Raw genomic sequence first — 507,367 nt, forward strand, 5'->3', positions numbered from 1 at the left:
TCTCGAGTAGAAATGAATCTGAGCAAATTTGGATGACGCAAGTCGATAAAATATCGATCTAAAAAAAGGTTTAATTATTGGAACGTTCAAAATGATTAGACTTTGGTATATTTTATGCAATTCTGAGTGTTTTGAGCTCATTTTGATTGGTGACCATATCTCGACAAATTGTCTGCAAATCGTTTGTCGTATATTTATAATTGTACCATAGTCATAAAAATATATCATCATCGATTTTGAACATGTGTGACTATTTGCGAAAAAATAATTCCAGGTGATCTCTGAAGATCTGTGTGATAAACGACACAAGCCCAGAATCATTGTAATTCGATCAAAAACACCAGAATTTAAATCATTTGGAACGTCCGAATTATAAATAAAACTTTTTCTACCGATGTCTTGTAGCTCATGTTATTGAAATTTGTTAAAATTCGTTTCTACAACCGCGTTAGGATGTGGATTCATCCTCGTATTTTTAAACGTTTTTTTGTTTTCACCTCTTTCTAACTTTTGATTAAGGAAGCATCAATCCTTACAGTCTTAGATCTTATTTCGACGAAGTATCCCATTGTCCAAAAAACACCCCCTTACCTGCGAATAAAAGCTCGCGGTTGACGTAACCTGGCAGAAACCTTCTAGAAGCTGAAAGAAAAATTGCTTTCCACGAAGAGTTGCTGAGAATCTCACGTCAGTGACGGACACCAGGATCTTACCTCGAATTAGAATCGCAGGAAATCGCTGACACGGTTCTTGCACCAGCTGGTCTGTTGTGGAATATTCCCAAAGGCACGTTGTAGCCACCCTTTCGATTGTGAGTGGGCGATTGTAGGTCGTGGTAACCAGCTCGGTGAACTATGTCGGGAATCTGTCTCTTCGGTATAGCAGTGCCATATTGTCTTCTCGATGAACAAGCACGCCGCTTGAAACAGTCCACCCATTATACCTATACCTATACCTATACCACTTTGTCCCTGAGTTTCGGCAACCAGGATATAGGGTTAAAGTTTGTTATACGGTGGTGAGCTAACTTGTCGGATTGGTGACAGGTCACTGTCGCGCGATTTCCACGGTGATTCTCCGGCGTTAGTTCAATCGGCCGTGCAAACCCGAGACGTGGCCGCATAACTCGGAAGAAAAGAACGTGATAGCTGATTTTTAGGTTCGACGTGTCGAACGATTAACCAAATCCCTTTTTTTTTTACACATTCCTTGTTTAATTAATCGTTACCGGAATTAATACTCTTATTAGCTGATTTTGAACAAATCAATTTGCATAATTTTTCATTTTACCATTCGTTCGCTTAGTTCTTCGGTATGTAATTTTCAGAGTTATTAGGTACGTATTGTGTGAAAAAAATTGTACGAAGTTCACTCTCGATTTTCAGACGTTCTGTACTGCCGTTTTTTTCACAACATTATCCCGAATGGTCGTTGAAAATTTGTCATATTTCGTGTAATTCTCATTTGCGGTTAAGCGATTTGGAAAGAGCTATGAATTTTTCACAAACTTACAATTTCCTTACCATTGTGTAGCTTATCTTCTACTGTAAATAATTTATTTTGTCTCTAACATATGTTCGACGAATGAAACATCGACATCAAAGCTTAGTTTAGTTTCTATTATTTTTTATGTCTTTCATTATTGAAGAGATCATCGTGGCTGATGATCAATATAATTTGAGAAATAAACAATCTACGACTTTCAGGTACAAATAAAATTAATCGATAGTATAGATTTTCGGTCGCTGATCCTTTTCATACGATGGTACGTTTAATCGCCAAGCTATTCGAATCTCGGTCCATGTTTTTTCAAGTCATTTGAAACGGAATCAGCTTTCGCTGTTCTTCTTTTTCGTTAAATATGATAACGCATAAGCTCGGACCTGGCATCGATGCGTTGCGCGGAATGTCATTAGAGGACGTAATTGGTAGCAAGAAATATTCCGGTCATACTAAGACGGCGAAACCCTACTAAGACTTTGCTAGCCATATTTCTTCTCTCGGTTTAATGTGTCAAGGCGTATTTTGCGGTAGTTGCTGTTTAGGGTTTCGGTAATAGAGGCCCTGATGTCAGCCTAAGCTTCCGTAAGGGAGAAAGGCATCCCACGGGACGCACCAGGACTCAACCTGTTTCGTGTTTCTGGTACGACGTTACGTTTCCCTCCGTTACGAAATACGTATAACGTAACGTTAATACGAGGCTCCTGTCACCGTGACGTTACAACAATTTTCATCTTTGTTATCCGCCGTGTTGTATGTCTAGTCGAGCATGATGTCTTTGCTTCGTTCGGAATTCGGTTGCAACGACTTCGGTTTCTCAATCATCGTTGAAATCATCTTGTTTCATTCTCAGTCAACGAGTACTGAGATTCGTTCAATTATGTGAAGTTTAAAATTGACCAGGAGTTTACGGCTGAAAAAGTGGTTGAATTTTCGGAATTTACATATCGACAACCAATCATTCAAATCGCTTGAGATTTATTTTATTCCAAAGCATGCAGATCGAGCTTTGTTGAGAAATTTCTTCGCCAGAATCAATCAATCAAAAGCACTGCAAACGATGATAATTTTAACGTACATGTTAATGTAAATGTACTTCAAATTCAAAGACGCTGGTCTTGGACAATTTACTCTCTTAACGGAACTCGCTTCACTTTTTACGTTTTTGACAACTAACTTTGAACAATGTATGATTCAGTGCGATTGTAAGTGAAATTGATTCTCGTTTAGGGTCATAAAGATTAGTCTCAAGTGAATTGAAATTTCTCGTTTATGACACGGCACGTCTTTCATAAAATATCTACGCTTAGTCGATGTACCATCGACATTGCGCAATTTTATCGAACCCAATAAAAATCTTCATACACTTAATGGCGGCCCTGATAGAGGGAAGAAAGGGGCTGCGGAGATAAATGGTGATTTTAATGGGGAATATGGCTCGTAAAGTGACACCGCGTAGATGGGAATATCGCCTGTAATAATAATGCCCGTTATACGGGGGTTTTGATCGGCCCAAGTAGGCAACAGAGAATTGAAACAGGGTGCAGGTGTCGTTTAAAGAAAAAATATCCGCCTATATATTTCTTCAGAAAGCGTGTAATGCATGTGCCAAGGCAAATGTTCTGTGAGTATTTGTTATTTTTATTTTTTGTTGTAACAATGGCAAATGCAGTAGTTTTTAATTCTCATCCTCGATTAAAACAATTCATATTATTTGAATTTAACACGCGTTTGCACGTTGTGACCGATTAATCATATTTTATTGCAACAATTCTGTCATATTTACATCCTATGGATTTGTCGCGGAGAAATTGAACACTTTATGGAACATTACTGCCCGCGGAAATTACAGGCTTAATTTTTCCTCGAGTTTCATCGGGTAACGTCTCTGAGAATTGCGTTGGATCTATTAAGTAAAGGAGCTGGACTGGTGTCATTAATATAGCTCATTAAACTGCTGAGAAATGAACATAGTAAAATTTTAACAAGCTCCCAACGTGTAAGAGGAAAGATGATGTTGAATTAATTTCCAAGTTTATTAAAAGTTGGTTGCATAGTTAATCGCAATCGTTTTTCTTACTAAAGTTGAGAGGGAATAGAGAGAGAGAGAGAGATAGAGAGAGAGAGAGAGAGAAAAAAAATGAATGGTTGCACCGAGTGGAGCTTCCGCAAATGCGTTGAAAAATTCATTACGACGCTGATCTTTGCACAGGAGTTTAGTCTATTTTTATACCTCTATGTCTGCAGGTTATCGTATGCAATCGGTCACGCCCACTGAGCCAGGGGTTCGATTCAAATCTCGGTTATCCTGGATGACAGCCTTGACACGCCGAGCTACACAACGCGGAGTTCATACTGAAATCACGATTGTACGATTTCAATTACGCGGGGCAATTTCTGAGATATTGGAAATGAAATCATAACTCAGGTAAGCTGTTATAGGGGCGGAGGGTGGTTGAGCCCTCCTGCGGAATTAAAGAAAGTGAAAGAGAGGATGAAAGAAGGAACTGCGGAGTCACAACGCACTGCGGTTTACACTTGAAAGGTAAAAGAAATAATCGAATTGAGACAATCTTGCTTAGAACAAGTATGCCGTGATACAATCTGCTCAGTACCGATGTAGGATGCTGCTGAATGTTGAATGTGGTCAACAAATTTTGAATAAAATTCAATTACATTAAATGCCGTTTAATTTAAACAGTCTAATCATCAGTATTTGCCACGGTCTAAATGAAATGTTTTTCATTAATGTGCAGGTTCAATATTTTCACTTCTTTTAAACAAGCTTAGTATCCTTTCCGATTTTGAGTTACTCTCTAGTCATAAGTTTCTCTTTAGGACGCCATGCGTCAAAAGAAACAACTCGCTGGACCGGCAAATTTTAGTGTTAATATAGCGCAACGGAAAGAATTTTTTTCTTGCAGTAAGAAGAATTTTGTGAATTTAATTAACGGATCTGCTATATTGGAACTCCACTCGGCTATGTCCATGTTTGCAAAATCCTTGTTGTAGCAGTGAAAATTTTTTGTTCCGATAGGCCAAATCCGTGACTGTATCAACCATAAAATTTTCTTGTCCAGCGAATTCTTTTTTTTCCTGTGCGATGTGGGTGAATTTGGTCTGAAAAAATCGCTGCGATGTACAAAGCCATTAATTCTGTTCGTTTAGTCTTTCCGTGACAGAGAATAATGATTTACTCAACATTTCGAGCCGAATCTTGAGTGCTCACCCGTCTGGCTGCACGGGATAGCGATTCCCGTACACAACAGCTGGGGAAGAAAAATACTCCACCATACGCTCCCGGATGGTTATGCAGTATTTCAAACGCTCATACTTGCGCGGAACGCACATGGGCACATACACGCCACATTGCTACCCTTTGCATCCAGTGCAGACCGATGTTGTTTGAAGGAAGCTTTCTTAGGGCTTCGGCGCCGCCTCGACATCCTGCTGGTTATGTAAGCCCCATAAGCTTCCATAACCGGTAAAATACACGAATCCACCCATGATGGTGGTGAACACGACTGAAACAACATCTTTACCACGCGATGGAAATGAGTCTGCGGAAACTCAACAGTCGCCAGCTGCGATATCAGTAATTTGAGAAAATATTTTATATTCACAATTATCAAAATCATCAAACTCTGGTATTCTCGATCCGATTATAATGTTTTAGATAAACCAGCAAAGGAATTTCTTCGCACAATATAAATAATTGTTACATGATACGTTTCGTCGTTTATCGATCGACACTTTTTTCCCAGTTGGTAGATTTTCTTTTGTTTTTTTTCGTCACCTGAACTTGAGATCCCGGTAAAAAAAACAAAAATGCTATTGCTTCAAACGTGGCACCTACCATGCATGGGAAATCAGTTAGCGATGCAAGGAACGCAGCGGTTGAAAGTCTAGCTTCTATTAAAGTGGGCAATAATCATTGCTTAAGGATTCGCCTCGAGAGGTTACTTGCATAAAGTAATTGTATCAGCGGGTAGGAAGACGCAGAAATTAAGAATCGGCGTTTCTCTCGGGATCAGTCTTACGCGATCGAACGCCAATTAGAACTCTGTAACGCGATTCCCAGCTCAATCAAGATCGATTTCCGCTGATTGCCGTACACTCTCACAGAGTTCAACGACTTCTCTTCGTATCTTCTTTCGTATCCTCTTCACTCACCTTTTGTTTTATCGCGAAAAAGGCAATCTCATTGTGCTAGATTTGAATACGAAGTGCGCTTGTGCAGACCAATGGTCACGTTCGTTCTCTCACTTTGTGCAGCGCCAACTTCATCTATTGAACCCTCCGGGTGGATGCACGGTGTAAACACGAAACCCACCGCCGTTCTGCCGGGGTGAGGACATCCCCCTGCATCTCTACACGTCTGTACTCGATTTAACTATTTGCAGAGCCGTGGAAAAGGATGAAAAGGCTCCTGTTGCGCGTGAAAAAGGCAATATATCAGCCTCTGCGTCCCGCAGTTGATCTTGAACGGAAGTTCGAATACTCGTTTTTAACTTCGAGGCTCGGCGCTGGATTTTACGGTACTTGGAAGGAACGATTTATCCCCTTTTATGGGACAATTTTCGACCATTGGATGAAGATTGATCAAATTGGAAAGTGATAATCGAGCGGGGGAGGCGTATAAAAAATTCAATAAACATCGATCATCATGCTCGCCTTGCTGAAAACAAGTGCATTCGTACAACAACGTTTATTTCACTGTGTAAATACTGGGGAACACACGGAATTGGAAACTTGAACCGGAAATCGCGATGAGGATTTGTAGCGAGCCTCCGCGCGCCTCCTGCTATTTTCGCTTTTTCACTTTTTCACTTATTCAGTCGCTTTCCGTATATGTGCTACTGTGTACTTTGATGCAAATTGAATTACGACATGCTCCAGCAGCACAAACGATGCGAGTGCACTGTCTTGTCATATCGTTATTCCTCGTGTATACCTAAACGAAAACTGACGTTGAGAAGTCTATGTACAGTTGAAAAATAATTCGATGGAGGGGCCGCGGATAAGCCATCGCTTCAGCTTTTTCTCCCACCGGCAGTTGTTTCGCTTTTGCGTGAGGCGTAAAAAACGAATTTCGATATCTTGTGAATACAACTTTTGATTATAAATCCAGCTGTCATTTATTCCACATTTGGTTCAGGAAAGAAGAACAAATCATTGATTGTATAACTTGTAGGTTTGAATCGGTTAGTTATGCCTTTCGATCAACCGTTTTATTATTTCAATTGACTGAAAAAACGATTTATCGGAGTCTACGATCCCTGATTTTACAATAATCGTTGAACAATTTTTCACCCTTATTTATATATTCATATTAATTTTCCGTGAATTTTCGCGGTCATAACGAAAACTTGTAAATAATTTCATGAATATTCTGCAAGGCAGGTGAATTTATGAAATATCGCGTATCATTCGCTTTCCCCGCAGGGTTGTAAAATTTTGCAACAAGAGATAAGGCGGACTGCTTTTCCGAGGCACGCGTATCACGTAAGAATGTACGAAGATAAAAGAACCTTGTTTCCATGCATACGATATATTACCTATTTAGATACGCATGTTATACCCATCCGTATCTACATCCGCAGCATAACCAGGCAGGAAATCTATTTCTTCACGCTCGCCGAAAGCAGACTATCCGCAAATATTTTCTTCAAAAATACATTTCCATTTACAATCGAAACCGTGATGGAACAATGTCGTGCCGTGAGATTGAAACTGGCGGACCAAAATATTGAATGAGCAAAAATATGATATATCTGCGAACATCACCAGTTTGAATTAAAAAAAAACCAAAATTTCCACAGGATCCAATATTCCAAACTTTATTTTCCACACGATTTTCGTGCACGATTAACCTGAACTTAGACCCTTCGGCAATTTGAGCCTTAATTCGAATTCAAGATTGTACACGATTAATCCGTCTAGTCAATCCGAATTTTGCCTCGAACACAGATTCAAGTATATACTCGTACATGCGTGAAACTAGGGAATATTTCGGGTCACCGCTGAAATCTGTGCACATCCGCAGCTGTTCGGGAAAATTCGTGGTGACAACTGGTTACGTGCTCTAACTCGATTTCCCAGGTTCGAGAGTTCGGAGTGTAGCTGCCTGCTGTACATAATCTCAACGCGAACTCGCCGTTAGTTTGGCGATTGATTCGGCAAATCTAACAATCTACGCGTCTAGCAATTTGTCGCCGTTTCCTCTCCGTTTACTCGATCTCCGGTCAATAATATTCAACGCGTGAGCGAACCGCGTTACCGAACCTCGAACGGTATCCCGCATTGCACAGTGATTAAGCATTCGTCGAAATAATGGCGCGTGTAATGAGATAGCTCAGCGAGTCACCGATTAATTATTATAATTGTTGCATTTCTCGTAACCTCAACCTCTGAATTACACGCTCACATGCGCATTCCATACGTGTACAAATCCAATCCTCGTTCCTGGTATTTACTTCGCATGGCGTGACGCACTGCGGGATTAGTTGCGCAACTTCTAATGGCGAACGTATCTCCTCTGACTAATTGCTTTTGAAGGAGGATCATTCGTTATGTAATATTCATCGATAGCTAATGTGCTGTGGCTTTCCCGACTTAAAGGGACGCGTCGATGAAACTCCCGCGAAATGGACACGAATTCTGCCCTATCGGTAAAGTTTCACGAGAAAAGCATTTTCCTAACTGTTTGGACTGATTGTATTCAATAAGTTCCCAGATATTGGTTTAAACGTTTCAGGCGGCAAGTCTGAAACTATGATAAAAACTTTTGACGAAGAACAATTTTGGTTAAGATTCGCTAATCCGTTTAGTGGTATGAAGTTTTCAAGGCGTTCTCATTTTGTGTTTCACTAGTTTTGTATCACATAACTTGACTTACTCTTGCGAGAAAGTCTTAGGGTAGTTTCCCTTTAAAATTGAAAGATTCTCTGAAGTGGAAAAACAGTTCATATTATATATTCCGAAATTCGATGTAACTAAATGAGTTCTCGTCCAATGTTTCGCTTTTCGAAATCCATTACTCGACTCGACGAGTTCCGTGTTAAACGCATATCGGTTCGTCCGGTAAATGTTTTGAACGCCGTATAAGCCAAAGCTTTTCAACGGTACGTGCATACATACGCAAGCATGATCCGCTGTACAATCAATCGCATTTCAGATTATAAACATAATATGATTAACGGTGATAATTTATTGCCATTTGTGTGTACGGGCGTGTTTTGCTCTATTTTCAGGATCGTGTTGGAGTAGAATTTAATTTATCCGTCTATGACTGACGCGTGTGTCGTTAATATTTAAACTCTGATTGGAGTGGTATCAATATTCAATCTGCACTGTCTCAAAAAATGGTGCGCGGAGTCGAACGAATTGATAATTTGACAGCTTGATCATCTCCGAATGAAACGGTGCGACAGAATCGTTAAACGATTTACGATCAACATTTTCAAACAACGAAAATCCTCGTGTTAATCGTTTTCATATTTTTCTATACAAAGCGTACAATACATATTTTCGACATTTTCACCAATTAGTTTCACTGCCTCGAGGCAATTTGTTCGACTAACGTGAAAATGGGTCGTTCCAAAGGCGATTTGTTGTTTTGCGTCTGCAAAGTTTCGTCTAAGCACCAAATGTTCGCTCCGATATAACGGTAGGTGGCATGACATATTCTCGACAGCCGGTGCAGGGTCGTGGCATAATGTTGACGGCCAACAAATCTCTCGATGATTCTGTCACCCGAAGGGTATTTCCATTAATTGACGTTATCGTCGAATTCCCATTGCGGATGGGCAATTACGTAGACAAGTCTGTCGACGTTGCATCCTGCGTCTCACCGGGAAAATAGCAGACCCGATGAATCGAAGGTCACCGTGGAAATAGTTTCTCCCCTAGATCAAGGGCTGTTACGGTAGGAAATCCGACATGAAGGGTCGATTTCGATGACCGTCGGTTCTGGTGCAGATAATCTTCACAATCTACGCCACCTATACTTTTGTACTAAAATTACAAAGATAAAGGGAGAGATCGTCTGCTTGTTTATTGTTGACGATCTCAAAAACTGCTGGAGCAATTATCATGAAGTATTATTAGGAGCTTCTGTACTATCTCTAAAGTGTCATGGAGGATACAAACTAGAGCTACCACATGAGACAAGTCGAGAAATAGAAGATGGGACCAATTGTCAATGGCGTAGGAATGCTTCAGGGCAATCAGTGGCGGGTTTGCCTCGGTTCGGGTTCGTCCGCTAGGTGGCGGAAGGTCGAAAGTCGTTCCCACGAGCGAAGCGAGTGTACAGGATATAAACCCGGAAAAGTAGTACGGACAAGTAAGTTTGGTTCCAACAATGGACGTGCACGATTCCGAATTCCATGTACATATGTCTTGGAGCTGCTGTTTTAAAATACACTCAGATAGCGCAACTGAACGTTGTCATTACTGTCATTTTATAGCGTGCAGAATAGAGCCGCTCGTGAAACGAGCGAATCTGCAGGGTTCTAATTTCAAATTCATTTAACCAAGTCAATGAAACTGAAAATTTCACTCAGCAGCGAAAGCACTTTCGTACGTGCCTCAGGCTCCGCCACGATTTTCGCCCTGCAGAAGTACCGAGATATGATTTCAATTCCTAAGGTAACCCGGTCTTCAAGCCCGGCGCGGTGAAGCGGGACGCCAAGGCGTGGGGGTGAGATTGGTCGAGGGTTGATCATTAGAGATATTTGAACCTGGCCACGCCGGTTGGGGGGAACGTCGGGGAAAATTGGGACGAGGAAGAGGAAGCAGCCGAGCTTTGGTCGGTGCAAGAATACACCGAGACCACTGCTGGCAAGCGACTGGATAGGTATGCAGACGTCGAGCGCGGCATAGTTCGCCTCGATTAATTCAAAGAGCCGAGGATGTACCCCTCCGCCCCTCGCCCTTCGTAAAATAATTGTTGGTAGTAGCGATGTATCTTGACTCGAGGTATGGCGTGAGCCGGGTTAACGGCGCCAACCTCTCTACAGGGAATGCTTAATTAAATATTTACATTAATTGGAAGGGTTCTTACGCCTGAGGTGCACAGAGAACCGCCGCCGATTGATGCACTATTTATTCGGGGCGATCGACGGATCGGCTGTTTCATCTTATTTGATCGCTATCTTGAGGTGGATTCAGATTGAAACGGTTCGGGAAACTTTTTTTCCACTTTTATTCCTGGACACGATCGATGCATTTTTCAGGTACTAGTGCTTTGGATATTCCTCCAAGAAACATTTTTTGCGCCAGTTTTAAGGATGTATAGTGAAGTGACGGGGGAAAAGACTGAAAATGCGGTCACAAGCTGTGTCCTGAGTCAATCAAGATGAAAAGAATTGTAACGGTAGTTTATTGATGTAGGAAAATAATTTTGACCTACAAAAATTCCGTCGAAAACGACGGATTGTTACTAAGTTGAAAGCGATTATATTATTCAAGATTTTTTTCACACCCAAAACTTATTTCAATCTCAACAAATTATATGAATGAATTATAGTAATTAAATTCTCTACAAATCGCACAAGATTAAATTTACTCTTGAATTCTTATCGTTAGTCAATCGCAAAAATATTCTGTTTGTGGGAAATGATGGTAGGTTAGAATTAATGGAATAATGATGTGTTAGAATACGTTCATAGTGGAAATAAGTTTGAAACCATTGAAATAAACAATCCGTTTTTGGCATTAAAAACCGGCACAATTTAATTGTTGATCGAAGAAAGGAAAATTATAACCAGTTTTTTTTTTATATTAACTAGCGATCGACTCGATTGATGTCCATTTCCATTCTCAAACCATCATTTTAACCTATTTCTTTCAACATTTTTCTGGCACGACTGTAAGCTTGATGTATCTCAAAGCGCACAGCTCAATTAAAACTAGTTAATCACAAAATTAGATTAAACAAGAAACCAGTTTCAATTCTGCTTCCAATTTTATTTGTTAGAAAAGTCTTTTCCAAGTAATTGGAAACCAATCAACTTAGGATTGAACTGTGAGTAGCGGTTATTTGGATCCCTTCCATAGACTTAAAGGATGCTAGAGCAAAAAAGTTCGACGTACTCCATCGTACTCAATAATTAACGTCGTCGGCCTTTCCTTTCAATAATCTTATACACGTAGAAAACAAGACTTTTGGTTAGAACGTACGTGTGGAATGGAACGATTCCACTAGGTCGAAACGAAGGCCGATAGAATTTGATCGGTCTCTGGGGATTCTCGACGTTGGCCGGTATAAGAGTTCGATAAATCGTGGTTGCTCGTAAATAATTGAATAGATAGGAGATCCCGATTACAGATGGAGGCCCGTATTGTTCCGGGCACCAGAGATTTTGCAAACGGTTTTCAAACTGTACACCAATAAGCAACCTACGTAACGCGTATTTATGCCTACTACGAGAAAACCTTTCCTTTCAACGGTGAAATTTAGCACCGACTGGATATATTTGTATTCCAATGGGGTGAAGCCACACACTTGTAATAATATATCAGGCATTCACCCGGCGCTCCTTAATGCGGGGCTTCTGAGGGACGAATTCATGCTTATTGCTAGCGATTTTCAAGGACGAGGAAGTTTATAAAATATTCCCACGCGTTTCCACGATATCTTGTGAATTTTCACCCCCACCCGTATTTTCGTACTTCGCATTTCAACTCCAATACCGGTGACCCGTGAACTGGAAATTCCCGTTTCGCGAAAGTGAAATATGTCCGAATGATGCACGTTTGAAACTTTCTCGAATGTGCGCTTACACGGTAATCGGTTAATTCAGTGGCGTTATTGACGTTGAATATGAAATGGTGACATGATAAACTCTTCCGTATCACAAATCGAGCAACGTTGCCAGAGGTGATTGCTATCATGGTTCACGTATGATGAAAAAATGCTCCTAATTCTCGCAAGAATTTTAAGAAGCGGCTGCTTGAAGAATTCTTTCATGCTTAGGTGATTCGTAGTAACGTCTGTCTACTGTGAATGTATTGTTCATCCTTCGCGTGATGTGATCTTGCAGTTTGTATATTCGTTAATTGGTTTCTGACAATTTATCCGAGACCTCGGGCATCGAAGTTACACGAGTAAAAATCTTAATTCGCAAAATATTACGACATGTGAGTTTCACTGCTCTTCCTCGCAGCCGAAGAGATAATACGAATCGGTAGATTAGCGAAGCAGCGCATATCTGGAGTAAACGGGAGAAGAAATCCGTGCCTATATCAACTGCGCGCTGAGGGTTTTTCTCAGTGTGTGTCGCTTTAGATGGAAGAAAATTTTGTACCGTCAGCAGACCGAGGTAAGGAGCTTTGGGTCTGATCCGTCGAATTTGAAGGGTAGTCAGAGTCATTTTTAACCTCTCTTAACCTCCTTGAACCTACTTGAAGCAAATTCATTCGGAGTAAAGTCCTTTCACGTTGGATGAGAGAGAAATTAGAAAAAAAAAAAAAAAAAATTACAGGAAAAAGCGGGAGAAAGAGGGGAAAAATGGAGCGAAATGAAATAAAATATCGGAGGAAGTTACGGGAGGCGGCAGCCGTAGGGAAATGCAATCGTGCGTAGGATCGGTGTGTCCATATCACGCCTTACTGAGTACTTTGTGTATCGGAATTGCATATCTCGACGGGGGATCGACTTAAGGATCAAAGGATGCGTACGGAGGACCCACCGCTTCCGGCTGGCTTTCGGATAAAGTGGTTCCGTCCGCGCGGAAAGTTGGAAACCGTTTCAACTGACTTTGGAAATTGCCCGAAGTGATGAATTCTGGAAACAATTAACTCCTCGGACGTTCTCCGGTCCGGTGGCGAATAAGAGGCGGACGAACGGGTGGCTCGATAGGTAGTCAATGTCGCGTTACGGCCTCGACGCTTTTGCGGCTTCATAAAATACCTTGTCGACTTGACGATTTCCCGGTGTATTAAGCTCAGGCGCCTTCACCGCACATCGAACTCGGTCTGCGGGGAACGCGCGGCGTCGAGGGACGTGGAGAAAAGGTGGAAGGGAACGGATGGGAGATGCGACAGCGCGGAGACAAGATTGCGAATCTAAATGCAAATTCACCGGGGGATGGAAAATCTTACGTCAAGCAACCGCGCTGCCCCTTGACTATAAGGGATGATAATCGAACCTCGTCTGCGTATCGTAATGCAAACTTTCCTGTTTACTTCCGATTGCATCTTCCAAGGTTTTTTCTTGCATGGGATTTAACTGCCCGCGAGATCATCCGAAAGTAGAACACGAACTGCAAGCCTCAACCGTCTTACCTCGAGAAATATACTCCGAAGAGGTTCGCGCAACCAACGGATGGTACAATCATTCCGGATATATTTTCCTACCCTAGTTACGTTGCAAGGGTAAAACGAAGCTCGAAGCGTCAAGTGAACAGCGATCCTCGGCTTTCGAGTAGACAGGCCAAAGGTCACTGTCAAGCTGACCGGAGTAGTAAGTATTCACGGTACACCAAACTATTCACCTAATTTCATTTTGATCTGTCGACTAACGCTAGAATTTCGTCGGTGAGATTGCATTCTCGAGCTTCCTCAGAATTCCTCCGGGAAAGGATAACCAGCTTGTACGCATATATTTTTTGTGGCGTAGCGTGTATCCCTAGTATACGAATTCCACGAGGAAACGGGGCGATAAAATATCGGGAAGATTGTAGTTTTAGGAATCAGAATTCAGACTTGTATCGTTCCGGGGTATTAGTTAGTGCAGATTGGAAATAGTAAGGTGCAGTCAAACGAGTGATGGGAGGTGTGTCTGACCCGTGTGAGGAGATCCTGATACCGGGATGCCGGGTGGAGGAAGATGGGGAGATAGTCGTGTATCGGGGGTGAAGAAGCACGGCGGGGAGAAAATGAACTTCCGAAAAGAGTCGGTAGAAGGTTAAGGGTTACTTCCAGGGCATTTACCTTTGACCGCCTAACACACGTCCAACCTCGTTCGCTGTATGGGTCTGATCGATCTTTCATGTACTCATTTTATCGAAATAAATGAGGTCCCAAGTTCCACCAAGCGATCTTCTTTAAAACGAGTTAATACGGAATCGCTTCAACTTCTTTCTCGTTCCCATTGTAATGGCTTTTCGTTATCGATATGAAAATTGTATAGAATTGTGCCAAATGTTCGAACGTAATGGCCCTGTGCAATGGTGTTGCGATGATTGGCATTTAGGTGAAAAAAATTTGAATCTACGAAGCTCGATTCTTACATGCACGGGTCGTTTGAACGCGGACTAACCCGAAGGTTGTGGTGCTTCTGATTTTTTTTCTGCAAGTGTCCCCTCAGGTCTGAATATCGAGAAAAAATTCTTTTTGAAATCAGACAACGAGCTGTTCTAATTTGCGCGTCAAATTTTGAAAACCGAATGGTCTTTTCAAGAAAATTCTTTTCCCAGCGGAGAGGTTTTCATGTAAAATTAATCTAGGACGGTGAAAAACATGAGAAAACTGGCATCGATGAGTAGAAAATTGAAAAGCAGCCTGTACTTTTATTAGAAGCGTTTCTAATGCCAGTTTTCTGATGTTGTTCACTGCCCTAGATTAATTTTACATCTAAAAACTTATTAACTCTCTGCCAGGGAAAGAATTTTCTTCAAAAGATCATTCAATTTTCAAAATTTTTCGCGAAAATTAGAATAGCCCGTTCTCCGATTTCAAATTGAAAAAATTCTCAATACTTGGGCCTAAGGGATCACTTTTGCTCAAAAAACCAGAAGTGCCAGAATTTTTGCGTTCAAACGACCCGTGACATACGTAGGTGTGTGTTTAGGGGATGTGCACACCGACGTCTGGCACCCATACCGGTGAAGCTTCGACCTCCAGTTGCCCGAGCATGGAATTGAAACAATTGGCTTTTATGACAGACACGCGTCTGGAATAATACGACGCCTTATATTACCCATCTTGTGCTCTCTTATCACACAGATGGATGCAGACAGGCCAGCTTGGCGTGAAAGGGGAGATTTTTTGTTCATTCAGGAATACTTGATGCGTTCATTTTTCTGGCTTGCTAGATAAATTGATAGACGAGGAAGAATTGAATTTTCGACCAATGTATAAACATTTATACAACGCGGTCCGGTGCAACATATTCAACAAGCACGAGGCTTTGCGTGTAGCGAATAAATTTTTCCCTCTTTGAGTATTCTAATCGTAAGAAAAAAGTGACCCCAGTTCACGTAAAATATCCTACGTGGATACGATGAAAATAAAACGTGAAGTTGCATAACTCACTGATAACATGATGTAATAAATGGTAATGAATACGTAACAAGGCCACAGTTATCGACTCTCAAATATCATAAATATGCACATGGTCGCTACATTTTACTGAACTCTGTCGTGTTGGCTGTAAATGCCGGCTGCTATTATAGAATATCAGATAGTTACGAAGGTGATCACAGGATCCGTGTTCATACGAATATACTGCGTATACGAATATATACGAAGTTACTGTGACACCTTGAATTTAGACTAACGCTGATCCTATGCTTTTAGGTAAATTTAGGTAAGGTGTTGCAAGTCGGTGTTTTACTTGGCGGGGGTAATTCGAGTGTGCGCCGGTAAGTAAACATTTTTCTATGGATCCCCACTACCAGTCGTCAAAGTATATCGAAAACCCGGAATATGTGGATTTCGGATAAATCGGAAGTCAGTACAACAAAGCTCTATCGAATGCGGCTTTACCAGCTTTGCCTGTCTACAGCCGAGCTTTTTCGTCGTCTAGACACTACGAGGTGATGGGATCAATTCGTGTTCATCCCACATAAGCCGCCAAAGGTCGCGAGGACTTTATCACCCCTTCTGTCATTTCCTTTCGAAAATAGCTGGATAAAAAACAAAAAAAAAATAAAAATAAAAATAAAAAAATGAAGGATGATATAAGCAAACATTAGTAGACTTGAGGCTTTCTTGAGGATGGTTTTCTTTTAGATATCACGGTCACGATGATACAACGACATTTATAATTTAGACGCAGGGCTTTAACCACTTTTTAAGTTTTTTGTGTGAGTTGTACTTGCAATTTTTCACGAAATCAACGAGAAAAGCGCGCGGTGCATTAAAACCGATCGTTCTGCAATACCATGCACTGATGATTCACTTCTGCCTTGCACGGAGTTAATTTTTTGTTTGTTAATTATCAATTATCGATTATTTTCTTTCACTGAAAGTTCTTCAAGATTTTGCGTTCGTTGTAATTGAACCATGCTTCTTGCCTCTCATCGGGCTTTGAATCCATTCTTGTTTTTAAGCCTGTGACAATAAAGGCCAGTTGCTTAAAGGGGATAGTTTCTTAGTGTAATTAGAAACCCCGTCGCGTCGGAAAGGCTGCAGACTCAATACGATGCAAATATTTGAATGCATTTGAATTGGAAATTATATTTCACCTGAAAATGAATGCTGCGAGGCAACAATACGTTGATATAGTAATGAATACTGGTACACAAACGTTTATTATAACTGTCTGCGCACTAGCTTTCTGAATTCATTTTCCGTAATTCATGACCTGCAAGTGACACCTCGAAATTCGGTATACCATTTTGTCCCTGAATAAACTCTGTAGCGAGAACTTATTCAATGTGTATAATGATAAATCAGTACCAATAGTCAGATTTCAAGTACGAAGAGTTGAGAAAAAAAAAGAAAAACTGCGATCGATCGAAAGTTTCACACATTTTTTGCTAGTATTTATCAAAAAAAATTTCAAATCGCTCAGTGCCACTAGGTAACTAAAACTTTTGGATGGACGGAAGTTCCACATACGTGGTACATGTATTATGGATGTCTGTTGATGCAATGGTCTATTCAAAAGAACGATGTATTTTGCAGCTAGGGAGTAAAGTTTTCCGTAAACAGAAAAATAAAAAAAAATAAAAAACGAAAAAAAAGCTATAAAACTCGGGAACACGAAGCAGGATATCTGGATGGACAGGAACGATTACGGAGCGAACAAAAGGGGCGGATGAAAAATTTACGCCAATCTCCCGTGGCGTGTAGCAGCGGGAAGCAGCCGTTGCGAAAGTATTTTTCCAAACGCTTTATTTCTTATATATTTCCAGTTGGAAAACTCTTGCGCTTTGATCTCATCACCCCGGGGTGCAGAGGGGGAAACGGAAGAAAATAAGTCTGACCACAGGAGCTTGAAACGAAATGACCGCAAGACTGAGCAGACGGCAAGCGAGAGAGTAAGAGGTTTGAATCAGGTGCCGAACAATTTCGACGAAGAAAGAGCGAGAGAGAGAGAGAGAGAGAGAGAGCGAGGGGGGGGGGGGAGAGGCGAAAGAGAGAGGGAGAGAGGGTGAGAGTCGGAGGCATTCGAAAACGGAGAAATGTCTAGCCGGCGAAGGTACTTTTGCGGGGAAGTTGATAAAATACGAAAAGCTCCCGTTCTCTTGCGGCATTGCCTCGCTTCTAGTGTAAGAGCCGTGAAAAGTTACTCGGAAGCTGCGAAATGAATTTCAAATACCTTTCCGAACTGAAGAAAATAAAGTTATGCATGCGAAGCGATACGGCAGCGGGATTGTAACGTTCATTCCTATATGTGTGCGAAAAATTCTACGTTACAAATAACCGCGAAAGAAAAACAGAAAAGAGCGAAAAAAAAAACAACGACAACCACAGTTATCATTTGACCGAATCACCGAACTCTTACAGAGTATTTCATTATTTCATTATACATTCGTGTACATTGCAGAAACGTGCGATCCCACGGCAGGGTCGGGAAGGGAATTAATTGTCTGATCAGTAGAAGACTTTTCTCGCTTTCGAGTGGCTCCTGGTACCTTTGGGATAGCGAAAAGGTGCGAAAGCAGACTGCGAACTGAGAGAAGATAAGCAGTTAATCCATTACCGGTTAATTGAAGTGAACGTAGCACCGAGGCACCCTGAGATCCGTTGGTGGACAGGGTATATATGTATATGTAGTATACATACATACATAGTAGATTGAACCACGCGGTAGCTGCAGGTTTGAGTTAATTTATAAAACAAAGAGTGATTATGATTATTATAGAGGGGCGGCGGGGGCCGCCGTTGTCTGCCAATTAAAAGTTGCAAACTTCACCCCTCAACTCTGCTCCGCAGAAACGTTACTCTTTGCTCCCCTTCCTGCCCGTCTTCCGGCAACTACTCTGTAATATAATTTCCCCTCGATCCGACACCAATTTTATCGATAACCTTGCTTTCGTTGAGGCGTTTAATTTTTTCCGCGATGATTTCTGCAGAACTATGCGATGACTTTTCAGCGAACCTTTCGAGGGAAATTGAAACGTAAAATGGAACGAAAGCGGGATCGGCAAGTGCCGCAGCTGAGGTGGATGGGATAATAACAAGTTCTACGCGTAAAATTGAATGGATGGATAGAATAATAAGGGGCGATGCATAGAGAGCTTTTCGACCTACACATACAGAGCGTATTCTATTGCTCGCTCGACGATTCGGTGTTGAAGAGTTCGCGTCGTGAAATTTTCCCGCTCAAACCCGCAAGTTGAATTCATTCTAGACTGTGCACATTGCGGATGTATTTATACGTGATATGTATTCGGAGAGATATGGAGAATATTGGCAGACCAGGATCGCGTGGGTGTAAAGGAACGCCACCTTCGCTCACTATACTTTCTTTATCGGTCCCCTGATATGGTTCAGGGGTGGTGGAGTCATTGTTTACCTGTCTGAGGCTTTAAACTTGAGATATATCACGCGAATACCAAAGCAAGCTGCGCGTATCCGAGGTGCTACGACAAGGTGGAGCTTGGCGTCTAAGAGATAACGCAAAGTACTTTAATTCATCGTAAAAGTGAATTTATAACGACCGTTTACACACCCAGGCTAACACTTTCGCAAACAACTTTCGATTTAATCGAAACTTCGTCAGCTCATGCCTACATTATGTGAAACTTGGAACGCCTTGCAGCCTCGAGTTCCCGTTGTATATATCAAATTATTGAAAGTCGTCGAAAGGCCAACTTTGCGGAATTGTTCCTCTAGCCTCTCGATCAGCAGCTATTTAAGAAGCGCATAAATGTTGCATTACGATTAATGATTGTCATTTCAATTATTTTTTCACCCTATAAATAATTCACTCATTTCAAATCGCAAAGGCTTCCAATCTACTATACAAGGGCTTAACTTTCTGAAACAGTACATTGCAGATTTGGAATTCTGTACTTGAAAACATTTGGCAGTGCAATTTTACGCAGTAAATCTGAAGGAACGGTATTTAACCTATAGCGCATACACTCACCTGATCGCTTAATTGCGGGTGACGTTATATTTCAAGTTTCAATCAGTGACTAGTCCAAAGCCGCAGAAAGCAATTCGTAGTTTTCCAATCAGTTGGAGAGGAAGAGGTGCTCCATTTTCCGAGACGAACGCGACTCACATACATATATTGGAAACTGAAGGCACTTGATCAGCGATGCGCGAGTGACTGGCGCTCCTTTCGTTAGTCGCTCGAGACTCAAGTTCCATCAAAGTTTTCCAACCAACCAGTGGAATCAAGTGTTCAAACAGAATTCAATAATTTGGCTATACCTAAACGCCTCGCCTCGGTGCGATGATCACCAAATTGGCGCTCGACTGACTCCCAAATTTTGATATGGTAAAATGAGAGAAATGTGGAAGTGACAATGGGTTATATCACGATTCGAATCTAATGGGATTCACACAATGTCCGAATTAAGAATATACCGTCTTTTGATGAATTCCAATAACTTCTACGTCAACTATTTCTGTTTGTCCGTTTCGATCGAGAACATTTTTTTCTAGCGGCTCTTCACGAAGATTTTTTGATCAAGTTGTGGCCTGACAGTACTCTCTAACTGCAGGCTGCAACGATCTCTTAAAAGCTTGCTTGTCGCTCCCGAATCGCTGTTGATACCGGACCATTGCACTCTTATCGAGTCCTATGTGTATTTGGTAATTTGAGAACCGTTACTGCATGCTGGATTACAATTTTCAGCACAGGGTTCACAATTTCCCGGTCTGAACGTAGAAAAGCCAGTAGCCATTGAAACTACGATATTCGCGAGAAATCCCGCTCGTCTTGGAGCTTACACACGTGGCCTTGGTCTCTCTCTCTCTCTCTAAGCTCTCGGTGAGCAACGAGGTGTGAATGACCACGGATCTGGAGCGAATGAGTAGCGGTCGAGGGTTTAGAGTTTACGGGCAATCGTTTCCTTGTCGATCTCGACTCCTATGTGCCTTATTGGCTTCTATTGGACCACTGAAAGCCACCATTTCATTCTTGTTAGTTATTTTCTCCCGAGTTTCGTGACAGAGTGCACAGCTCCCAGGGTATCCGGGCTCTCGTACCACCTACCCCGACTACACTTCAAGCTGAGTTTCAACGCAAGATGGAGAACTGTGGCGCGGTGCATTTCTTTACGGAAGCATCTACCCTAGGGGGAAATCACTCCTGAAGTTTAGTCTACGCCTGACTTCAGGGTTTCAACAAATTCATCATTTCAACTGACTTCACCTACCACATCTCGTTTACCCGTCTGGACCTATCATTTTGGACATGGATAGTGCAGGGAGACAGATGCGTGAGAGACCGACGCGAACGAGTAGTGGCTGAGGTTTAGGTCACTAGCTAGGTTGTCAATGGGAGCTCCGAGGCCTCGAAGAGTGAGAAGGTTTTTTCTGAAGAGACGAAATACGTGATCTGGCCTTTTTGCTCGGTTACTCGTACCCGACTTTCTTTCGAAATGGCAACCGACGCGGTATCCTTAAAAGAATTTTATCATCAAGTCACGTGACGAATGGAGCTTTCACCATTCTGAGGAATCTATATTTCTGGAAAAAATTTACACGATTCCCGATCGTTTCTTCGTGGGTACAGATTCACCAAAACTTTGCCAAGATTTTTTAGCATTCTCCTGGAAGACAGAGCTTAACCCCTTTGTCGAAGTATAAGCGAGGAAAGAGAATAGCCGGGGTTTGAGTGTACTTTGCTTTTAATGTCATGCAAATTAATCTTAGCTAACTATCAAAGGAGCGACCTTGGCATGCCAAGTTGGTAGGCAGAGATTGTGGGGTAAAAAACGGATCGTTCAGGATGCAAATCGGGCACTTAGACCCTTATAAATTAGACAATAAACTTCATTAATGTCCCCCGTCTAATCCAATCTATAACCTCAACCTGTGACGCGGAAGTTTTATCCGCGCAGCTATTATCAGCCGACCGCTATTCGGAACTTGAGTGTGCGTTCAATATACATAGAGAGATTCCAATCTGACGGAGCAAACCATAAATCATTTTGTTGGTATACGTTACTCGCGGGGAACGCAGGCTTTAACCTATAGAGCCATACTTGATCGAAGGGGGTGTTTGGCTTCGCGTTGAGGAATGATAAACTATACCGAATGAGTCGATTAATTTTCACCGATTAATGCGCCTTCAGACTTTCACATCGGTCTTTTTACCAGGGTGTCGAATTTTGGGGTACGAAAAATGTGGTGTATTTTATCCGAGACAGCCTTTCACGGGCTCTTCATGATTTTGAAGTATGAAAGAAGTAGGTGTGTGATTGCGAATACTCTTGTGTTCAACTTATTTTGTCATTCAGTGGACAATGTACGTTGGAAAATACAAGTTGTACAAGCAACAATTACACGGATTGAATTTTCATTTTTCAAACGCTCAATGTTTCCCATCAATTTTTAAATGTCTTTTGTAATTTCGAACTCATAGCAGTGTCGCGAAAATAGAGATATCGTATCCGGGTCTCGAGCATCGCGCATACAGCAGCTAGCTTAAGCAAGATGAGACATTTTGAGCGCACCTCGGTATATCTTCGTGCGAAGGATGCCGTGCAAGCATAGGTATAAGTCTACTCAAGACAGAATTAATTCAAGAACACGGATAGATATATTCTTGAGTCGGCTGGAGTTTATTAAGATAACTGCGTGCTCGACTCGAGCGCAGACCCGCGTCTTCCTTGCTGTTCACTTATATATACCGCAGTGACATTTTCAGACCCCACAAACCCGAGATATATTACCAAAATCATGTGACTAGACTAGACCGATCTCAGGTGCATCGAGTTGCAGACTTAAACGTATAACTGCGGTAGCCACTCTCAAAGATATTAAACCTTGAGCGGTATGAGAAGCGCAATGCGAACTGACTATGAGGTTTCCGTTATTTCAAGGAGCATGTGTGCTTGATTGGACATGCGGTGTACGGCTAACGTCTCGAACTAGCCTGGAAGTAGGTGCGATTTCAAATCGCGTCTAACCTCCGGTAACGGGCATTAGAATCGACAGAGCGCGTTGGAAGCCATTTCGGAAATGCGGCGTGCCGGATTTACGAGTAGCGGAGACTTTCGACGGTTCTCCTTGGCCGACGTTCTCGTTCCGAGCTCAAACAATTCTTGGCCAGACGCCACAGCGCGGCGGTCTTGGTACCGCAGCCATTTTATGCATTTCGCGGTTTTCACGTGATGCGAAAATCCATCGAGCTAGGCCGGCAGATCGCGGGCGAATGCACTTCACCTCAACCTTTGTACAAACCGTGTCTTCGTGTGTTATCCATTGTAACGCAACACCCCATCCACGATCGAGGAGGCAAATGCTCGAAGGCATCCAAAGCGTCACGGCTCTCTGGCACAAAGCTTCCTCTCACCCTTCTTACCTTCCATGTTGCGCGCTAAGTCGAGCTTTTTATTATCACCTAGCCCCGAACCAAACTAGAAAACCGCCGCGCCGACTAGTTCCAACTGGTGGCCCGAGAATCGTGTCTCCGCCGATTGAATCACAGCAAAGCGAACTAATTGCGAATGACAATCTCAAGGGTAAGATTAGCGAGCGGAATAGAGAATGAAATAAAATGCGACTCACAGGTACATATATTCAGTGATGATCGTTCGGGAATTGGTTGAACACCTTAATCAAGCGTAATCCACTGTGGCACGTCTCTCTCGCTATTTCGTCACACTCACTAACACTTTCTTAAATACACTATTCTGTCACCTGACGATACTTGACTCGGAAACACGTTGTTATTCCGCGAGTGTTATGATTTGACTGATGATCCGTGTTACCGGCCCGAGGCAGCTCGCAGCCCCCTCTCCCCCCCCCCCCCCCCCCCCTGACCACCTTAACGTTCAATTCTGTATGTTGGCTGGAATAATTCTATTTTCGCGTCTTCGCGTTATTCCTATATTTTGATGGGGATGAAGTTGCAACGGTGTTTTCCCCATGAGTAATGTAATCCAGGGATGACAATCTAAGGATGTAACTACAATTAAGGAAGTTGCTTGGCCAAAAGTCAATGATTTTTGTTAGTTTTATCACGGGATAGTCGTACGTTGGGTATTCATCGAAGCTTTATAGGTATTCGTAAGCTTGTACGAAGATGCGTTGAAAAATACTGAAAGTGGAAAATATGAGGATTGTAAACGAAGGCTTGGACAATGGTCTTGTGAATAAAATGAGGCATAGTAGACTAAAATCTAACAAATTGACTAGGTTTTGAAAAATTTTGAAGCGATTTAAAATAAAGCATTGATATCTGAGCCTATCGTGATAGTAAAACTGTCTCGTAGAAACATTAACAAGGTTTGTCATCGTCCAGCGAGTACCGGTTGAATTACTTTCCGCACGCGTGGCTCGCGATCAACGTTTATCCAGAAATTCCTAACTACGCTAACACAGCGATTACTCTCGTTTCGCATAAATTACCATGGCTGATTGACTCGTATAAGTAGCGCTGAGAATAATAGGACCCATGCTATTAGACGAACCAAATCTGTACGCTAGCTCCATAATGCGTAGACCGATGCATTGGACCCACGTACCAAAGTCCACGAGTTAAGTATGCTTAAATTGCCATGTGGCTTGTAATTTATAAGGCTATTAGAACATCGTCTGACCCGATCCAAGCTGGTCTATTGCCTGATCGACTGCGATTTTTATCACTCCATTATTTTCGCTGCATTTTCACTGGCTTATCGGTCTGCCTGCAGGGGAGACTGGATTACCTCGTCAATCAGAAGCAAGTGATTTCGAATCCGCGCGATAGTGGGATCGACGTTGGCCGCTGAGTTGACTGAAATTGAAAAAAATCGTTTTTACTAAATGTTCAATATCTGTTCGTTTACGTAACCATGGTTTTACTTAATAGCCAAAATTAATGACCGCTTTTTTGTGGAATGAAATGACATTTCTTTAAAAGAGAAAAAAACAGGAAACGTTTCCTTCGCCATATTGGATGTCCTTATTTGGCGAAGTCAACGAATCGTTTCTCTGTCTCTACTGTATATAAATGTTCGGAGAGGAATATATTGGACACTTTTCAAATCCGGTAAAACCTGTGAAACCTATCACTTGAATGACGCCCCGTTATTTGATTCTGCTCTTTCCGGCTGAGCTTGATCCGTGACCCGATTTTTTGGAGGCTGGCGTGCGCCCAGTCGGAGGTTCGAACAATATGTTTAGAGAGAAATGAGGAAAAACTTGGGCAATAAACAATCTGGCAATAACCTATATCCCCGGGTACCTATACAAGGACTGGAGTCAGCGTGGCTGAGTAACATTGGTATAGCAACAACGACAACGTCGATAATAATAAATAGCGCAGGATTCAGTTCTCGGATTCCGCACAAAAGCTCCGCGAACTCTTATATATATAAATAATACCTGCGAGCTGTTCCTCGTAAAACTGAATTATGTGCAAACTCCTGGCGCTGGTTTTCCTCCTGCCTCAAGTGTCTGGACGTGCGGGTTACGGATTCGAAGACCGTGAACGTCTCTTGCCTAGAGTGCGCAGGTTTTAAGGTAAAAATCCCACTTCCCCGGAATGCGCGATTATTCAACCCTGATTTTATATCCACTACACGGAAAACAAGGCTATTGTTTTACAACCATCTATCGCAGCCGAGTATTCGATCTTAATTTCCTTATATTGATTTTTTCCCCTGCTTATGCACTCTAAAACAGTAAATTTCTGAAACCGTGGGCGTGAGGATTTGCCGAAAGCATGGCTGGCAACGTATCAAGGTATTTGCATGCCCAACCTGATATATGCAAATATATATCGGGGCTAAAATGATATTCCGAGAAAATATGTTGCTCCCATTTACAGATCCTATATTTAAAGTCAAAACCCACAAGCGTTACTTCCCTCGTGCTTTCCTCAAAATACCACATCCTCCTTCTTACCAACGCCACGAATTTCTTTGATATTTTTTCTGGATACATGTTCGATGTATAATTGTTATCACTGCGTGACAGGAGAACGAAATAGCCTCTATTCATCGGTGTAGAGCGGACTCCCACCCACTGACGCGATAAAAATGTGGTAAACTAATGCCGAACCTTGATTGTGGCAATTACATTTTCATCCATTTGGGAGGACTGACATCGCAACAAAGTGAGCTAAAGCAAGAAGGAATGAGATTAAGAATTTGCGCGAGAAATAACATTCGAGAGATAGCCAGGGCACCAAAGAAGCGAACCGTGCTAATTTAAATGGGCGTATCCTCTCGCGAGATTTCCCGGCTAGACTGCCGTCGAGGAGAGGAAAAGGAGAGAAATTTCCGTAAAAAGTACACCTAAATAATTAGATCTCACCACCGTGGTTGAGAAGCATCCAATGCATCTTCGTTTTCCAGCTCAAAGCACCTCGGCGATCTCTCTACACAACCACCGCAGGATTTCGAAGCGGAGCTGCTGGCGGTATCGCTCCTTTCAGTTTTACCTATAAGCCTTCAACCAGGAGGTATCGTTTCGACATTCTTTCTGTCTTAACAAATGGCAATTATTACTGGTATTCAACGCGGTACAAGGAGAAGCTAAGATATCTGAGATACGATGATCGTTTTTATTTTATTTCCTCAAATTAGGTTCTGAAAATACATTTGCGAATGGTTCAATGTTGAGGGCCCCAAATTTCCTGAAATAAGACACCTATCTGTTTTACCATATGACTCTCAAATCCGCGTCTTATCCAGTTAATTCATCCGTAGTGGATCCCGAGCGAAACCGAGTACCGTGTCTATTTTTCAGATTATGAACTTTATTCTGACGGTACGATTACAATACTTAGCATTTCCCATTTTTGAACGAAAGAAAAAACTGACCCTTTATAATTATTTTCACACAACGCGATCCGCTCTTGATCCCTTTTTCAACATTCTTCTACTTTTTATTCCCTTTCTTAGAATCGGACGACATTTTTGGGAAGTGAATTTCGGGAGGCACACACTACAGGAGGACTAACGCCGGGAAATATTCTATCGCAATGTGACGGCGGGCGTATAATAGATTATTCTCTGATCCCGTAGGGCTGAAGTACAGCAGCATCCCATATCCCGGCTGATAGGACATGGATATACACTTTCTGCGAAGGGGCAACGCACGCGTTTACGAGGAGCGACCTGCCCGAACCCTTTTCAAGGGAGTGTTCCACGTCTGCGATATTCCCCCCTTTCGAAGCGAGGCACGACCATCGCGAACGTATTTTCGAGGCCACAGAAGGAGTTTTGGTTACGACGGTAGAAACTGGTTCGAACTCGATCGCGCAAACTGGTCTGACACTGTAAACGGTTCTGGCGAAACTTGAAGGTGTTTTACCGAGAAATCGGAACGGATCAAGTACGAAACTCGAAAGTTAGAACGGCTGTCAAAGACAGAGAGGTAAGCGCGAAGAAGCGCTAGTCCGTCGAGTTTTCAAGGGGATTAAAAAGGAACATGGTGAATTTTTCGCAACCTCAGCGCCGAATTTCTTTGTAAATATACTTTGCCTGCGGTAGACACCGTAACAGGGAAGAGAAATTTAAAAGAAAGATTCGTTAGCTCGACACGGCGAAAGCGCGACGACGGAGCGGGATAAAACTCTGGGGACTGAACGGGGCGGCAAAAAGGACAGTGCTGTTAGAAATATAAATTAGTTGCACTGCTGGAAGCAGGGCTGGGCGCCCCCAAATTACGTCATTAACTTCTTTTTGCCGGATCACGAACCCCATCGCCGTCGGTTAGCCCATCTGTCTGCACGGTATAACGATAAGTGGTTAACAATTTTTTCTCTGCATCCCAATTTCTTCTGTGTTTTTCAGTCTAGAATAGCTCGGCTGTAACTTGCATCAAAACGTTGAATTCCACATCGAGATATCCGCAGTCTGTAACGTTTGACAAACGTTTGAATCGTCGCAATAAAGTGAACAATTCTTTTCAAAACTGGCAAATTGCTGCGTAGTCAATTACTTGATTACAAGGTACCGGCGATGCAGGTCCGATCCGAATTGCTGATCGTATCAGATGTCACAGGAGAGCAGAGGTTGCATTGCTGTGTCTACGTTAGGTGGTAAGTCCTCACGCTTAATTAGTTCATCCCTGTCGAAGGGTGGAATGCCCCGCGGCAAATCGATGGCGCATCTTGTGTACTGCACCAGTAATTGCTAATTAACGATTTCCACCCGAGCGGCTGTTGTTACTCAATACGCCTTCGGAGGTATTACGGCGAGCTTGGAAAGCGTCTGACGACGGATTTACCGAAAAGAACAATTCCTGCGTTTCAGTTCGTTTTTCAGACTAAAGAAAGTAGCATACCAAGTTTTAATTGATCGTCGTGTCCTTTGGTGTAAGTCGATACGGTAACATACGCCAAGTCAGAAATCAGTCGCTGATCGATCCCATACGTTCCCCGCAGGATTGGGAGACCGCAATATTAACTGACCCTTGAAATTTACTGCCCCAAATAACGTCGATGTTGAAAAATGTTTAATACGAATCACGCAAAGTCGAAACGGTTTACTATGAGAAATCGTTTAAATGCGGTTGCGTTTTCACGTGGAGTTGGATCCGCGCTTGCACGGGCGTGTTGCAAATTGTTCGTCGTTGTCGTCGAATTGAACCGTGTGATAAAACGGTTGGCCGGTAGGTATAACGTATCGAAGAAATCTCCGAGAAGACGTTTACAAAGTTAGGAAATAATTTCGGCTTCAATTAACTTAAGCACACTGGATTATCTGAGTTGAGCAGAGGTTCGAGGGACGTGGATATCTTGCGCGAGTGCAGGGTCCGGACGGTATAAGGTGAAGCACGTGCCAAGTAATATCGGGGAGTTCATTCGGGAAATTGGCATACAGCCCTGGTCCGTGTGTGTCTGGTTTCGTTGTACACACGGAGTGTAAAGTTGGGATCAGGCGTAATTGGTGTGTGTAACGACACCGCGTGTATCGCGATTCTCGGCGGTGTACGTAATAGATTTTAACGAAATTATATCGCCGCTGAAACTTGCGGGGAGAATGTTGCAGGGACCCTCACCGTTCCACTGTGGAATTTGTATTCAACTCGGTTCCCGTTGTGCAAGCAGGCAAAACAACTACACCGTGACTGAGCGAGTGTCTAGGTGCATAGAAGAGGCTCAGGGTACACTGAGTGGAGATATTCTCCCGACGAACAACTTCCTCCCTCGCTTTCAGACCGTGGGAAGTGCGTCCCTCAGATATTAACTCATCTCCGAAGAAACGCCGGGGTCACGTGCACCCGGTGAACGTTAAACGATACCATCCGAGCGGAATCATAAATTATTCTTCAGGGTGGAAAGTTGGCGAACAAGAACCCCCGATTACAGCGCCGACCGAGTCTTTTGAAGAAATTAAATTCCGAAAGTGAAGCAAGCAAGTTGGACCCCGTGTGACTTTCGGATTCTGACACCGGCGCAAGTTAGTTTTCCTGCGGCTTGTACCGCCGCTGGCTGAGTAGCTCCCGGCCATTTATTATCCCTATTATCCCGTCTCTGACCTCACTCAGTCCCGGGGGAACCCCACAACACCTACTATTCCGAACCTTTCCCTCCACCCTTTACCATTCGCCCACACCCGGTGGCCCTTCATCATACAGCATCGCTTCTCTGCCGCGGTAATATCGAAGGCCATGCAGCGCCTTATTTTTTCGCCATCCAGTTATTTTCAAGTGCCGAAAAAGCACGCGGAGCTTACGATATTTCTCGACTCACATTCGGGAGAATGTCCTAGTTCGAAACTTGTCACCACGTGACCGCAGAGGAAAAGTGTGCCAAGTAACGGGTGCTCTTGTAGTGGAGTTACGCATCAAGAGGAAACGTTGAAACGTAGCAGATTGAACGTTCGACTGCGCATGCGCGAGCTTTTCCGAATCTTTATGCAGCTGCCAAACGCGGCTTGTGGAGGTTACGTGTTTGATCAGAGTTTTTTTTAGATTAAGTACATTTGAAATAGTTTATACAGAGACATGGAAAGGCTTCGTGAAATTTTATCGATAACGGATTACTGCTGCGATAGCTACGAATCATCGTAACGACATAATTTGAATTCATCACTTGACGTAGGCGAGTTTTACGTCTTATGTACCATTTGGATGCCCTGGCTTGCAGAGGAAAATATTGCCGCTGCACGATCTCGTCGATTAACAGAGTTAAATTATCTTCTACATCCACAGTCGGTCACTAAATCTGCTAAGTTTCACCGTTCCCTCTCGGTATATCTTACACGTAACGTGACTCTTCGATTGATGACTTTACGGGGAATCAGATGTTACAAGCTATAGATAACAATTTGCAGTTTATTTTATTACAGGTTATCGGGTATCTAGAGTTGATGCAATTAGCTCAGTTCGTCACTAAAATCTAACTTTGGGCAAGTTTTAGACAAAAATTTTTAACACTCGATACACCTTACTGTTCAAAATATGGTGTTTGGGTAAATCAAAGCACTATTAGTACCATTTCTGGTCTTAGTCTTCGACTACATGTGACGAATATGGCCACAATACTAAGACGAGGAGGTACTACTCCTAAAGTTGAGTGTGCGCTTGATTAAGGACTCGAAAAGACTTTACGACTTTAAGTGAATTTACGTAACCTAATAGGTGAGTTCAGACAAATTTAAATACGTGACTTGGCTCGACTTCACTTGAGTGAGTTAACGCCTTCGGGTGAATTCACAGGACTTGAAGTGACTTCACGTAATTTTAGTTGGCTTTATAACTTCAAGTGACTTCACGAACACCTGACTTTAGGACTTCAGCGGATTTCCGTCTCGTAGTAAGATGACCAAAAATCGGTACATCTACCCTACTTTATGGGAAATAATCGATCAAAAGTTTTTCTGCAGTTTTTCCTTCTTCTCAAACTGGTAAGAACTTACAACTCTCGGATTATTGGAAATGTTTTCCACGGTCTGAGGGGTTCTTCTTTGTCATAACGGAAAACTGGATAAATAATATTTGTCACAGAGAATGGTAACTGTTTTGCTGCTTACGTTTCACACGGCGTTTAGTCATTCCGCTTGAAAGCTTTCAAACGCTTGCAGTGCTACGGCGACGAGACGTAAACATTGAAAAATAACGAAAAAACACACGCGCCATTAGGTGAAAAGCTTTTTCACGCTTAGTAGACTCAAATTGGCGACCCGTACGGACGAGTGAACAGAATGGACTAGCTTCCTCTTTCCCACATTCTACTTTCTAGTCGGATGACGGGATGGACAATTCGCTCAGTTTCAATTCGGCCGTACCGTAATATTCAACATCGTTTGCAGTTCGGTGCTGACGCGAGGCTTCGGAACGAGGGAGAACAATTATTCAGTGATAATTGTGACGTAATTTAACTGAAGTATGATTCGTTTTCCATTTACGCACGGCAATTACACGAGTGTAATAAACTCTTTGTTCCGTTAATTTACGCTATTTCGTTACATAATTGAAGTAACTACGAAAGTATTTCCGGTACGTAGGAGCATTTCAAATCGTCAAAGATCAACCTTGTCATATCAGATTCATGGTTAATGCTGCAGGTTAATTCTCTGAAGATTCGTATAATGGTAGAAATTTCGGGCACGTGAATTCGGTACGTGACTGCGAGTTTTGGGACGTGCGGAAATATCGGGAGAGAAAGGTCGGCTTCATACTAACGATTAGCTCAAGCTTTCTGCAGGATTTGGACCATGAGATGAAGTACAATTTGGAGAGTGGTTTGAATAAGAGCGTAACCTGGGAATCTCTGATTTCACTCATTAAAGAAATTGTTAGTATATGTATCAAGTGGATCACATGCTGATTCAGGGAACATTCTAATCTCAAACTAATTTCTTATGTGAATATTTACGGAAACTATCTTTCAACCTTTTCCCAATTTTCATTTGGATTTACAAGAATGCGGAAATTCGACTATTGGCAAAGCAGCAATAATACAATAGCGAAACATTGAGTCGCCAATAATTTCATATAGGATGTGTGTTGGTTTTCCAGTGGCGATATTGTTCCAATGCAAGATTTCCGCACGTGTGTTGCCGCGTTGTAAATAAACGCTCGGTTACGGCGTGGAACGTGGATTCTTGACCTAAGAATTTCCCCTCTTTTATACCAGCATTTTCCCAAATGCTACTCGCGGTATATTGGAAATACGATATATCGCAGTTGTTTGTTCAAAACGGGCAGGTTATAGCGCTTCTAGATACAGCCATGAAAATTTCCACACCCGTGAAAGAATCTTTGCTTCGGAATGTCGATTCTTCTATGAAGTAGTGAGGCGGAGCCGCGGGCTGTTTTCACGATTTGTTTGAAAGAGAGTCGAGGGTTGATCAGAGGAAACGACGTTGCATGCACAACGGAGATCGAGCGAAATCAGAAATCTAGCTCGTACCGTTAGATACTCAGCACTACGATTTATCGTTCCTTGCTTCGAAATCATTCCGGATTTGACACGAAAGTATTTACTCGACTTTAGTCACAGTTGGACGGGGCAAGATTCGTCGAGATTGGATGAGACCGCCCATCACGAAATTCTAGTTTGATGGTCGAGTGAATACTTTTTTTTATGCTTTGGTATCACGACTTCCGTGGCATTAAGAGAAACGTTAAACGTGGCAAAGATTTTCGAGTCAAATATCATTGCGCATTGACAAACCGAAGGGTTTGCGGGATTCGCACCGAAGTAAGGCAGGTATATCCAGTCTCTTCGTTACGAGGATCGAATTCGATTACGTAGGAGGCGGGCGAAGAATATGATAAGAGATAGAAGGACTCGGATCGCGAGAACTAAGATGAGACTGATTGAAGGAGGCAGTACTAAAAATTGGTTACGAATATGATCGCTGGAGCGAGAAGCTTTATTGGATCGCGAACGGAGGAGGAGAAGAAGTGCTTATTATTGGAAATTTTATATCGAGAGATAGGAGTATCTAATTTACATGATAAAACGAAGAAAATGGAACAGTCTGTATTAGTATGAGCAAACTTTTGCATTGAAAAAAGAATTACAACTCACGGGAAAAGCGTTGAACGAATCTTGGTTATAACAAAATGCGATGTCGTTTCTCTTTGCTCGCGTGAGACGTGAAGTGAGAAGCAGTCGTGGATCATATTCACCCGGTGGAAACGCGATCTTTTTGCAAAAGCTTCGATTTCCTTGCAATTTTCTACGTCTTTCAGTATCTACTAAGATGTGAAAATCATGCAAGTTTCAGAACTCCAGCTTGTACTGTCTAAGAGAAACCTGTTGATCAATTTGTTAATTTTGAACAGATTGATTTTCACATTCGAATTTCTATCCTACTCTTATTGCGAGAAAAAATATCATACAACGTGTTCTCGATCTAGAAAATTCTGATCTTTCTTATCAAGGAAATCATTTCGGGCTAGATCATCAGGAAACATAAAAAATAGTATGTTTCACAAATTACTGCTTTTTCCATGTTACCCAACTTTTACATGAAAGAGATTTTTACCTAAAAGCTTGCAGTTCCTTGTGCAAAAAATTTTTCGTTTTTTTGAAGGTGCCCGCAATGGAATTATGGCGGTAGGTACACTTGATTTTTATGAAGTATACCATTTTTCCGACTCGGCGAAACATTTTTATTACATTTACATTTTTAGCGAAGTACAGTTCTACAAATGTTAATAAGATGAAGTTATTTTAAAAGTTGGGGAATATAGAAAAAACTGATTTTTATAAAAAATACTATTTTTTACGCTATGGCAATGAAGCTTAGACCTTTCTACATCAAAAACATCTCGGGGCATGTTTTTCTGCCATCATAAGGAGGCGATAAAAATTCGAATGTGACAATCAATGCGTTCAAAGTTAACAAACTGACGAACGTAATTAATTTTGGACCGGGAGGGCTAGAGTTCTGAAACTTGCAGGATTTTCACATCTTATTGTTAGTACGTATTACGAGATGTCAACATTGCAGAAAAATCTCTCACCTATTTATTTGCAGCGCCGCACGAGCAGTGCATCTCACACAATTGCGTGTGATTCAGGCTCACCTTTTACAACTGGCAATCCAAACTCATTGTGAGTTCGAAGTTTCACCAAAAGGTGCAAACAAAAAATTGGCAACGGTGCAAAACGAAGCAAATTGTAGCCGCCGTTTTTCGGATGTTTTTCATTTCTCCAGGTGTAGCAGGTGAATTCTGTTTCAAGTTCATCTCGGTCAGTTTTTACAGACTCAATAATATTTTCGTACGTAATTTTGGTCTTATGATTGATTCTATATTGAGAAACAGCCTGTATCGTCTTTCCGCGAAAAAGGATCGAAAAACGAAGACAACAATCGTGATTCGTATTGTTATATAAATTGGCTCGCCTCGTATATTTTCCCGAACCAATCGATATTGGTAGTCGAGCGATGTTCTCAACGGTTCCTTCTCTTCTATCCGATTTTTCCAAGTATCTCCACCATCAAATATTGGAATTCGGTCGCATTTATTCGTGTGTTCTCATCGAGTACGACATATTCGGAGATTAATTCTTCTTTCTCAGTTCCCAGCTATAAGTATACCACTGGAAAAACCAGTGTATATACACGGAGAGAAAAATCTGAGAAAAATTACTCTGCTGTTACTATAATCGTGATTTAAAAGACACCAAATGCAGTTTTTACCGCGCTGCATCAGAAAAATGCGTCGTCACATTTTAAATTTTGTGCTGCCGAAACACATAGTTTCTAAGCAAGGTAGTTATTTTATTCATAAAAACTCATAATTTTTGTAACATACATCAATAAAAACTGCATTAAGTGTCTTTTACATCACGATTATAGTAACAGCAGGGTAATTTTTCTCAGATTTTTCTCTCCGTGTACGCTTGAAATCAGTGAAATATCAATGGAAAGTCACCGAATCGTCGGCGCTGATTTTTTCAGCGGTATACTTATAGCTGGGAATCATTGAATTTTCGCTCATTCAAATTTAAATAGTTCATATATCAGATACTACAAAAGCAGAACAGCATTTTTAACTACGGTATTTCTCTCTTTAATGAAAACGTTCGGATAAAATTGAAGATATATTCTCAGCTACCCTCCTAAAATAGCAGAACATTTGTTTTTCGAATGGCCCGATTCATTGAATACGATTAATCGTCTTTTATCGGTGGGTGTGATAATTATTTTTTACTTTCCATTACTAGGTATGTATTATTCACTTATGCGACAAACTCAGATCAAATTATATGAAAACGTTCTGAGCATTTGAATGCGTAGAAGCGATCATTTCTTTTTTTTTTGCTTTTTTTATTTGCTGTTCACTCAGAATTTCAATCGGATCAGAAACTAATCGAGAAGAGCTTCATGCTCAGATTGATGCTTAACTGGAAAGAATTTATTCCACGTACCGGAAGTTAAATAGGGCAGGAGGGAGGGAGGGGGGGTGGGGTGGGGTGGGGGCACAGCCTGGACAGTCTAAAATCATATTTACTTTTAGGAGTGTTTTTTAAAAGAAAATGAAATCACTTGGAGCAATTTTAGTTTGAGGAATTTATTATTTATAGTTTCAAGAACAGTTTAAAATTTTTTAATAATAATAACAAAGCCCCCAAACTTAAATTTTACTTAGTATTTTCATTTTCTCTTAAAAAAAGAATCCTAAATGTAGGTCTGATTTTAGACCGTCCAAGCTGTACCTCCCCCTTAAAGGTGACAACACAGTGCCGGTCACAATCAGTTTGATTCACCTTACCTTCCGCTTTCGAGCATTGCGCAGATTGAAACTGTTTTGATTGCTTCATGGTTCAGCGCATTTATAATGCGAGAGGCTATAGGAGTCGACAAAATGACGCGACAAACGTTTCGTGCAGGAAAGAATGTAAAAAGAAACATGTTCCCCGGTATTACATGTACGTAGCAATATTTTCAACGTCGGAAATGGACAATTTGAGACTTATCAAAATCTTCATGGCAAATTCATGGGTTCTTGATTCAACCACTCGAGGGAAAAACTTTTTATCCAGGCTCGTCCAAGAAGTGCATACATAATAATCTCTTAGAGAATGATATTTTAGAATTCAAAGTGTTTTTTTTTTTTTACTTTTTGTATATCACGTGTGATATAATTGCGACTCAAATATTGTTACACCGTTAACTTAAATTCGCGATCAATATCGTTAATTCGTCAATAAACATCCCCCTTCTAAATTTGGGTTATGTGCGTTTTGTTTGATTCTATGAAATGCATCAAGCATTTCAAATACTAGTCTTCTTCGTGTAATTAGAATCCGTCGCCATCACGATGCGTCCAGAATTGCATTTGTGGTAAAATCGCTTAGTATAATATCTTTATTGTGCGGGTAATTTATGTACACCTACCTATCCAGTAACCATATCCAACTGATTTATTCGGTTGTCTCTTTACGTTTTGAATTGTTTCACCGCAATTTGTTTCGTCGAATTTCACGAAATCTTCATGTTTTATATCCGATTCCATTGTTACAAATATACTGCATGGAACAGTGCGACTTTGAATAATGAAGAGATTTATTAGGGAGAATCGCTAATTTTAAACCTTGGTAGTACACGAAATACGAAATTTTATACTTTTCTGAAGAGAAATGCAATTGTTTTATAATCCAACAGTGATATTCTGTTATCGTATGAAATTTGTTTTTGAATATCACTTATCCATTTATTAAAACGACAACCAAGTTACTTGCTATTCAAAACAAGGATGTATAGATCTCTCATCTCCTCTTTCTTTGATTAGAAACACCTGACAATAATTACCGATTTCGCAAATCAAATGATCACTTATTTCTTACACGGTTTTAACCCATAATTGAAACTCATATTTCAATTCTTCAATTTCCTTACGAAACAGTTTTTTTGATTATTCAAAATTTCATATGCAAGCCGGGTTCAACTTTCTGTGTTTAATTCTCGATTCTACTACAGCACGCAGTGTGATTGAGATCCTTGAATCCTTCGTCTTGTTTCTGAAATCGTCTTTGTCATGTGTACTATTTTTTAAAAAAACGGCAGGTACAATCGTAGGTGAAAAAATCCGTTCATCAAAATGTGTCTATGCGTTTTATCTCTAACATCGAATAACTGCAAAATTGCGCTGAAACTGCGTCGTAAATCTTGTTAACTTGTCTTTCTACTTTGTGTTACTCGTTTATTAAGAGTTCTAGGATATGACTGCTTCTTGTACCGTAATGCGTATGAAAATCTTACGTTCATAATTCATTCCAAGCCGGTCTTCTTATAATGCAATGCCTAACGGCTGTACCGGCTTGTTTATCTATATATTTTTGAAAAATAAGTAACGTTAGTTACAATCATTCTTCATACGACATCGGATCTTCTTTGGCAAATCACCACTCGAAGTCAAGAGATGGTCGGAAGTTATTCGTACAAGAGCCGGTTCAGTCGAAGAAGAGTTTGCGGCATTGCTTCATCTTAAGGATGACACACAACTTTTCCATGTCATACGACTCCAATATTAATGACATTGCTAACGATTTCTATTGACGGAAAATATAAAGGCGGAGACGATTTTGGGTAGAGATATTTTTCAACATATTGCACTCGGCTCGCCTCTCGATAATATCCCAACTACGTGAATTTCGTAGAAGTTTCGTTGAAATTAATGAGAATGGAGAAATCAAAATGAACTCGGTTCGTTACGAATGTCGTTCAATGTAACATTTTCGTATTAAAAAGGTTTGGCATGCTCTGACTTGGGTAAAAATGATTGGAATGTAAAATTAAAAGACAGGTCATATCCGTTGACTAAAGTGTCAATTGTATTTAACAAAAAACATAGAAAAAAATCGCACCCCAACAATAATTTGGCGGTGCAATAAACGAGCATTCTAATACTATAACGGCAAGTCGTAAAATTATAATTCTGCTTTCATGGATGACAGTTTAGTTGAGATAAATGAATTCACTTGAATAATTTTTTGTGGCAATTCGCCAGTGTTTTTTAGTTTTCAAGGAAATTAATTGAAAGTACAGGAGGCACCCTAGACTAGTGTGTGATTATCCAGAGGCACCATACAATCAGAACAAAAACAGAAACTTGAGATACGAATAATATACTGGCAAAAACTGTTATTATATAAATCAGAACCCAAGAGTGACGTCCGAATAATTTTAGTAATGATTAATCACCATTCAGGTGAATCCTACGCCCATCTAGAGCCAAATAATTATCTTTTTTTATGTACAGAGCTTTTTTCGACCCTGCGATTTTTTTTTTTAAACTTCGCTATCAAATGTCTCTTTATAATTTATGGTACCTGTAGAATTTCTACAAAATTGAAAGGACATTACTTGTACAGAAATAGTTTCTACAGAAAATGAAGCCTAACTTAGTCTAGCGTTTATGAATTCACAAATCACTTGAATGCAGTTTCCGGACTAATAATTCTAAACTTATCCGAATAATTTTAGGGTGAAAACGAACTCTGCAGATAGATATTCACGTAGAAGCGGTGCTTTTTGAGTGGTTCTGTCTTCTTGCGATTAATCGGACAACGTTCTTTAATTAGAGAGGACTCGTTTATTCTTCTATTCTTCTGGATATTCACTACAGGCTATTAAAAGCGGATAATGGTTTTTTATATTGCTTGGATTGAGACTGAATCAGACAATTTGTAATCAAAATGACATTATTCGTCAAAGTCAAAGCACCTGAAGTTGAGCTTCTAGCGGTCGATTTTGTGAGCGTATAGTCTGACAAATTGGTCGTCACTTATTTAATTACATCACTCAAAGCTATGCAATTTATTCTGTGCTACTCAATATTAGTTTTAAGAATATCTCCCTAGGGATTACAATTTATCGTAGGTGTTGTGCCAGAGCCGCCGGTTGAAAAAATTTTGAGGGATCCGGTTTTACACAAATATATTCAAAATGAAGGAGTCAGTCATAAACATTCGGTATCTACAAACATAACTCACGGTATTTTGTTACGTAGGTAAACATTGACTTTTTACACATCCTTTATAATGGAAAGTAATTATTCTTTCTAAAAATAACAACATTATTGAAAGTCTTGTTGTAGATCTTGATCATCAAACGTCTCAGCCGGAAAAAAAACGGCTGCTAATGTTGTAAGAATATTGTGCACGGTTCATGTGTTAGGTCTTCGGATCATCGAAATCTTTGTAAATTACTTACGTGAACAATGCGCGTGATAATGGTGACGATTACGTCGCCTCGTATCCGAACTCCAATCCAATCGTTTTGAATTTTGACAAGGCGATGTAAATAAGGTATTGTAATGAGATGAATTTGACACATATATTACGATTTCGAGCTATGCTGTAACAGCTCGATCGTGAAAACATAGACATTTTCTATCCAGAATACATTGAAATGTAAAAAAAAACTTTATACTCACCCTGAGGAAGATGTGGCTGCGGTTTTAACCACTCCCTCAATTTAGCCAGGAGCTCGCCGAGTAATTTTTTTACTTCCTGCCAGAGAGACGGACATCTTTTCGATGTCACATTCTTCAGAATCCAATGACATCGTCACTAACAGCGATATACGAACAGCAGGATCGCAGTGGAAAACTGTGGCTGGAGAGATTTTCCAGCTCACCCTCCTCGCAAGCAAGTCAACAATCCACTTCGATGTTTGAGAGAGATATCTGCTTTTAGTGGGACTGCCTGTCAAGTTCTCTTTTCGGCCGTCTAGTTCTCGTTTCGGATGACGTGTCCCCGTAGTTCTCAATACGTTGTAACAGATTTGCTCATTTGTTACAATATTAATATTATCTAACAAGCAATTTTTAAGGACAAATACCAAACAAGAAGAGTAACTTACACGTAAGCCTCTAAATTTAGATTGCATAGAGTAGTTTATCAGTGATTATGTTCTTCGAATCAAGATTTGGTTAAAATTGTATAAAATACAAACCTTGTAATTGCATAAGCAGATGTATACTTACTTTGGCTCTAAATTTACGTATCATACCTGGATTGAGTCCTTTCTCTTTTCTATTGTTTATTGCGCCGTTTTTTCTTGTCTCTTAAATTTTATATCGAGTGATATGCCGACAGGCTAAAATTGTTTCTCAAAACATATTACCTTATCTCAGTATTGATGTACCGACAGGTTTCGTAGACTGCACACGTTAAATTTGTAATAACAGTAGCGAAGACCACACAGATGCTACTTATTTGGTGAAATTCGTGTTGTGAATAATTGAAATAGGTATTGAAGTTAAGACAAGACTGGAATTGTGACTGCTGCGGAATATTCCATCGGAAGACTATTCGGGTCGGCGTCTTTCCGCAGAGTGACTATTCGTCGCACATTATGGCTCACTCACACACGTAGCTTCGTCCACATATATGGCGAACATAGCTGTCACAACGTGTGGACTGTGTTGTAGATACAGAATGTTGATGGGGAGTTTTCGTTGTGGGAGAACGGATGATCGCTGTTTCCCCCTCTGCCCGTTTCTACTCCCCCCCCCCCTTCCCCCATCCCTCTTTCCATAGAGCCGATTGGAGTAAAACCGTTGCCTTTTGACTTTCTCTGACATGTCGGTCGTTTGAATCGAATCCTGTTTTTTGGGTTTGGAGTAACCGGTGATCGCTGTTTCCTGCGAAAAATCATTCCTTCAAATCTTATGTCACTTCACACTATTGTCGTCGAATGGCAGACAGAAATTTTTAGAGTTTCATACATTCCTTGACTGTCGGAAACACATTTTTGCTGCGAATCTTTGTATCATTACGGGGTATTTCGTTCTGTTTCGCATTGTGTTTTGTATCGATTTATCCCTTATTAGCATTGAAACAAGATGTACAAAAGGCAGTGGTCTTTCGGAGTCTTACCGAGCTCACTAAGGAATTATTAATGGTGTGACTTCTGCAGTTCAACAATGTCAATGTGATGATGGATGATTAACTGTGCCTTGATGGAAACACTTCCATGATTTTACGTTAGGATGGCGATCCGTCATCGAACTTCCTTGTTATTCTGTTCATTTCTTAGCATTAGAATTGAGAGAAATCAGACTAAGAATGAAAACAAGTGTACCTAAAGTGGCTCAATAGAGCGTATTCGGTCAAAGCATAAAAAATACAGGTTTATACGATTTTTCGCCAGACAAAATCTTGGGCAGGAAATTTTTTTTTCTGCTGAAATTGATCAGTATTTTTATTCTTGACTAAAATCCTTATACGCGTACATTTCGATTGAAGAAGGATATTTTTGTGGTGGAAATTGCGCTTGAATAAGGTTCGGTTTGAATATATATTGATAAATCTACCTACACCTCGGTGTATAAAAGAAAAGCTCGTTCAAATTTCTTTCTGACTTGCAATTACCATATGGTGAACTATTTATACTGCGTGAATAAGGAATGATCGAGCTTTTTACATAATAACTTGACTACACAGTCAGTTGTCAGTTGCTAAAATGTTGATCCTTGAGTGGATACTTTATTTTTTTACTTCAAACTCAAAAACCACAGCTGTGAGGCATGCGGTATATATTATATTATATCAGCAGATGGTCTTCAGTCGACATCGAGCTTCCGGAAAGATCCAGAAAATCCGAAGAGGCTGTCTCCATTCACGGCTGGACCTGGGCGGAGACGTTCGTTCACCAAAACCTTCTCTTGTTCCAAAAACCAATCCCGGTTCCCGTTCACTATCTTGCGTAAGGCGGCTGTTGCAGGAAGAGGTCTCAAATTCATTTCCAATTTAATCATTCCCTGTAAGAAATCTTACAAAGTATCGTTAAAATGTCACGTGTCGCCAAAGTAAACTCGGTCGTCGGTTGGAAGAGAACCGATCGATTCTTCCAAGTTCAAGACAAAATTTTGTCTCAGTTTTCGAGTCTACGTCGTATAAAGGTCGTAAGCTGAAATTAATGATCACAAAACGCATCTCTTGAAAAAGGAAAATATCCGGTTGTCACAAAGCCCATTTTCTATGAGATCCAAACATATCTTCAAAAGTCGCGTAGTATAAATTAGTTCTTCACTCATAGCTGCTTCGACTCAATGTAAAGGGTCAGAGGCCCTGTAATTAGTACGATACTTGCCACTGAGTTCGGCCATGGTTCCACTAGTGCCTCCGTATTCCTCTGGAAGAATGGATTTGGGAACAAACTGGTGAAGCGACTCAAAATTCCCACCCGGATGAACGTGAATCTGTAATTGTGAAAGATCGTATGACTCTAACGAATGCTGCAAATAACGTAGTTCACTCACTCACTAAGTACGAAGATTTTATTAGCACTGAGTTGAAAGTTCCAACTATACGGCATGGGTTGAAACGCTAACGTTGCGTTACGGTTGAAACATTACTAGGTTGTTCCGGACCACTTGGGTACTTATTTTGAATTAAATTTAAGCACAAAAATGAATGAATGAAAATATTTCAGCACACATGTACATACCCTTGAGGCGAGTTTCGGTTTCAGAACTGATTTGGCCATTGTAACCATCCTACCGACAAAGGGGGAAGTGTTCAGGAAGTGAATGCCCTTCAGTTTCAGCGCGTGAGCCTTTTGTAATTGGAATCGATTTAAGAGGAATTAGTGAAAGTTTCTCTGGTAGAACGTACAATGTCATGTGCTGCGTTAACCTTTCTATGCGCACCCAGGTACCCGTAAGCCCACCACTTCACATTTTTATAACTAATTTTTGGAAATATTTTTTCTCCGATCTGAGTTTCCTGATATTCTCGATTCAACTTATCTAGAAGCTATTTCCGTATATAAGCATCAAGAATAATTTTTTGAATTATAAAAATATGGGGGGTTGATGACATGTAACGGTGGGGAGCATTTATTGATGAAAAATGATTTAGTCAACTGGAAGTAAGTTTTAATACTGACAAATGTTTTAATCAGATAACACAGGTTGGTAATAATAATAAAAAAAAAAAAAAAACTAAAGTAAACTCATTCCACGGAACTACAATTGCCACTGACATTTTGAACATCCGCCAACCGAATACTATTCGGTTACCTATCGCCTGTCGAATACTATTAATTTATATTCATTAGATGAAGTCAATCGATTTTGGACAGTTCCCCACTCACGTTCGTACTGAAAAAATAATAAAAACGAGAGATGAACACCCCGGTACCCTGGGTGCGCATTGATGTGGTAAAAGCTGGGTGCGCACATAAGTGTTAAAAAAGTATTGAAAGTGAACCAGGATCATTTGTTTTGTTTACGTCAATCATTTACTGCCTTAATGCAACCGTTGATCCTTGTGAACGTGCCAAAACCACTACCTAATGGGTTGTGAATGATTTTGTTTGCAGTACACGGTATTGAGTTTGTTGAAAGTTACATACATTATTGTCGAAGAAAAAAGCTTAAGCTTGTACAGCTTGTATAAAAATTGAGTATTCAGACGTTACAAATCGTACGAAAGGATTTTCATAGACAGTGACATCCTGATTAATTGTTGTCGTGAATAACTCGCAGACCACCAATGTCCTTCTTGGGAAGCGAAGTCGTTGGAAAGAATTGAGAAAGGAAAGCGAAGTAACATAAAGTGGGTAATTTGGGTCAATACGAAAAGCTTGAAACAACATCGAAAGCCGTAATCATCGTTGCAGGATGAAAACTCTATTCAACAATGGTTCAGATAAGTATCATTAGTTTTGATACATTCCAAAATAATTCAAATTTTTACAAAGGGACCAAAGCTCTCTGCCCAGTCAACGGTCTCAACATCTTGTGAACATTTCCTTTCAATTTTCACGAAAGCCCGCTGTCTCCCTGTCCGCGTATGATCACCTTATGACACAAGCCACGGTCTACTCTCATCAATTTAACTTGTATTCGAAAGTGAGGTTAGAATTGCCGGAAATTTCTGAATTGGGAAATTGGGTTCAAGATATTTTTAATGAAAATATCATTCCTAAATCACTAGGATACCTTCTTCTGCAGTATCAAAAATATGTGTACATATAATAGAGGACTTCATTCAAAACTGACTTACCGACGCTGTCACTTCACATTTTTTTAAAAATGTAGGCGTCACTGTCATAAGCTGACCCAAGCTCATCATCGAAAAATCGTATATTAGATTATCGCCGTTACTGCGGTCCTCGATCATTCGCATTTCATTTCCCATAAAGACATACCTGGTCAGAACGAACAGGTTTGATAACCTTGATAATTTTAGACTTGATGGGAATGGTTTTCCTAAGTTTACAGCTTAATAGACTTTGCGCAAATATGGTTGAGCTTATTGCAGCTGTTGTTACAAATCTAAAAGTCTTTCGAATTAAATTCTGGTATTTGGAAACAATGGAAATAGATAGAAGTTCTAGAATTCGCCTTTTTGGGCCAGTTTATTTTCTCACTTGTATCCAATATTTTTTGATGCAACTGGAGAAATTTTCGAAATCGGCATTTGTCAGATTAAATTCACAACTCAATTGAGTATAACTGTATTTTCTGTTGAATACGTACTTGTACAAATCTTGAATACTGGCAATGCTCGTATCACCTGAAATGACCCGAAGAATGTAAGTTCTGTACTTCTCAGGTGTTAGTTTGGGAAGAATCACGATTTGCCTGTAGAAGAAAACAGTATCATCCGAGTGTGGAGATGTAAAACAAGATTGGACGTCGCATTCTACGCTTTGAAGTTATCCATTGCTTCTCAACTTACATTACGTCGTGTACACGAGTTAAGGGACGTGAAATGGGATCTCTGTCCGCGAAGAATTCCGGTATGAGCCCTCTTATCGTGTAGTAAGTATCCAGCTTCTGCTTTGCTAGCTCCAAGCTCAACTTACTACCGAGAAGAAACCACTCCAATCTTTCGTCTTCGGCACCTGGAACAAACAAGAAACAGATCCGGTATCTTCTATTTACTACGTAGATTGGGCCGAATAAGCCAGTCTGAATCATCAGGTTCTTTGAAACTACTCCCAACTATTAACGGACTTCAAAATCCTAACGACACATGGCCGAATTGCTTCAACGTGAGCATTTCTTTGTAAGTTATTCGTAAGTTATAACTTCTGTGAATTACAGGAGCTCAAATCAGCGTTGACAACAACGAATTTTTATAAATTTTCGTGACCAATCAGGGTATGTCAGAAAACATCGAATCTCTGTGTTTCTTCAATTCCGGTTTTTCCCGTTTTATAACATTTAGTCGGTCGACAGATGTGGACGGTAACCAGCCTGAACAGCGTCGTCACGAAAAGGTCGCGTAGAGTTTAATGTTTGAAAATTACCTGACCCTTTGCCACTGTCTATGCCATACCTCTTCATTTGTCCACCAGTTCTAAAATTTGTAGCATTTTCACCAATGGGAAATCGCAAAACGATGCTTTTTACTCACTTCCATCTCCTACCCTCAAGCCAAATTTCTCTGCAAGGATCTTAGGCTCCGGGAGTTCATTTATTATAAACTTAGACTCTCGTTAAAATCACTGTTTCTTTAGTTAAACTAATATTTATTAATCACTCAATTCACCATCAATCTAGCAGTGTAACCTCTGAAAATCGCATTGAAATTATAATATACATATTGTGTGACTGAATCGAACTGTTTTCAAAATACCCATCATCCTTCCATTAGAATTGTAGAAGTTCATGGTCGTTTCAAGGTTAACTGCAATAGTTATTTCGTGGACGCGTGGATATAATGTTAGGCTCTTTGGTTGCGCGAAACAGGTTTGCGAGTTTTAACAGTTTAAATAAATAGACGTAGAAAAAGATTGAAGAATTTCGGCCTTCCATCGACCGACACAAAAAACATTTCATTTAATTAAAAAGTTAGTAGTTTTGCTGTACATATACAAGCCGTTTATAGTCCTAATTTTTTTACAGTACTCGTCGAGCAAAAACTTTCAACTTTCAAAAAATAAACATTTTATGACATTTTGAAGGTTGAAGAACCATCTTCATCAGAAATTTCGCTCTTTCATGGTTCATAAAAAATGCATCATGTGAAATATCAAACAAAAAGCTTTTTGAATTTTTCAGATCCATCGATCTACACCGACGGAATCATACAAACTATGAAGCGGCGTTTTTTTATCAGTGGCTTAAAGAACTTCAAATACAAGTTATAATTTATCGTCAATAATTTTCTCAACACTTTTTTCTTACTGTTACGTCCGGTGTAAAACCGCCATACGTCTTCCTCATTTTCTGCGACCACCTACTTGCTAAATCTTTCACACTCCATGTAGTATCGTTATAGTCTTCACGCTGTCGTCCATCTGCTGATTTCCATCAAAGTATCGCCATTCGTTATCGCTTTTACTTCGCCAATTCTATTCCCCATTATTCTGGATTCTTGCACCTTTCACAAAAGTAAGCAATACCCTTCTAATCCATCTCTCGTCAAGAATACTTTCAAACCATTTCCAATAAAGTCAACTTTCATTCCAACCTTCAAATAACAAACCACAAATTCCACTTCCAACATTCAAACAATCTACTTCGTTCAACTACACATTTAAATTCCTCACTATTCCAAAAAAAAAAAAAGAATTGATACATTCAATCGTAAACCTTTCTTATATCAATTCTCACTCTTTCCTCCATTCCCTGACTTCAAAGCATCGACGAGATCTCACGAGATCAGATTTTTTATATTATTTGAAAAATTCAAGCTCCAAGTCATCTGATTTCAGGGTAGTGAGTCTCTTTCCTTTTCATAAAATTGTGTTTCATTGCATTACTATTCGCATTACGTAGCTATTGTATAATTTCCATTGCGATTATTTTAAATCATCACGTGACGAAGTAAGTGGAGTATTATAATGAGAACAATCGGATGAATTCAAAGCGATTTACAGCTAGCTGAACAAACTGTTGAAACACGAATATTCACGTGTACTCATAGACCGCCATGAAGTGTATAAAACTTTGGACTTACCCTGAGGAAGATGCGGCTGCAGTTTTAACCACTCCCTCAATTTTTCTCGAAGTTCATCCAGTAATTGCTTACTTCCTCCCACAAAGGAACACAACTCTTCAACGCTACATTTTTCGAAATTCAACGACGACATCACTGCAATACCGACATACAAACGACGGAGTCACAGAAGTCAGCAGTCGTGGCTTGCAAAATTTGTCAACGAATCGTTCTTACTCGGAGGCAAGTCAATAGTCCACTGTGAGTTCTCGAACACAGGTCCGTTTATCAAGGTCCGTGAGCCATTTTTGTTTCTAATCACGTGATTATACGTTGAATGAGATTCACGTTACCACATCTCCTAATGGTGAGCAGGAATTCTTGACCTCGTATATAATCTGTTATTGAATTTTGGTGATCGGTCAATTATGTAAACGTATTTTTAGTTAACGTTTCGGCCCGGATATGGGCCCTCCTCAGAACGATTTATTTATTTAACTCTCAAGAACAACAAAAATTTTTTATAATAGAAGTACAATCAGACATTAAATATTGTAGTTGCAATACTCTTAGGGCTACTATATATTATTGGTTAGTGAGTACATTTTGATTAATTGAAAAAAAGATAGGCTTAGAGTGTTAGTTACCTTTTTTTTAATATAGTAAGCGGACTAAGATGCAGTCGAATTCATAATTTACAATTTGTGGAGACAATGTTCTTTGAGTAACGGTAGTCATTGTCACTCTTCTGGTTGTTTAACATGTAGGAGTTACAAGTTGGAAATCATTAATTGAAAAGATTAAAAAACTATGTATCTTCACAGTCTATATGTCATTGTATTAAAAGGATTTAAAGAAGGTCTTTTTAGCAGTAAAATTAGTTTGCACAATGTCCAAGAAGTGGAGCTGGGATCTTTATGACTATGTTCTCCATGTCTAACAAAAATTATTTTCGGTTGAACCGATTGGGTCAACTGGTGAACAACGACTGATGGGACAAACAAATATGATCCAGAGTGAAGGTGAACCTAATATAAACAATTATACAGAAAAACAGAAAAATATTATGTGAAAAAATTATGTAGAAAAACTGTGCTATGGGGACAATAATTTTATGTGTCTAGGTTAAACAATATGTGTTGTGTGGGCGGAGATTAGCGATTTGTAAATATTACTTAAATGTTCAACATCTTGTCTAAGATTAACGGAATTGGTGTGTCCTACAATATTGCACATTTCTAGTAATAGTCTTTTATAATAATTAGGTTCTTCACAGAGGATGTTTGTATTGTCGTAGCTAAAAGTATGTTGTTTATTGATCATATGTTTTGTTAGAGCAGTGTGACGTTCTTCAATCTCACTTAAATAAATAAATCGTTCTGAGGAGGGCCCATATCCGGGCCGAAACGTTAACTAAAAATACGTTTACATAATTGACCGATCACCAAGATTCAATAACACATATTTCCTAATGCGTGGGGATCATGTCGGAGATTATGAATATTCATGGGATATTTTGTGGTGGTAAAGGGGAAGATTGCTCTTTCGCCGTCACGCCTTGGAGCCTGTCGGACTGTGATTGTTGCTATTGGAGTTTCTTTGATATTTCGCTCGTTGGAATCCAATCCTGTTTCCTGTGGTTGCGGTGACCATTGAACGCCACTTCCTACTAAAGATAATCTTTGCATATCTTACGTAATTTTGCACTACTGTCATTCAATGTCTGACAGAAATGTTTAGAATTTTAGCCATTCTTTATCAGTTTTATCCCGGAACGGAATAGGCTTTGCTACACGCAGGCATAAGAAGTACAATATAGAAGAGTACGAAGCTTCGAAAGATTGTTTATTGCGACGGAAATTTTACTCTAATCTACTGTCAACGACTCACCAAGTGAGGGTGTTGAAAGCATTCCTTTTCTACTCAACACCAATGCAATCGGTACAACCAGAATTGATCTATCATTTTTACTCGAGGTGTTGGCTTGGTGCCAGAAATAGTACATTATGTAACAAGGGAACAGTCGACTTTTATTCCTGTGTTACATACAGGACTTTATTTATGGCTCAACTCTGACCACATTGTTGACTTGGAAATAGGGACTCGATATATCTTTCGCAATATTGGGCGTTAAATTGAGAACGTAGGTTAATAACGACGAAATTCATTCTGAAAAATGTAAACAATCAGCAGACGGACGTGGTTTGGCTGGAGCTGGGATGAAGGAGGGGGTCCAGGGTTGCAGACCCCGGTGGGGGTTAAGGGTGTGAAATCCTCAGCGAGGCCTTGGTCTGTGGGCATCGCACTGATTGAAAGAACAACAATTCGTTACGTAGTAGTAATTAAATTCTTTTAGCGATTGACCGTCAGAGCAAGGTTTATAAAAATCGAACTGAGGACTTTTGTGTAAGTGAACGCAGTTGAACGAGGTTTGCCTTGAATAATAATAAATCATTTCTCATGGTGGGTCATTGTTGCAAATTTTATTACTTTACTCAGGCGTAAACCTATCCCAAAACGGAATATTGATTCTTTCTTGACTTATAATTGGTTATCCTTATGTGCTCAATCAATATTCGACTGGTTCATTTATCGATGATGAACCCTTGAGTGAGATAACCATTTTTAAGGGCTTTTTTGATTAGTGATATATTTGATCTTAAAGATGAATGATTGGATCACTGTAATTCAATGGCAATTAATGAACCAATAATTTTTTGCACAATCATTTTTCCAACTTAGTGCATTAATATTTAGGAAGATCCCATAAGTTTCGAAGAGCGAAATCTTCTCAAAGCAGTATAAGAAATTCGGCACTGTAGCGTAGACGAGAATAATCACCGACCAGGCAACTGTTGATGCGAAATGAGACATTGACATTTCGGGTTTACGGTGGCTCATTTGCTTTTGCGGAAGTGAGATTGAATCAGGTAGCTTTTTACATCAGAATCTTATTTAAATGCAGGTTTACCTTGATATTTACAGAAAAAACGAAAGTTGAAACACCGATGACTTAACCAGTTATAACTCTTCAATGTTGCGCTCAGTTCGATTGGAGCACGCAAATATTCTATAAGTTGGACTTACGACTCTCTACATGTAGCAGCATATACTTTGCGACTAGTTATGAAAGTCGTTTGGACCATTAACGGATACCAATTTCAGCATTAACAGATACCAATTTCAGAAGTGTATAGATGCAATAGTTTGCACGACGTAATCTGAGAAATATAGAAAGGCAACAAATTATGTTTTGGGATACAGATATTCTAGACAAACGATTTATTTTAAATATAATGCTCATCTGTGGATTTATTTGACCCGATTGTATCGACGACAATAGGATGCACATAAAATAGTTGAATTAGAAGAATGGAGTAGGTGGTAACTGAGCTGATTGAAACGGCGATATGCAGTATACGGTTAACTTATTTTTATTCAATATCAGTGTGAGTGCCTAAGCGAGGTATCGTAACAAAAATAATCCGGCTGATTCAAAGTGATTTGTAATCAGTTCTGCAAATTGCCAGAATCTGCAGTATACTTTGTTTTCAGAAAACTGAGAAGATGTGGCTGCAATTTTAACCACTCCCTAAGTATATCCTGAAGTTACGTTAAGAATTTTTCACAACCTCTTCCCACAGGAATGTACAATATTCCATGACAACTCGGTACTCAAAAACATATTAGAAATTAAGGAATATGGAAAGAGGAATTTTTGGGCACCAAATACATTGAACTTTTGAACTTGTTAGTCTATGCAGCACGGTGATAGATTTAATATCTCGCGCAATGCTGATTCCGCCACGGAACCTCATGATTATTTTGCAGGTCCTGTTTTAAAAGCCAAGACCTCTGATTGCGTAAGTACAAAATTTGTTTATTTTTCATTTCGATGAATCTTTCAACAGCAAGACATTATGATAATCAAATGACCGAACCCTCTCTAGTATTACTCCGTTACAAAGTACAGATGCTGAATGTATAGCTAAATCATTTTAGATGAAGCTTGCTTTTGTAGAAATTAGAACGTCGTTTCGGATTTCAAGAAAAATTACTTATTTTATCAAACACTTATTGTGAATAACAATTAAACAAACTTCAGTTTCGCATTCAAATTTTGTAACATAAGAGATTTTCAAAGTTCAATTATTCTGTAATGCTATTAATAGGTATAAAACCTTTCATCAAATTATTGTTATTGTCACCTGGCACGTAGAATGACACCTATGAGTATACTGAGGAATACCTGGTCCTTTATTACCAGCAGCCCTTGTTGGTCAAGCGAATATTTATAAACATATACGGCAAAGGTCAAGTTGACTATGGCATTGTTATTATTGAAAACGAATTATATTATCAACTTGATTATGATTGATTTTCTCAAATTTTTACCTCATCGCGAAGTGTTCAATATTCTCACCGAGACTAACTTTTAGTTGTGAATATACATCCTGTAATACCTTAAGCAACCGTGACAAGAATACGACAATTATTCTGTACAGCTAAACAGTCTTTCATAATCTTTTCTCAAAACTCCAGTCAGGTGTACAAAATTACTAGTCAGTCACAGGTCATCTTAGTTTACTGCTAACATTTTTACAGACGCTGGATCTTAATACTTTTGAGACGAGCATATTAATCATGAAAAATGATTTAGGACTCGAAATGTCCCAATATTCCAATATTTTCCAAATTTTTATTCTTTATCAAATTTTATCTATAAAACTATCATAAATCTGCTAGCAGGGTACATGTAGTACTATTCCTATGCATTACACACCTGAAGTCATTAGAATCAGCCTTATAATTACTCAGTTCCAGGGACTTTCTGGTTGATTGTGAGTTAAAACGGAACGGAAAATTCTACGCCGATCGTTACAAAATGATCGCGAAATTGTGCAGACTGGACAAATTTTTACGTACCGCCATTTTTAACTGTACCTATCACAAAATCGAGCCGGGTTTCACGGAGACTCAAAATTATTGTTCCATATAAAATCATTTAGTGAATATGACTGCAAGGTGACGAGACGTCCATTTTCTTCAAAAATGCATTTTTCCACCCAGAAGGTTTGAAACAGAATGAAAGCCTGTTTTTGAAAAGCCTCTGAAATTCTCACCGAAATTCTTATTAGTTTTTCGAAATCTTCTACATTATTCATTTAATTATTCTGCGAACGGACACAAGATAGTAAATCGCGAAATGAAAAGGTACGTTTCACCTTACTAATTGAAGATGGTAAGGGTTACATGTAACCTTCGTGCTGAATACCTCATGTACGATATAACAGCAGATGATCTTCATTATTCAACTTTACTAGTCAACATCAAACTTTCGAAAACTTCCAGAAAATCCAAAGGGACTGTCTCCGTTGACGACTGGTCCAGGGCGGAGGCTTTCGTCTACCAGAACATTGTCTTGTTCCAAGTACCAATCCCGCCAGGACTCCAGTTTCTTGCGCAATAAGTCTGTAGCAAAATAAAGAAAGGGATTTGTAACAGCTCGACTTTTCTTTGCAACGAATTCAACAATGATTTCTTTAAACGTCATGGGTTGCCAATCTGAACCAGCTTGTTTTTTAGAACAGAAAAGAAGCTACAACTTGTTGAACTTCGAAATTCATGTTTCTTTTCAGTATGTCAGCGTTCATTATGTGAGAATTCATTAAAAATAAGATAAGAATCTTAAAAATTCAAGTGTCATGTGTAGCATTTTCTGTTGTTTTTTTTTTGTTACAAACGCACACTTATTCATAACCCGTGAAAAGTTTTTGCTTCCAGAGTAAAGCTGTGAATTTAAAAAGTGTATAATTAAGAAACCCTGCAATGAGAAGGTGACATACCATCAAGGTCATCCATGTTCGAATAAGTACCACCGTATTCCTTGGGTAGTACGGATTTGGGTACAAACTGATGGAATTTTTCGAAATTTCCATTAGCGTGAACGTGAATCTGAAATTATACTAGACTGCATGAATCAATCTGCGTTTAACGTGTATGGTTTGGACACCAGGCAAGAAAGTATTATGTTTGCTATATTGAATTTGTTTCGTCTAAAACTGCATGTGATTGAAATCCTAGATAACACGAAGACATCCAGTGAATCTGTAATACACATGTTATATTAACGGTAAGTACAATAGATATTGCATATTTCATGTAGGCAGGGCTGCAAATTATATCCGATTGCCACTAATCTAAAAATGGACATCCCACCGATATTAGGTTGCTGGCTTGCAGTTAATGATATCTGTTCGAGCCAATTCCCACGTTCAATTGCAAAATTTAGCTTCCAGACGTTTCGCGAACATTCGCAATTGGTTACGGGCAAGTCATCGAGACTTGTTTATGGAGTGTGCTCACAAACCGGATATTTTCCTCTTGTTATCTCGACACAATCACAATCAGTTTACGGTAAAATGCCAAATTCAGCATAAAGATATAAATGTACGCACCCTTTTAGCGAGTTTGGGCTTCAGAATTGATTTGACCATTGTGACCACAGAATTCACGAGAGAAAAAGCATTGAGGATGTGGATTCCTTTCAGCCTTATTGCGTGAGCCTGGTATAATTAAAACAAATGAAAGACATACTTATAAATGAATGTCATTATCTCGAAATGCACAGTGATGTGTGCAACGCGTGTGCCATTTTATAAAATGGCAATCTTGCACGATAATGATTTTGTTCAATCGTGTTAGAAGGAAGTGTTATAAAGATTTATTCATGCGATTGAATATTTTTGCGTCATCGATTTACTTCTTGTGCCTATAGTGTGAGTATTAATTTTGACATTTGACACTGCTTAAAAATGATCAGAACTTGCAATAAAAAATATACAGTCAATGTTATTCTAAGTTGGCGTACCGAGGCTGAAACATCACATTTTTTTATGAAACTTGGTGTCATTCCCACGAGCTGCCCTGCGCTCATCATCGACAAATCGAGTATCAAATTATATCCGCTGTTGTGGCCCTCGACCATCTGAATTTCATTTATCATAAATAAGTACCTGTTCAGAACAAGTAACAGGATTAGTTAGGCTTCTTACCAAGTCAAGTAAATTTTATCGTCGCATTTCTTTCGAAATACTTTTTATCACTAGTTTACAGAACGGCTCTCCAGCCGATATTTTTGGGTAGTGGCTTAAAAATTTTCAAGTTCTAATCTTAATCGTGGATAGTCGTACTAAACTTGTCGTTAATTACGTACCTGCATACCTCCTCAACGCGAAATATATTTGCATCATCCGAAATAAATCGTATAATGCAAGTTCTGTCGTTTCCAGCATTCGATTTCGGAAGAACCACGAATTGCCTGTAGCAGAAAAAAAATTGTGTTCAAGTACAAAACTGTGAAACATCATTGAGCATCGTAATTTCATGTACTTCAGACAGTCAGATTGTCAACTCGTTCCCAACTTACATTACGTCGTGTAAATTATTCATGCCCGGTGCGCATGGATCTCTGTTCCTGAAAAATTCAGGTATAAACCTTCTTATTGTATAATAAGCATCCAGTTTTTGCTTTGATAGCTCCAAGCTCAATTTAGTACACAGAAGAAACCAGTCCAATCTTTCGTCTTCGGCATCTGAAACAAACAGGAAATAGGTATGGTTTCGCCTTGGTACATTCTTATATACCATTGCATTGGACAAGATTTTTTTACGTGAAAACGTGAAACGTTCTTTCTTTCAGAACTCGTATTCTAAGTTTTGACTCAAAATTTCAGATGTCGTTCAACTGATTTGCCTACTTGACGTTTGCACTATTAATTCAACGGCCGTACCCTTATTAATTAAACCACCCAAGGTACATTTCACGTGAAAAGTCATCACTTTTGCTGCTGTTGAATAAACGTGTTTTCCATATTATTATTCTAATAGTGCATGCACAATTTATTGCACAATTTATAAATAAATGATAAAGCATGCGTGTTAAGACTGTGAATCGAGAAAATGTTAATAAACAGTATAGAGGGATTTGTAAGGGTGACGTGATGGCCTTAAACTAGTTGAAATAATCGTGACAGAAATTGCACGTAACTATGATGCACAATTTTCTTTTATATATTACAATGGTGAAATTGTAAGTAATGCTTTCTAGTGGTGCTGTGTCTTAGTCCAGTCGAGATAGACATTCAAATGGAAATAATGAGGAGGAGCGATTTTTTTTTTTTAAACTTTGGGGGGGTGGTCTCCCCCTAATTATTTCCATTTAAGGCTATTTTTATGTCTATCTCGACTGGACTATCTGTTATACAAGACAATCGATTTTTAACAAACTCTCTAGGATTTTTTTAATAAGCCTCTGGGTGAGATTTGCAATTTTCTAAGGGTGGGAATGTGTTAGTCCATTGATTGTTGAAAATTGCTTAAGGAGGGACCCTAACAATAAGTCGAGGAGTAGGAGTTTCGGGAGTTGGAGTTATGATGTAACAATAGACGGTAAAGTATCGGAATGTCACAAACGAACCAAAGAAATTTGGAAAAACCGAATTTAGGGCCAGCTATGTGGTTGACAAATTTGAGGGGACAATGTTTATCGGGATAGTTTACGTTTATAGGTCATCTTGTTATACATGCTGAACTAGCGTTATTTTCACTAAACCATTGATAACATTAATTTTATGAATCTGCCTGCGTCCTGGTCGAAGTAAACATCGAGTATGGCATTGCATGTAATATTGAAATATTAATTCTATTGCGAGACTACAACTCACTGTTGAAGCACCTTGAGGCCGAAGAAATAGATCAAGATTTTTTTCAACACCTATAAAACTTTATAGCGAATAGTAAATTGTAAATATGACAATCCGTAATTTGTAATTTGTAAACCTCTAGAGATTTAAATTCACATTTACAACGAATATTATACGACTCTATAAAATTTCGATAATATCTTTGCATTCTAGATATTTAAAAAAAACTTAAGTTCAAGGGCTTCGAATTTCGGAATAGTGAGTCACAACCAATTAAAATAAGAGCCATAAAGATCGTATTTTTCGCGGTATCTTCATCATTTTACATGGTCATTCGATTATTGAAAGTTACATTAAGCGTGATTGGAATATTTTTCAATTTTTACAATGTTGCATTATTCTATTCGATCCACAGTGATTTTTATGTAACTTCCTATAAACGTCGTGTGAACTGTGTCGGAGTTATCCAAGCTTTTCAAGTTTTGTTCGATAGACGCATACGTACAAAGCAAATGGTACACGGCAATTTTTTATGTCCACAATTTGAATATGCAGTTGAGTATATTTTAAATTTTTTTTATGAAGCAGTTTCCCAGATCATCGCGGTAGTTCGTCAAAAATTTTCAATTCTTTCCGTTAGAAGCATGTATATATATAAAAAAAAAAAAAAAAACACGCTAGACGAAAACTTCTCACGCTCATCATTTGACTGCAAAAAGTTCTGTAAATTTTGGATTCTCTTATTTGTCCGATTCCGTTTCCATTGCGGAAATTTCTCGGAACAGACAGACCGACATATTCTATGGACTCTGTTTTCCGGGTAGTAGATACTCAAAACGTAAATAATCATTGAAATTAAGAGGAGTCATTTTTCGACCGAAACCAATACCTATTTGTCCTATTCAGTATCACGGGTGATAAAAAAGTAAACATACGGCTAGTAGAATTTCGCAGTACAATAATTTATTAAATTTATGATAACATTGGAAATTTTCACGATAAGGCAACGTGAGAAGAAAATGTGGAATTTGCCGAACACATATTCATAGAGTGTATGTAATACGCGTTGGAAAAGTTTTAAAAATGCTGGAATCTTTCAGCTTCCAAAGATTTCCGATGAATATTTTTTTTAAATTCGTCATGCGTCTTAGATTGGTTTAACCGAGGTGGTTCTGAGAAATAAGACTACCCGAAGGACATTAGCTGATTTCAAAGAACGGGTCTGCGTGAGAATATTGTAGCAATAGTGCAGCCCATCGTGACAATTGTGACGATCATGTCGCTATCGTACAATTTCCAATTCAATTATTTTCAATTATTACGAGACGAAGTAAACGAGCTGGTAGAATGCGAGTAATCCGATAGATTCGAAGCGAGTTGCAGATAGCTGAAAAGGCTACCGAAACACTAATATTCGCGTGTATTTGTAGAACGCTATGATATTCAAAGAATTTTGCACTTACCATGAGGAAGATGCGGCTGCAGTTTTAACCACTCCCTTAATTTTCCTCGAAGTTCATCCAGCAGCTTCTTACTTCCTCCCACAGAGGTACATATCTCTTCGATGTTACACTGCTCAAAACTCAACTGCGGCATCACTGTAATAGCGATATGCAAACAGTAGAATCACAGAAGAAGATACCTGTGGCTGGAAATTTTTTCAACAACCCGCACCTATTCGGAGGCAAATCGATAATCTACTGTGGTGTTTGCAAAATAAATCCGCTTTTAGTGGGATCGTCTGTCAAGGTCTGTTGCCCAGCTTTCGTTGTAAATGACGTAATTCCATGCTGCTTGGAGATAAGATCGGTCTTTTCATCTTTGCCCTTTCCTTCTCTCGTATCTGCTTCGAGTAGATTGAACTATAATCGTTACTTTTTGAGTTGTTTGCTTTTTTCTGAAATTCCGGTCGCTGGAATCCAAACTTGTTTCCTGGGGTTTCATTGAGCGGTGATCACGGCTTCCTGAGACAGCCCATCGCCACAAATCTTACGTCACTTTACAATATTCTTATTGAACAGCAAACAGAAATTTTTTGCATTTCATACATTCTTTGACCGTCGAAAACAAATCTGGCTGATTCCAAAAGGGCGTATAATTTTTTTTTTCTCATTGCCAATCGATTTGTAGACTTATTTGAGATCTAAACATTGAAACAAAAAAATCTAAGCTTAAAGCCAAAAGGACGTATATTTGTGTTCAATAGTCAGCTTGAAAATAAGTCTACGGAACGATTGGCAATGAAGAAAAAAAAATTATACGCCCCTTTTGGCATTAGCACCGTCAAATACTTGCTACGAATATCTGAATCGTTAAGGCGTATTTTTTACTGTTTTCGATTGTATTTCGTATCGATTTATACCTTGTCAGCATTGAAACCAGATGTAAGAAAGGACGTCGTCTTTCAGGGCTTTAGTAAGCTCATTACGGGGTTTGTTTTGAATAATAATAAATCATCTCTTACGGTGGTATATTGCTGCAAATTTTTTACTTCTTTCTATTTCTTCGTGAATCACAATCGATTATTCTTATGCGCGGTGGCAATAATTGGTTTATTGAGTGATTGCTTAAACGTATGAAGCCTGGCAAGAACCCCTCAGTGAGATAACCTTTTCTAAGGGCTTCAGCTTAAATTGGCCGCGTTGTTCGCAATTGCGTTCAAAAGTTCACAAATGATCATTGCGATTATCGTATGAAGACGCGAAAAAGGTGGTAATGTATATTATTCTTAGCTCTTGTTTGATATCCTTCTCGGTCTCGCTTTGCCCTCTCTTATGAGCTAATCGGCATTGCACGGAGTTGCTTTACAATTGATCAGTGAATTGATTTTTCAGGAGTTCCTATGTGATTCGAGGATATCTTTATCTTTCCGGTCACTTTATCTTCCATTTACTTCCAATGGATTTCAGTTCGAAAATTCTGAATATCGCATCTTTAGTATACCCGGCACGCGATTTTTAGAAAGAAAGAATAACCTTGAAAAGAACTAATCATACTTGATGAATTCCCGTTTGATTCAGATTTTTTTCATGAAAATTGCTGTAGAAAAAAATTAAGTCTAAGAAACTTATAAAAATCTCATGTCATTTTTATGGCGAAACAAAAGCCTCGTGGGCTAGCATAAGGATCTGAAATAAAAATTTGAAAAAATTAGTGAATTGATTTTGAATCATTTCGAGTCATTTCACGGGGTGGCTGGCGGCACGGAAAAAAAGTTAGTCCACACCCCGAATAATGACCACCCTAAATTGCTCGTAATGAGACACTGGGATCCCAACGCGGTCACACGAACACCTCACTATCCACGTCTTAGAGAACCAGGCGCTTCTAATATTTATCTATGCCTGCTCGTATTCAACTCAAAATTGACGGACTCTCCCCTCCTGCCGATTCTATTTGTGAAACTGATATCAACTCAATTTTCTCAAGTACTTCCGGACTCTACCATGTCGAGCACTCGAATGGCTGATCCTTAAAACAGACCCGCTAACCCCACTTGCGTCGGTTCTATCCGATTGTAGCGCCTGGCTCTAGTTGCGAATTTATGAAACTGATGATAGAAGATAAGGATGTTCTAACCTCACGTACTTGAATCGCGTAATTTAACTCGAATTTTTATTTATAAGTATAATAACTGAAATGTCTCTCCTTTCGGATTTAACTAAGCATTGTTCCTTTTCTTTTGGGTATTAATGTTAACATAAAAGTTTTCTTTTTGGTTGAATCAATATTTATTTTAATCAGTTGGTGACATAGACTGAAAGGAAACTATTCAGTCGTTTGGTACTACGTTGTTGCATATCGTACATGTCGAAGGCTATAGACGAAAGCAGCGTAACGCGCAATCTTACCATCTCAATGGTGAATACAACAAAAGTGAAGAAAACTTTTTTTTTATCCCTTTTTTGGTGCTTAGCCCTCGATATAATGACAATCTTTATCTTTCCAAAGTATGGGTTCGGAAAGAAAGTGATAAAGTGATCGCAAACTACTTGCCAGGTGAATGTGGACAAATTTCCGATGTTCGAAACTTTTATTTTTCAACTAAATGAAAAGTGTGATGAGGCATTGAAAAGTTTCGTCTACTTATAACCCAAGTTTGATCGTTATCTTAACTCGAGTGATTCCACCGATTATTTGGTTTGATGATAGCAGGATATTTTCGTCATGGATCCGTACGAAGTAAAACCCTGCAGGATGTCGTGGCTTCGAAATTGGTTTGATCATGATGACCAAGTAATTCGCGAGGAAGGAAACATTGGGCCGATTGATTCCGTCGAGTTTCGTCTGGTAGGTCTTTCAAATTAGTTGTTGTCAAGCAACAGCTAAAAGTGGAATCGAATCGATAACTTCTGATTTCAACAGCGGCAGCTGATAGACACGTAGGGTCGAAATCAAACGATTTCACCTTGAATCGCATTCTCTCCAATTCAACATCTTGCAAAACTAATTGGTATTGATTTGTTTTTAGTTACCAAGTCCTGCACATTATCCGAATTCATGGGCGTCGTCAAATCCGTGTTTACATCGTTTTACCATCTCATACAAATAAAAGTATAATAATATCGATAAACAAATGCTAACAAATGCAAATGATCCGGTCACCCTTGAGAAATAATGTAATCTTAGTGCCGTTTGCTCAAATGTATTGCTATGAAATCTAGTTATGCCCACCATGCGGTTTTTTATGTCATATTTTCTTTGACGCTTGGCTTCGTGATCGGCGTGCTTCGTTTGCCGAACTTAAGATCGTATACCTTCGTCCGTGATTGTGAGAAAAATCAGTGATAGACTACACGTGTGGGGTTAAATATACTCAGAAATAGAATTTACTGTATGCGTTATGTCTGCAATGACTATTATATGACTAGTGCGGAAAGTGGCCAATTTCCGGGAAGTGTGAAGTTTCTAACATGAATCAAATTTCACCCATCCGCACGTGTAACGCGCACAAATGACAGTCGATATTACGACAAGTGAGGCTAAGGAATAGCAGTTGAAGAAATACTGTCAAATCTTGGATCGGAAGGAGAAGTTTCATTGATAAGAAAAAAAAAAAACTTGGTTTGATAGTTGCCATCTCAATCCTCGACCAAAGCGGATTTGGAACACAATTAGGCGATACAGTGATTAATAATTTCCTACAGGATGAAAATAAAAATCCAGTGATGCAATGTAAGATAAATTAATATGCGTTGATCGCGATTTATTAGTGACCCACAAAAGAAAGTGTGACAAGTCAGTGAGGGTATATTTATATGCAAATTCGTGAAAAAGCGGGTCTGTTTTGAAGTTACCCCTTCGTCCAAAATTGCTTCGTGGTTTCATGACCTAAATTTTATCATCCCCACATCTTAACAGGCTTAACTTATCACTTATGGCTATTAAGTACAAATTATTGCAGCGAGTTTGGGCGTCAAAACTGATTTCGCCATTAATATACAACACAACCATCCACTGCAAAATGGGAACAGCAATGAGGAAGTATGTTCTTCTACCCATGAGACGCACTCCATGTGCTTTTCGCAAGTTTGACAGATGAACAATAAATCAGTCGATCTTATTCCAGTATGAGGAGTAAAGAGTTGATATTATCTTTGATCACAATATGAATTTTGAGACGATAAGCATAAGTCACGTTGTATTACTTTGGTTACGAAGAAAGTGAGGTTGAATTTTCTTCGAATCTCGACGCTTTTTGTCGAAAAATTATTTTAGAAATTTCACGAGTCAGCTAATAATGACATGTCTTTTAACTTAAACAATTCAAAATCAGATTCACGTGGGCGTGAAAACGCAGAGGACTATTTTCATGGAAATTCGAGAGAATTTTGTGCTGTGCCAGAATCACTTACATGCTTACTAGTGGAATGAACATGTAAGTGGAATATTTAAGTACGATTTCTGCGGTATAACGTCTCTTTCACGCCACAGCCACGTTAACGTGGACTCTGAACCGATGCAAGATCGACGTTCAGATCCCCTGCAATGCATTGCTTGACGCAGCGTGCCTGCAATTTTAACAAGTGGCCGTAGTCCATCCCAAAATTCCACTAGTAATCTTTAACTCTTCAAAAGAAGAGGCACAGTTTCTTCATGTATCCACAATTTCCACTAACAACGTGTATCTCAGTATTTTTCCCGCCGGATGTTCTCGAGATCGATGATTCACTGTAATATTTAAATTGGATAATTTGTTTTTTTCGTCTAGTTTAAGTAACCTAATACCTGCCAAGTATCTGGTATTTATGCAGGTGTGATACAAGGTAAATACGACACAACAATGAGCTTACACTAATCAACAGCCAACTTCCTAAATGATCCGGAAAACCCGAAGAGGTCGTTCTCGTCGAAAGCTGGACCAGGGCGCAGTCGTTCGTCCGCGAAAACCTTTTCTTGCTCCAAAAACCAGTCCCGCCAATCGTCCACTTTCTTACGCAACAAATCTGTATCACGTAATATTCGGATTAGCTTCACCTTGCCTTTGGGACTCGAATTTTGAAACCGGCATCAGATCTTCGATCGATGTTAAATTGTTACTGCCTCAGTTCGAGTGGAGGAAATCTCATTGAAAGATGAAATTATACTTGCCAGATATCTCTTTCATAGTTGAGTAGCTTCCACCGTAATCCTTGGGTAGTATTGATTTAGGTACCAACCGATGGAATGATTCCAAATCGCCAACAGCGTGAACGTGCATCTGTAATTCCACAAGGACATGAATAGGTCTGATATGCCTGTTGAGTGTGATTCAGCACGATAAAAGTTCTTCGTAGGTATCTAAGGTGAAAATATTATTCGAACTTGCTGCGTGGCTATGAGACTTCGTCCTTTTATATTTCAGAAAAAAGAAAAAAGGTCTTTTCTAATCGGAATTGCTGTTGGACGCACTTTGTCCTGCAATTGAAACCCAATTCATGGGCTTTACATCGTATTGTCTCCATATACCTACCCTAGCAGCGAGCTTAGGTTTCAGCACAGACTTGACCATGGTAACAATGCGATCGACGAAAGGGGGAGCGTTGATGAAGTGAATGCCTCTTATCCTTGTCGCGTAGGCTTCCTGTGATTGAGATAGACCAAAGAAGAATCACTAATCAGCGAGTTACTACAACGGGAGCAAAATAAATGGGCGGATGACATTTTCGTTCGAAGGTCTACGTACTTTTGAAAATCACTGTCCGCTACTAACTGACTTACCGAAGCTGCTACTTCACACTTTTTGAGAAGGGTGGGGGTGAGCTTCATGACGTGACCCAGACTTATCATCGCAAGATCGTAGACGAATATGTCACCGACACTGCGATCTTCAACCATCCGGATATCGCCGACCATGAACATGTATCTGTTGGAAGCACAAAAGCACTTGAGTAAAGTCGACCAGTGTTTTGCGATCCTTTCATCACTTTCAAGCTCTGCGGATTGCTGTGATTCGCAGATTAACTTCATTTCAATAAAATATTAATTCAGCCCCTGCGTGCAACAATAACTTGACTCGAGTCAAGTTTTGGACACTGAACATGAATAAAGTATTTGCTAACCGATGTACAGGTGTTTTGATGAAACCATCAATCTTTTTTTTTGATTTGACACAATTGTTCCAACCTTTGTTATCACAACACTGCCCGTAACATCATAATTTGTATTATGTCAATTAGTTAAATTCTGTAGAATAATAAGCATGAATTGAGTTGTCTTTGCATACATTGTATTTTTTTTATTTTTTTGCATAAAAGAAGGGATATGGTGCAAAAAAATTGTACACCTTTTTTCTGATCAACATATTTTATTTGTATGCTAACCGATTTATTTGACTATGCATTTGACAGCTGATCAGATAAGCTTGTTTCAGAAGGTTTCAGTACATTTTTAAACCACTCTCTATTTTATATATTAACAAATTATGAAGGAACAAATTGCGAGAACACGTCCTTTTTCTTCGGTTCTGAAATTCTTGGTTTCACGTCGTTCGATTCGCAAACAATGTACGTATACTAGTGGTAAAATATTCGAAAAATATAAAAAAACGTTTTTATCATACCGAAACCTAACGTACTTGTCTATGTAGGATCGCGGATTGTAATTACGCATGTGTATAAGCAGCAGCAACTTGATTCGAGTTAAGTTGTTGTTGCACGGAAGGGCTCAATTGCGCTTTGCATGTTAATTCGTCACTCTAACTGCACTTCGTACTTCCTTGTCGATAGAAATACGAGTAATTGCAAGCTTTAATTTGTATCACGACGCTTCATTACGAGTTGACTTCAAGTCAACGATTCTCAATGTCCCGGCAGAATTACGTACTTGTGAAGCAGCCAGGGATCAAATTTATTAACATCATTAACGGTGGGTTGAAGAATGCAAGTTCTGCAGTTCTCAGGGGTCAGTTTCGGCAGAATCACGTACCGCCTGCAACAAGCGATAATTTCCTTCTAAATCCAAATCACGAAGCGTCACTTTCCAAGGATCGTTCATTCTCATCACCTCGTACGTTGATTTACTCACGTTACATCGTGCAAGTCGGTTAGACCAGAATCTCGTGGATCTCTGTTCATGAATAGCTCCGGCACCAGGCGTCGGATCGTGTAATACATGTCCAGTTTCTGCTTTGCCCTCTCCAGGCTCATCTTGCTGCCCAGAATAAGCCATTCCAGTTGCTTCCTCGGCGTATCTGTGAGAGGCAAATAGCAGTGTCTCAATAACGAAGCTTCACTAGAAACAATTTCAAGTGGCGATCGAAGAAGACAACTTTGGTCCGCATGCATTCCGAGTTCGAAAACATTCGTGACCATTAATTCATCGCGAGTCTAACCGCTTGTCAATCAGCTTACCAAACATCGAGTAGGAACTAATTAGGCAACAACTGTCGACCGAACAATTCTGGGAGACCGAATCATCCGACTGCAAATGTGGAATCCGTGCAGAAACTTTATGCGCTGTATATTTAAGTCAGGTAAAATGACAATTATTATGGCTTAACGTTTGTTCAGCTATCGCACGAGAAATTTCAACCGTTACAGAGAATATCAAAGTCAGTTGATACACGTTGAGAAATACTATTGCAATGCTGTTCGATGCAAGTCTCATTTAGTTCTCTATGAACTCCAAGCCACTGTGCTCGGAATATACCGTCGTAAAAAGCAAAGTGCACCCGGAATAATCGCTTGCTTATTTGTTAGTGTGCGAGTTTTAAACGCCGTTATTTGCATTAATTACCACGTGTGTGCTAATTGACGGGCATGCAACGGCCAGTGCGAGATCTTCCTAGATCGCCGTTTATCAGAGTTAGTGATCAATAATAAGAATATTACAAGTCTAGTAGAGACCTGAGAAAAAAGGTAATAATCGACGCGTGTCTTCTGAAGCGTGACATAACGTACAGGCAAGTTCCGCTGCGTTGCTTATAAAATTTTTTTTTTCTCTACGAGGAGCGGTAATTCAGCTCAGCTACGGGGAAAGTACATGACACACTTGTCAGGTACCGTTTAGAATCTTGCGAGACTCGAACCTCTCGAGAGAAATATATTACAGAAAAATCGAATGGTTAATAATAAATGTGCTACGCGTACTTTTTTAATGGATTCGATATGCTTATTTTCGTATCAACTGTAATTCGCGAATAGCGATGTAAAATAACTGTCGCGGGCATTAATCACCCTACAAGCTGACAAATCTATCTTTGTGCGTGTGTGATTGATTGGTTTTTTTTTTTTTTTTTTTTTTCTTTTAACAATATGACACTCGTATTTTATAAATCATTCTCTTGCTCCGAATCTACAAACTCGGATCTATAAAACCTCCGTCTACAAGTTTGGATTTCATATAAGAAAATTTTACATAGCGAACTACGATTATTCTTTGAAATTTTCTTTATAAGTGAAAATCAGCTGTATTCGTCATTAGTTCTGGAGGTTCACAAGATTTGATTACGAATAATTATAAAGCGAGAATAACGATTGGCCCACTTGTCGATGAGTCGTCAAACACGGTATTCGATTTTTTTACCGCTATAATCAAATTCGAAGCTTACCACGGACAATCAAATTCAATAAACTGCAAGCAAACAAGCTAGCCATTTAGCGTCGTTTACATAACGGGCCAGTTTTGCTTTCACCTTATACTACGACTATTTGTAATTGTATTTGACATTACTGAAGTATAAATTTGCATAGTTCCGTCCACAATCACTCAGCTGTCGCAGTTATATTAACAAAAGAAAGCCGAAGAAACAAATTATCCGCGATACTTTTTATCGCAATGAAAAAGAAAGAGTCGGTCGGTCCGTCCGACAAACTTACGCGATGATCTTGAAAACGGTGGTGTAAAAAATTTGACACTGACATGACTTGGCAGCCAAATGGAAAAGTTTTGAAAAAAGAATTGTGAAAAAAATTGTTTAGTAACCTAAAAACTTATAAATAAATAAATAAATAAATACATAAACTGAAAAAAACATAATCGTTTATTTAGAAAAGTAGTAAGGAAGAAAATTATATGTATATGCTTACCGCTGGAACATTTAAAAACGATTTATTTCCGGTAGAACCGGAAGTTCAAATTAAACGGACCATGGAAATTTTTCACGACCATTATTTTGTTGTAAAATCCGTTTTTAGATTTTTTTATCGAGCCGTTTTCAAGATTGTCCCGGGAGTTTGTCGGACAGACGGAAAAATCGACATCCAAACCGATATTTTTCTGAAAATCTGTTTTTCGGATTTCAGAGGTTCAAAAACGTAAAGATTCGTTGAAATTAAAAAAAGTGATTTTTTACCGAAACCAATACTTTTTCTACATCAACAAAGATGAAGAAAATTAAAAAAGTAAAATAAAAAATATTCAGTATCACGAAGATCAGCAATCACGCACTCAATAGAACTAAATCACCGAGCCCAGAACAGGTTCCGAAGATGCGTACATAAACGTGCGAATGAAAATGGAGTCAATTGAACCTGACAAACAAAAAAAAAAAAATGAAGTTGACACAACGAGACTGCTTATCGTCTTGGACCCACGCATCACGAAATAAACACACCTCATTTTTTGACACGTTGTTATTAATTGGCTCGGAACAAATCAGGTAACGTTAATCGAAACTGACGTAGAGAAATGTAAGACGAAACGTTACTTATGTCAGGCTTACCGTGAGGAAGATGCGGTTGCAATTTCAACCAGTCTTGAAGTTTGTCACAATAATCGAGCAACAATGTTTCACTTCCCCCCATCGCGACGCACAATTCGTCCATGTTACAGACTTCGAGAGTCAGCGACATTTTTGCTTGATAACGGCCGAGAAGAAGAATACGAGGAACGCCAATGCGATAGAAGCAGCTTCTGCTCGAGACGCAATCTTCGCGTTGCACTAAATCGGAGTCTTAGTTGAACTCTTGAAATTTAGTCCCACTATCGAGGTTCTGTTACATCGCTTTCGCACCAGCGATGATGGCCTACTACGTCTCTTGGTACCGGTTGAATTCTGCTTCTCTCTGAAACACCATCGCGGCCACTCTAACCGACATCCGACTCCGTTCTTTTGCGGTTCAGGTTTTATTTGAAGAGCTTGTTATACCGGCTCGTGACGCTGCGATCACCGATTTAAACTCACGGAATCTGGTTTCGATGCGTGAAACTTCTTTTCAAATATAAATAAGCTAGTCGTCTGAATTTTCATTTTTGTTTTCGTTCTTTAAATACCTAAATTCCAAATTTATACAGCATCTGTGATCCTTTTGTCCTGAACCATTACAAAGATACGTTTTATTTGGAATCTGGTTTTTATTTCTCCAGGACCCATTTTATAGATTCTGTACATTGAAAATGTTCGGAAATTTACTAGACATTTACTGTACAAAAGTGTAGCTGAATAAAAAATTTCGTGCTTTAAAGTATAAATATATGTTTCTATCTTTATTTATTGACTAAAAATTTACTAAATTTGGAAACTAAATGCTGTTGTAAATTTATTCAGATTTAGAAGACGCAAAAATATACTTGCCCAAGATCTAGTTTTATCTTATCAGACGAATGACAATCTAAGACCCAAAACAAGGTGTGACGATGTGATTGATGTGACGGTTTTTACCGTCTATCGTTCGTTGATAAGTGAAGTTTTAGGTTGTTTTGAACAAGTTGCGTGTCTAGACAGACATTTTTGCGGTGCCATAATTATTCGTTTCAATAATGCGAATATTATTTTTCATTATATAATATTATTATTATTATTATTAAAGATATGTCCCGATTCAATGTCCGCAAACAATTCCAGAATAACCGGCAAGTCGAAAGCGCGATAAAACTTCCATCATTAGGAAAAAGATACTTCGCCGCGAACTATGATTGCTGCTTTTCCAACGCGAGCATGAGCTGAGCTTATATATTTGATTGTGAGTGCGTTCGTGTGTCCAGTGCAATAAATGGGGGCGTTTATAGAGTTTGTGCGAACAGTCAGCGTGGCACCGGGACGAAGGAATAAGTAGAGCGAGAAATCGTAAAAATGTTTTATTAAGTGAGGGAAATAACGGTAATGTCGAATCTCGTGACTGCGGTAACATAAAATACGCGATCATCGAAGGATTCATGCCGGTTGGACGCTGTTCGTGTAGGTTTACCGCGTGCTTGGATCTCTCATTACTCGATGATCGAAGAAATCATTCTTGGAATTCATCGAATTTAGATTAAAGCTCGCGTTGCGATCGAGTACGAGTCTCTTCGTCGAACTCAACATGTGGATACAGTACAGGTAAACATTTTCATCATTGAATGACGATCTTGTCATCATCGTCGTTTTACCGCTCTCTGTCTGCTTAATTAGTCAAGTTGGTTAAAAGTTTGAATAGAGTAGCCTTTCAGGTATTGATGTATTAATTTCTCGTCTCGAAACGTTGCGTCCTGGATCTTACGTCGCTTGAGGCAAGAGCCTCGTTTCTCCCAATCTAGTTTCGGTGTACGGAAATACAGTGACATGTATATCAGGGAATCCGTACGCGTGTTTCATTCAAACAGAGAACGACCTCCGAGTGATATTTGCCTCGTGTCAGAGTAACATTACGTCAGGCGCAATTGGCGAATGTTGTAGAAATCGATAGCCATAAGCTATCACGAACAATGAACACGAGGGTGGATGGATATGTGTGTACGACATTAGGAGTACAAGAACGAATCGTTGGCGTATAGAATCAGTGAAGCAGTGAGTATCCGAACGATTCTCTATTTCTCTTCTTTTCTTTCCGCTATTTAGGTAAGATGAGAGAAATTTTTAATTCCGCTTATCGCTCAGTCCTTGACTATTTTCATTTTTTAACCACAATCAAAAAATATAGTTCTAGGTACAAAATGAAAATTAGTTTCGTAGTTGTTACCGAAAAAGTCTGGTATCCGTTACTATTCTTTCTCATTACGATCACTGTTACTATATCTCCTTGTAATTGTTGCGAAAATTTAATGCTTGTGCAACGATAAATTGACGTTAAAGCCTTGTTTAACTAAAAAAGTAGAGTAAATCGAAGAAACTGATTTTGCGTTGCAATTACCAAAAAAGGATCGACGATAGCGCAAAATGGTTACGCGTACCTCGTTTTTCGTAATTCCAACAATATTCAAACAGTTTTTTCAACGATGCCTGCATTACTGAATTTTTCTAGTTACTATAAAAAATTAAATTTTTCTCAGTGTATATTCAATATTTGAACGGTAATTCTAAACTTTTAATTGAAATTTCGCACATCTGATAATTTATTCATTGTAATTAAACTCGTGATATCCGAATGGTCATTTTCAGTCTAAATTTGTACATTTAATAAATACATTAATTGTTTCTGAATCGTATTTATCCATTCACACTGAATTAAACGTGCTTACTCGATGTCCAGTTTTCGGAAGGATGCCAAAAATCCCAAAAGACTATTATCATCGATGGCTGGACCGCATTCTACTCCAGGAACCAGTCACGCCAGTTTTCCATTTCTCCTCGCCACGTGACTGTGTGTTATGGAAAAATTTATTCAACATTTTTTAGGTACATTCACAGTTTATAAATTTCAAGGAACAATGACTGTCCAGAAGCATCAGAGCGTTCTTGTTAGAAACATGTTCCGTGAAGCATTGATGAAACCGTGGTTTATAACAATGGAACCTGTATACAATAAATATCGAAAGAATGAACGTGTCATGGTTACGCTCATCGCTGTAAACACGTGTCTTGTACAGTGTAATGCGTACGAGTACACGGCCCATTGTATATCGGGCTTTAAATTGTGGTTTGTATTAAATGTCCGTCAGGGGCTTAATGGAAATAACGAGTCAGCTATTTTTGTCAAAGTGAAATACACCCGCCTGACATAATCGTAACCGTGGCCGTAATCGATCGGTATTAAAGATTTTGATACAAACTTGTAAAGCGATTTCAAGTCACCTGCTAAGTGAACGCGTATTTCGAATGAATGCGAGAAGAATTAGAAATGTGCAAACTTACGTGTGAGACGTGACAAATTATTTATAAGATGAAATATTCTGTACGGAACGTATATTTATCCGTTGCTACGTATTGTTGAACCTCTTTTATTTTTTATTATAAGTCTGCAATTATTTAGGCCGGCGATATCTCGGGATTCTAACGATCCTGGCCCCGATCGATGGGGTTTTGCGTCACTTGATACCAATAAGATGTTTCGTCCGACCAGTTCAGTAATTTTTAACTTATTAGAATAAATACATATGAGAATAAGTAAAAATGATAATATATGTTCGATATCGGTTCACGGATTTGAATAATTTAGGTTTCAATTGGCGCGGCTTTTTTCCACTTGGAGCCGACAAAATTTAAAACGACAGAAAGAAATAACAATTACGATATCTCGAAAATGGTTGATCAGATTCCAATGATTTTAGTCTCTTTTCCTCTTTTCTGTTAGCTTGAGAAAAGAAAATAGGTGAACGAAAATAAAAACAGTACATAAAGAAAAAAAAAAAAAAAAAAACCGAGTGAAAAAATAGCAAAACTTTTCGATTGGTTGTTAATCAATTGGACAGTTGATTTTTTTCCTGCAACGTTTATAAGCAGTAAAACTTTTTTATACGTCTGGCACTCAAGTATCATTTTGTTTCAAAATTGTATTCAATGTATGATTATCGTCTATAATGTATGCTGGCTGTCAGCTTAATTAACGAAAATGATATTCATAGGTGTAATATAATTTTTTTTCGATTAGTCCCGCCAGCCAAATGGAAAGAAAGTCTCCAGTTTATTGAAATACTGAAGATACACATAATATCTAAAGTGATTGGTCCTTGAGAAATAAGTTACAGCGTTACATACCGTATATGCATAGGATCGTTCCGCGTCTAGCAAAACTCACTTTATACTGTTACATAACGTTTTACTACATCCCAATTATATAGAGTGAGGTAAAAGTATGGAAGCCCCTAGAAATCTTGCGGAGTTCAGCGAAAAAAAAATTACCAAGTCTAAATCTTGGCTAACTTTTGACAAAGGATTCAATAGTGACCTTTGATTTGAGCTTGAACCTCATTTCCAAGGTTTCCATTCCGACTTAAGCTTTGATTATTCAAATGGGAAGCTCTATTTTTGATGCCAGCATCGGAGGGAGTGGTAAATTTTATGTTCACAATTTTTTACTCTGTGACAAACGTCGTCTTAAATAAACTCAAATTCTACTATACTGCTTAGTTCTGATTTAACATCGATGCTTCGGATATCGTGGATTTAAAATCCATTGCATCTGTAATTGAAAACAATCGTGGCAACATATGATTGAAGGTCAGCGATGTCTCAGCTTCATTCTGGGAAATCTGAGAACCTGTTCGAGCGAACTTGGTTTGGTCACGTCATGTGATACCAGCTAAAAAAAAGTCAACGAATGCACCAAAAAAGAAAAAAGTCGGAGGTTTACTGACGATCGACAAGGCTTGACGTTTCTATGTACAAAGGACGAAATTAATTCGGACAGTTTTAATAATATTCTTCAATTTTGTACAAATAATCGCTCGTCACTATTGAGTAAAATATCGCTAGAGAAAGTGATTGGCAATTATAAGCAGAAGTTTTGACACACGAGAAATAATTTTGGTCATCTATTTTTTAGACAATAGGCAATTCCAAGGATCAAAAACCCTTAAAATTCGATAACGTAATTTATGGACGCTCCCTTTCTGTGAATGCGATACTTTTTATTTATGAGAATTTTTCAAACAATTCATTTTTATCGATTTAAGAACAAATTATAACCCGGTATTTTTGTTATTCTTGATACATGATTCATTCGTGATAAATTTATTTCCTATCACACTTTGAAGAGCCGCAAGTTGTCTGGTTTCCACTACGCTGCAACGACCTAGGACGACATGATACCGGAAAATGTTTCGAGTTCATTCAGGGAACACAGTGCATAATATTTCATAATTAAAAAGCTGTTTATTCCTAGTCGACGTCCAGCTTCCGAAAAGATCCGGAGAAGCCGAAAAGTTCGTCGGCATTCATTGGTGGCCCAGGACGAAGTTTTTCGTCAACCACGATCTTATCCTGATCTAGGAACCAGTCACGTTTCTCGTCAACTTTCTGCCTCCACAATTCTGCGTTACAATAAAAAAAGAAATTTTTATAAATTACGCCTTTCGCATATCATGCCTCACACATTACAGCGATTTCGATTTGTTCAATTTGATTAATATTTCATGTGTTGCAGTTGTATATTTCGACAGAAATTCGAAGAGATGAGTGTGCGAAAAGTTTAATTTCACTTTCAAACTCACCATCGAGACGTTCTATGGATAGTTCATCACCACCATAATCTTTGGGTAGAATCGACTTCGGTATTACCTGATACAATGATTCGTAGCTTCCTTTTTGGTGAACGGTAATCTGTGGATGCAAATTCGTGCAGGTTAGTTTGACCGAATTCATCTAATACGTTGAACAATTTTAACGTCCAATAATGCAGAAGAGTCGGCACTAAAAGTATTTTACTTCGTATCTTTTCACCACGAATCTCTTCAATTATATAAAATGATAAGTTTTGTAAAACAGCATATAGAAAACACGTTCAGCTTTTATGTTTACATACCCTTGCAGCGAGTTTTGGCTTCAAAGCTTTCTTACCCAGGGCGACCAGAGTGTCTGTCAGGGGTGCCGCGTTGATCAAATGAATCCCTTTAATCTTTTTTGCGTAAGCTTTCTGAAGGTGAAAGAATAAAGATGACTTAGTTGATTTGATCTCGCGAGAGCCTGAGGATGAATTCCAGTAGCTGATTGTATCGAAGTGGCGCAATGCCGTAAAGCATTTGGAACGCTTAGAACTTAATGTTGGGAATACTTGCCGTTGCAATTATTTCAAATTTTTTTACCAATGCCGGAGTATATTTAGAGACCAAAGCAAAGGTTATCTTTGATTGATCGTATACGTAAATGCTTCCAAGACTGCGGGCTTCGATGTCCAGCATCAGTATTTCTTCGATCATCAGAGCATACCTGTCGACGTAACGCGTTGGCGAGTTAGCTTGTAGTTTGCCGAGGAATGTTGAAGAAATTTGAAAGAGCGGTAGACCTCGTCATTTAATTTTAGAAAAAAATCTAATCGACTCCGTAAAAATTACTGACGCATGTGACAAAAATACTTGGTGTAAGATTTGAATTTCAAATCGTCAATTCGTCTCGCCAAATTACGTACTTAGCATCATCACTGGAGTTAAAGTCGGTATAGTCGTCAACGAAGGGTTGAAAAATGCAGACTCTGTACTTTTCTGGTGTCAATTTTGGAAGATAGACGGTACGCCTGAAACAAAAGAGTACAATTTATTTTTGACGAAGAAACCCATCCACATTATAAATAACATACATGAATTGTGCATTGGCGATTCTCGATTAAACGAAAAGGGTTTAGAATTTTGAGTTACAGATTTCTTGCTTTCATTCAACGATGACGACAATCCGGCACAATGGTCGATTCGATAAGTGCAATCTGCTCATAATCAGAAGCCGGGATTCTTAAGTGGTCACACGAACACCTCGGTGTCCATGTCGCAAAGAACGAGGCGCCTCTGATATGAATCCGCTCGTTCTCGTATTCAACTTCAAATTGACGGACTCCCCCCTTGTATGGCTATCGTTTGGATGCCGATTAACTTTCTCGAGCACTTCTGGTCGTCACCGTGTCTAGAGCTCGACTGAAAATTTGAAAACCAGGCCGCTACCCCCACCTCGCCTCGTTTCTGCCCGATTGTAGCGCCCGACTCCAGTCGCTAATCCAAGAAACTTTTGAGTGACGATACTGGGTCCGTTACTCTTACGCACCTCCCACGTAATTCAACTCAAATCTCTGTCTATAGGTACCGCGACAAAAATATTTTTATTTTCCGATTTTAACTACAGATTTCTTCCTCCGTATTAACGTGAACGTGAACATAAATTTTAGTATTTCTTTTTTTTTCCCAAAGGCTTTATTTTAATTAGTTGGAGACACAACTTCTGAGAATTTCTTGAGAATTTCGAAGAAGATTCTTTGCAAAATCACTTTAGATATATATATATATATATATATATAAATAATTCAGCAATTCAGGGCACTGTTTTAGAGTTGAGAGAATTGCAGAAGTTTGAAACAAAATCGGAAATGGCGAAGGTCAGGCGTTGGTTGGGCTCGCATGAAATTCCTTATATACAGCTATGCTTTTACTTGAAAAAATAATTGTTTTGGTTCCTACATCATTTTGTGGAAGCGTGTCAGGCCAGAACCACGCGGATCTCTGTTTGCAAGTACCTCCGGTACCAGCTTCTTCAGGGTGTAGAACATGTCCAGTTTCTGCTTGGCTTGTTCTAAGCTCATCTTCGAACCGAGGACGAAATACTCCAGAATTTGCTTGGGAATATCTTCAAGAAAAATGACAATATTTTATTGTTAATACATCATTAAAATCTCTACTCTTATCAATTTTGAGAGAATGCTGTCAACGACTAGGAGATTATTAATTGTTTTGTAAGAATGATGATGTACGAAATACGATTTTTTTGATTTTGAAAGGTGGATTCGTGTAGCTGAACTTTTGACTCATGAATATTTCGAGAAAAATATTGCAGATAATTAATTAGCTTGGGAAAATCTGACAAAATTCTCAAATATCCGGTGTTGTTATATGTGAAAATGTTTGAGCCACCACATATAGTAAACCGACTCTTCCTTGTATTTAAAAAAAAAATTTTCTCGAGGGAACTCAGGTTCGTTTTACCTTCGAAATCCAATGTCCACAATTATTATTAACAATGTTTATAATATTATTAAAATATAACACGCATTTATAACTAAGCAATCAAGCAGAAAACATTCAGTTCAATAACAATTTTCACGTCCTGTCAGGATCACTTATGTGAACATGTCGTAAATTTCATCCCTTCGGTCTGATCTATTCCAAGTGACACGTTGATTCATTTATCCACCAAATTTTTGTCTATAGATTCTCAGCATTTATCGCCTTTGAAAAAAAATGTGACTCATAGTGTTTTTTTTTTACGGTAAATGGTTTGAAACGTCGAAATTTCAAGTTTATTTTTGGACATATTTCTAGAAACGTGAAAAAGAAAACGAGTTTTTCAAAGGTTAAAATTTTTCCGTAAATGAACAGCATATCCTATTCTTTTGTCACCCATAATTCTTTGACAAGGAAATAATTGCAACAAAAAATAATTTGCATAGCTTCTGAATTACAGAAAGAAATCTGTTTTCAAAATGTACAGTATCTAGTTTTCGGAGAAATATCTTATAAATATTTTCAACATCACAGAAACATTTTTCTTTCGCCTAATGGTATGATCACATATTAGTTTACCTTGAGGAAGATGCGGTTGAAACTTAAGCCACTCTTCAAGTCTGTGTCGCAGCTCAAGTAATAGTTTTTCACCTCCCTCCGAAGCAGGACACAGTTCTTCGATACTGCATGATTCCATCTTCAACGCCATTTTCAGCAGTTCAGAAATTTCGGGATTCAATAGGGTGAATGTGTTCTTGGATGTTTGCTTCAAGTGGAATATTTCGTTTGTTCTAAACAAGCCATCATAGTCACAGTTTAAGTAAATGACGTTATTGAGTAAAATTTTTCTCAAAGGAACAAACTAATTGCAATTATTCGTCATATTTCTTCCTTGACAATTTACACATCCTTTGAAGTGAAGAATAAATTTTTTACTACAACAATGAAAAACGAGATCGGCAAAATAATCTTCGCTTCAAGATTCGATAACTCATCAAAAACAACGAAGATTGTGGTAGAGGCTATGATCGGGGCTAGTTTTTGTATTACAACTACTACCAGTAAGATTGAACGTTTACAGTTTCAACTTAACGTTTTTGATTAAGGTTTTTTTTTTTTTTTTTTTTGCTATTCTATATAAATACCAGTTAGTTAGTTGCAATAAGTAACAAGAAAAGGTAAGTCAAAACGATAAACATTCAATTTTACAAGTAGTAGCTGTAACACAAAACTAGAGTTGATCGAATGAAAATAAATATGGTCTTATAATGAGGGTAGATAGGTATTTAAAAATTAGTAAGCACCTTCCTTGTTACAACACTTTAATGACCAGTGTACTGTAACACTGTAACCTAATTTTTGTTCATAAAAACTGTAGTTACGGAAAAACTAAAAAAATCATATTGCAATAAAACTATTCGTATCTTCAATATTCATTTAACAAATCTATTATACTAAACCTTGTTTCTAACATAATCAGTTAAAAGTTTTCACGTAACACACAAAAAGTGAATTTTTGTCGACCAGCGTTATGGGAGAAGAAAAAGGACGATTAAAGTCTGAAGGAATTGCATCGTCAATTTGCGGTGATCGAATCATAAGCAAAAAGTAGAATATATTATGCGATACCGGTCATTTGGAGGATTAAGGTCAGTCGTGAAGTTACTAAATAAACCGGTTTCATACATTGAATCTTTGATGAAGGTCAGACCGAAACGTTCCAAGTTAGGATAATCAATTTTTTATTCTTTACATTCAAGACTTATTGTTTATGTATACTGTTGTTGGTAATAATTTCTTTCTTTCTTTGTTTTATAAAATTGATTTTACATATTTTCCATCCAATGTACTTTTTTTCACAACTACTATGATTTTTGAGCAAATGGATAGATGCTAGTAATTTTTCCTCCAAAATCTGCATATTTCCAACGAATTTAAGACGATTTTAAGTTGTAGTGTTTGACCAATCGAAAATCGCCCAACTTAATGAACATGACGTAAAATCAAGCGGAAAAGTGAAAGCAAGATTGTTTCGCCGATTCCTTTTCAAACATTACACAATAAGAATCGTCTTACCGGGTGAGCTTTATTGAAGAACAAGCTCTTTTACAGGTGAAGTAAACCTTTAAATACGATGAATTTCGTTGTTCTCGAGCTGCTTATGTCTGATCACAGAAAAATAGCAATTGTCAACAAAAACTTGTCGCGCATTCAGAAGTCTTTCTAAAAAATTAATTATTTATTGCGGAAGAAGTGGAGTCATATATTATTAACAAGTAGATACCTGTGAAGAGAGGCGTGATTCAATTGAAGAAACGTAGCTACAATGAAAAAGAATTCATAAAATTTTTGATGGTAGAAACAAGATTCTGAAAGACTTTTTATTTGTAATCGTTTGCGGACATCGAATGACTATTTTAGTCTCCATGAACTGTCTGTTTATATTACCAGGATGGCATGGCAATTATCAGAATCTATAATATTGTTTTACGGATTTATTTACATAACCAGGTCCTCATTAATGTTTAAAATTGTATTTACTTTTAAATTAAATCGTGCCTTTCTTCGTCTTGAATGAATAACAGATTTTTTACCACCGCGAATTAAAGACCTTGGCCGCTAGTGATACTCTCAATGTTGGAATGAAATACTGAACTTCGATACTGTCGGTACTTTGTAAGAACTATTTGATTAAAAATTTTGCTATCAGTTCTTGGCTTGATTTGACATGTTGTTGAACAACTTGAGACACGGGAAAAAGTACGCACATAATGTAAAACTATTCTTTAACATTCGTTCATTCGTTCAAAATTTATAGTACTTGTTACGTCAAGACCATTTGGATAATCTGTAAAATCGGGATTTTGCGAAAAAAAAATTCCAGTAACCGTATATGCAAGGGAAATTTTTTTGTGGAAACATGAAAACGTTGAGATTTTTTAAAATTCATTAAAGAATGATGCGTCGTTTTCAAATCATTCGAATTTTCTCGACTTTTCTGGGCGATTTCATACGAAACTGATCCACAGTGTGCAACATTCTCTATCGATCTTGGATATACGTAAGCTCGTGAATACTCGATCACTGTTTTTTTCCTAATCTTCAAACTTATCTGATGGCAAAACCGGTTTCGACACGGCGAGAATTAAAATCAAGCCTCACGAAGCAACTCGGATTAATACCGTGATTAGTCAGTCATTGGAATAGGAATTGATTTTTTGTAAATATTGTTTGTTACTACAGTGCACTTTTGCAGGCTTTGATTTTTTGTAAATATTCTTTGACATAAGTGACCCAGTGAATACTCGATTACTGTTTTCACTCTAATCCTCACAGTTGTCTTATAGCAAAACCGACTTCGAGACGACCATAATTAAAAACAAGTTTCACGATGTAATTCAGATCAATACAATCATTATTTAGTCGTTATCCTTGGCATTGATTCATTGTAAATATTCTACAAAACCACAGTGCAGTTTAAAATGGGTGCGCAAGTTTTTTATCTTCTTCATCGCAATACTTGAAGAATAAATGAAGTTTAGAGAAAAGCAGGTTTCTGGAAATCCGTAAGTTTCGATACAAAATTGGCTTGTTTAAATTGTTACTTTTCAAGTACAGCTTACGATTAGAGTGATGAGTAATAACTCGATTATTTCAAAAATTGAATTTTCGACTAGTCGTTAAATTTGTTTCTTCGCTCCGTACTTTGCTTCAACTCTGTTCCCACATTTTTCCCCATATCCTACACCCTGCGTCCTCTTGTTATCCTTACCTAACTGCCTTGGTTCCCACACCGAGTCAATAGGTTGTTTATTGCACTGCTAACTGCACATGGGAACAGCTAAATTGCAACTAGTCAGTCTCCTACGTACTCTTCCCTAGACACTCACCGCAAAATATGTGAAAAAACATGCTTAGTCCGACAGACAAGCTGCCTCTCCCCTCTTTTCTGCGACGAACCTTCATATTATTCTTAAAGAGTTATTTATGTAACAAATCACTAACTTTTTCAACATAATGAATGGAACTGCACACCAGAAGCTCTGCGTTTTTGGTTAAATAAACACCTCTAAAGGTTTCAGCACAAACCGTATTATTAGTGATTATTATATTTTTCTTTGGTCGCAAGAATTTCGAGTTTATTTCAACTTCGTTTTGTACTTTACTTCATGTGAAACGTTGATTGTTTTTGCTATTTTCTTATTTTGCTATTATTTTTATTCGCAAGTCAAAACTGCCTTTGTATCAATGTTGTCTTTGTCTACTGTTTATCGTACATCTTTCACCGGAAGACGGAATATTCTTTGGAATTAACTCAAGCCATCACCCTCTGTTACTCTTAAATGAAAACGTAATGTCAAACTGTAAGTTATTAATGATTTTGAATCGTTATCGACTTGTATACAAGGAAGTCTGATTGGACTTGATCCCTCTCTCTCGTCGTCAGTCGGAGCTAAGGCTCCGACTCATTATCGTTATTCTTCCCAATAATATTTGATGCTCACACAAGGAGCACGTGATAATACAGTGATTTTACGTCAGATGGGATAATTCCATTATAAGTGTTCCACGCCAACTTTGTAAACGTTCGTTTTCCTTAAACACTTAGGAAAAAAATACCACCTTCCTTCGTTAACAGGTGCTCTAAATTCGAAGGATTTTCCAAATGAAAATCAAAAAGTGACTAAAAGTTCAAATTTAACTTAGTTACTCATTGATTTTCGTATTTATTGTGCTTTTGAATTCATCGAAAACTTTATAATAAATCAAGAAAAAAAACCGGTTTTATCTTAGACCAGAGTCAACCCGTTGGTTTTCGATTAAGTTCAAAGTAAAAAAAAAATCGCTGAAATAAAACAGTAACACATTTTAGGGAGCCTCAATTTTTCTGTCCACATCCAAAAATTTCTTATTACCATCAATGTCAGAGGCTTGTAAATATATTTCCTTTAATATTTTGGAATATAAATAAACATTTTGTGCCCGCCAAGTATTTTTTACGGGCAAGCCGCCAGTTACATAAAAATTTCATAGCATGTTAATAGAATAGACAAATTCGATGAGCGCAAAAAGAAGATACTTGAAATGCTTTGACTGGAAAATACTAACGAGAGAAAAATGTTCCTACAGTGAAATTTAAAACTCAAAACTCTGAGCACTCCCGACTTGGCCAAGAATGACTCGTGTATTCTTTTGTTTTTTTACACACCTCAATAATACAGGTCTATAAAAAAATTAACTTTTTTTTTCCTTATTATTACGTATAATCAATATAGATTTGACGCTAATGTTTTTTTTTAACAAAACGATATTTTTTCCAACAAATTATAATCAAAGATTGACGATAGCAACAATATTTATAAGAAAAGTTATAAAGTTGACAACTTTAAGCATTAAAATTGTCCGGAAGTCTATCTGCGGGTATAATTCTAGTTACTTTGTAGTTTTCTTCCTTTTCGGACTTCGCGACATGAAGTCAGAACGAGAAATGCGCAAGGGCATGCATCGGTGTGAAAACAACGTTAGGCGATGTCTTTCTTTCTTTTTCTATCAGTTTGAACTGGTTTTGTACGTACAGATACTATTTAAATAGATGAAATTAGGGTAAACGCAAAAACGAAACGCAACAAATTCTGAATTTTGCACAACGAAAGAAAAAATCGTATAATGTAATATATAACACGTGACAGGTAAAAATGGAAAGCAGATATAGATTGGGCAGATTGAAACCTTCATATCTGTCATTTTTTTCTGAAGGTAGGCCTTGGTCAAATTTTTATAGCCCAGCCTTACGCGACTATTACCTACAGTTAATATACCGCTTAATTATATTACGCGTCTCGTTCTCGATGATTTTACTTGTAGTAACGTCAGTTGCGGCAAATTTCACAGTTTTCAGAGTTTTTTTTTTTTTTTTGCCTGATCGTTTTCAAGAAACAAGCTGATGCATTTTTTAACCATTAAGATGTGCTCCTGATATTTCAATTTTTAATACTTTAACTGAATATATTCAAATTCAAAATCCGATATTACAAACATGTTACAATGGTAGTCTTTGGTATTGAGATAGATCGGATGATTTTTTTGAAAAGTGCTCGGCGAAGATAACTGTTTCTAAATTGTTTGTAAATTTTTCAATTTACCGCCGAAGGTATTTGTAGTAAACAAAATAAGCTTAAAGTCATTAGAATCGGACCAAATACACCAGAGTCTGACCACTCTGAACGTCTTAAGGAGGGAGCCTGCTTTAGAGGCTTCAAAAAATGTATTTTTTTTTTTTTGCATAAATGTCTTCCCAAACTATCCAAGAATGTGTCCTTAAAATTTCAGACGCAAATTCGAAATATTTTCGGAGTTACAGAAGAAATAGTGAGCAAGCGTCGAGCAGGTATACGAGCGGTGTTTTGAAGTTTTCAACCAGTTTTTTGAAGAGTCTGAACCAGTTTTTTGAAGTTTTGAACCAGTTTCTTGAAGAGTCTGAAGGGCAACTCTATGGACCAGGAATCGCTGATTAGCATATTAATGCGGTAAGTTCAAGAAAGTTACGATTTTTTATGTACGAAAACTTTGACGCACGATTTCTCAGTTTTTCATTTTTACGATTTTTCCTAATTGGCGGGAAAGATAGGGAAAAAACTAAACGTCCTATCGAAACGAGACAAATTGCATTGTACTCGAGATTAAATTCTGTTCTAGTTGAACCTAAAAAACCTTAAGAAAGTTAAGATTAACCCACTTTTTAAACAATCTAAAGTAAATTTTTTAATCAAAAAAAATGAATTTTTTTTTAATTTGCGAAAAATTGTTGAATTTTTCACTTTTTGTTAAATTTTCTTGGTTTAACTAAAAGGTATACTATTGAGAAGTAAAAATTTTTTTGGGTTCTTTGTTTCAGATGGATATTGCGACCTTTCCCGCCGCACGACAAATGCACACTCGAGACGCCTCGGTGAAATGCTTGTACCAGGCATAATATGACATGTATCTTAATGAAAAAATTTAAGAAGACTGCTGAAATATATAACAATAAAACCTGAAAGTTTCGTTTCAATCGGATATTTCTTTCCTTCCCAAAAAAATCCTTGAAAAAATCGATTTTGTGAAGCCTCTAAAGCAGGCTCCCCCCTTAATTGTAAGACTTTTCTCAAATTGATGATACCTTATAGTTTGTGTTGCGATTTACTTCGATTTCATTCTATAAATGTTGGATTGTATTTACTATTATTATGAAAGAAAGCATTACTGGAGATTTTTCGCACGGTTTTCTCTTTTTCTCACTTCTGATCAAGATGATGGGGCCCATCCTTAATCCGCTGGTACGAGTTGGTCTATACTAATGAAATATTACGACATGAAAAATGTTGCACAAACGAGCTCTAATATCTCTGGGGTAGAAAAAAAGCGCCTCCCGTCAAGTTTTAAAATCGATGCACCAATCCGTGTTGAAAGTGTACCTGTCCACTGTACTACACGCTTTCAAGGTCTGATTGATTTTATTATTTCTATCGTTTTGTTTGTATTTCATACTCCAGTTTTCTCTAAGGCGTTGTTCATCCTTAAAAGTATATCGCTATCCCCGCTCTCCAGATCGATGAATTGCCGTTGTTTATGTTTGGACAAAATGAAATCAGCCATCGTTGGGTTTTACGCATTCTACGATAGCAATTGAACGGCTATTTCAATGCAAGAATGGCGAGGGGTAATCGTGAGGTTAATTGTTTTGTGAAAATAGTGTACACCGATTACGATTATGTAGATTACAAGTTGATTAACGATATTGAAAGAAGAAGCACTGTACAGATATCACCAGAGGATTGCAAAGATTTCGAGTGAGTATAAAGATCGCAAATATCGCGAGAATGACAAAATCATAACGCGATGTATAAAAAAAAAATTTACAAGAAAATCATGAGGAATGACAAGGATTACAAAGATAAGATGAAGAATATAGAGAGATAAAAAATGATTGCAAGGGGTTACAAGGATTGAGCCTATGGGTCAAATAACGACTTAAGTCGACTTAAGTCACTTTTTCAAAGAAGCTGATCTCGGTGTTCTGTATAATCTTCGCTATAAACCCTGTGAATCTTGGATGTTTTCGTCAACTTTTAATGCTGTAGTAACCATAACAAGCGGTGCGCGCACCGCCATTGAGTTAGCCGGCAGTAGCAGCGAAGCGAAGTAGGCTAATCCACGCGCCTCCGCTAAACAGACGCACGTGTTTATCTGCCTGTCTGTTAGATTTCGTGTAAAGCTGCAATATTTTCTGCGCGAAATAATGAACGAATCTACAACAACTACAACAGCATCGACTAGCCCTACTGCTACAGTTACGGGGAAAAAGAGAAAAATTCGACAAGATAGATGGGAACAAAATAGAAAGAAGCTTAAGCGTAACAGTGGTAAAAGTTACGCTTCTCAAAGTGGGAATAAAATACCTCGAAAAAAATTCAGGCACACTACCGACTGCTGCAAGAAAAACTGTTCGTCTTCTTTCGATTATAAACGTCAGCGTGAAATTTTCAAGACTTTCTGGGCAATGGCTGAGAAACCGAGTCAGGACACTTTTTTAATCAGTTGTATACAAGGTGAAGAAATCAAATACGTCAAAACCGTAACAAAACGGAAGAACAGATCTTGGTCTTGGAAATATTCTTTCAAAGTAGATGGCCAGGATAAAACTGTCTGTAAAGGATTTTTTCTGTCTCTTCTCCAAATAACTGAATCCAGAATGAAAACGGTGCTCCGATTTTGTAAATCAGGTAAATGTTTATATTATTTTCTTTCTAAATAAATCAATATTTACGAATGCTTGACTCGTTTATTGGCGTCTTATAACAAAACAAGTCAGGTCTGGATTAAAATATGAAAATACTGATTGTTTCAGGTACGACAGTTGCTACAGAAAAAAGGGGTAAGCAACCCAACCCTGCCAAAATTTCGAACGTGGTATGGAGTTTAGTGAAGGAGCATTGGTCGACTTTCCCGAACAAAAAATCGCATTATGGAAGCTCCAAAACTGAAAGAAAGTACTTCGAGAATCCAGACTTAAACGTAAAAAAAATGTTTCACGCATTCCAAGAATATTACTTTGATAAAACAGGGAAGCAGCTCTCACTAAAGTACCCAACGTACCATAGATATTTTCGGGAAAATAGTGATTACTCGTTTAGGCAACGTAAAACAGACGTCTGTGATTTTTGCACCGAATGTAAAATCAAACTATCGGCAAATTCATCAGATCCGTGTAAGGAATCGTTCCGTCTACATGAAGTAAAAGTTGCGGAATACAAGGTTTTGCGGCAACAGTGCACAAAGAATATTAACGATGATACTCTAACTGTTGAGTTCGACTACGCACAAAATCTTCCGCTTCCAAAACTGAACGTTAGCGCACAATTTTACAAGCGATTATTGTGGCTGTATGTTTTCAACACACACTGTTTTAATGACGGTGACAGCAAATTTTTTTGCTTCTTAGAATGTGATGGTGGCAAGAACGGTAACTCTGTGTGTAGTTTTTTGAACGATTTTCTGGTAAAAAAATTGACTGAAAATCCAGAATTAAAAAAAGTAGTTCTTTTGTCTGACTCCTGTGGGGGGCAAAATAAAAACAAGACTCTCGTACGATATTGTGCTTGGTTGTCGGTCAAAATGGGAGTTGAAATAAATCACATCTTTCCGGTGCGAGGTCATTCATACTGCCAATGCGATAGAAATTTCGGTGTTTACGGAACTGTTTTAAAAAAAGTAGAGACCGTCGAAAATCCTATCGAGTATCTCGAAATAATGAGGACCGTAAGGCACAAACCAAAAGCTTTCGAAGCAGAGATGAGTGCCCACTTATTAAAAGAATGGGATAAAACTTTGGATTCATTTTTTCTAAAGGTTCCAAAAGCTAAGGGAAAGAAATTCACGATCCAAAAGTATGTGAAGTTATCATACAAGCCAACAGGCACCATGTCCGTTTACGCGGACTATAATGGCGCTCCGCAAAATTTCAACCTGTTCAAATTAAACGCTTTTGTAAGTAAAGATACCGAACTAGCATTAGCAAACCCGGCTCCTGTTGGAATTAAGACAGCTAAAAAAAATGACGTGCTATCTTTAATGCCTTTTGTAAAACCGGTTAATAGGGAATGGTATAAAAATGTGCTGCGGGGTACCTGCAACGACAATGATTCGGCTGAAACAGACGAAATGGACTCTGATTGAACCTGATACATGCCGTTTTTTAAATGTCAATTCCTAGTTTAGCTTTTTTTATATGTGTTCACCGCGACCATGAAACACCCATTACAGTAGAAACTGGTTTGACTATTATCGTCATCATATTATTTTAATCCAAAAACGTGTTTGTACAGATTAAAAGTCGTTCTACAAAAAAACGACTTAAGTCTTACTCCGAATTTCCGTGATAGCACTGTATTGGACAATATTTAATAATTGTTATTACGTTTGTATATCATTTTTGGGTACCCCACCTATGTAAAAAAATAAAAGTTCCTTGTAAAATGCCTTGTCAAAATTGAAATATCGACTGTTGAATCTTTACTTGCCTTTTTTATGCCAAAACTTAAGTCGACTTAAGCCGTTATTTGACCCATAGGCTCGATTACAGGTGATTCGAAACGTGAATAATATTAAAGTGTTACAAATTTTTTTTTTTACAGAAAGATTACAACGGTTTATAATGTAGTTCAGAGATTCCAAGGACTGGATGAGATTTCAAGAGACAACAAGGATTATGCAAGATTACGAGGCCTACGTATACCTGATTATGACGGCGATTAAGACCTCGCGGATAACGTATGTCGTCAAGGTTATTTTGTATGAAACAGTTTTCCGAAAATGAATTTATCGTACCACAGTGAGAAAAACTATCAGTTTTGTCCGTCTGCTTGTTCGTTGGTAGTTTGTAACGTGCCGGTTATAGGTGAGTGTTTGATTCAATTCAAATTGAAACTGAATCGGGACTAAATTGTGTTTGTATGTACGCTGCGGAGTTGTTCGACAAAAATTTGTTCTTCGCATTATCCGTGCCGAACGTGAGGAGATATTTATTTGTTACGGTTTTGCCGCATTTTTAGAGGTTGAACTTGGGTGGAATTATTGCTTTTGCTCACTCGTCACTTCTATTCTTCGCATTAATCAAGATCCTTACACGGTATATAAAGAATAAAAGAGCAGATTATAGTTAAGAGTACAGGAAGAGATGGACACATCAGGTTTTTTTTTGGTAAGATATACTTTATAAAATGGAGAATTTACTCTGGAAACGGTGAAAACCATTCTGTGAAAAATAAAACCTGTCACGTTATTAGTAAAAAATGGGTCGGGGTTGAAATTTCGAAATTCTGAAATTTTTTGGTGGTGAAAATTGAAGTAAAGAAATCTTACTTTGATGTAACATCAAAGTTTCTAATAGTCCAAAACGCGACGCTCAAAGTTCCGAAAATGAGAAAATTTAGAAATCTGCGAAATCAAAATTTCGAATGATCGAAGATTTTCAGTTTTGCGAAATTCTGGCTTGGTGAAATTTCACCACTTTGATCTCTATTGCCTTCGATTTTCGATATTTTTACTTTCGGCATCCCGGTTATTCTGATTTCTTACATCCGCTCGTTGACTAAACTACGCTGTGTGAGTATATATTAATTTTCTGAACTTTACCCTATAGAAACTTTACTTTTCGGAACTTTGCTCTACAGTAACTTGAATTTGTAGAATCTTGCATATCGGAACATTGAGCCGTCGGCTTTCCGACAGTTCGAAACTTTGTAGTTTCATAAAAGTCTGATTTCCTTACTTCAAGTTTCGCCACCAAATAATTCGCAATTAGGCGCTCTCGGAACTTTTCAAATTCGGAACTCCAACCCCGCCTCTAAGAAACATAATTGTAACGGGTATTTCTTTTTCTTCAAAAACATTAATGGGTCCGTCTTTTCTTTCACTTCCGAGTACAATCTGCTCTTTTTCTTCTCTCCGTGTGGCTGATCCAGAAAAAGTTGAACTTGAATGGCTCATTTTGACTTGAATACATACGTCATACGTAAGGTAGATTTTCCTCCGAGTAAGGATGCAGGATGAATAATACACCCGCCTTGAGAAACGCCCCTGAAACGACATAACAGCGTGTATACAGAGACGTTATTAAGCGGCTAAGTTGCACGTGTTTACCATAAGTTGGGCCTCCAGCCTCGGCGAATAGCCCGAACGTCATCTACATATTCATGTTCATATTCCCGTCACACTTTGTTACATGGATGCCTCGGCGCAGTTTTCATTTAAACATTATCGGCGCTTCGACGTTGCAGCGACTATCAAGTTTCAATTAATTCACAATCAGTTTGCCCTCGGTTCGGGTCATTGAACTCGTGCCGATGTATCCTCCTAATGAACCGAAACATCGATCGATCATTAATTGGGTCGTGTTTGTCGGCATTAGATTTGTTGTATCACTGTTTTGCAGTGTTTTCGTCGAGCTTTTGCGTGAAATTTCCGATTTCCGTTCAGCGGTAACCTGATTTCGAATAATTGATCAATGAAAAGAGCCTTCAGCACGATTTTTGGCATGTAAGATACATTGATTACAAAAAAAAATTATTAACACTGCAACGTTGCGTGCATTATTCATTGAGAGATGAATTTATTCTGTTCAAGGAAACAGTGTAACAAGCCTTTCATTTCATGCAATTTTTCTGATCTCGATAAATTATATTTCATTCCTTTGCAGTCACAAGAAAAGCTTCCTCAGAATCAGATAAGGTAAGTTGAAAGTGAGCCATTTTATCAAATCAAATAATTTCATTTATATGTTTTTTATCTCTGGTAGCATAAAGATTTCTCTCCACTTTGTCACTACTTCGCGCACCGCAGCATCTACGAAAAGATAAACTTTCAGCCCTTAAATTTTCGTTCTTTACTCCTCATTTTTTCGCTCTCGCCTTGCAGGCGGAAGCGATTTCGGTATGTAAGGTATCGCGGAGTTGTGTTTACAATGGGGAAATCTTCCTAGAAGCACGCTGTTCTTTGCGAGGCGAAGATTGCTTCAAAGAATATTAACTTTTGAGGAGATTTGATTTTACACCAACTTTTCTTCCGGATTCTTTTAAACTCCTGCTGCCAGACCACAATTTTCTCGACCGTACACGGAAGAAAAGTCCGACTCGATTTTTCTCGTCAATACTGCAGCGTGGCTTGAACGTCGGTAGGATAAAAAAACTTACATTCTTTCAACGAAGAACAATATCCCAGCTCCACATGTATAATTTATGTCGGTCGTTGTTACGTTAAAATTTTCTGTGGCAAATCCGTGTCTTCCTAATATCTTTTACAACCGTGCATCAATTTCCAAATATTTTATAAACGTCAAAGCCAGAACTGGAGCCCAAAACGACAGACGAGTTTGATAACAGTCAACGAAAAAAAGTATACCAACTCGAAACTCAATGTGCCAAAATAGTGATACCGCACTGTGATTGGAGAAAAAGAAATTTTATACCAAAATGCATTGTAACTTGATTATCGCGCACGGGGGCGCAATATTAATATTCACTCAAAATCAATATTCAGGCCGGTAAACTAAGCCGCGTGATATTTATAGCCAAACTTAGGGCGCGAGATATTGAATAACGATCGACCTCTGTATAATTACCGGTAGATTTACACCTTTGAACTCAGCAGTTAATTGATAGATCTTATTTCGAAGTACCATATGAAATACTGTAGCCTTGGTTATAATATGTCGTATTACACGTACTAACAAGGAGAGTATCAGACCTCTGGATCATGGATACTGCTGAAACTTGTAGGGTCGTTTCCTTGGCTTAAAGCACGAGGCCTGTGGTGTGTATAGTTTCATCTACGTTGAAGTTTCAATGTCAGGAACTTGAAGATGAAGTGTAAAAGGTTATGTTATTATTTCAGAGTTATAGTTAAGTAGAAGCTGCAAATATTTGACAATCTGATCAGCGAAAAGATGTTCAACAGGTTGAATATCTACAACCCAGGCTGAAAATTTGTGCTGACCGGTGTAACCTGAAAAACTTTTCTGTGTTTCAAAGCAGAAATTCGCAGTTTTCAAATTCGTTTTAGTTCACTGTGTTCCGTTCATTAGTCCAGTCAAAATAAGATATTAAATAAAATGATCATTTTTCACTACTCTTACCTTGGCACCCCCCTCAAGCAATTTAAAGCGATTTCAAGTATTTTTAACGATTTCGAGTGATTTCTGAACGATTTGAAACCAGGTGAAGTAATTTTTTGCAAATTTTGAGCGATTGTAACAGAAAGTGGGTAGGAATTTCAACGAATGAGATATTTGCTCGCCAGTAGGTATGACCTCAAGAACGTTACTTCACGCTGCAGTGTAATTCGTTTCTTCGTATAAGAGGCAAAAAAGATCAACTCCGAGGAACGATATCAGGAACCCTCATTTAGAGAGGACTCGTTTAAAACTGTAACATTTAATTATGGCGCACTGGGGCCACTTAGTTAATTAATGAAGGCGTTTGCTGCAGCCCACCGCCGTTAGTAAGGTCAAGGGTGGTCGAAATGGCTGCGTTCACTTCGCTGGACTCTTAGTGGACTTTGCGGAACACGTGTCTTTTATGGCATTTCTCGCACTAAGAATTCTAAGAAAGTTTTTCCCGCAGCTGTATTGCGAAGATAATAAGTGACTATTGTTTGGTTATCGTTCGTTGAATCAACCTCTGCTGTACAGAACGATCTAGCGTTCTATTGTTCCTTACAGTCGAGCAGTCTTACAGTCAATTTTTGAGTCACGAGGATTATGTGTTTTCTATATTCTTCTATCCTAGGACTTCCAGATTATTAGCATCAATGCAACCAATTCTGACGAAAGAGATAGCGTAGGAGAAATTCAAATTGTCCATAAAGAATAACGAAGTTAATACAATTGAGATTTCAATCTGGATCTTGTCAACCACCCCTTCACTGTATCGAAGAGTTCAGTTAGCAAAGGGCAAAAATAATTATCACCGTCCATTCAAAGGAACAAAACATTCCTTCAAGTTGAGATTATATGCCAAGGTATATAATGAACGTTGAAATAAATTATCAAGTCTATTATTATTACGTTTAGCATTATTTCACAGAATTGTGAAATCTCCGGTACGTATTGCACGTTGTAAAGACTGAGAAGCGGGAAATCAATTATCAACTAAATAATTCCAGTTCGCTTCGTGAGCTAGATAAGATACGTTAGGTCGGTTAAAATTTAGTCCTAAAAGAGTCCTAAGAAGGCTGCCAGATAAGATACCCCATACAGTTATGATATTTATTCAAGATTGTGAAAAATTTCGCCACGTGGTAGATGAGTTGAATCCGAAACCATTTTTGCATCACTATTGATCTGAACCGCTACGATACCTACGAGACCTAAATTAATTTCCCCGAATTACTTCTGGATGATTGAAGATTTTACAATAAAGTTGAGAATACTTCATGAATAAATGGCCGTCGAGTAGTACGCGAGAAGAGGTCGAATTGGTTTCTCTGTTTTACTCTTATTCGTTACACATCAGGACACCAAATTCAGAAGAGGGAGGAGGCGACATACCGTATAGGTACTCAAAGGCCACACGCGGAGTACCAATTTGACGCAACATTAGTCCCCGGATGTCTGCCTGACCGTTGAAATTGCGTTGCTTAGAGCCTTCGTAAGAGCTCTTCGTCCTTTGTGTTCTCGCGTTATGCCCTTTGCGTAAAAAAGCTCGGTATCTCCGCGAATTCAAGACTTATTTTTTAGCCAATTATACTTCGAGCCAACCGCATTCACACACGATGAGAAACTGAACGATGGGTGCAATGCCAAAAGAAATCGATGACGTACGTGACGTGTAAGTTGAGAAGACTGCCAGGCTTAACATCCAGAAGCATACAAATTGTACAGGCAGTGGTAATTGATAGACAATAATACGAGCCAAAATTCAATACAGAATCACGTATCTAGTTCTGCACTTTGATTATAAGAAAAATACGGTGTGGATCTCGATGGACTGTAACTTTGCAAGTGTGTCCGATTTAGCATGAAAAAATCTGAGACTTGGGATTAGGAGGCGATAACGGATGAAATATTGGGCACGATACGAGCAATCACATGTTACAGAAGTAAGAAATTCTTTGTAGAAAAAGATACTTGTGTCATTCGGTTGGAGTCTGTGTCGTTCATAAAGAGAACGAACCGCAGTCCTTTCACCGTCATCGCAGAGGCGATCGGCGTGCTTTCGTCCATGACGGAATTCCGTTTCCCTGAGATGTATGTACACATATGTAATACATAACGTGTATATAGTGTCTGACGGTTCGAGAAGTTCGGCTGGCTTTAGCACGACAGAGGGCGGGAGGATCCGTTGCCGGGTCATACGAGGCTTCGCGGAGCCTGGAGGGTTAATAGATGGTCGATGTCTCTACGGCGAGGTCAGACACTGTATCACCTTCTCCGTTCGTAATTACAAATGCAAATTGGTCTACCGGTATTGCGGTGACCCCCTCATACCCTAATCGCTCTGCCCATACCAGCAGAGGCTAGACGCACGCTTTGACCACACCTTCGAAGCACCTACAAGGGTCGTTTGTACGGAAAATATACCCTGTCTAAATACAAGGTTTTTTCCGTCTCCTTGGAAGTCTTCGTCGATTAAATTCACCCCGAGCATGAAAATGTTTTAAGGGCCTTCAGCCCCGGGCGCTGGCACAAGTGATTTTTTTTTCAAATAGCTGGACTGCGATCCAACTCTCTTCAAGGGTTTCTCTCTCTCTCTCTCTCTCTCTCTCTCCCTCTCTCCTGCATTTGGAACAAAAACACACTGTGACATGTCGATTGTATAATTATCAGTGCCATTTCTGCAAAGAAAACATTACACTCAAGGTTCAGAGGTATCACTAATGCGAAAGTTGAGACGGAAATCAGATATAGATTTTGTATAATTATCTTAATCTTATTTTTATGGCATGTTATCGAGTAAGGGGATTCGAGATAATTGTAAGTAAAAAAATACACCGAAACAAGTAGCCGCGAAACCACACTGAGAGATATTTTTAGTTCCGGTTACCGCTCAGTCCTCAACTATTTTCATTTTTTACCACAATCTAAAAATATAGTTCTAGGTACAAAATGAAAATTAGTTTTGCAGTTGTTACCGGAAAGTCTAGTATCCGTTAGTATTCTTTCTCATTACGATCACTGTTACTATATCTTCTTGTAATTGTTGCGAAAATTTAATGCTTGTGCAACGATAAATTGACGTTAAAGCCTTGTTTAACTAAAAAAGTAGAGTAAACCGAAGAAACTGATTTTGCGTTGCAATTACCAAAAAAGGATCGACGATAGCGCAAAATGGTTACGCGTACCTCGTTTTTCGTAATTCCAACAATATTCAAACAGTTTTTTCAACGATGCCTGTTTTACTGAATTTTTCTAGTTACTGTAAAAAATGAATCTTTCTCAGTGCAGAACATTTGATACATCTCACGGAAATAAAATATAAGTTAGCTAAATTTTGGGCTTATAAGCGCAGTATTGAAAAGACATAATCATCGATTATGTAATCTAGGCATAACCGAGAACGGTGGCTTTGACTTACCGAATATGCAGCGGACCACTGCAGCTGTCTTGCAACCACATTAGAAAGTATAATAATGCTTATGTTTTATAGATATCTCGCAGAGAACATGTGGCGCAAGGTGGAGGGAGAATGCAGCCTGCTGTGCAGTTTTGCATACGATTCGTACGCGATAGCCAACTTGATTATGCCCCTTCGTGTTTCATGTTCTATCTTCTTCAACTCCCTCTAAGCTGTTCAACGCCAAACTTTCAACGTTTACTATCGTACTTCCAGCGCCGGCCATCTTTCTGTGATGCATTAAGCCTTGAAATAGTAAAGCTTCGGATACTCTTATCGAATTGAAGTGAACTTGATGTTAGATCTTTTATACGCGTGATCGCAAAATCATCACGCATCAAGGTTCCAATTCGAACGGCTTACCACTCGGTCCACCATTCTTCATCTAGCAATCTTTGACTAGACTTCCAATTCATCTGCTATTTTCACATTTCATTGCACGTATTGAAAAAACTACGATGTACACAATTTCAACTTTAGTAGCCTAAAAGCTTTGCAAAGAAAAAAAAAATGGTTTCATATTTCTACGATTGATTTGCAGACTACTTTTTTAGATTATTCTTGAAACCTAGCGGTGGTCAGATGGGTAAAAAACGAGCACAAACGTGAAAACTTGCGCATTTTTCTAAAGGTGTTTGAAAAGTTTATTTTTTCGTGGTAAAACTGTGAAATTTTAGGTACCATTGAACGAAAATACATTTTTACTTTACCCTTGACATTTCACATCTATCTTTTAGTATAATTTGAGTGTGTAAAGTAGAGTACGAAAAGGAAGATAATCAAATGAATTTGGTCAATTTGCTTTTTGCGTTTATTGTTAAGTAGTTTTTTTTTTCGAAATTTACGTCAAAGTCAAAGTAAGACTGATTCCATATAAGTAATAGCTTTTAAAAATAAAAATCAATTTCCGCTCTGTGGAATCTGAAACTGCCCGGTTTTTCGTCAAAAATCAAATTTCCCAGAGGTGATAACTATCCTAGTGAAAGAATAGATATTTTTTGGCATTGAACGTTTTATATATTTTTTTTACAAGTCTACAACCGGAGGTCTAGAAAATCATAAAACAAGGTACAAACTGCCATCAATGAACGTAAAGGCCAGCTGATATTTTACAGATTATCCCCATTTATCACGTAGTATAATATTTCAGAATAGTAAAAAAACATATTATTTTTTATGACAGATGGCTGGGTAAAAGTTAGTGGAAACGGCCGTGTACAAGACACGTATATATTCGTTATTTTGGCTCATTGCAAATTGTTTTCGGGCGATTTTCATCTGCTCAAAGACAATGGTCTATCTTGAATCGTCAACGAAAACAGGCTGAACAAATAATTGAGTTCCGACATGCCATCATCGAAAAAACAATGCTCAGAATGATATTGTTAAGAGAAAGAGAAATACGAGGCTGTATTTATTCAATTTGCGATGGACAAGTCACGTGGAACTCCGCGTCGTGTATATTAGACATCACGCAGCTGGCGTACATAGAAGATGTAACCAGTACTGTAGCAAGTGAAGTCGCTCAAATACGTGTACGATTTTTCGCATAAAACCATTCTCCTACGTTTTTCAACAACACTAGAACAACGAAATACAAAGTAATAATAAAAAAAGAAAAAAGAAGGAACCTTTTCACGAAAGCAAGTAAAGTATGCAATTTATATGTGATTCGTGTTTAGTGATCGAATTAAAGTATTATAAATTTTAACAGTAACGTACGTATGAGTAAAAAAAAAAGAAAATAAAATAAAACTACTTGATATCAATTCCAGGGAAAAGTTCGTCGTGTCTCAGGTGAGTCAAACCGATATCTGTGAACAGTGGCTAAAAGAGTTTGAATAATGTAGTTGGGGGTCAGGATGACATAATTTTAATATTTGTTTTTTCGCATGACATGCCACTGTTCCGAAAGACCTTGATTCGGCTGCGAATGTACGATGAAGTAACTGCTGAACTAACGGCGAGTTACTGTTGGAAATGGAAATTGCATTCCGTTGAAGTTGGATAAAATATTGTTTTAACATTCGTCGTGAATATCAAGTACAGAACAGAGCCGGTACTTGGACTGGCATCTAGTTGAACAGGTTCAAGAGGTTAAACACAGTACGGGGATAGTCTAGTTCGAGTGAAAGAAGGCCTACCACGAGTGAGTCTGCTAACTTATCAAGTGGGTAAACACGCGTCACTCAACAACGGTTCATATTTGGATCATGTTTGAAATCGAAATTCGGTATTCGTTAAAAAAAGTGAAGCAGTGAAGAGTCAGGAAGTCAAAATTGATATATCTACTGGTATAATCCAGTAACACTACAAAAATTATTCTATGCTTCAACGCTGCTCTGAGTTTTTTGTTTAAAAATGACATAACATCGTTCGAAAATTTACCTACATTGGGAGTTTGTAAAATTTGACACAAGTGTCACACAAATTGCTCACTTCACCGTGAATAGGCAGTTGGACTAGTTCCGTATGCAAGCTGCTAGTTTTAAATGTATTCGGTGCAGTAGTATTTAAACGTTGACATGTTGCACCGAAAACCAACGTTTTCACGCATATCCATGTAATGCTACAGATCCTGCTTGTCCTCATTAAGATTGCAGGTCGTGACAATGATGATTGATTTATCTGGGTATTTATTGTGAATCCATAGGATGAAGAGTTTATTGATACTGCAGTGCTTGGTAGGCCTGAGAGTTGTGTCGGGTCTGCAAGATGAGACAATAACAATGCCCGATGATGATTCGAACGAAGAGTTCATCGAAGCGTTGAGTGATTCTTCTACGCAGCAAAAAAGTTCGCAGAGCGAACATGTAAACGATAAAGACGTCAGCCATGGCACAGTACAGGAAGATTCTGGAAAAAAAGAAGTCACAACGATTCACGAATCTGACAAAACTGCATCGCACGATGAACACAATGCGAAAAACGGTCCTCATGAAAAGTTGGTGGTGATAATACTCGGCGAAGAGATCCTTCTGCCTGTAGAAGAACACGCTAAAGATGTGCACGCGGAACCGGTGATTCCGCTGGAAGAGTACATTGAGGCGATCCAAGACTTTTATACCAACCCAATCGGAGAAGGATCGGGAACCTCGCATTTCACTGAAGCTCCAGAAGTAATTAAAAACTCCAGTACGCTTCCAGCCAAACAGGGCACGGACAATAAGGCTGAAGCAGTAGAGAAAAAGAATTCTACGTCAGAGAAGAGCAAACTTTCAGAAAGTGGCCCCATGATTGCAGGTGAGAATGCGAGCCTTCTTCACATGACGATGATATTTTAGCAATTCATCGCCGATACATATTACGTACACATGTAAAGAACTTCGACTAATTTTACACATGAGCGATATATTAGAATCGGAATAAATTTCTTTCAGAAAATGACAAAGTGTCACAAAATGGCACGGCTTCATCTACGAAAAATGATACTCAGGCACCAGCTGATCACTCGTCTTCGAAGAACAATGAATCGGTTAAAGATGATCACAATAAGTCGGAAAGCAGTAGTCAGATCGAAGTATTGACTGTTATTCCTCTCGGTAGTGATGGTGATGATGACACTGGCGATGATTCATTTGCCGAGGATTTCAAGTTATACGAAGACGGGGCCGTTTCAAGCCTAGAACTTTTAACCGAAGACCATGCTGATTTGGATGTTTGGCCGTCGGATAGTTTGTCCTCTTTTGAAGAATACTACAATTTCGACACTTAACGTGCGATTCGACGTTCGAGTGGCTTATAGATCAATTACATAACACCCGTGACGTTTTAGAGTAATGATAAGAGTACCCAACATTTATCGTACTATCTACTAATCAGCGTGATCTTTCACATTTGTATTCCTACTTTGTAAATAAATGATCAAATTCGCAGCAACACGCTGTCGGTGCGGTACAAAACTCGGGTATTACAGGTCATAGCCCTTTACTTTATGTGAGAAAAGGAAACTTGGGGAAACTTGATGGATTTATAATTAAACATACGGACAATGAATTCGAAATAATTTCATTACGTTATTTCGTACATGCCGTGAGTAGAAATTAATTTAATGCATGTGCTCGTGATTATGCAGTTCAGTTATCTCACAGATATTCGGCAAGCGATTATAATTAGCGGTTGATTGAAGAAAACTATCGTTCTCTCATGCGCGAAGTACTTAATTTTACTCGTTAACGACAATTTGCATGTACAACCTTCTTTACGCATTCGTGTACATGCAGTTAAACAAACATTAAATTAATTGTCACGTGGTTCCGGAACGATATGTGCTGGGTCACCCTTCTCTTTCATATTTACGTGCTGTCCCGACTCACGGCCACCCTCACCATTCTATTTTCGTACCGTAAACGATGTCATCTTCACCTTCCGTATAATCTATAAAACTATACCGTAGCATATTTTGTTTGTTATGCGGATAATTTGAGTATTTGGACAAAATTAACGCACGACTGGATTGGTTTACCTGAAACACGCCAACCCGCAAGCAATAACCACGATTCACGATCATTGGACGTACTTTTGAACGTTACGTACAAAGTGCAGTTGGATTTGATCACCTTTGAGTGAATATGTGTAAGTCGGATATATAACTTCCATAAGTATGAAGATCATGTGCGATCAATAACTGATGACAGACAAGCTGATATGATTATCAGAATGCTTCGGTAATATCGTTGTCATAGACAGTCCGAGAAAATGAAACCTTTCATCGAATAGTCAAGTATTATGCGAGCAGATCAGCAGCGTCTCTCTCGTTGGTTAAAAATGTACAAAATCGAGCGAAGTTCGTGACCCTGGAATGCGGGCTAGTCAATTCACGAAATTGGAGATAGCAATAAATGCTTTGCTAATTACATACTTTTGCGAATGCCTGGGCAAAGGAGTTAGTTGATAGGGGTCGAGCCCCGGAACAAATTGGCTGCATTCATGGGGGCAGGAGAGAGATGGATGGGGAGAAATGCCGGGATGAGAAAAATTCATCCCTTATCTGCTCGCGTTACGCAGCCTTACAAGTTTTTCACCTGGATACCGTCATGAGCTTGAATTTCACCAAAGTGCCGAAAGCAGATATAGACGCAGTTTTCGAAAGGGTTCGGAATGCTGGTTATACATGCGGCCGTGAGACTACCCTCATCAGGACTGCAGACGCTGCTTCGCTACCAGAGGTTAGTACTCCTCAAATATTTACACTATAGTATGGGAGTGGCAAGGGATCCTCACTAGTAGCCTGATACCTACAGGAGAACGCGTGTAAAATACCCCCCGTTCTTCGGTGTTTAATTATTTAAGACCGAGCGTCTCTCCGAGGACCGTTTCCAGCGATTATGTGAAATAGAATTTTACGCCGGTGTGGAATCCAGGATCCGAACAGGTTTAGCAGCATCCCCTACTCGTTACGATTAACGGGGATATTTCCAACCTTTCGTTCGAGAAATTTTATCAATGAAAGTTATGCAAGAGACGTTAAAGTTCAAAAGCTTTCCGTTTGCCATTCTCCAGCGAGATAAGACAACGTCAACGTAATCTTGTCGATGGATTTGTAGAAAAGTCGGAGAAAAGACGGCTGCGCGAAAATTTCTCCCTTGAAGGATGGTGAATTTTCACTTTTTTTTAGAGTGAAATGAAAGATTCATATTTGATATGCGCGGCAAGAATTAAATAATTATCTTCGGAGTCGTCGTTAATTGAAGCGATGGTTACCGGAGAGACGCATTCACGTGTACTCAAATCTTTCCTCGCTGGGTTCGGTAATTCAAAGAGGTATATACGTGAGTACATACAATACGTTGATTGCAAAGATCAAAGGTTTGAGCTGCAGCCGTAGCCAAAGCCTTGCGAATCAGCTAACCGTGCGAAAAACGGGCACAGCGCACAACCGTGAGCTTTTGTTAAACAAACATAGGAACAAAAATAAATAAAAAAAAAAATCTTCTGCCAATTCAGGAGTGAACTTTTCTCGGTATATAGAATGTATGTAAATACATTCATGGATGCAGGTAGCTGTATGTATGCACGTATATCCTCGACGTGACGAACGGTACGGGGGCGTAATTCTCTACTTTGTCGAATTGAATCCAACAATAAGAACGCGGAGGATGGAGATTGAAATCATCTCGTAAACTTTTCTACGAGGGTAAGTATGGCCAAACTGAATTCTGTAGTTCTTATCTCCTTTTGCGCTTTACGTATTCTCATACTGTTCTTGTAGATCCAGAACTTAATCGATCTTTCAACTTTCCCAATATGATCCCGCAAAGCGTTACAAGGTTTTCAATCTTATGTATAGCGTGACTTGCGATAAGTTTTATTTTCTCTTCAGCATTTGTTAAACTTGGGTTATAGCCAAGTGAATGTCGTTTATTTTCCGAAAAAATACCACTTGAAACCTTTGTGGAATATCGAGACAATGACTCATGGAAATGATTGAAAACTCGTCAGAATAAAGTTAAATATGTGTAACAGCATAAAAGTATCGATATTTATCACTGTTTCCAAATGTGGGAAATTACACAATCAAACAACTTTAATTCGTTGGTCAAAGCTTACGGTATTAAAAAGACACTGTTGCGATTGTTGACTAAGCGAATTATGCATAAACTAATCAGTTTTGTTACGTGTACTTATTTTACTTGTATGTACCTGTACGTACTTGAGTATTGTTTTGCTGGATCTGTAAAGTTCATTAAAACGTACGTATGAAGAGTTAAAGTTCCTATTTTGTGTCTCAGATCTCATGATTTTGGGTGAACAATGACATAAACTACTGTTTCGGAATGAGATTTTGATATCAAAAGGTCCGACGGATCCCAAAACTCTTGCAAATACATGAAAGGTACCGTAAGGCTGTTCCCGCTGTTCTGTGTCCCAATTCCAACTCGTCTCATTGTCAGATAGAGAATATACCTTGGATATAGCTCGGACGGAGATACCGAGGCTATAACCGATCAGATTTTGGAAACGATCGGTCGAACAGTGTTCAATTTGTTCGAAGAACAACATTAAACAAGAATTAAAAATGACATTTTGAGAATGGCGGACCGGATTTCATTGATTTTGGTCTTAAGGGGGTATTCTAGTGTAGAAATTTGAAAAAATCGATTTTTTTTTTTTTTATATTTTCAAAGCTTAACCTTTTAAGAATGTGTCCTTGAAAGGACAAGTCAAAATTTCAATTATTTTCAGAGATATAGCTATTTTAGTGACACGTCTTCAATACTGGCTCGGCTGGAACGAATTTTACTCGAAACTTTAAACGCGTTTTTCTCAAAACTACATTTTTCAAAACGGTTGACATGATTTCTCAAGTTCTATTGAACCGATTTACTTGAAATTTGGTGAGAATCTTCTCAATACATGTCTCTATCGCACGAACCATTATTATAACGAAATAATAATTTTTACTATTTTTAAAAAATTCAGAAACGTCCAAAAAAGTCAAAAAAAACGTATTATTTTTTCGGACAGCCGTAATTTGGCAAAAAAAAATTTTTTTTCGACTTTTTTTTAGTTAGTACGATAGCTGCATTTATGTAGATTAATAATCTTTTTTTTTTTTTTTTTCTGATTTTGAAAATGCTTGCAATCGTGACAACATTGGCGCGCAATTTTTTTCGTACCCCCCACTTCAACAACTCATAGCACTTTCAATTTTGTATTTTTTGACTTGTTTTTTTTTTTTTGTAATCGTGAAATGATAATAAACGCCTGATAACAAAATGGATAGTAAAAATATTTTTTGTTTTTTGTTTATAGCACTTCAAAAAACACCTCAAATTCATGCCTCTACACTAGAATACCCCCTTAATCGAAGTCGGTTTTCTCAGATTAGAACTGATTTAAATCAGTATTTCGTCAATCAGCTCGAAATACATCGCTCGGGAAGTTTTTAGGCTGGCCCGTCAGGATCAGCCAAACAGACCACTTTTTTTCACCGCTTCTACGTCGCTGCAGAAATTCGCGTCTGAATGTTATGGCAAAAACTTTTTTTGATTGCTTGAGAATATTTTGATAGGTTCTTTCCAGAATTCATCTCTAGAAATTGTTACTTCATCAATGTCCACTTGAAGTAGCAAAAAGTTACTACATTCCGATCCTGCGATATATTTCGACGTTTCGAAGGCGCACTAGTTCGTATAAATCTTCTAGCCTTACGACGCAAACTCTCAGGCATGCGAACACTCGAGAAATTTTCCCACGCGAAGACGGGCACGACGATATGATTCCGATCAAACATTTCGATTAATAATTCTATTGTAACACGGGCATCAATCGATCTCTGCGGTCGGCGAAGCTTCGGGGTCGTTCGCTCGCCCCCGGGAAAGCTCGTCGCCTGGGGGGCGGAGCGTGCGGAGTTCAAGTCGAGCTTTCTCTATTCGGCAAACGGCGCCCGAGAAGCGCGTCAGATCGCGAATCCGCGTGCCGTCGTCTCGAATTACTTTCGGTTCTCGTAAGGGTGACTTCGTGCCGGGTTACACTCTACACGTGCAAGTTCGCGAAGCGAGTACCGTCGATATTTTCTCCCTCTACGAGAGGTTCGGGAATTTTTTTTGGTCAGCATCGTTATTGCAAGACACGAAATTTCGGGGTTCGGATGAGTAAAAAGTTTTATGGAATTCGAGTATAAAGTTGGTATTTCCTGAATATCCAATGCGTGGAATGTCGTTCGCCGAAGTTAGTGAGTTGACGAAAACAAACCGGTAAACAATCGCCGATTACTCTGTGGATGTGGCTGCCGTTGAATCAGAGGCATTTACACGCGATTACGAGTTGGAATTAAAACGAAACGACTGTCGGAGCATACTTCGGTGATTCGGTTGAAATAATACGTTCGAAGGTCGCGCGACACAAGTTGACCGTTCAAGTTACAACGCGTAATTAAGCGGCATTGCTGAAGGGGGTGTTTAAACCGAACAGTCTGCAGTGATCAGCGTGGTTTCAAATAGTGATACAGTGCGCGAATCGGTGCTGCTTGTGTAGGTCGTGAATCGTTTACGCGAAAGGGTGGGAACGGAATGTCAGTGTGGTCGTGGGAAAATAGGGACTCGAATCTATGAACACCGTTAAATCAGTTCGGTATTAATTGGAACACCGTAACTGAATCTGGTGCTCGAGGCTCGGCGCTATGACTCTTTGGAAGAGAAATTCGTGAATTATCGGTGCGCGGTACACGATTTCGATTGAAATTGATATTCCCGACAGAATCATGCTCCGTTGTTGTTCATTGCCGGCGTGTTGATACGCCAAGGGTAAAAGTTGGCACCGAGGACGAGGAATAGAATCGATTCCAGCATAAGGATATACGGATTCGTGATAAACATCAGTCAAGTGGGTCAGGAGTAAATACCTGAAGCCATCGCGTCAGGTGAAGGAAGGACACTGTGTGATGTATTTTCAAGTGCGAAACTCATGTGTAAATTAGTGATTGGAGAGTTCGGAGATTTCCATACGATTCTGTAACGCGCTAATGGTGAGTCAAATCTTATTCTCTTTCTATAGATTCGTCATTTTCGTCAGTTCCCAAGGGTCTAGCCACAATGTGATCGGTGAATTGTGCGGTGACAAAGTATTGCGCAGCCAATCTTGACGGTATTGAAATAATTGCGAACCGCAATTGGCGAGTCAATGTTAAAAGTACCCTTTAAACACGAACTGCACGTCGTGAAACGGTGAGTTTCTCCAAATAGTGGCAGCAATTACACTCTCACGCCAGAGGCCAAGACTCTCGATCCAAAAGTTTCCGTGTACTAGATTATGTGCCGGAGTTGAAACCCGCTGTGGGATTTTCCGGTACATCGCACGCTGTAAATCCCCTCAAGATTCAGCGGTGGACCTACCTACCTAATTTCATACTCGAGATAGAACAACGCTGGTTTAACTGAAACAATTACGGTTTCCAATTACGGGACACGCGTGCGTTTACGCCGTAGGCTCGACGAGGACTTGGGTCCCGATGAACGTCGTGCAGTATAGTAGACACTGAGAAAGTTCTTCATGCGTTTTGGGCTTCTCTTCCCTCGAGTTACCCGAATTTCAGTATCAAAAATTCATTCCTGCTTTTTGCTTTGATCATGAGGCGGAGAAAGGAAATGCGATGAAAATTGGAAACGGTAGACGTCCGTGTCGAAGGACGACGCTTACCATGGACAAGTAAGGTCCTGCGAAGGCGGGATCGAAATTCGCCACTTACTCAGCCATCCAATATTCATTATTTCACGTAGATATTCTCGGGTGGAGCCCTCTCCAAGTTGTTCGGCCCCTTTCGATCGAGGGATGGTTTCAAATCGCATCAGAAAAGGTTGCGCTGCCAGTATTATAACCGATATAAGCGAGGGCATGAGTTATTTTCGAAAAATGATGCTGGCATTACCATTCGCCTCTCGACGTAGCTTGCTACTTCGGTATGTGAATACAAATTTTCACTGTAAACTACAGTCTTAACATCTTTTTCACCGAGTCGCATACACATGTGTTATATAGAGAATTTTCTATGCACAGCTTCAAGCATCCGCGTAGTGCGCAGCGTAAATCTAAAGAGATTCGCGACTTATTTTCGAGCAGAGGCTGAGAGTCATTTCAAACTTTGGCGATAAAATCTCTCAAGGTTACTTCTATGATTCCATTTACTATACTTCAATGTTATAGTGGAGAATATGGGCGAGTGTCTTATCTAAAAAGGAATTCGGTGTTTTTCCATTTCAATACAAGGGCTCAGTGTGCATCAACCACGTTTATCTACTGTCAGATTTTCACTCCAATCACAAACTAGACGTGAGAATAAAAATTTGTTGAATCAATCTGTCTAATTGTTGATAATGCAGGATCACTAGCAAAATTCACAGTTTCATAGGTTTCTGAAATTTTAGAACTCATAGAAAAATTGATTTACCTATAATAATCAACTGTACACTTGTGATCCTAGAATATTTTCAAACACCAACTACGCCTTCGAACGATTTACACTCACCAAAATTTGTCATAAAATGATCTCGGAAGTCTATGGTATCTTCACTAACAATAAATAGATCGATACTACTTGGTTAATACTTTGCATACTTCATTTTCCTCTGAGGTACGATGAAAGATGTTCCGGCACCTGCGCCTTTCTATATCTATGTCAAAGAAATGGAATTGATTCTAAGGTTTGAACTACAATTTTCTGGCACGCTGAGTCTTGAGTGTATAGGAAAGGTGCGACCTCACGACGACTTTGAGAACTTGAAGAACTTTAAGTGTTTCAGGAAGCAATTTTTTACGACCAGAGTTACCGGAAAGACCGAGGGCTGCCCTCAACACTTTTTCACCGTAAGAAATCCTCGATCACTTCGAATAATTTTCCTGGAAAGTTATCCCGATCAAACTGCGACCTCAAGTAGCAAACACGACAAGGTCTAATTGCGTTGCATCAAAGTGTGCGTGACCGCGAAAATTATCAAACCTCGAGGGTCGGCCAGGTATTGGCGCGATCCCGCGAGGCCTGTAATTCGAGGCGCCTTCGAGAGTCCGGAAACCAATTTCATCTATTTCCACCAACATCCGAACCTCACGATCTCGGATCTGGTCGATACTCTTTCGTATAATTACCTTGAATCAAAAATATTTCTGACTTTCCATTAGTCATAATTCCCGGGTGGGAAAAACATTCCGGTGTATCCCAAGAACATTTCTGAAGTTCAACAATATTTTCTCGTCTTTCCTTTTCAATGTATCCATGAAATACAATCTTAAATATTCAGCAATCCGCATGGCTGCATTCATCTTCAAACTCGAATCGTGATTTCACCAACCCAAAATATGGCACATTTCATGGTCACGTAGTAGGTCAATTAACCGAAATGATATCCGGCACTTGGACCACAACCCAAGCACGATATCGTTTCATCGAAGGTTTGCGGTTGTTATCTGACGAGCAGCTTTAGGGAGGGTGGATCAAGGGATAGCCGTCTATCGAAATTAATTTCGTTGGGTAACGACGCCTCGCCCCGGATCGTGAATTCTCGAAGGGAGTACGGCGAAGCACTAACAGCATCGTACGCGACAAAGAATGCGTAGAATCCCCTTCAAAAAACGGCGATTCCGGGGCTAATTCCTCGTGCACGAAGGGAGAGGGGGAATAAATATTTGCACTCCTTGTTGGAGCTTCGCTTTCGTTTATGGTGAGGCGATGGGGGCGCCAACTTTCATCCCCGTGAATTTCGAAAGTTCAAATATATGAAGCTGGGGGTGACATGTGAGAGCTTAGAGAAGAGCGGGGAACATTTACATATGTAAAATGTATGTAACCCACCGGCCTGCTTCGTTTTATCGTTAGAGATACAGCGGGACTTAATCCCATATCAATACCGACTTGAGTGACACTCGAAGGCATTCGATTTCGACCCATTGAAATTGAAGTATCCGGGTTATATTGAAAATTCTGTCGAAAATTATCCGATCCGCTTTTGCAAACAGAATCGGCCGGTTCTGCGGCACGTTCTCGCATCGAGTATTTCCCAGTATTTTCATCAAAAACAACCCGAAATATTATACGTTCAGCCCGTATGGCGTACCCTGAGGAATTTCCAGTTGTGGTTACTGCACGGTACTTTAGAGTTTGAATTTTTTACCATAGCCGGAAAATAAAGTTCTGGGTAAAAAATTGAAGTGTGTTTTTTAACTTTCAGTAGAAATTCGTTACGTTTTTCTATTATTTTTTTAGATCATGGTTGCTCCTATTACATTATTTTCAACAAATTAATTTGATAATAATTTGATGTGGGTTGAACATTACATTGACGGTGACGTCTTATTTCATTTAAAGAATTTATAGCAAATTCAACGAACAGATTTAATATTGCGATATAAAGAAAATGTAGTATTGACAATTATAATCATACTTACTACCACATTTTTGTGATTCTAATAATATTTTAACAATTATTGTTATGATATCGAATTTACTAGTATTTTAACGAATGAAATCGTTCTCAGTACGGAGAGGATAAGCACCGAAGGTTTTGTTTTTGCAATGGCATAAATTTAGGGTGATAATTACGGTCATCACAGTTGCCATAAACGGTAACCGAAACCGTAAAGGATATTATATAAAACGCGATAGATGATATGAGTTCGATAATGTGGCGTATTTTGCAGTTTGTTATAAACAATTGCCACTTACGTATTCTTGGTACTCTTCACTATTTACGAGAAAGTTATCCATCTTTCCTTCACAGCGAATTATTGGAAACACAAAAACAAGCCATTTAGAAAATTTAACCATGACAATTCAAACTGTAATTCCAATATAATAATTTCAAAGGTCATCTTTATAGAACAGCAAACTTCTCTCAGACATCAAAATCAAGCTGATTAGCTCGTTTTATTTAATATTAAAGCGAGTTCCATTTCGTATAATTTTCAAGTAACTATAGGTTACAGAAAAATGTTGACGAGGGTCGACATAGATTACATTCAGTATGTTGTAAAGTCACTGAAAAATTTTGAGATAATTTTTAGGAAGGTAGTTTGAAAATTGGTGTGAAATGGCTCATTCGTATAGGAGGAAATTGTTACCAGAAAATTATTCATCAATTCTTCATTAACAGACGGTTTTGTGACATTTGTCAGGTAAAATTTTCATCCGCGTGTCGATAAAAGTCTAAAGAATTGTAAAATCTTGTTCCTCTACAATTTGCGATCCAAGCATTTATGCATATGCGAAAGATAAATGAATTCTTTTGATGGAAAACTCGGTTTTTTAGGCTGACTTCAGTAATGCCGTTTAAGTGATTGAGAATTTGAATTTTCGTCCCGTTTTTTTCCAGAAGTTTAAACGCAACTGGAGATTTTTGCCTCAATATTATAGTTCTCAGCGACATGACAGAGTGGCAGTAATTAATTTCAGACAGCCTGTAGCTGGGGAAATTTCTGAAAATAAACGGCGATAGTTCGTCAAAGTCTTGCTCTTGGAGAGAAAATCGGAGGGAGCGAACGAAGGCCGTTGAGAAGCACAGGAATAATAAATCTTAAAAATAAATGCGCTTTCCGTTCGTTCTTTCTTTTCTTTCGGTTTTTTTTCACGCCTCGTATTTTTTTCCACCTTTCTTTCTTCGGTTTTTATATAGGCAGGAGGTATAATATGCAGATTTTAGCACCACACTACAAGCAACGCACACACCCAAACACGATCAATATTTAGCGTTACCCTGAAAATTCACAGATTCGTACGTACAGAAACGCGAAATAGAAGGCTCGTGTATGCTTGCAGGGATTTCAATATAAAATGCCGGATTGTCTGAGAGTTTTCGAATTTCACCGAACTCACAAAAACACATTTGTCATCCAAGAATGTACGTACGTCTATAAATATGCCCGCGATGAGTTTTCTTCCATAATAATAATAAGAATAAAGTAATTATTCATCCACGGGTTTTTCCTCGTTCAACATCTTGGATCTATGCTGGGTCGAACTCCAACAAATCTCAGAGCGATCGTTTAGTCTCCAATTTATAGCTAATTGTAAACCAAATCGCAGGCAATATTCGTACTTTCACATCCAAGCTCTTCCTGCAATTACAAGTTTTTGGAAAAAGTTTTAACAATAATTTTCGGCGAGATAAATCCTTAGCCTTCGATCGGCAGAGCCAGCAACTTTCTTGCCCAAAATTCAACTGGCAGAAAAATATTAATAACAAGTAGAAAAACGGGATTTCGAAATAATAACCGATCAGTCTGAGAAGTTTAAGTGATAAACCTTTGTCAGTAAAAAGTTTAGAGAGACGTACTCGTTATCGAGTGACAAAAACTTCGTTTTAGAAATAAAATGTCGGATTGGCACATCGTAGACACGAAGAAGGTCGAACTGTACATTTCGGGAAATAGGTTGAAATTTGGCGAAAGAAAAGAGAAGCGTGCATCCCCCGCTAATTTGCAAATAGTTCCCACCGGGTGTGATAAGTTTGTTTAATTTTCTCGTTTCTTGTCTCGACGATTCTCCGGGTTTCAGCTCTTCCACTTTGCTTCCGTCGTCTGTTTTTCTCGCTCTCCGCCCGCCGACCAATCGTCGAAAGCCACCGTTTCTCACCCAGGGAAGGAATGCGAACATCCCCCGCGTATAACTGATGAATATTCTAATCACGTTGTCCCCGGGAAAGGGAATAAAAACCATCCCGCGTTAGTTAATTTGATTGGCTCCCGTGTAACCTGTACCAACCTTTAATTAAAAACACCGAATTTATCCGCTGGTTAACGCCGATCGAGCCTGCCTTGGCAGATGTAAGATTAATCGCGTATCGATCTTTCCAACTCCTTTCAAATTGTAATTCAAACTCGGTTTTTAAAATTGATTATCGCGGTGTGCATATTTCTTTGAAAAGTCCTCCGCACTGAATAAAATTTCGCATATTGTGTTACGATAACTTTTCCACTAAAATAGGTGTCGTCACGATAACAGTTTGAATATTGTTGGAAGTACAGAAAAATTTAACGGGTACAGGTAACCGTCGAATCTAATGCAAATTATCAGTACTACATTTTTTGGTCATCGCAACGTTGAATCTGTATATTTTACTGGGATTTTTCAATAAAATTTACCGTCGCACCAACATTGAGTAATCGCTATTAGTTACAAGAAGGTACAACCGAATTATCGCGATCGAAAAGAATACTAGATTTTCTAGTTACAGGTACAAGACTGATTTTTATTTTGGACCCAGAATTATATGTTTCAGTTATTTGGTATTTGTGTAGTTGTATAGATTTTCCAAAAGCTCCCGTTTTTCATTAAATCTTCGTACTTTCGCGTTCGATGGTCGGATTTCAATTTATTTTCGAATACATCTGAAATTATCGCTATTTCATTACCACCCCGTCACACTGTCGCGATTGTTAATTGTGCTCTCAGCTCGATTGACACGTTCGCTGAGTAATTAACAAAGTTTTATTTAATTACCCGGCTGTTGTGTTGCAAATTTTTGATCAATGAAAAGCCCATGCCTGGGCAAGCAGAAATTAAATCCCTCTCGATGTGAATTCGATATTCCGTAAAGTACGTCCTAATGCACAAAATGTTCGAAAATGGTTTGCACTCAGTATTTTAATATAGGCTCTGTCGAAAAAAATACCATTCGCGTAGATGTCGATAAGCAGTTTGAGTGCAAGAGCTTGCAAAATTACAACAATCACATATTTGGACACGCGAGTTGCCGCAGATTCGATATTTACGCTTCGTGCGTACTTTAAATCGCGAGTAAAGAGTAAGATTGTTCAAATTTCACGAAAAAAATTCCAGAGGTCGCAGAGACAAAGAGCGAACATTTTTATCACGTGTAGGTAATTCAAGCCGAGCGCATATGCAAGAGACACGTGCAAATTCCGCAATTAATTCGTGCTTTGAAATGTTCCCAAGGTCGGGATTTGCCTGAAGAGAGTTTAATTAAAAATTGCAAGCCCTCAGATTTTCTTGCAGTGTTCCGTAATCGTCTTTTTCGGTTACCTAAACGCTGCTCAGAATACAGGGATGCTCGAAAATATGGAAATGCGTTAGCAATTAACCTTCTCCCTGCAAAACCGGAACACGTTCGGTCTCAGCTCGGCTTAGGCAATCTCAGCCGATAGCTTAGCACAGAGTTAAGCGTAGGTCAAGTCGGTGCGACGTTAACTTGCGTTGGCTTAGGTTGGGTGGAGTAAGATTAGATCAGTCTCGGCTCTTGCCCCTTAGGCAGTGCAATAAAAAATTTCAAATCTCGGACCCACGTCAAGTCCGGAAATATACAGGTGAAAATAATTTGTTCAACTATTCAGAGTTCAAAATCTCATAGTAACAGATTTGATGCGTTGAAAGTAACGCCAAACGAAGGTTGACGTTAAATTTTGTGTTTACTTTTTATATTGACTGTTGCAGAAAGTGTCGAACGCTGTTTTATAAGAATTTTCACTGAAAAATAAAAACAAAAAAATTTGACTATGTTGTGTATTTATTGAGCTTCTACGAGCCAGTTAAGAAATAGCAATCACAAAACTCTTAATTTTTTTCGCGAATAGCGATTAAGGTACGCTAAGAAAAATTTAACTTGCTACGGTTTATAGAAAATTCTTGTAATATCTTTAGAAAAACAATTAAAATAGTATTGGAGTTACAAGAAAATGTCGTACAAGTAGCAATTCAGTTTGATTATCTAGTTATTAATACTATATTACTTCTAAAATTCATTTTTTACTTACAGAGAAGGATGTTTTTTAGTTACGGTTAAAAAAATAAACATAGTCCAGGTATGCATGGTAAACGCAACTGGAAATTTTGCTATGTGTAGCAGCTGATCCGCGTTCACGATTCCGTGAAATTTCAATTCAAGTTTTAAAGTTCCTTGCAATATGTTATCGGGACGGGATGGAGGAAGTTTTTATCAAAGATCTCCGCCATTATTGCTCTTCATGTAACTAAAAACACGAATCGGCTGAGAAATATTCGAAGCAGCATGAAACTGTCACTCGAGGATTCAATGCTTTTACCCACCATGTGGGTTAAAACGCGAAAAGGATAGGGAGGAAAGTTAATGCGTCGATAAGAATTTCGAGGGTAAGAAATTCAACGCGTGTGAAATGGCAATTCGGTGGCCTATCTAAAATCAGATACCATGAGATATCAATCCTTGCGATTTTCTTTCGCAATTTAATCTCCGGCGCGTGTGTAATCAAAAACATTTTCGAATCCAGTCGAGGGTGAAAATGCAGAAGGATTAGAGACTGGAGGGATAGCAATATGAAATTTTTAAAAACGCAAGATTCTACTCTACAAACCGCGGAACAGTAAATTCTGACAATTCCAAATTTTGGTTTTTCGACACTTCGACTTTACAAATTGGAGGACTCGATGAAATAGGGGGAAATCGCGTCTTTGAAAATTCGATATCGTGGTTTCCATATTCCGATTATATCTCGATCTTTCGAATTCCACGACCCTGACATTTCTCGTCACAGAAATCGGGTGACAGGAATCGTGAAAACGGGAGCGCGAAAGGGCGACGAGGTTTTCTCTGGGGTGCCGTCGGCGCCCGCGGCGACAAACAGGGGCTGAAAACACACGATCATTGTAGTTCCTCGTCGGAGGTAGAGACTGCGGTTGACACTGTCCGCGTAATCATCGCCGCGACACTTCCGACAAGCTGCCGGTGGCTTCAACCCGCGGGAGACAAAGCGAGCACCTCTTTTTACCCTCGGTTACGCGGGGTAACAAGGCGCCTCCTTAAATCCTTAAGCAGGTAACTTACTTGCAGGTGAACCAGACCGTGAATTTCTCTCGCGCTCCTCGTCGAGTCTACAATAATTATTGAAACGAGTGTTCCTCGGAGTTTTTACCCAGTTGTTACTCGTCCCGAAAAGTCCGTGATTCGTACTTCTTTCTCCGAATTCGTGCCTAGTGCGAAGTTCAGATCAATGAAGCCAGGTTGTCACGCATCTTCAGCAGCCAAAGGCTTCCGCAAAGTTTTCAACGTTTCACTCCTCACACGCACTCACAGAGATTGCTTTTACTAAAAAACTAAAGAGAGCCCTTTGGGTTTGATTACTGCAGACTGCCCATCAAACTACATCGACTTCCCTTTAACTGATGCCCAATTAATCAACTTCCTCCTAATTCTTTGAGCGGCTAACTCCGTCTCGGGAGGACGATACAGTCAGACTTTACCGACCGAGTGAAATTTTACTCTTTTTTTTTACTATGCTGCAAAGCGTACTCAGCGCTGATGTGAAAATGCAGCAGTCAGCGTAATCCGGGTGAACAATTATCGAAAAATCGAGTAGATCCCGTTAAACCGGGTCAATCAGCTTCACTGTTTACTCGGAATCCACTGTGTCAACTCCTCGACACGACCTTCTATTTGAACGGAGGGGAAATAATGACAAATCATTACAGTTTCGTGGTTTTCTACTGCGCGAACTCCGTTCTCGCTGAAGGTTTCGCGGGTACGTGAAAATTAAAATCATCGGGATGAAGTTACGAGCAAAGATTTTAAATACCTAATTCTTTGAGTTCCAACCGGCCTCCAGTGCATACCAATACGGATACAATGGAGCAGTAAATCGAAGCGTAAAGAAGAGTCGTCGAAGCAAAATATCCATCCTCTCGCAGTATGTTCTAAAAGATGATCGTATCGATCACGCGAAGAAAAATATAACTCGGGGGGGAAAGTAAGCCGAAAATTAATTGTTCGAAGTGCAAGACACGGTTTCTCCGAGCCCCGTTGTACCAAAGTGGAAAACAGTGTTTGTTCAGAGATACGGCAAAGTAAGCAGACCCCGTACATACTTGTTAATATCATTGTTATCATTTTGCTCGTTTCGGCTGACTGTAGAGGAGTCTTGCAGAACACACTGACGTATCGGGCGAATAACGTTGTACCGGATGAATTAAGAAGAGGAGAGAAAAGCCGAGCTGCTTGCACATGTTTCCAGAAGTCGATTGAGCTTCGGGATTTTTTCAGGTATTTCTCTAATTACGTGCTCTGACTCCAGAAGAAATAATTTCAAAGATGAATACGCAACGATTAAGAGAGGTGGCGAATTCTACGACCTCGTGATAGACTTTGAAATGAATTTCTCAAATCAAAAACATCAATACATGCATTACTTGAATAATTAATTTCCCATTAAAGCTTTATTCTTTTTTGCACGAGGTATACCAACAGAAATAAATATCGAGACGATTTCCACGTGCTGAATTCAATCTGTATAATTTAGCCAGTTGTAACTGTAATTCAGTTGCCAGGTTGCCTACAGGTTAATGAGTATGAATCTACTTTCCGACAGCTTTCATTTAGCAGGTCTTCGTTTAAGGATCTGTTTGCAAGCGTGAATGCGATGGTACGAATTTACGTAGGTAACAAATGGAGGGTATAATAAGAAAGAGGTGAAATCTGTTGGTTTTTATGGTTATTTTTTTTTGTGACGCAGTAACGGTTCACCCTTGTTCCCCGGTAATAAAATCAAGTCAGCAAAGAGAGAGAGAGAGAGAGAGAGAGAGAGAGAGAGGGGGAGAGAGAGAGAGAGAGAGAGAAAGTCCTACGTAGGTAGGAACGAAAAGTTCAAAAGTCGCACTTTAAATTGTACTAGCAATAAAACTCGCGGAAGTAGAAACGGCCGAACGAAAGCTCAAGATTCAGTTCGGGTCGCACCCAAACCCGAACCCCTGCAACCCCATCGCCACTCTCAATCTTCGTCGCTCGCCTCGACAGTGGTCCCTCTACATTTGTTTTCGTCTTTCTTTTTAAGCTCCGCGTTCGTGTACCGTCAACGGTTCCGCTCGTCCTCGAAAGCTCAGCAGCACGGAGAAGCGCGCCGCTAAACACTTTACGCGATTCCGTTTGACTCAGACGAGCGCAAATCGGTTGAAATTGTTTTTACATAATGTAAGCAAACATGTTTTTGAACTCGGCTCTCTCTTTCTCTCAAAGACGACGTCTGCTCTGTTGCTCGACAGAAGCGACTAACCGTACAGACTCTACCGCAAATAACTTTATCCTTTTGTTTTCCTCGATTATTCTCATTGTTTTCTTGTCTTTTGTATTCACGTTTTATTAACATTCTTATTGTTAGTCGCCGCAGTCACCAAACATTGTCGCCAATATCACAGTAATCGTATTTTGGAACAGGCAGATGGATCCCTAGACAGTTTACTATTTCCGCGTGTGTTCGTACCCTGCACGGTTAGAAAAAAAATGTCCCAGCAGGTTCACTCAAGTTTTTGGGTGGATTTGAACATTTTTTAATGTACTACTAAGTGAAAAAAAAAAGTATAAAGTACAAATTAAATGTTGACGTGACAATTTAAATGTCAAAACTACAATAATTTTTGTCATATTTACTAACAGAAATGTAACAAATAACACAAACATAAAGTCGACCTGCTGGCACATTATGTTTGATTAAATTTTTTTTACAGTTTAGAATAAGTGGCCCAGGGGCGTATTAATAAGACTGACAAACACTGGTGTACAGACTACATCCAAGGTACATCGCGCCGAAATGCCGTTATTGTCTTGCCAAATGCGGTGCGAATGCCTGTCCAAGAAAGCAGAGTCAGACTCACCTGGCCTGGGTCTTTTCTCCTTTCCAAATGTTTGGAAATTCCCATTTGTCAGCCTAGCCTTTTCTTCGGAAATTATTTTAAACTGCACGATAAATGTAAAAACAGAATATTCCGGCACGCAGGACCGAAGAGCCTGATACTCGTTACGTTATGCGGAAAAATGTCGATATCTATCGTCAGACACGGTTGAAGAAAATGTTGAGTCTTCGGTACGCGAAGAAACCGTAGGTAAAAACATTAAGCTCTGGATGACGAATGTTTGTTTGGAGAAGGGTTTCCGCCGCGGGTTTAACGGACAGTGATGGGTATTATATCGGATGAAACGCGATCTCGCCTAACGAATATTAATTGCAGCTGTGAAAATGATGATTGTATATAAAAGTCGGTTGCCTAAATGAGTTTGACGTTAGAATGGAAAGCCACGGCAGCTGGAAAGAATTGGACGGTGCAGAATGGAAAGACGGCAAAGGCAAAGATAAATTGAGATCAGAAGATGGATTTTAATTAAAAAACTTTATCTGCGCTCTGCTTCATTCAAACTGTCTTAAGATAGTTGCGGAGTATGCCGTAGGCGGGTTATTAAGTGCCGGATAATTATATTATAAGATGTACTTACGAGGCCGTACTAAACCATCGCGTTAAACACGAAAATTCGTACGTTTGGAGAATAATTTTTGTCGAATAGTACGCTGTTGTGTGTAACAATGAAATCAAACCCAATGATAAAAATCGTGAACTAATAGTATATGGTATTACGAGTTTGGAAAATAAGCAATTTCAGATGAGTGTGAAGTTTGTTAAAGTGCTGCAATCGCTATTTATTCCATCATCTCTGAAGGAAAGTTTGATTTGAGAAGCACAGACATATAACTGACAACGTGTAAAATTAGGGTTAGGTAACTTACGTTCAATTACACAGTGCGTAAGTTTGAGTAATTCGGGAGTGCGCGCGCGCGCAAAGAAAAGTCCTAGCGTTTAAGATGCATCGTTTGAATTGTGCGCATGCGCCAACGCTGGCTTACCGAACTGATGGAAAACGGGGCAATCTGCGCACGCTTCACAGAAAAGTGTTCCCCAAAAATTTTATTTCACTAGTGTCAGTACATTTATTTTTCCAATGTTTAAGCAGTGCACCTTGAGTCTTGTGAACGAGATAGTCGTTTCGGCAGGAAACACTTTGATGGGTCAGGAAAGGATGTATAATTGAGTGGTTATACCAGTAATTAGCACAACTAGGAGACGGTATCTCGAAACTTGAAGGGTAACTTGCGCCAACGGAATATAGAAGGAAACTACACGTGTACTCGGGCTGCGGGTAGAAATCCCGACAAATTAATTACTAACAAAGTGTGACAAGTCTGTCTGGCACAGGGAATTATTTTCGAATATAATTAACGTGCCGAATCAATCTCATCTGCTAACCGAACAAATATTCCGCACGAGAATTAATTAACAAATACGATAATAACTGCATGAGAGATGCGCAACTCTCGTCGTTATGGTAAATCGTTATCTCTTCACCGTATAATGACAATGTGGTTAAATTTTCGCTCGCGAACACATCGAGTTCGTCTTGAATTGTAACAGCATTTGCCACTTTTGATCCTGTTTATCAACTCACCTGAATAACGAAAATTGTATTCAAACGCTCGCCAAATTGCAGATGATCAGTTGTTTCTCAGTTTTCAACCTCAAACAGTTTTACACGTCTTCAATTATGTAAAATTGCAAAGCGAGTACAATTTTTTTTTACTAGCTATATGCATCGGAGATAATTGAATGAGAGACGAAAAGGATCCTTGAATGAAAAGAGTCATTAATTTAATTTTTGTTTGATTGTATAATGTTGTAAGGTTTCACAAAAAACTTTTTGCAGAATTATAAATTCGACAAAAATTAGTTTTCTAATAATAGCTCGATGAACGAAATTACTGTTTGCCGTAAGCGCATTCTATGAAATTTACGCAGAAAGATCTTTCCAAAAAGAACAAAATTCAAAAATAGGCAACCCAAGGAATTAGATTTAAAAAGTCGGAGAGTCAAAAAACAGTTAGCAGAAGAAAAATTTCCTTTTTCTGTTTTATTCAAATTTCCAAATTAAATGCACGCTCGCTTTTGCACCAGACTGAAAAATTTTGTTTAAAATTTACTGCGCAGATTTCATCAAACAATTATATTACAATTACTGGAAACTTTATTTTTATTTCATCCATTACGAAACTTTGTAAATCTTGTTTTTCTGCGATGCCCTACGACGCACAAACGTGAAAATGAAAGTGAAAATTGCGGAGCGCATGGCCAGATTGTAATGGTCTGGAATGTCCCATATATAATGGGTCTCTAAATTCTGTACTTATCTTGTGTCCGGTGTCCACGTAGTAGAATGTTTTCGTTTAGGAGAACAAAACGAGGTACGATGCGAAGGGGACGCAAAGAGGGCCGAAGGACAACGAAAACGATGGAAGTTAGGTTCGTACGAATGAATTGAATAATTTAGCGGATGGGATGTAGGGATAATGTGCGTAAGCCCGAATGGGTCCCAAGAAAATCCTCGAGAAATCTAGGGACGGAAATGTATGGAATTGTACTTTTCGTCCAGCAAAGAAAGGTCAGACATACGCATGCGGTTTCACATTTTCCTTCTTTCATTCGGTGAACGAATGTATTACCAGACCTTGTACGTCATCTGGTTGTGCAAAATCTAATTTCGTCAATTTTTTCTTTTCATAATCCACTATTTCTCCACATTCAAGTTACCGGTAATCTTACTCGGGCATCACGAAGCGTCATTTTATTTTTATCCGAACACGTGAAATGATTTTCGGAAAAAAATTGATGTCCAAATGAATTGAAATAGCGATAATTTAGGGCTTGAAAAGCGACTACAATTGTTGCGATAGTTTCCACTGATTTCCAATCTCTTGCGATGTGAAAAACAGCGGAAAAAACTGGCTCGTAAACACGAAGGTAACGTTCACAATCAGAGGATAAAGTGTATCTTTTCTTAGGTTGCGCTGATTTTATGAGACGAAGCACTTTCTAGTACCTCTCGTTATGACGATCGTAGAATCGAACGATACTACTACTCGTGTCTTGCCGCTGTGTCATGCTTATGGAACGAATACCGCCCGACGGAAGAAAAAATGTAATCGCCACTTTTATCGTTGCGCTGCTACGCCCGGCGTTACGTTTTTCTCGCATTATTACATTGACATAATATAATGACATTGATATAATGTTCACATCCTCACTTAAATCTCAACTCCTGATGATCTGGTCACACCACGAAAAGGTCAAGGATTCGAACCACGAAAACGATGAATTTATATAACTAATCCGAAAGCTTTTATCCTATTTCTATATTTTGAATTTCAAGCACCAGCCGACACTCTTCTCGTCTTGAAGAAAACAACTTATTGTTGACTCACCGATACGGCAGCAGGTGGTTTAAAAAATAGCTAGTCGATCGCTGTGTGTACGCAGCTGCAAGGAATTCAATATTTGCGAAGCAATATAGCCCCGTATGTGGCGTCAGCCTGGCCGCAGCTTTCTCAGCAGAAGCTCAGGTGTCACAAACAATTGAAATCAATCGCACCGTGACGTCTGCCAACTCTTGTCACGACCGATTTGCACCGTAACCCTTAAGCGGTGAGCTTGCGGGCTTCTAACTCTGCTGCAACTTTTCACCGCGAATGGCGCCACTTTTGTCAATTCAAATTTAATCACGCGGCAAACCTTTCACGCCGTTAAATAACGAGAATACATCGATATTGCCAACGGACAGCCCGCTGGCGTTTGATTGATAGTTCCACGCATTCGCCCTCGTTGAAAATTCCCTTTCCTTGCTCCTGGTTTCAAACGCAGCGCGATGATCTTGACGAGGGTCATCGCTACCGACAGATTGGAAGGCTTTGATTCTGATCATGCTGTCATGTCAATGATCTCAGGATTTCAAACCTTCGAAATGAGTGCACTTGGCATGAGCCTCGAGATTATTACTTTTTAACGGACGAAGAGACGTTGCAGCGTTACACGCGGACAACGCTTTTGCGCGACAAGATTAAATGGTTTGATTGTTGTAATGATTGGGTACTGATATTTGGTATTGACTATAATTGATGTATTTTAATAACGCTTAGCTCTAAATCCAACAAATGGATAGAGAATGAATGAAAAAATAATAAAGATTGAATGATGTTTTTAAGTTGAAAGACCCAAGATTTTTGTAGGTGTTAATAAAAGTCATAAGTTCTAATAAAAATTTTCGATGGTTAGCTTGAACATTCCGTCACCGAATGTGGATGCTAGTTTTCAGTTCGTAAAAAGTCTTAACTAAAGGCTGTTGAAAGAAAAGGGGAAGGGTCGTAAATAAAGGTAAAAGGGTTTGCAGGCACGGATCACGAACTGCGGACAACGTTCACCCAATGTCACGTAAAAAGTACGGTCGAAATGAAACGATACATGCGAAATGATTTACAGCTTTTTGTTTTATGTCTAGAAGCTAGACTTGGCACGTGAAATGAGAATTAAAAACCATTGATGAATCTAGCATCAACAAAAATGAGGCATAATTATTATAATTGAAGTAAGCAGGGTATACCACGCAACAAATCTATCGGTTTTGGTAACCTTACAATTAGAGTAGCAGTTGTAATTATATTTTATCGCGTGTAATTTGAAGTCATAGACACAAGTGTACTGAAATATTTCAAGATCTACACAAATACTAATTTTCAAACAACAAGGAGTACCTAGTATCAACAACTCTTGGACCAAAACTTGCTCAAAGTCAAATTTTGCTCACGAATATCGACGATTTGACGAGATCAGAAATCAAGTTAATTATAGAAGCAAATGGTACAGTGATCAGAAAAGGTGCATTAATTCTGCATCAACGACCTCATAGGTCGCTTACCTATATCCGTTAGAGTGCATCGCGACAGTTACCGTGGAAAGTTGTAGACTTAGAGCCAATTCTTTATTGACCATTCTTCGAAATTTGTCGAAGAACTCGTCCATAATTCGGTTCCTGTTCCAAACTTGGATGCGAATTAACCGACACGTACGATGCTGTCATGTCGCATGGGAATTGGAGTAATCAACTCCTTTCACGCCCGACAGTAGGTAATGAAATAGTCAACACTGTCGACGTGCTGAGCTGCAGCTAATTCTCCCCAGAATTTGTATTGCGATATTCATGGAGCTTATCCGAAGCCAGTGCGAAGGGTCGTGACGCGAGTTGTGTTGGCGTGTACCGAGCTGGGGAGTTTATATGGATCGATCGGAAAAAAGGGTTGCTCAAAACGAGCGCAAACAAGAAGATATCCGTCCGTCCACCGGCACTACGGTTCATGCAATTTCAACGCGACGACGCATCTTGGCGATTCTCTTGCCGCACCCTTCGTTGATTAAGTCATCAGCCGGTTTTCTAGTCCATTCAGTTCCGTGGGACGCGATGAGAGACGATCCCCACGTCAGTGTCTGCGGGAGCTCCGGGAGTAAGAAAAACAGCCGGCGAGAAAACACCAAGAGCTTTCCACTTCCACCACCAATTTCGTTTCGTCTTCCCCGCGCATCTACACGTGTATTCTTCATACCTACATTATTCTCGGCTTCCTGCTGTGGCGGTGATTCTCTCCGGAGGAAAATTATTTTCATTCCGTCATGCGTATTGTATACGGTAAGGTATTTCTGCAAATGGGGCTCTGGAAACGAAACGGCTCTCTTATGCCACCCTACAAACCGACCTTTTCAACGAGTAATTCTACTCTGCTTAAAATTTCAAAGCATTTCCTCCTTGTCACCGAGACTTTTCACGATTATTTACGAACCTATACATGTAGGTACGTGTACGTACAAAGCGCGTTCCTTTTTCTTCTGACTTTGAATTACCTCCAACTCATTGTATACGGTATATAACACAGATTCCGAACATTACGAAAAAGGGAACGGATGTAAGATTGTCACGGGTGTTTTTCTCGAACCGAAATTCCTGCTTCACATCTCGTTCTTTCGGTTCTTGGAGTAGATTTACCCAATAGGCCGGAAGCAAGTCGTCCTCCGTGTTTTCCTCACGCTCGCTCGGACTATACTTTATACTACGAGTTGTTTTCTATCTTTATTCTTCGGCTCCCTTCTTTCCTGTGTTTGAGGGTGCAATCAGGTGTGTGAAACCGAATTGACATTCTAGCGTTGGTTTCACGTGTTTCAAGCTCTGCACCTAGCTCTCGGCCTTCATCGGCAACGTTCCGATTACGTTCACACGGTTATTTCGTGACTCTCGTTTCCGTCTCAGCTTCAGAAATCAGGAAAACTGTTTCTTTAGCTTCATCTTGGCGCGGAACGTCACGCATGTCAAATATTTCAATCAGTTCCTCAACCGTGAACCAGATTTCCCTCGCATCGAAGTATGTACGCATTTTCAAACCACTGTATGCACCACTTACACGGAAATATCGAGCTCGTAACATTTTTTCATTAAAACCGCTTTCTCACTCGAGCGTTACACCAACCTGAAATAATTTTCCACCAAGAGATCTTTCCACATTTTAAACGTTTTCTTGCTGAGTCTGTTCGAACTGAGTTGAGTCGCGTGTACGGCTTTGCATGAAAAAGAAAAACACCAATTTTTCGCACGGTGGGTTGAGCGACGTTAACCGGTCATGTGCTTTCCAATCTTTTAAAACTTCTTCAAAAGCGTTGCAGCTCGTACACAACAGGTATATTTTACCTAAACTGAACTCTATTCCACCTTGTTGGTGTTAAATATGACTGGACCAGTACGTTTGTAGCAGTATGCTTTTTTCACGTTCTCATGACACGGACATTTTCTGCTGACGTATTTTATTTAGCTTCTGCATCAGGATGAAACGGACTCATTCTTTTCTACGCTTGCAACAGAACTAAGTGTTGGTACAGGTAGTAAATAGCTCGCAATATTCAATGGAAATCTCGCGATATAACTTGAACTCTGCAAATTAAACATTATAATTATTGTCCAAGCACTGAAGCAACTTGAGTCCGAGTTTAATTTTATCTCTTCTTGTCGGGGCTAATAGGGACTACTCTGGGTTATAATTAAAGGTGCTTAGTGGTGGCGAGAGTAGTCGTGGTTTAAGACCGACCAAGTGACGCGAAGTATCTCTTGTCTTCATGGCTCGAGGGGAATGTGCGCTTGAAAATGCACCCGGTGACCCCGCAAGTGACATCATTGCTTGACCCAGCCGTTTCCTCTGTTTCACCCCTTCATAATGCAAGCTTGTATCACACCGAGATTAGCGGCTGAAATAAAATGCCGTCCAATTATGCGCATGCAATTATGTGCGTGCATAATGAAATACGACAACCGGTATTGCCTGCTTCTAACGGTACATTTGTTGCAGTAACAGTAATTAACATGACAGTATTAATTTTTTACCAAAACATAAAAATTCTGAGTAATCAACAACTCGAGACGGTTTCAGCTCTGTAGGACACTTGTTAAAATTATGTTAAAATCAGAATAGAAGTAAAGTTATTTTGGGATAGGTATGTAAGTTTTGGTTCTCGTTTCATCCTCAGCGTCAGTCTCCTCTTGTCTGACAGCGTGAATTGAGGCGTCTCTAAACTGCGGCGCAGCTTGAAATCAATCATAAATTCCAATCAAGGAAGTTTGAAACAAGGGTGAGTGGCGTTTTATACACCTGGAAAGTAACTCGTTTAAAATCATCCAATTAAACGAATCAGCTAATAGCGTTTACAAGTTCTACCGTGAAATGCGTTCGAGATAGTTTGTCACCTGTTCGTATCGGCAACGCAACGGCATCCGACTCATTAACTCAGAAAACTAGAGAAAACTGGAAACAATAGCTGTTCAGGGACATCTGTTCGTTCTGATACCTCATCAATACGTCTCATCGGGATTGCCATCGTCTGTGCTGTTATTAAAATCTTGCTCCAAGGCTTTTACCGTATCCAAACAGCGGCAAGAAGAGGACATGGAAGCTTGGTAGAGGGTGGATGACGAGGGGTTTGACAAGACAAACGAGAGGTTGCCGGGATAGCAAGAGGATAACTAAGGCGGGTGGAGGTGATGGGCGATGGTAACTGTTCAACACTGATATAGCCAATTTTATCGACTTGGGTACCGAAATGTTTGCTCGAAGGACCCCCGAGTCAGGCAGGACCCGGAAGGGGTGGATTCCGAAATTTTCCAAGTATCGAGACGTTGAGCCTCAAATTTGTTTGAACGTGTAAGGTGTGATCCGGATTTTGCGGTATGTTATATTTTGTAGCAAAGGTCCAGCTAACACAATTCGTAGAATAAGATTGAATTGTATTGAAGCAAAGATGTCTCAAAGGCGGTATAATCAAAGGAATGCGATTTAATGCATAAGGTCTCTTACTTTGGTGTGATTCGTACATCGGTATAATATTGTTGCAGACTGTGAATTAGTCAAATTGCGAAATAGATCGCTTAATAATGTCGCTAGAAAGACATTGTAAAATTATAATTGTATAAATACAGAACGAACGAAACGAGAAACTAATTAAAAAGAAACAGGCGATGTAACTCCGGCTTCGAACCTTGGCAAGTACAACCACGTTATGATATTCTACAGGATAGACTATTCCACGCATAGATCGATACGTCTCAGGTATAATCCATTGTACGTTCTTATTGCCGTACCGAGTGTTTCTCTTTCCACTCGTCCGGCAAGGCTTCGCCGAGCTCGTCTCTTATCATATCTCGTGCCAAGTCGCATCATCGAATCGTGGTAAAAGTCCTTGAAACACCTTAGAAACACGAAGAGCAACGACAGCCGAAATCCGAGATACATAGCATGTCATAGTTTGTAATTTCACTTCTATCTTTTTATTAATCGGCTAAGCTCGATATTATATAACTTCATTTTCATCCCAATTAATCAACAGAGAGACTTTGCACTGAATTTAATGTCGACCAATTCGCTTGGTGAGATGTTTTGCGATGCCGATGATACTTTAAGAATGGTTAAACCGATCTATTTGAATTTGGAACGATGTACTCTTAGATGCTTTCTCCTCTTTACCACGATTCCAATTTTTTACTGTTACATCTTTTCGTTAATTAAATTGAAAAAGTCATAAAATTCGGAAGATAAATCGAGTTTCAAATTCAAATTGTCGCCATTTTGTATGAATAAAAAACGAAAAAGGAATAAAGAAGTGAGGAAAATATGAGGTATAAAATATCAATTGATTCTAGCGTAAAATAATATATCATTAAAGCTCGATCAATAAAATTTTGAATAAAACGAATTCCGATCGAATTGATTATTTGGTTGTCGAGATTTAAATTCCCAAGAATCACCCACTTTTCCAGCCGTCTACTCGGAGGGAAAGGGCAAACGTGAGGTTGGGGGTCTTGTTCTCGGAAACTCTTGTTGACAATGACTTTACAAAAATTTATTTCCCCTCTCATTTCTCCCACTCTTTTACACTTCTCGCGGGAAACTTGATCGATTTTTCTCAGTAATTCGTTGGTTTGTTTTCTCTTACGACGATTTGTTTTCTGTTCTTTATTTTTTGCATTTGACACTCTTTCGCACTTGGACATGGCTTTAGACTCAATTGCATTTTTCTCAGATATTCGTCAGCTTTGTAAATAACCGGGCCTCGCGGTTGTTCGAAGCTCGGTCTTGTCATATTCTTATCTACTTTATTTTTTATGCGTGTAGGTTTTCCTGTTTTGGTCAGCCTACGGAACAGCTGCGGCTGAGCTTTGTGCTTACCCTAAATGGGCAATAAAACAGCTATATTCTTATTATTATCATTGTTGTAGAAATAAAATTGCGTCGTAAAAAAAGTTACTCCGAGACACACCACAGTTGTTCAAAGAAGATATACCACTTTGAAACTTTGTACATATATTCCTCCAACGAATCGTGCAGTCTACATAAGAAGCGGTGCATTCTAAAACTATGAAACTATTACCATGTACTATTACTTTATATATAAAAAAAAAAAAAAAAACAACTTGCCGTTTCGCCGTGGCTAAAAAGCGCACCGAAAAATAAACAAATTCGATGATAATTGCAGAAGCCTTGAGCTTTGCATAAGCTGGGGAAGTATATTCTGATCGGATCGATTGGATCGCAAGATTATCGCTTACAATTTTGTCGGTCCCCTTTCATTTGTTTCCACCATTCTTCCCTTATACATCAGTCTCCCCCGTTTTATCATCTTTACACATTCGAAGGTATTATATCCATATAAGATGAAACGATCTCCACAATCTACCGCTATATTTATATATATATATATAAATGGATACGCGGTCCGCTGTAATGAAAATGTCTACGGAAATGAAAGACGAACTTGGAACTCGGTGGGATCAATGGTTAGGTCTTGCTCGTGGTCTGTAACTCCTGGACGCCGGGTACAACGCACCATTGAGCAGCAGGTAGATATTAGGTGCACGAGCTATCGCGATAACGGGGTTATGAATGGCATGGAATTAAGTGGTCATTTGTCGTGAGATTAACGCGCAATCTCCCATCAGCGAGCATTAAAAACTTCATTTTACCGCCCCCTGATAGTGAATGGCCGCGTTATGATCCAAAGCATGCATGCCCTCGAGCCGTAACTTGAAAATGCCGGAGTAAAAGGAACGAGCCGAGACGGAAAAGTGTATTTGGCTTGTTGAATTCTTCAGAGGCTCGGGCGTGGCGTGTTACAAGATCGTTCTGGGCCACGCCAAGCCACGCAAGACCCTCAATACCCAGGGAGTACAATGTGACATAGAACAGCGAACAACCACCCTTACCCAGGTCGTTTCTCATTTGATCGGAAGAAAGCACGATGAGTTTTCATACTGGAACCGAAACGCTCCCGAAAAAGGAACAGTGACTGCAGAGTCCAAGGATTTTTGAAGCTTTGTTTCAAGACTTAGTGCTTAAGGAACTCAAATGGACTGAAATCATTGGAATCTGCGAATGGCTTCGATTGAATTCTGTCTTATCATGAGCTTTCGTTGATCCAGTTGGATGAATGATTTTTATTGACTTCAAAAGGTTTACCAACGTTCTTGATGATGTTTAGGGATTTGATGAGATTTCCTGAGATTCTATCGAATGTATTAATGAAATCGTAGATCAGGGGTAACATTGAAAAATAATTGGTAAACTTGAAGCAAATGTAAATCACATTATGTTGCAGAAATCGTACTGTAAACATTCGAAATAAATATCAATGAATTGAATTCGTTCTCTTGATGTTCAAGTAGATTTGACACACTTTCGGTCGATGGAATATTCTAACACAGAGATGCCCGAGAATGACAGGAAATGGTTTCCGAACCAATCTGTAAATATATGATAGGTAGAACCCAAATAAACGCAGGTGGCGAAGAATCGAACTCGATACTGATGAGAATCCAATGGTAATGGTACTACGATAAGATATATATATATATATATATCTTATATATATATATATAGGGTAAAGTGTTCAGTTTTAAAATACTTTGTGATTATTCCCAGTTACCTCAACGACACAAATATTCATACCAGTTCGTTGAATTTCTTTTTGATTCAACGAATTCTGTGTCATATTTTGCCTTTAATAAATCACATTCCTCATGTTCTCTTTCAGGTCAATCAGTTGATTGCATTCTGTGATTATCTTCACTACTGTCGAGACTTTGAGGAGCCCATTGACTTTTGACGGGAGTCGAGAGGCGTGAATGATCTCCTTTTCAATATCCGACTACAGACTGACACTTGCGCAAAATAAGATTGCACATTTCTCCCAAAAGCGTTTTTAGACAAACAAAAGATTATACGTTCGTCAGAGGCTGTTTGAAATCTGTCCTTTGTCCCGACGCCGACGTTCGAATTATTTATGGGAATATGAGATACTCGTCGATCTTGAGACTGTTTCAAACCTTTGATATCAAGTGATTCGCGAAAGACAAGTAACTCCGGTGTTTGTTGCTATTATTATCAGCTACGTCTCGGATTCATTTGGCGAATTGCTTTGTGGAGGTGAACGTTGAGTGTAACGGCAATCGAAGGGGAGTCGGGACGTTGACTGGTTCAAACTCGTGGAATAATCAATCCCTGTTTCTGAAACATTTGTTCTGAAAAAAATCACCGGCAATGTTGAATTCTGGCTTCATTTCCGGGGGGCGATACTCTTCCGGCTTTTACAGAGGATTCAATTTGCATCGAATCGAAGTACCTATCATTTCCACGTACACCCTTGTTCTCATGTAGGTGGTGATCCTAATTGTCGACGTGACCCAGCTGTGAGTTCTGTACGTTCGATTTCTGAGGCTTTTCGATCAGATTTGCCACAATTAGAGGCAATCCGTCGAGTCCCACGGTCGTTAACAAGAGTCACTGAACTCTAAAAGCAATCGAGAACACGTTGGGGAACGAGGAAGCTTCTACTTATATCCGTCAGGTCGTAACCTCGTTCTTTACGAGTGACAGTCTGTGATTTTTCGTCCGTTAAGCTTGCAACGGGTGAAAACAACAAAACACATCCTCAAAGGGTTATCGATACAGCGTTTCAGGGTTGGTGCCTAAAAACTTTGTTTAGTGGTTACAAAGTCATCAAGCGATTATTATCTCTCCAAAATGTGTGGAATTTCAGGTTTTCTATATTCATGTTATGCATGTAGTTACGATGGAACATTAACTACGGTACGTCTACGATATACGCAAAAAAAATTCGTTTCAGTCGTAGTTTTTTCCAACAATTACCATCGGTCTAGTAATTGCCGTTAAATTCTAAAATTTCACCCTCTAAATATTAAATACAATAGGAAAAATATTCATGACTGGTATTAACGAGGAGTTCAATTTCGTGGCAGACATACTTTGAATAAGATTGATAGCCGAGACTGGCTGTCGTAGTTTTTGCGTACACCAACCTCACTGATGAATTGCTCGCCGTTCAGTCTACCGAAGAAATTTCACGTGTGAGAAAAATTTGTGAGAATATTGGATGTAGAAAATAATTTAAATAAGCACATTGATCGGGTTCAGCCACCTATATCGGCCTCTTTGCCGAACTTTAAGCGAGGAAATTTTGAGGGGAATATTTTTGTGTGAAATATAAATTAGTTACAGTAAACTCTAAAAAGCGATAAAGAGAGAATGAGGTAAAAAGGATAAAATTCATGCATAAATGTTTAATATTAAATGTAGCGTACAGGAAATTCGTCACTTTTCCAGTGGTTTTCTCACCTTCGTTATCACAGAGAGCGAGTAATTTCACGAAACTATTTCTCACTTTACACATTAGGTACCGGAGCATTTGATAAATACACACTCGGTGCTGCAATTGATTGAATTTCGCAGCTATTCATCCAATTGTAAATTAATTACTTTCGTAATGTTTGTTGCCTGTTTTTGAGCGAAGGTATTAATATAAATCATATTCTGAATTATTCATATTTAATGACAGTCTGTAATAATTTTATTGACGCAAGGTAACGGTAGAATTTAAATTATAATCGCAGGGCGTTTAACGTCCGTTATACATACATCAAAGCACAATTTGCCTCTGACTTTTATTTTCGATGGAGGTGACATCATGCGCACTCATTGAAATATTATACTTTACGAGCACGATTGAAATACCGAAGAGCATATAAACGCAATGCCTCGGCTTCGAATATTTTCTCGATTTCGCTTGCAGAATAGGACCGTTGATTATATTTCGAAAACTTGATAATAATAGGATCCTTCAGAAAATTGCAGTTTGTATTTTTTTTCAAACCTCAAGTTCTCTTAATTCACGTTTTATGACCTTCTTATTACTCTGCGATCATTAAGAAAAAAAAAATAATAGGTTACATTGTTTATGGCGACATTCAAGTTTATCGATCGGGATGTTTCAGGGGTGAAACTCATCGAGAAAGCATGGTCAAATCTGCGATGGGAAAGACTTCAAGAATATAAAAAATTCTGCCGCATTGAGTTCTCTATATTTTTTAATCCTAGTGAATCAATCGGTCTTCTGTAGTAAAATTCTACCGTAGTTTGGACCATACGCGGAGGTTTAACAATTCGTTGAAGATTTTACCCTCCCCTCCTAAAATGTAGAGGGTTTTTAACATTTCCAATTCATTCCTTCACTTTCGGCATCAATGATCACGAAAATTAGGCAAGCACCAAGGTGACGTATTTTTTGAATTCTTGTATCCGCCTCTGCTGCATGATTTCCGTGTATTGACATAATAATCACCAGAAAATTGAAATCTCCTCGAATCATACTCTGTCGGAAAGTTATGAGAAAATGACAGAATCAAACAGTACGTGTGTACACTTTTTACTGTGTTGTTTAAGTCTCTGTTTCGTGTACGTAAATTTTTACCACCATACATCTAAAATATTAATATTATATAAATAGTAATATTAGCTGAAACAGAAATCAGTTTTTCAGTTCTTCCAGGCTTCTTTCCTGAAACTGTTTCCTGTTCTTGAATTTTTTCGTTTGTCTTGTAATTCCGGAAAAAGGAAAATCAACAGGGAGAAATTACCATTATTGAAGAATAAAGCTAGCGTTCCAAAAATAGATGTATCAAATTTACGAATTAATTTCCACTTTGATAGTATCTGACTAAATTCGAAATGAACCAAGAGACAATGTCCAATTTTATCAATGCTACATTGCCAGTGTCTAGCATTCTGCCGTTCATTTTTCGATAATAATAAAAGGCCGCGACGCGACATTCGGTGTCGGAAGTGGAATATCGAGCTACCCTTCAGGACGAAATTTGCTGCAGTACAGTTTCCATGTATTCGTTGCAGGACAAGATTCTCTCGAAATATGGGCAAAATGTAGTTTCCGGCCAGGTGAAAGTGCCTCGTAAATATCTATGAAGCATAACAATGCATGTCACGGGAGCGATGGGCAACAACGCGGGAACGTGCGAACGAGCCATATGTAAACGCGAAAGCAATCGACAGTTGCGGATTCTGCTGGGCGTTGTGGATATCTTTCCCGTCATGGTCGTAAAGGGACCCATATTCGAGCCCCTGTTGAATTCCGCTAAAGTTAACCCCTCGGCTGGCTGAGACCGCCAATGAGACGTTTCCAAATGGGACCGATGGCAAAACGGTTTTATTGTTTCTCAACCACGGCCAAGAACTTGGCACATTCGTGATATTTTTGCGATGGTTGACACAACGAGCGATCCGCTTCGCGATTACGCGTTACGAGTTTCGAATCATCATGGCGATAAAGAGTACAACTGAACCTTCGGCAAAGAGTGCATCTGAGGAAAGTCTTATCTCGCAAATGTATTCACCCTCATCAACTTTTGTTGTGCAGCGCGAACGCTGACAGAGAGACCATTAGCACATGTGCGTTTATCTTTTTGTGTTTTTGTGCGAGTGTGCGTGTGAAAGGCATAATGACATGCTGTGCGTCGGGCTACCAAACGTGTGGATTCAAAGCTGTGGAGAAATAAGGGTCGTTCACGGTAGGGTTGACGGAGTTTGACGCCTCTTTCGTATTTAAGAGCTTATCAACGGACCGGGAAATGCTCACCCTCATTTTTCAACTCTTTTCATCCGTTTCGACTCCCGTTTGTCGCGGGAACCCAAGACCGAGTCCTTTTACCGTATAGATATTCGACGATCAGCCCCTGACCTACATGCATATCAGCTTCGACTCTCTCTCTCTCTCTCCACGACGCAATTTCAAATGACATCGTTTTATTCACGCCACTCCAGCGTTATTTCAAATCAATGGTATAATTTAGATCCTATGCTACTTCATCGAACTGTAAAATTCACGGTTATAGGACATGGAATTTTTTCGACAGATACCTAGGCTCGATAGAAAAGAGTTCCGGTTCACATTTCATTGAAACAAAGTTACAATCATTTCTTTAATAAAGCGCATAGAATAATAAGCTAAATGAAGAAAGAATATTGAGAAGTCATGATGAATTTTGTTTGCAGGCTTATCAGATGAATATCGACAGTCTGTCAAGAGTTATAAAGTAAATGGAGAAAAAAAAAAAAAAAGTCTTGCGACTGTTTATCGACGCAAATTACGTCCGCTGTTAGCTTAATTGAGTCGTGACCTCGATATCCGATACCTAAAAAAAGCAATGAAAATTGAAAAAAAATATTATTGCGTTTACTTTACACCAGTGAAAAAATAGGGTGACAGTGAAATTTATTATTAAAAAGAGAGAGAGAGAGAGAGAGAAAAAACAAACAAACGAACGGAAAAACAAAGTAACAGAACAGCAATTATATGGCTTGTATGCGTGCGAGGGGATTGAATCAATGGTGCTCGATACCAATTACCATCAGTGAACCTGACTGACTCGAGCGAAGTAAGCCGCTAATGGTTGATTGCGTAATTAAACCCCTTCCCGGGTAACATCTGCTAATTACCATCCACGGAGGAATGCCGTTAATGACCGGCGAATCTGTAGTAGGTTGTGTCAATCTCGATTTTGAATTGACCTTGGCGAAATCGATGCGGCGACCGCTAGAGTATTATCCCTGAGGGAGGTCCGCGACAATTTCAGTTCACTTTGTCCTCTCTCGGTCAGCGAAGGGCCCATCGATTTTCGGAGGCGTTGGACACGGTCCTCGCTAGTCAACCGCAAATAATCCTAATCACGGATCCAACGCCGGTCGGCGAACCTTCGAGGGCCAGCTTGGATTGTCCTCGAGTTTCCGATACAGTCAATTTCCAAAATGGTCGCTTCTGCAGATTGGCGAGCATTACACGGCGAAGTCGAGGCCCGCGCCTAGATTAATTAAGCCCATCCGTTCGTCAACGTCCACCCTAAACAAACACCCTTAACTATCTTCGTACCGCGTATACAGACGCCGGCGAAGTTTGTAGACACAAGTACTTCAAGCCGCGGACACAAATGCGAACCGATGAACTTATCACATCAACTACTTTGAATGAAACGAACAACACAATCTCTGTCTCTCTCTCTCTCTCTCTCTCTCTCTCTCTCTCTCTCTCTCTCTCTCTCTCTCTCTCTCTCTATGTTTGTCTTGAGGCCTTCTGCACGTTCCATTATACATGTACAGTGCAGAAACAAGGGGCTGAATTGAAGTGCTGCAGTATACTCACTCGCCAAGGATCAGGTACCTACTCGAATAAATTCGTGACTGGAGGATATCCGCTTCGAATGCGCCGTTTAAACTCCTCGCATTGCCGGACTTGAAGGACGAACGGTAAGCTGATCAACTTGCGATTGGCGAAAATTCATGCGAATTTACCTACCTACTCGTAGTCACTCGAAAATTTGCGAACCTAGGATATCCGGCGCATCGTTGCGGAACTACTCGACTGTACATGAGGTTGTTTACACGAAAAGTAGGGCTTTGATGTATACTAGGTCCCAACTGTACCTGCTGCACCGCATTATAAACAGCCCGAGGGACAACCCAAGAGGTTCTAATTTACAGGGTATAAATCTTTGGCAGACATCCTCGCTTTGATCCAAATGATAAACGCTTAAATACCAGTCCTCTGCAGATATTTGTACAAATTATACCAAAGTATTGATTGCATCAAGCAGCATGCGGAGAACTGATAATGGATTGATTCGCTTGGAATTGTAGTCGAGGATGGTCAAACGAGGCGAGCCGTCATCGGAGAATTAATTACGTATTCAAAATTTGTCTTATAATTAGTCCACCTTTGTAAGGTCCGATTGATTCTACGCACGGCGAATTCAGGTGCGCCCGTTTCTTCGTTCGATTTGAAGGATATCGAGCTGCCCCCTTTCAGTTTCCCCCCGAGATCTGTACGGTAGTGATTGTTTACCGGGCCATAACTCACTAAAATTCAATAAAACTTTGCCGGGCCTTATTTAGCACTTCTCCACACTTTCGGCTGCCTCGTCCTTTTCTACTTTGCGCCGAGTACCACGGACTACAGTATTTTCTCACTATCATAAAAGCATATTGCTCCCAGATGGTGCTCGCATGTGTGCGAGTGTCCAACTTTTTCGTTTACCGTTTTCTGGAAAGACAGAGAGAGAGAGAGAGAGAGAAAGCAAAAAACTTTTAGACAAGTAACAGTCGGTGCACGGATCTTTCTTCATTTCGATGCAATTTTTTGCGCCATCCATTTCTTTTTCTTCGATGTAACATTCAGTGCCACTATTTTTTTCCCGCGTTACTCGAAATTAATTCAAATATTGAGCAATTGTTTATACGAGTTTTCATGAGATGAGCAAACAAGTTGGAATTAAATTAACATACCGTCTGTTCTTATTGAACTTCGGAAACAATTGTATGACTCTCGTGTTGTCATGAGTTGTTCGTAATCGTTTGAAACGAGAAACCGCTGAATACGTGCCGGTACTTGCCGAATTCAAACCGGAAAAAGGGTTTCCTCGAGCCTGACTGGGAAATGCTCGGTGGCTTAGTCTGGATGAATAACTGCGTATCCTGGTCGGGGTGGAGTAATACAAATTAAGAGCTGCAAATTGAATTCCTCGTAACGTTTAAAGTACCAAAGAGTTAAAACTTTCGCATCGGACGGACAATTCGCGTGACATAAGCTCTCGATGAAAAAAAAAAATTTTACCGCTTTAAGCGCACGCGTAAGTTTAACTTCGTGGTAATTCTCTGTCGACGTAATACGCAGCAGATCGATCGGCCGATGGAATTTATTGGTGAAAGCAGAACGAAATTGACAATTTTGTTTCTCGTTTTCTTTTTTTTTTTTTCTTCAAAATACCAACCACTGCCTGATAATTTCCATACATCACGCAAAGTATAATCTTCGCACTCTAAATGGCTACGAGTATCGGTCAGAATCTACGCTTGATCAGGAAATTTAACCGTCGAACCAGCTGTGCCGTTGCAGATAACAATTCGCGGTTTTTGAATTTAACGATAATGTCTGATGGCCGAGGGGCGTCGAAGCCCCGATACACAGTGTCCACTAAAACACAGGCGACCTGCAGCCCCGGTCTTCTACGCCTCCGCAGATGCATGCACGTACCGGAGTGTTTGGTCAGAGGCTCCCGGCTTGTATACACTTGCAAATGTATTCCCGGTGAGCTTATTCTACATCGGAAAGACTCCGGTCCGCAGTGTTTGCCCTCCACGGTGTGCGATTGAAGGGGTGGATAAGCCGGTCGCGTTTGGTGACGTTCTACCGGTGCAACGGAGCGCTGCTGTTCTGGCTCACGTTCAAGCCGAATGGACGGTTAAGGGATGGGGCCGAAGGACTTTGTGATGGAACGAAGTTTTCACGCCCCGGCTTGGCCTGGCAGCGTGCCCGCTTCTCCGTACTCAGAAACAGCGAATCCATTCTTGGAATCCGAAAGCAGGTGGATACGGTAACGCGAGAACCAGGGAGACGTTCAACCGTACAAAAATAGTTTCGATAACTCGGTTTATCTCTGCAAAGGTCTGACGCGCATTGCCACCTTCGTAGCATTCTCCTTACTCCATCTTGGGATATTCGCCGAGAGATAATCGCGCGGTAGTTACAGAATCAAACGCGCTTATTGAAGTCGAATCACCGCCGAGTGCGTTGATCAATTGCTAAAGAAGCTAAGTGACTGGGAATAGAGGTTCCAAAATCCTGACTCGAGAAAAAACCGAATCATAGAAGTGAGGAACAGTTGAAGATGTGAATCGATGATGTGTATGGTTATTATCACCGATAAACTAGTGTCGCTACTGTCGAATTTTCTGCTTGCAACCCTCTAACTCTGATTTGATCGGAGACCTGAAACGGTTTCCACGTAATTATAACATGCAGTCGACTCGTATTTGACTTCTTGCCGGAAGAAAATCAAGCAAATTAACCGAATATAGAGACGTTCACTAGTGTTCGCTAGGTTTTCAATTTATAGCCAACAGTTTGCAATTTTACTGTAAGTCGATTTTTCCATTGTCAAAAAATAGTCAAACTGAACATTAAAATTCCGATGATTACTTGATTTTGGTGATTAGGTCATGCATTAACTGTAGTTTTTTTTTTTTCTTGTTTTAAAGTATTGACTGTCATTATCAGTTTTCAGGCGAACAGTTCAGGCACCCCCTTAAAATGTTTAATAGCGGATAAACGAGATACGTGTCGCTTAGTTTTCAGTCTACTATAACATATTAAAAAAGAAATCCAATCGGACAGATCAACCTGCGTTACTTTCCTTGTAAGTCGAAATCTTTCATCTGTATTTAATTAGTCAAACGATGGTCTTCGTCTCGACAAGCGCGCTACTTGGCTTATTATTTATGTAGGTGTATCTTGAATTTCGAGAGAAAGCCGATGAATATAATTGCAAATTGGACAGAATTGATACAGAAGGAACGAGGGTAAGTACTTACTGATACTCAGTCGTTTCAAGTACATGTATATACATGTACACTCTCTCGGGGTTAATGGTGCCGACCTACGGGGAAAAGGTCGACCGAAAGAGTAAAGGAACGGCAAGAAGATGAGGTCTGATTCTCTCCTGTGTGTATCGGGGCGTAACATTGGAGTGTCTTGAGATTTTATCATCGTTGACGAGAGCCATTAGGTCTAAACGAATAGGAGAATCTCAACTTGGGTAAAGGAGCTCGCGAGCTCAATCGCGAAGAGTAAACGTGGCCAACCCTCTGGAGTTGAGCTCATCAACGTTGCTCGCCGCTTTTCTGCGGGGGGGTTCGGTCTTTTATCGACATGTACGTGAAAACAAAAGAATGAATAAGCTTCCTCGCAGAATTTCCTCTGCGTCCTTGTCGTCTCATTCATCACGAGTACCACATCATTCACCAACTCTTCGGCATCCTATAATTTTCAGCGTAGTCACGACTACTTAACGTTACCTGGAACAAAGTTTTCTCAGACTTGTCGTCGTGATGATTTGTTAACTTTAGTTTACGACTCGTCAAACGATGCTCGCCAACTTCGATCACTATCCATCAAGTCTGCGACATCAAATCAAAACACTATACCGAGCATGTCTGCAAAATTACAATATAAATCAAGTTTATTCTACGGTACTCAAAGAAAATTCATCTTATAGTCGCACTTTTATGTAATCGCAGATGGTCCAACAAAGAATGACTTTAACGATGAGGACTTTTACAGAACCCTAGTTTGTCGCTGCGCAAAGAGTTCCGGGTGACGTTACGAAGTAAGACACGAGGCATGCTGCTCAGAAAGCAGCACGAAGCATCTACGTCGTCAGGAAAGGTTGTGGAAATTGTTGGCATTCCGATGCAACATCATAGTAGACGCATCGCAGTTTCCAACGTTACAAGGCATACCTTACCGTCAAAATCTTATGGACGATAAAAAGATGGTGCTTTTTCATATTCCTTACTTTTCCAGTTATGACGCACGTTGTATAGTTACAGTTCACGTAAGGAAAAGATGCGGCGACGAGTATGGTCGGATGAATGATTCTTGACCCGCATTTTCTAATTGTGTCATAAACTTACCTACTTGGCACTGGTTTGATTCCGCAAATATTGATTGCGACACGGTTCTATCGTACAAATGGGTATACATATAGCATGGAATCGGAGGCCTGTGTATGTACGATACATCCAACTATACACGGGCAAGTCTCGGGTGCAATATGGCTGTGATTAATGGGTTCGGAGCGAATAGTCGCAACCACCGTAACCCTGGATGATATACGAGATTATAACTGCAAGTGAAGCGCTCTTGTCCGTTATTACGTTCGGTTTAATCCGCGTTATCCCGGCTGGTCCTTCTAATCAAGTTCAATTTACACCTTGTTCATATCCGTTCAAATTTGGGCGCCCCGAAAGTTAAGCCACGAGACAACTTTTAACGTTCCATCCGACCCCCAAGCCAAACATCCTAACGCAGTAACCGATACGTGCTGGAAGATGCAAGCCACGCTTTCTCCATTCGCAATAGGAAGTTCTGCCACGGGTTGCGCCATTAATGGGCTTAGGCTAGCCCTTTCACGGCTTCGACCTAGGGCGGCTAAGCTCGGCTTGTCTCCGTTTGCACATACATTATGGGATCGAATTTGACGTTATCAATTCGAGCTGTAGATAAGCTCGGGTCCCTATCCCGGGTTTACGATCCCCGCGGGTCTTGCTATGTACTTTCCGACTTTATAAGGCATCTTTATCCTCGGGTCGACTACCCCGGATTTCATTCCGTCCGTCGCAATGCATGTTTCTTCCTGCAGCCTTCACCTCACTGTCTACCCTCGATTTCGACAACAACAGCGGACTTAGCTTTGCTGCTGCTTATACTTGTATAATTTAAACGGATTGTTGAGCAGGTGACGAACAGGGCTTAAAGTGACCAATTTACTACTCTTCAGATATACGCTTAAATGTTATAAACCTCGTGAAATTATTTCAAATCTTTTGAATACCTTGAATGTTCCTGAAGTTTTTGAATATTACGTTGGATTCCGTCAGATTTTTCAGAAACAAGTGAAATCTCTAGTAAATTAATCATCTGAACTTTATGAAATATGATATATTGTGGGATCCGTAGAAAACGGGTAAAATGTTCTGAAACCTCGTAAGATTATCTGAGATTTCGTGGTTTCTTTGAAATTAGATAAAACTCCTGAAGCACTATAAAATCTTTCGAAATTATTTAGAATCCTGTGAAATCTTTGGAAATTAGCTGAATCCTCTAAAAGTTTTCAACACACATGAAACCCGTAATAAATAGGTTTAAAGTTACATTCTTCGAAAAATTTTGGAAATCAGTAAAATGAACATTGAAGCGATTGTTTAAATTATAATCAGATGTACAGATTTTAATACAACGACTCGTCAAGTATTAATGGAAAGCAACACCTACATGAACCGGTAAGAACTTGTCTTCAAGAATTTTGAAATGCTCGAATTTGCGGCCTTCGGGAAATAGAATCGTTTCTTGGAATCACAATGAGCGATGATTTCAATGTTCCTATTTTTGTCAAAAACCGTATTGACATCGAGGTCTGTTTATAGACTAAATTCTCTGAATGTTCAGAATCCACATCAAGCAGAGTGGATATTAAAGTTCCTAATAACATTGTCGAGAAAGATCTAAAGGCTGATCGGCGTGAAATTCCATTCAAAAGACGTGCGTAAAACGTGACAATGGGAAAGAATTGGCAATAGGTGTCACGCAATTCGACTGCGGGGTTATCCCGTATATATGCAGAGGGTGGAACCCCACGGTGCCCATGGATCCAAAGTGCAACGAAGAGGAACGACGAAAAACGTTGAGGTTTTTTTCACTTTTCTCCGTCTTCGTTTTTTTCTCCTTTCACGCCAGCCGAAATTCAGAAGCTAGACGGTCGAAGAAAGTACCTAAAGCTCTGATCCGAGAGTCGGGCAATTTTTTTTTTTTTTTTTTTTTTTTTTCCGACGGACGGCAGAACGTTACGGAATTACGGGTCCATTCGAATATGGAGAATTTTGCAAAGAGACCTGCTAAATTTTCTGCTCGCTGAAGCACTTATTGTTAGTCGTGCTTTAAGCGAACCGGGTGAAAATGAATGTCAAAAGAAGTATGTGTGTTATACGTATACTCCCGTTATTGGAAGCTGGTGCACCGATTTTACTTCTCTTCTCCACGCACGATTAAACCTCTAGTCACCAGCTATTCCGGAGGATATGTAGAGCTTCGTTCTTTTGTAAGTTTAGAGCTTACTGAAAACGGCATAACGCGGTTTTTCAACGAATGTATTATATTTATATTCGAAAGCTCGGTCTTCTTCATGAAATGGTAATCGCAATGTATACACAATATACGTACATTCACGGAGAAATTTGAATCTATTTCCTTTCACCATTCCCTCGTGTATCTCGACAGAATCTGGTTCGGAGTTTACAGCCCCAGAGGGAATAGGAGGAACGATGCTAGGCTGACCATTTCGCTGCCCCTAGCAACAGGGAAAAATTTTACTACGACGGGCGTTTGAGGTGGCACCGTCACTGAATAATTGAAAGTGGAACGTGTGGAATTTCGTTGATTGAAAACTAAGGATTTGATATCTTTCTATTTGCCAAACTTTGAACCAAGTCACCAACCAAATAATTTAAAGAGAATAAATTGAAATTCTAATTTCGATAGAGGTTTTAATGGTTTTAATAAATCTCGGTGGATTTATGCTGAATAAAGAACACATTTCTGACACATCAGCATAAACAAGGCTCGCGTTGTGTGTTTTATGAGGATTCTAAATCGTATAGAAAAATAAGATAGAAAACCGTATGATATAAAAAAAAAAAAAAAAAAAACAAGGGCGGGGTTGGAATTTCGAATTTGAAAAGTTCCGAAAGCGCCAAATTCCAAATTCTTTAGTGGCGAAAGTTAAAGTAAAGAAATGAAACTTTGACGAAACATCAAAGTTTCGAATTTACTTCAAGTTTCGCGAGTAATAGTTCGGAATTAAGCGCCTGGGGAACTTTTTAAATTCGCAATTTCAATCACGCCCCAAAAAACATTGCATTTAAAAGCTGAGGAACAATTTTGCGTGAGAAAATAAATTGCTTTAGCAGAGAAAAACTTCCTTTTGCGGTCTTCGTGTGAATTTATTAACGCGAACTACGAGAGAATGCGGATGGATAAAAGATACTCGCGAGACGTGAGTGAGCTGTGGATTGAGTGCAGCTTGTTATTGCGCTATATTTTGAGGGTTTGTTTTTCGCGGTGCCACCCATATCGTCGCGACTGCGATACGGTGCAGTAAAAGTGCACGTACGTTGTGCATAAATTCAGTCGTAATATTGCACTCAGAACAATTTCATTTCGTTAAAGTTGGTAGAAAATTCTGTTAAAAATTTGAATCCTTGCAATAATAGTTAAAATATTGTTGAAATCGAATGAAAATGTGGCACAAATAAATTGTTTAATGTGATTCTTACGGTTAGTACGATATTTTCTGGTTATTGCCATACTAAATCTGTTCCTTTAGTTTTAAGTACATGTTTCAGATGACGAAGACGTAACATCGGTTTATTGCTTCGATAACATCAAATTGTCTCAATAGTTACAAGAAATTATGGTACAGTGAAACAAACTCGTTCATTTTCAATTATTATCCAGAACTGTATTTTTCGGTTATCGCGAGAAAAAAGGTAGTCAAGGATCGCTCGCAATGTTTTCTGCAACGTCATTTCCCGCAACCGGAAGAGAGCGAAATGAGTGAGTTGGATTATTTGCATCTGAAATTTATAGTGGGATCGTAGCGCGTCCCATAACTCAGAGGCTTACTGCGTCACATACGAACGTGCGCGCAAGCATCACTTTGAGGTTCGTAAACGCGGAAGTTCTTGAATAATTTGATTCATTTCCATCGTATGATATTAACAAACCCGCGAGTGTGTGAGTCGACTATAGAAGTCATACACTCGGCTTCTGAAACTAGCTTGCCGTGTGTTCGCAATCAGCCATACTGGCTAATGCCTTTTGAACTTCACTTGTAATTCAGCTTCCTACTCAAACTCGTGTAATTGACAATGAAAAGATATCATAACTTGCATGTCTTCGTACAATTTGTAGGGTTAATTACTTGTTCAAGAGATCACGAATTCGTTTTGTTGTTTTATCCCTGAACCATGGAAAGCTGATGGGTTCATAAATGTTATCGACATTTTTTAATGATTCAAGGAAAATCTGGTATGATTTTGATGACGGTAAATAACTCTTTTAATTCGGTGAGAGTGAGATTTTACCACAAAACATTTAGAAGGAATATTCAAAAAATTAGAGAGCCTCTTTAAATTTTCTTTAGTGAATTCTCACTTCTGTCCAGAAAATGTAGAACTTTTTCTCCAAAGAATTAGAGAGCATCGCAAATTTTTTTTTTTTCACTACAAAAAAGTGACATTTCACTGAACAAAATTTAGAAAGAATGCAAAGCTGTTATTTGACAAAATCAATATTTGTGAAAGGAAATTAACTGTTGTACCATTTTTTTGCCAAAAATGGCTCAAACATTGTCATATTTTTTTTATAAACTCACGGTGTTTAAAAAACGTACGAAATGGTTGGTGCAAAAAATGTAAAACAATCGATGAAAAATTTTCTTAGGTAGCATTATGATATGAGAAATATTTGAAAATTTCTAGAAACACTTTGTAAAAATCTGCCCAGTTTAGAAAGAATCTCCCATATCATACTGGTATTATTTTTTCAGAAGAAATCATTTTTGTCGTTAACGTAATTTTGCGAAAAATATGTGAGCAAAATAATTAAGTCTTTGAAACCTTTTTCAATTTTTCAAAAATGACATGCAAAGAAATTCAGGACCCTTTGAAAATCAAGTCGTATTAACTCGCATGTATCTGCAGAGGTTGAAGGTGTTCCTGTTTGAATATCTAATATAGAAAAGGTTCGAGGTAGACTTACGGGGCTTTCCGCGTCAGCGGTGGAATATCCATTTTCCTTCCGCATGTCATGGATTTTATTTTCCAATTACAGTGCAAATATTGTGTAGCATAATTCGGAGAGAAAAATTTACAACAGGATTTAGAGGTATGGAAGGTGTTTTCCACGCTTGAAAAATAAAATTCTCTACCTACATTTATGGAACTAATGAACTGCGATAGAAATCCGCACAAAAGAGCCATTATACATAACGTAGCCGTTAAATGCTATGAAGCTACAATATGCCGTTTACGAAGCTGGGTAAAACGTGAAAACTCGTACCGACAGCATCGAGTGATTATCAATGTAAAAATATACGACACATTCCATGTGAACTCGATAAGGCCTTGACCCTTACATTTCTTGCTTGTTCCGAAATTTTGTGCGGGTGTAACAGGACCTTATATTTTGTTATAAAAGTAATAATGTTAAAAAAAAAAAAAATGAATTAAATTTTGTTCCTCTTAATTTAAAACACAATCTCCATGGTCTCAAATTCTTTCTTCGAAAAAGTTCATCATAGACGTTAATTGGCTGTTATAATTAGAAAGGATGTTTTTTTTTTCTGACAAACCTCAAGTCTTGAGGGTTAGAAGCATGAAGAATCAAAATCTTTCTACTCTCGGGACACCCTAATATAATATCTTAATCCATTACAGCATGGAGAAAAATGTTTTGCATGAGCTCTGTTACCAGTTTGAAAAATCGATAACTGGGTAGCGAAATATCGAATGTTCGACGTTATTGTCATTTCAATATTGTATATTGGTGGTGAAAAAGTGTGATCTTTGGATGAAAAAGTTTCATACTTGCAAAATAAGCTGATATGCCGCGTTTAATTTTATATGTCTCGAAGGACGTTTACATAGAACGTAGATCAAAGGCTCTCGAGATTCATATGACATGATTTCAGGCCAGCGCACCAGTGATATGAAAATATCGCGCAATTACAGGCGATGCAGCCACGGTCTGTCGCCATGGCTACTGTGTCCGTACAGCATCCCATCAGAGGAATGCAATATCCTTCTACTTGTAGGTGGCGAACGGCGACGGACCGTCTGGGGTCTCAAAGAGACAGACTAGACGGTCGTATCGTTCCTTAAGATCAGGAAGGAAGTGAATTACTGCAGAGAAGTGTAAAGGGAATCGTTTATAATACACTCCGTATCGATTCACTCGCCGATAATCCTGAGCAGCGTTGTCTTTGCAGCAATTTTTTTATTTTTATTTGCTTATTTTTTTGCATTCCTTTTTTTTTTTCTTTATCGCACAAACTCCACGGTTGAATAGTCAAATAGGAAACTATCCGTCCCGTCCAACGTAATCCAACGTAAAACTCGCCGGATACTTATCTAGGAAGAAACTTTTACTGCATGCAGTGCAGGGAGCGGGTTAAATCGCACGAATTGAACATCGGTTGAAGTTGAAGATTTCCTAACGCTCCGTGTAAAACCAGGGATCAGGTTTTTCACATACCTACGTAGAACATCACACTGCAGGGACGTCGAATTTACTCCGACGTGTCTCAATTTTCTCCCCGATAGACCGAAATTTAAAAATTGTTCATCGTCGAGTTGGCCGCGAGTGATTTGTGGCAGGGAAGAAAAAGTCAACGGCATGCCAACGCGAACAAGAAACTGTCACCATCTGCAAACAGCCAGCCATGACGGATGATAAATTACGGTGTTCGGTTGAATGGTCGCACCTCTGATAGACCAGGAAAGTAAAATTTAACGACGCGCTTTGGGCGGGGCTGATGATCGACACTGGAACCTGATCGATCTGGTTAGACAGGACGAAAAATGACGAGGCAAAAGACAAATCCAAAGAAAGCGAAGCCAACAAGGCCGATCAAAATCGCGGCACTCGTCATCGCAGCGATTCAAAATCTCCGGGAGACGAGAGGCTCGACTTCTGGTAAAATCGTTGACTACATAACACTCGCCTCGGATTTACCCCAGGGTCGCATAAAACCTCAAGTAAGAATTCCTGTTCGCTCAGTTTTCGTGTCGCGAAGGTGATTTTTTTTTTTCATTCACCGCTTTTCATCCACTCGATAAATTTCGTTTCTTATAATATCGTAGAACCGATCGGTCACGGGCTTAAAATCGACGCTTCTGGGGCCGTGAATCGAAACGATCGGCACGCAGCCTAGGGGAGCTCAAAAGTAACAGAAATTATTATGTTTCCCAAGCGCTTTGAGGGTCAATATTGCATTTGAAAGTATGCGACTCGGCGTGTGAGACCGTCGGCTTTTCTTGTCTCGAGTGGCGAAAACCCCGGTGAATGAAATTAATTGAGGGAGGGACTCCGGTGAAATTTTGATGATATCGAGTTTTTCGTTTTTGAAATTACTGGAAAAGATGTGAATAGAAATTCCCTCCAGCAAAATCTAGATTATGGTAGTATGTGTTCCGAAAAAAATTTCTATCTTCTGCGATGAAAGTGTATGCGCAAGGAATTTTTGGAAGCGATGCGCTGAAAATTTTCTATCACAAGTACATGAGTGAGGGGTGGAGGTACAATTTGGATGGTCTAAAATCATACCTAATTTTAGGATTTCTTTTCAAATAAAATGAAAACACTTAAAGCAATTTGAGGTTGAAGGCTTTGTTATTTATAGTTTCAAGAATATTTTAGATTTTTTTTTCACTGAAATTAAAAACAAGATGACGGCATGGCAGACATAAGTAGCGAACGACCACGTTCTCAAACCGGTGGCGTAGATTCCTCGGTTAATTTTTATCCGATTGACTTGAGATTTTGACACAATCTTTAAAACTTGTCTATCAATTCGAGCTAGTGGCTAGATTTTCAGTCCCAAGAGTTTTATATAAAATTATTTTAACAATTTTTTGGTCGGAAAATAACATTTCTTGTTCATAATCGTGGGTATTTGAAAAAATATTTACATTAAACATACTACCCTAAGTTAAATTTTTTTAGAAGGAGTATTCGATCGCATCTTTTTTAGTTATTTCACAAACAACGTCAAACTTTCACCGGCGTCCATCCTTAACGGGTCCTACGACGGTTCAATAATTGAAAAATGATCAGGTGAAAGCTGCACTGAAACGAGGCGTCGAGTACGGGATTCTCGAGAGATTTCGCGGCCACTACTACCTGCCGTCGGGGGATGACCTGGAAAGAGCCGACAGGGTGGCCGCTCGCTTCGCTAAACTTCCCACGCCTGTTCATTCCGGTACAACAGATCGCAAAGCCACCCAAAATCCGGACAGATTCTCGACGAAAAAAGTCATCAAGTCTCGACAGCCGATGAACGCGGGGCAGGGATCGTTCCCAAACATGCGAAGGAATGTCAGAAGGGCTCGCTCCGTTCCATTATCCCTGACCTCAACAGCCACGGGGAAAAGTTATTACCGTGACGGGCAGTCCTTTTTGGGCAGTGACGTCGATTGATACTGGTATCGATATTTGACGTTCGTTTTATGCTGTCCCGTACTATAATCCCTCCGAACCTACGTACCATTTTTTGTGTAAACGTTGATCGTCCGATGCCCGTCACTTGAATGCTTGTAATTCCATATTCTACCCGTCGTGCAGAGAGATGTCGAGCTGTTTTCGATAATAAATTTCCGTTCGTAAATATTTCCTGACAGCTGGAAGAAGTCGCTCACTAGGACTGGCTGATTGAGACAAAAAAAAAAAAATTCAACCCAGTCACACACGAATATAAGGAGACTCGTGTTCAAGCGTTGAGCATCCTTATTTTGACCTGAAATAAAATTCATTCATTCAGTGATGCTTCGTTGGATAATCACTAGGAAATGTTTTGAGAAGATTTTCAGAAAAATAAAACTTCTCTATTTTAGCCCAAGAGTGTGTTGAAAATTTGCAATCGAAATCTGCCCGTCCTATTACGTGACCTCTTTTTCTGATTGAAATTTTCATTGCACTTTTTTTTTCAACCGGATCTTTCCACGCCGCTGCAGGTTTAACAACACGTTTAACACGGGCGAAAATAACGAAATGCGCCACACAACGGTGTCGCAACTCGTTTTAAATTTCAATACGCTGCATAGCGAATAACATCCTGCATTGGTGAAAAAAATGAAAACTGAAAACTGAAACAAACCGGAAGGAAGAGAGAATAACAAAAAAACAATTCAGTGCACATCGTCCATCGCCAGTGATTCAGCGTTATCGACAATATTCGGTGGAAAAATTGCCAGCAGTATTCGAACAACGTGCCAAGCGATAAACGGATCAATGGGTGATTTTCGTCCACATCGAGATCACTAGTTCGTATTTAAAAGTTTGATACAGTCTGTTGGTTATTATAATTGAATGTCGAATTCGCGGCGAACAATCACCCGCAATTTTTATCAAGATAAAAATGAACGAACAAAAGAAAAACAAAATGAAAAAAATCCAAGCAGAAGTAATTTTGAAAGTAGAATTAACATGCAAGTCCCAAACGAGAGAAAATTGTTTTTTTTTTTGTTTCCATGAGGTAAATTTTATTATTGTATTTGCAACTTCAGCGTTACGATATTCCGACAGCCAAAATTACTGTAGCTGTAATTTGAATCGATGGTTATTTATGTCATCACGCGGCGAATACATTCGCTGACCTTTGATATGATTCGACTCACGGTATACAAGAAATATAGATCTTTTTACTTATGTGGATATTGCAAATCTGCGTAGTGAAAAAAACCTTTTTTACCTCCATGGTACCCACGATACTTATGTTACAAAAATAAATGTTAATTTGCAATTTTTTTTATCAATCCAAGTACAAAGAAGAGTACTTTTTAATCCTAGGACGTAAAAATACTTGTTTTTTGTACTCTCGCAAAAACGGTTACTTTACGTAGGGAACGCGGCCAAAAAAAGACACGTAAACCAAACTTGTGTTATGTAAAATGAATATTTCCGTCATGAAAATTACATGCCCTTTGGCTCGACAAAATCCTCAATGCTACCCAGTATTCACGTACGTAGAAAGTTTTTTACCCTTAGAGTTGTATAAAACATTTTTAACGGAATACAGGGGAATTCAAACCGGTATTCAAACCGACTCAATTCTGCTAACAGCGAGTATAAATACCAGCACTTTTTTTCTGCGGAGTAACGTTCATGAAACGCTTTCTTAATTTTATCTCAGTAATATCGTTTACCCGACAGATCATTTTCTTTGAGAATATCTTCTATGTCACTTGATTTCTGAAATTATAATACAGCTGGATGAAAATATTTGATGAGAATCAATGGATCTGTCGGGTCAATGCGTTTTTGCACATTACATCTGAAACTAGACAGTGTATCCCTGAAATCCCCTGAAAACATTATGATCAGGATTTATTTCAGATAAATTCATTTTATATTGAACGAGTTATTCATATTCTAGCCTCTCATACTTTTTTTATTCAATTTTATTCTATATTAATTGCAGTTCGTCTCAAAGGAACAATGCCGAAGGAATCGAACAGTTGACTTGGAATGCAATTCATTTGGTATTCACGATTCAATTTACAAGCGACGTTGAAAGGGCGATCGGAGTTGAAGAATCGATTCTTGAGTCAAAGATTTCAGAAATTGTGGAAGAAATTAATGTTTGAAAAGCCCGGAACCGCTCGACGATAATTGATCTTTCCACATTCTGTTTAAGTTGTTTTCGCCGCATAAAATTGTTAGACATTTCCGAGTGGAGTCGTAATTGAGAGTAATTTGGACACGCCTCTTCTCAGCATTGTATTTTTCTCACGGGTCTGCGCTGAAAGAGTAACTCGAAATTCTGGTTACACCGTGAAGATTTTAGGGATCCACTTGTACGTTTTTCGCACATTTATTATACCACATTGTACATCTCACGGATGGATTAATTGAGATAAGAAATGAGTCTCAGGTATAATACGTACGACGAGAATCGGATGCGGCTTACAACAAGCCCCGATATAAGCTGCTTGATCAAGTTTTTTCCTTGAATTGCAAGGAACCTATAAATCGTCGCATGGGATAAATGGAATAGAGAAAAAATAAATCTATGTACAGGAGAAAGCTTTATACGTTTCGCCATTCGTGTTTTCTATGAAGTTCGAGTGAGTCTGCGAATGCGCATGCGCGGAGTACTGAAAATACCACTTTCAAGTCCTAGGAGTGAAAAGTAGTCTTTTTAGTACTGCGCGCATGCGCTGTCGCTAACAAATGTGACGTTACACGACCCTAACCTCAATTTTGTGCTTCGTGAAAAAACGCGTAACGTACTCTTGTCGTATAAAGAATCGTGTGAGAAAAGGAGGCAGCGGTCTTTTCGCCTCGCGGATTTGCAACATTCACCTTCATCTCGTACGCGTGTTCACCCACGACTCATCTTGCAAACTTCCACTCAGCCTGAAAAGACCGAGTTTGCCTTCTTTTTACACAATATACTATTTCGCTATTCTCGCACCTTCGCAGATCCGGTGATCATATTTTTTTTCACTCTGGATTAGGAATAAGTATTTATCACGCCCCAAGGCGATTCAACTCTACGGGTGCACGCCGGTCGAGAATACGGAATTCAACACGGATTCACGAATATTGCTCTTACTTCACTGATTCTGAGTGCTTTTTTACCAAGAAAATTTTTCACCTTTTTTCAGATTTTCAATCTCCGGGCCGTGAACGAGAAACGTGAGATACGTAAGTCCTTCTTATTGTCCTTCAACATTTCAATTTTATTCATCTACAAATCCTTACCCATATTTTGATTGTTGTCGTCTTTTTTGACTACTGCGGGAGTAAATATTGCTGAACTTTGGCGTACGCCTGCCTTCAAAAGACCTCACGTAAATTCAAGTGACTTTAAGTGACTTCACAGCTATGTCCTAGGACTTCTTTCACGGTTTAATGACCTCCCTCATTAAAAACTTGATATTTTCAACCGATCACGAGCACAGGTCAATTCCATAATTTGGAAGGAGAAACTTTTGTTCACCATAGTCGGCGCCTTCGGAAAAGCACTATTCAAATATGTTCATCGATGATAACACCACCAGTTATACGTGAACGCCTGTCACAGTGACCATTTCGAATGTTTTTCTCAAGATTACGACCATTGAAACAGCCAAGAGTACAACCCCAATCACTTATACAGCCAAACGATGATTCGAATGCACCACAAATCGTTTCTTCCGTTCTTCATGACGGTTCTCAACTGTAACTTTTCGTCAATCAAAGCGGTTGCTGGTTTCACGTCATGCGCCGTAGATCCTACTTGGTAAATAAACATGACACTGCCTCCGAATACCCTAAATCTATTAAATCCCGAACGAAGGGTATGGATGCGCGGGTTAAGCACGAGGATGGACGTGCGGCCCGGTATTGGGTCAATAATTCGAAAAGCTAGCGGGCTCAATCTAAACCTTCGCCAGTCTACGGTTCTACCTCATCGGAGTTTAGCCCCCAACGTTTGTCCACGGGCGTGGGTACGTATATTTGGTCGGTTTCCTCGCGTGATATGGAATCTGCAAATCCACCTTTATTGCGCTAATTTCCGGCTGATTATATCCGAAACAACGAACGTTACACCATCGGCCGTTTCGCCGCGTTATATCCGCTCGATAAAACTGCACTGGAGCTCTGCCAATGACTCGAAGTCACGTATTCATCGAGCGCGTGTGTGAGCCGCGTCTGAATTGGCAGTCAGAACGGTATCGAAAAGTATGAAAGTTCGCCCCATTCGTCAGCAAAAATCTCCTCCACCATTTTTCGATCCGGCTTCTGCAGCCGCGTTATTCACCGTTGGCCTGCAACGCGGCGGGCTCTTCCAGTCGACGGAATAATTCAAGCCCCCAAAATGTATGACTATATGACTTCCTGCGGGCTGAAAGGGGTCGCGATTGTTACAATTTCCGGCCGCCTTTCGGAGATCACCAATCGATGAACCGACCGTTCGGTTCTACCCGATCTTCTGCCTACCTGCCGACCCCCGATACTCGGATACCGGAGGGAACGAACTCGTGTGTGTCGATGTGTTCCTGAAATTCTAGGAATCCGCAGACGAGGGGGTGGGGTTGAAATTCCGAATTTGAAAAGTTCCGAAAGCGCCAAATTCCGAATATTTGCTGGCGAAACTTGAGGTAAAGAAATCAAACTTTGACGAAACATCAAAGTTTCGAATGGACCGAAATCCGACGCTCAAACTTCCGAAAGGGCAAAGTTCCGTAAGGACAAAGTGCCGGAAGGGTATAAATCCGACAAGTTAAAGTTCCGACAGTGCGAAAATGAGAAAACCTAAAAATCTGACACATCTAAATTTTGAATGATCGAAGATTTTCAGTTCCGTGAATTTCTAGCTTGGTGAAAATTCATCACTTTGAGCTTTCGTTGTTTTGGATTTTCGATATTTTACGTTCGGAATTTTGATCATTCTGATTTTCGGTTTGTTTTATTTCTTACACCCACTCGTGGAGCAAACTACGCTGTGTGGATATATTTTGACTCATGGAATTTAATTTTATCGAAACTCTATTTTTCGGAATTTTGCATCTTGGAACTTGGAGCCGTCGGGTTTCCGAACATTCGGAACTTTGTTGTATCCTATTAGTTTGATTTCTTTACTTCAAGTTTCGTCGCCAAACGATTAAAATTTAAGCACTTTCATAACTTTTTAAATGGGGAACTTAAACCCCGCTCTCAGACGAGGAATCGGGAATGAAACCCGAGAACGGATTGTGGAGGGACAAAGGACTCTGGGGGCTAAAGGGATAATGATATTAGTACAGGGATGGATAATGTGAACTCCGCTCAAACTACAATTGTATCGGACAAATCTGACGTTTGTATCAACAGCATTGTTTTACCTTCGAAATTAACCGACTTGACCCGGGATTTGCTTTACCGCAAGTAACGTAAACCTCCAGAAGATTCTGGATTTTGCACTGGAACGTAGAGTATCAGGGTTGTGAATCAAGGATCGTGAAGCAAAGGCCTGCAAAATGTAACTGAAGCAAACCAGATCGAAAGAAATTTGAAAACTGAACGAGCTCTGAGCTTTTTGTAAAATTCAGCAATCAACTCGAGCAGATAGGCAACTAAAACTGGATTTTTAATATGCTCGGAAAAAATCATTCGCTGGATCAGATAATTTTAGTGTTAAATTTTTTACAAGTTTAACTCTTTCGTTGAATCGCATGACGTTTTTTAACAGAGAAAAAAAAATGTCGTTATATTTGATCAGCATATCTGATTAAGTCAACAAATTATTTCTGCCTGATTATATAAGAGGACTCGAACTTGCGATTGAAAAAGAAATACGTTATTGTTATTGAATACAATTATCCACAGACCGGAAAATTAAATTAATTATACACTCTTTGGGTTGATTAAACGCTGGAACAATCGAATCTCAGCAACTTACTTTTGTGTGCTGTGTACTTTTGGTATTGTATAAAACGTAATTCTCTATTCTTCTTATGCGGCAAAACTCACGACTGACTTGTGCCAGTTTCCTGAAGAATTTTGTGCATTCGTTACCTCAACTTTGTAATTTTTTGTTGGAATTCATTCACTTTCTTCTCCAACGATTAAAACTTATACTTCAAAACTTTGAACGATGTATAATACCACAGGGTACAGAAAGGAATTCGTTGAACTTTTCGACAAGCTGTTTTAATCCAATTAATAGTGGTGGATTGAAACGCGAACGTCTTGAATCCGGAGAAAAGTTGGAGGGCGGTAAAAATTGTCAAGAATATCATCTCGTTTACTGAATTAAGAATACCGCTTAACAAAATTTGATCACTTTTTTCAAATAATATTCTTCGGAAAGTTGTTGATAATCGTTTCGATGTTTCAGGCTGATAGAAATATTTCTCAAACTACGGTATCAAAAATCGTTTCCGACACGGTGAAAATATTTCGCCGAATCGAAAAGTTTTTACGTCACTAAAGAGAAAGCAAAAATCTTCACCCCAGCAGGAAATGTTTACTTACGAAAGTCTAGCTGTTGCAAAAAAATTCTTTCGGGGTGTATATATCAAGAGTTGAGTTTTCTGGTTCAGCGAATTGTTTGTTTCCGGAAACAAATTTTGAGTGCAAAAGTCTTTTTTGTGGCAGTTGAGAAATAGTGCCGGACATAAAAGAGCCCGCACGCACCTCGTGAAACATGCCTGCAGAGCTCGCCCTAGGAACAGCAATGCAAAATTAAAGCGTGTCGGTGTAATGGAGTTTCATCATTTAAAATTCCACGTCCCTTTTTACTTCGGGAAGGTACGGCGAGGGTCAACGAAATTTGCTCATTCTCCGCCGTCTACCCTGTTACAGTTTCCGCTGGCTCCTCAACGCTCTCGACTAACGCAAACGGCAGTTCGCTCAGCCTTTTTTTGTTACCGACCCTTTCCGGGATCCGTCATTCGCAACTGTTGTTAACCCTCCCCAATTTCTCTTAAATGTCTTTGGGAAAGTGAAAAGTAGGAAAGCACATTATGCGGATATGATAACATTCTATTTTAATTAGCCACTAACGCTGGTACCGTAAAAATAAATCCAGAACATGCTAAAGACCCTCTAAAACTCCGTACTGCATTTGCATTTCAGGGAAAACCTGGAAAACCTAGAAAACTCAGGGAATTTACTAAAGCATGGAAAAGTTGGGAAGTATCGAAAATAAGACTGGAATTTTTAATCTGTCGAAGAAATAAACTCGTTATAGTACAGAGTTCTATTGATCTTGAGAAATTACACTTGAAATTTTGTTTCGTCGCACCATTTCACAAATTCTATACACATATATTACTCAATACCAAACCTTCTTTCGTTTTTTTCTTATAGAAAATCGCAGGCTGTTGTTTGTAATTGATAATTAGACAGTAAGATGGTTGTATTTTGCGCCTCTTCCTTCAGAGATCAAATTGTAGTACCCCTCACTTGCCTCATTTGTCGTCACTCAGCAGTATGAACACATCGAGTTTCAAATATTTCAAGCAAACATGTTCCGTTTTCGTCGAAACATCGGTTGTAGGGAAAAATTCGAAAGATGAAATTTTTCGCCAACACTTCGCGCGATTTTCCATTTCTATTTTCTTTTATTTATTTTCACGTTTCCGAACACGTGAATGTATATGTATATCTATAGATATGCCCCTGGAATGGGATCTAAAAGCGTACAAAACCGTGAATGTCTCCTCATAACCCAATACGGGAGAGGAGCAGCAGCTTTATCGAGTCGCTTGCGAACGGAACGGTTGAAAATTGAAATAGAATATACGGGGATGAATGGCGTGTAGTGCAAGGAACTCCGAGGAGCAGGAACGAGCACCGAATCGGGAACGGGTTCCGATTCCCGTAGGGGTTCAGCTACTTTCGGAGGCTGCCGTTAAACCGATGCTGATTGAATCGACTGTTGCAGATGTGGCGAAACGTCCTTTAGACGAAACACTTTCACCCTCGGTAAAAAGTTCCGTCTCGAAACGTTTCGTACAGGAAATCCATACTAGCTTATTCGAAGGTGTAATTTTTTATTCCTGTCAACAGCTGTAAGTGCAAAACGAATTTGGATGGTAAATTTGGTACATTCAAATTGGCAAAATTGCGTCTGAGTTGTTTTTTTTTTCTTTTTTTTTTGCCTAAAATTGTTACTTTTTCCAAATAAAGGTAACGGGGTGGGAAGTTTCGGGACTGATCCTTTCAGGACAGCTGATTTTTTCCGCCTGTTTCATTTCGTACTCAGCCCTTCAACGCGGCCTTCAACTTTGCCAGAATTCATTCCCAGCTACCTTTAACCCTCCGTAAATTTATACTTTACACTTTACCTTCTCAACCCCTTATCCCTTGCCCTTTATCTCTCGCTCTTTATCCTTTAGCCTTTATCTTTTATCCTTTATGCTTTCCTGGTACTTCGGGTGTGAAAATAAGCACCGGGGGGCGGGAGAACTTTCGTTGACAACCCTCCCACAAAGCTTTTGCGAGAACCACGATGAAATTTTCTCACAGTTAGGGAATTTCGCCGGATACACTGCCGTTAGAAATTGACTCTTACGCCGCATATCGCTCATCTCCGCCGTGCGCATTGAAATTCAACTATTCTAACTAAAATGAGCCAATATTATCGGAATTTTAACGGAAGCTCGTAGTGCGCTGGATGAAATTTCACTCCGAGCTTGATTGGCCGGCTTACAATTAGCCACAGTTGATTGGGAGTATCGTACGGTTATCCGCAATGTTGTCGATACGAACCGTTTTAATTACTGCTCAAATTATTTTCGCCGTGTACAACCTGCGGGGAGTGTGCAAGCTCGTCGATCTGAGTCACCCGTAGCTGCTAAAGAGGTAACATGCCGATAACCTTGCTCAGAAATTACGAACTGTTGTTGCAACCCTCGCCGCATAGGCACCGAGCTAATATCAGCCAGCTCAAGCGTCACCGTTGGATTACATTAATTGAATATTCATGTGGGTTTTGCATTCACTTTTGAAGAAGGAGGCCGTTGTGCGGAGCTTTAAGTGAAACGTGCCACGTTTTTCCGCGTTAGAATGTGTTTCGGAATTAGATAATTGATAAAAACGCAACTTGGTCTTGTCCCATTAATTACAATACACCGGTTAATCGTGGCTTGGATGCTCCTTGAATCGCGAGTTCTACATTGGCGCCGTGTATCTATTCCAATGATAGGAAGCCACCGAGTCCCAGTTCTGAAATTTATCGTCCGCTCACGTGACCTCGATTTTCGGTCAAAATTAATGCCTCTCTGGCATTGGCCATGAATGTGTGAAAGAGGCTCTCAGAAGCTCATTGAAAAAAGCTTTTATAGAACCGATTCATCCAACCAGTCAATCGATTTATCATTCTCCCGATAAATGGAGAATTTTCTCTTCTCTCTGAAATCAAGGCGTCTCCTATCTCTCCCAGGACGTTCCTTTCTAAACTCTGCCGGCATTGCACTGCCTCGTTCGGTAAATTTTTGGTGAAAAATGAAATAAAACTTCTCGTGTTTTACGAGATACTAGAGCTTCGTGTCAAGCAAGCTTGAAGTGAGTTTCAAATAAGGGTAGATATTCGGTTCCAAAAGTGTGAAGTTTTTCAGCATAGCGAGAGAGGAAAGCAGTGATGTGCGAATGAAACCTCATTACTACAGCGTTAGAGTTTATAGTTCTCTGAAAAAATAAGCCTCAGTTAGATGTACAAGCAGGTGATATTTTGATTCGAACTTGTTTTATACGGAATTGGCGTTGCACTTTCGTAAGAAGACGAAATCTTTGTATTGTGTTCATATTACATAGGATTTTTTTTTCAGAGTATTCAGCGACCCTGACATTGAGATCAGACTATAATTATTGACTTTTAATAGAACAAGAATCGAGTCATTTAGTTGTAAAAATGCCACGGGCACATTTCAATCGCAGCCAGTGTTAGTTCCCGTCGATCGGCAAGCTGTAATTAAAAGAGATATTACGGTGCTCGGTGAATCATTATTTGTCAAAGTTAAACTCATCTGCATCCCCGTGAACAGAAGAGGATTTCGCAGGAACAGTATTTGCGAGTTTGCAAAAATATGATGTGCGCCGGCGTATCAATACCAATGCATACAATACCCCTCCGAATGTTCCCTTGAAGGGACAAAAGTGACATGGACACGGAGTGATGATTTAAAATTTAAAAACTCCCTACTGCACGTGCGTTTTCCCCCCAAGTATGAGTTCCACTCTGGAATATTGTTTTTTTTTCTCTCGTGTCAGTGACAATCAATAACCGAATCGACAGACGAAAAGAGAACTCGAAATTACCGCGCTTCGATGCAGAACGACGCGGAATAACGTCACCGGCTTTTATGTTTGCAAATCAATGGCGTGGCGTTACGTATTACGGTCAATGTTTGCGCAGCGGCGTATGAAAATTTGAAATAATCACTTCTGAAGGACCATTAAAGCCAATCGATGTCAGCGTTGGAACCCACGTCAAAAGAATGTAGGCGGGGCTGGCCTTTCCTCCATTTCACCTGGTGAACAAACCTTCTCATCTAGCTTTCGCTTCGATCACCGACGTTTGAACGTTCACCTTAATTTCCAGGCACACCATGGTTCATCCGTTTTCAGGATTCGGGAAGTTCGTTGCTCCCTTTTAATCGTTGATTTCCAACCACGTTTATTACGATTTCCCGCGATCTTCAGTTCGCCGTCTGAAATTTTTCCTCGACTTACACTCGACGTGTGAAGCGCATGGATACAAGTGAATCTCGTCAAAAGTCATCGCGCGGAAAGCTCGCGGTAAGAAGTATGCTTGCAGCAGACAGACGCGGGGTTCAACTTCCCGTCACTTTACTCTCTTCAAAAGCTACCATCGGCGACAGTCCTGCGATTCAAAAGTCACTTGTGCAAGGATATTGGGAACTAGTCGTTCTCGAGAGGATCTGTAGGTCGAGAGGATGTAGACTAGAGTAAGCTAGGAGTGGAAAATATACGTCGCGTCGGGGCGAAAGCAATTTCTTTCTACAATTGTGTTGTATCAGTTGCTACCAACGTCGTGGAGACTCCAGGTGAGCGTATAACCGTTACTTGTATGCAAACCCGCGCGTAATTTTTCCACGAAGTTGAAAAATAAGAACCGGGAATATTTATAGAATTTCATATTTCCCGTAGTCCGCGGATTTGAATGCTTATTCCGATTCCAGGCGTAGGTACTCATTGTGCGCAAGCGGGAGATTTTACAAGTTTCAGAGTGACGGGTGCTTCTTAGGCAGGATCTCGCGAAGCAAAGTGCCTGTTGTATTTTCAACCGTGAAAAACGTGGATTCGAAAATAAAATAAAAATCTCTCGTTTCCGGGAAACATGTTTCACTACTCACACGGCCCTTTTTCACTTTTTCCAAATATATTACGGGGCATGCTAATTTCCACCATAAAAGCGTTCTCAAGGATATTCAAAAATTGCTCGGTACTCTTCAGGATCTGGAACCACCGTGCCGAGAACGGGGAAACGTATGAAATAAGTAGACGAGATTCTAAGGATACGATCGTTGGTAGTTCCGTCACAAGCACCAGCTGCGTATGACGTCCCGTCAATGCAACACAGAGAAGCTTCAAGCACCATTCCCAATCTTCGGATCCTCCGATCGAGGACGTTCTACAGACTTCGATTGAGGCTGTCGCGTGATTTATATCGGGGCCATAACGCAGCTACAAGTGGTCCAAGTAATCGCGTTAAGATTGGTCGTCAGGGTAAGCCGGCTTTTAATCGATTAGAAATAGATCGTGTAGTGGAATGACGACGTTATAGAATTTTGCCGTCAAGGCAAGAAAGTCATTACGCGTCGAGATTTCCATTGCAGATGCGAAACCGAATGACAGATAGATTTCGCGGGTAGTAAAGCGGGAAATCCGACACGGTAATGACCTGGCACGTTTTGTTGGCAACGTCATATTTTACGGCTAGCTGATTTGTCCAACATGGCTAAAAACATACCGAGTTAGTTGGAAACGCAAGCACAGGATGAGGTCTCCGGTAGATGGAAACTTTTAAGGAATGACAGGTCAATCCCGTTCTCACTCGTTTCAACAAAAAGTAGGGTATTGGACTCGGGTGTTTGACACGGTGGCAAATTTAGGGATGCGACAAGACCCCGGCGTTAGTAGGTGAGAATATTTATCAAGTATCACGCCTATCCCTCACTCAGAGAGCATGTAAATATTACATCACCATCCCCGGACAAGATGGGACATCTATAAAAAATGAGTTTTGAGGTTATTCACTTGACTGAACCGCAGGGGATAGCGTAGTGCGTAGTGTCATATGAGTCACGGGAGAGAGAGAGAGAAAGAGAAAGACAGATTCCTCTCCCGCCCACACGTACCTCGGTTGAACCTCTTTTTTTACCCATCAAATTTCCAGCTCGACCTTCCTTTCCGCACGATTCAGCTGGTCTCGTTACTTTAAAGGAACTCGTATCAAGAGACGGTCGTTCTTCTTACTTTCCTCTCCTTTTTCTTGACCATCTACAACGTTTCGCGGCATCGTTTCACATGTGAAGCTTTCTGTATTGCTGCACAACAGATCGTTCAATTTGATGTCAACCGAATGACCGTAGCCCGTTAAGCTGCTTCCAATTGGCGAATCGTCATTAATTTAGCGATGAGTGGATCGAACTTTTTCCACAACCATCTTCAGTCTCTCACGTTCGTGATCACATATCCAGTATCGAGACAAAAAATTAATTAAATTGAACTCTAGGATCGCACGCTGCGGTACAAGCCAAGACGGCGAGAACGGTTCGTTGAACCTCCTGAGAAGTCGGAGGAAAATTCTTTTCATCGTAAATAAAACTGAAGAAAGAGGGGGGGAGAGAGAGAGAGAGAGAGAGAGATAGAAAGGGAGAAAAATAAGGAATTCCAACCTGTCGCAGCGGGAGCTGTGCAGGCTATCTCGCTCATGAAATTAGTTCAAAATACGAGCCGCATTCCAAGAATATCTTCGTAGAAAACATCTCTAGTACGCGAGCATTATCTCTCTCATAATTTCACCGGTGGCTTACATAAGCTTACGCCTCTCCCTTCCTTTCCTCCATCCCGTTGCCTTGCCGAGCCAGCATCCCACCCTGCTAAACGTCCCTTCATAAACTTACAGTCAAGGGTTAAGTCTTAACTATCCCCCCGGCCCCTGGGCACCCTTGCTGTACCTTCTTGCTGCACATTTTCTTCTTCATATTTAAAGTATACAGGTAGATACGAGATTATACCGTCTCGTGGAAATGACACTTATGCGGTGACAAAGTGCAGCTCGAGGTGTATTACACATATATTGCAGTGAACTATTCCTCGTACTCCGTGAAAACCTCGAAGATAACCCTTCGTTAGTGTGCCCATGTTCCATAAAACTTTCAGTCATACCGAGAGGAAACAGTGAAACTGAACACACCGAGTGACCGATTACCGCATATGCGTAAAATAATTGAGATTCATTGGTCGGTTCAATCGTACCACGGAAATATTTTCATCTGCTAGACAGGGTAACTTACTCGAAACGGGGGATGAAATGTTAATCGAATTGAAATCAGGTTATCACGGTGACTCTAGCAGTCATCACTCATCAATCGGTCAACTATAAGAATTGGCCTGGCTTTTCCAAATCACCATAACAATTAATTATTGAGCCTTGCTCAATCTAAGATAATTCACATCGCCCACATAACTTCCATACCGAGTTTGACCAATCTGCATGAAAATTTGACAAAATTACGCATGTAACACGCAGTTGGAAGCTTAACCTGCCAAGTTTCACCGTTTCTTATTGTTATGCCCAAATCTCACTCTATACAGTCAATTACTTTTTCAGGATGTCACGGGTTTCCTGATTTCGCAAAGAATTTAACTACACAACATGATAAAGCGGATGCTACATCGGCTAACCATGCGAATTTGAGCACCTTGGGTAAATTTAGCGCCTGAATAGTCGCTACGTTTTATCAGGAGAGATTGATATTAGCTGGTAAACGATGTAAGTGCCTGTTATCCATGAAATTCTCGTTTATAGAATATGTCTTCTGTACGTACTGCACCGTCGAAGAGGAAGGCGTTTTATTGGGCAATCAATTGGCTGCAGGCGTCGTCTATCGAACGTGTTATATTTTACGTTTCACGCGAATCGCACGGCAGCTGAGTGCAGCACATGCGTCCAATGTCATCTCCGCGCAAAGTTGGCGGCAACCGCAAGAGCGTGTCGGTCTTTAAATTATATGAATAAATTATCCAAACGTGAGACAAAAAGATATACCAAATAAAACAGTCATAAGCCTTACAAAACGTTTCGATTTTCTGTTTTAGAACGAAAATTAGTCATTAAAAGTGCACTTTCAATAGTTTTGAAATAAAAATTGCACCTTCCTTGCCTTCTGCAACGTAAATAGATTGGTAACATTTTGGAAAGTCTACGGGTAATCATGTTCGCACCACTTATTCCCTCTCGCTCATTGGCGAAAACTCACCACACGGAGTAAAAGGATTACTTGCGTCGTCTTCGTTTCATTCAGCTAAACGCTATGGTCAAATGCAGCCAGCAAAATGCTTACTTAATTCAACAAAATACTTTTGTCGAACGAAATACTTCTGACGACTTAATACAGAATTGGATCCAGCAATCAATGACGAGGGAAGAATAATTTTTAACCTCGCATTCGATGTTTTACTATTTCAATTGCACAGGACTTATCATGCCGTATTCTCATCATCCACTGACATTCAACTAGTCAAAATTCTGCATAACAGTGTACGAATAGATATTAATTCATTACAGCGGTGCCATTTATTAAAGTGGCTAGTAATTATCAATAGCGGCGAGTGAATGATTAGTATTGATAATAACTTTATATTACCTAATTGATTTTGTCAATTGCAGTATAACATTATCGATTAACCTCGACCATTCGTCTGTTAATGGATACTCGTGGCAACGATAACGTTGTTTACAAGTGACTTCTCGACTGCTGTTGGTCATTCGATATTTGTAGCCCATTAAACCTATCCATTTATGGTAATGGTGGCTTTTGATAGCCATATAACTACGCTCGCCATTTTCAGTAATAATACTCAGATGGCAGACTAAATGGCTAGCAATGATTATTAAGAACAGTTGTTAATCATAGGTTTCAATACAGTCGATCACTAAATATTATCGAATCTTCGATTGACGATAAACACGACTCAAGTATTTATTGTTCAGAACAGAATAAGGCAACAGGAAATCATCAGATACAGGATATTTTACGTTACAAACTACTCGAATTATACCTAAGTGAAATTTTTCTCCGCTTGAATGATTTTAGGTTGTAAATTATACCATTGAAGTTGTATTTCAATTCGTAAGTGTGAGTGTGGAAAATTCAACAGCTTCCTCGCACTTCAGTTTTAATGAAGTGTTTAGCCTCATTGACATCAGTTCAGAATAACATGTTGAATGTACAGAATATGACCATTCTGGTATGATATCGATGATAACGTAGTCAGATACGTACATCGTGTGACGAATGTGTTTCACTGTCTGACTGTCGTTTGGCATGGTTGTGAAATTTAACCCGGTGATGAGAGTGCTGTTTGGAAGACGGTATCTAAAAGTAACGAGAGATCGTATAGTCGTAGGTAATGTTCCCATCAGCTTTCAGATACACATATGTACCTCGACTTACTCACCGATTGCCAAGCAAAGTATCACATTCAGCCCTGTTAGTCCTTCAATTTCTGTTTATTCATTTATCATTACATGGGTTGGAAACTTTTGTCCTACACAATGCATGCTATAAGTTTGGCAAATAATTACTCAAACACTATTCATGGATTCATGTATTCTTCGAGTCATAACTTTCAGTACGAGCATGTATTAAGCGTACAGTGCTCCGTTTTACGTAATCTATTTTTCTGTCTATCCTGAACGTTAAAACATTCTTTCTATATTTTAGACACAAAAAGCTCCGACCGAATCGGATTTGGTGTAACGTGCGCATGGACAGCTAGTTTTTTAAATACGAACGACCAAACGCAGGATCAAATACCAGCATCGAGGGGCCGTTTACTTGAGGAATTAGTTAAAAATCACTTGAAAATCAGCAATATTTCGAACATTTTCAAACGTTTAGGAACCACTCGAAGATTGGTAGAATTCAAATTACATATTTCCTAGTATTGGAAGTGCCAAGTGTGAGTGCCGAAGTCTGAAAGTGATGGTGGAGTGCGTATTTACAGTTGAAAATCTCGTAACAGTCTCTCTTTCGATGAAATATCTTTCTGTTTCCTATCCATTTCCGTTCACAACCCAAGGAACGTATTATCTGGAATTTTTTTGGGATACACGATACAAACGACCATTTAGACCACAGCAAAGCAAAATTGAACCGAAGCACCAAAAGGCAAAGGTTTTGGATGCTCTTCGGCCACTGTATGTGAAACGGATCGGATGTAAACAGCATCGCACAATAAGAAATTCCGAATCGGACAAACGAGACCCGCGTCTGTGTCACACGGTCATATTTTCACTGGAAAACGCTGCGACGGTTTCGTAACCGCGTATCTTTGCGGAGCCCTTATCGCGCAGATGTTGAGCTTCATTTTTGCCTAACTCAAACTGTTCTTCAAATTCCAGTATTTGAAATGAAATTGCTATAATTCTGCGCCAACTCCCACCGCGAGAAATTTCTTGTTGCGATCATTCTTATATAACAGTCTCGATGATAACTTTTGTAATTTTTTACCGTAACCCAAAATCTTATTTTGAGTACTAAAAATGTAAATAAGTTTTGTAACTATTGCGATAGTTTGATTTTGGTGCGCAAATAATTTTATTTCGACGTATTATTTGCCTGAAAAAATTTATTTGCATAAAAAAAAAAAACATCTTGCTTGTTTAATCTTGCCAAAAAATTAGTAAATTTTGTTTTGACAACTGCAGACCAAATAGTTACTCGTATCGCAATTTTTCGTGAAAATACCGGCAACATTGAATCCATTATTGTAACGACGCACTCATTTTACTAGATTTTTCGGTAGCTGTGATCAAATGAAATTTTGCTTAGAGTTCGAACCAATTTTCATTACCAATCAAAATGTTTGCGGTCGGTGACAATTCGTGGCTTACGCACGTGCTGCAGCGTCTTGGATAAAACAATTTACCTCAAAGCTTGAGATTATTCCATGAATTCTGTAAGGTTGAAAACCCTTGCATGCGAGGGCCTCATTATAAATTAAACACCGGTGCTTTTCCTGCCCTGGTTGTTATAAAGAAAACCTAGAGGATCTTTTTATACCTTTGAATTCCCGGCGAAAAGCGTCTCGGCGACTAGCCGCGAGAATTCTCCTTTCCACAGCCGTTTTTATTATACGCATGCACGTGGCTTTGTCGTCCCGCCCAACGAAGTTTCTTAAAAATGTGCCGCACACCTTAAATTCGACCGCAAATTTCACGTGACTCGATGTTTTCTTTGTCGGATACAAAACGGAGCTGCTTTGTTGTCGACGCGAAAACGTAATCATGTCGTAATAAACTTTGCGAAAAAACAAACCCGCGGTCTACCGACGCTCGAATGAACCTATGTAAAAATAACAGTGGAAAAATGGGGCGACTCTGTACCGAGTTTGAAAAAGCCACAGCGAACCGATATTACAGTGACGTTCTATTTGAATGTCAAATGAACTGAGCTCATACTCTCCGCACGATATACGGTCCCCTGTAAACACGTACTGCATAAATCACAACTCACCGGTCGGCTTAACCGTGACGTGAAATTTTTCGTCGTCATAGAGCAGGGAAAAAATATTCTTTATTACCACCAGACGAAAATAATTCATTTTCCAGATCACCGCTGCATATACATATAAATGCGTAATTTTGTTCATTTCTTCTCGTGCGAAGGCCGAGTTGATTTCACCCCTCTGTCAACTCGGTGAATCGAGACGACGTGTGGAAACACGGAATAACGCAGAGACGATCGGCGTGGTTCGATGTTTGAAAATTATTTGAAATTTATGTAATTGGAAATACCGTGAGAGAGAAATAAAAAAAATAAATTACATCCTGCAAGGATCGAATCTTGTTTTTTGAAATATCTGGATACGTAAGCTTCGTTGCAAATTCTAATTAACAGCGTAACATTTTTGCAACGAATTTGTTTCGCCGTTTGTTTTGGTTCTCAGATATCATGCGAAACTCGCCTTTGTTTCGTCTCTCGAATAAACAAAACCATTTTTCACCATCGTCGGATGAAAGTGAATCGTGCTAATTGGTAACGCGGTTCAATTTAGCGAAGGAGAACAAACGGGACATGCGAATTACAATCGGTAAGTACATTCAAAGGAATGTTGGCTGCGCGTAGCCGATGAGAAAATGAAAGAGCGAAGCTGCCGCAGATGGTCCGCGGATAGATTTATGGAAACAGGCCACCAGGACTTTTGCGCAGATCTATATCATATTTTTTCGTGAAAACCCGTAGAGAAATGAAACCGTAGAACGCAAAGCGTTCTATTTCGCGTCATTCACAACCGCCACACGCAATCTTGCAGACGAAATATTAATCGGGGAAGGTCAGCCTAGAATAATTAAGTGCGGTGGATAATTTCTTATTAACAGGGTGAGACCTCGTGCAACAATAACAAGAAGAAGGATGGCTGCATTTGTATCAACCAGAGAAATTTCTAGTTCCCGTTACTGCGGAGCCATTAATTGTTTTCGTATTTTACCATAACGGAAAGATACAGTTATGGGTACAAAATGAAAATTACTTGTACAGCCGTAACCATAAAATCCAGTACCAGTAAATATTATCTTTGACAATCGTTACTAGTACTACAGTTTTTCAAATTAGTAACTACATATATTGCTGTAATTTCATTTCTTCGCGACATTAAATTGACGTTAATGACTTATTTAATTAAAAAGATGCAGCAAGTAAAATGAACAAACAGATTCAACAACTTAGTATCGAAAAGTACGATCAATATGATAAATGTTTACTTGTAGATCATTTTCTTGTAAATTCGACGATATTTAAACCTTGAATTGTCAATATAGCGATAACCGTTGTTTAAGAATTTTCTAGTAAATGTAACAAGTAAAATTATTTCTGGTATAAGTGATCTCAATCATTGACGGTCAAATAAACGATCTAGGAATCCTGTATAGGTGGGGCCGGGTGAGTTTGCACAACCCTGAGAAGTGACCCTTGGCCAGGGTCCGTTTCCGCCGAACACCCACCCAATTCACGCTCTGCCTTATTCACGCGTGATATTTCATTACCATTGCGCTATATCAGAAACCCTAAAGTTCCGGCAGGTCTTCCCGGTCGGATCTGCAGAGTTTGGCTCCGAAATTAGTTATTCTTTGCATTCAGGACTTTCCCCGGCTCATCTGGATAAGGCATAGAATCCTATCCCAAAATTCGAACAGTGACAGGCTCGTAGAACCGAAAATGTTCCACCTGATCATAAATTATTTTTAAGATGCTCGATGTTTCTATAAACTGACAGTTTTAAATGTCATTGATTTTGGGCGCACTTGAACATTTGACTTCGAGTGTTTTGTTCCTTGAGATATATTGTAGGTAGGAAATTAAAAAATGGCAAATCTCTGTTTAATTTTGGGTTTTTTTTTTTGAATGTGTTGAATGGAAAGGTACAGTTTATTAAGTCTGTTTAGTCGCACTCTGCGTCACAAACAAGGCGTGATGTTAAAAGTAAATTCGTACGTAAAGATCTTGGATTTACTACAAATTGTTCAAGTGTATCAAAGTTGACCCAAATATTCTTAGTACGGTACTGAGAATTTCAAATTATCCAAGAACCTTTGCGAACAGTGGACTGATTGAGGGCATAATTTTTCATACCTGAAATGTGAGTTTCTGATCCCGCGACGTCAAAAAACACGAACTACGAGTTTTTACGGTTACAGTAATTTGAACATCGGTTCTCCAACATCGCAAAACACACCTCCTGATAATAGGTTAACATAGATCCAGGGTATTGATAACATTGATTGGGTTTCGATACAAGTGTGTGAAGACACGTATCGATATTGGTAGTTTCACAGGAATTTTTCTTGTCCGGCAATGGCGCAAACAAAATCTGTGTAATTGCATCAAGATAATGGTGGCTAGAAATAATAAAGGCAAAAGTGACAGATAAACTTTTTATCGACTTGCAGACCAACTTGGTAGAAATTTCGAAGTGAAAATACAAATTGAATAACGACGTACCCGCCTCGTGGAGTTCAGAAGCACTTTGAGCCACCTCTACATGAAACTCATGAGAGAATCTTCTCGAAATTTCCCGTTCAGGGTGTTTCATCATTTTCTCAGGCTTTGAGGAAGCGTGCACGTATGCGTGTACTTCAGACTCCATGGCGTAGGTGCCTACCTTGAATAACGAGTTTTGAGATACACGCGATTAGCGGCGGGTAAAAAAAATGTTAGCAGCTCGAAGTAACGCAATACTTTTTGAACTCTCGAGCCAGGTTCTGCATCGATATATCATAAAGGGCCAGGAAGTCGGTTAGCGTTGAAAAAAGGCTTGGTTTTTGCATGGTTTAGGTGAGCGAGCGAGTCTTCGTCCAGTGTTTGAGAGTCAGCAGCTATGCGAAACGAATATTTCGGATACGAAATTACCGTGGCGATGAAAAGCAGCTCGGAGCAAAGGAAAGCGGACGTATTCTTTGAGGCTTTGAATTTTCTTCTTAAGCATTTTTCATCAATAAATATCTCGGTAATAGCTGTAAAAAGAAAAAGAAAAAAAAAACCTACCCACTCGTCTCAAAGGATACCCACCCGGAGGAATAGCTGAGACGTCGCGATGCGATCCATTATTCAAGACGAGAATATTTCGTTCAATATATTTTCCCCATTTTTACTTCATTTATTTCTGTTTCCCTAAAGTTCAATTAGTGAGATATCCGAGTGCTCTGGGATTGCTGAAAGAGTCTTTCAGGCTATATATATATATATGTATGTATATATATATATATTATATATATGAATATATATCACGGGGTCCAAAATTATCCTCCTTCTGTACAGGTATAAGCAAGTGTAATCGAAAACAAAGTTGACCCCTTGGCTCAACTTTTCCGAGTCACTTTCCGCTCTGCAAAGAGCCCGGAACCTATACTTTGTGTAATTTCGAAATTAGACGGTCTCACAAATAGACAGCAAAATTAGCTTCTTCATACTTTTGGATAAACACGATCTCTGCAGAGGTGAAGTGCGAAGTTTGAAAATTCGTAGCTTCCCTCACCGCGTTAATAAATAACGTAACAGATACACATTTCCGGCCATCGCGTTTCTCATTCAGTCTCAGTTATTATCCACCCGCGCTTCTTTTTTTATTTTTCGGTTTTTTTTTTTTAATTTTTGTTGCGTTTTGTTTTGTTCAAGGGTTGTCTCTGGGGCATCTGGCATTGTAATTTATTCGAACCAAACAGTCCAAACGTACAACAAAGCCGCGTACATCGCTGAGCGCGTTACTCGTTGGGTAAAAATTTACGAGACTTTCAACACCCCGGAATAACTCTGCACGAACTGACAGAAGGGAATTTTTAAATTCGCGTTAATCAGTCGGCACTGAAGGGTAAACAGCGAGGCTTGCAGGAAAGGAATTCCTTCCTTGATTTGAGAAAGGAGGCAGTTTTACATTTTGTTTCCAATGCCCTTGAAAAGGATTACCAACTCACGGTCATTAATTTCGGTACCGTAATCCTGTACCGGTAAAGCATCGAATGCCTTGAAAAACGAGAGACATTTATTTAATTCAACGGTTTAGCTGAGTAACATGTTTTGCATGGTTCAATCGATTCGCTTCAAATGTTGAAACAGTATTCTTGAATAGTTTATCTCATCTTTTCTACAATCCATTTTCTTCTCAAGTCTTATTTGTTCTTCTTTAAAATGATGGTCGTTTCAAGTTTGAATTCGAACTTGAGACAAAAAAAAAAATAATTATAATCAAAGTAGTTGACAGTATAATGCAATCATTGATTCGCAGCTTAAACTAGAATAGCTGAACAGAATCGTCGAAATTGCCTCTCACACTTGCGCATATTCCTGACCAGATTTATTAAATTACGACCTTGTTACGTGCTTTAATATACTCGTTTCATCTAGTTTGAAACCGGTTCGTTTATGGCGCTAATGATTGATTGCGGCTGTAAATTTCAAAATGAAATGCGAAATACCAGCGAACGCTGAGCTCATTGAATTATTAACTGGTTAATGTTCTGTTCGATCTCGTAACCGTAGCATAAACAATGATTAATTGTTATTTTCCCACTTTTGATTCTCCGTTAATTGAATGAAACTAGGATAATTGGGTACCTACCGGAAACCTAAAACTAACCAGACGGCTGATCAAACGGATCTGTTCACGTAGAAAATCCTCCACAACGAACCGACTGACCAACGCCCAGTCCATAAAAATGTTCTTTACTCGGTATACAAGCCATTTATTGTCTTGAAAAAAAAAAAAATAAACGGTCATTGAAACACTACGAGTCACTTAAATGTTGCCAGCAGGGATCGATTGACTAAGTGCTGCTCAGACTGCAAGCAACAATTTCGTTTAAGTGCACACGAGGCGAAAGGGCTGTTAACACAGAGGTTACTTCACTCGAAAATTCATTACCGTTGTTACCTCACCTCTGACTCGAATTGATTTGACCGGATAATTACTGCAGCTGAACAACAAGGCTCTTGATCAGCAGCTTGAGGATTCAGCATTCGACTCTCGTCGGATCGTATATTATTTATGTAAAATTTATTATAAATATTTGTTTTTATTTTTATATATAGAGATGTTAGCAAACTAACAAACTAACGGGGAAGGTTAAGAATTTGAGTCTATTATAGTTAAATGAGTATCACATAATCATAATTAAAATTTTGCAGATCGAGGAATCATCACGCGTCGGAATATAAAATTGTCTTTGATAATAACGAGAATAGTTTAAAAGGTTATAAATAAATTAAAAATCACTCATATCTTTGTTTTATCTTTAGCAGCAGCTCCGTCATGTGATCGGTGATATTGACAATTTTCAGATGAGGTCAACTACGTTTTTTGATGTTGGCTACGTGCTGACTCAGCGATGTGAAATGTTTTAAAACTTGCGATTATGTCGACTACGTCACTTCGTTTTATTCTTCATTATTCAACCACTCGGTATTATTCAATAAGAAGATCAACTGGTGATGACGATGTGTTAAAATTTGACGAAATGTTATTCACTATGTTTAGGTGATTTCCACAAGGAGTTGAAGATCTATTGGCTTGGCGTTTTTCCGTAGAGTGTTCATATCTGAATATGGGTGGCTGTTTTACGCAAAGTTTTGCGAGCACTTTTAAAATCGTGTAATATCGTCACATTATATAATAACGATAAAATAATTACTGTTACTTTAACTGCTGAAACAAATAACGGTATTTGATCAAAATGAGAGAAGGAATTAAATTTACACTGCATCGAGGTGACGTTTCTTCCTTTCACAGGGCAAATGTTTTCTCACCACGTAACACGATGTAATTGGGGGTTGAAACGCTTATTTCAGATTACAGACTCTGAAACAGATATAAACATGGATGGTGAGAGTCGCGAGGGTGAATTTTGTTCCGGGGGTTCTGTTAACAGTCGTTATCATCTCCCTAATTGCCTAATCACATCTCCATCGAGTACAGCGGGTATCGTTTACTTTTATTCAGAATTCAGGCGTGCTTTTTATTTCAGTTAGCCGTCTCTCCTGGTTTTCGGCTTTCCGAGCAAAAATAAGTTAATTTCGTCGTTAATTCCATTTGTCGTTTCACATTGCAGCAGCAGCTCTGAGATTTCGGGAATATGCAAGATTGCATACGATCACAATATAGTAACATAAAACACAGGCTGATCAGTGAAGTTAATAATTCTTGCCAGAATTAAAAAAAATCTACCAGCGATACGATTTTCTGATGCAATAAAAATAGAGCAGTGAAATTTTGAGTTTTCCGAATTTATCAACGATGGAACTTTGCTCGTTCGAAAATTCGATTTTTAATATTTTTTTCTAGTTGAACAAGATTCTCACAAAAAAATTCAACTCACATAACATGACATGTCTGCTCAATCTTTCCAAGTTTCACGAAGCTTGAGTGAACATGACTGGATGTTATAAATTCAGACTGTACTTGAAAACCATAATGTTGCATTTTATCCGGGAAATAACACTAATTTCTCTACGGCCAAAGCAACAGGTATACGAAAGTATAAAGAGGCGTGTACTGTTTACGATGCTGAGCGCATAAACATGTCATCAAGTCTCGAATTGTACTCTCGGTTAACCTTCAAACCTAAGAGCCTGATATGTTTTGATAACACTCACCATCAGATACCTATGGACATGTACGCCTAATAGGGACAACAAATACGATAATTGTTATTAACAAGAGCCGATTGTCGTTCAATAAATACGAAAATTTTTATAGCGCCTGTTGTATTCTCTCAGAGGAGACTTTATATCATGTTTTATTAGTTTGCCCGCCTTTACTGAAAACGGAGTAAAATATTTCGGATATACTAAAAAAAAAATTCTGTTCCAAAGATATCCTAGCATCTACTCAACCATTCCAACTGCTGCGCTGAGAAAAATTTCATTTGTTATAGTAACTAGAAAAATTAAAACAGTGGTATCGTTAAAAAAAACTGTTCGAATATTGTTGGGATTACGAAAAACGAGGTACGCGTAACCATTTTGCGCTATTGTCGATCCTTTTTTGGTAATTGCGACGCAAAATCAGTGTGTTCGGTTTACTCTACTGTTTTAGTTAAATAAGGCTTTAATATGAATTTATTGTTGCACAAGCATTAAATTTTCGCAACAGTTACAGGAAAATATAGCAACAGTGATCGTAATGAGAAAGAATAGTAACGGATCCTAGACTTTCTGGTAACAGCTACAAAACTAATTTTCATTTTGCACCTAGAACTATATTTTTCGATTGTGGTGAAAAATTAAAATAATCAAAGACTGAGCGATAACCGGAACTAAAAATTTCTCTCAGTGCGTATAATCTCGCAAATGATTGAAAACTGCTGTCTGTTTACGGCAGATGTGACGAAGAGTGAAACTAACGTATGTGTGACGTGAAAAGCGCGTAGGGAAATTAGAGCTTACGTACCCTTGGGACGAGAAATTGTTGAGGAGGGGGCAGGGGGGGGGGGGGAGGAGGGGCAAGCAAGCCACCTCTGTCGAGGCCGAGAGACACCTGAGAAGTCAGTCAGAAATCGGAACTTGAGCGTTACGCAATTCGCACGGTGTTGTCGAGATTAAGGGTCGAGTATTCCCGGTTTCCTATCAGTCCTGCGACGCCGCGGCGATTCGTTCGGTGTTACGTTGTGAACGCGGTGACCTCTCGCAGGAGAAAAATTCAACAAGGAAGGTATCCCAGATCGATCTCTCCGATTTTTATCCAGCTTATAGATGTTGCAGTGGATCGAAAACGAGATGAAGAACAGTTCTTATCGGTCATAAAACACTTTAAGGGGGTGAAAACGATGAATTCGAATACATGTAGCGCATCAAAAAGTCATCTTATTGGGTACCCGTCTTTGGGGTTCTGTTATTTTTTTTTATTTTGCAGCTCTTTAAACCGTTTTTCACAAATCAAAAAATACGTGTCGCTTTGTTTCGGTGCATTGCATCATATATGAAGTAAATCAAGATCAGAGAAATTTGCTTGGGAGACCTTCCTTCTAATTTTAAGTGTACATCCGAAGAGTAGTTGAGAAGTGTTTGTACCCGCGACGTGGTGTTTTCGTAATTATATTTCAAGTGTGTGAACATGTGCCCGAAAGCAGTGTAATGGGACTAAGTACGAGACCCTCGCATAAGCCAGCTAAGGTAAAGAAACCTTTATTGTTTTTTCTTTATTACCGATGTTCTTGTCTTGTCTATTATGCAATCCGCGGAAACACAGATCTCGGACCGGCACTGCAGATAGCCGACGATTCCAATTTGAATCGGGACTAGAGCAAAGAAATCCCGACCTGGTGCACGAATTGACGATAAAATGGGGCGGGGTTAAGGTTCCGAATTTGAAAAGCTCCGAAAGCGCCTAATTTCGGATCATTTGGTGGCGGAACTTGAATCAAACTTTTAGAAAACAACAAAGTTTCGAATGATTGGAAACCTGGCTCCTCAAATCTCAGAAATGCAATATTCCGAAAATTCAAGTTACGATACAGCAAAGTTCCGATAGAGGAAAATACCGAAAAATGAAATGTACTCAGACAGCTTAGTTGGCTCAACGAGTGAGTGTGAGAAATTAGAAAAAATGAAAATCAGAATGACCAGGATTCCGAAAGTGAAAATATCGAAAATTCAAAACAAAGAAAGATGAAAGTGGTGAAATTTCATTGAGTCAGAAATTCACAGAAATGAAAATCTTCGATTATTTGGAATTTCGGTGTTTCAGATTTTAAAATTTTCAAATTTTCGTACTTTTGAAACTTTTGACTTGTCAAAGTTATGCCCTTTCGGCCTTTTGCCCTTTCGGAATTTTGCACTTTCGGAACTTTGAGCGTAGGCTTCGGGACCATTCGAAACTTCGATGTTTTGTGAAAGTTTGATTTCTTTATAAGTTTCACTTCCAAAAAATTTGGACTTTGGAGCTTTCGGAACTTTTCTGCTCTGACGTCCTGCTGCATTTTTAGGCTCGTTTGTGCGCCTCAGACTTTTTTCGCGTACTTATTGCATTCCGATGTCGGATAGAGTAGCTTTTGTCACATCTTTTAATCCTTACGCTGAATACCGTGGTCAAGATGATCACACGGCATCTTCATCGTAAATTCCGTACGAACATCATCCTAAACAATTTGATTTGCCTCAAGATAAATAATGAAATATCGTAAAGATCGTTAATTCCTTCTTATTCCAAAAATTCAAGTTCACTCGCAGTATCTCCATATTTTTTTCTCATATATCTGTACCCTGCGTATTACACACTCAATTAATACTTCAAATTATTTAAAATTCATCCATATTCCGGCATTTTGTCGTCTTATAAATTTTATTCGCATATTCAAAATTTCACTTTGCTAAAAGTAATTTGTCTTGAAATACAGTTAAAGAGTATCGCGGAATTTTTCCAAGTTATTTGAATCGATATCTCAGTTTCTATCCAATGATTATTATTGACGTCGGGTCTCCAGCGATCCCGATGCGACAACAGCCTTATAATACACAAGAGGCGTTAACACCGTAAGAGTTAAATTAACATTTGAGCTTCAGCGATTCTAGAAAATGTCTAAACTCAATTCTAATCGCAGATTCGATACTCGCGTGTTATGGCGAATCACAGAATCAATATTGTGTATCGCACATATTTCTTAACGCACGCGCGTAACTTGGACTTCCGGCACAATTCCTACACTCCTTCGGTATGTTTCGATTAGGAAGTTCGAATCAGGTTACAATTTTCGCGAATACCTTGAGACCTTGACGTCTCATCGAGGGCGAAAGTTTCTCGCAATAATTGCGTTATTTTTTCGCGAAATGAGAAATCTCTTTCGCATTCCTTCGCCTGCTGCAGGGAAAACTTATTTCTTTGATTTACGGTACCGTTCTTCTTGGAAAAATTTCAAATTATACAACTCCCTGGTGGAAATATAAGGAGTGAAGAAGAGACCCATCCGATTCAACGTTAAGCTCCAGTGATGTAAGACTCGGTTTGAGTCGACACTCACACATTACGCCTAAACACCTGTTACATGTAATAATATATATTGTCTCAGACAATGAAAGCGAGCGAAAATCCGCACACCGGACCCCAAAAATAAGTGGTTTCGAAATATTTGAATATTATGATTTTTGGAACACCTTGGACTTTAGATTATTTCAATCCACAAATAACGTCATGCGTTATATCTCAGTCCATCAATTGATTGGCATTGATATTCACGATTCAATGGAAAATATGAATCAATCGTTTCTTTCTTTCGGATCTCGAACTCTTGAAGAATGAAATGATATACTATATTCTTAGTTTCTCTTGATTTTTGGAACTGCCCTTTGAGGCAAATCACCGTCACAAGTTGTCGCGTACGTTTCCTTAATTTATGGTGATATAATAATTAGCGTTCTAATTTGATCTGTGAAAGTAATTGTTGGATCTCAAGTTGATTTAACCTTTAATGGCTGTAGCTTATTATCTTGACATAAAATGGTTAGTTTTTTTTTTAACTATAAAATTTCCAACTGTAAAATCCTTCAGTTCTTACGTGGAACGAAACGGACCTGGAACTAGAACGTTATCGATAGTCGTTGAATTCCCGAAAAAAGAGAATCTCGAGGCTTCATTGGAACGAACCCTTGTCACTGAAGATTGTTTTCGTGAATACATATCGGAATGAATGGTTTGTTTTTTTTACTTTTTTTTCAACTCTTTCACTCCGGTGATATTATTTCGCATTTCCAGGCCCCTGTCAACCCCCATCAGAATCCGGAAACCAGGTCATATTTTCCGTTAAGTGGAAACGACCTTCAAGATCAGCGCGACATTGCGCGTTGTATGACAGCTTCTGGAAATAATTGTTTCCACGTTTCTTGCATATTAGAACTTGAGAATTTACTTCCAACAGAAACTCTCAGTGCCCGATATTTTGTTTTGCGATTTACGGTTTTCTAGTTATGTTTAACGAAAACCTCAACATTCCCGAATTTCGTACATAAATTGTTGGCTGTTAATGTCTGAACACATTAAAATTCACCAAAATTACAGATACTTGTATCAACTAGTTGACACATTACTCGATTTTTAACCTCCTTGAAGCGATTGAAAATGAAGCATTAATATCTAAGCCTTTATTCGGTAACTCCAATATTTCTAATTTTTGTATTTTCAAAGAGATTTTCATAACTTACAAATTTATAATAATTTGACGAATACTCCACGAATAACAACAATCTCATAATAATGTCAACAACGACGATCGATTTGAGATCAAGCAATGAAGAATTAACTTTTTTGACTTCATTTCACTTCATACTTCAGTACTCAAGGAAAAAACAATTCGTACGAATTTTTTCTTTCTTCATTTAAAACAAAGTTCAAGTATACCCAACAGGTTAAAAAAAAATATATTGTGTGACGTCACCCATGCTGAAGTATATTTATCATACATTATAAAATAGCAAAAATGCAACTGCTCACGATCTTTGCAATTATAATTTTCAACTACAACGAGAAAATATCTCCTAAATATTTTCAACTACTTCACTTTATCTACATTTTTTCTTTTTTTTTGCAATGAAACTGCCGCATCACCTGCACAAATTCTTTCGCCCCTGATATTCGTTTCTGCGGTCACGGACCGACTCTGCATTTTCATCGGCGATGTAAAACCCTCCGCGAAAATACGAGGCCTCGGGGATATTCGTATTTTCATGGGGAATTGGATCGGTGTGAATGCGGCCCAGCCTACAGTTTAACGCGGCCATTTCTGACGCCACGTACTTCAAAGGTCAGTCCGAGAGCCCCAAGTGTAATTGAGAAAAGCAATTTTCAACGGGTTGCCGGATACCTCATGTTCTGCTTATTTGATCTTGTTTGTACTATAGTTGCTCCGTATTATTATACAATTACAGGCGTTACCGACCATATTTATTTACCGGCACCCTCATATATTAATGTACCCGCAAAGCCGCACGAAATGGAGCAAATCCTACGGTACGAATCATACCTGGAACGAAAAAATTAACAGAAATGTGTATCTACATGAATTCTATGATACAGAGTGGAACTAGCAACGAATAAAAGCGTCGCAATACGAACCTATGTTGGAAAATTTGCTTCTGTGAAAGGAAAATTCATCAATTTATTTATTAAATTATTTCAATTCAATAAATCAATCAAAGTTTCTTACTCTCCGCCAAGTAAATTTATGTACGTCATAGTTTTACATTGAAATGATGTTTTGTCATTTCAAACAAATCCAGGAGAACGTTTTTCCCGTACCGTTGAAAATGAGCGTGAAATTTATTGTAGCATGGAAAATGTTTATTCCGACACAATCAAAATTATAACCAGATCAAAACTCGCAACGAATGCTGAAAATTTCATGTCACGAGTTGTTGACGTTATTCGAGAAGAATTTGCACACTTTTGACAGTTTAAGTACTATAGTGAGATACGGACAGTTATGAAATAACGACAATTTTTATGTTTCAATAAAAATTTTCGTCGTTCAGGTGCTGCGTATTTACATTACGGTGAAAAATCCGTGAATTTGAACGGATGTGAGCGTTCAATTTATACAGACTCGGACACTGTCGAGTGTTGGACAGAAGTCGTACGGGGCTTGAGCGCCACCGTTAATGAATCAAGAATCTTGTTTGATTTTCTCGCTGCTGGTGTCGTCATTCATAGTTGTCAGATGGAAATAAGCCAAAAAGTCTATCGAGATTCTACGAATATCAATAAAACCGTGCATCTGAAACTGAAAACAGTAAGAAAACGAATTTGGAAAAAAAAAGAAGAAACAGAGGACAAAACAACAGCATGAAAACAAACAAATAAGCGAATGAAAAAGGGACGGCTTGATCGGGAGCTTGATTTATGAAATTGAGGAACGCGGAGGCGTTACGCGTTAATGGGAATCTGTAATTCGTATAAATTGCTCGAAAATTTATTAGTACCGGTAGGAATGTATCGGTTTTACTTCGATTCTAGCTCGCGTAAAAATTTTATCCGGAAAAAGCAGCTCCTACAGATTTCTTACCGTTGGCTTGTCCCTTCGCTAAATTAACATAGAGTCTTTCAATCTACGTGCAAATTTATACGTGCAATCGCTTATTTTACTTCTCGTTCTCATGAGTAAATTCATTGTTGTTCGATGAGCTAGCCAAAATTGTTTGAAAATTAAAAAAATAAAAAAAAATAAAAATAAACCAAAACTCCGGCGTCCATAATTTATTTTAGCTTATTGGTTTTTCATAATTGATATATAAATTACTATTCTACAGCAGAATGATTCGGTTTGATTCAATAATAATGAAGCAAAATGTACTCCAAATAAGTTTTGACAGTTGTAATCCTGTTCTTGGTCTGTAAGAAATTACCATTTTCACAAAGTAATCACGTAACCTGGCTCAATGCATATTTTTCCAAAGTATCCAAATGAATTCGTGCCATTTTTGCCGCCATGACCTGACGAAATGAATGTGCGGGGATTTAAAAAAGTCTTTTTATGAGGGGAAAAAAATCTTTACAGTGGATAATTTTGCCAATTTAATGTCCCGGAAGAGAAAGATATTCACGAAATTATTGCTGCTGCTTCGACGGTGTGATTCGAAAACTATGAGAACAGGGTAGCGAAAAATGTCCAGTTGCGGTTATTGCAAGGTCTGAAACTGTATTCTCATTATTTATCAGGATCCGAACGTAAAAATATTGAAAATTCAAAACAAAGGAAGATCAAAGTGGTGAAATCGGACCAAGCCAGAAATTCACGGAACTGAAAATCTTCGATCATTCGTGATTTCGATGATTCTGATTTTTAAATTTTCTCATTTTCGCACTTTAGGAATTTCGATGTGTCGCAGTTATGCCCCTTCGGCATCTTGGCCTTACAGAATTTTTCCCTTTTGGAATTTTTGAATTTCCGAACTTTGAGCACCGAGTTTCGGACCATTCGAAACTTTGACGTATCGTCAAAATTTGATTTCTTTACTTCAAGTTTTTCCACAAAAAAAAAAAAAATCCGGGATTCCGCACATTCAGAACTTTTCAAGTTCGGAATTTCAACCCCGCCTCTTGTAGAAGCGTGACGTTTACAAATCCGGATGTGAAGCGTCGACGTCAGCAGTAACGTTGAAGAGAGGCACATTAATTTTAAGGGTCGCGGCGGTAATTTGGCGTTGCGTACGTCCGAGAGCGCTTCTGAGGTGAGAGGGGATTATGTCGTTATGAATGGAAATTATATTAAAGCCACGGTCACTGATCGTGAGTTGTTTCGCGTCGCTGGGAGGCCCAGAGGAATCAGGCCCAACTTAATTGTTCAAACAATGGGCCGCAGAGGGTGGAGTTGAAGGTTAAATTGAAAAACATCGCGACGAGATTTGCGGAATTATTTTACCTCTACTTTAGCGCTCTTTAGTCCTCTTTGCTCAAGCCCAAATACAGGGGCTGAATCGGCCGGACAGTTTGAATCAAAAGAAAAAAACATTCACGAAAGCTCCTATACGAGATGTTAAGAATTTGAGAAAACGTTTCGTAATTAGAACGTTGGCAATGAATGAATTCTGCAAGTCTTTTGGATTCGGTGATAGATAATGCTTTTGCTTTATTTTATTCATCGTGTAGGGCTCTCCAAAAATTGCCTGTAAAAAGTTTTCACAAATAGTTATATCCAGTGGGGACATCAATAGATTTCTCTTTTTACGATACGACGGCTGATCTCAGTCAACAAATGCATTCGCGCGATTACAAGTGTACTATAATTTGAGACTCCTTGAACTTTTTGCAGAGAAATTGCGGAAATATTTTATTGATCATGTGCAGTATCGTTACACGTTGAATTCTAAAACATTCCACTAATGTTAACAACGATCAGCAAATGCTGATATTTAACTGACGACTGGAAAAAAAGACAATCCGTTCCAGTGAGCTAGTACAGAATACTTTTTTTTTTATGTAAAATGAGTCATAGAATATAATCGAAGGAACTAAATCCTTAAATATTTTAAAGTGATTTGAAACGATGCACCGGTATCTGAGCTTTTGCGTATGATTCTAGTATTCAGTATTTGTTTTACTTTTAAATAAATTTTCGTTGCTCGCGAATATAATTATCAGATAAACACTCATCGAGTTGTAACAACTGTCGCGTAATGAAATCAATAAAATGTTTCGAAATTTGGCTAACCAGTCTCGTTGTTCCACCTTTGGACCCGGTTCCGTATCCTTTTTCCGCCACCGAAATCCCCGCCCCGTATTTCCTTTTCGAGGGTGAAACCATCCCGTTATTAATTTACGAGCGCCGCATGTAATTACTGACGTCTCATGCCGTCAGAATCCCGCGGTTTGTAATAATTCATACGTTGTGCAGCCCGACGATACCTCGTTTCGTCACTACCTACGAATATACAAGGCGTTTCCACAAAGTTAACCGATGAAAACGTTCCGCTTGAAGGAACGAGAGTGCATGTATTCAACCGCTCAAAAATTTAACGCGAAAATTTTGTGCATACTTCTGGAATCAAAAATTTACCGGCTTTCTCAGATAATTCGGTTGAAAACTAATCGTTCATACATCAGGAACTCAGGTGTATAAATTCAACAAAAAATTGTGTTTTATAGATGTCATAGCATCTACTCAACCATTAAAACTGCTGCACTGAGAAAAATTTCACTTGTTATAGTAACTAGAAAAATTAAACAAGAGGTATCGTTAAAAAAACTGTTCGAATATTGTTGGAATTACGAAAAACGAGGTACGCGTAACCATTTTGCGCTATTGTCGATCCTTTTTTGGTAATTGGCTACGCAAAATCAGTCAGTTCGGTTTACTCTACTTTTTTAGTTAAACAAGGCTTTAACATCAATTTATTGTTGCACAAGGATTAAATTTTTGCAACAGTTACTAGAAAATATAGCAACAGTGATCGTAATGAGAAAGAATAGTAACGGATACCAGACTTTCTGGTAACAGGAAGAAAACTAATTTTTATTTTGCACCTAGAACTATATTTTTCGATTGTGGTAAGAAATGAAAATAGTTAAGGACTGAGCGGTAACCGGAACTAAAAATTTTTCTCAGTGTGGCAATTCTCAAATTATGCGATGCGTCGTCTTTTTTTTCTATCAAAAGTCTCAAGTTGACTTACTACCTGTTTTTGATTTGTGGAATTCTAACTTGATCAATCAATTACAACTATTTTCGAACGTATCGACAACATTTCCGACAAGAATCGCTACTTCCGTTATGCAAAATTGGGATATTGCTTCATCCAATCATTGTCACGAAATCGTTGAACGAAGTTACGACAAAAAAAAAGGAAAGTCTGAAAACGGTTGACGGCTTTTACACCGCGTATTAACGTCGCTTCTACGCATTGAAGTAAGCCGCTCTTCCAAGGTTGATTTTCCGTACCAACTTGAGCCGAATCTTGGTACAGCAATATATAGTTTCCGACATCGTATCGCATCAAAGTTTCCCTGAACTTTGTTTCGCCTTATAGAGTATTCGGAGCATAAGACTGGCCATACTTTCCGGATAAAGCAGTAGCTGTATCGGAAAATACGCCAAATCCCTTGATATCGTTTCGGACTCTCCTCGGTCGAACCAGACGCAGCCCAAGTGATGCGGCATAAAGCTGATCTGGTGAAGCACCGTCGTAGCAGAGATCGGAGATCCATCCTGGGACGGATGGGTCCAATATCTTTTCTTCTCTATACCCCCGCACGCCGAGTGGTAGCCGTCTGAATTCCTACTTTTGAAGAGAATTACTCGAGAACGTCGTTGATATCTCGGAACTAACGATTCTTATACGATATTTGATACTCCTGTATCAACGAATCCCAGCAATTGACAATCTCGAGTAGATAACAGACCTCATGTTTTTATTCAATTACATTTTTTATCATCTGCGAGTAGACGGCTGGAAGCGTGGGTAAATTTTAGGAATTTGCACATATCTAGATTATCAATCATTCGATTCGTTCCTTTTTTTTTTTTTTTTTTATTCAAAATCACGCAGACTAAGTTGTTTTTCAAATATCTTGAACACACGTTGTCAATAACAATGGTTCCTATTAAAAACAAACCATAAAAACGGTATTTTTAGCCGTACTTTTTATCACTTTAAAAATTAGTTTAATTTTCGAAAGTGCCGTCATGTAAGATTAAAATGTTTTGTCGCTGCTACCCTCTTTTTTTACAATAATTTTTTTTTTCTATTTTTCATAAAATTGTTTTTTATCGCATTATTTTACTTGTTTTATACAGTGATTCGTAAAAAGTGTTTAATAACCATCGTATCAGCCGTGTCAAAATGCTACGAATCTTTTTTGAGGGAAGCATACGTTCAAAAAAAAATTAATAAAAAGACAATGGGAAATCGTAGTTTTATATTCCTATCATTTGAATCCAGTCTTGTAAATTTCAGATTTTTCCATCGCGCCATTTCTGATATTTTTCTGAAAATCTGTGTCTCGGGTACTAGAATACCAAAATTGTAAGGGTTCAGATTTTCGATCGAATCCGTTATTCCGCCCATATCACCATTCTGGGTAATAAAAAATAGAAATATGTAAATGAAGCTTTATCTATATTTTTTTAAATTAAACGAACCCCAAGAGAATCGAATGATTGGTTGTAAATATATGGATTCCCGATATTCGCCATTTTTTCAGCCGTCCAATCGTATATACGTTCTAAATAAACTCACCGGTATAGAACGAAATTATCACGATTGAGGGTAGGTGAAAAAATATCTTTGACGGAATTGCTGAAGTTATCATTTTCGTGTCAAATATTCAATGATTGCAGGACCCTTTGTAAATTGCTGATCTCTAATGTTTTCCACTGTTCGCAATTCAAAATAAAATTCAAACTTTCACGATGTGTATAAAGAATCCCCTCGGTCGATATGGATTTCAAATCGGGACAATCTATCTGGCTATAAACTGGTGGATTCGAAGTTTAAAGTTTATAACTTATAAGTTACACGTACAAGTTTAGCTTCGGAGCTATTATAATTTCATAAATATTGAGACGAAACTTGCACATTAACTTTACCCCAGGTTCGTTTCAATATTTGAGTTTATCGAAAAGTTGTTTTCAAGAATAAAAGCACAATTTCCAGTCCTCTACAGGTTCCTGGCACGATGTAATTTATGCCATTTCCCATAATATTTTACGATCTAGTTTCGAACAGAAATATTGCTCATAAAAATCAATTATACCTATTTACAAAATTATAGAAATTAGAAATCGTATTACAGTTGAAAATATGAATTAGTCATGGCTTAACAGATCCAACAATATCGAATCCCAAAATTTGTCACAATTTTGATTAATTTCAGATCCTCAAATCACTCACGTAGTCCAAACCCACGCAAGTCAGACTAATGACAAAATATCTTTACATGAAATTGAGTTACCACGCGACAAACCGCGCGTGAAATTATTCGATAAATTTGCTAAACTTTCGGGTAAAGGATATCAGAAATTCCTCGGATACGCCAAGGCGGAGTCCGCCGGCATCCATTTGCACAGGATCACGTGATGTTTGAACCATTGCAGGGATTTGTGCGTATCGGATGCAGGACGTGGGGTTCGAGCTTTCCGCTAACCACTTCGATCCAATTTCAGTCCTCACCATTAATGCCTTTGTCATTACGATTATTACTCGCATTGTGCTGCCTGGGCTAATAGTCTTAGCAGTTGGGTTCAATCAGCAGAAAATACAACCCTGAAATGAAGAGATTTACAATAAATTATTCCTATTCATTATGCGAAAATCTAAATTTCATCCAGATTTTCTCCGCGAGTGAGCAATTCTAGATATAATGTATCGCCGCTACTGTGTCAAAAAAAATCTGTTATACAAAAAAAAAGTTAGCTGAATTTTGACATTTCTTTATTTTTTATCATTGTGATAAACACAAGTCATTTGGGATTTCTTTTGATATTTGGACAGTGCATTGAATACGATCAATCTTCTTAGATCAGGAACGAATGAAATTTACTATTGATTAAACTAATCACGTTGATCAAAAATCAATTAATTATTGGTTGAAATCAAAAGTTAGAATTTTGAATGTGTTCGAACTTGATGATTCTCAAATTCTATCAAAACCGATCGTATCGTACGTTTCCGTGATTTCACGCGAGTCACCGTTTTGAAAATCGGTTTAACATCAACGTAAAAAAATTGAATCGCAAAAGATTGACTATTTGTCTGAAAGCTGTAGGATAACGACCATCGCGTTATTTTTTACTCTTAAGTTTCGGATTCGTCTATATCTACACTACTCTTGAAAAGAGACAGTATGCGTAGGTTTGCGATCAATGATCTCAGAAACCACTAAACCGATTCAGATAATTCTTTCACCATTGGAAAGTGTATTTTCCTCCGATAGACACGAGTTACATTTTCTTGCGCCGGCTTCTCAGGAAACGCAGGGAAATTCTTCGCTCGTATTTAATATTCGTATTTACCCTTCGACGTACCTACGTACGAATTAAGCGCGACGCTTCTCGATAACAGGCATTTTTCAATCCTCAACCCTTTCGATCGAAGCGGCAGCAGCCAAGGCGAAGACTCGGATCCGGCGTGTTTCAGCGTCGCTTTGGCGTGAAATAATAGCCGAGAGATCCTTTCATAATCTAGACTTAAAGCTGTCCCGATCCCCGTAGTTAATCCGAGGACCGGAGTGGAGGTAAGTAGTCGCGGTCGAGCAGCAACGCCCTGGAATATCACCGAGCTTTCGAGGCTTTCCGTTTCTGTCGGCGCGACTCGACGCTGCGTCTCGCCAGCGATAAGCTGAGTGAAACTTTGTATGCACTTCACGTTCACCCGGCTAGCTTTCCGGGCTTGTTCTACGATCCTTTTGGCTGACACACCCGATTCCTAGAGGAACCATAACGAGACACGTTCGGCCTCCAGAAGCACCAGGACCCTTTTGATAACGGAATGAATATTTGATCAAAGCGGCGATCGATTTCTGTGCAAGCTTAATCCCAGCATGCTTTACAGGTGGTGAAACTTTGGACGGTGTTTAGAACCTACATCGTCGCTTTCCGTCGGGCTTTTCGATCTATTTTACAGTTTGCGGTATTCTTATGTTACGTGATATTTTAAACCGAACTATTTCGGGTCCGATGCGATGGATTTTTGATTCAACGACCGCACAATCGTCGTCGTTCTTCGGAGGCGTTTACTGCGAGATAGAAGGGTCGAAGGGTGGCTCGCGATCCTGCGAACGTAGCTGCTCACGCACCGTGGGGATCAATGAAGTAATGTAAGCTCGAAATTGTGCCAGGATAGCTGCCGCAAGTCGTTGTAAACTGTTCGTAGTTTGATAGTAAAGTTCCAAGGATTAGCGCAGAGAGTATAATCCCTGAATTATCGAGGTCTTGACTGATAAGTTGAGATCTTTGCAGGCTGTTCGCTCTCGGAAGTCTGAGATTCTGGATAATCCTTTGTGCAGTGACAGATTCGCGCCATTTGGAAAGATCGCAAAAACTAACGATCGATAATGTCGACCAGAGCTGGCTGATTAATCGATTCGGCGAGTCAGATTTGCATTCGTTTCCAGTTTCACATCGCAGTTACCTAGATATGGTTGTAGTTACTACCTATCTGGAAGCCGAGCTTTCATCCTGTTCGCGATAAAGATTGGAAAAATCGCAAGGCAGCGAAGCAAGGCTCTTCGAAACGAGTGGACAGTCGAAAGCGACGGGGCAGAAGGTGGAACGCGTTCATTTCGACCTAAGAGCTGTTTCTGGGAGATTTTTAATTTTGCGCTAATGGAAGCGATGGGCCGTGAGGACAAGGGTGGGCCTTGGCAGAGAGAACGAAGAGAATCGACCCCTCCCCTATTCAGTCAGGCGTTGGAAAGTGGCGGAGAGTGGAATTATAGAGGGAATATAAGCTTTCACCGGAATGTCGATAATTAACGTTTTGTAATTGGCACGATACTTCAGGCTCTCATTCTTATTGTATATACCGCTCAACCGCTTTTTCTTTTTCGTTTTCCTCCCGCCTCTAGCTCTTCGTTCGTTTTATACGCATTGTCAAATTCCGTCAGAGCATTCATCATTGAAATGTTCGTAAATTAATTGACGAGGAGTCACTGGCAATCGTGTGCTGTGGTCCAAATCTGATTAGCATTTTTCGTCGATTTACAAAGTTTCGAAAAAGTGGATACTTTCTATCAATATCATTACAAGACACTAATTATTATATTCTTAGGCTCCAAATATCATTACATTTAAAAATATAAACACAGAAGACAGTCGATATGTAAAGAAATGCTTCGATGTTCAGGCTTCGTTCCAAATGGCTTTAAGATCTCGAAATCAAGTTAATAAAAAATACCGACAATCTAGCGGATGCATTACATGAAATTGATTTGACAATAGGTAATGAATCAAAATCCACCCTCTTGTGTAATTATTTTCTAACGATGTTAAAATCGTTGACAGATTAATTTTCTTCCGGAGAACAAACTACAAAAGGAGTTTAGAAATATGCAATGCATATACTCAATTCAAATAAAATATTTATGAAAGTTTTGTCAACGTCTGCCTTAATTTACAAAGCAACTTTAAATCAATTTTCGATACTAATTCTTTGTGTGATACGAAGCCAGTTGTTGGATATTCTGATTATCCATCCAGGGTTCGGGTTCTCAATTTCAATTATCCAATATAGGTCGACCGAAGCTTATATTATTCTACTTTGGTTGGAGATGCGAGGCGATGTGAAAAGGGTGCCTCGCGTACAGGCGGGAGAGGAATTATTTTCTCGTCTATATAACACGCATTAATTATTCCAAGTATCAGGGGATTCGCATAATCCAATGTTGATTTACTCGACTAACAAGAACAATTCGTACCCTAGTTTATACCTGCAGCTTGGGAGAAAAATTATAACCCCACGGTTATTCCGTTTAAAATGCGGACCATATTTTATTCACGCATGGTTTTTTACACCGACAAGTTTCCCCGCTTCGTTTTATTTGCATTTCGAGCAGTGCGCTCGCAGATGATACAGTATGGTCACGTCCTTTTACATCAGCGTATTTGCAGAGGCACTATAGCCGCATTACTCCGGTTGAATTTCATTCAAACCGATTATTCATATCTAAATAATGTGCAGCGAAATGTACTTTATCGCAAAATTGAATTCCTTCATCCCGATACAGCCATTCAACAAATTGGCCGAATTCTCACGAACAATCAATAGCCATTGACGCGAAAAAGTCATTTCAAGTCTGTCGAAGCGAGTTGCTCGGACATTTGAATCGAGGCAATTAAATCTTGGCTAAGAGTTTCCCAAAATTGCAAACAATGAAAGTTTCGTGCCCGGCCGGGTGCCTTTCTTATTTGTTTTACAAAATCTCACCAGCTGGTAAGTTAACGAGCCGGAAAAATCACTGTACAGACAGAAAGAGAGAGAGAGAGAAAGAGAGAGAGAGAGAGAGAGGAGTGAAAAGCGCGCCATTTTTCTCCTCCGATTCGCACACACGCAAAAAATAGATTACACGCCTTCTCAACGAAGTGTCAACTCCTCGCGTATTCACGTGTGGACACATCACGCGCCCTGGTGAAGCTATATTCACGACACGGAAAACGCCGAGTTTTCTACCTTTGAAAAGAGGCCCGCAGGTCTCTCCATTGGCCACTTTACATTGCTGATGAGGCTATAGATATCAAGGGGGCTTCCACTGCTCATGTTTTATTTCTACATCAACCCTTCCCTCTCTTCCTCCTTCCGATTTCCCGTTTCGCCCCCTTTTTCCAACTCCCCACGCCCCTTTTCCACCCTCAGCTTTTGCCTCTGGTTCGGCTCAAAGCTTGTCTGGTTCCCCGTGGCACAACTCGGGGCTAATAATTTAGCGATATTTCTCAGGCTGCCCCAAGAGAGACCTGCACTATCGAATATTGTTCGTGTAGGAGATTTCTCCTGAAATTATTGCCCCTCGTATATTACCAGAAATTTTTTCACATGTAGGCTATCAGTTGAACATTCTTCACCTTCTCGCACACTCTCCCTTGCCACCTTATCTACTCACTGCAGTTATTAATGTGATCTCGATGTATCTGCAGATAAGGAATTATCATTTTGACAAACTAGCCGGATCAAAAAAAAGCTTAGCCTTTTTCCAACAGGTCTGGTCCAATAATCGCATTCCAAGTTCTTGGTAGTCGAGTTGAAGTCGTTCGAGGTAACTCGGATAGAAAATAGCGGGGCAAATTATCGTACGAGAAAAATGTCGAAGTGCTGAATCATTTGAGGACAAACCGGATACCTAATTATTACTATTTACACACAAATATTAAAATTTCTCACATATTAATATAGCTTGACGTACCATAAAAATATTCCTCTCAAATACAGAATGTGGATGTCTTTTCAGGCACTTAATGTTTCATGGATTATATCTTTATGACCACGTTCGAAAATGAAAATGGCAAATGAAATTACTGCTGATCCGAAAAAAATTTTTCGACGTCTTTGATACCTATAGCAGTTCGTTACTCATAGCTTAAATTAAAAAAAAAAAAAAACCATCCAGTACGTTTCGGTGATGGAAAAGCTTCTTTTGATTCTCTGTACAGCAAGGTCACGGTTTTAATAGCCGTGTTTCGGAGGTTCTTGTGAAATATTCCGCCCCTTTTGGTTGCCCAAAATTCCGTAAGATTACGCAGTTCCTAAGTAGCTTAGTGCCGAATCTTAAGATGATCCTGCGTCCCGCACTACTTGCTGTTAATATCAAAGTTAACGTGGCGCCTCAGTTAACATGGTGAAAAGCCGAATACTCGGAATACAGAGCGGCCTTGTAACGTTATTTCTGCAGAAAGCGGAGTTTCTTAAGTACCGTAAGGGAGGTGGTTATAATTACTTCGGACGATGCTTTCAAAATATTAGACGACAAGCTGTTCTCGAGCAGTGCTTGACGTTTGACTGCGAGAATTGCGACCCTTCGGAGTTATTGCGCCTTAGTTATTTATCGCGCGCAATTGTTTGTCATTAGGGTAAATGTAATTCCTGAAGAAGTAACAAGTCGGATTTTTTACCTGTACGGCAGGTAACGAGACGAAGATTTTATTCAGGACAAATGCAGTCGCGGAAAATAAATTGCAAGTCAAGTCGTGGGCCAGATAAGGATGGAGTTACTCGAGTACGGCCATTGTTGAAGATCTAGGTCACCTTTTGCACCGTCAGAGCTAAAGACCTGCCTTAGTAACATTGAGTCAACACTGAACAATGCCCCCATTACACATCAGCTTTAACTCGTTCAGCGTTAAACGGTGCGCCAAAGTTTCGAGTTAACCCGTGGTGAAGAAAACTAACGGAAGAAGAATTAAGCATGCCGTATTCGTGATGACGCAAAAAATTACGAATCACTGGATGAAATCTTGAAAGTAGAAATTAAGCCCTGCGATAGTCAACTCGGATTAAAGTTTTTAACCAACACATGCATGGAGAATATTTCATTTCTTACAACTCGGAGTGAAAAATTCACCCTTGACGGGACGAGAATCATTATATCCAACAATCGAAGGGCCGACCCAGATTTCAACGAACTTGTAATACGGATCGCGTTGTTCCTTTTTACTGCATTTCACGGTACCTTATTACACGCCAAATACTCTCAGCTTATCGTCAGTCACCTCGACCTTAGCTTCAGATTTCGTTCCAGCCTTGTGACCCTTGCGAGGACCTTAATTGGGTTGCTATCGTGTCCTCACCTTGCAATTTACGCTGTTAATTACATTTCTCACTTTAAAAGGATGGCTGCTTTAGCTGGTAAAAGCAATCTTTTGTTATAAAACAACCACGGTTAGAAAAAACTGTTGGGAGTATTTATTCTATTTTTGTACGATGCGAACCTCCATCACAGCTGGAAAGGTTTTTCAATTCTACTTTTGCGTTTCATATCTACGCAATATATGCACGACAGCTGTCAAATATAAGAATTTGGGGATGTCTTGGATTTTGAGGTACGCAATATAAGAAGAAAAAATAATGCGTGTATATGTGATACGCTATAATTTTTTTCTGTCTTGTAGACGTATAGCCGCCGGTCGTCAACAGCTGCGAAAATCAGTTCGTACGTGATTTCTGGAATATTTTTCTACCGCGGTACTGCAGTCGGTTCTGTATATCTACGCCTGCACCTGCTGAAATTGGCACGAAACTCAATTCGCAGCCTTCGCGAAATGACGAAACGATAAAAAAAGTAATAAATCGTGGGAATAGAAGAAATCCCACTTTTACGTTATACTTATTTCAAAATATGGCTAATTTGATATTATATAATCGACAGGCCTACACTTAAATTAATTTGTCGGAAGTTGATCAATCTCTTCGTCTCTCGCGATTAGATAACATGACTTGCTCCTTGCCGAAACACACAAGCTGCAACGTGGCCACAACCTGCCAAGAAATTTCTTTCCCATTCAAACATTTCTCTGTATATTCTACAATTTTTTTAACTTCTCGCTTCTCTGTTTTCAGAGAAAAAAAGAATGTTGTTGTAACCAAGGGGAAAATGAAAAGTTCGGTTTTCACTAGATCTCGACCTTTCAAGGTCTAGGGTTGGTGATAATCAGATTTTGGCTTTGATCGGTTCAGTACTTTTTAAATTATTATACATAACAAAATTCCAAGAAATCAAATATAAATGAATACATATCTTGAGAATGGACGAATGGATTTAAATGAAAATTTTTACCGTCAAGTTTTTTCAGTTGTCGATCACGAATCTGAAGTCAAATTGGGAAATCCAAAATGGCGATGCAATATGGTGGAAAGAAAATCTAACAATACTCCTATTTAAGTAGAAATTTGCAGTCGGAAGTTTTTTGGATAACGAATCTAAGGTCAGGCTTCCAAAATTTGTAGTGTTGGATCCATTATAGTGGTTCAAAATAAAAAAATCGTCATATTTTCACGTAATATGGTATCAGAAGGCTTCAAAACCGTTAATCACGAATCTGAATTTGTAGTTCGAAATTCGCATTGGATATATTTTTTTTTTTCTCGTCTATAAATTTGGAACCTGTAGCGTGAGAACGGGAAGTTCGAGGGCTGGATCATGGCCAGTATAAAACCGCATGTTTGCCATACAATATTTTCGCTCCTGGTGTTTTTTTTTCTATTTATTTTCCACCAGCAATCAATCACGAGAATAAGGAGACAAGGAAAGTGACGTAGTTGCGACAAGTGCAGAAAGCGAGAGAGAGAGAGAGAGAGAGAGAGAGAGAGTGGGCGATGGTTTATACTCCCCGGGTGGTTGTAGCCCGAGGATTTAGTTGTGTGCTTAGCATAGATGTTTGCGTAATATTCACTCGGTTATATAATCCGGGGGGGAGAAACTGCTACTGTACTCGGAATATCTTCTCCACCGTTTGTCGGGTCATACTTCATTTACATTAGTTTCGTTATAAGGGTTGTTTACGGCCGCGATGGATCGGCGGTGCGGCGTTTTCATCCTTTCCTGTCTACCGCACAGGAGACTTGATTATAGAATCGCGTTTCATCGCATTTACCCCGAGAAATGAGGGGATGGTGAAAAATCGAAAGGACCGAAAGGGCTCTCCGTAAAATAGACCTTGACGTGGATCACGGCTGCAGCGCCAGCAAACGAGTCTCGATTAAGCTTATCTGGGATCAAGCTCTGCTTTCAACGAATGCTGCACCGGCACGAAAGGCTATCTCTCAAATGTACTTTCAAAGCTTTGGAGGAGAGATGAGAAGATGAATGCAAAAATTTCAGACAAATAGTTGAAGCTACGAAAAATACTTCCCAGACTGCGTCTACTTTTTATCTTTACTCCGAAACTGTCAGAAGCGCAAAAATCCCGTATGAAGTCTTTTGATTTTTCATTTTATGATTATTATAATGGTTGTACGAACTATTCGGTAAATCTGATTACAAGTTAATCGCAATCGAACTTAAGAGTTTGACGGAAAGCTGTTCAAAAAGTCTACAAAAATATTATTATTCGCCCTGATTATGATAGTGCAACGTAGATGAAAGAAAATTTCTACCATGTAATATAAATGAATTTGAATGAGAGAACTCTTGTGTTTTTTTATCCAATTTCAATATTTTTGGTCTATTTTGCTCACTGACTAGATTACCACAAAGAAAAATTATCATTCGCTCTGGAAACAGTTTTTTGCGGAAAAATTTTCAGGCGATCTTTAAAGATTCAAATGGCGAACAAAGTTAGCACAGGAACTTCACAATCGGATGAAAATCATGAGAGTTTCAGAATCTTAAACGCTCGAGTAACAAGACTTAGCCTCGAATTGTTGATATTTTTTAGCTTGCATTATCCGAACTTGTTTGAATTCATTTCCATTACATAAGTATGGATGTTATTTTCCTCGTATCCGCTTTCATTTAACGCGAATGACATTGATAGTGGTTTTTTAAACGTGGTTTTTTACAACATTTGATCCGAGTGTTGCATTTTTTTCCCCCCAATTTTTAATTCAACCGTCTTGAAACGAAATTCTGTACCACTGGATCATCGGACATACCAACATGTACAAGATTCTATCTCATTTTGAAGTACAAAGTCAAAATTAGGGGAGATAAGTAATGAATCTTGCATGCCTACGGATAGGTACTAATAAAAGGAATGTATTATCCTTAACTAAAAGCTTCTGCGGCGATCATGATAATGTATTCATCAATATACGTGTGTAAACGATGAGACGCGAACGTTATTGAATTTTCTTTTCAAAGTGAAAATTTCCGTAGCCTGGAAGGCTAACCAATTATTTCCTTCGTGCCTATCCAGGTGCGTGAGTACATATATATATATGTATGTATATATATATATGTGTATATGTATGTATATGTATATATGTATTATATACGTACAGAGGAGCCAAGATTAATTTCTCTTTGATCGACAAGAATGAGCTATAGGCGGGCTGAAGAGGTGCGAAAAAAGGAAAAAAGTGGGAGAAAAAAACGGAAAAAAATCGAGATAAATGTATCGGTGGCTCGAGTGCCTGAGAGAAATCTTTGTTGCTGCTACGATTACACGAGGCTCATCCAGCGATGGGCGTAAAGTGTAGATTAATGTGCCTCCATACACTATTACTCAAAACGAGAGCGAGTTGTTTCGGGAAGAGACGAAACATCGAACCGGCTGCAACGCATTATGTACAGCTGTAACTCAGTTCGAACTGCAACTGCAGCATTTTCCAAATTTAAGTATCGAATAATTACACATGCAAGTATAAAATTAGCGACAACTCGAACTGTCATAAAACTCCTGCACGATATATCGCGATGGGATTTATATAATAATTTTTTGAATTGATTTGTGTTGGGAAATTGAAGAAATGAAATTTTGGATTTCATGTGTACCGATTCCTTAACCTTGCGTTTCACAGATTGCACCGCATTCGTTTCAGAATCGATTTATCCTAAAACTCTTAGCTGGACAAACGAATCGGTTGAGAGAAATACTGATTTACTCCGTTTTCTTTTTGAGTCCGCAGTCGAGCTCATATTTTTACTTATGATTTTTGGCCTGTTTTCAGTAAAAGTTTTCAGATTGTTGTAACCAATTTCTCCCATGACTGAATATCCTCAATTTGTTGACATGGCAGTTTCTATTGTTTTGAAATGAATTAACGAAGCTGGTATAACGATGTACAAAAACATTTCGAGAAAAACTCATACAAAGAAATACGTACTCATACGTAAAGTGATGATACTACGAGTTGATAATTTTATTGAATTTAAAATCACTGAAATTAGTAAATTTCAAGCTAACTTAAGTTCAATTTTCAGTTGAAAAGAGTTAAAACATCGTACATAAAATAGCAACTACAGTCACACTGGGAACTAGATTGCAAAAAACAAAAATGGATAGAGATAGAATTTGTTTGTAATTAAGCTTTTACCGTGCCAAGCATAATTCAGTTAGAGAATATACGAACGTCGAACGTAGAAAAAAAGTGTCGACTGGAACATCACTGAAAAAAATGGCAGTATATCCTTACGACTCGTGTTACCATCTGGCAAAATATACGAAACGTCCGAAGCATCAAAAATAAAAGTGGTTCAGATGATGAAAAAACAAGGTACAGTCACATCAGGACCCGATATCTCAGAGAAATTGATTTTCCATCTTTCTCATATTATTGTATACTCTGGATCCGTATACAGTGAAATTCGAGAAAACAACGGTGAAAATAAATACCGATCAATCGCGTCTATTTGTTAAATAAAAAGCTTGGTGATAGTTTTGAAGAAAAAAATGGCTCCACTCAACGGGTAGAACAGTAATAAGCACTCGGAACGTGTCCGCAGGACCGTCTGCGTTCTTTCAACGTAATCCGAGAATGGGAGAGATTTCTAGGCGCCGCGCTCTTTTCTGGCTGCTAGGGGAAAGAGAATTTCTCCTCAAGTTGAAACATGGCAGTGAAAGCATCGTAATACCGTGAAAGATTGAAGTGATACAAATTCTTTTTATTATTTGGATTTATTATTGCTTCGGGACGCGAAAAGGCGGCTTGCGAGTGAAAAGACTATTTCGGCACGGACGTAAATTTTTAATAGCCTGAACAATGGTTTTCTGCTTTAGTATGACCGGAGTCACAGATTTTTAATCGAGTCGTCAAGACCGCGGTTCGCGTATTACGATTTCAAGAATAAACGACCAACGAGTCTGTCTACTATGTGCCATTATTCAGTTGAAATGGAAAAATCCAGAGTTTGGCGATAGACGAAAGTTCCCCGCAATTTGATCAAGGGGTTGTAAGTCTCATAGCGACAAACATCATATTTTTCCCTTCCCAAGGTTATTTTATCCCGCGAAGAAAGGTGGCCAGACTGGTTTTTATTAGCGACGACGACTTTAGAGGTTATATCGTCTGACGGTGACGTGCGTATATTAAGCTCCAAGATGGATATTCACTCTTTTTTGTTCCAGAAGTGACCATTTTCTAAAGCTAAGGGTTTCGGCCCGACGGTAAACTTTCACTTGCTGGCAGTTACCTTTGCAGCTTTTGAGACGTTGTTCACGTTACAGAAACCATTTGATTTACAACACGTGACTATTTTCCGGTGCTTATTTCTTTGTTTCCTTTTTCTACGTTCGTATAATAAAGAGCTTTTCCGTGAAAATGTAGAGGGGAAAGTAGGCAGGGCACCGGAAAAAACCACGTCGATTGAAATCGCGCGAACGTTTCTTTTCTTTCTGTTTAGTTTATTTTTCCTCATACAGACGTTTTTTTTTTTTTTATTTTTTTCGACCGTATAGTCGATAAAATATTCCTCGCCTTTGTATTCAAAGGAAAACGAGGAAGGGGTGAAAAAACGTATGAAGGAAAAAAAACTTTGAAGGAAAACCGCGGTGGCGACGCCACGTGCTTCACGAATGAGACGAAGTGTGTATGGATCGTCTTTGCTCGGGGAGGGGGGAGAAAAAAAATCCCCACGAATAGCTGGCGGAAAAAATTTGGGAATCCCGGATTTCGCGAATTGCAGGTCCTTTTTACAACCCTTGGAAATAGTGGTGTCGGATCCAGTGACTTGATGTCGGGACTCGGGGGAGCAGTAATCGGCGAAAACAAGTAATTCCTGCGGCCCTCGTGTCCTTCTCGAACGAGCGAAAGGATCTGCCGATAAATATTTGACTCGGAAAATTTCTGCGCCAATTGCTGCTGCTTATTGCTCGGACGATATGCGTTTCCAGCAGCCAAGGTCGGATCGCCGTTGTTATCATACCTTCTAATTAACTGTTATAATTTAATGCTTAAGTGCATGCATGCATACGTAACGCTTGCTAATTTTCCCGGCTTGTTTTAGTTATCACGCGCTCGGTTATTCCTGTGTATAAATTTTACTCTCACCTTACACTTCGCCTCACGTTTGGACAGCTTCGCGAACAAAAAAAAAAAAAAACCTCCAACACTTACTCAAGAATGAATTGGTTAGACCGTCTAATCGTAAGTGAAAAGTTAGGTAAAGAGGAAAAATTTGTTCGGAAAAACTGGAGCAATATTATTTGCGGCAATGACGGTAAAACGAATAAATTAATATTCCTACTATGTGATAGAGATGAATTGTATTGAGAATTCATTGAATTATAGTATGCTTGTAAGCTATGAAGATTTATTTAAAATTTCAAATATCAAAAATTCAGGAACCGTGAACAAAAGCTTATAGATATCGATACTTTATTCTAAAACTCTTCGAAATTCTTCAAAATCTATTAGGTTCTTTCGATTTCACCCCCCAATATTCTGCACTCAATTAGATTTCATTTTTTTAAGACGAAAATTGAATATTGCCACTCGTTCACAATCAATATCAGTGCAATGTTGTAAAATTAAATATTCAACGATGCTAATACGATACAAGAAAAAAAAGTGTTTCAATACTATTGTAGAAAATGATGTTATCAATGCGATGAATCGTTTTCTTTGATTTTTATTTTTCACTTCATTCCGTATCTCGAGCGTTTATTCATAGTCGGTCTGGTGTACAATGTTCGAAATCTCAGCTGATACATTTCTTAGATAATGTAAAAACTTTTTTTCGTATATTCGATTCCTTTCGTATTTTACAGAAATTTTTTAGATTGAAGGGCGATGGAATCGTAAAATGTGATGTTTGAAAATGGTCACCCGCAGACACCTAAATAAAATTTGAAACTAGAGCTGTTACCGTTTCAACGCACACTTTTTATCTTACATCACGACTTGAACAAAAACCGGGGCGCCTCAAGAAGCACAAGTGGTATATAAAAATTTGATGCAGATCGATCAAACGCTTGACGAGTTAATAATTTACGTGGGAACACATGTTTCTTTAACCTTCATCTCAACCCCTTGTACTCCGATTTCACCCGAATTCAATACAGAGTCTAAAAAAATTGGGTACCAAAGTTAAGAAGTGTGGGTATCACTTTGTCTTTTCTTATATTTTCACAACCCTATTCGAGGCTTGATTTTTGATTAATTTACATGAATTTACGGTTTTCTCAACAATCTCAATGAATATTAAAGACTGTTAAAATAGGTCGAATTCGTTCAACTGGAAATAATTTTTAATTTCGATAAGTTTCAAATTTGGTACAGTAAACTAACATTTGTTAATCCTGAGGGAAATATTTCTTAAAGATAGTCGTTCAGTCGGTTGTCAACTTCGTTTAAACCAATCGTCGAAGAGTTTTATGGAAGGAATGTCGATTTCATACGACTTTTATCAACCAGAAAACGCAATGACGAGTTCATCTATTCTACGGTTGACAGTTTGCACCTCTATCAATTAATTCCAACAGCAGCATGCATTACGCGATCAATCGCGACGTTTCTCATCAGACCTTCTATCGATGAAAAACAAGCGAACAATAAACCGAGGGTCTTAGAGCTTTCGACTCCCAAGCAACGAGAGTGAAGGTAGCTTTGAATGGAGCTCGGTCGGTACCCTTTTATTTTCGTGCATCGATGCACTAATAATAGAGAGCAGAGCGTAGAACGAACGGAAAAGTGGCAGGCCTGAACGTTCATAAATTTGACTCCGGAATCCATTACTCTGGTAGGAGATCAATATTTCACCGGGACGAAGAATCTCTGCTCTCCTGGGTGGCTGGCTCACGGACCTTCACCTCTCGACTTCCTCTTTCACTTTCTCTTTATCACGCCCTTCCGTTCCACCCTCACCCCTCACCCCTCACCCCTCACCCGCGCCGTTCGCGCTTTTCTGCACTCTCTCCATCACGCACTACGTCTTGACCGAGTGGCGGAGGCGATCAGCCATTGATAACGCCGCAGACGCACTGTAGGCATCGTATGGATAGTATCCCATAACGCGAGCGCTGCCTCCATTCGACCCGACCCATTAGAAGCCCCTAACTGGCCTCTCGGCATCCCGCTGTTCGCTTCATGTACCCGGGACACGAGGGTGCTAGATTATGGATAGCGGTCGTAAATTGTGCTTCTGAATTTTAACCGCACAGGACGCGTCGTGTTTTTATATCCTTTGGATGCGTTTCTTGCTTTGTATACAGGATATTAGAAGTAGCTCGTTCAACATTCGTTAAAAGGGGGATGCTCAACCTTTTTTCCGACTGATTTGCAAGTTTACTTTGATTTGCTGTTAGTATTACTAATAGTCACCGGTCACGTTGCTCAATGGTACTTACAATTCTGTCATTAATTTATGGTTTAAACGTTGAAAAATTGCCTGTAATTGTTTAAATAAAAACACCTTCACCAGGTGACAGAATTCTCGACGAGTCTACACATTTCAAGACTTCATCATGTTGTTCATCATTCGATACCGATCAGTCGAGTGTTATCGGGTACAAAAATGAAAACTCTAATGTTAACAACGTATTTACTTTCTTCAGTACGTTTTTCGCAATCATATCCAGCCTTAGTATATCCTTACATAATAAAGTCGGTTTCATTATAGAAGAAAATAGTCTTCTGCATAAAATAATCCATCTTAGAATACAATAGAACGAATCTTGTACCAGATTTTCAACTATTTCAATGAAATTCGTAATAAATCGTCGATGTCTAAACTCTTGTTCATAAACCCAGAATTTCATATGTTTACATTCTTAACGGGATCTCCGCCGCTTACGAATTAAACAATTGGATACACATTCAACGCACGACTATCTTGTGACAAAAGGAATATGAAGTATCGAGTTTTGGTCACCGAACTTTCTTAATTTGGCAGCCTTTAACCGGCAGCAGCAGTACCATCACCTCATAAAAAGTGGCAAGATGCTACAACAGGGGTTAAGAAACGGGAGAGAAAGACGAACTTTTTTCCAACCTACCGGAAAATCTTAGCAGGAGTGAGATTTATGACTGTTGACGACCTCGCGGCTTCCGCAAATTGTCTACAAGATGTATTGCCGATTTCCGCGGCGGTTCCTTCGATTCTCACCGTGTCAACAATCCTCGACGATTCCCATTATACGCTCTGCTTGGGTGGCTCGCTGTTGATGGCTGAAGGGTGAGGGAGAAAAATCTGCGCTAATGGAACACCCGGAATTTACTAGACTGTCAATGAGACGACCTCGGCGAGGAAGATGTGTGCCATGTTTCACCGCTGCTTCTTGTTTATCTAAGCTGCAAGATCTCAAAGGTAAATGGTTAACCAGTTCCAGACTTTGAGGAGCGGCTCAACTCGCAACGCGACAAGCTTTCACTTGGCCTCTGAAACCAGATAATATCACAGCTTGCACCATGGCGAAAGGGGTCGAGTGAGAGAGCCGAGAGACAGTCCTTGGACGGAGTTTCTTTGATTGAGTTACACGAGTTGGAAAAAGAATATAACGTCTTACCCGCAACGGCGTTAAAACTTATCAAGCTTTAATTTTTATTCCAACTGGTGTTTTCAGTGGCTGTGATGTTGTAATACTCATATTTCTGCGGATATGTGTTCAATTTCAAAGTTGCACATGTGAGTGCATATCAGGGTAGATTGGAACCTGAAAATTGGTCGTCCATTTTTTGTTTTTTTTTTTGTTGAATCGAGAGATTAAGGCTGAAACACTACCAACTAGCAAACTGCCTCAAAGTTCGTATACCTACCATTGAAAATTTTTGACAGTTTTCAAGTGTTCGCATTGATTTCGCTAGACGATGAAGAGATTCATTTTGTTTAAAATTGTGCGATAAAAACGATGTCCAAAGTGGCAAGTCACAGGTTACAAAACGCGGATGTAACATCATTTTAAAATACATGGAGATTATTTTCACATACGCCTGATGAAAAGTGCTGTTTCACCGAGCACCTGTCGGTACAAAAAATGTGAACTCGAAGAGTTATATGAGCTGACTTTGGTTTTTTGCACGCAAGCCTGCAGGTAATATCATAGCGGCTGCCATTGTCTATTGAGGTGAAACTTTCGTTTTGTATCTTTTTCCATCATGAAAGAATGTTTCATATGTGCGAAAGCACTCTCAAAATCATTGCACCGGCAAAAGTAGGTGAAGCAGCCCTTATAGAGTGTATTCGTGGGGAAGTCGGCGAGCCACAGTCTGTGTGTGTGTGTGTGTGTGAGGTAGGCAACACGTGGTGAAAAATTCGTGTAATTTAACACGCAGCCTGGAACCCACAGCTCTGATTTAACTGGGTTAACGGAAAAAAACGGAACGCTGGAAAAACATTAAATAATAATAACCGAAGCCATGAAGTATTAATCATTGGCAGGTACCACTCCAATTACAGTTTTAATTGCTCCGGAACATCAGGGCGAGAAAGTTTCGAGGCCTTTATTTTTCGACCAGTGAATTTTTGAGGGCTCTTAATGCGACGTCGAATACGGTACGATGATAATATTTTGTTTATTTTTCAGGAATATGTTATTCGCTATTCGGTCGCATCATTTAATTCTATAATCATCCTCTTTCTCTTTCATCGTCATTTTTCTACAGCATGAACTTCCTCTCGATGAATGAATTGAAGGTAGTTTGAACTTACCGATTTTATGTGATGATATATATTTAGTACACGAAATCGGGGCTTTATCTGTTTTGATGAATGTTGGTTGAAGAATCAAATATTGGACTGGGATGATTCATGACACAGTCCAAGCTTCTACCGTTTCCGGTTGCCGAATGGCAAATTTTTGAGTTTTCCAATAATTACTTCGTGCATCTAAAATTGTAGAGAAATACTTCGACCGTTTCTTTTTTTAAATATTTGAAACTTTCTTCATTTCCGGTTACGTATAAGAATTTTTTCGAATATCCATCTACTTCCGATTACCAAAGTATAGACCAAAGTCATTCCAAACTGATAAAAAATTTTAAATTTTCAAAATTTCCGTAAAATTTGGTTTGAAAGCTTTCGTTTTCAATTTTTTACAATTCATCGATACTAATTTACGTATAACTCGATAGAAATCAATTCACCCGATTGTTTGAAATGTTTTTCTCGCGTGTTTCCGTTTCGTTCTCCGTATCGCTTACCACTTAGAAATTTTTCTCGTCCGACAATTTTCACCAGTCTCTTCTATTTGAACGCTTTACGGACCGAACTGACCTACCGACGACTAGGAATGCGATCGTTCATAGAAAAGCTGCAAGCTTTTTCGTTCATTCGACTGGTTCTCTTCTTCCACGTTCAGAGACACTGGAATCCAGTTATACAGGTACTGCGATAATAGGGAGCTTTGACTCCTGATTTTATTCGGAATGGAATTTCACCCCACGAGCATCTCGGTTGTAACGATTCGACGTACTTGCGGGGTTCAACAACGGGATGGCAAGGGGTCCGATGAAATTGACAAATGCTGATCTCGCGGGGGGCGCCTAACGCCGCAACTCGATCATCCGAGAGGCGTGAATTCCCCCAGGCGAGATGGATAATGGATAATGGTGCGGTGAACGATTTAGATAACCTTATCCGTTCCCCCCGCTCTACCCTCTCAGTCTCGCCTGCCGCTTCGCTTCACCCGCAAACAAATGCTTCTAATAAATTAGCTGTACCTATGTTGAATTTCTTCCATTTTCCAAAAAGCCATCTACCGAAGGTTTGAATATTCCACCGGAAGGAGGCGGCTGTCTATCCACCGGATCCATTATTCGTTACGAGGTAGGATTGCGGGACCCTCACCCATTGGACACAGTAATATCTTAACCTTGGCAATTCTGTTATATGCATTGAGAGAGATTTTTAGTTACGGTTACCGCTCAGCTCTTAACAATTTTTTATTTTTTTACCACGACGGAAAATATAGTTGTAGGTACAATATGAAAATTAGTTTTGCAGTTGTTACCAGAAAGTCTAGTATCGGTTACTATTCTTTCTCGTTACGATCACTGTTGCTACATTTTCTTGTAACTGTTGCGAAAATTCAATGCTTGTGCAACAATAAATTGATGTTAAAGCCTTGTTTAACTAAAAAAGTAGAGTAAACCGAACCGACTGATTTTGCGTAGCCAATTACCATAAAAGGATCGACGATAGCGCAAAATGGTTACGCGCACCTCGTTCTTCGTAATTCCAACAATATTTAAACAGTTTTTCTTACGATGCCTGTTTTACTGAATTTCTCTAGTTACTATAAAAAATGAAATTTTTCTCAGTGTATACCGCTAACAGCTATACGTGACAAGTTTTCAGTGAGCTCAAACTTTTCCAGCAATTAAGCACATTTTTTTTTCTACATACAATAACAAGCTTTTCGTCGACAACGAAGATTTATCACCCTGGGGATAACACATTCAGTAATGTGTTGTAATTCCGAGTACCAAACGCTATCATTAAAGACAAAAATTATGTCTTCGTATGCGGTTTTATGATATCTTTGGTACGTGGACTGACTAAATTTGCGAAATTTTTTTGAATGATTACAATTTTAATTTCTCATAAAAACTAGAAGGTCAACTCGCTTTATTCAGGATTTGAAATAAGATGCGTCCGTCTATTTAATAAAGAAATATAAAATTGTTCCTGGTCAATTATCCGCTCGAAGAAACTTTTCGTTAAAATTTCCATAAGCCGCAACCACGTTCTCTGATGAATTCAAATTTCTGATCCTCCACCCATCTTTTCTCACGACACAATGTATTCCTTCTTTGTCTTGAATTTTCTCGCCGTATAATCGCCGCTTTTTTATTTCTCTTTCAACGATATAATGCCAACTATTAAGCAGCGCGAAATCGAAACGACCGCCAGCCGTTTAAGAATATACGTCAGCTGAATAATATTATAAAAGTGTTAAAGTTCTCGAAGGGATAAAAGGATGGAATATCCTGGCTTTCAAAGCTGTAATTATAATTAATAAAGCTGTTATTCGAAAGGCTTGATTGTTGAATCATTTTCAGTGGTAATTACACATCGCATAGTATTTTCATATAATTTTTTATTGTATATTACAGAATATTGGTCCAATATTGATAAATGGCGAATATGATTCTACCATTTATTTGGGTGTATTAGTTTTACCAACTAAATTTGAAGGGGCCACTCAAGCTTGATTTTTAATGATTCAAAAAAGTTAAGAAGGCAACATTTTAATTTTTTATTATTATTTTTTATCTTGTCACAAAGTGTTCAATATTATCAACGGGACTCACGTTTGGTTGATAATGTACAGCCAGTATATCCTCAGATCTAATCAAAAAGACGCCGAGCGGTCAAAAATATTGATTTGACACGACATTAGACGACTTTGGAAATTTCTCTCATACGCGCAAAACGGAGACGGGTGCAAGCAAATCAAATAAAAATAAATAAGAACAAATAAAAATAAATAAAAACAAATAAAAATAAATAAAATCCGAAACAAGTTGGTCAGCGGTTGGGGTCGTGATCCAAGAACTGCGTCGAAACAAAGTTCTGAAGAACTGCCGTCATCTCCTTCAGGCTGAGGTGTAGCTCTCTTCAGATTCTTATTGCTTCCGTCTACTCCCTCAGGACTCAACTTTGGATATAAAATTTGCCGGCACGGCACACAACAGCAGAGAAAAGAAAGAACGACTGCGTAGCATTGAAGAGAGAGGAAAAGAACGAGCGGAGTAAAGGATAAAAAACAAAGTCGGTGCATCCAGCTGGCAGCATCTACCTTGTATCTCCCGGCTACGTCCTGCAAACCGCACTTTATGTTTAGTGCTTCATTCTACAGCGCAATAACCTCGGGAGGGTAACATGTCCAGGCAATTGCGCACACGAGAATTTCAGGTGGAGCAAACCTAATTTTTTTTTTTTATTGTTCTTTCTTTTTTTTTTCTCCTTTTTATCTCCAGTCATTTATTTGTTTTTTGTTTTTCAGTCTCAGCTGTGATCAATATTTCGAAATGCATGACTATTTACAGAATGGCTTATTCCAGTTTATACACACTTGGTCAATTTTTTCATCTACGTTACAGAAGTGTGATAAATTGTACACTGTTAAAAATCACTGTGAATTTATCACACATTTACTGTACAAAAGAGTTTTTGTCAAATTACGAAACGAGGCTGCAATTTTTTTAATTCTTTGCAGCTACGTGAATTACTACGCATTTGCCTTAAATTTAATGTGAAAATGTTTGACTTTACTAAAGATTATAAGAAAAACACAAACAAAAGTAATTTGAATTTATTAAATCGTCTAGTAAATTTATTGTACTTGCAAATTGAAACAACAGTGAACGTTTGGTGAATTCACTGTTCCGTAAGTATTCGAATAAAATTTCCAATACAGCGTAGAAATTTACATACAAAAATTCTTAACAGTGTACTTAAACACAGTTGTATTACTTTCCGATATTAATTAAATTCGATTGATTATCACTGTAATTGCCCGAAGGTAGTCAAACTGAAATTTTCAGCTCAAACATAGCGAACGTAACACATTTCCTTGAGTGCATCGGTGGCTTGGCGAAGGCCTTGATCCTCTAACGCGACCTGCGGCCCTCGATATCGCGGTTCGAGATGCAGGCAATTAACGTGGTTCTACTATGCTACTTGGAAACGGCATTCGGCGCCATTGGCGTTTAATTAATTGAGCAAATCTCCACGGTTAGTAGCCGGCTATGCAATGGTATCCACTACACCGGAAGCAGGGTGTAGGTAATTGAAGAAGGTGTAACCGAGACGAGTCTCGCTTGAGCACTTATTATTTTGTAATAATATGTTACTTCGCCCAACGCCGTAACAAAATAGGGCGTGATATAGAATAAATTGTGGTTCTGGCTGCCGCGTAGAGGAAATTTTCAATCTTCACAGCTACTGAAAAGTTCTGGGAAAATGGGGATCGTTGCAATAACCGTTTGGATATCGTTGGTTTGCATGACAATGCGGCACAAGTAACTATTCGAAGTATTTGATTAATAACAGTGCATTTTCTGGCTGCTTAAACATTATATATGTTTATTTAGAATACTACCTTATTTCAGTTAAATATCGATACCCTTTTCCTCATTTTGTATTATGAAATGGTCGCACAAGTGAACATAAAATTATTATATTCTTAAGTTACGGCGTTTGCTTTAGAAACGCGAAAGAAGAAACTGAGATTATAAACTAGAGCTTCGTTATCGATATTTCATCTCATAATCACTTTGAAACGGTGAAAAACCGTTCAAGTTTACTCTATGATATTTTATTTTGTTGAAAAACTATTTCGTACCCCAGAAAGAAATACTTTTTTCTCTCAATAGTCAATTCTGTATCGTTATATTGTAATTAAAATCAATATCAGTTCAATATTGTGAATCTTAATATTTAAAGATACTAATAAGTAAAAAAAAAAAAATTCTCATTCTCATCTCAAATCTTTGAAATAAAATGTTGCAGAGCAATTTTTTTTCCAAGGTAATATTCAATAAAAAATAAAGCAGCAGTGACCAGATTGAAAAAAGATTCTATGTTACTAGTTTTCTTTTTTTCACTACAGCTACAAAACTCATTTTCACTTCGTACCTAGGACTTTGCGTTGCATAGTATTCGCAACTAGAAATTTGTCTACCTGCAAATTTTCACTGGAGTTTTCCCAGGGGTATTCCCTGGAAATTCTTCCCGCAGGGGCGAAGACCTGCTTATCTTCCAGGGCGCGTCGTACGTCACCGCCTTATTCTTATTATACCTACTTCGCATTTTCTCAGAGGAACTTGGAAGCCAACACGCGTTATATACATATATATATAATTATACGCGTGGTAAAAACAATTTCCCCTACTTATTATAAAAAGAGTTACAGCGTATATTTCCACCAGGGAAATATGACATGTTTACGTGTCTCAGACTCTCACTCAAATGTCTTGCTCGCTCTTTCTAATGGACGAATTTTCGAAGAGCCAAAATCGCCCGCGGTTCGTAGAACCGAGGGTCGATTTTTCACCGCTGATGTATCTATACGTGTAACACCTGCGGCTTCGCCTACAATAATAATTTAGAAAAGCTCACCTTATCGCGACATGACAATGCAATTAGCACCGCCACGACTCGCCGGAAAACTAAACGAACGAGTGTCGGGTCGCGGAGCAGACTGAATGATGCCTGAGATAAAACACAAACGTGCCCGTAAAAACGTTCCCGGACGTGACGCAGCGGGTGAACCCGGTATATGCGTGAATACGTTATACGTACTCTGTTGTACATGCAGGCTACACGCGAAATTCGAGTTGCAGGTGACACCTATATAACTCAGTTTAATCATGACGACCGAATCTCGTCATTTTAAATTTCCGAAATTATAATCGGTTCCAACTTTCAACAAATCAAAATGTCGACTAGTTTCCATTTTTAAGGTATTAAAATAACGAAATGTTCTGATACGGGGCGGGATCGAAATTCCAAATTTGGAAAGTTCTGAAAGTGCCTAATTCCGGACTTTTTGGTAATGAAATTTAAATAAAGAAATCAAACTTTGACGAAGCATCAAAGTTTCGAATGGTCTCAAACTCGACGCTCAAAGGTCCGACAAGTCAAAGTCCCGAAAGTGCTAAATCGAGAAAATTTAAGAATAAGAACCTTACTCTTCGGAACTTTACTGCATCGTCTCTTGAATTTTTGAAATCTTGCATTTTGGAATCTTGTGCCGTCGGGTTTCCGACCATTCGAAACTTTGTTGTTTCGTAAAGGTTTGATTTCTTCAAGTTTTAGCACCAAATAATTTGGAAGGTGCTTTTGGAAATTTTCAAATTTGAAACTTCAATCTCACCCCTTTGATACATCATATAATATGCTCTAATGAATCACAAGTCCTTCGTATTCCGCTTAACTATTTTAAAACGTGTTGAGTTGAATATTTCTAATTGACGAGTAACAAGAAACAAAGGACTCCTCATGGAAATTGGTTCCCAGTCGAATTGGTTGAATTTTCAGTATATTATAGTACATATCCTCCCGATCAAAATTTCTCATGGACCAAGTCCCAAAAATCAGTAGTTTTCGAGATACGAGTATAGGCTTCAGAAGCAGGGTGTCCAGATGTTTTTGTCCGATAATGATTAAAGTGTGGCTATTTGTGGCTTTTTCGAACTACTTGGAAATCAGCTCTACTAATAATTCAACACCGAAAAAATCCATTTTTTCTACTTACCCGATATTAAAAATTGAGCGAGCCTAGACAACATAGATTTAAAGTATGCAATGACAGCGCGAGAAAGAACGGAGCAGGGGATCCTTAGAGGAAAGGACATTGACCAGAAGGAGGCATAATATCACGGAGGGCCCAGGTGACGTTGGCAAATGGGTCGACAACGTTTGGTTGTAAATTATAGTCGGTTGAAAGACGATGAAGGCTACGCGACGCGACAACCTTCGCTCATCCCGATCCCCCAGACAGGGTAGGTTCATGACTCAAACAAAGCGGTCGTGTCCGCAAATAGACAGATCCATGCGATCAATTACCCGCATCTGCGGCCCAGACGTAGGTGCACAATAAACAAGTAGAGGGACCCTCTCTTTACCGGCAAACAATGGCCGCCGGTGGTCCTTGGAGGGCTGCAAGTCGACCCTCGAACCAGGACAGTCGAGTCCTTCGCCGGGAGACGCGTGCCTCTCACGTGCAGTCTTTGTTCTTCGAACTTTTCTCCCTTCCTGCAACTGCGGGGTTGGGAATTCGAGATCAGAGTGGAAGTGCAATGGTTGACGGATGGTTTCGGCGGAACAAAGTACCGATTGTTGGGACGAGGCGTCGCGTCGTCGTCACGTAGCTCGAGGGTCCGAGGGATCAAGGGTCCCGAGGTGTAAAGGGGTCGTCTTCTTCACTAGTCACTCAGGGCTCGCGGCAGTCGGGTGGAAAGGTGGTCCCTTTGCCCCCTTAACGCGAGACCTCGAACTACGGAAGTACTCGGGCTGACCGTCGGAGCAAAGGAGACGAGTTTCTGGGGTCGGAATCAGCTCGCCTCAAGCCTAGCGAAGACGTTAATTGATCGCTGGCATTGAAAAATTGGTAACCAGGGGGATCGAGATGAGAAAAATTCGGGCTGTTCCGGCGATTAATCACAAGCCGACCGTTTGATGGATCGAAGAAGCGCTGAAACCTCCAAGCCTACCCAGTTGACGAAACGATGAAAAGCCGGCTTTGCAACTACGAGAGGAGGATTGCTCGTTCACGGTAAACTGCCGTTATAAATTGAAAGATTTATCTGACCGCAGCGAGGAGTCTCGAGTGATTTACATACCCGTGAGTATAGAACTCGCAACGCGCATGCCGTAATAGTTAAGCTTAACCTAAACCATCCAGGTCGTAATTAATAAGAGCCGTATGCGCGGCAAGCGGCCTGCATGGTGCAGCAGTTTGCTGAAGCATGTTGGTGGTACGTCGCGATATTTATGTTACCAACATTTTTTTTCTTTTACTTCCTTATTCCCCGCAATTTAAGACCAAGCGATGCTCCAGTGGGTACAGCTGAGAAAAGTATGGTAGTCATAGTTAAGCGAAAGGTTGCAGCTGAGCAAAAGGGTAGTTAGTTGGCAATGCGCGAGGTGAAAGGCTTGTCTTTTCTGAATGTAAGTACCGCAAGAGAAGAAACGCGATGGCCTTGACCCGTTTACCTTCTTCCACCTTCGAATCTCGAAGCTTAGTTCTTTGACTGGCTCGCCCTTTTATTACTTCCGAAGAATCTTCATTACTCCATTGAAGGAAAGACTGTTCAAATTCATCAGGCGCAAAATTTCCACTTTTATGTATCTTATTACTTCAAGTACATCGCTCAAAGAAAGCGGATATCAAATTTTTCTTCTAATCAGCAGATCTTTTCCCTGCTCCACCAGACACCGAGACTCAAAGTACAGTATCTTTATTTCCGTCTTTAGCCGGCCTCGGATACCTTTAACGAATCGGGTAAACGAAACGAAGCTAATTGCGATAAGTGCGACCGAATGATTGCATTTACCATTCTGTAACCGGAAGCGAACGAGCGATGCTTGGAAAGTTTCACGAATCCTCTCCGCCCAATACTGGATCTCTCACCCCGCCTTCAGCCAGATCGATAAAGCCATTCGCCCGGAATTCAAGATACAATATTTTCTTCGTACACACGCATGTAGAAAGTGGTAGAAAACGTTTGTGTAAGTGAAGAATCGTGTTTCCAAATCCACGAGAATTCGTATTCTTTGAAGCGACGTTCTTCGCGGTAGCAAATTGTATACAACAATAACCTCACTTCACGATGGTGCCTAAAAGCACCAAGCACTCATCAATATTCCGTCTATGTTCGATAATTACATCGTGTTATTAAGCCAAGGATTACCCTAAAATTAAAAAGAAGAAGACTGACAGTTAATCGGAATATGAATAAATTACTGATTTCAAAAAAATACCGACAGTTAATCAAAGTAACTTGACCCCGTGAAAGAACGTGATATTCAAATATAGTAGGATAAGCTCTTGCTTCGAACTTACGAATGTATCTAAAAATTATTCAACGAACTGATTGTGAGACCGATTTAAGGCATGACTTCGACCAGACTTTTCGGTGACAGAAGATACCATGAAAAATCATCACCCATCAATACCGGCCTCAGCTCCAAACTCGGCACGGATAACGGATAGTGGCTGGAGGAAATAGCCGGCCCATCAGCAGAGCAGCCTCTGATTCATCTCAGCTCGTCTCTTCCGATTGCACGATTTCGAGTGCATCAGCCAAAGCTGTGTTACGTAACATTCGATCCAGAAATATGTCGACGATAAATAACGAAGATCTTACGCCGGATAAGTGAAATGTGTTGGGCAATTCGGTGTGATCATGGACGATAATTTTAAATGAATATCTGCAGGGTATTGTGTCCTTCTTCAGGGTCAGCTGAAATCGATTTCACAGGGATCATGAGGACCGAATGGTTAACGAGACTCTGATGTTTTCAACACAAGGATGATCAAGGAGGATTTTCAAACTTCAAGATATATCGCAAATCTCCGAGAGACGGATGAAAACAATGGAAGCTCGACGGTGAGATGAAAAAAAAGTACGTCATTAACGACCGGAGACAAAGTTTCACCGAGATGAGAACGAATGCCGAGAGTAATTCTCGTTGAGCCGCGGGACTCTGCGACGGACTCGCTAATTTGTTGATTGAGGTTCACGTATGAATATTTATTAGGTGAGGTCGAGGTACGGAGACAAAAATATCCAGTTTCGCCTGTTTTCTGACGTCCAAGATTTCTGCTCAAGAAACATCCCGTATCAAATCACGGCCCGTATATATCATTCAGCATTCAATCGAGCGGAGAGCCGAACGAAAATTTAGCTCTATTATTAACGCGTGATAAAGGATTAAACGACATCAAGAGTATTTAGACATCCACTCGTCGCAGCTTCCTGAAACATCACTCTTCCAGTTTACTTTTACAGATCATTATACGGAAATCTTAAAGGTCGCTTAGCAATTCTCTAAACACATTATTCGTTAGGCTGAGAGACGTTACGTTTATTAAATGTTTATTAATTTCGTTGGTCCTACTACTGGTCAATTCTTAGTCGATTTGGATGAACTTGGTGATTTTCGTGGGGTACGATTCAGGGGGAAATATGACGAAAGCTTTGCGACCGAGAAATTCCGGGATGACTTTTGGTCGAGTTTTTTTTGCGGTGGGGCGGCTGACCTTCACTTTGACGTTTGACTCTTTGATGGCGCGCGGACCACTCAGCCGCAGACCAGGGAGAACCAACTCCCACTCAAGCCAGAATTGCCGAAGTGGATACTTGAGGACGACCACGTCCGTCGTTTCGCCGCTTTTGTAGCCTCACCGGAACTTCTTCGAACATTTGAAAAATAAAAAAATACTTCAGCAATCGCGTGCATCCAAATGCACCGCCTTCCCCGCAGTTGCCTCGGTTATTGACTCCATTATCGGTACGGAAATGTTGGGCGTACTTGACGCGAATGCTGAAATTTTAACGTGTGCTAAAGTTTCAGCCGCGAAATCGACGCGGTTTTGAACTCGCGATACTGCAACTGCGTTTCGTATTCAATATAATATTTTTCGCAACGTGCAATAGAACTTTTCACGGGCAATGAAATTGATTTAAATCTGAATTTTTGTTGCACTGACTATTCCGTTACGTAAGAAAAAAACGAAACTATATAAAAACGAAGCAGAGGTTTTTAAACATTTTTCTCAAGCAAAATTGATCGTCATAAGTCTGAAAAACATATTTCGAGAACATCAATTTGAACAGGTCATTCATAAATCGATACATAATGGCTGCAGTATATTGATTTATTACCAAGTAGTAAATATGTCTCCGTTGCCTATAATATAGGTAATAAATTTTCTATTACCGTGTAGTTAATATTCACTGGAATCTGATAAATTCTCCCTTCAGTGCACAGATTAACAAAATAACGACCACCAATTTAATAGGACTTAAACCATAGATTACATGCCGTATAATTAGGATTCACTCGAAGTTTATCTGCCATTAACTATCAGACAGCTTTTATGCTTGTGGCAGCTTTATCAGTCAATAAATTCTTTGTTACAAATCTCTGATATGAATGTTTTTTACGTGAAGGTTTAAATTTAATGAACCAAAACAAAATAAATAAAATTCCACCTCGATCAAATCCTGCGAAATTGGGCCCAGATACGTTCATTCAAATTTTTTATCTTGTTTCGTAACTTTACAGTGGACTGTACGTATCTGTAAAGAGCTCAACCAAATCAATTACCTTGAAATTCAGAGGTCTGAATAGCCAGTATAAAAGAAAAAAAAAAGTATGGATATTATTCGAACACCGAATGAATTCATTCATATTTAAAAGCTTTACTTCACGAATCCTGAGAATTTGTGTCGAATTCCGTTGACTACGCAGGCAGCTTCCGATCGTTGCAAGAAAATAGAATTTATCGCGTCGCAAAAATATGATTCCATACGTTGGGCGAGAAGCACTTGGCTGATTTGATCTTGGGTGAAACTCGACCGGAGTCTTCTTAGCAAGTCCATTCACCCTAATGAATATTAAAAGAGAAGTTACAAAAAAAAAAATGTTTACGTACGTACGCAGCAGCGAAAAATCTGCCGTATAATGCGTGCTGTTAAAATGTCGCAGACTAAGAGATTGTCACTAATTAAATTTGTCCGCTCAATTAATTAGTTGCTTAATATTCGTATAATTTTTACCGTCTTCGTTGGGGCTGGGTTGATTATTTCGTGGAGTATACGGGTTTAAGAATAAGAACTACCTATGTACAGTAACTATACGTGTGCAGAACCGAGCAAACGTCCTCGCAGCACGTTCACGAGCGTGGCCTTCATTAATTAGGTTAATTACAGCCTACAGGGTGTCACGAGTAACACAGGCGCTAAACACAACTCAAGCTTCTTCTTGAAGCCCTCTTGACTATGCTAGTGGCGCCGATGAAACTCGAAGAGATGGACGTGACGAGCCCTCCGACTGCGTCTTTATCTCGATCTCCAATTAATTCTAAATGCCTCGATGTTACGTCGCAGCGTTGGCGGTTGAGGAAACGACGATCTCGCACTTTTACTTTGTATATTTCACGTTTCACGTACAGGAATAGTAATTGATGGCGTGAGAAATTACACACGGACACCCGATTTTATAAAAATCTGTCCGAATAAGCCCCTCTTGAACTTGACTGTACAAACTTTTGTATAAATTTGAAAGCTCAATAATGTGATGAAGTATTTGATCTTACACGGAGAGTTTCAGACCTTCGGTTCACCGATTATGCTGAAACTTCTAGGGGTACTTCTTTGTCCCAAAATGTAGAGCTTCTGATGTACGGCTCCAAGCAGATCCATGCTTCCTTCTCTCGATTCACGGCTTGCACTTTATCATGGTTCTGAAATAGTAATACATCCGTTTATACTTGAATCTATGAATACCTGCCATCGAAACTTTAAGAAAACATAATGAAAATCATCATTTCAGGCGAAGATACATAAAGTTTCAGTAGAATCCGTGACGTTTTAGTTTTAGTAAAATTTTTTTACTATGGAGATCATTGTAAGATGAATCCCAGTGTAACATTAATTCGAATATCTGAAACAAACTGTAAGGCGAGACAACCCATTCGATCTTTAGTCAGTCGATATTGGTTCGCAGGATAACGTTATCGAAATGAGTAAATAACATTCACTGCCGTAGATCCAATTCTTACAAAACATTTGCTGAACAATTCCGTCTGATGAACTGAGATAGATGAATTTATCTTTCCTATCGCTTCGTTCTGATCAGGTAATTAATCGCTACTCGGCTAATATTCGGTCCATTACCATTAAAAATGTGTAAAATTGAGAGTTCTAATTACAATTTCTGCGAATTTTGGGTTAAATAAACAGCCATCCGAAAGTAAAAATCATGTGCTATTTGATCACGATATTATTGATTGAATTGTAAGTTATGCATGACCTGCGAATAAATCATTATATCCCAATGACTGACTCCGATAACGCTCGTTTAGATAGGATCTTGTAGCAGCCTGGCGAGCTAATAGCCAATCATGCAAAGACAAAACATAGTACCAGACCGCCATTGATTATTGCCCTATCGCTTTATTATTTGCATTAGGCATTACCGCGCCTGTATATCACTCCAAGTTTATCGCCCATAATTATCTCCGATGATGCATGGAACGGAGCAAGGTATCTTATCTGTAATCGCCATACCTCGAAACGGCGTATACCTATATAATAGTAATCTTGAGAATAATTTCAGTCCTTGATCATCCGTTGTGTGCGCTTATATTATGTACAGGCAAGCCGGGCGGACCCGAGAACATTTCCATTTAAATTTCATTGATTTATCGAAGTACGCTGTCGCCAATTATTGTTCGATGCTTTACAAGGTCTAATATATGTATATAATACAGGCTTTGGCGCGAGAGAAAAATTGATGTCAATTTAATCACGTTATTGTGTTACCCGCTGCGCGTCTCGATGTGTGAGATTTATTTCCCTTGTGGCAACGGTAACAGTTTTGTCCTGCATGGATGCTCGCATTGTGGAAAAAAGTGGAGGGGTAGAGAGTATTTTATTGGTATTGATTTATTAAACCTTTCGAAAGAAATCGCTCAAGTATAGGTAACGTATTGAACACAGCGCATTCGCGAAGGTACAACTTAATGTAATATCCATGCAACTATTATACTCACCTGAAAGAAAAAGGTACCATTGGAGCGGAACGAAATGAAATGGAATTTTTACTCCGATACTGGATGAGACGGGTAGTGTTGAATTTTGACTTAGATGAGAACGAACGGTCAAGTTCGAGGTTGTACTATCCGTTGTAACATTTTCAATCGGAGTGAATATGAGTGATCTGAAATATGAATGCCACCGAAATATCATCCAGTAGTACGGAAAAGTATGGAGTAAAATACATGTATCTGAAAGTCGATCAAAGCTGGCATACAATGAGAGAGGAGAGACAGAAAAGTTCAATCTCGAAGTAAACCAGACTGCCCTCTTACTTGAGAATAAACTTCTCAAGTTTGGCACCTGAGACCAACAAGCGACTTTTCCAACTTGTTTCTTTGATGGTTCGGCAAGTAAATATCGCTGATTGTGAGAGGATTTCTGATGATGTTGTCGTTGATCTGAGGTAGAGTTAGAAGTTAATTCTCTACCGATACTGCCTCTGTACGCCGCGCAATAGCGATCGATATGCGACACAGTAAACTTCTTAGTAATCGGATAACATGGCCTGAGACGAATTGAACATGTTCGTACGGCGCGATGAATGGTGGCAACAGAGACCGATACGAGGGTATTGTGTTACTTACGTAATCCGAATCAGATACTGACATCAAGGACCTCTCCAAAATGTCTGACAAAGCTCGTGATGGGTTACATGGTAATAAGTAGCCCAGTGGGACGGATTGGGTTTGAGCATTGGTTGTTTGCGGGTGAACAAAGTCGCCAAAATAATTCAATGCTCGTACTAAGACGAAGTTCCTCGGCACGTGTCACCTGAAATGAACGCTGAATTTTTCTATCTGGATTGAGCTCGTATTGAGAGGAAACGAGCTTTTGTAATAAAGAGGTGGCACTTACCTTTCGTTGATCTTGATGGTTCGGGCTGTGAGCGGCTCTGCGTGCTGGACGGTGAATTGACGCATACTCAACTACTTGATAAAGTCTTTTCTGATAGAATGGCGTTGAAATAATGCACGATAATTAAGGGCTTTTCAATTAATTTAACTCGAATTTCAAATTAAATACAAAGAAAAGAGATTCTTTCAAAATAAATGAATTAGAACACGGTAACAAAAGTTAATTCAGAATATATGTTCACAGATGAAAGTCAAACGTTGTTATTTTGAAATGCATCGATTGACAAAGACAAAGTTGATAATTAACGATATGAAATTATTTCATTCGCGCACTTTGAGTTTCGAATTAGGAAATGCTTCACTAAGAGGTCAAGACTCAGAACTTCTCTTGTAAGAAGATTTTAAATAATTATTGAAATTGTCTCGTAGGGATGATTAACTGTTGCGCAAGTAGATTTTTTTAAAACTGCTCTGGTAGAAGGATTCCTTTGGAGTGACTCAGCAGAAGGATCTTTATGAAGTGACTGATTCTAGTGGAACAAAACGTTCCTCTTGGAGCTAGTTTTGTGATTTGCTCACAGCGTCCTCCCACGGGTGCAAGTAAGGATTCCTCGTTTATCTTTCGTATACATACAAACTAACTTATTTTATCATTGCGGCATCCTAACCAAAGTAAATACCGTTTGATACATGGTTTTATTACGCTGCAAATCCTCTTCAGTGTACATGTGAATGTAATCCTGTTTGAGATTATAATATCCTAAGGTTAGAAAATAAGTAAACTACTGAAAAAACAAAATAGCAGAGTTTCCCGGAAGCGGAAAAGGAGATTACAAAGATCTATGAGCATAAAACTTTGGTGTAAAGATATAAGAACGGTTTCCAACGAAATACAAAACGTTATTTGGAACTTTGTAGATATATAAAACGTAACATTAACGATTTATCGATCCATTTATCTAGTATTTAGAGGCAACAGCAATCGACAATTTGAGACACCAGACAGGACGTATTATATAACTCAACGCTTCTGGGTTGCTTAGGATAGACCGTTGAGGATTTTGGCCCAAAAGTGTGTCCACATTTTTTTGTTCCAATCAGCCTATCCTGTTGGGAGATCTCCTCTTGTCTCCTAACCGCAGGTTAAGCGTGGACGGAATGGAAAATCGTGGAGTACGAGAAACGGTAGAAGTTTGCATTATTATAAAAGGGCGAGGAGCTTGATTAGTGTAACAGCATGCAAAGCGGCAGTGCGTTGGCCGAGCTGGCGACCCTTAGACCGTTGATTTGGGTTCAGAGGAGGCGAAGGAAAATGCTTACTGAGCTGCCCAAGAAAAGGTACAACAGAACGTAGAGAGTTCTGACGAGTTTTGAAAAGAGATAGCGAGAAAAAAAAGGGAAGGGGAGGAAAAAACGGGGCCAGGAGTTTTGCAAAACACACAAAAGAAAGGTTTACGAGGGCTAAGGGTGCAGCAAAGTTTTCCCGGCATTCTTCCTACGAAACGTGTCGAGCGTTTATTTTCGGATTTAGCCAAATTTGTAATAAAAGGCAACGGCAGTTTGCACTGGCGGGCGAGGGTAACTTTGACCAACTTCTCCACAACACATTTATAAGCTTTTAGTACTGGCATCCATTCAAAATGATATTTCCCCCTGTAAACTGTGCGACAGGCCACTCTTGGTGTCCCGGCTTACTTATTTACTTAGAGAAACTTTGTCCTGATATTTATCAACTTTTCTTTTCTTGCACATGAAACATCGCGGAACCAAGTTCCAGGCCGCTACGTACAAGATTTAACGACTGCTTAATCCGCCGCAGAGTGGCCAACATGACTCGAACGAGATTTCTAGATCGCGGTAACTTTTTTAGCGAAACCCAAAGACCTCGCAGATCTGGTTTAGGTAAAGCACATCTAGATATTCCTCCAGCTTCTCATCATGCACGAAATTAATCGTAACGCTGCGTGTGACTGCGTGAGTCAATGATCAATAACATCAAAGCTTTGAACCGAGGCTGAGTTCTATTTGACTACAACCAGCCGTAATAGGGATGGAATGATTTTGGGATGCCCTATATTCGTGTGGTGCAGGGATTATTGGTGTTCAATCTCCTCAGGTTATACGCTAGAGTTCACACAGGTGTTCAGATTTTTTATTCAAATCATTTCCAAACCATGATGTAGAATAATATAATGGGCTGAGTTGAAAGACTGTAATATTAATTGGTCATCAATTTTCAGTGCGCTCACCCTACTGTGTTCAGAAATTCATTTTGTACCGTGGTAGTTACGTGTCGATATCGGCGTCACGGAAAGGTCGGATAATTGGACGCCTTTGATAAATTTCCGGAGAAATTCGCGTTTTCTCTTCTTTTTTCCATCTTCATTAACGAATATCAACTCATACTCGAATTCAAAGCATATTATTACATAGCTCGTATCGATTTGAGGGACCTTACGATTTGAAAAAAATTTCAACTGGGAGACTGCACAAGCCGGTATGGTTTACCAGGAAATAATATGCTAAATACACATATTGTCGAGTAATTTTGAAAATTCAAGTATTCCAACTTCGATATCGCGAGCACTTTTACCGCGTGGGCGGGAAGTTGTAGAGAAAAGAGAAAACCACAAGAGTAACGAAGCTCAGCGATACAAAGGCTGCAATGAAGCAATAAGTCAAGCGAGACAAATTATGCAACAGCGCCATTATCGCTACTCTCCGCACAATTTCTACAACTGCAAACGTCAGGGTTGTTGACCCTTGACCGGAATAAGTTATATCCTGGTCAAACGCCGCAGTTAACCTGTTGCCTAGCGGCACGAAGTGCAAAAGGGTTCGAATATTTCTTAGTCCAGTAATCATCCTCGCAAAACTGTGAATTTGTGGAGTGTCATGGACCGTGAAACATTAAATCGTTAGGTTGAAGGAACCACTATATTGTGGATGCGTATTATCATAGGTCGCAAATATCGATTTTTTCCTAACAATTGAAAACTCCGAGAGTTTCAAAAAATTCATGCTGGTCTCCTTGAAAGTTCAGACGATCGAAATCCTTATAGAGGCGTGGGTATAATCCTTGTACTCGGAGTACCTGGAAGCTCACAAACGTGCCAAAGCTCCTGGCTGGATCTAGAGATACGAAAGAGGACTCTTCGCTTTCGAAGATGCGAGCTGAAACTTATCTTCCTGGCGCTTCTTGGCAACAAAGTAGAATAGACTCCTAATGAGGGGATGGGTGCGATCGGCGCTGCTGCGGGATCCTTGAATCCAAGCAGTGCCTCGTTTTTGATAAAATGTATCCGTATGTAATGAAACTCCGTTAAGCAAAAGTCTTTGAGTTTGGATTGGCGAGAAAGAAGGAGACCCGGATGAAATCGATCGCATTTCCTCTGTTCCGAACAAATTTACCATGCCCTTTAACGAACCGTTATACCTCTCTTCCAGTCCGAGCAACACCTTTCCAGTACCTCATTAACGATCATTATGGTTGTTGATGTCGATGTCGTTCATGACTCGTAATTTTTAACCAGCTATCGCAGGGCGCCAATTCATCGAGGAGTTGAACATTGCCCTTTTCACGAAAGAGAAACCGATGACGTCTGTTACCTCCTTTTAATTAGCCACTGACACCAATGATCTTAACAGATTTATCGCGAGACCATTGCGACTTTTCTATCTCTGAGAAAATTCATTAATTACTGTAACGCCGGCACGTTATGCGTAACAGTTGGAACTAATTACCAAGCTCGTCGATTAGCTTCAGCTCCAAACGAGACAGCTATAGCTAATGGATTCCGTCGGACAAATCTAACGATCACTGAACGACATACCAAAATACAGATTTTATGAAGCATTAAAGCAAAGCAACAGAAAATAGTCATCAAGATACTGCAATCTGCATTGTCACACGTCGTTTGCGGTAATTATTTGCAGACGAGTCACGGACCCCCATTGCGATCGAAGCAAGTGCCCTGGCGCTAACAAATTGCTGCGATAATCTGGAACGGTGTGAATTTATGACCGAGGGTTTTACTCGCGAGATTAACTACAGGCAACAATTGCCTGTATTTGCGAGAATCAGGTTGGTTTCATTCTGTTATTTCGTTTTCCACACGCATATCGAGGTGAAATTTATACCGGTGCAACTTGATTACATCCAGCTTGCCTATCTCCGAGACTCCGACAGCCAACAAGTCACCCAATCACCGTGTTGGATCCATTTTGACAAGCTCCCGCGATATCATACCTCATCTGCACTGAAACACGGTTTTAGCACTGAGCCCAGAAACGTTTCTACTTCTCCATCTCCAGTGCACGTTGGTACTGCAAGCTTCGTACGAAGCTCTCTATTCACAGTGGCGTTTTCTTTTTCATCAGTGACAAATTACAATGCATATGACAATCTCAGTTAGTCTTTTGCTTGAACTAAGAACTGCGTTTGTTTATCGAAACTGATAAATTCGTTCTTAACGTGCAGAACAACGTCACGTTTTGATGGGGGTCGACATCAAAGTCACCGATGGTTCAAGTCCCGAACCTATAAAAATTATATTTACGTATAATATACATCAGGGTTGTTCAAAAAAATTCAATTTGCGATTTTCCAACGTGACACCCCCTGAAAAGATTTCTTAGATTAAATGAAATACTCTGGAAAAATTAAGCGTTGTACGCTATGTGGAAGATCGTCTGCAATTTAGTGTTTCACTTTTTTACGTTTTTTCCTTTTAATTTATGAAAAATAGTGAACTACACAACTTTTTTATTGCTTGCATCAATCATAATATCAATTTATGTCGTAAATAAAACCCATGCTTCTAACATTAAGTCACCAGTTGATGTTTAAAAGAAGTGTATCAGGCGATTTTTTTTCATTACTTATTCAATGTCATAAAATAGTTATAATTTAATATAATCGTTTAATGTCGTAAAATAAGATTCCCGTTTGATATATCGTCATGTTACAGATCGTGATGTTTAGTTTGCATACAAATTTCAGTAAAGAAATAATAATTGAAGAACTATAACGTATTTCTTCTTACATTAAACAAAAATGTTAGAAAAAGTGAAATTTCAAATGAGTACGATATTTCACATAACGTAGAACGCTCTTTCTTTCTTTTGATCTACCAAAGTTTTTAGGAGGCGCCATTTCGGAAAAACGCAAATCATTTTTTTCTAAAACACCCTAATATCTGTATACCGTGTATATAGATAGAATTCGTATTGTTCGGGACTTTAACCATTGGTGACTTTGACGTGGACCCATATCAGTGAGCTTTCATTGAAAAGGAAAGTTTCAGGGAAATAAAAAGTACCGCGCACGAAGTACAGCGTTCAAATAAAAAACCCCACGACGCGACGGCACCCAGGCTCAAGTAGATACGGCAGAGAAAGAAGACGTTTAAAAACCAATTCCAAAGGCGTCGCTTTCCTAACTACACCGGCAGACAATTGTTTCTAACGGCCACCGCACCTCTGGTGCCCATTTATACTTCATTCCTTTCACCGGCAAAGGAAAGTCTCAGAAAAGTATCCGCCTGCGATTTCCCATTTTTCGTTTTTCAGTTGGCCAACTAGCCGTAGATTGGAAACCGCTCATCAAGCTTCAGAACAAGGACTATCGTCGAAGTCTAATAAATTTTAAATTGAGTGTAAAAAACTAAACTATATTTAAATTGGCTCATCTGTTTTGACTTATCATGGGACAAACAAAAAAAAAGAGCTTAAATTTTCGCCAATGACTCAGAAATAGCTTGGTTCATTGATATTGACTCCAACATCGTCATAGTTCGTTTATTTATTCTCGAGATATCGTCGAATAAAAAGGACATCCGAGAATCCGGGTTAAATTTTAAATTGATCTCAGATAATTTTCCAAACCTAGTAACGTGGAGATCCAGTGAAAACTGAACTTTCGATTTTGGGAATGATTACATAATGACTTTTCTTTTCAGCAGAGCGAAGAGTTAAAAATCCCGTTATTTGCTGATTCATCAAACCTCCTGAGGTGCATACTAGAGATGAAAGTTAGGATTTGTAAAATCAGCGATTGCTACCAGCACAGCGACGTGGTACCCACTGTGTACACACTTGAGTATATAGAACTTTCTCGAACGCCCCAAGCCAACCGCCTCTCTCTGTGTGTTCTCCTTACTATCCTTCGGGCTGTCACCTCGGCTAGGAAGGTCCATTAAAAGCAGGTCGAACCAGTAAGGAGCACCGTTTGCACACGGCGGTGAAGCCGGGTCGACAGTACGCAAGCACTCCCATGCAGATATTCGAGGTAATATAGAGGCAAGCGTGGTCACGGTTATTGGGGTGTACCTAGGCCATGCCGTAAGGGAAGGGAAGGGAATAATTGAGGCATGGGAGGATAGCGGGGAGGTTGGCTCGTCGAGAAGAGTAGGGTGAAATTTTAATCATCGCAATCAGGAACACCTCGGGGATCGTAAACATATTCCCAGGTGCGGCAAGGGTCGAATTGACCGGGTAGAGTAACGCGGGAATGACAGTCGCATCGTATCTCCGTGTTTGCACTCTAAATAGGAAGTAATTTCACGGCGGTACGGTCTAAAAGATCGCTAGGCCGAGATAACTCATTGTCAGCCTTGCAGGCTTCACCAGCTGAGTATGGTTCGTTGTTGCTTGCCGATTAACGTCGAGTATAAGAAACCCGAGAACCATGTTTCCGTGCCGTGAGTTGCGAGGTAGCTGGGCGTCCTTCTCGTGATCCGATATCCAATTTTCTTTTCAGTCTTAGCAAAACCGGTCGTTTGGTAATCTGGCGTTACATGCTTACGCGTCTCGCAATTAAAATAACCTAACGAACCGTTCTTCTTTGATACTTTCTTTTGTTCTCGCACTGCGCGGACGAAAAAGAAAGATTAATCGACAGTCGATACGAGGGGTTGAAAGGTCGGAGTGCAGATTATCTCGGGAAGAGAATCAATTTCTTTTTAATGGGAACTGTCGGATCGTAGCCTTGGCCGAGGGGCCAAGGATATTGGTCGTGCCTGCTATACGGCCTGCTTTTGACCATAGGAAAGAATTGGCATGCAAAAGGCCTGTCGGGCAGGGTTCGATCTGTAAATACAAATCACTCTTAAATCGTGGATCTTTCGTCTTCTTACCAAACAAGCTTACAAGAGAAATGTTCAACAAGCTTAACACGTGTTCAGGAGGGGAGTAAACAGATGAAGAGAAAGGGACGAGGATAAGGATTTCCTCATATTATTATCTATGCACGCCTCTGGCGCAGGTCCCTCGGAGACTGCGGAAAGAACCTAACAAAAGTACATTCATCCCTCGATGCGAATACTTTCAGTCAACCGTCGATGGCTGGTATTATGGAGCGTATAGAAGAAGGACACACTCTAATGGACGGCGCGTTCAAAACGTGGTCAAACTCGATACGCAAATAAGGGTGCATAAAATAACCGACTTGGCGTTGATTGATACTAACAATAAGTTGAGTGACGAAATTGATCTTGTTAGTTACAGAGTTACATTTATTATATCTTAAGCTATAGACAGATGGGCAACTTGAGTTTAACAACACCGCCACTATTTGCAGCCAAAATCGGTTCACTTCTTACAACTCTGAGAAATCCCTTCTTCTATACACTCCAACGCTGCTATTTACAGCCACCCTGCACATTTGCACGGAGACCTGCAGAGGAACCGCAAAAGCTCGAAGCTCGAGGTATTCGTTAAAGCTATGCAGATCCTGCGGTGTATACCGTAGATACTGCATACCAATGCCTGTGGAATCTATTCACTTTGTTTAAACTGTACTCATTCAAGTCAATTATGCAATTCTGAGAGATAGGGATAGAGAGAGAGAGAGAGAGAGAGAGAGAGAGAGGCGGGGAGATCAATCGAGGGTGTTTCGAAAACTCATTAATTGGTTTGCGATGACATCTCGAATACGCCACTTGCGGAAATCCGTTCTCTTCTATCACTTCGCGTCAATTTGTATCGTCACGGTACAAGCTGGTCATATAAAGGCATCATTCCTCAGGGCCAGACTCGCTTGGGTCGTACTCGAGGTATCCCGCAGATGATATAATACTTGAGCATCCCTTGCGCGGTAATCCTGAACCATTATACGCCTAACGATAAGGTGGACAAGTTTCAGATTGTAGAGAGAACGATGGGGAGCGGTCCTTAGGATGGTCCGATACGGAGAACGATAACGCAACGGAGTAAGGTGGAAGAGTAGATTTTCAGCGGAGACGTAGAACGCGTGTTTCGGATAGTCGCTATTGGGTCATAGTTTCCAAGACTCGTTGGTCTCCGTTGGAATATAATCTCAACCAATGCTTTCCTCGCCGTATTGCGATGGACGTTGATAACCGATCCTCACGCTCCGCGTTACTTGGCATGAGTGTTTATACGGCGCAACTTGATAAGTGTATTTCTTTGAGTTCAGTCGGCGAATACGTACCTACTAGAGGAGAGGAAAAGATCGTCTACTTCAATTTTCCGTTGCCATTAAAAAGTTTCGTGATCGAAGTTTTACTTTACTCTCTCACCTGAACACACACACACACATGCACGTGCAGAGATTCACGTGTATAGGATACTTCGAACAAACATCCTAAGTAATATGCACGGAGCTGCAGCTCGTCGAATTCACCGAAAACAACTTTCTCTTATCCCAATTTCAAACCATACCCGCTGCTTTAGAGTGTTTTATCATACCTTGAAAATAATTACATTGCACCCGAGCAGCTCAGCATTAGAAAATCGAGTCAGCGAACCGAATCGCTCGGTCGGTCCCATCGCTTTTAATTTCGTTCTGTCCGCCTGCTGGCAATTCATTTACAATCCACGAAAGGCTGACTGGGGTATCCATCGGTATACGAGCATTGGTGTGTGTATAGCCTCACTTCGTAGTAGTGACTCTCTAGTGAATACAAACGAAAAGCTGAGTAAGCTGAAACAGTTTCAATAGCAGATCATATCTTTCAACTGTGGCTTCAACTCGCCGTAACCTTTTCCTGAAAGTTCTGCTTTCAGCTTGAGGAACCCCGGAATTCTTGAACCCGGCTACTTGCCTTGAATGACTCCAGTCAGGGGTGGTTTTAATTGCCACATTAACCGACCCACCAAACTCGATTCATTTGCGTGATCAACTGAGCTGGTTTTTTTCCTTTGATTCCTTGATTTTCACACCAGCTCCAGTTTCAACTCAAGTCAGATTTAAATAAGTTTGGCGTAAATGATTCTTGTGCTTCTTTGTTGAAACTCCCCAGAAGATTGCGTCTCAGCATATGAAACAGTACAAAAATAACTCCTGAAATTATCATCGTCCACGTTCACTAACCATTCTAATTATAGCAAGTCGATGCAGAAGCTTACAGAATACCAGCGCAAAGATTATAACAAAGGACCGAAGCGTGAGATATTTTATTTCTGCGAAGCATAAGTACAAGGCGTGACCCAATCAACTTGGAATAAAGTGGATGTCCCGAAAAAGCCCGAGGGACCTCTGGATAAGAGTTATCAACTCGGGAATGGAAAACACTCGTGACTCAAGGGAGAAGCTTCCGCTGTACCGCTATCAAAGATAAGCGTCTAGAATCTAGTCCATAGCTCCGATGAACACTTCGTCGTATTGGGAAACGATATTCGGTTTCCCGCGGTTTATGCCCGTTCACATTTCTCCGTATCTCTCTGGATAGTCGGCGAAGTAGTGAATGTCGAAAAAGTTAGTTGAAGATTTCTGGCTTACGAATAAATTCACTAAACTGATCTTTTCAGATGTCGATGTTTCGATCAACGTTGGCTGTCCCAAGTTTCACTTTTCTGTTAAGCTTCGGCATCGAAATATATTTGAAATTGGACTTACAAGGTGATTAACTTGCCTGCTGTAAATATCATTTTGGATTACTTGACGAAAGGTTTGCTTAGTTGCAAGGCTTGTATATTTAAGAGAATTAATCGCAAGACCTACTGAAGAGATTGACGAAATCAGCCTCGATCGGAATAAATCGATATTGCAAAAGAGAGCTACAGTGTGAGAAAATCTCAAGGAATATTGTCCTTAAATTTTAATATTATTATTATACGTTAAATATTGAAATGCCTGTCGTATCCTATGTTAAAAAGTAAATGGTAATTTTTTGACACCAGCTGCGCACTTCGTGGGCGATTCTATCGTTGGCATTTTGCTACAGTATGTGGAGATTTTCTACAGTTTGTACTCTTTGATTAATTTATTTATAAATTTTACTTAGCGTATACTAAGAATTCACGAAGTGCCGGTAGCAGTAGGCAAACTTGATAATGAATTTTGAATGTTTGATTCTTATTCGAGAGATAATTTTGTGGAGAAATTTCAGAATTTTATGTCACTATCGGGAATAAGAATACTAAAAATGTTACAAAACATAAACTCGATAGATCAAAAATTAGAGACGTGGATTACTCCATTATTTCATCCATGCGAAACGAGATGTTGGCATCCTAATTTACTTCGGGCCGATAAAAAAGTAACTGCTAAATTGGTGCTGATCGCGGAAGCAGATCTACATACATAACATGTTGATGATCGTGAAAATGAATTTAACATATTTTTATTATAGCGCTGATTATTTCAACGGTGGATTGTGGATGATCATGTAAAAGTGAAACAAGATCGATTAATATTCTGTTTTGATCGTGTAAAAACATTGCGTTGAAAAACAGGTTAAGAGATTATTTAGAAAGTGCTACACGCAACTAATAAGAAAAAGATCAGTATTTGCATAGACGAAGACAATTTTCATGATAAAAAGTAATGAATAATCAGGAAAACGCGTGAATGCTCTAGTAATATTAAACATTCTTACGAAACGTGTTGATCAGTGAAATCAACTCCTGGCGATTGTTTTTCCAATATTCGACGCTTTCATATATTCCGGATATGTTTCTCGAACCAATTTCACTCCTCTGCATTCATGGCTCCGCTTCGTTAATGCCGTGCAGTTCAAGAATCAGCTTCCATCCCACATTCTGCTTTCGGAATATTAAGCGACCGTGGGTATTCAACGCACGGCTATCATCGGAAGTTATTACGTAGTGCGCATAAACGCAACACCCTCTCATCGGCCCTCGTGCGCACCCCCATACGTGCATCTACATATGTTTGGAGCTAACAATAAGGACTCTGTATCCTCTTGCGAGATATTGCGGGTCACATTATCGTAACTGAAGCATAAATGTATTTTCCGAAGACGTCTCGTCACAAAATACAAATATTTGCATGGATATTAAGCGATATTTGTACGACGAAAAGTTTTAACTCCAGCATTTTGCAGTAGACAAGACATTTGAAATTCAAGAGGAAAATGTGGCACTGATTGTGAGTTGCTACTCAGCGTGGGATTGAGGAATAAAGTGTCAGTGACATGACGTACTTTTTTCTTCATGCATCATTCTGTCAAGAATCGTCGGTACGCTGGGGATCCATTGTCGGAAAAGTTTGAATCGCCAAATGAATGGCAAATGAAAAGAAATGAATAAGTAACATGTGAAAATATACCCATATTTCCATTTTGCGACCCTCGCTATAATTTTTTGCGAGGCAAATGTATACGCCAGGCTTCTTCTTTCTCGTGGGAATCCTCCGAAAGAAACTGACGCGTAACGTAAGACTTGGTGTCTCAAAATTACCAAGTTAAAAACGAGTTTCTCTTCAGTGTAGTAACAACGAGAAGATGCATCTTAACGTTCTCTCCTTCTTTCAGGTCTTTCAATACTTTTACTTCCAATCTATGCTTCGACGATGCAAATACCTGCGCTCCACTTTTTATCACAATGTCTGGTGTGCCAGTTGAGTTTTTTCAAGATTTATAGTTCCTGCGTTCCGCAGATTGGATCGTCGTCGGTAGTTATACCGGCCAACGGTTCTTCTCCTACATTCGTTTCCTTTCGGCGCTTCGTTACATTTTCATTCAAAAATTGAAACCGTATTAGATGAACTGGCGCTTTATCGGACTTCGCATCATTCTTCTTACAGTCGATTTTCACCTTTGAAGTTGCTGACGACGAACGATATTGTTTTCGCAGTACGGCCCAGAGACGATAACAACGTAGATTGCTACCGCGTACATTTTTTTCCTACCTTGAAACGAACGCGAATATGACGTGGTAGTGATTTTTTTGTGTAATGAATAAGGGTTCGCTTATCGGGGTACACGTAAATTATTTCCGTTCTCTGTCCACAGGGAAAAAAGAATTCGACGAAGTAGATTGTCAACGTTTGTTCGTGTCATTGCACGTTCATGACGAGAGAGAGCGGTGGTGACTAGTTTCGTTACTGTTCTACTGTCGTAAAAATAGCTTCAACCATAGTCTATTGTCAGAAGCACCCCTCGATTCTCAAAGAAAGGAGGGACAAGTTTTATCCCTGCGATGGTCGCTTCACTCGAGTCAAAACGTGTCAAGCACAGTTGTACAATTTACCAATGACGTTGGCGTCAACTGCCGATTATCGGACTTTATGAAAAAGTCGAATGCTTCAATTGCCCGATGGTTTCGCTCAGTTTGAAACTCGAGAGTTGAATAAAATCGATATGCCGCACCCGACTTCGCTTGACTCAGCCGGATAGCTGGCTGGCTTTAGCTACCTCACTGACTTGTCCAGATTTCTCCTACTTCCGTACAGTGTAGATATGTATGTACCTACATACATACCATACCGTCACTAGATCCAGAATGCTGTACATACGTATATATATATATAAGAGAAAGAGAGAGAGAGAGAGAGAGAGAGAGATCGCAGAGGATTACAGAAGCCGTGTTTTCCTTTTTTCCTTTTTTTCGCGAGAGTAACGTGACGGGAATAAATGATGGACATCCCCTTCGAACCCATTCTGTATGGTCAGCGCAGAGTGAAATACAATATTTCGCTTCACTTTACATATAGCTATACATTTGTACATACGTGTATATCGCCTCTAGGCAGTTATACTGCACCGGCCAAAGCTAATGCACATCATTCGCTCCGTCTGGTTCTTTCAGAATTCTCTCTCTTCTCATTCGGCTGTGCAATGGTAGAGTTGGTCATTTCACCCAGAGCACATCTGGCCAGGACTTTGTCGATACACGAATCCTTACTTTATCTTCAACGACGTTTTCTGGTGACGAATCTCCTTTATTGACCGTGTGAAAGACGAAAGCAAAGGAAACTCGGTGAAGCAGACGCATGCGTGCCGAGTGTTCAAATTTACAGTTTCAAACTTACGCTACTAAAACAATTCTTTGGTGATAATTACGTAATCAATATTATTACTTTCCTTTCAATGGTTGCCAAGCGACTGTTCATAGTTTTACGGGTTTACCTATTGAGGGTACTATTTCCGATGATCACAACTGTGGCCGATGCTATTCAGGTGATCGTTGATGAGTACCACTTTGATTAACAATAGTAATGATTTATCGCCCGATAAACTGACAATCAGCGAACAACAGCAACGGTACAACAGCAATCATGCGCAGATTTTTAAAGCTACTAATGATCATTGGCGAACAAAGAATAAATATGGAAAATCAATCAGTTGGTGAAACTATTACCATACATTGGTGTTCATTCACGTATACCTTTATGCATTTCACGTTCACCAATTAGCTTTTCGTAAAGAATGACGCTCATCTATTTGAACTATCTTTTTTTCTTAGAGGTTTATTCTGACGTACCTACACGCGGATCAGAAACTTTAACTTGTATAAAAACTACCTGAGTTTTTCAGCACAATAGTCCTTACGTTGGGAAAACGATGTCACGTACTCCGGTATCGTATCAAGCATCAGATTTCGGTAGCGATTTCTCTATCTCGTCTTTCTGCCACTTTCAGGGCTCTTCGCTTGTCAGATGGTTCGACGAACGACCCGACGCAACCACGGCCCATGCAGACCGCAAACAGACGAGTAATTCAAAGGCACTCCCTGGTTCGCTGGCAGGCCACACATGAAACTAATTGTAAGTTCAGACCTGCGTTCTCCCAATAAAGTTCCTTTGGTATCCCGTTTCCCGGACAGAACGATCGTACGTATGGGTTATCCGCATTGTAGGGTTGGTGCCTAAATCGGAAACGATAATAAATTTAATTCGATTGGAAGTTACTTGCAGTATTTCTTCCTACCGGCCCCATTTCACTTCACCGTCAGCTAATAAAATACTCCCCCGAATAAACCCAGCGCCGAAATGATATAACTCGGGTCCAACGGCATTGTAAAGCTTGTTTTCAGCTCGTCTCGGATAAGGTTCATCCGCATGAAAAGTCAAGCGCGCATACTTACCGTAGACTAAATTTGATGCATTCAGCTGAAAGGTCAGCTGGAAGTGACCTAGAGGTGTACGTCGGAATGAAAATCAAAAAAAAAAAAAACTAATATTTATAAAAGATGCTGATGTCGCACGCGAACAACGTCTATGTTATCAGTTCAATTCGGTTCATCGTTTCAGTAATCGTGTACTGATGGTTAGTAACGGAACGTGAAATGTTTGAATGAAACTTGAAAATGTGTATACAACAAATTCACTGAAACTGGATCAGCAAGTATAAAACATTGAATATTTAATGTTTTTACGGATTCACGACAGTATTGTTAACGGTTAGATGTGTCGAAATACGTGTGTAAGGTGACGAAGTTATATTCTCATCTGCCAGTGTCCTTTTCAAGCGAATGGATCGGTAAGTTCGAATCAACTTTTGCATCGTTGGACCATAGTTGTTGAAAAGTTCGAGTATGAAGTGTCACTTACGGCTGATTTTGCATTTTTTAAAAACTAAGAGAAAAATCGAGTCCACTAGAAATGCAAAATCGAAGGCTGCTTTAGCGAAACATGACTTCAAGATAATATCTGGAACTCCTTGCTAAACTTTCGCAAATAAATACATAACGTAAACGCTCATTTTGAGCAATGAATTACAGGTAGTTACGTGGGCGAAACTGGCGTGGCGTTGGTAGGGGATGAGGCTTAGGAAGTTGCAATGATGAAAGAGATAAGTCGATCGATCGGCGAGAGGCTAAGACCAAGCCTGGAAGAGGTTGTAGCTGTATTGATAAGTATAGCCAAGCACTCGCTCCGCGAAGGAGGATTGGTCTTTTTTCTTTCCTTTTCCCATACTTTTCCTTGTATCGCTGCCTTTGCCGTTTCATTCTGAAATTTATCTCCGCTCCAAAATTCTTCTGATAATTCTCCAAACGGCTTATTCTTCCACCGTAATATACGGAATACGATATCCTCAGTTCTTTGAACGGCGCGGCGGGGTATTAAAAAATAAATATTAAAACAAAAATTAAAAAGTCTAATCATCGTTCCCAGGATCAGATTACGCAGCTCCTCGCGCACTCTGGGTCTCTTCGCTGGGCTCGCTAATTGGCGAAACGTTAAACGTGGCCTCTCAACGGAACTTTTAGATTTATTTGTGGCACAAACCGAGCTTGCGATATTCTGCTTCAGTAAGAAACTACGATAAACTTTCGGGACTGAACGCAGTTTAATTTTTCAAGCATGCAGTCATTCATACCTATTTTAGATAAGAAACTTATCAATTTTTACGTAAGTGTTCCCGATTAAAATCAATAACAAGTACCAAATGTTGATCTCACAAAATCATGTGTTCCAAACAAATGTTGCTGTCCAATACAACGAATTGCTAGCGAAGCGGTGCGAGCATTTTCAGTAAATTGCATCGAATCAATGTTATTTAACGATTAATTTTTTGCCACGTCGAATTCATCGAGTCTCATATTTCTATTGCATCATGTTCAATGTCTCACGTTACCCGAAGATTCGTATGAAAAATGAGAATGATTATCAAAAAGTCTGAACCTTCATTTGTAACGTTCCTACTTTTCCTCATCCTAATGTGCAGAATCAATTTTTTATCAGAAAATGTATCACAGTATTCGGTGATCTGTATTTTAACTGTTTTTTTTCCATTTTTTCTTCAGACAAGGTATAAATAAGCCTGCTTTACAGATATTCTAGTTGCACCATCTTCTTGACTCATGTAAACGCATCTACAAGCATACACTGCATAATTCTTTCGACCACTCAATAGTCTGACTGACCCATCTACATACTTTAAAATCAAAGAACTACGCTGAATCGAACAAGGAACACAAAAACAGTCGCCGGTGCAGGTGATTAGGAGGGACGATACGTTTGAAAAGCAGGCCGGGCGGTGATTGCCGACAGACTAGAGCCAGGGTGAACCCGGGGGCAGAGCCAAGGCTAGATACGTAAGTGGGTGCTTGTCTATTCGAGGATTTAAAATGGTTGAGTAAGCGTTAAAGTCTGCTACGGCTTGATGCCTAAGCAGAGCCGTGGGGCTCCTCCTTAAACCGAAGCTCTAAGTAGATACTTAACCGGTTGACTATCTAAGGTAAAATGGAGTCCATATCTTATTCAAGCTATTTCTGTCCCCATTGATGGGATCTGGGTGGTGTCTGCGCTGCATTTCCAAGCGGGGAAAATTCAATTGCTGCACCCTCGCTATAAATTATATCAACGAAGCTAAGTCAGGCTGTCTCCACAGAATACTAAGATAGAGTATGTCTTCAATTTTCTTCCGCACCGCTTCTGGATATCACGCTTTCCTTGGCTAACCGGTGAACAGGCTAATTCCGGTTTTAACTTTAGCACTGATTTCGTTATCTGCCTGGCAAAGTGGCAAGAGCCTTGATAATTGAGTATCGCCGTTCCCATCTGGAAGACTTCGGAGGCACCTTCCTTGCCTACGTAACTTCAAAGATCCCATTCTCTAGCCTCTGAGCCAAAGAAGCTCCTTCAGCCTTCCAAACCAACAGCCGCCACTCACTCTCACTGGACTATTTCACCCTGGCACCCCAGCATCCCTTTAACTCAACCCAGATAAGGTTTGGTCCCCCGTATCCTGTATAGATCTTTCCGAAAATTGTTTGTCAATAAGTACAGAGATGATGGGAACAAACCTTACGGAAGCAATTTTCTTCATTGATTATGGCACTGTAGCTTATCTAACGTATAATGGAAACACTGTTTTTCCGTTGGATCACCAGAGGGTACCATACTAGACGTAACCCCATAGTTTGATCAAGTTGCTTTACAGTCATCTAAAAACATTATTAGGAGTGAATTCCAGCCGCCATAAAGCTATTTAAGAAACATACCGACATAATTTTTTAGTCAAATACAGTGTAGTTTGACCAACTAAAAAGGCTAATCGACAAATTTTGTTTTCTCGTGTAGATGTCAACTGAATGGCTCGATCCTCGTTGAGGTCGGCTACAAACAGTTCACTGCTCGCTACGATCTCTGCTCTTCGAAGCACATGCGAAACGTGGCTGAATTCGACAGCATCATTTTATTGACAGATTCACTTTGAGCAATAATTTGAGCCCACTGACCTATTGAAGTGAAACCTTGGTGACTGGGGTCGTGGAAAATTCCATTGTTCATTCGCTCCCAATAAATTTCGATGGCATAGTAGTCGGTGTAATCTTGAAAACCGCAATACTCATTTATCTAAGCTTCATGAGCGACAGGATAATGACGTGTATACATCTGTTACGCGTGTGGTGCACACTGATGAAAAAAGAGATATATAGTTACGTCATTAAAAGATGTGTTTTCCCTACCAAAGCTTTCATAACTCTGCACTGGCTATGCAGTTTGGTATGTATAGAAATTTAATGGTCGAGTTAGCAGGTTTCTCGCAGTACTGGGACTTGGAAATTCAACCGTTTCCACATCCCTATCTATATATTCGCTGTATAATCTCTTATGCTCGACGATTGTTTGCGCAATGTGGCGTTTCGAGCGTTATGAGAAAAGTATTCTCCCGATGCATGATTACAGTATGACGTTCAAGTTCATGTAGATATTCAGTTTGAGATTTCGCTCCGAATATTTGTGGTGGATAAAGATTTGGCTTCCCTTGCCATAGAAAATTGCATGATGTACCAACAATGGAAATATTTCAATTCGAATCAATATTTCACGAGATTGTGCCGATCTACCGAAAGCACTCAGTCGAACCGTCATTGTGAGAAACTTTGTAGACACCATAACGACGTTTCAATGCAAACTTTGAATTCTTACTCGTCCTTTCCTGAAATTGACTCGGGAGTATCTTTCATTACGTTGCACAAAAAAGTGTATACAGTTGGATTCAGCTCACGGTCATGAGTACAGTCCTGCAGTGACAATTGACAACGGAATGCTGGGATCTACAACTTACAATAAGACGTCAAGTTCTTGAACTTCCATAATCCATGGTGTCACCACTATCAGCATTATCTCAATGCGGTGGTCGTCAGACACTTCAGCTAATCTGCTGGTTGTATTCTTCTATTTGATCTTCATTACAGTTTATTATAAAATCTCTTGACAAGTTTTGTTCCACTTTTAGTCGTTTCGTACCCGAGACAAGCGTGTCTCCAGAATTAAATCGAAATCGTTGAAATCTTCATCCCACGGAATAATCCTCATGAGATCATGCCACCTTTGTACTTTCCAAAGGAGCACCAAGCCGAGACATCGCAGCGTTGGATTGTCTTCGTTTTCCAGTACAGCAGTTGGCTGCTGCAAAAGATTCTTGATAAGATAAAGGCGTGAACATGTCAGGCGAAACGGAGGATCTAGTACAGTAAGTGGATTACGTAGGGCTTCCTTCCGGCGTTTTCACTAGTTTTCTATTTTCTCACTCAACGTAATTTTCTCGGAACGAAGTAACGCTGCTGTTCAAGTGTCCGCGATTTTGTTTGCACACAGCTAAGCTTCGGTCTTGTATTCTGGATCAGAGCGACATTAACCGTAAAAATAATTGGCCAAGCTAGAGATTCTCGTGCACGTTGCTACGTTTAATCGAAATCATCGATTTCACTGTCAGCAATTCCTGGCGACATTGCAACGCGTCATCTCTTCCCCGAAAACCATTCTATTTTCGGTGATCTTCCAAAGGGAATTACGCGTCGGAGCGAAAAGCCTGCGAACGTGATGGAGGGGAGAAAAAATTAACGATAAAACTTAGAGATAACAGCTCCTCGGGGCTGTGTAACGTCGATAGACCTTCGCGGCTGCGTTGAACGAATCTTCTTTATATTCAAGCTATTCAAACACTTGGAACTCCAAGCTTCGACTGACCGGCGCACTTACTTCACTCAATACGATTCCCTCCCCAAACGTACCGCCGTAACTTATCAAATCAAAGCTTCAGGCGTGAGGATTCCGATCACTCGTAATCGAAGCCATAACTCCTCGTCCGCGATCGTTTACATACCTGAACCAAATCCAAATACCTCGATACAAAGGGATCCGAGAAATCCCAGCCATTACTTCGCCGAACGGGATTACATTCTAGAGGCGGTAAAAATCGGTCAGGAGTTATCATGCCCACGGTTATTTTCTCGCATCGTAATTTTCCCGAAAATTTCCTTCACATAGGATATCTTGAAGGAATTTCCAAGTTTATTCAGACCACTCTGACAGACATACGATCTACTGACATTCAATTTAACTGTGGCATAAATTTTTCCTTATTTTATCCGTTTGATGAACCCTTATCTCGACGCAACTTGTGAATGTAAAAAAAACTTTACCACGGAGTTACAGCGGTGAACTTATCGCGCGCGCGCTTTTAGTTGCTGCACGACTTATTGCATAACGTGCCGTAGAGGCAGACAACAAATTCGCCATTCCAAGAGAGTTATGCCCGTGGAGCTGAAACTGAAGTGAGCCCAACGGTCTTGAGGGAAAACTTCCGATTCCGCAAAATAACTTTAGATATTTGCCGAGAAGTCCCTTCGGACTTCCCCCGCGGTGTCCTTCCCTCTCTCGATCCTTGCCACTTCGTATTGGCACTATATATCGTCCTTCCGACTATGTCAGTAGACACCTTGGCCGGAGATGCAGATGTAATAAAAGAAACGAGGGTCTCGAATAACTCACAACAGACATCGGCAAAGAATCGATTCGATTCGGTCCTCCTCTACACATTATTTCCTCCGGACAGATTTTAACCTCTATCGTTTTTCAGTACATGTATCTGCGCATTGACAAACCCAATCTATTCGTCTACTCCATATTTTCTCTCTAGTTACCAAAACTCACAAGATGTACTATTTCATACTAAGATACTATAGTTGTTTGTTTTACAAAATATTCCGTACGGTGTTTACAGTAAATATCGTCCGATAATCGGTGTAGTCAAAATTTCAACGAGCTATCAGACTGACGTAGATTTATAGAAATCTATCTCCCGAGAAACGTAAGTTTTTAAATATGTGATTAGCATCATCGACTCGTTATCATTTTCTTATTGGAGAATTTATCCAATTATTAGTAAAAACTTAAAGGAAACTCAGATCTCGCTTAGCAATTGCGAAGAGCTTATCTTCAACAGGATCTTACGCTCTCGTTGAAAGTTCACATTTCATCTCGACGGCATGAATCACCTGCGACTAGCCAACAGAAAAATCTGCGCATGTATTTCTCACAAAAGATCAACTATCGGTGAACTGCTACATCTGAAAGAAGCATCTAGTAGAGATGATTTCATTGGAAAACCGTCAGACTAGACGGTTTGATTTTTCCATTGTGTCAGGCACGAGCCGCTACACTTCGATGGAAATATTCTCGGCTCTCCTCCTTGCTTTCAAACGAGGTACTCAAAATTCCTTTGTAAAAATTCACGGTTTGCGAGCAAATATAATGTACCTTCCAGCCTTCCACCTCTTTCAATCGCCGTATACCAGTACATGTCAACGTTACTGTTCGTAGTATAGTTACTTCGCCACACAAGCGCCATCGGTGCCGTTTCACAAGGGAGACGATTCAAGCATCGTCTTACTTGTTTGCGAACAAGTTTGCGTCGTAATTCAGCAAACAGCCAAGAACCGAGGGATGAGTACGCCATTATTCCAAAAGTGCATTGCAGTTCGCCACATGCTTGTATCTCATTATCAGTAAGAACCGTCAGGTGCATGCTGTGTCAGTACAACGGGTCGTTATGCAATCAATTGCAACCCAACCCTGTGAAGCGGGACAATAATCGGAAATATAACGACGTGTAATTGATTCCCAACTTTTCTTAACAAGAGAAGACTCTTCGTAATTTGCAGAGAAAACGCGAGCAGGGACAGCGGGTGATTGATACGATTCGTTCTTCGTCCCTGCAGGTTACCGCACAATAATAATCGAGCGAAATAGCCTGTATCGGATCCGTGGAAAATGATCCATCCTCGCAATGGTATTGAATTCTTTGATTGAATAATAAGGAGAACATGACACCTGGGGCATGGCTACCGAACCGAAATTATTTCTTTAAAAGCGAGGAATATATACTTATGTACTGCACTCGCTGTATCCTTTTAATGATTTGAAATTTTTCGAAGCTCGTACCAAAAACTGCATGTCTGACGCAAATTATGTTCACCTCTATCCAATCCACTTTCACGGGATATTTCTTTGACTTTTATTCTAGAATATTATACAGAGACCGTCATAGCTAACGATACAAAGATTGAGAGATGAGAAAATTATTTATCAACCTTTTGAGAATACTTAGATGCAATCAGCTTCTGTCTCGTAGAAGGTCATGCCCCTATAGGACTACACGTCGAACAATTACTTCAACAAAGCTCAAAGTTTGAACGTAAAAATTTAGATTCTAAATAATCGTTTGATATTGTGCAGAAATATTATAATATTTGCAATAAGTAGTTGAAATTCTTGCGTTTTTCTAATTTCATGGTTTTTTTTTCATATCAATATTCCGTACGTTGCTTAAGGTTCTCACAATAAGGGATATTTTTATATCCTCAAAGCATGCAGAACTGTTAAATGTAGTGAATTGCTTGCTCAACCAGCCCAACCAAATTTAAACCACACAATAAACTGTTTGTGCCAATTACCTTCTGACAGTTAAGCTTGCTTCTCCAAATTTTTTCTTGTACTGAAATTCATGTCGAATTAACATCGGATGTGCTCTCTGACAACAGATTCGTTCAAGTTTTCCCACACCTTCAATGAATAAATTTCATGTTACAGGTAGCGTCGCGAAAGAAGTTTAGCGAAAAAAGAAATACTGTGACTGAGGAGCCTGCGCCACCTATCATTTTGGTGAGTAAAAATCACGCTCTAGCATCGTCATTATCCTTTTATGCCAATGTATTAGGGCACCATTCATATTTGTACCAGTTTCAAATTTTACAATTAAGCCACGTTACTAGATTTACATGTATTATTCACTCGAGTCAATGACCTTGTGTGAACTTTTATCCATCAATTCGAACAATTGGCTGGTCTTTCGCATGCAGACTGCACGAAGTGATCAAACTTTCAACCCTTTTCCATCTTCTAAGGAAACGCATTGATAAAGGCCGCTCGCATCGACAAACAGAAATATCATATAGTCTTTTGATCAGAACTCGCAAAGTGACCTTTTAATGATATGACGTTTTTTTCGTATTTTTTCAATACAGTTTTAATCCACCTTTGAAATATGGAATATTTAATAACCGGGAACGATGTGCTTAAAAGAAAGAAACGGAATCCTGGAACATATCCTCCAGTTTGTGAAGTAATCGACCCAACCCAAACCCATAAATCATCTCATGCGGATCGTCGAAAATTTTTCTTTCAAACAATCTTCTGATATTAAATTTCAATCATTGCGTAGACTTCGAAAGGCATATACATTTTATTCTGCAGTACTCGGGCAATGGAGTGAAAGTTATTGTTTAGAAGGCTGCTATACTCCGGTGATAACATTGCTCCGAGTTTCTCGAAGGGCCGTGTCATCTCGTTGGTATACTAAACTCCAGAGCTTTTTTTGCTCCTTCCATACTTCCGGTCGTTTTCACGAAACAAATCGCGTTTCACTTCATAGTTACTAACTCTCTCCACTAGTGTGTTCACATGTATTTTGGAATAATTAAATCTGTTTAATTACAAGGCAGATGGACGTTTCGTCGAATGATGATAAGTCAGTCTCTTTGCGTTAACCATCCGCGGGTAGTAGGAGAGAACTGTATTGCTAGAAAATTAGCGTTCTGGTCTGAATAAAGGGAACACGAAGAGAAAATCGCAAGGTATTAGCGCTAGCAGGGACAGTAAGAAACGCCCGGATTTTCTCCCGGTTCCGCGGTCAAGGGCAGACATTTCATTAGGCTTTACCACCCGAGCTCTCGTCCCGTGTGCCAAAGTTGGAGTGTGAAAGCGGGTTTAGGACAGATCGCAAAAGGGTGCCTATATTAAGACGTTAATCTGCCGGGCCCCGACCTGTTGTAGATGCATCACGTGGTAGGTTAGAGAGGTTGAAAACCACAAGTTAAATATTTACAGAGGGTTCTATCAAACTTTGTTACATGCATACATGAAGTGCCATTGTGTGTAATTGGATCGCGTTGATGAGGCCTTGAAATAACACCTTCACCCCTTTCTACGCTATATACCACGGTTCAAACAATGTCCGAAAGCAGAGATAAATGACTCGCCGATAAAACTGACAACCCGCCACATCTCCTCGGATAATCGGGCGAGCAGGTGGTGCAGCTTGACGAGCTGGTTCGAATGGTCCATAACAAACTGAGTGTAAGCCGAGCGACCGCTTCCTGCATTCGAGTATTACCTAGATGCAGCTGGGAAGTGCATCGTGCCAAGTCTATTGCACGGTCAGAAATTAGATGTGCATCAAAGCACCGTAAGGAAAATGTGAAGCGAAGTTGAGCCTGGGGATATGTAGCCAAACAAACTTACTTGTAACAGCCAATTTGTCTGTGTCATCAAGTTCGAGAAACTTTTCTACCTCCGCCACGTTTCCTTTTCCGTCGCACCTAAATAATCGCGCATTCTCCTTGAATAACGAGGAAATAAAAATATTCTTCACCAGTCGTTTGTTTTGGGTTTTATTCGGAAAGAAAGCCATGACTCAGGACCTTTTCTATGGCCATTGGCTGCCTTCCACTCGTTCATCCTCGTAACATTCATAGGATTGAATCGACGGAACATCTCTTCGACGATCCACCATCGTACCGAAAACGAAGAGATCGACTTCGTTACATCATGTTCGGGAGCGACTCTCTGAAGATTACCGTATCCTTCAAAAACGAGTCAAGTACTGTGCAGAAAGAAAAATTATCGCCGAGGAAAAGTTCAGTTTCATTAATTTTGCCATTGTCCTGTGAATTTGATAGTGTCGAAAAAAAATTGACTTTTTTTGTACTTCATTGCTTACAAAACTCAATAATGCATATTTCATTTTTATCTTTTGGCATTCGGTGTTGCATATAATCGTACGCTCTTACACCCATCAGCCATTCCAACAATATTTGAGAGCAATAGTTTGATTTTTTGGGTATGAAAGTTACGATTGAACGTAACGAATTTGTTAACCTTTCAAGTCCAGTGGGAGCCCTCCTCAGAACGAACACTGCTAGTGTTTAATAATCTGCGTTCAAACAAAGACAAAATTAACTAAAACTACAAAGAAAAAAAAAAAATGTACATCGAAAGCATGTATGGTTCAATCGAATTGAAGAATTTCATCGCACGTGTTTTCAATGACAGGGAGAAAACTCGAAAGTCAAATTACCGACAGTTAAAGTTTTCAGGAGATTCGATATTTCGGCCTTTCGGTATCTCGTCGTTCCGGAATTCTGGTTCTGATCTATTTTTTGGATCAGAATTTTACACTTTTTCAACTTTGAGTTTTGACAGATAATTATTTTAGTTTTTTGGGTATTCGAAGTATTCGCCGCTCTCAATTTACAATTTCGGAATTATTATTTTTCTATATCTTCACATTCCGTGCTTTGTTCATTCGAAAATCAAGACTGTTCTGAAAATACTTTTTCGGATAAAAGAGCATTCGGTTGAATGAACTTTAGGCATAAACAGTTATTCTACTGGCTGATTTATCGAAAATCTCAATTTCGGTATACTGATCATTCGTTACTTTCAAATTCGTACCTCGAAAGTTTTGGGTTTTCAATCAGTCGACTTTTTGGTCTTTCGGGACTTCGACCCCCACCCATACGCAATCGCACTGTTTGCAGAAACGAGAAAGTATCGGTCCTACATGGGTCATCCTACAAGTGAACAGTTCTACAAGTTCATTTCTACAAGCGACGGTAATACAGGTTAATTTCTCCCGATTCGCTTCGAAAGGTTTGTTCTTACATGCGGTGGTCCGACAAGTGAGTTTTTTCAAAAGTACAGATAACAACAAAGTATATATCAATCCATTTATTCAGTATTTAGGGGTAACAGTAATCGAGGATGCGACACTGGTTCTCTCCTTGTAGGAGAATGTATATGCGTGTTCAGGGTTCTCAATTCTAGGGTAATGTTCCATTTGACTTGCATATTTCGATATCTTCGAGAAATTTTCCATCGATGGCTGCTGCACAAATGTCATCGTCCAACATCGAGACATGGTTGCCTTTCGCGTAGCATATTTCTACCTTCTTGTAAGTGATCTGCAAATACGATATTGGTCAGATTTATAAACGTTCTTATGCCATTATTTCAATAGCGTGTTGAAATATATTAGAGATCGTGTATGGTAGCCCACATATTGTTACAGTTGTCAAGATTCACACTCGTGCGACAGTGCGATTATTAAATTGACTCTCACCAATCCCAGACCGTAGTCTTCTGATATTGTGCGTACGGCTTGAATCGTTGGTTTGATTAGGGTTATTGGTGTGTTGAGGCGTGACGTTACAGCAAAGTTATAACTCAGGACAGCTTTGATTCGATTGTAAAATGATGAACACATGGCTTGTTGGTCTTCTATAGTGAAATTCAAATTTCTATCCGCAGGTACATTGTTGGTGAAGACTGCCAACTTCTCCTCCCAGGTGGAACACTTCTTTAACTCTACGGCCAGCTTCAAACAGAAAAATACAATTGTCTCGAAATACATAATTTGACGAAATTATTTTTAATGATAAAACAGAAGAGAGGCGAAACTCTCGAAATCACAATATAAGGTATTCGTCATTATTACAATTGTCATACAACATAGAACGACAACTCTGCAGTTGAAAATGATGAATGCTTGTGCAATATTTATGGGTCAAGCCGTTACCTTTGTCCTCTTCGATGGGTCAACCATATCCATGAATCCCAGTAATAACACAGATTGCATCTGCGCGTCGTCGTCAACGATGATGTGTTCGCTGCACAGAGCCTTCATGTAATCAGGTGAACCATCTATCAACACTAGTCGACCGCTAAAACCTTTGGACTCCAAGCGTCTTGCAAGCTCAATCGCGACCATGGATCCAAAGGAATACCCAGCGATCGCAAAGTCGCGACATCCTTCGTACCTGGCTTCGACATGCTGCAAGTTTTGAAAGATTATTGGTAGACGGTGGAACCTCTTCGAATACACTGCACTGAACATTGGTGGAACAAAAACCACTTACTGGGATCAGATAGTCAACCAAGTTCTCAATTGAACTGAACTTCGAAGAAGCTATTCCAAGCTGCAAACATGTTGTTTGTGATTTCAATTTACCGATCAAAGGCTGGAATATAGAGTGTGTTCCTTCGATTCCAGGTATTATCAATATTTCTGGTCTTCCATTCTTTGCCTGTGTCGATAAAGGGACACAAACATTTTTGTCCAGTTGATAATTAGTGCCCAGAACTCTTAGAAGCAGTTTCATGCCCGTCAAGTTTTCATCAGTATTAAGCTTCAGCTCTTTCTGATTTTTATTTTCTTTCGTCTGTTTTGCTGACATTTCCTGCAACTTTGCAAAATTAAGACTACGAATGTCCGCTGCTGTCAGAAATACTTCAAATTCACGTTCCAACGTCTGTTTGATTTCAACTGCCGTCATTGAATCCATTCCAAGTTCTGACAACGGTGTTTGCAGACTAACCGTTTTAAGGTCTTTGAGTCCTGTGAATAAATTTGGATCACAAATTTCTCCGCATAATTGGATTTCAATAACCAAATCTTTATCAGCCTATGAAAAATAGGATAAATAAATGTCATACCCATTAAAGCCACGACTGTCTCGACAATATTCGTTCTGGGGCCACCGGATCTTTTCTCAGCAACTACCATACTCGACACTACTGGAGAGTCTTGATTCAGAAAAGCATCGAGTTCTTGCAGACAAGAGAGTATTTTTTGCTGCAGGGTACCACCGATAACAATTTCTTTGTTATCTTCCTGCATGTCAGCAACAAGTCCGACATCGCCTATGGCTCCCCATTGTATGGCTAAGCCAGGCAACTTTTCTGCTACTCGATTTTCGCATATTCTTTCCATGATGGAATTGGCCATTCCGTAGTTAGTTTGTCCCACATTACCTCTGCCACAAGATACCGATGAAAATACCACGAATTGCCTGAGTTGCGGGCACAGCGTTCTCGATAATTTATCCATCTGCTTCGTCGTCCAGGCCTTGACCTTGAAAGACTCTACGAATGATTTCTCAGTTTGGTTTTCGAAGAGGGCATCCTTTAGTACAACAGCCAAGTTGAAAATTGCGTGAACTGGTCCAAGTGACGCTGCTTCTCTTAGAATAGCCTCGCATCCCTCTCGCGTCCAGGCATCTTTTCCTACTGTGACGATGACCTTCACTCCGTAACTTTGCCAAATATTAATTCTCAAACGTTGATATCCTGAAATGACTCCTTTACGGGATGTGAGAACCAATTTTTTCGCTCCGCGAAGTACGAGCCAATCGGCCAGCTCAAGACCAAAACCGCCCAGGCCACCAAGAATGAGATAACTGCCATCCTCTGAACAGTAATAACGGGGTAATGCGAGAGGCATGAGACACTGACATCCTGCATCTTCGTCACGAATTTTGATAATGACCTAAAAGAGCAGGTTGAATAGTTAACCTCTAGAGAAATCAAAATCCGGAATATGAAAGCAATCGACAAATTGATTTTTTTTTGTGCTGAGATTGCAATAGTCTGTTGTGCATCAAGAAGTCAAAATAGGTCTTTTACGCCTATCGTAAGTTTGCATTATGAGTCGTAGGCGAGCGCGAAGGTTTAATTTAATCTCTAATTATCTCCCGATCAACTTCAAAATACTTCTCTATTGGTCACAAGAACAAAGTGTTTCAAGAATAATTACGATTTTTTAATTTTACTTCTAAAGTAAAAGAAATCGGATTGATACATGCATCACATAGCTACTAAATTCATGTTGAGTATTGTGATAACACCGAAAATTAACACGTGCTCAGACTTAGTTCCATATTCTGGAATGATATCTCACATGATTTTAGATAGCTAGTAATTTTATGCCGATCTACAGACTTATTTGCCTTTGGCGGCACCAAACACTCCAAAGATTTCCTGCGATGCTTGTTTGATCGAAGGAGTTAACCCTTTAAATGTCATTGTCAAAGAACAATCAAGAGTTTGCAATACGGTACTTTCAATTTTTTATAAAATAGCAGGAGGGTTGGAATCAGTGTGAACGAAGAATAAAGAAATCGAAACGCGATAAGTTTTGTTTTAAAAGATAAGCCGAAGCAATTCATTTCCTTGTATCGATTCGGAAGAAGTTATTGTACTCACTCCTTGATGACAATGTTCGAAAAATTCGATTGAAGCATTGCCATACGTAGATACATCATCGAGTCATCGAATTTGAATTTCATAGTGACGCGAACAAGAGCAAACGATCCTATATCCCTACATCCCTATATCCATGATTAGAACGGCTCTAATACTGATAAAAAAATTCAAAATACTTGCAGCTTACGCTTGTGGGATTTTTCATGTAACGCAGGAACACAATTAACACTCGTGGTAGTCGGAAGTTGAAGAACGTTTTTCGGCACCCCAAAAGGAAATACTAAGGTACATGTACGTCGTCGTAATATCATGTTGTTTTTGAAAGGCCATGGGTTATTGTAGGCCGAAATCGATCATCTCTTACGTTGATTTAAGCACTGATGTAATATGATACGACAAAAATATCGAACCTTTCCAATGTGCTTCCCGCCTGCCACGTATCTGAAAGCCGCTTCAGCCTGGTCCATTGGAAATACAGTCCGAACGAGTGGTTTGACAGCACCACTCTGTATACCTTCGGTCAGCACTTCCCATAGTAATTTTTTCACTTTCCGGAAGCCAATAAATAAATTATCCAACATGATTGCATGAAAACTGATGCCCTTCAAGAAGGCTTCCATGCCCAGAGGATTGTCAGCGGCGAGATCGAATTTCCCGATCTCCAGAAATCGTCCACCAGTTGCTAAACAACGAACCGATGCCTGCAACTTTTCCTCTGCCAAAGAATTTAGTACGATGTCCACTCCTTGTCCTTGCGTTTTCCGAAGAATCAGTTGCTCGAAACTCGTATGTCGAGAATTTCCGATATGATCGTCATCGATTTGTGGGAATTGTTTTTTAATGAATTCTCGTTTCTGTGGTGTGCCGACTGTTGTAAAAACTTCGCAGCCTTCGTGAAGTGCTAAAGTTATAGCTGCCTGCCCTACGCCTCCGGACCCAGCATGAATCAAAACTTTGTCTCCTTTTTTCATTTTACCGGTAAACGTGAGTGCCAAGTATGCTGTTCCATAAACACCTGGAATCGTAGCTGCATCTTCTAGAGTCCAGCACTCCGGTATCGGCCAAGTAAGATATTTCTCACCAAAACATAGATTCGTAAAAGCTCCGGCCTCAATCATCCCCATAACGGCGCGACCATTTACATCTCTTCCGGAGAATTCGAACCCATACGCGTGACCTTGTACCAGTCTTTTTTTAGTGATAACCTCCGGTGCTAGTTTTCCAGTGAGTAGCATAATATCTCGAAAGTTTATCGAGGAATAATGCACTTGGATGATGTCCTTGTTCTGGTCCTTGGGCTGAATCATACCTTTGAACCATTGAACAGAGCTTAAATCACCAGGTGTACCCTGACTCAGTCTAGTATGGTAGACTGGTTCGGGAGCCAACGGTTTCAGTGGTAAAAACCGATAGGACCCCCACACTCTTCCGGGACGTAGAACATTCAACGCCAAACCCAATTCCAACTGTTTGGCGTATAACGGGTTTTCCAAAGAGAACGTTGGAGCTTTTGAATCTTGAATCAACAGTCCTTGTACAACTTTACCGCCTGGTTCTCTCCGCAGGCAGTTAACCAATCCTATGAGTCCACTTTCGTAATCTCCTTCACTTACAAGAAGTACTCGATTTCCGTTATGAACAACTTTATCTTTCTCCTCCTTCAAAGCAGCTTGCAGACTCTCGATCCATGTGAATTCATCGTTGTTGACTCTTACCACGGTAGTCAGTGGAGACAGTTGTTGTTTGCTACGTAGTAGAAGTAGTAATTCGGTTGATGTAGATTTCTCAAGAATGACATCAAAGTTTTCACTCAAGTCACTTCGAAGACTATCAATATTCGCATCCAGTGGCTCTCTGGCAAGTATGAAACCTGTCTGTTTCATAACCGCTTGGACCTCTTTCAACACTGTGATATTCTTATTACAAAGCAGTCCATGAGTAACAACTAGAAGGGCATCTGATTCGGTGGACAATTTTTTCAGTTCCGAGATTGTAATACCTGCGGGTATTGTATCAACCGCAATTTTTTCGAGTGGGGCAATGATATTTACATCCGCTTGTAATAATGGCAAGTTATCCAAAACTTCCTGGATAAGAGGAGATATTAAAGTTTCAGATAACAAATTTCCCGCTTCGCCGAATATCTCTATGGTTTTTATTTTTAGAGTGGAATGATTCTCAAGCGCTATCTGCGTAGCAATGCTGGTCACCACTTGTAGTTCGGTGTCAGCTTTATCGCGATGCGCGACAAACTTGTAATTCTCAAGAACCGGTTCTCCATTCGGTTTTCTTCGGGAAATGGCTCTAGCCTTCAAGCCACGTATTTCTACTCCTCCCGCGACGATAACGTCCATACCTTCGTAAACCTCTACCGGGAAGACTGCAATGATAATACGAATACCCAATCGATTAAAACTTTTGAAGACGTTCAATGGATTCGATGGCGTCAGCAATACGTCAGATCATAAAGGCGGACTCCCGATTAATCCAACCTCCTTCGGACGTCATCGAATTCCATTTTATCATATTTTGTGATTGTCATATTATCCTTCAGTACTGTTGCCGATTTTTTCGACATATATTGGGACTCTATTTCAGAGTTGTCACAAACAAGTTACGGTGATCGATTAAATCAAATACCAATACGTTACTAACATGAAAAAATATTTGCAGCGAGCCACTATCTTGATTTGAGTAAACTAATATCTTTTAAATTGAGTTCTTGGAGGAAAAACCGATCGACCCATTTTACATCACTCTTGTACGAATGTTCTGTATTTCGTGACTGGCAGTTCTCAAAAAACTGTTACACGAAGAAAATGCATATAATCGTAGAGCTCTTAGAATAAGAGAATACTAAACGAGGGCCTTTTGTGAAATTATTTTATTGAAATTAAGGTAAGAGATGTTCATGAAAATTAATTTTTCGAACTCGAGTCGTTGAATGAAACACACCTATTATACACTAAATAAATAATATAGTTGTTTATGACAATTGGAATTTTTCAATATCGGAAAATTTCATAAGCATATTTGAGAAGTATCTCTCAGAAGTTTTGAAACTATTATTCGATCAAATCTGTAGGATACAGGCGACCGAAGACACTATCATTTGAAAGAAGGCTCGTTTCCAATTTTTGCACGTAATTCGTAAGTTCCAAATTCGTATAACTTGTAAGACTCGTATCGACAGTCAAAGAAAGAAAAGACGAAATCACCAGAGGAATTCATTGATTCTACAGAATGTTTGAAAAAAAATATAAAAAAATTGGAAACACTGAGTTCAAATTCTGATTTATTTTCTTTTGCTTACGTTGAACGTGAGATATTCCTCACGAGGATTATCATCCTTACCTTTTTCGCCATCGGGCATTGATCGTCGCTGATCAAAATGCAACTTTGTGTCAATGACCAGCTTCCGAATACCCGTGGGAACGAATAAGCCTCGAGTGTCAATTCCAAGAATTTTTGTTTGTAGCATGTTATCGATGAAGGTTATCCAATTTGAGTCCCATGCTATAAGACCTTTGGTCCCTCCGAGCGATGCCCCTTTTAAGCCACGGAACAATCCGGCATACTGATATCCCCGAAGACGCAACTCTTTGTAGATATCTTTACTTCTCAAGACGAGATCTTCGTTTTTCCCGGGTAGCAACTCGCGCCTGATGCATTCTTGAGCTGCGTTTGAAACGGTACGAACGAAACCCGTCACGACAGAAGTATCACCATCGACGATTTCAAACCTACCTGAGCCTAAGACGAAGATTCATTTAGGTTATTACGTATCAGTTCGTGTTCCAAAGATTCGTCGTACTATGTTAGCATGGAATATTGATGCGAACCATCAGTGATTCTCACCCTTGTGAATCGAAAGTTGAAGCTCAAGATTGCCTTTTTTTGGAATAGCAGTAGCCCGGTGAAATTTCACGTTTTCAAATACCACCGAAGAGTCATAATGTTCTTGGCGTTGTATCCTTGCCAAAGTTCGCCACATAATTATCAAGTAACAAGTTGCAGGTACCAAGTTTCTTCCATCAATTACATGCCCTGGCATCGCGTCAAACTCATCGTCAGTGACATCTATACGAACGACTCTCTCTCCAGCTGTAAGTTTCTCAATGTTACGATAATCCAAGACGTACCAGTCATCGGTATGGTCCCAACATATCAACGGAGAAATCATCGTAGTCCCACGGCTGACTGGATATTGAACGTCGGGGTATAACTTGCTCAACTGCGGAGTCAAACCAACTTCGTACATTTTTCCAATGGCGACAAGTAAGAATTCCAGGTAGTTTTCAATTCCATCTTTGGTCAAAGTAATATTGGCTCCGTTCATTGGTAGCCGATTATCAGGTGCCATTGTAATAGTTATTGCATTTTTCGGTATTAGGTACGATGCAGTTTCGAATGCAACTGGGTTAAGTAAATTCTTTATGTAATATTCAGCCGAAAAAAGCTGATCCAAACTGTTCTCACGCTCGCTTTTTTGTATCCACTTATGGCTACGCGGTTTTGGATCCGGAATGACTTGTCGCAAGTAAGCTAGTAATTTCGGATCTGCTGCTACGGTATTTTCACTGTGATTAATGATGCTGGTGTGGGTCTCATTCCTAGCAAGTTCATCGCTATCCTATGAACATAATTGTATTCCCGATAATTGTTATACCTATTGCCGTAATATCTTTAGAGAGAATGTGATGTTCAAATTCCGATTTAGGGCTTCTTTGAATCGTCTTGTTACTTATGATTTACCTTCGTTGTCAAATTTTTCCGAGATTTCTCTTGCTTGTCAATTGGAGAATTCTCCGTAACAACGTCGTCAATGACTTCAGAATTCGGCTTCGGCAGAAGCGTCAAATCTTCATGATTACAAACATCGTTTGCTGAAGATTCGAGCCATTCTCCTCCTTTTGTGAGTACATTTTCTTTGAAGTGTGCCACCAGAACTGCCTGTTCTGCAGTCAAACAACCATCGGCGTACGCACAGCCCAACATTCCATCCGAATACCCAATAACGTAATCCGGCGCAATCCCTAAGGATGACAATACATCAACTAAACCAATCTGCAAATGAATGAATATGTGTATTTATTACCATGATTTATTAGATCTGCATTATTTTATCGAGTCCATTAAAACAGTATTATTCGACTAAAACATCGATGTCATTTCTAATTTTATAACATTTAAGGTTACCGTGAAACACTCTACCTGTATTGCAACGTTACCAACAAGCGAGTTTGTAATGTTGTTGACGGTTTTCGGATCTTCGTTGATGAAAATATCAAGAATGTCCACACCGTAAGATTTCAGAACAATGTTGCACTTTTGTAGAGCCTTCGCAAATACCGGGATTTGCAACAGGCTTTGACCTGTTCAACGGGCAAAGTTGAATTAGTCCGCGTACTTATTCTGCATTGCGATAATAAAAACTAACGTTGATACTTGCATTGGTGCTAAGGCAATCAATTCTGTGAATGCAACTCGCTAATTTTACTGATATGTAGATTTCGATAGCAGACACAGAAAACCACTTTGTAACGTATACACTATACTAGTATAAAATAACAAATTTTAATCTTATTTCTTTTGTTTTTGTATCAATTTCATACCGTACTCTGTATTTTTTATCCAAGGATACCTGAATTCTTAAATAGCGCTATGCTACTCGGCAGCTTGCGTAGTGAGTCACTCTATAAGGTTAGGCCAAAACCATACTTATTATCCACGGATTAGTCCAAGGTTTAGCATTTAAAACTCACCGATTTTGATCCACTGAGATCCAAATCCATTGAAAATCAGCGTTGTCGACAGTTTTCCACCCGAATAATATTGCACATCTCTCACGTTCTTCCGCAATACGCCCCGGGGAGGAAATATCGTGTATCCACGGTATGGATGGCCGGGAATTTCTCTAGCGTGTATATTATGAAAGAGTCCGACGTATTCCACATCTACTGGTCTACTCTCGAGCTGTTATCATTAGATTTTCTCACATTTAATGGCGTGATACAACTTACTGATTGCGAGAAAATTGATTATCCTCGATTATGAGAAGCGTTAAGAGTGCGTTACGTAATGTTTTCTACCATGGGGATGCTGGTCGGAAATGAAGACGATGTATGTAGTTTTTACGATGAAAGTATTTTTCACATGAATTTCTATGTTATGCAGAATATTTCAAATATCCATCTTGGATAACAATGTATTCGAAAAAATTTGAAAAAATTTAAATTGAGCCTATTCAATTTTTTACCGCTCCCGCGAAATCCCCCTTATTTCCGACTTTCGCCGGAGAAGTCTCAATTGAGTCACAAATACGAAAGTCTAGTACGTGAAGTTTAACTGCTTGAATCAGTATCATTGAGTATGCTGATACATGTACATGAGCTAATAAGATGCGATCGGTGCAAAAATATAACACGTACGTCGTCCAATAAAGTATTCACAGCTTCCACTGTTCGCCCGGATACGACAACAAGTCTGGGCATATCGTCGTCAGGTAAGCCATTTTCGATCTTCTCTTTCGTATTCGACTTCAGAAGCACGTGTGCGTTACCACCCCCAAAGCCGAAAGAGTTTATGCCAACGTAACCGCCTTCCCACGGCGTTGGTTCAGTGACAACTTGAATGCGACCAGTTTCCAAAGCCTCGATTCCTTCACGTGGACGATTATAATTTATATTTGGCGGAATGTATCCACTCTCCATCGCAATCACAACCTATGATTAAAATATTTCAACGGTTGGTACGCTCAATCATAATGCTGTTTTATGTTTAAAGGTGTGAAACTAAATAAAACGGACGAATCGTGAGGGAAAACTCTTCAGCATTTTTAGAGATACCGCAAGATTGTCGGCCATTCGGTTACCGGACATTTCATCGTACGTCACTTATTCGTACCCGACTTTTTCATCTTCCATTTCCTTGTATGAACCCTTCCTTGTCTCAAACACTTCTTCGTCTCAAGCATTTTATTGTATGGACATTTTTAACTTACCGTTTCTCTGTTTTCAGAGAAAAAAGGAAGTTGTTGTAATCACCCCGAAAATGAAGAGTGTTGAGTTTCCATTAGATCTCAACGTTTCAAGATCAGGAAAATCACTCCCGACCATTTTCGGATAGACGCGTGTGTGTGTGTATTAAGAAGGGTTGGTAGCCGCGAGAATAAAGTGATGCACATTACGTTGCGCGAGGGGGTGGGGGTGGGGGGGGGGGGGGGGGGGGGGGTAAAATGGTAAAATGGCCGAAACAGCGTGACGTGATATTTGAAGCGCCCCTTAAAGAGCAGAGTTATATGATATAAATTTCATTATTATAAGCGACCATGGACACCACCCCATATGACATGAAACTGAAAGTCGTCGAAATGATATCGTACTTTTTTGAGTCCATCGTTTTTTCATGCCTAAAAGTCACGAAAGACATCCTCGGAACATGAAGATATTTTTTGAACCTGAAGATATCTTTTCGAGGTAAAAATATGGGTCAATGGTTAATGGTAATCTTTTGAACGTGTATTTGATGACTTTAAGTTTTGTGCTATGTGGGACATACCTTGGCCACAGAACAAAGACCACTTGCTGGTTCGGTATGGCCAATATTTGACTTGATTGTACCAATTCGTAGTGGAGTAGTTCGACCAGCGCAAAATACTTTGTCGATAGCATCGAGTTCCACAGGGTCACCAACTGGGGTTCCGGTCCCATGTGCTTCTACGAAAGCCAAACTCGACGGTGGGACTCCGCACGCGTCATAAAATTGTTCAAGTAATGTGCGTTGCATCTTGCTCGACGGGAACGTGATGCCCTCTTCTTTGAAACCATCACAATTGGTTTTGGTGTACACGACATGCGCATAAATACGTTTTGCATCCTTCGATTTCTGGAGATAGATAACAGATACAGCTTCGCTGCGGGCATAGCCATTCGCTTCATTGTCAAATGACTTGCAGCGTCCGTCGGAAGAAAGTACACCTAATAAAGTGAAATTGGAATAACATAAATTGAGATTTTATCACTGGGAAGATGCGAATATTGGATATTCACAATGGAAGTGTCGATAAAATGTGAATTTTCGATCGACGTGTACTTGGGCAATGATTATCAAGTTTTAATTCATCGAACCTCCGGTGCTGTTCACAGTAAAGGAAGATTTATCGAGGTGTACAAACAAAGAAAGTGTCATACTTCTGTGGAGCACGGTAATAGTTCAAACTTTTGGAAATATTTTCCTGAGCTAAGACATGCAACCCAGACGTCTAATTCCATCTCATGGGCCCTTATTCTATCTGTGGATTCGAAATTCTAACCGTATTGGCGTTTTTTTTCACTATTCTTCCAAAACTTCCTTCTCGGTGAAGTATCGATAAATTGTTGAAGACGGCTACAATTTAAAATGCATTGGACAAATGGACTAAAGCCCCATAAGATTGATTTAGACATCAAGGGCTACATTTCTCAGCCCAAGAAAACACTTCAACAGGTCGAATCATGTCCGTACTCCGGAGAGACGATATTCTCATCGTAAGTCTACTATCGTAGATGTCGCCACAGACATTCAGTCAAGGAATTTGACATGAAATTTTGTAATGCAACATTCGTTGAAAAACGACGAACGATATTGGTGTTAAATTCAACGTTCAGGCCTAAAGAATTCCTGTGCTCGCAGAATCAGAGTCAATTGGGCCTGTCAAGTCTCTTCATCTTTGAATGAATTTCTCATTTTAATATCGTAAGGTGACACTCATTTACATTTGTGAACAAACTGCTTATTTGTTTTAATTTTTTGAGACAACTTTTCATACCGAGATGAAAGAATTGGCATGACACATATGGATGGAGACATAGGTTGCACCCTGCAACGATGGCTGCTTCACATTCACCGGTCCTAATTGCCCTGTACGCATGATCCATTGCGAACAAACTGGAACTACATGCTGTGTCCATAGAGTAGCTGGGTCCTGTACATCCCAACCATTGAGAGATTCGGCTAGCCATCATAGCCTTGCAGCAGCCGACTGCACTCCATCCGTTCACCTGTGCAATTATTGAAGTTTTTTTTCGGTGCGCATTGCTTACACTGGCCAACAGTGGTTTTGTTGCTCTTGATATTTGAGTCGTCTTAAAAAGATTCGATGTCAACGACCTTAGGAGTAAGCGTAGTTTTTCGAAATTGGCTCTAGTTATTTATTTTATCGACATTTTCATATATGACTCAAAAAAGCAATTTTCGGGTGAAAAATTCGATTACTTTTTTTAATATCTTAAGTTTATCAAAAAAATGCGCATGAATCGGTCGATGAATTTGTTTTTGATGGTTTCTCGAGATCACTTTCAAAGTTCCATGAATACGCATCGATAACGAGAGAGTGCAAATTTGTCTATCTTAACCCGGGTAAGTCTTTCGGTGAAGTTATAGGTAATTCTATCAAGTATACTACAAGTTTCTATTATACTGACCTGCAATGTTGTGAACATCCAATCTTGTTCAGATTCGCTGTAGCAAGTGCCGAGAAAGACGCCAGTCCTAGTTCCACGAAGTTCCACTGGATTAACTCCAGCGTCAATGATAGCTTCGTAAGTGTGTTCCAACAGCATTCTAGCCATAGGATCCATCGTGTGAGCTTCCTTGAAGTTTATGCCGAAAAATTGTGCATCGAACCTGTCAATATCGTTTACCTTCCCAGTCCTTTTAGGAATATCTGAATTTTCTGCAAATAAGAGTAAATTCAATCGCAGAGACTCGAATGGAATACAAAAAAAGGTATGAAAATGGATTAAATGTGATGAACTCTATTAAATACTTCGAAATTGTTCGTACCGAACTACATTATACCTTCTTACATAAACAGATATGAATAATGCTTTACCAAATTTCCAACGACGATCGTCATCGGTAATAAGGTCTACCTTATTGAAAAGGTTCTCTCGGAAATGCGCTACGTTATGTGACTCCGGGAATCTCCCGGCAATCCCAGAAATCACTACTTCGTCACCCGGTTTTGGAAACGGTAATCCCTTGCTGCAACCGTTGCTTCCACTTTTGTTAGGCATATTGCTGCGCTTCTGTAGAGTAAATAGTACTTCCGTCGAGACCGTCCCAAAAACCTCGAAGCAATGGTGTTCCAACAGTAGACAGCCCTCTTTTTATATCACCGGTTTCCCCTACCAAGATTAATGAATTGTGGCACATGAATTCACGGTAATAATAAATCTACTTAGCAGTATACAATACAGTATTGTTTATTCTGTTCCTCATTAAATGAATGGAAATAGAAACGAAATTTGCAACGCTATTCATTGCAGGGTCGACTACCTTTTTAATAGTGTAATAATTAGCCGGGAAAATTCATAGACACTTGCCCTTGTCTTAAATTAGGAACAGTCCAATACTTGATCATTACGCATGAGATACATTGTCAAGCCAACATTCGAGCTATCTAAATGCAATTGGTTTATCACATAGCGAACTCATTACTTGACGGCTGAACAAATAATTTTCATTATTATTGTACATGCACAGGTTTGAACAATAATGCGTGTCAAATTTAGGAATATTCGAGATAATTCGAGTAATGCAAGGTACGCTAAAAATCAAATCAGTTCACTATGATAATTCAATTCACAATAACGACACACCGTCGCATGCTGTTTCGCAATGCTACCACCAGCTTTGAGCATCCTTGATCAAGTAAATCAATATCACAATTATACTTTACGTGAGTTCAGTGTTTAGCAATCGAATGTGACAGAAGAACTTGACTTTAATAACAAACACTAGTAGAGGTGAATAATAGAGCTGCCTAACAAGATTTCAAATTTTGTGACTCAGCAATTCAATTCTTTAGAAAACCAAGTAAAATTAATTAAGGTTCGATTCCTGGCTTCGTCGTTGATTTTTCGAAATCAACAATTTTTCGAATTTACATCCTTTTAAAATTAATTAAATTTGAACAAAATTGAATAAAATTGACGCGACTGATATGAAGGGTTGAAATATTTTTTTCCATACGTGGCTGCCACATCGTATTGTTTCCAATTGAGTTCATGTTTATGAAATTGGAATATGCAGTAGAGAACGATGAGAAATGACTACCATAGCATTGTGGTAATTCCATGAATACATAATAGTCTGGAATAACGATACGCGTGTTAAAAATACTTGCACCTACGTGGTATTCTTCCAGTTACGTCGCTATGCAATTGCACTAGGCTGTGGTAATTGGAAAGTTCAATAAAACGGAAGTTTGACCTGTGATAATTGAGAATATTGATGCGACAATTAAGGCTCAGGTAATACGTTGTAAATGTTATCGACATGCGAATTTATGTAATTTATTAGCGACAAAAAAAAAGAGCTCGGTTCTTTCTTCGGTTAAATATATCCGCTCATCGTAACGGAACGTGTGTTTCCCTGCTTGGTTCTGGCTCTTTGTATAATCCAATCCGCACATAACATAAATTATTACTGGTACTGACATTTCATCTTGCCCGCAGGGAGTAAGTTAACTATACGTTCTCTCTTCATTGATTGTTCTTAAATACTCCATTTACCATGTCGAAGCTATTGTTAGCGTTTCGTTCTGAACGAATTTCTCGACTTCGCTACGTTTTTCCTGTTACCAATTCGTCACATGGGACGTTATAATCAGAGATCCTCGTCTTCCGCTTGAATTAAGTTAAAGGACATCTCACAATGTGATCAACGCATATTGCAACATCTTACTAGCCGAGTGTATCTGACTTATTGTCGGCCAGAAATAAAGCCATCCAACTGGAGACTGTAAGAAACGTCATATTTAAAGCCAGTAGTCGACTAAATGTCAGCTATAATAAAGAGCGATCTAGAAATTGCCACTAATTATCAATTGACAATTAATAGTGTACAAGTCGACTGTAAATTGACTTGTAGCCATATAAAAACGGTCAAGTGAAACTTTGAAATTTCGAAAATTATCACATTTATTTTTTTCTCATTATAATCGCAACGGCGAGATCTATAGGATGTCCAATTTTGGTTTTGACGTTGCCTCGATCTCGAGATTTGTAGCGGACGTTCGTCGACGTATAACGACAGGCCCGATTTTGACTTTTGGCTTATCGACAACAGTCACCGTCTTGCCGATTTTCTGCTAACTTTTAATTGGATAAATTCTATGTCTGTCGACATAATGTCGGCCCCAATTAACCAAATGGTTAACGACACTTCGACAAGTATGCCACCTGGGAGTAGGTGAGTTACGACGCACGTACAGAAATATGATCGTACGAACATTAGCGGATTTTTTTCGGAACAGAAATACTTAGTTTATTATAAAATTGGGGACAGTTACAAGTTGTAGGGTGCGACTGACTGAAAACTAAAATTACAATGAATAAAAAATGCATTGGCGCAGCCTCTCAATCAGGGGTGGACTTAGAGGCATCATAGAGTTCGCCCTGTTGTGATCTGATTCATCTTTTCAATGTCTAATGTATTTCGGTAAACCATTTTTTGGATCAGAATTTTACACCTTTTTAACTCTGAGTTTTGACAGATGATTATTTTAGTTTTTTGGGTGTTCGAAGTATTAGCCGCTATCAATTTACAATTTCGGAATTATTGTTTTTCTATATCTTCACATTTCGTGCTTTGTTCATTCGAAATGCAGACTGTTCTGAAAATACTTTTTCGGATAAAAGAGCATTCGGTTAAATGAACTTTAGGCAAAAACAGTTATTCTACTGGCTGATTTATCGAAAATCTCAATTTCGGTATACTGATCATTCGTTACTTTCAAATTCGTACCTTGACAGCTTTGGGTTTTCAATCAGTCGACTTGTTGGTCTTTCGGGACGTCGACCCCCACCCTTACGCAATCGCACTGTTTGTAAAAACGAGAGAGTATCGGTCCTACATGGGTCATCCTACAAGTGAACAGTTCTACGAGTTCATTTCTACAAGCGACGGTAATACAGGTTAATTTCTCCCGATTCGCTTCGCAAGGTTTGTTCTTACATGCGGTGGTCCGACAAGTGAGTTTTTTCAAAAGTACAGATAACAACAAAGTATATATCAATCCATTCATTCAGTATTTAGGGGTAACAGTAATCGAGGATGCGACACTGGTTCTCTCCTTGTAGGAGAATGTATATGCGTGTTCAGGGTTCTCAATTCTAGGGTAATGTTCCATTTGACTTGCATATTTCGATATCTTCGAGAAATTTTCCATCGATGGCTGCTGCACAAATGTCATCGTCCAACATCGAGACATGGTTGCCTTTCGCGTAGCATATTTCTACTTTCTTGCAAGTGATCTGCAAATACGATATTGGTCAGATTTTTAAACGTTCTTATGCCATTATTTCAATAGCGTGTTGAAATATATTAGAGATCGTGTATGGTAGCCCACATATTGTTACAGTTGTCAAGATTCACACTCGTGCGACATTGCGATTATTAAATTGACTCTCACCAATCCCAGACCGTAGTCTTCTGACATTGTGCGTACGGCTTGAATCGTTGGTTTGATTAAGGTTATCGGTGTGTTGAGGCGTGACGTTAGAGGAAAGTTATAACTCAGGACAGCTTTGATTCGATTGTAAAATGATAAACAAAAGGCTTGTTGGTCTTCTATAGTGAAATTCAAATTTATATCCGCAGGTACATTGTTGGTGAAGACTGCCAACTTCTCCTCCCAGGTGAAACACTTTTTTAACTCTACGGCCACCTTCAAACAGAAAAATACAATTGTTTCGAAATACATAATTTTACGAAATTATTTTTAATGATAGAACAGAAGAAAGACAAAACTCTCGAAATTACAATATAAGGTATTCGTCATTATTACAATTGTCATACAACATAGAACGACAACTCTGCAGTTGAAAATGATGAATTCCTGTGCAATATTCATGGGTCAAGCCGTTACCTCTGTCTTCTTCGATGGGTCAACCGCATCCATGAATCTCAGTGATAACAGAGATTGCATCTGCGCGTCGTCGTCAACGATGATGTGTTCGCTGCACAGAGCCTTCATGTAATCAGGTGAACCATCTATCAACACTAGTCGACCGCTAAAACCTTTGGACTCCAAGCGTCTTGCAAGCTCAATCGCGACCATAGATCCAAAGGAATACCCAGCGATCGCAAAGTCGCGACATCCTTCGTACCTGGCTGCGACATGCTGCAAGTTTTGAAAGATTATTGGTAGACGGTGGAACCTCTTCGAATACACTGCACTGAACATTGGTGGAACAAAAACCACTTACTGGGATCAGATAGTCAACCAAGTTCTCAATTGAACTGAACTTCGAAGAAGCTATTCCAAGCTGCAAACATGTTGTTTGTGATTTCAATTTACCGATCAAAGGCTGGAATATAGAGTGTGTTCCTTCGATTCCAGGTATTATCAATATTTCTGGTCTTCCATTCATTGCCTGTGTCGATAAAGGGACACAAACATTTTTGTTCGGTTGATAATTAGTGCCCAGAACTCTTAGAAGCAGTTTTATGCCCGTCAAGTTTTCATCAGTATTAAGCTCCAGCTTTTTCTCATTTTCATTTTCTTTCGTCTGTTTTGCTGACATTTCCTGCAACTTTGCAAAATTAAGACTACGAATGTCCGCTGCTGTCAGAAATACTTCAAATTCACGTTCCAACGTATGTTTGATGTCAACTGCCGTCATTGAATCCATTCCAAGTTCTGACAACGGTGTTTGCAGACTAACCGTTTTAAGGTCTTTGAGTCCTGTGAATAAATTTGGTTCACAAATTTCTCCGCATAATTGGATTTCAATAACCGAATCTTTATCAGTCAATGAAAAATAGGATAAATAAATGTCATACCCATTAAAGCCACGACTGTCTCGACAATATTCGTTCTGGCGCCACCGGACCTTTTCTCAGCAACTACCATACTCGACACTACTGGAGAGTCTTGATTCAGAAAAGCATCGAGTTCTTGCAGACAAGAGAGTATTTTTTGCTGCAGGGTACCACCGATAACAATTTCTTTGTTATCTTCCTGCATGTCAGCAACAAGTCCGACATCGCCTATGGCTCCCCATTGTATGGCTAAGCCAGGCAACTTTTCTGCTACTCGATTTTCGCATATTCTTTCCATGATGGAATTGGCCATTCCGTAGTTAGTTTGTCCCACATTACCTCTGCCACAAGATACCGATGAAAATACCACGAATTGCCTGAGTTGCGGGCACAGCGTTCTCGATAATTTATCCATCTGCTTCGTCGTCCAGGCCTTGACCTTGAAAGACTCTACGAATGATTTCTCAGTTTGGTTTTCGAAGAGGGCATCCTTTAGTACAACAGCCAAGTTGAAAATTGCGTGAACTGGTCCAAGTGACGCTGCTTCTCTTAGAATAGCCTCGCATCCCTCTCGCGTCCAGGCATCTTTTCCTACTGTGACGATGACCTTCACTCCGTAACTTTGCCAAATATTAATTCTCAAACGTTGATATCCTGAAATGACTCCTTTACGGGATGTGAGAACCAATTTTTTCGCTCCGCGAAGTACGAGCCAATCGGCCAGCTCAAGACCAAAACCGCCCAGGCCACCAAGAATGAGATAACTGCCATCCTCTGAACAGTAATAACGGGGTAATGCGAGAGGCATGAGACACTGACATCCTGCATCTTCGTCACGAATTTTGATAATGACCTAAAAGAGCAGGTTGAATAGTTAACCTCTAGAGAAATCAAAATCCGGAATATGAAAGCAATCGACAAATTGATTTTTTTTTGTGCTGAGATTGCAATAGTCTGTTGTGCATCAAGAAGTCAAAATAGGTCTTTTACGCCTATCGTAAGTTTGCATTATGAGTCGTAGGCGAGCGCGAAGGTTTAATTTAATCTCTAATTATCTCCCGATCAACTTCAAAATACTTCTCTATTGGTCACAAGAACAAAGTGTTTCAAGAATAATTACGATTTTTTAATTTTACTTCTAAAGTAAAAGAAATCGGATTGATACATGCATCACATAGCTACTAAATTCATGTTGAGTATTGTGATAACACCGAAAATTAACACGTGCTCAGACTTAGTTCCATATTCTGGAATGATATCTCACATGATTTTAGATAGCTAGTAATTTTATGCCGATCTACAGACTTATTTGCCTTTGGCGGCACCAAACACTCCAAAGATTTCCTGCGATGCTTGTTTGATCGAAGGAGTTAACCCTTTAAATGTCATTGTCAAAGAACAATCAAGAGTTTGCAATACGGTACTTTCAATTTTTTATAAAATAGCAGGAGGGTTGGAATCAGTGTGAACGAAGAATAAAGAAATCGAAACGCGATAAGTTTTGTTTTAAAAGATAAGCCGAAGCAATTCATTTCCTTGTATCGATTCGGAAGAAGTTATTGTACTCACTCCTTGATGACAATGTTCGAAAAATTCGATTGAAGCATTGCCATACGTAGATACATCATCGAGTCATCGAATTTGAATTTCATAGTGACGCGAACAAGAGCAAACGATCCTATATCCCTACATCCCTATATCCATGATTAGAACGGCTCTAATACTGATAAAAAAATTCAAAATACTTGCAGCTTACGCTTGTGGGATTTTTCATGTAACGCAGGAACACAATTAACACTCGTGGTAGTCGGAAGTTGAAGAACGTTTTTCGGCACCCCAAAAGGAAATACTAAGGTACATGTACGTCGTCGTAATATCATGTTGTTTTTGAAAGGCCATGGGTTATTGTAGGCCGAAATCGATCATCTCTTACGTTGATTTAAGCACTGATGTAATATGATACGACAAAAATATCGAACCTTTCCAATGTGCTTCCCGCCTGCCACGTATCTGAAAGCCGCTTCAGCCTGGTCCATTGGAAATACAGTCCGAACGAGTGGTTTGACAGCACCACTCTGTATACCTTCGGTCAGCACTTCCCATAGTAATTTTTTCACTTTCCGGAAGCCAATAAATAAATTATCCAACATGATTGCATGAAAACTGATGCCCTTCAAGAAGGCTTCCATGCCCAGAGGATTGTCAGCGGCGAGATCGAATTTCCCGATCTCCAGAAATCGTCCACCAGTTGCTAAACAACGAACCGATGCCTGCAACTTTTCCTCTGCCAAAGAATTTAGTACGATGTCCACTCCTTGTCCTTGCGTTTTCCGAAGAATCAGTTGCTCGAAACTCGTATGTCGAGAATTTCCGATATGATCGTCATCGATTTGTGGGAATTGTTTTTTAATGAATTCTCGTTTCTGTGGTGTGCCGACTGTTGTAAAAACTTCGCAGCCTTCGTGAAGTGCTAAAGTTATAGCTGCCTGCCCTACGCCTCCGGACCCAGCATGAATCAAAACTTTGTCTCCTTTTTTCATTTTACCGGTAAACGTGAGTGCCAAGTATGCTGTTCCATAAACACCTGGAATCGTAGCTGCATCTTCTAGAGTCCAGCACTCCGGTATCGGCCAAGTAAGATATTTCTCACCAAAACATAGATTCGTAAAAGCTCCGGCCTCAATCATCCCCATAACGGCGCGACCATTTACATCTCTTCCGGAGAATTCGAACCCATACGCGTGACCTTGTACCAGTCTTTTTTTAGTGATAACCTCCGGTGCTAGTTTTCCAGTGAGTAGCATAATATCTCGAAAGTTTATCGAGGAATAATGCACTTGGATGATGTCCTTGTTCTGGTCCTTGGGCTGAATCATACCTTTGAACCATTGAACAGAGCTTAAATCACCAGGTGTACCCTGACTCAGTCTAGTATGGTAGACTGGTTCGGGAGCCAACGGTTTCAGTGGTAAAAACCGATAGGACCCCCACACTCTTCCGGGACGTAGAACATTCAACGCCAAACCCAATTCCAACTGTTTGGCGTATAACGGGTTTTCCAAAGAGAACGTTGGAGCTTTTGAATCTTGAATCAACAGTCCTTGTACAACTTTACCGCCTGGTTCTCTCCGCAGGCAGTTAACCAATCCTATGAGTCCACTTTCGTAATCTCCTTCACTTACAAGAAGTACTCGATTTCCGTTATGAACAACTTTATCTTTCTCCTCCTTCAAAGCAGCTTGCAGACTCTCGATCCATGTGAATTCATCGTTGTTGACTCTTACCACGGTAGTCAGTGGAGACAGTTGTTGTTTGCTACGTAGTAGAAGTAGTAATTCGGTTGATGTAGATTTCTCAAGAATGACATCAAAGTTTTCACTCAAGTCACTTCGAAGACTATCAATATTCGCATCCAGTGGCTCTCTGGCAAGTATGAAACCTGTCTGTTTCATAACCGCTTGGACCTCTTTCAACACTGTGATATTCTTATTACAAAGCAGTCCATGAGTAACAACTAGAAGGGCATCTGATTCGGTGGACAATTTTTTCAGTTCCGAGATTGTAATACCTGCGGGTATTGTATCAACCGCAATTTTTTCGAGTGGGGCAATGATATTTACATCCGCTTGTAATAATGGCAAGTTATCCAAAACTTCCTGGATAAGAGGAGATATTAAAGTTTCAGATAACAAATTTCCCGCTTCGCCGAATATCTCTATGGTTTTTATTTTTAGAGTGGAATGATTCTCAAGCGCTATCTGCGTAGCAATGCTGGTCACCACTTGTAGTTCGGTGTCAGCTTTATCGCGATGCGCGACAAACTTGTAATTCTCAAGAACCGGTTCTCCATTCGGTTTTCTTCGGGAAATGGCTCTAGCCTTCAAGCCACGTATTTCTACTCCTCCCGCGACGATAACGTCCATACCTTCGTAAACCTCTACCGGGAAGACTGCAATGATAATACGAATACCCAATCGATTAAAACTTTTGAAGACGTTCAATGGATTCGATGGCGTCAGCAATACGTCAGATCATAAAGGCGGACTCCCGATTAATCCAACCTCCTTCGGACGTCATCGAATTCCATTTTATCATATTTTGTGATTGTCATATTATCCTTCAGTACTGTTGCCGATTTTTTCGACATATATTGGGACTCTATTTCAGAGTTGTCACAAACAAGTTACGGTGATCGATTAAATCAAATACCAATACGTTACTAACATGAAAAAATATTTGCAGCGAGCCACTATCTTGATTTGAGTAAACTAATATCTTTTAAATTGAGTTCTTGGAGGAAAAACCGATCGACCCATTTTACATCACTCTTGTACGAATGTTCTGTATTTCGTGACTGGCAGTTCTCAAAAAACTGTTACACGAAGAAAATGCATATAATCGTAGAGCTCTTAGAATAAGAGAATACTAAACGAGGGCCTTTTGTGAAATTATTTTATTGAAATTAAGGTAAGAGATGTTCATGAAAATTAATTTTTCGAACTCGAGTCGTTGAATGAAACACACCTATTATACACTAAATAAATAATATAGTTGTTTATGACAATTGGAATTTTTCAATATCGGAAAATTTCATAAGCATATTTGAGAAGTATCTCTCAGAAGTTTTGAAACTATTATTCGATCAAATCTGTAGGATACAGGCGACCGAAGACACTATCATTTGAAAGAAGGCTCGTTTCCAATTTTTGCACGTAATTCGTAAGTTCCAAATTCGTATAACTTGTAAGACTCGTATCGACAGTCAAAGAAAGAAAAGACGAAATCACCAGAGGAATTCATTGATTCTACAGAATGTTTGAAAAAAAATATAAAAAAATTGGAAACACTGAGTTCAAATTCTGATTTATTTTCTTTTGCTTACGTTGAACGTGAGATATTCCTCACGAGGATTATCATCCTTACCTTTTTCGCCATCGGGCATTGATCGTCGCTGATCAAAATGCAACTTTGTGTCAATGACCAGCTTCCGAATACCCGTGGGAACGAATAAGCCTCGAGTGTCAATTCCAAGAATTTTTGTTTGTAGCATGTTATCGATGAAGGTTATCCAATTTGAGTCCCATGCTATAAGACCTTTGGTCCCTCCGAGCGATGCCCCTTTTAAGCCACGGAACAATCCGGCATACTGATATCCCCGAAGACGCAACTCTTTGTAGATATCTTTACTTCTCAAGACGAGATCTTCGTTTTTCCCGGGTAGCAACTCGCGCCTGATGCATTCTTGAGCTGCGTTTGAAACGGTACGAACGAAACCCGTCACGACAGAAGTATCACCATCGACGATTTCAAACCTACCTGAGCCTAAGACGAAGATTCATTTAGGTTATTACGTATCAGTTCGTGTTCCAAAGATTCGTCGTACTATGTTAGCATGGAATATTGATGCGAACCATCAGTGATTCTCACCCTTGTGAATCGAAAGTTGAAGCTCAAGATTGCCTTTTTTTGGAATAGCAGTAGCCCGGTGAAATTTCACGTTTTCAAATACCACCGAAGAGTCATAATGTTCTTGGCGTTGTATCCTTGCCAAAGTTCGCCACATAATTATCAAGTAACAAGTTGCAGGTACCAAGTTTCTTCCATCAATTACATGCCCTGGCATCGCGTCAAACTCATCGTCAGTGACATCTATACGAACGACTCTCTCTCCAGCTGTAAGTTTCTCAATGTTACGATAATCCAAGACGTACCAGTCATCGGTATGGTCCCAACATATCAACGGAGAAATCATCGTAGTCCCACGGCTGACTGGATATTGAACGTCGGGGTATAACTTGCTCAACTGCGGAGTCAAACCAACTTCGTACATTTTTCCAATGGCGACAAGTAAGAATTCCAGGTAGTTTTCAATTCCATCTTTGGTCAAAGTAATATTGGCTCCGTTCATTGGTAGCCGATTATCAGGTGCCATTGTAATAGTTATTGCATTTTTCGGTATTAGGTACGATGCAGTTTCGAATGCAACTGGGTTAAGTAAATTCTTTATGTAATATTCAGCCGAAAAAAGCTGATCCAAACTGTTCTCACGCTCGCTTTTTTGTATCCACTTATGGCTACGCGGTTTTGGATCCGGAATGACTTGTCGCAAGTAAGCTAGTAATTTCGGATCTGCTGCTACGGTATTTTCACTGTGATTAATGATGCTGGTGTGGGTCTCATTCCTAGCAAGTTCATCGCTATCCTATGAACATAATTGTATTCCCGATAATTGTTATACCTATTGCCGTAATATCTTTAGAGAGAATGTGATGTTCAAATTCCGATTTAGGGCTTCTTTGAATCGTCTTGTTACTTATGATTTACCTTCGTTGTCAAATTTTTCCGAGATTTCTCTTGCTTGTCAATTGGAGAATTCTCCGTAACAACGTCGTCAATGACTTCAGAATTCGGCTTCGGCAGAAGCGTCAAATCTTCATGATTACAAACATCGTTTGCTGAAGATTCGAGCCATTCTCCTCCTTTTGTGAGTACATTTTCTTTGAAGTGTGCCACCAGAACTGCCTGTTCTGCAGTCAAACAACCATCGGCGTACGCACAGCCCAACATTCCATCCGAATACCCAATAACGTAATCCGGCGCAATCCCTAAGGATGACAATACATCAACTAAACCAATCTGCAAATGAATGAATATGTGTATTTATTACCATGATTTATTAGATCTGCATTATTTTATCGAGTCCATTAAAACAGTATTATTCGACTAAAACATCGATGTCATTTCTAATTTTATAACATTTAAGGTTACCGTGAAACACTCTACCTGTATTGCAACGTTACCAACAAGCGAGTTTGTAATGTTGTTGACGGTTTTCGGATCTTCGTTGATGAAAATATCAAGAATGTCCACACCGTAAGATTTCAGAACAATGTTGCACTTTTGTAGAGCCTTCGCAAATACCGGGATTTGCAACAGGCTTTGACCTGTTCAACGGGCAAAGTTGAATTAGTCCGCGTACTTATTCTGCATTGCGATAATAAAAACTAACGTTGATACTTGCATTGGTGCTAAGGCAATCAATTCTGTGAATGCAACTCGCTAATTTTACTGATATGTAGATTTCGATAGCAGACACAGAAAACCACTTTGTAACGTATACACTATACTAGTATAAAATAACAAATTTTAATCTTATTTCTTTTGTTTTTGTATCAATTTCATACCGTACTCTGTATTTTTTATCCAAGGATACCTGAATTCTTAAATAGCGCTATGCTACTCGGCAGCTTGCGTAGTGAGTCACTCTATAAGGTTAGGCCAAAACCATACTTATTATCCACGGATTAGTCCAAGGTTTAGCATTTAAAACTCACCGATTTTGATCCACTGAGATCCAAATCCATTGAAAATCAGCGTTGTCGACAGTTTTCCACCCGAATAATATTGCACATCTCTCACGTTCTTCCGCAATACGCCCCGGGGAGGAAATATCGTGTATCCACGGTATGGATGGCCGGGAATTTCTCTAGCGTGTATATTATGAAAGAGTCCGACGTATTCCACATCTACTGGTCTACTCTCGAGCTGTTATCATTAGATTTTCTCACATTTAATGGCGTGATACAACTTACTGATTGCGAGAAAATTGATTATCCTCGATTATGAGAAGCGTTAAGAGTGCGTTACGTAATGTTTTCTACCATGGGGATGCTGGTCGGAAATGAAGACGATGTATGTAGTTTTTACGATGAAAGTATTTTTCACATGAATTTCTATGTTATGCAGAATATTTCAAATATCCATCTTGGATAACAATGTATTCGAAAAAATTTGAAAAAATTTAAATTGAGCCTATTCAATTTTTTACCGCTCCCGCGAAATCCCCCTTATTTCCGACTTTCGCCGGAGAAGTCTCAATTGAGTCACAAATACGAAAGTCTAGTACGTGAAGTTTAACTGCTTGAATCAGTATCATTGAGTATGCTGATACATGTACATGAGCTAATAAGATGCGATCGGTGCAAAAATATAACACGTACGTCGTCCAATAAAGTATTCACAGCTTTCACTGTTCGCCCGGATACGACAACAAGTCTGGGCATATCGTCGCCAGGTGAGCCATTTCTGATCTTCTCTTTCGTATTCGACTTCAGAAGCACGTGTGCGTTACCACCCCCAAAGCCGAAAGAGTTTATGCCAACGTAACCGCCTTCCCACGGCGTTGGTTCAGTGACAACTTGAATGCGACCAGTTTCCAAAGCCTCGATTCCTTCACGTGGACGATTATAATTTATATTTGGCGGAATGTATCCACTCTCCATCGCAATCACAACCTATGATTAAAATATTTCAACGGTTGGTACGCTCAATCATAATGCTGTTTTATGTTTAAAGGTGTGAAACTAAATAAAAAGGACGAATCGTAAGGGAAAACTCGTCAGCATTTTTAGAGATGCCGCAAGATTGTCGGCCATTCGGTTACCGGACATTTCATCGTACGTCATTTATTCGTACCCGACTTTTTCGTCTTCCATTTCTTTGTATAAACCCTTCCTTGTCTCAAACACTTCTTCGTCTCAAGCATTTTATTGTATGGACATTTTTAACTTAGCCTTTCTCTGTTTTCAGAGAAAATAGGAAGTTGTTGTAATCACCCCGAAAACGAAGAGTGTTGAGTTTTCATTAGATCTCAAAGTTTCAAGATCAGGAAAATCACCCCCGAACATTTTCGGATAGACGCGTGTGTGTGTGTATTAAGAAGGGTTGGTAGCCGCGAGAATAAAGTTATGCACATTACATTGTGGGGGGGGGGGGGGGGGGTAAAATGGTAAAATGGCCGAAACAGCGTGACGTGATATTTGAAGCGCCCCTTAAAGAGCAGAGTTATATGATATAAATTTCATTATTATAAGCGACCATGGACACCACCCCATATGACATGAAACTGAAAGTCGTCGAAATGATATCGTACTTTTTTGAGTCCATCGTTTTTTCATGCCTAAAAGTCACGAAAGACATCCTCGGAACATGAAGATATTTTTTGAACCTGAAGATATCTTTTCGAGGTAAAAATATGGGTCAATGGTTAATGGTAATCTTTTGAACGTGTATTTGATGACTTTAAGTTTTGTGCTATGTGGAACATACCTTGGCTACAGAACAAAGACCACTTGCTGGTTCGGTATGTCCAATATTTGACTTGATTGTACCAATTCGTAGTGGAGTAGTTCGACCAGGGCAAAATACTTTGTCGATAGCATCGAGTTCCACAGGGTCACCAACTGGGGTTCCGGTCCCGTGTGCTTCTACAAAAGCCAAACTCGACGGTGGGACTCCGCACGCGTCATAAAATTGTTCAAGTAATGTGCGTTGCATCTTGCTCGACGGGAACGTGATGCCCTCTTCTTTGAAACCATCACAATTGGTTTTGGTGTACACGACATGCGCATAAATACGTTTTGCATCCTTCGATTTCTGGAGATAGATAACAGATACAGCTTCGCTGCGGGCATAGCCATTCGCTTCATTGTCAAATGACTTGCAGCGTCCGTCGGAAGAAAGTACACCTGATAGAGTGAAATTGGAATTACATAAATTGAGATTTTATCACTGGGAAGATGCGAATATTGGATATTCACAATGGAAGTGTCGATAAAATGTGAATTTTCGATCGACGTGTACTTGCGCAATGATTATCAGGTTTTAATTTATCGAACCTCCGGAGCTGTTCACAGTGAAGAAAGATTCATCGAGGTGTACAAACAAAGAAAGTGTCATACTTCTGCGGAGCACGGTAATAGTTCAAACTTTTAGAAATATTTTCCTGAGCTAAGACATGCAGCCCAGACGTCTAATTCCATCTCATGGGCCCTTATTCTATCTGTGGATTCGAAATTCTAACCGTGTTGGCGTTTTTTTACTATTCTTCCAAAATTTGCTTCTCGGAGTTGCACTTACTAGTATCAGTCATCTAACAATAAATATAACCGGTAGCCAAAAATAATACACATCTACACGCGAAACGATGTAATCACGACGCGTAACAATCTTGAAAATATATTTTAACGGAAAAAACCCCTTGCACTGCATTCCTTCCTACCGCATTTCACTCATCTAACTGTTCAAGTAATGTATTCACAGTTTTTCCTTACAGATCAGTCACGCAACATCTACTTATTTGCCTCAACTAATTTTTAATTCTTTTCAAGTATTAAAGACCACCAAGCTGCTGCAAATCTAGCCGATGCCTGTAAGAAATTAGAGTCAGTCATGAAGTTCAGCGGTCAGGAAGCCGTAAATAATCACGAAGAATCAACACTTTCTCCACAAAATGAATTAATCGTTTTGAAAAAGTTTATATTCACATCTTGAAAGTTCTATATATATTTGAAATTCGTCGCGTGAGGCACATTTAAGATTTGTGTGTGTGACTTGTTGACATGAGCACATGAGAATTGAAAATTCTGTAACAGATATTCATTCAGATGACGTACGATGATTATAGTGTTTAACTTGTAGATGTGTATTATTTTGGGCAACCGATGCCATTTGAATGACTGAAACTGGTAAGGGCAACTTTCAAAATCGAATGTCGGAAAAATAGTCAAGTATCGATAAATTGTTGAAGATAGCTACAATTTGAAATGCATTGGACAAATGGACTAAAGCCCCATAAGATTGATTTAGACATCAAAGGCTACATTTCTCAGCTCAAGAAAACACTTCAACAGGTCGAATCGTGTCCGTACTCCGGAGAGACGATATTCTCATCGTAAGTCTACTATCGTTGATGTCGCCACACATATTCAGTCAAGGAATTTGACATGAAATTTTGTAATACAACATTCGTTGAGAAACGACAAACGATATTGGTGTTAAATTCAACGTTCAGGCCTAGAGAATTCCTGTGCTCGCAAAATCAGAGTCAATTGGGCTTGTCGAATCTCTTTATCTTTGAATGAATTTCTCATTTCAATATCGTAAGATGACACTTGTTTACATTTGTGAACAAACTGCTTATTTGTTTTAATCTTTTGAGACAACTTTTCATACCGAGCTGAAAGAATTGGCATGACACGTATGGATGGAGACATAGGTTGCACCCTGCAACGATGGCTGCTTCACATTCACCGGTCCTAATTGCCCTGTACGCATGATCCATTGCGAACAAACTGGAACTACATGCTGTGTCCATAGAGTAGCTGGGTCCTGTACATCCCAACCATTGAGACATTCGGCTAGCCATCATAGCCTTGCAGCAGCCGACTGCACTCCATCCGTTCACCTGTGCAATTATTGAAGTTTTTTTTCGGTGCGCATTGCTTACACTGGCCAACAGTGGTTTTGTTGCTCTTGATATTTGAGTCGTCTTAGAAAGATTCGATGTCAACGACCTTAGGCGTAAGCGTAGTTTTTCGAAATTGGCTCTAGGTATTTATTTTATCGGCATTTTCAAATATGCCTCAAAAAAGCAATGTTTATGTGAAAAATTCGATTTCTTTTTTTTAATATCTAAAGTTTATCAAAAAAATACTATCAATAACCTCAGTTATGCTTACTTTTTTCGGACAGAAGTATAAAAAATATGAGAAATATAATACTTTGTTGTTCTCGCCATGAAAAAGAGGGTACGACAAGTTTCTTCGAAAGGGGGGGTATTGGGGTGTTCCGAAAAAAAAAATAAAAAAATTTCTCTCAAACACGCATCAAACTTTCGGTAGAGCATCTTAAATAGAATATCTCAGCCAAATACGAGCTTTCAATATTGATTTTTTTCCATTTTTCATTTAAATAACAGGTAAAAAAGTTTAGGAAAAAATGTATCTCATAAACGTCTGACGTATAAACCATCTAAACGTACATCTAAGAAACTATCTGTATCAACAGATTCTTATAGGAAATTTCACTATCTATAAAAAACTACTGATATAGAACTTTAACCGTTCAAGAGAAATTCGCCTTTAAACATTGAGTCATCTCGAATACAATACTACAATAACATAAAAACCAGAGCCAATCTAATATAATCATAATTATATTCGTAAGTTTTACGTTCTCAAACACCAGGATTCACAGAAAAAATCAGAGCAACATAAAAAAGTATTTATTTCGTAGAGCTGTGTTATTATTACATAAGCCATAGTTAATACAGCGTTCAATCAAACGCCAATGGTTTTTTTTCTATATATTCAGAGAAGAAAGGACACGAACAATTGAAGGCTGAAGGTAACCTCACAACTCGCTGGTTCGATCGGTTGGTATAAGTAAAAGAGGCAACTATTAATAGTTTAATTAGTCGCACTCTCAATAACCGATAGAGACGGGTGATGAACTATCGCACATTGGTGAATCGATCACTTGCATTCCTGGCATTGCAATAACCCATAATAGAAACAGATTCACCTCGAATATACTTGCAACAACATCAATGAGAGTTGATGTCTAAAGCACAAGTGATAGGTCAAGGAAACAAGTTATGCAATACGGGAATGCTATGAACAAGAATACACCGAAATACATTACAGCAGTTTTAATGGAACAAGTTTAGCCGTATAGGGGTTCATGCGCGTGAATTGGTCGATGAATTTGTTTTTGATGGTTTCTCGAGATCACTTTCAAAGTTCCATGAATACGCATCGATAACGAGAGAGTGCAAATTTGTCTATCTTAACCCGCGTAAGTCTTTCGGTGAAGTTATAGGTAATTCTATCAAGTATACTACAAGTTTCTATTATTCTGACCTGCAATGTTGTATACATCCAATCATTTTCAGATTCGCTACAACAAGTTCCTACAATGACACCAGTCCTAGTTCCACGAAGTTGCACTGGATTGACTCCAGCGTCAATGATAGCTTCGTAAGTGTGTTCCAACAGCATTCTAGCCATAGGATCCATCGTGTGAGCTTCCTTGAAGTTTATGCCGAAAAATTGTGCGTCGAACCTGTCAATATCGTTTACCTTTCCAGTTCTCTTAGGAATATCTGAATTTTCTGCAAATAAGAGTAAATTCAAACGCAGGGACTCGAATGGAATACTAAAAAAAGGTTTGAAAACGGAATCAAATGTGATGAACTCTATTAAATACTTCGAAATTGTTCGTACCGAACTACATTACATCTTCTTACATAAACAGATATGAATAATGCTTTACCCAATTTCCAACGACGATCGTCATCGGTAATAAGGTCTACCTTATTGAAAAGGTTCTCTCGGAAATGCGCTACGTTATGTGACTCCGGGAATCTCCCGGCAATCCCAGAAATCACCACTTCGTCACCCGGTTTTGGAAACGGTAATCCCTTGCTGCAACCGTTGCTTCCACTTTTGTTAGGCATATTGCTGCGCTTCTGTAGAGTAAATAGTACTTCCGTCGAGACCGTCCCAAAAACCTCGAAGCAATGGTGTTCCAACAGTAGACAGCCCTCTTTTTATATCACCGGTTTCCCCTACCAAGATTAATGAATTGTCGCACATGAATTCACGGGAATAATAAATCTACTTAGCAGTGTACAATACAGTATTGTTTATTCTGTTCCTCATTGAATGAATGGAAATAGAAACGAAATTTGCAACGCTATTCATTTCAGGGTCGACTACATTTTTAATAGTGTAATAATCAGCCGGGAAAATTCATAGACACTTGGCCTTGTCTTAAATTAGGAAAAGTCCAATACTTGATCATTACGCATGAGATACATTGTCAAGCCAACATTCGAGCTATATAAATGCAATTGGTTTATCACATAGCGAACTCATTACTTGACGTCCGAAGAAATAATTTTCATGATTATTGTACATGCATAGGTTTGAACAATAATGCGTGTCAAATTTAGGAATATTCGAGATAATTCAAGTAATGCAAGGTATGCTAAAAATCAAATCCGTTCACTATGATAATTCAATTCACAATAACGACACACCGTCGCATGCTGTTTCGCAATGCTACCACCAGCTTTGAGCATCCTTGATCAAGTAGATCAATATCACAGTTATACTTCACGTGACTTCAGTGTTTAGCAATCGAATGTGACAGAAGAACTTGACTTTAATAACAAACACTAGTAGAGGTGAATAATAGAGCTGCCTAACAAGATTTCAAATTTTGTGACTCAGCAATTCAATTCTTTATAAAACCAAGTAAAAATAATTAAGGTTCGATTCCTGGCTCCGTCGTTGATTTTTCGAAATCAACAATTTTTCGAATTTACATTCTTTCAAAAATAATTAAGTTTGAACAAAATTGAATAAAATTGACGCCACTGATACGGAGGGTTGAAATATTTTTTTCCATACGTGGCTGCCACATCGTATTGTTTCCAATCGAGTTCATGTTCATGAAATTGGAATATGCAGTAGAGAACGATGAGAAATGACTACCATAGCATTGTGGTGATTCCATGAATACATAATAGTCTGGAATAACGATACGCGTGTTAAAAATACTTGCACCTACGTGGTATTCTTCCAGATACGTCGCTATGCAATTGCACTAGGCTGTGGTACTTGGAAAGTTCAATAAAACGGAAGTTTGACCTGTGATAATTGAGAATAATGATGCGACAATCAAGGCTCAGGTAATACATTGTAAATGTTATCGACATGCGAATTTATGTAATTTATTAGCGACAAAAAAAAAAGAGTTCGGTTCTTTCTTCGGTTGAATATATCCGCTCATCGTAACGGAACGTGTGTTTCCCTGCTTGGTTCTGGCTCTTTGTATAGTCCAATTCGCACATAACGTAAATTATTAGTGGTACTGACATTTCATCTTGCCCGCAGGGTGTAAGTTAACTGTACGTTCTCTCTTCGTTGATTGTTCTTAAATACTCATTTTACTATGTCGAAGCTATTGTTAGCGTTTCGTTCTGAACGAATTTCTCGACTTCGCTACGTTTTTCCTGTTACCAATTCGTCACACGGGACGTTATAATTAGAGATCCTCGTCTTCCGCTTGAATTAAGTTAAAGGACATCTCACAATGTGATCAACGCATATTGCAACATCTTACTAGCCGAGTGTATCTGACTTATTGTCGGCCAGAAATAAAGCCATCCAACTGGAGACTGTAAGAAACGTCATATTTAAAGCCAGTAGTCGACTAAATGTCAGCTATAATAAAGAGCGATCTAGAAATTGCCACTAATTATCAATTGACAATTAATAGTGTACAAGTCGACTGTAAATTGACTTGTAGCCATATAAAAACGGTCAAGTGAAACTTTGAAATTTCGAAAATTATCACATTTATTTTTTTCTCATTATAATCGCAACGGCGAGATCTATAGGATGTCCAATTTTGGTTTTGACGTTGCCTCGATCTCGAGATTTGTAGAGGACGTTCGTCGACGTATAACGACAGGCCCGATTTTGACTTTTGGCTTATCGACAACAGTCACCGTCTTGCCGATTTTCTGCTAACTTTTAATTGGATAAATTCTATGTCTGTCGACATAATGTCGGCCCCAATTAACCAAATGGTTAACGACACTTCGACAAGTATGCCACCTGGGAGTAGGTGAGTTACGACGCACGTACAGAAATATGATCGTACGAACATTAGCGGTTTTTTTCCTGAACAGAAATACTTAGTTTATTATAAAATTGGGGACAGTTACAAGTTGTAGGGTGCGACTGACTGAAAACTAAAATTACAATGAATAAAAAATGCATTGGCGCAGCCTCTCAATCAGGGGTGGATCTAGAGGCATCATAGAGTTCGCCCTGCTGTGATCTGATTCATGTTTTCAATGTCTAATATATTTCGGTAAACTGTGTTGCATTTTTCAGATGTGGGAATTTCGAAAGACAAAAATCATGCCAGTGATTACGATGAATTTTTTCATTTTTAAACAACAAAAAAAAAAAAACCCGTGACCAGGATTGTTGAAACTCATAAGCGAGTTAAATCGGTCTGTTGGTATGAAGAAATAATTACAACGGAAATGTTTTTTTGAAAAATATCACTGATGCGTTATGAGTTTTGTTTAGCAAACCAATCTATTTTGAACTACCTTTAATTATTTTTGGAATTCGTTGTCGGATCCCCTAGCGCCGTTGGTACTGCTTAATATCAAGTCTGAAGTACTGAAATATATCGACTTTGATCAAGTTATTAGTACATTTGCTCTGAAAAAATATGTGAACGTAAAAATTTGCAACGAATAAAAAATGGCAAAATTCACTCAATCCATTCCCGGGGCAGAGATTGAGATTCCTACGGATTGGCTCAGTTTCCTTTGCCGTCTGGAAAGTTTCGTAGGCTCCGTGTAAACTTGGACGATATTCCACCTGAATTCCCTGCCACGTTATACTTACTCGAGTCTTTGAGGAGCTGCGCGTATAAACTGTTTACCAATTACCGGAGAAGCGGGCAAGCGTTTAAGTATGCAGTGCCTGCTGTGTCTTCACTGAACGATACAGCAGTATTTTTCATTCGAATCACCATAACGTTATTGCACCGAGGCCATAAACGCAACTGTTATTTTTACTGCCGTTGAAACCGATGCGCCTGGCGAAGTGGCAATTCGTTATGAAACGAACCTTACACAATTTCCTGCTGCAGCGAAAGAGATTAAAGCAAAACACTTCGGGGTAGTGAAGCGATTAAACAAACCTGTCCCGTATCGTAACGTTTGTACGATTGACGCAAAAACCATCGACGAAACGCTCGCTGGGAATCGTTTAGAGCGAAAATAAGAGCGATCAACTTCCACTCGCGACGCTGGAATAAAACGGACCAGATGTATAACGAGCTCTTTAAGCTCGTATAACTCGCATACCACCGAGTGGAAAACGCGTCTCCATTCAGACCGCGCTTTCGGACCAACCCCCGGTCGTTTTGTAGCAGTAATTTAACGGCAGGAACACACGTTGCATACTTGATTACACCTAATTAGCACCCGTTAGTTAACATTGGCAAGCGCGATGCGCCGGCGCCGGTATCCACCAGCATCCGTTCAAGAATTCTAGGTTCTTTTCTGTAGTTGGTATCCCAGAAGGGATGCGCTTCGTGGGATCGCGGTTTAATATAGAGAGAGGGAATTCGAGCTTCGGTGCACCGTAAAATCCCGTTGGGTAATTAAATTCTTTACCCCTGTCGATTCCCGATTGCTTCGAAATAATTCAGCCCCGCAGAGTTGTACACATGGCAAGAAACGGAAGGGGTCGCGAGAAAAGTCGGTGAGTCCTGAAGTGGGTTAACAGTTGAATCCGTGGCTAAATGTGCCTGATGGTCACGGAGAAAAATTGTAATATTCTGTTAGAGAGGTAGAAATGACTCGGCTGACAACAGCTTTTACTTACGTCACTCTTCAACTTTGAAAATTAAACAAACTGGCTGAAATACGGTATCGCGGACTTCGTTGAAGAGGAACTACTCGCGCTGACGAAATAACTTTTTCATTTTCTCTGCAAAGTTGACAAGTTACTGGTTTGGGTGATTATTAGAGCATTAGTTACTATCAACAGATGGATCTTTTTTTATGGTTGAACTGTAAGAGTGATTTTCACCGCTTAAACGGCAGAATTGGTACGTAAAAAAAAAACATGTACGTAACATTTTTTGATTTACTACAACGTAACGTGTCGCAGATTGAAAAAAATCGATCTGGTATGTCTCGAGTGTCTGCTTTCTTTGCGAGTTTGTAAACCAGGCATTGTATCGGAGAACAAAATAAAAGGCGAGATTAAGAGACAATCGTATATTCACGTAAACGACAGGAATTTCAGCGCGTGCCTTAACCGTCAATACTGACTGATTAGATGAACGTCAGAGCCATAAGTCGACCGCTAATTGAGCTTGCAGCGAGGATCAGAGGCTGAATTACTTCATCTTACAGAAGGCGTGCGCGCTCCTTTGCGAACTTAAGCGGCATAACTCAAGGTAAAGTATATCAGCTGGTGATATTCCGGTAATAAATTAAATCAGTGAAGATAATCCGGATGGCGTTTCTAGTCTGCCGAGCCCTGATGCGGGCCCAATGTCGTACTTACCGGCACACATGTATATTTATATACACCCACGCAGTCGCGGGGAGCTCACGAGCTCGGGGAATATTTCGAGGGAATGAACCCTTACGGAACTACTGTATGTAATACGAACCCTAAGCCAGATACAAGAGAATGGGGAAAAGGGTTGCGGTGGATGCCGAGGGGCCGTCGTTTGATCCATTCTAAGAGAATCATCTCGCGACTTTTTTTTCTCATAGCTGGCTCAGGGGGCTTGAATTATAAAAAAAAAAAGAATTCCCGAAAGTGAAGTCACGTGGGATAAGCGCGCCCGATAACGCAGCGAAATTTTAATTTCACCCGCACGCGATATTGGAAGTCAGGAAAGTCTCGGCTAAGTTTTTGCATTTTGTTGAAAAGTTTCGACCAGGAAAAAGAAAAGGAGAGAATAATCTGTGCACTCCTTGTACGCCAAATAAGATGCTTGGGATTATTTATTAATTTTTTCTTACTTCTTTTTTTTTTTTTAGTTACCCTCAAGCTCCGAGTTTACCGTTTGTGCGCTGAATAATTAATATCTTTGAAAAGTCTGCTGGCACACAGGTTGGCACAGATTGTACGACCCCGGCGCATACGTACGATTTTGAAATTTCGTTAATAACTTTCAGCTCCAAACCATCGTCACAAACTAATTCAATTAGTAAACACACGAATCATTGTCAGCTTGATTAAACATTTCCCCAAGACAATCAGAAATCTGTGCAGGAAACAATTTAATTATTCACAGATCAACAATCTTCCAGAAGATTTTCGGAAACCTTGCAAATTTTGGCAAACCGTAAGTTATTTGCGAAACGGTTACCCTGAGCGAACCTGTAAGAGTCGTTCCTGTTCGATCTTCACGTTGGCATTGGCTGGGATCAGAGTAACCGGAAGTCGAGAGGAGTTCGCGTTTCTTACTCAGTTAGGAAATAGGGAGGGAAAAATATCGTCGGGGCGCAGTTTCGAAACGTAGAAAAAGAAGAAGGAGACCCTCGCTTCGCGTTGAGCAAGAGCGGCGAGTGTAAGTACAAGTACGAAGGTTTCGCGTCCATTCGTCTCACCAGCTTCTTTCTTTGCCGTGTGTACGGGTGGCGGGTATTCCGCGAGGTACGGCGAAAGCAGCAAACAAGAAACGCTGCACGCGGAAGCGGAAACAAGGAAACTCGGCTGCATGAAGCGGGAAACGCGAGCTCATTCTTTAATACTGTAACTTTAAATTAGATTGGAAATAAGAAAGGGAACGAAAGCTAGAAGAAAACGGACAAGCACTGGAACGAACCTAGACTATGCGGATAACCGTACATTACACGGAGTCATCATCGTGCTGACACGTTTTTAGAAATACGATATACATACTCGAGAGGGTAATTTCACCTCGTGCGAGGTCCACAAGCATTTTACTTAATCGCGAAAAATGCGAGTATCTACATTAAAGATAAATAGAACTCACAGTCGGAGAATGAATCGAAAGTTGGTAAAAGAGAAATGTTATTCACGTCAATAATAATAAACAGAAATGAGACAAAATCTCAGTCCAACTACCGCGAATAACATAATGCTGGTAATTTTTCGAACTTTTTTTTTTTTTTTGATCTTCTTCTAATTTGTCCTGATTCATACTTTGATGCCAACTATTCATCCCTAATTGGTACACTATGCTGTTTCCTTGTATATTTTTCTGGGAAAATCTTGACGTCACGTATTTGAATTCTTTTTCAGAACATTGAAACGGCGGTAATGATATAAAAATTTCGCTCATCGTGTGAGTATTTCACAGTCGGAAATGTCGGTAAAGAAAGAAATAATTTTCGCTACTATCGAAACACTGTAGACGATGTAACCGATAATAGTATCTCTATCGATGTTTCGTACGACAGGAAGCTCTTGCGAAGTGCGTACTGCTAGTTGAAACTGCTTCATATGCTCGCACATACATGTATATTGTACATGCATAGTATGTACTCGACTGGAAAGAACGCACGGAGCTGTGGGGTGGTATGTTTTCAATTTAATTACACGGTACCGGGGAGGAAAATGGAAGGGAAATTGTGGAGGGATGTGAAAAAGAGAACACGCTTCTTCGTTAGGGGGAAAAGAGAAGAAAAGGAAAAAAAAAACCATAAGAATGGAGGCATAAAAGAGTACCAACAAACCGACGTCAGCATCTGCATTCTAAAAACTTACGAAACAAGCTTAACAATGCGGAGCTGCAAGCGGAGAAGTTTTATTTAAATTATGTTTATTCTCTCGCTAGTCCGCGTTGTAGAACATCTGCAGGACTTCTGAATTCCAAAGTAGACCGATAAAGAGTATCGCTGCTTGAAAAGAGCGTACGGAATTTTTATTCCGGATGGGATATCTACGTGTACGATCTAAAAATTGATTATCATAATTTTAGGAAAGGTGTTTATTAGACTATAAAACAATATTATCGCCGTAATCTGAAACGTTCCACAGGGATTTTGGTAACCAAACTCCGCGTCTTTTATGTCCGAGAGAATCTGGCTTCGGATGCACTAAGCGGCGTGACTATAAAAACGTTTTACTTTGTAAATCATAAACTGTAAATTGCGAATCACGTTGAGTCGAGGTGTTTGACTATGCATTGTGACAAGCCGAAGTTGAACCTTTCGGTGGAAAAGTCTCCCCTCTTGCAAACTTGGCTTACACATTTAAAATTAAAATTCAATTAAAATGTTGCCGAGAGGCGACGCTTGTTATCGTTTGAATTTTTTAAACGAATGCCTTTTGTTTAAAAGAACTTCCATGTACCGGGGAGTCTTTACGCTTGATTCTCTGATGATATTTACCTTAGAAATATAAGTTCACCGAATGAATCTGTTAAAAAGTTTTAGCCTCTTTCTTACGCTTCAACGCCCGGCTAGCCACGGAATTCGGAACAACAATCAGGTCAACAAAGTTTCAAACTCCCCGGAAGGTGACGGTCTTAATCCAGTAACCGGAGGTATGCACATATCATTTATTGTCGAGCTCTTAGGATCGGTTGATCGAACCGATGCTTGATGTTATGAAAAGGAGAAAGAAAAAAACGCGAAGATTTGAAACGGGTCGTGAAAACCCTTGGAAAGCGTGTCCCAGAAAGCAGTTAGAACGAAATAGGTTTTCGAAATGAAAGACCATTCGTAATATATTACGAGCATCTGCTACGACTCTATTATCTCGTGAAATATCATCGTGAAATATGCTCCCTACTTTCCCGTTGAAGTTAAAATAAACGAAATGTCAAACGTCTGTGGTACGTTTCTCGACAATTTTCTGCACGAAAGGTGCCGTATAATTAATTTTCGACCATAGCAGACGGAAATTGCATATAGGATAATAAACAGTGAAAGTTGGCCAAAGTTGGCCAGCAAAACTAGCTGGATGAACAAAAAAGGTAAGCTGTTTTGCAATTGGTAAAAAGACAATTTGAAAATCAAGTACAACGTTTCATAAACATGTATACGCAATCATAAATGATAGTGAATTATAATGAGTTCAAAAAGAGAAGATGTACCAATTTCTAGGTAAATTCATGGAGATTTCTGATCATAATTATGAATTTTTTTGATGTTTGGGCTATCGCCGTGTCGTAAAGGGAAAGTGAAAAATATTTAAATGATGATATAGAGTAGTTTACAAGCTTGAGAAAAATTTGTTCATTTTTAGCGACCTTTTTTACGATAACAAATAAAAATAGGAAGCCGTAGATTTCGAAAACGCGAATTGAAAGATCCACTTGAAACCAAATTGCACGTGAAATTTCTCGCAAACTTGGGTACAGTGAAAACATAGTGTAAAAAGGAGGCAGAAAAAGCTCCCGGGATATCCAAGGTTGAAGACCCTGCAATAAAAGAGGAATTTTCGTGACACACACACCCAGTGGCGAGCGGTGGAAATAGATAATGGAGGAGATAACGTGCCGGGTCACGATTCAGGAGATTTCGTCTTATGATATTAGAAGTAACGGATCTAGCCGTACCATCCTTATTACCAACTACGTATTCCCTGTCTCCTATATTACTGGAAGCGCACCACGACCCGTCTTACCAGCTCGGCCCGGAATGGAGTGAGGCTGGTTCCGCTGAATTTGGACCTTATTCCTTCCTTCCTCGCCATAACTTTGGTCGGTCATATTTCCCGGCTGGTGGTAGCGTCTTCCCCGAAGCTGGTTGAAAAGAAGAGGAAGAAGAAGAAGAAGAAACGGAGTTAAACAGTCGAAAGGAAATAGCACGCTTGATTTTTATAACAATTTTACTGACAGCATATTCGATATCACCGCCGTATGAATCGCGGGAGATATTCAATTACTTGCCCAAGCAGCGAGGCTGAGATTTACACAAACCGACTTTTCCGGTGAAATAATCTTCCCGCATAACTTGATCCCGTAATTCCAAAACCGCGAGCTGCCGATCTGAGCCGCAAAGCTCAAGTGATTCGTTCAAATGCCAGAACGTACATACGTCGATGCATCGCCCCAAAGATTAATGGTGCATTATCCCCATAACTAATGGATCACGGAGCGAAAAGCATTCGACGACGAAACGACGACGGAACCCGTTGACCAATCAGGAAACATAAATTACCGAATGATCGATATTAACATCGCGTCAACGATTTGGGGATAACAGATCCACATGAAAAGTGGACGAATGAGTTGATGTAAAGTTTCAAAAGGAAAAAACAACGATTCAGGCATATTAAAATTTAGGCAACAAATTTACGACTCATTACGATCACTCATCGCATTAGTTTCAGCGTGGTTACAGTTAATTCGATATTATTGAGTGCTCGATGTTTTTATCGTTTCTTTTTGTCAACGCTTTTAATACATTCTGTTAAATTAAATTGTTAAACCAGTTTCGCAGCCCAGTATCAACGATCGTCCAACAATGTTCTTCGCTTTTTGCAACAATTCTTTTACAGCATGTAATGTTACAGGTGGTTAGAAGCTTTCATTCAATTATACAGCAAGAAAAATTAATCTTAATTGAAATAATTCACTTTGCAACAAAGAAAAAGTTTGAATCAATAAATCACCTGCCGATAGGAATAGTTCCAGCGATATTTATTTGCGTACAGCGTTCACAACTCAATATCCTATTAAAGTAATCACTATCGTTCAGTTTTTTTATTCTATTAAATCTTGTTAAAATCTCCGTATCAAGTATTTTCCATTCTCGTATTAGAGATTTATTTGTTATTTTACGACTAAGATTTTTCCTCTTAAAGAAACTACCATCGGCTTTCAAGAGGCGAAATGCTTCGTAGGAAAAGGAGAACATAGTACCAACACGATGCAGGTGCTTGGGGAAACCTGTTCACGACGTACCGCAACGTGTTGATGGTTTCAGTTGCGAAAGTGTAGCAGGAATAATGCAGGATGCGGAGGTATGAGAGGCTGAAAGCCTGACGAACATCATATCCCCGTGCAGAAGGGGAAACTTTGGGTGGACACCCGCTAACCGTGATCGCTAGTTCAAGTCCGAAACTTCGTTGGGAAGTTTGCCTGTCAATTTGGCAAAGTTACCCAGCCGTGTCAATGGAAAATGAAATTGTATCTATGATGGTGCGAGTTGTGAGTGAAGGTAGCTTGTGTGACGTTTCCGCAGAATTGTCGCCGTTCCATCGCTTTTCGTCATAAAATTACGTAACATAAATATCTCAAAAGTAACCGAATTATGCGATTCGATCAGATTTCTTTCATTCTTTGTCAGAATCAATTCATTCGAAGCACTTTCATCGTGAGTAACGTCCACAATTTTACTCGGTGAGATGTTTAGCGGTGCCTACAATATCTCAGAAACGATGTAAAGAAAAAATCGTACGTTTGGAGTGAACAAAATTAAATTTTAGTTTCAAACAATCGCCACTTTGTTAAAAAGGAAATTTAAATCGTGGCAAAGGGTAAGCTATACAAAAATCTTCTCTCCAATTTTCAATCAAACCGATATCATCCATTTTTGAGCTTTCATGGATACCGTAAAACATTTCGTACAAAATGGTGAACTTTAATTGTTGCGAATAAAATAGTTTCCGATTAATTGATTACAATAAAAAAAGATGTGAACAAAAATTGATCGTTTAATTCGATTGGAGTTTGCTTTATTCAAAAATATGTGGACCAAGCTTTGTTCACGTCTTTTTAAATAAAGCAAACTCCAGTCGAATTAAACGATCAATTATCGATGTTTAAATTCCCGAAATTCACCCCTTTTTAGCGGTCTACTCGTATATTATACCCCCTCAATAACGGCATTCCGTAAATCGATGGAAGCTTATTAGTTTGAGCAAACCAGTTTCGCCCGGCGGGAAACCTCGCCTGTTCTAAGCGACGATCTCAGTAGTATGGAAGGCTCTGATTTTGCGACTCGGTTATACAGCCTGAAAACCTAGGTTAGCTGAGACCTTGTCGAGTGAATATCATCACGAGACGCCTCGAGATCGTTGCAAAAAAAAAAACATCCTACTCAGCCTGTGAGTGGGAAAACTTATTATTCTGAATTATCTGGGCATTCATTTTCTTCGCAGAGGAGGAACAAATTGCCCTCAGGACTCGTTTCCCGACTTTATTATCAGCGTTGTTACCATCATTGCGATTTTCCATTTCAAGTATACCGCGTTACGTCCAATTTTCAGCTGCTAGGTTACTTACTGTCATTTCAACTCAAAAGTAAAGTACCAAACGTGAACCTTACCGATTTTCTTCATTCCATGATATGTTGCATGGTACATAAAAAACCGGATAAATATTTTTTTATCGTGCTAATTCGGCAGGTTACGGAGTCAAAGCCACCACCGTAGTTAAACCCCCCCCCCCCCCCCAAAAAATAAAGGATGCAACCTCTGCGGATAGAAACTCTAGGCAACTTATCGTCTCTTAATTGTAAATAATAATCATCTTTATATGATTTTTCGAAGTGAAACTTATGGCCAATTTTCAACTCTTAAGCGGCTTAATTAGCACTTCAAAAAATTGTCTCTAATGTTTTTCAATGCGTTACAATAAATGAAGAAGAAAAGAAGAATGAATCATTTCGTATAACAGATATTAACGTTGGAGATATTTTCCAAAAAAAATATCGATACAGATAAATGAATTCTAGATTATTGTTCTGATTTTCAAGGGGAAATGTTTCACCGGTTGTCAAACAGAACACACAGAAGTTCTTTCATACTTTGGTGTGTTTACGCAACGCGTAGACATTATACAGGATATTTCGATTTACACTCGGAGCTTCAACTCCTGGCCTGGACCTCAATCGGGATTTATGTAACAGGGTTGGCTGGACACTCGTAACGGAGTGCGGGGATCGAGAGGGAGGGAGAGAAAGAGAGAGAGGGTCCCGGCTCAACAAATTCGCGTCGCGGAGTCTGATGCCGGCATTACGTTCCCCCGAAACTCGGTGAGAATTGGCGCTGTGTTTGCCTCAAACGGCCCGCTACAGAGACAGTCGTTGCCATTCTGATTCGCAATCTAGTCGCGGCGCCGCGTCACGCCCACATCGCGTCCCGGGTATCGTTCAAGTAATAGCTGAAACTCCAGGAGCAAGATTATACAACCCCCTGAGATTCGAGATCGTTCTTCACGAGCCATTTCGAACTTTATCACGATCCATAAAAAGGCGCTATGGAATAGCGGCGTGTTCATCGATGTATCGAAATCAATTTACAACAGGCGCCGGAAATGTACAACCCACCGACCGATGTGGGTATTCAAATTTTTACTGATGGCGATTAAGCGTTATGCTGCAACACACCGAGGTTAAAATGACCCCACGGTATCTTCGCCGTACATTCTCTATTTTTTACTATTTTTTCATATTGCGGTCGCTAGACTTGAAAGAAGCGATTTGCTCACATCCTCCGTCTCTTTCACTACGCAGTTCAGGTCTATTATCGCTTTGTCGTCCAGAATAATTTTCTTTCCGTCTTCTCGCCTTCTCAGCACTGTTAAAATTGAAATATGTAATAAATTCGTTCATTAATTCAAAAAACGCAAAACTTTAGCACTTGGCTGCACCTCGTAATTCCTATAGGCGATGTTCGGTCCAAAGGATCGTTCATCAATCCATAGATTAGTCGTTGATCGCCTGCTTCAACGGTCCGTTCAATCCATTCCATAATTCAGACTGATCATTACGTCAAATCTCGCGAGAAACCAAATAATTCGAAGAATCAGAAAATTTTAGTGCTGATGTAGAGACATCAATTTTCACTGCATTAGCACAGATTTTTCAAGCACAGTCAAGAGGCTTGATTTTCAATGTAGCAAACCCATTAATCAAGCTTGGAAAATTATAATCGTTACAACAAATTGTCTTGCCATCTCTACATTGACATTAAAATTTTCTGGTCCAGCGAGTTTATTTGCTTCCGCGCATATATCGGTGAAAAATTTGTATTTAATATTGAAACAATCACTAATTCCGTCCGAGAACTTTTGAAAATATGAAGTAGAGTTCGAGCAAATTTCAACCACTTCGGTGGTTTAATTTTTTCAACCGTGACCAATCTCGCTAAAATGCTAAATCCGAACTTTGGATATTGGGAACTTTGATCCACCCCCGTGCCGTGAAATTCGTTGTTACGAACTACTGCAAGCCCCTGCACGGTGAATAATTGCCAACAGTTGCCAAAATTCCTTTTCCCAACGCAGCAATGCGCCACAAACCGCAGTCGAGCCAACATCAGCATTTTCAACTCTATTCATACTAATGATGCTCTGCACGATGAATTTGCGAATAATCGTTACAGCTAATTTGCAAATCATTTCAATCCTCTGCAGCTGAATGCGGTAAATTTAGTAGCAAGAAAATTCATCGGCAGAAAACACGTTGTACGTTTATACGTGTGAGGCACGTGGCTTTCAAGACGTAATAAAGCTCAGATATGACTGACCTTAATTTGCAATAACTTTATCTCTTACCAGCAGGCAAACTGTTTCGCATTTCCCTTTCCGCTACCGTTGGAGAAAAAAAAAAAACAAAAAACAACACAAAAGTGCGTATAATACTTACCACTTTCCACCGACCAAGAGCGAAACAGGGTGGAACCCTCGGTTCCACATCTTCCGTTATTTCTTGGTTTGTTTTTTTCTCTTAATCTAACTTTTATCTCCTTTTTTTGTTTCCTGCTTTCATTTCTTTGTTTCTTCTCATCTCGCACTATTCTCGCCCTCCTGTTAACCGGCTCCACTGACCCGACGGGGTTAAGAGAAAAGCTCAGACCGCAGGATTCAATTATTGACCCCCGGATCGCAGGGCCACGATGGTCTTAAATTGATTACAAGAGTTTACTTTCCTTGTCGGGAGTAATTATCGTTACACAAGTCCGACAGCTTCGTGGCAGTAAGTCTAGTATGTATGTATAATGTACCTTGCGGCTCGTTTTAACTTGGAATTTTCCAATTGTAATAATAAGAATAAGAATAATATAGTATCAAACCTGTGCCAGGACTTTGGTCGGAAAGTCATATTATAGTTGTTATCTGAAATTACACTGCGGTTATCGGGTGTTTCGGGTCAATGGTTTTCTAATACGGATCCCTGCAACGTCGATTAAGCTCTGTTGTAAATTGAAATTTCTTGCCAGCACGCAAAAGCCTCTCGCTTCTTACTCCCTGCTTTTTGCCGGATTTCACCCCGTAAGTGTAACCAAGTTCCTAAACCCGCATGCAGGCTGCCCTGCTGCACGATCTCGCTGAGTTGTTGGTGCTTTCGGTGCCTCCAATCAAGTGCTCAATTCAATTATACCGTACTTACAACGACCACCCGGCGTCATCCGAGACTTTGCCGGAAATTGAACTTGCCGAGTGAATTTCAATTCCTCGATCCTGCGTTTTTTCCGCGGTTTACCTGAACGCGGTTATTTTCGGAAGTGGTAATTAGGGCTTTGCAATTCCGAACAAGTTATCACTCGCTTCTTAATTCTTAATCACACAATTATTAAGATATTGTAATAACGCATTTGCAAGTGGTCCGAAAACAAGATTACCGCCATTAACATGTATAAACGTTGAGCCTAAATAACGCGAAGAAAATTCTTAATTACCGGTGTATTAATTAAGAAAGATCGAGTTGTTATGCAGGACTATGGAAGAGAGATCAAATTATAATTCAATTCTCAACTTAATCAACCGGTAATTACGCAACAATGGTAGGGGGTCTTTGAGCTTGAAAGCTTTACTGGTCGCATCTTTTGTTGCGGTTTAGAACGTACGTTATTGCTCTTGTAGATTTCGAACTAACTGGGAAATGAACTTTGATGTACCACAGGAATTCATGCTGGTAATTCGGATTCATCCTACCCTTGATCCACACAGGCAATTATAACTTTTATCGGTATATTTTCCTGTAACATTCATCTCATACCTGCTGGAATCTCTACCGTGAATTAATATCTTGAAAATTGCATATTTGTATAAACCACAGTAAAGTAAATATGTAACTCAGTAATTTCATTTGTACGAATTTTCATCTTCTTCTAGCTGATGAGATATATGTATTATCGATTCGTTGTATAAATTGAAAAATTTAGATCCTGATGATTTTAAAAATTATAAAAATTATACGGTATGCGATGGTCGGAAACCAAAACGAGAGAACCGTTGGTCTATTAAAAATTGAACCGATTCCTTTCGGTTCACGGTAATTATTCTAAACATACGCATCGGGACAACGAGTCGGAACGTAATTCAATCGCTTGTGAAAACAGACGAAGATTTTCTATGGTATGATGTATGATAACCAAAAGCAATCAGATTACTACGCTAAATTAAATTTTCACGCATGATGCCTTCTCCGTTCATTTGCAACGGTGGTTATTCCCGCATAATTCCCGTGAGATATACGCAGACGGAACTATAAGCTTTTGCCTACTCGTTGCCTCATGGCTTATATGCAAATTCAACGCTATGGAGTGTTTATTGCGACTGTGACGTCAAGTTACACTTCTTACCGTCGGTTCCATACCAACTTCCATTTACAGCCACTGTAATTCTGGTATAAAGTGCAGCCAGATCCCGTGAATTGTTCATTCTGATTTGGTAATTGATAGGTCGATGTGAAAAATGATCGCCGCTTCTGGAACGTCGATGTTGAAATTCTGGAGAATAGATTGATACGTAAAAGAAATTCAATTCACATCGATGATAGAAATTGTTATACCGATAATTCATATACGCTCCATTGGTCATTCATAGATGGACAAACATACGTTCAGAAAATCCGAAATAAAACCGAGCTTTCGTAATGCGTATTTTGAGAATTGAGTATGAAAGATTTTGCAGAGGAGGAAAACATAACCGTTGGAAAAACCATCCTTGTCCGGCCCATTTGGCAAGAGTCGGCTGAAAGCCTATTATCTTTTTATTTATTATGTTTTACGTAACTTTTACGGGAAGTGGTGGGCAAGGCGGGGAAAAATCGAAGGGTGATGTATGCTTTGGCAAATATACCTATATCTGGATTATACAACGATGAACAGACAATAATTATCAGGATTTATGTAGAAAGTTCGAATTCGGGGTAACGAAGCGTGTGATGCTGCGGTGATCGAAAAATGCAACGCTACTCACCGCAGTGAACTTAATTCAAACTAATTAGACAAGTCGATATCTTATGGAGATATCGATAATTTTCAGAAATTAACAAAGCTCCTTTTTTCTTCCATCGCGCTTCCCTGATACTGCAAAATTACGAACAGTCAGATAAATGTTTGAAATTTTTGCTTATTCTAATATACTGCACGCAAAATAAATTGCAATAAGTCGTGTACCGATGTGTCAATTTCCGCATGTGAAAATATGTGAAATATGAATTCCTGTAATTGGAAACTGTTTTACCAAGCGCGTATTTCCAATCTCCTCTAATTCACATTCTCTCGGGTCTTATTCTCGATATTTCACTTTCACGTCAGCTTATTATAACTAGCAAATAAATATTGATCACGCAGGTGTGGTAAAGAGATATAGCCGAAGCGATGCAATTTAATTTACAGCCCCGTTATTTCTTGCGAGCTTATTCTGTGTCACGTTATTGCGCAAAGATTGATTTTCACATTCGAATTTTTGTCGTACCCTTAACGTGGAAAAAAAAATAACCCGAGGTATTTCAAATGGGTGAGATTCTGATCCTTCTGACCATGAAAACCATTTTAGCACGTGGAACGGAATTGATTTTAAAAAATATTGAAACAAACACGTCTTTTGTCAAATAACGTATTTTTTCAAAGTACCTAAATGTCCAACCAAAAACGGATTCCTTTTAGAAATTAACGTGTTTCTAGTGCAAATGGTAAATGATACAGATCTGAAACTTGCAGATTATTTGCATCTTGATACGTTCATATTATATAATTAGAAAACTATAACTAGAAGAAATCAAAATCGCAGAAAGATCGTAATTTTAGTCCGGGTTATTAAATGTAGTTTCTTCGAATACTCATAAACTAGGTTTCAATTCTTCAAAAGTCTGACGCAATAAATCAATCGTGCCAAGATATCGCGGATAATGGAGAGCGCGTTTTCATCGAGTGCCGCCACACCCTCTTATCAGTAACTGATATTATGCCATTCTAAGAGATACGGGGGATATTATTTACGATGATCCGCACGTCGGAAGTTCTTTCGCGAAGCTTGGCGATAAATGGCCAATAACTTTGATCCTTGCAGTTTTGGCGAAAGGTCAGAAACCTCAACAATAGATAGGCTTCATGGGTTCTAGGTGACCAAAATTCTTCCAACTCCTCAAATCGACTTACCGCGCATACCCAGAGGCGGGAAATTTGAAAAGTGTGTAGGTAAAATGAGCAGTAGGATTACATACTTTGGAGTTTGGAAAAATTTTGGTGGTCTACAACACGCCTATAGAACTATAGACTGCGAAATGAAACTATGTAGATAAAAGTTGACGTATAAATGAAATTATTGCAAATGTTTCGCACAGCGATAACCAGGCAATGATAAAGGCACCGGAAGACGGGAACCGTGATCGCGGATATCAAATACCGACTCTTACCACACCGACGATTCTTCTCCAATCCCAAAGTACCGGCCATTAGTCTTTACCCCGCTGCCGTGAAATACAGCGCATTATATGTATAGCCATCATCCCCCCATCGCGTTACTATAGAGTAACGGTTGCTCCTTGATTTCGGTTACGGGTCGGTATCAGAATACATCCCTCAAACAATATCAGAACAGCTTCTTGAAAGAAAAATTCTCGACATTTATCAGAGCGTAGCGGGTGTCTTTTTTTTTTCTTCTTATTTCTATTTTAATTTTTATTCCTGGTAGCGAGATTTGTCGGCGTTACGATGATGAAAGAAGAAAAAATAGAAGAAAAGTTGAAAGACGAGAATGAAATTCCATGCTTTATTCACGATTTTTTATCTTTTTTTCCTTTTTTCTTTTTTCTTATAAAACATAATTCGTTCTAGATTCTACGTCGGATTACTTTACTTAAAGCACAATCGTAAAAAGCTGGGATTTCTCTTCCATGCCTCGGCGATAGTGAGAAAAAATAACGAGAATGAAGACTCACACACGAATCGCGACATCGCAGCAAACCTTGAAGCGAACACTTCAGCACTCCGTTTGCTTCTCCCCGGATTTTTTGGGATGGAAATATTACAGTCTTGTATATTCATTAATCGCCGTACTATGTATTTGAGACAAGCATTGTTATCGAGCACATTGCGTAGTAGACGGTAAACGAAGCCCCTTTATGTTCTTCCATTGTGTATACTGCTTTGTGAAAAAAAATTCATGCACAATATTATTACTTACTGGAATATTGACTTGGATGTGAAATTTTTTACGTATACGAGTATGTTTGAGTCAATTGAATTTAAAACAAAAATCAAATCATACGATTTCAAATAAAACTATTGAGATTGCTTTCAAAACATCCTTTACAGATCATGTTTCGTACATACATGGAATCCCTTCTACGTTGATAATGATGTACTGAAATTCACACACTCTTGGGATCAACTTGAAATTTGTATAGTATGTGTTATTCCAACGGTCAAAATGTCAAACAGTCAATTCTACGTCAAATTTTGCGAATGTCATTACGTTCAACCATAATATCGACAGAATTTCGATTTGAACATCTGCTTTATTGAATTGCATTATATTTCGAAATACGGGTTACTTACATACCGAAGAATTCATTTTGTCGAATTTATTCCAAAATATCAAAAAATATTTTATCACAACGAACAAACGATAATTCATTAATGTAGCGACAAAAAAAAAAATTCCAAAATAAAAAAAGACGACCAACTGTGTTCTTTCAATAGTGACAAAATTTATTTTGGTCGAAGCCTGTGAGAAATTAATTAAAAGAAAGTATACCTTTTCCACGAAAACATAATTATACGTGATTAAATGAGTTCCATTTATGGCATGAATGGAAAAACATTTGTTTCAACGATTGAAATATTTATTCGGTGATTTGGTGAGCTTTTTTCATAACTTTAATCAATGCGTATTTCGTAATCGACAAGTCAGAGTTTCAGATCCGTCGAAAAGGAAACGAGTCACATTCAACCAGAAACATGTAATCATTAATATTTTTGAGAGTCGGATCTTTTTGCTCATCTACTGGCGTTGAGTGGCAAACTTCACAGAAAACTCTTGGTTTAAGATGCTTCCCATCCAACTGTGATCCCCGGACAAGCCGTAACCGCGTGTTATTACCGTAAACTCGACGGTTTCAACTCCATCAGCATCGAAACGAGAGCGTGTGAGGCTTCGAGTGGTCAACTTTAGAATCGAAATTGGAAATTCGGATCTCTTGTCACATTCGTGGGTCCAGTCGGGGCGATGTCGACACAACCACACCTGAGCCTTGAGGGACATTTTAGCGATTCTACTTGACGCATTTGACGGTCCGCAGAGGCGTGTTGCGTAGGATGAATGAGGGTAAGGCGCTTTCATGACCTCCGTTATGCTGCTTCGGGTTTTCCGCGTCAATATCGAAGGGCACACATTCGCCTGCACTTTCGCCTTAAGTTCCTCGCGGTAAAGGGGGAGAAAAATTGACTGGTACAAAAATGTCACGTTTCAACCTTGTTCCGTTCGAGCCAACTTGATATGTGGGCATGAAAGCTGCTTTGAAAAGAAGATTTATGGAAATTGCCGCTGGTAGGTTACTGAAATCGTCGACATTTCGATCTACCGATCGCTTTCGTCTTGCATGCTTTTACAACAATGTATAAATTCGTTTTGGTCAGTTATTCAATGATAATGATTCGGCTTAACGTACCACCGCTGACTAAGTCGGTGCAAATCGAATGAAAAAAATTCATAAGTCCTGCGAACAAGAGCTTTAGAAACACTACGTGATTTTTTCGCGCAATTTAAACTCCGCCAAGATGTATGAGATAATCGCTGGCGTCAATCGATTACATTACTTTTGAAAAATTTCACAACTTTATACAGAACAAATACTTATAAATCTGGCGTATTAGGTGCCACGTCTAATGGTATTGGAATATCAAATTTTTGCACCTGCGAAGAACTTTCCTTCAACGTCTTACAAGTTTTAAAACGTTTCAATATAAATTCATGACGTCGATCCGATCAATCGCAGGTGAAATGAATTTTACTGAAATTCATCCGAAACAAAATCCTCAACATTTCCCGGTCCACGTGTCGCATACATCTAATTCCGGGCAAATTCACCTCTCGTGTGCCGGAATTTCCTCCTCCTCTATAGATCAGAGTCGCATATCGCATTCAGCGAGGAACCGTTCCGCTTACTTCTTCATGAAAAAACTCTGAAATAATTCATCTTGATACAGTTATTTCAGCAGCGAAACGTGAACGCGTCAGAAACTTCATATTTGTCCGCATCCTCGCGACCGGTCACAAAGATCTTCATTATCAATTATTGTCGCTGCTCGCAAGCGACTCGAGCCAATGTTTGGCCGGAGTTAAATATTCCACGAGTTACACCAATTCGCAGTTACATCATAGTCCATAGTTGGTTTTCAAGTTTCAAGAGATTGTCCCGGTATGTATGCACATTATACAGTCGTATAAAACGTGTACCCCGACTTACGTTTCTTCGACTTACGCAGTCAATGCCGGAACGACCCAAGGCGTAACTTTGGCGTATTACTGTATACGATAATCCTCAAGAGAGCTGAATCCCGGTGTTCTGACCCGTCTTAATAAAATATTAGGACTACGCTTTGGCCGTAAAAATATACACGTACTCTTACAGAAATCCTTTTCTACCCTAAGATTTGTCTTCCGATTCGGTTGACTGACGTGGTGCATCGAGCTAAGCGACGCATTCAGGGTTCGAATACTGGCTTCACGCCTCCATAAATCAACGAATTCAATGCCTCTTTCAAGTGTCAATCGAGACTTTGTTCCGAGGTAGCAGTCTGACAATGACGGGTTCGTCATGCATGCTGGGAAAGGCTGGTTTGGAAACTGAAAGTTCCGTGGACCTGGGGAGTGCCTTGCAGATATCAACAGCTGAGGAAACAACACTGGAGTTGAGAGAAGCTGGAAACCGCTCCCGAAAAACCTCATTCATCGGTGAATTGAGGAGGAATCTGGATTTCAGAAGTTTGAATCACAGACAAAAACCGTTTATAAAATTTTCAGGAATGTTGTTTACGCCAGTGATAAGGAACACGGAGGAAACAACGGATTTTGAACAGTTTAACATGACACAAGCTGAGATATCAACAATTTGGGAAAAAGTTTTATGATCGGAATGGGAAAATATCTTTAGGCTTGGCGTTTCATATCCGATTTGAATGTCTTTGCGATCGTTTCGTTTATCACATAGATCTCCAGAAATCAGCAGAAAATTTTATACGAACAGTTATATCCAAAGTAAATATTAACAGATTTGTGCAAATACAGCACAACAGATATTCGTCCATAATTACATTTGTGCCTTATGATTACATATTGCGTAGGAGTATTTTCACTTCTTTATTTTTGGTGGTTTCGAGTGATTTTGTTCTCAGCGAGTAATACGAGCTCAACAACATGAGAACCGGACAAAAAACACCCGAGCTTAAACACTTTGAACATTCTGTGAAGGAGGTTCGATTTCGGTGAGACTGACGAGCACTCGCGATTCGTGACGTCTTACGTTTAATAAAATTGCACGATGCAGCGAGGAATGCGATGGAATGAACGTGCCAAATCCAAGTAAGAAATTGCCAAGCTGTTGATCAAAATCCGAGGATTTGGAATCGAAGAAGAGTCGTTCAAAATACTCCCGGCGCAATAAAGGAACGGATCTAGATGATCACTGAGCTGTATACGCGGGTCTAATGAGTGCTTGAAGAATAATCGTTAGTTATCTCGGTTCAAATCTCAAACGAGTAGACAATTATCCGCAGTATACGAGGGATGACTGGAGGGATTATTGATTCGAGGGTCGATCGATTCGGGTGAACCTCGAGAGGTTATGATTTTCACGTAATTCGGAGAAAAAAGTCTGGTAGTAAAAACTCGACTCGGATTTTCGAGTGACCTCAATTAACGGTCGGACTCCGGCTCTCCAACTTTGCACATGCGCGGAAAGAAGTTGGCCGACAATTGGCAAATTCGAAAGTTCAACCTGACCATAGAGAGTATAACGAAATTACAATATAATGATGTAATACTATTCGCTAAGAAGCTTTGCATATGAACGCACTAAATTCCTGCAACCCGACTGAGGAAACTTTGAGGAAACTTCCGCTCTCCGAAGCATGCTCCTAGTTCACCGGTCCGTCTAATAGTCTTACCCACACATCTATAGACAGTAGAGCCATCCTCTCTACGAACAGACTTTGTAGGTTTTGCACAATACCGGCTCCAAGATGTGAGCTTTATATACGAAAGCAGTGTTTCCTCTCTCGATCTGAAATAGCGTTGAATTACTTCAAGGAACAACGTCGATTAGAGAGAATTGTTCAGTACGATTGCACAGCGCTCTTGTTTCATAGAGTTATAACCAGAGGTTTTTTTCTTTACGAACACCTGGTGCAGTGAGAAAATTCCATGCTTTACTCCCACAGTAATCAGTATTTCTCACAAGGAGAGATCATGCCACTTCAACATCTTTGTCGTACGATTTCAATAAAAAAAATGTTGGCACATTCGTGGGCCAAAATAATGAAACTGGTGTTTAGGCGTTTTACTGATTGGACATTTCCGAGAGAGGAAAAAAATTTTGAAATCTTGTTTATTGTCAATATATCGTAGTAAAAAAGACACCATTTTCCTGAAAATTTTTCAGACAATTCTGGTATTTTCTTTTTTATATACCTGATATTTTTCAAATATTCTACATCCAAGGTAACCTAGCTATTCAATGAAATATGACTACAAGCTACAAAACTTGACCTATATACTGAGAAATTTTCATTTCATAGTAATGTAACTCGAAATGAAAATGGAATATTATTGTTATTCAGGTAACTCTGTCCAATATCGATTTCCACATGATAGAAGTAGACAAAATGTTGTTGTTCAAGGAGTTGAAAAAACAACCAATATGTTTTGAGGGAAAATTCTCTGAAAAATGAGATTTTTTCCAGATCGTTTTGAAAATAAGTTTGGGAAAAAAAAAATTTTCTTGCCTGCAAATGCGCATTTGATAAAGCACTGAAACACGTGTGTCTCTATTTTGGCTCAAGAGTGTCTAAATAATTTTTTGTCAAAATCGGCGAGTCCCTTTGTCGGCATGACTCGCAACGTCGCTTCGGCTTTCTTGGAATGATCCCCTTTAATATCGACGTCAGTTTCCCTCGAGTCGATAATACTATTAACCTTTATCTAATAATTAATCAGAGTTGTAATTAAAATTGTCAAGTCAGCTCGCGACAGCTCGGGCGCAAACTTTTGGTCCCGCATAAAGGCTGCGGTGCGTGAAACGCGCTCAACGATTGTGCGATAATCATCGTTGGACGAAATCGCAGATTAACGGCCTGACGCATTTATAGAGACTCTGATTAATCGCTATTCACCGGAAAATTTTCCATACCCATCAAACACGCCATGTAACTTCGCTGCTTTGCTGATGCTGGCAATTTGTTATCGAACTACACTATACGTTTTACTGTCAGAGTACGTGTCGTTGGTTCTGTGTACCTATAATGTATGCCACGCGGTGACAATCGAGTTGAGCAAAATCGCTCAGCTGTCAACAACCGAGTATAACGAAAGCTCAACTTTCGACAGCCCCGTTCAATATATTATATACAATTTTCCGCGAACACAGTTTCCTAGAAAATTTTCAAATTATTTCATCAAGCGTAACGATGTGTTTGGTGTCCCATTTTCAGGCACGACCAGAGTAACTCGGATTATATGATATTGCATTTCTACGATAATTGGAATATCTGTAATCGAACCAATCTGAGCTACCGAGGACTTGGAATACGACCATCCGGTGATGCTTATCACGAACAAGCGGCTTTAGGCTAACCGTAAGCCAGCCCTCGAACTTCCCGTACTCGCACTGCAGATTCAAAGTGCGCAGAAAAAAATATTCATATCCAATTCGAATTTCGAAAAAAAAATTTAGACTTGTGATTAACGGTTTGAAAGTCCTCAGATACCAGATGTATTATATGAAAATACGTTGATTTCAAAAATTTTCAATCCCCTTAATAGATCCACCGTTTCAAATTTGGGAAATCTAACCTTGGATTCGTCGTCGGTGACCCAACAACCTCTGCCTACTAATTTCTACCAAAATCCAAATAGTTTTAGATTTTTTCTACCATATTGTATTCGCTATTTTGGATTTTGCATATAATTCAAAAAGCACTCGACCGAGCAAAACCAAAATTTAATCAGTTCTAAGTTTCGGAAAGCCGCATCGATTGAGACCCATATATAAATACATACATACACACAGGCCTCCATCCGAAAATGATCCGAGATGATTCTCTGTACGTTGAAACGTCGAGAACTAGTAAAAACTCGACTTTTCATTTTCGGGGTGCTTACAAGAACTTTTTTTTCTTTTTTTTTCTGAAAACATAGAAACGCGAAGTTATAAAGCTGAACTTTTTTCTTCATCCGGCTGGTTCAAACCTTTTAAATGCGTGAATTACACTCAAGGTTCAGGGTTGAAAAATCTTTCTCTCTCGGTTTCGTTCACGAAGCGTTCCGGGGTGGTTGTAGCTGCAGTTATAGTTGGTTGTTAATTGTTGTTGCGGACGGTGAGGGGCCTCCTCGACGAAGCACATATTCAACAGGAAGTATCATCACCCTCCGGCTGATAACCTCGGCCAAGGCAACGGAGCCCAGGTATTTTACCCCGAATGAAACTCCTGAGTGACATTCCAGAACGTGAACAAGATCCCGGAGGTATACCTCGCGGTTGTGCGCAGGGTGGAAGGCATTAGCAAATGAAGATGGGGGAGGGGGTGGTATACACACAGCGCCTCATCAACGCGTAATTACATCGCAGCTTTTATTTATATCCCAAATCTTGTCGTTCCAGCAATACTGCGTGAAACATTGTTCTGCGCCATTACCACAGGTGAAAAGCGTAGGTGTTACCCCAAGCCGTGTGTTTCACCCTGCTGCAGGGGTCGAAACGTGTTGTCAGAGAATAATTCATCAGTTTATTACGTCTGGATGGCAATAGACGTCAAACTTGACCCGACAAATTGGATACTATACCGCATTAGGATACTTTGCACACACGCTCGTGTGGGCGAATATCATTAACTCAACCACCGAATGAATCGTAGCCTCGTGATAATACAGAAATATTCACGACTGAGAATGGATCAATTATTTTTTGGTGGTACACTGGTTCATTCTTGGAGAAAGTGTTTTGACGTGGTATGGGTTGGTCTTAATTCAACGAAAGGGTATTCAAGGCTTGAGCATTTGTAAATTGACAACGTACTATTGGAAAACTAATATATTCGTGAAAACTTGACGGAAAGTTTCTCATTTCGAATCCTCCACAATGAGGTAGCTAATTTCGGTGGTAAATCTACTCGCAGCTTGTGATTTTGTAACTTACTAATATTTCGAACTCTTATCTACCAACGTCGTTTTAGTTTTGTTCACCATTATTGGTAGAAGTAATATTACCGTAGATTTTTTATATGAGTTTTTATTTTTCTCATCACCCATCGATCCTTCACCTAGATACGCCAACAATACTGTTGGTTCATGGTTTTCCACCAAGTAATGACCCATTTCTAACACCCAAATGTTGGTAAATATTACTCGGCTTGGGTTCAACGGAATGTGGATAATCTTTGTCTCTCAAGCCCGGTGAACTCGTAACTCAAGTTTGCTTTTGTAACTCGGTATTGATGACGATCAATCACAGTTCACCACCGAGTAAAATCCGCAAGATGTATCTAATACCCACTGTGTACCGTATTCGCAAGCCGATAATGTGGATGCGGTAAGATCCGCAAGTAGAACGGAGTGGGCGCCGTCGAAGGTGGCTGCAAAGGCTCTTTTGGAAAACACTTGCATGTTTATTTATGCGCCAGTACGCAAAACCGATCGGAAATCCGAGCCATTGATCCTCCGGCATCACAACCGTAAGCGGTGAGCTTTCGTTCTAGATTTGTTACGTCGCTTCGCAAAAACTGTAGCCGTTTAGAGAGTGTCGGAGCGCAAGACTCCCAAAGACTTTCGCGGCGTTCGAGAGGCAAAATATGCTCGAATTATACTTCCGACATTAGGTGCTCGACCAGTCGCGATTTAATCCAGCTCCGTGGCATTGTCCATTATCGTTTAAATCTCACGCGGTGGGTTCGAGGGTGGGAGTTATGAGGAGTTTTCTCAAGTAACCATAAACGAATGGACTCAATTTCGAGCACCAGAAATTTTCCATTAGCCAAACAACATTTCCCTCTCGGCGGAGACGTTTTTCACAAATTACTTTATAGCCCCGTCGGTATACGGGCAAAAAGTTTTCCGAGGGTCGACTGCTAACTGAAGAAAGAGTATTAGCTGTGCCCTCCGAGAAGCAGAACGAGGACACGGCTTTGTCCGCTTGAGGTATTTTTTAACGCTGACTGGATTTAAAAATGCTACTCCGTCAGTAAGGAGGAATTACATGATGAGTTTTCCTATCGTCTGGATGATTTTTCATAGCCTGAAATTACCGACCATAGTTTTGCGATTCCTGCATCGAGTAAAACGCCATTCATACTCAGGGTAATTGATACCGAATTAAACGTAGATGTGCTTGGGAGGGCACATATTCCAAAATTTTGCTAGCCGGTATAAAGTTTCAGGTTCCCCTGATTACCTCGTTAGACAAGTTGTAATTACTACGGGATTCGTAATTATAGTAATTCTGAACAGTGATTGCGTATCTCTTAAGCGCCACAAAGCTCTGACAAAGCGACTGGTTGATTAGTTGAAAAGTTATTCGAGAGATTCGTGATACTTCATCCAATTTCGCGAATTAGAGTGAGTGGCAGACACCGAGAAAAAATGGGGAAAAAAACGGGGAAGGAGGAAAAGAGAAAGAGACGTCGAACTAAGGGGAGACAAGCCTCTCAAATCTACGCGAAAGAAGAAAAAAACTCCAAGACAGACGGGAAGAGGAAGGCTGCTGTAATGTGTTGGAGGAAGCAGGAATCCCCAGCTGGTTGACTTCTGTAAATTACAACGCAGGGCAATAAGTCGGAAGATCACTCGCGGACTCCGTCTGCGTAGCTTCGTCTTGCCTCTTGACTTTGGAAGTATTCGCTAATTGGGCACGTCTGAACTTGTATGTACGCACAGTTCCACCCTTTCGGTATTTCAAGGAGGTACGCATGCGAGAAGACGGCTTGAAAAGTGGATGAATTTGAAAAATTTGTAGCTCGACAACCAATTATTCAATTCGACTGCAGTTTTTCTATCTTCAAAAGTACGCAAATCGAGCTTGCTTTCCAATTTTTCTTTTTATTTAATCGGAATCGAGCAATAGAAATCATTGTTATTTACTTAATAACCATTTCGCTCTGTGATACATGTTATGTCTTGCGATGTTCAAAGATATGGGGAAAATGACTGAAACTGCTTTACTTCAGAAATGGTATTTTCTTGGATAGTTCAATTTCTCTGCGACGATTCCACTCGGTTTAATTATCACATTTTTTTATGTTTACGGGAATAGAAAAAAATTTGAAAGTACTCACGCAGATGTGAATATACACGGATCGGAACAAGCGGATCGTTGAAGCGGGGTGGAAAAGTAAAGAAATGTGAGAAGAGGAAGGAAGCGAGGGAAAGATCGCAGTCTGTGGCTGGCGTTGGTCGAGGGGGACCAGATTTAGGGGATACTCAACAAATTTCACCTTTTCTCCGAGCTAAACAAACTGTCTAATGCCACAAGTCAACGAACGTTCCCATTTCGCCAGAAAGGGTCGCGTAATTTATTGAAAAGTGAAACTCCGAGATACAACCCCACAGAGAATAAAACCCACGGTCATCCTGACGCTTCTTCTTTAATCTCCTTTTCTCGGCGTGGGCTAGAAAAATCTACCAAGCCAAGCCCATTTTACCCAACGCCAAAATTGAAAAGTTTTCATTCGAGATACGTGAATATTTCGGGGATTCAAACCCCTGAATTATCTGATTATTGAATCAAATGAATCATTGATCGCGTTAAAAAAGCAGTTTTTTTTTAGTAAAACATCTTTCTAAAACATACAAAAATTGAAATATCGATTAAACTCAAATTCGAAACATAAAATCTGATGTCGATACTTCATTTCAAATCAGTGCCAAATGATTAAGAGGCTAATAAATTTGTTCGATTTTAGTAGATAAAATTCAATAATTTCGCAAAGTTTCTTCTTTAAATTTTCAAAAATCGTCCAAGTAGGCGAAATATTTCTCCCCGACGGAATTTAGCATCGTTTTACACTGTTTATTTTTTTTTCGTTCGCATTTTCCACGTGAACTAACAATGCATGCGATTTATTCCAAACCACGCACATCTGATTAAGCACCCATTCTGTAAAAATATTCACACATGTTTTTCCTCTGCATATAAAACCACGACTCGGAAATTTAGAGCACCTGACGAATTTATTACGGAGTCATTTTTTTCCCTCCCTCAATATCTCGTCGTGGTTTCAACACTCATATGTTACTCTGAAATTGAACGGGATGCCAATCAAGTCTCGAAACAAAAAGTACAAAACGTTCCTTTCGTCAATATTCTTCATTCTCAAATTGACTTCTGTGCTCACAGAGTGTATATTTTGAATTTGCAGATCAATTACCATTCTTTCGTGAAATTTTCGTGTACAATGTAAAAAGTATACTGCACAGATCTCTTACAATCAGTTAAGTATCAGACCAAAACCAAAAACACTATATTTTTCACCAAAAGTTCTACTCAGAGCAAAATTATACTCCAATTTGAAATTGAGTGGTTTCAAAGTTGTTGCATTGCCTTTTCTCAATATGGACTCCTGGGATTTTTTATTTCCAAGTGCAGTAAGCATCGCGAAATGATAGTTGAAAAAAAAAAGAAGGAAAACACAGATACAAGGTGTCAAAAGTAGCGTGAAAAAATTGGTAACTGCGTAAACCGTGCGCATCGATGAACCGAGTACAAAGTCAATGAATCGTAGATTGAAACACAGCGGAAGACTGTGAAGAAGATAACCCGCTAAATGGTTTGAATTTCAAAAGATAGGGAGTCAAAACGAGTGACTTACGTTTCTTGGGGCATTGTGGTACCTCGTACGAGCCTAGAAAATCCTGTTCAACACACGGGGTGTATGTTGGGGGAGGACGAGGTGGAAGAGATTCTCTCCCCCTTGATCTTATCATCGTCCTTAGCGCCGAGGAATACGACAAGTCTATGTATAATATACACGTCTGCACATGGGTAAACGGGTGGAGTAAATAGACGGATACACAGAAGAAACACGCGTGCGCACATTTGAGCGCAGCAAAGCAGGCGAGAATTATTTTGCCGTAGGCTTTGAGCTCCACTCGTTCGGCAAACGCCGTCAAGCACATAGAGAGAGAAGGAAAGAGAGAGAGAAAGAGAGAGAGAAAGCTGCGAAGTTAGTTGAACAGCTGTGGCGAATGTATCGCCTATTATTTGTTTCGGTAGTTCCATCCACCCAGGCAGCCAGCCAACCAGCCAGCACACAGATGCGAAATACCCGCACAGCGGAGGAAATACTTCCCAGCCACAGTTTAGCCGAAAATTAACTCGAATCTCAACTGCTTGGGCAATTCGATTTGTTACCGGTAACGTAACATAACTATTAGAAGCGATGGCTGGGTCGAGGTGAGTAAGGGAGGGAGGGAGGGCGCGCACCCCCGATTTCACCCCTCGACCTCATCTGTCTCTCTCTCTCTCTCTTTCTCTCGTTCTCTCTCTCTCTATCACCCTTCTGTTCAACAGCTAGCTCTCTACAAATTATACCCGATATGCAAGGAATTTCCTATTTAATTATCCGTCTGAACGACTGCAGTGACCGTTTGAGTCTTATGGGAGTTTGTTCCGTTAGCTATCTCCTGTCATTCTGCGAATGCGTCATCCAAAATTTTACCGTCAAACGTGACTTCATTGTTCATTACAACGTAAATTTTTTATGAAGTTGCGATTGTTTGCGAAGCTTATCAGGATAATTATGATGAGGAACAGCAGAGATCGCAAATGTACCAACAAGCGATGAAAGAACATTGAAACATGCTTGAGAGAATTATTAAGTATTGTTTTTCTTGCAAAAAATCGTCTAGAAAATGTGTGTGGAAGTGAAAAGAAAAATGTTGGGAAATTCGCAAGTCGACTCGTAAAAATTTTGATGCAAGAGAATTTGCTTGATCAAATGAAAAAAGACAAGGGAAAACGGTGAAACAAATCCAGTAGCCGAGGATCTCGGCAGAATTCATCTCGTTTGCCTAGTAAAAACAGCTTTTAATAATTATCCCACTGTGACAGTTTTACAGGGGTAGGTAAGCCTGCACGACGAAAGTATAATTTCAAAGACAGCTGGTATAATAACGTAAGCCAAGTCCTGTAATACACCGAGGATTACACATAATTTCGGAAAATGTCCAACCGTCTGTTGAAGCTTCAGGAAGAGGTGGGCAGAAAGAGGCAGAAGGTTTAATTACGGTTATTATTATCATTCACATTCGCATTCAGAGTCGAATTCATTCGTTTTACCTCGTTTTACATCTCGCTAATACAGTCTGCGCACCACGGAAGAATATCCACCCCACACCCTCGAGTCACAGTTTGAGGTTCATTTCAGAGACCAGCGAGCGGAGCGATAGAGACAAAAAGAAAAGCACACAGAGGAGTGGAACAAGGGACCGGAGGGACGGAAAAGAGCCGAAGAGGAAAGAGGAAAGAGGACTGGAGGGATGTTTGTTGCGGTCTAGGTTGCCCCAGTTTCTCAATACGAGTCGCGAACAACTTCTGGTCAGTGTGGTGAAAAAAAGTTGGCAGAATGGGGGGGGGGAGGAAGCGAGATGAGAAAGAAAAGGTCCCCGTCTCGAAGCCCTTCGTTCGCTTAATCGATTTCCCTCGCACATCCCCTTCGGCGAAAAGTCTTAGGCTACTTCGAACGGAACTCTGGCGACACTCTGCGCATGACGTCTTCGAAATTCTAATTCAAACATCATTCGGATTGTATGTATACGGATTTGAAATCGGCCTGCAACCCTGCCGACTCGAGTGGCTGATCCACTCGGCGAGGCTGCGAGGTTGACGAGTAAAACGAGATCTCATCTCATACGCTATGCATTTATGGGCGACAGGTGGCGGCCCCTATTCCAAAAAGTTGTTCGATCTGCGTTCGAATAAAAATGGAACGATGCCTCCGCGGAACTTGGCTCGAATGATGCGTATGTTTTGACATCGCGTCGCGGCGTTCGGGGGAGGAATATCATGCGTAGAGGGGATGTATATCCGGTTATTTTCGAGAAATTTTACGCAGGCAATTCAACAGTGCACTCAAGAGGAAAGTTCAATCTATTCAAACGACGTTTGGTTGAATCGAACAAATTTTAGCATTGCTACACAGTCGAACAAATATACGTTAAAGATTCTCAACATTTTTTGCTTTGCTTAGAAGAGGAAGAAGACTTACGCGAATCAAAGAAATTATTACTTCACCTTGCAATCAGCCGACACCATGTTTGATATCATTTTTAATTTTCTTATACTCCAGAACAGTTTTCACACGGAGTTGAACACACAATGTTTGCGTCACCCAAATATTTTTATACTGTAACATGCTGTTGGACAAACTAATTCGAAAAAGTTATTGAAATTTTTTGCTGAGTTAGGGTAAATCCGTCTGGATTTATGCAATTCAGGTTATATACTTTAACCATATGTCTCATTGTCACTATTTGCTAACTCCTAGTAACTCTTCAACCAATCATTGACCATACTCAGGAATGAAAGATATATTTGAATACAAGCTTACGAGGAAATTTACTTGCTTAAAAAAAAAAAAAATTTACCGAGTTAAAGTAAATTTCGATTATATGGAAGAAAAATTTTCCCATTTAGGACACGTGAAGTATTCAATAAGTTGATATTTAACTAAAATCGTTTTGTTTCAAACGAATTCAGAAAAATATGTTTATTTTAGCTGCATGAACTGAATAAACATGTTCGACAAAATAAATCTGTGTGCAGACTGAAAACCTTTCGAATCATTGATTCATCTCGACTCGGTTGACCAAACGATTTTTCGAAACTCGACGCAACCTTGGTTGCAGACTGTGCCTGAAATTTAAATTCTAAAAACGAAATCACCGAGGACACTCCGTTGTTTGTCCATCATACGCGGGTAGCGAGCAGCCACTCAAACCTTCGTCAGGGTCTTAAAGTGGAAGTGAGTGGAGCGCGAATTAGAATACGAGATTACGAGGGGTGAATTTTTCAGCAAAAACAACAACAGAAGTAAAATGAAGCTTTGCGATCGTCGCGAGCCGGGAAATAAATTCAGTTGAAATTCGTGAAGAGCTGAAGCTCCACTTGCATGTTTCATCCTGTTTATACTAGTATGCAACTATCCCGTTGGGAATAACAATTGCATTTTTCTTTCCTCCTGCACTGTTTATTTCCCATGCAGTAGTCTTCACCTACCTGTGAACTGCGTCAAGCACAACCCGATCTCCAGGCACGCTGAAAAACATAAACAAAAAGAAATAAAATAAACAAAAAAAAAGAAAAGAAAACACCAATTCGTGTAGTCACCCTAGATAAGGACGTATACAGTTTTCATGCGGCGATATTATTGAAAGAATGTAAATTCGAAAAATTGGTGATTTCGAAAAATTAACGACATATTATTCTAGCGCACCCTGCCGGGAAGAAATTATGTTTTCATACCATGCATGATCGCAATTCCCGGAATCTGAAAGCTCGCGGCGAAGCTCACAAATTTCACTCGCTGGTTTTCGTGTCTATCGGTGAATTTCAACCTTTGAACAGATGAATCTAGTTCTAATTAACTGACCTCAATTTCAGCGACCGTTCGACAGTCGATATTTGAAATGGTTCAGTCATTTTTTCATTCATATTAATGTTTGGATGAAAAAACACGTTTTTCGTATTAAGAAAGTTACGTTTTATCGATGTATACTATTCTCTGAAGGTAAAAATGACTAAAAAAATGACGAAGAAACTCTCCACTTTACACAATCTGCTTTTGAAATTCATTCCAATTATTATCGAGTGTGTCATGTATTTGCAGAAAAATATTTATTCGATTTTCCATGTGTCGACACAATTTGAAATCTGTATTTACCTGCTCGTTCGACTTACGCCTTTGCACTCGCCTGAATAAAATCTATTTCATGTAATTCGAGCGCAAATATTTACCGGATATTCAGTGTTGGATAATTTTCGGGTTTACACTAATCCGAGAAAATGTTCCCAGAGGGGCGTAGAATCGTTACAACTGGGATATTTTTATTTTCACAAATGCGGAAAGCCTGCACTTTGTTCAGTGTCGAGGGCAATATAGAGTAACGGAATGTTTGAGGATCACAACTATCAATTAAGGTAATGAATCAGAAATATACATATAATTTGGCACAAAGAATCCAACGCCTATGTTTGCCCCGTTGATTTTTATACGTCATATAAATACGAAAAACTAAACTAGCGGTACGAAAAGCTTTGTCGAAGTTTCGAAAATTTATCATATATTCCATCCTTCATGGCCAACACAATTATCAGGTTATCACAAAGTATCCCGGAGGATATTTACAAAACGAAAATTGCTTGCGAATGAGGATTTCCGGCCCCATTGAAGTTGGCCAGAGATGAAACGCTTGCTTCAGAAATGACACAAATTTGACATGGTATTAAAATTTTAGCGGAGAAATGTGTCAGCTGGAATAACTATAAAAAAATTGCCACGACACGAGTGGTGAAAGAAATGTATAGAAAAACCAATAGATGTAGGAACTGGATACAACTGCGTTGACCACGTGAATCTAAAAAAAAAAAGTTCATTACACCACCGCATTGCATTGAAGCGTATCGGGCAGCGAGATGATTATTGCCGGCCCTTCAAAAGCGTAATTTTGGCTAACGGAAGGTTGAATGAACCCGGGAATATTGGCACCGAAATAGTAGCTATGGACTCTGGCGAGTGATCCAGAAGATAAGCAATTATTGCTTTCGAAGCTACCGTTGAGCACGCGATCAGTTGATCAACTTCTACCCTCCAAATATTAATTAACGCATCGGAAATAGTAACCCAGTTTCTGACACGTCGTGGAACTCAACACTGGTCTCGTTTATCGAGAGAAAGAGAGCCCTCGCAATTACGATTCTTGTTTGTGAACGTAGTTACGCGGGCATATCTGCAGTAGGTAGTATCGATTTAACGTTACACGCGAAACGCTGCTTTTGAGGGTGAAGAATTAAAAATAATTGAAAGTAAACCTGCTTAAAAATAATTACATTTTCCTCTTCTTTTTTTTTTACAGACTGGAACACCACCGAGCGCCGGAAGCAGGAAGACGATGAGTGCCGACCGCCTTTCTTAGATACTCTTGAAGAGGGCCGGAAAGTGGGTAAAAAAAAAGAACCACTGGCCCAAGGCGGGAACCAATTTTAGGGTTTAGGAAGATATAAGCAAATTACTGGCTCGCCTCAGCCCATACTAATCACCCCTGTATTCCACCCTGTATTCGGGGCGATGTGAAATTGGCCGTAAAGGAAAATTGGACTCTCGACACCCTCGGCGGATGGAGATAAACGGGTACCAGGCATAAAATATCTCGAGTGCATCCGAGGAGGTATCGACAACGTATACTTGCTGGGCGCGATTGGAGAACAGCGAGGAATGATCGCGGTTACGAAATTTGGTGGGAAGGTAAACATGCCGTGGTCTGCGATCTCGCCGGAGGAGAGAGCGGCTTTCCGCGAACAATTTTACGTGGAAAATGGCGGAATTTATTGCAACGGTGTCGCGGAGTCAGAGAAAAGCGGCTAGAGATTAGAGTTACTCCGCGATAAATGCTAGACGTTAAAGGGAGGCGGAATATCTGCGTCAGTCGGCTGGCGGCGGAGCATTTGGGACAAATGTGAGAGCGGAGGTTGATAAAAATGGAAAAAGATACAAGCCGACATTACCGGGCGTACGAGGGGTTCAAGGCTGCCAATAACGGAAACACTTCGTCGTTAAAAAGGGAAGCCGAACTTCCGCAATCGCAACAGAGGCCGATAAAGTGTCTATGCTTTGGCGGTGTGCCGGACAAGGCTAGTCATCATTCATTTCTCAAGGGATTTGTCATTAATCTTGGAATATGCGCACTTCTCGTCGCCTACACGCTTCTCGGTAGCTTCATTTTCCTCGCCATTGAGGGCGGCAGCGAAAGTCTGCACCAACGAACATTGGCCACGACTATCGCCAACAACAACCAACCCATGAGACGAAACACCACTGTGTGGTTCAAGCAGGTCAGTCACTTTTCCTTGGTTATCTCACTTTTTTACGAATACTTGGAATCTATCGCTTCGTCACATTTCGGGCACCTCGCACACCGTGGAATTCTCTATTGTAGTCGGCTGACTGTTTTTTCACGTGCACTTGGGTTACAAGAATTTATTACATCAGGAAAAGCTTTAAATGTGGTTAGAATTTTTAGGCACTTGCGGTGAAATGTGTAGACCGAGTGATTTTCGTCGTATTTAATTTGTCCCCTTAAAAAAAAAAAACGTTACATTCCATCGGATTCTACCAGAGCTTGAAACTCGGTATAAACTATCAAGTTTTCAAGAGAAAGAATTCCTTTTTTTGGGCAATACAGCACCATGCTAAAAGCATGCATGTTAAAAGCGGAGATTTTGGGTTCATTCTTGTTAAAAAATGATTTTTGTCCTACTGATCATTTTTCATTCTCATATCAACTTTCTCGCACTTCAGTGCTTGTTATTTTCGTTAAAATTAGCTTGAATTGAGCAATCAACTTGCGCTGGAATCCGATGTGAACTTCAACGCGTTGCTAAAGCACGTGGACGCCGCGGATTCCAGCAGACCTATAAATCATTCGGTGTATCTTGATTACGCTCAGCTTAAGTGACAAGGATTTCAGTTGAATTAACTGGCCCGATATCGGGTTTTTCAACAGCACTTTAAATCCGTAAAGCCGTCGGCACGACACTTAATTTCGCGTATCCGTGTGAATTTGAGAAATGAAAATTCCTTATCGAAGGACGTGAGACGCGTGTTCAACATTGAAAATAATTAACATAGAAAAAGCAGTTTTTCCACCTGTCACTCTGCACAAGATCCTTACATCTCAAATAACAATACGCCTAAATCAATTCATCAAGGACACGAGATTACGTCTAGACCCATTTCCTTATTGGACTCTATTTTCGTACGATCAGTCCTATCTTGTTCCGCCTATTGTGGTCGAGTACGACGATTGTCGAGGAGAGTCTTTCAATCGTAATGGCAAAGCTTGAGAAGAGACTTTAGTGTCTATTGTCGACGAGTTCAAGGAGAAAAGGGGTTGCCAAATCCGTTGGATCGGTGCTAAATCTCCTTTACGACGATCCAGTGGATAAATATAGAACGACAAATTGAGTACTGGGGTTCGAAAACAACCCAACCCAGCGAAGGTGTCGGAGCCGAAACCAGGGTACAATGTTTCGTAAATGAATCCCAAGAATCTGGTTCTTATACTCTGTACAGTGCAAGCTCGAGATTGTTTTCACAACATCGCAAATCCTTTTTATTTATTTCTTTTGCTAATACAACATTCACCAGATGATTAAACGTGCAATTGATCGTAACTTTGAGTGAAAAGGTCGAGCTTTTCCAAATTCTCTTTTACACAAACAGTTTATGCACCTCGTTTACACCTCCCGTGTGTTTCCAGGTCAGTCACGAGGCGCGTTCGAGAACGGTGGAAAACATGTGGGACATTACGGAAAACCTGAACATCTTGTACCGTGAAAACTGGACACGACTAGCAGCACAAGAGATCGCAAGGTTCCAGGATCAGCTTGTGAAAAGGATAATGGAAGACATGATGGCCTCCCAAAGCGCCGGTTCTTCAGCTCCGGCGCACAAACATGACGGCGTCACAGAGCGAAGGGTGCCTGACTACGAATGGAATTTCGCAAAAGCATTCCTGTATTCTCTTACGGTGCTGACTACGATCGGTGAGTTAAGAATTTGTACTATACTTACAGCCAGCTGCGTTACTTATAAATATACTCTGGAAAGAAATCCGCCATAAAACATCGTGCTGGCATTACCATGGTCATGTCAGTGTCTGTAGTAGTTTTCCATCGTGGTTCCAGTTTCTGGAACCTCAACAAATTCTTGAGAACTCTTCTAGCTCATGTGAGACGGAGTGCAGCAGTAATTCTTTACTAACCACTGTAAATTCTGACGGTTTCGAAAAATTCATAGTTTGTGTTTACTGTTTAAAACATCAAACATCACGGATCGCGGGGTGCATATTTCAGCAAAACCGGTTGATTGTCATGAGGTTGAAGGCACACCGTTAATCCAATTTAACTTTATGAAATACTCTTGTCTTTACAAAACGTGCCATTTTCGTTGGAATGTACTGTGAATATATGAGATGAAAAATCAATACAGTAAATATCGTCGATTTATTAGACTCTGAGAAGAATATATAAAAAATATAGCATTAGTTTCGTAGTTAACTTAGCCAAAAAAAAAGAAGCATAAAACGGGTTTTGCTAAAAAATTTTCCTAGTGCCTATGAATTGATCATGTAAAATATGGTTTTCTATGCTCAAACAGCAAAGTTCGACAACCTCCAGGATTCATAATACTTGAGAGGAAAAAAATTGATATCTGAAGTTCAACAGTAATCAGTTTCCGCGACGGAATTACGGTTCTATTAATTAAACATCGGACAGTCCGTGTAAATTTATGATGAATTAATTGATGGCACGCTACGTAACGGTACACAGAAACAGGGGTTAAACCAGCGGTACATGCGTTTCAGTCGTACAGTGCAGCCGGTTGTTTGCCTTGTTAGGTTCGACGGCCGAAGGCAACGCAAGAGGGAATCTCGATTCGGTGGAATTGCCTCAGTTCTGCTTCCGGCATTAATTATCATCCCGCACACGCCGATTTCTCGCAACATTAGTTCAGCCTGCAGAGCTTGTCAAGTTGACAAAAGTCTTACGCTTATGGAACGCGGAAAGTTTCTCCCCGAGGGAAGACGGATGCGAAACGTTAAGGGCGAGAGGGATGGGAAAATTCCAGCGTGGATTATCATGAGATGTATATTTGAAAAATTCACGAAAGTATGGTCAGCGATTTTTCAGAGGGGATGCCGGGCGCGCAAATACGCAAGTATCGCCGGCCCGATACTCCCAACTTGTTAATGGCCACTTTCTTCTCCTCCCATTAGGTGAACCGACTCATGTTGCGACAGCGCAACAGCGGTCACGGCCATCAAAACTTTCCGTTATACTTCCCAGCCGTCATGTTTCTACCCTGAAATACATCCACGGTGAAAAATTATACGGTTTTTGTAAAAACGACATCAAAGTGCCCGGAATTCCGAGTCCAATGTCTGTCTGGCAAAACAAATTTGGCTTAGCCTTACTACAATAAAGTTTAATCGACTGAAATCTTCCCTAATATCTTAGAGAATATTAATACAGCCTTGCTATGAATCTTGAAATACCTTTCCGTTCTTGTCTGAAATTTACTTCATCGATTCGCGAACAAACGTTACATTAAACATGATGAAGTAATCTAACTTGGTGGATATACGAGCTTAGCTTTTAATCGAATTTCTAGTCCTCAATCGTTCAGTTGAGTTTCTTAGATGTTTTAATAAAATATGTCAGGAAAAATCGTCGTGCGAGAAAAAATTCCAAGTGACGAAATGTGTGAGAAAGAAACGGTTATACGTAAGAAAAGTTAATTTAAACACTCGAGTGGAGGATGTCGGACTGAATTGTATTTAAAATGAGTAACAGTGAAGCAAAATGAAGTGAGAACGAAAACTCGTTTACCAAACTGTAGAAAAATTTGTGAAAAATTCTGAGATTTATGAATTCTTTGAAGCTCGGGCTGCTACTATTTTTTTTTTTTTTTTCACGCTATATTGTTCGCGTTGTGAAATAAAACTGCTTCAAGATCCAAGCCTTGAATTGCAAATTAATTGCCTATTTGGGATGTCGAAAAAAGTCCACTCTAAATACACGCATCATTTACTCACTGGTGCTTGTGCTTTCAATACATAAATGATTTTCTGTCATATATTTTTTATTCGTTGAATCTGAATATTAAACCTTCACTCAACTTTTCTATTATAAAGTGTAATTTTTTTTCGCTAAACAACAAAGTAAGGGCGTGAACTTCGTTAAGTAGATTTCAATTTATTCATGCAATAACCGAGGGGAACAATGGAACTAATTTTAGATTGATCGTGTGCTGTCCAGATCTGGTTAGTATTGTCCTCCTCCTAACTCGTGAGCTTTTTATTTCCCGCCCGTGTAGAGTGACAATAATTTAGCGACGATCCGTGAGGTCATTATTCGCTAATGTCAGGCCTTATTTGCGCTCGGAATTAATCGACGACATATTGATTTTGCATGTTTCATATACCGGTATTACACGAACTTGATTACACAACCAAATCGAAACATCGCGCGGTGAATGGACAGAATTAACAAAATACGAGGGGCCATTAATTCCGGAAAAAACTAACAACGCTTGATTGCAATATTTCATGATTAGGTGCTTTCATTTTAAAATGGTTACGGGATATTACTTGGCAAACAAATTTCACCTTTGGCTAAGTGATTTCATATAATTTCTCAAGATTACAATTTATCGAAGGAATCGGAAGTAATCCAAAGAAACACTATGAAAAAATTAATCCACTTGTGCATTGAGAAATTTGTTTCTTCAACAGGTGTTTTATTGTAAGTTCCAGCTTTCCGTAATATTAAATGATTTCTTATGACTACCAATCATCATACATCATACATCATATACATCGTACATCATATCATACATCATACATAGTATTAAAGTTCGAAACCAAAGTTTGGATGTTCGGATGTTCAGAAAGTGACGTCACCCACATTTTTTTTTCTCTGACTTCATCGATCTATAGTAATCGTCGACGACGAATATCAGTTAGCCGAATTCCTCAGTCTGGAAACAACCGCGCGGTAGAACGGACGGATGAGAATCGCGCGCCGCAGATTTCGAGTGCCGGTTTCTCTATCTCCTGAATCCTCCGCTTCCGGCCCGCTTCCTGGTGCAATTCGACTTCCAGGACAAGGGCTCCGTGGTTCCTGCGCTCCAGATCCGCTACCTGGTGAAATTCAACTTCAGGGACAAGCGCTCCGTAGTTCTGGCTGTCCAGGTCCTTGACCTGGTGACTTTTGACTTTTCCGACTAATTTTCAAGTTTACAAGTTTGATTATTGAAAACGTCATGTCTCGTACTATCAAACCAATATGCATTCTTCGGATAACATTTTGATTCCGAAAAAAAAACCGAACGACTAGGATCAACAAATTACAATCGGTGAGTAGTTGGCATAGTACACATAGGAATAAATGACAATAACGTCGTTCAATTAGAGCTAAAATTGCTGTGCGTAGTGTTTCAAATCTGTTAGCACTTCGCTGATTGTTCTGTGGTATTTTTTGACGAAATTTATTGTCACAAAATCACAATACGTCATACTTACATGCACGTGTAAACGTGACTTGTAACATTACATAGGAAAAATCTTACGGACAGATTCGGTTTGCGTCACATGCACAAAGACAGTGTTCATTCTGTATACTGTGAAGCAAATACCAGAATTTTTTGGGGAGTCATCGTAACCCAGTCTCCCCTACAACTGTGTCATATGGTAAAACACTGACAACTAGTAAGCGAGCGCACGAGCACAAAAACTAGTTACACTAGGCATCCGACCCCGAGCAGGCTTTAGCGAGCGAGGGTTTCAAAGCTCGTTAATTATTAATACAAAATTTTATTTCAATATTTCTGGAATAAGGTTCTTCTCTTGTGAGCATTGAATTACACAATTGTATCTCCTTTCACCACCCATACAGTATAGGTATATAGAATCGAGCTAGATTTTGGTTTCCAGTGAAAAAAGTAGGGATTTTATCAATCGAAAATTTGGTCAGTCTGTGTATACAGAATTCGGTGAAAGTCGCTACATTTTCGTCTCGTCAACGAAAAGGCACTTAACTTTTTCCCTGGGTTTTTTTTTTCTGCTTTCTCTTTGCCCACGTAATCTTTTACCCCGGTTGATTACGAAAAGTATTAACCTTGTTTTTAGCAGTTCGTCGGAGTAGAAAAATATCACGGTACAAAAGCTGCTTTGGACATTTCAGTCTGTTTCTAGTCAACTAGGGAAAATCTCTTGTACTTTTATTACATCAGCCCTGTTTGAATGAATCTGAAAAAAATTAAAAAGCTTTTTTAATTGATCTCTACGCTATGAAACGCAGCCTGGTTTCACTTGAAACAGACCTGCACTTGATTCGAGAGCTGCCAATTTAGTATCGTATATGGCGCGTGGTACTTGGAAGCATTTTATTATATATATATATATGCAGGTCTGTATATATATATATATATTTTTTTACTGCAGTGTATTCGACCCTGAAACGATATGGAAGCCAGAAAATAACCTGGTTACAAAAAATTTCACTTATTGGCTCTGCCGAGCTCGCTAGTAATTTCTTGTTAGGCAATTACATGTTAGGTACTTTTCTTCGCAAGAAAATTGCAACGTGTAACAGCGTAGAAAACACAAAATACGAAACACGTCAGACGTATAAAATGGTAATTACATTCTTACACATCGCTTACAGCAGCATAACTTTTTTCTCACAAAATAATCCGACTAAACGGAATTTCATCGATGCATGTGATGTTTGCCTAAATTTTATATAGCTCGCCCAAAGCTGTTCAAAAGATGATTATTAGTCGGTTTCCACATAGCGGTTAATTTTTTTTCCTTTGCTCAACTTGAGCAAAATTAACATGTACATTGAATTACACTTTTCAGAATTTCAATTTTTATTTGCCACCGCAAATTCAGTTCTTATAGTATAATTTCTGGAATCACCCAACGGCAATATTTATTTAGATATTACTTTTTTATGCATGTGATAACAAACACAGTCTCATATCGTATTATGAAGTTAAAATTTTGATGAAATTCTCTCGTGTAAAAGCGCGCCTATAATAGCACTATCAAGCCTTATCACGAAACGGCTGAAAATTTCCGTTTGTTTTGAGTATACGATATACTTGGGGGTAATTACATTAAAGGTAAAGCTTCAACACTTTTTGAAGGGATCAACCCAAGTGGAAGTTAAAGCCAAACTCTCGGTATAACACGAATGTTTTATACGCTGTAAATAAGCTACGACGTTCCAACCAACGCAAATTAGTCGCTATAAAATTTTCGTCCAAACTAATGCGTGAATTTGTCTCTTCGTTGTGAAAGATAAAAATCCGAATACCGTAATTACCCACAAATATTACACGAGTTATGAATATTTTCCAAAATGTTCGGGCAAGCCTCGTACTTGCTGTCGAACTAAGCTCGGCTTGCGACTATCAGCGATTATTATCATCAATCGCTGCAGGCTGTCTCCGTTCGAAAGTTGGCGTCGTCGCCACGCTTTTACCACCAGGTTTGATAGAAGCGCGTTATCGCCGCAAGCATTGTGACCTTCTCTCCTTTGTGTGCTTCTGGTATTGTAATAAAAGTTTCGAATTTCTGCAATACTTCAGCCATGGGTGGAACAACTTTCTGGCATGGGATGATGTTCACGCGTACCCGGCTACGTGTGTTATACGCGTATGTTGTATGTACCTACATGCGATGCTTTTCACGTTACACGTAAAAGACGAACATTCGAATTTACATATATTATCTCTCTGCCCGGTCAGAGGGCGCGTGAATATTTGGCTATTTGCCTTCCCGCTGCGATGTGTTCCGTGCACACAAAACGTCAAATGACCGGTAAACTAAAGTTGGACAAACACCAAAAATGAAAAACAACACTTTTCCCGCTTGTTTTTCACAAATTTTTCTTTTCCTTTTTTAATTTGTATATCCATTTTTTTTTCGGCTACACAGGATATTGTACGCAACAACGTTTTCAAGGAACAAATTCAACTGCGATTGATTATCGCGATACCTGGAATGGGGGGTTGATCCAACGAATGGAGGATAATAAACGAGTTCTCACGCTTGAAAACGTGCGTTTAAAGTACAAACAACCAAGGTTCAAATTACCGGTTGCGCAAGTTGAGGACATGTACTGTAATCTGTTTTCATACCGCTTATCGCTTGATGAAATTCGATATTTGTGCGCTGCATTAAACTTTCCTTATATTATATACACTTGTTATTCCGATGAAGAAAATCCAATGAACAAGGGAAAGGGGAGAAGAAAAAAGTTATCGTGCCAGAACGCCAGGCGGAGAACGTCTAGCCCGGCTGAATACACTTTATGGCATTATAATTTATCAACTTTTAATCCGACGGCAAAATCTCCGACTTCCCAAGCACAACGTTCCTTCGAAGTTGGGTCAGGTTCTGCAGAGTAATAGTCACGACGTTACAAATAACGGATCGTTTCTTCTCCCTACAAACATAAATAAATACATACATGTATATTTATATGTGTGTGCGTATTCATTCCACTACAGAAATCCAATGTGGAAAAACGGGGTAAAGAAGTTTTTCAACGCAGCGCAAAGTCGCAACTCTCAGAACAAGAATTATAAATACCTACAACACATATTATATTATTACGGATAATTATTAACAGACCCGTATTTTAGCCTGCAGACGAAGTTGCACCATTACTTAAGTTTCAAGCTGAATCGTTACAGCTGCAATTTCGTTACAGCAGACGTTGCACTCAGCACTAATTGCATGAATTTCTGCCTGACATTTCCACTAATGAGTAGAAAACACCGTTCGAAATGAGCGTGCCAGTAAGGGATGTCAGAAATTCGGTGAAAAATGAGAAGAAAAAAACAGTTTATTTCACACTAATATACAATTGCTATATTCTTGGTTAAAACTGTTCCAATCTTGCAGCCGTGCCAAGAATCGCGGAATCTCGAGGTATACTGAGTAAAATTTTTAGTTCCGGTTAACGCTCGGTCCTCAACTATTTTCATATTTTACCACAATCGAAAAATATAGTTCTAGGTACAAAATGAAAATTAGTTTTCTAGCTGTTACCAGAAAGTCTGGTATCCGTTACTTTTCTTTCTCATTACGATCACTGTTACTATATTTTCTTGTAACTGTTGCGAAAATTTAATGCTTGTGCAACGATAAATTGATGTTGAAGCCTTGTTTAACTAAAAAAGTCGAGTAAACCGAAGAAAATGATTTTGCGTTGTAATAACCAAAAAAGGATCGACAATAGCGCAAAATGGTAACGCGTACCTTGTTTTTCGTAATACCAACAATATTCAAACAGTTTTTTCAACGATGCCTGTTTTACTGAACTTTTCTAGTTACTATAACAAATGAAATTTTTCTCGGTCTAAATTTCGGTACGAAAATGGCGTCGAGTCAAGCAGGACGTAGCGTCGTGTGGCAATCCATTAGGAAGGCGGGACTTTGGGGTCGTCTTAGTTTAGGGGACTCTTATATCCACCTGATTAAAATCTATCCCCCTGCAACGTAAGACGCGCGGCAGAAAACAGAAAATGCGAAGTTTTCGCTGTCCTTAGATTCGGCGAAAGAAATTTTCATCCGAAGATCACACGGCGCGTTCCGTTAGCGGAATGAGAATATAAGGCTGCGCTGCAACTATTTGTAAACAACGTTATGCCGATATTTTACCGTCGAAACCAGCGTTTCACGTATCGTACATATATTTGGTTTTTCACGTTTCATGCTCCGAGTGATTCCAACATGGTACATCGTGTGGAAGTAACATCAGGGAAAGATTAACGAGGACGTCTCGATACGGGGTTCAGGCTCGAGAATTGAGAATTTCTGAAACGTTTTTTTCAGCCGGTTCAAGCTTGCAAGAACTGCAAAGCTTTTCAGCTGATCGATTCCGAGTCGTTGGAGGAGGTTGATTAGTTGGAATTTAGATACTTGTTATTCAATTTATTACGGAACAAGGTCGTACGTTAAGTATAATTTATCAAATTGTTATATTCCTGAGCTACGAAATCTCTTAAAAAATTCGAAAACCGAACATGCGGGGACTTTAAACAGAAGCTTATTGTTGGGTATCAATACTTCGTTGCAAATTATTGCGGAATTGTTAAAAATCAGGCAGATTCGTTAAATTTCGCTATACGATACCTCGTTCTATTCCGAAGACTATAATTTTCTGCAACGTCACTTAACGTAACGAATTTTATGTTTTGTTGTAAAATTAAATGTCTCACGATTTCAGCTTGATAAGAATGGTATTTAAGTAAATTTTAGTGAAATACTTTTCTGAATAAAATCAGCCATCAAAGAGTAAAATCTATAAATTTCCAACCGTTCTGTTTGTATTTTTAATGTTTTCGACTTACATATTTTTAAAGAAATCTTCGTATCTCAAGGAAATGCTGGTAGTCATTGAATTTTCTGCTGTTAAAAACAGTTATGTGTCGCAGCATCTCGGCGAAAAATCATTCCGGAAATTATACTTCAAGCATTCAAAATTATGAAAAAATCATATAACGTATTGTTGGTCGAAGCGAAATGATCGTAATACAGGATCTTTGAAAAGACTTGCTCCGAAACGAGCGCAGCCAGAAAAAATAGATGAATTATGTTATACGCCGTTCGGTCACCCCAGCATCAAGCGGAAACTGACTGCGATTTACATTTTTCAATTTTTTTATTTTTGATCTACCATATTGAATTTTACGATACTTCCGGACGTCACCAAGATTGTTGGAAATCTAAAGACCGCTGATTCCTGCCCTTCTCCCTGTTTCCTTTCCCTTCATTTCCGAGTCCTCGGCATACACGCGCATGCACTTCGCGGCAAATTTCCTCCGTGAGATCGTAAAATCAATCCAATTCCCTTGGTGCCAGGATGTAATCTTAGCAAGCTTGGGAAATTTCTAACCCAATTCGATTAGCACCTGTCCGTGAATTCAATACGAAGGTGAGGCAAGTAGAAAACATATATCACTCTCGCCTCGACTTCAGTCGCGAAGAAAAAAAACTTGGAAAGATAAAGAGAAGAGCATTGGGACGACCGACCCTCAATGAGTATATAGATATACGCAGAGCTGCATGGTATATAAGACGCGGAGGCGGAGAGCCAACAGAATTTTTCGAGGAGATCGGAGCGGTGAAGGGTCTCTCAGCTGTTTTTCTTTTCCTCCGGATTCGAATCACGACTGTCTTGTCGGGAATTGCGGCACGTCACCAGCCATCTCTGCTGCCACCCTGATCCTCATCGTCGCCCCAGCATCTCCTGTCCATCCACCCTTAAATTGCTATTTTTATTTCTTATTTCTTCTACTCGCAGTCATTTTATCCTTCTGAATTTCAATCCATTTTCTGCGTTACTCACAGTCATGTATCTTGGATACGTTCTGAATGAGACCTCGGCAATGGGACTTAAATTTTAAAAAGGTAAAATTTTCAAAGCTGACGCAATGCCAATTCATAGGTTTATGCAATTCACACTTGGGTTCACGTTAATAATTGCCGAAATATTCCACATTATTAGGTTTTTTCAGTAATCCAATTGATATGATTTTTTCACTTTTTTTTCTGCTTCCTTCGTCATTCAGCAATGTTATTCACGCCAATGACACAGTGAATTTGAGTTCAACAATTTCATCTACTATGTAATAAAAATGAATTTGAGCAAATTCGAACGATACAAGCTTCAAAACAGGACGCTGTTTCATTCATAATCGCTATCGTCGGTGCAAATAACGTCGCTGGAGATTCTCAAGTGGATTTTTCTTCTTTTCCTAGCCTCTTCGTCCAGAGGGCATACGGCCATATTTCAACCATTAAATAATAATCGGTATGACCAAGTCGCAACGTTTGAAAAGGGGATAAAACCCGTAGCAAAAGTTTCAGTTGGAAAAAAGAAGTTGGCGCGAATCCGAAAAGGGTTATCAGGCCGCGAATAACGCGGCTTGAGAATTCCGGGACAACAAGGATGGTGTAACTGGGGGAACGAACGAAGGATCGGTCGACTGGCGCGTCGATTAACGCTTATTCAAGCTTCCTCTGTTCCGCGAGAAGGGGAGCTAGACTGGAGAGATATTGGCCGGACGTACTTGGAACGTTTACGAAAATGGATGGAAACACGCGAAAGCGCGCAGCTGAGCCGGGGTGAAATGAAGGGAGCAAAAGAACATCGGGAGCTTTAAAGGGGGTCGAAACCTTCGGCGCGCAGTGCCGGTTTCGCGCTGGTATATCTTCATTCACGGAGGCTATAGACACCCTCGCTGTTTGGGTATGAACGATAATTTTCACCCCGATCCCTTACCTGGCTTCCGCGCGGCGCGGTTTCATTCGGCAATCTCGCTCAGTTAAGCGTCGATAAAGTCCCGGGTCCGAGAAGAAAAGCCTCCTATATCAATCTTTATATCGCTGGCGCAGGTTAATAAACAGAGAAGGGATCCATCATCCGCCTTGCTCCTCGTAACGCGGAATATAATATATCAGTGACTCGCGAATCCGCGAGTTATTTACGCGTGTCGAGGTTTTCGACATTTCGGCTCGTGTGCATATTCATGAGACAATGGATGAATTGAAAGGCCGCGCCGATTTTATCTTCACCGAACCATCAACCGTCGAAACCTGGGGTTGTTCACAAGCTGTCGTTCACTACGTAGATTTTTCCACGCTGGCTTGTTCATGCAACAATCGATCGTGACTTCTAGTCTCACCATTTCTATCGGATCAGATTTTCATTCGCCTTGGGTGTGGGAGGAAAGTCTGTAAAGTTGAAGAGTTGCGACGTTTAGATGATATGGTAGTGCAACTGGATTCCCATTATTACATAACATCTGATTAAACGCCGAAACGCGAGTCTCTTTCTCTCGGACGAAGAGTCTGCTATGTTTTTTTGGTGGAAATCGGCTCGTCTTACCGCGCAACTTTTTTGTTTAGAGTAAAACTTGATAGTCGTGGACCCAGCTTGCTTGTTCGTTCTCACGATGGAATATATCGATGTCGCTTTTTCAAAATATCAAATAAAAAGACCATTCTGAGAAGAACTTGGTGTGCAGCTTGCTGTGTTCGTTATATTGGGGTTTTCTTCAAAGTTTCGAAGTAGATTCTCAGCTAAGGATTTCAATGTCGCATTGTCCTTTGAAATAAGGTCGGACACACGAGTTGCGGTTGTCTTATCTGTCGTAAATGCCAGAAGCTGGTCTCGAAGAAACAAATCAAAAGAAGAAGAAGCAGAAGAAGGAGAAGCGAAGTTCTTGGTGATTCTCACCGGTTTGATACCATCTCTGCAAATAATATACACTCATACGAAGTAGCCGAGGAGTACCTACTTTGTGTAAACGAAGATTACAGCGTCTGTTCGCGCGTAGACGAAATAGTCTTTTCCATTGTTCAACAATACCGAAGGTCACCGGCTGGCTGTATCTTTCCAACTTCTGGATTGTGTCTTTCCCTTACCTTTTTTTTTATTTCTTTTTTTTTTTTTTTTGAGCCGATTACGAAGTCGGGTCTGGCTGCAAAAAGCTTATCTTTGAGCCAGATAGTCGTTAGACGGATCTCCTCGCTTCGTATTCCAAGTGTAATTTCTAAGCGGGTATCGGTATCGGGTGGTTATAAAATTCTTCTCCACCGCCGACTGTATCGTCACTGTATACCTCGAAGGCGGTGGCGGATCCAGAGTTTTGGCAAGCGGTCCATAACTCCTTCGCAAAAGATAGTGCCGGTGAAAAGGATCGAAAGCGAAAGAGAGGCATAGCCGAGATATCTGAATCATCGCGAAGGCCTGCCGAAGGATCATGTCGCGTACCAGTCGCAATCATTTTTTTGTCGCTGATCGCTGGTCTCAGATATATTGGATTACATCGCGGCGCAAGGTTACGGTCGTTTCGCTCTTGGGGAGAGGCGGAGGAATCTGAGGAGATACAAAAATTTTCACGCCACCCTAACGCGAGGCGTATACATTTATTCACACACGCGTATAAATTACGTTCAAGCAACTACACAGATATTTCAGGGGTTGAACGGTCGTTTAATCTGCAAGAACCCCCGGGAATATGTAGGTCTGACGACCGTGGTGAAAAAATGCTTAGCATCATCTGCGGGGACTGTCACAGATCCGGGTGAGAGATATTCACGTTTCAACCGAGAGACGGTTTTTATAACGTAGAACTCCGAGGTTGGCTATGTTCACGTACCGTGGTGAATCCTAGCGGTTTGAATTACGTATGATAATAATTTTCAATACCTATCGTGGCGATTCATCGCTCGTTACGGATTTCCGATATTCAGTTTTGAATTTTCAATAGTCAGACTGACCGTCACATCGCGAGTCGTTATTTCGAATGGTAAAACTCTCGGATAGCAGGTGGTCATTCCGAAATTTGAAATTCAGAGAAGTCGAAAATCTGTACAGGAATTTCAACCAAATTGATAAGTAAAGAAGGCGGAAACTCCGAATGCACGAAATTCTAAGTGGTCAAAACTCCAAAGGTCACCAGCCTTTACATGCATATGCTGTGAAAGTTCGACCATTCGAAATGACTTGTTTCGAATACTCCACAGGTTTTGACTCATTTTTTAATTACTAACCACTGGGAAATTTAACTATTCGAACTAAAGACATTCGACGAAATGGTCAATCTGAACTTGGACAATTCATAATTCTTACGACACGTAACCAAATCGAAAATGATTAGCCGAACCACTTGCATGGTTCATAGTCGGTACAAAATACCAATAGGATTATCCCAAACTGATATCTCCATTCAAACGAACTTTGCGTCCGTAGTGACAGCCGTAATTTAACCCGCTTACCCGTCCCGCATATTCTACGGAAGAGTTTGCTTCCGTAGCAAAATCGACTGGTCATCCGATATTTTTTTGGCTGTTCAGTATGTCGTGAGTAAGATAGCGTTCGAGCTTGAGCTTTCGTCCGTTTGGTAGGCCGGCTTTGGTCCAGCGAACCATGAATTTAGTTGAAAGGACGAAGAGCCATTCCTTAACGCGATGTTGACAAATGCACTTAATACCTCGGGCGGCAGGTGAAGTGGCTATGGGGGGCCGAGTGAAAGCTCATGAGTGACCAAAGCCTGTCTTTTCAGGAGAAACCGAGTCGTGAGTTACACGTTGACGCAACTCCCTCGGACGCGTGGGTACGTTTATCGTTTTTATCCTTGATGACGATTTAAATGCATGCTAAAAGGGTGGAATTCTGGTCGGAAGATAGCGGAGGAAACAATTGGCTCCCCTTGACGCGACTCCCGTTCTTCCATCCGCTCTGGAAATGGTTCCTCTGTCTCGGTTTACCCGCAGAACTATGCGGTTGTACGTCCACACGCTTCTTGCTCACGTACCTATATAACTACATACATCCCCTGTGTTTCAGATGGTATATGTATGTATGTAGATGGAGTTACAGTGTAATTCAGGACTCTGTGTGCGGACTACCGGACTCCATAATGCATGTATGGCTCGAAGCCATAATTCATTCTCATGCTTACGTTGGTTCTAGTCCAGCTAAGCCTTTGACGTGGCGCTCGCCGCTTTAATCTCGACACCATTCAACCTAGCGCATCAGCGGATTGAGTTCTTTTCTAGCATGGTAGGGTATGAAAATTATTCTGGTGATTGCTTGGAAAGTAGTAAAGAAATTTGTATTTTATTTTTTTATTTTTCAAGAACACTCGATGCCTTGGATTTCGACAACTTCCTAACATTGAACGTGTTGATAGGCAAAATCTAAAAAACGTTGACAAAAATGGAAGACAGTGTCACCAAAATCTGTAAGTTTAGATCAGATTTTTAGGGTCAAGATTTCAATCTGGTTGCAAATTGGGTTGAGTTTCGATACACGTAAAACGGTGGAAGTTCTCTAAATTCTGAGAAATATAGATCTCACCATTTACGAGAGACATGTTCAATTCTATCACATTTACGGATTGAACATTATTGATCCTCGAATTTCAAGTCCTGTGTATGCAAAGATCCAAAAAAATGTTGTATAAGTAAATATCTATCTTGTAGAATATTTTGAAATATTAAGGATGAGTTGAAATTGGGATCACGATTAACCGTTCAAGTGCATTGCGGTACAAATTCGAACCACTCGAACGTGTATTCTACTGTCAAATGGATCCTGAAATAAGTCTGCACTCGAGAGGTTAAATCGATATCACAAATATAGAATATATCCAGGAAATTCGAGATTCAATTACGATCCCACTTCTGAACTCAGTCTGAAAATTTGATGAGATACTTCACTGCAAAATATTGATTTTTCATGAAGCAAAGAAATTTAGGCGATTCATTTTTTGGGCCTCTGCAAGTATAGGACTGAAAATGTCAAAAACATACTTTTACAGTTCACGAGGATCTGCCTTCAAACCAATTTCGTATTCAAAAGGATTCAGAAGGACTATGATTACACAAAAAAAGTTTCACAGAAACACTAAAAATTGATGGCCAAAGGATCACTTCGAAAGTATGATAAAAATGATCAATGTGTTACATATTTCAGTGTACGCTGAATAAATAGCACATCTAAATTGCAGCTAGATTAAAACTTCAAACTTGAAATTTTGTCCGAAAATTGGTGGATCATCGATCGCATTCATAATGTGCTTCTGTATTTCTTACTCTCACCCAGCGTGTATAGCCAAGTAACGTTTGTTTGTTTGCATATTTTCATAAACGTCGTAGCTCACATGCTTCTTCTACAGCTTCTCATATCTCATTTGTATTGCCAGAGGTAAGAGGCAGGGTTCTACCATACACTGGGTTTCGCTACTTCGACGTCGGATTTTGACCAAGAAGGTAACCGCAATGGCCAGCCACGAATCGCTTTCGTTTTACATCAATTTTGTATCGGACAGGTAATTACAGCTTGTGATATCTATGCGAGGCCGTTGTCGAGACGTGCCTCGCATTATTATCGCCGGATATACTTCTCGACGTACGTTTTCTGTGCCTGTAGCTGTGCACTTGTATTTCTGTAGCCGTAAATACCGGGCGTTGCATCTGATATCGAAAAACTTATGAAATGTCTCGGGCTTCAACCTTCGTGGCTATTCCACGTACACCCGTCAGACATTGATTCATACTGGGGTGGTTTTTGGTTTGGATTTTTTTGAATTTTGACTTGGCCGCTTCCCAGATTGGAGCCAAATGAACAAATAAAAATCTCAGTCGAAACACAGATCTTTATCTCAATTCTAAACCCTCGCTTAGGGGCCGTGAAGTTTGGTATTTGAAATTACACGCGAAATTATACTACAGTTTCAGTATATTTATTTCGTCGCAGGAACAATTGTTTGAAAGAAAATCTGCGACTGTGAGAAATCAGTGAGCATTGATTTTAATATTCAAAGAAATTAGTGGACATTATTATGCAAATATTTCATAAACATGTATGAGCATCGTCTATGGTACATTTTATGTCAATTTTACTCCGTTCGAATCTCAACATATTTTCAAATCGACTAACAATAAACGTCGAATTGAAGAATCGTTATGAAAATAACACGTGAAACGAAAATACTCCTTGGTTGTGACTTTCTAATTCGTATAATATTACATGAAGTAGAAGTATAGGATATTCCGTGGCAATTTTAGGTTATTTGATTCTGATCATGTTCTATTCTCTGATTTTTGTCTAATATCGTGACAGATTCAAATGATATAAAATAACAATCTGTAGTATCATTGAGATTTGAACACTCTGATTAACACAAATACGAAATAATATACAAATATTGAAACTGAGTAAATTATGTAGTCATATGATTCGCAATACCCGTTTTTTAATCGATCGGTAGCTACATAAAAGCGTCGCGCACACCGTGCAGAATAATGGAAATGCCCCGAACGATTTAAAAATTCAGCAACAGATGTTGCCACCGCGTTGAAACGAGATTCATCCGGATGTTCAATAAAACTTGAAAATTTAACGTCAATTCCGCCCTTCTCATTCTCCGCTTGTATTTCTTCATTACTATACTTATTGTCACACAAGCCGGGCAATGGATAGGATCCGATGTGCAGAAAAGCACCATCTGTGCGAGAGGAAACATTGCGAGACTGAATTCTGCAGCGTAGAGCGATTAGAATTCTGAAGATAATTGTAACATTATAACAGACTTAATTTCTGGGTAATTGTTGTACGGCTATGTAAATTCTGAAAAGATTACCAGACGCATTGAAAACTGTGATCAACACAAATTTTAAGTCTGGGTTCTAGATGTCAAATTTTTATTTCTTCCATTCAGCTTAGTTACTTTTTCTTTAGTTTAGTTACGTGGAAGAAATCAAGATTTGGCATTTAGAACCCAGACTCAAAATTTGTGTCGACCGGTGATTATTTATCAACGTAGAAAAGGCGAAAGCAAACTTTGTAAGTAATAAACGATAATTTTGGTTATCACTTGATGGATAGAATAAAAATTTATTTATTCAAATATAAACGGGATAAAAATTCTTTTTTGATAACCTGTGATATACGTGAAACTGCGGTATCGCGACCGATAAACTTCCAAGTTTATCGAGCCTCGAGGCTTACAAGATTATGTTAAGTTATTCCCAAGGAAAAACAAGACTTCCCTTGTCAAAACTACGCTCATCCGCGGCGCTCGATCGGCTTTCAAAATGTCATCAACATGTGGATGGAAAGAAATGGGACTACGAAATGTTCGTCCTCGAGATATTCAAACTTCGAGACTTGGCGAAAGTTCCAGCGTTTCACGCGATAAAAGAAGCCGGGTAAATAAATTATACACTCGAGTGACGCACGTCGAATTTCAAGTCCCAGACCCTGCTGGAATTTAGCGACGCCTGATAACGAAACGCGCGAAATTTCGCTTCGAGACGACTGCCAGCCAGCTGTGCTTTCATTTGCCATAAACAAAAACGAAGCGCCAATTCTAAGCTGCAGCTGAGTAAAACGGAGTAACGTAATTATAGCAAAGTAATTGAGCCTACCGATGCAAATCGGGGACCAGAACCATCCCGGATGAAATATGCCGAAAATATTTTCAAAATATGCTAACGGAAAGCTCGGCAGGATCTTAGCATAACAATGTCTCGGTGTTCGGCGTAAACGGCATGAATATTCAGAAGCGGAAACGCATTCTACGTACCTTACACACCGTCTACAAATAGCCAGTCTTGATCATGGCTACAAAGCGCAAGCAACTCTGTTAATCGCTGACTCGAATCCATAATGTTTGCATCCTGACGGTGTGAAACGATCCAGGTGAACCAACTTTGGATTATACGTGGCTACGCGACTTCGGCAAGCATTTTGATATAACATATGCATGTATAAAACAACACGCGAAATTCGTTAGAAGCACTGGAACATCGTAACGGAAGTCTGAATAAATCTTCCCTTGACAATTAGGTCACAAAAAAATTCGGATCCCAGCTTTCTTCGTATAGATTTCTCAGAAGAATAACAGTCAACTCAGCGCTAAGCAAACCTATAAATATTCGTTTCACTGACCGTTCATTACGGGGGGAAAAAGATATTTGATTTTCGTAAGAGTTCGGACAGAATGAAATTTCGATTTTCACCGTTTAAGGTGAAAAAAATAGCACGTTATTTTCAAACTTACTTATAACACTTACGCCATCCACCATTATTCAGCCTTACAGTCAGCTTCGCGAACTGACCGCCTCGACGCAACGTATAAATTGCCACGGTGTTTTCCCGGAGCTTTAGAGATATGCCCGTATACTTAGTTCGCGGACGCTGCGAAAGGAGGAAGGAAAAATTAGAACGTTCAGGAGAGGAGCTTTTTTACGCAGGGAGCTTTTTGTCGACTCTTGCGGATTGGGACGGCCGGCAGGGACGCCCTGAATTATATCTGGCAATTTTCGGACAATATGCCGTTTTTATCAGATTCAGCGTTTCTTGTACGACTGGTTGTGGTCAACCTCTCGACGCCCACGAGGCCCACCGGGGACAAAGATAGATATCGCTCGTGTTCATTACATTTATGACACTTTAGCTCGACAATGGACAAACCGACCTGTCCGCTCGTCGTTCTACACGCACAAAACATCCCGGACATCGCGGATCGCCGTTCGGCTCCTGACACTCCTGTTGTTGGCTCGTACAGCCTTGACCCAAAATTTGTTTTTTTTACATTCTTTATTTCACCTTTAAAAGGGAATTAGCGTAGCGATTAAATAGCTTTTACATAGAGATCTGATCGACAAGGATCGAGGAGAATTTTTTTTTACTGCCGAGCTTGGAAAATACTTTTATTTTCACAACTTGGCGTGAGATTGTTTAAAATATGCCTGTAGAAAAAAAGAAACATCCATTTTCTTATTGAAATCTGTCTTTTTTAGACATTTAATTGTCTTTTTTTTTCCCTAATTATTCTGACAACTTTTCGATAAGTTTTGCTTTTTTGTTATGTACGTATGATGGATTATCTCGTTTTGACGTCCAACAAAAATCTACGAGCATTTTCGATTACCATTTTTCTCGATATGCGTACTTCATAGCAAATTTTAAGCATCAATTAATTCAAAGTAAACAGTCTACGTACTGTCGATGTTGTGTAAAATGTATACAGATGTTAAGGTACGTCGTCTAGTCATCTACGGTAATCGTTACTTATGCTAGTTATGATACTTTTACGTAACAAAACGTCAATAATAATGTGAAGTGTTGTATACTTTGTCGTGTATCCAGATATTCCGATGTAATGAAACGTTTAAAAATATTTTTCTGTCAATACTTATGCATGTAAGATAAAAAAAAAATTTATAATTCAACTAACGACAAAACACTGTGTATTACGAGTGTAATTTTCCGTGATCAAACATTTTTGGCACATTTTTCACGGATTCATCGCGTCCGAACCATCGAACCGTCATTTCTGTCGGAATGGAGTGGCGGTACTTTATCTACAATTATATTATAACGGAACGAACAGTTTATGAATATCGATGGTGGTGATCAGGTAGAACTTGACGAGTGCTTTTTGCCAGTTCTGAATTTATAATTCAGGCGCCCATGAATTGGATAATCGAACCATCAAGCGGGAAAAACGGACTTAACTAGTTGCTGAATTGATTTGATGCAAATCTCTATACATATAGCTATATAATACTCTTTATCCTGGATTATATAAATTATACGACCTCGAAAATGAGGAAGAGGATATAAATCCAGGTTCAATTGAGAACTCGGTAAAATCTCAAACTGTTCGTCGTAAGATTGTAAAACAGATATGTCAGTTTCTCGCAATGACGCGTTCAAATTAATTCTGACATTATATGGTGCCTGTGAAATACAGAGTATCAAGCAAAGCTTTCCTAACTCATGCGCTCAATTATGAATAATACATCGCGATTCTCTGTGCGGCATTTCAACCTTCTATCATCGTTTCCCTTTGCTGGTATTGTGCTTGAGTAGGTACGCTTCGATACGATACATCCGGTATTTTGAATATCCGAATCCGAATCCGAATCGAAATCCGAACGGCACGTGCTGACTGTTGATACTGTCCTGAAAAGTGCCCTCGACGCGTTTTTTCTTCCCTTTTATGCCTCACAATTTCGCCCCACTGTCGCTCTTTGGTGCTCGAGTATTGGGAAATTTTTCAATATTTCGTGAATTCAAATTATAACTTGAGAGAGTAAACTCGACGCGGACCCCTCCACCTTTCACTCTCGACTTCTCGGAGTGGTAACGATATTCCGTAACACTCATTAACAGCGCTTATTAATTCGTGGAGAAACCTTGAAGGGCCGGCGAAAAACGAACTTTTTGATTCTGTTATCCAGGTTGTGAATTTTTTATGCACCTTGGCAAACGGTTTCTGGTGTACACGTCAATTTTCCGAGAGAAAATCTTGGAAACTTTTTCACTCGATGCGATGCTAACGAGACAAGACGATCACGTAGACGGGTAAATTTTTCGCCGTTTACTCTTTTGATCTACGGCTTCTGATCCCTCGCTAAAAAGTGAAATATTTAAAGAATCTCCTCAGCTGATACAGTCCTTTTCGAATCTCTGAACTCCCCAACGGCGATAACGATCCGAAAAATTTTGCCACGTATTTTAAATTTTTACAGGAAAAAACAGAAAACAATATCGTTTACTTCCACGTTGCTTTAAAGTTTCCGACTTGTTGTTTGATTATAACTTACAATTTTCCAACTCAACTTCCGTTCCAAGCTGAAATTCGACTACCGGCTGCAAAGCGAAACAACCTGACTTTATAGAGTTGGATTTTTTTAATTACTACCGGAATATGAACGGACGATGTGGCAGTTGTATTTACTTTTGCGAAAACTTATAATTCACCGTTTGAAAATTCGGTACAGATTAAATGTTTGAGTGTACAAACTTTGACTGCCAGATGCGCTTCTGCTTCGGTAAAGCAAATTTCCTTCTCCGTTCATTTGATATTGCGAAATAAAATGTAAAATTGCAAATTAGCATACCTCCGGCAAATTGGAGCCCTACACACTTCAGCTTCTACCATAATTCGTTCCGTAGTCGCCGTTAATATCAATGCAAGTATCCTCCTAAATCTGGAGAAAATCTGACCTAACAAATTATCACAATTATCAGCCATAAGAGCACGGATAAAAACCTCGGTTTTCCACCAGATATTTTTATTACCAAGCTCTCTACTCGCTGTTTCCGAATTTCCGAACGCTGTGATGCTCTTTTATGTCACAGAAGGTAACGTTTGTCGAAAATATCTTCTAAAGGTTCTCTTCTTTGTCCCTAACTTCTTTTTACGATGGAAACTTCCCCCTGCTTCAGAACCGTCAAAGACGTAGTCAAGTGATCGAGGAAAAAAGGTAAACATCCGAATAACTGACATTCTTTCAATATTTGATTTTGTCCTTATCTCTGCTTTTCATTGTTCGAATTAAAGCTTGAAAATCAACATTTTAGTCCTTGAAATTTAAGCTACATAACTACTCGAATGATATAAAAGTGGATAAATAAATAAATAAATATAAATACATAAATAAATTTGAACATTCATTTCACTAGAAACCAAACGTAACTTTTCTCCGTGCGATGATAATTTCATTCGATCGTAAATATAAAAGTTTACCCCGAACATGAAAATCTGTTAAAAATGCGGACGTACAAGTCTGTGTTTCGAAACGACTCGGAGAAGCTTATTACGAAGCAATTTAGAAGTAATTGTGACCGGTAAACTACCCGGATATCGTTTAGCCTGTCTCCGCGTCCTTCGTAACTACGATGACCCAACGTAGCAATTTCACAACAGGTAATCCGTTCCTAAAACGATCCGTCTACTTTGATACATTTTTAATATAAATGTAGATTGGCTGTTCAAGATTCATAATAAAAAGTGAATACTCGTCTCTTGCCGATCGGTATTGTAGGCTATTGCCGACATGCATGATGCATGTTTAGCTGCACTCGCCTGATCGAAAACAATTTCGTCATGTCGTAAGATACAAAATGTCCACGTACGGAAAGAATGTACGAGACACAGCTGGATTCGGCGCCATCTTTTTCGATTCGGTGAAACAAGACCAAAAGGACTAACGAGTCGTGCACATTTTATCGGAGTTTAATCCCCGGGTTAACGGAGCGCGAGCAATTAGTTATAGTACTCCTATAGTCTTAAGTGATAATCGATATCATCGCCGAGGGATTTCTGAACCCAAGAGCATCACTCGGATAATGAAATGCCTTAAAATGCCGGAGGCATCGGGCAATATTTCAGGCGGACCTCAGCCGCCATGGTGCAATTGTAACGCCAAAATACACTGTAGGTAATATTTAAATACGAGCAACCACTACCGTGAAAAACGCGGGTTAGATCAAAAAAATAATTTCAGGCAACCTGTAAATCCTAATTTCACCAGGCGGTATTATAAGTTTCATAATAATTTCGCTTACGTATCGAATTCTGTTACGAATTTGTGACCATTGTGGCCATTGTGATTATAGTTTGGTAGTTTGAAATATTTGAAGCCAAATTTCCGTTCGTCACAACCGATTTCAGTCCAAAATCGAGTGACTCGATATTAGAAGGTAAACGGGAAATGAGACTCCAGTCGTCAAAATGGCAATAACAGAAGTAATCGTTGTGATAAGAAGAAAGGAACCGCGTTCTGACACGCAGCCCTTTGTCTTTCAGCGCCGTGTAAAAATGAGATTCCATTGTCCAGATTTCCATGCCAAGTGAAACCCCGTCTCTCATCAACGTTTTAAAAAGAGCTCTGCTTCCGCGTTGTTTTTCATTTCGATATTCATATTTCTTCTCTCCCGCTTATCGCATTTCCGGTTACTATTCAGGACCTCGAGAGCATCTCACTTCACGAAGAACTTACTGCAAGCTTTTCAGGAGTTTTTTTTTTTAACGTTAACAATAGCTTAGAAAGAAACGCATCGTATACAACCTTGATAAACATTCGGAGCATTGAATTGGAACCGGGTTTTAATGGTTTGGCCGTTTACCAAGTCGTAACAAGTTCGCGGATTTCGGAAGTTTCCTCAACATTTTATCACTGTCCGTGGAATGACATTTTGAGCATTTTCTTCAAAATTTTATGTTTCTCTGTTTCGTTGAGTCGACTCAATGAGGAAATATCGCAAATGATCAAATCAGGAAGTCCTCGCAAGATCTTCTTCCGGAAGTTCAGGTGCTTGATAAATCATTGATAAAATTACTGAGAGTTCCAATCAAAGATAGTTTTAAAACTGGGCGCGTTTGGCAGGTACACCGACTACTCACGTTTTTAGGGAAAATAAAATGCAGGAATTTGTTTCAAGTGCGAAGAAAAATCCCCGGCACAAAGGTGCAGCATTACCGTTGAAAGGGAAACACGAAGCTTGACTCAGCCTCAGGTCACCCCAAAAAGCGACCCTTAAAACCACAACTTTCAGTCGAGCTTTCGAGTCCCCGTTGATCAGCACTTAAAATATACTCCAAAAAGCTGATGGCTCTTCACCCCCTCTTATTTGGCAACTGACAAAGAGGAACGAGGAAATTCGTTCGACAGCTTCACAAGCAAACCACGACCCCATGAATCTGCTATTTACAATCGGGAATTCAGTCTCTCGAAATACAGATTTGAAAGAAAAATTGAAGTTTTAAATTCGATTGTTATTTGGTGTGGATTCGAGTTCAAGAACCCTTATCCGCAAACCGATGCTCAAATTGAAAGCGTTTAGTGTCACTATGCGCCGTTATAAAATGCGTATTCCTTCGCCTAAACGTCATCGCAGTAGATTTACGTTTTTGACAAAAGGGGTGCTGATAATTTTTCAAAAAATAAAAATAACTACTCGTAATGACGTTTATATATATATAAATCGCCACGTAGAGCCAATGTCAATATCTTCAACGATTTCTTTCTTCTACAAACAAATCAATTTTCTCAACTTAAGCTTTTATAAAAAGAAGCGTAAAATGCTTATCTATCACCCTGCATGCTGGGCTCCTGCGCCATCCATCCACAACCTGTTACTTTGCCATCGAGGCGAAGTTTCAAAGCTCCCTGGTAAAAAACAAACAAGACTTGGCTTCGACTGCGCGGATAAAGGATGCTTGTGTACCCAACGGTGATCAGGTGAAGTCATCCGTTATAATTGACGTTCTCTATTTCTTCTTACAGAAAGGTGAGGTTCGGAAATCTTAGAATATTATTCAACGTGCGCTACACTAAACTTTTGGAACATATAACATACTTCATTTTTGCAATATCGTTATTTTGCTCGAAAAGTGTAAAATCAATGAATATTGTCAAGGTTATGCAAATATAAGCAATAAATATCTCTCCGAGATGTAATTTGGTCACATTTACTGACACGATGAAAAACATGTTGAGTGGCGGTAAAAACTCACAAATGATTAAAAATAATCAAACTTGACGAAAGCAGGAATATATACAATACAATATATTCAGAAATTTAAATAAAACTCGCGTTCGAACTGCAACGAGCTTTCAACATTCTATGCAGTCGGTCAAAAGTTATTGAGCAATATCTTGGGCGGTTATACAACTGAATTTTAAAACTTTACTGTTCAAACATTTCATATAGTTTTGGTTTTTGTAAATTTTTTAACTATTGCAAAATATCAATATTGTAAACTTGGGACAGTTTAGAAGACTAATTGGAATGCGAAGGAATTGCCTTTCCTTTTTACGAGTAATAACAAACAGATGGGATCCAGAGCACGTTGGGAATAGCCGGTTGAAAAATGCGTGGGTCAAATAAGGGATATTCCCGCGGGGTCTGAATATAATTCCGAACCATTAGAGAAAATTGAAAATAGCGTCGTCCTTCCACGTTCCCCGGCCCTGCTCGAAGCGTCTACACTCCTTAGAAATAGCTGTTGTGATCACGGTAATATAACTTTATAAGTCTTCTTACGATCAGATTCTTAAACCCCCTCAAGTATTTTCATGAGCTTTTTCTTTTGAGTCACGTTTACGCCTTGCCGTCAGAATATTCCATTACAGATCCTGACGCCGGTCTGTCCACAGATTAAAATCGATCCTCCTTCTCGTCTTTTCAATTCCCCAATGAGTATTCGGACGATCGAAATAGCGTTAACGTCTGGAACGCGGTAAACTGAGCTGCAAAATCATTTTTCAATTTGCCTCGGCGGGATGGGAAATTTTTTTCCACGGTTGAGCCTGGTCAGGAACATTTTTAGATATTCGAATTTCAAAGTGAAAAAGTCGAGAGTTTTCAGTACTTTGCATCGACTGAGCTCAACTTATGCTGAAAATAAAGCTTGAATCTCACCGCTGACGAATAAAACCAACTTGTGAGAAAACATAACACTCGATCAGAGAAACCCCAAAGCAAAGTTATAATAATTGAAAATCGCAACAAACATTACTTCAAATAGTTTTCGTTGAATTAAAAAAAAAAATTAATTAATTGTACCAGCTAAAAAACTTCACTTTTCTCTTGATAATCTAACTATTTGACCTTAATTCTTGAGAGCTGTTACCATTTTTTAGTGTGAATATCTCAAGATCTCAACCGAATTCAATTTTTTATTTTTTCTTCGTAACGATCAATTCCGTGATACCAAAATATATCAACAGACATAAAATAATTTCAATCATGTAGATAAAATTTTCTGTTATGCAGTCTATTCAACGTTCCATTTGTAGCCGATATGAGTTAAATAAAAATGCAATTTCCACGAGAAAGTTTGACATCATAATTGTTCAAAATTTCGTATAAAACAATAGTTTTTTTCTGGATTAATCAGAATCGTCGGAACGCTGAATTTCCGCAGTTTGCAGTGATGGTTTCGGTGAGGTAACGCTGTTTATTCGAAGATCCGGAATTTGTATCGACGCGCATCATTGCCAAGCCATAAAACTCTGGGTAGAACTCGATGATATATGAAATGGTATCAGAAACACACAGCGCATTGCTGAGTCGAATATCATTATATTAGAAGAAGAGTATATTTGCTTGCAGCTTGTGGTTCGATACATTTCACTTCCCGTAGTAAACACGTGCTCTGGAGATGCTTGAACGTGTGCTTTGAAGTGGAGCTTGCGAATATTTATTACTTTGATCACGTTCGTCAGCAACGAAGCGATTCATAGATCCCTGTAAAATATATCACCTAATTGGACGTGATAATCGTTCATTTATAAATGGTACAATGACGTGAAAAAATAAATTTTCTAAACAAAAGTTCCATGTGAATTTTTACATAAAAATATATGATTTGCGAACCGTTGAAATCACAAACTTTTTTTGCAAGGATTTAAATCGCCTACAAATTTGTCATTCGATTTTTTGTTGTAGAATCAATAGTTTAACCACTAAAACCATCAATAGATGAATTCTTACGTCAAATCGATTTCGAGTCAATCGATTTATAACTTTTAAACCGTTTTGGCAAAACGACGTTTTCGCACAGCATTTAATCCTCTAAAAAACGCTTCTAGGATCAAGACAATATATCCCTAAGTGTGGCTGAATGACAAAAATTTGAAAAAAATGACATATTCCCCAGGTCATGCAAATGGAATAACTTCGAGTTTCGCGATCTATCTTTTAGCCTTTAAAGGACCGGCATTTTTCTTTTGATATTTGATATTTGATATTTTTTAGAGGTATGATTTATGTATATAAATAGTCAACACGTCCGTTGGAGTTTCCGAGTTATCTGCTGACTCCTAAAAGAGCCAGACCGGCCCTTCGAAGGTTAAAATTGGATCCAAGAGATATTCTTCCGGAAGAATTATTTTCTTTCCGTAAATTGACAAAAGATCTTACCGGTGGGGGGCAGAAAAATATATTGTATAACTGAATAAGACAAAATAACTTGTGTCCAACGAAATCTCTGCGACGGAATATTGGCCACAGGATCACGCGATCCTTCATCGTTTTTTCAAGAAAAATATAATACCTACAGTATCCGAGTGAAGTCAGCTATCTGCAACGAAGTAGCAATAACCGAACCTTGTTGTCTCTGGCCGTTATTGGTATTGCTGTTTTTTTTTTTTTTCAATTTTTATTTATTTCTATTCTTTCTCTTTTTTATCACTTCTCTCTACGATGATGACTATTTCCTTCTTTCTTTCTATCTATCTTCGAAACCACGGTCGACAGAAAAGAGGCTGCAGCTTTATCGCCCCGTAAATTTCAGAATCTTAAAGTGGCTAAAGGATACTATCCTGTCACCTTGAAGTGAAATAGCAGCACTTCAGGCTTTCAACTCTACAATGCCGTAGTGCGACGGGTGACATTATCCTGCAAGATATTTGCATGCGCATGTAACGCGTGCGCGTAATTTATCCAGAAATATATGCGTGTAATATGCGTAGCTTAAATTCGCTTTTAATCAGCACGCGTAACGTGCAATTGAATTTTGATACAGAAACATGTAACGCGAAATATCTGCAGCAGTTTCATTTGTGGCATAACGCTTATCTAAACTCGTTTACTATCATTAGAGAGGATATTTGTTTTTAATACCTTTTACTGTTTTCCGTTGATGGCGCCAACTCTAATAGTCATTTAAAAAGCGCCAATGCGGAACTTTGACCGACATTATTTTATATTCTTATAATACGGCATACGAATCGCAGTGTTCATTGATTCGAACGGGAAACTCAACTCGATTTAACTCAGCCTATACGCACAGAAGTAACGAAAATATATGGAAATGACACACCTTTTTCTCACCAATTTAACCTAACCCATTGCATAGCTGTAATCCTTCGCCACGAGCCTTATCAGAGACTGGCGAGTTATAAAATGAATAAAGTAAAATAAAATGAAAAAAGTAACGCTACGACCGTTTTAACGAATTCGTTTTTATGGATTCATGAAACAACTTGTACCCGCAGCTACGTTCAGGTAACCATTTTCAATGCTTGCAATTAATTGGCTGCATGTTGTTGAAGCTAAAGCCCGAGCGGATCTGTCCTGGCTATCCAATCAACGCACTAAATAATCCACGTTAGCTGAAAATGTCGCCGTCAGGATTATTAAGAGGGAAACAACGAAACAACGAAATAACGAAATAACAACGAACGTGATCATCGCCGCTATTCCGCGTTTTATAGTCATATTTTATTGTTATAGGTACACGCAACCGTTAAATTCCATAACCCTAAGCGTCGTGAGTTACACCTTTAATGAGCAAAAGGGTAAAAAAAAACATCGTTTCACGTCCCCTGTTTCCAAAACCAGTGCATGAAACGTGCCATGATTAATCGGAACTGTGCGAGCCAATGAGAGTTGTTGATGATGTTTTTCAAATACCGATTACTACAATTTACAAAAATTAAAATATCCAGAATTACATCTCATTGCGTCCATTTCTTCACATCTATATAAATTGATTGTTCTTGTCCGGAACAGGGATAATATTTAACTATTGTAGGATAATTTTAAAATTCAGAATATATTAAAGGCAATCAGGGCAGAAATGTCGAGATGATTATTTCTCTTAGTATTTAGCTTAAAAAATGTAAAAAAATTTACCACTTTTATTATGTGTATAAAGTTTATATGTACCTACTCTACAATTTCATGAATTTTGATCCATTTTTCATTCATGTCGATTGAAAGTCTGATTCAAATTATTAAAACAACGATATTAAATAAAAATTTGACTCCGGTCCGGACAAGTTTCAGGAATTTTCACCGCTTTCAATTTTCATTTACCTTTACTTCAACTCTGCAACCATTATCTTACAAATTAGTTTTACCCAATATACATGTAAAGCATACGCGAGTCTGAAATTGACTGACAGTGTTTTTTCTATTGATCAAACCTATCGGCAAGATTAAAGTCACGTTCGTTACAAATCATTACAAATAAATTTTTGAAAAGAGTTAAAAGCCCCGTGCAAACGGATTCCCTGTCGGATTTGATTTTCATGGACTCAACAAAACCATTCGATGATTTCAAATACTCCAATTAAATTGACGTGTATAGTTATATTTAGTTTTCATTTACCGCAAGTATTTTTTATTTTTTTTATTCATGAATTTCGGGCGATGCCATGCCGTGACGACGAAATTACGGCGTAACTTTATTTCGGCCAGCATGCAGAGAGGATAATATCGGTATCCATTTAACTTTGCATGAGCAAAACTGCGACGCTTTAATGCCTAATTATTCAACCAAACGAGCAACAACACTCTCGGCAGCTTTTTACCGCGGCAGCCTGTAAGCACTGGTCTAGACGAAATATAGTATCTGTGTAAACAGCAATAATGCCGAAGCCTGGAGCTATTTCTCGTCTGCGTAGCCAAATATGTACAACAGGCACAGGCACATGCTATACGAGTAAAGAATTACGTCAGTGTATAATACGTTGCAAGTCTGAGAGAAGAAGTAAAAAAATTGTGGGTAAGTATAACCTATCTACACGATCCCTGGGGTGGATTTCTAATTTTCACTTATTACATTAGCAGAAATTTATTGATGACGCGAGATTAAATTCGGAGCTTGAAGAATAAATAGAAGAACTGTGCAAAGTGATGTGAAGAGTTTTCGATTATGTTAAGTTCTATGTCTTAGGCGGGTCTTTTACATCCGTTTATTTTTCTAATTTTTTATTACATTTTGTTATTGTTAGAACGATCTTGCACCGTTTTGACGATATAAGATTCTCAATTTGGACGATTTTCGCTGCGAAGAGTATTTTCGATTGGCCTGTAACTTGTTAACGTCGTATAAAATCTTCAAAGCTCAAAACTCGAATTTTTGGAAAAACAACCGTCTATAAAAGGATTATAAAATGATTCAACGATATCGAAAATTTCTTGACTTGCACTACATTTCCAATAAAAAAAAATCAAAGGGAAAAAATATCAAAGAAACGATGGCTCCGACAGACTTCGCCTAAACTATTCGCGTTTGTGTTGAAAATTTTTCATCATTTGAAACAAAAAATTGAAATTGTTATGATTTACAATAAATTACATGCATCACAAATGTCGCAAGTATTGAACCTTAAAAATCACAAATACTGTGCGAGATAAAATTAACCCAAAAACCTGTTATCGACGATGAATTGTAGCTGAAAATGCTGTGATGTAACGTAACGTACGAGTATATCTTGTCACGTAAGAATGATTCGACTGAAAATCCGGTGTTCCAAGTACTTAAGTGGAAGTTTGGGTACACCCATATAACGACGTGAGCTATCTCCCTCTCTCTCTCTCTCTCTTTCTTTTTCCTCTTTCTCTCTCACAGGACCAACGCTAGGCGAAACTTTTGAGTAGATCGATAGAACCAAAGCGAAGTTTGCCAAAGCGATGACAGCTTTCAGGTATAAGGTAATATTAATATGTGCACCAATGCCTGCACACACATGGGGATCTGCATGCGTGCGAACGTTCCTCCCCCATAAAGCACACGCACCTTTGTTCGCGCTTCCGCCCTGAGTAACGCGGCCCTCGCACAATGCGCTCTTTACCCCGTCATCAATACTCATCGATGAAAAATCGAAAGCACACAAAGGCGGCGCCGAGGGTACTTTCAGTCGGCCAGGGACGATCATGAGCTTGTACACGGATCGGCGAGAAAAAGGGGATTAAAACGCATTAAGCTCTACTGTCCACAATCCCCAGCCCACTCAAAAGCTCAATCTGTAATTGTCCTGATTGCTTTACCAGCTCCTGGCAAGCAATTTCTTTCGATCGGGGCGAAGGGCTCTGCAATCTGCGAATCTCATTGCTTCTCGGAATTCTGCGGTTCGTTGCGAAATTATGAATAATCAAACCCTTCTTAAGCACGGTGTTTTCAACGTGTGTAAGGCAACCTGCTCGCCATCGAATAACTAATTCGGTATATTTTTCTTATTCTTCCCTTCTGCGGCGTTTCCTTTTTTCAGTTTCTTCTTAATTTCTCTTTTTAACCTGGTCTGACGGTGGAAAATAGGGTTGAGAAAACTCGATATGAACTTTTTTCAAACGTGTGCCTGAAACGCTTTTTATCATTGTTTTCATCCGCTGTGGTGTATAACATTTTGAAACGGCACTTCTGCAAGTACGAACAAACGTCCCCGTGAGCTTTCTGGGCTAATTTCAACAAGGTATAGAAAGCCAAAGCCTTCTTTGTAAAAACGTTGAACAACGAATGCCTCTTCAAACTTTATGAAATCGTATTATGTTTCCTGTCATTAGCACAAGATGTAAATTCAGCCATAGTTTTAATTCAATTTAGGAACGTTTATAATTCTATTATTGATTGGAAACTAAATTTCACTATCAATTAACGCTGAAACCAGAAGCTTTTGACACTATAAAAACGGCTTTTGCGTTATTTTCGAAATTCATATACGTTATACTCAAAAGCCAGATGCTCGCAACGTAAGAATTACAGATGCTTGGCATAAAAAAAATTGCGCGTTTACCAGGACGAATGTGCCTTGATCGTTCGTTTGTTCCGCAGAGGGTAGACTTACGCGATTAATGGTTCTTTGCCAGATCTGATGTACTATTCTCATTATACGTGTATTGTAAGACACACAATGCCGAATCTGGGAGCAAAGAAATGATCAAATAACAATCCAGGCAGAATATTATGAGCTTGACGGTTTTCCAATCAGATCTTATAATTGACCCACAGCCGAATTGAAAGGAGGGCTTTTAAAAGAAACGAGACGCCACGCAATATAAATTCATTATAAAAATATTCAGAAAACACAAGGTTGATCGCTGGTAATTATTTTGTTGTTGTTGTTGTCGTTGTTGTTATGGGCTATGGCATCCTCATGCGCGGGGTATGCGTAGCATTTCCAACTCAAATCTAAGAGCTGTCTCATCGTGAAATCAGTGCTTCTAATGGTGACGTTAAGGACAAGAGGGATGTTCTTATTTCCTGGAAAGATCTTCGCCTAATTGAAATCACCGAATGGGACCATCCGCAATAAGCGATGTCGAATACCGTCGTCAATATTTAATCTAACAACCCAAAAGGCGGCGGGGTCCGTGAGGAGCCTCGTGTAATGAGGATTGTGAAATTAGGAAAGCGGAACGACGGCGTGCGGGGGAGGTTGGTTTTATTATTTCATGAAGACAATTGGATGGCTGCGTCTGGCAGGGAGTGGAACGAGGCGCTCTTGACGGTCGTGTTAATTATGTTGAGGGTAGAAAATTTCCCCTGCTCCGGCACGCCAAATCACACAAATCCCCAAAAGATTTTTCACCCACCTTCGACGGGGCAAAGAAACTCACGATTCGACCTTTGGTCTGCAGGAACTAGCTACACTTTTATAAAAATCACGTATTATCGTCGAAACGTTTTCGAGAAATTTAATTTTTTCTAAAGCTTCCAGGCAATTCCGACCGGCAGATCATTACGCGTTATTTCGAACAGTCGAGGTGTAATACCGGAGTGAAATAACACCAGCTCTCTCCGAATTTATACAATTCGCCTTATCTTTCTCTTCCCTTTAACTTTTCGAGTTCCCTTGAAATCGTAAACCGCCTCCTAAGATCTCCCTGCAGGACCAAAGACGGCTGCTTTATCCCGTGAAAAGGATCGTGGATGTTTCTTCTCATCTCTCGTTTTTCTGTTTTTCTTTGATAATCGGCTTTGGTTGAACGTAAAAATCGGCGAACCAGCTACCTACCCTTTTTTCTTGCGTCGAAAGTGAATCGATATGAGAACGAAGTACTCTTACAGGTTTTACCGAGACTCCGAAGAATTAGCTAATAACGAACAAGAATTTTTCTTCTTGAAATCTGAACTACGTCTTTGAATTTTCTTTGAATACAAAATGTCCGACAGCTGATAGACAGTAAAAATCGGTACACGATATTGCGTGTTCGTAATCTCTCTTCCGGCTGGTACGTTCCGTGCTTCACATCAATGTATTTTTGTCCAAGAACGGCATATATCTTTGCCTGAATTTCCTTGGTGTGAAAACTTTCAGGTACGAGTATCAGTCTCCGCACCTTTTCCACACACACGGCGTTGCATCCTCGGGAAAATAGACGAAATAGATGAAATAGTATACAAACGTGATTACCGCAGGAGGAGCAATAACACGCGACTTTTTGCACGACTCCGTTCTCCCGTTACTCGAGTCTCATTTGGCGGAGGAGGGAGTTTAATTCGGAGTCGGTTCTATATCACTCTCCGGTTTCGAGGGGTGGAGCTAACCTGCAGTCCTCCAAGGTGAGGGCATCGGGCAGAGACTTATTGCACCTGTAATTACTACTAATAGGTGCTTCTCTCGAGCGCCGAGGGCAAACAAGTTCAAGACGGGCGACTTGGCCGTACGTATTCCCGGCATCGGTAAACATTCCACCCCGTTTGTTCCTACGGTATATACATGTATAAAGCGTATAATATATTTCACCCGGGGATTTTTAATTGTTCTCTTACCGGTTGCCGCCATTATTCTTACTCGCGGATATTTCATTCCGGCGCTTCAACGCCTCTTCGACTTGTCGTGTATTACACCTAAGCTCTTTTCTTTTCCATTTTTACGCATAGTCTGCATCTGCGACGATTTGAGAATGGTATTGATCTCGGAAAAAATTTCAGTACTTCTCATTCTATAAACGAGTCTTCGGGATCCGTGAAGAATTTGAAATTAACAGAACTTCGGATTCAAAGGATGAGTGTGAAAAATTTCGGTAACCCGTTTTTTAGAAACCTTCGTTAACATCGGGACGTCATAAAATCGCATCGTGGAGATAACGAGGTATCAGTGCGTACATTGAAAAAAATTATCAACTTATCAAATGAACGAAAATTCTAGTTTGCTTAATTCAAAATAGTTGTTATGCAACTAAAAACCGTTTGAGGTCCGTTTGGTTACTTTTGTGTATAGAATAGTTGTAGACTCAACTCCACATTTTTTTTCAGTTTGTTCAAATAAGTTAAATTTGAAAATTCAGTGACACGGTCAGTTGAATCACTGTGATGTCACAATTTCCAAACTTTCTGGAAGATAATTAGAAGGTGTAACGCTGTTTGAAGAAATCCAACACAAGACAAGAAATAACTTGAGAGACTTTCAGGAAAACTCTGGATTTTTTTTTTTTTATTTCTTCGTTACACAAAAAAGTTATCCAATCTCTGATTTGCCTTGAAGAATATTGGATCTTCCCGAGCAATCCTTATTACTGGCGAAATTTCGTTGAAGCTTTCTGCTTCCTTCTTTCTTCCTTCTGAATAAATCTACGAAGTTCCAACTAACAGATTTTTCAAAATGCTTTCAAGGGAACTTCGAGGAAAATCCCAGAATTTACTTCTGATAATGAATCAAAGAGTCCGGAAATTTCGTTGGAACAGAGCGTTTTACATGTTGCGAAAGGTTAAAATAAGTTGGTAAGTTTTGATTTTGCACTGTTGGTTAGTATTAACAAGACTTGATGCATTTTAATAACACTTGAAACTAAATACAACAGATTTATCGAGGCAAAATGAAAAAATATTAAAGACTGAACAATGCTTTCATGTATTCACGACAGTATTATTAACGTTTAAATGTGTTCGAATAGATGTGAAAAATAATTAGATTTAATTGTAAACTGTTGTAATCTTGATGTTGAAGAAAGTTTGTTGCTTGTTGTTTGTTTGGATGTTCGTGTTTTGAGTTGAGTTCTTTTTACGAGACCGACTTGAAAACAGAGTAAAATTTTGTTTGCTGGCGGCAGTGAGATTTTGAGTAGAAGTAGGAAATCGTTAACTTCTGGTGACTGGTTGCGTTAATGGAATGGACTATTGGTTTAAAATATCAGGATTAATTGAGTTGAAGGCTGGAAGTTCTGGTCGGAGAAATAATAGTCTCGGGGATTGGCGTCAGAATCGTTTAAATATTATGGTTCTTGGAAAAGACAAGTATAATAGAGAGAAGCTTCTTTGAGCGAGAATAAAATCTAGCCAAGCAATAGTCTGAAGATTTTTGAGCTTTTCAGGAAAAGTTATAGATTCTAATAGAAAGTTTCAAGTGTCGGCTTGCAGTTTTGGTCGCTGAATGCGGATGCGAGTTTTCATAAGAAAAAAAAAAAATCAGAAAAAGAAAAAGGGTCATAAGTAAAGGAAAAATCAAAGATTCAGAGGCTCCTTACAAAAAATGAGGCATAGATGTTTCTATTAAAAACAAGTTCGGTATATCACGTAACATTTTACGGGCAATCATGACTGTCAGGAACGCTGCACGAAACGCTGAGAAAAAATTAATTTTGAATGCAATTTACGGACATTTCAATACTCGCGGTGAAGGCTCGAGAATTTTGTAGGAAAACCTCAACGTTTTTCTTTAAACTCTATGAAGCTACCGGTGTACAGTTGATCAACAACCAAGTACACGCCATAACCTTTTGGCTATTCCGTTTTACGAGTAATTCACCACGTGACAACTTGCCTCGATCCCCTTTTCCCGATCCAGTGGGTGATCGTTTTACGCGGCTGCTTCGGAAGCTCGACCAGGATGTAAAATAGAAGCGCCTCAGAAGGTGCTCAAAGTAAGCTACTGCGATCCGGATGTACTTTATGGGAGCATTTCGCTGACGACAAGGAAGCAGCAACAGCACCGGGTGTCTCATACATCAGGTTTCACCTCCTCCTCACCTTATTTCTCATACCTTCGCTTTACCTTCAGGACCTGTAGCCTTACACCACTCCGTGTCCTCTTCCTTATCCTTATGGTTTGTTTTTTTTTTTTTTTGGTTATTTTTATTTTTCTAGCTCCTTTTCTTTTTCCTTTCTAAGACACTTGGACTAACCACGCTTCGTCTGCTCCATAAAACACGGCGATTTTTTACCTCTCGCGCCTCCACCGAGGACAAAGAGTTAGTCGCGCGATTTACTCTCAGCTCTGGACAAATTGTCACAGAAGCGAGAAAGGAATCTCTCGGGTATAACCTATGTTATATTATATCTACACGCGGTTCACGATCTGTGCGGTGCAAACAGGAAGGCTTTCATTCTGACAGTGCATATCTCGTATTCCGAATCGACGCTTTCACCGCGAATTTTCCGCATCATTTTTCGCTCGCACGCCAGTACCGAATATATATCTATCTATAATGTAGATTCGCAAAACCCGCAGAAAAAGAGGCTTATTTTTTTACGCCCACAACTTTTTCTCCTCCTCCTGTTTCCATCCTTCTATTTTTCATCCCCTTTTCAACTCGATACTAATTCGTCAAACACGCGGGCTTCGTCGTTTCATATTTCCACCCGTGTTGCGAATCGCTGATCAGTCGGTTTCTGTATTCTCGACGTGCTGAATAACAGAGAAAGAAGGAAAAAAAAAACGTAGAAACTGACACACTTCAACTGTAGATACGAATGGAGCCTCGCTGCATTGGGGGAAAAAATAAAAATAAAAACAGCTTTCGCGACACCGGAAACGAATCTTTAGGGCCCATCGGGTCGCAGTGCACGCTCGGAAAATAGTCCCTTTAGAACCCGCAATCTGAACAACCGATCAGCCGGATCGTACCTACGTATGGTGAACGTTGTCATTGAAAAGGGGGAATTAAGGAACCGATCTACGTGACGTGAATTTTCCGCGACTCCGCTAATCCAATTTGACTTCGCAAGGCATTATTCTGGTCAACAAAGCATGCCGTGTTCGCTCGAGGGTGGGAATTTTTGAAAACAAATGCGAAACCAAATTGGTGAAATATCAGAAATTCGCTTACTCGATTCAGTACCATCGGGGTTTTTGAGAACTGATTACGCGTTTGAAGTTGCAATTCAAAACAGTGAATCCAACTAGTCGAACAGTTTGAATTTCTGAATTTGAACTTCAAATTCAACCCCATGATTTTTACCAGAAATAAAGCACCCTGGTTTGACAGATTAAGGTACGTTATCAATATTTGTAAAACCCCATAAGCTGCAATGGAAATCGTTGCCATTGCAAAATTTTCTCATTTTATCTATGAGTATCTGTATTATGACAAGTGCGCGTGTTACTAAGAATGAGTAAAATAAAAAAACATAATAAAAAAGCGTGATTAAATTCTTCAGAAACGACAAGTCATGATTGATGACACGTTGATGATTTTGGTGTCTCTGTGAGCACGCCTTTTCTGATCACCCTTCACAAGACATCAAAAACCAGGACACAAACTGAACAGCAAATTTTACGGTGCTCAAGTTCTCGTTTTTGCTAATCGTAAGTGAAATCCCGTCTTGTTTTTCAACCTAGGGCAAAAAAACACTAGTTGAGCTGCGAATTAGGATGCGAACTGTGTCACCTGCATTGATTTTTGGCGAACAAAAGCCCGTTCGATAAATCTTCACTGATCGACGGACGTCGATTGGAGCAATACTTATTCTTTCACGTCCAGAATTTCCAATGTTTCGTTGACAATGAACGAAACTAGATGCCCACTTTCAGCTTGATCGCTAGCCGTGAGCTGAAATGCAACTAAGTTGACTTTGCAAACAGATCACGGTTCATGCCTCTCGATCAAAACAACGCTGTATTCGCACGACCCCCGCGATTTTCTCTCCCCCTTCGCTATAAATCACTTTGGATACGCGGCGATAATGCTCCACTCGACAAATTTCACCCGTGTCGCGCCATCTTTTTACGCGCCGACTTCATAGATTCGCAATATGTTTTTCACGCGGGTTCGAAACGAAAGATTCCTGAGTTGCGTTATCTCTCACCTCCTTCAGTCATCTTTCACCGTTTTTATATTAGGTAGTATTCTATTCTTGTCTTAATTTATGCTTCAGTGAATCAGAACTGTCCAAGATTTATGTTCAATTCCCCCTGGAACACGTTAAAACTCGAATGAAAACGACCGACATCAAAACTTTAGAAAATTTTCAATATCTTCAAATTCATCCGTACTTTTGCAGTAACCACGACTGTAATATAATTTCAATGAATTATGGATTACAAAAATGATTCATCCGCTTTAACTTTTCTTGAAGGATGTATGAGACGCAGAATCAGCTGTAAAATATGTTTCGAAACAAAAACATGACAAAGTTGAGTTTCAAAAAGTGTAATTGAACATCGTGAACTCAAAATATCAGTAAAAAGTAATCTATGATCTAGAGAGCAATGTTTATGTGCTAGATTTTAAATTCAAATGTTTTTATAAACAATAAAGCTTATTTTATTCATAAATAAATATCATAATATTAATAGTCTGAGACAGATTTTTTATTAAGCTCGTCAGTCAGTAAATAACATCAAACATGTAAAAAATGAACATAATTTACAGATGATAGATTTGTGACTTAGCAATAAGTATATTATTACGAACTAACCTCTATATTAAAGCTATTTCCTGTCAAAATTGTACAAGCAATGTGGGATTTTCCGTGGGAAGTAATACAGCAATATTGTTTCCCTGAAGTTTTTACATTTGAAATTCGAGATTTAAAATTTTGCATGCATATTTGAACAGTTTTAGATACATATAACTAGTTTAACGTGAGTGACATTTTATAAATCAGTCTTTTATCCCGGTTTTGTTTCAACACGTTTTTAATCTGACCGTACGTCCCATGCATCCTTAATACTGCACTTCAAGACCACAATGAAAAAGGGTTCAAGCATATTTACATATATAATATATATATATATATATATATATATATATGAATGAGATAAAAATGCGTGCCATATAACGACAAGCATTATTCTTAGCGTTAAGCGCGATGAAACTACAAACTCGTGTATCTAAATTTCTTAATTTTACCAACTAAATTCCCGACGCCCAATATCATCACCGTCTGCTCTTCCGGTTGCGTCCCACGCTGCTGATTCCTTCGCGGGGAAACTCTCAGCCCTACACGAAGGGTTAATCCGGTTCTTTCCCGCGGCTTGTTGATAGTTGGATGTAGGAGCGCCGGGATAGAACCTGGATGTTCGGCTATACCAAATCCCGAATCTCGGATACGTAGTGGAGGGCAGCTGTAAGTTTGGTTAGGCCTGCCAAGGATAAGCCTGCATTATAAGGGTTGACGAAGCATTAACGACTCAGCTCTGAAGACTCAGGATGCTTCGCTTGGCTCTATTTTCTGCCACTCGTCGTTAATTGAAAGTATCCCGCACCCTCATCGATTACCCTGTGTTCTACGCTCTTCGAGTTTTCAGACTGAGTAAAAAGATCCACTTTGCCTCCTTGGTATAAAATCTACTATTTTTCAAGCCACCAAAGGTGAGGAGAAATATTGGACGCTTATTTGAGGAGGTTTCGAATTGAAGAAAGTCGATGTTGTGTGATATTTGGAATTGAATGGGTTCTGCCAATCATGAGGTAGTGCAAAAAAATGGAAATTCCTGTCCAACATGATTTCACTGGAAGTGTACAAACGACGGTAACATTCGAAAGTCTTCTGCACAAATTGAGAAGGAAACGGAGTCTGAGGAAGGGTTGGAACATCGGGGGAAGGGAGAGTAAATCATCACTATTGCATGCCTGGAAAACACGAAATAGCGAGGAAATACGGAAGGTATTTGAATTGATCTTTACAGGTTTGCGAGGGTCGGCGGTTCCTTTTGTACAGTATTCTGGGAAATATTTTTTTATCAAGTAACACGCGCCTTTACGTTACCCTCGAGTCTATTTCTTCCGTAAATTTTCATCACCCTTCAAAGTCCCCGAGGAATATCAGGAATGCTAACGCAGATGGTTATACCTTCTGATCATCAGAAAGATTCACGCTCCGACAGATTTTCCTCCCTTCGCTGCATTAAGCCGGAAACGAGATTTTTTCCGGATAGGCGAAGCTGCTCTGCAGGATGAAATTGGAACACATTGGAACGAAAATTAATTAATTAAGTTTTCAACCAGGTTCTGGGCGCCCGATTGATGATGTACAACCACGCAGCAGCGACGAAAATTAGATAATTTTAGGGAGGAATCTTTGATCCCTCATCCCCCAGGAATAAATATTAAATCGCTCCGCTTCCGATCGATCGCTCTTTTGGTCCCTGAGTCCATGGCACTTTACGTGACCGCGTAATTCACTCATTATTTATGAACAAAAATTGAAACTTCAGAATTGCATCCAACCGACGGTTTTTCATCAGAGTGAACCACGAACCCATAACAGGTAAGGCGTGCGACGTATAATATCCACAGTTGACATGTAGGTGATCATCGTGGTTCAAGAGAACTGTTTCGCTTCCAAAGAAACTAACGTATATGCATTATTATACGGGGAATTCCATGCAAACCCAACCAACGTCTGACCCTCACCATTTTTCATATTCTTCAAAAGTTTTTCAGCGATTCGAATTTTTTGAGAATTTTAAAGAAGGTCCTTTTCAAGATCGTTTTAAATATTTTTGCAAATAATTGAGCAGTTGAATAAAGGATCTGAAAAAATTGAGGATACTGTTTCAAAGTTGGGACAATTGCAGAAAAATTTTTAAAAAATATCAGAAATGGTGAGGGTCAGACGTTGGTTGAGCTTGCATGGAATTCCTCATGAATATTATTTCCACAGAACGTACTTACGCTTCAAAACTCCCGCCGAGAAATTCTGCAACTGAATCTTACACAATCTACATACCTGCAGGTCATGCTCGCATATTTTCTTGAACCGAGCGTTGTTTGAACGTTCGAGTCTGCTCGTATCGCCTCTGGGCGCATCGTTATACTTCAACTTTACGACGAGTCATACACCTCGCGATTATTATATCTCACTGTATTCATTATTACACTGAGAAGAATTTCATTTGTTATAGTAACTAGAAAAATGTAATAAAAGGGTATCATTAAAAGAAAACTGTTTAAATATTGTTGGAGTACGAAAACGAGGTACGCATAACCATTTTGCGCTATTGTCGATCCTTTTTAGTAAATGCAACGCAAAATCAGTTTCTTCGGTTTACTCTGCTTGTTTAGTTAAATAAGGCTTAACGTCAATTTATTGTTGCACAAGCATTAAATTTTCGCAACAGTTGCAAGAAAGTATAGTAACAGTGATAATAATGAAAAAAAATAGTAACGGATTACTAGACTTTCCGGTAACAGCTAGAAAATTAATTTTCATTTTGTACCTATAACTACATTTTTCGATTGTGGTAAAAAATGAAAATAGTTAAGGACCGAGCGGTAATCGGAAATAAAAATTTCTATCAGTGTACACAGTATGGAATTTTGAAGTCGATGGATTGCTTTTCATATTCCGTATTAATCTAGCCCTATTTCAAAGATCCATGCGGTGGATGATACGGCATCGCAACTCAGAACAATAATCGCAGAGAGGCTAATAAGCGCGCCCTTGATGTTTACTGCCTGGAGAGATGCAGCAGGGGAGATGATCAAGGCTAGGCTTACGACTGCTTGCAGCGCTTTATTGAATCAGTAGAATAATTTTATGCATGCCGTGTGCCTTAATTGGATCATCTATATTTATTAAAAATATAATTCCGCCGTTTTCATTAGGTGCCTGCAGGTTATACAAACGGTCCAGCATTATCAAAGCAATCTTTCAGCCCAGTACCTCCAGGTTTAATTATCTCCGAAGTGTTCTTCTAGCGAGCGGATCTCACTACTAGGTACACAACATTCCTACGTTTGCGTATATTAATCATGAACGGCAGCGATTCTTTCCCTGCTGCAGATCAGCCAAAATCGATAAACGATCGGCGCGTGTGAGTGTAGTAAGTTCAAGTCCTCCGCACATGGCACGGAGCTTCTCCGAAATTAGAAATTCTCCGTTTGACCTGAGCCAGGTTCGAGAACTCCGGCACTCCGCAAGCTCTTCAGCCTCGGGACGGCATCTGCACCGTATATACACAAAAGCGCAGCACTTTCCTGATTGCCATCGGCGCGTCTGTCGCAATTCTCGTCGCCGCAATTGTTTGCTCTGCATTTCCACTGTCGATTTCTATTATTTTCAAGCCTGCCTAACACCGTTTCACGATTACTGCAGCCTCGTATCGTTACACTTGCCGAATAGTGCAAGCACGCTGCGCATCGCGTTTCCTTGAGGAACGCTAACGATGCTTTCCGGATAATTTTTCCTCGTTTTCCGCAAGATTTCCTCCGCACTGAAATGCACATGGACCGTGGTCACCCGCCGCGAATAATGTCGGCATCTCGCTATTTCTTTTCATTGCCTCTTTTCACGGCAACTGAACCGTGCACCAGGGAATAACTGGCCAATGTTTATCTTCCGGCTTTGTAGTTTCAACCACCCTCCCATCCCACCGTACCAGAAATCAGCTCGACGAACCTACGTACCGCTATTTTCATTTCCGCATTTATTTCAACCGCAGACGAAGCTGATTATACGCAAAAGTTTGCTCAACTTATTTTTCCGCTTTTTAAATACTGCAGGCAGCAGTTTGCTTTCGTTACTCGGATAATTTACATTGCGCTTTAACTCTTCGTATGCTGTTCTAAACTGACCCGGATGTGATAATTTTCCACAATTTGACACGACGGTTAATATATAAATAGTCTGTATAAAAGTAAGCAAAGCCAATCGAGAAAATGCTGACCTGCAAACTGCGGTCAAAATGACATCAAATTCCAATGATTAGCCGTGGTGAATGTTTCGATTAGTTCGAATCAAATTGCGACCATTGTTTTAAGAATTTAGAAAAGAATCTGTGTACACGTGATGCGTGTTTAATCCTATCCGATTTGTGTGAAAGCATAACTCGTACTCTCACCTCCACGGCTATAAGCTTGTAGTTAATCCTGCTTGCCCTATTCTCTTCGCTCTCTCTCTCTAGTTAGCGAATGGAGTTTCTAACCTGAGTGGCTGGCATTGTGCAAGTCTCCGAAGTTGGTGGAAAGTGTCTGCGACAAAGTGCACCCTGACTATCTACTGCGAAATATCCACGCTCACATAAATGGGGCCTGACACATACAGCGAGTTTGGAAACTAATATGCAGAGCCAACAATTAAACGAAATATTACACGAGAAGCTTGAAACCGTTAGTAAACACAGCGATCAAATTCATATTCAGATCTTGCAGTCTAACAGCGAAGCGCGTACGCTTTCACATCATCAGTTTTCCGTTCTTGAGCTTGCGATTGAAGTGAAAGAGTTTTTCCGCTTATGGCCGCTATACTCTTAACTTTCGAGGCTAACGATTAGAGCAGCTAGTAAGGAACGTTAAAAGTTTGCACCGCGCTAACTGAAGATATTAATGGTAATTGCTCAAGGCCATAACTTTTACCTCTACTGTTGAAAACTTGAACAACATGGATTTGGAGAACGGTTAGAATTGTGAGGATCTGTACACTTTATTTTTACGCAGGTACAAAGCTCAAGACTTTTCACTTTGTTCTCATTTTCTGCTGACCTTGGATGAAGACAAATCCAATCCGTTTATTTAATTTTCGCTATCTCTATGACCGCATGAAAAAAATCATTAAATTTCAGATTATCTGGATAATTAACATATAAGATAGTAATAATATTAATTTTACAAATAACGATAATTTCGTGCCGTTCGTAGCCACATAATACTAGTAACGTTGAACTGAGCGGTGAATGAAGCGAGATAAAATATTGTCGTAAGTGTCAACCCAACAAAACCTGAATCGTCAATTCAAATAAAAAACACTCGCTACTTTGTAAAATGGCGAAATATCAATGGTAATAAATGCACACACAGCTTGTAACAGCTTACCAAATTTACGAGCGATTAGAGAATTTTTCTTGTCACCTCGAATAGATTAATGATCGATAATTTGTTTCATAAATTTCAAAATGAAAATTAGAATCGTGAAAGAATTTTTATTGAGGTAAATCATACGGTATATATTATAGCTAAATACTCGTATCAATTGAATCACAATTTTTATTACAGTGCAAAAGGTACAATGAGCAGCGGATCGTACAAAACATTGTATTTTTCTTAACCACTACAGGGCTTTGATAACAGTTCAAAAACATTGCAGAACATCAATTTCCATCGATGTTTCAATTGGTTACCTATCATTCGTGGCGTAATTCATCCGTTCTGATCCAGGACCGGTCTGCTTTATGTACGGAATTAATCTTCTCACTTGTGATTTGAAATTAGGGTCCAAGTCGGGCACACGCAAGAAGTGTGTGAACAACCCTTTAAGAAACGATCCTTTCGTATGATATTGTTCGAAAGCAAAATCATCGTCACTTTGAAGAAGATATGGATTCTCAAGCAAGTATTTAATTACATCATTATAAGCATGCGGTACGTCGAAAGGCAAATTGTTGTAATCTAATAATGCCTCGATTATTTCTCCAAGAGGAATTTCCTCGCTGATGATGATCATTTCCATCCAGACCCAACCGACAGGCAACGCGCCGAAACCATTCGTCATGATTTTATTTTCGTAGTATTTAAGTGCGTCCAAAGTCTCGTCGTCCAAACTTATTTTGTTGCCCCAAATTGCGGCTTTAAATATCATCTTCAATAGCTCACCGCGAGTGATTGAATATGGTACTGTACCAATTTCCAGGAGATCGATTAAATTCGGTATCGCCAAAAACGCTTTGATGATCCACAACTTGTTAAGTTCATCCTGATTACGACCTGGTGGAAGAGCCACAATTAGGCTGATTGTCTCCGGCTGCCAGTTGATTCCTGGATCCGGTTGCAATTCGACTAGATGATAAGTGTAATCATCTGACATCTTTGTAAACATTGCCACGGTTTTGATGCTCAGTAAATATGCAGTCAGTTTTTTTAACAGCCGAGGCTTAAACTTCACGCGATTCGATTCTATCAGTTTATGCAAAACTACCACTAACAGAGTAGCCTTGTTGGGACTTGAAAGAGGATTGAACTGGGGACCCAAAATTTCTTGAAGCGAACCATCATTTATCAGCTCCTCAATCGGATTATCTTCGCCTTCCTCAAATTTGGGTATCAGTGTGCCATAGGGATCAACTGGATCCACGTGCTGCAGCAAATATTTGGGATGGTAAACTGGAAGCACCATAAACCCAGTCGGCGTTTTCTGCGGTGGTCTAGAATCCACGTTATTGTCCTTGGGATTTTCGGGATTGAAAGTAATGTAAAGTACATCTGACGTTATTTTTCGATACTTTACGACAATGGTTAACAATGCCGTGGCGCTAAGGTAATCTATAGCTTTCAGATATGCCTTAATGGTTGAAACCAATTTTGGATTCGTCATTACCTTCCAGTCGGTCAATGCGTGGTTCAGTAAATCATACAACAGTGATATCACAGTCGGGTACTTTGCCTTGTCGACTTTTCCTAAAATTGCCTTGACGTAATTGATTCCGAACATAAGCTGCAGAGGCTTGGATATGTTCGGTACTTCTGGTAGCTCGTTGGGGTGGAAATTTGTATTTGGATCGAAATTTTGTAGAAGAACGGTTATCGGAGGAAACTCTAGGACAATTCCCGTATCATTTTTGTCACTGGGTTCGTTGGGCGATATGTAAGGCGGTGCGTCACCTTTCGGAAAGATCACGCAGAACGGTGTTTCGAAGTCGATGTTCGGCGGAAGAATCGGTACGTGTGCAAGCTCTTCAGGCAACTCGTCCGTTGCATCAATAGGTTTCAGCGTTGGATCAAAATCTGGTTTTGGACCATAATCTGGATATGGGTCAAAATCTGGATTTGGACCAGTATCTGGATGTGGATCAAAATCTGGTTTTGGACTAAAATCTGGATGTTGATCAAAATCTGGTTTTGGGCTAAAATCTGGATGTGGATCAAATTCTGGTTTTGGACCAAAATCTGGTAGCTCCAATTCGATTGGCGGTCTAATAGATGGTATAATCTGCTGCGTAAAATTCTCTGACTCGTCTACGTAATCGGGTGGGATACTTATTCCTGGTTTCTCGAGGTCAGGTTCCTCACTGTTCCATTCAAGGTCAACACCAGTCAGGATATGTATAATTATAAACACTTCGAATGACAACACGTCGTAGACATTGTTCTCGTTGTCGCTGCTAACTGTATCCCTGATTACAAACAGCAGCTTTTTGATCATCAATATCAAGGTGGAAGGTACTCGAAGCCGCTGCACCGTACTAGGGTGAATGATCTCAACAAGAACATACACCAGGCATTGTACCGGACGATGACACATCGTTTTATCCACCTTGGAAATGAGCTGAGACAGATCCTCCAAAAGTTCCAAATTTTGTTCCAGATAATCTTGGATTTTTTTACCCAGAGCAGAAATCTCGGGGCTGTTGTTCGGTACGTATAGGAAATTGAGGAGTATAAGTAAGTCAACATTTGCTGGTACGGTTAACGACAGCGGATAAAGTTCTTTTTCCACAGTCAAAATTGACAGTAACTTCGTAACCAAGTCCTTGATGTCTTCTCTCTGAATTCGTCCTTGTATTCTCACCAAGACAGCGATTAGCAAGTCGAGAGGTTTGCGATAAATGTGTTTGCTCATTCCCTCTACCATATTGGAAATGTTTACGTTCTTCGTATATTCAATCAGGAGGTCTCTCAACTCGATCAATTCGGGAATGATCACATCATCCTGAATCATCCAAAACAGTTTTCTCAAATCTCCGTCATTGTTGAAAAGTACTTGCATATCCGCGGAGTATTCTTCCGGGTAGGTGGTTGAGGCTCTCCTCAAATGTAGTAACAAGTATCTGAGAGGCCGTTTAAGATCACTTGACGTATCGCCGTGGCGCAACAAGTACTTGGTGACCGAAATTACGAGTTCAACTGGGCTGTCATATTGAACTTTGGATGCAACGTCGTTCCAATGTTGAATCGAATTCTGTTGCGCTGCGATCCAAATGTATTCGACGTATTCTTCGAGGGCAGGATCCAAATAACCCAGTGGCAGATTCATCAGAATTGCCCCAAATATCCTCTGCGACAATATCACTTCGCGAGTCTTCAGTTTGTGAAAAATACTTACGAATATCGGACCGAGCGACTGTTTGACATCCACTGACATTTTGCCGAACGGATTCTGCTCTACAATGGCGTCCGTAGAAGCGCAGGTTTCAATAACGCTCGCTTCTATACCCGCCAAAAATATGGAAGGCTCCTTAATGCCAGCGGTAAGCTGATAGATGTCGACTCGATCACCGTCGATTTCATCCACCCAATATTTGCAAGCACAGTAAACATACGGCGATACATTATACGCCAAGGCCACCAATACCATTCTGAATTGAGCCTTCCTGTCGCTGTACTGTAATTGCTTGAAAATTTTCAAAACGTCGAATACGTAAGCCTGCTTCAGTGCCAAGGTTTTCATAATCAGATCCAACGACGCGTGCTGGTTAACTGTTAGTAGATTCTTTTCGACTGCCAATATGTGACCAAATACTCTGTTCATGTTGATTCGGAATAAAACGCTGCCGTACAATTTTATCTCAAGGTTGGCCATTGAAGATGAAGGCTGGACCAGTTGGTTATAGATTCCAGGTGTTTGATAACCCGTGTTATCTAGATGGGTAATTGAGGTCTCAACGTAACTGTAAGCGTTCACATTGTTGGCCTGCTCATTGTTTATGTTTGTCGCATGCTTCACCTTGTAATTATCTGTTCGACGGGTGGAAAATGGCATTTGTCGCGAAACGTATTTTGTGCCATTGAGCACTTGTTGATTTCCTCTCTGATTAGGAAATGCCTGCCTTCTCATAGTCAAGTGTCTGGCATTTTCACTTCCTTCAATTCCGCGGAATGTCAGACTTGGCAACTTGTGGGATGATCTCAGAGGAACCTGAAATATCAACTCATAATTCGTATCTTTCTTTTCTTCATTATTTTCGTTCTTTTATACAGTCAGTGCCGCATACCAGGATCAATGAAAAACTTATTGACAATTGACTCTAAGCTGCATTGCACGCTGACAGAAATTTGCAACTACTTATCATCACCGGAGGTAATTCAAACAGTAATAGCTACGTGCCGCAGAAACCGTAAAATTTCATCACGTTACAGATAATCGACAAACGTAATCGATGGTAGCTTGAATAGTTCGTGGTCCAAACTCTACGCAGATTTGTAGGATTGCTATATAGTTTTCAAACGTACTAGTCCGTCAAGTTTCATTGTCAAGAGAACATACATTACTACCAAATAATCAAGAGCCATGGAAAGCATTGTTCATCCAGTAAATAGTTGAAATCCGGGGTAACCGAATCACGAAGCGAAACAAAAATTATTTCAAATCTCAATCTAAGGATCTGACACAAGTTCGAATTGCGGAACGACAAAACTTCGCAGCCACCGGATGTGCGCACATCTGTAAGTCACTTCGATTTCAACAACTCACTGTAACGACATAATTGATTCTCAAATTAATCGATGATACTCACGGTCGCGTTTACCGAATGGCCATTAGACGCAGTCGAAAATGATGCAAAAGAGCTGTTGATAAATATGAGAGAAATCGCCAGGACCGTGGCCAGTCCAGAATGCGGTGTTCGGTAGGTGGACATGTCTGCCAGATGTTGATCAGATTCGCACAACAGTTCGTCTGTGGCCGCCTCGAGTGACCAAGTCAAGTCTGCGGAGGCAGATTCGCCAGCGCAGACTGAGGCGAAAAGCGAGCATCTCTTGGATTTTATAGGAGTCGGTAATCACCGGAGCCTAGGCATTAAATGGCTCGGGATCACATGTTGAGAATTGAATAGCGAGGTATACGAGCAGGACGGATGATAACTGCCTCGGCATAGCCGTGTTACTGCCAACCAATAATTAAGTTTTACTACTCGATAGTCCCGCCCAATGCACATGTGCCTAACAGTACCGTGTACGATTCAGGAATCGCACCTTTGAATAGGCGTCACACCGAGTTTAATGCTCTCCGAATTATCCGCATGGTCGCTTATTCGAAAGCAGCAGTCAAAAGGCTCCATTGACACGGAGTTTAAGATGCCTCGTCAGTGAACCGACGAAATTTTCTGATTAACAGAAATTTTAACTATCCACATAGTGTCGCTTAACCAATTTAGAATGAATTAACCTGTTTAGAATGATCGAAGTTTGCAATCATGATTTCAGTTATTGTCAATTCACGCAAATTGTTGACTGACAATTGTTCGATGATCTAGAGAAGTTTAATTGGAAAACACGTTCGATATTGAGTAGCAACAAATTTTTTATACTTTTTCTTATCACTTAAACTTCTTTTTGAAAGTAAGTGGCATAATTGGATAATCAATCATCGGATTGTAAATTGGGTGGAAAATTTTGCTCTGAATGCTTCCATGCCAGTTGTGGAACTAATTAAAATATTCACTAGGAAACGCTTAAGACAGTGAGGTTTCAGGAAAACACCAATTTTCAACATCATTTGGTATAATATCTATACAGGGTGAGCCGGTACCAAGTTCGAGAATAGGAAGAGATTAGCTGCAGCCGTAGATACTAACATTGATTAATTGAAGGTGATTCGCAGCTAGCATTGATGTATTGCGTGACTGTTAGTTACATGCAGAATGACCCATAATTGGCTTTCTGATCAAGTGAATTGAATTCCCATAAACCCGGGTTCCGTGATTTATCCATCCGTGTTGAGAGCAATTTGATCCCAACAAATCACGTCGCACTTGTTATGCTACAGCTGACATTCAATTACAATTCAATTTCGATTATACTGATAAGCGTTTTACTATTTTACAATTGGCAAGGTATTTTTCATCGTTTCGGCGAGCACGAACTTGATGAAAATGCAACAAGCCCAGCTTTCTGATTCAATTATCCGATGGCGAATATACTAAGGTATTTATCTGCTCCTCTGCAACAGGCTAAAGGAAAAAACATTGACAGAATGGAGATTAGTTATAAGTCATTGAAGATAGCGTGCCACATGTCGCAAGCAATTAAGAAAACAATATCAATTAGAGAATAAATTACTCTTAAAGTGGTGGTGTTTGGTCAGCATTATTCTCCACGCTAATAAACGTTTGATGCCGTGAAATGACGATGCTCGTACGTTCAAGATCGAATTGTACATGAGGTAGAATAGTACATCTAGGAGCATACTTGACACACTGAACTCAAACATCAAATTTTGTTCAGTTTTCAGGACCAAGGATGCCAATCTAGCCCGTATTTCATTTCATATCGAAGAATGATGTCCAATCTATTTTCTCGCTGTAAACGTTTCCAAATTAGAAAACCATCATGCTCACATCACTTCCTCCACCGTATTAATCTGCCCTCCAAATACTACCTAGACTTAAATCTTACTGAACAATGGAGAGACAGACGATGCAATAATGGTATCGAGCAGTGAATTGACAGATGAATGCAGCACTCCCTAATTGATCGTCAAAGTTGAACATAACCGAGTAATTTTTTATCATCAGGATACGGAAGCATCGCGCCTCGGTCGACTTGGGGCAAGGCGGCAACGATGGGTTACGCCACTCTGGGAATCCCCTTGACCCTCGTCTATCTATCAAGCGCCGGGGGACTCTTGTCCAGGTGTGCCCGTGGCGTGTTCACCAGGGCACTTTGCTGCTGCCTCTGCTCCAACTGCGGCTACTGCTGCTACGACGAAAGGAGAATGCAGGTACGATCATTCCGATTTTTTCATCGATCCTCTCGCTACTTGATTTGTTCATCTCATCAGCTGTGCCATTTTTAAGTACGTATCATCAGACCCCTGCTATTAACACAAGGCGTTTGTTCGTCGATCAGGAGAAAGAGAGACGCATGAGAAAGAAGCGCCAACAAGAGGAGCTCGCCCAGCAGCAGCAACAACTCCAACTTCAGGAACCGTTTTACGTGAGGGCGAATGCGTCTGCCTTTTCCAGTGCCGTCGAGGTCAAGACCAGCCCGAAGGACGAAATTTCCAGCCTGGGCTCAGGAGACAGGCCGAATGTCACCATCCTGGCCCCTATCAGTATCTGCCTGGGAGCAATGCTGTGTTACATCATTGCTGGAGGCTTAGCTCTGCATAAACTGGAAGGATGGACTTTCATAGGTAATAATGAGTTACCGAATGACATAAAGTTGAGGTGGTTAGATATAGAAACGAGGTCTAAGTAACCATTTGAGACGGAAAGTATTGAGTATCACTTGGGAGCCATGCATCTTCGCAACCACATGACGGAACAACGCGAAATTAGGTTTGTAAGGGGTTTTTGGGTCGCTGAACGATGAACCGATATCAAGTTTTAGGCGTTCAATTTTGATGAAAAACTAGATCTGAAGGTTTTTGAAGTTACTGAATACGAATCTATTGCAAAAATTAAGCTGTTCAAACTAGCTGATTGAACACGCAGGTGGCCTGTAATATATTTCCCTTTCCTCCATGGAGTTTATAAAATCAAACGAATTTCTTTTTGTTAATATTATCATATCGTAATTTTGATCTTGTATTCGTGTTTAACAACTCTGGAACTCGCCAACTGGCTAAGAAGATAGATTTTGTTTGTATCAAAAAAATCTCAGTCCCGAAGCATTCGTTGTCATAAAGGTGGTAACTTTTCCGTGAACTAATTTTACAGTTACATTGCAGATCACTTAATTTTCTTCCATTTAGAGAAGATTTACCTGGAATAAGATCAAGTTCCATTTGTATAATTTGATTTTCCTTTTGTTCCATATGCCGGATGAAAAATGTCTAAGATTTTCACCCTGTATTGCAGAAAAGCTTTCTCGAGTCATTTGTAAGGCACGAGGATTGACTTTCAGATTAAGAAGAAAAAAGTGCTCGTTTCGGAGTCCCATATGTTCTCTGTCAAATCCTACAAAGCGGATTGATAAATACCTATGAAAAATTTCGTGAAGTTAGGGGACGTACATGGCACACACTGTGCGTAGGTGTAGTGATTCATTTCCACGCTCACTCAGAGACGAAGAAGGTGGCAGAATTCACGATGTTTGATAAATTAGATTTCACAGCGTCAAACTCTTCTACTTGAGCTGTATACCGATAGTATAAACTTAGACGGAACTTTCGAATCTTATTTGTCACAGTGTTCTTACAGACGACTTTCAAGAAGACTAAGTTTTCCATAACAGCTGAAGCTTGTATATAACACCATCTGATGTCAACCTAAGACTACCTGGTGTCAGTTGTACGTTATCTGACAGTTTAATACTGTCGGATATCAATCTCAGAGTATTTGATGTCAATCTGATATTATTCAATGCAATTCTAATAATTTCTGATGTTATTGTAAGACAATCTGAAGTCAGTCTTACAACATCTGATGCTAAATTTCCGAATTGTCCTAAAAAATTAGTCTACAAGAGTGCATACCGGCCAATGTTGAGACCATATTTTGTACAGTCTACTTACCAGAAGGGGATTGAGTCAAAATTAAAAGAATCAATACCACAGTAATGGTAAACAATTTTTCGTATGGTTGTTTAAGTTCACGATGACCAATAGTAACGACAGTGTATACCAATAAGAACCTTGACGAATATAGTAAGCAAGTAATTGACGCATGAATCTTTCCGTGTTTCCAGACGCTTGTTACTTCTGCTTCATGACCCTGAGCACAATCGGCTTCGGCGACATGGTACCAGGTTCCTACCCACGCTACAATCCAGCCGATTCCCGAAACGTGACAGTTTGGTTTTGCTCGTGTTACATAATGTCGGGAATGGCGCTGACGGCGATGTGCTTCAACATCCTCCACGACGAGATCGTGCATCGGCTGAATCATCACATCGAGAAACAGGAACCTGTCAAAGCGTCTCAGAGCGTGGACGAACTGGCAACCGACCCGTTTTCCCTCACCTCGTGACAATTTCCGGCCAGTACAATCTGTCACAGAAACGGCACCGAGGAGACTCTCTGCGGCGACACACCGACGAGCATATTCGCCCATGAGAACGAGATGAACATTTTGAAGGACTCTTACAACCAGGTCGACGTCACAAGGGACTGTCAGCCGGGGCTGAAGAAGGAGGAACAATTAATTCCTATTTCGGCTGTTTACACCCTTCCGGAAGTCGACGAAGAGGCCGAAGAAAACACGGAAATGTAAAGGGTGACGCAGGGCGGACATTTTAACCCCCCAGCAAGGTTACGGGGCTTGGATTTCGACTGTCTATACTATTTCAAACTCATACCTATGACATGCATTACAATTGTAATACCTACATCTGTACAATCCGTCAGATTTAAAAATCACTCCAACGTTTCTCACAGTTATTTATTACTGTCGTCATTATTATTACTATACTATTGTTATGAAATCTCTTCGCATCGATATGCTGCGTTTGCTTCAGTTCGTCTCATTTTACCGGATCGTTGTTGGAGCTGATCATACGGAACGAAAGCTAATTAAGCACTTGGCATTTCGTGACGACGTGATTTTTCATTTGCAAAGTAATCTTACGTATAAATTGCAATCGCTGTAATTTGTGCCAGCAGTTGTGTCATGTGAAACAAGTTAATCCTAGTCTGATAATAATTTATCTGAATAAAGCCCATCACGAATCAATTATACAGCGAAACTGTTTAGTTTCTAATTATAAAAAGCTGTGATACAAGCAATTAACAGTTGAATCTTTTCGTTGTTCGTTTCGTTAAGCAAATAAGGAAACATTGGACGAAATGCTACGTCTGATAACAGTTTCGAACCCTTGATGCAGATTGTGAAAAATAAAAACCGTCCAGTTATCTTCAATATGTAAAGTGATGTAAAGTGAAAATCTGCTGGCACGCGATTGATAACTTACTCGTAATTTTCTATCGGCTTTTAATATATTTTTTCTTACTCCTTCAAATAATTGTCTGTTTTTCAGTGAAACCAAATAACGTGCAGACATTCTTGCCTGTAAAATAGTACTCAAACGATAGAGGTTAATATAAATCTTGTGCTCAAGAACAGTATGAATAATGAGGTTATAGGAATAAGATATGATTATATGGATAAGAAGAAGAATGTTGCGTTTAGAAGGACTATCCACATTGTCTAATATTCGTATTTTAAATGACGGAATATACACATAATACATTAATAAACTATAGGATAGGCAAATTTATATAATGAATTATACCATAAATATAGGAACAGTGAATAAATTTTGTTTCTTAACATATCATGTAAGGTATAAGACGCAGAGGAAGAAGTGAAAGTATTTTACACTCTCTTTTATTTTATCTTCACTTCGACTGCGATGAGTAAATGTGTGTGTATAAAAACTGCGGGAGAATAATGAGAAAAAGAAAATTCTCTCTTTCCCTGCGATTGGGAAAAAATTTACCCGCATAGATGGACAATTGATAATATGATAATTAATTGTCTGATCTACGAGTAAATCAACCGATCGATTAATGATTATTTGGAAAACAATGTGGGGCGGTCGGGAGTAAATTAATTTGTAAAATATTGTAAATAATACGATTAATATTCGATTACACGTTGCACGGACAAAGTGTTCGCGATATTATTATACACTGTAAAAATGAAAGAAAAACTCCGCAAGTGTTTTACCAAAGAGACAAAACTTGACCGCGGAAAAATAGAATAGCCTGAGCTGATTACTTTCACTACATAAAATATTCTGAACAGCTCTCACATAATTATATCTCGCCTTGGCTGTCGTAAATATCTGCATAATCAACTCGTTCGAAAATAGATAAATGTAATTGAAAATCTATCGGCGGTCGCCTGTCACAGGTCCGGAAATCCTACAGATTTTGCAGCTATCGCTGCGATTAGCCACACATCGTTCGTTGAGATCTATATAGCTGCAATCTCTAATCTTCGGTTAGTAACGGTCGTTAAAAAAACCGTAAGCGAATTATTTCAATTCAACAATAATAAATTAGTTCCTTCTGTTTCGTGTCACCGGATGCAAATGCATTTATGAATATGTATACAGTGGTCCGAATTTCTATTGGCTTGACCTCGAAAAATTTATACCGACTTGAAGGTATCGTTGAGAGGCGAACGATGAACAATAAAATGTCGACAGTTGGTGATCAAAAACTTTCACGAATTTTTTCACGACACAGTTTTGAGTTCAAAATGCGATTAATAGCACGCGAAAAATGTAATAAGACGAAATTGTAATATACTTTCATCTTTCTCTACTTAGGTGAGAAAAATGCGTGGTCAATTTTGTTTAATCTTTCCTGTTCAGGATTCTCTGGTCTCCTGGTTTCCCGTTCGCCGTGTTGCGAATCCCGGGGGAAATATAACGAAGTCGCTGACTCAAGACTTTTCGGTCAGTTGGAAAGTTTATTCGGCAATTTTACGTAAAAAATTCCAATAAAACTCTTGCATCGCTGGGGGACTTATTTTTCTTGTTAGTCAAACTGAGGGCCCAGAAAAGCTCGACAGCTTGGCTTTGCGGTACAGCGACATTTTTCACCCACGAAAATTACACCCGCAGTCTACGAAAACGTTCTCCATGTCTTCTCCCGAATTTGCGTCGATTGTTTTCGGTCACTCTACAAGGAGATGGACAATAGGATTTTAAATTTTATTCTGCACAACTGTTTCATTGGAAAACGTGATCCCATTTATATCGAACAGCAATCTGTATAGTGTTACAATTTTTACGAGCACTGCCGAGCTGACAATCAAATCGATCACCTATCAGTACCACGTTAATTATTTCATGCCAATCGAAGTTTATTTCATTTGAGCAATCTAGAAGGAAATTTTTTCTCATCGTGAATTGTAACCATTTTTGATCGATCTTATTCAACATATTTTGAGACATCAGTGGTAGGAAAATAGTAATCTTATTTGTCTGATTTTTAACGCAATGCAAGAACGATAACCCAATAAACAATGCCAGTATATAAAGCGTATGAAATTCGTCAAAAAAGAACGTTTTATTCTGTAGAATAAACGTGCAGCACCTACGTATTTTATTGCGAAGAATGTCCGCCGTGATTTCGGTTTATTAAACGTTTTTGGTGGACGTCTTACGATAGTTGTTCATATGCAAATTTTATACGTTTGAAACCAAACATTTATAAATCGTATCTCAATTTGTTGATAAAACGTATCGAAAATCCGTTATTTTAATATTTATGGTAATCGTCTAATATTTGGATATTGATGACTACTAAGAGACGTTTCGCAAGTACGTTTTAAAACTCAAATTATGAAGGAAATTTTTTCTATTAAAATGTGTTGACAATGTCCGTTTAACTAACGTGACAAAATGTTTTCTGTTAATGACGCTTTAATCTTTCATTATTTATGTCTAAACGAATATTATACAGTGTTAAAAAACGTTTTTAATTGGACCTCTAGACTTGAATACATAACGTATCTTGGATGTGTAATTGAAAGCGTATATAGTACACTGCTATAGAGGAAGATCATTTCACGTTAGCTAGAAACAAGTCTGGGTTGAGTTAGAAAGCGTACGAATTTAGTTTATATATGTGAATCGATTTTATTATATCTTTGTTAGAACGTTACACAAATATCTTATATCTATAAATACTCATTTATCAAAAAAAAAGGTACATCTTGTAGCTCATAGACACAGCTCAACCTACACTATACTTTCGTCTTCACGGTAGTTACAACTAACAGAAAACGCTAAGAATATTACACTTATATCAGAAATATTTATATGCCTGTATGATTTGTACTTTTATATGACTGTTTTTAAAATTAGTTGACGTTTACCACAGTTTCTTAGCCCTTCTTTCGTACATAGGTATGCCGTGATCGAGCTAGTTTTAACCAGTCTTTCACGGCACACGAAACACTGGTTTCGGTTGCATCACCAATTTCCTTCTTGCCAAGAAAGGTTTGTTTCACAGCCTCTGAGAAAAAATACATCAAAAGGAAGGTACAATATCACGATATTGATAACTGATAAGGAATAATTTCAATGTAAATTGTGATGAATCTCGAATATATTGGGAAAAAAGTTAACAGTTTGCATAATTTGAATAATAATGTGTGAATAATATTGTTTTCACACGATAAATCCAAGTAATAACTGTTTCTCGAAAATTTCATGAATTATTCATTACCGTAAACAGTTTCCATTGTCAATGTCTTTTGAAATGGGACTTTGTCCCTCCCTGCCCAATTGAATTGCATCGCTAATTCGTTTGTGAGTAGTGACCTCATTATAGCCAACACACATTGGCGACCGCTTGTCCCTCCAACAGAAGCCAGTTTCCCGGTCTGCAACAAAATACTAAAATGAATGAATGTCGAATTGAATTCAAAATATTCTTACTGTTATCAACATCGATAACAATTTTGACTAGTTGGAGATTGTCGATTCCTAATATTTTTTCAGCATTTTTTAACGTTAACCCTCTCGATCAGACCGAGACCGATTTCATGTTGAATGAAAATCTCTCACCATATTGATATTTCGATGGGTGAAAGCAGTTTACCTCAGGGTTTAGGAGTATCTATAAGGCCATCTGACCTTGCTTAATGGAACTATGCAGTTAGAACCCTGACCTTGCGACCGATACAGTTTTATGAAGCCTCAAAGTGCGTGTTGCGTAGAAGCAACATACGGTCCGAGAGGGTTAAAACGTTACGAACCGCAATTCTGTATGCCTGTAGTAATTTTCATTATTCCTTTGCAGTCAACACATACCGAGCGTATTCTTCAATGAGAGACAACCCCCTCCCTAGTGCTAAGCCAACTCAGGCACATGACGCGTACGTGAAGTTCGGTCGAGTGGAGACTAACATGGCCACTGGCATTCTATCCCCTCCCGGCCGAGCCTCATGTGCCTGTGTTGGTTTGCGCTAGGGAGGGGGTTGGCCCTCATTGAAGAATACGCTCGGTATTAGTACCTATCCGTATGTCATGACATACATATTTTGAATATGATTGCAAGGTCTACTCACTAAATAAGTTCGATGCTCTTCGGATTTCAGGATATTTTCGAGGTTGGAGAAGTCTTCCATGGAGTTAAGAGGAAGTTTTGGGAATTCGGCTGGTTTCTTTGTTACGTCGATGCTGACTTCCTTCTGTTTTGAGAAGATTTTACGTAGTAGCAGATGGTTTTGTTCAGTGTAGGATTTAATGTGTTCTAAATACTGCAGAGTTTTTTCTTCAAAGGTATTCTGTTCGCGTGATGTGGTCGGGGTTGAAGGTTCAAGTTGTGAAAAGGATCTTGATAAGTCATATTGCGTGGTAGACCTGATGATCCTACTAGAAATGTTTCTATTTGATGTTTCATATCCAGACAACTGATTCGGTGACTCATGGGAATTATCATTATACTGGTGCTGTACGATCTTGTGGGCCAAGTTTTTCTTTGGTGTCTGATTTTTGGTAGATCCTTTGGCTGAGTTAATGTAGCGAGTATTCTTATTACGGTTAGAAGTCGATTCATCGACTTCGGACGGTGGCAAATTCTCGTCAGCTGAAGAGGTGTAACCTAAACTACTTGAACTTTCACGAGAACGCTTCGTTTTTTTTTTTTTGTTACTAACGTGTCGATTTTTAGCCTTCTTCTTGTCGGTTTTGTGTTTACGTTTTTTCTTTTGCGGCTCAGGTTCGACATCATCACTGTTCGTAGCTTCATTCTCGTCCACGTCATTGGTAATATCTTGCTGAGGTATTACAGTGGATTTTTTAGCGATGTTGCGAATTATTCCGGATTCATCGGACGTGCCCAGCTCCAGTAGGCGCGCCATCGTTGCTTCGGTGTCGTGGTAGTCATCTGTTAGTTAATCAAGGAATATCAATCAATACCGAATGCTCATTGATTAGCAAAATTAATCACAAATGTACAATATGATCAAAATATATCGTCGTAACTCTTATCCAAGTGAAAATTAATATGATTGAAACATTCAATCCGTATACAATTGTAAAAAAAAGTTCTACGTTCCAATAATCACCTCCGGTATGCAGTACTTTGTGAATGGCAAACTTTGGCCATGTTTTTTCATAGGCAGCCTTTGATTTTACAAGTTTTGTAAAATGATCTTCAGTTTTTGTCCGTGGCCAGTAACATTGGGTGTTGTTTTCGACCAGCCAAAGAACTGGTACCAATGCGCATTCTCTATCTTCGCCAACCAAGAATTCAATCACCGCATACATAGTTCTGCAGCACGACTGAGTAAAAACATCGTTAAATGTATCATATTCTCTAGTCTGGTGTATAAATTTATATTTGATCAAAATTCAAGCACTTTTATTCCACTCTGAGCAAAAAGTGCCAGTTTAAAAGTTTTTAATTAGGACATCAACATAGGAATATGCAAGGTAGTATATAAGTTAAAAGATGAATCGATCATGAAACATTATGAAGATTTTGGGAACGCATGTCTAACCAATACTTGAACGTCAATGTGACGTACAAAACTATAATAAATCAGCTCAAAAGTGATGTTATGAACATATGGTAGAGTTGGGTATATTGGACTACTAGGTAAATTAGACTCGGCATATACGGTATATGGTAATAGGTATACGATAATGTTATTTTTTGCTAAACATCTCAATTGAAGCAAACTTTTAATATAAAAGAGATAATGAACCTACGATTCTCGGGAATGTGTGCGAGGTAGACATAGACATACTATACATGTCTTGAACGAATCCCTCTTCCTCGTACACATTGCCGAGAATCGTAGGTTCATCATCTGTTTTTTGTCGAGAGCTCGTTTCGTTGAGATGTTTAACAAAAAATAAAAATTTTATTTCATTTCGTGTAGTATCGGAGTTACTGCGAAACCATCTTTAAATGGAAGACAGACGAATTTATGTAATATATCATCGACGCGATAAGATTTCGCTACGTTGAAACTTCTTACGAAAAAAATCCCTAGTTTGGAAGATTTAATAGGTTTCTGATAAAGGTCTCGCTTGTACTTGAACGGAGTACCTATAATTCTATATTCTCCGGCAATGAAAAGGATTGATTTGATCACTAATATTTCTGTCCCACAAGCTACTACATTATCCGGCCTTTTTATTGATATTTTGAATTTTTTCGTTTCCAGAGCCTGACATTCACGAGAATTTCCAATAAATTTGGGTTTAGGAATAAATTTTTCCTGACAATTAGTTTTACGAATAGAACTTAGTTCTTCAAGTCGATTACTCAGCTGCTGCAGCGGCAAGCGTTTCGATCGAATAAGTCGTTTCAAATGGCCCAAATGATTTTCATACACAAAGCAACTGTATTCTTCTAATGGGCCAAATCGTTCTACGTCGTCTATGACATGCAGCAGCGAATGTACATTATATACGACAAAGTTTTGTCCGTATATCTTAGCACCTTGAGTAACGAATTTTTCGATCATATCTTGCGCGATGTTTCGAAAACGCGAGAACAAGGCTGTATTCGATAGAATATACACGGCGGCAGACAATAATAAAAAATGTTTGTACTTTTTTCGATCTAGCACATCCCGCATTACAACAGGGCCGGAATATAACAAGAAAAATCTAAATTCTGTCGCTTTCCATCGATGCAAATCCAAAAATCCACGGGGCTTTCGAGGAAACTCTGCCGGAACATATCGCGCCAATAGTTTCATTATACGTTCAATTTCTAACAAAATATCCTTAGACAATTTGCAATCACGTGAACCCTCGACCCAGTATTTAAGGAGCAACCTCTTCAAAATTCCCAGGTAGATTAAATGCATGGGATCTAAAGGAAATTGGGAGACTAGTCCCACGTAAAGATCTAAAAGAGGCGAACGTCCTTTAACGTGACGATCGTTTTCACTAGGTGCAACAAAATCACTATCTTTTCGCTTCTGGAATTCGGTGTCACATGGATAACACAGTTTACGGTTGAGATGAACTGCGCGAATCTTACACCTCTCGCAAGCATCCTTACCCGAATGTCCTAAACACATTTTCAACATAGATCTCGCGGGCGCGTCACACGCGAATAAACCAACTCTGACAAAGTATTTGGTGCCATTAAACTCAAAACCATTGGTGCTTAAACGTGACGTTTCTTTAATTAAATCTCGTAAATATGAAGATAGTGGCATCGGTTTACCCGTACCATAATAAACACCAATTACAAATGGGCTATCATCGATCATTGAAATACTGCGTCCCAAAATTGGCCAAAATGATGTTCCGCTACTTTTATAAACGGGAATCCCATCAATATTAAAATCAACTCGCAACGTATGTTCAGGTGACAGTCCTTTTTTGAGACCTGACTCGAGTTTTTGTCTCAAGCATTTCTCCAAACCGAAATAACACATTTCTCCGTTGTCTAAATTTAACGTTTCAATACGTCGTGACGTGTGAAGTAGAGTCCTAGCACTTAAGGGTAAGATAGGATGTGCTGGTTTCAATAATGCTAGCAATTGATCGATCGCGTTATGTGTGATGTTATTTGAAGATGCCCAGTCGCGCAAATTTTCAACAAAGTTCGTTTCATCATCTAAATGCACTTCATCGCTGACGGAACTTGAATTATCTTCAGAACTGTACAACGTAGCTTTGATGCTATCTATGTCACTTTCGATGTCTTTGAAATCTTTATTATCGCGGTTCGAATTAGAGTTTTCTTCATTCTGTTCATTACTTTGATGGATATGATCAACATCATAATCGCTATCTATAGAGTGCACATATTCTCCGATACAAGACACATGTTCATGACTAGCATCTTTTAATTGTGATTTCGTAAGGTGCTCGAGTGCACAATTATTGCCTGCAATACTCAGTAATACTTTACGAGTATTTATAGCTGTTTTGCGACGCAAATGTCGTTTACTCAGAACTTTTAAATCATGAGGCATGTTATAAAACTAAATAATAATACACACCAGACAAGAAATGATGTACGCTTTAACGTGCTTGCCTTATTTGTCGTAAATATCCGCACACCACTCTGAAAACTAAAAGTTAAATGAACCTAATGAACGTAGTACGTGAGTCAATACAGAAGATTCATAGCAATAAAGCTTTTACACGAGTTAGCGCAACAATTTATATAAAATTTTATTGAAAATTAAGTAATTTGATCAAAAATGCTGTTTCGTGTATATTTTCTTGGATTTGGGCTAAATAAATATTAAAAAGGCATTTGTAGCCGAACAATTTTGTAAACACGAATAAAAAACGTGGTCAGCTACCCATCGAACGTATATAATACGCAGGTAATGAGTAGTTTCATTCTATTGGATTTGACTCTGACATTTACCGATAAACGCATAGTATACTCATGATTTACGTTCAGTAGTAGGAATCGTGATATATTTCAGGACTAGATAGTACTGTTACTAATATTATTATTCTATAGTACTTATAGTTCTATGTATCGCTATTTATTGTTACTACAAATTAAACAAGATCGTAGTTTAACGTTGAACCAATTCTGGGCCGATGTCCTGCTTATATTCTAATACTTTTCGAATAGTATATCATGACGCCTACTACTGAACGTAAATCATGAGTATACTATACGTTTATCGGTAAAGATCAAAGTCAAATCCAATGGAATAAAATTACTTGTTACGAATTTCCTGCGTATTATATACGTTTGATGGGTAGATGACCACTATTTTTACCAGTGTTTACAAAATTATTCAGGTGCAAATCCCTTTTTAATATTTATTCAGCCCAAATCCAAGAAAATATACACAAAACAGAATTTTGGATCAAAATACATAATTTTTAATAAACCTCTATATAAGTTGTTGCACTAACTGGTGAAAAAGCTTTATTGCTACGGATCTTCTCTATTGTCTCTATTGTCTAACATGACCGTCTTCTTCTGATGGATAATAATTGTTATTTTCAATTGAAGGGAAAAGAAAATAAAAAATATTGTCAAAATAATATTTCTGTGATTTCGATGGCACAGAAATATTTACGTGGCTGTATTACTATACTTTGTTACTTTGGAAGATGCTACGAGTTCATATGTATGTTATAGATATGTTGAAACGGTATCTAAAAAAATAATAAACACGAAACCGATTTCAAACAATACAGAGCAAAAGTTACTAATAACCGCATGATCACATGGGATGATTATTAACATGAAGTTTTCCTCAAATTCGACAAGAACTAATATAATTAACCTATAATATACGTATCATAGTAAACTTAACACATATAAATAACGTTTAAAAACAGTTCAAAAATATTCATGAACGTTATATAATAAACAATAAACTATTCCATATTTTTATGGTACATCGTTTGGTTTAGAGAAAAAGACGCAGAACATTACACATAGTTTCTTTTGAAGAAAGAAAAGAAAGGAAAGAAAAAAATACAGAAGAGACAGAATTTGAGTTGCAAAACACATTATTTTTTCAACCAAGAATGCTCGATGTATTAAGACAAAATACCACCATATTTGGAAAAATATGTAGTTGTACTTACCAGCGTTATTTAATGACGAATTTGCTTCTTCCGTCTAGGCCGCAGATTAACAATAGCTTCTCACCTTTTTTGCTACACGATCACCGATCGATCCGAGCACCTCCGCATTCGGTTGACGAATAACGCCATAACCAGCGCCTGAGGCCAGTTGCAAGGGTGGGGATGAATATAGGCTCCCAGACAAAGACAAAGATAGAGGAGACGCAAGAGCGACAGAGAGATCGTGCCCAAAAGGGAATCAACTTTGCCATATATGCCCGTGTTATTCCGAGCTGTCCTTGTCTTACCACTCGCTATACTTACACTTACTGTATGAATGCGCGGTCCATGGGATAAGTTCTGTCTCTACATATAATTATTGCGCTCTTACTCTAGCTTGCAGCGTTACCGACGCTGACGCACCAGAGCAGGAGAATAATATATCAGTAGTGACACAATGTATAACGCACAGAACTCCGATAAAATAGCGCGAAAAATAAACGTACAAACGACGTTAAAAATGCGACAGGATATGATGAACGCTTGTTTTAGCAAGTACTCATACAAGATATTGAAGTCTTGACGTAATTCGTGCCAAATAATGAGATTTAATATATTATAATATGATAACCAATATTGTGAAATAATTATAAAAATGTACAATAAATTATTATTCTTGGTACGAAATTATTCACGTTTCGGACACTTCTTTATTCTCTTCCTTTTATTGGTTATATCTATGTTCCATGCACCGGTAAATGAATACAAGATCAGTGTTCAGCTTTAGTTACCACATAATATTGGCATCAAAATAACGGGTAATTAAAGTCCATTTTTCGGAAACTAATTATAAGATAATCAACTGATTTGGCCACCGCTTGGCATCAGGCGGTTCCGCATACATGAATACTAAAAGTGCGTTCATAATCTGAATATTGTACTCAACGTTGAATTTTCCTCAATCGTGTTGAAGTAAAACAAGTATGAACCCATTTGATCAAATATACATATTATACAATTCAATGTATCTTGAAAATAGTCCGATATTGAATAAATTTCATAAACGGTTATTGAACGTAGATCACAAGTAGCAGTAAAACGTGAACAATAATCGTTGAAAAAATACGTTCATCAAACGATGAATATATTTCTGTGCAATAGTGGAAAACCGCAATAATTAAGCGCTTAATTGGGGTTGCTGGTAGTTGTATGATGAATGTACAATATATATATATATATATATATATATATATATATATATATTAGGGTGTGTCGAAAATGAACTTTTTTTTTTCTTCGCTCCTACCACTCAAAACTTTAGGTTTTGACATTAAAGAGGTCCTCGTTCAAGGAGGGCGCTGTAGCTTGAAGTTTAGAAGTCGCTCAACGAGGATTTAGGTTTCCCATCTAATTAACACGTAAAAAATATTGTTTTTCGTTCAAAATGATGTCAGGCATCCAAAAAATTGGCGATTTCTGTGCTTCTTGGCTTATTTGAAAGCATGACTCATCCCCTAAACGATGATAGGTCGTTTTTCGACTTACCTTGTACCAATTTTTTTTACGCCACTTTTCGACCACAATAGTCACTTTTTCAAGTTTACAAAGTCTCCAATGTATCAATGAGTTCAAAATGAATTGCTACAAGTATTGATTCTTGATTCGAATATAAATAACCAATTCCAAAAATTAGTGAAACATACAAAATTTCTCAAAATAAACATGGTTTTTTGAATAAAATTGAAGATACGGAATTTACCAATTTTTAGAATTGGTTATTTATATTCGAATCAAGAATCAATACTTGTAGCAATTCATTTTGGACTCATTGATACCTTGGAGACTTTGTAAACTTGAAAAAGTGACTATTGTGGTCGAAAAGTGGCGTAAAAAAAAATTGGAACAAGGTAAGTCGAAAAACGACCTATCATCGTTTAGGGGATGAGTCATGCTTTCAAATAAGCCAAGAAATACAGACATCGCCAATTTTATGGTTGCCTGACATCATTTTGAACGAAAAACAATATTTTTTACGTGTTAATTAGATGGGAAACCTAAATCCTCGTTGAGCGACTTCTAAACTTCAAGCTACAGCGCCCTCCTTGAACGAGGACCTCTTTAATGTCAAAACCTAAAGTTTTGAGTGGTAGGAGCGAAGAAAAAAAAAAAGTTCATTTTCGACACACCCTAATATATATATATATAGATGTTGTAGACACCAAGATTGAAAATGAATTTCATAAACGTCTATCACGCGTAGATCAGAAATACCAATAAAACGTACATTATAATAGTCGAAGATATACGTTCATAAAACAATCAATATACTGCTGTGCAATGGTGAATAGGAAGTATGATAAACGTCTAATTAAAGTTGCTGGCAGTTGTGTCATGAATGAATATTATATGTTGTGATTACCAAAATCATAAACGAATTTCGTGAACGTTAATAGCTCGTAATTTGTAAATTCAAATGAAACGATTCTGATAAAACGTTGAAAGATGGAGTACCAACATCGTTAAACATATAAGTTTTAAACGATTTTCGTACGAATAATGAACAAATATACTATACGTTGCTTTTGCTATAATAATACGTATTTTAAACTTCTGTATAATGAAATACGCATAATAAACAGAGTAATCATACGAATAATATCCATCCGAAATATTACAGTATATGTGATACGGTTGAATTTTATACTTATACCATTATTAAACGACTTCGACGTTTCATATACGAAATTTATACTGGTGTGTGTTTATTGGGAACGTAACTGTTCAAAAATTGATTGATTTATTATGTCTTACAGTGAATTGTAACCAGTGGAAAAATTTGTTTCAACTATAATACTGGTTATAAATGTCTGCATTCAGATTTCAGGTTACTTGAAACAATTGTTAGCTTATGAAAAAGACTATATGAATTTCTTTAAATTGTGTCTCTGACTCGTATGGACAGGAGTTTGGCAACTTTATACTTATATTGTAAAGATCATTCTAAGATCTTGTATTTCCTCTTCAAATATGCAATCAAATTATAATTTATTTCAAACACTGCCTAATTGCATCTGTTACAATTCAGTACAGAATTTTCCATTTAAGATTGTGAACGTATTCTATCAAATGTAATAACGGAAAATTGTATCAATAATTCAGACAAACTTGATCACAATCGAATGACGACAATGATAATTTGTACGACAGTTTAATTTTTTATACCACTACAATAATCGTGGAATCTGTGTAATCCTAAAGTTTTTAAGAATCATTTTCTGTAATGAATCAAATTTAAAATTCAAGTCATAATATTATCTGGGAATATATAAAATACAATTGTTTCAAATAGAGTGGAAAATACTTGATTCTAAAAAGATTGATCACATGATTATCAAGATCAAGAAAAGATTATCAATTTATTATTATTAGATTATCAAATTTCCCATTTCCATGAAAAGTACGTAGTTTCCTCGATATGTCTTCTTGAGTTCAGTTAATGTCTACGAAAATAGTCGATTCGATCGTAAGACATGAAGATTTATTTCTTATGTACAAAACTTTGACGTTCAAACTCGCGTTCAATCACAGTCCATATAATCACAGAGTGTGTATGGGTACACGATGCTATACAGGCTTATCAAAAAAACAGATTGAATTTTCAGTCACGTAATTACTTTCATGTTAAGGGAGGTAAAATAGGGTGGCTGTCTGTGACATATCGTTAAATCCTCAATGATTTTTGGTACCACAGTTAACGAGAGAATTCAAAGGATTTGGGGAATTCCGCTTATCCAATAATTGCACCGATCCCAAGAATTTGACATTCATTATTGCCAGAGTAATAAAATTGAGTGAACCAAAGGGATACAAAACCAGAAGTTATTCGGTTGAATCTTCGGTGATTTATTCACAGAATGAAATACTTCTTTTGATTGAATAATGCGAAGAGCTCGTGAATACATCGTCCAATTTACTTTCCTATCTAATTGCAAATGGGCACCGCAGCTTCACCCTGATCGATTGAAAGTCCTAATTGAATAATTATTTGATTGAATTTCGCGCGACATTTGAATATTTACTTCTCCATAAACGATGGACGTACCCAGGTATAATTCCTTGTTCTTAACTGGGGTAGAGAATTGAATGCAATACATCAGCCAGCGGTGAAAGAAAAGATGTTGTCAATTTTTCCTTACTCCTTTTCCACCCATCGATGATTATTTAAATGAAAAACAGATAAACGTGCAGCCGACTGTACAAGTTGCGGAGTGAAGGGGAGTCGAAATTTGGTGTGAGCTCATTTCTCCGGTAAAACAATATGTGCAGAGACTCGGAGAATCTAAAATTCACACCCCGTGTACTGCGAACTACGTGTATAATAATCGTATATATATATATGTATATATACATATATATACATATGGAAGAAAAAATAAACTAATAGTAAAATTGAAAAAATAAATAAACATAAATAAGAATAGGAATCAATCGATGTTAGACTCGAAAAAAAATAAATAAAACTTGTACACATATTATACTCGGATATATTTGTACATATTTACCACCCAGAAGCACTGTAATATACACCAAGGATAATCGAACGTCTGTGTAATCATTTGTCAAGCATAATTATACATGTATCTTATTAATACGAAATAAAATATTACAGAAATTGAAATTTGTGAATTTGGAAAATTCAAATGGTTCGTCAATTGCGCCTTTCCCATAGGCAAATTATATAGGCGCAGAGAAAAATCTTGCCAATTTACGTTTCTCGGTCAGAATTTATGCCGGGCCGATGATGGGAGACAAAAATTAATGTTTCGCCTCAAGAGAAGGACCCGTACGTACAACTCACGTTATATTCAAACAGGGCCGTAAACTTGCACGGGAACGCGGATTTCCTTTCAGTCGAGATCACGCGATTCTAATATTTCAAGGCAAGCCATGCAGAGAAAGCCTTATCGGGAACAAGTCGAGAAGCATAACCCGAATTCCGGATGTAACAAAATAATGCTCCTCCGAAGCGTTTGAAGGCATCGTTACGCGATGCTTTTGATCTCTCCAGGCATACCCCATACGCTCGGTAATGACATCAAATATGCAATAATGCAATGGCTGTAGGCCTGGATATAAATCGAACCATACGGAATAACTCTCCGTTTTCTTCCTTGTTTTATGGCCGAATTCCATCTGAGTGACTTCTCACGCAGCTGCAGAAATTAAAAAATCATGCACGAAGTAGCCATGTGTAAGGAATGTGGGGGAATATTTTCAATACCACGTCGTGCAAGCCTCTATTTCACTTATCAATTCAACTGCTGACAAAATGTTTTCACTACAGAATCTGTATATATAATAACTTTGTTGAGCGACCAATAATTGTATGCAATATTGCTATAATTTACGAGTCGAGTTTGAACAATGACTTCTGTAGGTAGTAAAATCGGCCAATCTTCGAATGTTTAACAGTGGTTGTTTGTACCTGATAGGAGGAACTGGAAATACATTAGCGTTAAATCTCATTAATAATAAAATTGTGACGGACACCAAAAATGAGATCGCGTATCACATGTTTCTTTCATTTTTGTTTTATTCTAATAACTGCTTGTTAATAATTCTGTTCAATCACGGTGTAAAATAATTCTTCGATGAACTTTTGAACAGAATATGTTTACGTTACTTGCGAGTTTAAAATTCAAAATCAGCGTACACCTGAAACGATAATATTCAAAATGACTGATAAAAATTGAAAAAAAAAAAAAACGTGTGTAACTTAATATTACACGTGTTTTCGATCCTGATCGAAGTTATTGTTAATCTCTTCATTTAATTAGTACAATTACGAAATTATTGGATTGGATGGTAATTATTAAAATGAATTTCGATCAGTGCTGGAAACTTTAAAAGCAGTATACAATCGAAAAATTTTATATCCAAATTTCATTGTGGACTACGCGTTTCGCCACTTTCACAATTGATTCATGAGCATAATCCGTAAGACCATTTTGATTCTGGAATAAGTACGATCTCGAGATAGAAGCCGGATTACGTGTTGGTTGAAAAATTACATAACCGCCATACCCTGGCCGCCTGGGGTAAAATAGGAAAAGGGAATCGAGTCCCTTCGGGTGGGCAGCTTATCTATGTCGAATTGGGGCTGCCCACCGTCCTCCGCACCCAACACACTCGCAGAGAAGTCGATCTGATCGAGCGATGTATCTTCGCTTTCTCCGCATTTTCACCTGGTTACATCGACAATTTATGACTCGATTTCGATTCCATTTCGAGCCACCGCGGTTTGTTTACTTATTGGCATCTATAGCTTGCACATGTAGGATCTCGGGTTATTACATTTATATTGAATCACCGACTGGGGGACGATCCATCATTTACAAAGTGAGGAGAAATGTACATAATTCATATCCAGTTGTATACTCCCTGTATATGCAACGCGTCGTTCGTTTGGACAGTTTTTAATCTCCCAATATCCCCGCGAATGTTATAAGCAATCCGGAAATGCGTTTGTTATCTGAGCTGTGTTGAATACTTTCAGCACTTACCGACCCGTCAAACCACGCTTCAATCAGACCCATTGTTCCACGCTAATGCACAAGCAGCGATATGTGCAACCGCTAATCCGAGTCGATGCGCGAAACAATGCGAGGTACTCTAATCATTGAGACCTGAAATCTATTTCGATTGATTTTACAGACCTTCGGTCTTGATCTTTTCAACCAGATTATCAGTCTTTGATCGCTAATCCATCGTGTTACACGTGGATCCTACAGTTCACGAGACGGGAACCACGACCCCTGTATTGACGTGCGACAAGCATCGGTGATTAACTATAGAAAGCCTGTCATACACGGGCACCCGGCCAACAAGATTTGCAACGGTGTTGAGTATCTGTGGGTACCACTTCCAGGCAGTTCGTCAATAACTCTCCATTTCCGGACGAGGCCTGATAACTAGGATAACTTATCGAAACTAGGATCGAAGGGGTGTTATTATTGAGACTGATAAAGCGAGTACGAAGATTGTATCACCTGTACGAAATGCGCCTTTCAGATGCAATCGATCACCCGGAAGCATGTTGAACGGAAGTATTGTGTTCGTATAAAAGGGTGTTGAGTGTCCAAAAATTCAACGTATAGCATGGATTTCCTCACGAAGAGAATACGCCGTGATCATAGCTCGTAATGTTTCTGTAATAAAATTTCCAGCTTACAAGTTTGTACTTGGACGCTTTATTGTTTGTGCCAAGCTTAATCAGGAATCCAAGGGTCAATCGTCATCTTTGGAGCCGACGCAGTTAGTATCGAACTTTAAAATTCTTCAGAGTGATTTTGAAACGTGTTACGTGACAAATCCTTTCAAAATTTCCACTGGTACGGTATTCCCACACACCTGAAAGGGTGTCAAGATTTGGTCGATTCAACTGAATTGCACTATCTGCAAATAAGCAGCATCATTTAAACGATACGATTTCAATCAAAACCAACACGCAAGTATTTCTCGGTATCAATATAAGCATTCCGCGGAATTTGCACTATACCGACAAATAGTACGCGATAGTCAATTTTGCTTCGTAATTTCAGATGGTGGTAACAATCTGCAGTACCGAGGGTAGAGCTTTTCTCAGCAGATAGCAAGCCCGTTCGACCATGGAGACCTTCCAGTGGGTCGAAGTTCGCTTCTATCGACCACAAAGAATATAAAGACCCACATCCCTGGTTTATTTTTCGTAACAGTTTGGGCTGATTTGGGGGTATTATCAGTTTCGCGTATTATCAACCAAGCTACAGGCCACGCCGGTAAAAGTTCTTCATAACTAACAAATATTGCGTGCAAAACGTTGATAACATACCGTCGTCATTGTGAGATCGAAAAGTTGAGGAAATCTTGCGCAATAAATATGTACGCCGAAATTATGAAACGGAAAACCAAATGTCAATAAGATACATGAACGTGTATCGTTTATATTTACCTGAATAAATCAAATCTTTTACAGTCGATAGTAGCATTTCTAAGATGCTCGATTTATTTTTTCAAAGTTTTTTACAAAGTCAACTTGGAGCTGCAAATATTTTGGAATATCATTTTCATGTGAAAAAATCTCAGTTTAAAGTCGCAGCTAAAAATGCACTGGCTTTAAATAACTCCTTGGACTATTTTCCAATTATTTATATCAAGAACTGGTTCCTAACATTCAATCGCGTATATTTATTTTGTGCACGTATTCATTAAACATATCAAATAACATTATTTTTTTCGATGTAACTGAGATGCAGTTAAATTAACATTGTTGAATTTGGCTGAAACGAATTGCCTCGAATGAATTTCCACAGTTGTGGAGAGAATACGGCATCTGTACGGTGATACGTGAAAATTTCAATCGGTGGTCACATCATGGTCATAGTAATATCCGATACTGCATTATCCATCTGGTTATACGTGATGGTAATACTATCACGGAAAGCTGCAATAGGCTAGCAGTCTTTATACGTCTTCAGTCGACCACAGAAATGTGGGTTTCATCTGGAGCGACGACCTTCGGTACGAGTATCCATCGTCGGTAATACCGTGCACTACATAAGCACTTTTTTTTATCTTTGTACAGTAGGGTAGTTGATATTGCCTTCATTATTCTGCGATTCCAAAAGATTCAGTGGCTGTTAACGGGTACTAATAGAAAACAAATTTATTCATGTCCAGGTGTACAAAGCATCGAGTGAACAACGTGAGATACAGTACAATTATTGTACGGGCTATCCCACCAAATGTGGAAACAGTTCTTCATGCAAAAAAGTACAAAGATAGCATAGACAATAAGGATTCTCTGAACTTGTTTTTAGTATACTGAGAGGAGGGTCAGGAATGGAGTCTATAGCTTGAGGCTTTCAGAACCCATAAATAGTTGCGATGTCTGGTCTTGAATACTGGCAATTAATCGCATGTTCAACTACACTTGGAAAACCATTCCAAAGCAGACGCAAGATCGGTACAAGATTTGTTAAATATAAGGTTCGGTGTTATACAAGGGTAGACGTGGGTACACGGTGTACGAATGCAGTGATTTTTCAAGCATTGTTGTACTGAAAAAATACTGAATCATGATTCAAAACCTTACAGAGAAGTTACCATATCCAATTCGAAAATTACATAGGTCAATGTGATTTTACGTGAATTTGATTGTCTAACGTGATGGATGAATTCACAGTATGGACACAGTAGCATTTTTAGCCATTTTCGTAAGATTCTGTATCTACCAGTGTAACTTCAATTACGCACTTCAAAACCATTATCCTACTCTAGGCAAGCCTTGGATTGAATTTTGGAATATTCGGTACATTTTTTTGTCTGAAAACTTGTCTTACACGTAGAACAAGAAGTGAGAAAAGCCGGTAGGTCTTCTGTCAGGGTAAGTGAGTAAGATATAGTGCAGCAGAGAAGAAGTGTTACTGACTGATTCAACTGTAAAAAAGGAATACTCATTCATTACGTCTGATCTTCAATGGTATAAATCATTGTTCGCAGCTGCTCTTGGATCTGTAATCGTACCTACGCATTGACACTGTATCAGACAGCGGCGGTAGTCATTCCAAGTCAGCAGTCGAAAATTTTGAATTTGAAACTGCGACGCCCTCTGTCTGAAAATTTCATACTTCACAATTACCCAAATTTTACAGTCAGTATGGAGCCAGCTACAGAGTCGGTCGGTCGACGATTCGAGAAGTAAGATGCGTAGTCGATATTGCTCACGTACAGTGAACGTCGTGTTAGTTGACCACATGACAGCATCCATAATTGCCAGAAATTGTAATCACCCGAGTGAAACAATTCGTATCAGAAACAATTGCTTAGTGCATCGGGTGCAACCGTGGGTTGAGATGAGCAGTGTACCATATTTCCGATGCTTGCGTTCAATTAGATACTGCACACTTTACATGGGTCAGTAGTGCAACACGTTGTCAGTGTTTACAATGAGTAGCTTGGATCAGCAGTGCCATGCAATTTCAATATTCGAATAATTCTGTAATTGATTGAGGTCAATGAAATCGGTTTGAGTCACTAACTGCAATGACCTTGTTGTATCAGAGCATATATCAGTAATCTGTGTCAGAATCGCAACAGCGGCAACCCATTCATTGGATCAGTACTCTTTTACGTGACAACAAATTCGTCACTATGCTGGAATTGAACTAATGACGTACCAAAATCATGTGCTGGGATGTAAAGTTTCGTCCTTCGTATTTTCAATACGTATTACAGTCGGAGTAACTGTCCTGGAAATGATGTAGGGAATCGTTTAAACTTGTATATTTTCTCAAAGCTGCAAGTGATTGGATGTATAAAGACAGAGTAAAGTACCTGCAATTCAGAATGTGACAAAAAGGTGTATTTATTTAAAAAAAATGAAATTCTGGTGACACGTAATCATCGTCAAGGATTTATCCCGCAGAGAAAGTATTATTTTTATGAAGAGAAGAACACGGACAGGTCTGCGTAAACCGCAGAAAATTTCGACGCAACATTGCCGGAGGTATTTTTCCTTTTTTTTTTCTATCCTCCAAACCTCCTCTCTCTCGCTCTCGCTCTCTCTAGAGTCTCTCGGTCTTTTTTTTAAGTTAATTTTCGTTTGTTCCCGTAACACATCCATTCCCCTGCTTAATTCAGGGGTTCCGGTGTTGTTATTTTTTGCTCCTTTTTTCGCTTTTTAATTTCTCCCAAACCTCCCGGCCGCAGCACGTGCAAACACACGCGTGAAATTCACCCCCACACACAGCAAAGCCACACCATGTATAGGTAAACGTATTACTTTTATCCTCTCGCTGGCTTACCGCCCAGAAAAGCTACACAGAAGCACCCTCTTCTCGCCATGGCGCGACTCCTCGAGTCTGGTTCTAGGTTTAATTTGGCAACTGTTTATTTGCACACAGTACAGCTAAGGCCTCGGAGTTTCGCCTGGGAGCAGCCAGTCGTCACAACTGGCTCAGGCCAAGTCAGGAGTCTCTCCCCCTCGTCTTTTCTACCCTCGAGTGTTCAAGTGTGTACATGTATACATACGCGTAATATGTATATACAGGGTGTATCAGTATTCGGGGACCGCCGGGCGCTCACGGAGTCCTTGCAAAACAAAAATCATCGAGAGTAATTTTATTCTTACTTTTTTGCAAAGAATCCCCGAGTGCCCGGCGGTCCCTGAATACTGATACACCCTGTATATATTTATATATATATATATATATATATTAGGGTGGTTATTATTTCGGTCATGTGGAAATTTCTGAAAAATTAATGAATATATATATATAGAAACAAATCTAGCTGAATCTCTGAATTTTTTCGATAACTTTGACACCGCCCGCCGAGCAGTCGTATTTTTACACGGAAAAATGCATGCAATTAAAATTAAAAAAAAAAAAAACTGTTTATTACTGTAAAACTGTGTATCATAAAAAAATTTGCTCCGGTTATTCTGTAGAAAATTTAATACTCTACGAAAAAGATCTGTTTCAAAATTTATAACGTGAATGTAATATTTATCACGTTATCAGCGAGGAACGGTCTTCATCTTTTCGCTAATAACGTGATAAATATTAGATTTGCGAAAATTTTACAGGAGGTATATTTTCGTAGAACATTAGATGTTCTACAGAATAGCCAGAGGACAATTTCTCATAATATATATGTATATGTGTATATACCTCTCATCGTATATGAATATATGTACGTGTATACACATGCATGTATATGTTTACCAAGAAAGGGAGACGGCAAGGGGGATAGTTGGTGGTGAGGTGAAGTCGCCCCTTCAGCCCGACGACAAACACCGAGAAAGACAAATAAAATGAACCCTTTGTCATCTCGAGCTGCGTGCGAGGTTTGAGCTCGGTTCAACCAGGTTCAGCCACGGCTACGAGCAATTTCCGAACAGACTGCGCCTCGGGCAGTAAAACAGCCAGTGGCGTTCGGGAAATTTTGGTGTTTACCCCGTTGGATGCGAGACGTGGGCGGATGAGATCGCGCTCGCGCTAGGTGGAGACAGCTACGGGGAATTGGGCGATATTGTCTTTTTTACGCGGACCCTTCATAATTTCACTTTCTTTCATTAGACCTTTCCTTCTTTTATCACTCCTGATTGCTGTGTTAAGAATACACCTTTTTTATTTCCTCCTCGCTCAGATTTCCCTTCATCCAATCACTGGAAGTCGAATCCGTGAATTATGTGTTTGAAGAAATAGAATTTTCAGAGCCTAATTCAATTTTCTTCCGTACATCAAACTCGATTAGAATGAAAACATGGGGTTTTTTTTTTTTTTTTTTTTTTTTTTTATCAAAGCTCGGTGATTTCTGAATGTTAAAGATTTTTAAGACCTACAGTCAGGTCGACAAAGTTTTCGAAGGAATTTTTACGAATTATCACGAAAGCTTTACCAGCTTTTCGAAAAATCTACGTTGCTTGTCCGGTTCTTGTTAACAGCTTATTTTATTTCTGATGTAGTTCTCCACATAGATCTCGTACTAATTAGATTTTGGGCCCCTATAATATATTCGTAGATTTTGAAGCTCATGATCTGTCAAATATAACGATTGTAAATATCAGATTTTATATACCAAGTGATGAGCTCGAAAAAAGATCTGCATCAAAAGATTTGCAGTATATTTATGTTCAGATCAAATAAGCAAACGTTCATCAAAATCGAATGACCTATATGGATTTATCGGTGAAAAATAGTAAAATAATATGATTTTGCTGACGTTATTGATACTAGTATCTGGTTAGTTTATTCCACTACAGTGTTCAATTTGATGAGATTTAAGTGCACACTGTAAACCTGTGTTTGGTTACGCTTTCGTTTTCTTCAATTTTCAAATCAACTGTACGTCCCATTCATCCTGAAACAATAGTTCGTAGTTCACAGTTCACTTTTTACAATACACAGCAAGTCGACATTCAATTTGACATTCAATTTCTAATTGACATTAGATTCGGTTAGATAAATCCACTCACGTCAATTTCCACTTTATCTTTGAAATCCCTTTCGAATTTCGTAACATAAACACTGTATACCACTGACATGTTCAGCTCCAAGTCAGGAATCATTCAATCGTGTATTTGAACTAACATTCCAGAGCGACCACGCAATGGTAAGAAATCGGGGTAGAAAAGTACAAATCTAGAATCAGGTCCAGAAAAGAAAGTGTGTGAAAACAACACTACGCTTTTTGTGTAGCTGGTGTCCCATATGGTTCGTGGTTCCAACCACCCGTTTCTGCCGCAACCACTCACGAAGTGTAAACATATGGTACACAAATTGTGAAGAAAACGCGGCAGAGAGGGCCGGCGAAAAAGGAACGGACAGATAAACGAAGGTAAGAACGGACCAACGGCAGAAGAAGAAGGGCAAAGCAGGTTGCGCCCAAGAGGGAGACGGCGCCGTTATTAGGCTTACGTCGGCGCTGGCAAAATTGAAAAATAAATTGTTGAGGGACCAAGAGGCCCAGAGCATGGAGTTGCACGCCCGTTGTACGCAATATTTACAAAAGCTAATAGAATACCTTATACACTACGCCTTGTATAACTGTAACAGCGCCCCTGTCATAATATATTGCATACTCTGCTCATGTCACTTCGAAAAGAATAGTAAATTGTGTAACAAAGAGGCAAACTCGATCTTTTCGGGCTGTGCGTAAGTTTGCAACGTGAGTCGTGAGGAAACGGGTACTTTGCGCACGGAAAATACGCATGGAAAAACGCGTAAAACAGGCTCGCGTTATATGAAAGTGACTTCAATAGCCAGCGTGCCCTGCTGGCAGAGCTTTCTATGTTTCCAGAAGGTCAACGCCAGTTACGTGCGAAATACAATTTCTATCTCGGGGCCTGGGACACCTTCAAAGAGCCCCGAGTAGGCGTCGCGATTAAAATGGAAACAATCTGTGATATCCGCTAGCTTTTCGCCGCCGTTATCACCTCGCAGGACGCTTGAAAGCCGAGGGTCACTACAAAGTGCCTTTGCCCCGAAGTTATTCGCAAAGTGACTAGATCGCTGTGTATCGCCATTCGCTACGAAACCCTGGAAACGAAATGCGATTCGGGTCAACGGTTATCGCCTCACGCAGACGTGTTTGAGTCCAGCTCGCAGTATATTGCAATAAATTCGAATTAATATTCGTCGACTTGCGTTCTTATCACGGCCCGTTGTCAGAATTCTGCTCCGTGATCAGAACACGGGTTCGTGACGTTGCATTTTAGGTGTACTTCAGTTTGTGGGTTGTTGAGTTCTTCGCAATTTGATACGTGAACGTAGTTAATTCAATTTCTGTTATTTGTTCACGGTTAATCGCACAGAAAAATGCTTTCTTTATCGAACAATCATTTCGCGATTGTCTTCTCAATTATTTATTGGCCGTCGAACTGATCTTCACCGGAAATAGTTATTGATCGTAGAAATCCGTTAGCAATTTAGCGCTTTAGAATATCTCTGCGCACGACAGATAATTTATGTCAGTTGAATTTTGTTTGCTTGATGAAAAAAATTTATTTTCGTATTTAATGACGAATTTGCTGGATAAAAATTCGGTTCAGATCAATATATTTCTTTTTCATAGTCACAAAAGTATCTTGCCCAAACTCCGACAAACATCAACACTCGTTCAAACATCTAAACTTCTAGAAGAATTAGATCTTGTGAGGATGTCGTATTTCAATCACACTGAATAAAATAGTTCGGGATTTACAATAATACCATTATTGTGACAACAATTCTTTTATTGTCATAATATAGCCGATTATAGTAGATAATCTAGTATGTTTCCTAGAAAATTATAAGACTTATAGTATGCATCACGTATTAATCATAAATGAATCATATATATCAATGTCGTACGTGAACCGCATATACATTTATACTTTTTGGTCTCTGCATCAATATTACATCTAATCCATTTTTATTCGTGATCTATGTATACATTCTTCTCTCGGGTACCTATACTTTAATTGAATCACTGTTTTCGGACGAATTTTGAAAGATATTTATTCTCATTATGAATTTCTTGTATCGCCGACAAGTCGGTAAGTACACTCAGACCAAGTACTGGCTCGGGCTTACCATTGCGAAGACTGTGTTACTCAGAAGATGAATGCAGCCAGCATCATGTCGAAATCGGAAATTCTCTGATGTTCTGCAACGAGTTCTCAACTGTACCGTTGGAACATCTCACGGAGCAATTTTCGATTATCACATCAGAGCCCATAAGAGCAACGGTCTTTATATTCTTCATCCAATGGTAGGGCTGACCCCTTTGCATTTTTGGAAAAAATTTTCGCGATTTTGAATAATACTGAAATGGATTCATTCATGCACTATTCCGACGTAATTTTGCGAGAGAGATCGATCGGGCGCAGTCCTAACACGCTGCGATCGACGCATCAAAAGTAACAGCCAAAAAACAAAACCTGTGATTATATGAATCCTTACGTAATGTTTTTGATGTGTTCTCATACTGAAAATATTTATCGCTATTCCAGGTACAACCCGAGGTGGTTATCGGTGGTTGTTCGAGGTGGTTGGCGATTGTTGGAGGTGGTCGGAGGTGGACGAGGAGGAGGACGAACGGAACTGAGTCTCAAAGCCCTGTTGACATGAAAGCAGCTATTCGATAGAAATTAGAGTTTATAGTTTACACAGCCCATTGCATGATATTTCATTATAAATACATATGTTTCAATGTATTTAGGAATAATTTATCAAATATACAGAGGTCATGTGCAAATAATAAATGGATTGATTCGACCGCAGTTTGATGTATTCATTAGAGCTTTGACAATAAATTTAAGCTTTGTTACTTCTTTTATTTTATTATGGATAATCAAAAACATTTCCGACTATTCGTGCTGTAGAAGCATGGGGATTCAACCAAATGTAGCAAAAGATTAGAAACAGTGTATGTAGAGTACGGGTATTTTTCTAATAATGCAAATAGAATAGAATACCACGCCTTGCGAATTAGCTTTCCAGACAGGGATGAATGATGAATTTTAAGGACTGCATTGTCGTTGTTGAATGCTCTATGGCTCATGGGAAAAGAAAATCTGTAACGATAAAATTGATGCACCGGATCATCGTCGACTTTAACTTTCGAAATGTCCTACCATTTTCGAACACCTCCTACCTCCCCCTGCCGCCTCCGACCATCAATGGCCACATTCGACCACCACCTATCACCTTCTGCCAGCGCCGACCACCTCCTGCCATTTCCAACCATCCTATTTACCTATATTACTAGATTGGCTATGATATGAAAAGAGAAGAATTATTCATTTCGAAATGGGATTCTATTCGACGCGCGCTCGATGTATTCCATAACATCAGTATTCATAATTATTCCAACAACTTTTCATTTGCTCTCTCGATCTTGAATTTTCATAGGCATAGAATCGAAACGCTTTTTAGCTGGTCGCAAGTGAAGCATCTGCGTTGGGTGGAGGAGCGGAATTGTTTTTCGAAAAGTATTCGGATGGAAAAAAATTCAGAGTAACTGCAACACATAACGGATGCGCTAATTCTGAACGAGATGAAATGGATGCTTCGTATATGAGACGGTATTTAACACTGCGTAGTGATTTAAAGACCTAGAAAGGTGATAGGGAGAGAAAGAACGACGCTTCTCAACACTTCGAGTGTATTTTAACACACATTTGAAAGATACGAGCGAAATTTTTCATCATCCAACTGTCGCAGAACGGCAGCTTTATTAGCCGACCCGTTCACTGAAGAATACATCTTCAGTCAACGGCTGACCATCGAAGGGCCTGGCCGCTTGAGTCTGGAATCGGCAGGAGAGATGAAGTGTGTATTTCTTGTATGAAGTGTGAAAGCTAAAATCATTATACATCATATCATATCATCATACATCATACATCATACATCATACATCATACATCATACATCATACATCATACATCATACATCATCATACATAGTATCAAAGTTCGAAACCATAGTTTGGATGTCGGACGTTCAGAAAGTGACGTCACCAATTCAAAATCAGCTAGCCGAATTCCTCAGTCGGGAAACAACCGCGCAGTAGAGCGGACGTATGAGAGTCGCGCTCCGCAAATTTCGAGTACCGGGTTCTCAACCTCCCGGATCCCGCGCTTCGGGTCCGCTACGCGGTGAAACTCGACTTCCAGGATAAGCGCTCCGTGGTTCCTGGTTGATGTTTACAATAAATTATTTCAATTCGTTTTTCGCGCAACCCAAAATTCGGTAGCTGTCAGTCCGCTAATAAAATTTCTCGACTTCCAGGATAAGCGCTCCGTGGTTCCTGGTTCATGTTTACAATAAATTATTTCAATTCGTTTTTCGCGCAACCCAAAATTCGGTAGCTGTCAGTCCGCTAATAAAATTTCTCGACTTCCAGGATAAGCGCTCCGTGGTTCCTGGTTGATGTTTACAATAAATTATTTCAATTCGTTTTTCGCGCAACCCAAAATTCGGTAGCTGTCAGTCCGCTAATAAAATTTCTCGACTTCCAGGATAAGCGCTCCGTGGTTCCTGGTTCATGTTTACAATAAATTATTTCAATTCGTTTTTCGCGCAACCCAAAATTCGGTAGCTGTCAGTCCGCTAATAAAATTTCTCGACTTCCAGGATAAGCGCTCCGTGGTTCCTCGTTCATGTTTACAATAAATTATTTCAATTCGTCTTTCGCGCAAGCCCAAATTCAGTAGCTGTCAGTACGGTAATAAAATTTCTATAACTTTACAATCTTCTTATAATCTTTTTGGTAAAATATGTCGATAAAAAAATTATGTTAAACCTTACACATTATTTTTGATTTGTTCTCATGCTGAAAATATTTATTAGTATTCGAGGTATAACTCGTGGTGGTTGGCGGTGGTCGTTGGGGGTGGTTAGGGGTGGTTGCGGGTAATCGAGGTGATTCAGGAAGGCGGACGAGGATTTGTGCTCGGTGAGTAAAACACTTTTATAATATTTGATGGCAATTATAATTATATTTTATTTAAAATATTTCAAACTAGTCATGTTTACATTGAATTATTTCAATTCATTTTTCGCGCAAGCACATATTCAGCAGCTATGAATAAGCTTATACAATTTATTATATTATTAATTGATTAATTAATCAATTACTCAATTATATTAATCCTTACACAATGTTTTCGATGTGTTCTTATACTGAAAATATTTATTACTATTCAAGGTATAACCTGAGGTGGTTGGAGGTGGTCGGAGGTGGACGAGGAGGAGGACGAGGAGGCCGAGGATTTGTGCTGGGTGAGTAAAACACTTTCATAATATTTGATGGCAATTGTAATTATATTTCATCTGAAATATTACAAACTTGTCACGTTTACAATAAATTATTTCAATTCATTTTTCGTGCGAGCACATATTCAGTAGCTATAAATAATCTTATACAATTTATTATATTATTAAATAATTAATTAATATTCTTGTAATATTTGATGGCAATTGTAATTATATTTCATCTGAAATATTACAAACTTGTCACGTTTACAATAAATTATTTCAATTCATTTTTCGTGCAAGCACATATTCAGTAGCTATGAATAATCTTGTACAATTCATTATATTATTAATTAATTGATTAATTACATTAATCCTTACACAATATTTTTGATGTTTTCCTATACTAAAAATATTCATTACTATTTCAGGTATTACCCGAGGTGGTCGGAGATGGACGAGGAGGAAGACCAGGTGGACGAGGAGGAGGACGAGGTGGACGAGGAGGAGGCGGGGTGGGTCGTGGGAGAGGACCTCTCCTCTCCTCAGAGGAGGGGAGGGGGAGGGGCAGGGAAGGGGGAGAGGTGGGCGGGGAGGGGGAAGGGAAGGGAAGGGAAGGGAAGGGGTGGGGAGGGTGGCGGGGAGAGGGGGAGGGGGGAGGGGTGGTGGGAGGGAGGGAGGGAGGGAGGGAGGGAGGGAGGGAGGGCGGGCGGGAGGGAGGGAGGGAGGGCGGGTGCGGGAGGGGGGGGGGGGTGTACTGCTCTATTAACTCTAACGGGCTCGCATCGACATCCGTCCTCCACTCTCTCCCTCCCTCCCGCCCGCCCGCCCTCCCTCCCTCCCTCCCTCCCTCCCTCCCTCCCTCCCTCCCTCCCGCCTCCCTCCCTCCCTCCCCCCCTCCCCACCACCCCCCCTCCCACCCCGCCACCCTCCCCGCCACCCCCCCTTCCCTTCCCTTCCCTTCCCTTCCCATCCCTTCCCACCCCGCCCACCTCTCCCCCTTCCCTGCCCCTCCCCCTCCCCCTCCCCTCCTCTGAGGAGAGGAGAGGTCCTCTCCCACGACCCACCCCGCCTCCTCCTCGTCCACCTGGTCCTCCTCCGCGTCCACCTCCGACCACCTCGGGTAATACCTGAAATAGTAATGAATATTTTTAGTATAGGAAGACATCAAAAATATTGTGTAAGGATTAATGTAATTAATCAATTAATTAATAATATAATGAATTGTACAAGATTATTCATAGCTACTGAATATGTGCTTGCACGAAAAATGAATTGAAATAATTTATTGTAAACGTGACAAGTTTGTAATATTTCAGATGAAATATAATTACAATTGCCATCAAATATTACAAGAATATTAATTAATTATTTAATAATATAATAAATTGTATAAGATTATTTATAGCTACTGAATATGTGCTCGCACGAAAAATGAATTGAAATAATTTATTGTAAACGTGACACGTTTGTAATATTTCGGATGAAATATAATTACAATTGCCATCAAATATTATAAAAGTGTTTTACTCACCCAGCACAAATCCTCGGCCTCCTCGTCCTCCTCCTCGTCCACCTCCGACCACCTCCAACCACCTCAGGTTATACCTTGAATAGTAATAAATATTTTCAGTATAAGAACACATCGAAAACATTGTGTAAGGATTAATATAATTGAGTAATTGATTAATTAATTAATTAATAATATAATAAATTGTATAAGCTTATTCATAGCTGCTGAATATGTGCTTGCGCGAAAAATGAATTGAAATAATTCAATGTAAACATGACTAGTTTGAAATATTTTAAATAAAATATAATTATAATTGCCATCAAATATTATAAAAGTGTTTTACTCACCGAGCACAAATCCTCGTCCGCCTTCCTGAATCACCTCGATTACCCGCAACCACCCCTAACCACCCCCAACGACCACCGCCAACCACCACGAGTTATACCTCGAATACTAATAAATATTTTCAGCATGAGAACAAATCAAAAATAATGTGTAAGGTTTAACATAATTTTTTTATCGACATATTTTACCAAAAAGATTATAAGAAGATTGTAAAGTTATAGAAATTTTATTACCGTACTGACAGCTACTGAATTTGGGCTTGCGCGAAAGACGAATTGAAATAATTTATTGTAAACATGAACGAGGAGCCACGGAGCGCTTATCCTGGAAGTCGAGAAATTTTATTAGCGGACTGACAGCTACCGAATTTTGGGTTGCGCGAAAAACGAATTGAAATAATTTATTGTAAACATGAACCAGGAACCACGGAGCGCTTATCCTGGAAGTCGAGAAATTTTATTAGCGGACTGACAGCTACCGAATTTTAGGTTGCGCGAAAAACGAATTGAAATAATTTATTGTAAACATGAACCAGGAACCACGGAGCGCTTATCCTGGAAGTCGAGAAATTTTATTAGCGGACTGACAGCTACCGAATTTTAGGTTGCGCGAAAAACGAATTGAAATAATTTATTGTAAACATGAACCAGGAACCACGGAGCGCTTATCCTGGAAGTCGAGAAATTTTATTAGCGGACTGACAGCTACCGAATTTTGGGTTGCGCGAAAAACGAATTGAAATAATTTATTGTAAACATCAACCAGGAACCACGGAGCGCTTATCCTGGAAGTCGAGAAATTTTATTAGCGGACTGACAGCTACCGAATTTGGGGTTGCGCGAAAAACGAATTGAAATAATTTATTGTAAACATGAACCAGGAACCACGGAGCGCTTATCCTGGAAGTCGAGAAATTTTATTAGCGGACTGACAGCTACCGAATTTTGGGTTGCGCGAAAAACGAATTGAAATAATTTATTGTAAACATGAACCAGGAACCACGGAGCGCTTATCCTGGAAGTCGAGAAATTTTATTAGCGGACTGACAGCTACCGAATTTTAGGTTGCGCGAAAAACGAATTGAAATAATTTATTGTAAACATGAACCAGGAACCACGGAGCGCTTATCCTGGAAGTCGAGAAATTTTATTAGCGGACTGACAGCTACCGAATTTTAGGTTGCGCGAAAAACGAATTGAAATAATTTATTGTAAACATGAACCAGGAACCACGGAGCGCTTATCCTGGAAGTCGAGAAATTTTATTAGCGGACTGACAGCTACCGAATTTTGGGTTGCGCGAAAAACGAATTGAAATAATTTATTGTAAACATCAACCAGGAACCACGGAGCGCTTATCCTGGAAGTCGAGAAATTTTATTAGCGGACTGACAGCTACCGAATTTTGGGTTGCGCGAAAAACGAATTGAAATAATTTATTGTAAACATCAACCAGGAACCACGGAGCGCTTATCCTGGAAGTCGAGAAATTTTATTAGCGGACTGACAGCTACCGAATTTTGGGTTGCGCGAAAAACGAATTGAAATAATTTATTGTAAACATGAACCAGGAACCACGGAGCGCTTATCCTGGAAGTCGAGAAATTTTATTAGCGGACTGACAGCTACCGAATTTGGGGTTGCGCGAAAAACGAATTGAAATAATTTATTGTAAACATGAACCAGGAACCACGGAGCGCTTATCCTGGAAGTCGAGAAATTTTATTAGCGGACTGACAGCTACCGAATTTTGGGTTGCGCGAAAAACGAATTGAAATAATTGATTGTAAACATGAACCAGGAACCACGGAGCGCTTATCCTGGAAGTCGAGTTTCACCGCGTAGCGGACCCGAAGCGCGGGATCCGGAAGGTTGAGAACCCGGTACTCGAAATACGTAGCGGACCCGAAGCGCGGGATCCGAGAGGTTGAGAACCCGGTACTCGAAATTTGCGGAGCGCGACTCTCATCCGTCCGCTCTACTGCGCGGTTGTTTCCCGACTGAGGAATTCGGCTAGCTGATTTTGAATTGGTGACGTCACTTTCTGAACGTCCGACATCCAAACTATGGTTTCGAACTTTGATACTATGTATGATGATGTATGATGTATGATGTACGATGTATGATGTATGATGTATATGTATATATGATATGATGTATAATGATTTTAGCTTTCGCATTTCATACAAGAAATACACACCTCATCTCTCCTGCCGATTCCAGACTCAAGCGGCCAGGCCCTTCGATGGTCAGCCGTTGACTGAAGATGTATTCTTCAGTGAACGGGTCGGCTAATAACGCTGCCGTTCTGCGACAGTTGGATGATGAAAAATTTCGCTCGTATCTTTCAAATGTGTGTTAAAATACACTCGAAGTGTTAAGAAGCGTCGTTCTTTCTCTCCCTATCACCTTTCTAGGTCTTTAAATCATTACGCTGTTTTCGCTGCGTTTTCTGAGTTCCTGAGGATCCACTAAGTCAGGTACGGGTCATTTGAATCGAATCCGAAACAAAAAATTTTTCGCTCAAAAAATGAAGAAAAAGTAAGGCTAACCCCTGTGCATTTTTTGCAAAAATTTTCGCGATTTTGAAAAGTGCTGGAATTGATACTTTCGTGCACTATTCCGACGTAATTTTGCGAGGCAAATCGATTGGGCGCAGTCCCAATACGCTGCGATCGACGCATCACAAGTTACAGCCAAAAAACGAGAACCTGAAATTTCGACATTTTTCAGCAGGTGCTTTTTTGCTCGCCGTTTCTCTCCTCTTAGTCCTACGCTCGTTCTGCTGCGTTTTCGAAGTTCCTAAGTGTCCAATCAGTCAGGTAAGGGTCATTCAAATCGAATCTGAGACCAAAAGTTTTGGGCTCGAAAAATGAAGAAAAAGTAAGTCCAACCCCTTACCATTTGTTACGTGGGGGTGAGAATGTACTCAGCGGTGGTAGTTAATGATTAATTGAATAATCAAGCTTCCACGTAGCCACAATGAACAAAAATCAAATCTAAGAAAGACCTACCTTTCGATAAGCCGGTAATTTGTAGGATCGTGTTGGTATAGTCCTGTACAGGTCTGTGACGTTTGTTGAAATGATTGAGGCGAATTCATAGTAATAAAAATGGGAAAAGGTTGTCGTTCAAAATAAATGGTTCGACGTGATTCAACTGGTAAAAGATAAAGTATATTTGGTACGATATGGTAATTAAAATGTGTGGTAACAATGAGTGTTGATAATGACGTAACAATTTATGAAGTGTTTGAATTTATATAACAATGAACACCGACGGACGAATTTATATTCAAATGCAGAGAAGCTGCAGAATCGCTAAATTTGACCGTTTGCCTATTTGAGCAAATCGTGTGTTATTCTATTATAATGTTATTATTATTAGATACCAAGAACATCTATCCTGAACGATACTTATAACTAGCTGGTCGTGATTATTGTATTGTATCTCTCTTTGTAGATTATCTTAAATTAATTATATTTCCAGTTGTTATTTCTTGTTGGTTAAATCTTGGAAACAATACGTATGACTCAATTGGGGTAGTAAAGCTAGCCACCAACTCTAGTCTTACCTTTGACTAGATATTATGCTAGTGAATTTTGATTAGACAGGTGAAGACATTAGAATTCGTTCAATGTTGATGATTAGCACTCGGATTGGCTTATCTTTAGATGTAATACGGCGTGATTGAGAGCCGTCGGATCGTGTCGGTCTGCGTCAGCAGAATTTCCGGATCAGGGCCTCACCTCGAGATCGGAAGGGTTGATGAGTCCGAACGTTGTTAACGTTGAGCACTTAGTCTTTGTAAATTTAGAATCATACTCTACTATCGAAAGCTATGGTTGAAAATGTCACCTTGATTCACTCGCGGTTTTGATATATATTGAAATGTGATTCTAACGATTATTATTTCAAGATGATAATGTAACTGGTTATTATTATAAACACTTAACATTACCAGATCCGGATTGAATCTGGGCAGAACTTGATTATTTTTTATGGAAACCGAATATCATAAAAATGTCTATTTTCGAAATAAATAGATTTAGTAAAGAACAGGAAAGATGGAACGTAGAAGATAGTGAGTCTTCAAATCACAGGATAATATGATTGCTCGAATTTGTCGGATTAGCAAGAGGCTTTAGGCCGGTCAAAACTAAGATTTTCCGAACGCTACTATTGCTCAAGATGGGCTAATACGGGTTGACGTTCACGCACCTCGCGACTTAACAGAAGAAAGACGCGGCTTCTTGGGCCTGAGGGTCCAAGGAGCTGCAGTTGTAATAAGTTACAACGGTAATTAGCCAATGAGGTGCGAAGGCGACCCCCTGGTGCTCGAATCTATATGGTCAGCGCTACTCCACGCTCTTTGACGGTGTTCCGACGATTCTCAATCTCGTCGGTGACATATTAAAAATATGAACAAGAGATATTTACATACAATATTCACACATTCATTCATACATCCTGATAAGTAATCTATTTTAATTTAGTTCACAATGGATGAATAGTTTATGCTAAATATCAATGATAATTTTGCCTTAAAAAGAGAGGTATTATTAGGCTGAGCTCCGCTGTTACTAGCTCAGCAGTCTCCTATCTCAGTTCTTGGTACCAGTCATAAGAAACAATTTGGAATCTAATACTAGGGATCATTGTTGGTCTCTACGTGACTTTTGCCACGTGGAACTCGCCGTTATTAGAATATGAGATTTTAATGAAATAATATCTGTGCATTGAAGAAATTAAAGAAATGAAATGAAATGGATTTTGAAAAAGGTACGCCAAGGAGGCGTAGGTACGAGGTACGGGCGGGGTGGGTCGTGGGAGAGGACCTCTCCTCTCCTTGGAGGAGGGGAGGGGGAGGGGCAGGAAAGGGGGAGAGGTGGGCGGGGTGGGGGAAGGTACGGGATGGGAAGGGGCGGGGAGGGAGGGGAGGGAGGGGAGGGTTACGGGGAGTGGGGGGGGAGGGTGGGGGGGCGGGAGGGAGGGGGGGGGCGGGTGGGAGGGCGGGAGGGAGGGCGGGCGGGCGGGAGGGAGAGAGTGGAGGACGGATGTCGATGCGAGCCCGTTAGAGTTAATAGAGCAGAACACCCCCTCGCCCGCCCACCCACCCCATTCCACTCCCTCCCTCCGTCCCTTCCCTTCCCTTCCCTTACCTTCCCTTCCCCCTCCCCGCCCACCTCTCCCCCTTCCCTGCCCCTCCGCCCCTCCCCCCCTCTCCGCGCCTCGCCCATGACCCACCCCACCTCCTCCTCGTCCACCTCGTCCTCCTCCTCGTCCAGCTCGTCCTCCTCCTCGTCCACCTCCGACCACCTCGGGTAATACCTGGAATGTAATAAATATTTTTAGTATAGGAACACATCAAAAATATTGCGTAAGATTGATGTAATTAATCAATTAATTGATAATATAATAAATTGTACAAGATTATTCATAGCTACTGAATATGTGCTTGCACGAAAAATGAATTGAAATAATTTATTGTAAACGTGACAAGTTTGTAATATTTTAGATGAAATATAATTACAATTGCCATTAAATATATATTATAAGAATATCAATTAATTAATGAATAATGTAATAAATTGTATAAGATTATTCATAGCTACTGAATATGTGCTTGCACGGAAAATGAATTGAAATAATTTATTGTAAACGTGACGAGTTTGTAATATTTTAGATGAAATATAATTACAATTGCCATGAAATATTATAAAAGTGTTTTACTCACCGAGCACAAATCCTCGTCCACCTTCATCTCCTTGTCTTCCTTCCACCGCCAATCACCCCCAACAACCACCGATAACCACCACGGTTATACCTGCCATAATAATAAAGATTTTCAGTATAAGAACACATCAAAAATATTGTGTGAGAATCAATATAATTAATCAATTAATTATTAGTAGAATAAATTTCACTAGCGCATTTATAGCTACTGAATTTGTGCTTGCGCGAAGAATGAATTGAAATAATTTATTGTAAAGATGACAAGTTTGAAAAAGATTAGATGAAATATAATTACAATTGCCATGAAATATTATAAAATTGTTTTACTCACCGAGCACAAATCCTCGTCCACCTTCATCTCCTTGTCTTCCTTCCACCGCCAATCACCCCCAACAACCACCGATAACCACCACGGTTATACCTGCCATAATAATAAAGATTTTCAGTATAAGAACACATCAAAAATATTGTGTAAGAATCAATATAATTAATCAATTAATTATTAGTAGAATAAATTTCACTAGCGCATTTATAGCTACTGAATTTGTGCTTGCGCGAAGAATGAATTGAAATAATTTATTGTAAACGTGACAAGTTTGTAATATTTCAGATGAAATATAATTACAATTGCCATCAAATATTATAAAAGTGTTTTACTCACCCAGCACAAATCCTCGTCCTCCTCGTCCTCCTCCTCGTCCACCTCCGACCACCTTCAACCACCTCAGGTTATACCTTGAATAGTAATAAATATTTTCAGTATAAGAACACATCGAAAATATTGTGTAAGGATTAATATAATTGAGTAATTGATTAAATAATTAATTAATAATATAATAAATTGTATAAGATTATTCATAGCTACTGAATATGTGCTTGCACGAAAAATGAATTGAAATAATTTATTGTAAACGTGACAAGTTTGTAATATTTCAGATGAAATATAATTACAATTGCCATCAAATATTATAAAAGTGTTTTACTCACCCAGCACAAATCCTCGTCCTCCTCGTCCTGAATCACCGAGATTACCCGCAACCACCCCTAACTACCTCCAACGAAAACCGCCAACCACCTCGAGTTATACCTCGAATACTAATAAATATTTTCAGCGTGAGAACAAATCAAAAATAATGTGTAAGGTTTGATATAATTTTTTTATCGACATATTTTACCAAAAAGATTATGAGAAGATTGTAAAGTTATAGAAATTTTATTACCGTACTGACAGCTACTGAATTTGGGCTTGCGCGAAAGACGAATTGAAATAATTTATTGTAAACATGAACCAGGAACCACGGAGCGCTTATCCTGGAAGTCGAGAAATTTTATTAGCGGACTGACAGCTACCGAATTTGGGGTTGCGCGAAAAACGAATTGAAATAATTTATTGTAAACATGAACGAGGAACCACGGAGCGCTTATCCTGGAAGTCGAGTTTCACCGCGTAGCGGACCCGAAGCGCGGGATCCGGGAGGTTGAGAACCCGGTACTCGAAATTTGCGGAGCGCGACTCTCATACGTCCGCTCTACTGCGCGGTTGTTTCCCGACTGAGGAATTCGGCTAGCTGATTTTGAATTGGTGACGTCACTTTCTGAACATCCGACATCCAAAATTTGGTTTCGACCTTTCATACTATGTATGATGATGTATGATGTATGATGTATGATGATATGATATGATGTATAATGAGTTTAGGTTTCACATTTCATACAAGAAATACACACTTCATCTCTCCTGCCGATTCCAGACTCAAGCGGCCAGGCCCTTCGATGGTCAGCCGTTGACTGAAGATGTATTCTTCAGTGAACGGGTCGGCTAATAACGCTGCCGTTCTGCGACAGTTGGATGATGAAAAATTTCGCTCGTATCTTTCAAATGTGTGTTAAAATACACTCGAAGTGTTGAGAAGCGTCGTTCTTTCTCTCCCTATCACCTTTCTAGGTCTTTAAATCACTACGCAGTGTTAAATACTGTCTCATATACGAAGCATCCATTTCATCTCGTTCAGAATTAGCGCATCCGTTATGTATTGCAGTTACTCTGAATTTTTTTCCATCTAAACACTTTTCGAAAACAATTCTGCGTCGCTACCCAACGTAGATACTCTACTTGCGACTAGCTAAAACAGCGTTACGATTCTATGCCTACGAAAGTTCAAGATCGAGAGAGCAAATGAAAAGTTTTTGGAATATTTATGAATATTAATGTTATGGAATACATCGAACGCGTGTCGAATAGAATCCCATTTGGAAATGAATAATTCTCCTATCTTCGTATTATAGCCGTATTATTGTAGATAATCTAGTTTGTCTCCTGGAAAATTACAAAATTTATAGTATGCATCACGTATTAATCGTAATTGGATCATATATATTAATATCGTACATGGACCGCATATACGTATATACTTTTAGGCCTCTGCATCATTATCACATCTGATCTATTATTATTAGTGCTGTATGTATACATTCTTCTTTGGGGTACCTATTCTTCAATTAAATCACTGTTTTGCCACAAATTTTGGAAGAAATTTATTACGTAGAGTCGATAGAGCAGAACCCTCTTACGCTCCCAAGCCCACCTGGGCCCACTTGCCCGACAAAAATTGGTCACAAAAATTTATCCAGGGGTATCCGTCTTTATAATCTCTAGTCAACGCCATATGAAACCATCTGCGTGCGAATGTTTCTCTATAAACTTTTTTAATATCAATCAAGAGCCTTATTTTTATGTACTTACGTGTAAAATTGTATTAAATACGTCATAAACATTGGATAACATGTATACACAGTGTGAATTTCATTTCAAAATTTCAGGAGACTATGTACAGTAAACTGTAGATAAATGTATAGAAATAAAGTTGTGTAAAATTATGATAAAAAATGTAAACCACAAATATACCATCCTTTACGTGTATACAAACTTGTTTTTGTATAAATCGCAATTATAGAAAATATTGTAAAATAGTCGACACAGTGACATTGAATAAATATCGTTCAGAAATAAATTAATTGAAATGAAATACTTAACCAAAAAACTAAATTTCTTCTGCGAGTTTCCTAGTGAGTTTCAACTATTACAACCTAAACCGTTCTGAAGCTGGTAAGTAATTTACCTAATATTTTGAAATTCGCGGGATCGTTTTCCTAAAAATGGCGAAGCCAATCAGTACGGGGCACACGCTTGGGCCACACTGTTCCTAGACCCACTGCAGTATTTCCAAATACAATATTGCTGGAACAATAACAATTATGGCTAGAAAAGGTAAATTTTTTTTTTCAGTGCTCTCGTCAATTTTCCTCGTTAATTGCCAGAACGAAACATGCAGACGAAAGTTTCTTCAAAAGTGCTTGAAATATCAAACCCTGTAAACTATCGAATCATTCAACGAATGTTACAGATTGTCAAAGGTAACACTTTGAAAATTAGATTCATCGAGGAAAATAACGGGCAAAAATTGTAACACTTTTAAAAAAAAACAAGTTATTTCTATCAATCGGGTACATGTTTTCTGATGTTTTGAACGATACAATGAAAAATGTTTATTAAACACGCTTTATTTAGGTCAATGAGTTTTCTGCCTTCTTTCAGTTCACATTGTTGGCTCTATTATAAAAAACACTTCACGTCTTTGCTAAGCGTGTGGAATAAGACACCAGTTTGCATTCTCTGAACCCCTATCATTACATTCGATAAAAAGTTTTTTATACAGAATCAATACGCGTAATGTTCGATCGAATTGCAAAAGCAACTCATGTAATACTGAGAGAAAAAAAAAACGAAAACAAAAAAACGGTCGATGACAACACGTTCGATTTCCCCGCTGACATCACTTTTGTATCTTCCATTTTGGTCGAATAAACGCAAATTCAATCCCCTCGTGTTTATTGGAAAGATGTCAAATATCAAACTCTAAAACGGAGTAAATGCTTTCGGACAACCCGAAGTGACACCTCTTTTTGTCGCCCTGAGCCTTACGTGATCACTCAGCGATATTTGTTACGTTGTAACGTGTCCAGAAATATTTTTGAACAAATGTAACGATTCGTCGTTCTAATATTATTGGTCACCTACCATTTCTAGTATGACGTGCCGCATCAGGGTGGGAAACATGTTCTGCAAACGTACGAGACATTCATCGTTTAATGAACTGTCCAGTCGCTCGGTTTAGTTCTAAAAAAGAAGTTCAAGTTCGAAGGAACATGCCGTCTTGGGAGGCGATTGATTTGAAAATCGTAAGAAAATATTTCTACTACCAATGACTCCCTACTTTGACTACAAATGTCCTACTTTATTAAATCCTGAGCATAATTACTACAGAGTCCTACCAAATTCACACAACAGTGATCAAAGATTTCTACGTGGCATTTTGGGAACGGCTATAAGCTCGAAAGAAACGTATTCAAAACCAAAATATATTACGTTTAATAATTAAAGGATATATCAAAAAGCTTCCTTTCCGAATAACTTTCTGCCGACATTCAATTACCTCTAAAAGATTTCTCGAGTCACTTCCAGAGTGAACAATCCTTCGGCTTATTCGTGATTCGGTGAACGTTGTATTATCGGCAAACTGAGTTAGTAACTCCACACACGTTGCACCTAACAGAAGGTAAAAACAATTCAGGGTAAAAGCCATCGGGGTATTCCGGGAAGCTTACGCGCGGTCAACTTTCACATAGGGGTCTATTCACTATTTCTGCGAACCTGCGTAGGTACCAACCCTCAGGCATTGAAATAATAGGCAAGCCGGGCAACGAGGATGGCGAGGGCGTGTTTATTCCTGAAAATTTCAGCCCCGTCCGCAACCAATTATCGACAAGTACGCAGGAACCAACAATTACCGGTTGAACACAGGGGTCGGCGTCCCAAACAAGCGAATAGCAACTCGAATTGTACCTCCAACCCAGCGTAATTAGTCTCACGTACCGCTTTGGTGTCTCTCCTTCTTCAAGGCAGACGAGCCAGAGTCAAGCGTCACGGAGTATCTGCCCAGGTTCTGCGTCTAACAAGGAAGATGTACCAGGTTGATTTCTCCGATTTCATTTCGCTTCTGATATGTTATATTAGACTAAAGACTAAGTGACACCTAATTTTTATCTGATAATCAACACTTTAAGGCCGGTGAAACCACGCACTAAAGTAAGGAATGACAAGGGATGATTTATCATTTTCTTTTTTTTTCTGTTACATTGAGAAAAGTACATTTTTCATTTATCATAAGGAGAAAACTTTTCCAGCTTGATTGGTTAAATAATATGTTACTAGTTCTAAAACACTCGCTCGCTAAAGCTCGCTCGGGGTCGGAAGCCTAGTGTAACTGGTTTTTGTGCTCGTGCGCTCGCTTACTCGTTGTCAGTGTTTTCCAAGATGAAATAGTCGATGGGGAGACTGGGGCACGATTACTCCCCAAAAAATTCTGCTATTTGCTTTACAGTATACAGAATGAACACTGTCTTTGTGCATGTGACGCAACCCGAATCTGAGCCTGAATCAAAACCTTGAGCGCAGAAACTACGGAGCGCTTGTCCTGAAAGTCGAATTTCACACGGAGTGCTTGTCCTGGAACCCGAGTTGCACCAGGAAGCGGACCCGGAGCGCAAGATCCAGGAAGTAGCGAACCCGGTACTCGAAATCTACGGAGCGCGAGTTTTATACGTCCGCTCAACAGCGCGATAGTTTCCAGACTGAGGGATTTTCGTCGTCGACGATTACTATAGATCGATGACGTCAAGAGAAAAAAAATTTTGGGTGACGTCACTTTCTGAACATCCGAACATCCGAACATCCAAACTTTGGTTTCGAACTCTAATACTATGTATGATTGTGCGTCATACTGCTAAGTCACTCTTTGGCGTGCCTTACTTTGGAGAGTGGTTTCACCCCCCCTTAAACTGTATAAAAGCAGATAAAAAAGTACGTGTCGCTTAGTTTTTAATTTACTGTAACATATTACAAAAGAAATAAAATCGGAGAGATCGACCTGGAATACCATCCTTATAAATAGATGAAGGTCGATGTTAGCGTGGCATAGTATCGATAGAGTGTTTACTAGGGTAGTTTTTATTTTAGAATTTTCCGAAACTTTACCGTGATACCCCCCAGATCGAATCCAAATAAATAAATAAGAAACTGCCCCAAAGCACGCTCCGTATTTATCTCAACCCTTAGCCCTTGGGCAACCGCCAAGTCAAAATTCTAAAAAGTCCAATATGAAAAGCACCCACTTTTCGTTTTCATCCCCTTCGTCCTCCCAGGCTCAGGGTATCCGGACGCAAGCACGACATGGCAACGTGGTCATGATTAGGCAGCCGTAAGTCAGAGCAGCGTCTGTCACTGATTTGTTTTGCCCTCAACCGAGGGTGGGGATTTGGAACGCCGGCGGAAGCTGCAAGGAAAAAATAAATTGGTTGAGTGCCTGTGGGTTCGACGGCGATCCTGAACGATATGACCGAGCTTTAATTTCGATTCGAGAAATTCGCCCGGAATCCTGACATTGCCCGGTGGGTATCACTGACCCCGATGATTATTTTTTTAGGCGGGATCCCGAAATTGAGTGCCTATGTTGTACTTGCCATCGGGAAAAACATCGCTTCGAATAAAAAATACATATGTGTATTTTCTTCGGCCGGAAACACGTTTTATCACTAGCACAACTGCTTTCTAGCATTTCTTGCGCAAAAAATGTTGGACCTACATACTATTGAATTTTCAACCTTCTCACCACTTTCAGTTACTGAATGTGCGAAAGATTAAACACTTTTCAATATTCATTTGCTCTAGCCTAAATTACGGATGAATGGATCCAACAATTTAGCCGAAAATTCAGCGGTAGGCACATCAAGTATTTGCTACCGACGTCACGAAATTTTTGGAACGTTTACTGCTTACGATTATGCGTGTCCTGAATGGTAATCAAACGGTCAAATCGATTCAAACGAAATTTGGGAAAAAACAATTATTCGATCGATATATGACACAATTTTTTCGTATTCACTTGACTTCCGCTTACAAAATGATGATGATTCACACGTTTTCATTTAATTATAATTTACCGTTGCCCATTCGAATAGAATAAATCACCAAACCTTCTGCCTAATTGTCAAAATTATTCTTCATATTCACCGTTTCGAAAAGGTAAGAATTTCTCTTTCATCCGGGTAATATTATTTAAAAAAATTTCCATATGATTCGGTTTGCGGGCGAGAGGTATTCGTTTTATCTCTAAAACCTTGGCCAGTCGTCAATTTTAATTGGGCAGTAGCGATCGGTAATGTTCGTTTGCTCGGCGTTAATTGAGGGGGGAAAGGATCGCGTTCCTGGTGCGAACAGATGCGGTTTTAATACCGTACCACTCGACGCCTCATTCAAACATCGATGCACGATCTCGTATGCGAGAAGGGGTTACCCTTGATTCGAAAATCACTCTCCAAGGGAGGAGAGATTGTAAGCATTATGCCCGAGGTATAAATCTGACGCCAGGATGCGCTCTTTATGATCCTGTTCCTGACTTGTAAATAACAACAATAAACCCCACGCAAAACAAACGCTGACGTGTAGATTCACATATTGAGCTTACGGCGTAACCTTTTACTACCTTGCAATCAAATTTTCTCTCGCAATTCAATTTCCTCGATTCATCGCCCGAGAAAACATACACACGTACGCAAGTACCTACTCGTATGCATGCCATGTAGGATAATGCGTTGAAATATAGTGCATTCCACGTCCATTCGGCCAGGATCTAACCCTAACCCTTTTGAATTTGGTTCGCGATTTTTTATATTTTTGATCAAACTCTAGAAAGTATATTATTATTATTTCGATCATTGCGATATCAGTATTTGATGGAATAAACATAGCATAGGAAGTTACTGTGTCGCAGGTTAAATTAACAATGATCGTTGTTCGACGGACTGAAAATCGTTCTCACAAAAAAATTAGAAAAATAATACACAAGTTTCCATTCGAAAAATGGTAATTATTGTTTCTGTTTAGGTTAAATTAGCTTCAAGATTTTCAGTATGAACAATTTTCGACTTGACATCATTTTAATCCGTGCAGCCGTTCAAGCGATCAAGCGGGTGAAATTTATAAAAATAATGACTTCAAAAATCTGTAACTCTTGAAAATCTCAATTTCCAGGTAAACCCGGGTAGGAAATGTGAGAATATTTCCTTGTTAGTAAGTTTTCAAGGACTTTGAGGATTTCGTCGGACTCAAATTATACATCACTTGTGTCCACCGGACTTCAAGAGTAATTAATCCCTGCAAGCTCTCGACCAATATACGGGATACTCGAAGCTCGGTACATCGATCCATAGCAGACGGTGAAATAAGCCGATCACTGTATTTTTCATGAGTTAGAACAGGTATTAGTTATACATTGATTTTGTCAACCGACTCGATTTTAGCGGTGGTCGTTATCCCGAAAATGGTATTTTCCATTGACCATCCCGGGTGGAAATGAACTGCGTAGATTCTCGCAATCCAAAAGCATAAAACCACGCCCCGCGTACTTGAAATGCAAGGCAAGTCGGGATACCTGAAAGTAGATGCTTCGCGGCTGGAATGACGTTTATTGATCAGGGGTAGAGAGGCTCGATTAATAAAACGGAGAGACAGTGGGTTCGGGCAGGGAAGCAAGGAGAGTAAAGAGGAAGCGGAAACGTGAAGCCTGCGTTTAATAAAACAGCCCAAGGAGACGAAAATACCAACTGGATGAAGGAAGCGAGCATGAAGCCTGGGGCCGGAGTAATAAGGATCGGACGGGGCGCGGGGATAAGAAGAGAAAGTGGAGAGGGAGATAACGAGGGAATCAGAGGACGGGGATGAGTGACGAGGGCGGAAGAGTGAGGAGGATTGCATCCCCGACTCGGGGCTGTAAAACAGTTGAATAGGAAACAATATGCAACGTGGGCATCAGCCGCCGCCGCTTTGCCGCTCACTTCGCCGTTCCGCGGACGTAACTGCCTGCGGAGAAAACGGTTCGAGTTCCAGGGGCTCCGTCCATTCAGGGTGTTCGAGGAGGCACAATACCCAGCGATAAATTACCCCGAAAACGGAGCATTAGAATATGCCGGATACACCCTTTATGCGGATTTCTCGCTTAATTGAGCCTTACAATATTATAATGCGACGAACACTGCTTTAATATATTGTTCCCCCCGGTCCCTCTCTCTCTCTCTCTCTCTCTCTCTCTCTCTCTCTCTCTCTCTCTCTCACTCACGATCTATTATCTCACATTACCCAACCCCCCCGAGCCTCCGCACCGCGGAGCTTTCATACAAATGACGAGTTCTTATCCTCGTATCCCTGGACAAAACTCGGATTACAACCCAACGCCACCTACTTCTTATACCTTTCACCTGATTTTCTGCCATACCGTTATTTTACGGATGATAAGAAATGCGAAAGCTGTGGCCGCTGATTGCTCTCGCTGTATAAAAATCGTCGACCGCGTTCGTGTGGCGTTATGACAACTGCGGATAATTGAAAAATGTGTGTTAGAAATGTCTTTTGGAAGGGGAGAGATTAAAAAGGGTGAAACGGGTTTTATAATTGATATTGGATAAATGTCGTTGCAAAGAATGATTTATGTAGAAAATTTATTTTGTTTAAAATTTATGTGGAATATCTAGCAATACAAAATTAAGCTTTTTTCGGCTGATCTGTTTCGCAGAAGAATCCGCGTAAATTGAGAAATATAACATTCATAGATCGATGAAAACTGTCGCAATTTTTGATCGTAAACGCGGGAACTTGAAAGTTTTCTAAAACGGTACGATAAGATCGATATTAAATTTTCTTCTCAAACCCTAATTTCTCCCGGCTTAATAATTCTGAGCACAAAATAAAAACGAGACATGTAGCCGTAACCAGAAGGTCTAACATGCGTTATTATTCTTTTTGATTGCATTAAATCGTACTGTGTTTTCTTGTAACTACTGCGACGATTTGAGTTTGGTGAAGCCATAAATAATTGGTGTTGAGGCCTTATTTCACTGAATGAATGCAGTAAACCAAAGAAACAGTTTTAATGTTTCAATATTTGTATATTACATACTTTGATACAATTTTTGAATAACAATAAAAAATAAAATCTTTGTCATTGTATAATTTTTTTGGCATTCGAGCCTGGGATATGGAAGTTGACAATGCACATACTCTTGAATAGATGTCCATCGGTTGGGCAGCTTGACGAAATTTGTTCACGGTTAAGACACGAATGAGCTGTGAAATCGTCATTGGTTCGAAATAATTTGATCCTGAATGCAGGAGATACGAGGATAAGAGTGCGAGTAAGAGATGGAAAGTGGGAGAGTTGTGCGGGAGAGGGGGAACGGAGAAAGTAGGATGATTGTAGGAGCTTAGGAATAAGAAATTACCCGGAGAGTGATTTATGCGTTGTGTTCCCAAGAGACGTTTTAAAGAGACCGCGAACTAACCACTGGCGATAAATTTTATACCAGGTGTACAAATCATTTATTCGTTATGTATATTATAAATATTCATCTTGCGTGTTTGTTTCGGCGAAGCCTTCCTTCCTTCGGCTCGAGAATTACCGAAAGGTAGGTAGGTACATGTAACGTCGGGTGTAGGTGTAGAGGATCCCCTTAAAACTTTTTCCCGAGTTTCCGAGGAAGTTTAAAAAGTTCGTATATCGTTTGCCACAGCGAAAGCAACTACAGCCTGCGGGTCGGGACGAAAGGGGGCTGTTGATATATTTTTGAAGGGACTCCGTCGTCCGTATTTAAGCCGTTTGTCAAACAAAAATCGAACCTGAATCTCGTTAGCCAAACGTAGACTTTGCCCTCCGCAGCTTTCTTTGCCAAGTTTCGCTCTTACTCCGATGTTTATTCTCCGATTTCTAGTATCCCAGCGCACCTTGCGATTCCCTTGTCGATTCTTCCCGACCGAGGTGGAAAAAACTGACGGGAATGGCTCGTCTTGAGCTATTTTAGTTCTCTCCTGAAGGCGAGTGGGCTTAAGTCTGACACGTCCGGATGGGATGCGCGCTGGTTAACCTCAATCCTCTTTACTCCACCTCTGCCCATTAGACACGTAATTACATTCCTCTTAACACCTGCCAGCCAAACGACCCTTCGCCAAATTCGATACGCGTACTTCCCAGCTTTGACTGAGAAAATACTACGAGGATCCCGAAAAAGAATCTCTGCCCATAAAATCCCCCTCTTTTTCCTATTTGAGCAAGTATAAACGAGATACCGTTTCTCGTATGATCGGGAACAATTTCTCTTGGTAACGGCAAGGCACGGATTTACGAAATGTGTACATACGGTGGAAAATCAAGACAAGCAACCGATTCATGGATACTCAGAAAAATTTACCCCTACAATTTTTTATCCGAATAACGTTATAAATTCTTGTCTAGCTTTCAGTTAGTGCGTTGAAACCCGATACCTTGCAATGCTATATCGGATAGTGAATCTTTACTTCTATAACACTCTATGAATTTAATGGATAAAATAAATCAGCCACGTCATAGTTTGAGTCAGTTGCTAAGAAATAATTGCAGCTCATGCCTGAGTTATTCGTATTAAAGTTTGAATTTTGGAGATGAGACAAAAAAAATCAGTGTATCCTAAGTATGTTTTAATTTTGCTATATTAATTTGTAGCCCATCAGTTCAAACTGCTCTGAAGAGTACGGCTTTTCGGTTTTGAAAGTCGTATTTTAGTTTTAAAGAGATAATAGAGTTCTATAATATGACTAGACAAAGTTACGGGTGAAGTTATTTTCAATTAATGAATATTGTCTTTCGTGGAAATATAGCCTCAAACGATTCAACGCAACTGTTAGGATATCGCGAAAACCCAACGAACGGAAACTCGTTCTTGAAATTATTTCTGAAAATAAACAACATTTACTATTATTCGTGATATCAGCGATAATATAAAAATTACTACGAATAATTATGATAACATATTTTTAGATTGCTTGTTGTGGCTACTCAAAGTTTGTTATTTGATATGAATATTATTTACTTGCTTGTTCATTCGTTAAATCGTAGACGTTAATTCGTTAGTATAACTGTTATTTTGTAGCTTATTTTGATGCTCAATCAATTTTGCAAATATTATACGCTATTTTGATATCTTGAATAATTAGAAAAAGAGATTGATCAATATTCAATATGCAATAACGCAAAATCGTTAATGCATCGACGCATTCACCCAGTGATAATATCATGATTATGATATGATCAGCCTACCACTGTTAGTTATACCTGCCCACGTAGACAAATTATTTTCCATAATTTTGGTAGGGGAACATAATTATCCTGATAGCGCGTACGGATTATACGGATGATTACGTGACTGAGCGTAATTTGCCGTCATTTTCACTTGTCGATATACCAGTCATTCTCTCTCTCCTCTCTCTCTCTCTCTCTCTCTCTCTAGTGGCGCCGGTCAATCAGTGGCAAACAAGAGCAGGACTTTAATAAGGTCATCAACTCGGTTTCACCCACGTTGATTTCCAACCGTGCACTTGACACAGTTCGAACAGATTTTTCTGCCTCAGAAAAAAATTCAATCTTACATAAAATATTGGAGGCTGGACCCTCAAGGAGACTGGAAAATCGAAAAAACAAACAACAAAGTACATTTATACACGTCTACAACGCCTGACGAAATTCAGTCTTTTTCTCGAGAAAATTTTGTTTGAGGAACTGTTTGCTGATATTTTTACCTTAGACCGATGAGATATTGTTCATCCAGTCGTCGACCTATTTAGTATATCGTCCGCCGTGAAGGTGAAATGACCTTTGACAAGAATCAACGATCGGAATCCATCCGCCTAAAATTAAGCTCGGTTGTTATCCGTGCTGTCGGATTTACCTACAACTCTAACTTTTTCATTCATATCTATTCAACGTTTTAGAATACATAAATAGTAGGTCGAACCTTCGAATTTAGGGAGAATAGTTCTGATAGAAATTGGAAAAAAGATTCTGATTCAATGAGAAAAATTCAAAACTTCTCCAGAAGATTAGAGAGATAAAATAGAGTGAGATTAATCATGAAACGAATGACGACCGTCTGAAGTTTAATTGATTCGATTTTTCGTTGAAAATTTATCACCCTCTTTCTTTAAATAACGCCAAGCTATGAAAATTACTCAACAAAAGTGGGATTTTGACAGAGGGAATAAACTATTCAAAAACATCGTCTGCGAATTCGAACTAAATCAGTAGTTTTTTCCGAGATATCGCGGGCACCGTGAAACATGTCAAACAAATTAAATAATTGGTTCTGAGTATATAAATTCTTAAAATTGACGCACTTTTCAGTCGTCCAATCGCATACGTATAGGCCCTAAATTTCCCGGTATAGCGTCTTGAATAAATCCTCAAGTTCCCATGACCAGAACTGACTGAAAATCGAGTAACTCCAATAACAAAAGGACTTTCCTTAGCTCGACGAAATACTTTGTCTCAGTACAAATTTGCTCAATAGGGAATTGAATACTTGATTTCCAATTTCGCGTGTAATCGACGTCCGCTTGTTCTCTCCCGACCCACTCCCGAGGATCTTGAATCATCCTCTTCATCTCAACGAATCGTCGCTTCGACACGGCGTTCGGCTAAGTCCCGTAGAACTCCACCCTCGACCCCCGGGTTCCCCAGCCATTTGGATTCGCACCCTCTTTCACCTTTGATTAACTCACTCGTTATTAATTCGCCTCAGATTTATTTCTTCCCGCAATTCCAATCAAGTTGATCTCATTTTTAAATTCCTCAGATTACTCGTTTCGCCACCCCGACAGTCTCCTCCTCTAATCTTAATCTACATTCCAAATTCTGATAAGAGATTATTTTTTCCACGTACCAGTTCACTCCCGGATTAAATCCCCGGTCACCCTGCCTCATCGGGAGTCGGTAGACCACAAATTTTTACCATCATCTTTGAAATCCAACGTCTTGTTCAGCTTCTGAATCTCTCTCGTGAAACTCGCAATCACGCGGCTAATAACCGGCGAAATTCAGCTGCTTGTGAATTATTTCACGAATCGGAATACGTAATGAAGAAGAAGAATAAGAAGCAGCGGTTCGGCTTCCCTTTTGCGGTACAATTTGCACCCCCGCAGAGGCACGAAGTCTCTTCCCCTAAATAATCGCCCGATCAAACAAGGGGTTTTGCAGCGTTAGGCGGAAATATTCCCGATTGCATTGCGGACGAACCGACGGTTGACGCAAAGTTAATCAGAGTGAAATTATCGCCGCGCTTAATTACCGGGCTAGTTATTGGCCGCGTCTCCAGGCCGTTCTGCCTCCCGACTCGATGGCCCCTAATTTCAATTATTACCCCATCCGTTATTACCAGGGCCCGCCTCTTCACGGGCCTGTTTGCTCTGCCAGCCACACGGCGGCTTCCAGCTTCCCTCCTTGTATATAAATAAGGCAGCGGCAGAGAGCCGCGCCGCTCGCGAATAAGTGCGAGGGATGAACCGGCGCTCAGACCACCGTCCGTGTCTTCCTAAAATTCGTATGAGGCTGTCAAGTGAAGAGCGTGTAAATAAGAGGCAGAGGAGACTCTCCGTTCCCGCAACGCAAGGACCGAAGATCGAGTTGACCGTCGAGCAGAGTCAAGAAAAACTACCCTGCAATTGTCTATGAAATTTTAAAAATACTCAGAGTAAACTCGGAAGGAGGATCATTACCAGACAAATATACACGATGTTCGCCGCAAGTTTATACAAAGTGCGGTAGACCGTTTCAAATTGGAGAAACACATTGTTTTTTTTTTAGTTTAACTTTCTTGTCGTTGAAACAATGTCTGAACATCAGTTTTGTTCGCACAAAAAATTCTCTCGGAGCATAAAAATTTCAACGCAAATCCAACAAGAAAAGTACTCGAGACGTACCTGATTTTTTTCATTCCGTGATTTGTTTTAGTACGTAAAAAAAATTAGACGTATTTTTTGTAATGTCTTGATTCGGCAGTTCGAAGAGTAAGAACTACCCTTAAATTTAAATCTCAAAGATAAATTTTTTAAATTTCTCTGCAATGACTCGAAATTTTTGCAGAAATAAGGTCTGCGTAAACAAATGCGTTATCATATTCACATTGAAACGAAACCAGTCCAACTACCAAACCGTATTAAACGAGTATTTTGGAAAATTCCATGAAAAAAATGGAGGGAGTGTACTTCACTGTAAGTTATTTGTAGAGGAAAGTATGAAATAAGGCATTTTTTAGACGTAAGCTAAAAATCCTATGATACTTTAGGAGCAGTTTTAATTCAGTAAAAACAAAGTTTTATTAGACCTCGTACCAGTAAAAAAAGAAAAAACGTTGTCCGAATATAAGACAGTTTGATAGGATGATAATTGGTGTTTATTCCTATTGTATATTAATTATCGCACAATAATCCCTTGTATTATTTTGATTTGAGAGATTTTACCTCGTAGCTCATTTCAGTCTCTGGATGAAACTGTAACCAGTGAGTATCTTCGCTGAACGAACTTTCCTCATCAAATCTTACCCCGAGTATTATAACCCGACTCTGCTGCGGTTTCCGGGTTGTCTTGTTACGCATCACATTTCTCCGATTTGGTTGAATTTTGTAAATCTCAATCTCGAGTGAATAAGTGAGAAGCATCGCGAGACCAGACTCGCCATGTTTGGGGGAAAGAAGAACGACAACAGGCGATTTCGAATTTATCGAGGCTTTTGCGACGACAAGTCGATGTGGGTACGCTTCGAGGTGATGGATTCGAGACGTAATATTGGACAGGTCTGCGGCGTGCAGGGTGAGAAGGCCAATGCTTTCCCGAGATAGACATCTCCAGACAGCCACTGACTCGCCGAACGGGATAATAAACGACTGTTTTACGAATAAAGTTGCCACGGAATGCCTGTCTGCGTCGAAGATCGCTCGCTGATGCCTCGGCATCCGCCTCGCCTTCGCCTTGTCTTACATCCCTCTTTAACTATGGAGGGTAGAGGTAAGGAGATGTATCTCATATGCGTTTTCAACTGAAAAAGTGTCCGCCAAAAGCAGCAAATAGTGGTTCAACAAGTCACCACAATGGTGCTGATAAGCAATAAGAGTACCAATCTGATTGGCGCTTAACAATCAGAGCTCAATCGGGACGAATCTGATTGGCGCTTTGTGGAACTTTTGCTGCTGCAACGCCATCTTAATTTGCCTGTACTTTACGGACACTTTATACACATGGAGACAGTCCTCCTTACCTCTACCCTCCATATCTTCAACGTCTCGCCACTGTGTGTAGTAGTCGCGTACACCTATGTTCGCGGTGTCGTTTCTTTTCTACGATTATCATCGGGCGACGTAACTCCACTTCGAATACGACGAGCTAAGAGGGGTTGGACTGGACGCTTGCTTCTGGGACTTCGAAATACATTGCAATCGAATTGGCGGGACGAGGAGATCAAACATGACGGGGCAGAAAAACACTCCTGCATTTGAAGGGCTCCGAATTGAAACCCCGAAGGTATTCCCAAACGGCGAAATACAAGCTCAACGTTTAATATTGGGATTTCAATATTTTCGAGAACGGATCATGTTGACTGTAACGTGATCGATTTCGCCGACGTTTCCTTTCTTTTTTTTTTCACCGCTTATCTCTTTTTCTTTCCGTATACGCAGCGACGGCTAAATCCCATCCGAAAACGACCTTCGGTACCTCTCTTCGAAGGATTTGAGAACGGGAAGCAAAAAATTGAAAATTAACAACTGTCCCGTTTTCTGGAGAGTTCGGAAAAAGAAAGGGACTCTGAGGGAACAAGGGTGCCCGAGCCGACCGAATCCATCTCTCTTCCCTGGAATTATTACGTTGCCGACGAGACAAACACGCGTCATTGTCCAAGTAGATAAATATCGGATGGAAACAGTCTGAGAACGAGATGACGAAGGTGAATTCACGGCACATTGAATTCTGAAGACTTTCGTGAATTGACGGTGATACGTTATTTGATGCGTAACAGTAAATTGAATCGCACTTACTTTAAGCTGACAAACTGATTTCGACCTTCAAGAATCTTCGAACAAGGTAAATAAAAATATGGGAGACTGTTGCTAAACAGGTTGAAGAAACTTCTGTAGCATGAAGAAACTTCCAAATGTTTATCTTCCGTCCGATCTTAGCTCGTCAAACTGTGCAAGACAGTATCACCCAAGGCATTCGGCCAAGGGTTCTGGGTAAAAAACAAATTATCGATAAGCACCGCGATAATCAAACCAGCAATAACAAATCCGACCCTCATTCCGTTCTATGAGCCAACGACTCACAGAGACGCTGTTTCTTCTCGCTTTTTCCTGTCGCGGGAATTGAACGAGCAGCTTTGGTATTGGACGTTTAACTATCAAGGAAAAAATTTTCAACGACTAAAAGTCCGCAGCCTGGTTTAATAACAAGTTTGAAAGAATTTTATGCAGTCATTACGTACACGTTGTACGGGTAAAAATCTAGTTTCATTTAACCGTAGCTTCTGGCTCACCTCTCAGGGTGATGAGGTCACCGTTATTGAAGCAAATATCTCATACACGACGCGGGTGCACCGGATAAAACACAATTCCTAAGAACGAGTAATTATAATTACTCCGTTCGGTTAAGTAGAATACGTCTCATCCTCGTACAAGACGAGGATCGTATGGTACTAATCAGTTTTACTCGTACCTGTAATAAATGTATCAATTTGACGTTAAACTCAATTGAATATTTCGCTACGTCAAACCATGCAAGTTACACTAATATTAGAGTAAAGACTGTTGAAAATTGAACATGAATTTGTTTGATCGAATTACTTTTTTTCCGGAGCAATTGAACGTTCGATAAAATTATCTAATGTTCATAAAGCAAAAACGAAATATTAGAATACAGATACGAAAAACACAAGAATCATTCAAGAATCCCAATTACAACATGTATTCAATCATGCTAAAATAAAATTCGACCAACTCGACTGATTGTAATAAATTTTCAAGATCGTATAAAACTTCATCTAAATTAAGTAAATCAGATTGTACAATGTAATTAAAAATTTTCCAACGATATTGCATAATTTATACCCAAATTATAAATAATCGTGGCATCGATGTATCGGAGCAAGGAGCAATTGTAACTGAGCCAGATCACGCGTGAAATGATTTCAAGTAATACAAAACAAGTTTAAATTTAATCGCAATGTAAGCCAGTAAAGAAACAAGATCAAATTGCCCCTTGGAGATCAGGCTTCAGCCGAACTGTTCAAATCTATAATCTCGAGGCATGCGTCCTTTTGACGTTATACAACGCGATACCTATATGTATATCTACACAGACATATATAAATATACATATATATATATACATATATATATATATATATATATATATATATACATATGTATATACGAACACATACATATATATACTATAAAACCCCTTAAAAAGTTTGAAAAAGTTTGTAATTGAAGTTCTCGTTGGCCTTCCCGGAGCGAAGCATATCCGCCGTTAACGTTCCCGTCTCTCATGACACGAGAACGATAACGAAAGGGGAACGAGGAGGGAGACGGAGAACTGGCTGGAGGCGCGGAGAAAAACGCCTTACCTGATCGCCGCTTCGTCCGATCCACGCCTGACATTACCACTGTCATTTTCGCCGGGCCGCCGGCCGACCAAACGCCTCGCTATCACTGATTTCCCGTGGCGCCGCTGCTCGGCCAATAAAAGCTCGGCTCTTCGCGCCCCGAAGGAAAAGTGCCTAAGAGCGCATGGTCGCGCACAGCGCATGCGCCTCCCTCCCCTCCCCCCCCTTTTCCTCGCCGCCGCGCCGCTTTGTTTTATCTATAAGGCTCGCACCCCAGACTGCGGGTGGTTAGTATCAGCCTGAGCTGCTTGAACGAACGTTTAGTGCGCGGCTGAGCTCGTCACGCGGCTGTTGTTGTCGTAACGAGGGTTCGTCGGGGTTGTTTTTTCGAGAGGTACCCAGGTGAATTTAGAAGATATAAAAATTCATACTGTGCGTTGACGGGTCGTGTAAAACGACGAACGGTGCGTGAAAAAAAAAAGATTCGTTAATTACGGAACGTATAAATTAATCCGAGCACATGTAAATTGGACAGAGGGTCTTTGAGAGCTTGATTGATAATGAGCTCGGGTCGAGCGATTCTTACAAAGTGAGTTTTTGTTCTGTATTGCCATTCGGTTTCGCGGAGAAGGTGTAAGAATTCCCAAAACGCTGTAAGGATCGTGGAATAATATACGAGTCGATCTCCTCTCGACTTTTTATCCGATCTTTGATCACACCCTCTTCTGGTTCTCGCCCTCTTTCCTCGCGTGTGTTTTCTTACGGAATTACGGTATCTGTGGCGGACTGATGTTACGCTTGGTGGTAAAAACCTCAAGGGATCAGTGAAAACGGGCCAAGGAAAACCGTCGGAAGTGACAGCTATAAAATGGGCGTTCCTGACGTAGAACATGCCAAGAGACGTCTCCAGGATATTCTGAGACGTGCTCAGAAGCTCGAGGTGTCAACACAGGAGGTTATTTCCACAAGGACCGCACAGAAGCTGCTGACCAGGTCCAAGAACGCCCTCGCCTGGAGTATTTGGATAGGAATCTTCCTTCTGACACTGTCGGCGGTCGTTTATTCCCGTTGGCCGGTTCAGGAGGTCGAAACTGTACGCACGGTACTGAGGAGAACGGTAAGCTTCACAACTCATTACTCAGGACTAAGACCCTTGCAGGAAAAAAATACAATCGTGACCCAGTGACGAACCAATCAAAATAAATTATTGAGCGTAGGTCCTGGTAGTATTTCCGCGCTCTTTCACCTTTTTTCTACGAGGAAATACTCCGCACCTCGTGAGTCTACCGTATTTGTCATTTAACCATGAGCTTGAAGATTCCGTCACTTTCATTCATACTTTGGAACTATGAGTTCATTTTACGAGGTGGTCCTGCTTCAATTACGAGACTTTGGACGGCCAAAAATGTGACCCATGTTTACATCGTGAAAATTTAGCGATGAAATTGTGGGAGTTCAAGTTTTTTTTTTACCGTGTTAACGTAAGTGGGTTTCTGAAAGAAAATTTTGCTCATCAAGCCCCTTCGGATGAGAACCCATTTCGGTTATATAATTATTGTTTGCACGCTTACGTAAGAAATTATACTTTTTTCATCCAGGAGGATTACCCTCCGGCCATCTTTTCGTATGCTAATATCTTCTCGGGTATGGAGAATCGGTGAGACTCGAGAGGATAAGTTTGCAGGATAGACAAGCGGAGCGTTTTAATTGAAATTGATTAACGCCACGTATCGCTATTTGCCTCTCTGTCTCCCTCACTGTCTTTTTCCGATGCAGTTAAGCCGTGCAATCCAAAGTTGTTAAGCTCGGGTTGAACCGCGCGATAGCCTCTTCCGTAAAGCCGCAAAATATCCATACATCCTGTAAGAAATTGGAGCAATCGAGCTGCGTCTTTCGCTCCTCTTAATCGATATTCGCGTACACTTCGATACCTTCCTCGTCGTCGTAAATAGCAGCTTGTTCTTCAATATCGTGAAATTGTTATTTCGGAGAGTCTTTACGAGCCATAAGTCGAGAGGCGGCGGCTCATACCAATATACTCGGTGAAATTGTACATGCAGCAAGACGATCGAGCGAGATGGCAAGGTGCAAAAGCTCGCGCGAGAGATGCAAAAGCCGTTCGAACGGACGAAGCTTGCGCTCACCGAGACTCGGAAGTCACACGGGTTCGATAATAAGTACACGTGTTCGCGAAACGAGGATCATCGGTGAAGGGAAACGAATGGGGCCGGAAGTTGAGCCGGAAATCGCCATCCGCAAGGATAACAAGCGGCTTATTTCCGTTCTCCCAGCTGCACTCAATCACCACGTTGCGCAAGATTAGAGATCCGTCGATGCAGGCGATAAAACTATCCCGCGCGATCCAACCGGCACACCTCCCTTGGCCAAAGAGTTTACAAAACGTGTTCAAAAAGCCGCACTCGTCCCTCGGAATTTTCTCGGCATTCGGATATTTTGCGGCTTCGGGCTGCAGCGTTGATCGCCAACTTCCCATTTACCGGGGGCTAAGCTCGCGTCAGGTATGCTTTGATCTTCCGCCCGTTACAGTCAGACGCTTTGTGGCCCCGTTTGGGTCCCACGCAGGGGCGGCGGACAGTTCCACAAGGCAGGAAAGGGAAGCGGGCGCGCTTTTATTTCTCCGCAATTTCACTGGAGTCGAAATTGTGACCTTTGACATATATTTCAATACGTAATTTAAAGCAGTACGAAGATTTTTTTGCTGACACAAAGCCCAAGCGTTAATTTTTGCCGTACAAAAGACCTAACCGAAGCACGGGATGCTTGGCTCAAATCTGACTAGGAAAGTACTTGAGGTGCACTTCACCGATTCTCTTTGTTCTGTGATACGTTGTTGTAGGCTAGAAAATATTATACACGCGTTTTTTGTCACCTGCCAATTCAGTTATCTAAGGGGTGAATACCCCTCCTGAATTTGACTCATAAAAATAATTTTCCTTAGGATTCTTCGATAATGACGCTAAATTTTTTCATAAAACCAATCTATTCAATATAGCCAGACAATAATACGCGCAATGTTTTTACACACTGAGGTTGCATCCGAAATTTTCTCGAACATACTTCAGGGAGATACTTCCTACCTCTTGAACAGCCGAATCCGCACGCAGACAATTCGTGTCTGATGTGTTTTACGTAGTACAGCAAAATGAGGAAAATCACAAAAATACACCTCAGGTACTTTCTTTGTAAGGCGTGCACTTGAGTGACTCCGTGACGAATAGTAAACCGTTTTACTCTATTTTATAAGCAACCCTCCAGCAGACTCTCCAATTATTATTACTACAGGAACGAATTTTGCGCTCCTTTTTCACCGCTCTACACTCTTAATCCTCAGCCCGTGACGTTCGTGCGCCCACGGAGCTTGGGAAGCGTTTTCTATAATAATTTCGTCACCGTCTTCCTAAAAAAATTTTCGTCAGTTCAGCACCGCTTTAGGGTAATTAAGCTACTACATAGCCGAATACGGATTCACAATCAGTCTGATCCTCGCGAGTTTTTTCTATTCATTCTCGTTTATTTATAATCTGAAAATGTTGCTGATCATTTACGAATGAAGAAATGGCCGAACTTTGGTAAAATGATTCTCTCAATGCTGTTCAATTGAGAATCTGGTTGAATTTCAATCATGCTTATCGACCGTTCGGAAATGAGTCCTTTAACGCATGAATACCTGAATGCAAATTTTGTTAAAAATTGTTTAAGCTTATGTAAAGTTTGATTTATCAGGATGTTGATTTAAATCAAAGGGGAAACGCAGAATTGATGTATAAGTTGGGAGTTTAATGACCAGAGTCAATAGATATCTTTACAATCACAAGGTTCGCGTCGGTCTCCTCACAGTTTACAGTCCCGGGAGGTGGGGATTAACCCGGCCTCGCAACTCATGGGTACCATGGTATACATTAGACTCTAGATTAGGTATACAGCGCACATTATCGGTTTTATTCCTACCACCATACCTACATTGTGTTTCACTCTTAGTCGAGAAACTAAGAATTGAAATGAAAATTCGTTATATATCTGTAAGATCGAATGCACCGAGTCTTTATTGCGCTCAGGAATGTTCATTCTGATGTCAATCCCAATAGCAAAAGCCCTCAGGTTATGTTAAATTAAGACAGCTCAGCGACAGTTTCGTTAAAAGGCTGAAAATGCAATTTTCGAAGTTGATAATGAGTTCGTTAAATATCGCGAAGAAATTTTATTTCAAAATTCAGAAGCTAACGGGATACTTGGAAAAGAGTTGAATAGTACCGTTTATTGATCAATAGCGATTATCGGTAAAAACTGAGATTTTCTATTTTAACATAAGTATTATCTGCATGCAGTATGATTCTAAATTGGCATAATTTTACTTCTGTACAAAGATCCTGAATTTCCGATAATCAGTGGCTTGCAATTACGTTTAGAAAACTCGATGAATTATATGACTTACTTCCCATTTTATAGAGTCCGCACAACTAATTTCTTGACGCAAATTCAGATCATATTAGATTACGCTAATTCCAACGAGTGATGATTTTGCGATTAAAAAAATATGGGAATAACGACCGAGTACGTAAATTGAATTTTACACTTCATCTCCGCTGAAGTAAAGAGATCGTTTCAAACTTTGAGAGACTATAGAATTTTCCAGGTCAGTTTTCAACCCTGTTTTCAACTCCGCTCGCGGTAACGATGAATTATATGAACAATTTTCTATACCTTCTACACTCTTGTCGAGACTGAATTGACAGTAATTTCCAACCATCACTACAGAAGCCCTCCACTGCCATAAGTCGAAGCGAAAGATTACGTAACAATTCCTCATTCATCACCTATTCGCAAATTGTTTGAACACGTAGTAGCTTGAAAAAAATACAGAATCTTCGGCTTTTGATGAATCCAACGTGAAAAATGCTAGTATCAATTCAGAAGATAATTCCATCATCTGTACGCCGTATTGCACTCGTATAAAGTCTTGTAAAAAGTTTACGAAGAAACTGGAACGATTACTTTTTTAACCTGTTATTTGACTGAGAAAGGTCACGTATAACGCAAGGCACCCGTTAGATTTTAGCTTAAATCCTGTATTCCGGGATAATTGCTAGTTACGAAAGAACTAATACTCAAAGCTTTTCACAGTATAATCAAAAAATTGAAGGGTTATAGCCTAAATTTGAAACAGTCTAATTTACAGCAGGAAAAGAGTAACAAATCCTGTCGTATTGACCCATTCTCGGCTTTTCTTATCGTCGGCGCGATCTACGACTGCCGGTATTTCCGGTTGGGCGAAACGCAGACATGATCGTCCATCAAACGTAGTGCGGAGATCAAAGCTTGGCGATAACGCATCGTATTTCGGGTTTGGATTAAAAATTAAAGACCGTTGTTCATCCCGCAGCCCCCACCGCCACGATGTGCTTTCGGAACAACCTTGACCCGAAAATGGCGTCTGCGATGAGCGGGTGTTGTTTTATACTCAGGAAAAGCTGTGCGTTAATTTTGCCAGGGTTGTGACTTGACGGCTTGGTGCCTGCGCTCGGATGAAACGCGGCAGGGGTTAATGCATTTTGGTTACGGCGCAGCGGCGAAAGGCTGGAGGAAAAGGGCACAAAGGAATACACGGGAATTTAAATTGTCTCCTGCCGTTTATTCCCATTTGCGATAACGCGACGTAATCTTCCAACGAGGGTTGGCTAGGCGTGCGATTCCGGCTCCGGAAGTCGGGAAAAATGAGCCTCGGGGGCGGCGTGAGGGGCGAAGCGATTAACGCCGGAGCACCTCACCGAGGATCTTTAATATCTTCTTTTCCTCGTCTTTTGTTCTGTTTGTTATTTCCTCTTTAACGTGTTCCTACGCGGTCGCGAACACTCGGCGAACCGGCTACGGAAAGGAAGAGAGGGGAAGATGAAAATGAAGAAGCAGAACGATAATAAGAATAATATAAGGAAAAGGAGTGAGTGGCTGCGGAGTGGAGCCTGGAAAAGGTCCGCCGTTATCTCGCAGATAGCGGAAGCTCTCGATGAGGGAAAATGCTCCGGGCCAATATCGCCCTGAATTCTTTATTCCGCCTCTCAAGATGAAATTTATTAATGACCTTTACTTCCTAAATAAAATGGCGACCTGTGCAGACCGCGTCCTTCCGCGGAGAAAAGTAATTCCCTAATAATTTACAACCGCGAGAATGGCCGCCCTCTCGCGGTTGCTTATACGCTTACTTTTTTACCTCCCAGACCGTCGTTTCGAACTTTCCAACTGAAACCTGTATTATTTATGTCGTTGCTACGCTGATCGTCGTCGTCGGCACGTTGAACCCTCCGCAAACTTGTATTATCCTACATCAGGAACTCGGGTTACCTCCACTATATCGGTACCAATCGCGGAGGTAATTTCCTGCAGGATATCCCGGATAAATTTGTAACCTGTGTATATATGTATCCGTGCGGGGGCAAATAACGAAATAAATGGAAATAAGACCTGCCGAGCAGGAAAAGGCTGCAAGCGTACGGCAAGTTGCTCTCGTTTTCTCTTTTTTTTTTTTTTACCGGATAATAATCGAAGCGAGATTGTCGCAATTGAACCGCCGTGGCTTGAAATTCCATCGAACTATTTTGTGCAGACAAATTTTAATTGAAACCCAATTCTATCGAGACTTGTTGCGTGTGTCGTGAGCTTCATACGTGCTTGCAATATTTTTCTTCTTTTCTTTTCAACGCTTCGTCGGGTATTTTCAATTTCGTATGTTTCCAAACGTTGCGAATATATTGAAATTCCTTGGCACGTTCCTTAGAAATTAGCTGCGTAAAGATTACGGAATATTGGTCGATGTAACTCGTAGAATTATAGAATTACCTCAATTTTTGTACTTCTTTTCTCGTCTGTCGCTACTTTACTCAGGTCTTTCACCCTACACGGAAAAACATGTAATGTAAGTTTTACATCTGTTGTGGCCAAGGGGCCATACTTAAATTACGTAACAAACGTAAGGGAGGGGAGGGGTCAGACTCGATTGTTACACTTTGTTACGATACGGGGGAGGGGGTCTTTTGATGCTTGTACGTAATTTTTTGAATTGAATGTAAAATTTTTTGGTAATTAATAAAAAAAATTCAAACTGAATTCCCGCGCCAGATTCTGTTATAGCCAAACCTTTAACATTTTGAAACTAGCGCGCTGCGGTAGCTCTTGGCATTAGATCACTCAACTTACAGTATAAATTTATAAGGTCGGTAAAGAAGTAGATTTATAAGTTTATAACCTATGATACTTGGTAATCTATAAACATTCAATACATATTGATTTAACTTATACGAAAGTAATAATTTTATTTGCATAATGGATTATGATCTCAATAAAGTATATCAAAGATTATTTGATGCATACAAAAAAAGCCATCGGGAGATATCTGCACAGCAAGCTCAAATTAACCTGAATCAAATTTGGAAAGAGTTAAAAGAGTCTTGCAAAACAAAACTCGAAATTGCCGAAAAAGCAGAAGCAAAGATTAAAGAGTACACCTCTTTGTTGATGCAAAAAAAATCAGAAAATATCTCATTATTTTTGAAGGTTTGTTTTTCACTTGATTATTTCAAACATAATTTATGATTGTAGTTTTTTTATGTTCAGTCAAATTTTGCAATGAATTTTTTATTTTTCACTGTAAAAGTTGTAATTAAATAATTTTTTTACACTGTAGAAGCCTGCCTCAAGCTCTTTCTGTTCAACAAAAGCTGTAGCTTGTGCCTCTCTACCTTCTGTTTCGAATCTCAATGTTACTTCATCTGCTAATAGTCCTCAAGTTTCTTCTAATGATAATGATGAAGCTCTTTCCATTACGGCTGGTAAAATTATTTTATTATGTATACTTTTGATATCTCGTTATATTCTATAAGAATATATTATCTAGTTTTCTGCCCTATAAATATTTCTCGCGAAAAATTATAATTGTTAATCACCAACAAATTATTTTTAAATGACAGGTACAAAGAAACGGAAAATTTCTACCCCAGCTCAAGATACGTTACGATCAAAAATTCAAGAATGTGAGAGTCAACTTAATTTTGAAATAGGGAAGCGTGATGCAGGTTTTGGCGATGAAGATAATCGTAGAATTATTAAAAAATTAAAATTGGATTTAGAGACGCAAAAATCGAAGTTAAAGAGTCTACAACAGAATGCAGAAAGACAAAAAATATTTAGAAATGAACGTAATTCTCAGTTAAAATTAATTTGTGAAGAAAATAAAAATAACGCACAAATTTTGAAAATTAGAGAACAGCCAGGACGCCCAAGAATAGAAATTGATCAACCTGAAATTTTTAAGTCAATTGTGGAAATTGCGTCTCATAACGCATCTGCAGATGTTCGACGTCGTTCTGAGACAATTAGAGCTTGTAAAACTCTTGACCAACTACGAGAGCAACTTTCGGAAGCTGGTTTTAATTTGTCTCGAACTGCCACTTATCTCCGTTTACTACCACGAAGCTCGCGTTTTCTCGAAGGGAAACGTCATGTGGCGACTGTTCCTGTAAAGCTTTCACGACCTCAAGCTGATTTACACAAGAGCCATGTTGATCAAAATTTCTGTATGGCTACGATAAGAAGTTTAGAATGTTTAGCTTCAATCCTTGGACCTAATCAAGTTGCATTCATCTCACAAGACGATAAAGCGCGGGTACCAATAGGAGAAACAGCAGCTAAAGCTCAAGCTCCACTTCTAATGCATTTACAATACAGAGTAAGTCTTCCTGACCATGACTGGGTGATTGCTGGTGGACATAAACTGATTCCGTCAGTTTATGCTGGCATTGTTATCAAACCAGACGGCCAAGGAGAAACAAAAGATGTATCGTATTCAGGTCCTACTTATATTGCTATTAGGAGTGGTAAACACAGTTCTTCGGCTGCAGCTACTCATGCTAATGATCTTGAACGGCTGCTCGATCTCGATAGTTTTCAGATAATTATGAAGAATAGGATAAATGGAATTCCCAAACCGATTTGGATGTTGTCAGTAGATGGTGGGCCAGATGAAAACCCTAGGTATGAGAAAGTCATTGCTCAAGGAATTAAGCATTTTAAGGATCATGATCTGGATGCTCTCTTTATTTTCACAAACGCGCCAGGTAGAAGCGCATTCAATCGAGTTGAAAGAAGAATGGCACCGTTGAGCAGGGAACTTTCCGGTCTTATTTTACCTTACGATCATTTTGGGTCACATTTAAATGATCAAGGAAAGACTATTGATAACGAATTAGAAATAAAAAATTTTGAGCACGCAGGAAATGTTCTCTGTGATGTATGGAACCGCATGGAAATCGACGGATACTCAGTGCATGCAGAATATATATCTTCTCTATCAACTGCTTCAGTACTTTCTGTTGATCTTCCTAACTCAAACTGGTATTGTAGACATGTTTTTGAAAGTCAGTATTGTTTACAGATTGTAAAGTGTGGAAGATCTGAATGCTGCACAGAGTTTAGGAGTAATTTGAAGTCACTACTTCCTGACGGACATTTGCCACCCCCATATCCCTTGAAAATGACTGATTCAGGTCTGACGATACCACCACCTAATGATAAAACAGAGTTTAAGTTTGCTCCTCTTCTCTTACGTTTGTCATTGAATATGAAGCCAGAATCATCACAATTTTCAATTCTGCCCTATGATTTTTACTGCCCTTCTATTCAGGCTGATCTTGCAAGTAGAATATGTCAGTTTTGTGGATTTTATACTTCATCAAAAAAAGGTGCTCTAAAACATCGAAAAAATGTCCATCCCCGTGGAGCGCCGCTTGAAACTTCGAGAATTAGACCACAACGCGTCATTGCTCGTAGAGGCAGAGAACTACTTTGTCAATTGGAATCACCATTCACTGAAGAAACAGAATGGATTGACATAGAAAGTGTTGATAACGATTGTATCCTACTCTAAAATGACTCAGTACTGGACAGTAAGGATTGTATACCAATAGTTAAAAACGTTGGAGACTGGCTTAACACTCCATGGACCGATGACATTATGTAGTTAAAACTAACTGCTAAAGTCAAATTGCGAATAATATCATGAGTGATAGTAGACTTATCAGTTTCTTACCAAATATTACGTTAAAGTTTTCTAAAAAAATTTTATAGAAAGATTTATTTTTTATGCGAAATTTTAATAAAATATATTTTAAGTAGAAATAATATAATACAATAGTTTATAAGAAAAGAATATTTTAAGTTTTTTATCTTAAATTAATGATATAATTGAATAATTAATAATTAATAATTAATTAATAATTAATAAATAAAAGAATAATGAAAAATACAAATGATTTTAATAAAATTTTATGCTATTTCGTTATTTGATTCCGAAAAATTACGTACAATTTGGGACGGGGGGAGGGGGGGTTGACATTTTGTTATGATCTGATACACAGGGGGGGTAGGGGTTGAAAAGTTCTTCAAATTCCGTTACGTAATTTAAGTACGGCCCCCAATATATGGGCCGCACTTTTCTGGAGTCAAATCTACGTCAATCGCAGTAGATCTACCTGAGCATATTGTTGGTATGGCTTTTGTAACACTAATAATTATTGGATTTGTAAACCCTACCACAATAGCTGTAGATTTGATTCCAAAAAAGTGCTGTCCATGTATTCGCCACAGGAGATGTGAAATCTACACGATTTTTCTTTCCATGTCGTGTAGTACAAAAGTTTGTACCTCGAATTTACAATTGGCAAAAATCCTGTATCATTACGATAGACGTGGATTATATAAGTTAGGATATTTAGAACAGGCATGTAGGCATGATATTTATTCCCGATTTTTCGTTTTATACTTGTATACAAAAACAACGAAGCGGGACCTCGATTAATTTTCGCATTGATCCGCAAGACGGTGAAGCACGAATATATATATCGCTCTGGGTTTTCTTTTGTCCCACATTGAAAGCTCCGCTTTTTATTTTCCCTCTTGTTTTCCTTCTTCCTCGGGCATGATATTGTATGCGGCCCGATGCCATTTTGTCGTACAGATAATCAAAACACGGTAACCGAGGATTCAGCAAAGTACCTGTTATAAGATTTCTTTCTACTACACCTTTGATCCTTCCGCGTGAAAACAATTTTCTGTCTCTACTTATACGTGCGCCTATAACCTCGAAGATCCTTTCCGTGAGAAGGAATCGCTTAATTCTCACTTTGATCAAACTCGTTTATTCGTATTTCATACCAACTTTCTAGAAAAACAATTATCACGATAGAAATTATTATATTCTTATGGAATCATATCAATGATCCAGCAAGTTTTTAGCACATTTTCAAACAACGCCTTCTACATTCTTACCTGTAACGCATTTCTGAAAAGTATGATCAATGATCTGAGTCTACATGATACGCCTCTAGTCAGACCAGGAATTTATGGTGTATATAATATGGATATGCCTGCAGGCTTACAAAAATGTTTGCAGTATTTTAATAATGGGTGTGTATTATGTATATGTATTATACTTCAACCGGTGCTAAGATGCTAAAAACAAATATGTATAATAAAAATGCGGAGCCTCTTACAAATCTGTCATAAAGAAAATCTTTACCACCATTGCCTAAGGCGATTGCGAGTTGTGCGGTACACGCGATAAATCTGTGTCAAATTCGTGGGAAATACTGAATTCATGTAAAATATATATGTACATACGTACATCTACTCCGTGTACGCTCGTAGCGAAATATGAATCGATCCGTACGAGTCGCTGTACGTATAGCGAATCGGCCAGGATGTGTCAGGCGAACAATAATGTTTTATTACCCAAGCGTGAATCTTGTCCTGCAGGTTTATGGACAGTCTGTGCGGAAATGCCAACGCGTAGAATTGTGCAGCGGGATAATTTAAAGCTTTCTTCGTTTCGACTTTTATTTAGTGTGATTTTTCCAGGCGAGTGTGACGCAATATATTGTACTTCGTGTATGTACGATTGGTACTTTTTTCCCTTCACATCGCATGCAGCGAAAGGTACCGTGTACGTACTTGCGATATAAATGAACGCGTACAACATCGGCCGAGTAAGCGAGATAAACTGTGTTTTTCTTTCCGCAAACGACTCGACCATGAGAAAATTGCACCCCGATACACAATGAATCTCTGTCAAACATAGAAAGTGTTGAATTTACTCGAACGCTGATCAGAATCCGGTTCGATCAACCTCGCAGGCTAGCTCTCTGTGTTTCTATTCTTTATGATCAAATCTGCCCGGAAACTAACGATCTTCCATTAATTTTCTCTTCTTTTCGATCCCTTTCATCCTGTTTTATTTATTTGTTTATTTTTTTTATTTTTGTTTTTTTTTATTCTTATGTCCAGCGAAGTACCTCTCAATTTTTCCATTGCATGTAAATGCTTCCTAATTTAAAAAAAACTTGTCGCGTAGAACGAATTTTGAAGAATCGACTCGATCGCCGGTTTTTATGGAAAATTGTCTGAAAAACCACGTTTCCGGTGTGCATGTGTACCGTAAAATTTTATAAACTTCCTTCACGACTCTAAGGAACAGGTTTTCGATCGTGATCTGAACTTTTGAAACTTCGTAATCAGCAGTGCCAGATGAAATCGGTTCGAATCTCTTCTGAGATCTTTCAATAACTGATTTTTCAACGCTTAGATTTGGAAGAGCGATGCAAAATCATTAAAGCGCGAGTTCTTCTTTCTTTTATCAATTCCTATTCAGCAGCGAGATAATTCGCGACTCCGACGAAGGCAAGAATGGAAAACTCGATATCACCACGGTACCTTTATATACGGCGGCGAATGGTTCGACGATACACGGATACACCAGTATCAGGCGATGCGATGGAATTAGCAGACCGGTAATCCGGTCGTTCAGACTCCCAAGGTGAGTAGGGTGAAGAGGATGTGGTCTGAAGCTCTGTTTGCATTCCCTGTAAATCCGGCTAATTGTCTGTCCACACCGTGGGAGAAATTTGTAGGAAGGATGAAGTGGCGGTGGTGAAAATAAAATTTTGAAAAATACTCTATATTCTCTGTAGTACCTACGAAACGAACGAATAAACGGGCGAATATTAGTTTCGGCGAAGCTCCGGGGGTCCATGTTCCTTTGACGAGGAACAAGTTGGTTATAATCGCAGCCAGTCGATCAATCCCGGGTGAATGGGGTCCGCGACGTTTCGCGTTTTGTACCTCCTCGTAACCGGCGTCGCGGGGAACGACGGCGAAGCTTCCCTCCCTGGCAAATAGCTGTTATTTACTACCCTGGAGCCACACGACATTTCCATTACCGTTGTTATTGTTATTATCACTACCGAGGTTACCGCGCTCTCGGTCCTTTTAGCATTTAAATAAGTGCGCGCACCGTCTCCTCCTCGTCCCACCACCACCACCACCACCACCATCACCACCACCAACGTCACAACCATCAGTAACCCCACACGTCAAGTTATTATGTGATGCATAAATATGCGGTCCCTACGCATTAACATTCCTCATATACCCGGCTTGGGAATTACTAATTCACGACCATATTTTAAACGCCTCATACACGCTGCTGTCCACGCATACTTTTATTATTAACACATACATTATATATGCGTACGCTAGTAATAACACAGCCGATGCTTTGACGAAAAAAAAAATTGTCAGCTAATTGGGTCTCAGCTTCCCCGGCTTCTCACCCTCACTTATTGCTCCAACCTTTAATTAATCGCGTTACTCAAAAACGAAAACCAGGATACCGCGTTCAATGCTTAATTTCCCACAATTAATTACTCACCATCTATCCCCGAAAATACTCAAATTATCACACTCCTCCCCGAAAGCTACTGACGGTAAATCTATACGTGCACATGTAATATCGACAGTAACACCGCTACACTATTTTGGATGCGGCATTGAAGTTTATGAAAAAAATGTTCAATCATTTTCTGAGCCATGTGATTACCAATAATTGGTGAAAATGCATCACGAAGTACGGAGTAATAAAGAAGTAACATAACAGCACCGTTTGTATTGCCACTGTGACATCTTTGACAAAACATCGAGAAAGATTTCAACTGCTTCGGGTACTAAAATTTTATTCAATTATTCAATTAATCGCAAATACGTACTATACTCTATACATTAAGTACGGAATTTTCTATCACTTGATTGTTTGAAAATCAAATTTGACAGTGAACAAGGCTGATCAAACATTTTGGCCAAGTCTTGATTCATATGTAATGGACATGGCTATAAACGGATCTATTGACGGCTAAAAATGGTACGTCTAACGTATCGACCCTGCCATTTCTTAGATTTCGATGCTGTACGCGGATCTTCCGTGACATTGATTGGAAAAGGTTTTCTAAAAATTTTATCAAACCAGTCGGAATATCGGCAACCACGTTGATACTCGTACTTTGACCCCGCAGAGTTTCGGGAGGTAGAGACAGCGTGGAGCCGGAGTTTTGTCCAGGTATTCAAGTCGGATACACCCGAGGCTGTCTGTACACGGTCTGCATATGCGTGCATGTCGGTATAATGCGAGTAGCAGCGTCGGGACGGCGAGCGAATGGAATAAGGAGAGCGAACGAGTCTGGAAGCCGGTATGAAAACCTGCGAGGCTTTGGAGCAGCGCGATGCTTCGGGGAGATTTTAATTAGGATAACCACGAGCCATGCCACTGAATATTACATTAGCACCGTTCGCTGCCTCTCTTCCTGCCGCATTCGGACTCCTCGCTGAGCAAACATTCCGCCCTGTTACGGTCAAGCAGAAGGTGGAATCCGGCGCGTTCGTGCGCTTTTTCCTCCGCTTCCTTATTCCGCCGAGTTCGTTTGAACGACGCTTCCTTTTCAACCAGAAGCTTGCTTTTCTTACGCGACTGTTAATTCTGTCCGTCGAAGAGCCAGAGGAACGCGGAGCTTGCCAACTTCACCCAAAACTTTTTTAAAAGTATCGGATGAGCTCTGTTCGTTGAATGGGAAATTCGATACAGCTAATTGTGAGTAACTGCGTCACGTTTCATTGTCGTAGATTTTGTATACCTACTGTAGAAAACACAGGAGTTCCATTTGCCGTAAGCATGTAATGCTATATTTTACTGGAACCAAATCGCGTAAATTATCTCTCGGCACAACGACGATTCTCGAGTTCTTATACATTTGTACATACATACACTTCTCGCAAAAATTAAGGGAACAACGAAATTTTCGAAATTTTTTGGTGATTTTCAACAGGCTGTATTTCAGTGAAAAATGGTCGTACAAAAAATAAAAAAAAAAACTTTTGAAGCTTGAAGACTCTAGTTTTTGAATTTTTTGGTTAAAAATTTTTCGAAGCACTATTAGCCATGCAATCCTTGGATAAAGCACGAAGAAAAAATTTTCAAAATTTTTTACGTTTTTTCTTTCGCTCTACGGGCATGGAAAAATTTTTCCGAGCTAAACCAATGCATAGGTCGCATAGCCTGTTTATTCAGCTTCAAGATGCTTTTTTTTAAACCTCGATACGACCATTTGTCTTCGAGATATCGAATTTTGAATGCCAAAGCATCCTTTTTCACTCAACTGCTGATATCTCTGGAACTACTGGTCGCACAGCGAACCGAAGGGCAGTTTCTTTTTCTGCAGAAAATTTCATACAAAAATCTGTCAAGGTTGATGTCAAAAAAAAATTTTTTCCACCTGTAGCGTTAACGTGAAAAAAGAGCAAAAAAATGCCATTTTGCCTTTTTTTGGATAATTGACTGTATCTTCGTCAATATTGGGGGGAAAGCTTAGGTTAGAAGAAAATTTTAGAGCCTAATGTACCCCAAAGGTCCCCCCAAATCGGTAGATCGATCGGTTCAGCGGTTTTCCTGGACCGATTGATTGAAATTTTGACAAAATTAAGAGAACAAGGTTCCTTAAGAAACAAAAACCTTGTTCCCTTGATTTTTTTAAAATTTCAATCAATCGGTCAAGGAAAACCGCTGAACCGATCAATCTACCGATTTAGGGGGACCTTTGGGGTACATTAGGCTGCAAAATTTTCTTCTAACCTAAGCTTTCCCCCCAATATTGACGAAGATACAGTCGATTATCCAAAAATTCTTTAAGAACCAAAAACCTTGTTCCCTTAATTTTTTCAAAATTTCAATCAATCGGTCCAGGAAAACCGCTGAACCGATCGATCTACCGATTTAGGGGGACCTTTGGGGTACATTAGGCTGTAAAATTTTCTTCTAACCTAAGCTTTCCCCCCAATATTGACGAAGATACAGTCAATTATCCAAAAAAAGGCAAAATGGCATTTTTTTGCTCTTTTTTCACGTTAACGCTACAGGTGGAAAAAAATTTTTTTTGACATTAACCTTGACAGATTTTTGTAGGAAATTTTCTGCAGAAAAAGAAACTGCCCTTCGACTCGCTGTGCGACCAGTAGTTCCAGAGATATCGGCAGTTGAGTGAAAAAGGATCCTTTGGCATTCAAAATTCGATATCTCGAAAACAAATGGTCGTATCGAGGTTTAAAAAAAAGCATCTTGAAGCTGAATAAACAGGCTATGCGACCTATGCATTGGTTTAGCTCGGAAAAATTTTTCCATGCCCGTAGAGCGAAAGAAAAAACGTAAAAAATTTTGAAAATTTTTTCTTCGTGCTTTATCCAAGGATTGCATGGCTAATAGTGCTTCGAAAAATTTTTAACCAAAAAATTCAAAAACTAGAGTCTTCAAGCTTCAAAAGCTTTGTTTTTTCATTTCTTGCACGACCATTTTTCACTGAAATACAGCCTGTTGAAAATCACCAAAAAATTGCGAAAATTTCGTTGTTCCCTTAATTTTTGCGAGAAGTATATATATGTAAGATATAACTTGGTGATTGTTTATTTATCGAAGGACCGGGTGGATATTCGGTGAAAGTCAAAGCTGTGTCTTCGAAAACGTTGATATTAAAACAAAATCGGAGCAAAAGCGTGTCTTGCAGAACTTACCACGGTGAAAGTGTAACAGGATCAACAGAATCTGTTAGCGAAATGTCAAAGTTTTGCTTGACTATTCTTTGAGACGACGAGTCAATTCACAAGTCGATTTTTAGACTGTTTCCTACAAATTAAAAATCTACCTGACATTCGTGAACGTCTTACTGACGTCTTAGCGAACTACCGGCTTCGAAAACACGCCCTTTTCGTCAGTCTCCGATTACACTTGACCTCGTTTTGTCGCAGCAATGAGTCGAATATAGACCGAATGTGCGTTGCTTGTGCAAATCCCTATCTAATTCAGGGTTCTGTTTTAAACGTTCGGTGATTTGTCGTAAGACCTGCTGCGACGAAAAAATACTCCACTATTCACAATGGAAAAAAAAACGCAGGACTCGAGTCCCTGATCCCGGTTCTGGTCTCCATTCCCAGTCACGACTGCCGGACATATCCCCTAGGCGAAGGAGGAAAGGGAGGAGAGAGAAAAAAAAAAACGATAAAGAAACAGAGAGCGAGAATCCGTTCTTCCGAATGACCCTCCGCCGCCATATAGTAATGAATGTCTCCGTAAGTCGAGTCCATAACTGTCAACTCTGACCTGCTTGCGTATGATATATGGCTCTGGTTTTCGGCGCTGTTACACGCCGCGCAAGCGAAAGCTCCGGATCGGCCCGGCACCCTTCGGTAAAATCCCTTGGAAGTTGCCACGGGGATTCGTCGGCCCTGCACACCCTCTCTCTTTCGTTCAGCGAAGCCTGGCCGAAGTTAACTGCCATTAATTACGCCATTGTGTGTTAGATTAGGGCGAGTGTGAGCGGCGGTCGTATCAATCACTCGGTGACGCAACGTGCGTGGAACTGGGCTTATGGGCCGGTTTAATTTTAAGGGGTTAACTGGAATTTAGGCAGTTTGAAATTTTGGGGAAAAGTCAGACATCCGAGTGACTGAAACGAACGAACTCGAGCTCGCTCAGCGGGACATCCCCGTAATACGCGAGGGATTCCCTCCGCTTAAACTGACACGCATGTGCCTTACACGCTCTTTGGGTCTCACAGATTTTTTTCCCGGCTTGTAATCGGTCTGACGAAAGATAAGCCCGAATTTAACGGAAGAAAAATACAAATATGATCAAATGTTGGAAAGTAAAACTGAAATCTAATCAAGTCGAATATAATTGAATACGTTTTTGTGATCCAGAAAAGAAAATAGTTTGCACTGAATTTCTACTTCGAACATCCTGTTATTAACTATTTGTTTGTTTTGTTTTTTCACCAAAGCATTCATATGCGTGTAATTCGTCTGATTACGATGAAAAATGTTTCGTTCTGTTCATTAATGAGTTTTCGACGAATCGTCTGACACAGATTTTTTTTCTGATATAGCTCGGCGGTTGTTATTAAAAAATTTGACGTGTACAAGCTTTATAATTTGCGGATGATGAACTTGTAATTTAGCAATGAATATAATACAACTGTTAACCGAAATTTAACTCGGACGATGTACGAAAAATTTGCGAACAAAACGAGCCATTGCTGCGAATTAATCCATCGATGTGGTTATGTTATTTTTCTAAAGTTGTTCATGTTTCAAGTTGTACATTTCAAATTCATGGTTTTTAAATTTATCTCTGCAATATCACGTGTACCTTATTACAAATCTTTGTTTTTTGTTTTATTCGACTTGATTGGACTGTAACAGAATACCCGTTTTCTGCTACGATATTTAAGATTTAATATTGAATAATTTCATGCATTACCTTTTATTTATATCTGTTTCAATATGAAGGAAGACAAGGTACAGCAACTTAATCAAATCATTTAAATTATTATTCATACCCAGTATGTTGCAAATGCGTCATTTGTGTATAAATTTATTAAATAACGTGTGTAGAAACAAATATACATATTTAAACTTATTTTTAGCATCCCATATAGAATCTTGCCGCGTCTTTTCCCGGTTTCATTATTAGATTTCCATTACCGTCTTTCGTAATTTTCACACGTTAATTTTTTCGTTTTTTTAGCTTAAATTTTATTTATTCGTACAGAATACTTTTTGAAATTACTACGACTGTTCGGATTTTATTACAAAGCGAATATTTGATAATTTTTTAATTTTACAAACGATTACTATACAGTTGTGTATATTAGTTTCACGTCTGAGATCATATTCGAACGTAAATATATTACACAATAAGTAACAATCGTAAGAAATCTTCACCCTCCGATAATATAAATTACATACGACATTCTGATAAAAATAGTTTATATCATTCTAAACTCCGAGAATAACAACAACCCGGAACTTGTTCAATGACCATGCATAGATATAATTGAAAAAAATGATACTGACAATGCGCGAGGATACATCAATGACAGCAAGTATTTTTGCAAGCTCTAGTCATCGATACTCGCAATTTTATGCTCCCTGGTTCGTATTGGAGCCAATTTAAGTTGTGCTTAAGGACTAGTTTAACGGCCCTCGGAACGTAGTCTCCCTTAACTTTGGCGCAAGATCTTTCCCCCCGTCCCTTCCCTTTCCTCCCCTAACTGTAATTGAAAGATAAGATCAAGCGTGCATATCTTGGTACAAGATCTGTACAGTACGGCACTGCACGTACAATTTCCCTCGGATTTCCCTCTTCCCGAGTATATTTGACGTGTAGTCTGTTTGACGGTGACATGCAATCCCTGCGACTCGGTCTGCAGTTCCACCTCCCGTTATCCGAAATAGTAATCACACACGTCGTACGAATAATTAACAAATACGCCGTAGCCTCGAAACGCGGGCTTTGCTGTGCGAGCGATGGTGACATTTAGCACAAAATTTAGAGCCTTGCTCGCGGAGCGTAAAGAGTTATTAAGTTTCGAGCAAAGGGCTTTCTGGTCCAGCGTCGGGTACGGAAGGCACGTCTTTGTACCCCAGTCGTGTTTCCCGTTCGCTTTGTAAAATGACCCACGACTCCCGTCAGCAGGTGGGCGAAATCTCTTCCGTGTAATATGGATTTTGCCCTTGAACAAGGATCCGCAACCCTCTGTATCGAGAGAGCTTCATTGCGCAATAGCTCCGCTCAAGCCGACCGTGAGAAGAAACACGACCGTCAAACGTTGGGCCGGGCAAATACCGGTATGATTAAACACGAATCATGCGATCTTCGACAAAGGGTGCTGAACGCCGGTCGCCCATCTCTCCTCGCGATTTAACTTTTCGCCTTTAATATCGCCGCTTCGGGCGTTTCGGTCAAATATTCAAAAGCAACGGTGTCGGTTGTACGAACTGTACAGACAGATATACATGCATGTACGTACACGAAGTAATATGTATACCTGGTCGGACGCGGGGAAAAGATCAACTTTGCCAACAGTGAAAGTTACACTCGGCCTCTGCAGTTCCACAGTTCCGGGGAAGGTTACATTGTCTTGAATTATTATTTTCGTCCCTCAAGGCTTATATCTTTAAGTTTACGCTTCGGAGAATATTATTCCCTGTTGGTTAAAACTTCTCACCTCAACACCGCAAGATGAACGTATATTTTTTGGCACACCCTCCATGTGCGGATTACATTCATTACACGCTGTCTGCTGTACAGAAATGTTTTATTACACCATCCTCGATGTAATTGAAATTATCTTTTTCCAAATTAATCGTTCGTAAGTACGGACATCGTTTGAAAGGTTGAGCACAGAATAAACCAAAACCAGAGAAGGTCAAATTGATTTTCGCATCCGATAGTAATCAGTTTCCGTAAAGTTTACTAATCCCCTTGAACATTGTCAGTTATCGATAATAAGGTAGAAATTATTCACAACTTTTTCTCTTCTCACATGTTTAGCAAAAGTGTCTCAATTGTAACGGAAGTGTTTGAACGGATCACAAAAAATTTCCAATTTAAATGGCCTAGACTTTTTCGGAAAAGGAAACTGTAGCGACCGTCAAAATATTATTCATTGAAACGATTTGCGAGGCTGTGTTTTAAAGTGTTGGATACCTACCGTAAGAATTGAAATACTACCAACATCTGAACTTGAAACGACACTACTATAAATGCCATAAATGGTAGATGACCAATAAGATAGATCAATTAATTTCCAATCGTTTCACTTGCCATTTGTGTCACTGATTTGTCCGTTGATATCAGCCTTCACGAAGTATTCTAAAAATAATTAGGACACTATATACTGAGATTCCTAATTTTTCCCATTTATCAAAGTTAACTCGTATTGATCCCGTTAAAGACGATAGACGGGTACAGCAGGAGGAGACAAGAATAAGAGATATCAGGGTAAGCGAAAGAGGGTGCTGATCGCGGACTGACCCATTGTTTTAAAACAATGCGGGACAAATCACTTTCGACTACGGGTTCGAATGAGATGGGCGAGAATGATATCGCAAAAGTTTGACAAACGAGAATGAAGTCGAAGATCGCGGATTACCATCATCAATTTGACTGATCGGATAATTGATCGCGACTACTCGCGATTCCAATCACCACCACTCTAAAATTACTCGGCTTCGACATATCGCGCACATGTGCCGTTTGCACAAGTTATCGTATCACCGGCGTATATCACGTGGAAAGACGGGCTTTAGGGTCGACCCAAATGCTCCTCGAAATAACGGGCAACACTTTGCGCGAGATCCCATACATAACGTTGTATAAAATACAAATCGATCGGATCTCGTAAAGCAGGCTCTGGATACGGGAATATCGTCCGAAACGCGGATGGTTGCCAATTCGGTGCCGATCGCTGGACCACGTGACCGTTGCCGCGAGGGTGGGGGTACTCGTTAAGATGCATCGCCGGGTAGACAACAAGTGACGGTAAAGAAGAGCGGCGATAGGTCGAACAGATAGCGTCCCGGCGCTCCATTGTTCGGCAGGCAGCAAGCTCGCCGATTGGAGATTAGACAGTTCTCCGATTCAAGGGTTACTTGCGCGCAGTGCGTTATCGGTAAAAATTATTCAGGCTAGACGTTCGGAGGCTCGATCACCTCTTCGTACACGGCGAAGTGGTAGCCATCTTAATTAACATCTAATCTCTTTTGTTTAGGCGCGTGGCGTATCGCCGGCAGCTCTCGCCGAGAGTTGTTTCATTTTCATTAGGATTGTTTGAAGGGTGCTTACTGGGTGAAAGGGTGAAATGCCGGGGCAAATGGGGTGGGGATGGGAGGGAGGGGGGGGGGGGGGGGGGGAGGGCTGTTAAACTAACAGATACTCTTCCGTCGGAGAAGGGATACCCGCTTAATGATAACAACTGAAAATTTAGAGAGAGAAAGATACGCCCTGCGTTGGGAAGTCGGGGCCAGAGTCGAGGGTAGATAACGCTTAAAGTTATGGCAAAAAAATGACTTCTTTGAAGTTGAAAGTCGTTTGCTACATTAAAAAATTAGGCTCTCTTCGATGCAGGTTTCGCGTTATTCTCAAATGCCGATCATACCCGGAGAGTGACAAAGTTAAAACGTTCTAACTATCAATCAACGACTTTGACAAAAGTAACTGCTAAGAATAGTTCGCTCTAAGTATCACAAATGATACGATAAACTATCGCAGTGGCTGAATTTCATGCTTGGAATAAAAATTCTTTTCGGAAATTTTTCAGATGAAAATGTAATTTTTCAGATACAGATTTCAGCGAAAAATTACATGTTATTTATTTGAAAGGCCTGTGTACTTTACTTGTATGTATACGCGATATAATTTTATAAATTTTTCAACCGACAATGAATCACGCATATGAGTGTTCGGTTAAAATTGCAATTGTTTGGACGAAATGAAAGCTTGTATTTCAAACTTTTGTTTTGACGGAAATTCGACTAATTTCTCAGATTATCCCAAGACTTTTTTTAGTAATACAAAAATCCTTGACCATTCCAGGCCTTCCAGGTTACCAGGTACAGTGGTAACTATTAATTATAGATAATTTACTTCAATTACATGAACTTGTTCGGAATTAATATTCAATTTATGCATACTGAAAATAAACGTGATAACTTTTTGAATTTGTATAAATTACCAATAAATATAAGTTGCTTGAAGCAGCCGGGGTTTGAAATACAATTGTTTAATCTTGATTTTATTGCATATCGGTGTAATTAATTTTACCTGGTGAAAACGGATGATATATTTTTCGTTAATCGTCAATGATCTCGCGTAAACTCAATACAGCCGCGTGTGCAGTTTAATCTTTCACTCCGCGTTACTGAAAGCGACTTCTCAGTTCAATTTCGCGAAAATTGAAAGATGATCTTCAGCAAGATGCGTACTTATGAGACTGCTGCAAGAGATTCTCTTTCTGGGGTCTTGTTTAATCCGAGCATAAATTCGGGTGGTTTCATTTTATCATTTTTTTGCGACCCCGAGGGCAAAAATATACGGCTCATCCCGCTTTGAAATTAAATAATGAAACATAATCGCGTTACGAAAAAAAAAGCGAATTAATCTCAACGAGAGGCGGCACACCGGATCCACGAAATGCGAGGGGGAATTAGAAGGCTGGTAAAAGGGGATCCGCCGGGGGTGTTCGGATGCTCGGCACTCTTCACAGTTCCGAGCTCGTGACACTAAACTCTGCAAGCACAGTCGATTGGTTCTTATAAGCGATCGGGCGGCGCGGTGGAAAACCTCATCAATGGATCGAGCGGCGTTAGCCGAAGATAAAAATCCCAAATTCCCTCCCATTTCTCATTGTTTCACAATCAGTTTGAAAGAGGGAACTCGAGCCGGTAATATAGTGACTACGGAACATTAGGACAAAGGTGAGTTGGAACGGAGGCACATTAGCGCTGGTCTGAAGTGGGTCGCGTCACGCGAGGGTCAGACTTTGAACATTTCTGGCTTGACGCAAGTCCATTCGACGCGAAATTAGCCAGGCTTTTACCTCCGGTCACGGTACGCCGTAAGCCAAAGGATCTCACGGTTCGAACGTGTGTGTTCACCTACCGGCACACAAATCTAGATAGGCTTACGTTTACCCACCTACTTTGAAAAGGGTCGACCTGAAACAGTACCTGCACCTTGCCCTGGGATCTGTAATGCAACCGGATTTCAAACCGGACGCCTCGGGCAGCGGAGCCAGTCTACATTTTTCGACAGAAAAATCAGACTCGGAAAGTCAAAATTACACGACTGAGAAAATTTTTTGTATGTACCTAACCGGTAGGATTAGAATTCATTCGTAAAATTAGCCTGTAATTGCTGCTAACTCATACCGCGGAAAACTAGGTTAATGTTTACGATGCACACTTCGTGTGTTTAGGAACGGTGTCACACCGGGGTCGCCGGAGACCCCACGTTAAAAATCATTGCGTAGAAACGGAGATATCGATTCAAAGAACTTGAAAAGATTCTCGTATACTCCTTTATATTCCAAGGCAAATTAGTTATCTAATCAACAAAGTCAGTGGAAGTGTTGAAGTCGGTTGAAAGCTCTACCCAAGAAGGGTTAAGCCCTCGTAATAAATTCATTTCGCTCAGAACAAACTGTGACAACTTCATAAAGATGAGCGACATTCTTACCGTGCCACTGTTACTTTTCTGCTACGGAAGTAAGAAATGTTTAACCCAAATTTCTGCATACTTATTACTTTCGGTAGTTACCACAGTGAGTTGACTATAATATAACAGTTAATCTGAAATTTGACAAAAGTATAGGTTAACGATAAGTGATAAAATATGGCTTCAAGCCAATGGTATCATTTTATTTACATCGTCGCGCGTTGACCAAAAATATTTAGACGGTAATGATTTATTCATTTTGAAAACGTGCGATTTGCTCAAACATTTATTGGTCACAAAGAATTAAGGGACCACCCATTTTTACTCAAGAAGACCAACAATTTGAATTTGCTTAGCTCCGCAAAATACTCGTGTAAAAACCTTTTTGTGGAAGCATTTTGAAACTCGAGCCATCAGCTGCAAATTTGATATAGATCATTGTTTTTTTCGTGTTATGACTTCCTGAAACGACGTGTATCAAATTTTCATATTGAACGTTGAGTTTAGACTGCTGCACGGTGAACAGGAATTTTTTTATCGGCTATATGCACTTTTTTAAACGCTCATTAAAACATATTTTTGTTTGACGGTCAATGAATCGACAAAAAAAAACGTACAGTAAATTTGAACAAAGTGCACCGTATAACAATCTGAACTCGAATTCCAATCCGTAAATTTGACGCATGTTACTTCAAAGTGGCATAATTTCGAAAAAAATTGATCTACTCCGATGTTGCACGCAGATCTTGAAGCTGGTCTTTAAACATCAAAATGCTCTCTCATCGTCAGTCAGAAAGGTCTTAACGTGAATCAGTAAAAATCAATGGTAATCTCAAATTTGATACTTTTATCTAAGCTAACAGTTTTTCACACAGAGAATTTCATATTCGAGTATCGAGCTTGCAGTGGGATCGGGCGATCATAAAGTTACCATTGATTTAATAAAACGTATAAAGTTTGGCACTGTCAACCCGTTCTTGACTTCAAACGAAAATACGTCGCAAGGAATAGATTATTGATCACAGATCGTTGACATTGATGCATGTAGGCACCGAAGTGAAGAACCAATAAGGATAAAATGAGAATGGATAAACACAGGTACCAACCTATCTACTCGCCTTTGGACAACGGCTCTGAATGAATTCCGCATCTAAGCCCCGTAGAAACACATATAATGCGTATATATATGTAACACCTTTCGCGATGAAGGCTTGTCGTTAATCATTGACAGACACCAAGAATGGGAAAAGGCCAGGACTCTCTCGATTCATCCAAGAACTTGGAAAACTTGCGGACTGTTCCTGGAAAAGCATGCCGCGCTCATCCAGGGGGAGAAATTGTCCATTGTTATCGCTTTCGCATCGTCATGTATTCCTTCACATCCGGTATATATCACAAACAGGTATGATGTATGCATGTAACGCTCGAAGGGTTCTTTTGCCATCGATTCTCATTTGTCAAATCTAACGTGTCTGCCCCTTTTAACAAGCTGGCACAATTGTCTGACTGTATGGAGAACAAAAGTGGTTTTGTCCTTGCGCTTCCCTCTCCCTCTCTCTCCCCCTCTCTCTTTCTCTCTCTCTCTCTCTCTCTTCGAGCTTTCTTCATCCCCCGACTTACTATTCCACGGGTCAAACTACTCGATTAGTAGGTCTTTTATCAAGCGGGACTTCCGCCGCGCTGACGTGGATAGTTAACCAGAAACGCGGGCGTCGCACTCGAGGGTTCCTGCCGCCCTTCTTCCATCCCGAGCACCCTGCATCCCAGGGACGTTGACTGATCAGCCTCCCCCTTTGATATTCACCGTGTGTCTTGAAAAAAAAAAATATCGTAAGCCTTGTAGCTTGAACGTCGTAAGCTGACACGATCGTCTCACACCACAACACCTTTCCAAACCAAGTTCTGCCTCATTTCAACCTCCTCCTGCACCGCGAAGAATATTTCCCCCCACTTTCTCTCTCTCTCTCTCTCTCTCTCTCTCTCTCCCCCTCTATCTTTATCTTACCCCTGCTCTTTCCTTGTCGTTTTTTTCTCCGAGGGAAGTTTATATCAGGTGTGTTCCCCCGCGTGTTTGCCCGTGTTTGTGTGTGTGTGTGTGCGTGTGTAAGGAATGGGGGGGAGAAGGGAACATGGGCGCTAAGCTTGCAGCGGGAGAGAACCGCCGCATCGTGAGCATCGTTCTACAACCTCGAGAAACTCCTGAATTTTATTTAATACGTTACTTCTTCGCTGTTTTTTTGTTTTTTTTGCTTTTTTTTTTATACGTTTTGCCGGTTCCAAGTGTGGTGTAAGATTCTTCTCGTCAAGTTGCGCACTTGCGGTGAATTTGAATCAAAGGGTTTTTTTTTAAGCAAATAACGTGTTATTTATTTGTATGTCATTCACGTCCGATGGGATTTTGTTTTCGAATTTAGTTGATTTGAGCTTCTTCTTTCTTTTCGTAGCGGCAAGAGAAAAAAGACTAACTTTCCAATTACTTTCTTTTTTCTCTCTTACTCTCGCTCTCTTTCTCGCTGATAAAATCAAAATCACGTTTCACTCTCCGCGAGTCTATCCTAGCGGGTTTCAAGCACACACTGCCCTAAAAAAACAGAGTTCTATTACGTAAGGCGGGGTCCTTCTTTTCAAATATTTGATTTCCGGATGGAGATCAACATAGTCGATACATTTCCCCTCGTGGTAAGGTATATGAAAAGAGGGAGGAAGAAACTGCTCGTAATCAAATATTCCACATATTTTTGAATCTCGTACATATTTCTTTGAAATTGCTATTGCCAATAAATAAGGGTGGAAAAAACCTGAATTTGAATCTGTCGGTAGATGGACGCGATAGTTCGACGTGAATTTTTCACTTTGAACACGACATGTAGCCGTCCATTGTATTATCATTATAACATATCCACAATTTAATTAAAGCTCGGTACAGGATGAACGATATGAGTTAAACTAGATATGTAACATCACAGCTGAAACTTTATAATTCCAGAGCGTTGGCGAGCACGGGAAATATTCTATAAACATGTCAGGGTAAAATAAACGCAACACAGTCGTGAAATCTATTCGAATAATGAAAATTTACTGAATCCTTTTACCGAGAGTTCTCAACGCAAGTCACGTTTATACCTTTCCACGAACCTGGGATTCAGGAAATTTTCATTTTGTCGACTCGACAATGCCGCAGGTGTGCATTCGAGAAAAAAAGTAAAATTCAGATCACATGCGTTCCATTATTCTCACGCTTCTATATTTCGCTCGGGATTGGGGAATTTTAACTCTCCCACGAGTGGTTAAATTTTGCCGTTGTTCGACCGAATCGAAGCACTTACATTGATTGATCTTCTTTTTTCACCATCACGAGAGAAGTGGGACGAAAAATTGAGTGAGGGAGAAGCGAAACATCCAAGCGTATAATCCAGGCAAAATCCTCAAAGAGATTAGTTATAAGCTTCGCCAATAGAACAAACACATTATAACAACGCAACTCGCTTCTTGCAAGGACACAGCATGGTTTGTGAAAACCAGGAGATAAAACTCAACCAGTAACGGTATGTGGGACGTACAGTAAGCTCAAAAATGTATCCAAACAAAAGCTTCACCGAATGAGGGTTTAGAATGTTCAATGAAACCTCGTCAAGATATAATTCAAAAAGTTTCTATTATCCAGATAAAAATATTTGAACACTAAATTTTGACCCATGAAAAAAAAACCAGTTGCCAACAAATTCTATAGAGAAATCACAATATTGATCTCTTATTTTTATTTTTTATCCAAACCCTTTACAATACGTTCGATTGAAATTGTCAATTCCTTATTTTATTCACAAATAAATGTATCTTTCAAATTGACTGAACAGATTTCTTTTTGAGCTTGCCGGTTGGCAAAAAAATTCCAAATATACCTGTTTTATAGTTTACAGACGACATACTTGTGAATTAGTAAAAAATATATTATAGTCACCGAAAATCTAACACATACGACCTACGAAGTGTTCTGAAATTATTCAAAACAAAAACTACTATTCTTAATAAGAATCTACCGAGCAATATCAATTTCTTGTTGAATGATAACCGCATAATATCATTTCTCTGAATTTGTTGACACGATAATGGGCTATTTAAATTCCAGATTCAGCGTTTCAATATTTTTCAACGATGTCACGAGGATTTTGTTAGACAAATAACTAGATCCAATTATCTTCAGTGAGGCGTTTAAAATCTTTCCTTCAAACCGTTTTTGGTTCATGCACTTTTCGGGCCGACTGTACCCGCATACATCCTCAAAAAGGAAAGCTGTAAAACAGAGAGTCGTTAGTAGCCACCGGCAAAGTCGCACAAAGCTGAGCTTGTGATTCCCGTTCCATTTCTGTTGAGCTTACTTGGCTCTGTGTGTGAACGTATACGTGAGATGCGCACACTGGTTTTTAATAAATTTGAAACCACATTGTATCGATTAGTGTTTACACTTGACAGATAGTTTACTATTCACCGAAGTACAACCGATTCTTAATGTTTCGATGTTCAATGAGAATCTGATTTCAATACAAAATTTCATAAAGAATGGATAAAGTATATGATTCCTGATGTGTTTGCTGTGAATAATCGATGTTGACCTCATACTAGTTTCGTTCTAAGTGACTCTGGATTTTTTCAAACAAGGGGCACGCAGGCCCTGTTTACGAACACAAAGAAGCAAAAGAGAGGGTAATTCTTAGTTCTATTGGTTCGCCTGTTTCTGGGGGAGAGACACTTGTCTTCTTTAGATAAAGAGACTTCAATTTTGGTTGCTGGTATTTTTTAGCGAGCTTAACGAACACTGCAGATTTCTCTACTGTTTCTCAATTCACTCGCTGCTTTTGCCACCCAGTCGTCGAAACTTGAAGCTCTCGGGCTCTCCAAGACGCGCCAGTGAGTCCGAGCAATGTTACGAGATCAATGAAACTACCTTGGTTCTCTTTGCCCTGCGTGTACAATACGGTACATACACTTCTCAGGCCTTCTTCCGTTCCCTGCGTGTGGGGAGCACGAAAACCTGGAGGATATCGACGCGGCATGAATGTTTTCAGCCCTCCTTCCCGCCCCCAGAGTCAGAAATGTGCACTGAAAGGGTGAGGGGTGATCGGCCACGATGTGCTGGCTGGCTGGCTATTGTATCTCTCGATACCCGATGCTCGCGAGCTGAGTGCTGACGTGGTCACCGCAGAGAAAAGATACCAATCTGCATTTCATCGGCGGGGGTGGAGGACGAGGAGCCAAGAGGAAACGCCATCGCGTGTACTATGAGGCCTCTCACCAGCTAACGTCGATGTGTGCGTGAACGTGTCTCTGCAGCGAAGATTCGATGTAATACCAACGGGTCTTACTTCTTACTCAACTTACTCAACGTTGGTGCAGCCGGGTGAAAGCAGTTGAAAACTCGATGAAAGTCTAATTGTCTGATAATTTTTTTCCCGTTTTTGCAAATTTAGGATCCTCTGTATTCCGAAACGATCTTGTCTATTCTCTTGTATACTGAAGCGTGCACGCATTAATCATGGATACTATATATGTATATAGTGTTTTCGACACTAGGGGGATATTTGATCATTTGTTTATTTATTTGTTACTTTGAAATAACGACATTTTGGCATTATTTCTTGGATTTTCTTTTCGAACATTCTTAAACTGGATCCAATACTCGTTGTAATGATCAGCTCAACACTTCGAATAATTTTACTTCGAAAGATCTTGTCTATCATTATACAAAAAGAAAAATCATCGGCTGTAATAATTATTCAGGTAATCGTTAATTTACCGTGATGCTGACACAAATTAATTTCTTCCAATATTTGTGAAGTTAAACATTATCGGTGAGCTTAACACGATTAATAATAATTTAAAAAAGCCAGGTCAACGAGTTGGTGAGGATAAAAAGAAACCAGTGCACTTATAACTATACGAAATGGAAAAATACAGTACGCAAAGCGTGTTGCGCTTTTTTCTTTTCTGTTTCCGTTTCTTTTTTTTGAGTCACGATTTCGTTATTTTCTGTTCAGAGTGCTAGAATATTTTCGAACGTGTCAAAAGCTCGCGCACACGTGAGGCAAAAGCTGGCCAAGCATGAAACCCTGTACCTATTACCCGCTTTGAAAAAAAAGGAATTATAAAAAAAAATCGCCAACAAAAAAGCGGCCGCGCGCGCCCAACGCTGTACGGTACGAAGCCGACGATCAAACGAGTGAATTTATCGAACCATACATGTTGTGTACAGAAAACTCGAGGTGAAACATCTTTTTATAACAAAACAACTCTGCTCGATGCGGGCGGAAAAAGTTCAGCGAAGAAGAAGAAGAAGCAGGAGAGAAAAACTTTCATGAAAACCAAGCAACGGATAACACAGCAAAGGTTTTGACCTAGTCGTACAATTTCTCAAAGGCAAACTGCGCACTGGCTGCAGTGCCCCAGTTTCCGCTGTCTCATTTCTCTCGGAAGGTGAAGATTTAATACCCCTTCGTCTAGGCCGTGATTTACGCACCATAGCTGTTTTCATTCAAAACTACGTCAGCCGCGAGTTTCAAAAATTGCCGGATTGTTGAAAGTGTAATTTTTCAGGCAATTTATTCGTGAGGGTTATATGACAATTCGATTGCATCACGTGAATCATAGGGTTAAATAAAATTAGTGACCAAGCCATTGCCTCGACCAAATGAATATTCCGTGACCAATTGTACTATCTAGTAAATAAAGAACAATTTTATTCAGAACATCATGTTCTACAACTCGAAATCTGTACTTTTTGATTAGCCAAGTCAATACTGACATTTACTGATCTAATCGATATCGGAGCAACGTTGTAAATTTAAAAACTAAACCATGCCAACATGACAAACGAAAGTATTTCAGTGAATTTGTAGGAGATATAGTCTTCCGGATAAAACGAGTAATCATAAATTATGAAATGATACAAATCTACTACCATTATATTAATCGGACGAATACTCGACGTACCATCAAGCGACAACGATGAATCAAAAGCATCAATTTTATGCTCACCAACGACGACGAAACAAGTAAATGACCAAGAACTGCGGTCCGACTCCAATTTTCTACAGAGAGCATGCCCTGTATATTCGTCCTTAATTCGGTAACGCCGAAAGCTTTGAAACTCTGCTTGCAAGCAGCGCCCCAAGAGATGACAGTACCCACTGCGACGGAAACGCGATTCCCGTCACGGCAGCGGCGAGGCGGCTCAATTAGCAACGGCGTCTCAAGGCGTAGCTGGCGACACTCGGAGAGGCGACAGCGGACACCTGAGAAGAGAGGATTGAGTTGGGGTGGTACAGCGGCACTGACCCAGATACGCGAAAACGAGCGACGCGAGGCGTCGGGACGGAAAGACGAGAGTCGGTGTCGCTGCACACGCGTACAAAGGATTCGTTAAATTTTCCCAAATGTGGAGAAGGAAATGTTTTTCTTATCAAGAGAAAGTTCATTAAATTTAACAACAACGAGATCGGAACAATAATCACGTTCATCGAAGTCAACGAAAAATTTCTACCGCTAGTATACATTTGGTCAGCGCATTTGGTATATTTGACAAATTGGCAATCGAATTGTAAATCGAAGCAGCTCGAACATTTGATATACTTTTTCGCAACAACGGGGAATTGATACGGAGATAACTGAAATCATTTAAAATCATTCGAAAACGACCTGATAGTGCTGAAGGAATCGCCGGGCGAGTGTTGGAAATCATGGAAATCGTTGTGTAAGTCTTGCAGGTAAAAATGATCATTCATAGTTTTTACTCATTATCGTCGATGTCTAGTGTTTTTTATTGATTTCAGTTAATTTCTGACTCATTACATGCTTTCGTTGATTTCCACGTTACCAAATAATTGGTAATTTCCTGTAATTCTGTGATCGAGAAATCCCTGGAAATCATCTAGAAAGAATCAATGGAATGATATTATGATGAAGCAGAAATCACTAGAAACGAATGAAAATCACACGATAAGGTTCGAATGACTCGAAGTCAATTTTAATGATCCGAAGTCATCCGTTCGATTTCCAAACGAATCGGACCTCGATAGAAGACTCCGTGTAACTTTTTGCGTGCCAACTTCTCGCTCGGATCGCGGAAACTTGCGGAAAAAGTCTGGTGTAAATACTTTACAGTTGGAAGCGGGTGAGTGCATTTCACCTCGTGTGTTTCCTGCGATGGGATGCAAGCTTTACGAGGGTCACGGGTCACTCTATCGTTACCGCTTTTCGTCCCGGAGCCGCGGATCGATCCCTGGATTTATAACTCGCAAGGGTACATCTAGCGAGGAGCTCAAGTCACGCGCGGACGCGATCAAACACCGGCATCCGCTCCCCCCCTTCTCATAATCCAGGCAAAGCACGTCGCCATTTTCAGGTAAATTATGAACGGAAGTTATCCCGGAGTACCAGAACTCAGCGAGAACGGACAATGCAGTACCATGACTGAAAAATAGGTATTAATATCAGGGTAAAAAATGAAAATGAATTATGTAGCTGTAACCAGAAAATTAATTTTTTTTTAAGCATTTTTATCATACCTCGTCATTTGGTCACGCGTACTATACTTTATCATGAAGATTGCGATAATTTCATATTGGTAAAAGAATGAATGAATCTTGAAGCTTTGTGTAACAAAAAAAAAAACAAACGTTTTAATGTTGCAATAACCAGAAAATGTAGTATTACTTTTTTACTCCGAATAGTTGTTTATCGTTAGTACGACATTTGCTTGTAAAATTCAAACGACATTTGAACCGATATCGAATTTTTCTCAGCGTAAATACGTGAAGCTTTCACCACATAATGTGGAATTACAGTTCAAATTCGTGTGTGTGCAAAATTCTGATAATGTACCAAATATGCAGATCGTATGTAATACTGCGTACAGAGAAATCGGAATGTGTGCTGGACGCGAAATTTCCTAGGACTAGTCCGCGAATCAATTCTGCAAAATCAATTGAAAATCATGATCGAAATGCTTGGTAGGTATTGGAATATTGTTTACACGGTTAACTAAGGTAAACATGATGTGCGAATGCGTGGTAACCGGTATATGCTAGGCGTGTGTATTTAAATCGTGACACGGTGTGTTCATCGAGGTACAACCATTCGTTCGGGAGGGTTCAAATATTTGACTGTTTGTCGCCAATGATTGCAAGTCCCCGGCTCGACCCGGCGACTTGTTAGGTACGTCCAATTTCTCCCTACCTTCTCGAAAATACCGCGATCATTCTTTCGGTTGACCTTCCAATTTTGAGAAATCCGTTTGAGGTTCTTTCAAGGACGTACCTGGTGTGTGCGGTCGAGTGATGAAAAAAAATGAGTGAAACAACAAAACCGAGTGAAACCTTCAGCGTTTCAAAAGTGAGACTGAAGTCTGTCCCTGTGAATTTCGTTGAAAGAATTTCCCCTTGACATTTGACAAAGGTTAAACCTGAAATTGAAACGAACGAAAATTGGGTCGATAATTTGACAAAATTTATCTGTATAAATATATGAAAATTCATCAAGGCATTGAAATGAAATTCATGGGAATCTATGTTCGATCTACGTCCGGCGGATATCGTTTGAATTCATTCGAATACCTGATTGACTTCGGTAACGAATCTCGACCCTTTGATGCGTCGACGTCTAAACACGCCGAATACGCATTTATGTAACGGCATTTTCAGATCACCCTGACACGTGGCATTTGGGGGCTTCTCCGGTTTCCGGCATCTGGCCGAGAGTGGCTGAAAACGGTGCGTGTATCGCCATATTGGTCTCTGTAATCGGTGCTGGATAAACCGCAAGTTATCCCCCACGTACTCCACAACTGGTGTAAAATAACACGCCGCAGGTGTTTGCGATGCACATTGGGTATATAATATTGTATATAAGGTACAAAGTACAGATGCTGGGTGCGATTACACGGGCATAGAGACTAGACGGCGTGCTATCTGGCTAGAGAAATAGATAAAGATGAACGCATTATTCTGCCCGCGAGGCAAGAAGTAGGAGAAGAGCCCCTATAAAATGGGCGTATCTTATCTGATCATCCGAAAACTGTCACGTGCGCCTCTTCGAGAGGCTGTGTGTAGCCTTGTAGCTGTGCGGAGAAAATCTTGGTGCGGGAAAACTTTCGAGTTTTGATCCTCGGATCCGGGTTATCCCCACGCTCATACACCGTCCCGGATTTTGCCCGGCGTGCCAATAACTACCATCCTCCCTGCACGTATCTCCGCGTCTGTATAATACAATAACCTATACGTGTGTATCGGTAGAACTGCGCCATCCAGGCACAGACAGCAGGGATATTCTAAAATCCCCATCGGACTCGTGCCGGAGACCATCTGGAGAAAGGTATGTATCGGGAAATGCTTCGTCGGAAGTTTGCCTCAGTTTCCTTGAGAGTAATTTGAATACTGCGAAACGGCAAGAGGGGAAAGAAAAGAGCAATCCCTCGTCATGACGGAAACCGGACCTATATACAGCCGCCTAACATTAGACTCTGTCAAATTGGGGCGAGATGTTTTCATTTTTATGGAATTTGGCCTTAAGCATCAGTTTTTGTCGTATAAAATATATGCGAAATGGTGACACGGTGATGAGTCACCCTTTGGACTTGAACTGAGAATCGTGCTTTGCATTACTTTTGAAGGATTTGCAGTTCAGCACAAACTAAGGTTCAAAGCACATGATAAACAAAAAAAAAGAAAAAATGGACAAAATAATGATACCCTGATCTCAAATAGTTCAGCTTATATGTATAGAGTTGGTTTCACAATTGAACCATCACTGATTTTCCTTCACCTGCCACTGAATCAAAGAATATCGGTTTTAGCTTAAACCATACCAGACGTTGAAAAACAGTCGAAATTGACACGCAATTTTGAACATCGCAACAGCAGGTGAAGAGCACGCTAATGAAGACGCGAACCGGCGTATGGGAAAGATTGTTTAAGACTTCGTTCAGGGTTTTTGGGTGATTTTTTTATGATCCTTTTACCGTTTTATCGTTTTCCGACGAGACACGCAACTCGAGTCTACGCGTCTCAAAGAGAAAAGCAAAGAAACAAAAAAAAACGTGGATGCGTGGCAACTTTTCAAAGCGCAACTTATTTTCCCCGATTTGTAATCTTCGCAGCTTTCCAATTACCTATTTGTTGCTTCGTTGCGTGCAGCTTGTATGTGGCATGTTCAAAAATATCCGATACTCGTATTGAACTACATTTTGACGGTTTGTTCGAACACTGAACCGAATTGGCGACGAGCTGAATTAGAAAGAGAGAAAAAGCTGAAGAAAGGGGCAAATTCCGCCTCTGCGATCATCTCGCGTTTCACCGGCGTTTTCTTTCTCCGTATTTTTTTCCCGCTTTGACCCGATTTCCTCAATTTTTCCATTTCCGTCGTTCGTTTTCTTCTCCCTCCACCCCCGCTTTTGGCCCCGTCACCATGGCCGTCGTCCGATTCGTTTGATATCCCCTATCATTGAGTTTCTCTGTTCAGACTCGACTCGTCTCCTTTTTTCTCTTCTCCTCTCCTCTCCGCTCCTCGCCATCGTGTCTTTCACCCCGTCTCCCTTCCCACTCCCGCCTCATCCCCACCTACACTCCGCATTCCCCTCCAGCTCGTTCCCGAGATTTTCCGTCTACATAGATAAGACTATTCATTCTCCTATCTCCAGGGCTCGTTCCCTCTTTATATTTTAGCTGAAAAAAGAAGAATAAGGAGAAAAGAAAGAAGACGAAAAATAGTCAGAGGTTAACGCGGGAGTTCGTACATGAATCCTGGAGAGCCTGCGCGTGTATATACTATATACATACGTAAAGGGGAGAGGGGGAAAAAGCGCTACAGCGAAAAGTAAAAGCTGGTAAGAATTTAGAGGGATAAAAATAAGAGGCGAGAGGAATCGCGTCGAGTCAGGGAGGGGGCGGGAAAACGCGTTGCAGTTGGAGAAAATTTATTCCTCGCAACTATCTAGCCTTTACGGCCGGCCGGTCAGCCTGCAGACTTCACTCGAAATCCTGCTTGCCCGACAAAATGTGCTTTTCCTGAACCGAGAAATAAGGTGTCGGCGGGGATAGGGAAGGATAAGGGCGAGCGAAAAGCTACTGGGAAAGGGGATGATATCGGCGAATCTCCTTACGTATAGATGCGGGAATCCTTCGACGGATCTATCGAGGTGTACGAGTTAACTTTTCCTTTTTTTCACCGATCTTGAAGACCGTTTTATATGAAAACATCTACACATACCTTTACCACTCTCAAGTAATGATATCGAAACTTTCAAAATACTCTAGGAATTAGTGAAGTGAGTAACGTAACCTCCGAAACGGATTCATCTTTTCGCATTGCAGCTGACAAATGATGTCACTGCACCTCCATCAAAAACACAACGAGAGTCATTTCATCAGTTTCGGTTGTACAGTTTTTTTTTTTTTTTTTTTTTTAGCCAACACTAAAACGCGAAAAGAATATAGTATCGAGTACCTACGCTTTTTATCTGCAAAGGTCATTGTGTATACGTGTGTTTGAAGGACATAGTACCCGGCTCCGGTAGTTCATATACCTTCAGTGTTTCGAAAGCTCAAATCACAGCACTTGTGAATCACGCAATGATCATTTATAAATCTTCAAGTTTAAGACGGTTTTCAAGGTTGATTAAAACGAAAGCAGAGATTGGTTTTTGCACTTGATAGATGATTCCTCTGTTATACACCGGGGTTAATCACCGATGGCGTGGAGGCCGGCTGCAGGATTAGATGCCCTGTATCAATTATTGACAATTAAGCGGCAATTTAACGGGGACCGTGCAGCTTTTCATCCCTAATTCACAGCGCGCGAGAGGAAACGCGTTACGCAATCGCGCGTTTCACTCCCAAGATTAACGACCCCGATGCGCTTTCTATTGCGTTTGTCCGTTACTCCGCGATTACGCGGAAATCGCAGTCGTCGATCTTCCGGAGGCGGCAGCTAGGTGGCGAACATGCGAATCGGACACGCACCAATTTCGTCTCACACACCACCGTTCCACCCTCGGCTATCACTAAACCACTATTGCACCTACAGTGTGGCGAGTCGTGGTGAACTAGAATTGTCACCGCAAAAAGAGGAACTCCTGTTCGTAATAGCCGAGCGAGGTTATCTACAGAGCTTGCATGCCTGTCCTCGCCTCCGTTTTTAACTCGCTTATCTGTGTATCGTGACAACACTGATCGCACGGGAAATGGAATATTCATGCACCTTCGTTATGTAACCGTGTATACCGTATATTTGTTCTGCAGGTTTTCTTTATCCTTTTTCGTTGAGAAAATACCATACATCGAAACGTTGTAAAGTCGTAAAAACGTGACTGTATAGGAGGGAAACACGTTCGTACGCGTGATGATATAATCTGGTTTCGAGATTTTCGTACATGTGAAAAACTTGGCGTCAAAGAAGAAATTCTCTTCGATACGAAAACATGTCTCATCACTCACACAGACTTCTACTAGCATTTTTCTACGCGTGTTTTTACGCAGAAAATTTTGTATTCTGGGAAAACGATTTTGTCTATTTCGATAAAAGTTGGATGAACAAGGAAATTTTGGGTGGAAATGATCCGTGAAACTTGCTGAACTAGTTTACCGATCTCGGTTTCCAAATGGCGAATTTTTCAACTTTACAATTGTGAATTCGTCTATCCCAAATAAGTGAGTAATAGCTCCGGTGACTTCAACGAAATTTCAGTGGTACATAAAGTATTGGGTGAGACGTGTCACGAAACTTTCGAAACTTCTACTACTTCCGGTTACGTATATCCTAAATTCCGATTGACCTGTCGAAGCGATTTTCGTATGAAATTTTAGACGTAAATCAACTGTTCGAATTTTTTTGACATCTCTAACTGTCGGTTGTAAAATCATCTTTGCCCTAACTCGAAAAAAACTCATCATTTTCAAAATGTTTCACCAATTTTTCTATAATTCGACAAACGACCCTTCGCTTTCAATTAATTATGATGATTCACTGTTACTTATTCGGATACAATGCATTCCTGAACGCTTTGCCTGACTGTTTGTTTCATTGTTTCTTGTATACTATTCAAAACTACGGCGTTCGGACTTCCGGTTTAATGAAATCTATACAGAAGGCAGAGATTCTGACGCTATGCCGAAAGGTGTGATCCTGAGTTGTATATTTCTCGTATATATGCCAGCCATGTGGAAGTTCGGAGATTCTGTAATGCCACGAATGCTTTGTTCTTATCACGTAATACCATATGGCATCACGCATGAAGAACGTTATAGAAATTTGTAATTCCCAAATATGGGAGAATACTCCAAATCAACGGTTTCACTGAGTAAAGGGAATACTTAAAGAAAATTGGGCATAATATTTTGCTAGTTAGAAACAGCTCTTTCGTAGACAAATAAACTCTACAAAATGTTGACGTGCTGGGGTAAATGATTTATAGACTAATTGCTTGTCGATTTCTACTGAAAGTTAGAATAAATGTTGTTTTCATGTGATTCTGAATGGCCGTTCGCACGATTCTTGCACATCTCCAGAAAGTAGAATCAGTGACTTGGAATATTCCTTCCATACTGCAATCAAAATATCAAGTGTAATGTTGTTAGAACGTTGCAACTCAAACCAATTCGTTCGAAGACCGGGGAAAATTGTCGTGCGAGAAAAAATTCAAAGTGGTGAATGATACTGAAGAACAGATATACAATATTGATCATTTCTTTTTTACCGAATCCCGCAAGATTTCTCGGTGTTTCCGTAATTTTTCGTCATCCTGCATATGCATATAGATAAGTCGATGTCACTTGCTGAACATTTCGCTGAGTTAATTCTTAGATTCTCGTAGAAAAAATGTCGCCAAGGCTGGAAGAAAAAAAGAATAACTTCGAACACAAGCTCTCGCCAACGATTTCTTATTCAGTTAAACTCTGGACTTAGCTTCTCTCTTTTTATTCCATTACACAAACTTGCATAATCTCTTCTGCGCGGTGCGGAGAAAGGGCAGAGGTGGATCTGTATAGAGGTTGAAAACTGCGCGCGAACACACCGCTGCTTGAAATATTCACGGTTTAATCTAAACTTTCATCTTATCACTAAAATCCAAGCCTCAACCCACGACCTGTAGGCGAGGTACGCAAAGAGGCAAGCGGCAGCAGCAGGGCTTCGATTGCACGTAAGCCCGTTACGAGAAAACCGGGCTGTAAATTCAAGCTACGGTCCTTCTTCCGGAATCTGAATGGCACTTCGAAACGCGCCTCCGCCTCGATCCGCAAGTGGAATCCATTTGCCAACCATCGAACGTGTAACGCGACCAGCAAGACGTGACACTTTTGCCGCGGTGCAACTTGCCACTGAACGAATTACCGCTTCCACCTTGCTCCTGTTTATGGGAATAATTCCATTGTCCTTACCCTCTTTTTTCCCTCCTTCGACAACTCTTCGATCCTTATCTCGAGAGTCAGGTGTCACCGAACGGCGGACATTGGATGGAAATCATGCACATTGACGAGAACCTAATTCGTACAGACGACTGACGTTGTACCGGCATAAATCTTATCAGGATTAGGCCTACAAGTATCTCACACATTCCGGCGAACGTCAAGGTACACATATGCGTTTGATGACTTGATTTTCCTCAGGGAGGTGATCAACCGTAAACCTCATAGTAGCGGTTGATGTTCTAGATAGAGTATGTGAGTAGTAGGTGATAGTCGCTAGTGCCGCGCGGCTTTGATGTTGATGAGAGTGGTTCCGTCGACAGAGCTATCAGCGACGCATCGAAGCGGTGTGTCAAATGTGTGAAAAGCGAACCCCACCTGATTAGAACCACCGGCAAGATACCATGATCAGCCCAGTTTCAAGCGTTCCTAGTTTGAATGATCAAAGTATGTTCCTTGAATGTTCCCGAGGCGTACCAAGACCCGAAACCAGACACATTGTACACGATGTACTCAGTAAGTACGATAAAATAAGTCGACCTGGTTGATCAGCCAATGGTCTGAACGGTTAACTATCCAAAACGGTCAAAAGTTAACTGGTTAACCGGTAAGTTGATTCTTACAAAAATTAATTTTTAATCGATTCAACCATTAACCGGTTAAATCGCTTGATTATTTAAAAAAATTGATCGTTCTTGAGCAGTTTCGGCTAGTTGACCAGGTAAACCGTCTTGATTGTGTAGCTTTAATACAGTGTATATGGAAGCATTCGGTAGGACCGCAAATGTCGGATAAACTTCATCGACTGGAGGAATTTAATGCAATGTAAGAACAACCATTGTCGTTTTCTGATGATGAGTGAAGTGGAATGAATCTGTTAAAGGCTTGGATAGACCCCAAAGTGTGCATCTCATGCCTGTTTCCACAGTGCCTGTATAGGTCTCCTTATCCCCAGTTGCTCAACGTACTCGAGTGAACGTACTACGAGGAAGTGTTTCATGCTGTTGGCGAAATCGAATTTCGCCGTACAACGTGCCATAGAGAGTGTGTGAGCTCATGGAATAGTGTCTACAAGTAGAACCAGAGTAACTTTTACGACTTCGATAACTACACACGTATGCTCCATCCACGTATGTAGTCACATCACATGTTTATGCATGTTTAGTTAACCCTCGTATATGCCACGGCATGTGAATGCCCTAATCTCCATAATTTCCCACGTTTCTCTATGTTAATATCAAACTTTATACTTCACCCAACGCCAACCTGCAGAGCCCGCGATCGTTTAAGCTCGCAGGAGCTGTCCTCTAGACGAGACGTATGCGGAGTCATGAACGTCGAGTGTATAACTCGATATCTTCATCCTCGGATCAGGTTCACACATCGCGCTTCATCCACGTGAGCAGGGAGCATCAATTATCTCGAATTTAACAGTCTCCCCAAAATTTTACTCAACACTGTCAGCCGTTTAAACGGAAATAAAATCGAAGGAAAAAACAGAGTGAAAGAAAAAAACACAATAAACATCAGTTAGAAATCAGTGATGATTACACATATATAATACTAACCGTGTTAAACGGTGGTAGAGAACACCAAACGTACGTCAACTCGCGAGTGCTTTTCCGTTTGGCAAAAACGTTTGGCAGGTATTGTAGATACGTTTGAATGGTAAAACCGGATGTTTACAAATGGACATCCGTGTCGGCCGATGTGATTAAACGTAATACACGAAGCAAACTTGTGCAAGGGATTTATCAAAGCTTGCATCGCCGTCAATGCAGCTGGCGCAATGATGACTTTGGACGGTTTTTACTCACTGATTATGGTCACTTTCCAACGAAACCAACATGGAGTTTATCACCTACTGCCCTCGCGGAGTCTTTCGACTAATTGAGAGGCTTGGGGAATAGGTAAGAGGGCTTGGGGTCGGTGAAGAGTCACTCCTCGCCATTGAGCCGATCGCAAAGCTCACAGGTGGAAAAGAGACCGACTTCACTCGCCGAGTCACACCGCCAACCGGTGAGGAGCAATTCAAACCCCAGAGGGAGGTCGAAACTTTTTTTCTACGTCAGCGCGATGCGCGGTTTCAAGGAAAAACAACTCGACGGTGGTGTTTGCAAGCTCGCTTGGCGCGACGAGACGAAAGTTCGACTCCGTACACGCGATCATCTGTTTAGCGGCAAAAAATCACCCGCTCAAATACCCGCCAGTTCCATTCGCCTGAACTGTGTATAATAACAAACAGTTGCACAGTAGCCGGGCGTTATCGACTACTTTGTGATTCATTTCGAAACAGAGACTTTGAAACTAGTTTCAAAGAACAACTCGCATTCATTATTCTATTCGAAGCTGTTCGTTGAAGCGATGCAGGAAATTTCTGAGACGAGATGAGATTTATCACCAGTTTTCTCGTTTGTGAAAACTACGTTTTGGCATCGACGAGATAACCCTGAAGTCTTCCAATTAACGAGCCCTTTGTTAACGAAATTTTTTTTTCCTTCTTGTTTTTCTGGTATATTATTTTCTTTTCTTCTTTTTGCTTATTTCCACTTCTCGAGGTTGCTATAATGAAGAATCTTTGATACCCGGTAACTTGGAACTTGAAATTAGTGTCGACGAAATTCTTGGCTCTCTGGTAAGTTGCTATATATAACTCCTCCAAATGATAAGGATTTTATTTGTGGCGTACATTTATCTTGGGGTGTGAAAATTTATTGTTTCTGCGCGTTTTCGAAGCGAAACTGTTAATTGTAAGATGGTGAGAATTCTTCAACAGCCGCAACAAGTATGAGAACTACGATTGCAGTGGTAAACTTTATCGGCCACACACAAATTCCATAATTCGGCAAGTAGCTTCGCAACTTGGGTGCAAATTAGACGCTCCAAAAGTTTCTATCATTAATAAATAATTTCAATTTAATATCTCCGCGTAATCAAAACCGATATTGCAATGAAAATCGCACTTTAAACAGTGCAGAGTCAAAGGCGGTAATACAACTTCCGTTTGAAACCAAAGTTGCGACGAAAGTTTAAAACGATTCGGCCAACTTTCTTAATTACGTAACTTAGTCGCATCAAGGGTTATTATTATCATTACCACTCTCAGGATTATTATTATCAATATATACATGTATAGGGAAGGAGGTATCATTCTGCATCTTTTATAAGAATATTGGTTTTATTGCAATAATTTTCGAACGATATTTATAATTTCAAAAATTAGATTTCATGGTTCTTCAGTTTTCCACATTTTTTTATTCTTTGTACTTGAGAAGCGACTTTATTTACATACACAATTCCAATCACATACCTTGTTATTTTATACAAAAATTCCTAGGCTTGCTTCTTTCGTTTTTTTTTTTTTGATGATGTGTTGATCACGATCAATCTTATATTCAATTACCTATACCGGGAATTTGAAATTTTTCCCCTCGCCATTCTTACTTTTTCCCAAACTAGTGCTAGGTACCAGCAAAGTTTTCAAAATTCTTACGGAACAAGCGAAAGAATATGGAAAAAGTAAGTTTCGGGCCATAATGCATGCTGTAAACTCAACTTCAACCATACAAGTAAGGATCGAATGAATCGTGTGGAGACCTGCAACTTTGTGGCAGAATGAAGTAACTGTATGACATGCAACAAGAGCTAACTTGATAGACAGTCACAGAATTACGCGGTAGTAACTCGAGTGATTAAAGCACTATCTTCTCTTCGTCTGTATAGCTCAAATACTTAGACTTGAAGAACTTGAATGTTGAGAGAGATGTTATTCTGGTCACTTCACAAACAATAAGTTCCGTTTAGTCAGTGGTATTTTTATATTCATTTTCCTTTACCTTTTTTTATTCTTTTTTTTTCATCTTCTGTATCCTTTTGTCGCATAAAAAATTCAATAGAGCTTGCATCGAACTTTTTTAATGTTTACATGCAGAGTGCAGTTAATACGAATGTCGATTTGAATCGCCGAGAACTATCTGGATTCGATTCAGTTCCACAGAATTGTAAATATGACAGTGTCCCAAGTATTTCGAAGTAAAATGTTGAATATCAGCGAGTTTGCTTCACACATTTTTTTTCGTTCGGCCATTTATTGACTTAAAACATGTGCAGCATATACACAGCCAAAGGATTTGTTGAATTTTCTTAATATAGTGACCATGCATTGCGGATGAAATATTTGATTCAACAAAAAGGTAGTCACAACAAATTTAATTTTTGTTATCGAGTGATAACTGGTGAAGTCAACAAAAAAATTTAGTGTGGTTTGTCTATGTTCTATATTGTCACGAGTTTGACACGATTTCAGACAATCCCGAGGACAATCCTCAAGTAGCGAGATAACGATTATTCCTGGAATTGCATCGTTACTCCGACATTAAAAACTTCAACTTCGTGATCTTTCGAGGCACAAGGGAAACTCTCCCGGCAACCGAGGGTGTACCGAGAAATAATAAACCACCCTCACGCGGCTCTGCTATGGATGTACATAAAGAGGAGAATGGGACAAGAGATATCCAGCGGTGTCGAATATCCCTGAGATTGGCTGTGAAAACTGCAGGTGAATGGGATATGAGGTATAAGATATGATCCGTCGGGTTGATAAAAAAAAAAGAAGAAGAAGGTAAATTGAGGGAGGGTGAAGTGGTTCACTTGAAACGGTCACGAGGAGTTTAACTTCCGGGGAATACGGTACTTTAAAATTTTTCACGTTTTCCAAGAGCTTGGGAAAACGCGGGGAGTCTGTCGACGGTGGTTCGCTACGTCGACTCCGAACAAAACCCACCTCCACCTACGTATCCGTACCCTTTTAGAAGGGTTAAAATTTTTCATTATAATTAGTGAAAAAAAAAAAAAAATAAACAAATAAAAATAAAAAGTGCAGAGAACCAGAACACAGCTCCCTCTCCGCTGGGATTTACCTGCGACAACTACACCCTCGCATCCTACGTCACGCTTTACCAACCTTATAACCACGCGGAGGAAAAATATAGTCGCTCACCTCGCGTTTATCGTGCCTCGAAAATTTTCCATCGGACGGTTCGCGGTGAAACGAAAAACTTGAATCCAGTCCATTTTTTGCCACTTATATACAACATTAATTCCTGTAGATTTTTGAAGCATTAATTGGTGGGCTCAGTGACACGTAGAGAATTGTATCCTCTGTTTATTATTACTCTCTGAATCAGGGTACAAACTGTAGATTTGAATACATAAGTATAGTCGTTATTAAATAAACTTTGTTCGGGATTGCGACGCATTGAACAGCTTGTATTTGTAGAGCTAAAATGAATCGGCTTTTTTTTTAGAATAAAATTATTTCGTTTTCTTTCCTTGTGAGGCAGAAATTTCGTCACTCCGTATACAAATCACTTTGTCGTACATAATTGCGTCGCAAAATTCTTAACTCTTGGGACTTTACGTGTCGGTTAGTATAACTCCGAATGTCTCCACTCTATGAGAATTATATGCTAGCGGTTGTCACCTCGTCGCTCGATATCTTGCCTCGTGATAATAAAGCATCGACAAATGGCGTGTTCCTGTTACGGTAGGTACTCAGAACTCGAGGATCCAGTGATCGCGACTAGTGTGGTATGGTACCGGCAACCAGAGAAACGCTCGTAGATGCCGCGATTTGATAAACGATCGTGTTTACGGGAGGCTAATTTTCATGTCGATTTGATAAACAAGAAAACCTCCTTTTTTTCGTCTTTTGCAAAATGAGGAAACACTTGAATTCGTAACTCATTAATGCTGTTACGGTGATTAATTCTGATAGTTTTGAACGGGTTATATTACATTTGACATAGGCAAGTCTGCTACTTTTGATGATGCTCGGACAGGGTTCTCACCCTGCATTGTTTGAGAAGGAGAGAAAAAATATTTTCTGTATAATGCTGATGTGGATTTGGTTTTCTCTCGGCTTTTGATCAAAGAAGTTTTCTACCTTTTCATTGTGTACTGCGCATCATATTACATTGGTACACGATACCTGTATGATGTCACAGGAAGCTGAAGTTAGTAACGTTAAACGTAACGAAACATCAGGGAAAAAATCGTTACTGTGTAATATTTGAATGACCGTCTCAAGCAGTTGCCTTTTAAAAATATGAGTATGTTTCATTTATCGTGGTTTAGCAAATTTCAGACGATCTTAAAGGTGCGAAGCAACGATTTCTCCTAAGCATATATTTTCACAGAAACGTTACTAGCTTCATCCTTGTGATATCACACGTAACTGCAGAGAAGCTAAAACAAAGTGTACCAGAAATCAGAAGTTTTACTCGACCAAGTTTAAGGTCAACACGGTGATTAATGAATTATGTACAACTCGGGATAATGTGAATGATAATGACCCAGTTTTTAATGAATATGAAAAATATTTGTGGGACAAGAAGAAAATCTTGGAAAAAATTAACAAACTGCACGTTTGAAAGTTACGTTTAAACACGCGGCTGCCTCGATTAAACTCAATTACTGATTCACCCTCAACAGTTTGCATTTAATTGTGCGGCGTGCAACGAATGGTATCTATTGCTTGTGAAATTTCCGTGCCTATCAGCGTTGCTGGTGGCCCTGGTTATCGGTAAAAATATTCGTTTTTTCGTGATACGAATTCTTACGTAATTGACCGATCTAACGATCGCTAGGTTTTGATGCGAGCAACAAATTTCATAATTTTTCCGATTACTGTGGCAGCTGGAAATGACATCGACATTGGATATAAAAGCCAAAACGATATTTCGACGAAGATTACCTACCGAGAATACTTTTGAAACAGTTGTTTCGCTCTTCTGGATTAAATTCAACCAACGAGGGGAAAAAATGATTCCACAGACCGCTTTAGAACCACCATAGGTGACTGGCCTGATCGTATAAAGTCCAGCTTCAATTTTTACGATTCCCAGTCTTTATAGGCTGTATCGAAAAAATATCGCCGAATCGATTCGGAGCGTTGATTACCCTCCGTAAATTTATCATCTCTTTTTACGATGTAGAAATATATATTATACGGTGAAAAGAATCAGTCTTTGATCTACAAAGTAAGCATGTATCCAGAGAAGAGTCCTCATTCTTTTTTATTTATTCATCATTATTGTTATTATTTTTTATCCAGATCAAAGCGAGTCGCAGGGACCAACGACGTCGCCGAAAGAACTGCATTTACTTTGGTTCGGTGACACGATGCGGAAAGCTTTTCTTTTTAACGTTGAACCAATTCCACAGAGACACCGGTTAGTGAAAACAAAAAATATGAATTACACAAAGGCCAGCTGTCGCCGGAGAGACACATGTATTCAGACCGTAAAAATATAAATCATTCGCCATCGTATAGGTATACGTGTGTGAACGCACTTAAACGCCCACTTTATCGGGACGAGGTATATGACACGCCGTGCCTATATTCACTCCGCGAAGCCCTTAATCGCTGTATACCTTATGGACGTAACGAAGCTGCTAAGCCCCGGAGAAAGCCTATTAACTTTTATAGTCAAGGGCGTAGATGTGTTCGGGGATCCTCGAGGTAAGGCGGAATGCTCGAAACGCGGGGAAACGCGCGGCTCTTAGAAATCAAACAGTTAGTCGAGGCCTCCGAGGGTCTCTTCGTCGCTCGTCTCCATCGGCCCAGAGCGCAGAGGCCATAAACGCGGACGGTTCTTTCGTTCCCTTTCGCCAAGGGCCGTTTCCCCGGTTTAGCAGCCGGCCATTCGTTCCGAGCGGCGTCGAGGATCGGGGGTGAGACGTTTCGTTATGTTCGATAACTGTGCCTCCGAAGTATCCCACGGTAGTAAAATAACGGACTGCGGGGGATGAAGATCGCGGATCTCGGAATAAACAGCCCGGCTGTGTCGAGAGCAAGCGGCAGGCGTGAGCGTGATTTACAGAGCCAACTCGACTATGGATCCTGGATACATTAGGGACCAGACAGGCACGGAGGTGCCGTTCCAACGTTTCGAGTGCCCCAGTCAGGTCTTCGCAGCGATGACTTAGCGCCGTTCCAACTCTCGACGCCTTCCTCGCCAGAAGACGGTTTGTCATTATAATCACGCTGGCTCATTTCCCCCGCAGTGCCGTCTTCCTACGGTCCGCGAGACTGATTTCCGCACATTGTATTCAACCTGAAACGGGTCAGCCGGCAACTTTACTCACCTGAAAACTCACCACGCCCGCATTTGTCGCGGTTTGTTCGCTTCCGAACCGTGCACACCGTGCAGGTGCGCTCGTGCTGTTGCTAAGCCTCTGTTGACTCTGTGTTCCCTGCGGAACAAGTCGGAGCTGGTTCTACCGAAAGCAAGCCGCTACATTCTGCAGCCCCCAACCACTCCAACTTGAAATTTATCCGACACCTTGGAATTGTTGCCACCGAGCAACGCCGCTATCCAATGCTAACTGCAGGATTCGTTACAGTCGTTTCCGACCGCTGTGAGACATTTGTGTTTGTGGAGGAAAACGGCCGCGTTGAAGCTTAGAGTCTTGTGACTACACGAGTAATAACGATTCTACAAATATACTTTGGCAATGAATCTCGTTCGCTGTTTGAACATTGCAAGAAAGGATTCTTTGGAAGTATCTTGAACCTTTTTGAAATCATAGACTTGTTTGAGTCTGTGTTCTTTCTCAAACAATGCGATCGAAATGTGTGAAACAACCATGATTCTACAGAAAGCTGTTTGCAAACGTGAATAAAACCTTGCAAAGGATTTGCGGAATTGCAACGTCATCAAACAAAGCATCACTACTAATTGGAATGTCAACTACCACTAAAAATCACATAATGCGATTCAACGGAAAGCAGGAAAAATAGCTGATATATGCATATCAGGCGCTCAATCTTGTCTAGCTCTCTCCAAGTCGGGAGACTTTCAGGACACAAGGCACGTATATTTTCAGCTTTAACAACGATGAACCAACTCTGAATTTACTACCGATGTCACTTGGTGGAATTTCAGCACAGTACTGGAAAATAGTGAGTCCTGCACTAGCGAGTGATGCAATAGGTATACTTCGAGATGGAGTTGCGGACTGAAACAGAACTCTGTAGTAAACAGATGGACGGATGTTGGTTCAGCATCTTATACTACTAGCTAAGATCAAAGCCTGCACCAACGACGACGGAAGTCAGATAGATGACCAGATACTAGGTGTGCTGAAATCCCAACCCCTTGGATTGGCCAACTCTAAAGAAGGTCGATAAGTTGAATATTTCAAGACCGAAATCATATCGAAAGCGATGGGTGGAATTGGGAGATTTAAATTTTGGACTATTCCTTGCTTCTAAGAGCCTCGTGATTCCTGGATCGTTCGACTCGATATTCGAGTTTCTCATTTTCTAATCCCAGAGTTTCAGAATCTAACACACTTGGCTGACGTGTTCACGAGTTTTCCAAGGACTGTCAGCATGAGAAACGAAATGAGTAAGAAAAAAAGGAAGGAAACGAAACGTGTTGAACTGTTTACTTCTACAAAAAAATTGATCGACTTTTCTGGCGTCACTTGAATGAAAACGACGCCTCAAGATTATACAACGTGTTTCACGAGGATGGGAAACAACTGCTATAAAATTCGCAGAAAGTGTCAGTGGTAACGTAGCAGTGGCCCAGAGACCCCGTAGCATCCGTCTTTCTATGCTATAAAAACAGGTGAGCGTGAGACGCGGCGCCTACGACTAATGTGAGTAATGCTTCGCATCTAGACCTGATTCTAACAGCTGCCGGTACCTTCCACCTTTCGACATGTGTTCGCACAATAAAATGAGTCGTTCGATACTTCAGTCGTATAAGTCATACGTATAAACCTTCAAGCAGTAAAAAATCAGCTTTGATGGTTAGTCGACGCAGTTTGCAAGCCAGCTGCTACAATTGCACCGATGGATGTTAAAGTATTAGCAAAAAAGTACCGGCGGAACCTTTGGACCAGCTGAAAAACAATATGTTTTCGAGAAGTAAGAATTCAGACGATGTATCGTGAAGGGAACGCCTGCACATGACCGAAAAAACCACATGCTTTCAGAGACTCCATTAGAGCGATAGATTCATAGCCCATTGGCCAAATTTCCGGTAGTGGAGATAAGTAAAGGTTAGACATTTCTACTAGTTTCATGTAAGCGATCGGATTGTCATTCGCGATCTACAGATGTTGGGTCGTGTCAAACACTGGACACGTCTCAAACCATCTCCTCTCAATCATATGCCCGCCAGTCGGACGTTTATCAAATGGACCATCCCTTCAGCGTTGATTCACCGCACGGAACATATCATTTGATATCTGCTTTGAATCGCAGAAGGTAAGTTGCATTTGAACTTCCAAAAACTTGGGTCAAGATCTAAGTACTCCAACACACAATCCTTTGAAGATATAACGAATCGGTAAAAACCTGGTTGAATAAACGTAGTCCGGTATTAACCGGCGGCTAACCAGGAATGGATTTTGATCCAGAGAAACCTGAGTGTTTCACAAACAACACAAGGGCTGCTGGTATGTCTAATCCAGAGTCCAAAGTTCCGTGGAGATAAGGAGACATCAAACAACCGGTTGTGTAAAGCCTTTGTGAAGCTCAGGTACGTGCAGGGTACAGCTGCTGGTACTGCATGGGAACAATAGAGTTCTCGTGGAGTACCGAGTCACCAATTAACCTACGGCTTGAAGTCGGTCATCCACATCGATCCTACCAGTATCGACAGACACTGATCGATCCTGCAAGTTGTCCCGTGAGAAGAGCCTGGGAATTGCAAGACGCTGAAGAAAGCACCAGCCGAAAGTAGAAGACATGTGAACGTATACGTTTTGTTACCAGAAATCTTACGATCACTTCATGCAGATCGCAAGCGCGGACGGAAACGGAGAAGGACAACTTATACGGTGTGGAGCGTTGAGAGCAGCATTACATGTCGCGAAAACTCATTATCGTAGGTTGCAAATATCGATTTTTTTCTGAAGTACTATGAATTCCAAGGGTTTCCATAAATTCTTCAACGATATATTCGATGTTCAAATATTAAAACCGACATTTTACATAGTCAATCTATGGCCACTACATGAGTTAGCACGTAGCTTCGATTCCAAGTAAAACTTGTTGGTTGTCTTAAAATTGAAGGTACCTATATCGTTAATCCAATTTGCCTTCATGAGGTACTATTCTTTTCAGGAAACATGCCGTTTTCACTCACAAGTAGGAATCTACGCAACAAAAGTTGACTTCAAATTATTGTCAATTTAATAGATTTTTAAGAAAATTCTGGTACTCGAGTGAAAATGGCATATTTTTTGAAGAGAACAGTGCTTGAAAAAGTCAAATTTTACGAATGGTCTACCTTCAACCTTGAGACAACTGTGACTGGTTTTGGTGAAAACTAGAACTACGTATTGCCCGTAAATAAATTTTCTGATACGTAATTTTCAATCTTCATACCGTCAACATGGGCTGTGAATATTTAACAAACTTCAGAATTTCTAGAAGTGTTTAAAAAAATTGATATTTACATCCTATACTAATCAGTTTGCGCAAGCTCCCTTGATGAAGAAAACTCTTGGATCGCTGAAGTCAGTCGAAGCGAGCGTTTCGAAATTGTCACCGTTTCACTGAACCTGCCAAACAAAGAATGAAATATACTTGAGAACCATCCACGTTCCCCTGTGAAAAGAAACGAAACACTGCCAGAGTCGAGTTTCTCGATATTTCTAATCGAGCCTCGCGTGTCGCATCGCTGACGCTACTTTTGCATCACGTACTTGTTACAGACTGCAGTGATATTGCAGCATATATAAGTATCTGCAGACGTGTTTCTGTCGCTTCGTTTCAACGCTGGTGTGGAAAGTGGGATATACACCATACATGCGGAAGCCTGGGCAATTTTATCCACGCGATGTGCTTTATGTATTCGGGACGCTCGAAGGCGGGCGGTTTTTATTACAGTGCCAGCCGTGCCTAGCACAACGGTTCGATGGCGCTAAGAGTTGGATGGAAGCATCTGGGGGTTGAGGGGCGAATTGGGCCTGATATATTTCGCGTTATTCATCGGTCACTTAATCCCCGACAGGGATCGGTATCGCTGCCGATACTGATTAGGCGCACCCCGGCTTTCCCGAAGGATCCTTTGTTGTCGGAGCCATTGTGCAGCCACCCCCGAGGAAGGAAACGCGATTTTGTATAATACTTAACGGCGACTTGATATACGCGGATACACCGAAGATCCCGGTGTCTTTGGGACGCATCGGCTTCTCATCGTGTGTACTTACAAGGTACATCTTTAAGCGCAACGCCAGACTGAGATTCTTTTACTTTAAAAGTAAACTCGTAGATCTCGAATATCAACGCAGCATATATTTATTCCAGTCCGAAGAATAGAAGGTTTTATGTGGGGATGTGGACTCGGAAAATTGTATGGGTGAAATAGCTGACTCATAACTTGACTCGGCAGATGTTGAATTCTACGAAGCAGAATGTGAATCGAGAACATTTGTGCCATTTGATCTGTTCTAAGCTTCGAACTGTCTATCCTGGACGTGGTAAAAATTGATTTGTTGGCCTTTTCTTATCTGTTGCTTTTAGTTTTTTTTTGGATCGATCCGTCGAAAAGTGACCGAGAAAATTTTTATTCTTGACAAATTAATCAATCGATTGTTTCACCTTTCACGATGTGACCCAGATTTTGTCACCGAGTTCCGACGCTGCTGAGAAATGTAATACCAAATATAGCGTGGCATGAAATTTACATAATTGCAGTGAATTGATTTCCGGATTATATTTAGCCACTTGACCCAGTCTTATAATAAGCCACTGTAGCACTAATTCCATACCGCTAACCTATTTGCTTAATTCGGATAATATTGCTCTTCGTTCGTAAGAAGCTGATTTTCTAAGCACTTAGTGAAGCCTTATAGAATCTGAAACTCTGAACCACCGTGATATAGCATACCGACGACTGGATAAACTTCTTGGCAACGTTCATGTCCGTATAACGGTGAAACGGTGATCCGGATTTATGACAGTTTTCAGGTCCACGGCCAAAAATCTTGTCCGTATTTTTGACCCGAACAATTTTACCCCACGTCTGCGTACGAGATGAGATAGATACGAAGAGAGAGAAAAGGGGTACCAAAAAGCTCTGGTAAAATTATGCAAGAAATGTATATATATGTGGATACCGATATCGACGAAGGCATTCATATTTGGAGCTTCCAAAATGTTGCATAAAAAAACAGAGTGAACGAGGCGGATAGGAATAGAGGAAAGAGAAGAAAAAGAAAGTCGGATAAGAAATATCCGCCGAAATCGCTTAAAATTCAGAACGTTAGGAACGGCTGGATTCCTCCTCGACCTGGATCCGAGCCCGACTTTCCGTCGATATGGAACTACAAAATCGGCAATAAAATATGTAATTTAGAAACACGCACATATTTCCGTGGGTCATAACATTTTTTTACGCCGATGGAGGTTCTCTCGATTCGACCTTTTCCAGCGTCGTCACCTCTGAACGAATAAAATTCACCGAAGACGCGAACCGCTGAATTTTTTCCACCCCGCCAGCGTATATTTCTACGCCGTTGGAATTCGTCTCACCGGTAAATCCGCGAAGGCACAACAACTTTGCTGCCAGGTAAAAGGTAAGAGAAAAAAAAGAATACATAAAAAATGAAAATGTACAACCAAGCTTTTACCCAGCCTTAAATGCGTGACGGATTACCAACTCTTTACATAAAAGTCGTTTCATAATTGTTGTATTAAGGTGAGAAAAAAAAAAGGTTCAAGCTGTGAAACGTAAAAATAATATACATACCGACCCCCGTACCCAGGCTGCAATCTGAAAGCAAATCACGTTAATCGTTACAAAACTAATCATTTCAACCGGGAGTCCCGGCACGAATCTAAAGCCACGAATCAGACGCGCAGCCAGCCCCCAAATAATCGATCACCCTTAATCGCCTTTGCGCTCCCTGACTGCTCCTGGATTTCGAATGCCTCAAACTCCACCTCCACCTTCACTTCGGCTAAATCCTCCCAGCGCTTCCCGTGACCCCCTCGAATACGTGGATAGTTAACTACGGCCACCGAACCAACCGCAACTTCGGAACGGTCACTGAAGCAGCTGTGTGCCAGCCTTTGCAGAAGGCGAAACTCTCCTGGATAAACTCGCCGCTGTTAACGTTCATGACCAGAGGCCTCTGACCTGGATCGTGATAAATATCTTTAAGTATAACCACCCGCCTGTCCGACGTCCGTCCGTGCTCACCTGAGCGCGAAAGTGTTGAGGTGATTGCCGTTCAAATTCTGCAGGCGTGCCCTCGATCCACCCCCAACCACCCCCAAATCATCCTCAAATCTATTTTGCCCTCTATTTTTATGACATTCCGTTTACCTTGCGATGGAAATTCGTTCACCCGTTTAAAATACAAGGTCGGTTCTTTTGGTTACTTACTGCAGCCTTAGAATCACATCCTACATAGCTTTGGGGCGTTACTTCAATTCGAAGGACCAGAATATAAGTTATGCGTTAAATGGTCATTTTGAAATACGGCACAAGTTTTCCTTAAAGAGGTATACAATATGAATTGCTGACGACTAAATGGTCCGTCGCTCGTTATAGTTTAATGCGCATGCGCTATAATTCGAGAACGGTATGTTGACCAAAGCATCCCCGTGTCACATTGTGACTGCCTGAAATTCGCAATTCACATCATCCTCAATTCTCGACACACCTGGGAATTTATGTAGCTACCGTCTGGCCGTAACTGACTTGGTGAACCGGACAAGTAGACGAAAAACTCGGCACAAAATTAAGCAGTTAAATCTCCTAATGAAAGCCCGTGATTTAGCGTATGCACGTTTGGGTGTTCAGTTTCCTGAAACTAACATAGTAGAAGTTGGTGAATTGTGGATTGGTCGTGGTTGGAGAACAATACGGTTAAATTCAACGATGGAGATGAATCGGGTGAACGACACGACCAGAGATGTATCACCGGTCGTCGACGAACCGTATTAATCAGTCATTAATTTGTAACATTTTCGGGCACCATCGAGTACTAATGGAGGTGGTTTCGGTAGGTCGGACTTGCACCGGCACTCGGCCTCTGTTGTAGTCGTAGATGAGCTCCTTTGAATATTTAACCCTGCAGGTATCCCGTTTACGTTAATGACCGGGCGCCCATCCACTCGTTGCCTAATGTTAACTCTTGCCCCTCGTTTAGCAAAACGTGCACAAAATGAAGAACTCCAGAATTATCCGGGCTCCAGCTCCTTCTTGGGGCTTCCCGTCATAAACCCGTTGCGTTTAATTAGTCCACGTAACACCGTGCCGAAGCCATCGACAGGAGCCCGAAAAAGCCTCGAGTGTTTGACGAGGGGTCGAAAGAACATCTTGCCATCGCAAGCTTCGCCATTTTTACCGAGAACAGTCGAAACACCCGGTGTATGGCAAGCGATTGGCGGTTATACAAATTATATCTGTAAATAGGTCAAGATACGTCGTTACCACGGTTCTTGTGGCACGCAGGGGAGTTTGAAAGCTCCCAGCGTTGCTCGTTGTTAAACTTTCCTGTCTCTGGTACACAGTTTCCGCTTGACGGTAGTATCATTTATATCGTAAATAAGGCCAGTCAAGCTTCCGGCACAACACCTATAGTCTATCTGACTTTCTCGGCTCCACGGTCAGCCAAGCTCCTTTACAAGCTGCACGCTGTGTGCTTTCCCGTTTCTCTCTTTGCAAAGGTGGAATCTTTTATTTCTCGGCTTGGCCTCATTTTCTCTATTTGCAGGGCAGTAACGTGGCTCAAACCGATTAGCTCTTGTTGATTTTCGTTCCTCGAGAGAATAAATTTCGCCTTCAATTCTTCGCGGTGAGAACGAAGATGATGAGACGTGGGATAAGGAGAAAGAAAAGAACGAATGAAATTTAGAATTGAAGGTAAGAAAGGGGAAGAAGGAGAATGAGAGCAAAAATGGGGGAATCCTTATTTTAAATGGATCCACCCGACTGTCAACTGTTCCTGATGCTGACAAGTGAATAGCGCCGGGTGATATACAACGTGCAAATTCAGCGAAGAATTACGCATTTATTTCAGGCCTAGTGCCACCGCGAAGGAAAATCTTTTTCTGACTCTGAATGGAGAGGATAGCGAGGGAGGGGGGGGGGGAGGGGGAGGAGAGGTAAGTGTGTGGCTGTGTGGCGGGGGTTGAAGGGCGAAGGATGAAGGTAGGGAACACCCGGGGTTGCCTTGAAATATACGCAGGCGCTTTTGCTAAATCTACCGGAATTAAATATCGAGCGTTGGCATTACCGCTCATGAGTTATGTGCTGTTTAGCGAGACAAACATCGGCGTGGGGTGGAAGAAACCCTGAAAGCTAAAAGCTGAAGGCTGAAAGCTGGAGACTCGAAGCCTCGCGGTCTCCCTCGCCGAGCTACTTGTACCACCCGATTAAGTTAAGTCGCACACGACCACCCTCTGTTTCCGACGAGAAAATGAGCTTGCATTTTAACAAAAAGAAATTCGAACATGACGTCAAGTATTTCCTTTCCGATGCCAGTAATAGGCATGCGTGTCACCATGGTAAATGAATATTTTTACTTAATCTTACCCAAGCTACCTATAAAACTTTACCGCAAAATTATCGTGACTATCGTTGTGTCATTTATTTGAAAAATGATCGATATGATATACATATATTCTTTATAATTTTTCACAAGTTTCTATTTCCCGTCTTCGCTCGATGTTATAGTAGTATTAGAAGCTTGCCTCGTGTATAGAGTTTCCATTTCGCCATGGGAATGCTAGCCTTTGAGTACGCACCGTGAAAGGTTGAAGACCAAGGAAAGCTCCTGCAAGCCTTCGGTATAAGTATCCACGTAACATGTATGAAAATAGCTTTCAGAATCCGAGTTTACCTTTTTCCCATTTCATTCTGTTTGCCATTGGTATACTTTCTTTGATACGGAGTAGTAAATGGTTCCCATTATGTAGCAAACCACGCTTCACATTTGAAAAAGTTTCCCTTTTCGAAGCTTTTTCCAAGCTGAAAAACGACCTATGAATCATCACATGTACCGACTAATCATACAACCCTCGATTTTCACGACCATCTCACCATTATCACACAGTGACGAGAAACAATTGCGTAATCACTTTAATACCTCAAATTCTCCATAAGTTGTATATAACATACCGACAATGAAATCGAACATCTTCCTTATCGAGTCCAGAAGTGTGACAGAAACAAAAAAAAAAAACACAGTGTCACAGTTTTTACTATTGGACAGTTACACGGAGAGCTTTTTATCGGACGATTGGATTGAGATGAATGAGTCTTTGGAATTTTTTGAAACAACGTGCACGCTGCTCGCCGCAGCGGAATACAGGCGAAGCTGAGCGGACGGGCCGAAATTCATTTACAGCAAATTCCAATCCCGACGGTAAACTCAGCCGGTGAGTTTAATTTTCGGGAAACTAAACCGTTCGTCGCCATATTGAACCAGGCGACAACGCCGCGAACAGCGCCAACGGTTGGTCCGTAAGCAAACACCTTGGCTTGATTACAATGCCTCGGGCGGGCAGTTGTATCCCGCAGAGTATTTCTGCCGCCTGTATAGAGGGGTTGCCGTACGCTTTACCCCTCAAATTCGTATCCACCCTCCCGCCTGCGACCCAGAACGGCTACACCCAAGCCTCGCAGAGCCATACACCGAGGCCCGTGATACATATTCCCTGTATTCTCTATGCATCCATCTACATGTTCCTGCCCATGCGTTAGCCACCGCGAAACCTGAAACATGCTCGTTGTACTTCCGTCCGTCCCATGTTTGCGTTTAGTCTTCGCACCTGGTGCCCACACCCAGGAACCTTGGTACACGACACCACCGCCGGCGTACACCTATATAGAAATATCTAATTAATATACGGCATCCAGAGATTTTGCTCGTGTCTAGTCAGGCGCCGCCTGGACACACATGCAACCTGAACGGAATCTCCACCCCCATGCGTGGATACCATCCGAGCAAATACTCGCAGCGTCGTTTACCTGGGGTTTGGAAAAATTTTCACATTCTGGAAAACTATTGCAGTTCATTATCGATTGTACTAACCGCGTGTTTTACTTATTTAACAATTTTTCTAGAGGTTCTTTCACGACCGTAGCGAAAGAATACGCTGATATCAATCGCCGAGAGTTCAATTATACGCCGGAATTGGTAAGGGAAGAGTTTTCACGTTCAACTGCAGTGGGAGTTATTGAAACTCGAGCTGCGTACTGGCTATTGCACAACGGTTGTTTGGAATGGTGATTTTCACTGCAACGGAGCAGAATCAAAAACAGAATAAACAACGACAACTTTTAGTAACGGAATGAAAAATCCTTTGCCGAACAATTGCTTTTAGTATTCTCGTGTATCAGGATTGCAGATGGTTCGAAATTGGGAACCACGAGCACGAATTGAATTCAATAACCAGATCAAAGTGTCGTGTCGCTTTGAATTCGGCTTTAACAGGGTTTGATAAGATTGTCTTTGTGGTAGGTCGGAAAACAATATTTCTGCACTTGAAATTACGGTTCTCTTACAAATTTCAGCTATACCCAACAGTATAGCTCTGGTTGAAAAATATCTCGAGTGAAAGAAAATTGTCGGCTTTGGTGAAAAAGTATCTGAAGGTGTTTACAGAATTTCATGGCAAGTATTAGCACTGAGCAAAAGTGTTTGAGTCATCGAGCGTGAAGCTGTCCCGCGATAAAATTGCGACGTTTTTGGACCATATTGACTGGTTTTTTTGTTTCGATTTGCCTGCATTCACATTTCAAAAAATAAGGAAAAATTTTGTACGAGTCGTACATCGAGTGGAAGAGGTTGTTTAAAAGTCCCGTTCATGATCGAGTATCCTCGATGTTGAAAATCTTCATTACTCGCAATGAGTGAAAGCTGGGAATCGCCTTCAGGCACTTACCTGCATCTCCGATGTGAGACTCTTTCCGAAATGCAGGCAACGTCGCGTTGCCGCGAACGGGTTCAACACGTTCGCATTTCTCACGTGATATCTTTTCACTCGACAGACTGAAAACTTTCTCTCAGGCCTTATTCGATGTAGAATTCTCCGAGCTTTCAGAAGCTTCAACGGCGAAGTTTTTGAGACTTTTTTCTCGTACCCATTCTTTTTCATTTTTTTTTTTTCTATTTTATTCCAAAGTTACCCGAGGGGACGACACATGTGGCTTTTAATGGCTTTCAGATAAAAATGTCAAGTCTGAAGGAAAATCATCGAGCGATTCAATTGAAACGTTGATTTCGTTTTTGTCACGATTTACCTTCGATTTTTACGCTGCTTTCGACGTTCCAATATTTGAAATACCGAATCTATCGTCACGTTACAAAAAAAAAAAAAAACTGTCAATTTTTAAGTCGCTTTGACATTTCTTATAAACAGGTTTCTTTCACAGCCCGTGATAATGCTGAGCTCTTTATTCAACTTTATAACTGCGATGCAGCTTTTGGGAATGATAGGGTAATATTTCAAGCTATACGTTAACCGTTATCGTTTGCCGAGGCACGAATTTACGCTCCAACATTGCAACAAACATACGACCGCTTTAACGACGCGTGATTTCTTGGCTCTTATCTTCATTCTCTACGTATTCTTAAAATTGAAATTTCTCATTTGCGAGGTAATGGGTCAAAAAGCGTAATTTTGTTCACGGTATTATTATTGTGGGTTCACTTTTTTGTCTCTTTGTTACGTGGCCGACACGACATTCAGGTCTGCCAGCGGTAGAGATGGCTCGGTTAACGAGCACTCAGGGGGAAATTTGAAAGTTGACACCTTTGAGCAAAACCGTGATGGGTTAGGGACAGAATTTACGCGTGGCAGCACTCGTTCTTCACCGTGTTATCACATGTGCGTGAATAATTAGTCACACGATATTGCTGTCGAGATGGCCAAATTAACCGAGCAGGAAAAATTCACTGGCGTTAACGAACGAATCCTAGAACCACCTGCTGTTTACGAAAATATGAATTTTTTAACCAAATGAATCTTCTTTTCGCAAAAAAACCGCGTAATGTCTGTCGATTGTGCTCAAAATCTGATCAGTTCTATAGTTAAATGAAGCCGAATCAAATTTCATCAAAATCGTTCGAACCATTTTCATTTCTTGAACATAAGTTAAGTATTACCTCACATTATTTTCAAGTCAACTTTTGGAAAATCGCAACGGTTGAGATGAAAATTGTCGAGTTCCGTTCATTCGTTCTCGAGATATCGGACATAAATAAATCATGTACACATCGTGACATTCAACTGAAAATAGTCGAAAGCTATTTTCCACATCTTGAAACGTCGATATCAAATAAGCGACATTTTCATTTTCAGCATGATCATATTAACCTTCTTTCTTCTGCGAATACAGAGAAGCGGTGGGTTAGAAAATCGCCACAAAGACAGCACTGTAGAAAGACCTAATTCGTTCGGTGAATTATGAATTGAAAAAAAAAAAAAAGGGACGGACCGTCGCTCGAGGAGAACGACGGATACAAATTGGTGTCATTAGCATTACTCTTGGAAAATAGGTCGAGCTATTGAAATACTCGTATATATAATTGTCAAAAGAAAGCAAGATACGATACAAGCAGATGTACCAATAAGACAAGTCATTGTCGAGCTCTTTTGATGCAGGAGGCAAGAGCTTGGAGTGAAAGAGAACTAAAGAAGGGAACAGGGAAGTAGAGAGAGGGGCAAACGGGAAAGGGAGAGTCAAGTAATGGGTAATTGGAACACTCTGCGTCACTTAAAAAGAATATCGACATCCGAGCTACTTTATCAGAATTCTTCATATATATCGGACGTGGCCAATACTCGCACACGCACAAATAAGCTCGATCGCTAGCACCAGCACCAATTGTCTGTATACATTTTTCGCCCGCCATACAATCCAAATTTTATCAGCATTCATCCGATGCTCTTTGGGCAATTTTTTTTCTGTGTCAAAATCGCCGACACAAGCCTTATATGTTATACACTGACCTGCCCAACAGGGAAGGCTCGCGGAATAGATTGGGCTGGTTTCAACTGAAAAAAATTTATACACTTTTGGCTCAAAATGTATAGACGCGTGTTTTGGGATTTTGACCGAATGGGTATCTATTGGCGGGGAAAAATATTCACGATTCATTTTAAATATCTTCAAGAATATGGTTTATTTTTAAGTGTATTTTCTCAAAACTTGCTGGTCGTTCTCAGGGTTCCGTATCTGAAAAGGAAAAAACGGAACCCTTATAAGATCGCTTTGTTGAAATTACCATCAAATACTAAGGTCTACGGTCCCTTGGAAGTGTAAAAAATTCAAGCTTCTAAGTCAACGTAATCAAAAGATACGGCCATTTATGTCACATATTTTGATACTCGCAAACTCACTCATCAAAACCTGTAGGGTACTTTTCGTTGACCTAGAATCGTGAAATTTGGAGAGAAGCAAAGTCTCACAGTCGTATTACATAAAAAAAAAAACATGATTAAGATTGTACAGAACCCTCAGGCGAGTCCTACTCGGACTTGTCCGGTTTTTTTTTCAACTATCTCATATTTTCCAAGTACTTTACTCTTCCAACATAACTCGGGTATTCGAGGAAATATTTCTTTTCTCGCTATCAATCGTCCATTCAGTGAAACGCCCAAAAATGGGTCTCTCCATTTTGGCATCGACCCAAAAACATGCAAACTGTTTTTTCTTGAAACCAGCGGTCCTATCACTCGACCTCTCCTGGTAAGGCTTTATATAATATCACGCTTCTTTGGGTGAACTGATTTATTTCCTGTGATAAGCTTTACGGTAATTCGGAGATTATAACGAGTCTGAAAGCCTGCTCAGAATCCTGTTAAGATCCGAGACAAATCCGCGGCAGGAAAAATCATTCGAGACGGCCTTCGGTCATGTCGGTATATCGGCGCCGGCACCTCGTCGTGTTGGACAACCTGGAGCAGGGTGAACGGGTCTTGTAATAAAACTTTATATTGGTGGTCGACGGCTATCTTTCTCGACCCTCAAGCCAACCCCGCGGCACTCCGCACCGCCTTCCAAGCTCGGGAAAAAATCCACCCTGATACCACTGGCAGCTATAACGGACGGACTATATGCCCCGAACAATTTCTTATCCCCCTTTCAATAGCTCGAAGAGGTAAGTTTTTTGCCGTCCACAGTTCGTTGTAAGTCGTTATTGTTACACAGAGATTGGTGCATTTTCTTCAAAAACGTTGGTTGAATTGTTGTTTTTTGGAATCCGTCCGAGGTTCAGTAAGATTGAGGTCGATTTATTTTTATTTATTTTGTACGTGATTAAAAAAGAAATATCGTCAACACTGGACGCGTCTTTCATCTTCATAAATTACTGCCAAAAAATGGGAAACGCAAATTTGGGCCACCATATGAGTTATCGTTCATTTTCAACACCCCTTCTACATTGGGTGTAGTAAATTTACGACGATACGTGCATTTAGCATATTCGACCCAGCAAACTGTACAGTCATTGGTGAAAATGGCTGTAGCAAGGGAAACGTGCGAAAGAAAATTGAACGATCAATGCCGATGGTACTAAAATGGAAAGCAAACGATCTGAAAATTACCAACAACGAAACGCTGTCTGAATAAAGAGTGTAAATATCTTATATAATAATATAAGTTTTTCAACTGTTGAATCCAGCTCCACGATTCATCTAGAATTGTAATATGAGCTGCTATCATCGAAACATCGGTACCAGATCTTTTCATTATCTATTTATATTCTTTAAACATGTCCTCTAAGTTTTCAATATCTTTATTATCGAACCATTTCGACCATCCAATCTTGATCAGCTAATTCAATGGAGTCGAAATGCCATGATTCAATCACGAGTCACGTGGTAAGTAAACACCGTCGCGTAAACTAATTAAAGCTCGAATGAAGAATGTAAGCACAGACGAGAAAATCTCATTTGGCTGTATCAACCCACGGCGAATCGCATTCCTACGCAGACGTCAAGAGCATCCAGGGTCTATTCGCCACCATGAAAGATTGCCAGAGATGGAAGTGAAATCGTGGAAGTAGTAATAATCGTTCAGTGGTATTTCATCGTCTCAACATGATCCCGACGATAGAAGCATTGAGCTCACCCTGAAGGAACCGAAGGCGTCCAAGTGAAATGACAGGCTCGCAACAACTACACGCTCCATTGAATCGTTTTGGTAAAACTTCATCTAATTATGAAATTGGAACCACGTGGTAACAACGATCGTGGCATTCAAATGTTGCAGGATATTGAAATTCAGACGATACAATTCGCTCCCACATTGTTGCAATTTGAAATGCGTACGAAGCCTTTGTAATAAAATCCATCAATATTTAACTAAACGTATCAGACAGCTTTCCACGCATTCAAAAACCGGTTCAGTTAAAAAACAAAAACACCTTTCAGAGGCATGCTATTTACCGTTCAGCGGACCTATCGGTGAGCATTAACTGATTTATATTCATAGAAGAAACTGTCGGAGAACAGAATCAATCTGTTGCCATTTAAGCGATAAATTTTACTCATGCTGTACATTTCGGGGTAAAGCGATGACAAGATATCTTACACGCAATCGTTCGACAGCGAGCCATAAAATTTCTTGCACGAAGAATAAATTTTTGTTTACGAGCCCGATTTACTCACAAGCGCTGGATGTGGATCGGTGAGCGAGCGATGCCTTTGAGAAAACACGAGGTAGTTGAATAATAAACAATACAGGAAGTTGTCCGGTGATCGTTAACGGAGTTGGTCAAACTAATGACATTTTTTACCCTTTCCGGTTTCTTCCGTTCTCTTTAGCAGTTCGGTCACGCTACCCTCGGCTCTTAGAGCCGATATAGGCGCGACTCCCTCGACTCGGTAAGCAAAAATGCAAATGGAATTCCAATTCGCGGTATGATTTACGGCCTCGAAACTGGAATGTGAACGTTCGTGTATACCGGAAAATGAGTCGTTGATTCGGCGTAACGTTTTACCGCAAGTGCGTAAGGACGAAAGCACGTACCTGGCGATGGAATCGCATCGCATCTGGTTCCGCATGCAAATACACGGACTCGCTTTAGCTCGCGCCTGGGGGTTGGTAGTGGAATTCGCAATCGTTCAAGCTCGTCGCCTTTTCTTTTGACGGGTGAAAAGGCGAAGCGGTAGACAAGATTCGATTCGAAAAATTGAAAAGTTTCGAGAAACGTAATTTCGACGCGCAATATCCCGAGTTTCGACCTTTTTGCATAGTTCCTGTTTCTGTGAATTGACGTTTCCACAGCGCCCATTCTTGGTCTCCTATTTTCTTTGCACTTTTCTCTCGTTTCACGGTACCTTCGACACCCCGGGTCGAAATTGCGAAACTCCACTTTTATAGCGCTCGAATTTCTACCGTAATTGACAAATAACCGGTCTTTGTCTCGAACGTTTCTGGAGCGGTAAAAAGCTCGTATGACAAAGCTATGGGGAAGAGCGGAAACCGCGAGATGAGCGGAAAAGCCCGGATGCATAAATTTTATCGTTACAAATACGCGTTTTGATGCAAGTACCATTAGCGGACGGTAAAATATCCACGTCATACAAATAACTTCCCACCGCAATAATCCCCGTACCTCCGTAATAATAGTAATGACTGATGATAATATTCATCGCAACCACAGCGGTATTAGCAATGGATCCGTAATGGCGGGAAGCCGGATCCGTACATACATTATTGATGTGAAGTACATAGAAGAGCGTCATTAATTTTCAAACCGATCCATATACTCGCTCCGGTATACGCGATACCCACTGCTTGATGAATACTCTATATATATTCTGCGCGTACCGTTGCAGCCTGTTTACTTGACCAGAGACTCGTGCATTGTTTGCAAATCGCGGACCGTAACAAAATTCAATCAAAATACTATTTTCCTATCGTTATGACGTGTACTTGCTACTGTAGGACATTCACGGATTAACGAGCTCCACGCGAACAAGAATCGAATGAAAATTACGACCTGACAGCACTAATGGTAGCAATCAGAACAACTAATGGACATCCATAACCTATTTGTCTGTGGGAAAACTTCCAGCAGTCGATGTAGCGCTCGTTCGTGGATTGTAGTTTGCCGATCGGGAGATAGCGTGTTTAAAAAAAAACCACTTCAAGACAGAACAAAGGTCATCTTACAAGGAATACTGCAAATGAATAGTAATTTCCAATAATAACTATAGAGTGGAATTATTTTGGAAGGTAATAGGTGTTGTATTTGAGAACACCGGAGCTTTGTTGAGGCTCATCATATTTCGGCCACTGCTCCATTTGCGGCTTTTCTTCAACATCATTGTTCAGGACTGTGGTGTGAGTTTGTGAATTCTTCAAATAAAACTTTGAACTTGTGAGCAAGACTGTCATACAAAATTTACCTTCTCGAAGTTGAGATCTGTTTTCCAAGTAACGCACATTTGACTCATATATTAGACTTATATTGCTAGCAGAGAATGAAGTCTAGTTATTGCAGACTGATGAAAAGAACGCATTCGGAGCCGATAGTTGAATATATGTGAACCAGAACTTCGCAAACATGTCCAAAGTATAGTGTATAAATTGATTTGGTGGCATCAATGGATAGTAGATCGAAACTTTGAAGTTTTGGTAACCACCAGATTCTATTGATTATCGTATCATATAATAATCATGAGAATCTCAGCGTGATATTTAGCTTTCGTTTTGGCTTGGTTTTGACCTCAACGTGTATTTCAGGACATTAGTGGCGATAAGGTAATTCACATGGCTTCAACCTTAGGCTTACGAACAGTCATTATCCCATCTCAGGTGAATAGTCACCCTTGCTACCAAATCAATCGGTCAAAGGCAAGTCTGCAAGTATAAATGTTCACAAATACTTTGCTTAAGCAGTTTTCCTCGACCTGGTTGAACTTCTTAACTCTTCTTTATAACTTCGCGCCTTTTATCGAATGAAAATGCTCTCGGTTGAACTGTGATGGTGGGTAGTCCTCTTCAGCAGATACGTAGAGGTGTGTCAGCGCGTTGTAGGACCAGGTCCATTTCCGATAAATACATTCGGGTGGGTCTTATCTGGATGGGATAGGGGTCGGCAAAGACATATTGGGGAATAGATACCCTCATCTTAGGGTTATAATTTGGCGCCATTACCGATGAACACGTCCGGCATAAGTAACTAGCCCGAATCCCCCGCGTCTTCGTCCGCCGTGCGTGCCAGTGTGTTACCCAGGTCCGTTACGCCATCGAGAGAGTCTCGGTTTCCATATTCTCCGTGTCTCTCGCTCAGCTTCTAAGAAAACGTGAACTCTGTTCTTCGGCTCCCACCTCGCCCTGTAACCGCAAACCTTTGCGAGCACAGACATCTGTTCGCCAGGACGCAAACTCAATATACACTGGCGTCATTTAAATTTCAAATGAGAAGTATAAAATATTACTAACTTTACCTTCGGCATATGCTTCAGCTTCGCTTAACTTCGAACCTTGTTCTTCGGCTCATAAATCTTATCAATTTAATCCCTGGCTCTGAATTTATTCCCATACATACCGCTACCTTTTATATCCATATGTAACATCTTTGTGCTACCTCACATTCAGAATTTAGAATATGTTGGTGTTGCCAATAAGGGGAAAACAGTTTTTCTGGTCAATTAGGAAATTCAAAATCAGATTACAGTGTATCTTGTTATCAACTTATGCTGTATCGCAGTCCGCGCCACATTTTCCTTGCAGTGATTTCGTACCGTACCGAAAGTCCACTCGGTAGACACAGTATGTATAAAAGAATTCGCAAAATCGCTGACGCTTATACCGACCCATCAGCAGATTTCCCAAGAATGTCTCTCTCGGAGCTTTGAACACTGCGCTGAGCATGCAGGGTGTAGTTTCTCGTACTCCGTTCCGGGCACATTATACGGATAAATTTCTATCAGAAGGAAAAACGCGGACGACTGGCATCGTGCCTCAGCGCCATCAAACCCTCCACCTAGCGCCTGCTCAGAGCCCATTCCCTCTTCTCATCTATTCTCTGAGTCCGTTTGGCGTCGATCCTGATTCCAACAGGATCGGAACTGCTACTGCGACTTTGACTGTCCCCATACATAATTCAGGAGTCAGAGCGGCCTCCTTCTCCTCTCCTTTTCTCACTCTCCACCGCTCCAGCCGATGCTGGAGGCGACCCTCAGGAGGAAGAGAGCCCGAGTGTATCCTCTCGGAGTCTCACGCGCGGACCTGTATTGATTTCGAGTGCTTCTCTCCAAAGCCCGTCCCCGACGCCACGCGACTACAACAACTCGAATCATCCTGGATCAGTGTCCCGCATCCAGGAAAGGAAGAACTCGATGACGAGGAGGAATGACGAGGGTGCAGGTCGGGTACATTTGTACATAGGACGCGCGATTTGTTAGCCAGTCTGACGAATAACCCATGTTTAGTAAACCGCACGTAGGGAACTCCCGACCTTACAGGGACGCCACGAGGTACTTTGGCTAATGGTGTCACCCGCCCTTGTATCTACCGCTTGAACGGGGGTGAAAAAAAAAATATGTCAATCCATTTAACGCACCGCAAGAACGGTGTTTTAGTGGGTGTTATTTGTCAATGATTCTTCCCTATAAGTTACCGACTGCCGTATATCGTGCATGAAAACCGCGTGATCCAAATCGTTAGTGGATTGAATTCCGCGCCAGTCCCAAGAACAATGCTGATTCGAACCAACAGTTCCAGCTCCGGCGTAGAATTCCCACGTGTACGTGCCGCTTCAGTTTCTGTCTTTATTTCTACCGTTATTAACGTTAGTGCACTCTTAATCTGCTCGGGATCATTAGTCGTCGGCTTATCTTATCACGATACGCTCTGTCGACGGGGGCTTGCAGAGATTTTTTCAGGTGTACTTATACCAAGAGAGTTATTACGACGAAAGATTACCGGAATCCTTACCGTGAGATCGTAGCCCTACAGTTACCTGCTACTTATAGCTATAGAAAATCATCGTATTAAGTAACGATTCCACACTCCACATTCGGTCAAAGGATTATTGCAATAGTAGATTGGTAAATCCGGTTCTGGATACAGATTCCGTTACCGATGCCAAGCCAAGACACATACCTTTTTCTAGACTCCTCAAGGGTGGGAAATATCCAGAATCGGCTTCGCCTGTCTACTTATAAATCAACATTGCGTTGCATTATCGATTAGACTTGATTCGTATTTTCAACCCAGTGACAATTCGGTAAAATGCTCTGCGTGGTAGGAATAGATAAAAACTGATTTCTGATCGAAGTTTTTCCTCATCGATCCAATTAAGACATCGTTCGTTTCATACGTTTCGAGTAAATCATACAGGCTTCTGAAAATATAATGGTATCAATTGGTAGCGGAAAAATTATTATTAACACGCTCGCAAGATCAAAGAATAATTTGTGTGTAAGTTTCAATAAGATCCTTTGAATTTACTTGAAACCAGTCACGTGAAAGTGGAAATCTTCAGAAAACATTGCTGCAGTAGTTTCTTCCTCATTGAAAACAATATAATTAGCATTCGTATTATGGCGCGAAGTGAAAATTTAATAGATTAAAATCAACAATAGGTGTGTTAAGTTCAGCAGGCTAAAATTACAGAAGCGGAACGGCCATTTCGAGAGGCATCTGTTCAAGTTGGTTATAGGATACTGTTAAATTCAGCGCTGCCTGAAATAACCTGAATAAATTATTCAAGCATACTTCTCGCTGATTATATCGAGTTCCTCGCGTTACAAGCCCTTGAGATATTCACCACTCCCGAACCTTCGTTCCCATAATCCCATCGCGTTGTCGCCACGATTTTGACGCTCTAAACAAGATAGCAATTTTTTCCGCAATCCATAAATTCCAGGGTATAAGGGTGGGCCGTATCATTCGCGAATCTCGGGGAAACGATGTACCTATCCACTTTATTTACACACACGTGCATTTGACGATGAAGAATCAAGCTATATATACATCGATGCGAATTCGAAGTGAGGGCGAAATATCCAGTTTGTAGTAATTTGGATCAGGGTAAGCACCGTTTCAGTTGCTTTATTTATCTGTTTTTAAACATTTCATTTTCACCCATAGTTTCAACGAAAGCAAAGTTGCACTGCCACGTAAAATAGAGGCGATGATTTACAGTGTCGTTTACGGTGGTATTTAAGTCGTAAAAATATACGACCTCCGTACACTTGTTTCTATCTACATATACGATGCTTTGATAAAAATTTCTCTTCCTGCAACTATGTATGTATAATATGTATATACGGTTGACTCGTATTTTCTCCGACGTACGTTCATCATGGTGTGAAAAAATTTTGCTGTCCATACTGAAATTTTGATGAAAAAGTTATAAATACGTATCAAATATTCCGACGACGATTCTAAGCTCCATTCACGCTTGAATAGATACTGGAAACCAATTGTAGATAGTTATGTACCGAATTTCAATTTATTCTTTCAAACTTGACGAAAAGGAACCCTCATCGGTAGAGTCCGAACCTCCGGGCTCTTCGCCCGCAGGCAACTCCTTCCACTTTGCATTTTTTACCCAGCGATGATATTCACGTCTCGATATATATCCCAGCGATTCCAATCGACCAACGGACTCGCGCGCTCGTCGAAACTCGGAATATCTAATTGTCGGCCCGGATACAATTTGTACGCGATTCGTCAAACTTGTTACGTATTTCTTTTTCCCTTTTCGCCTCCTTTTCGCCTCCTTTTCCTCTTCGCTTTTCACGTCTCACTTTTTCTCGTCCTTTATTTCCCTCACTTTTTTTTTTTTTTTCATTCCTTTTTTTCACCAGCCGCACGACGGAATACCGCGTCCGAAGAGGAAAGGAATCCTGTGTGCTCCGCTGGGTCACGTCTGCGGAATTTCTTTTAGAATTTTCTGCCTGAAAATTCACCCTTTCCAATAACTACTTTCGTGTCAGGATTCTCCCTTCATATCCCATCCCTTTCTATTTTGAATGCGTGGGATTGTTCGTTTTGAGTCAGGTGCAGCACACAGCTTATACGATTCACCCGCGTGAAATAAGCTACGTTTTATATTTCACGTACGCGCTAACAACGCGGAAAACCTTTTTCCATACGAGCATTTGTTTTATTTATTTATTTATTTTTTTTCTTATGATTTTATATTTATTATAAAATCCAAGTACGGTAGGTATTGTTCAGTTACAATAATGACTGAAATATCGTCTGAATGGCTGAGCAATGTGGGACAAAGTAACTCTTGTCTGTCATTGTAATTGTCAATTATACATTTTCTGATTATTGCAATATTAACCCTAATCGGTCACTCTGGGTGAATTTCAACCCAAAAATTTTTCAAACTCCTCGTAGAGATCCTCAGTCGTGGAAATGGTCCTCGTGGCGTCATTCTTCATGCAAAATAAAGGCTTTTTTTCAACATTTTTGGCACTTTCTTTTACTTTGCCGATGTTCCATAATACTTAGCTTTTTCTTCGATCCGTAAACAATACCTAGATATTTTTTGTAGATTTTTAGAATTCATTTTTAAAGCGAAAAATTACTTTTGGGGTGAATTTTACCCAGTGTAACAGTTATGCGATTCGATTGCGGTGTGACTGATTAGGGTCAAGTTTGTACGTCTAGTTTACAACATTTCTTCATTTCCAACATCGCACTACCGCAATTTTTGTGGGTAAATATAATAAGAGTGACCATGATCGAAAACAATCGTAACGCATAATAGATTTTCTGGGTACGTAAAGGTACAAAACTAAACAAAACTAATTTTTACATTGTAGGTACCCAGAACTGTACTTATCGATTGTGATATCAAATAAAAGTAACCGAGGACCGTCCAGTAATCGCGATAAAAAATTTCTGTTGCTGTAGTACTTTTCATTCGAGTTTTATTCACCGTGACGAACATGAGTTGAAGTGACCCCCAAAATCACTGCAACAATCTGAAAAATATACCGACTATCCATTAAAATTGACCTTTTGCGAAAGTCTGTGTGATGTGAAATTCCTAGGAAATAATGCACATGCACCAAAGGCCTCGGTATGAATATGCCATAGGCGCTGCACTTCGGGATACAAAGCCAATTGTATTTACATCCGAGAACGTGCCAGGCTTGGATCTAGCCACGTGTAATTTGTGTCTTGCAAATTTAATTAACACGATATAGCGGTGGAACCTTGCGCGGATCCGTAGGTGCTTCTATAAAGAGATGGCGTGAACGTAACGGGCTCAACTCATTTTCAGATTCATGTGAATAACGCAAGCGTGTATTTGGATACGTCTTTCTACCTGCAACCAAGCAGATCAGCGGAACTCGTTAACGGCTCCACCGTTTTTCCTCATGCGGCATTTTATGCGTCTTCTTCTTTTGACGAAACTGGGGCAGGGCTCTTTGCTTTCTCCGTTCGTATATCACGTCGACGCTGTTACGCGCGTGAAACATAATATTTGGTCACGGGGTTGGTTATCAGTATAGTGTTGCGTGTATACGCACATTCAGAATGCAGTGTGGATCCCGACGACGCGCGAAGGACTCGAGAGGGGCTTCGAACGTCCTTTTTCTGTTTCGGTCACATTAACAGACGTAGGATCCCGTCTTTGTATCCAGGTCAGGTTTGATCACGGAAAGCGTTCGTCGAGGGAAAAAAGCCCGAGGTGACCCTGTGACGTGTTTTCAATATTCTTTCTCCCCGCTGTCGTGAATCACCATTCGATGCAGCGTGATCGAAACGATGCAGAAATAGCGTTTGAAAGGGCCCTTTGTTCTTGCAAAACTAAGAAAGTGGTTTTTGATGCGCATTCAGGCGGAAAATTAGGTATACCTGCTTCAAAAATGGGATATACATAAAACAGCGGTACGAAAAAAAGATCTGAGGATAAATAAGGGAAGTTAGAATCGAGTTATTTCACGGTTTGTTCTGTGATGCATAAACTGCGATCTTCGATTTTGTGTGAAAACATTCTCACTGGAAATTCAGAGGAGGAATTGAGAGAGTGAGGAATACAGGAAAAGAGGACCCATAATATTAAACGAATGTGATCTTAAAAATTTTCAATTTCCATTACTTACTGCCAAAGCGATGAAAATTTCTACGCTGAAATTGAACTTGTTCGAAATTCATTTTAGATTACGTATTCATGTTCATTCTCGGAGGTTAAATTGCGTTCAACCGTGAAGTTTTGGCTTAAGATCAACAGTTTTAACACAATTAATGAGTCAGCAAGCTTTCAAAATGAACGTAAAATTGTAATTCTATTATTATGTTGTTATTGTATTATTATAAATGGTAGTGATTATTACTATTATTATTTCATCAAAGCAACAAAAAATGTTGGTTGCTTACATTTCTAATTTTTAGTGAACTAACACTCATTTCATTCGCCCTGATTCAATATCGTTTTCAAACCATTAACGACATATTACAACAGAAATTTGTCGCTCGTATATAAAATCATGAGAATATGTCCAGCCTGTATAACGCATTCCAGTTGTCTTACGAGTCATACAAGTTGATTGAAAATTTTAATCTGAATAAAAAACTTACGGATGGAGTCGTATTCATACGAAAGTGTTGCAGATTTTGCTTCAAACCGTGTGAAATATGATAGAAGAATATTACACTTGAACTAACTTTGGATATCGATATGTGTTTGCAAATATTACATTATATGATGCATTGTTGTAAATTTCGAGTACTTTTTGTGTAATTTCTTTGATCCAATTTGAATCCGTATACGCATTCGCGCAAAATATGCACCAAGTAGTGTAAAGTTAGCGCAAATTTTCTTGTCCGGAATGAAATTCGTGTGATCTTTCACGGACTTGAGTAAAATTTGCACGATTTCGATTCAAATTTGCGGGAGATCGTGCGAACTTGAAACTGTACGAAACTTACACGAAAATCTTTTGCATCGTACTTACTCGCGGTTTTACAAAAATTCCCATTGTTTCAATAATATGAGAAAAAAGCAAAGAAAAACGAGCCCCAGCCGGTATAATCAGAAATCCGACCCGGTGCTTCGTCTCAATATTTTCTGCGGGAAGAATGTTCACCCTCGCGTCCTTCCGAGACAGTCCAACACCTCGTGTATAACCATATATCCTACATGTATGTATTTATGTATGTATGTATGTATCTATGTATATACATACGTACATGCCTGTGCATACATACATAAATACATAGGGTTATATATGTACAGTACCGCACGCGAGGTTCCAGAACGAAGGCTGCGACGTGAGAGTTTGGTAGAAGCGGGGCGAAGGGGTTGCCTCAGCCCATGCAATATGTATTGCCTGTACGTGCAAGATATTCTATTGCCTTTTATTGTTATCTATTTGAGCCCCGGCATCCTCCCTACGGACCGTTTCCGACGCACTTAGCTCTATCCGAAAGTTTCGAGGGGAGAGCGTTAAAAGTTAAGCGAGAAATTTAGCCCGTTTTCCTTATTTCGGTGCTGGCTTTACACCGCCAGGCCGCGGCAGACTCTGCGTAAGTCTGATGGTAGGTTGCAATGTTTTGACGGTAGATTATAACCGGTTTTATCTCCCTCAAATTCAACCACAGCGTTGTTAAGGGGAATAAAGAAAAAAAATTAAACACGTAATAAACGGAATAAAAGGAGAAGGAAATATTACCCCAACCCAGATCGCCGAGTTTTAATTGCTTTTCAACGCCGTTATACTCGTTTTGCCGTAGCCATATAACGCTGAGATGAAACCGTAACGCGGTTACTACTGCCGGAATCATTCCTCTAAGTCTCCTCCGCGCATCATTCGATTGTATCTCCGACCCTTGGTACTTCCGTGACACTCCTGCAGAACCCGGGAACACCGTTCCGATCTCACGAATTTCCAGGGTCTGATAATCTCCGATAACATCTGCAGCCCGGCCGTACCCGTTCGTTTAATTTGAATCTTCGGAATCCTTTGGTGCATGTTTAACTGGTGCGAACAATTCTTTCACCGGATATTTATTTAGACACAAAATTTCGAACTGGTCGTTCGAAGTTTGATTAGCGATCGGCAGCACTTTTCATTGATCATCTAAACTTACTTCCCGCCATTGTGATTAATGCGGATTACTGTATTCATACCGAAATCTCTGCAGCACGTACGTCATAAAGAGCGTACGTTTCGCATCCAGGATATATTTATTGGAATCTCGAATTACTCTCGCTCTTATGATATTGGTTGAATGCCGTGATTCGGTCTATTGAATATCTGTGAAAGCGTGTATGCATCAAACGATATAACGTATGAAGATTCTTGAGAGGGTCAAATGAAATATATTCTGAAGAAAACGATTGTTCGTGCTTTTTCTTGAGGAGAAAAATAACAAGTGAAGTTCCCCTTTTGATTATATGCGGTTTCGTAACTATCGCTCGGTACAGAGAGGCCCCGGATACATCGATGCGACAGAACCGGCAATTATCGTTAGCGATACAAAGCTTTCTTGGTACCGAAATTAATTCAATTTTCCGGTGCCTTTTAAAGGGCTGAACAATCCGGTCATCCACATTGATACTCTGAAAATGAGGAACGTCTCGAGTTCGGGGAAAAAGTAAACATTCACCGTTCGCCGTTATAATGCGCCACATAGAGGCAATAGAGCTGGTAGAGAACGTGTCTGCCGTATTGGATCTGTACTCTCCACTTCGACTCTAGCTAGTGTGATTTGGGAGAGAGGATTTAACACTCCACCTCGGTAGCTGTTATATATTGGTGAAAATGGTACAGATGGTAGGTAAAGCGAACAGAATCGCATCCAGGTCGAGTGCATTTTACAGAGGGAAATACTGCCGGTATAGTTATAGGATAGACAGACTGTGGTGCAAGAGTCGGAAGACAATCCCATGAAGGCTTTCAGTCTTGAGTTCACTCTCGGGAGAATATACTGTAACGGGTACGTCAGGTACATTACTTATGCACACCATAACGGAGCCTCGGCATATTAGAAAATCGAATAGATATCTGTTTGCTTCCGAGATTTAAGTGCACGCCGCTGAAGAGCCGAGCTGTTCCTCAGCCGCAGGCTCCATTATCGTTTAATCTGAAACCCTGGGCGGAATTGATGCAGCCAAACAGCCGATTCCCAATAAGTCATAAGAGGACGGGAGAGCAGCGAGTCTCTCCTTGTACCAGGTATCAGTATGCACCAAGGATATGTGGGACGGAGTTCCCTCGTGGAGTTCGAGTACAGGGTTGGCGAGCTTCGAAGACTCGAGATTGGTGACCTGGGTTCTAGGATGTCGTGAAGGGTGGTGGTTGGCGGAATTGCCGGGGCATAGGGAGGAGGGTGGGCAGCTGTGGGATCGCCGAGTGGTGGTGCGGTTCGAATTCGACTCTCGATTGAGTCGCAGTTGGAATGCGCAAGTGAATTTTCCCTGTGTCGGGAACCACGGGCGGAACGAGGATACACGGAAAGGTGCCGGGACTCGGTTGGGATCGAGTTAAAGTTACAATTCAATATAACCCGACTCCGCTCTCAATCTTTAATGAACAACGTCAAAGGGTCTTGTTGTTCCAGGATCAACTATGCCTGTCCATTGGTTTGAACATCACCGGCTGTCGAGAACGTGGAGAGATTGAATTTCTCACTCAACAAGACAGCTAAGCCTCACTCATGTCCCGCAGTCGTGTTTTAACGGTAAATGCTTCTTCGCCACGCTTTATGTTCTCTCTCGGATTCGGACCCAATTACCCGGCATTTGGTGGATGCTTACTTATCCCACCGTGAGCCTATCGGTCGAGCGTGAGGAGCCGTATTCAAAAATCCTTCCAACCCCGGGTCGACTGACACTATAAGAGGCCCTAAAAAGGTTCATCCCCTGGGAGGTTTCACTGACCAGGAGAACGCATAGGTTAGCGAGATCTCTCTCGCTTTCTCTTTTTCTCTCTTTCCTAAACACACAAAACCATTCCTTCGAACAGAAAAAAATCTTGGAAGGTCCGATAAGGTCTCCACATTTCTCATTCGTCTTCCGACCGTGTATCAGACGCGAATCTGTGCGAGATTTGTATGTGCAAGCTCGTGGCAGAGTAGCGGAGTAAATCCGCATGCACGGGCGAACCGCTCGGATGAAAATGTAAAAAGTGACCGCGGTGTGCGCTTCCTTAATATACCGTTTCACTTTTCCCTCAATTTCAAACGCCGGACTGAAGGGGAAAGGGGGGGGGGGGGGGGGGGGGGAGGATTCACTCTGTTCTTTGGACTGCAATTTCTACCCTCATCGCTAACCAAGTCCAAGTAGCAGTGGAACAGAGGCGAACGAAGACGAACAGCACTGAATAATGCATTTTGTTGGATGTTCGTGTTTCTATGCCGAGGAAAACGGCACTGTGCCCGACTCTGAGGGAATAGAGAAAGAGAAGTAGGTAGGTACCTATAACAGGAAGGAGCTACCGCTTAAAGGAGCTACGCTAAGGCCAAGAATGGAAGGGTTCCGAGGAGGAGAGTGAGCAAGATAATCAGAAGGGTTTTACAGGGGGAAAAAGAGGAAGAGGACTAGGGCAAAGAGAAGTCGCACCCGACCGTCTGTCTTCGATCCATAAGTCTGCGGCTTGTTCCAATCTGTATTTATGCAGAGCTGAATCGGAAAAGATACATTGCTTCACCAAGGAAGTGGCATTCCTTCCTCAACCCCAATTTTCTCCGATGGCAAACCCCGCAGCCCACTTCTTCTTTTTCTACTTTCCTCTCGCTCTCCGGAACGGTCCTTATTCGCCACAGTGGAGAATCGATTGGACGATTGATTTTCAAATCAACCTTCACCGTGCTAAGGACATTGGCTATCCGAAGCTTTGTCAGCCGCATCATTTGCCGGATTGCATTTCGTAGTGTGACTCGATTCCGTGACAAGTCGAAAATTAAAATAACTACTAGGGCTCTAAAACCACGGTAGATAAATTGGTTTCGTGTCTCGGAGTTTGATGAGTGATAGGGACGACCGCGTAACAAGCGTACCTGCCGCATCCCTTAGACAGATTATTCAATCGACTGGCACGTCCCGCGGCCGCTTTGGGCGGTCCGTGTAGCGTAGGTATCAAATGGGTTGTATGTGCGCGGTGTTGATTGAGGACAGTCCGCCCCCGCCTTCGGCGAGTCTGATGTTTCCGGCCCTCCTTGGTCAAACGAGCCGACGACTTGATTGAGAGACCTTTGCCATCCGCGTATTTGCAGCTGGAGAAGGGCGGGCAGCTCCGGAACCGGGTACGGGCAACGAATTCATTATTCAAAGGCGCGAAAACCCGGCGAAGTCTGGCTCCCACGGGCGAACCGTACAGCTTGGCCTCGTCTGCACCAAATCTGCAGCTTGGCACCTCTCGAGCTCCTGCTGCAACGGGTGGTGGCCCAGCTATAATTACCGGGCGGTGCAGGCTGGAGGCTAGACGATGACGTCAGCAGTCGCTCCGGATGGTCGAAAGCTCCTGTGTAATCCTCTTTTTCAATTTTCCACCCGCCACGGCCACTCTTAGCTCCGAGGCCAGGTCGACCCGAGGGTATGACAGTCGAATCGTGACTGCAGCACCGGCTGGCCTGTGCAGGTGCACGTGATGCGACCGTGGATCGACCGTCCCATTTTCAATTCGGAACGGCCTTCCCACGGTGAAAGGTTTATTAGGGGTAACACTGATCCAATTTCCCGGATTGGTTGCGCCAGCCTTGCTGACTGCTTCCTGTCTCGAGCGAGTTCGACGAGACACGGTGCAAAGTGCAGGGACCACCTCGCGGTTGCCACTGCAACAGACAAGGTGCACAAACCCCTCTAGTCGGGTAATTATTGAGTCCGATGATACCGGGATGCGGATAGATGTATTGATCCCGTTCAGCAACGCTGCAATTATAACTTCGCTCCGGTTCGTTGTCGCATTCTAGTCCTCCTCTTCGATCGCTGCAGGATTACTATATATCTACTAAGAACAAACAAGCGCAGCGTTGGCTCCAAGAATCCATGCCCCAAAGGACCGGAAGACCACGGCAAATAGAACAACATCAAGAATTCATTTGGTGTGTAAATCCCTGCCGTCGAGACGCCGAGACAGCATTCGCCAGTGACTCCTACATCGGCACTCTGAGCACGGAAACGAAATTGATTGGGAATAAAAACATCTCAATGTGGTGCGGTTCGCCACAAGCTTATAACGTTAGTGCTTCTTCAGCAGTTGAGGTAGCAGCTCAACTCCGGCTATTATACCTATACCGTACTGCGAATTACTTCAGCGATTTCTTGAGAAATTACCGGACAACGGTAACTATTATAGCAACATTGACAACGTCCATGTTTCGTTTGGTTTCGATTGGCCGTTTCCAATACCCAGTTGTATGCACTGCAAAAAAAATAATGGAAGTCTAGGTCGTGACATATGAGGTGTCGGATTATTGCGAGAGTCCTACACGTCTCTCCTGCGCACCTGATAACCAACTATGGAATCTACTCTAAGCTTATGGCTTACACACGTGTTTGAAGTTTTACCGCTTCAGTGGAGTTGGGTGTATAACACGGCGAGTATAACAGTTGATTACACCAGGGAACGCGTAAATTACATACGCCAGCTACCGACTGGCAGCCTCGAGCGTGTGCGTATACATATATAGCTTAGCGTAAACCAAACTCATTCACGTCAAAGTAGGCGCAAATTTTGCAGGTGGAAAGTAAAGTTGTAACAAAAAATGAGACATAGCATTCCCAACGACGAATTTTCCTTCGAACTGAAAGGTACGATGCCCGTATATTCCGGATTGCGTGTGCTTCGGTTCAGGCACCCGCTACAGTACGTCGAAGCTCGAAAGCTTGTACCTTGAGATTGGTCCGCTTGTCCACCCATCCCTGACGGCCAACTCCACGTCGCGTCGTGTTCATTTAATCTCACGGATTCACCGGGCATGAATGTATATACTCGGGGAGTATTTGTCTACGGGTGAAGGTCGAAGTTTAGTCACGGATGGTGGCATTGAAGCACCGTACCCCGACTTTTTCGTGTACAGGTAGAAGAACGGACGAAAGCTGATCGCGTTAGCACTACCTCGGTAAATTTTCCCCGCGATTCTTGGCTGCTACTCCGCGATGCACCCTTTCCTCGCCGTCTTTAACCGACAGGCGAACCGCCCCTCGAACCCCGGAACTATCACTCTGTATGTCGTACATGTTGCAGGGTATGTAGATTCGCCCCGGAAGGCGCCATGTCCCGTTTACCTCCTCAGCTGTACTCTCCGCATCGTCGTCGTTGTATTTGCATTGAATTTCCACGGCGAGCAGAGCCAGGCTTTTTTCCACCAGGCTCCCGCCTCGACGGGGTTCTAGTCTAAAAGCTCCGCGCGCTCTCTCATTCTTCGTGTGCATCGGTGCTTTCGTCGCAGCTGTGCTGGCCCACTTGCCGGTGGTTTATAGAGCTATACCAACACGGGAAGACAACGGTACACATTATACACGCTTACTTTGTACGCCGTCTGTGTGCACGTGTTACGTATCGGGAAAAAGGAAAAGCTGGAACGACGCGCCACGTCTTGACGTCATGACAGACTTGTACACACGTTGGCATTATACCTACCAGCGGTTCCCCAGCTGCATGACTGTTACGGCTTATTCGTTATACCGGTACCAAAGTGTGGCGATTGGTGTGCAAACATGGTGTATCAACCCAATATAAACAAGCTCCTAACCCCCCGTGCACGTATATATATATATATATATATACAAATATTTCCGGAAGTAGGTACATATGTACACGATTTTCATATACGTCCTACTGTACCTCGAGCTAGAGAAGGAAGGTACGGCTCAGATGCAGGTGAAACTTTTACTCCGGGAGTTTAACTCTAGCTATCTGAAATAGTAAGAGAAAGAAGAAGAAGAAGAAAATGAAGAAGATGAAGAAGTTGGTGGTGCTTGTGCGGGTCGCCGGGTCGATACCACCTGGCAGTCTTGAATCCATCGGTCTTCATCTATTACAGTAAAGCCAGTTTGAAAAACCGCTTTAGTATACATAGTACGATGTACATGTATAGACTGGCAGAATACCGCCAAGTGGCCACTATTTGGAATCGTTAGGGGAGGATAAGCTCCAGTTTTACTGTTTCTCAAGTGGCTATCTCAAATGTATACAGGTATATACGTCTCGAATAGACATCGACCACTGCATATCGTTACATCAAAATGCTAATCCCGAGGATTGAAAGAATCGAACGAATCTCGTTGATTATAACAAATTGATTTATTCTCCTAAATTTCATATCACTGTAATAATACCAGGATCTTGAATCTTCAGGCTCAACATCGCATCTGATGGATACAATTAGTAGTTAAGTAATATCGAGTATATTAAACTAGTCACAAGGAAAGTAACCGAGATGTATTTTTTCACGCTGTGATACGCTGTAGTAGATAAATAATATTGAACCCGAATATTTTCTTACGTGCCAATTCGTCCGATCAAAAGGTACAAATCACCCCTGAATTTTGCCCCCAAATTTTTTTCCCACATTTCTTTATAATAAAACAGAATTTGTTGTTTTAACGGATTGGAAATTATTCACTGTCAATCAGAGATGTTATGCGCAGTATTTTTACCCTCCGAGATTGCATAACTCATTTTACGGGATAAATATGAAGGTGGATTCTTGCAGCTTAAACGTCAGATCGTGAATTGAGTGGTGAAAGAATACGTTCCTAATGTTTTTTTATGTAATGCGATGCATCAGAGAAGGAAGAAAATCGGTATGAGATACATCCCGGATACTTTCCTTGTCAATGATTCGAACAAGAAATTTCTATTCAGTTCCGGATCGTGAAGTGATATCTCTGGAAGCTGTTGAATATTCGTACTTTTTCTGTTTGTTGGAGGAGTGTGTAAAAGGCGCAGGATCGATACTTGCCGATTTCATAAAATTGTAAATGCAAGCTCGGTGCCTCCAACAAGGGCTTGAATTGTGAGTAATATTCTTCCCGGGGAAACATTTTATACAGTTATTTATTCCGTAACATCCGGTGCGTGTTCAGAGACAAGAAAGTCGAGTGCTCGAGCTAAGTGAAACGCGAAAGGGACAAAGAAGACGAGGAGTCGTATCTTTCTAGTCTTTTTTGCGCAAGAAGTGAGGTTACAGGAAAGATAATTCGCGTCAGAAAAGTTCAGGTGACGCAAAACCTATGCTTGTAGGAAACTAGGCGGAAATAAAGAAGAAAGAAAATGGCCAAGAAAACGTCAAGATGTCATTAGGCTCGGTACACCGTTACGAAAATTGACTGCAAGATAGGAAAAAAGGTTACAGTGTTACACAGGGATCCGGAACCCTTTAATACTACAGGGAAATATACTTGTAGCAATATACTTGATTTTACAACCAACAGCAAGACACCCGGGCGGAGGTAAAAGGAAAATGGCAGTGACGAGCACCACTTCCTTCGCGAGGGGCGCCCACTCGGCCCTCGAGAGCTCTTGTATCAAATATTTTTCGCGCCCTCGCTTCTGAACTCGTCCTCGCATTCAACTACGCTCCAGGTTGAAAAATCGATGCGAATTCGAACCACCCCGTTCCTCAGATTTAAAAGTGACTCGAGTATTCCCAAAAGCGCTGATCTAATGCCGCATCAACCTTACACGATGTTATACGAAAATCGGGGAAAGTGAACTCGACGCACTGTGTCTTTACATAATTATAGTTCCAGGTTTATTTTAAACAGATATGTGCGATTAATCGATTAACCAATAATTTCGATTGATCAACGCTTTCGATCATTCGTTTTCACAACCGATCGATTAATCAGAATTACATAATAGTGATGTGCTTGATAAATCCCTCCTAAAAAAATTTGATTTTTCTCTTTGTAACTTCCAACGTCGAAGCCTGAATAGCAATTTAACCCTCCAAGGAAAAAGTGAGCCTGCGCGTGATCCGAGAAGGCAGTAATTATCGTCGTTAAAGACCGACGTTCAACGATACGCAATGCAATTGAAAATGCGTTTGAGCTCGTCGTGAAACGTGCCTTCCGTGCCGTCAAATGCCGCGTAACGAAATATGCCCACGGTTTTGTTCGCCCAATTCAAATCCCACCCAGCGGCGACAATTACAGAGCACGCGAAATTCGTGTCAATCCTGAAAAACAAATTGAATGCAATACGTCGCTCTGTGAAATCCAGCGTCGACACACCACCGAAACTCGACTGTATGACAAAGTGAACAAATCAAAAGGTGTATTCTTCGCTGGAATAATTTCACGGATTCGGCTAATTTTGGTGTTTAAAAATATACGATGAATAGGTAAAATTCGTTGAGCGTAACAACGCTAAGCGAAGATTGTTGCAGGGTTAATAAAATTCGCAAGGGTGCGGTGTTTTCCCATCGACTCTGCAACTCTGACAAGTTTATTTTTGCACACAGCAATTTAAGAAATCGACTTTACGCCACTCGGTGGATATCCGTTCGTTCCTACGCAATACTACGCTGCTCGTAATAATTTGAAATGTAAATCTTGGTTGTAAAAAGACCTCCAACTTGTGCAGCATCGTTATTTCCGTGGTAATAAATCTTATTCGTAGAAAAGTAAACTTGTCTCCTGTATATATAAATCGTCCGAGCTCTGTGGCGGCACCAAGTACAGATATACGCTGCATAAAGAATATTTCAAACTACCGGTGCAAGCGTTGGAACGTAAATGTTAAACTTGAGCGCGAACTCTGAATTTCAGATTTCGTATTTCAGAGATTTTTAATGCCTTCTTTTTCACAGATATTGCTTCAAAAACGTTGCTAAAATAAAATTATGAAACATATGTAACGAAGTATAAGGTTTTAAATTGAAATTATTTTATTTTGCATTTACACGCAGATAATCCTTCAAACAACTTCGAATTTGACGTAATCAGTTTCACTTATTTTCCTTGTTTGAACGTGTTCAAAAGTCCGGTGCCTCTACGGGACACAACAAGAATCTGTAAAAGAAGAATTTCACAATAATGGGAACAGAATCACGACCTGTATCCGCCGTTAAATTACGATCAGTTAAAAAACTCGAGCTGGAAAGTCGTTGGGAATACGGTAAAGGTGTCAACACTTAAACAAATATCCCGAGGGCATTCGTGGCGAGACAACGCCGAGGAGAGAAAGGGAGAGAGGGAGGGAGGTAGCGATAAGGGGTGAAAAGGGGGGATTATAAAATGTAAACGAGAGGATGGAACTGCAGCATAGAATCAAAAATACATTGCACGAGGGCAACACGCCGGAGGCTAAATGACTGCGCTCCTTGGGGTATAGATTTATGGATGTGGCATACATCCCGAGGGAAATCAGCATTTCGCTGTACTTACTTACTTTTCTCCGCTCCATCGAAATATAGGCCGAGGAGTTTGAAATATTCAAATAGAAAAGTTCAATTTTGAGTGGAAGTATTCGCGAGTTATCACAATAATTGTAAATTGAAAACCACGCTGGCTAACAATGAGAGATTTTCATTACAGTTCCTTTCTCAGTGAAACATTGTCCGATCGTCAATACATTTTTCAGATAAATCTTTTCTACGGATTTCTATCGATTTCTACCTTATCGTGTGCTTCTTGTTGATTTCCAATGATTTCCTAGCCTTCTAAGCAAATGTCAGGTAATTCCGGAGAGGACAATATCAGAGGGAATGGACAATAAGTTACTGGAAATTATTGGACGTCACTTGGTAAATCGGACAGAAACGAAACTGCTTAATCAGATAGAAATCAAAAGAAAAAAGATCTCCACAACTCGCTCCGCGATTTCTCTATGCGAACTCCAACGATTTCAATTATTCGGATTAATTTCCCAAACCAAAACTTAACGGTCAATTTTGGATTTTCGAGTCGAAGTAAACAAAGCAGTAACTTAAAAAGTGGTAAAGGTTGATGTTTGATTATTTGACGAGGCGTTTATTTATACTGAAGAAACATTGTCGTACGCAGACCAAACTCAAGAGCAAAATAAAAAAAAATTCGTTAAATTTTGGCGTATTTCCAATTACCGTTGAAAGCGCTTATATCTCCTTAAGGAAACCAAAACAGCGAATTCTTTATTCTTGAAATTCTCATTATTTTGGTAAACATATCAAGAATCAATGGCCAAAAAATTGGCGCCAGTAATATCGTACTGTCCCCATTTCCCGTGATTTGAAAGTAAGCTCAAGTCATTCGAGTTCCTTTAATTTACAACTTCATTTCCGACAGTTAAATGTATAACTTCCTTGAGCGAACGCAGGACCCTCGTATTTACCTACCCTTGCGCCGGCATCTCCCGCACTGCTACGGTCTGGTAATTAGCGATAAGACATGGTTGACAATTACGAATCAATTAAGTTACCCCGCAGCTCTTAGAAACGGCCGCGGTTCCTTTTAACCTTGGCGTGCGCATTTCACTCCGAGTAACAGGGATTTAAACTCGTAAAAAGAGATGACACGATAACCCGGTAATAGCGAGTTACGGTTGGGTCTCGCGTTAGTTCGAAGTTCGTGACAGCCAATGGACACGGAACGACGCAACCTTAAAAAATGAGAACGGCTATCTTCCCATCGAGACACAGGTCACGCCACAACACGCGACACCGTTCTGTGTGCCAGGTTTCGCTGTTTCGCTGTTTCACGTTTTTCATTTTTACTTCGCTTCGGTGACGCGTCATGACGGGGCGAATTTTTATACCCCTAAGCGATGCGGGTGAATTTTCCTTAAAATTGCATCCGAGCTTCTTGCGAGGACATTTTCACGGTGTTTGTATATCCGGGCTACTGCATTCAGCTGCGGGTTAAATGCCTCGGGAACAATATTCCACCATGCAGCACCGAGAAATTCCTAGCTGCCTGTGACACCGTGTGCATGCACTCGCGGATTAACATCTTTGCCAATTTTGTATCCAGCAACCCGTATTATATCGGTACATCTGCGATGTATGCTTTATTCCCCCATAATTTCGCGTGCATAATATATACGGCTTAGCCACCAATTTCATATTGGATGAGCTCGTACAACGGGTTTTGGTCGCCTTAGGATCAATTGTGACCATCGTTTGATCCAGTTGCGGTTATGTTTGGTACGTGTAATCTGATTTTATGGCCATAAATGGTACGAAAGTGTTTCGATGTATGTGAATACTGATTTTCATACAGTAAAGTGTGCGTATCAAGTGTTAAAAACTTCGGACCAGAGCTTTCTTAAAATCCCGTGAATGAAGATATTGAAATTTAAATCAAGGGTGGATTTTGGGAATTTGTATCGCGACGGCCGATTGTTCAATTCGATTAATCAGTGTTCGCTTTATTCTAAAGTGCGTAGATCGAGCTTTACTTTTTTAATAGACACAACAAATAAGAAGCATTGTTATTGAATCAACCATTTCGCTCAGTGACATGTTTTGCGGTGCCCACAATATTTAAAAAACGACTCGAGGGATTTACTTGAGACGGTATTCTGGGATATTTTATCCACTGTGCTACGATTTCACTTTCTTAATTTTTACAATTTCTTGTCGTTCATATTTAGCAATTCTTCAATCTTCGATAAGAAATCGAACTTCAATTTCCATCGACCGGTATTGTGATAAAAAAAAAACGCGGACGGCGTTTTTTACTTTAAATATCGCGAAACTATGGTGATCACAAAAAATCGAATTGCAAAAAATAGGGTAGATTGTCCAAGATTACTCTCTCCGAATTTGAGGTAATCGGTTTAGCCGCTTTAGAACAATCGATCTCACCGCAAAACAGGTCACCGAGAAAAATGGTTGACGTTGTTTAATTAAAATTAAAAAAAAATCTAAACGCGTGAAGCTCGATCTACATAATTTTTAACAAAACAGGTCTCCAATCGAATTTATTGGGTGATGTCAAGCTATAAATTCTCAAAATTCACCCACTTTTTCCGCCGTCTATACTCGCATACAAATCCGTAACGAATACGGAATTATTCAAAGATGATCGGAAATGGTGCAGTGACCATAAACGCACTGGTGCTGCATCTGCCCTATCCTTAAACCGAACTGAGCCGCTATTCATCGGTAAAATACTGACCGTGATTTTCTCTTCTTCTGTATTTCAGTGCGGAGCCGGAAGTAACGGAGACTTTTCGGAAAGAGTCGCAGCACTGCTGCACTCCTCAACGCAGGACGACTGCTAGTCTACGTCAAGAAGACTTTTCCCCGTCTAGAAAAGCGCCCTGGAGATAACTCGAGGACTACTACTGTTAATACTACGTCTTAAGGAATAGATTATGTAGGAATAGGCAAGACACTGAAAAGGTGGAGCGAACGGGGAGAATTTACGTGCGTCCGTCTGTGCGGGTGTGCGTTTATGCTTGTGTGTGTGTGCGTTTATGCGGTCGTGTAAAGGCGGGGAGACGGAGGCGGAAAGGATGGGACTTCGCCTAGGAGCGAGAATTTGTATTCCGGTGAGGACCGGAAGGAGATGGCGTCTTCTGGCTGAAACGAAGAAATAGACGTGACATCGGGTCAAAGTGCAGCAGGCGGGGATCGAGTTTAAACTTGAATGAACTTCTCGTTTGTTATATGGCGTAACTTTCGACCTTCCCTATCCCCCTAACCCCTCCCCTCCCTCCCTCTCCAGCGACCTTCCCTAATTTGCACAGTTCCTCCTTGTGTTCCGGGTTCGGCTGCGCGACACCTCAAGACGAATATCGCGATTAACGCTCACCGAGTTCCCGTCCCGTTCAATGCTACACCTCATTTTCAATTTCCTGAAAACGGCGTGTAACGCACGCGTAGAAAAAAGCTCCGGTAACCCGATAGCTCGACGCGCTCTCACCGCGCGAATTTGCCTCCTTGTGAAAAAATTTTCACCATTGTTCAGAACGTCGTTTTCAGCACTTCCGCACTAACGTCACTTCCGGGGCACGCGCAGCGTTCGGTCGAGGACCATTAACACCGGGATTAATAATTCACCGCTGCACCACGTCGCTGCTGCATTGCCGCAGTTTTATCGACAATTATCGCGGAACGCGGTTCGAGCGATGTTTGAAATTTATCCTCACGGATCGCAGAGATTTCGTAACCCTTCTTTAACGACCGAATGGGGTATGGATTATGCTGCTTATTCAATAGGTATTCATTTCGTTCGGCGTATGGGCAACAGAGTGAGAAAGAAAAATTAATCGAATAGTAGCTTCGCCCTGAAACTGGAAGTGAAGGGAAATAAAATAAGAATACAATGCAGAAAAAAAGAGAGGAAAAAAAGCTATTTCTCGTCGAAAAAAAATTCACATGAAACATTCCCACGCCATTGTATCGCGGTTTTGTACGATATACCTACTTCGACCGATGAAAAATTGGCTGCTCGTGGGTAACACGAGGAAAAAAGAAAGTATAGGCAACGGCATCGTCTCCCCCTCCCCCCCCCCCCCCCTCCCGCAACCGTGTGATCGAAAAATTGATCCCCGTTCTCGCCGCAAGCGCAAGGACGAACTTTTTATCGGACGTACTGTACTCGCCCCGATTTAACAGGCACGAAAAGCACAGAGAGGAAGAGAAAGAAAAGGAGCGAGAAGCCGAGGATCGAGGTTAAAGAGAGGTCGAAAAAAGCGTAGGACGGCGCAAGAAACACGTTAGCTGGAACTGAAACGGGGCAAAAAATGCAAAAATGAAGCTGCGGACGAGGACAGAAGAAATTAACCCGGGGACGTAACTGAGGAGGTGTTCGTTCGAAAGCCGAGAGATTGTCGTCGCGAGTAAGAGAAAAATATAAGGAGTGAGCTTGCACGGCGATGTGTTCGTGCTTGCGAAATAGCACGGGACTGAACGTTTGTGAAATGGCTTGAAAACGGAGGCAGCGATGTCTCCGCTTTGAATTTCGAGATGAGTAAGGAGCTTTCGGGGCGGAATTAAGGGGGGCGGATGAGTTTTAAGAAAAATGCTCAAATTGGTGCTGATCGTGGAATGAAAAGACCCCGTTGACTCTGTGCGAAACGGCCAAGGGTTGCAAGGGTTAAAAGGGCTCAGCTCCGTTGAAATTTTAAACTTCACGAAACGTGGTACCGGAACAGTGCAATGAAAATAAGCTGCAATTTCCGAGTGGAATATTGTACATATTTTTGCTAGCCTTTTTTCTTTTTCGACGATGCAACAGTGCTCTTCGATGCGTATTTATAGCTGATGCTGCGCGCACTTGAAATATTACCGAGTCTTGTTATACTTGCGGTATTTTTTTATCAAAATAATTATCAGGCATTTAAAGTTATGAACGGTAACGGTGAGAAGACGAGAGATAAAGAAAATGAGGTTATATATGTTGGCCGCTCTTGGGAATAGTATAGTTTTAGTATAATATTAACGATAGAGCATAACAATAACGATCACTTATATACGTAATGCGTAATCAGTGATTTCAGGACCACGATCGTGAATGCACTACCCATATGGTACAGTAGCGGCGGTATGGATTGGTGCAATGATTAACAATCAATCGATCAAATCACATCCTCGAAAAGGTTGATATATTAAATAGCCTTTATTAAAAAATAGCTCGTTTGAAAACAGTGTTACGCCTACATTATACATAATATGTAGCTATTCCCGAACCTGAAGCTCTACACGTAATACGATTATTAGCTAAAATTCACAAAATACTGTAATGAAACATTGCACTCCTCGCCAGCATGATGACCAAGTAGAACAGTTGAAAAGAGTATGATATAATTGTCGTAGAAATTCATTGAACGACGAGACAAAGAATTCTCGAAGCTAACAATTTAATATCTACGATGTTATGATTTACACTTACGGTTACTTATGATAATTATAAGTCAATAATGCAAACTCGTTGTACAACATTTGAATGTAATGTTATTTATTCGTGCTATCTGTTTGCGGTTAAAAATTTAATATATACGATAAGCGTCTTCTTACGATTGATTCGCTGTTGTACAAAGTTTACGGCTTGCAAAATTTTACGAAAGTTTGTTGTTACACTCGTGTAACGCTTGCTCACTCGCAATCAGCCTTTGTTTAAAATCTATCAATTAAGATCGCTTAATATCAAGCATATCGTAGCACGGCAGGTGGCTGCAAGCTATTGCTTCACTAATTAAAATACGACAAACCCGGTAATGTTATTGTTCATAAACAATTACATGCACATGATACATCATGACGTGTTTACTGTTTGATGTTTCTTTCAACGATTTGGTTTTTCTCTCTTTTTTCTCTGTCAGGACGTTTTCGCCTCATTGTTTTCAGGCCTTGGACTTTTCAAAGAAACAAAAGACACAGTCTCAGTAGCACCCTCCTCAAAAGATTCTGGGGCACAAAACGTTGACGGAAAAAAAATTGACAAGCATCCTCCCAGATGCTGTTTGAAGAGCAGCTATTCTGCTATCCGATCTCCTTTTGTCCTAAACACATACACACACGCGCATACACACACACACACACACACACACACACACACATATATATATATATATATATATATATAAATAAATTATGTATATAAGCATACATATTACATGTGGCTATATACTGTAAATGCCTGCCTGTGTATACACAATTTTCGATTCTCCATTGTTTCTCGAAGCTCTCAAATATGTCTGTCACCGTCTGTAAAAGTGAGACAGACCATTATGAAATACAATATTTTACACTTGAATGATATAATGATAGTAATGATAATGATAATGTTAATCTGAATTTGAAAAATTTATAATTCAATTAATTTTGTTAATTATTTATAATAGACAAAACGGGACCGAGATCGCTTTGGCCTATAAGACCACACGTTTGTTAGATGAAAGACAAAATTATGCGTTAATGTTAAAAGAAAGTGAAGAAAAAACTTGGAAAAAAAAAAAAAACATTCATATAAGGAAAATTATTAAATAACGTTGATACCCTATGCCATATTAATTAATTCTAGTACCGTATAAGGCTTGCTCATAAAGTACATAGCTGTTTTCATTATATACGATCATTTTCGAGATATGTAAATTGAACTCAGCTGTACGAGGAATCTAAACCGAGGAAACAATTCGCGGTATATATATAAATGAAAGTGCATAATCAGAAAGGGCCGACTGAACTATTCATGCTTTACAAAGTGTGTAAAGTAAATGCATGAATATAAATGTTATGGTTCGATCGGTACTTTCGCTTTCGGATTTATCTAGATAATTAATATCAAAAGTGGGAGAACAAGTACAATTATCTAGATGATGAGATCACAGACACACATAAATAATAGATATTGATATTATATTACGGTACTTGACACAAGTATTAATATAATAATAAAAATAATTATCCGTTGGTACATATCGTATTCAAATTATTGAAAGCTGAAGTTTGAATCCAAGCAATTTAATAAAGAAATAACTATTAATAATAAATATACTATAATTAAATTACATTTAACAGTAATTATAAAAAAAAAAAAACGATAATTCAATGATATTCCAAAAGATACATCAATAATTGTAACCCGTATTGTAATAATTACAACTTTATGAAATAATTGTACAGTACTCGAAACAATTTTGGGACACTCTGTACACACAACGAATGAAATAAAAAAAAATATTTCGTTTTCTACGTAACGTCCAGAGTAACGTTTACAATATAAAATAATAGACAACTTTCTAATAAACTTCCCGAGTGTCGTTCTCTTTTGATTCGCCACTTTTAATCCATGTTCAATTTATTGACTGGTATTCTGTTTCTTACTTTTCCAATCTGCCTGTTTCAGTACGCAGGTAGGTACGTATATCCACGTAATATCGGGACGTTCTTTCATCTACATCTCCGTCTGAATTATCGACTGTTCCCAATCGTCGATTGTGCCCATGGAATTTACAGATTACACTCCGAAGCACGTACGCGTGCCAAACATGAAATATACTTCGGAACGATTCAAATTTCTGATTAAATATTTGCTCGTACTACATTTGTCTCGGCTACTCCTTAACTACTTTCACGTGCTTATAAAATTAGAAACGAAATGGTACAATTAATCGCGTCCACGTCAATTCTTGTGCTACCAGATTCGGCTTCAAATAATGTTACAGAAATAGTTTACTCAACTGTACTGCTGTGACACAATTACAAAGAAAAACGCGAGAAACTGTAATTAATTTTTGTTGGCAGGAAACATTGTTGGAATTAAAGTTAAAAAATATTACTCGTCTCAAATTATTACGACGAAACGTGTTTGTTTTTTTCGTTTATTAGTTAATTACACACAAACACATGAAGCATTCGTTTAATCAAGGGGCATACACTTAGTTGAAACTTCGGCATAGCGTGCACATTGGCTGTTAACAATATTCCCGCACCTCCAGGCCACTTAGCGAACATATATGGTCCACATACGTATTCGAGTTGATACGTGATACATGTCCGGGAGTTAATACAGTGGGAAGTTGCCACATTTAACTTGCAAAGTCGTTAAAAGTTCAAGTAAACGACAAACGCTCTCTACTGCGGGTATCTCATTAAGGCTGTAATTTATTAAATTACTTTGCAGACTCGATGAAAAAATTAATTGCACGCAGAACTAAAAAATTTCTCTCATCGTGATTGAACGACAAAATGTATCGGCGGTGTAAAATCGATCAGGTCCTTTGATTGGATTATTCAGAACACGAAGCAAAGCTCAGCTGAGCCTCACCTAAAACTGAATTCGGAAACTTTTAATCCTATCGAGGATCGCAATTATCTTAATACGATTCTGATGCACAATTTGTCATCGTCCTCTCGGCAAAACCCCGCGCGCAAGACTCGGACAACTTTTGAAATCTTACGGATAAGATATTGCTGTATAATACAGATATATATATATATATACCTATAATATAATAATAATGATCTTTTAGACTAGGGGATGAAAAATTTGTCAAGTTTAACGAAGTTGGTTAATTCGAATCGATATTCGATCGCTTCGAGCCGTGATTCGGGGAATAAAATTCAGCAAAGCGTTATTATCGCATTCGATTCACAGCGAGAAACGATTTCACCGTATTCAGGGCACTCTACTGCAAGAAACAACTAAAATGAATTTAAAAACTTTCTAAATTGAGAAACCTAGGGGCCTGTTTAACTGACCGTATATTTGGCCCTCCCGGCTTCTGAAGAGCTCGCAAAAACAATGTTCAGTTTGAGTTTCGCGAGCGGCAGCGGCGCGGGCAGCGGAAAGAAACTTCGCCAAAGTTTGTAACACCGTTAAGTAGTCGAGCGGTTCGTTAGGTCGGACATCGTTCGCTCGGCACAACTGCCTGCGCCACCAGCAGCGGCCCGGTTTTAAGTCAAGTTTTCGACTAACCGATGAATCCTGGGGGGTCGGACTTCCCTCCCGATACGGTAATGACACGTGACCGTGTTTTCATTTACGACAAAACTCTCCGCATCACTCCATTCTCCGAAGGTCTCTGTAGCGCAAACTTCTGTTCGCCTTCCAATTATGGGACGCAAATTGCCCCGCGAATTGCGGGAACTCGACTTTTATACAGAGATGAAACAAATTTACGTGGGAATCTCGTTTGCTAGTGTTGGTGAAAAAAGAGGTGGATGTTACAATCGAGATAAGTAACGTCCGAAGGGATTAGAAATCGGGAAAAAAATATCGACGATATTTGGGACGATACACGAGCCTTGGACCATTTTTTGTACGGTCGAAATTTCGATCTGCAGGCAATTTTACCGTATTCAAGTGTACGCTAAAATATAAAAGCACTCAAATTTCTAAGGGACTGGATGTTACCACCTAAGAAAAACACTGATCAATTTGATCACGTTTCTCAATTAAACCTTCCGACAAAATATTACCCACCGTTGTTTTCGTGTGAAACAGTCTTTCCCAACATGTCATTCATTTTAAGGCAGATTCTCGAAAACTGCTAAAAAATACGTTTTTTCGACATTTTTACTCATATTAAAATAGATCAAAATATAAATTGTATCATTTTCGTAATTAAGTCAGTATAAATATTCCAAAGATGTTGATTTTTATGTATATGAATTCAATTATGATCCCTATTTCATCTCAGTCTAAAAATTTTCAGGACATACTACGTAATGTTCACTTCTTTACATAAATAAAGGTAAAACGATTTATGTTCATTGCATTTTTCCTAAAAATTTATCTTGAATTGCATCACACAATCTAAACCATCAAACTCTTTCGCTCAAAAAACACAAAATTGATAAATGTCCTAAAAATTTTAGGATTCTCATATCTCAGTGTACAACGACATATTCAAACTGCAGCCATGTGGAAATCTGTACCCTAGAAACCGGCCAAAAGTTGGTGGATCGGCCAATCTACAGTTAATTTTTTACTCGCGTTGCAGATCCGCGTTATCTGTGTGAGAACAAGGTGAAATTAAGCTATTAGCAATCAGGAAGGCAATTAGAAAAATCCCTCGGTCGCGTTAATCTCTTCGAGAAACGGGAAACGGTATCTGCAGACGGGCCGGAGAGAAGGGAAGAGAAGGAAAGGGGAGAACTTGGGGGGTTAACTTGTTTCAACCGAGGAGGGAAACAGGTGCGAGAAAGAGGGGCGAGAATCACCAGAGAATAGGGGTGGAAAATACGGTTGAAAAAGAACTCTGAAAATAGTCATAAAAATATACGAAAAGTAATTTGTGGTCTTATAATGTGCAGCAGCAGCAGCAGCGCTGGTCTCGCGCACCAAGCGTGCGAAACGCGGGATGTGGATGGGGCAGGATTTCATTTTACACCGTCTTTCATTCGGGAATTAATTATTTCCTAAGAGGAACGAACGCAAGGTACCAGTGCTCGAGCAAAAATAGTTAAGAGCAAAAGAAATATATAGCTCGTCCGCGTTAGCTGCATAGTTGTAGCGTGCAAGCGTGAATTCGAAGTTCCGGGTGCAACTTTTTTATCCCAGTAGTGAATTCAGACGCCAGTGAACGTTTCTGGCCTTTTTTTTTAATCCCTTCCACGGTGGATTCTTAACTTTTGCCGTCTTTCATTCGTATGAAATTATGTCAATTTCCGGGTGAAAGGATCTATTCTCGCAATTCTTTGACCCGATTGTAGGTACGCGGTATGCGATATTTTTAGCCAATTTTTACCCGGTCTTGATTTGGTCTAATCGCGAGAAGAAATCATAAATTGCGTGGAAAATAGAAATGTAGAAGGAAAAAAAAAATGAATAGGTCACGGAATCGACATCGAAACTGAAAATACAGAAAAGCTAAATTGTACAAGAGTCAAAGTACGGAAAAAGAGAATTCTGACTATTCTATACCTGGGTTTTCCATACTTTATTCTTTTCCATAATCCGTTTCGTATCATCGCGACTTGTTGCTTTCTTAGGGGTATTTTTACTCCGCCAGGATCGAGCGATCGGAGGGTGAAAAAAGACGGTATTTCGCATGCTGGTCCCTGCAGAGCCATCGATCAATCGTTCGTGGATGACCGCGGCTCACACGTCTGTTGAAAATAACTCTTTCGGTGATTTGGAAAATCTCTAAAGTTGCCGTATAAATATAAGCCCCCGAAAAGTTTCCAGACGAACTTGTTTTTGACAGTATAGGGATGCAGTCACGCGGTAAACGCACGCAAGAGTCGTTGTCATATTTTATCCCCACTTTATTCTTGAAGGGTCGTAAAGGCGACTTTATTGCTCGGCAGAAGTATCTACCATATGTGCATATTTTCGTATAATACGTATAGCCTGTAATGTACATGTGCCGCATCGGATGATCTACTTAGTATTCTAAACTTGCGCCAATATCGGTTTACCATATCCGCGAAAACACTGCCACGGGGTTTAATAACGAATTCCGATATTGCCATTATCCTGAATATGGATGCATTGATTTCCGATCACACGAAGCTCCCTTCCGAGCTGTCCTGAAATCGAAACTCGAACCTCTTCAGGTTGATTTCTCGACGAAATGCGCGTCGATCATTAAATTGCAAGTCAAGAAATGAACCACGTTCATTCCAAGTTATCGTCTTCATGTTTTCATTCTGCCGTGGAACGACTCTAGTTACTTAATTATCAATTCAACAATTGAAATACTCGCGCATCCTTTCGTCGTCCTGCGATCGTCAATCTTCGCTTTCAACTTTCGATCGGCAAGTCTAGCACTATTCTCCTCGCTAATTTTTCCTCGTTTTTTCCACCTTTCTTCCGTCTCATTTTCCCTCTCCTCCCGCTCCTCCCCCTCATCCTTCTCATCCCGCAGGAGAGTCGGCTTTTTCGGAATTAATCCCAGGGTAGCGACTATACGTTTTCCTAATTGCTTCCTGCTGTTAATACTTTCATTTCCTTTCCTCTCTAGTATCCAACGTGTCTCTTCCTCCTTTCTTGGTCTCCGCGCAACTTTCTCTTCAGCCATTTTTATCCTTTTCATATTTCCATTACCTGCCCGAGGTGACGGAAGGCGTTGCAAAAATCCCTCTCTCTAGTTTTCTGTTTGCCTGCACCTTAAGAATCTGCACGGGTTGCATCGAAATCCTATCATTCCAAGACAGGCAAAATTGTCTTCAACGGGCATAAACATCATTCCAGCGCAGAGAATACGGAATGCCAGTAATCTCGCCATTTCGAGCAAAAAAATTAAGAATTCTCCATAGCGAATGAGAGTACAGAAAATGTACCGAGAGGAAACGGTGAAACTGACAATTAGCTAATTGCATGTCCGACTGCGGATGCGCGATCTTTGTCATCATTTCACGCAGCTTACAGAGGTTACGTAGATGATGCAAATTTTTTTAGTTGAACAGATCTGAAATTGTTCATGCAGTGACTTGAGAAGGCTTGGCAAATTTTTATTACTCACC

At 39.9% G+C, this 507,367-nt stretch overlaps 12 protein-coding genes and 1 long non-coding RNA gene across 27 annotated transcripts; 5 read left to right on the top strand and 8 right to left on the bottom strand.

Annotated features, from left to right (window-relative positions):
• Window positions 1-40,877: 40,877 nt before the first annotated feature.
• LOC124213654 (retinol-binding protein pinta-like) lies at window positions 40,878-46,871 on the bottom strand. The gene is made up of 7 exons (XM_046615151.2): window positions 46,628-46,871; window positions 44,399-44,564; window positions 44,197-44,301; window positions 43,721-43,865; window positions 42,159-42,266; window positions 41,802-41,910; window positions 40,878-41,423 (listed from the first exon to the last, which is right to left on the bottom strand). The coding sequence occupies exons 1-7, from the start codon at window positions 46,758-46,760 to the stop codon at window positions 41,272-41,274; spliced, it is 918 nt and encodes a 305-aa protein (XP_046471107.1). The 5' UTR covers window positions 46,761-46,871; the 3' UTR covers window positions 40,878-41,271.
• Window positions 46,872-47,876: 1,005 nt separating this feature from the next.
• Window positions 47,877-57,302, bottom strand: LOC124213655 (retinol-binding protein pinta-like). 2 transcript variants are annotated; one of them, XM_046615153.2, is made up of 8 exons: window positions 56,775-57,302; window positions 54,036-54,201; window positions 53,823-53,927; window positions 53,478-53,622; window positions 53,065-53,172; window positions 52,453-52,561; window positions 51,882-52,078; window positions 47,877-51,716 (listed from the first exon to the last, which is right to left on the bottom strand). In XM_046615153.2, exons 1-7 carry the CDS (start codon window positions 56,905-56,907, stop codon window positions 51,927-51,929), a joined length of 918 nt encoding a protein of 305 aa, XP_046471109.1. In that variant the 5' UTR covers window positions 56,908-57,302; the 3' UTR covers window positions 47,877-51,716; window positions 51,882-51,926. The 2 variants fall into 2 exon arrangements, with proteins under 2 accessions (XP_046471109.1, XP_046471108.1); XM_046615152.2 differs by having other exon boundaries at window positions 47,880-52,078; window positions 56,775-56,909; window positions 56,986-57,302.
• Window positions 57,303-60,487: 3,185 nt separating this feature from the next.
• LOC124213653 (alpha-tocopherol transfer protein-like) lies at window positions 60,488-71,127 on the bottom strand. Of its 6 annotated transcripts, none has more exons than XM_046615145.2 (8): window positions 69,169-71,127; window positions 63,817-63,982; window positions 63,616-63,720; window positions 62,512-62,656; window positions 62,264-62,374; window positions 61,903-62,011; window positions 61,605-61,757; window positions 60,488-61,482 (listed from the first exon to the last, which is right to left on the bottom strand). In XM_046615145.2, the coding sequence occupies exons 1-7, from the start codon at window positions 69,218-69,220 to the stop codon at window positions 61,606-61,608; spliced, it is 840 nt and encodes a 279-aa protein (XP_046471101.1). In that variant the 5' UTR covers window positions 69,221-71,127; the 3' UTR covers window positions 60,488-61,482; window position 61,605. The 6 variants fall into 6 exon arrangements, with proteins under 6 accessions (XP_046471101.1, XP_046471106.1, XP_046471100.1 ...); XM_046615150.2 differs by having other exon boundaries at window positions 63,616-63,743; XM_046615144.2 differs by lacking the exon at window positions 69,169-71,127 and adding an exon at window positions 66,455-66,831.
• A 136-nt stretch (window positions 71,128-71,263) lies between these two features.
• On the bottom strand, window positions 71,264-78,472 carry LOC124213652 (alpha-tocopherol transfer protein-like). Of its 2 annotated transcripts, XM_046615142.1 has the most exons (9): window positions 78,338-78,444; window positions 76,642-76,730; window positions 75,145-75,356; window positions 74,026-74,191; window positions 72,993-73,097; window positions 72,643-72,793; window positions 72,390-72,500; window positions 72,079-72,187; window positions 71,264-71,898 (listed from the first exon to the last, which is right to left on the bottom strand). In XM_046615142.1, exons 3-9 carry the CDS (start codon window positions 75,272-75,274, stop codon window positions 71,747-71,749), a joined length of 924 nt encoding a protein of 307 aa, XP_046471098.1. In that variant the 5' UTR covers window positions 75,275-75,356; window positions 76,642-76,730; window positions 78,338-78,444; the 3' UTR covers window positions 71,264-71,746. The 2 variants fall into 2 exon arrangements, with proteins under 2 accessions (XP_046471098.1, XP_046471099.1); XM_046615143.1 differs by lacking the exon at window positions 76,642-76,730 and having other exon boundaries at window positions 78,338-78,472.
• A 1,533-nt stretch (window positions 78,473-80,005) lies between these two features.
• LOC124213656 (uncharacterized) lies at window positions 80,006-81,616 on the top strand. The gene is made up of 3 exons (XR_006881923.2): window positions 80,006-80,133; window positions 80,896-81,092; window positions 81,461-81,616. It is a non-coding gene; the product is annotated as an uncharacterized lncRNA (long non-coding RNA).
• A 627-nt stretch (window positions 81,617-82,243) lies between these two features.
• LOC124213651 (uncharacterized) lies at window positions 82,244-85,069 on the top strand. Its single transcript, XM_046615141.1, has 2 exons — window positions 82,244-83,327; window positions 83,453-85,069. Exons 1-2 carry the CDS (start codon window positions 82,844-82,846, stop codon window positions 84,778-84,780), a joined length of 1,812 nt encoding a protein of 603 aa, XP_046471097.1. The 5' UTR covers window positions 82,244-82,843; the 3' UTR covers window positions 84,781-85,069.
• An 8,703-nt stretch (window positions 85,070-93,772) lies between these two features.
• Window positions 93,773-96,115, top strand: LOC124214713 (uncharacterized). Its single transcript, XM_046617279.2, has 4 exons — window positions 93,773-93,860; window positions 93,989-94,010; window positions 94,867-95,456; window positions 95,594-96,115. Exons 3-4 carry the CDS (start codon window positions 94,868-94,870, stop codon window positions 95,926-95,928), a joined length of 924 nt encoding a protein of 307 aa, XP_046473235.1. The 5' UTR covers window positions 93,773-93,860; window positions 93,989-94,010; window position 94,867; the 3' UTR covers window positions 95,929-96,115.
• Window positions 96,116-100,622: 4,507 nt separating this feature from the next.
• LOC124213646 (TWiK family of potassium channels protein 7) lies at window positions 100,623-359,755 on the top strand. 4 transcript variants are annotated; one of them, XM_046615127.2, is made up of 9 exons: window positions 100,623-101,682; window positions 146,214-146,253; window positions 224,584-224,708; window positions 232,770-232,841; window positions 301,986-302,961; window positions 304,389-304,674; window positions 354,369-354,574; window positions 354,703-354,988; window positions 356,485-359,755. In XM_046615127.2, the coding sequence occupies exons 5-9, from the start codon at window positions 302,608-302,610 to the stop codon at window positions 356,763-356,765; spliced, it is 1,413 nt and encodes a 470-aa protein (XP_046471083.1). In that variant the 5' UTR covers window positions 100,623-101,682; window positions 146,214-146,253; window positions 224,584-224,708; window positions 232,770-232,841; window positions 301,986-302,607; the 3' UTR covers window positions 356,766-359,755. The 4 variants fall into 4 exon arrangements, with proteins under 4 accessions (XP_046471083.1, XP_046471082.1, XP_068990828.1 ...); XM_046615126.2 differs by lacking the exon at window positions 224,584-224,708; XM_069134727.1 differs by lacking the exons at window positions 146,214-146,253; window positions 224,584-224,708.
• Window positions 236,033-249,337, bottom strand: LOC124213647 (fatty acid synthase-like). The gene is made up of 16 exons (XM_046615129.2): window positions 249,154-249,337; window positions 248,744-248,994; window positions 248,089-248,320; window positions 246,840-247,258; window positions 245,711-246,004; window positions 245,045-245,255; window positions 244,494-244,654; window positions 244,035-244,346; window positions 243,138-243,912; window positions 242,634-243,032; window positions 239,690-241,659; window positions 237,732-238,563; window positions 237,155-237,633; window positions 236,815-237,069; window positions 236,359-236,613; window positions 236,033-236,200 (listed from the first exon to the last, which is right to left on the bottom strand). The coding sequence occupies exons 1-16, from the start codon at window positions 249,335-249,337 to the stop codon at window positions 236,060-236,062; spliced, it is 7,170 nt and encodes a 2,389-aa protein (XP_046471085.1). The 3' UTR covers window positions 236,033-236,059.
• On the bottom strand, window positions 252,413-267,408 carry LOC124214405 (fatty acid synthase-like). Its single transcript, XM_046616676.2, has 16 exons — window positions 267,204-267,408; window positions 266,792-267,042; window positions 265,104-265,335; window positions 263,199-263,617; window positions 262,091-262,384; window positions 261,425-261,635; window positions 260,874-261,034; window positions 260,415-260,726; window positions 259,518-260,292; window positions 259,014-259,412; window positions 256,070-258,039; window positions 254,112-254,943; window positions 253,535-254,013; window positions 253,195-253,449; window positions 252,739-252,993; window positions 252,413-252,580 (listed from the first exon to the last, which is right to left on the bottom strand). The coding sequence occupies exons 1-16, from the start codon at window positions 267,385-267,387 to the stop codon at window positions 252,440-252,442; spliced, it is 7,170 nt and encodes a 2,389-aa protein (XP_046472632.2). The 5' UTR covers window positions 267,388-267,408; the 3' UTR covers window positions 252,413-252,439.
• Window positions 347,890-352,606, bottom strand: LOC124213644 (uncharacterized). Its single transcript, XM_046615119.2, has 2 exons — window positions 352,371-352,606; window positions 347,890-351,772 (listed from the first exon to the last, which is right to left on the bottom strand). Exons 1-2 carry the CDS (start codon window positions 352,491-352,493, stop codon window positions 348,038-348,040), a joined length of 3,858 nt encoding a protein of 1,285 aa, XP_046471075.1. The 5' UTR covers window positions 352,494-352,606; the 3' UTR covers window positions 347,890-348,037.
• Window positions 359,756-360,362: 607 nt separating the features above from the next.
• LOC124213645 (uncharacterized) lies at window positions 360,363-367,854 on the bottom strand. Of its 5 annotated transcripts, none has more exons than XM_046615124.2 (6): window positions 367,300-367,854; window positions 365,733-365,804; window positions 362,826-363,042; window positions 361,824-362,644; window positions 360,980-361,149; window positions 360,363-360,766 (listed from the first exon to the last, which is right to left on the bottom strand). In XM_046615124.2, exons 3-6 carry the CDS (start codon window positions 363,025-363,027, stop codon window positions 360,724-360,726), a joined length of 1,236 nt encoding a protein of 411 aa, XP_046471080.1. In that variant the 5' UTR covers window positions 363,028-363,042; window positions 365,733-365,804; window positions 367,300-367,854; the 3' UTR covers window positions 360,363-360,723. The 5 variants fall into 5 exon arrangements, 4 of the variants coding, with proteins under 4 accessions (XP_046471080.1, XP_046471078.1, XP_046471079.1 ...); XM_046615122.2 differs by having other exon boundaries at window positions 360,980-361,136; window positions 367,300-367,838; XM_046615123.2 differs by lacking the exon at window positions 365,733-365,804 and having other exon boundaries at window positions 360,980-361,136; window positions 367,300-367,837.
• A 44,155-nt stretch (window positions 367,855-412,009) lies between these two features.
• On the top strand, window positions 412,010-501,486 carry LOC138190662 (uncharacterized). Its single transcript, XM_069134506.1, has 2 exons — window positions 412,010-412,836; window positions 497,653-501,486. Exons 1-2 carry the CDS (start codon window positions 412,588-412,590, stop codon window positions 497,728-497,730), a joined length of 327 nt encoding a protein of 108 aa, XP_068990607.1. The 5' UTR covers window positions 412,010-412,587; the 3' UTR covers window positions 497,731-501,486.
• Window positions 501,487-507,367: the final 5,881 nt, after the last annotated feature.

Source organism: Neodiprion pinetum, chromosome 3 (assembly GCF_021155775.2).
Source record: "Neodiprion pinetum isolate iyNeoPine1 chromosome 3, iyNeoPine1.2, whole genome shotgun sequence".
NCBI classification, from domain to species: domain Eukaryota; kingdom Metazoa; phylum Arthropoda; class Insecta; order Hymenoptera; family Diprionidae; genus Neodiprion; species Neodiprion pinetum.

What these genes read in the sequence shown, in the direction of transcription:
- LOC124213654 (XM_046615151.2), bottom strand. Translation starts at nt 46,760, where the DNA reads ATGTCGTCGTTGAATTTCGAAAAATGTAGCGTTGAAGAGTTGTGTTCC. An exon ending in ACTCGTGTACACGACGTAAT is followed by an intron (nt 44,302 to 44,398) that starts GTAAGTTGAGAA and finishes TTTCTTCTACAG; the next exon opens with GCAAATCGTGATTCTTCCCA. An exon ending in AATGTGAAGTGACAGCGTCG is followed by an intron (nt 42,267 to 43,720) that starts GTAAGTCAGTTT and finishes CAATTACAAAAG; the next exon opens with GCTCACGCGCTGAAACTGAA.
- LOC124213655 (XM_046615153.2), bottom strand. Translation starts at nt 56,907, where the DNA reads ATGCCGCAGTTGAGTTTTGAGCAGTGTAACATCGAAGAGATATGTACC. An exon ending in AATAATTTACACGACGTAAT is followed by an intron (nt 53,928 to 54,035) that starts GTAAGTTGGGAA and finishes TTTCTGCTACAG; the next exon opens with GCAATTCGTGGTTCTTCCGA. An exon ending in AGCCCAAACTCGCTAAAAGG is followed by an intron (nt 52,562 to 53,064) that starts GTGCGTACATTT and finishes GTATAATTTCAG; the next exon opens with ATTCACGTTCACGCTAATGG.
- LOC124213653 (XM_046615144.2), bottom strand. Translation starts at nt 66,584, where the DNA reads ATGTCGCTGACTCTCGAAGTCTGTAACATGGACGAATTGTGCGTCGCG. An exon ending in GATCCCTGGCTGCTTCACAA is followed by an intron (nt 62,657 to 63,615) that starts GTACGTAATTCT and finishes TGCTTCCAACAG; the next exon opens with ATACATGTTCATGGTCGGCG. An exon ending in AACCTAAGCTCGCTGCTAGG is followed by an intron (nt 62,012 to 62,263) that starts GTAGGTATATGG and finishes GTGGAATTACAG; the next exon opens with ATGCACGTTCACGCTGTTGG.
- LOC124213652 (XM_046615143.1), bottom strand. Translation starts at nt 75,274, where the DNA reads ATGGCGTTGAAGATGGAATCATGCAGTATCGAAGAACTGTGTCCTGCT. An exon ending in AATTTGAAATAATTGCAACG is followed by an intron (nt 72,501 to 72,642) that starts GCAAGTATTCCC and finishes TTTCACCTTCAG; the next exon opens with AAAGCTTACGCAAAAAAGAT. An exon ending in AGCCAAAACTCGCTGCAAGG is followed by an intron (nt 72,188 to 72,389) that starts GTATGTAAACAT and finishes TTGCATCCACAG; the next exon opens with ATTACCGTTCACCAAAAAGG.
- LOC124213651 (XM_046615141.1), top strand. Translation starts at nt 82,844, where the DNA reads ATGAACGAATCTACAACAACTACAACAGCATCGACTAGCCCTACTGCT. An exon ending in GCTCCGATTTTGTAAATCAG is followed by an intron (nt 83,328 to 83,452) that starts GTAAATGTTTAT and finishes TGATTGTTTCAG; the next exon opens with GTACGACAGTTGCTACAGAA.
- LOC124214713 (XM_046617279.2), top strand. Translation starts at nt 94,868, where the DNA reads ATGAAGAGTTTATTGATACTGCAGTGCTTGGTAGGCCTGAGAGTTGTG. An exon ending in AAGTGGCCCCATGATTGCAG is followed by an intron (nt 95,457 to 95,593) that starts GTGAGAATGCGA and finishes AATTTCTTTCAG; the next exon opens with AAAATGACAAAGTGTCACAA.
- LOC124213647 (XM_046615129.2), bottom strand. Translation starts at nt 249,337, where the DNA reads ATGCCTAACAAAAGTGGAAGCAACGGTTGCAGCAAGGGATTACCGTTT. An exon ending in TCAACTTTCGATTCACAAGG is followed by an intron (nt 243,033 to 243,137) that starts GTGAGAATCACT and finishes TCTTCGTCTTAG; the next exon opens with GCTCAGGTAGGTTTGAAATC. An exon ending in GCGGGAAGCACATTGGAAAG is followed by an intron (nt 238,564 to 239,689) that starts GTTCGATATTTT and finishes CTGCTCTTTTAG; the next exon opens with GTCATTATCAAAATTCGTGA.
- LOC124214405 (XM_046616676.2), bottom strand. Translation starts at nt 267,387, where the DNA reads ATGCCTAACAAAAGTGGAAGCAACGGTTGCAGCAAGGGATTACCGTTT. An exon ending in TCAACTTTCGATTCACAAGG is followed by an intron (nt 259,413 to 259,517) that starts GTGAGAATCACT and finishes TCTTCGTCTTAG; the next exon opens with GCTCAGGTAGGTTTGAAATC. An exon ending in TGGTTGACTATCTGATCCCA is followed by an intron (nt 253,450 to 253,534) that starts GTAAGTGGTTTT and finishes CAAAACTTGCAG; the next exon opens with CATGTCGCAGCCAGGTACGA.
- LOC124213646 (XM_046615127.2), top strand. Translation starts at nt 302,608, where the DNA reads ATGGAAAAAGATACAAGCCGACATTACCGGGCGTACGAGGGGTTCAAG. An exon ending in CCACTGTGTGGTTCAAGCAG is followed by an intron (nt 302,962 to 304,388) that starts GTCAGTCACTTT and finishes GTGTGTTTCCAG; the next exon opens with GTCAGTCACGAGGCGCGTTC. An exon ending in GGAAGGATGGACTTTCATAG is followed by an intron (nt 354,989 to 356,484) that starts GTAATAATGAGT and finishes CCGTGTTTCCAG; the next exon opens with ACGCTTGTTACTTCTGCTTC.
- LOC124213644 (XM_046615119.2), bottom strand. Translation starts at nt 352,493, where the DNA reads ATGTCCACCTACCGAACACCGCATTCTGGACTGGCCACGGTCCTGGCG. An exon ending in GCCATTCGGTAAACGCGACC is followed by an intron (nt 351,773 to 352,370) that starts GTGAGTATCATC and finishes TTGATATTTCAG; the next exon opens with GTTCCTCTGAGATCATCCCA.
- LOC124213645 (XM_046615122.2), bottom strand. Translation starts at nt 363,027, where the DNA reads ATGTATGCGGTGATTGAATTCTTGGTTGGCGAAGATAGAGAATGCGCA. An exon ending in CAAAGTACTGCATACCGGAG is followed by an intron (nt 362,645 to 362,825) that starts GTGATTATTGGA and finishes ATTAACTAACAG; the next exon opens with ATGACTACCACGACACCGAA. An exon ending in GACAATGGAAACTGTTTACG is followed by an intron (nt 360,767 to 360,979) that starts GTAATGAATAAT and finishes ATTTTTTCTCAG; the next exon opens with AGGCTGTGAAACAAACCTTT.
- LOC138190662 (XM_069134506.1), top strand. Translation starts at nt 412,588, where the DNA reads ATGGGCGTTCCTGACGTAGAACATGCCAAGAGACGTCTCCAGGATATT. An exon ending in GCACGGTACTGAGGAGAACG is followed by an intron (nt 412,837 to 497,652) that starts GTAAGCTTCACA and finishes TCTGTATTTCAG; the next exon opens with TGCGGAGCCGGAAGTAACGG.